At 33.8% G+C, this 539,671-nt stretch overlaps 1 protein-coding gene, 1 non-coding gene and 2 pseudogenes across 2 annotated transcripts; 2 read left to right on the top strand and 2 right to left on the bottom strand.

The window, feature by feature from the left end:
- The first annotated feature begins 79,322 nt into the window (after positions 1 to 79,322).
- Cnbd1 (cyclic nucleotide binding domain containing 1) lies at positions 79,323 to 509,063 on the top strand. Its single transcript, XM_027946778.3, has 14 exons — positions 79,323 to 79,410; positions 100,109 to 100,181; positions 112,122 to 112,229; positions 153,339 to 153,494; positions 311,405 to 311,550; positions 326,173 to 326,360; positions 370,191 to 370,322; positions 371,445 to 371,577; positions 421,204 to 421,313; positions 422,837 to 422,987; positions 445,675 to 445,680; positions 469,293 to 469,360; positions 495,790 to 495,849; positions 508,947 to 509,063. The coding sequence occupies exons 1-14, from the start codon at positions 79,323 to 79,325 to the stop codon at positions 509,061 to 509,063; spliced, it is 1,536 nt and encodes a 511-aa protein (XP_027802579.3).
- Positions 90,742 to 90,829, bottom strand: LOC114106560 (U6 spliceosomal RNA; annotated as a pseudogene).
- Positions 271,150 to 271,259, top strand: LOC114106539 (U6 spliceosomal RNA). The gene has a single exon (XR_003585215.2). It is a non-coding gene; the product is annotated as a U6 spliceosomal RNA (small nuclear RNA).
- Positions 462,214 to 462,412, bottom strand: LOC114101401 (ran-binding protein 6-like; annotated as a pseudogene).
- Positions 509,064 to 539,671: the final 30,608 nt, after the last annotated feature.

Genomic DNA, 539,671 nt, shown 5'->3' with positions numbered 1-539,671 from the left:
CACATAGCTGATAAAACATTATTTCTGGGTATGCCTGTGAGGGCATTTCTGAAAGAGATTAGTATTTGAATCACTAGGTTAAATAAAGAAGATCCACCTTCACAATTTAGGTGGGCATCATCCAATCCATTTGAGGGCTTGGACAGAACATGAAGGTAGAGGAAAAGTGAATTTTCTTTTTTTACTTGAACCAGGACACTCATTTTCTGCAATCCTCAGAATTTAGCACTCATGGTTCTGATCCTTTGGATTAGCACTGGGACTTAACCTGATTAACTACCTTGATTCTTAGGTCTTTGGATATGGACTTGACCTATACTATCACCTTTCATGGCAGATTATGGGACTTCTCAGTCTCCATACTTTTATAAGCTAACTCTTCATAATAAATCATATATATTATGTGTTATACATAAATGCTCACACTATTGGTTCTATTTTTTCTGGAGAATCCTAATACAATATGATTAAACATGAGGACATTGGGTTCAGATAGTCTAGATTTAAGTTTATGTTTTTCTCTGTTTTTAACATGTTAACTCCTTAAGTTTCTTCGTCTAAATAGAAAAATACTACATTATATTATCTAAGAGGTTTTTGAGGGCTATTAGTGGGATAAGATTTGTGTCAAAATAAACATTTAATAAATTTCAATGATAGCATGCAAGTCCCAGCACCTGGGATATTGGTCTTAATATTTAATAGGACCTCAACAAATATTTCTTAAAGTGAGTTATGTTAGAAATACAGCTTGGGATTACACACACACACACACACACACACACACACACACATTATAGCTAGGGAAATGGTAACAAAATTTGTATCATTGCCCATAGAGAACAATGATGGTGTTGACCAGGTGAATGTGGCATTGAGCGGGATTATGAAGGCATGAGATAGGTCAGTGTCAGTGGAATCAGAAGGAGGAAACAGATACAAGTCTGTAGAATATTTTAAAATGTTATGATTATATTGATATAGTGTGTAGAAGGGGAAGGGTATGAGAATGACTGATATTCATAGGAGAATATTTTCAAAGGGAGGAGTTAATGCTTTCTGTTTAGGTATTCCAAATTTGATATCTTGTAGAGGAAGTTTATTTACCATGGAAGAATCATATGAATGCTGATATTGGAGCCAGAATTATCTTGCTTCATATTGGTTTTTATTGTACCATGTGTTAACTCAGGAAAATTCCTATACCTCTTTAAGCCTCATTTTCTTAATTTCTAAAATAGGGAGTATAATGGTTATGAACTTTATGTTTTTTTGCCTCTCAAAATTTTTTTTCTGATCTCTAATCCTCAGCGTGATGGCATTTGAGGTAGGACCTATGGTAGGAATCTAGGTAATATGGGTGGAGCTTTCATGAATGGGATTAATGCCCTAATAAGAAGAGTCTGAGAATTACCTCATTTATTTTCTGTCATGTGAGGATACAAAAACTGAGCAGTCTGCAACCTGGATGAGGACTCTTATGAGAGAACCTGTCCATGTTGGTATTCTTCTCTTGGACTTCCACATCTCCAAATCTGTGAGAAGTGTATTCCTGTTATTTATAAACCTCCCATTTTGTGATTCTTTGTCAGAGAAGCTTAAACTAAGATAATAATATTCATTGTCTTATAAGGAGTGAAATGCTATGAAGAATTAATTATTCCTCCTTGATTTTAGTCCAGAGATTGAAACAAGGTTAAGACATAGGAAAATTTCAGAATATGTGGAGACTTATTGGCTTGGCAATAGGAATTATTAGAAAAAATGTATGTGGTTATACCTCAATTTAGATAAAGAAGCAAACTCAGAGACTAAATGGAGGATAGATCAGAAAATTAGGACATGCAAATTCTGCTAGGAAAGTGACTTTCTTTTGATGCTTTTTTCCAAATACCTAGGACAGTGCTAAGCACATAGTATTTACTCAATAAATGTTCATTGTAAAGATAAATAACAATAACCAGTGCATTGTGGTTTGGGGGAATCCAACAGGGACTACTTAGTCTGGATACTCAAAAGAGGTTGGACAGTTATAGTCAATAGAATTGGGGATAAATAGAACATTGATGATGTTTCTGCACATCAGTTTATTTAGCCTGATGTGGAGGATAGCACAGTAAGAGTTGAAACAGAATAAATAAGTAGTGGTTACTTATGCATCAGATCTGTAGAGATATAAAATGAGAACTTTATATTAGCTTAGGGGAATGCAGATAGCGTTGGCCTGTGCTCTTCTCTGTGTACTTTTTCTGGATGATATCATCCATTCCCATACCTTTAATGCACATCTATTGGAGTATGATTTTCAAATGTTGTTTTCTGGGCCAAATCTTTCTCTAAAAGTCTAAGCCAATATAACCAATGATATAACTATACATGCCCACTTGGATTTAAAAAAGAAAACCCAAACTCATGTGTAAAAGCCTGAACTAGTTTTCTTTCTTCAAATCACTCCTCTTTATATATTTTTTATGTCAGTGACTGGCACCCTAATCCACCTATGACCCAAGTGAAAAAATTAGAAATTTCTACTTCTCATTCTGAACAAACTTCCAACAGTTCTCTTAAGTTGCAAGTTACCAATTCCTACTCAGTGTAGCTATAAAGCCTATGGTGCCTATTAAGCACAGATGAAGTGTTTTTTAATACAGGAAAAATAGCAAGAATCCAAATGTTTTCTTAGAAATAAGTTTAAATAAAGCTGGTATTCTAGGTGAGAATTTATACATTTCGTACTTTGAGGCAGAAACTCTGCTTATTATCTTTCACGTGATTTCCTAGTGCATAGCACAGTGTCTGGCACATAGTACAGACTTGAGGAATCTGACTGGGACTCACCAGATGTTTGGTGACCAAAGAATGGGAGAAAAACAAAGTAGGCAGAGCAGTGAAACATTTTCACTGGGGTATAGTAACAAGAGGACCCATCCCACCGAATGAGGGGCCCTACTGACCACATTTCTATGATCTAAAAGTCAGGCCAGTGTCTGTGTCACCTCCAGCCTTTTTCTCCTTTTACCTGTCAGCATAGATGGGTGAAAGTAGTAATTTCTTCCTTTCCCATTCTCTACTTCACGTTTTTTCTCACCGTGCATTAATGGTATTTGATTGTTCATGATGAGGTTGGGAAATAGCTTGCATAACCTCAGACACGGACTGGCTCGTTCTCTGCCTAGAGGCAAGATGGATGTGAAGATGCATTACAGCGCTCTTTTTCCTCTCTGTACAAAAGAGCTACAGTGATGCTAGGAAGCAGGTGATGGTGGTGATTTATAGGTTTAAAAATTTAATCAGGGAATGAGAAAGATTAAAAACAAGTCAGCTAAACGTTCAAATGTACAAAGTTAGAAATAGTGCATTGAGCAAACTTGAATAAGCAAGCAAGCAAGAAACAATAAAGGGCAGAGATGTATGAAATACATTGCAAAAGTAACACCAACAACAAGAGTGGAGAAGATTAACTAAACCCCAAACAAAGTTTTTGAGATGATTAATGAGACATGGAGACCTCTGGCAACATTGCTAAAAGAGAAAAATCATAAAGAAAATGACACGCAAACAGGTTAGATACAGAATGAAAAAGTGAAAAATTATAATCGCAGTAGAGATTAAAAATAAAATATTAAGAAAACTCATCCATTTAACATCTCGCATGAAATATGTACATACTTTCATACATATATTAAATAGATAAAAATTCACAAAATTGAAGGAAATGAAAAACTGAAGAAAATAATAAAGGGACACATATATTGAGGCCATAAAGACTCCCCTTTTCTGAAAGTCCTGAGCCAAAATTCTAGCCCAGTTCCAAGAAGTTGTTATTCCAGACTTATAAAAATCCTTCCAGAAAATGAAAATCCTGCCAACATATTTTATGTAGTTGGATTAAGCTTGATTTTTAAACTAGGTAAAGATAACACAAGAAAAGATGCCCACATTACTTACAAACATGGATGTGAAAGTCCTTAATAAAATATCAGCCAACAAAATTCAAGTGTATCAAAAATAATTTATTGTGAAAACTACTTTATGTATGAATGCACATCTTTTAAAATATTAAAACCGTAAGAACTGAATTTGCCCATTAATTGACTAAAGTTAAATAAACCGTAGTAATTTTAGTTGCAAAAAAATGGATAAATTATATTATTATGCCCACATGACACAAGTAATATATGAAACTTATAAAAATTTTAAGATGTTATATGCTGAATTTTATTAGCAAACACATTTTTTATTTTTAATGTTTTTATTGGTGCAGTATCGTTGTGTATAGTGATGGGATTTGTTGCTATATATTCGTTCATGCACACAATGTAGCAATATAATTTGGCTAATACCGCGCTCCAGCATTTTCTCCTTCCCTCCCTGTGTCCTACCCCTTGGTCCCTTTCCTCTATTGATCTCCCTTTGATTTTTTAGAAGATCCACCCCCACCTTTGTTTTTCTTTTTGCTCTCTAGTTTCTGCGTATGAGAGAAAACATATGATCCTTAACCTTCTCAGTTTGACATACTTCACTTAACGTGATGGTCTCTTGTTCCATCATTTTCCCGCAAATACCATCATTTAATTTTTCTTTATGGTTGACTAAAACTCCATTGTATATATATATATATATATGGTTCCATACTTTGGCTATTGTGAATTATGCTGCTACAAACGTGGGTATTCATTTATCACTGTAGTAAGATGCCTTTAATTCTTTGAGTAAAAATACTGAGAAATGGTGGAGCTGGGTCATATGGTGGTTCCATGCCTTGTCTTTTGGGAGACTCCATACTGATTTTACATAGTGGCTGTACTAATTTACAGTCTCAACAACAGGGGAAAAGAGTTTCTCTTTCTCCACATCCTCTCTAGCATTTATTATTATTTGTATTTTTGATGACTGCCATTCTAACTGGTGTGAGATGAAATCTCAGTGTAATTTTGATTTGCTTTTCCCTAATTGCTAATGATGTTGAACATTTTTTTTCATCTATTCATTGGCCATCTGTATTTCTTCTTTTGAGAAGTGTTCATTTGTCTATTTATTGATTGGGTTATTTGATTTTTTGGTGTAAAATTCTTTGAGCTCTTTTTATATATTCTAGATTATTAATCCTCTGTCAGAAGAGTAGCTGGCAGAGTTTCTCTCATTCTGCGGGGTCTCTCTTCACATTTTTAATTGTTTCCTTTGCTTTACAGGAGGCTTTTAATTTGATGCTGTCTCATTAATTAATTCTTGGCATTATTTCCTGAGCTTTAGGGATCCTATTGAGAAAGTCACTGCCTGTGTCAACATGTTGGAGTGTTGACTCTATGTTTTCTTCTGTGAATTGCATAGTTTCTGGTCTAATTCCTAGGTCTTTGACTCATTTTGAGTTGATTTTTGAGAAAGATGACAGAGAAGGATTTATTTTCATTCTTTTGCATCTGTATAACCAGTTGTCCCAGCACCATTTGTTAAAAAGGTTGTCTGTCTTTTCTTCAATGCATGTTTTTGGCATCTTTGTCAAGGATCAGATGTCTGTTATCTGTGTGGGTTTGTCCCTATATCTTCTATTCTGTACCATTAGCTATATGTCTGTTTTTATGACAGTACCATGCAGTATTTTTTTAAACTATAGTTCTGTAGTATAATTTGAAGTCAGGTATTGTGATGCCTCCAGTATTGCTTGGTATATATTGACTTAAAATTGCTTTGGCTCTTCTGGGTCTTTTATTTTTCCAAATGAATTTTAGGACTGTTTTTTTCTAGTTCTGTGAAGAATGTCATTGGTATTTTGATGGGGATTGCATTGAATCTGTACATCACTTTTGATAGTATGGCCATTTTAACAATATTAATTCTGCCTACCCATGAATGTGGGAGACATTTCCATTCAATTATTTGTTTCTTCAATGTTTTATAGATATCATTGTAGAGGTATTCTACCTCCTTTGTTAGATTTATTCATAAATTTTTTTGAGGCTATTGTGAATGGAATTATTTTCCTGATTTCTTTCTCAGAAGATTTGTTGTTGATATATAAGAAAGTGATTGATTTTTATATGTTTATTTGTAACCTGCTACTTTATCAAATTTATTAGCTCTAACAATCTTTTGATGAAGATTTTTTGATTTTCTCAGTATATAATCATAACATTTGCAAACACTGATACTTTGACTTCTTCCTTTTTAAATTTTTATCCCTTTTATTTCCTTCTCTTGCCTAATTGCTCTGGCTAGAATTTCTAGCACTATATTAAATAGGTGTGGTAAGAGTGGATATCCTTGTCTTGTCTCATATTTTAAAGGAAATGCTTTCATTGTTTTCTCCGCTTACTATGAGGTTGGCTTTGAGATTCTCGTATGTAGCTTTTATGATGGTCTAGATTCCTTCTATCTCTAGTTTCTTCAGTTTTTAAAAAAATCATGAATGGGTGTTGAATTTTATCAAAGGCCTTCTCTGCATGTACTAAGATTACTAAGTGTTTTTTCTCCTTAATTCTGTTAATGCGATGAATCACATTTATTGATTTGTGTATATTAAACTATCCTTGCATCCCTGGAATAAAACTAACTTGGTTGTGGTGTACTATCTTCTTAATATGTTGTTGAACATTATGTGCTAATATTTTATTAAGTATTTTAAGCATCTAAGTTTGGGCTATTGGTCTGCAGTTTTCTTTCCTTGATGTGTCATTATCTGGTTTTGCTATGACTATGATACCGACTTCATAAAAATGAATTTGGAACTATGCATCCCTTTCTATTTAATGGAATGATTTGAAGGGTATTGGCAATAGTTCTTTAAAAATTTGATAGAATTCAACTGAGAATCCATCTGGTCCTGGGCTTTTCTTTGTTGGAAGGCTTTTCATTACTACTTGTATATCATTACAAGTAATTGATCTGTTTAGGTTTTCTGTGTCCTTTTGATTTCAGTTTTGGCAGAGCATATTTGTCTAGAAATGTATCCATTTATTCTAGGTTTTTAGCAGTCATACATAACTAATGAAAAAAAAAACCAGACATTCTTTTTAAGATATGGGATAAAACAGGAATTGCTACTCTCTCCGTCTCTGTTTTGGCAAAACTTGATATTCTGAAAATGCCATTAATTAAAAAAAAGGAAAGAGTAAAGAGTTATAAGAATTAGCAGGAAAGAGATGTATCATTATTTGCAGATCCTGTGATTAGGTGCTATATTAGCTTTCTAGGTATGGCCTAACTAATTACCACAAAACTGTGTGACTTAAAACAATAGGCATTTATGCTATCACAGTCATGAGATCAATGTCCAAACCATTGTCCCAGATCAAGGTGTTAGCAGGTTGGGCTTCTTTAGGAGGCCTCAAGGGAGGACCTTTTCCATACCTCTTTTCGAGCTTCAGGTGACTGCCGAAGTCCTCACCATTCCTTGGCTGACAGACACATCATTCCCATCTATGCCTTCATTATCACAGAAGCTATTTCTTCATCACTGTTTTTTTTTTGCCTTCTTATAAGAATGCAAGTCATTAGATTTAGGGCCCACCTCAATCCAGTATGACCTTATTTTCACTAATAATATCAATAAATTCCAAAGGGACATCTTACGTTTATCATTGTTACAGATTACAATTGAGTCAACTAGAAATTAATTTTTAAAAAGTTAAGCAAAAAGACAACTGTTTTGAAATTTTTGAAATGTGCTTTGCTAAAATACTCTTAGATGAGCGACGGACAGTAGTTACTAAGTACAATTCCAAAAAATAATGTTAGCTCTAATGCTATATGGCCAAAGCTAAGTTTGTATTAAGATTCCTAGTCATAAATGATTATAATACTGTATAAGAAAGAATAGAAAAAAGTGGAGATTTCAAGACAATTCTGAAAATATATATAAACAAAAAGCTAACAGGGATAAAATAATGAATTAGAAAAAAGAAAGACAAAATGTAGACTTTTTAATTTTTTATTTGTTCTTTTTAGCTATACATGACAATAGAATGTATTTTGACATATCAAACATACATGGAGTATAACTTCCCATTTTTGTGGTTATACATGAAGTGTTGTTACACTGGTCATGTATTCATATATGAATAAGGGAAAGTTATGTCCAATTAATTTCCATACCCACTCCCTTCCTCTCATTCCCCAACCCCATTCAATCCAGTGAAACTCCAATCCTCTCTACCCAGCTTCTGCCTGCCTATTGTGAATCAGCAATTTGCATATCAGAGAGAACATTTGGCCTTTGGTTTTTGGGAATTGGTTTATTTCACTTAGCATGATTGTCTCCAGTTCCATACATTTACCAGCAAATGCCAAATTTCATTCTTCTTTATGGCTGAATAATATTCCATTGTGTATATATACCACAATTTCTTTATGCATTCATCTGTTGAAGGGCACCTAGGTTGGTTCCATAGCTTAGCTATTGTGAATTGAGCTGCTGTGAATATTGATGCTGATTTTAAGTCTTTTGGGTGTATTCTGAGGAGTGGGATAACTAGGTCAAATGGTGGTTCCATTCCAAGTTTTCTAAGAAATCTCCATACTGCTAAACATAGCCTTTTTAGATAACCCACAAGATACTTCATTTTTCATTATGACCAGAAATACACAATATAAAAATTAATATTTTAACCATATTTAAGTGTATAGTATATAGTAATGTTCACTGATATGCATTGTTGTATTACATACAGATCTTTAGAAATGTTTCATCTTGCAAAACTGAATCTCTAGATTCATTGACTAGCAACTCCTCTCCTCCTTTCACATAGTCTCTGTCAGCTACCATTCTACTCTGATTCTAAATTCAATTGCTTCTGACGCTTTATATCAGTGGATCAAGTAGTCTTTGTCTTTCTATCACTGATTTACTTAACTTATTTTAATGAGCTCAAAGTTCATCTATGTTATACACATTATAAGATTTTCCTTTTTAAGGATGCATAACATTCCACTCTATATATGACATTTCTTTACCCATTTGCCTGTTGATAGGCATTCAGGCTATTTCTACCTCTTAGTTATTGAGAAATAATGCTGCAATAAACCCTGGAATTAAACTATCTTTGTCAGATGTTGATTTCAATTCTTTTGAAGAAATATTAAGAAATAAGAATGTTCAGCCATATTATGCTTCTATTTTTAATTTTTTCAGGAACCACTGTACTGTTTTCCATATCACTATACCATTTCACTTTACCACCAACAGTTCACAAGAGTTTAAATTTCTCTATACCTTTGTAACTTTTGTTATTATTATTTTTTGATAACAGCTTTTCTAACAGTTGCTATGTAATATCCCATTGTGGTTTGACTTGTATTTCCCTGTTCATTAGTGATGATCATATTTTAATGTCTTTATTGGCTATTTTCATTGGAGATATACATATATATGAAAGCCCTTACCTTTTGGGGGGGCATGATTATTATTATTTTTGCTGTTGATTTGTTGGAGTTTAAAAAAATATGGTCTGTATATAAACTTCTTCTAACACATGTGGTTTTCAAATATTTTCACTCATTTCGTATCTCACTGCTGGGTATGTATTAAAGAAATTGAAATCCAAATATCAAAGAGACATCTGCATTTTCATGTTTCTTGCAGGCAGCAGTACTCAGAATAGCCAATGGGATCAACTAGGAATCCACAGGTGAATGAACGGATAAAAGAAAATGTATTACATATACATAATTAGGGGTTTGAATATTCCCAACACATATCTATATGTGTCATAGAATTGGCATATCTCTCACCTCAAAATAATCTATGTTTTAGATTATAGATATGCTAATACCCTTTATTTAGTCATTATACATTATATACATGTATTAAATTGTCATACTGTATCACATAATTATGTTAAATTACTGTGTCAATTAAAAATAAAAATATATTAAAATAAGCACATACGAGTCGAATTAAGGAAGGAAAAAAAAGAAAATGGAGAAAGAGGAGAAGCATATCACAGAGGTAGGAAAAGGCAGAGTTCAACTTCAATTCTAGATCTTCCAACTGCAAAGATTGCTCTCTCCAGCATGCTATTTGTTTTCCAGTCCAAATAACAAGGTCTTCAGATCTGTACATGCCTTTTGGGGAGTGGGTGAGGATAGAGTAAGAAAGACTAATTACTTTTTGTATGTCTAATATCATCACATGCATATAGTTCATTATTGACTTTAGTTTTGTAAGGAGACATTTTCTAACCTCACTCTAAAAGTCTAAGATTACATCTTACCTGAAATTTTTAATATTCAATCAATTTAATCAATTGAGTGATGCAACAAATTGTTGTCTGTGTTTGTTAATTCTAAAAAATATTTTTTAGTGATTCCAGCCAGATTAGTTATCTTATACTTCAATATAGTCAATTAGCTCTTCTTTCTCTCATTAATGAACTCATTCAACAATATGCTCTTGCTAAATGACAGGCAAATACTGGGTGCTGTGGAAATCACAGGGGACAAATCAGATCAAGTTTCACCATTTAAGGAGTTAAGACTGGGGCTTAGGGGAAAGTCAGATGATAAATTAAAAATATGATGTATTATCAGATGATGGTAAGTGGTATGGGAAAACAGAGCTGAGAGAGGAAGAGAGAGTGTAATTGGGCAATATCTACTGCAGCATAGATGGTATGGCCTGAAGACTTCTTTTCAGGTAACACTTGAACCAAGACCTGAGCAAAGAGAAGGAGCAAACTCTGTGGCTCTCTTCACATAGGAGAAATGGCAACTGCAGTTGAGAGTGTGCTCAGTGAATCTTAGGATCTGCAAGAAGCCAGGTGACTGTGTTGGAATAAGCAAAGAACAGTGGTAGAAGAAAAATAGGGGCCAGGTCAGGAGTGAATGCCAGGGCAGGTAACAGCTTTGAGTCTTTCAACATACCAGTCATACCAGTTTTCCCTCTCTAACGGATGGTTGCTGTTGACATATAGATATCTTCCACTTGAACAAACAACTCTTCCCTGACCTTCTGCTTTCTTTTCAGCTCCCTTATTTTCTGTTTCCACTTAGCACAGCATTTGTTGAACACCTTTGTCACCATCTCAGGAGTACACCAGGGAGGGGTTAAGCCACCATATGTCTCAGCCAGTTGGACTGCAGCTGGTCATCCTGCTCGGTTCTTGCCAATTCTATGGCCTCACAACCACCCAGCCTACTCTCCACAAAGCAGGCACATTAATGGTATGAGTTTTCTCTTCCTGCTCTAACAAGTCATTACAAACTTAGTAGCTTAGAAAACACAAGTCTATTATCTTATAGCCTCACAGTTTAGAAGTTTAATATAGATCTTATTGGACTAAAATCAAGACAATGATAGCAGGGTTGTGTTTTTCTCCAGTGGTTCTAAGGGAGAAGAATAAATTTGTTTGCATCTTCTAGATTCTAGCGGCTGTCTGCATTCCTTGGCTCATGGCCCCCTTCTTCTATCTTCAAGACTAGCAATGGTGGGTGGAATCCTTATATCAAGCCACTTTGATCTTCTCTTCTGCCTCCTCTTCCAATTTTAATTGTTATATTAGACATAACTGCATAATCAAGGATAATCTCCTGATTTTAAAATAAACTGATTAGCAATTTTACCATGGAAGAAGACATATTCACTGGATTAGGGCACGGCATCTTTGGTGACCATATTCTGCCTATCCCATTAATTCTTTAAAATGTAATTCAGATTGTATTGCTTCCCCCTCAAGGCTTATAAACTTCAAAAACTTTAACGATGATCTAGAAGGTTCTGCATGATCTGGCCTCCCTGGCTACAGGGCAGGGACTGGGATAAGCTGAGGGAGGCATCTGGCGGGAAAAGTTTAAGGAGCCATTACTCTTAGGTTTGGCCATCAGATTCCCTTCCCTTTCCTAGATCCAGCCCTGTGAGTCTGTTCCTGATCTCATTTTCTACTCCTTCCCTTGAGTTCTCTCTGTTCTATCCACTGTGGCCAGAATGTTGATTACCAAGCAGCCAGGCATAACCCAGCACACTCCTGATTTTGAAATTCTTATTGCTTCAGGGCACTGGGACATCTTCCCCTAGATATCTGCATGATGTAATTCCTTATTTCATTTAAATCTATGTCAAATGTCACTTTCTCTCAAGGCCTTCCTGATGATTCTATTTGAAGTAGCAGCCTTGATCAAATTTTATATTTTTACCCTGTTGGATTTTTTTTTCTCTCAGAGCTTATTGCTCTTGCCATGCTATTACATCTATTTGTTTTCTTTTTTTTCCCTAGTAGAATGAAAGCACATGAATTCAAGGTCTTTGTTTTAATACTGTTTTATTACAAGGGTCTAGAACTGTGTCTGGTATATAGAAGATGCTCACTAAATATTTATTAGATGAAAGTAAAGACATGCCAAATTTGTATGAATGACAATAGAAATATTTTTTCAAGCGTTTTCCATGAGCCTGGCACTGTTTTAACAACTGTAACTATATATTAACTTGTTTCAACCTTACAGTGTCTGCAGATAAGATCGAAGAATGGAAAAGCCAAGTCACCTGCCAAACTCACACAATCAGTACGTTAGGCAGAAAATGTGACTCTTGGAGCCAACACTTTTCCATGTGTAATCTCAGATTGCAACTTTATTTTTTATTATTATTACTGTAGGATTTTAAAAATGAATTCACTACAGTATGTGATTAATTTTTAAAATTTGGCAGCTTCTCTAGACATGATAACAAATTATTTATTTTTATGAACTTAACATCTTTGAAAGTTTTATTAGGAGTCCCTGGGTAAAATTATGGAGGAGAGAAAATTTACTGAGCATTTATTAATATGTGGAGGCCATGTTGCTAAATATTTTTTTTTGTTCAGGTATATTCACTAGAAATGTACTTTCAGTGTGACTACTTTTCCCCAATAAGTCCAGAGAGAGATAAAAGTACAGAGCCACCTGTGAGTGTAAACTTCATAAGTGTCACAGGATGAGAAATATGACAAGGGCTAATTTTATAAATCCCTACAAATATGAGATGAGGTTATTCTTAATAACGGAGAGTGTTGAATTTAAGGAGATATGTGGCAGATGGTCTGATGGAAACTCAGCACCATTTTCCCTCTCTGAGGTTTCTCCTGAATTCTTGATAATAACATTTTCCCCAAGTCTGTGCCAGCAGGGTTCTGGATTAGATTCCACCCATGAGAGGCTCTTGTGCAAGATTTGGAAGGCAGAAGAGCAACAGAAGCCATTATTGCTCCTGCAAGCAGGTTCATGGGCTTCGACAGATGGGCATATATGAAAGCCTGCCAGGAGTTTCCCAGCATCCTCTGGGCATCAACCACTTGGAGGCTTCAGGCAGCTGAGCTCACTGGTGGCAGAGGCCTGACAGCCTGTATGCCCTCATGTCTTGAATACAGGTAGGGCTTTCCTTGACCTCTGCTGGCCTACCCTGCAACTGTTTTTCTAAGCCATTATCAAACTTTATTAATTTTTTTCTATGTGAACCATCTAGACTGGCTGCTGTTTCCTGAACTGAATTCTGATTGCCACACACACATTTTCTCAGGAAGAATATTTTATTTGATATGTGTTTTGTGATGTTTTCTTCCACAAGATATTTAAAAAAAAATATTTTTTCAGAAAATGAACAAAGCAATGAGTATCAAATAGAACTTAAAAGTATATCATTTGGGTTTTTAAAATGGGTAAATCAAATCAATTATTTAATAATTAATATTCAATATTAATAGTTGTCACTTAATACTCTGTTGTTAGTTTCCAAAATAAAGTTGAGGGAGATTTCCTTGACAAAGAAGCATTGGCAGACAATGCTTCAATACAAAGAAGTAGAAAAATACTCTTCAGAATTACTTGGATACCAATAATCTCTTCTTCAAAGGAGGACACCTGTATCATCCTTGTGTTCCTTTGGCAACCCCACTTTCTGTTCTTTGTTAACTAAAACAACTTTGTACGAGCTTTCAATTCACAAAGCATGTTGTATACCTTGATATCCAAAACTCATCATTGGATGTCTAGAGATTTAAGCTCAATTCTTATATGTTTTCTATGATATCATATGTTTTACCTTATTGTAGCATTTATGTGCTACATTTTTATACCTCTTTCACTACCTCAATATTTTAAACTTTTTGAAAACAGTAATCATGTCCTAACAATCACTGTTTGCCTGTTGACTATCCTAGGGCCAAACTCCTACCAGATGGTCAGAAAGATGTATTTAATGGATGGATGTAAATGGCTGAGATGGAGTTGCTTTAAGGCATTTGGGACTCTGAAACCCTTGATATTTTATTATGTCATTTCTCATTTAAAATATAGTTATGATACTGGAAGAATGGGTAAAATAATTGACGAAAACAAATAAATCCCACAACATATTTCAAGTCAGCCACTTGCATAAACAATAAAGGGACAGGGTAGTCTTCTTTAAAATTTTTAACTTGTATTAACCCCAATATACCTTTTCATCCACACCTATCTTAACTCTCGAACATCAATGTTCCACACCATCCAACATCTATTAATCATGTGGAAATAAAAAACAAAAACTAATTTATGTTATGTGCCTCAGGAACTTGACAAATGCCGTTTTAAATGGTTTGTGTGAGAAATTCAGAGAAGCAGAGAAAAAGCAGTGGCAGATGGGGTGGTTTATTTTGAGCCAAATTTTAAGCAATCTTGCGTTGATGAAGAAGAGTTATTCATTCTGGAACACTACTATGAAAAATGAGCTACACTAGGATTGAGGAGACAAACATGTGTTAGCACGGCTTCTATCCTCAGGGAATTATTACCCTGTGGAACAGTCAGGCCTAGGTTACAAGAACTGTTGAATTCCAGAATCAGCAAATGATAGAACTTGATCCCAGGATGCTCTTCATCCTAGGATGGTGCTGGAAAATGATCCCCTTGACACCAACCTAACAGGAACAGAATTGAGGAAAAGGAAGGACTTGGGTTCCTTCTACCAATTGCCTGCTTCCAAGAGTAAAAGCACAGCTTGCTCCAGAGGTCATTGCATCATTGATATTAGAGTTGACTCATCCTGTTCCAAGCACAGAAAAATTTGTTATTAAATTCATCTGCTCAACTATTTCTTAAAGTGAAGATAAATAAATGTAAGTCTTTTTGTCTTTCTTATTATAGGTAAAAATGGATGCACATAAAAATATACATTTTTATTTGAATGTATGATGTGTAGGATAGTATCCAAGAATAGGCACTGGAGAGAGTGGTAAATATGGCTAAAGGTGAACTTGGATTTAGGAATAGTGTTCCTTCATGAATGTAAAGCAATTTCATATTTCTAATTTGTACTGTATTGAATTCATGCAGGTGTATATGTTACTATTATATATTTTGCCTTGTGTATCTGTAGTTTAGGAATTTTAAAAAATTAAATATCATTTTAATTATACCAGCCAAAAAATTTTGCCTGATTTAATCCACTAATTTTTTTTTTTCCCAAAGGAGAGTGACTTTTTATTTTGGTAGATGTTTCTTACCACATAAATCATACATTCATCAAGAATTGCTGTGATTACCTAACAGAGAAGAAAAAAAAAAACATCTTGCCCTAAATTAAAAATAAGACATCTACTTTAATTATAAAATGGGAATGATTACTACTACTTACTGATTACTTAAATATTCATGAGGGTGTTCAAATTTAGATGGCTGTATATGCAAAGATAAGGGTATGTTTATATTTCTTATAAGGAGATAGAGTTAATCCTTATCCTCCAGTAGAGCTCTTGGAGAGCCGTGGAAGATGCCTTTGTTGATTTCTGTGCATTTAAAAGGTGGTAAGTAGCAGTGAGGGAGTTTCACTCCAAGTCAAATGAAGTAGCTCATGATGATTTTGCCTTGGATGCATGGAAATAATTCATTCTCTTATTCCCCTGGATTACATATGACACTTCAAATATTGAAAATATAATGTATGAAGATTTAAACATCTATTTAGGCTTTAAAAATCTCCACAAAGAGGAGATTGCAACATTGCTAGATGCCTAGGAAAATTATTGGAATGTCTAGAAAATATTGGAAATAAGGGCAGAAAGATGTTCCCTACCTTAATTCCCTTGATTGATTTTTGTTCCAATGCCTAAAAGTTAGAGCTGGAGTGGATTCTCGGGATAATCAAACCCAGGCCATAATTTTATAAGTAATAATTTGGATATTCAGTGGAGTGAAATGGTGTGTGATAACAACATCATCAACAAAAACAAAAACAAAAACCAAATTGGTAGCAGAAATGAATCTAAAACCAGGCTTCCCAAGTCCTAATTGAAGTCATTTCTAATATTTTGCAATCATTGGACTTTCTCAGACTTTAGACATGTTTCAATTTTCATGCCTAGCTTTTTTTTTTCTCTAATTTTGGTTCTTTTTAGTTATATATGACAGTAAATCTCTTTGTGATATAATTATACAAACATAGAATATATTATATTCTATTTAGGACCCCATTCTTATGAATGCACATGAAGGTGGGATTCACTATGGTGTATGCATGTAAGAACACAGGTGAATTATTTTGGATTCATTTCACTGCATTCTTTTTCCTGTCCCCTCTCCCTGCCCTTCATTCCCCTTTGGCTAATCTACTGAATATCATTCTTTTCCTCTACCCCCTTATTGAGGATGAGCTTCCACATAATAGCAAAATCACTTGACCTTTGACTTTTGGGGATTGGCTTATTTCACTTAGAATGATAGTCTCCAAATCCATGCATTTACTTGATCTTCTTTATGTCTGAGTAATACTTCATTGTGTAGATATACGACATTTTCTTTATCCATTCATCTGTTGAAGGGCACCTAGGTTGGTTTTGTAGCATAGCTATTGTGAACTGAGCTGCTATGAACAAGTAACAACAAATGTTGGCAAGGATGTGAGGAAAAAGCTACACTCATCCATTGCCAGTGATACTGCAAACTGGTGTAACCACTCTGGAAAGTGGTAGGGAAATTCCTTAGAAAACTAGGAATAGAACTACCATTTGACCCAACTATTCTATTCCTTGATATATATCCTGAGGATTGAAAATCAGAATATACAGTGACTCAGCCATATTAATCCTAGCTTTTCCCCATGCAAGATTTTATCAACTGTGAGGGGGTGTCTCTGCTCACAGAACCCATTCTGGTGATCTTTTTTCCAAACCCCTCCCCTGCTACACACACTCTGTGTGGGTTTATTCCTCTTTCCCTGGGAAAAACTTGCCACTACCACAGTCTTCCAGAGAGATTGCCACTTATTTCATTGCCTAATAAGAGACAGGTGGTTGAGAAAGAGGGGGCGACTCATCTTTTCACAGCCTTATTTTGCTTAATATTTTTATACGTATTACTATTATTTCTTCTGCTAGATTTTATGCAGCTGAAGAGAAAGTATCATGGCATTTCTTCCTGTTTATTTGGCAGTAAAGAACACTGTAGTAAGTATAAATGCATTTTGATTGAGTAGAACCTTCAGGCAGAAGATATAACTCTGACACAAATAAACTCAATCACATTCTGTGGCCTGAGCAAATCATGAAGCAAAGGATACATGTCCATTAATTTATCTCCAGCTGATAAAATTTGTTCACAAGCAGAGACAATCCAATACAAAACAATTTTCACAATTTTAAATTTCTTTGTTTTCACCAATTATTTTTTATTCTATTAAAAATCCTGCTGGATTCTTTATTTATTTATTAGTCTGACGATTTTGGTATGTAACTCTTATATGCATAAAGTCATTCTGATTTTCTGAAGAAGTACAATTTGAGGAATTATTCATCAGAATATCCTAGAGGAGTGAACATGGTATTTGGGCCATTGAAAAAAATTCTTCAAATAAAAAATGATCTGGCTATATGCTGACAAAAATCTACCTTAGGGAGATATTTCTGCTCAAGAGAGCTTCATTTTTGAAAGGAAAGTGTGAGGAATGCAAATCATTTTTTAAATGCTTCTATTTGCTTTTGGGAGAGACTATAGAACTTTGGAATCAGAGCTTAAAATAATTTATCAGTCTTCCTTGCAGGTATATGATTTTTCTTTGCTTGTATCAGTGATAGTTACCTAAATATGACACACACCTCAAAAATCTTAATGGTAACAAATAAAAAACAACAGTTACTTGAGGGAAAATAAAGTGTCTTTAGCGGAAATAATGATGTTTTCCTGCCACTGATCATTACACCTCTTTGCAAATATTTACAAATATACTCATTTCAATGCTATCAACATATGAAAGCTAAATATGGATTTATTTCCCAGAGAAAATATAATTTCCTAAAGGATTTAGCAAATGAGTCACAAAAATGATAATAGAGTACCCTTATGAATAATAGTTATCTATAAATGGTAAAGAAAATAAAAATAATATCCTTCTATTTTTGTTTTCATAGGAAAAAATGGACATTTATTGGTACAACAGAATAAAATTTATTGTTGTAATTGATCACAGTACATGGCCTTGGCTTGCTTGCATTGTCAGTAACAGGTGGGGGACATGGTATTTGGAAACACTGATGGTAGATGACAAAGGGTTAAAAAAATGTGGGACGGGGGTGGTGGTGCTTACCTGAAATCCCAGAAACTTGGGAGGCTAAGGCAGGAAGATCCCAAGTTCAAAGCCAGCCTCAGCAACTTAGTGAGGCCCTAAGAAACTTAAGTGAGACCCTAAAAAGTGCTGTGGATATGGCTTAGTGGTTAAGTGCCCAGGGTTTAATCCCCAGTACTAAAAACAAAAAAGGGAAACAAAAAGTATTAGGGATTTGACCTGTATTCCCTAATGACTTTTGAGAGACATGAATAAAGACTGAGATTTTGCTTTATTAATTAATATCTACCTGCTTGGATTGTAGTTTTAATATAATACTGCTCCTGAATTGAACTACCTTGGCAATCGCTCAAATAGGTTTAATGAGGCTTATGACTAGGAGACCAAATATGGGTAACTCGAGCTTTTGAGGAGCAGAAGAATTTCTACTTATTACCTATAATCTACTTGCCTGTCCAACAGCTAAGTGTCTGGATGTGGGAGCTGCATTTAGGAAAATATATTCATGCAAGGAACAAATCTTCCTTCTGCCAGGAGATCTCTGAGGCTCCTCACTTCATGTTCACATGGCTAGTGAGTTCTACCATGGGCTCAAGACTTGTCACCATGGGTAGAAAAAAATTTACCAGGACTCTATAAGTTTATAATTAATTAATCAAAAACAATTAACAGCTTATTTTTATCTGATTGTCTAGATTTCAGGAGATGGGCTTCTATAAGTTAAATTACTTGATTAGGGAGCCTAACAAAACCCAACTCTTCATTCTGTGTGTTTGAACTTGTGTGACTTACCCAAGAATTGGACGTCCTGGGTTGAGTGCTTCTTATCTTGTTCTTATAGCCATGAACTTGCAGGTATTTTTCCAAAGAAAAGGCTAATGCCTCAGGATTCAGTACTTAATGAATACCTACTGAACATATCATATATATGCGTGTGTACACACACACACACACACACAAATATATACTTCTAGGATTACAACAGAGGGGGAAAAACAAAAGGGAAAGGTCCTATCTTCATGAAGAATTTATTCAAGGAGAAGAGACAGATATTTAACAAACAAAAACACAAAAACTAAATAAGATAGTCACAGACTGATAAATATAGCTTTCGTCCATTTGCCATGAGTTGCATCTTAATAAAACCCATTGTATGTTGAAAATATTATGAGTCCAAAATACATTGAATACACCTAAACTACCAAGTATTCTAGCTTATTGGTCTTTCATGATCACCTGGCTGAGTGGGAGCTGTGGCTTGCTGCCCCTGGATAGCATCCTAAGACTGTCCCACTATAAGTTGCTAGCCTGGGAAGAGGCCAAAATTTAAAATTTGAGGTGTAATTTTCAATCAGTGTGTCTGGATTTTGTATCATCATGATGTGAAAATTGAAGCTGAACTGTAATAAATTGATGTCTGTCCTTATACTGTACACAATAAACTAGATGATTAGATAAACAGGAGGGGTCATCATAGGTCAAGAAATACATTTCTGGAAAGACATTTACAAACAATGAGAAAGACTCATTTTGGGGAAAATCTGGCTGGAAAGCATTTAAGCAGCGGGAACAGCCAGAACTAAATTCCAGAGACTGAGGAGTGAGAATTCAAATTTGCTAGGATGGTTCCTAGCTTGAAAAGATCTACTTTGTCAACTCCGCCTTCATTCTCTTTTATTCCACTACTTTGGAAAACTTTACCTACCCTCTCTAAGACTCAGTTCCCAATCTTCACAGCAAAATAATTATATATACATATGATATTGTTATATAAATTATATGAGATAATGAAATACACAGTCTCTAATATCTAATAGGTGTTTGGTAAATTCTCACTCTTAACATCATCATCATCATTGTTATTAAGAAAATAAAAACATAAAGTAAAAGGGATGAAAAGTTTCCAGAGTTTTGTTTATGCCTTTTGGATTTTTTATCCAGCTTTTAGAATGACTGAGGTTACAGTGGAATGATGCTACAGCTATGTAACTAAGAAAACATCTTGGATACAATGTTATACCTGTTGGCTAGGACAGTCTCTGTTCACTGCTGTTATTGTACTCTTTGAAGTGATTTTAGAAATGGCTGCCTAAGAGGGAGACACTTTATCTCAATCCTCCTGCTATCCAATCCATCTGCCATGAAGGAACAAATTGCTCTCTATCAATGGGTTGGGTAATGGAGTTCAAGATTTGTAACCATTGATGCAGAAAACTTAGAAGTTCCCTGTTAATTTAGCATTAATTAATTTAAGTAATTAATTGGCAGTGTTTTTAATCTGATAGTTTAGACTGTAGTCACTGAACTTTAGGATAGACTTTATACTTGTCATGCTGACCTGAATATTTTCATTAACTTCAAAAACAACTCCCTTTTCAAATAAGCTTCCTTTGAGTGTGTGGTTAGATAAGCTGGGGTTTTTTCAACTGTGAAGTATTCTGCTTGTGAGACCCACTTCTTTATTATTAAGAACTGCTTTGTAAGAAAACAAAAATGTACCAAGCTTATACTAAAATTACATATGCAATGCCTGCCTTACCTACATATACTACTTTCAATATCTTTATCCTTTACTTTGAATAAGTCAGCTTCTCCTGAATAAGTTATGATTCTCCTGAAGAGAGTGATATTAAGTGGTACCATGTAGGGCAAACATGTTTAAAAGAGAATGTTCCTGAAGAGAGGCAAGATTTACTTAATGGCTATTAGAAGCATTGACTTCATCTGACCAAGCTTCAGTCTTTTGACAAAGGCAAAGGCCCCAGCCTTATCATCTATAAATTTGGAATAATCAGAGTTTATCTAACTTTCAGAAATATTATAAGGATTAAATGCATGTGATATGGCATATAGCAAACACAAAACACCACTACCATCGCGGAGAGAAACTATGGAAGTAAACATTCTAATATTTTAGTATCTTCAATGACACTTTTCTTTTTCCTGCTCTTTGCACTGGGCACACTAATCCTGCACGGGTCCACTTTTTCCCTTCTGTTGTCATTCCCAGTATCCCTCTTACTAAGGCTTTTACAGTTGCCTTCCATACCAGGTTTTTTCTTTTTCTTTGTGGTATAATCATTTGCCACTTATCATTAATATAAGTGGATCTTATTATCATAACTGCTAATAGGACTTGCAAAAGTAAAATAAAATAAGTAGCATTAATAATGAGTTGCCAAGAATAACTATGACTTGTGGGAAAGAATGCTATAATAAAAATAAGTCAAATATGTTATACTAACATGCTAAGTGAGGGATATGGAATGAATGACTTTCTGTGTAAGTCTATATGTAAAATTGTTTATTATTATTAAAAATTATTTTTTTTGACTAAAGGCATCAATATTAAGGACATGTCCCTGTAGAGTTCTTTAGATGGGTGGTAGGCCTCTTATAGAAATATAAACTGAGAAGATAACTTGGGATCCAAAGCGAGGCAGTACAGCATGGTAAGAAACAGACATTGGGATAGAGAGGGTTGGAATTCAAATCCCTGGTTCCACCATTATTAGCACAATGTCCTTGGAGGAATTCTTAACTTCTGAATGTTGATTCTTTCCTGAAGATTTTTTTCCTACAAAAGATCTCCTAAAACTTCCCACTCATTTCTTCACGGAACTACTTTAAGTATTATATAACACATGCAAATTCACAAATATGCTCCTTGGGCAAGAGGGTATTCAATAAGCTCTAGTGATTACCACAGCAACAGCACTGATAGGAAGAATAACCAGTTAAAATTCGACATTTTCTGGGATATGGGGATATTAACTCATTTTGTCCCATCATCCTACATATAAGACATCTTCAAAAAGCTTTAAAAATTCATAGGACACTTATAAAATTGCTCAATTTAAGTTTTATAGGTGTCTTATTTATAGGATAATGGGGTTTAATGAGTTAAAACATTGATGTGGAATGATGTTTTTTAAATCATTAAACAAAATCCTTTTTTGCAGCATAAATCATCTCTGTGTGAGAAGTAATATGTCACATTTCTGGATTATGAACAAAATCCATGGAAATGGAACTTAATGAAAACACCCTATTGAAACTACAACTGGAACTCTCCTTACCTTCTCTTTCTTAAATACTTAGCCATTTCGGTGACTCCACCAACGTGGGTCATCCATGTATTCATGCACTACATGAACTCTGGGAGCTGGATGGGGACATGTGCGTTGACTTGTGTTTCTGTAAGCAATAGTATTTCTCCATTTGACCCTCCTCTTTTTCCCCTAGTGATTCTCCAGTCTGCTGCATTAGGTCCTTTACCTTCTAGATTTTATTTTTTTAGTTAAATGGCCTCCCATTGCTGGAGATGGAAGACAGGAAGGAGTGAGGATGGAATATTGACATCCTCCCTATCCCTCTCTTCCTGCAAGGACACTGTGTGGGCTGTGGATGCCTTCCTTTACTTAGGAACAGAGCTCCTGTTGGTCTCATTTCTATAGTAACAGATCTCATGGAATTCACATAAAATCAGTTCCCATTTTGCCCTACAGGATTAGGGAAGTTAATGGCTTTCTTCTGTTACGGGTGCATGGGTTCCCTTAAGTCTGCATCTACATTGTGAAATAGTCCCTTAGTATTTACATTCTCTGAACATGTCTTGTGTTTTCTGCCAAGACCTTGACTGATAACAGTGTTTGTGTGTGTGTGCACTGCATGAAGGAAAAGGATGATTGCTTTTGTCAATATGTCACATTGCAAAGGATCTCAGTGAAGGAATGAGGAAGATGGGGGTGGGGAGGGAGGGAGAGTGAGGGAGAGACAGATTAACAGCAGGAAAAATCTGAATGTAAATCTTCAGGCCATTAGAAATATATTAATTTGGATGACTGAGATTCAATTAATAAGTGGTTTCTAAATAGTAGATTTTCTGTTAAAAGAATCATATGGAAACAAAAATATTCTGTAATGCATTAAGTCCATACACTGTTACCAAAGACGGATTACAAAAACAGAAAGGAAAATATAAATCCAAATGAGGTAACCGTAATACTCTCTTGTCTGACTACATCACAACTGATGAGGGAAAGGGTATATTCTGGGGATACCCTTCTTGGAAGAACATTCTGAAAAAAATTATGTAAACAGAATCCAATTTTCTTCTTTTAGCATACTATAAAAGAAGATTGATTTACATAAAATATTTTTATTCCAGAATATAAAGATATTTTAGAAAATAGACTCAGTATAGAGTGTACAGAATTTATTTTTTCTAAAGTCTAGATGTTTTGTGTAGGGAAATGGGACTGTCGTTTTGTCAAATCTTTTATAATCAAATTTCAGCTCCTTCTCTTGTGCCAAGCAAATGATCCCTAACCTTTAAATACTTTCATTTGAAATGTTTATTTTAAATGACATTTTCTAAATTGTAAACCTTCCTTAACAATCCCGAGTAAGACTATGTAGTGACGAGTGATTGTGTTTTGATTTAATCTTTTTTACTTTTTATTTTTGGTATTGGAAATTGAATCCAGGGGTGCTCGACCACTAAGCTACATCCCACTGCACTCCACCTTTTTTTTCCATTTTTTAACCTAAGTATTAAATTGCCTAAGTTAGCCCCAAACTTGATATTCTCTTGCCTCATTTTCTAAGTAGCTGGAATTACAATTGTGTGCCACCATGCCTGAGTTGATTTAATCTTTTTTAAAAGGCTGATTTAGAGAAGGAGAAAAGATATTAAAAGGAGAGAGATATTTGTTACTAGTCTCTTGCCGAGGATTTTTTCTTTCTTTTTTAAATCAATATGAAGGTAAAAAATGTCATTTCAAACACCTCTTGCTTATTCTTAATAATCCACAAAGATTTAACCTCTGAATTCTTATTGAACAAATTGAGCTTCTATCAAATTTTGTTAGAAATGGATTCTTCAATGTGACACTTATTTTTCACAAAGCTCTTCTAGTCTTGGGGCGGAGGTTGGGAGTTGAAAGGAGTGGTTGCCAGAGTTGGAGTAGGTAAGAATTTGGTAAGAAAGTTCACAATCACCCTAACTCTCCCCTGTTATGATTTTGTAGACACAGATCACACCCTTTTTGGCTATCATTAGTCTAAATTGAAAGTACTCATTTTTTAAAAACAAAACATAAATTATATAGGGTGATTTTTATCATTCACTTGAAAATCTTAGTAGATCTTCTCTTTATCCACTTTACCAACACTGCAGTTATGTTAGCTACTAGGCAGATACTTTCAGGGACATTTACCTATGCTTGTGGGAGGAAGAGAGGAGGTGAAGCTGCTGCCCCTTTAAATAACTGTTAACATTTCTTGAAAGATTTTGTTTGTTTGTTTCAGATAAGGCCTTCTGGAGAAACTTATGAGGAACAAGCCAAGATTGCTGAGTCATTTTGTCTCACTCTTTTTGGGTGACTTAGAGTAAAGTTTGCTCATTATAATACTAAATTCTCCACCCAGTTTTTCTCTCCACCGGTTTTTGGATATGAAATATATGAAGCAGCATGGACTTAATCTGAGCATGATCAAGAATATATGCATCTCTGCACATCATGATGTCTTTCCAATATGTGGTGGTCAGCTTTACGTTGCTGTGACCAACATACTCAACAAGAACAACTTAAGGGGAGGAAAAGTTTGTTTGGGTTAACAGTCTCAGAGGTTTAGTTCATGGTCTGCTGACTCCATTGCTCTGGGCTCAAGTAAGGCAGAATATCATGGTGGAAGGGCTGTGAAGGGAAACTGCTCAATTCATGACAGTCAGGAAGTAGACAGAGCTACATTTGCCAGGAATGAAATATAAACCTTAAGGGCATGTCCCTAGTGACCCTTCTTTCTCCAGCCACATCCCACCTGCATATAGTCACTACCCAGTGCAGTAACCACTCATTAGGTTACAGCTCTTATAATCTAATCATTTTACTTCTGAGCATCATTGCATTGTCTCACACATGAACATTTGGGGGACACCTCATATTTGAACTATAACATTTTATGAGTATATATAAGTTTCCCCAATAAAAGCCCTTGTTTCTGTTTGGGAAGACACTTGTTTGAATGTAGCCATCATGTTCTCCTCACTTGCTGCAGGTAATAAAACTTACTTTACTATTTTATCTACTGGTTGTGCTTGTTATCTTTACACTCATCAAAGGGTGAACCTTCCTACCTGGATCACTTCACCGTGGCTCCTCTCCAGTATAGTTACTTAGTGTTATCAGTGTGATTATTATATATTTATTTTTAATTGTTAAAGTTTTAAAAAATATCTTTATTTCATTTATTTATTTTTTATGTGATGCTGAGGATTGAACCCAGTGCCTCACATGTGCGAGGTAAGTGCTCTGACACTGAGCCACAACCCCAGCCCTGGTTGTTAGAGTTTTTGAAAGCTTACATTTCAGAATGGTTGATTTCTTCTGATTGGAAGAATATTTACATATTTTTTAAATCATATATTAACTGGATGTTATTTCTTGAATGTAGATTTAATATATTGAAAACTTTTGTGGTTCAATATTATATATTTCATATTATAATCTACCCAAAGATAGTAATATCCTTATTTATCTCTAAATATATCATTTTGCAAGCAGCATGTATTTTTAACCATATAACATTGATTTATTTTGGATGGTAATGCTATATTGCAAGTATAATCAAAGTCTGTTTCTACAACTAACATGAACACATTTGAAGAATTTCTCAAAACAGTTTATTTCTAATTAGATTGCTTAAAAAATTCTTTTACACATTTCTTCAGGTTTTGTAAACATAGATTGTTTTAAAAATTTTTTTTTCTAATATTTTCTGTAATATATATACAATACTACAAAAAGAAGTTATGAAAATATTTTCTTCACATGTATTTTTAAAAAAAGGATTATAAGATCTGATTTTCAGAGCCTATCTTGTAAGGTATTTTTTTTCTTATTTGGATATAAATCAGTTTATGTGTGCAAAATTTTTTTATAAACTTTTGCTTCATTACTTGTTTTGCCCATGGGAATGTTTGCTTGTTTTTACAGTTTGAGGTACTTTAAGCCTACTACCAAACAATGTGAGCATCTCTTCAAATTTATGGTAGTTACAAAGGCCACATCTTGAAGAATTGCAAACCAACTTTATAGGCACTTTAAAAATGAATCATTTTATTACATCCTTTAATGAAGAAATTTTAACTTCTAAAAAATTGTTCGAGAAGAACATAGCTGCTGTATGAAACATCTGTTTATTCTTTCTTCATTGTATTGCACATGAAATTATAATTTTAAAACTACTTTATGTAGTTTTATGTTTAGCTCTATTTAATAATCTCTGTTATGCTTCAATTCATCTTGGATGACTAAGGAACATTAACTTTATTTATTTTGTAACTTTTTAAAAAAATGCAAAATCAATATAGATAATGGAAATAAGAATACTGGAGAAAATAGAGAATAAGAAGTTGATAGCACCTGAAAAATGATTATTTAACTAAACAATTATTTTAAAGAAAATGCTAAAGCTGTTGGTCAGATCTAGCTTTTTGAGGTAAATGGGCATAACTAGGCACAAGAAAGCACATGGACTTTTTGATTTTCCATTTTCCCCTTGCATCTTATTACAATGACAATTCTGCAAACTAAGAGTTTCAGCCTTGGTTTGATGTACCCACAATTAAACAGACTCATTTCAAAAAAGCTTATGTAATTTTTACAAAGGTCTTTTTAAGACCTTTATTATGATTGGCAAAGAAATTATGGACATTTTTGTTTTGAGACATTTGATGTTCTTAAAGTAAGGACAAATTAATTATATTATTTGTATACCATTATGCAAGTGAAAGTAGTTTTTTTTTTTTTTTGGTATAAGTTCTTAAGAAAGCAGATGAGGACAAATATTCAACAGGACATTTCTGTCTTTCTATTTTTTAAATAATAAAAATCATACAGTTTCGAAACCTACTAAAATTAAAGAGCAAGCATTCTAATGTTGATGATTTTAGTGAGATTGTGCTCAAGGCTAAAGCTTCATTGAAAAAAAGCCAAATCCAAGATCAAGAACAAAAGCAAAAAGAAAAAAAAGAAAAAGAAAAAAGCAAATTAATTCTGATAAGGTACATGAAAATTAATTCATCACTAAACTCACTATGGAACATTGAAGATTCTAATTAGACTCCATGTTGTAGTATTTTTGAAGAAAAGTTATAATTTCTATATGTAAACTATCCGTATAGCTAGCATGATGATTAACTATTTTTATTTTGCCTTTGAAGATTTTCTACAAAACATTAAAATTGAACTCAAATATGAGCCCAACAAAGTAATCAAAGACAATAAACCTGGAATAAATCAAATAATTTATTTGGAATAAACTTGGAAGTAATCAAAGACAATAAATCAAAGAATGAAATTAGGGTCAGTAACCTATTAAATAATGAGCTGTAACTATGAATGAAGAATAAAGACAGTCAGTCAGTGTGGATAGGTAATCATGTCGGATAGAGAAAGAGGAGGCCAATTTGGCTCCCAGAAGTTGGAGACTACCGCTGGGAAACCGAAATGTTAATGTCCCTAGAGCGTTTTGATTACCAAGATTACCTGCCCCTCCCAGAGGTTGTTAATAAGGCACCCCCCCCCAACAGACAGCAAGCTTCTAATTAATGCCCCCTAGGCTGCTGCTTCCTTCCTACTCGGATCACTCCACCTTGGCCCCTCTTGCCCACTCGTTTCTCATCTTTTGGCCACCCCAACATCCCCTGGGCCTAGTCAGCAGGAAGGAGAGAGAGAACGGGGAAGAAGGCAGGAGAACAAAGAAAGTCTAAAATGTACAAAAGAGGCAGGATGCTCTCACTTCTTGGGATACCATGATACCAGCTATGACCTCCTTCTCCCTTCTGGGAGAAGCCTGTGGTACTCTATTTTAAATAAAACCTGCTTTATATGTTTGCCTCCTCAGGCTTCTTTAATGTTATACTTCAACATTCAAGGAAGCAGAGTTCATCACCAATAACTGGAGGAATCTACTATACAATATGGCACTAAAGACATAATATGAAGATCCTGTATTCTATTAAAACCTTAAAACTATATAGGTAGATACACAGGTACCAATGTTGATTTTCTTTTGAGTTCTCTTCACTGGAGAGAAGAAAAGAACATTTTCTTGAGTGATGGAAAAACAAGTTAAAGAAATATCTATGGTCATCAACAATTATGATCATTCTTAAGCAGTGAATGCTAAATTTCTGTAAGGTTTAAAAATAAATCCTCAATAATTTCTAAATATTTTTTGAAAGCTGATTATAGTGAGATATTTTTTTCTTCCAGTCCCTCCATGATGTGGTTAAATTTGAAGCCAAAAAATTGTACAATATATGTGAACATATTAAGTAATGGCTCATCTAAGAGATGAAATGAGTTCCTTTCCCCTCCCCTCTTTGGTTAATTTGGAATTAAGAGATAAATTTGCTGTTTCCCATTATCCATTTTAAATAGCAAAATGCTCTATTTTGCCAATAGTAAGCATTAAGAATAATTGTATATTCTTATAAGAACATTGGAATGGGCAAGAATTTTTTGGCCAACACACAAAAGTACAGGAAATGAAGCAAAAACAGACAAACAGGATTACATCAAACTAAAAAACTCCTCAGTAAAGGAAACAATTATCAGAACGAAAAAACCACCCACAGAATAAAAAAAAAATATTTGCAAACTATACATCTAATAAGGGGTGAATATACAAAATATCTACAGAACCTATAAAAAGTCATAGCAAAATACAACTAAATAACCTGATCAAAAATTGGTAATAAATCTAAATAGACATTTCTCAAAAGAAGACATACAAATGACCAACAGGTACATGAGAAAATATTTAGCATTGCTAATCAACAGAGCAATGTGAATCAAAACTATGATGAGGCATCACTTTACCCCCAATTAGGATGGTTATTATAAAAATTATTAAAGACACCATGTACTAGTAAAATTGTATAAAAATCGGAATTCTTGGTGAAAATGCAAATTAGTATAACCATTATGGAGAAGAGTATGGAGGTTTCTCAAAAAAATTAAAAATAGAATACCCCTGTGATCTAGCAAAGAGACAAAAGAGATATCTGTACTCTCATATCTTTTTGTTGCAGTATTCAAAATAGCCAAGAAATGGAAACAATCTGTGTCCATCAACTGAGGAATGAATAAAGATAATGTGGTACATATATACAATGGAATACTATTCATCCATAAAAAGAATAAAAGCCTATCATTTGCACCAACATGGTTGAAACTGGAGGTCATGACATTAAGTGAAATAAGCTAGGCACAAAAAGATAAGCACTGCATCATCTCACTCATATGTGGTATCCAAAATTTTGATCTCATAGAAGTTAATAGTAGATACTAAGTGAAGTTAGCCAATCCCCCCAAAAAAAATGCTGAATGTTTTCTTTGATATAAGAAGGCTGATTCATAGTGGGATAGGAAGTGGGAGCATGGGAGGAATAGACAAACTCTAGATAGGGCAGAAGGATTGGAGGGGAAGGGAGGGGGCATGGGGTTAGAAATGATTGTGGAATGTGATGACCATTATTATCCAAAGTACATGTATGAAGACAAGAATTGGTGTGAATATACTGTGTATTGAGCCAGAGATATGAAAAACTGTGCTCCATATGTGTAATAAGAATTGTAATGCATTCCACTGTCATATATAAATAAATAAAAGAAGTTAATAGTAGAATGGTGTTTTACTAGAGGCCAGGGAGAGTATTGTGGAGGGGGAATGGGAGAAAGGTTGATCAATGAGTACCAAGTTCTGATGTGCTACCTATGGCACATTAGGTTGACATAGTTAATAATGTACTATATATTTCAAAAAGCTGGAAGAAAGGATTTTGAAAGTTTTAACCATAAAGAGATTAAACCTTTGAAGAGACTGATACAATTAACCTGATTTAAACATTGCACAACAAATACATATACCAAAACATCCCATGAAACTCCATTAACATGAATAATTATTGTTTTTATTTTTTTGCATAAAAATAATTTAAAGAGTGTGCATTTTCTTACTTTTTTTGCATTATAGTGCAATATTTTTCTTTGTTTTGGTCTGTGCTACATCTTCTAAAGATTAGTTTTGGTTTTATATTCTTCAGAGACAGCAGAAGAAAAATAATTCTATAATAATCTTCATAAGAAATTATATATACATAAACATTAAAGTTGAATGAGATATACTGCTAAATTAATCACCAAATACATGTCATTTTCAAAAGTTCTCACTAATTTGTATAATCATTTAAAATATTTAGTATGTATTTCTGATGACCCAGGTGAATCAGTTAAGATATGTCCTGTTCCCAATGATGTGTTTAGGAGGGCAGACAGATACAGTTGTAAATACAAGGTGCAAAGTAGAATAGCATTATTTATAGGGTATTATGATAGCACTTAGATAATTACACACTTCTCCATGCTTCTGAGGAGAAGATTCATGCTAACTTTAAAAAGTGAAAACAAGGCACTACTTTATCTTTCTCATATAGTTAATAGTATAAGTTATCTTTACTGTTATTTTCTAGATGTCTTGTAGTTTATTTTTTCATTTCCATTTTGACTTGAGGGTTTTTTTAATTCAGATGATATGTTTGTCTTTTCCTTGTTATTTATTTCTAGTTTTATGATCCAAAGCACATGGTCTTTTCTATTTCTGCTTTTCAGAATTTGAGTTTTCTTGCCCAATAAATGGAAGTATTATTTTATTGTTTTATGAATACATAAAAGTAGGTATAATCTCTCTTTTCATGATACAAGGGCTGAAAACACAGTGATTTCATGCTACATTGTTTCATTTTTACTTATCTATATGTATACATGTGTGTATATGTGTATTATTATATTCTTTGTAATACTAGGAATCAAACAAAGGGCCTCTTACTTGCCAAGCAAGCACTCTACCATGAGCAACACCCCCTACACCAATGCTACATTATTAATAATAATATTTTGGATTCCTGTATTTTCATTTAATATTTTTAACTAGATATATCAAGAATGAGAGGTAAACTCATATTCCTTACTACTAATGCATTTGAATATTTCTCCTTGTAAATCTTGTGTTCCTTATTTTGTGAATGTTGTTGCTATGCTATTTAATCATAACTATAATTTTACATTGTAGATTGTATACATTTTGTTGTCCAGGATGTTTTTTTGTATAATGTATGCTTTTTTATGTTTGTATTTCAAATAAGAATGACCACAGCATCTATTTTTCTTTTTGTTTTCATTTACCTTTTATATATTTCTTCATCTTTTATGTTGTTATACCAAGGATTGATCCCAGGGCTGATTAACCACTGAGCCACATCCCCAGAAAACACCCGCCCACACACCTTTTTTATATTTCATTTTGAGACAGGGTCCTACTAAGTCCTTAGGGTCTCGCTAAGTTGCTGAGATTGGTCTCTAACTTGTTATCCTCCTGGTTCAGCCTCCCAAGTCACTGAGATTACAGGTGTGTGCCATCATGCCTAGCATTTCTTCATCTTTTTATGTTTGCTTTTCTAATATTTCGGATATGAAATATATTTTGTTGTTATTTTTATTATATTATTGTAAATTTTCTTTTTAAAACTTGATATGACTTGAATTTATTTTACTGCATTCTTATTTTTGTATCATTTATCATTAATCTTTAATTATTTATTTGCAATTATTATGACTTTTTCCTAACGGTTTTATTACTAACTGTGAATTTATATAATACACTTAATTCTCTCTTTCTTCAGAGTGTCTACTGCCTTCTTACTGTAATAAATGATAATTATATTTCTACATTTTCCTACCTTAGCTCTTTCCTTCTACACTGATTTTTTATCTAACAATATTGTCTTAGTTTTTAAGTATATCCCTTTCATTACTTTCAGACTTCAAGTATAAATACTAGGCTTATCAATTTTAAATGACTTTTTCATCCCGTATTCATAGCTAAAAAGTTATGAAAATCAGATTAATTCAGAAAGGCTTGGCGTTGGACATTTTATATATACTTTCCACCCCTGAGATATCCATATAATCTATGAATCCATAATTTTAAGTCTTTTAAAGTTTCCTTATAATTTCCTAAATTAAATATTTTTATTTTTCTCTATTAGATTTTGTTTTCATCACTAATGATTTTGTACATATTGGAATCTAATTTCTCTTCCACATAGATAATTTTCTCTAATTGTTTTAACTCTGTTGATTTTCATCTCATTTTGCTTCCTATTCCCAATCTTGCCATCTAAGTCCTTTACCGTGTTTGTGACAGTATTTATTATTTTTGATTGCTTCCCACATGGACCTCAGTCCTACAATGACATTGCTTCCCCCTGCCCCCCGCAACTCACTTTTCTAAGCTCTGCCATGCGTATTTTCCATTTTTCTATTTTCTCACTATTTCTCCCCAGAGTTCATATCTCTCTGTTTTGCGTTTTTATATTTTGAAGTATTTATTTACTACATTTATAAAATTTATGGAGATATTTATTGCCATACTTTTCACTTTCACCTTATTAATAGTTTTTTAAGAAGTTACTCATTTTTCTTTTTCTTCTACTCCTTTTGTTTTCTTTTGGTACAAAAACCCTTGCAAATCATTACTCATTTTGTTTAAAGAGGGGAATACTAACTGGACTACATATTTTACAGGGATTCCTATCAGGGGAGCCAAGGAAGTCTTTTAGGCTGATAGAGACTGGTTATAACATTATGTGAATGTGAGCGAGGCATTTTATACTCTACTTCTACCCATCCATCTAAGATTGGCAGCTCCAGGGCTATCCATAATTGTCTCCTTAAACCTGTCTCACCAACAGACTTCTGAAAATACGGCTGGTCTGTCTCTGTGATTCCTCACCTACCCCTGCTTCTGGCTTCTCTTTAATGACAAGCCATTTTGGAGATGCCTCCACAGCTGTCCTCTGTGTTCTGTTCTTGTTAACCCCTTGTTATTTCCTACTTTCAGACAGAAGATGTGGTCTTTCAGGTTTTTTTCCTCTTTGTATTTGAGTAATTGGGACTAGAAGAGATTGGCACTGTTTCAAAATCAGAAGCTCCATGTCCACTCTGGGTCATTCTCATCTACATCTCTTGCTTTATTTTTTATTCATACGGTGCCTTGATTAGTTGTCTGTATGTATTAATCCATCCATGTGGGCACAGTATTGTATTTTAAAGTCATTAGTCCTTTTTATTCAAAGTTGGAGAAGTGGAATAAGGGAGTCATCTTTTTATTTCTTTTTTTCCCCCACCTATTTATTTCTAAGACAGAAACGGAAATGAATGATATTAGCAATAGAATACTGGCTGAAAATAAAGGTTTTGAGGCCCCAGCACCAGAATTGGAATCTGGAGCCTTATTTCTCACTAACTATGTGATCTATGTGCCTTTGTTTCCTCATCTATATGACAAAACAAAACAGATCAACCAAGAACTAACCAACTAACCAACCAACAAAAAACAATAGAACCTTTCTCCTAGTGGTGTTGTTGAAATTTAATTAACTAATACATATAGAATGTCTATAACTGTGCCTGCAACATACTAGATAATTAATAACTGTACCTGTTATTACCACCACCATCATCACCATTTTCACTTTTCTATGTTTGCTTCATTATGAATGAGTTTAAATACTAAAAGGAACCTCTGTGCACTGTGAAAACTCTGGAAACCAGTCCAGAAGTTATATATAAAAAAATATATAACTCCATCAAATTAGAAATGGGTAACATCAATAAATCTTTTTCAAACTCTTTAAGACTTTTGCAACCACACATAAACATATGCGGAGGTCTTTGTATTTCAGTTTATTCTAGTTCTACTTGTGCTTGTATCTAACAATCAATGCTTCCTTATTGTTGTCTATATTATTTTTGAAATGACATTGGTACATGTGGAAATTTGAGGCAACAAGTGAGAAGTAATAAGAAAAAAGAAAGAAAAAAAGAAAACAAATTATATAAAAGTGGCTTGTTTGGGAGAACTATTTCATAATTGCAGCAGAAGTTAAATCTAAAGTTGTCATATTGCATTTTAAAATCTAATTCTTCCTAGCAACTATACTTCCTTTAAATTAGCAGGCTCACAGGAGTGGTATAAGATATAATTGAGAGGTAATTAAAATCAAGTCTTAATTTAAGACTTTGAAGAAATGATGTTGAATACTAATTTGATATAGAATATGTTGAATATTTAAAAGATGCTTACAAAAACCAAATGTTTCAAATTTCTCCTTGATTTTATAACATGGTTTTGAAATAATAAACAAAAGAGCTTTCAGGTAAGATTGGTTAAGAATATTTAAAAATAAAATAATCAATGGGAAAAAATAATACTAGATGAACATACCAGCAAGTACAGGGTGTTTTGGAGATGATCTTATTGTAGTTCTCCTTGTGCAAGGATCATCAATGTTTATTGTTAGTTCAGGAATATTAATACCTATAGAATAAAATCATGGATTAACTGAGTAAAATTTGAAAGTAACTTTAAAGGCCATCCAGGGCAAGAATTCTCCTTACAATACTCCAAGAAGGCTGTAGTTCATTATTTGTTCAAATTTTCAACTGTAAAGGAGGCCAGTCTAAAAAAATTGGGGGCATTTATAATTGTCATGGAAATTAACTGGACTAAAATTTGTGCCCCTATTTTTTAAATCCTTGGAACTGATATTTTCCTCCTTTGTCAAATTAAGTGCAATTACTTTTCCCCTGCCACATGAGACATTCCTGAGCAGTGAACATGAGCTTTGGGTCACCTAGTCCAGAATTAATATGCTTTCTGTTCTGTTCGCTGGTGATATGACAGGTTATTAATTTTTCTCAGTCTCACATGAATCTGTAGGTATCTTTGATTAAAATCTGCTGCTCTTAATATTGCCAGTGGTGGAAACATGGCTATTTTTGTTCACAGTTGTATCCTGGTGTAAGCACAGTACTTAGCAAAAAGCAGGGTACTCATTGAATTTCTACCCACAGTAAATGGTCATGACTACTATAATTCATTCATGATTGTCATTTGAAACCATATGATGTTCAACCTGAAGCCTTTATTAGAGATTATTTTCCATGGTGTGCAATCCAGTTTCATCAGGAATCAACCTATTCTTGCCATTTCCCTAACCTCTTCTAGTAATGTTTACTGTCTCCTGACCTCCTCAGACACTGTCTAGTCTCAAAAGCACAGTTCAAATTTCATCATTTTCTCGAGTCCCTCATCTGCCAAACTCTCCAAATTTGATATCCCTTTTCTGGGTTGGTTGTTTAACTCTTGGTAAACTGGCTTGTGTTGTATAACATCCTCAAGTGTGTTTGTTCTCTTTCATCATTCCAGGGAAGCATTTTGTGCTATAGAGCGCAATATACTGACCTAAATGGTCAGAATACATTTGTGGAAGTTTTGATTGATCTCTGACACAGGAAGGTTCGAAGTATTATTTAACTCATCAAGGAATGTTTAAAGGACACTCAATTTATTTATCACTCCAATACACGTAAAAGTAGCAACTTTAACTACATCCCAGTGTAAACTGGGTTTTATGAGTTGAGCACCTTCTGATGCCTGTGTAGAGACTTGTTTGAATTTCCAGAACCTTTGCAACCTTTAATTGATTCAGGCAATTTAGAGGCTGGCTATAGGGCATTATTAGAGCAGACCCAAGTAAAGTTTGTCATGAGCAGTGTCACCCCAGTGGGCAGCCAAGAAGTCGGGAGCTGCCTGTAGATACAGAGAAGTCCTTGCTAACACTGGTGATTGGATAGCATGGTCTAGATTCTCTGTGTGCAGGATGTAGGACAGGTTTCAAGTGAGTGAATTCCAAGCACGTAACCAGTAAGGACTGAGCCACTGAAATCGGGTGATTTTTTTTTTCCTGGTTCTAATTAGAATCTTCCCTGGTATTGGGCAATTTTCTTTCTTTGGATATCTTCTCTGGAATGAATTCTGTGGCTTACAGGCCTCCATTTGGTAAATCCAAGTACTTGATGATTCACCCTTCAGATTCTATGCCCTGCATCCTTTTGATCACTATTACCCCATTCCTTGTCCAACCAACCCTTCCAGTCCTCTTCCCACCTGTAGTGGATACTGAAGATCCAGCAAGCTCAAGTTATTAGTAAATGAAAAAAACTAGAGGTCAAGAATAACAAAATCTTTCAGACCTATCAGGAGTTAAGGGAATATAATTATACTCTATTATTGCAAGGTAGAAAACAAAAGAAAAACTAAAATGATTAAGCTTTCATATTAAAACAAGCTGAATGTCAATATATTGAATTTGTTTATTGATGTTTAAATATTAAAAAAAATAATGAATGTTGTATATATCTATTTATCTATCAATCTCTGCCGCCTATCTAAACTACTGTCTTTTAGTACTTATGTTTTGATCATGCAACAAGAAAACAGTTCACTGTTCATATTTTTGGAAAGAAAATTTTAGTATATTTTGACTGACATTTTTAGCTTCTGTTAATCAGGCGTGTTGAGAATTTTGGAATAGGAATATACCTTAGGGAGCACATTTAGAACATTTTTACACAGGTGGTCCAATTGTTACCAACTTTTCCCAAAGGCCATACAAAATAACTGGGTCACTTCTACACCACTGTAATGAAACAAGTATCTATCTATCTATCTTTTTTTTTTAAAAGGAATAGTCTGTTCAGATTTCCTTACATCATTTTGATTCTGTAAATTTGTATATATATGTGATCTAAAGAATTTGGGGTCTGAGTTATGTATGGTGAGCATAGCTTGAACTCCTAAATATTAGTTACCACTAACAACACAAACCCTAACTTCATGTTTTAACTATGCTGATGTGGTCCGCTCAAAGTGTCATTCCTCTTTTCCTCCACACGGATAAAAACTGCAATGATCAGGATCCATGTAGTTAATAGCTAAGATTGACATTTTAGGAAGCTTAAAGACAGGTTTTCTGTGGTTGGGCCATAGCTTTCAAATGTTCTCTTACGTCGGATAAAATATCCCTCAATGACCTTCTGAACATGAAAGAAAACACTATGTCTACCTCTATATATCTATTAGTCATGTATGTACCATCTATCTATTTACATTGTCTTTCAGTGAGGGAGATTAAAATTGTGTTATTAATCTGGGATTTCAATTTCACTATTTTAATTTTTGATTTTTCTTGAGCTTTTATCAGTGAATGAATAAAATGAAGTTTGCATTCAGTTTAATCAAAGGCCTTGATGAACATTTTAAGAAATATCCTCAGTATCAGATTTGGATGAGTAAATTTAATTTTTACCTGAAAATATATAACACAAAATAACTAGGAAAAAGAGTGTTGTAGCTTTTCTAAGCTCCAAGAATGTGTTTCCTTTTGCTTTCTACCAATTGGTGGAGTCTTCTTATGTAGGTCTGATGGGTTTGGGGGCATAAGACTCAAAATGCTTTTTTTGGATAAAGATCAAAAAGCATTACTATTTTGAAAACATCAAAACTCTCAGAAAAGATTTATAATGCCTTGCCAGTCATCTTTTTTCTCCTGAATGTGCACTTACGTGCTTTGTTGTGCAGCAAATCTCTAAGAGTGTCTCCTAATGCTCATTGACATACCAGTTCTCAGTAGCCCAGGAGTATCTATCATGTTTTCTGAGTGAAACCTTGCTTTCATAATGCATCTAAAACCATATATATGTCTTCATGACAGTTCACAGTGGCTCATGTCTAATGGTTGTAATTTTTCTTGTAAAATGCATTTTTTTTGAATCTTCAATATTTATGTTACAAGTTAGCTCTTACTCTTGAAGCATAATGCACATTTGTGGGCAAATAGACTTTAAAATTTCCTTTGAATGAATAGTAAGCACGTTCCCCAAAATGCATATTTTCAAAGCTTGGAATTACAGTATGTTTAAAATTTATATTAAGAGAAGTGATAGAATAAAGTACCTTTTAATAATTGTTTATTTTTTTAAAAAATGATCATGGAATAAGTCTAAATAGAGAAGTAAGTTAAGGTTTCTTTTGGCATGTAACAAAGAATGAACAGATGTGCAACCTAAAATAGAGAGTGGCACTGTGGGCTTATTAAGTCACCATGGAAAGACAAAACTACCTACTTCATTTCTCCAAACAAGACAAACCCTCATCCCTCACCCTAACTTTGCATTGTTGGGTTTCTTGGCTTTGTTTTTACTTATGTTGTGTTCTGCTCATGGCATTGTTCCTACAAATGTTGGAGGGCATTCAAACCTTGGGGGTTACTATAGACATTGATCAGTGTAGTCAAAACTGTTTTCCCACAAAAGCATCTTTGACCAGTTGCATGACTAAACTTTGCTTTTTGTAGACAGCAATGCTTCAACCATTTTGTTTCACAGTTACTTTAAAGCATTCATGTTGGTGGTACAAAAAAAAATATTTTTTTGAGTCTTTCCATGTTAAAAACTCCATCTATACAGGAAAGGAGCAAGGAAGGGAATGATAGCATAAGCAAATTCCAAGTTGAAAAGGCAATTTTTGTCCTTTTTTATGCATCTCAGAGCATAGAGGAGAGATGAGCATAAAGCAATGGTTGTTATAGACTGCAATTCACAAGTGTTATAATAGCAGCATGGTACAAGTGCTCTCTACCTGGAAGAGATACAAGGAGCTTGAAAGGAAGAATCGTTCCTTAGTTATGTAGTTATAATAATTTAAAATTGAATAAAATGCTACTTTGTGTCCATGAGAGAGGAGAGAGAATATCTTCATAAATTGACAAGGAAATGTGTTGGCAACAGTTACTAACAATAAGTGCAAAGCAATAGATTAGGATGTGACATGTTTCTCTTTGTGTAAACTTTGTGATATTTTATGTATTTATTATTGTGCTTGCCTGTGCTCATGGCTTATAGTTCTGTTTGTTTTCTTTCCCTGATAGATGGAAGCTCCTTGAGAACAGAAACTCCAATGTCATCTTTTCACTACTGCACTGAGTAGCCCCCAACACACTGTCTCAAGAAATACTTATATTCTGACCTTGATATGGGCTTATAATAAGCCACTTTTAGCTCAGTTTTAAATAATTACTGATGCAAATGGTGTCACTGCACCATTTATTCAAGATACTTGAATGAAGTCATATCAGCATGCTCTATGATCAGTTGTCACATTTTAAAAGCCCACCAATATGAGGTGATCTAAATAATCTATAAAATGTCTTCCAGTTTAATACTCTAGGATTCTAGTTACTACTTTTGTATATTTTATTAAATTTAAATTGGGGATTAAAATGCAAATAAGTTAAAAAGAATGAATGTGAAAACAATATACAAATTTGTATTTGCTAATGTTTATAAAAAAGAGAAGCATTGTTGTGTCATGTTAAATAATTAATTGCTCTACAGTGCTTCATGAGTTACTTTCACAAAAATGATTTCATTTGCTCATCAATGTGGATGTTATTATTAAGTGGGGCTTTGAATGTTAAGTAACTTGTACAAGCTTCCTCTGTGGAAAGCAGATGGGTTCTTTCCATCAAACCAAGGCTGAAGCTTTGGAAACTAAGCCCTGAGGGTACTGTAGATTTGCCCTAGCTGTGATTGAAAGCTTCATTTTTCCCTCTGACTTCTTTTTTCTCTTTTCCAAAGTGAATATGCTGTGGTGAATAACTTCTGCTCCCATGGTGATTTCTAAATGCAGTGTCTGCTGCACTGATGTGGCTGGATGCACACAGGACAGAGGATGTTCTCAAGAGCTGATGAAGCCCTTCCCAGGAATAGAAAAGACATTTAAAAGCATTTGGGGATGTCACCCTGCCAGGGAAGGGAATTAGGTTATTGGTGGAGAATGAATTTTGCTAAGACACTGTTTATTGAAAAGAAGGGTACCAATAACAATATTTTAAAAGATTATGAACTCTTTTCCCTAGAAAAGAGTTGCATGTTTTAACAGATTGTTGGAGCAGATGGAGATATGACATTCACTACTATAATTTACATTAACATGCTACAAGACAGATTTGACTTGATCAAAAAAAAAAAAAAAAAAAAAAACCCAAATCACTTCAAAGATTCAGAAACAGCTTTTCATCAGTTCACTTCATCTCATTGAAATTTGATTTGATTTAGTCAATTTTGGGGGAAAAGGCATATAATAAATTTACACCAGGTACACAATGATATACTCTAGCAAAATCCTTTGAAATGTTTCATCTTCAAAAATTTAATTCATAAAAATGATGAGCTCCTGTTGCCAAATGTGTCTGTTTATTTCATTATGATGTTGCCTGCTTACTGAAATAGAACAGTGAATTATGTATTGCATCTGCTCAAGGAAGCAGGGTAACATTTAAACATCTGTCCAGTATTGTCACATATGTTTTCATCTGTACTGAAACTTCCTCTTTTCTTTAATTCTGTGCCCTCACTGTAATGGAGTTAAATTTCTTCTTCTTCATTTTTTAAAAAAATTTTCTCCACAAATTCAACACAGAATTTTGTATAGTTGACACTGATTATGTACTCCTCAAATTGGAAAAGTCAATCTAATTTATGGTATTCTGTTATCAACATTATAGTTGTTTCTAGACTTACAATGGTGTTATGTCCTCATAAACCCAATATAAGTTGAACATATGAGTTGAAAATGTATTTAATACACCGAACCCACATCATAGCTTACTGCGTAGTCCATTGTAGACTGTTGTTTGTTTCACTTCATGGTCATATGGGAGCAGTTGCTTGCCCAGCATGATGAGAGAATATCATACAGCATATTGCTAGCTCAGGAAAAGATCGACGTTCAAAATTCAAAATAAAAGTGCCACTGAATGTGTCTGGGTTTTGCAACATGGTCATCAGGAATCCTAAACTGAACCATTATAACTCAGGGATCATCTATATTTCATTTACTGAGAGTTCTGTAGAAATGGAAACTTCATGATGTCAAACAGATGAATCTGAACTCATAACCAAAGTGTGGAATACTAATTGTTCATGAGACAAAAATTTTCTGGTTCATCTAAACTGCCTGATTAGATCATAATTAGAAGTTCTGTATGAGTGTCTTTTTCATGGCACATGCTCAATATATATTAGTTGATTTTGTTTTTCTTATTTATTGGACATCTTACTGAAAACAGCTAAAATCCAGTTCTGATTTTAAGGTTAAGGGTGGGCTAATATTAGTCTTTTAAATACATACAATGGGGTTTCAGATATATGTGACTGTTGAATGTTTTTGCTGATATGTGAAAGCTAACCCATAATAAGGGGAGAAAGGGGAAAAATAGATATTCAGTAGACTAGGCAAAGGGGAATAAAGGTAAGGGAAGAGGGATAGGAAAAGAGAAGATAGTAGAATGAATCTGAAATAATTTTTCTTGTTCTTACATGAATATATCATGGTGAATCCCATCATTGTGTACATCCATAAGAATGGGTATTTATTAGAATAAGACACATTCCAAGCTTGTGTAATTATATCAAAAAATTGTATTGTTATATGCAACTATAAAATTTTAAAATATAGGTTAATTATTCTTTCTAATCAGTATATTTAACTGACTAACATGGTTAGTAGACACAGTTTCTGTATATTTTATGTGACAGTATATACCACCAAGAAATAATTTTTCACATTTTAAATGTTTTACATTTCAAATATTCCATATAAGAATAAATTTATTTCTTAGCAGGCATTATTAAACTGTATCTTTATTAACATAAAAAAGGAAGCATGTGACTGTTTCATAGTGTCATTTTAATAGCTATTTCACAGTGGCCTTCTCTTAATTTACACAATAATGAATTACTGGAATTTATTAGGTCAAAACATAAAAAGCTGTTTGTAGTAGTTTATTACTAGCAAGAAAGACATAAATTTCAAGATAACATGAATTTTTGTTCTCCACTATATTGTATACAAACTTATTTTTAATTCAACCAGTTGAGTGTCCTGTATGAATCATTTTTTCCAAAATGGTGCAAGATTTATGAACTTTGACGCAAACAATGACATGTGGTGAGTCAGAATAAGACCAAGTAAATGAGTCAGTGTGTGCAAGTCAGTTTCACATATGGTCTGAGCTTTTATGAAGCTTGTGTAACTCCAGGATAATGTGCAAAAACTCACAGTGCTTTACGTAAGGAAGCTATTAATTATCACCAACTACAGGAAAATGTTTTCATGAAACACAACTCTTTCAAGAACTTGGCTGGGAAATGAGGTATGCTTTGGACACTTTTCAGGAGATAAAGGAACACGGTTTTTCTGCCTACGGTCACAGGATATTTCTGTTTAAAAAGTCATATTTTAAATTAATAGAAGAGAAAAATCCCTGCAGTATCAATTAGAGTAGGAACATTACTCTTTATGGCACACGCTAATAAACTATTTTTAAATAATTTTTTTAGTATAGCCAATGCATCACAAACTAAGGTAGAATAACAACCTTTTGGCAAGGATGCTTAGAATATGATCAAGGGAGAAATGAAAATGATGTTGGACTTAATGAGGACTTATGGTCTGGTAGGGGGACGATTGAGGGGAGCTGGAAGAAAGAATCTCCAAATAGAATCCTGTTTAAAGGAGGAAGTTTTAAGAAAACATTCTGGATATTATGGATTTGATGTGACCCCAGACCATAGACAATGAATGAAAGATAAGTAGAGAAAGAAGTAAAAATTCAGTGGGGCCACCTGGTTCCTTCATTGACTAGTTTTCTCCCAGGGCACAATACAAATTGTAGCCATTATTATTATTAAATAGAAAGAAGACTCTATTTAGGAATTACATGAATGGTTGTAGATTAATAGGTAAAATTCTCATGCCATATATAATGTGAGTCTATAAGAGAGTATGGAATGTATGTGGGAAATGAGTGCATTTTTGGAGAAAGGGGTGGAGGTCAGAGGAAGGGTCCTGTGGGGCTCTATTATCTGTGTCTCAGGTGAATGAGAACTATGGTGGATGTTATCTGATAAATACTCTTTCCCCCACCAATCCTTTCTCAATCCAGAGCCAGTATGTTGTTGCTTCTATTGACATTTGTTCAGTTTTCCTATTTTTACATTGACTCTGATAATGGGCATGGTAAAAAATTTCTGTGCAATGCTTACCATGTCTTCTTGTATAGTCATGCCAATGTTTGGCTAAATGTTGTTATTTTCTTCTTCCTGGAAGAGAAAAGCATAATTCTAAACTGGGCATATGTCACTTAGCCATGAATTATTTCCAACTCACCACCAAGTACAGACTGATTTAGATAAACTGTTTCTTTGAGTGTCTGTCACAACACTTAGAATATCTCAGTTGTTATTTATTCTATCACATTTATAAGAGTGCTGAGTTTTTAGTCTCTGGATGGAAATATTCCATTTAGTTTTCCATAGTAGATGCCTTATCCAAAGCTATTAATATTATGTTAGTAGGCTATAAAAGTCCTTATCCATCTTATCTATCTATCTGTCCATTCATTTGTACTTGAATAAACACACAAAAATATCACTGTAAGTTATTGAGTGTGTCTGATGAAGAATATTGACTCACAAAAAAGTGGTGGTCAGCTTGGTGCAGTGGTACATACCTGTAATCCCAGCAGCTCAGGAGGCTGAGGCAGAGTTCAAAGCCAGACTCAGCAATGGTGAGGCACTAAGCAACTCAGTGAGGCCCTGTTTCTAAAAAAGAGAAAAATGGGCTGGGGATGTGGCTCAGTGGTAGAGTGCCCCTGAGTTCAATCCCAGGTACCAAAAAAAAAAAAAAAAAAAAAAAAAAGAGAGAGAGAGAAGAAAAGAAAAGAGGTGGTCAGACTTCCTGCACTCAACTAGTTGGCAGCGTTGTGTCTGAACATTTACACTTGTTAAGAGAGCGAGAAGGTACAGGATAATGGGATCATGATGGTGAGGAAATGGAAATAAAGAGGCTTTAAGGAAAGCTCAGTGGACTTGATTCCATTATATGGAAAGATACTGGAGAAGGACTGGTCCAGGGAAAGATTGTGTTTGTATGTGTTTACCTATGATCATGGCTATGGTGATGATGGAGAAGGCTCATGGAAGTGGCCAGGATACCTGTCTTCAAATATTTTAAAAACTAGTAACTGGGTGAGAGATTTGCTTATTCAGCCAAGTCAGAAAGAAAGTAATTTTTCTCAATAGGATGAATTTATAGAACCAGTTTTCTTTTTCTTTTTCTTTTTTTGGTTCAATACAAAGAAGGGCTGGAAGGTTTATCCTTATTCTAGGTAGAATACTCAAGTGTAAGTTGGACAACTACTTGGTTTATTGATGGTAGGCAGTTATGAGCATGGACTTCCATATTGGACAGACTTCAACTTGAAAACCAACTATGACACTTACTTGTTTTGGCTTTTGACAATTTTCTTTTTCTTGTTCTTCTCTTTCTTTCTCTCTTCTCTTTTTTCTTTTCTTTTTTTTTTTTTTTTTTTACATTTAAAACAAGCATTTATTTAAGAGAGAAAGTAGTCCATTACCTCATCAGAGTCACCACTGCACATTGGCAACACATCTTCCTGCAGACTCTACTGCCTGGTTGGACAGGACTTGAATAGGATGGACTTGAGGGCCAGATTGCCTCAGTCCAAACCTTTACATGGCCATTCATCAGTATGTGAGACCAAGGTACATAACCTCTCTGGAATTTAGTTCTACCATCTTAAAATGAGGGAAGGAATAACCATTTCCTACCTCACGTGGTGGTTTGGAGATTAAATGAGTTAATATGCATAAAGCACTCAGAACAGGGTTTGCAACATTGTCAGCAGTCAATAAGGGCTACAAACTATTAGAACAAAAAGTCTGGTATAATCACACTGGAGTTCAGTTCACTCTATGTTACTTGGAATAAATAACTTTCTGTCAGTCTTGGTGCTTGTATATAACCTTAGACAAGTCACTTAAACATCATTAGCCTGAGTCTCCTCCTCTGCAAAGTGGGGGCAATAATACCAGCTTCATAAGATTGTCTTGAGGGTTAAATGCAATAGCGGATTTTAGGGCTCGTATTGACAAATTTCTTAACAGTAGCCAGCTTCATTTTTCTACTGTATAACATGGGGATGGTATTTATTTAATTACCGGACTTTATGTGAGAATTAGAAGAAGAAATAGTAAGTATGAAATAACTCAGAATGAAAGTACTCAATAAACTTTACATTTAAGAAGGAATGACTTATGTATTATATGGGGGTGGTTGGGTATTAAAAAAAATCCCATTTCACCACTTTGGTGACCCTGTTGGTATGGAAAACAAACAAACAATCAATTGGTGAATTTTGCTAGACATTTCAGTTAGTACAAAAGGTATAAAATGAGAAATGAAAGCTTCATTTTTTTTCTGAATTCTTTCAGGGCATTGAATTACATAAATCTATCATTATTTTAAATTACATTAATTCTGATGGATATTTAGGTTATTGCAATTTTTTTTTTTTTTTTTTTTTTTTTTTTTTGCTATTAGAGACAACATTGTGATCTTTTTAGATATTTTTGCTGACATACAAGATTATCCTTGGAGTAGGTCCTTAGAAAAGTAATTGATGAGTCAATTTGTGTTAGTGAAGCCAAGCCCTTGTCCTGGAGCTGCAGAGAGATGACCTGAGTAGGCTGAAGTGTCACTGGCCTGATGTTAGGCCTAAGGTGAGAAGAGCCACGCCAGAGGCAAACTGGGAATGCCAGCCTATACTGCCGTGACAGCCCATCTGGCCTAGTGCAGATGTTGACTCCACACAGTGCTGCAGCCCTGAAAACCCCTACTGTTCCAACATCCGGGATCCACCCACTTCAACCTCCAGCTACTGACTAGAGAAAACAAGTTTAGAGTCAAAGGCTATCTAACCAATAGCGTCAGTACTTTTTTAAACCCTAATTAGCAAAAATTTGGAGCAATAGCTTTGACCCAAGTGCTATATAACCTCCTAGACTGGCTCATCTCTGTGAGTGCCCTCTTGCCCCTAGAAAATTCTATTTCTATTTTTCACACTTGAATAAATCCTCCTCCTTTCACTCTTGCCTTCTGTTGTCCCATGGACTTCATACTTTGGATTTGTGACACAGAAATCCAGAAAGAATTTGGTGGTGAGCTGTTGGAATCTTTTGCAACCCTGGAGGGCATAACCTGCCATTTAGAGCTGCAACTCGGAGTGCTGCCATGTGGCACTTAAAGGTAGTGGAAAAGAATTGGGCTTTGCTGGCTCTAATCTTGGAGCTGACACCAGGTAGGCATCCCCTGCTGTGATTAGCCACTAACACTAACAGGAGCTTTCTGGGCTGCAGAGGCCTGCAGTTTACACAGACTCTTCCCATCAACAGAAGCAGAAATTTCATCTCAAATCCAAAGTTGCCTTCCCAAAGGCTGTGTTAACTCACATGTTCATTGGTAGAAAATGAGGGCGCCTTGTTTCTCCCACTTACATCTGTATTTGGTAACATCCAACTTATTGTTGTTTTGATTTCAATTTCCTTATATTTGAGTCAGGTTGAGCATTGTACCATGAGCTTATTGACATTTAAAAATTTCATTTCCTTGGTGGAGGGGTGGTGAATATACATTTGTATTATCTTTTTTTGTTTTTATTAATAGGAGCCTTTTTGAAATTAAAAAGTGGCTTTTGGTCCATCATGTATATTTTACACTTTCATCCATTTTGTCACTGGTTAAGGTATTTATTTGCCATAAAATCTTTTAAATTTTCTATAATTGGAATGACTTGTCATATGCATTTTTGTTTATGGGTTATGTCTTAGGCTTAGAAGTTATTACTCATCAAAACTAAATAATGCACTCACACATCTTCTATAAAACATTAACAGTTTTTGAAGTTTTAATCTTTGTTACATCTTAAATTTTTTTCCCACCACTAATTCATTGATGAGGAAAATAAAGCCCAGAGAAGGTAATTACTACCTTTAATCACATAACCAGTAAGTGTCAGTGCCAAGACTGGAACAAAGATTTTAGATATGTTGGATCTGCTATTTTGAATAAAAGTGGGAAGAGACAAAATCAATTTTGAGTGGATTAAGTAGGAAAGGAGTTCATTAATGGAGCTTACATAGCTCACAGAATCTCTAGGATGGCTGCAAAGAGCCTGGAAGTTCAGTGGTCATGACTGCCCTGTCACTCCCGCAGGCTTCTACAATAAAACTCTGTTTCTGCTGCTGCTGCTCATTGTAGGTGGCAATTGGGAACAGACACAGGAGTATATGCTACTGTTGCTCCCAGGAACAAAATGCCTTTCCTGTCTCACTTGCCAGTAAATCAGTTCCCCAGGGCCAAGCCCCAGTCTTACATTGCTCAATTGGGAATTCAACTCCATGTGAATTGGCAAACCTTAGGCCACATGCTTATGCCTGAGGGGCAAGGAGTCTGAAAATGTGAAGTTGGATGAAAAATATGTGGAAATAACAAAATTTAGTAAGGTGTTAAAAGATTTTTGACTTCTTGGAGTTCTGCCTCAGCCTCCATTAATTTTTCTTTGTATTTGTTACTAAGTTTCATGTGTTATTTCTTGGGAATTGGGGTTGCCTACATAGCTAATGAGGAAAGTGGAATTTTTGGTACACCATTGGCTATGATTTGAATAGGAGATATCCCCTTAAGGCTACTTTGTAAGTACAGAAATAATCAGAAATGAGATGATTAAATTATAAGAGTTGTAACCTAATCAGTCCTCCCTACCTTGAATGGATTAACTGGGTGGCTACTTTATGCAGGTGGGGTGTGGCTGGAGAAGATAGGTCACTGGCGGTATGCCCTGGAAAGGCTTATCCTCCCTGTGGCCCCTTCCCTTCTTTCTCTGACGCCTGGCTGCACTGAATGGATCAGCACTTCTCTATTATGCCCTTCTGCAGTGATGTTTTGTGCCACCTTGGTCCCAGAGCAATGGAGTCAGGTGATCATGGACTGAACCTCTCAAATTGTGAGTCAAAACAAATGTTTCCTTCTCTAAGTTGTTCTTACTGGGTATTTTGGTCATAGTAATGAAAAGCTGATCCAATGTACCATTGAAGTCAGAAAGTCCTTCCATTTTAAAAAATCTATCTATTTATTTATTTATTTTTCGTTGTGGATGGACAGATTACCTTTATTCTTAAGTGGTGCTGAGGATTGAACCCAGTGCTTCACAAGTGCTAGACAAGTGCTCTACGACTGAGCTACAACCCCAGCCCCCATATATATATTTTTAATCAGGAGGCTAAAGGGAGCTTGAATAATTCTACTGATTTTTCCTCTAGCATGCGATAAAGCAAGCATACAGTAGAGAAATTTAAAGCAGAACAACTTGTCTGGAGTTGTGTTTTTTTTTTTTTTTTAAACTTGGCATTAGGAGAGTTAACTCACATCTGATTTAGTTATTTTCATCCAAAACTAAATATTTGAAAACTTAGGTCCAATTTAATACACCCTTGTTGAACATCTGTTACAAACTAGACCCCATGCTGCTTTATACCTTCACTGAAGTTGAAAGAATGCTTTTATGTACTGTAATAAAGATTTGAAGTTATATAGTTTAGTAGTCAGGGATAGAATGAAAAATACAATTGTTCATATTAAAAACATCTAATTTTGACATCTTTTTGATGGTCTTTTGAACCAAAAGTATATGGACTTGCTGCCACAAAATAATTGAACATAGTCATAAAGAGAGAAATTACACATATAAAATGGCACAGAAATAATTAATCTTTTAAAGCATTCACTTGTATATTGAATTATGGAATAAAAAATGTATTGACGGTATACATGTCACCTTTATACTTTGTAGAGTTTTGTAGTGCTACAGAACATGAAATACTTTTGAGACTTTGGAGCTTCATTAAGTTTTACTTTAGACATTCAGTTGGCACATATGAGGGTTTTAACCTTATATTTATTACATTCACTACTTTCATTTATTACTTTGACTACTTTCCTATAACCAAGACCAGTCCTAAAAAAGCATCACATCCAGGTACACAGAAATAGAAATAGTCTTAATGAAATGAGAAGCTCTAATCACAATTTGACTTTCTTAATTTCATGAAAAACTATTTTTGAATTGAATATCTTCTGATTAAAAATAATTTTAATCAAGTCTATTATCAACTCTAATTCAGGGTTATTGGAAAATGATTGTAATAAAATAGAAATTAAATCCACTTTTTCTATTTAATTTCCAGGCAAACATATTTTTTGTGGGGGGGATTATGTGGAGGTAGGTCAGTTATAATCAGGTGTATGGCTCAACATAGAAGGTTGGAGTCCTTTCAGTCTTGTAACCTATATTATAGAGAGACTTGTCATGGAATGTAGTGACTATAGTTCTAGAATTACTACTTTTTGAGGAAGATTGATGAAATGATTTTGTACCTTGTCCATAACACAGTAGTTGTTGTTATGTTCTTACTGAACAATATATCAAAGTATTCTAGACACTGAGGGCAACTATTTGAAAGCAACTAAAGGTGGTAGAGGGAGGGAGTCTATATTCATACTAGATTAATAAATCATATGAATAGGCTAAAAATTGGAAAGTTCAGATAAGATCCCATTGCATATCTCTCTGCTATGTTTTAAATGGTCATCCAAAAGTTTATGTATTGGAAACTTAATTCCCAGATTATATGTTAATAATATTTGGAAATGAGGCCTTTGAGAAGTAATTGGAATTAGACAAGGTCATGAGGGTGGATTCCCTAAGATGGCATTAGCAGCTTTATAAGGAGGAGAGAAACCTGAACTGGCAGCTTACTTTGTCTTGCCATGTGATGTCCTCTGTCATGTTATGACACAGGAAGAAGGCCCAGATGCTGAGTAGATGCTGGCACCATGACCTTGAACTTCCAGCCCCCCAGAGTAAGAATCAAATAAATATCTATTCTTTATAAATCACCTGGTTTTAGGTATTTTGTTATTGCAAAAGAAAATGGACCAAGACATTTCTGTAGTAGTGATAATATGTGATTATAGCTAAAACTGGCTAGTTCATTCTCTGTTGAAGCTTCAATGTCCACCTTTAAGTGTATCCACTTATTTAACCCTCATGGCAAATCTTTGAGGATGGTGATTTTATAATTATCACTTAGATAAGGGAAAATATATTTAAGGGTTTAAAAATATATTGATTTAGGCTATTTCTGCTACTATGACAAAACCATAAGCTGGATAATTTATATACAATAATGATTTATTTCTCACAGTTCTGGAAGTAGGAAGTTCAAGGTCCAACTGGCAAGTTCTGTATGAGAAGACCTAGTATCGGCTTTGAAGATGGCATCGTGGATGATGTATCTTCACATGGCAGAAGGGCAAAAATAGCCAAGGGTGTTTCCTTTAACTTCTTTTATAAGGATGCTAATCCCACTCATGAAAGTTCCACTTTTGTGACTGGTTTACTTTCTAAAGGTTCTACCTCTCACTATTATTGCACTGGAGATTAAATTTAAACAGATGAATGTTGAAAAACACATTCAGATTATAGAAACTGGTCAATGTTTTATAGCCAGAAAACGAGTGAGCTGGGATTCAAAGGTAAGTTCATAAGACTATAGAACTCTAGCTCCAAATCACTAAACTTACTGCTCTTTCAATAGTTTCTTTTTATGTAATAAGTATATCACTAATCCAGATCTTATTAAAACAGGACAAAAATGTCAACTCATTCTATTTTTAAAGCATAAAGATTAGACCCTAAAAAGGGCAGGCCCCTGAAAATAAGAGTTAATACTGAGTATTCATTCAATTAATATTTACTAAACATAAATGTATCCCAGGACCTCTGCACAAGATGTCACTCTTTTCAAAGAGGTTGTAATCTGATAGAGAGACATTAAAACAAATGAGTGTGATTGAATATCATAGATGCCGTAAGAGATTTATTCAGAATAAAAAGACAAAGATTTTAGGTGTTCATATGTATAAGAATATAAGTGGTAATATTTGGAGAGGAGACTGATATTTTCTAAAATAAAAATATTCAGGTGATAGAAGCTTGGAATGAAATTTTAAAGGCAAATAGATCGTTCCCAGACCAACTGAAGGTAGAGGATAAATGGAATGAGAGGCAATGCTGGTCAGGGATCCAGACAGGTCTAGGGCCAAGGTTCTGAGCAGAGGAACTGGATCGGAACATGTAGAGGCATAAAGAGCACTGAAGGTTAGAGCAACTGTAAAACCTGGAAACTGGTTGTTTTAAAAGTTAGAAAAGAATGAAAGGTAAACTTGTAAAGAAAACCATAATTTGAACCTCATTCCTTATGATGAAAGGAAGCTCTGAAGAGCATCAAGCTAGGAAAAAAAGCATAACTAAATTTATATTTCAGGAATAGGATTGATATATAAAGGATGAACTTGAATTATGGGAGTCATGTGGAAATGTGGCCTAGAAAGGAGGTAACAGAAGAAATATCCATCAAGTATGAAAATAAATTGATATTCTACATGCCTTCTGCAAAAAAAAAAAAAACCCATGAGATAATTTCTTACCTACAAAACTACAATTATTAATGAAGCATAATGCCTGAAAAATAATAAATGCTCAGTTTGACTCAGAATTATGACTTTGGGGCAATTAGAAGGAAAAAATAATAACTGTTCAGTTGAATGAATTTTAGAATGATTTTAGGGCACAGAGGGAACCTGAGCACATTAAACAATCTTTACTACTTATTCCTGAAGAGTATGATATCAGGTTGAAACAAAACAAAATAACAAACAAATATATTGTTTTGGGTTTTCCAAATGTCACTAAAGTATAGGTGCCCAATAGGAAGGAATGGAAAGGAACTTAAAATAATCAATTTGTGAATTTGTTTGTAGAAAATTCCCTTTGAAAGTAGCTTTTGAGTAAATCACCTTTTATTGCGAACCACTTTGGGAAATACGATTTTCTATTATAAAATCACTTTTGGACCTGAGAGAAATAAAAGATTTAACATGTCTTGGAATCTTAGTTGCAAATCTTCATGTGGTACTACTTATGCCTTCACAATGTATCCTCCAGGTATGTCGAATAATTTATTTGTTTTAAAAGTGAAAAATGCCTCTGAATTACAATGGCAAATACAATTTCATTTCTCACTTGCAAATGTCTGCATGTCCATTACTATATTGCTGTTTATCAGGAAAATATTGCAGGCATTTTTAGTGAGTAAACAACTATTAAAAGATAATAAAGTTCACTAACTGTTATCCGGATTCATGATAATGTTGCGAATTATCATTGCTTGCAAGGAATACCTGACTCCCTCTGGACTCAAGCTGAGCAGTCATTCAACAAAGGGTAAAAGAAGCTCTTAGGATTGCATGTAACTGATGTATAATAGAAACTGCAATATTCCTGGTCTGGGGACATAGCTCTGTGATAGAATACCTGCTAGCATGCCTGAAATATTGGGTTCAATCCCTAGCACCCACTCAGAAAATAAATAAATAAATGCAAATAGCATTACAAATTTAAAAAAAAATAATAATTCCTGAATCAGTCCTCCCCAAATTCACCTCTAAATTCTAACAATTCACAATTTGCAAATAATGGTGGGTTCAGGCTATGACCTTGTTTCCAGGTTGCAGGCAGATTAAAAAAAAATTCCTCCTAAGAAACCAGAGATATTTCCAAAACAAAATAATGAACATGTTTCTTTATATAGTCATCTAACAAGACTGGGAGCTATTTCACTGCTTACGAAGTTTATGATTTCCTGTCACTTTTCCTTTAGGATCTTATACTAAAATGTTGCCTTCTTGAATTTTCTTCATTAGATATTCCCTTGTACCTGACCTACTACAAATATTCTCATGCAATACATATCTCAAAATTTCTTCCCGTAAGGATTTTTCTTCTACTATCAACAATTAAAATCCCCCATCTTCCTCTCTCTTCCTTTGCTACCAGAATTGCTGTTCCCTCTGATTTCTTATTTCTGGGGGAAACAAGTTTTCTATCACTGAGATATTAAAACTGAGTCATTTAAATTCTTTCTTCACCTTCAAGGTTCATTTCCACTCACTCTATAGATCTTTGTCTATAATTTTTTCCATACCTGTCCTCATATTTTTAATCTTGCTGCCCAAGAGGAAACTTTCATTGCCTCTTATCTGGATTATTGCAATTGCCTCCTCACTGTTTTCTTTTTAGAACATTTCCCTTAAATCCCTTCTAAACAGAGCTGCGGGATTAATCCTCCTAAAGCACAGCTTGAATGTGTCGTCTCTAGGTTAATAATAATAATAATAACAAAATCCACTTGCGTCTTATTTTCTTCTGCATTTCTTTACTTAACATTCACATCTCTTCAAATTCTAACCTCAAACTATTCTTAGGTCATATCTCTGACTTTTGTTCTCCATGCTTCTCTGTGCCAGCTTCTCATACTATTCATTCTTTGCTACCAGCTCTATGTTTGTGTGTATGTTCCTTTCTTTATCAGGGAGCCTATCTGGTCCTATCTTTGCCAGCAGAAATCCTATGTATTATTGAGGGCTCAGCCTAAATCTCATCTTCTCTATAATGCCTTCCCTAATTCCCTGATAAATCATCTCTCTCCTATGAACTGAGTTTGAAAAGTGTTTTTCTTTGCAGAGACAAGCTATCTGGGCAAAAGTTTGCTTGTGATCTAGTTATTTTCTTCTGTAGAAGTCCATTAACACAAAAAAAAAATTGTAGAGACAGGCTGACTACACTTGGCAGAACTAAGAAAAAATTGATTGTAAATGGAATTTTTTGGAGCACATTATCATCATTGATCTACACAAGGCCCTCTCTTGTTTACTCCTTTTCATTCCCATTCCTTTTCACCATTTTCCTCTTCTCAAATAATGAGTGCAAATAGAGTATATCTTTTGGTTATGTGTTCTTTTAAAATGTGTATTGGTGCTCATGTGCAGATCTATTTAAGCTAAATAGATTTCTGCTTTACTTAGAATATTTCCTATATTTTCTTTCAAGCTGTCATGTGAACATTTAGTTCAGTTATTCTTGCCAATGCCTAGTACTCAACAAAGGGCTGTTTTGCAGTTGACATATATGTCTACAGTCAGACAGCCATTCACATATAGAATTGACTTCACATGGTATTTTAGTCAACTTTTATACTGCTGTGACCAAAAGACCTGATGAACAATTTTACAATTTTAGAAAATCAAAATTTATTTTGGAGCTCATGGTTTCAGAGATCTCAGCCCATAGACAGCCAGTTCCATTCCTTGGGGCTCCAAGTGAGGCAGGACATCATGGTGGAATAGTGTGGTAGAGGAAAGCAGCTGGGGACGTGCCACCAAAAAGCAGAGACAGCTCCACTTTTAAGGTGCAAAATATATATATCCCAAAGGGTTGTACACAATGACACAACTCCTCCAGCCACAACCTACGTGCCTACAGTTACCACCCAGTTAATCCCTATCAGGGGATTAACACACTGATTTGGTAAAGACTCTCATAACTCAACCACTTCATCTCTAAACTTTCTTTCATTGTCTCCCACATGAGCTATAGGGGAATACCACATACCTAAACCATAATATTCTGTCCTTGGCCCCCAGAAGCTCATGTTTATCTCACAATGCAAAGTACATTTAGTTCATTTCAAGTTCTCATAGTCTTCTAATTCAAGCATTGTCCAAATGTCCAACATCTCCTCTGAGACTCAAGGCAAACTCTCAGTGTGAGCTCCCCTAAAAATTAAAAGCAAGTTACATAAGTCCAATATCTAAAGGCACATAGTAAATATTTCCATGTGAAGGAATAGGGACACAGAAAGAAAGAATGGGAGCAAAAAGCAAGACTGAAATCCAGCTGGGCAAACAAGTCCTGTGCTCCATGTCCAGTATCTGGAGCACATGGTATCATGACATTATCTCCAGAGGGCTTGTGTAGCTCCACCCCAGTGGCTTTGCTGGCTGTAGCCCATGTAGCCCCTTTGCTTGTCTGTGCTCCCTTCCTGCAACTTTCCTCAGCAGACATCCCAAGGTACTGGCATTTCTTAATCTTGGAGTCTCCACTGCAGCTTTAGTTTCCTCCTCACCTCTTCATGCATCATCCTCTCAGAGGCTGCCCACAGGAACTCTGACCCTGCTGCCCTTTGCCTGGTCTCCCAGGCCTTCCTTTGAAATATCAGTGGAAGCCCTCCATGACCCCCTAGCTCCAGCATCCTGCATTCCTGCAGACTGCAGACTCAGCACCAAATGATTGCCATCAAGGTCTGCTGTTATCTTGAGCAATAGTCAAGTCTCCACAGACCATGACTGCAGTAGCCTCTGAGTGTCTGGGTGGCCGAGCCTGGTGAAACAACTTCCTAGGTCCTCTTATACAAGCAGAGTGCCCTACTGGTCTCCCTTCAAAAGAAGTTTTACTTTTACTCCCTTCAGCCTGAGATGGGTGTGGTCTTGTCAGTTCCTGAGATCCCCTCAAGCCATCTTTTCTCTTGTCACTGAGCAAAGTCTTGAGTGTTTCTTTAATGGCTGTAATGTCTTCTTGGCCCCAGTTTTACTCAGTTTTCTGGTCAAACTGCAATTTTCTCAAATCTTTCTGCTCCTGATTATCACAATAAACTCGACTAAAAATTGCCAGCAATAACCATGCCACTTTTTTCTTTTGTTGGAGGATAGATGGGTAGTGTCTTGAACCCTACTCCCATGCCAAGGCTGGTGTTCATTTTGATTGCTTGGGGACCATACCATAAAATTTGTTACATGTGTTGTGTATCACCCCTGGCTCCTAGAAATTCACCACATTTTGAGTATCTGGTGTTCCAGCAACAGACAACTAGATTGCCTGCAACTCTCTGCTACCTCAAACAGTTCTTGCTGAACATTTTTGCATCTGTCTCTTCTGGACCTGGGTAAGATTTTCTTGGGATAAATTATCAGATACAAAATTTCTGAGTCTTGGTTATTCCTATCCTTAATTTTATGCCAGAATGTCAATTACTATGGAAATGCAAGGAGAAAGGAACCCTATGTGTTACTAGTGGGGATGTGAGTTTATTTCTCTCTCAACTATCAGTCTTACTGGTCAACGTGGTATGGTGGCTCTGCTCTACAGGGCTGTTCAGGAATATATTTTCATTTCATCTTAGTGTTCAGTCATAAAATAGGATGTGTCCCTGATAAATGGTTGAAGCTGGGCTGCCAGCGCATCTTCATTCCTACAGGAAGGAGGGGAAAAAAAAGTTCAGGGAGAACAATTTCTTTTTAAGCAGTGCAGTGGAATTTTTATACATCTCTCACTCAATTCTCAGAGAACTGAGTCACAAAGTCACAATTAGCTTTGAGGAGGATAGGAAATGTTTCTAATCATCTTGCTATGTGCTCAGCTAAAATTTACCATATGAGAAGAGGAGATAGATTTTATAGATGAATTAGTAATTTGCAAACACTTTTTCTGCTGAGGTACCTGACTCATTCTTGTTGAGTTTCAGAAGTTCTTTATATATTAAGTGATGGTTACTTCACAAGATAAAGCAGATAAACTCTAGTTGCAAAAAAACTAGGTTTCTCTTTAATGAATATATAGAGACAGACTCAGAAAAGGCAAAGGTTAACTCAGCAGGCCAAATTTTGCACATTCTGAGAAGGGCTTGTTTTTAAAGATAGAGACCTAGTTAGATTTTAGGAGATGAGCTCTGAGCCCTTGAAATATTCCACTCACTGAGTGTTTTTGTGTGCTTGAGGCCTTCAGCCATGAGATACCAATTTGATATAAGCCATATTAATTTTCTCTGTTGGGGACTAGAGTCTAAGTAGCTGAGGATAGTTATGCAAGCCCTGCATCCTTATGTTACTAATCCCTATAAAATCTCTGGGCAGTCAGGTGCATTGGCACATGCCTGTAATCTCAGTGGCTCAGAATGTTGAGGTAGGAACATCACAAGTTTAAAACCAGCCTCAGCAACTTAATGAGTCCCTCAGATATTTAGCAAAACCCTGTTTCAAAATAATAATAATAATAAAAAAAGATTGGGGCTTTGACTCAGTTGTAAAACACGCTTGGTTTCAATCCCTGGTACCAAAACAAAACAAACAAAAACCTCTGGACACCAAGGCTTGGGTGAGCTTACATCTTTGCCAACATTGAGCCCAAGTTATCAAAGATTGCTGGGAGAATCAAATGCATCTATACAACTCCACTGACAGAGGACCCTTGTAAACTTGTGTTTGTTTTCCCCATTAGCCTTTTTCCCTTTGCTGAATTTTAATTGGTATAAATTTGATAGGGGATTCCTGATGCAGACCCCAAATTCATCCTTAAAATATTGAAAAGAAGAAATCAATTACTTTAAAATGCTTATAATCCAATGCATAAATACATAAAAATTCAGAAAGAAGTCCTTTCTCCTTTTGTTTTCTTTTAATATTTGGAAGTTTCTGAGAATACATTGAGTATATGGGAAAGTTACCTTAACTCTTTCAAGACAAAAGGATACTCAGTCAGTCAGTGAATCTGGCATTGAGTCCCATCAGATTATTTTACAGCATCAAATATACCCATTTGGCTCATTTAGAGTCAAACTGATCAGGTCTTAGCGACTGAAGTTTTGGGATTGGCACTGTCAAGCACTGTGCTGTGGTTTGAATGTTTTCCTGAAGGCAGGGGATACATTCCAACACATGCTGGAAACTGAACCCCCAATGCAACAGTTTTGGGGGGCAGGGCTTCAGGAGAGGTGGAGTGTGGACAGGAGGGTGCAGTGAGTGGATTAATGCTGTTATTATTCAAGTGGGTTTGTTATCTCTAAAGTGGGTTCCTTATGGAAGGTTGAGTTCAGCTCTTTTTTCCCTCTTGCAATAGGATGATGCATGCAGCAAGAAGTCCCTTCCTCCATCTTAGACTTCCCAGCCTCGACAACTGTGAGCCAATACATTTCTGTTCATTACAAATGTCTCAGTCTGTGGTATTCTGTGTTAACAGCATGAAATGAACTAAATACTCTCCTTTGCCACACTTGATAAGGTCCAGTGTTCACTGCTTGAGAGAGTTACCTAAAGGGAGAATTTGAAAAATAACATCTTTTTACTATTGATAATTAGAGTTGGCATGGAAACATTGCTTCAATAAGTTGGCATGGTAACCACCCTCTCCATGATCCTGAAGAACCAGAAGGGTAGGGCTTGAAATTTTGGCACATATTTTGGAAGCCTGCTGATCCCTGATCTACCTCAAGACTTTTTTTTGTTGTTTTGCGTTCTTATTTACTCTCCTATTTATAATTATATTCTCTTTTTGGGAAAAGAAAAGTGCCCTGGTTACCATTCTGGTTATTACTCTAACTTGAGCATCCAGCACAATAACTTTCCATAAGAATTGCCTTTGATGTCATCCAACTTACTTATATAGTGATTTTGATTAGCTTTTATCCAGAGTTTACTAACATTGGCCAAATAACATATTCTTTATTCTTCAAGTTTATTTTTTACATTATAATTATTTTAATATCAGCTATGAAACACACCACAAAATTATTTTGTTTTGAATCTGTAGGTATCAATGAAATTCTATTACTGAGGAAGCAGAAATAAATTTGAAGTTTGGGTAAATAGAGGTCGACGCTAACAAATACTCATTGCATACTCATTTTAGTTTATCGTAACTATTATAAATTGGGGAAGAGTTGCAGAGTGAAGAAAAGCAGACAATAAGCTCCTATTAACCCTCAGGGCTTGATAATTTAATGGTCTATTATCTGCTTAGCCTAAATTTTAGATGGAGCCATGTGAAATTGCCTTTTTATAAGGAAAAATGATGGACTCTTAGGGATTACATACACCTCAACCTTATATTGTCTTGATTTTTTTTCAGGATATATTGATATAATGTGATTCTCAAGCAACTAATTCCTGTGAGACTCTCAGTTTTCTTACCAGCAGGATTTACATCCGATTCATCTTCGACACAATTTCTTTGTTATGGCATATATTTGTAGAGGATATTCATAAACTTTTGGTTTGGATAATGCTAGTTTCCCTTCCTCCTAGCATCCTACCTTCGTTTTGTAAAATTGCCTCTGTCCATGTTAAGTCATGGTGGGAGGTAATACTGGCGATGACCTGCCACCAGGAAAGCCAAAGTATTGAGAACTTGCTGTTCTTCTCCCATTAATGGACCCATGAACCTAAGCCAAGTTAAATGAACACCTGGAAACTTTAAAACCCAAGTGAGTAATGCTAGAATGGGGAGGGTATGTAATCAGCAATTGAGTACTCTGCCTACTTTTTTTTTTTTAATGTTCTAGTTTATTCTTTGATGTCTTCCTCCTCTTCTGCTGCTTCGGACTTCTGCCCTTTCCACAGTGTGATCTTCCAGCCTCTAGCCAACTCTGTGTGTTTCCTAATGCACTCCCCATAAGCTACCTTTCTGTAATTTAGGATTTATTCTGTTGCATATAACCAAGAACATTGCCAATAAAATGTTGTCTTATTCATTGACTCATATTCATGAGTTGAAGTTTTTGATTACAATAACCATGTTGAGTATGGCTGCTCATATTTAGAAATAGTGAACTAGATGAGGTAGTGGTAAGAGGGATGGTTTACGCCAAAAGCTTTCAGAATATGAGTCATGAACATGAGTCATATCATGAATATGAGTCGAGCAATGAGGAAATAGGAATAAGTAAATAAATCAGGTTCTATGAAAAGTGAAAAGTAGCAAATTTCCCTGTAAAACAATTCTTGCAGTAAAGTCTAACTACTTTGATGTGACTTTTTTCTTCAGCATTTTTGTGGCAGTCTCTTCTCCATTATTTATTTAAGTCAGCTGAAAATGGACAATGGAAATATTACATATAATTCAAAACAGCTGAATTAATTTTATTCCTACTTCCTAATACTCAATCGATCAATCCTCCAGTACAGATTTATTGAGTATTTAATATGTACCAGGTAGTCTATTTAGATACAAGTTTATGTAAACAATAAATGATGACAGCAGCATATTTGCCTGAAGGAGAAATCAGTTTAGCAATAAGGAGAGAAATAGTATAAGAATGAACTAGAAGAAGCTTTGCGTTGGGGTTTTGGACAATGTAATGGAGGATGACCTAATATGAAAAGGAGGGAAATAAGTATGTTGAAGCAGGGGAGGTGACCCTTAGGTTTCATCTTGAAAAAAAAGTACAAGGGGTAAGAGAATAAAGTTGAATAATCATAATGGGTATTTACTATCACCAATAATAGGCATATCATCAATATAAAGTTTAGTGATAAATACTTACAGTAATAAGTGTTTTTAAATGGACAGATGGGTTGATAAGTTACAGTGTGAAATTTACACCGAAATATTGAGTTAACTGGTTTTTAAGAATTCCTACCCTCCATATTATTCATCCATCGTTGAATTATGAATTCAAATTGGGATATTCCCTTGGCTATATTACATGGGAAAAACGAAAACTTCTGTGCAATGTAAATAAATCCTGATATTTCTGCAGATTTCTGTAAGAACTCAGAACCTTACCCAACCTGTAAATGGAATTATTTGCTTTGAGCAATACAGAATTTAAACACTAAGCACACCAGGCTTTTTATTTTTAAACAAAGAGGGCGCACTTCTTCCGTATGTCCAGCCTTTCTACTTCTGTCTTCAGCAAACTTGAGCCACAGAGGTATATCTCAGAATGAAGTGTGGTTAATTTCTCTGCACTGTCTTCAACATATCTTATTTTGGATCATAAGGGTAGAATCTAGCAAGCACTGATTGACGATGTTTTCATGTTGTCATTATGATGTGGCTAATGATCCAATTAAGTATGTTCCTAAGCAATCAGAAAAAGTCTCTCTCCTTAAATGCCTGTCTTTCCCCTTAGTTAATTTTTCTGGATTAATCTTGTACTTCACCCCAGTGTAAATCTTGTCTTCATCCTAATGGTACTATTAATAAATACATACGGCAAAAGCTTACTTTCTGTCTTTTGAGATGTGAGAGTTTTGTCTAACCAAAGCACTTATTACTTTCAGCCCCATTTAAATAGGCACATAAAATAAGCATAAATGATATAGAGAGAGTCAGATGTTTGCCACTAAGAGTTGAAGGTTTTAGTTATAATAACCATATTGAGTTTGGCTGCTCATCTTCAGAAATAGGGAATTAGATGAGGTAGTGGTAAAAAGGTTATGCTAAAAGTTTTCAGATTACTTGCATTTGTACTCTAGGAACACAACTAAGTTGTTAATGATGGAAAACATTGGATTAAACCCTTGGACATGAGCATTGTGGTTATTGTTGTATTGAGTGTTACTTTTGCTCTTGTAGAGTCTGTTGCATGCATATAACATGGCTACTAAGCAATAAACCTCATCCCTGAGGATGTTGTGGAATAATTTACATCAAGATTTGGTGTCTAAAGGAGAGAAAAATACATCAATGAATGGTCACTCTGTGATTTATTGCTAATATAAGAAGAAATTTTAGCTTGGCCAGACTCATCAGTTTTGTTTGAGTTCGGCACTCTTGGATTAGGCTGTTCCTTTGCCTAAAAGTTAGAAAAGTACTAGTGCCACTAGACCCAGGAAAAGATTATTAGTTTCTCATTGTGGATAGGAGTAGTGGAAAAGGCACTTTTGTGAGACGTAATCAGAGTGTGGTCTTCTGGGACAAACTGTCTGAGATGTATCTCTTAGTTTTCACATTCAATTCCATGGGGAGTTTCATGTGTGCAATGTTTAACTCAAGTTTGCTGTTCTGTGAGTGTGCCCCAGTTGGAATTTTAGTTGTGCAGAGACCCAACTCTTTAGCAGATGCAATCTGGACCAATGTACAGTTTAAGTGTTGCTACTTCAACCAATGACATAGAGGAGATGTCAAGAGGGAGGAATTGGGCTGGACTGAACCTACATTTGTGGAAGAAGAGTGATATTTAGAACTTTATCATTTTGAGTAAAGACACCCCCTCCCCCTTTTTTAACTTTTAGTAGAGGAATAGAATACATTTTCATCAACTATATTATAGGATTAATTAGACAAAAGTAACTCTAAAATAGATTGTTCAAATGCTTCTCTGGAAACTTTATAGTATTTTGCTGGTATCTTCTTTTTGAACTTGACATCAGAAAAGAAAGAATCTAGGATTTTAATACATTTCAGGTCAAAATACTCTTTAAAATTTTACTTATAATTCACTTCTTTAAAAGTAAGTCATTTCTGATGCTCTTCTGTTTTTGTTATGTTGTAACAAAGAGTATAATAGCAAGAAATTAAAATATTTTTGACTAAAAAGTTTTCTTCTCCTTAGATAAGCAAACAAATGACTTTTGGTTTTCTTCTCCCTCTAACTTATTTTTTTTTTCCTGAAAAAGCATGCTGCATTTGTCTGCTGGGGCCACCATAACAAAGTACTATAAACTGGATGGCTTAAACAAGAGAAATTTATTTCATCACATTTCTGGTCTGTTTCCAGTGAAGATGGTCTTCTTGAGTTCTCACTGTATTTTTACATGGTGGTGGATGAGGAAGAGGGGGAATGAAAGCTCGTTAGTGTCTTTTCGTATAAAAATATTAATCTGGTCAGATTAGGCTGCACACTTGGGACCTTATTTAACTTTCATTCTTTTATTTTTCCAAATATCCACACTGGATTCAACATATGAATTTGGACATGTATAAATTATGGACACATCAAGTCCATAAAAATTAGTACATCTTTGTATCTTGTTTTTGATATTAGAATTTGTATCCTTTTTTCCTCTTTAAAATACTTTTTCTCTGTATCTTTTTTTTGGGGGTGGTGGTGCTGGGGGTTGAACTTAGGGTCACTCGACCACTGAGCCACATCCTCAACCCTATTTTGTATTTTATTAGAGACAGGATCTCACTGAAGTGCTTAGAACCTCACTTGTTCTGAGGCTAGCTTTGAACTCATGATCCTCCTGCCTCAGCTTCCTGAGCCACTGGGATTACAGGTGTGTGCCACTTACCTAGCTTCTCTTTAACAAATGAATATATTCGTATTCTATTATTAATCCACCTACTGAAGTTTTAGTAGGCCAGCAGTGTTTTGTACTCTGCATTGCTTTTGATATTATAACGAAGATGTGGACTGTGTTTGAGTAGAAATTACAACAATTGAATGAACATTTAAATAACATTTACTTCAGAATGGTTGGGAAGATTTGGAAAATGGTCGAAGTGCTTGTAAATTTTGTGCTATCTACATGTGAAATAATATTGCTGTACTATTTAATAAAAGCTTATTGGCAATTTTGAACACTTAAAGACACAGATGCTTCTGATCTATAGGTGAATTAAGTAAAAATATTTCTTAACTGCCTGTATCCTAGATATTGTTTGAGGAACTTAGATTATAACAAGGAATAAGATGTCCTCAAAGAGTTTAGCCAAGATGATGCCATCCTAACTGCATTTTAGGATTGGACATGATTGTCTTGCTCCATAGGGGTCTTCAGAGAAGATTAGATCTGTTCAACTAGGTCGAGGTTTCTGAAGATAAAGACTATAGTCTGTTCTCATCATTTCAGAGCAGACACTCTTCTGGAGAATAACCTAATGTTCTATCCTTTCTTTTAGCCCTTTTTTGGTTCTTTGGGTTGTTAAGTCATCTGGTTTCTTTCTTTGTTTACTCCAATACTAGCTTTTCCCCTGGGCTTTATCTGTATTTTTATTCTGCCTAGCATCCACTCAGTGTTTTTGTCTGGTCATTGATTGACTTCAATTAACAACTAAGTCATTTTTTTCTGACTTATGCCACAACTGACTTTCACAACTATGTCCTACCCTAGTCACCCTGGGGATTGACCCTTGCTAGTAATCTTTAAGTATTTGAGAGGGTTGCACATTTGCTATCATTTTTTTTGTAGGGGTACTTAATTCAGCAGTTTTATTCTTGACCTAAAGTGTCAGGTCACCCACAGGACAATTGAAAGTGCGGGATAATACACATTCATGCATTTAGGAAGAGTGAGTAATAGTTTATTGAATACTTAATCACAATTTGATTTTCCTAATTGTTATCATTTGGGTTTGAAATGTCCCTTACAAATCTCACGTTTTGGAAGAATGACCCCCTAGACAGTGGAGATCAGAGGTGGAGCTTTAAGGCAATTAGGGTTCTGACCTCATCAGTGGATTAATTTGCTTTACTAATCCAAGGATAGCTAAATACACTAACTAGTTATTAACTGTAGGTAGGTGTAGTTGGAAGACATAGGTCATTGGGGCTATGCCTTTGAGGACTATATCTTATCCCTGGCTCCTTGCCTGTTGAGGCATGCACTCTCTCTTTCTGTCTCCATTTCCCAGCTGTCGAGCTGAGTAGGTTTCCTCTGTCATACCCTTCTTCCGCAGTGCTTCTGCAATGGAGTCAGGTGACCAGGGACTGAACCTTTGAAACCATCAGCCAAAATAAACTTTTCCTTTTCTAAGTTGTTGTTGTCAAATAGTTTGGTCACAGTAATGTGAAACTGATTAATACAGAAATTAGTACCAAGAAGTGAGGACATTGCTGTGACTAACATGACAATGTGGTTCAGAAGCCTTGGGAATTAATTTGTGGGAAGAATTCAGAAAGATTTGTTTGGAGAAGCCTCAGAATGTTGTAAGCATAGCTTAATGGCAATTCTGGTGGAAACTCAGAGGACCAGGATGCCAATAGGAATGCAGACAGTAAAGACTGTGATCATGAGGCTTCAGAGGGGAATGAGGACTCTATTGGGAATTGGACTATAGGTCATTAATGTTACATTTTGTTAAATAATTTGTCTACATTTTGTTCATGTCCTCAGACTTTCTATGAGGCAGAATTTAAAAGTGATGGACTGATTCATCTGGAAGAAAATTTCTAGGCAGCACAGCATTCGGGAGGTGGCATGGTATTTCGGGCAACTTTTAGGAGATTTACTTTGAAAATCAGGAACAAAAAGCAGAAAGGAAAGACATGAAAAATTTGCAGTTTGGCCATAGAAGCATAGGTAAAGTTGAGGCCATGCAGGTATAAATGGTGAAGAAATTACTGACACTAAAGAGGAGCTAAGTACTTTGCAAAGAGATAGTAGGAAAGACACCTTGAATGCATAAGAGGAATCAGTAAGACCATACTTATCTCAGGCTCAATGGTGTAACAATGAAAACCTTTTTTGAAAAAAGATCATGGGGGCACTGCCTAGAAAGTTGTTTTCCTAGTATTCATTTCACCATTCATGATTGGTCGGACACTCAAAGGCTGCAGCAACATTGTTTCAAGGGGGACTTATGACTGCTTGAGCTGTTGGCTGTCTTTGACATCATCCATTTGGTGCTGGTTCTGCAGGAATGGAGGATGCTAGAATTAGGAAGTCACCAAGGATTCTTCTGAGATTTCCAAGAAAGGTCTGGGAGGCCAGGCCAAGCGCAGCAGGGTTGGAATCCTTGTGGTTAGCCCCTGATGGGATATCATGTCTAAAACTGTGTGAGTGAAGCCAAAGCTACAGAGGAGATTCCTAAGATTAAGAGATGCCAGTAATGTGGAACACCAGCTGAGGAAAGCTGCTGACTGCAGACATGTTAGAGTCTGTAAACAAGTCTGGATGGCACCTGGCAAATGTTAGAGTCTGTAAACAAGTCTGGATGGCGTCTGGAAAGATGCCAGAGGGAGTGATTTGTGAAGTGACACCAGCGAGCCATTAAGTGTGGAGATTTCTTATTGGTTGACTGATGTATCTAGTTTATGCTAATTAGATAAGCTGTGTGGAATGTATAAATACTGCTGTTGTCCTACAATAAACGGCTCCCACTCCTGCTGTATCAACGTACACAAGTTGTTCGTCACCCCCCCCCCCCCCCCGTTATTTTGCTGCAGCCAGACTGCGGCACAGAACCAGCCCAAGACAGAGGCTATTTCCTGGACTATTCCATTGATAGATGAATGAGCTACTGGGTGACAGTGAAGACAGGTAGGGCATGTCTGGAGGATGGAGGTCACTGGGACTCTATCATTGGGGACCATATCTTGTCCCCAGCTCCTTAAACCTTCTCTGTTTCCTGACTCCTATAGTCTGAACATCTCTCCCACATCACTTCTTCTACAATGTTTCTGGAATAGAATCAGGTGAACATAGACTGAATCTCTAAAACCATGAACCAAACTAAACCTTTCCTCCCCTAAGGGAGGAAAAATACCTTGTCAGATATTTTGGTCACAACAATGAAAAGATGACTAAAAATCATTTTGCTGTGTAAAAAGTAGGTGTAATGGTTAATTGGAATTGTCAGCTTCTTTTGATTGAGATGCTGATGATTGAGAGGTTTCTGGTTGTGTCAATGAGGGTATGTCTAGGAATGATTGGCATGTGGAATAGCCAACTGAAGTGGAAACACTCCCTAAGCATGGACAGCACCATTCAATAGGATGATGGCTTGAATAAAATAAAAGTTGGAAGAACAAGGAAGCAGCAGCAGATGCAAGCTCTATTCTTTTTGAAAGGGTTCTTTATTGCAGCTGTGATGGTCTGAGTATATAGGACTCTCACTTCTTCACTCTTCCAAAGTGGACCCTGCCAGTATTTCTCCAGGGGGTTTCTAGAAGCCTTTGGTCTCAGACTAGGGTATCACTGTTGATTCCTCTTGTTCTGGGGCTCCAGCCTCTTGGACTGCGCAGCTACTGGTTCTTCCAGCTCTCCAGTTTTCAGACAGCCATTGTGGACTATCCAGCTTCTGGTCACATAAGCCAACCTAATAAATCATCTTTTTATAATTATATTTCCTATTGATTCTGTTCCTCTAGAGAACCCTAATACAGTAGGTAAATATTATAACTTAAAAACAAAGAGATATTAGCAGGAAACGGTAGTATTCATGGGAGAAAGTTACACTACATCACTTTTATTCATTTGTATTATTTTGAAAATTTAGGTGTTTATTTGTGTTTCTTATATTTTTATTAACCTGTGAAAACAATCATATAATAATTGGTATGAGAAATACTTGCACTATCAGAATAGGGGACATGCCTAACCATCCCTGCAACTTTTTTACCCTATCTTTACCCTCCTATACTCACTAGGATTATACATGTGCACCACCATGCTCATCCAGCAACTTTATTCTAGAATAATAGTGAAATGCGTGACAAATGTTGTTTAGAATAGGAGATAGGTTGGTTCACCTTCCAGGATCAGAACTGGACTTTGAAAACCTTGTTTAAGACACAACAGAAAGAAGGGTGCACAAATATTTAAAGTGAAGGGTATAATTGGTACCCAGAAGTAATTAGAGCCATCACTTTCTTGGGATCTTTTACTTTATTTTGCAAGTAGTAATAGTGTCATAGAATTATTATTTTTTTCAATTTTCTATTTTGTACTCATGTACAAAGGCTCAGGAATCATGTCAATGTGTGAACCTACCTCAGTTGGCCTGGGATGTAAGTACACAGAGACCAGTGCAAACTTGGTTATGATACTTTCACGTGTCAGGGTATTTTTCTCCTTTAGATGGATAGCTTAAATTTGAAATTAGGCACTTCCTAGGTACATCTTGATTCTGAAGCTATGCTAGTGTTGAAAAGCATTGCAGTGCCTCTTATATCAGTTGGATATAGTGGTAATTCTACAACCTTTCAGTCCTATACAATAATTTCTCTTATAAGTATATATTAGTTGGATCCTTACTTGCTTCAGATAAGCTTTCTGATGTTTTTTCAGCTCATTCTGTTACTGTAGTGAGTACAATTCAGACAATTCACTAAAAGGGCAAATGCCCTTAGGAAAGAAGAAAATAATACAATGTGACTTCTCTTTGAGGAGAACTCAAATTCAAAGGCTGCAGTTTATCAGTAGCTTTTTGTTTTTTAAGTTTTCATGAATAGAAAGATATGGCTGGAAACTAACAGCAACTCCAGACAGATTTGACAATTTACCAGGAGACTGCAGAATGACTTTGATGCTTTTGAAAATATAGCTAGGAACAGACATCTCAACTAGGGTCATCATCAGTCAACTGTTCAGCTTGACAGTCTCTTTCAATATTTTGTCAAGACAGTACTGGAGTATTTTTTTTTCTTTGAAGAATGTTTTATTTTTTTTAGATTTTCCCCAGAACACCTGCGTTTAAAACTTAAAAATATACATGCCATTCTAAATTTGGGACTTAAAACATGTTTTAGATTTGATTTCAGTCCAATAAGAATAATTTAATATAAATATAATATTGAGATTCTCTTTAAGGTTTTCAAATGACTCATGTACTCAATACATTCTTAGCAAAACTGATGTTAATACTAGTTCACTTATTTTCTCTTTGCTATGTAGTGCTCTTAAAATACTATGGCCATCATTCTCATCATATCATCATGCCCAAGAAATCTTAAGGTCTAAGTACATATCACTGTATACAGAATTAAAAAAATTTTTTTGTAGTATTGATGATTAAACTCAGAGGAGCTCTTCTACCATTGAGCCACATCCCAAACCCTTTTTATTTTTATTTTGAGGTGGGGTGTCACTAAGTTTCCCAGGTTGGCCTTGAATGTTTGATCTGCCTATACTCACTAGGATTATACACATGCACTACCATGCTCATCATTTTATGTAGAAACTTTAAGAGTAAGTGATCTCTCTCTCTCTCTCTCTCTCTAGCAGATGAAAATCTAATAAAAATATTGTTGTAGGTTGTTTAATGCATTTGCATTGCAAGAGGATCATTTATTTTTACTTTTGGTGCTGGGGTTGAACCCTGCAATGAGATAATATTGAAGAATGCCAAATGTCTCCCTTGATTCTGTGTGAGCCAATATGGCTTAAAAGGAAGACAGCATGTTTTTAGCACATGATTCATTTTAACTGTCCAAGGAAGATTAGGTTACCCCATAACTCTGGTTTTTACAACTTGAAATCTCATAATGCTAGTTACCAGCTAGAAAGACACAGTAGATAATTATTTAAATCAGTTGAGTTTTTTAAGAAGCACCCAATACAGAAGTCATATTGGGTTGAAAATACTTTTAATAAAATTATCTATTAAGTCAAAAGTAAACTTAACACTTAATCAAGAAACAACACGTTTACATGAATGTATACATTACAATGAAAATTCCTAACAACTAAAAACTTACAAATAAAATCTGGTATGTAGTACGTTAATAATTCTAGAAAAACAATATGGTATGTTCAGAACTTGTAATAGTAATGCCTTGAAAAATAGATTTCATTAAGTGTAATGAAACACAGCAAAGTCCTGGTAAAATTTGGGGACACTTAGCAAACACTCTGCTCAACTTGCAACTGACAACCTGGAGTGATGTTTCATATCTCACGCACATACATGATATTTCTATGTCCATATGTCCATGCACATACACATGTCAATCTGCATGGACAATGGTTGTACTGAGAAGGGTGTGCCCTTGGCGGTCAGCTTTCACTGAGCCTAACTAAGCCTGATCTGAAGCAACACATGCTCCATGGAAGGAGGCTCTGTCAGTGCTTCTGCATGGCCATACACACAGTGTTAATAAACTAGTTTAAGCTCATGATCTTGAACAATAAGAATGAGAAGAAATCAGAAGAATTGCCAAATTAACAGATACTAGAAATCATTGACTGAAATTTCTCTCTTAAAATCAGAAAGAATTTTCTCAAATTATGGAATGAGTCCATTTAATAGATTCTAACAGTGTTACATAGCTTATTAGCTTCCTAAAGTACTATTATACCACTGTAGTATAATAATTGACGTTCTTGGCAGTAATCCTGAATTACGAAGCCAAAAACATGTTCAGCAACTTCTCTTAATATTTTAGAAAAACTTCTATCTAAACTGATGAAAGTCTAAAAATGTTTTGGTGCTTTAAAGGATAAGTTCAAGTATCCAGAAAAATAAATTCCATTTGGGGGTATTTTTTTCCTCCTTATGATACTGTTTTCTGTTCTAGGTGTGGACCAGATGAGGGGCAGCAAAAAAGTGGTGGTGTTCTAAGTTGTGGTGCACAGAATCAATGGATAAACATCATGTGGCATGTCCTTAAAAAGGTCAGAAAAGACAGAGAGCTGGAGAATCTAGAAGTGAGCCATTTGCAAAAGGGACGAAATTAAGGGTGAGAGTCAACTTGGTGGAAAAAAGAGACAGTGAGAGAAATTATGAACAAAGATTTTCATAGCCAACTCCTATCAGGGAAACCTGAATTTGCAAGGCAGAGGAAAGGTTTTCATAGGCGTTTCTAATGCAGTTTTTATACCAATCTGGCATGAAATGTAGAATACATTAAAAAGTGCTTGCGTAAGATTGTATTATGAATCATGCTATGAAAGGAAGCCTGGATGACATATTAGTTTCCTAGGGCTTCTTTAACAAAGTTCCCCAAACCAGATGCCTTAAAACAAGAATGTATTGTTTTTAGTTGTGGGAGCTGGAAGTCTACAATTGAGGTGTCGGTAGGGCCAGTCTAAGGGAGAGTGCTTCCTTACCCCTTCTAGTTTCTGGTCTTTGCTGGCAATCCTTGGTACACCTTGGCATGGAGATTCATCACTCCTGGCCCAGGTCATCTTCTCCCTATGTTTCTTCATGTGGTCCTCCTTTGGTGAATATTTAAATCCAAAGCTGAGGAGTGGGATAATTGGGTCAAATGGTGGTTTCATTCCATGTTTTCTAACAGATCCCCTTTTTTATATAAACACTAGTGGTACTGGATTATGGTCCACCCTAGAGATTATGGTCCACACTCATTTTAACTTGAATATTTCTATAAAGACCCTAGTTACCAAAAAGAGGCAGTGGGGGGTTAGAACTCAATATACCTTTCTTGGAGGACATAGTTCAGTTCATAATGGATAGATTCTCATCAGTCCTATTCTGTTTGCTTTGAAATTTGCACAGATTTTCTCAGATTTTGGCATTAGGTTTTCTACCACTCTTGAATTTTGATATTACACAATTTGTCTTTCCAAACATCATTAGTTTACTAAGAACTTGGAAGAACTGTACTGAAGTTGGTATCCACATATTATTTTGAACTGTGCTGTTGCTCTGTTCTTTTGAATGTAACTTGGATGATGATTTGGTAGTTTCCTCTAATATGTTCAGGGAATCTGTTTAGGGAAAACAAATGGACATTGGATAATTTAAGAGATGAACAATAATTTGAGGAAGTGAATTGTATTGTGTCAGCTTAAATCCCTTATTCCATGTATCCTCTGGTGGTTTTGCTTCTCTGATCAGAGCCCGACTGATACAGTTGAAAGAGGAAACAATTTCAAACTCTGAAGAACAGGTATGCTTTTGAGGGACAATTTGAAACGTTGTGGAAAATAGATAAAGCATCTGAATTGATATGACCCACAGCTGTATTTCAGCTTTATTTTTCTGGATAGTTTCCCTCTCTTATATTTGACCTAATAAAAGTCCCTGTTTTGTTTCAACTAAGCCATTTGTCACTGCCTATCAATCTGTTTGTTGCAGGAATCATATAATAAAATCATCATTAACATCAGCTACCTTTTATCACGGGGCATGTGATCTGCAGTTTGCTAACATATAAATACATATGAATGCTTTATTCCAAGAAATTGTGTCTATAACATATAAAAATATAGTTTTAAACAACAGCAGTCACCAAAAGAAGAAAAAAGAAAAAGAAAATAACCAACAGAAAATGTGACTGGTAACATATTTTCTTTCTGAACAATAAAATGTGACTAATAGTTCTCTGGAGAAAAAATGCACAACAATGGATATTTACCTAAGCAACATTTTATACCAAAATAGCACAATGATTTATAATATTATAGGTCATTTCAGAAGTTGCTACAGGACACCTCGTGCAGATAGTGTACGATGTGGTGCAAATTATAGTGATTTGTGGAAGTGTAGAGTGGAAGACTGGAGCAATAAAGAAAGAAGAATAATGTCCTTCCTTGAATCATGGGGGAAAAGCACAGCTCAGCAATGTCTCCAGGCAACTTCGAATAGTATAGTGCATTGAAGTTTAAGTCTCTAAAATGTCAAATCTAAATGACAACGAGATTACATTAGGAAAAAGAAATCTGGATGACAAGTGGCTTGGTTGATGGCATGAGAATGATACCATCTTAAAAGTCATTTATTCTACTCACTGAGAAGCACAAAAGGGATTGGGTGAAAACAATATTCACTCATGAAATAAGTGAGGGAAGGGACACTAACCAGGAGACAGAATGTGGCCAGAAAAAGTTTTGTGATTTGGGCTTCAGTATTATTCCTTGGCTAGTTCATTATGTGACCTTCATCCACTCGGTTGGATGAAGTGATGAGTCCTGTTCTGCCTGCTGCCCAGGTGAAAAGGCAAACATTCTGTTCTGTAAACAGAAGATGCTCAGTAGGTTCATTCCAAGAAGGCGGAAACACCCCATGTGGTTCTTTAGCTTTATGCATGATGGCACATCTGTATCTTTCCTCTCTGGCCATATACTTCCTCAAGCTACCAAGGAAGGGTGGGTATGGAGTGGGCAGGATTAGACAAGATCTTGTGTGCCATACTTACTTGGATGACATTTCTAAGGCACTTCTCCAAGCAGTTGTGAATAGGGTCACATGAATCTTTGAGAATGTCTAAGTCATAAAGAAAATAAGAGAGGAAGAAGCGAGAGAGAAAGGGACATTCATTTTTTCCCTTTAGGCCAGGAAGACACAGTTCACATCCTCCTGGGTATAAATGAATAGATATTGTACTCTTAAATTTAAATGAATTTTGAGCACCTGCAGACAAAAATGTTGTGAATTCAAAGTAATGTATCTGGAGAAATGTTGAGGGAGGAAATAGATTGTGAATCTAAGAAAAATAGATTGTGAATCTAAGGAATGCATGCCAGCCAGTATTCAGAGCAGGCAAGAACAATCAGGCAATGCCTCTTGGTAAGAACACTGACTTGCTTAACAACAGTCAATGCCATTTAAAACAGGTCTGAGAAAATGATTGCTGAACACATTTGCCTTTGTCTGAACCAATGCTGGACCAACAGGCTTCAGAGTCAGCCCAAGTTTGAATCCTGAAGCTATGTTTCAATGGCTGGAAGATCTGGGAAATTATTTAACATCACCAAGACTTTGCTTCCAAATTGACAAAATGGGAACAGTATCCGTTTCTGCCTCATAGACTTTTGCAAGGATCAAATTAGATAGGAGATAATGCATGGAAATTACTTAGCTTGGCAAGTAGAATATGGCCCACAGATGTTATTGGCTATTCTATTATTACTCTTGTGAGAATAGAAATTCAAACAGAAAAGCTTTGAATTAGCCTCCTCTCACCATGTTATGAGGTCAATTTTAATCAAATAAACTCGGAGGTAGGTTATAAGTGGAGTACAAATGGGTGTGTGACTTCCATAGTGGATTTTGAACAGGCATTAAAATACTAGCATACTTCAGAATCTAGTAAAATAAATGGCTTACAGTGCTACCCCGGTTAAAATTCTTTGTAATGTAAACATTTTGTACTCTTTATTTTGTTTAGGAAAAAAACCAGCTTCAATAAGGAGATTCCATCTGTTTGTGAGTGCCTATAAAGGGAAGGAATTTAAAGTCAGTAGGAGAAGATATTTTAAAAGTTTTTAGATATATTGAATGTTCTTCAAATAATTTTCTCTGAAAAACCAGTCTGGGAATTGCTAATGCCATCAGTCTGACAAGGGTTTTTGATCTCAGTAGTTTTTCAGACTACATCATTGTTATAATGTTTAATTATTCCCTTGAATAGTTGATTTCATTTGAATGTTGTTTTTCATTTACAATCATCTACAGCTGATAACATCTTGATCATTTTAAACAGCTATCCTCTGGTATTAATATACTCTGCCTTTCCTACTGAATATATATATATATATATATATATATATATATATATATATGTATTTGTTTTTGGTTGTTGTTTTATTTTTTACAAAAAGAACTGGTATACAGCATTATTTTGATCTTGTTGGTTGAAACTATTAAGAAATATTTAAGAAATAGAGATAGGTTATTTGTATGCTTTAAGAAAACATTTGTCTGGTCTTATTATATCTTTTGAGAAATACTGTAAGTTTTAAAAATCACATTGGATGTGGCTTCATCTTTCTAGGGATTTATACATTAAAATGATATTTTTATTTATATGTGAGATCTCAAAATTTTATAAGTATTTTCTGAAGGACATAGAGAAAACAATTGTTGGGATTCATGAATAAAATCTAGTTTAATCATCTTGAGGGATGGGAGATGAGCAGGCTTCCTAAATCACATCTTTTCCTACTCCACTCAGTTTTTTCATGAATCCCCAGGGGTCTACTTTCAGTCTGGCTCTTCTGGTGCTTTTGCTATAGGTTAAAAGTAAGACATCCTCTGCCCTGTATGATCTTCTCAAGTTAATTCCCTGTACATACCTCAGTTTTCTCATCTATAAAATAGAGCTAATAAATTGTGCATACCTCATAGAGTTGGGAAGGATAAATTGACGTGGAATATCTAAATTTATGCTTTGCAAAAAAAGGATACCTCCCAAAGACTGGCCATACCACCACCACCACCATCATCACCATCATATCTTTGACCTGTATTTATTGTAGCTGCCTCTACTGCAGCACAGAATGCAGAATCCTGGGAATCCTCAATCTTTTTTCTGTCCTCCATCACTCATCAACTTCTTTTCCTTCTGTAATACCCTACTCTAATTTCAACTCATCCCCTGAACTAATCCACCTCTTTCACTTTGTCTTCTTTAACCTATGCTCCACTCAGTATCCAGCTCTAAAACAGACTGGGTGGTCACTTCCTCAGATGGAGGGCATCTACTTCCTGCGCATGTAGAAGTCTCTCCAAACTTAAGCATCTGTCTCCAATTTGCTGAACTTGGAATCTTAAAAATGCAGATAACTGAATGAATGTATCTCTAAATCTACCTCATGGACTTCTTATTTAGAAGACCAGACTACCATCATCTAAATGTTATTTCCATTCAGAGAATTTCCACACGAAAATGCAGGACACATCATTTCCTTTAAAGACAATTGCACATTTTAAATTAAGAAACCAGTGTGAAAAAGGCAAACTTGGGCTCACAGTTTAGTTTTACAATATTTGAACTCTATAATCTTCCTTTGCAGAGCCTATTTTTTTTTTTTACCTCCCAAACAGGATCATAAAATCTACCTTCAAGATTATTGTGCTTTCCAGATTATATGAAAATTTGAAACTGCATACTATTAGTAGAAGCAAACATGGATTCTTAATAAACAGGCCTGGCATTTCAGCAAATGTTAACAGAAAGTACTACCAGGATATGCAAGTTCTCAGATGAACTTCTGATATCTGAATTTGTGTCTCCTGGATTCTTCACATGATAATAACATGTTTGTGAAACACAGTTGAGTTTGGTATCACTGATTGTTATGGTTTAGATGTGGTGTCCCCAAAAGCTCAAGTGTGAGATAATGAGAGAAGGTTTGGAGGAGAAATTACTGGGTATAGCCCCAAACTAATCAGTTAATTAATCCCTGCTGGGATTAACTGAGTGTTAACTGGAGGCAGGTAGGGTGTGGCTGGAGGAAGTGGTTCACTGGGGGGAGTGGCTATGGGGTATATATTTTGTATCTGGGGAGTAGAATCTCTCTCTGCTTCCTGATGATCAGGTGAGTGCTTTCCTCCACCACATTCCACCACACTCCACTCCACTCCACCACAATGTTGTTCTGCCTCACCTAAAGCCCCAAGAACCGGAGCCTGCTGTCTATGGACTGAGATCTCTGAAACCGTGAGCCTCCTAATAAACTTTTCTTCTTCTACCATTGTTTTGGTCGGGTCTTTTAGTCACAGCAGCGAAAAAGCTGACTAAAACAATGGTACATACATTTACATCAATTGTTGGTGAAGTCCTTAGCCTAGTATATTTTCTCCAACCTGGTTATCATTTTTTTTTTGTTCTTGTCTCCTAGTTTCTGAGCCAAGTGCTGATCCATTCTACTGTGCCAAGCTAGTCGTCATCTCATTCTGGTGTGTGCTAGTCCTTGGTCGGGTGGCCACTTTCTTATATCATAGCTTGATATTCTAATTATAGAGAAAGGAAGGCAATTGGAATATTTGGAGTAAGCTTGTTATATGCCAACCATGTCTTAAATATTTTGCATGTCTTATGTAATTTGATCTTCATAAGTCATAATGAAGTAGTTGCTTACTGATATTATTTACAGTCCTTTCAGTAACCCTGTGAAATTATTCTCACTCCTCTAATTGTATAAATAAATAAACAGAGACATCATTAGTTTAAATAACTTAGTCAAGAGACCACAGTTGGGAGCTGTCCTAGACAGTTTTGGCCCAGGTACGTATAGCTTCAAACCTGGTCTTCTTTATTCTGTACTGTATTCTATACTGTATTCCACTCTAGGTAGCAAGTACTACTAGTACTCTAAAGCACATTCTCAAAGTATGAAGACTTTCTGCTTTAATATCTCAGATTTTTATCAAGTATATATTTGTATTTTTATGGCTAAGTCCATGTGAAATTTCATGGTTTTATTAAAAGCAAGGATATCAAAAATTTAAAAACTAGTCTTAGATGTAATTATGCTCTGAAAATGTTTTCTTCAAGCACCTTCTGAATGTGAATGGTGTCTCTCTGTAACCTCAGGTGAAGTTCATCAGCTTACCAGAACTTCCCTGAAGCAAACTTTAACATGTACTTTGCATGCCCTCTAAAACTTAAATCTAACTGAATTTTTTTTTGAAGAATCTATACTTGTAAAGGAATGGAGGGGAGTAGTTACATTTTATATTGCAAAAATTTCTGAAAATTCTCTCTCAATAATTTCTACTTTTTCTAAATTCCTGTCTCTCTTATAACTTCCCACCTTTCCTCTGGCTCTCCCTGATCTTTTCTTGTCCATTTGAATTTCTCAAGATTTACTTTAGCAATAATAATAGTAGTATAAATAAAAATGAGAATCAATGATTCACGTTAGGCACTAGGTATAGGAACCTTTATTTCTACCATTGTATTTAATCTTAATGACATTTGTATGAGATATTATTATTACTCCTTTTAAATGGAGTAGATTGTTAAAATTAAGGGAGATGAAGTGACAGAATTTCCTAAGATAATTTTACGAACACGTGTTTGAGAAGGGATTAGATTTATGAGGAATATCTAGGCATTGTTAATCAAACAATTTAGTATTATCTGTCTATCAAAGATAAATCATGATTATGTATGTTATTATTAGAATGAATTTTTAAAAGATTCAGAATACATTTGAAGGGATAATCAAGAAATTTTCAGGGAAATTGAATTTTTGAACTGATGGATTTTTTTTTTCTGGACATACGCATAGAGATAAACAGATACACAAAATCATGAAGATTACAGAATTAGGAAAAAATTAAGCTCTTTTGCTTATATTTCCTTCTTAATGTTCTTGTTGACTTGCATTTTTAACTCTAATATTTCTTTTTCTAATTATTTCCAAGCAAGGTCTAGATTAATATGGAATTAATATTATATGGAATATGGAAAAGAAAATGAGAACATATGGAAAAGAAGGAAAATAACAAAGACAATAAGTAAAAATAACTGTTGGTTGAAATCAGAGATGAAATTGATTAGTATAATCTTAGGGTCTTAAAATTTCTTTCTTACATTTCATTTGATCAGAACTGCTTGTCAAAGGCAAAAACAAAACAAAACACCAATAACAACCAAAAAAAAAAGAAAAAAAGAAACAATCACACATTTTATATAGCCCTATCTGCTTTAACATCTAGGAAAAATGCAGGAAGACTTTAATAATAATTTTTATAAAGAGGTTCTTTGAGTTTTAAATGTGAGAGTGGGAAAATAATGATTCTGGGATACCCTGCTGAATTAAGGCATTAGGCATTATCAAAGGGGTGTGTTTGGGATGGCGAGGTTTCATCCTGAGGTGTGTCAATGCAGGTGGAGGTAGCTGGCGAGTGTGGAAGAAATACAAAAAGCACAATGATGAGGTTCAACAAATTTGAGTCAACAGAGTTCAGAGTTTGTAGCCCTGGGTTCAGCGAAAAAACATTCAATTGAAAAGTTACACTGGAATAAGGTTACCTTGAAGATTGGATTCAATAGGGACTGTTGCAAGAAAATTTGTTACTTTTGTAATACAATGAATATTTCTAATTCTAGTTATTCATGTTATCTACATGAACTTGGTTGGAAAAAAGGTTAGCATTCTACTGGTCCAGCTCAGTTATTGGAGAGTCACAACCCTTTTGTATACAATCCATTGCCAGTTATGACACTAGAAACATATCTTTAAAGACATCTAAAGAAAATACATCAAGTCAAAAGATACTTCCATTAGGATTCTAAACCCTAACTTTGGTCATTAGCTTTACTTGTTGGGAAGCAGCAAAAAGTAACTAAAACATTTACTACTCTCCAATAGAATATGGTTAAATAAAGCTGGGGTGAGTTTATTGAATCTGTGATGAATAGAAGGGAGATTTATTTGTGTAGCCATGAGCAGCAATATAAATATTCCTGTTGCTGCAGCTACAAGAAGGGTTTGTCCCAATATAGATGTGGTGGGCAGAAAAGGGCTCAGAATTGTGGAGGCCGTAGACTGAATTCTCTCCTCTAACCTGGTCTCAGGCTCTGCTGTATCTGCCTTGGGTATTGCACATTCCTTCTTTATTCCTCCCACTCTGTGTAGCTCACACAGTCCCCCTAATTCCACTGGACTGGTATGTAGTTTTCCTCACCTGGATTTCACCCTTGGAAATGCTGCACCAACACTGTGTCAGAACCATGAGCAAGAAGATTCCGCAGGACTCAGCCTATCAGAGAGTATCTTGAAGGTTCTGCCTTATGACACCCCAAGGGAAAGAGTGATCCTTTACCTCTCAAGTAGCCTCTGCCTTTACCTCAAGATCAGCTGCCTTTGATCCGTCAAGATGCCCTTGTCTTCTCTTCCAGCAGCTATTTTGTCTCACATGATAGCCATTGACAATGTGCCTTCTCCCCCACTTCGCAAGTTACCAAGTGAGTGGGGGCTAATTGGAAGGGTCTCATTTATTTGTCATTTTTTTCCCAGTGGTTTTAGGAATTGGTAGGAACATTGAGAACCTGACCAATGGCCTTGTGGGATAGAAAGAACATAAGTGTATAACTCCTGCTTTGCCTAGTTGAAGTTATTTCAATTCAATGTTTTTCTTTATAAAATGAGGATCTTTTTGAGCACTTAGAACTTTAGATTCATTGAAATATTAAAAGGGGTAGAGAAAACAAAGGCTCAGGGACATGGCCCAGTAGGTATCAGTTTGTGGCAAATCTAGTCCCATCACAGAGTTGATCTTACTGCCCCTCAAGGGATAATTAATTTTTAATTTTCACTAGGAGAATGCTTGTTTTAAATTTAAAAGGGGAAAAAAAAGACAATTCCCATTATTCAGAATGTGAAATTTTTTCCCATTTCACTTAACTTTAATTTTCTAGTCTTTGACTTACAGTGTCATAAGAATTCTAGAAATAGAATTCAATATCGTGAAGTGTGTATAATCAACAGTGTTTATTCTATGTAGTTCATCTAAACTCGGAACGTTTTCTCCAGATGGAAACAGTTGTTACAACCATCCAGTTCATAGCTCTAATTCTTTGAACGTCAGCATATTGACTAGTAACATGTAATAGGTCTAGACTTAACTAAATTTAAAAATAAATTTTAGATAACAAAGGTAATACTCATGATCCTTTCCAATTTCACTAAAGCATTAACTCTAGTATTTTATTATTCACTGGGTAGATCTATGGTATTGATTTGAAGTGAGAGTTAACTTCCAGATAACTTTTTAAAAATTAATACTCATAAAGGAAAATAAGAGGTAATCTCATGAAATAGAAGTGAGACTAATTGAGAGTAAGAGATCCAGGAAGGGAGGAGAGAAAGGAATGGGGGAGATTTTGAGGAGTGAAAGCTACCAAATTATATTATGCACAGATATAACCATGTCCCAATGAATTCTAGTAATATGAATAATTATGTAATGTACCAATAACAATTAATTAATATTAATAACCAATACTCATAATCTTAGGGAAGAAATATCACAGACATGATTGATCTCCTTTGAAGGGATATTTTGCTTTAATAGTGTTAGACCCAGTTCTTAAAATTAGTTGCTACATTTATTAATTTATACATTAATATTATTATTGTAAAAAGTTGCTGCATGTGATTGAAGTATTCTATTTCTCTTCTAGTAGAAGCAAAATTAAAGGCAATTTTTCCAAAACCCACAGCTTCTGTCAGGTTTTGTTGTGAGAAAGAAAAAAAAAGTCACCCTAAGATGCTTTTTTTCCTTTCTATTCTCCTTTCTTTCTTTTTTTTTTCAGCAGCCCAGGAAGCTCAGTAGCTGGGAGTTAAAAGATCAAATTAATTTAGAATCAATGAGATGAGATATGTGCTACCTTCTGTAGTGTCTCCCAAGGACACTTAACTTCTGTGAAGTGATTAAAAGATGAAAAATCAGCAGCAATTTAGATCTCAGAACTGAATAGAGCATAATGGAAAGCAGGAGAGCCTTAGTGGTTCCTACTTGATGTTCTATGCCTGTGACTTCTCTTTGGAGACGTGTCCTGCTTGCTTAACGGCTGTGTCTTTGTGCTAACTCTAGCAAGTGCACAGTTTCCCCTTGTGGACTCTGATATCCCTGCTCAAACAGTGGTCTATGGAAGACTGTGTGTGGCGCACACTTTCAATCTGTAGAATGACTATACCTGAATTATAGAGCAGGTAATAGTGGGAATGATTCAAGGTGCAGTAGGTTAAATAGGAATGTTTGTTTATATATCTAAAACCACAAAAACAAAACCCAGCCATTCTGCATATCCTTTTTTACTTTGAATTCGGCCAGGTCAGTTAGACATACCCACATTCTCTATAAATATTTGGAGGTGAATAACATTATTAGGTGCTTTCTACTGGCAGCATGTAAGACTTTTGCATGCTTTGTTTATTTATTTCTCACAAGAACCTCATGGAGTCTGTGGTAGGCAGGAGAATGGCCCCCAGTGAATTGTGTCCATGTGCTACTCTGCATAGGCTCTGTTCCATAGCAAGCGGGAGGTCATCCACATATGGAACTGAGGTGGCTAAATCTGATCATCTTGAGATGGGGAGAGAACCTAGTGCCCACTGTAATCATGAGGTCATTATTGATAAAAGAGGGAGGAAGGAAGGGAATCAGAGTCAGAAGGATGAGGCTATTGCTGGCTCTGAAGACCGAGTGAGATGTGAGCCAAGGAAGCACCAAGGCATCCAGGCAGCTAGAAGCTGTAAAAGGCAAGGAGATGAGTTCTCCCATAGAACCTTCTGAAGGCACTCAGTCCTGCTGACCACTCAGAATGAGCCAGTGACCCATTTCAGACTTTCCACCTCCAGAAGGATAAGAAAATATATTCTTTCTTTCTTCTTTCCTTCCTTCCTTCCTTCCTTCCTTCCTTCCTTCCTTCCTTCCTTCCTTCCTTCCTTCCTCTCTCTCTCTCTTTCTTTCTCTTCTCCTCCTCCTCTTCCTCCTCCTCCTCCTTCTCCTTCTCCTCCTCCTCCTCCTTTTTTTTTCTGTACTGGGAATTGAACTTAGGATGCTCTACCCCTGAGCTATATCCCCAGCCCTTTTTATATTTTATTTTGAGACAGGGTCTCTCTAAATTGCCTGTGCTAGCCTCAAACTCGCCATCCTGCTGCCTCAGTCTCCTAGATTCCTAGGATGACAGGTGCATACTACCATTCTTGGCATATTCATATTCTTTTAAAGCCACTAGGTTTGTGGTAATTTGTAACAGGAAAAACCAAAGGCTGATAAAGGTCCATTTTACATTTCAGAGTAATGAGGCTTCGGTGTCTGAAAGGACCCACTGCCCTGAAATCCCTTGCCCTTTTAATCAGTTAAATGATGCATAGACATTAATTGCACTTTGCCATTTTATCTCCTCACATGCTCTTGATTTAAAGGAGGAAACACATCACACATCTTCAAACATGACTCAGTTGTTCTCATTGAATTTTCAGACTCAGGCATTTCAAATAGTTAAGCTTCTTAAGGCAGTTTAGTGCTTGCAGCCCCCCTGACCCCCCCACTACCCTGATCTTTGCAACTTTCAAGTTTTCTCCTTCTACAGTCTCTTTGACTTCTGCCTCAGGATTTTTCACATCTTGCTAACCCTGGGGAAGGGACCCATGTTCTCAAATGCTAGAGTCATGCCAGTTTTTATTCTGGGTGAGAATAATTTTTAAAACTTTACAGTTAACAAAGCATATAATGGTTTTATTTTCTGGGTGAAGTAATATCTGATCAAAGTATACACATGATCCACTATTATAAATATTATAAGTTGATTTCCTAAAGAGACAAAAAGAAGAAAAAAAACATGTTTCTTTTTGAAAGAAAGAAACATGTTTTTCTTCTTTTTGTCTAATTATAAAAAATTGTTAGTGGGAGGCTGGAAGCTGTCCTGCACCATTTGGCTTATAATTAGGAGTATGGTCCAGTAAGCTTCCTTTGCTTGGAGTAATATGCTGCACCTCTATTTACTTCATACTTATCAGGCTTATCCTACTGAGAAAGGGACAGTTTTAAAATATGGTTTACATTTGGCTAGTGGTTGATCCTGGAAGAACTTCTGTGCTTTTCCAGTAACAAAAGTGTTTTAAGTTCACAAAGCACTTATAAATATATTTTATTCCAACATATGAGAATTTAGAAGAGAAAAAAAATGTTCAAGACTAGAGACACTTCAAGGAATCTAGACACACTGCTCTTAAGTGAATGTTTTTTTCTTTGCTCTTTTCCATTTTATGGTGCATATTTACGGAAAGCTTAAAAATACTGTGTCATCATTCCTCAGTCTTCAAGGGCATTTCCTGTAATTTGAGAGTTTTTTAGTTCTTTAGTAGATAAAGATTAAAGGAGTTTCTAAATATGTGTTTATTTGGAAAAGTGAATGTTGCATCCATTTTAAAAATTTTAAACCATTCACAGCCTTAGAATGCAGGTAAAAAAGTAAGGCTTGTCAGTAGAGAAGAAAAATAGAGCAACAGACTGTAATGTATAAAGAAACAAGGTTAAACAAGAATGGAAATCTCCAGAAGGAATACACAGCGAGAAAGATGGTTGAATATTTGTGTATGTTTCTGTACTTAAATAATCAATAATAGTAAATATATAAAGGCCCATCAGATAAATTATGGAAGAAAGCATTAGAAGATTATTTCTCAACTTTATATTTCATGTAACAGTCACATTTTATTTTTAATACCAAGGAGAAAAAATGGTTGTTCCACTGGCAAAACCTAAACAAAACCCAAATCTCCAAACGTTTCTTGTTTTTTTTTAACCACTGTTATAACTATCTCAGTGTACCTATCTTCTTGTCAGAAATCTTGTGTGGCTTTTATAAATTATGGGAATTAAAACTTGAGCTCAGTTATGCCTGAGGGTTCAGGATGGAAGCAGGAAATGAAGTAAAATGCAATGCAAATCAGATCTGTCCACTAGGTGGCAGGCTAAGTCTCCCCCAGTCTCAAGATACTGCTCTGTCTTCAGTCTCAGAAATTAGAGCTCAATTATTGTCATTGCTACTGCATTATCAATCCTTCAACCATCTAGATAGGTCTTCCATCCCCTTTACTGAACAGTTCTATGTTTTTCCTTCCAACATACATTGTGAACAGATTATTTGTCTAATAGGATGATTAAAAAATATCATATTAATGCTTCACTCAAAAGCTGTTAGGGTCCTACTCTCCTCTGAAACTTAGATTACAATTCATTTTCCACAATCTGCACTTAACTTTTTCATAATTTGGTTAAAAGCTATCACTCGTATTCTAGATCTTGCACTTCTATCCACATAACTGTCCACTATAGCTAAACTATTTTGGTTATCTTTCCTTAATCTGTCAATATCGACCAGGGATGTGGGGGGAAATTACTAGGTTTAATTAAACATTGAGATCATCACTCTTTGTACACATGCTCAGAAATGTGGGATAGAATTGCAACCTCTCAGCACAGCAGTGTTTGGGATTTTTTCTCCTGTGGCGGTCTCCAAGGCTGCCTAGACAGTAGCCTGCACAGCCCTTTTTGATCTCCTAGGTGGTAGCTCAAGTTCAAGGTAGTGAGAGGTACATAGGTACAGATGGTGAGCTACTCAAGCTTAAAAGCCTCATAAGCTAATATCTCTTATAACAATTCTTTAAGAATTTTTCTGTTTTCAGATTTTCCTTTAAGGAACTTCTCAGTTATAGAGTCAAGGTACTCGGGGAAGCCCATTTTGGTGGCTCCCTCTCAGGTCTTTGTAGGTCAACCATAGTTCCTCCTAGCCCAGATGCAATCACCAATCAGAGATCATTATTATCATACAGAGTGTTGCCCAGCAATACAGTTAACCCTACATTAATCTAGTCTCTAGGAAAAAGAGTGGAGACTTATGCTGAAGGGAAAATTGCTCCTTGAATTCTACCTTAAAATCGTTACCATACTCTCTTGACTTAGGTCCCATTTCCTATCTTTATGGTTCTTTTCTATCTTCCTCTCTTTGTTCCCATTATTTCTAGTTCTTGAAAGTTGTCAACCATTTTGTTTCCATAGAGACTTTCCTGGTCTCTCCAGGATGAAGTAAATGTCTTTTGTGTCTTTGAACTCTTCTTTGTCTGTACCCCTTCCCATTGTACTTAATACTTTCAATCCATAGCAGATATCTTCTCACCCCTGAGAAAGGAAGGATGTTTTATCATTTTTCCGTAACAGGGATAAACCTGGAGGATGTTTGTGCTAAGTGAAATAAGCTGGGTGCAGGAGAACAAAATACTGTATAATTCACTTACATGTAGGGTCTAAAAATATCAGATTCATAAAGCAGAGGCTAGGCAAGGGATAGGGGATGAAGAGAGGGGAGGTGCCGATCAAAGGAGTCTTGTTAGACTCCATTTAAGCAGGAGGAATAAGGTTTTGAGATCGGTTACACAGCATGGTTGACCACAGTTGGTAATAATGTATTGCATATGTAAAAATTGTTAACAGATTTTAAATATTCTTACGAGAAATGATAGGTAGGGTGAAGTAGGAGATATGTTAATTAGCTTGAGTTAAGTTTTCCAATATATCAAAAATGCTACAATGTACCACCAAATACATACAATTAATATTTTTCAAGTAAGAATAAAAACAACAAATTATTTTTAAAATCATAAAGATATACAAAAATAAAATTATACACATGTGTACGTATAGACACATGTGACTATGCATGGCAAGTGTCTTCTCTGGCCACTGTCTTCTCAGTTGTTCATCCAAGAAGTGGAGTTTGCTCCAGAAGCAGCAACAGCAATTGAATCCCTTTGCAGTTTTTTCACTCTTCCAGGAAATAGTCTCATTGTATGTATTTACTTCAACAGCCAGCGCTAGCTGCGGAGGCCCTGCATGCAGGTTGGATCCCAGCTTCAGGGATCTTCATTGTTCCAAATGTATGAAGTTTTAGTCAATCTCTTCCCTCTGGGTCATCCAAGAAAATCGTGTTAGTAGTTCCTTCCTGGGTGATACTTGGTCTTCCCTTTGTGTCTCTTCAGTCCTTGACTATCTGTTTAACAGAGTGTTGTATCAGTTTTCTCCATTAAAACAACTCTTGTGGTTTGTCTCTTGTCTACTTGATTCTGGCTTCTACAATGGGAATTTATTTCTATTAAAGTCAATCAAGTATCCTATGCATAACTGTTTTGCATTGGTAAGCAAGTATCATAGGAGAACCACAAAGCCAAAGTATGTGTACATTTTAAATTTTAATAAATATTGACAAATTTTCTTCCACAAGGGTTATATTAATTTCTAGTATCATCAACGGTATATTTAAGTATCTATTTCACAATATTTTCACTCATGTTGTATAAATTTTTTTCCAATCAGCTTAAAATAGTTTTATTGATATTTCAATTTGCATTTCTTTTTTTTAATATTTATTTTTTAGTTGTAGTTGGACACGATATCTTTAATTAGTTTATTTAATTAGGTTTTTTTTTTTTACTGTGGTGTTGAAGATCAAATCCAGGACCTCGCCTATGCTAGATGAGCACTCTACCACTGAGCCACAAGCCCAGCCTTAATTTGCATTTCTTTATGACTGTTATTTAGAGTTTTTTTTTTCACATATTGGTGATCATCTATATTTATGTGAACTGTTTACATCCCTTACCCATTTATTAGAATTTACTTTCCTCTTTATTTAAAAGAACTCTTTATGTACAAAAGAAATAAGCCTTTTCCCATGTATTTTTAAAATTTTTAATTTTTTTTCTTATTAGTTATACATGACAGCAGAGTGCATTTCAATTCATTGTACAGAAATGAAGCACAACTTCTCATTTCTCTGGCTGTACAGGATGCCGAGTCACACCATTCATGCAATCATACATGTCTGTTTCATTCCACCATCTTTCCTACCCCCACACTTTCTCCCCTCCCGTCCTCTCCCTTCCCTTCCCTTCCCTCTGCCCAATCGAGAGTTCCTCCATTCTTCCCTAGACCCACCCCAAATGATGGATCAGCATCCGCATATCAGAGAAAATATTTGGCCTTTGGATTTTTTTGGGTTGGCTTATTTCACTTAGGATGATATTCTCCTAAGTGAAATAAGCCAACCCCCAAAATTATGATATTATTACTTGCAATGCCATATTTCATTCTTCTCTAAGGCTGAATAATATTCCATTGTGTATATATAACACATTTTCCTTATCCATTCATCTGTTGATGGGCATCTAGGTTGGTTCCATAGTTTAGATATTGTGAATTGAGCTGCTATAAACATTCATCTGGCTGCATCACTGTAGTATGCTGATTTTAAGTCCTTTGGATATAAACCAAGGAATGGGATAGGTGGGTCAAATGGTGGTTCTATTCCAAGTTTTCTAAGGAATCTTCATACTGCTTTCCAGAGTTTCACAATTTTCAGTCCTACCAGCATGTGTGAGTGTACGTTTGCCCCAAACCTTGCCAATACTTATTGTTGCTTGTATTCTTAACAATTGCCATTCTGACTAGAGTGAGATGAAATCTTAGTTTTGATTTGCATTTCTCTAATTGCTAGAGATGTTAATTTTTTTATATATTTGTTGATTGATTGTATATCTTCTTTTGAGAAGTGTCTGTTCAGTTCCTTAGCCCATTTATTGACTGGGTTATTTGATTTTTTGGAGTTAAGTTTTTTTAGTTCTTTATACATTCTGGAGATTAATGCTCTTTCTGATGTGCAAATGGTAAATATTTTCTCCCATTCTGTTTGTATTCTTCTATTGTCATTATGATTTTTACATCATACAAATATTTTAGAACTTGTAGTTTTTAAGTCTTTATTTAGTCATTCTTCATGCCAAGGTTTAAAAATAACTTCCTCATGATTAATATTTATATAGTTTTTTAAAAATATTATACTCATTAAATATTAGATGCATCTAGATTGTTGTAGAACACCAAAGGTGTAGACCGTAAAATACAATTTAATATTTTTTCAACTGACCAACCAACTATTCTAACACCCTTTGTAGGCAACCTATATTTTCTGCTAATTTGAAATGCCACTTTTTATTACATGTTGAATGTACGCCTTTTTGCGTCTATTTTTGAAATCTATTATTTACTTTTTCCATTTACCATCTATTTATGTATAAATGTTGAATTGTTATCATTATTGAGGCATTATATTGCAATATCTAGTAAGATTAACCTCAATTGATTACTCCTTTTAAAGAGATTTTGTGTGCCACTTTCTCATGTTTATTTTTCTTTAGGGATATTTTTTTCTTAAAATAAACATCCTGATATTGTACTTGGAAATGTGTTAAATTTAATAATTAATACATGGAAAATTAACAGCTTTATTATTTTGAATCTTCCTATTCAAAAATTGGTATCTTTACAATATTAATCTTTTTACTTTCAATTTATGCAACTTTCTTTATATCCTAAATAAAATTTATCCAGAGGTATTTTATCCTTTTCCTTTTCTATTATATTTCTTCTTTTTTGAACCATAAAAGTAGTACATGTGAAAGATACTGAATTTTTAAATTTTAAGACCATCAGAATCTTGAAAGTTTTGGAAGTTCAGTATAAACTTATTTTTCTTGATTCATTTGACATTCCATCATCCCCAATATTTTTTTTTGAATTTCTGAAAGATATTCTATTACATAAAAAGAAGCATCCACCAAGCTGATGGATAACTGTAACACTGACACAGAACTGTAATCTAATCTTTAGACACATTCAAATTTGGCTAATTGTTCTGATAATGTTCTTTCCAGTAAAAGAATCCAATTAAAATCTCATGTTTCACTTCTCTGTCTTTTCTCTTGGGTCTCCTTCAGTCTGAAATGGTTCCTCAGTTTTCCTTGACGTTCATGACCCTGATACTGGGAGATTAAAAAAAGTTGTTTTGCAGAATATCTGGCAAGTTGGTTTGTCTGACGTTTCCTCATGATTAGATTTCAGGTAGACATCTTTGGCAGCAGTATCCCAGGAGTGATCCTGTGTTTTTCTCCTTCCATCTTTTCATGGGGCACATGATTTCATCCTGTTCCACTATTGTTGATATTTACTTTAATGAATTGATTAAGGTGATATATGGAGAATTTCTTTGCTATAAATGTTTGCAGTTAATATGTGTTTCGTAAGCATATAATATCACATTTATCAAGCATATTAAAAAATAAGCACAGGGTTTCTTATTTTATTAAAGTTTTAATTGACTGCCATCACCACATGTGTTGGTGTTCATTGTTCACACTTTGGCCACAGGGAGACTCTTCAAGTCAGTTTGAGCTTTTCCTTGTTTGGCAAAATAAGATTTTCCAGGCTTATTTTGTACTTTGTCTTATCCTTGGAATCAGATAATTTTTTTAAGAATAAAATATGATACATGGCTAATAAATTCCTCATTAATTATTTTAAGTTTCTACATCCTTAGTGATTCATTTTCTACTTCACTTTTGGGTGATAAGGAAGGGAAGTTATTGTTGAGTTTATTCTGTTTCCATTTGTACTTGCATTTTTTTCCTTTGTGAATTATAATGGTATAGAATTTAGAATACAAAATATAAACCTCTATTGCTTGATTCATTAACTTAGAAAATGCATCCTTATAACCTAGTATGAAATGAAAAAAACTGACCCTCTTTACATCTTGACTATTAATCATATTAATGTTTAATCCTTGGACTAATTACATTTATTCTTGAAATGTTCTCATTAAGTTTCCATTATTTAAAAATTTTTAAAAAGTAACGATTGGTTATCTAGTATGTGAGGTTTGTACTTTCTTATCTTTGCTGAAACTTTTAAGTATTTATTTATTATTTCCACTATAATCTATGAATAATTTACTATTTATATTTGGGTGTACAGAATTTATTAGTATAGTTTATTAATATAATTTCCATACTATTTAGTGTTGGTTAGGTTACATGCTTATATGATTTCTTCATTCAGTGATCTAAGCAAATCTGATATTCAAATAGAGTTAGTCAAAGAAGGCTCATGGTCCCATATGTTCTCTGAGTTCTTATATCTACCTCTTAACTTTATGTATATTGGAAAATAAAATTTATGAGTCATCTTTTTCCTCCCTTACTTTACTATTTGCCAGAACTTTGACAAGAGTAGGATGCTTTCTCTTTTTGCTAAATGCAAAATAATTATCTTTGAAGTATAGTAACATACGTAGTAGTTACTAATCTAATAGCATCTAGAACATCTAGTCTCTTTGTAAATTCTGTATCATGATTCATCTTCCCCTTTCCTGGTCATGAAATCATATTTAATTACTCATAAGCAAATCTTTACATGAGAAAAGTGTTCTTGTATTGTAAGTGTTTTTTTTTCCCCATTGCCATTATTTCTGTTTGCTTATTCTGGATTAATTTTCTTTCTTTCTTTTTTTTAAAAATAATAAATCACTTTATTTTAAAAGAAAAGAATATTGAGACTTACACAAATTTAGTAACTTGTTCCATGTAGCACCACTTTAGATTTAAAAGCAAAAAATAGATTCCAAAGCCTAGATCTTTCGTGATGTTTTAAATATTTTCATGTATTTGTTTATTTTTTATTCTACTTTGTTACATATGACCACAGAATACAGTACAACTCATATTACACATATAGAGCACATCTTTTTATATCTCTAGTTGTATACATAGTATATTCATACCATTTGTGTCTTCATACATGTACTTAATGATGTCCATCTCATTCCACCAATTTTTTTATCCCCATGCCTTTCCCTTGTCCTCTCACACCTTTGCTCTATCTAGATTTTGTCTAAAAAAATATGAAACACTTCTTGAATTTGCAGGGGCCATGCTAATCTTATATTGTTCCAATTTTAGTGTATGTGCTGCCAAAGTGAGTGCTCCGGATTAATTTTCATAGATAACATCTCCTATCTTCATTTATCACATTCATTCATCTTTTTTTCCTATTTATTCAGGTATGTAACCCTGTGTCAGTGATTATATTTTCTTACATCTTTGCTGTGTGTATTGTTTCTAAAGTGGATTTTATTTGTCTTAATTTTATCTTTCTATTCTTTATTGAATATAGTCTTTTAATTTGTAATTTTTTTTTCTGTTGTCCTAATCATACTTAATGCCTTGTAATTTTGTTTTAGTGTAATCAAGGCTATAATGTGTCTTGTGTGGGGGGAAGGGGAGCAGCATAGGATTTTTACCTTTCCTCCATAATTGTTCTGATGCACATTATTTGATAAGTTCATCATATTCATATTTTCCTTCAGAGTATGTTACACATGGGTGCAAGGATTATTGAATGATGATTAGTTTTTGAAGATAATTTTGTTTGGAAAAAATAGCAGTGGGCAGTATGGTGGTACTGAAAATTGACTGAATTTTTTTGTATGCTAACTTTTAACACTCTCTCATCAACCCTGTTCTGTACTCATCTCTAAACAATAAGCTTCTAATTAGTGCTCTCATCATGCCCATTTCAAAGGTTTGGGGGCAGTTATTTGGAATCTATTTGTTTCTTTTCAATAACTGAGATCAGTTGCTTCTGTATTGATTGATTGTTAATATTGTCCTCTATCTTATCACAACAACTTGATTCTAGAAAAGCCCGGCTATAAGTGGGATCCTTGATTGGGCGTGCAATCCAGGTATGTCATCAACTCAAGGTTGACCCTTGTTCTGTCAATGTTCTAAGAACTAAAAGTTAAATCTTTCCCTCTAAAATCAGAAACAAGACCAGGATGTTCACTGTCACCATATTATTCAATATAGAACTTGACATTTTAACCAGTGCAATTAGCAAGATAACGAAATAAAAATGATACAATTTGAAAAGAAAAAAAAATGTTAAATTATCACTGATTGATGGTAATATGATCATATACTTAGAAGATCCTTCAAAGCTCTGCCAGAAGACTTTTAGAGCTGACATATAAATTCAGCAAAATATCAGGATACAAAACCTACAAATGAAAATTGAAAATGCTTCTATATGCCAATAATGCATTTGCTGACAATAGAAGTCAGGAAAATAATTCTGTTCACAATAGTCCACAAGATAATACCTAGGAATAAATCTAACCAAAGAGTCTGTGATAGACATCCACAGTGAAAAATACAGAATACTGAAAAAAGAAAAAGAAATAGAAGAAGGCACATGGAAAGACCTACCATGGTTCATGTGTAGGCAGAATTAATATTAAAATGTCCATATTACATACAGTGATCTACAGATTCAAGGCAATCCCCACCAAAATACCAAAGGCATTCTTCACAGAAGTAGGAAGAAAAACCAAAACAAACAAACAAACAAAAAGAACAAAAACCAAACAGTCCTAAAATTCATATGAAAGAACCAAAGACCCAGAAAAGCAAAGCAATTCTGTGCAAAAAGAGCAATGCTGGAGGCATCACAATACGATTTCAAATTATATTACAGAGCTACCCAAACAACATTGTACTGACATAAAAACTGGCATGTAGGTCAGTGAAATAGAAGACACAGAGAAAAACCCACACAGAAACAGTCATCTGAGCCTTGATGAAAGAGCCAAAAACATACATTGGAGAAAAGACAGCCTTTTTTTGACAAATGGTGCTAGGAAAGCTGGATATCTGTATGAAACTAGATCCCTCTCTTACTTGTCACAAAAAATCAACTCAAAATTGATCAAATATCTAGAAATAGTCCATAAACTTTTCAGCTGCTGGAAGAAAACATAGGGGGGTAAACACTCTAACATATAGGCCCAGGCAATGACTTTCTCAACAGTACTTTTAAATCCCAGGAAATAATACAAAGAATTAATAAATGGGATGGCATCAGCTAAAAAGCTTCTGCACAGCAAAGGGAACAGTACCATTAAGAGAGATCTTCAGGGGCTGGGGATGTGGCTCAAGCAGTAGCATGCTTGCCTGGCATGTGCAGGGCGCTGGGTTCGATCCTCAGCACCACATAAAAATAAAATAAAGATGTTGTGTCCACTGAAAACTGAAAAATAAATATTAAAAAATTCTATCTTTAAAAAAAAAGAGAGAGAGACCTACAGAATGGGAAAAAAGTCTTTGCTAGCTGCTCTTCTGAAGGAATTAATATCCAGAGTATATAAAGAACCAAAAATAAAATAAATCTCAGTGTAATTTTGATTTGCATTTCCATGATGGCTAAAGAAATAAAACATATACATATGCATATATATATATTGAACATATACATGTATATATCGAACATGGACTTATTGAACATATACATATATACATATTGAACATACATACACATATATGTATATGTGTATGTCAAAACTACACTGAGATTTCTATTCACTCATGTTAGACTGACACTCATCATCAAGAACACAATTAACAAAATGGTGATGAGGATGTGGTGGGAAAAGAAATTCTTATACACTGTTGATGTGAATGTAAATTAGTACAGCACTGTGGAAATTAGCATGGAGGTTTCTCAAAAGACTAGAAATGGAACCACTGTATGATTCAATTATACCACTCTTAGATATTAATCCAAAAAGAATAAAAATCAGTATACTATAATGATTCATGTGTACCCATGTTTATCCTGGCATAATTCATAATAGCCAAATTATGGAACCAGCCCAAGTGTCTATCAACTGTGGAATAGATAAAATATGACAGATCTATACAATGGAGTTTTATTCATGTATGAAGAAGAATGAAATTATTTCATTTGCAGGAAAATGGATGGATGGAACTGGAGTAGATCATGTTAAGTGAAATAAGTCAGACTCAGAAAGTTAAGGGTCATATGTTTTGTCTCATATGTAGAGGATAGGGAGAAAAAGGGAAAGGAAAGAACCTCACAAAAATGGAAGGGAAACCAGTAGAACAGAGGAAAGACCAAGGGGAAGGAGAGGAGGACAAAGGGAGGTACTGGTGAATGAACCTGATTAAATTATATTATGAGCAAGTATATCATAGTGTGACTCACTATTATGCACAAATAATTAAAAAAAATAAATATGGGGAGAAAAGGGTAGCAGCAGAGATGGTGGTATTCAATGAGGCCATAGAAGTTAATTTGGGTGTAATTATAAAAGGCAGAGTATTCCATACAAGGTATTTATACTTTAACCTATAGGTTAATAGAGGATTAAAAGTATTTTGAACAAAAAAGTTATGCAACCACATTGGGATTTTAGAAATGAAGCTAGAGTTTGGGAGGCTAGTTCAGATGTTATTACAATTGTACCAAATACTCTAGGAGGATGTTAAACAAGATCCTGATATCCATCTGTGTACTCCTTCATGGCAAAGGCCCCAATTGGAGAGGACACCTTTAGGAGATATTCAGGATATATCTCAGAAGGGCAGAATCTAATTTCTTCATAACTCATTGTTCCTGAAGAAGAAAGAGTAGTCTAAGATACTGAGATAGGTGGTAGAGTTATAAATGATAGGGATTTTCTTATTCCAGATAGGGATTGCAGGACAGGATCACATTTCTTTCTTCTTTGTGAAGTGGGGGAAGAATTTTAGGTGGAGTTTTTGTTATCTTGAATTTGATTTTTCTAGGTGATATTTACACGTGCATTAGTGGAGTAATGATTAGAAATCTGGGCTAGAGAGTTTGATTTGAGAATCTTGAGTGTGTTTGTGGTATTTGAAAATATGGGTGCATGAACAAAAGGATATAAACTGGGAAGATAAAAATAGAGATACTAAGAATAGATTCTTGGGCAGCATTAAGACTTGGGTGAAGAAGATTGGAGAAAGTCCAGCAGATCATAAGCAGGAAGCAAGAAAAAAGATGATGGTGTCCCGGAAGCCCAGCAGGAAGAAACTTCACAAGAGTCAAGTGTCACAGTAAGTGTGAAAAGAGATCACTGGAATGGAGAATACAAGATCTTTGATGATCTTAGTGAAACAAATTTCAGTAAAAAGGCAGAAGATAAATTATAGTGGGTGGAGAAGTGAATTTGAATTGAGTAAAAATGTTAAATATAAAAGGATGTTATTTTGATAATTGTTAAAACATTACCCTTTTCTATTCTCAGCTAATTCAGTTCTGCTTTGACATTTTAACTCACCCTGACAAGGAAAAAGGACAATTCAGGTCCACTTGGGCAACTGTTCTTGTCAGTGCACCAAATTTTGTCTATGGAAGACCTCCTTCAGGCACTATTACTTTAGGCTTGATGGTTTATTTAGTGGCCTAAATAAACCATCAACAGATTGCTTATGTGTATTCACATGTCTTAAATGTATTCAGTATCACTTGAAGTAGAATTAAATTTGGGATTTTAGAAAACAACAAAATTAGCTGAAGAGAAAATAATAAACACTACTGACCATTAACAAAGGTATGATTAATGATCTCTCTCTCTTTTTTTTTAATGATGATCTCTTATTATACAAGTTTAGATAGACTTGCAAACCCGTTTCCTCTGGTAGAATTGGATCACTAATACAAGCACATAGGAGGAGTCAGTTGTGATTATAGTCTGTTTTCTCCTGTCCAGCTTCTTAGTATTTCAGTCTGGTGCTAGAATTTGCCTTCCACTTATCATAGTATAAGGTCTGCTGTTCTTACTACAAAAACGTTTGTTTCTAATACCTCTCTTGCTATTGCTGCTAAACTACTTACTTGTGCTCTGATATTATGTTAACCAGGGCTTTGTTTATCATTGGAGTAATTATCACAATATACACTGGAACTACTTTGAAGAGGTTACAGCTCTTTGTTCTCCAGCTCACTGTACTCTGACATTTCTAGGGGGTCATTGTGACATTTTGATGGCTATGCTGTTCCTGTCGCTCACCTTGCCTTTTAGCCATTAAATAAGCATGCTCTCCTAATAAAATGGTTGTACATGTGCAATATTTCAAAGGTTTTACTTATTTGATGGCTTTTTCTTTGCTTTTCATAGGAGATATTTCTCTTTCTCTTGAAGGAAAACTTGTTGGGAAACACAGTTATAGTTAACACAAATATTTTTAAACATTTTTTTATAACTTTAATTAATTATTTTTTTATGGGATACTGAGAATCAAACCTAGTACCTCACACATTCTAGGCAAATACTCTACCACTGAGTCACAACCCCAACCCCTGAATAAATTTTTAACCGGAATACATACATATTTATATATATATATATATATATATATATATATATATATATATATATATATAAATATGTGTATATATAATATGTATGTGTATACGTGTGTGTGTGTGTATATATATATATATATATATATATTTTTTTTTTTTTTTTTTTTTTTTCCTGGACATGGTGGGCACACCTATAATTCCAGTGACTTAGGAGGCTGAGGCAAGAGGATCTCAATTCCAGGCCAGCCTCAGCAATTTAGCAAAACCCAGCCTTAAAAATAAAAATATAAAGGGATGGTGATGTAGATCAGTGGTAAATTGCCCCTGAGTTCAATCCCCAGTGCCAGGAAAAAAAAAATGTGTGTGTGTGTGTTGTACTAAGCACATGCTCTACTACTGAGCTTCACCGTCAGCCCCCCAAAATATATCATGAAGTAAGCACCATAATATGCTAAACACATTTGGACAGGTATGACAATTTGAATGATAGAGCTTCTGTCCATCAGTAGCTCTCAGGTTTCTTGTATACCTGCGTGTTCCATTGATCACAGGATGGCATAAGAGAAATTACAGCTGGATGCTAAATTGAAAACAATCATATTCCAAATGGTGTGGTGTGACTTTGGAGGCTGATGGAGAAGTTGGGTCTGAGATGTTCTAAATAGAGATGAAATCTGTGGTCCTAGACATTCACAAACAGGAAACATGGGACCCACATTGAAGAAGGCACTCAGCCAAAGTCAGAATGCCTATCCAGTCAGGTCAGTGTCTTCTGTTTAATTAATTAATTATTATTATTATTTTTTGCATTGCTGGAGATCAAATCCAGGGCCTCACACCTGCTAGGTAAACACACTACCATTCAGATCAGCATCTTTTTCAAGTAACCCCACAGCTCTGGAAAGCCAGAACTCAGTGGGACACAATTTTCCAGAAGCAGGCTGACCCCTACCATCTACAGGTTGCAGGCAGAAACAGAAGGAGCCTAAGGACAAGAACTAGGGTGATGGAAATCACTCTTTTTACTTTTCTCTTAGGTTCCAATATAATTCAGCACAGCACTGTTATACATCCTGGTTTAGGCTAATATTTTATTATATTTTTTGGTGCTGGGGATGGAATCTAGAGTCTCTTGCATGCTTTACTGCTGATCTAGATCTCCCCTCCTGAAGCCACTGGATTAAATATTTTATTTTACTCAGCATAGAATTTTTTCAGAATAATTTTTATTTACAAAAAAATTTTTCAATGTGAAATTCACTGTGTATGTTTGAGACTTACAATGATGTTATGTGATATATAGAAAGAAAAATAGCTAGCCTAGTAAGATAGGTCAACAGCTATCACTCACATAGTTACTCTTGTTTTGTTACAAGAACAGTTAAAATATACTTATTAACAGAATTTTTTTATACAATTTTGCTGACTTTAGTTATCATCATAAAAGCATTTTAAACAAAAATTTTATAACTCCCATGACAAGCTTATGCAATTTATCATACTACTCAAAATGAAAATAAATTTACTCTGAACAAGCATTACCAATTGTAAACAAAAGATCATCTATGTACCACTCAGATAACACATTGGAATTTTGTTTTTCTGTTTTGATAATGTGCAGTGGGCCTTATATCAATAAAGATAACTGGCTCTTTAATTACACAATTGATTTCTAGTGTAGGATTAATTTGTAACCACCCTTTCATGTCAGCTTCTAATCCTCTTTCACACTTAACTCTGGACAAAATCCTTGATTTAAACTCTGTTCTAGGGTTAAGCCCTCTCTGCTTCTGTCAAAAGCTGGGTTAAGGCATATTCATGAGGGGAAAGTAAGACAGTAAAACAAATGTAAACTTTGTACTCTTTGAAATTCTTTAAACTTTATCCCTGTATTACATTGGATCCCTGGAAAAGCTCAGCTCTGGTCTTTACACAGTTACCATTTCTTGTTGAAACCTTTTGGCTTTTTTCTTTTCAATGAATCTGCTTTCAAAGACACTGTCCATTGGGTTGTTGACACTCTTCATATAAAGACCCCTCTGACAAATACCTCTCAGGACTGAGAATCAGACATTTTTTGATGAATTAGAGAAGAAACTTTTTGATGACTTAAAATGTTCTACTGGGCCTTGAATGCCATATATAGCCCACGCTGTTTTTGAGTTTACTAGGCTATTCTAACTCTGTCATGGAGATTTGGCTTTGATAACTGTCGTTTTTCTCATGCAAACAAAAAGCAAATAAATAGAAAATAAAAAGCAAAGTGGTATTTAATTTATATATTCTTTCCTAGCAATTCTTAGAATCTTTTTTTTTATGATTCTCATTTTTTTGTAAGCTGCTTCAACTGAAGAATGACGAATATTTGTTTTTGTTGTTTTGTGTTTTATTTTTCTTCTTTTTTTAAAAATTACTAGGGATTGAATCCAGGGGCACTTAACCACAAACCTCACCATTTTTTATACTTTATTAGATACAGGATCTCACTGAGTTGCTAGGGCCTTGCTAAGTTGCTGAGGCTGGCTTTGAACTCACAGTCTTCCTACCTCAGCCTCCTGAGACACTGGGATTACAGGTGTGTACCACTGCACCTGGGAGATATTTGTTTTTTTAAAGCCCCCTTTTTGTGGTTAGAATTTCTCAAATCTTGACTTTTTTCCACAAATTTCTGTGGCACCAGTTTCATCTCTCATCCACATCACTTACTGGAGCGATTACTGACCCTATTCTTGAACTACACCAGGAAAATGGAGTAATTAAATACTTTACACAAATGTCTTCCTAGTTTATATTCTTAAAAGTCTACTAACATTAATGTTTTAGTAATATTTCTGATATAAAATATTATATATGTTAAAATATTTTTTCTATAAGGTACAAATTGACTCATTTAAAATAAATGATTCCATATGATGCTAAAAAACAATTAGGTAATTTTTTTGTTTTTTTCAAATTTAACTGAGTAATGTGCAGTAGGAAAACACCTAAATTGTATAATTAGTATTTTCAAGGGTATTAAAAGTTATGATATATGTGAATAGCAAGAAATTTCCTGCTTAAATTTATCTTATTTCATTTTCATATTTAGTGAGCAGTATATGTTATTGCTGACTATTTTTTAGGTCACAAAGGGCTTAAGTATAATTTCATTTTTCAGGAAACTGACATTGAAATGGGTCAACTTGTATATGTCAAGTTCCAATTCCTCATAATTAGAATAAGGTCACTGAATACCTTTTAAAAACTTTTAGGAATGCATTAAGCCAGTGATTTTATCAATAACTTTCCACTAAGGGAAGGAATACCATGCAAAATCTAGCATTTATTACTGCTTTCTGTTTAACAATGTTTCTAACTGCTCTCATTCTTATGGAGTAACCAGAGGACCTAGGACATGAGTGTCCACCATTGTAAAGATGCTTACTACACTTAACACTCTCTCCCTTTCCATTTCATTTGGAGGATGTCAGCTCATTCTGTCCCTGAAAAAGAATCACAAATTGCTTCTTGGCTATGATTACTATTTTTCTTAGGGAGTCATTTGTGATTTGCTTCTATTTGAATTTCAGAAGGAATTTTAAACTGCTTTCAGAGACAGGATGGTGCTCTGAAGAGGGCCAGTCAAAGAGGGAGGCCTGAATAGAATTGACTAGGCCTATATTGATAAAAGAAGTTCAGAAATATAAAATATCAAGAAAACTCTGAATTGTCATGACTGGAAGAGTTCATGTGTGGTTCATGTCTGGAACCAGTTCATATTAAAGGTATTGGAAAGAATTTCTGGAAGGCTTACTTTTAGAGGAATGACATTATATGACACATAAAACTTATCATTTACTCGAATTAAAAATTGCCAGACCAGATTTGCCATCAATAAAAAGATTAAATTCTATCCTCACTTTAACCATCCTATTCAGTTCTGTTTGTGTATCAAACAAAGACTGTTAATACTTCACTGCCATAGTCATTGAATTTTTTATTACGATGAATGTTTGCAATTAAACTCTATTTACACACTTGGTTAATAAGATTATAGAAAATTACTCACATTTTTAATTGGGTTTTTTTTGCAGGCTTAAAAATGCCTAAGAACATTAATTATGGTCAGTTGGATGTATTATGCCGCATTAGAGGAAAATATGGCCAGTAAGTTATTCTTGCATTTCTTTTTCTGTCGTTGAAATGAATACAAATATGCTTGTTTTATGGATAAAGTATAGTAATAAAGCATTGCTGACTCTCACAGGTACCTGATTTACCACACAGATAAAAACATTTGAAAACCTGGAGGTTGTTTCTCTAGATTGAAGGGCCAGAATATATATATCATATTTTAAGGAAACAATTTAGTGTGAAGCCAGCATAACTCATCCCTAGCTGGGCCCTTTTTAGTACTTAAAAAGCAGTCATAAGGAAAAAAAAAGCCTTAAATGGTTGAAAACACAAATATTGAGTGAAATAAGTACCTGAGCAGTGTAAAGGGATGTCTAGCTGAAATATACAGGAGCCAGAGGATGAGGAAATATCACAGTTTGAGGCTCAGAATTCCTAAGATGTGCAATACTTGAAGAAATAATTTAAAAAAGACTATTTTGTGCCAACTCCTTCCCCTAATTGGACTTTGGAAATTATAAAACTGGTTTTGTTTTCTTCTGTCTCTCTCTGTCAGCCCTCTCCCCACCTACCTTCTCTGGGGAGAAGGATCTTGCCTCATCTTTATGGGACTATTGATGAAAGGCCTTGGGTTCTAGTTTTTCTCTATTTTAAAAATCTCTAAGCCACACCCCCTTAGCCACTTCAAATTATTTTTATATTTTCATCTCTCTTCCAATTAATTCTTTATTCAGAGAAAGGAAAGATGGCCATTGTTCTTTGCTATTACCTGGATTGCTACCCGAAGTGATGGCTTTTGTTTGTTTCCTGTACATTGCTCTCTCCTCATTCCCGGTATCTTTCAGCACAGGGTGAAAAAGTAGGTACATGCAATCCAGAGTCAGGAACTTGGTGAGAACCCTGGCCCAGCCACTCACTTGCTGTGTGAACTGGTTAGTTCATTTCCCTTTGCTTCAGTTTTCTCATTTGTTGAAATTTGGAGGAAAAAAAAAAAAAAGATTCATTTCAAAAGATTTACAGGACTATTAAATGAGTTAATGTAGGTAAACACTAATTGAAACATAGGGTTCTAGATATATGATTTTAATTATTGTTATTTACAAAAGCTCATCCAAATTTTAACCTATTTTATATGCTAGTCCGTCCTTTAAGGCAGAAGAAACTAGTTAAAAGTTCTTGAATGAATGTCTCTTTTTCCTTTTGCTCTCTGTCCCAGACACATTTCATTTTTCAACATGTTTCTGGATTCTTTTTTTCCTTCAGGGGGATCATAATAAGAAAGATGGTAGCATCTAGATCTGGACCTGCCAAAATATCCATTCAAAACACATTGTATCAGTCTTTTTTTCTGGGTTGGAAAATCCCTCCCAGGCAGAGTTCTCTCATCAGATAATCACGTAGTCGGCTCAGTCTGCTTGTCCTGCCTGACTGCCTCTGTTAGTTAAGTTGCACGTTTAATAGTGCATTCTCTTTCAGATTTAAATCTCCATGAATTTCTAGGATGTGACCTTTTGAGGTACTCAGATGCCTAGAGCCTGAAAGCACATGCTTTAGAGTATCTATATATGGGTTTTATGCAGTTATTTCAGAAAAAGAATATAAAGACACAAACACAAAATTAGATATGAAAAAGAACATGTATTTAGAATGAGAAAATATAACACATTAATGAAGGCTTGGCAATTTGCATCCTTTCTCCCCCTTAAGACCTCTTTAGGCAATTTAGCAGAAATACACTCATATAAGTTATTTTAAGCCCTTCAGAATTATAAAGTTATCAAGTGATTTTAACAGATTTCAGAGAAGTTTAAGAAAAAAAGGTATTCCTTCATATTATTTCTTCATGTATTATGTATTCAAAATGACCAATGAAATATGTTTCCCCTATTGTAAAAATAGGAAGGCTGATTTCACTTAAATGTTTCAAGATTTGAATTTTTTTTTATACAAAAAACTCATAAGAGGCATTGGTTTTGATATTTTTTTAAAGTTTCTATTATCAGAATAAAAGGTAATAGATTTGGATATTTTCATGGAACTTTTTTTTAATCAGTGGTAAAATAAAAAAATAGAAGGAAGGATGATATCATATTGGATTTCTAAATTCTTCGATGCAAGACATTTTATCCCAAGTTCACTCTAAGCTCCATAATGGCAAGAGGTTTTATATGTCTTATTTCTTCCAATCTCTTGACATTTAGCACAGAGTTCAATGTTTTGAATTGAATTTCATTTTGGTGGTCAGTAGAAATAAATATCCTCTTGCTGACTGTAAAATTATTCACAGGTTTTCAATCTGTATTGATTATAAATATGTTAGGATAAGATTTATAGTGTGATATTTTTAATGTTATCTAAAAGCTCATTATTTAAAATATTTTAAATTGAAAAACCATAAACATTATGTAGTAAATTTGATATTTTGAAGTATGTATACAGGTTGAGCATTTCTTATACAGAAATAAAAAATCTGAAAATGCTCCAAAATCTGAAGCTTTTTGAATGCCAACAGGACACAACAAGTGGAAAATTCAGGCTATGCATATGAAGTGTATGTGAGATATAAGTAAATTTTGTGTTCAAACTTGGGTACCATTCCCAAAATATTTCCAAATATTCCAATATCTGAAAAAAAATCTGAAAGCTAAAGCATTTCTGGTTTTAAACATTTCAGATAACAGATGCTCAACCTGAACAATGTAGAATGATTTAATCAGGCTAATCGAATTATCCATAAACTGACTTAGTTTTTTTTGTGGTGAGACTTTTGAAATTTATTCTCTTATTATTAACTAAAGTTATCCTGCTGTGCAATAGTTCTCAACAATTCTTCCCCTTGTCTAACTGAAACTTAATATCTCCTCAGTCTTTTTCTCTCCTGAACTCACCCTTAACTGCTAGTGAGTGAGCATCATTCTACTCTCTATCTGTAAGACTTAGAATTTTTTTGATTGTACATGTGAATGTGATCATGTGTTGATTTTTGTTGTTGTTGTTTTGTTTTACTTTCTTGCCTGGTTTATTTATTTATTTATTTAGCATAATTTCCCTTCCTTTATCCACTTCATTGCAAATAATAGAATTTCATTCTTTTTAAGGCTGAATGGAATTTCATTGTGTGTGTGTGTGTGTTTCTGTGTGTGTTTGTAATTTATTCATTATCAATTATATATTGAGCATTATTGTGAATAATGCTCCAATGAATATGAGAATGCAGATACATCTTAGATGAATAGATTTCAGTTCCTCTGGGTAGATATAGAGAAATGGGATTCCTGAGTCATATGGTAATTCTTTCTTTAGTTTTTGAGGAAACTCCATACTGTTTTCCAAAGTGGCTTTACTGATTTGCATTACCACCAACAATGTATAAAACTTCCCTTTTCTCCACATTTTCACCAACATTTATTATCTTTTGTCTTTTGATAGTGATAGCCATTCTAACTGGTGTATGGTAATCTCTTGTTGTGGCTTTAATCTGACTTTCCCTATTAATTTGAAATATCGAGCAATTTTTATGGGCCCATAGACCTTTCATTTTGTTTTATTTTGAGAAATATCTTTTCATTTTATAATGAGATTATTTGTTTTATTGCTATTGAGCTGTTTTCTTTCTATATTTGAATATTAACTCCTTATCAGATGTATGGTTTTCAAATATTTTCTTCCATTGTTGTAGGTTGTTCTTCACTGTTTATTGTTCCCTTGATTATATAGAAGCTTTATAGTTTGATGCATTTCATTTGTTTATTGTTACATTTTTGCCCATGTTTCCATTAAAAATTAATGCCCAGACACATGTCATGAATCTTTCCCCCCATCTTTTCTCCTAGTAACTTTATATTATATTTCAAGTCTTATGTGTTTAAGAATTGAATATGTTTTGGATTGAATTTTGCATATAGTGAGATAAGGATCCAATTTAATTCTTCTACAGTTGGATATTCAATTTTCCCAACATCAGCTATTGAACAGACTGTCCTTTGCCCACTGTGTGAACCCAGAATTTTTGTTGAAAATCAATTGATTGCAAATGTGAGAGTTTTATTTCTGTTCTTTCTGTTCCATTGGTTCACATCTTTGTTTTTCTATCAGTGTGTTTTTAATCATAATAGAATTATATTTTGAAATCTGTGTATGATGCCTCCAGCTTTGTCTTTTGCTAAAGACTGCTTTGTTTATTTAGAATCTTTTGTGGTTGTGTACAAATTTTAGGATTTTAAAATATTTCTGTGTATTTTGACAGGGATTGCATTGAATCTGTAGATCATTTTGAATAGTATGGACATTTTAACAATATTTTCTCATGAAAGTGTAAAATCATTCCATTTGTTTGTTTGGAACTTATCAATATTTCATAGTCTCAGTATACAGATCTTTCAAATCTTGGTGCAATTTATATGTATTATTTTTTGTTGTTAATTGTAAATGGGATTATTTTCTTGATTTCTGTTTCGATAGTTATTTTAAGTGTATATTTTTATCTACTATTTTTTTTTTCTGCAGTGAACATAAGACCTAACAAGAACAATTACAGGAGGAAAAGTTTATTTTGGAGCTCATGGTTTCTGAGGTTTCATTCCATTTTTCTTGGCCCGAGAACATCATGGTGGGAGAGTGAGCCTGAATATAGCAGCTCATGACATAGAACTAGGAAGCAGAGAGAAACTACTTCACTCACTAGGGACAAAATATATGCCCCAAAGGAATGTTCCCAATGACTTATCTCTTCTAGCCACACTGTACCTGCCTATGATTAGTTAATCCATTCAACTAGATTAATGCACTGATTAAGTTAAGACTCTCATATCCCAATCATTTCATTCCCAAACTTTCTTACATTGTCTAACACATGAACTTCTGGAGGGGGAGGCACCTAATATCTAAACCATATAGTGTACATAATTCTACTTATTGTTTTACATTGATTTTTTATACCCAGTAACTTTACTGAAGTAATTTATCAATCCTAACAATTTACTGAAGTAATTTATCAATCCTGACAATTTTTTGGTGTTTAATATTTTCAATATATAAGATCATGTCATTTGCAAACAGAGACAGAACTCTTGGTTTCCTATTTGGTTGCATTTTATTTCTTTCTTTTGCCTAACGTCTCTGGATAGATCTTTTAGTATTTGCTGAAAATAAGTAGTGAGCATGGGCATCCTTGTTTTGTTCCTGAACTTAGAGGAAAGGCTCTCAACTTTTCACTGATGAGTGATGATATTAGTTGTAGTCTTGAGGCACATTCTTTCTATACCTAATCTATTGAAAGTTATTTTCATGAAAGGATGTTAATTTGTGTGAAATGCTTTGTGTGCATCTATTAAGATAGTCATACTCTTTATAATTCATTATGTTAATGTAGTGTAACACATTGTTTGATTTGCCTGTTGAGCCATCCTTGCGTCCCAGTGATAAATATCACCTCATCTCCAGTTTTTGAATTTGGCTTGTTAGTTGGCCTGCAATTTTCTTTGCTTTATAGTATCTTTCTTTGAGCTTGTATCAAAATATGTTGGCCTTATAAAACAAGTTCAAAAGTATTTTCTTTATTTCAACTTTTTGGAAGAGTTTGAGAATGACTGGCATTATTGTTTTACATGTTCAGAAGCATTCACTTATGAAGTCATTTACTAATTTTGGCCTGAGTTTTACTTGTCTAGTTCCTTGAGATATAATGTCAGATTATTTGAGATCTTTTTCTGATATAGGTTATTTATTACTATAAACTTACCTCTTAGATGTACATTTGCTACATGCAATAAGATTGATATATTGTATTTATATTTTCATTTGTCTCAGGTTAGTTTTTGATTTGTCTTTTGAATTCTTCTTTGACTCATGGGTCTTTCAAGAGCATGTTGTTTGTTATCCACATATTGGGAATTTCCAAAGATTTCTTCTATCTCATGCCATTGTGATCAGAAAAGATACTAAATGTTATTTCAGTGCTCTTAAATTAGAATTTGTTTTGTGGTTTAAAATATGATCTGAAGAATTTTTTATATGTACTTGAGAAAAGAATGTGTATTCAGTTGCTTTTGGGTGGAATGTTCTATGTATGTATGTTTGGTCCATTGAAATGAAAAATTCAGTAGGAACCTTACCCATGTGCTTTTTATGTTAGGTGTAAACTATTCAATATTTACTTATTAAATTTTGTCCATTGTTGAAAGTAGGGTTCTTAATCCTCCTATTATTAATTATGTTGAAATCTATCCCTTCAAATCATTTAATAATTGCTTTACGGATTGATCCCTTTTTTTGTTCTACAATGACCTTTTTGGATTTTTACAGTTGTAGATGTAACATATTTTGTCTGGTATAAACATATATATTCCTACTCTTTATAACATATCCATTTGCATGAAATATCTTTTTCCATCTTTTCACTTTCAGTTTGTGTATCCTTATTAGAAAAATGAGTTTCTTATGAGCATGCTATGGTTGGGTCTTGTTTTTGTTTTTATTCATTCAACCACTGTATGCTTTTTGGTTGGGGAATTTAATACATTTTTTTCCAGGTAATTATTGATAAGTTAGGATTTCTTATTGAAATTTTGTAATTTGTTTTCTGGTTATTTATCTTGTTTCTTTTTTCCTCTCTTTCTGCTTTCCTTTGTGGTTTTCTGAAGTGGTGGTATGCTTTGAATCCTTTCTTTTGTAAGTTTTGTGCAAGAAATACAGATTTTAGTTTTGTGGTTACTATGAGGCTCACATAAAACATCTTATACTTCTAGCAAGCTTTTTCAAGATAACAAAACTTAACTTTAATCACACATTTAAACTCAATGTTTTTACTCCCTCACATTTTATGATTTGGATGTAAAAATTTGCATCTTTTTGTAATTTGTGTCCTTTAAAAATTTATTATATAGCTTTGGTTGTTTTTCACAGTTTGCCTTTTAACCTTCACAATAAAGATAGAATTAATTTACATATTGTCTTTAATTTACATATTGTCTTTACTAAAATATTCTGAATTTGACTGTGCATTATTTATTTTATTGTTTTGTACTTCCAAATGTTTTATGTTATTAATTAGTTGTCTTTCCTTTCAGCTTAAAAATCATCCCTTTAGCAATGCCAGTACAATAGGGTTATTGGTGATGAATTACCTTAGCTTTAGTTTGTCTGGAAAAGTTTCTTTTTCTTTTCCCTCATTTCTGAAGGACAGCTTTTCCAGGTATTCCTGATTGGCTGAATTTCTTTCTTTCACCTATATTATCTTACTCTCTTCTGTTTTTTAGGGTTTCTGCTTAGAAATTCACTGACAGATTATGGAACTCTCTTTATGTGATATGTTTCTTATATCTTTCTTCTTTCAAAGTTCTTTCTTTGTCATTGATTTTTGATAGTTTGATTATGATGACTCTTGATTATTGATTGGAGTTCTCTTAAGTTTTTTGTGCCTGGATATTCACATCTTTCCCTGGACTTGGAAAATTTTCTGTCAATATTTCTTTAAGTATGTTTTTTTTTGGTCCTTTTTCTTTCTCCTCTTCTTCTCCTCAAAATCCTATTATGAAAATATTGGTTCTCTTGATGGCTTTTCATGTCATTTTTTTTCTCTTCTTGGCAGTGCTAGGGATTGAATCATGGGCTTTAAACATGCCACTCAGTGCTCTACATAGAGTCACATCCTCAATGTTTACAATATGCATAGGACTTTGTCATTCTTTTTTGTTTTGGTCCTCTGATTAGATAGACCTTTTCTTCTTTGGGATGAAGAAGTGAAGCTTTATTAGTTTATTTTGGTTGTGTCATATTTCCTTGATCCTTTTTCAGGTTTTTGTTTTTCTTTTGATACTAGGCTTTTAACCCAGGGGCACTTTACCACTGAACTTCATCCCCAGATCTTTTTGTCTTTTATTTTGAAACAAGGTCTTTGCTAAGTTGCTTAGGTTCCCTAAGTTTCTGAGTCTAGCCTTGAACTTGTGATTCTCCTGCCTCAGCCTCCTGAATCTCTGGGATTACGGGTGTATACTACCATGCCTGACTTTCCCTAATCCTTTGCAATCTTTGTGTTCTCCCATTGGTGTTTGTGCATTTGAGGAAGCAGCCATCTCTTCCTGTTTTAGCAAGTGTTCTTTCAAAGGAACAGATTTTCAATATTTATTCTCACCTGGTTCTCTGTTTTATGTATAATTATATTAATTTTATACATAACTACAATTATGAGTTCATAACCAAACACATTTCCAAAGAAATTAAAATAAGTATAGAGAACACTGGGCAGAGTGATACTTTGTAGTGTTACTATTTGGAAAGACTGCCGATTAAATGCATTTAGGTTGAAGGCGTAATGTTAAATGTTCTGTAACAATCCAACCCAACGTATTTTTCTTCAACTCATAGGGAAAATATGAGAACCATTATGGAGCTATGTATGTATATGTACTCAGCCTGATTTGTGTCAAAGTGCACCTGTCATAAAAGAATGACATGTTTCTTTTCATTTTATCAAATAAATATGTAGATGTTGCAATATTCATTAAAAATCGAGAAGGAAACAATCCTTAAGCAGTGAAAAAGATTAAACTTTTATGGCTTGCTTAATTTAAAATAAAAAAAATATGTATGTTGCCTCAGGGTCAACCTATAAATGTAATTAATCAATAAACATTTTATTAAGAGCTTATTATGTTCTCTGATCTGTGAGAAGAACAGAATGGGATGTTGAAGAAATACTGTTAGAATAACTAGAAATATTCTAAATCTCAGTGGCTTAATTTAATAGGAAGTTTCTTTCTTATATCATGTCATAAGGGGAACTTTTGATGGGCAGTTAAGTTAGGGAGTGAGAGTTTCCTCTCTTTCAAATTACTTTGACTATAACTCAGCTATGAATATGCCTACTATGCTTAGGCTTGGTCAGTAGAGGGGACACAAGTTAATGTCCTTGATAGGATTCCCTAACTGGGTGACCTGTGTTGTTACTTCTTGCCTTCTTTATTAGAATGTGCCTATTTTGAGAAATGGAGCAACTGTAGCCTTGGAGTCAAGACAACCTAGAGTTTTGTACTAATTTTTCTACTTTATATCAACATAGGCAGGTCATTTAAACTTTGTATGCCTCATTTTTTAAATCCATGACATGATAGCTATATGTCTAAATAATAAGAATGATTTCAGTTCTAATAGTCACTGATGTTTATATCTATCTCAAAAACTTCTCTGTATTTCCCCAAACTGAGTCTTTTTCTTCCTGAGCTAAACTACATTTTTCACCTTCCCTTCCAGTTAGGGGATCTACACAGTCACATTAGGGGATGGGGTTTCAACATATGAAGTTTTGTTTCATTTTGTTTTGGAGGGCACAGCAGTAACCAATATTTCAAAATCAGAATTTTTTATATAAGAGTTCAGATTTCTAGTTTCTGTTTAAAAAACAAACAAACAAACAAAAAAAACCAGAGGATCTGACCCTGTTGGACTTCTCTCAGTACATTAAAAATGATCTTTTAACATTAAGGCCATGATACACTCTTTGGGGACATGCTCTTTTCAGTTCACCACAGTGCCCACTTTATTATACCTACTTGGGCACTTTCAGCATTGAATTTTGAGATCCCTGAATATAAGGTGTTCAAAACATGAAAGTAGACTGCTGAATTGCATTTTTGTGACATAGACATTAGCATCATGGAACACTTAGGAATTCACTCTGACAATCATGTCCTCTGTAGTTGCAGTATGTCACTCTTCCATGTCAGCCTTCCACATATCTCACTTCTTAGATGCACTACCTTTGATGACCCAGGTCACAAACACTAGGTTCATGTGCACCAGCTACCACATCTTGGAGATTCTCAAGGATTGGGCAAAAGTGGAAGTTTAGGCATACACATAGAAAATGACAAGATTAAAAGTCTCAGTATTTTGGTATAAAGTTTTTAGCTACAAGATCTATCTAAATCACAGATTATTATAAGATTTCAAGACTTGTAGCATGGACTGCATGTAGATAGAAAGACCTCAATACTTCTTTGGGTCTCAGTTTCTACATGTCTAAAATGAAAGTGTTTGCATTATCTAGCTAATATAACTGTGCAAGAATTAAATGACCTGCTACCTATAAACTGCCTAAAATAGTGCCTGGAATATAGCAGGAACTAACAGTTTTGATTGAGAACAGTATATCCCAGAGGTTATGAGTCAATTCCATTCTCATTTGGATTCTGTATCTTCCACCTCTTTTTCATATGAATTAGGTCAATTATTAGGGTTGCAGTTTCTTTATGTGTACAATGAGCAATAAAATGTGTCAACATTATTAGATTGTATAAATATGCAATGAGAAAAATAGTTATAAAGATCTGTTGAGAGCCACAGCCAAAGGGGCCCCAGCAAACTTCCAGCTGCCAGCTGATTGGCTCCTCTGTGGTGATGCTCATTGGGCTGTTTCCCCACCCTTTCAGACCACAGAGCTGCTCATTGGGGGACTTTTTTTGGCTCTGCCCACAAGACCCAGCCTATCGGCCTCAAGAGCAGGAGGAGTGGGGGAGGTTGAGAGGCTTGTGGGAAGCTGGTGGTGGCAGTTGGGCTCTGAGGGTTTTCCCGAAGAGCTGTGTGGTGTGGCGTGTGTTCTAAAAATAAAGTTCGTTTCTTTTGACAAGTGGCTCCTGAATTGTGCCCAGCCAGACTGTGGCAAAGATCCTTGTTTGGAATATAACAAGTACTTAATAAAAAAAAGGATATGTAAAATAGGTGATTATAGAATGTGAATTTCCAAAATCTTTGTGAATTTTCCAAAATCTACATGGAACTGAGTGGTCAGATTTAAAGAGTAGATACTTGATCAATCTATCTTTGTAGAGTGAGAAAAGGAATTAAAGAGTATGATGTCCTCCTAAATCACATCCACATTTTATTGTTTGAATCAATTAAGATCAATGAGATTCTTAAAGTGTATGACATTTATCGTGTATAAAGTATCAATATGGTATTTTGGGAACGTTAGCCAAGAGGGAAAAAACGGCGTTATAAATATTTTTGAATGTGTATTACTTATATTGACAATATATTAAGAAAACTTCTCTTGAGGACTTTCGTATTCATTGCCATGAGGCAAATATTGACTAAGATGTTTGTCAGTGTTCAATTCAAAGTATGATCATGTTTGCTAATTATTGAAATAAGCTGTCATAATTAATGTTTACCATTTTAAAAAACATTTCATGATAATTGTCAATTGAAAATTGATACAGATTTTCCAGAAACAAGTGTCATTACCTAATATTTAATAATAATTGGCTATATTTCTTGTTTACTGGCACTTTTAATGTTTTCAAAATATGGCCACAATGTAATGTACATTTGGAGGAGAATTTATTTATTTTTATTGTTTGTTTGTTATTGGGGATTGAACCCAAGAGAACTTTGCCACTGAGCTAAATCCCCAGCCTTTTTAAATTTTTTGAGACAGCATCTTGCTAAGTTACTGAAGCTGGTCTTGAATTAGCCATCCTACTGCCTCAGACTCCAGTGTCATTGGGGTTACAGATGTGCTCCACCATGCTAAGAAAGGAGGAGGATACTGAAAATAAGAAGGCCACCTGGCCTCTACTGTTAAGAGTTTATTATTCATCAGGAAATGAATCAGAAATCTTTATTTATCAAAGACATGCCAGATGATTTCAGTGATCTTCTGAAGTTGGGAAATGCTAATATTTTCACCAAATAATGCTTTATTTCAGATCTAAAAATACAGTATAAGGAATTTTCAAAAATCATCGCAAAGACTCACATATATTTTCCAGTAGTGTATATGTAAATGTGAAGCATTTTGGAGGGATTTTTATTATCTGTAACAGTAGCAGAATTAACAGTATTAATTATAGAAATCAAAGTCTTAAGAAAGCTTAGTTTAATATTTTGATATAGAATTAATTGGTATGTACTAAGTGAAAGCTCTGAAATTTGTTGAATATTTACACTTCAATTTCTCTCTTTTTAAAGGTGGAGTTCTCACAGTATGTTAGCAACTCATGAGGCATTTATGGCACAATATCCTAAAATATTTCTGCACAAAGAACCCAGATTGCCTAAAATTTTCAAACCGGTGGAAGAAAGGTAATTATGTTTTATTTTGAAAGCAAAGTTGTGTGTGTGTGTGTGTGTGTGTTTGTGTGTGTGTGTGTATGTGTGTCTGTTTGTGATCTTACATGCATAAATGGAACTAAAAATAATGAAAATGTTTGTTTACCAGCCCTCCATGCTGGGGAACAATCAAGGAAACAGACTGGTAGGTAAGGGTAGATGAATTTTCTTGCTGAACAAAAATATTTGCCCACTGCTAAGGAGCATAGTTATATAAACCATTTGTCAAAATATTACTCCCTTTTATTAAAGAATGATAGTTTATGAAAGGAATTAAAGTACCTGATAGCATTTCATGAGAAACTTTCCCACAGAAATGGATAGTGTTGGTGGGTGGAGGGTATGTGGAGATTCGCTATGTATCAATGAATGGACCACAGTCACAGGGCAACTGAAGGTACTTGAAAAGCCCATTTGATTAGGTTTCTACTTCTACATGGATCTGCAGTTTATGTATTTTTAAAGAGCAAGAGTGGGATACTTAAGTATGTTGCAGAAGGTGTGATAACCTTCTTGGAAAAGGATGAGGATGAGTTGCCAAATGGCACTGTAATGACCCGGGTGGAATTATAAGGTTCTTGTGTCATCAGCACAGCATAAAATACAAAAAAGCTTCTTTCTGCTTAGACAACATTCCCATAGAGGTTCCATTTACATCTTTAGTGAATATGCAAAGCCCCACTCTGTGCTACTCTAGTAGAAATGATCTTTCTACACCCTCAGCTTCCAACTGCAGCCTTCTCTAACCCGTATAACTTCTGTTGCCATATCCATATGTTTGTATTTCACTTGTGTGTTTACTAGTGTATATTTTTATTTTGGACATTTAGAAGAGGCACTGACTTGTAATTGGGATTAATAAATGGGTGTGTGTGTGTGTGTGTGTGTGTGTGTGTGTGTGTTATCCATTGGGGAAACTATTTACTGGCTCTATAGAGTTGGTAAAAAAAAAAGTGTTCTAATTTACTTATATTAATAATATAAAAATAAAAACTCAAACAAAATTATTGTTACAAATGTGTTCCTAGGGCTTGAAGGATATCAGAATAGGAGTACCAATCTATTTTGTTATCTTACACTCTATTTATAGCTGTAGGGCAGTATTATGTAGAACATGTCATGCCAGTTAACTGAGAAAACTCTCTGGGAGATGAGCTTACTCTGCTTTTTCAAAAACAATTCTGTTAAATTAATTTTATAAAACTTATAAAAAACAGAAATTCAAATAAAACATTTTTCATAACCTTATTTAACCTTATCTACCATCTGAATCAAACTCCATCCCGATGTGGCAAGACTGCCTAGAACCATCACATAAAGCTTATACTGTGATTTATCCAAATAACCTCACTCTACATAAATTTCTAATAAAATATTTTGTACTTTTGGTTCCAAGTATATTCAATTTCTATTCTAATCTTGTTGATTAGATTGAGACTTGTAAATTTAGCTCTAACAAGTAAGGGACTAGGAGTATTTATGTAGAGCTGAAATCTCCTTCTTGCCCTCCAGTTTCTTCATAAAGCTACCAGTATGAGTCTATTTCTTTGGTTAAGAATTCTTTGGGGGACTGGGGTTGTGGCTCAGTGGTAGAGTGCTCGCCTAGTATGTGTGAGGTGCTGGGTTCGGTCCTCAGCATCACATAAAAATAAATAAATAAAATACGGGTATTGTGTCTGACTACAACGAAAAAGAATTTTAAAAAACCTTTTGGGAAGACTACAGAGAGAGTAGTGGCTTTAAACGCCTTTGGTAATACACTACCACCTTCATATCTTTAAGAAAAAATGAGACCCTAAATTTTTATTAATGGTCCACTAAAGTGTGGGGTACAAAATATGCAGAGACTAGGGAAATGCACAATATTAATTGATTTGTATGCTTTAAGTTGCAGAGAAGTCAATCAAATTAGCTTCATATGTAAGGGGAATTTTAAAGATCATTGTTTCCCTCCATATGCCTGCCTCATCTTTGTTGGGTTGGTTAGTTTAATTTTCACATGGTCTGGAGAGACAGAGAGGAGTTTTTATTTTTATTTTTTGAAAATAGCTCTGGCAGAAGCACATTGAAGACTCTTGTTATAATCCATTTCTGGATTGCTATGGTGGTCCTCTGATTTGCCAGTCCTAAATTACATGCTGGTACTCACAGAGTGAAGAATGTAGTTGACCCTAAATAGAAGCATTTAGAATAAAGGTAGGAGAGCAAGTAGAGTGATAGAAGAAAATTGGGATATCATTAACTGGAAAATGGTGAATGAATACATGATCCTTGTTGAAAATTTCTTGAAGACACACAAGTCAATAGGAGGTTGAACAAAATGTTGAATGGAAAAATAATACATTGAAAAAATAGCAGTGGGCTTTGAAATCAAATATAAAATGAGAAAAATTATTCAAAAATTTTCTCTGACTAAATTTTTAGTCTTTCAGAAGACTAAATTGCCAACAGAATTAGAGGGGAAAAAGATAATCATTTAGAAGTCAAACAATAGAAAATAACCAAAATCTCCAAACATTCTCCTAAACAACTTGTATTTCTTTAGACAGGGAGTCAAAACTGCATTTTAGTTTTGGGATATGAGTCCCAAAGCAAAAACAGCAAAACCAGAAGCAGACAAATATGTTTACATTAAACTAAATAGGCTTTGCAAAACCAAGGGTGCAATAAAGAAAGGGTAGACCACCAATGAATTGGGAGAAAATATATATAAATCATACATCTGGTACAATGATTTGATATCCAAAAATACATGAGGAATTTGACTCAATAACAAGAAAACAGCTTGATCAAAGAAAAACGAGTAAGCAATCTCAAAAGAAGACATAGCAAAGGCATTTGATATAATTCAGTATCTGCCTCATGGTACGTGTACAATAATGTTGTTGAAAAGACAAAATGGTAATTTTTATTTTTCAGCTAGGAAAACAATCTAAAGCAGTAATAAATATACCTTCAATTGAATTAAAGTTTCATAAATATGTTTCATAAAATATATTTAAGAAAATAATGAATCTTCTCTAAGCTTAGCTTGCAAGGGTCCCTTATGAAATATCTCACACACACACACACACACATATGTATATATATATATATATATATATATATATGTGTGTGTGTATATAAATTTTGATATGTATATCTGAAATTCATACACACATGGCTAGTGAGAATAAAACTCAGGAAAATCAGAATCTTTCAAAGGAATAAAACTAATGATGAATTACATCTTATCAGAGAGGAAATGCCTACACTATCAAAATTATTCATCAACAGCCTTTACCTATTATATTCAACACTCTATAATTATTTTAACTCAAATATCATGTCACAGCTGTGATACAAGTAAGGCACCTGCCTGGCTGTAGGTAGCTGGCAAGAATCCCTGATACCAGAGCACTTGCTAGATATTGACGGAATACAGTCATGTGCTGGGAGACAAATGCTTCATGGAAGCATTAAATATACTTGGAATGATGATTCATTAATGAAAATAAATGAAAGACCTGGCCAAGACATTGGGAGCGATAATTGTATTTGAGCAAAAATTTAAGAACAGGACAAGAATGGGGTCAAAGATGGTTTGGAACTCTCATCATTAACTAAAATTTATTTTATTCATGGATTGTTTAGAAGGTAAAATTTTAGTATACTCACAGATATAGAAAAATCAAAGAGGATCTATTATGTTTTAAAAAAGAGCACTGAATTTTGATACAGAACACTTAGGTCTGAGTATTTATTTTGCTCAACAGCAACAAAATACACTTTGGAGAAGTCTCTTAAGATGGCCTTAACTCAATATTTATTCAGAAAAAGAACAATATTAATATGCTACCTCAGAGTTATGAATTTAAAGAGCTTTAAATGATACTAGCTCTTATTATCATAGACTATAGATGGCTATGATATTTTATGGGTAATATATGTTTGTCAAGAAATTCTTTGTTTAAAATAGGTTCAACAACAGGGTAAAAAGATGCAAACTGCAGATTGTATAAAATACTATTAAGAGGATGGGATGTAGCTCAGTTACAGGATACTTGCCTAGGTTATGTTACTATGGATTCAACCCAGGGTTGAATCCATAGTAACATTAAGAAAAAAAGAAAAAAAAACCTTTATGTTTAAAGTGGGTTGCACAATTAAGTGACTTACATATTACAATGGAAGATATAATTAACAATGTCATTATATGAATTCTCAATGATTGAAACCAACTAATTTATTTGTTCCCAATAAACATAATGATCATTGTCTTTTTTAGGAATAAAAAAAAATCTGATTGCTATATCCCTCAGTATTTTAAGCAACTTTAATTCATTAGAGAGAGATGGGCATGGTTCCAGATTTGTATCTCTTTTCTATATTAGGAAGATGTAATTATTATAAATGTTCTAATTTGAATAAAAATGCTACTTTTATGTAAATAGAGGGCCCTTCTGCTTTTAAGTTATGCTATACTAATTTTAGAACATTTTTTTGCTCAACAATTAGAACTTTGCCATCTTTTTTGATATTTTAATTTGCTTGTGAATGACATATAAGAGGCTTGAAAATATCCATCTAATTTCCTGAGAACTTCGTCTACACGAAGGTAGAAAATAATGCAGTTATAAAGGGAAATATGGGTGTTCAGGGGTAGTTAAATGGTAGAGTGCTTGCCTGACATGTGAGATGCCCTGTCAAAGTCCCAGAAGTACACACACAAAAAATGTGGTAAATAGTTTATATTTTAAAAATGTAATTATAATTCTTTACATTTAAAAATTTCCAAATCAATACAATTGGTGATTTCTATCCAGAATATTGTCATGATGGGCGAAAGGTGCGACTTATTCAGTCGAGGGGGAGAAATAATGTCCATGCGCCTCTGCCCTTTTCAATGCTTTATTCACTCAAATCGCTCAATACAATTTCACTCTATAGGTTCTTAATCAAGAAAATGACAATCCTGAATGCTAGGCACTGCAATAGGCATAATCAATCCACAGCAAACAATTCTAGATTAATTCTAAGCACTGCAAACACACTTAATCATGACAGGCTCATGATGAACGTTCCCTTTGCATGCTAAGCTCAAGTGTCAGATCAAAAGTCTCAAGCCCTAGGCTCTAAATCCAGCAGATGCACACTCACTCAGACCACTGTGATCGGGTCAGGAACCTGGAGTAGAGTTGATAGATGGCTGAGGAGAGGGTTATAGGGAGAAGTCCTTTTCTCACCAGAGTCAAGAGACTGTTGCAGAGCTTGAGAGAGGTGAGAACAACACAGAGGATCAGGCAGATGAGAAGAGTTGGGATGTCAGTCCAGGTCCTCACCAGGCTCTCAGGCTTGAGTGCATCAGTGTTAGTTGGCTGAATGTCTGTTCATTTGCTCCATCATTTATACTAAATTTTGGAGCTTCTGACCGTCCCTTTAATCCCTATTAGCTGCTACCAAATTTCTCAGTGATATCATTCATCCTGAGATTAAAGTATCTGGTCTGGTGGTCCCCACCCTGATTTTCTTGCTTCTCACTCTTATCAGGGCAAGGGTAACATGCCAGAGACTTCACTCTGAGTTTGTCAGGGTGGGGAGAAGTGACTTGTTTGTGCCTGAGGCCCATACTGGAGGGTTCCTTAGGTGTACCTAGTGAGACTTCAGGTTTCAAACTGGAATTTTAAAATGGAGTTGCTTAGTCTGAGGCCTAAGGCCATCCTTACAAATATGTAAACTAAAGCTGTTTGTATTTGAATTATTATTCAAATTCACATGCTCTTAAACTTTGGTACTGCTCAATAATATGATGAAAGATAATTGTAAAGTCTGAGAACCCTGGCTTAAGATAGGAAGTTATAATATTTATGATTTAAATGCATAAGAAAAAAAAAACTCTACTATCAAGAAGTCTTAGGATTTTATATAACATTGGTTAATATAACCATAGTGTCCTATATTACATTAAGCTCTTTTTTTATTAATTAATCCAACTATTATTTATCAAGTATCTACCATGTAGCAGGCATTTTGCTGGGATAGAAGAAGATGAATATGGCTTTTAGGCCTTAAGCAATGGTCATGCTAACAATTTTTAAGCACAATAATTTATATTTAAGAATTCATTTTTCAGCTTTCAGATTGTACCATTTATTAATATAGACAAAGGAACATAAGCAATAAAGAAAAAGATTGTCTATTGACTTACCTAATCAACCAGAGGGTAAAGCTGACCTTAAGGAAGGTAAGACACAAGATATGGACTGTGTGTGGATTCTGTTTTTCAGCCCTAATTGTCTCTGTAAATAGTCTCTGTTCTTTCTTATTGTTGTGGAATTTCTCAATGTAGAGGAACATGACCACTGGAAGCCTTGGGCTTGTTGTAACAACACTGACACAGGAGAAAAAAAGGAATTTGTTTCCCCAGAATAACCCAGGAAAAAAATTGGTTTAGTCTGGGCTACATGTTAACCTACCTTCCCAGTGGCATAAAACCTATTAGTAGAAGAAATGAGGATGGAGAGGCACCTTATATAAAGAAAAGAGCCACTATACACAAGGACTGCACTCCTGGGTGTAAAATAAATTAATACATATAATAGTGACAGTTAGTTTTAAAATGTTGCATTGTTTACTTAAGAAAATTTAATATCCACACTTTTTTAAATAATAAGAGAAGACATCAATTTTTTAACCAATGATTGTTTAAGTCATATTATTTTGGGAGTAAAAAGGAAACCTAAGGAAATTATAGTAGCCAAGTGGGGGAAAAAATAAGACTTCACGGAACTGTGGAGAACTATGTTAAAGATATATTCATTCAAAAAGTGGCTTTTTTGAGGTATAAATTAAAGCATTTGCAAAGACGCCTGCCTAATCGATATAATTTTATTTGAATTTTACAAAATGTTACTAGATATTGATCAATTTTGGTTCCAGAAAAGATTAGTCAGTTAAAGAAAATTAGTTCTTAAAAATTCAGATAAGCTTTGAAAACATATATGCACTGATTTAGGAGTGGAGATTTAGCTCAGTTGTAGAGTTCTTACTTAGCATGTTCAAGGCCTTAAGTTTAATCCCTAGTTATGGGGAAAATAATTCGTACTTGACTTAGAGATGAGTGTCTTTGTTTAGTTGGTAGACATTAAGCAATATGCTTATCAATGAGAGAAGAACTTTGCCCAGAGGGTGTAGACCAGAAATAATGTGGCAGAAGCTGAGGAATAGTCATCAATATAACTGAATGATTAACTAGGTTGTTTCTTTCAAGATATTTATGTTTACTAAATTAATCAAAAGCTGCCTAACTTTTAAGAAAATGTTAAAGTATGATACCAGATATATTCTATAAATAAGTTTTATAGAGTGTAAATGAAAAAAGTAAAAAAAAAATGATTTCTAACAAATCTACACATTTCTTAAACTGTATGCTTCATAAAAATCCACATTATTTTATTTAAGGAATACATGTAGAAAGAAAAGGAAAAGCTAAGAATAATTTTTATCATATATTGAAGGCTTGAAAAAAACATCAAATGCAGTAGTAAAAAATAATGATACCTACCTCAAAATAGAACATTTCTAGTACAAGAAAAAAATTGTAATGGTAGAGCCATATACAGTAACCTCCATTAACTGTATAAACTGTACAGATAAAATGTATAAGAACTGTTTTTTAAGAGAAAAATTCTGATCAGTACTGTAATTTAGCTTATAATTGAAAATGCATTAGATCAAATATGCAGTGCCTTGACTTAAAGCGTCAGTTTTGCAACCATGACTACATGGCATTGAAGATATCAATCTATCTAGGCCTCAGTGATCTTATATTTAAAATGAAATGTTTGGGTAGATGACATTCAAGGTTCCTTTTTGCTCTATTAAGCTAACTTTCCTTTTTCTAGTTAATGTTATAAATGCCATAGGAAGAGAAAGTTGATATTTTTGTTTTCTTTTGATATATTGCTCCCTAAAAATATGGCCCTTCCCTCTCTACACCTTTACTACCATGATCTCTGAGAAAAAAGGTCAAGGAAAACACTATTGTGGGGAGAAGAAGATATAAGTGGATGAGTATGGGGAAAGGAAGAATAGAGAAGAGGAATTGAGCTAAGCTCCAGGGACATAGATCTTTTCCCACTCCCATCCCTAGGACAAGCTTCATAATGAGGGAATGCTGGTATCCATATAGCCATGGAGGAAGTTGCATCATCTTTTAGGGCAATGATGTGCAACTCAGACTACGTGATAGAATCACCTGGGAAGTTTTTCAGCAATACCAATGCTAGCCCTCGGTCCATCCCACACTATGTAAATTTGGATCCTTGGTTTGGTTTCAAGATCTCAATATTTAAAAAAAAATATGTAGATGATTCATTCTTGAGAATTACTGCTTTAGTGTAAGGGATAAATTGAGCTCAAAACAATGCTTAGTATGAAGTGAGAATAATAGGACAGAATTGGTGGAGTGAGATGTTTACAGTTACACCAGCAGCTAATGTTATTGGCCTCCCTGGGCATGTCTAGTATGCAGTGGGTCTGGAATTTCCCATGAACACTGGTGAGAGAAAATGAGATGCTGATAGGACTGTGGGCTAAAGAACCTTAGGGAGGGGAAGATCAGATGGTTGAGGCAGGAATCTAATGGTACAATGGGAAAATATTAAGGGTAGCTGTGGTAGAAAATAATATATAGATATTTATAATATATATAAATATGTGATAGATTCCTCAGTAATATATTTATTATCTCTCTCTCTCTCTCTCTCTCTCTCTCTCTCTATATATATATATATATATATATATATATATATATATATATATATATATATATATATATATCTTAGTCAATGGCTATATTGTAGTCATCTTCAGTAGTTACCAATCTAGGGGCCAGAGCAGATGTGCCAGGCACTCTGAAAGAGGAACATGATAGCCCATAGCACATAGTGAAAGGAGCTCCTCCCTTCAACCTCTACAAAATACATTCCCTCAAATGTTCACCTCTCACTCTTTGTGAATGGCTAAAATCCAGCTCTTTGTTACATTTGTTGAGGTTTGTGACTTAGGAATTGAAAGTACAGAGATAACCTCAGGCTAATGATTCCCCGCTTGTTTAACACTAGGGATTTATTATTCAAAAGTTAATTACTAAGTATTTACAGAGGTAGTATTACCCAGCAGTCAATGACAGAAAGTTGGTTATACTGTCAATCTTACTTTCAATGGATTCCAGATCAGTGTTTTTCAAATTTTAACATGTGCATAAAATCCACGAGGGAGCTTATTAAAATACAGATTCTGATTCAGATGGTCTTGGTTGGGGCCTGAGTTTTGTACTACCAGCTGATTCTATGCTGCTGGTCCATGGCTCATAGTCTGAGAAGCAAGCCTAGAGGTTACTATTCAGAGTTTTCAGAATGTAGCAAGGATTGTAGGACTGTAAATTAGTATACTTTGTTAAGCAGTGTGGAGGTACCTAAAAAAGACTAGGAATAAAATCACCATATTACCCAGCTATCCTTGGTATTTATTCTGAAGAACTGAACTCAGAATACTATAGAGATGTACATCAATATTTATAGTAGTGAAATTCATAATAGCCAAGTTATGGAACCAATCCAGATGTTATTCAACAAATTAATGAATAAAGAAAATGTAGTATGTATACATGATGGGATATTATTCAGCCTTAAAGAATAATGAAATGATGGCATTTGCTGTTACATGGATGGAACTAAAGAACATCATGCTAAATGAAATAAATAGGACTCAGAAAGTCAAGGGTCAAATGTTTTCTCTCATATACAGAAGGTAGACTAACAAAAGAGGGGAAAATTTTGGGGGGAATTTTATGAAAATAGAAGAGGGATCAATGGAGTAAAGGAAGGGTAGAGTAGAAAAGCAGGAAGAATGAAAAAAGGGAGAGATAATGAAATTGACCAAATCATGCTATGTACATATATGAATATACCACAGTGAATTTTACCTTTAATATATATATATATATATATATATATATATATATATATATATGTGTATATATATATATATGTGTGTGTGTGTGTGTGTGTGTGTGTACACACAACACATACTTGTGTAAAGTACCAAGTTTAAAACCATTAAATAAATAGAAGAAAGACCAAGAGAGTAGAGGAAGGAGAACAGGGGAAGAAAGGAGAGGAGGAAATAGGAAGAACCGGGGGCTAAAGTGGAGCAAATTATACTCCATGCATGTATGATTATGTGAAATGAACCCCACTGTGATGTAGAATGCACTAACAAAATCACGAAAAATGTGCAAAAATCACCAAACTGTAACTTTCTGCTGGGAAAATTTTTTACTGGAAAAATTTAGTCCACAGTTTATAATTCGCTCATCTAGGGGTTTATTTCCAAATAAACTATGAAGGTTTACATGGGTTTAGTTATTATATAATTTGCCCTCTATTTTCATGGATTCTGCATCCGTGGATTCCACCCACTACAGATCAGAAATATTCAGAAAATTGTGTCCATATTGAACATGTATAGGCTTTTCACCCTTTGTCATTGCTCTCCAAGTAGTGTAGTATGACATATATTTGTATAGCATTTACAATTTGTTGGGTATTATAATATAGAGATGAATTAAAGTATAAAAGAAGATGTGCAGGTTTTATTGAAATATGACACCTTTAGATATAAGAGACTTGATCATCTACAAATTCTGGTATTCTCAAGGGGTCCTGGAAACAATGTTCCCTGGCTCCTGAAGGATGACCGTACTCATTTTATTAAATTCAGCTGCAAATCACATGTTGCACATAATATGCACAGCATGATAGTTTGGAATTACTTTGCTATTTTTTACTTACGGCATTTTAATGAAGTCCAGCCAGTATCTTTTATCTTAAAAAGTTCCATTTTTAATTAAGCAATGGATCAGATAAGGAAAAGAGAGGCAGCATTAGCTCTCTCTGTATAAAAGGAATTTCAGTTTATTACTTATCTAGGTAATGAAAATATTTTGAAAAATTATTTTTTTAGTTTGTTATGTAATTTTCAACTGGGGAAAACAAAAAGGATTTTATCTGTTCACTGCCCCACCTATCAGCCCCAGAAATCCTCTAGGAGAATCCTTTAACGCTAAAGGCAGCCTGACAAGAACAGGTCTACTGGGGATGTTACTCATGGGCCCAGAAGTCTGAATGCTCAGTCAGCCAAATTACCAGTCATGTCAAAAACTGTCGAAGTATGTTCTGTGCAAAGAATTGATGCTGAAGTTTGACTTTAGATATTAAAGAGGCTAGAAAATTCCAGTTGCTCTAGAATTTTATACCAGAAGCTCAAAATTTTACTTCAAAGCAGTAACATGTAGCTTGGATCTACATGGGTTAAAATGGTGAGGAACTTCTCTATAATATATATTGATCCTCAGATTCATTTTAAGGTAATCACTTGATATGATTGGCATATAGGTTGGATAGACTATAAATTTTCTCAAAAAGTGTGAGTTCAGAGAATGTTTGAAAATGAAGACGAATAGTTTGAAACGAAGCAATGAAAAACCTACAGCAAATAGCTTTTGACTGATTTTTTTTGAAAATCTTCCAAATTGCTTTGTGAACTTGTGTTTTTTTATTTTTATTCTAATTTGTTATATATAACAGCAGAATGCGTTACAATTCATATTACACATATAGAGCACAATTTTTAATATCTCTGATTGTATACAAAGCATATTCATACGATTAGTGCCTTCATACTTGTACTTAGGGTAATGATGTCCATCTCATTCCACCTTCTTTCCTACCCCCATACCCCCTCTCTTCCCCTTCTACCCCTTTAACCTATCTAGAGTTCTTCTAATCCTCCCTTGCTCCCCCTCCCAACCCCACTATGAATCAGCCTCCTTAGAGAAAACATTCAGCATTTAGTTTTTTGGGATTGGCCAACTTCACTTAGCATTATATTCTCCAACTCCATTTACCTACAAATGCCATGATTTTATTCTCTTTTAATGCTGAGTAATATGCTATTGTGCATATATACTACATTTTAAAAAATTCATTCATCTACTGAAGGGCATCTAGGTTGGTTCCACAGTTTAGCTATTGTGAATTGTGCTGCTATAAACATTGAGGTGGCTGTGTCCCTGTAGTATTCTGTTTTTAAGTCATTTAGGTATAGACCAAGGAGTGGGATATCTGGGTCAAAAGGTGGTTCCATTTCCAATTTTCCAAGGATTCTCCATACTGCTTTCCATATTGACTGCACCATTTTGCAGTCCCACCAGCAATCTATGAGTTTGTGCCTTTCACCCCACATCTTTGCCAGCACTTATTGTTGTTTGTATTCTTAATAGCTGACATTCTGATTGGAGTGAGATGAAATCTTAGAGTAGTTTTGATTTGTATTTCTCTAATTGTTAGAGATATTGAACATTTTTTCATATATTTGTTGATTGATTGAATATCACCTTCTGAGAGCTATCTGTTCAGTTCCTTGGCATATTTATTGATAGGGTTATTTGTTTCTTTTTGGTGTTTAGCTTTTTGAGTTCTTTATATACCCTAGAGATTAGTGCTCTATCTGATGTGTGAGGGGTAAAAATTTGCTCCCAAGCTGTAGGCTCTCTATTCACCTCACTGATTGTTCCTTTTTCTGAGAAGAAGCTTTTTTGTTTGAATCCATCCCATTTATTAATTCTTGATTGTAATTTTGTGCTATAGGAGTCGTATTAAGGAAGTAGGGGCCTAATCCGATATGATGGAGATTTGGGTTTACTTTTTCTTCTAGTCGATGCAATGTCTTTGTTTTAATTCCTAGGTCCTTGATCCACTTTGAGTTGAGTTTTGTGCATGGTGAGAGACAGAGGTTTAATTTCATTTTGTTGCTTATGGATTTCCAGTTTTCCCAGTACTATTTGTTGAAGAGGCTATCTTTTCTCCAATGTATGTTTTTGGCACCTTTGTCTAATATAAGATAACTAATTATGTGGGTTAGTCTCTCTGTCCTCTATTCTGTACAATTGGTCTACCAGTCTATTTTGGTGCCAATATCATGCTGTTTTTGTTACTATTGCTCTGTAGTATAGTTTGAGGTCTGGTATAGTGATGCCTCCTGCTTTACTCTTCCTGCTAAAGATTGCTTTAGCTATTCTGGGTCTCTTATTTTTCCAGATGAATTTCATGACTTGCTTTTTCTATTCTGTGAGGAATGTCATTGGGATTTTGATCAGAATTGCATTAAATCTGTTTAATGCTTTGGTAGTATGGTCATTTTGACAATATTAATTCTGCCTATCCAAGAACAAGGGAGCTCTTTCTATCTTCTAAGGTCTTCTTTGTATTCCTTCTTTAGCATTCTGTAATTTTCATTATATAGATCTTTCACCTCTTTTCTTAGGTTGATTCCTAAGTATTTTTTTGAGGATATTGTAAATGCGGTAGTTTTCCTCATTTCCCTTTCAGAGGATTTGTCAGTGATATACAGAAATGCCTTTGATTTATGGGTGTTGATTTTATATCCTGCTACTTTGCTGAATTCATTTACTAGTTCTAGAAGTTTTCTGGTGGAGCTTTTTGGGTCTTCAAGGGATAGAATCATATCATCAGCAAATAGTGCTATTTGAGTTCTTCTTTTCCTATGTGTATCCCTTTAATTTATTTCAATCCTAATTCAATTGCTCTGGCAAGTGTTTCAAGACTTAAAAAGAAGTGGTGAAATAAGGAATCCCTGTATCATTCCAGGTTTTAGAAGGAATGCTTTCAATTTTTCTCTATTTAGAAGGAAGTTATTCTGGGGCTTAGCATAGATAGCTTTTACAATGTTGAGATATGTTCCTGTTATCCCTAGTTTTCTGGTGTTTTGAACATGAAGTAGTGCTGTATTTTTGTCGAATGCTTTTTCTGCATCTATTGAGATGATCATATGGTTTTTATCTTTAATTCTTTTGATGTGATGAACTACATTTATTGATTTCTGAATGTTGAGCCAAACTTGCATCCCTGGCATGAACCCCCCCTTGATCATGGTGCACTAGCTTTTTGATATGTTTTTGTATTCTACTTGCTAGTATTTAATTGAGAAATTTTGCACCTATGTTCATTAGAGATATTGGTCTGAAGTTTTATTGATGTGTCTTTGCCTGGTTTTGAAATCAGGGTGATATTGGCCTCATAGAATGAGTTTGGAAGTGCTCCCTCTTTTTCCATTTCCTGAAATAAATTGAAGAGTATTGGTATTAGCTCTTCTTCAAAGGTATTTTAGAACTCAGCTTTGTATCCATCCAGTCCTGGGCTCTTCTTGTTTGGTAGACTTCTGATGACATCTTCTGTTTCATCGTTTGAAATTGATCTGTTTAAATTGTTTGTATCATCCTAATTCAATTTGGGCAAATCATATGATTCTAGAAATTTGTCAATGCCTTCAATCTTTTCTATTTTATTGGAGTACAACTTTTCAAAACAATTTCTAATTATCTTCTATATTTCTGTAGTGTCTGTTGTGATATTTCCTTTTTCATCACTTATGTCAGTAATTTGACTTTTCTCTCTCCTTCTCTTCATTATCATGGCTAAGGGTTTGTCAATTTTATTTATTTATTTTTTAAAAAACAACTTTTTATTTTGTCAATTTTTTCAATTGTTTCTTTTGTTTCAATTTCATTGATTTCAGCTCTGATTTTAATTATTTCTTGTCTTCTACTGTTTTTGGTGTTGATTTGTTCTTCTTTTTCTAGGGCTTTGAGATGTAATGTTAAGTCATTTATTTGTTGTCTTTTTCTTCTTTTTTATTATTTTTCATAGTTGTTGATGGACCTTTATTTTATTTATTTGTATGTGGTGCTGAGAATCGAACCAGTGCCTCACACATGCTAGGCAAGCGCGCTACCACTGAGCCACAACCCCAGCCCTTTTTTTTCTTTTAATGAACGAACTTCATGCAATGAACTTTCCTTTTAGTACTGTTTTCATGGTGTCCCAGAGATTTTGATACATTGTATCTGTGTTCTCATTCACCTCTAAGAATTGTTTAATCTCATCCTTGATGTCTTCTGCAACCTATTGTTCATTCAGTAGTCTCCAGGTGTTGGAATGGATTTTATTTCTTATTTTATCATTGATTTCTAATTTCATTTCATTATGATCTGATAGAATGCAGGGTAGTATCTCTACTTTTTTATATTTGTTAAGAGTTGCTTTGTGGCATAATATATGGTCTATTTTAGAGAAGGATTCATGTGCTGCTGAGAAGAAAGCGTATTCATTCATTGAAGGATGAAACATTCTATGTATGTCAGTTAAGTCTAAGTTATTAATTGTATTATTGAGTTCTATAGTTTCTTTGTTCAGTCTTTGTTTGGATGATCTATACAGTGGTGAAAGAGGTGTGTTAAAGTCATCCAAAATTATTGTGTTGTGGTCTGTTTGACTCTTGAACTTGAGAAGTGTTTGATGAAAGTAGATGTTCCATTGTTTTGGGCATAAAAATTTATTATATTTGTGTCTTGTGGATGAATGTTTCCCTTAAGCAGTATGAAATATTCTTCTTTATCCTTTTTGATTAACTTTGGCTTGAAGTCTTCTTTTTTGTTGAGGATGGAAACCCCTGTTGCTTCTGCAGTCCATGTGAGTGGTATGATTTTTCCCAACCTTTCACCTTCAGTCTGTGGATGTCTTTTCCTATGAGATGAGTCTCTTGCAGGTAGCATATTGTTGGGTCTTTTTAAAAAATCTAATCTGCCAGTCTATGTCTTTTGATTAGTGAGTTTAGGCCATTAACATCCAGGGTTATTATTGAGACACGATTTGTATTTCCAGCCATTTTTGTTTATTTTTGGTATTTAACTTGGTTTCTCCTTTGATTATTTTTTCCTTTAGTGTAATAATTCCCTTTGTTGATTTTTATTGTTGTTTTTCAATTCCTGTAAACCCTTTTACAAATCTACTGAGTATATAGTAGATAACAACTGAATTCACCATTTCTGTACATTGTGACCAAATTGTAAATGTCTTAATAGCAAACATTTGTTTCTAGGGTGTATATTATTTATATTGGGATATATTAACATTGTCCTTTACCTCAAAGGAGAGGTATTGGATCCCTACAGGGGCACTATAAGCCTATAGGGTAAAAAATGTAATGTCTCAGATCCAAAATGCTACAAGGGAATACACAGAAGCAACATGGCAAGACAAGAGAAAAAATTGCCCCAAACAAATCAAGATACCACATTATTAGAATCCATGGCCAGCAAAGCAGAAGAAATGATAGAGAAGGAGTTCAAAATGTACATAATTAAAATGTTCTGCAAATTAAAGGATTATATAAGAGAGCAAATACAGGCAGCAAAAGATCATTTTGACAATAAGCTACATTAACGGATACAGGAAACAAAAGATTATTTCAATGGGGAGACAGAGGTTTTTTAAAAAAAATCCTTGAAATGAAACAAACAATAAACCAAATTAAAAGTTCAATTGAAAGCAGCACCAACAGATTAGACCACTTGGAAGACAGGACCTCAGACAAGAAAGATAAAATATATAATCATGAAAAGAATGTAGACCACATAGTAAAAATGATAAGAAACCCTGAGCAGAACATTCAAGAAATATGGAATAGCATGAAAAGACCAAATTTAAGAGTTATCAGGATAGAAGAAGGCGTAGACTTTTAAACCAAAGGAATGAGCAATTTATTCGATGAAATAATATCAGAAAACTTTTCAAACATAAAAAAATGAATTGGAAAATCAAATGCAGGAGGCTTACAGGACACCAAATGTACAAAATCACAACAGATTCACACCAAGTTACATTATAATAAAAATGTCCAACATACAGAATAAGGAGAGAATATTGAAAGCCACAAGAGAAAGGAATCAGATTACATATAAGGGAAAACCAATTAGAATATGTGCAAATTTTTCAACCCAGACCCCGAAAGCTAGAAGATCCTGGAACAACATATATCAAGCTCTGAAACAGCATCTCTTAGCAAATCATCACAAACTGTGGGAAAATCATAAAACAACTCTAAAACATGATTAGCACATTCACTGGTGGGAACAAGTTGGGTAAGGGTGATTGGTTAGTACAAGAGGGGGATTCCTTTAAACTGATTGGCTTAAGCCATGAGGGAAGTATGTGCTGAACTACATGGTTTCCCAACATGTTATCAACCACCGTAAACTACTGGAAGGGTCATCTGGCATCCCATGTATTTTCCTTGTCTCATGCTGATTGGTGGCTGCTAGGGGGTTGCTATGGGTTCCCACTAGCCTGACTGAATCAGGGACACCTGGCGCAGCAGATCTCTCCTGTTATTTGCAGATAAACAACTCAGCAGGATGGGTATGTGCCTAGGAGTGCCCTGTGGGTCTTTCCAAGGACAAGGGTCATGCCCCCTTCCTTGGACAGGCTTTGCTCTGAGGTAGAGGCTGGTTTTTCAGTGGTTATTGGCTGACTTCAGAGCCTGTGTGAGGTTCACAGGCAGACACTATGCTTAGGGGACTATCTCTGCTGCTGCAGAGTCCCAAGATGGTGGCAACTGGGGGATCCCCACTTTGGTGGATGGGGGTTCACATAGGGGTGGTGGCCAGAGTTCCTGCATGAGGGAAGCCACTGGGTGTCCACCATGGGAGTGGAGTCTGTGATTTTTGCTCGGTTGGGTGGCTGAAATTTCTGTGTGGGTGCTGCTTCTGCATATGATCTTGCTTGGTATCTGGTAGTCCTGAGTTGAGTAGTTGGGAGACCTACTCTGATGCTAAGGGGTGATTCTGCATGGGGGCAGGAATATTGCTCCCAAAGAAGCAGTATTCTCACTACTTGAATTCCTGGTCATAGAGCAACACACAATTCTGCCTCCCTCTGGCCTGCCATCTTGGATTCATCTGAGCTTGTGCTTTTGAACTTGATTTTTTCCCCTTATTGTTTGAATTAAGTACATATAAGGAGTGCTTATTTTATGATACTTTATGACTGGCTTTGGATAATTAATAAATGTTTAAACCATAGGCTATTTAAGAAAACATATTTAACATTAGGATAAATAAAACTATAGTTGCTATGATGATAAAATCCATATTTTCTCTAAGTTTTGAGGTCTATTGAATAAGATGCTCCTAGTGTTTTAGTTTTAAAAACTTAGAACTATAGTAATTTTGTTTCCCTAATTTATTCTAAAAAGAAATATAATGAATATACTATCTATAAAGAAACTTCATGTTAATTCCTTATCTTTTATTCATTCCTGCAAACAATATATACTAAGCAGTAACATTGTGCTACATGCAACTCAGGGCCCTAGGCTCAGAGCTTGGTGTTTCAATGGGCTCTGAGCAAGAGGTAATGAGTACTGAAAGGAAAGCGAGGAACCAGGAGACAGGCAAGCAAGAAATGAAAGATGGAGACCAGGCAGGCAGAGATACACACAGGAGAGTGGTTTTTTTTTTTTTTTTTTGTGTGTGTGTGTGTGTCAGAGCTGACAAATAAAGGCACATCCCTCCATAGTAAGGCCCTTGGGTGGGAAAGCCGTAAAATGGCTGCTGTCACTTCAGCAATCTCTAACTGCTGAAGATGTTGAACACTTTTTTTTCATATTTTTGTTGACTGTGTTTCTTCTTTGAAGTTCCTGTTCAGTTCCTTTGCCCATTTATTGATTGGTTTATTTATTTTAAGGAAGGACCTTACAACTATAGTGTGGGTGGTGTCAGAAGTGAGGATGGAAGGGGGTCTCTGCACTGAGATGTGACATTAAGGCTGATTATGCACTGAAAGTTCAGGGAAGGCTTCCTTGAGGAAGGGGGTGTTCAAGTTACAGAAAAAGTAAGTTGTTCAGGAGAAAGGAAAGAGTATCTCAAGTTAGTAGAATCATGTGATATTCTTCACATTGTTGACCACACGAATGCTGGCAAAGAAAACAGTTGGTATTCTCATTGCCCGATTTGGTAGTTGTTATCAGAAATTTGTTGAAAAAAAATCTTTCAGAACCTATGGATAAATTCTTCCATATCCATTAGGATGGGTATGATGACTGGGGGTAGGGAGAGGTCAGAGAAAAGCAAGGAAGGAAAAGGAAGGCAAGAAAGAAAGGAGAGAGGGAGGGAAGTATAGCAAAGCATGGGAGACACAAAGGGCTTTCATGCTGGTTATTTTTATTTTTTATTGGTTCTATTTAGTTATATATGGCATTAGAATCTATTTTTAATAAATTTATACAACCATGCAATATATCTTATTCTGATTAAGACCGACTTCTTGTGGATGTACACAATGGTGCAATTCACTTAGGTATTTTCATAAACACACATAGGAAAATTATGTCAGATTCATTCCATTATCTTTCCTATTTCCATCCTCCCTCCTTCCTTCATTCCCTTTTGTAGTATCTACTGAGCTTTTCTTCCTCCTCTCCTCCCCTTTTATTGTATTTAACTTCCATATATCAGTGAAAACATTTAACCTTTGACTTTTTGGAATTGGCTTATTTCACTTAGCATGATAGTCTCCAGATTCATTGATTTACTTGCAAATTTCACAAAGTCGTTCTTTATTGCTGAGAAATATTCCATTATGTATATATAACACATTTTCTTTAACTATTAATCTGTTGAAGGGCACCTAGTTTGGCTCCATAGCTTAGCTATTGTGTATTGAGCTGCTAGAAACATTCATGTGGCTGCAACAGTGTAGAATGCTGATTTTAAATCCTTTCGATATATGCTGAAGGGTAGTATAACCAGGTCAAATGATGGTTCCATTTCTAGTTTTCTGAGGAAACTTCATACTGAAATAACTGCTTCCAGAGTTATTGCACATTTTTGCAGTCCCACCATCAATATATGAATGTACCTTTTCCCTGCATTCTTGCCAACTTTTATTGTTGCTTGTATTCTTGATAGTTGCCATTCTGAGTGGAATGAGGAATTCTCAGTGTAGCTTTAATTTGCATTTCTCTAATTGCTGAAGATGTTGAACATTTTTTCATATTTTTGTTGACTGTGTTTCTTCTTTGAAGTTCTTGTTCAGTTCCTTTGCCCATTTATTGATTGGGTTATTTGTTTATTTGGTGGTAAGTTTCTTGGGTTCTTTGTATATTTTGGAATTTAAAACCTTATTGGAAGTGTGTGTGGAAAAGATTTTCTTTCATTCTGTAGTTTCTGTATTCATATTCTTGATTTTTTCTTTGCTGTGAAGAGCTTTCTAGTTTGATGTCATCCCATTTATTGGTTTGCGACTTCACTTCTTGTGCTTTAGGAGTCTTCTTAAGGAAGTTAATCCCTGAACCAGTATGTTGAAGTGTTGGGCCTACCTTTTCTTCTGTTAGGTTCAGGGTTTCTATTCTAATTGCTAGGTCTTTGATCCATGTAGAGTTGATTTTACTGCAGAGTAAGAGATAGGGATTAACTTTTATTGTATTACATATGGATTTTTAGTTTCCCCAGCACCACGTGTTGAAGAGACTATCTTTTCTCTAATGTATGTTGTTGATGCCTTTGTCTAGTATGAAGTAACTATTTATGTGGGTTTGTCTCAGTGTCTTTTATTCTGTCTATTGGTCTTCCTGCCTGTTTTGGTGCCAATACCATACTTTTTTTTAAACTATAGCTCTGTAGAGTAATTTAAGTTCTGGTATTGTGATGTCTCCTGCTTCATTTTACTTGCTAAGGATTACTTTAGCTATTCTGAATCTCTTGTTTTTCCAAATGAATTTCATGATATTTTTTCTATTTCTATGAAAAACATCATTGAAATTTTAATAGGAATTGCATTGAATCTGCATAGTGCTTTTGCTAGTATGGCCATTTTGGCAATATTATTTCTGCATATTTGAGAACATTGGAGAAATTTTTATCTTCTAAGGTCTTCTTCAATTTTTTTCTTAAGTCTTCTCTAGTTTTCATCTTAGGGATCCTTCAACTCTTTTGTTAGGTTGATTCCTAAGTATTTTATTTTTCTAGGCTATTGTTAATGGGATAATTTTCTTAATTTCTCTTTCATCTGATTTACTGTTGGATTATAGGAACACAATTGATTTATAGGTGCTAATTTTCCATCATGCTAATTTGCTGAATTTATTTATGAGTTCTAGAAGTTTAACGGTGGATTTTTTTGAGTCTTCTGAATGTAGAATCATTTCATTGGCAAAGAGAGACAGTATGAGCTCCTCTTTTCCTATTTGCATCCCTTTAATTTCTTTCTTTTGCCTAATTGCTTGGGGTAGGCTTTTAAGGACTATGTTGAATAGAAATGGTGAAAGTGGGGATTTCTGTTTCGTTCCTGTTTTGGAAGGAATGCTTTCAATTTTTCTCTAGTTAGAATGATTTTGGCCTTGGATTTTTCCTAATAGATTTTACAATGTTGATGTATGTTCCTTCTATCCCTAGTTATTCTAGTGTTCTAAACATGAATGAATGCTTTATTTTGTCAAATACTTTTTCTGCATATATTGAGATAATTATGTGGTTCTTTGTGTTTAAATCTATATGATGTATTATGTTTGTTGATTTCCTATGTTGACTCAATCTTGCATTCCTGGGATTAAATCCACTTGGTCATGGCACACTATATTTTTAATGTGTTTTATATGTGATTTGATAATATTTTATCAAGATTTTTTGCATCTAGGTTCATCAAGAATATTGGTCTGAAGTTTTCTTGATGTGTCTTTGTCTGGTTTTGGTATTAGGGTAATACTGGCTTCATGGAATCTGTTTGGAAGAGTTGTCCCCTTTCCTATTTTAGGAAATAATTTGAGGAGGATTGGTATTAGTTCCTTAAAGACCTGGTAGACTTCAGCTGAGAATCCATTTATTTGTTCCTGGGCTTTTCTTTTTTGGCAGACTTTTGATGGCTTCTTTAATTTCATTACTTGAAATTGATCTGTTTAAATTTTTTATATTCTCCTTGTTCACTTCGGGTAGGTATTATGTCTCTAGGAATTTGTCAGTATCTTCAAGATTTTCTAGCTCATTGGAGTATAAACTTTCAAAATAGTTTCTATTATCTTCTGTATTTCAGTTGTGTCTGTTGTGATATTTCCATTTTCATCATGTATTTTAACAGTTTGAGTTTTTTCTTTCTTTTATTTAGCTTGTCTTAGAGTTTATCAATTTTTTTTATTCTTTCAAAGAACCAACTTTCTGTTTCATAGATTTTTTGAATATTTTAAATCTCAATTTCATTGAGTTTGGATCTGATTTTAATTATTTCCTGTCTTGTACTGCTTTTGGTAGTGATATGTTGCCCCCCACCAGGGTCTTGAGATGTAATGTTAGATTTTTTTACTTGGTACTTTCTGTTCTTTTAATAAATGAGTTCAATGCTATGAACTTTCCTCTTAGAATTGTCTTCATAGTGTTCCAGAGATTTGGGTATGTGGTATCACTCTTCTCATTTATTTCTAAGTTTTTTTTTAAATGTCATCCATGATTTCTTCTGCTATCCATTCATCATTTAATAGTGAATTATTTTGTCTCCATGTGTTAGAGTAGTTTCTACTTTTTGTGTTATCATTAATTTCTAATTTCATTCCATTATATTCTGATAGAATGCAGAGTATTTTTTGTTGTTGTTTTTGCTAGGCATTCATTTCTTTGTGGCCTAAAATTTGGTCTATTTTAGAAAATGATCCATGTTATATTCAGAAGAAGGTGTATTCAATCATTGATCAGTGAAATAGTCTATATATGTTAAGTCTAGATTATTAATTGTATTTTTCAGTTCTGTAGCTTCTTTATTTAGTTTTTGTTTGGATGATCTATCCTGCATTGAAAGAGGCTTGTTAAAGTCACCCACTATTATTGTGTTGTGGTCTATTTGATTTGTGATATTGAGGAGGATTTGTTTGATGAACATAGATGCTCCATTATTTGGGGCATAAATATTTACTACTGTTATTTCTTATTGTATGATTTCCCTAAGCAGTATGAATTTTGGACTTCTTTGTCTCTCCTGATTAACTTTGTTTTGAAATCCACTTTATCTGATATGAGAATAGAAACCCCTGCTTATTTATGAGATCCATGTGAATGATATGTTTTTTCTGTTCATCCACCTTCAGTTTGTGGATGTCTTTGCCTATGAGTTGAGTCTCTCGGAGACAACATATTGTTTGGTCTTGTTTTTTAATCCAATCTACATGTTGATGTCATTTGATTGATTAGTTTATACCATTTATATTCATTATTATTATTGATACATGCTTTTTATCTCCTTTCATTTTGATTTATTTCTAGTTTTATTTATTTATTTCTAGGTTGAATCAGATTCTCCTTTGACTGTCTAGTGTAATTTCACCCTCTGCTAGTTTTTATTTTTATTCTCCATTTCTTCTCCATGAAATATTTTATTAAGGATGTTTTGTAGTGCTGGCTTCCTAGTTGTGATTTCTTTTAACTTTTATTTATCATGGGAGTTTTTATTTCATCTTCAAATCTGAAGCTAAATTTTGCTGAATATAGTATTCTTTGTTGGCATTTATTTTATTTCAGAGATGTTATATATTTTTCCAATACTGCCTAGCTTTTAGTTTCTAGGATGAAAAATCAGCTAAAATTGTATACTTACTTGGTATGTTAGGCATTTTATAATAATGTGCCTTGGTGTAGGCCTAATGTAATCATGTATATTTAGTGTCATGGTATGCCTCCGGTATTTGATTTTTCATTTCATACTTAAGGTTTGGGAAAGATTTAATATTTCATTGAAAATATTGTGTATTTCTTTAGTTTGTATTTCAGAGCCTTCATCTATCCCCATGATATTAAATTTGGCCTTTTAATGCTATCCATAATTCTTGAAAATTCTGTTCCTGGTCTCTATATATCTTTTATCCATGGTTAGCTTTATTTTCTTTCTTTTAATTTTTTAAAAAGTTTTTTAGTTGTAGATGGACACAATACCTTTATTTTATTTATTTTTCTTTATTTTTTCTGTGGTGCCAGGGATTGAACCCAGTGCCTCATGCATGCTAGGCAAGTGATCTACCACTGAGCCACAACCCTGGCCTTATTTTCAAGATTATATATTTTGTCTTCATCTAAGTGGTCTAGTCTATTGGTGATGGTTTCCATTGAATTTTTAATTTAATTTATTAATTTTGTGGATTTCCAATGGATTCTTCCTCAGAATTTCTATCTCCTAATTGAAGTCTGCTGGTCAGGTATTCTGTGTAGTTTGGGATGGTTTGTTCCCTTGCTTTTTCATATTGTTTGTGTGTCTACCATCTATCTGGAAGGATCTGAAGCAGCAGAATTTCTACCCTACAAGCTTATAGTGTCCTTGTAAGTTTCTAGTACCTCACAGATTATTAGGGTAGCCCAATAATAGCAACAACCTATGCAAACAATATGTAGCAATAGACTAGTTACTTAATTCCTAAAGGTCAACTACAATGTTAATTGGCACAATAAGCAGAAATGGTAGGATCAGGAACTTCCATTGGTTAAAATAGTAAATAATTTAAAATTATTTCTGGCATAAAATCAACAATAGGTGTTGTCTATGACTTCTATCATATTAAATGCTATAGCATTGATAGTGGGGGCTGGCATTATATAAACTGACTAATGTTAAGTGGTATTAAGGATAGAGTTGAGTAAAATGAAAGAAGAAGAGATAGGAGAATAGAAAAGTGTTTGCAATTTCAAGTGGCGAATAGAGCAAACAGTGGTGATATAGGATATGTTATGAGGAGGGAGAAGAAAAAGTAAAAACTTAAAGGAAGAGGGAAAGAGAGAACGGTAGTATTTGACTGTTATAGAGAGATAGGGGAGAGAACACTAGGGAAATAGACCAAAGAAAAAGACAATACAAAATATACTATTCCAAAACCCTAAACCTGAAGGAAAAAAAAAAAGCAAGGAAAAGAAAACTACCTTAAAAAAAGGCTAGAAATGAGAAGACAGAATGCACTATGTATATGTATAAATGTCCTTGAATCAATAAGTACACATTAAAGAAAAATGAAAAATGAAATCTTGATAAAATTTAAGGAGTTATTTCCGTCATGGTAGTCAAAATAGTCAGAATATATGTTCACTGCCTGTGCCCAACTGATTTTCTTTTTATTTTCTTTGGAGGTATGAACTGAGCATGGGAGTTTGGGCTGTGGGCTGTGGAGTCCTTCCTTTTTATTGTGTTGCTCACTGAGATGCCAGTTGGAGTTTAAGAATTTTCAACTTCGTGTCTTGGCACAGTAGTGTGGGACGAATGGGATGAGCTTTAGGCTCCACTCCCAGGGTGTTTTTGCTACTGGGTTCTGTGAGAGGAGTTCCTGTAGGTAGAGTTCCCAGGGGTGGGAAGTTTAGTGAGGCTCCAGGTGCTTTATTGCATGATGAGTTGTCTGGCAGTGTTGAATCGTTGCACCTCTAGAGACTGGTAGATACCAATCTATGTTGGGAAACTGTACCTCAGGAGACTCCCCATTGTTCCACTTGTGTGACAGTGGAGTATTACTTTTTCTGGCTTACCAGGGTCAATCACCAAGCAGCCAGCAGTGAGCCATACATGGAATGATGAATGCAGAGTGCTGAGTGCCCAGGAGTGAGGCTCGTGCCAAGTGGGCCGAGTTCCATCACACCCATGTGTTCAAATTCCTGACCCTCTGTAGCTGGCACTGTGAGTCCCTGCAATCTGCTAGAGTCAAAGGATTAGAGGGAACTGGATTCTCCCTGGTCTCTCCAGTTTGTATTTTCATGGGTAAAAGGCTCTTGGTATCTGATTTTCCTGGGTTTACTAGGCTCAGTTAAGTCTCTGCTAGGCTCAGATAAGATCATGTGGACCCATCCATGAACTCCAAAATCTGGTGTGACTGTGTGGTAGCCCCAAGATGGCTCCTGGCTTGGCTATCCACTGATGATTGGTAAAAACTCAGTGCATCTTCTGTGGACCCGTTTAATGAGTTGAACAGCCTTTGGATCAATTCGGGCAGGCTGCCCCTCCAGTCTCAGGATTTTCTGTGTTCAGCCTGATCATATTATTTCTCAGCTTTTTTTGTCCTTGTGTTACTGCCAGTTACCAGTGATGATGAGTTCCATTTTCCCAAGTGTTGAAGTCTGAACAATGGAGAAACACTGAGGCAAGTGTAGAAAGCGAGTTTTATTTAAAGAATAGTAACAAAGACATCTCCACAGAGAAGGGGACCCAGAGCTGGTATCCAAAGAAGGAGTATCGTGCCTCTTTTATTTTATTTTATTTTTTTTAATTTTTTATTGTTGGTTGTTCAAAACATTACATAGTTCTTGATATATCATATTTCACACTTTGATTCAAGTGGGTTATGAACTCCCATTTTTACCCCGTATACGGATTGCAGAATCACATCAGTTACACATCCATTGATTTACATATTGCCATACTAGTGTCTGTTGTATCCTTCTGCCTTTCCTATCCTCTAATATCCCCCCTCCCTCCCCTCCCCTCCACTCTTCTCTCTCTACCCCCTCTACTGTCATTCATTTCTCCCCCTTGTATTATTTTCCCCTTTCCCCTCACTTCCTCTTGTATGTAATTTTGTATAACCCTGAGGGTCTCCATCCATTTCCATGCAATTTCCCTTCTCTCTCCCTCTCCCTCCCACCTCTCATCCCAATTTAATGTTAATCTTCTTCTCATGCTTTTTGTCCCTACTCTGTTCTTAGTTACTCTCCTTATATCAAAGAAGACATTTGGCATTTGTTTTTTAGGGATTGGCTAGCTTCACTTAGCATAATCTGCTCTAATGCCATCCATTTCCCTGCAAATTCTATGATTTTGTCATTTTTTAATGCAGAGTAATACTCCATTGTGTATAAATGCCACATTTTTTTAATCCATTCGTCTATTGAAGGACATCTAGGTTGGTTCCACAGTCTTGCTATTGTGAATTGTGCTGCTATGAACATGGATGTAGCAGTGTCCCTGTAGCATGCTCTTTTTAGGTCTTTAGGGAATAGACCGAGAAGGGGAATAGCCGGGTCAAATGGTGGTTCCATTCCCAGCTTACCAAGAAATCTCCATACTGCTTTCCAAATTGGCTGCACCAATTTGCAGTCCCACCAGCAATGTACAAGTTTTCCCCACATCCTCGCCAGCACTTGTTGTTGTTTGACTTCATAATGGCTGCCAATCTTACTGGAGTGAGATGGTATCTTAGGGTGGTTTTGATTTGCATTTCTCTGACTGCTAGAGATGGTGAGCATTTTTTCATGTACTTGTTGATTGATTGTATGTCCTCCTCTGAGAAGTGTCTGTTCAGGTCGTTGGCCCATTTGTTGATTGGGTTATTTGTTATCTTATTGTCTAATTTTTTGAGTTCTTTGTATACTCTGGATATTAAGGCTCTATCTGAAGTGTGAGGAGTAAAGATTTGTTCCCAGAATGTAGGCTCCCTATTTACCTCTCTTATGGTTTCTTTTGCTGAGAAAAAACTTTTTAGTTTGAGTAAGTCCCATTTGTTGATTCTAGTTATTAACTTTTGTGCTATGGGTGTCCTATTGAGGAATTTGGAGCCCGACCCCACAGTATGTAGATCGTAGCCAACTTTTTCTTCTATCAGATGCCGTGTCTCTGATTTGATATCAAGCTCCTTGATCCATTTTGAATTAACTTTTGTGCATGGTGAGAGAAAGGGATTCAGTTTCATTTTGTTGCATATGGATTTCCAGTTTTCCCAGCACCATTTGTTGAAGATGCTATCCTTCCTCCATTGCATGCTTTTAGCCCCTTTATCACATATAAGATAGTTGTAGTTTTGTGGATTGGTTTCTGTGTCCTCTATTCTGTACCATTGGTCCACCCGCCTGTTTTGGTACCAGTACCATGCTGTTTTTGTTACTATTGCTCTGTAGTATAGTTTGAAGTCTGGTATCGCTATACCGCCTGATTCACACTTCCTGCTTAGCATTGTTTTGCTATTCTGGGTCTTTTATTTTTCCATATGAATTTCATGATTGCTTTCTCTATTTCTACTAGAAATGCCGTTGGGATTTTGATTGGTATTGCATTAAACCTATAGAGAACTTTTGGTAATATTGCCATTTTGATGATGTTAGTTCTGCCTATCCAAGAACAGGGTATATTTTTCCATCTTCTAAGATCTTTTTCTATTTCTCTCTTTAGGGTTCTGTAGTTTTCATTGTATAAGTCTTTCACCTCTTTTGTTAGGTTGATTCCCAAGTATTTTATTTTTATTTTTTGAGGCTATTGTGAATGGAGTGGTTGTCCTCATTTCCATTTCAGAGGATATGTCGCTGATATACAGGAATGCCTTTGATTTATGCGTGTTGATTTTATATCCTGTCACTTTGGTGAATTCATTTATTAGCTCTAATAGTTTCTTTGTAGACCCTTTTGGGTCTGCTAGGTATAGAATCATGTCACCTGAAAATAGTGATAATTTAAGTTCTTCTTTTCCTATTATTATGCCTTTAATTTCTTTTGTCTAATTGCTCTGGCCAGTGTTTTGAGAACTATGTTGAACAGAAGTGGTGAGAGAGGGCATCCCTGTCTTGTTCCAGATTTTAGAGGGAATGCCTTCAATTTTTCTCCATTCAGAATGATGCTAGCCTGAGGCTTAGCATAGATTGCTTTTACAATATTGAGGTATGTTCCTGTTATCCCTAGTTTCTCTAGAGTTTTGAACATAAAGGGATGCTGTACTTTGTCGAATGCTTTTTCTGCATCTATCGAGATGATCATATGGTTCTTGTTTTTAAATCTATTGATGTGGTGAATAACATTTATTGATTTCTGTATATTGAACCATCCTTGCATCCCAGGGATGAATCCTACTTGATCATGGTGCACAATTTTTTTGATATGTTTTTGTATCCGATTCGCCAGAATTTTATTGAGGATTTTTGCATCTAGGTTCATTAGAGATATTGGTCTGTAGTTTTCTTTCTTTGAAGTGTCTTTGTCTGGTTTAGGAATCAGGGTGATGTTGGCCTCGTAGAATGAATTTGGAAGTTCTCCCTCTTTTTCTATTTCCTGAAGTAGCTTGAAAAGTATTGGTATTAGTTCCTCTTTAAAGGTTTTGTAAAACTCTGCTGTATACCCATCCGGTCCTGGGCTTTTCTTAGTTGGTAGTCTTTTGATGGTTTCTTCTATTTCCTCAATTGATATTGCTCTGTTTAGGTTGTCTATATCCTCCTGACTCAATCTGGGCAGATCATATGACTTAAGAAATTTATCGACGCCTTCACTCTCTTCTATTTTATTGGAGTATAAGGATTCAAAATAATTTCTGATTATCTTCTGTATTTCTGAAGTGTCTGTTGTGATATTGCCTTTTTCATCCCGTATGCTAGTAATTTGAGTTCTCTCTCTTCTTCTCTTCGTTAGCATGGCTAAGGGTCTGTGGATTTTATTTATTTTTTCAAAGAACCAACTTTTAGTTTTGTCATTTTTTTCAATTGTTTCTTTTGTTTCGATTTCATTAATTTCAGCTCTGATTTTAATTATTTCTTGCCTTCTACTTCTTTTGCTGTTGATTTACTCTTCTTTTTCTAGGATTTTGAGATGAAGTATGAGATCATTTATTTGTTGGTTTTTTCTTTTTTTAAGGAATGAACTCCAAGCAATGAATTTTCCTCTTAGAACTGCTTTCAATGTGTCCCATAGATTCCGATATGTTGTGTCTGTGTTTTCATTTATCTCTAAGAATTTTTAAATTTCCTCCTTGATGTCTTCTATAACCCATTGATCATTCAGTAACCTATTGTTCATTCTCCAAGTGATGCATGATTTTTCCTTCCTTCTTTTATCGTTGATTTTCAGTTTCATTCCATTATGATCAGATAAGATGCATGGTATTATCTCTACTCCTTTATATTGTCTAAGAGTTGCCCTGTGACATAATATATGATCTGTTTTTGAGAAGGATCCATGTGCTGCTGAGAAAAAAGTGTAACTGCTTGATGTTGGGTGGTATATTCTATATATGTCAATTAAGTCTAGGTTATTAATTGTATTATTGAGTTCTATAGTTTCTTTATTCAACTTTTGTTTGGAAGATCTGTCCAGTGGTGAGAGAGGTGTGTTAAAGTCTCCCATAATTATTGTATGGTGGTCTATTAGACTCTTGAACTTGAGAAGAGTTTGTTTGATGAACATAGCTGCACCATTGTTTGGGGCATATATTTTTATGATTGTTATGTCTTGTTGGTGTATGGTTTCCTTAAGCAGTATGTAGTGTCCCTCTTTATCCCTTTTGATTAACTTGGGCTTGAAATCTATTTTATTTGATATGAGTATGGACACTCCTGCTTGTTTCTGAAGTCGATATGAGTGATATGATTTTTCCCAACCTTTCACCTTCAGCCTATGTATGTCTTTTCCTATCAAATGCGTCTCCTGTAGGCAGCATATTGTTGGGTCTTGTTTTGTGATCCATTCTACTAGCCTGTGTCTCTTAATTGGTGAGTTTAAGCCATTAACATTTAGGGTTATTATTGAGATATGGGTTGTTCTTCCAGCCATATTTGTTTATTTCTGTTACTAAACATGGTTTGTTTTCCTCTTTGATTATTTCCCCCCCCCCTTTAGTGTCCTACCTCCCACTGTTGGTTTTCATTGTTATTTTCCATTTCCTCTTCCTGTAATGTTTTGCCAAGGATGTTTTGAAGAGATGGTTTTCTAGCTGCAAATTCTTTTAACTTTTTTTTATCGTGGAAGGTTTTAATTTCATCTTCCATCCTGAAGCTTAATTTCGCTGGATACACAATTATTGGTTGGAACCCATTTTCTTTCAGTGTTTGAAATATGTTAATCCAGGATCTTCTAGCTTTCAGAGTCTGTGTTGAAAGATCAGCTGTTATCCTGATTGGCTTACCCCTAAATGTAATCTGCTTCCTTTCTCTTGTAGCTTTTAAAATTCTCTCCTTATTCTGTATGTTGGGCATCTTCATTATAATGTGTCTAGGTGTGGATCTCTTATGATTTTGCACATTCAGTGTCCTGTAGGTTTCTAGGATTTGGGATTCTCTCTCATTCTTCAAGTCTGGGAAGTTTTCTCGTATTATTTCATTGAATACATTGCTCATTCCTTTGGTTTGGACCTCTATACCTTCCCATATCCCAATGACTCTTAAGTTTCGTCTCTTTATTTATTTATTTTTTGGGTCTCTTTATGTTATCCCATATTTCTTGGATGTTCTGCTCGTGGTTTTTTAACAGTCTTGCTGAGCTGTCTATGTTCTTTTCAAGTTGAAATACTTTGTCTTCATTGTCTGATGTTCTATCTTCTAAGTGTTCTACTCTGCTGGTAGTATTCTCCATTGAGTTTTTAAGTTGGTTTATTGCTTCCTGCATTTCTAGGATTTCTGTTTGTTTTTTATAACCTCTATCTCCCTGTATAGTTGATCTTTTGCTTCCTGGATTTGTTTGTGTAATTCATTGTCAAAGTGGTCTTTCATTGTCTGATTTTGCTGTCTAATGTCTTCCTTGAGACTCCAGATCATCTGAAGCATGTATATCCTGAATTCTTTATCTGATATTCCATCTGCTGCAGCTGTTACCTCTTCTAAAGTTGAGTTGACCTTTATTGCTTGTGGTCCTTTCTTTCCTTGTCTTTTCATACTGCTTATGTTTCTTTCTGCTTGGTGAAACTGTTGTGTTTTTGAAAATTTTTTTCCCCCTATATATTTATATTGCTCTTGTATAGTTGAAAAGTCTCTCTTGCAGGGTCGGGCGGCGGTCTCCCTACCTTGCAGGCGCGGGCGGCGGCTCTGCTCTGCCCCTACTCCAATTGGGGTTACGTGACTACCACGCCAGCAGGCCGCTGGGCCTGTTCCGGGCGTGGGCGGCGGCTCTGCTCTGCCCCTCTGGCTTGATGACAAAAGTCCGGTGTTTGTGACTCACTTTCTTTACCAGGAGACCAACTGTTTCTGTCGCCGCTGGTATTGATGAAGTTCTCTCCTCCGCCGCTTTCTGATGACATCACATCTCTGCCATGTTGGTATCCCATGCGAATGGCAGCATTTCGTTCCCTTTGCCAGGTGACCAAAGCAACGGGTGAGTCCTGACCGGCCCTCACAACCCCCGTCTCAGTCCTGTTGCCACTGCCTATGAAGGCTTGGTTGGTATTTACCTCCACAGTATTCAGCAGGACCCGGAACGAGAAGCATTTTCCGCGGGTTCTTTATCCCTGGGCCAGAGCAGTTCTGGGAGCCGGAATTCGGCCGCTCCTTGCTCGGTGTATGTTCTGATAGGAGCAGGCTCCAAGAAGTAGTTTCCGCGGGTTATTTAGCACTGAGTCTGAGTAATTTGTCTGCCAGCCGCAGCCTGAAATTACCTGTTCTATGACTGAATGAGTTGCGATCAGTCGAAAACAGGGATGGTGACGTCAGCTCTCCAAGATGGTGGCCGCTGGCTTCCTCTATGGTCTGACCGGTGTGGAGAACCGAATTGGACCTCTTCCTTCCCCCATCTCAAACCCAGCATTCAGCACTGAGTACGGTGATTGCATAGCTGGCAGAAGCCCGCAGAAACTGCAGCGCTGTATCTTTGCGTTGCTATCTCCTCGTTTCCCAGCGCTCGCCGCAGACTCTAGCCGCAGGGCGATTTGCTGAATAAGCAGCGTGACCCTCCGTGCGGACAAATCTCTCGCGTTTGAGCCCCCGTAGCTGATCCTCGTGCAATGGAAATCCTTCCTCTAGGTTTTGGAGCACCCCAATTTTGCTGGAAATTCCTAACAAGATAGCTTTTAGCCGTTCTAACTCGTCATTCTCCCGCACAGTGACGCAGTACACGGGGGTAATGCTCTCCCTTCGCCGCCATCTTCAAAAAAAAAAAAAAAAACTCGTGCCTCTTTTATAAATTTTAAATTATCTTTGTTCTCCTGACCTCTTCTCCCTTATCTTTCTCCATACTGAGTACATGACCGGGCCAGGCCTGGCTGTGCACCACAAGGTGGGAAGCAAATGTGCAAGGGTGAAAGGACAAATGGCTTAGTGATCCAGGCAGTAAGTTTACAGCCAGAAGTTACCAATTAACAATTCTCCTGCAGGAAGGAGCTATTCCTGGGGTAGGTTGCAGCAACAGGTTGGAGCAGGAACAGTGGGGATGCTTTGGAAAGAGGAGGGGGAAAGGACAGCTTTTGATTTTCTTTTCAACCAGCACCCACTTTCTTGATGGGACCCAATTATTTTTTATTGATATTGACTATTTTTTTGCCTCCCCCCATTTATGTGCTAATTCCACTTCTCCCACAAACATTTTATCTCTAATTTTGTCCCCTTTCCTTGTTTAATGTACCCAAACCTTTAATTTTTGTAAGGGTCTCTGGAAATTCCTTTTTACCCACCTCAAGGAGAAGCAGTTTACCAATCCTGCTACTTGAGTCCTCAAAGCCTAGCTATAAAAAGAAATGCTCCTTTACTCTAATCCACCATCTTCCATCTCTTTCAGCTAATTTTATGAAGAGAGGAGGAAGAAATTTTGCAGAAATCTAGCTAATTGCTTCAGCCATGCTCTGGTCTTGTGTATTGTGGCCTGAACTAAACCCTTTACCATGATGTATATATGAAATCCTGGATAGCCTTGGAAGTTCTTACAGCAAAGGGATGGACGTTTGTAGTAATTGTCTACATGTATAGGATTTTCTTGCATTCAAGTGGACCATTAATAGAAACTTTCAAGTCTGAGTTCAAATAAATGAATAAAGCCATTACAATGATAACTACCACTGAAAAAATGGTGGATTTATGCTTTTAAAAGATTCTTTAATTATGCTTGTTTCTTGATAGTGTTTGCTAGAAGCCTCTGAGTGTAGGTGCTAGGAATGATTGAATTACTCTGTTTACTAGAGGCATTTTAATTTGGAGTGTGGAATGACCTAGAAGTGAAGCAATGCAGAGAAAAGAGATAGGAAAGAAGCGAGAGGATCTTGAAGTAATTGAAGGAGGGTGTGCAGACTATACCTAGAAACTGAGAGTGTTGTGATGGAGGTGAAGAGATTTAAGAAAAGAAGGTCTATTGATGCATTTCAAATATGATGTGTTATATATGATACAACATTTCTTAGGGCTACCTGCAGTTTGATGAACTCTATTACAGTTACAGGGTACTGAGTGGTTGCTTTCATTTAATTTGTTTGATGAGGAAATATAAAAAAAAGATGTTTTCACTTCTAGATAAGACATGGAATGAAGAGCATATTTAAGGAAGAAGCACAGTATAAAGGTAATGACAGAGTGTAATTTATTCTCATGGGACCTCCGATTAGATCTTAAGGGACTACAAGATCCTTGTTAGCATTATTTGTTGTTGCGTGGGGTTCTTGGCCAATATCCCCATAATGGACAAATATGATGCTATTAGTTAAAATATAGGTAGTGGACCTGGGAAAATTATAATTTCAGCTGAGGTTGTATTGTAAATGCTTATATATTTTCTTCTAAGTCCCAGTCATCAAACACCATATGCAACAAAGAGAAAATGCCTATTTGATTCCAAAAGTATGAGTTCTATAGTACTGGGTGTGGACCCGGGGTACTCTACCCCTGAGCTATAACTCTTAACCCTTTATTTTTTAATTAATTGATTAATTTTTCTTAAAATTTGAGACAATGTTTTGCTAAATTGCCCAGGCTGTTCTTAAACTTGTAATCCTCCTGTGTCAGACTTTCAAGTTACCGGAATTACAAGCATGTGCCACTGGCCCTGGCTAAAAGGTGTCAGCTCTATGACTCACCAGGATATAGTTGAAAATCTGGAGTCTTTCCCAGATTAATGGCAGAAAATTTGCCTCCCCATGTCCCCAGATGGGTCATTCTAATGTGCCAAATTATATGCCTGCCCCACCCATTATGTAGATTATCTTTATAGGGCTAAGATCTACTTGAGGTAGTCACTATAAAACAAAGGAAATTCTGAGAATCCACAGGCCACTTTTTCTGTGCATTTAATTCTTCTCCTCAGTGAATAAAAAGTAAGTCCCTCTTGAGTTAGAGTAAGGCAAGTGGCTAGGGTGGTGTTTTCTCAATAATTCACAATAATCCTAGGCAGAGAGCATTAATATCGAGGCAAGTTGTCTATGGATGTGGAAATGGGGTTGGAAAAGGAACTAGATGAAAGCTGTTGAAGTGAGTACATAAGAGTTTGACATATAGCTAATTTAGCAGTGCTGAACAAAATCAAGGAGCAGTTAAAATTAGATAATGTAGATTTGTAATCACCCAGGTGTACTACTAGTTCAGAAATGCTCTGTGGGTGGAAAAAATAGAGTGGTTAAGGAACAAAAATAAAAATAATTCATACCTTAGAGCTGAAATAGTGAAGACTGAATTCTTTGGCTCTGAGTTAGGAGTTCAGAAAAAAAAAAAGATTTTTTGCAGTACTGAGGATTGAAACCAGGGGTACTTTACCACTGAGATACATCCCAATTTTCCAGCTCACTTTATTTTTTATTTTGAGAAAATGTCTTGATAAGTGGCTGAGGCTTGCCTCCAACTTGAAATACTCCTTCCTCAGCCTTCTGAGTTGCTGGGATTAGAGGTGTGTGACACTAAGCCAGGCTCAGCAAATGTTTTTTTAATTGACTTGTGAATAGAAGGAACTTAGATTATTAAGTGAAGAAAGAGCATAAATGATCATTATTTTAGAAGCATATTGTTTTAGTCAGCTTTTTGCTGCCATGACTAAAAGATCTGAGCAGAACAATTGTAGAGGAGGAAGAGTTTATTTAGGGGCTCACAGTTTCAGAGGTCTCAGTCCATAGACAGCAAGCTTCATTCCTTGGGGCTCCAGGTAAGGTAGAATCTCATGGCAGAAGAATGTGGCAGATGGAAGTGGCTCATATGATGATCAGGCAGCAGAGAGATAGACTATACTATCCTAATACAAAATATATACCCTAAAGGCACAACCTCAGTGGCCCACCTCCTCCAGCTACACCCTATCCTCCTTCAGTTACCACTCAGTTAATCCCATCAGGGGGGTTAATTCACTGATTGGGTTAAGACCCTTATAACCCTTATTTCTCCTCTAAACTTTCTGCATTATCTTACACAAGAGCTTTTGGGGGAGCTCACCTCCAAACCATAACACAAATGTTAATATATTGCTATATGACAGGTTGTCTGGATGTAGCCTAACTTTTTAAATTTGACCTTCTTTAGTTTATCCTTAGAAGAGAAGGAAGAGAAATCTGTGGAATAATCTTCTCTAAACAATTTGATTTTCCTGAATGTTTGGATACTTAGTGTGTATTTAGAAAATGTATTAATTACTGCTTTAGCCTAAAGAATACACGTAAAGTCCCACTGCTCATTTTTAACCAAACATTTCTATTATTTATTGAAAATGAAAAGAAGATTTTGAGTTTGGCATGAACATTTGTGTCAGCTTTTTTTTTTTTTTTTTTTTTTTTTTTTTTTTGCTGCTGTGACTGGAAGGCCTGACAAGAACAATTTTAATTGAGGCTCACAGTTTCAGAGGTCTCAGTTCATAGGCAACCCAAATGTTCAACTGCAAAATGAAAATTTGAAAAGATCTGATTTGTGCAGAAGCCATCGCTACACATTCTCCTCCATATATACTTGTATATAGCTCTTAAAAGTTTAGATTGTTTTATTCCCCCAAATCTTTCTTTAACCCTCCTGCCTTTTGGTAAATCCATACATATTTTACTAAAGTAGAAATTAGTTCAGAGTAGTACATAGTAGGCTCACTGTTTCAGAGGTCTCAGTTCACAGTTAGGAGTTCAATGGCTCCATTCCTTGGAGCTTGAGATGAGGCTGAATATCATAGTAGAAGGGTGCAGAGGAGGGAAGTGGCTCACAAGATGATCAGAAAGGAGGCAGGGGGAGAGAGAGAGAAAAAAAAAAACAACCTCTGACTGAGACTCAGACTTTACTCTTCACTTTCCAGGTAGAAAATAGATACCCCAAAGAAATATCCCTACCAACCCACCTCCTTCAGCCACATACTGTTTTCAGTTACCACTCAGTTAATTCCTATCAGGGATTAATTCACTGATTGGGTTAAAGTTCTCATAACCCAATCATTTCACTTCTAAACATTCTTGCTTTGTCTCACACATGAGCTTTTGGGTGACACCTCACATTCGAACCATAACAACATTAATTTAGTAAAAATCAGAAAAATAAATACCCTGTATACCCTTAAAATGTACCTTTTGAAATAAGAAATTGAAGAATTTCAATGTTGACCATCAAGAGTTTATAATGAACTTGTCCTCAAGTTCTCAATTTCAACTTTAGATCATATTTGGCAACATGTATGACAATGTCAGTACTCTTGTCTATATAAGATAAAAGTGTGCAATTTACTAACTTACCTTCTGGGGATGGTTATTTCCCTTTTTTGGAAGAATCCTGTAGCAAACATCTTAGGAAAGAGTCTGTGTACTACTCTGAACTAATTACTACTTTTGTAAAATAGGTATGGATTTACCAAAAGGCAGGAGGGTTAAAGAAAGATTTTGGGGAATAAAAGGATCTAAACTTTTAAGAGCTATATACAAGTGCATATGGAGAAGAATGTGTTGTGATGGCTTCTGCACAAAGCAGATCTTGTTCAAATTTTCATTTTGCAGTTGAACATTTGTGTTGCCTTAAGAAGTTTATCCCAAACTTTAAATCTTAGCTAATTACATTGATGTGGAGGATTGAATGAGAATAATATATGCTAAATTTGTTCTACTTGATTTTGTTTGGTGGTATTGTTAATCCCTGTCACTTGAGTTTACTGAGGCTTTTTTTGTTTTATTTAGAATATACACAATTTAAAACATTTCTATCTATAAAAACTATTTGAACTACTAATGGCTTTTTTAACAATGCATAAATTCATAATACTAAACATTTACCATGTGGAAAACACTGGTCCACTGATTTACCCAGACTTTCCAAATGTTTCTTTATGTGTTATAAAAATCTCACATTGTTAAAATCATCGTTGGTCTCATCAGAGAAAGATTTAAGCACAGGAAAACTTTCAAGCATACAGAGCATTCATGAATTTTTCTCAAAATATAAATGAGTCAGGTCATAACCAAACACTCAAATCAGTTATAGTTCGTTCACTGATTGTTCATTTAAGTTAATATGGAACACAAAAATAAAGTGTATAGTTCAGCTGGCAACTCAGATGCAGAAGCACTTTTACTTAAGGGAAAAAAATCTCATCAGAATTCTGCAGGAAAAAAAATTATATTTTCAATTTTTCCCACAGGACAGTACAAAGAGATGTCAAGATTCTATGGGTTAATATTTATTAAGATTAACATGCTTTTTAAAATTGCATGTGTTCACTGACAAATGCAGTAACTGCTAGTATGGTTTGATGCCCTTACCTTATTAATTCATGTTGAAATGCAGAGTTCTAATGTTATTACTTTTGCATGATAAAATTTCAACACAGCCAAAAATGGCACAATATCTTAATGGTACTGCAGTCTATAAAAATAATATTTTTCCCTTTATAGTTACTAAGGCATTAAATTACTCAGCAATTTTCTATAGTAAACAATTCATCAGTAGGTGAGTGAATATATGTAAAGATGATCAATTTTTTACAGTAATTAAATTCACAATTCAAGAAATTAATAATATGGTAGCGGTGAGAATACAGAACAGTTTAAACTTAAACCTGTTGAAAGTGTAAATTGTTGTAGTTTGGAAAATAATTGACATAATTGAGGATGCACACACATTATGGCTTAATAACTCCATTTGGGGGCATGTCCTGTAAAAGTTTTATATACATAAAATTAGTTATATAAAACAGATAAACAAACAAAAACCAATCCTGGAAAGTGAAAGTCAAATTTCCAACAGATTAGCAAAACAGAAAAAAACCTTAAAAACCCATATGGTATTTACATAGTAATAAAATCTTACATAGCAGTAAAATAAATGAACTGCAGTCATTAAATCTCAGGAACAAAATGTTTAAGACCAACAACAAAAAAGCAAGTTATGGAACTCCCAAGAATCATATCTTGAAATATATTGTGAATACTTTTATTTGTTTCATAATCAATATAAGCAATGCCAAAACCCTAAAATGTTAACATCGGATGAAGTGATAAAATTACATCTTGTTATGTTTTAGATATGAAGTGTCCCCCAAAAGCACATGAGTGAAACAATGCAAGAAGGTTCAGAGAAGCAATGATTTGGTTATGAGAGCCTTAACCCAATCAGTGAACTAATCCCTGAATGGGGATTAACTGAGTGGTGACTGAAGGGAGGGTAGAGTGTGGCTGGAGGAAGTGGGTCCCTGGGGGTGTACCTTTGGTGTTTATATTTGTCCATGGTGAAGGAAGCTCTGTCTCTGCTTCATGGTGCATGTCCTCAGCCACTTTCTTCCAACACCCTGTGCTTTGGTGTGCTGCCTCTTCTTGGGCTCAGAGCAATGGAGTTGGTCATCTATGTAGTGAGACATGTGAAATCACGAACCCCAAATAAACTTTTCCTCTTCTAAAATTGTTCTTGTCAGGTCTTTTGGAAAAGTTAACTAAAACACCTCTCCAATTACTGACTCTATATGGTGACAATTCTCTAATAATGTCACATCTCTTTCTCATTTAATTTGAGCTAAAATTAATCCATAAATAATTGGAAATAGTAATATCACAAAAGCATAAAAAGATGAATTGAGGCTATTCATCTTTTGTACACTGGCTTTTTGACAGGGGAAAGGGCAAAAGTTTTTTGGTTTTTTTTAACAAAGAATCTATAGGAAAATTTCCTTGTAACTTCTTCCTGGAATATATTTTTATAGGTACTGGGATTGGATCCAGTGGTGCTTAGCCCGTAAGCCACATCCCTAGATCCCCCTTTTTTCTTTTGAGACAGCATCTCCCTAAGTCCTTAGGGCCTCAATAAGATTCTAAGGTTGGTCTCGAACTTGTAATCCACCTGCCTTAGCCTATTGAGTCTCTGGGATTAGGTGTAGGTGTGCACCACTGTACCCGGCACCTGGAATATTCTTTGTCTATAACTTTCTTTGAGTTTATATGTCTTAGCTTAAATCTCACTCCCTCTCTTCTTTTTGGTCCTGGTACTGGGAATTGAACCTAGGGTTTCATGCATGCAGTGCCCTATCACTGAGCTATACTCCCAGCCATTTTTATCTCTTTTAGTTTGATATGGGGTCTCCCTAAATTGTTTTGTCTGGCTTTTAACTTGCAATCCTCCTGCTTCAACCTCCCTGGCAGCTGAGATTAGAAGTGTGTGCCACCACGTATGCCCTAAATCTCTTTCTGGGGAGAATTACTATCTTTTCCTTTAATTACCTTATCTTATAAATGAAGGAAAAAATTTTCTATTTCACATGGTTAATTGCTAATGAGATAATGTATATGATAATGTTTAGCAGAGTAGCTAAAACATTTAAGGACTCAATAAATGTTGGGCATTAATGTTATAATTTACTATTATTATTCCACATAATATCTTATATTTAACTTTAAAAAAATTTTCCATGGGTATTAATGACCCAATCTATTATTTTTGGCTAATATGTGATCATTTGGACTTTTATCATCTTTATGCCTTATTTTCTTCTTAAAGATGAACAAGATTATTGGATTCCTTTTCCTTAAGTTTTCAATGACCTTTCAATAAAACTGTTTGGGGCTGGAAAAATAAATGGAAAATGGTCACTGACGCATTTATCAGGAACTTACCTACATAACATACCATAGCACAAGAATAAGGTATGATGAGTACCTCTCAGTTGCAAATTGTTTGCTACAAGAAAACAAAAGCTTAAAAAATTATGAGCAGTGATAAAAACACTGAAAACACATGTGCCAAGTTTAAAGATAAGGGTATTAGTTATTGACATAAAATATTTTCCTAAATTACATAAACCTACTATACTATGAAAAATATTTTGATTGCTTAGGATACCTATAGTTTATATATTTAAATTCTATACACTGAAAATATTTCCTGTATGCTAGTTTTTAGATTTGATTTAGAGTGACAATTATAACTATATTCTATGATGATTGAAAAAATTCTAAGCTATTGAAAATGAATATGTTATTAAAATGCTAAATTATCTCAGAACAGTGCATTTCTATTGGCAATAAAGTTTCTATGAATGAATCTTGTGAAATATGCAGTAACATAAAATACTATGTTTCCTCATTCAGAAAGCTTAGGAAAGAGACAAGAGAAAGTCAACAACACCTTGATGATTCTCACAATATAGCTGTCCATGTTCGAAAAGCACGTGGTGGCTCTACTTTATATGGAGAAAAATACACTCCAGAGATGTTTGCAGAATTTCTAGATATTGTAAGGAAACTGTAAGTATTTTTAATATATTATTTAATTTAGTTAAAGAATTATTTTTAATTGCTTTTTAAAAAAAGTTAGTTATTTTCAAGTAAGTGTGCTTTAGCACTAGTGGTTGATTCAGGAGATTTGGAAAGAGTTGAGACTTTTGTTTCAGCATGAACACAATTTTCATGCATTCTGTCTTCACAGTGTTTCACAGATATATTACTAAACTTGTGACTCATCTTAATTTTGAGTTGCAAGCAAAATATGCATTGTAAAATGATGCCATAAAATCAAAATTATGTTTGAGATTTCATTTTCTTTTGGTTACTTGAAGGCTGTTCACAGAATTTAAACTGTCCTACCCAACACAGAGCCTTTAAATAAACTCACTTTTTATTTCCTTAAATTTACTCGAGCACTTTGTGCTATAATTGGGACAAAACTGCTTGGAGAAGGACAAGGAAAGAGGGGGATGGAGGGAAAAGAGGACGAGAAAGAGAATATGAAATCTGAATAGATGCTTGGTATTAGAAATGATTTTGGATTTATGAATAAAATTAAAGTTGAAAGGATATTGTGAAAACATGTGACATTAGAATTGAAATGAATAATAAAAATAAAACCAAGAGAAAAAGTATCAAAATAGAATTGTCCCTAAGACAGACCAAGAGTATGGATGAATAATTAAAAATCTGATTTTTTTGTTTGTTTTGAATAATGCATTGAGAATCGTGTGCTGTTGTACTTTTTTCCCCCCAAATTGTGGATATCTGTTTGAGAAACATGATCAGACCTTTTAGGAAATTGAGAATGGTCATATTTCTCATGCTTTTATCATAATTAAAACATATATAGCAAATGCTATTCACTTTTTAGGAAAGCAGGTATAAATGATTTATAGAGAAGGAAATCAACCATCTTCCACCTAGGGGTATAAGTAAATTGTTGTAAAAACAGGAAATCCAACCAAAATGTACCCAGTGAATTTTTAAAAAACATTGTGTCTGGTAAAAAGTCACTAAAGCACTGAAAGTTATTAAAGATTTTATTAAACTACAATTTTGACTAATATTGCATTGGATTCAAAATTTTTAGTGGTTAGTAATCTATGGGCACTAAATCATTCACTACTGACTTCATATTATGCTGAGCTGAAAGATTTTTAATGTTAGTGATAAGTCTCTTTTTCTAACTATAATTCAGTAGCAATTTCTTGATCATGTAGTCTCTGGTTTGAGATGCAAAAGGAACTCGGCAATAATGATTCCGAAGCAGCCATGATTCTCCAGCAAGGTGTCAGAGGTAAATCTAGGTTGAGTTGGAATGGAGATTTTAATTGGGTAAGAAGCCTTATACTATCATAGCAAAGGGACTAAAGTGAAAAGGAGGAATCATGATAGAATGCTGTCCACATCCAGAGGAAAAATAGATCATATGCTACTTTTCTCTAACCTTATGTGGACCTCTACAGGTTCCATTTAAATATTCAAGACAGTTGATGTTGGGTCATTGTCAATTTCCTTTCCCCACTTCCACATTCATTTATGGGAGAATGCAGTAGTGAGCAGAAGAGGTCACAGTAGTACTCCAATCTCTTTATATCAATAGCTGGTCAGGTAGGTCTCTTCACATGGCAGAGCTCATTAATGCCAGTGGGTTGTAAGAGCTACTACATTATAATGGTTGAGTAAATGAGAAAGGAATTCATTTTCATCAGATGTTAAATGTTCATGCAAAGTTTTAAATTCTGTACGTAAAATTTCTGATTTAATCTGCACATTAATGTTTTGAAATAGTATGATTAATAAAGCGGTAATAAAAGAACAATGTGTGAACTAAATTAATAGTCTGTTTCTTCTTCTAAAGCATGTTTTTTTCTTTTTTGCTTGACATACTAGTATATTAGTTTTGTATTGTTGCCTAATAAGTTATGATAAACATATTAAACAATATAGTAAAACAATATAGATTTGTTATTTCTCTGAACAAGGTTTATCTGGTCTTCTGTTCAGTGTCTCAAGGGTTCAGCCAAGGTATACACCAGGCTGTGTTAATATCTGGAGCATGAAATTCTCTTCCAGTCTTACATGATTGTCAGCAGAATTCAGTTCCTTGTAGTTGTAGGACTGAAGTCCACACATTTTGTTGGCTTTCAGCGGGGGCATCTGTGCTAAAGAGAATAGCTGGACATGGTGGTGTATGCCTGTAATCCCAGAAACTAGGAAGCCTGAGGCAAGAAAATGGCCATTCCAAGGCTAGCATAGGCAAGTTAGTGAAACCCTGTCTCAAAGTAAAAAATAAAAAGGCGTCTGGTTTGGTAGTGTAGTTCAGTGATAGAATGCCCCTGGGTTCAATCCCTAGTACCCAGTTCCCCCCCGCAAAATGAAGCAAATATCTGATTCCAACCCTGCTTCCATTCAAGGAGAGGGAGTTGGGGAGGGGTCTAAAAGATAGTTTAAAACTATCAATTTCTTGGTGTTGATCACATTTACAAAGGGGTTGGATGCTTTATTTACAAAATACAAAAACAATCCAACTAAATTTTGTTGATTGATGGATAAATTGTCAGTTCTGTAGTCCTCTGTTAACATCTGACTAACTGAACTATGATCAGATTGATAGTATATTTTCTTGGCACAATTTAACAAAATATTAAAGGTAGTCACCTTACACTCTCAACCTTACATTTTGTCATTCTGCTTGAATTTTTAACAACTGGAGATTAATTGTGAATAGAGATGAAAAAGGAAACATCATCACAGACACCACAGAAATTCAGAGAATCATTAGAAACTATTTGAAAATCTATACACCAATAATCTAGAAAACCTAGAAGATATTGACAAATTACTAGAGACATATGATCTATCCAAATTAAGTCAGGAGGATATACAAAACTTACTTAGACCAATATCAGGGAAGGAAATTGAAGCATTTATCAAATCCTTTCAAAAAGGAAAAGCCCAGGACCACAAAGATTCTCAGCCAAATTCTACTGGACCTTTAAAGATGAACGATCACCAGTCCTCCTCAGATTATTCCACGAAATAGAAAAGGAGGGACCACTGCCAAATCCCTGCAGCTAGTATTAATTATCCTGATACCTAAACCAGACAAAGACACATCAAAGAAAATTTTAGGTCTATATCTCTGATAAACTTAGATGCAAAAATTCTTAATAAAATATTGGCAAACCTTATATAAAAACACATTATAAAGATACTGCACTATGACCAAGTGTATTTCATTACAGAGAAGCAAGGCTGGTTCAACATAGTCAAATCAATAAATGTAATTCACCACATAAATAGTGTTAAGAACAAGAATCACATTTTTCTTCAATAGATGAAGATAAAGTACAAAGCACAGCAGCAATTCATGTTTAAAACATTAGAGAAACTAGGGATAGAAGGAATTTACCTCAGCATTATAAAGGCTACGGATGACAAATGCAAGGCCAATATGATACTGAAAAGAGAAATACTGAATGAATTTCCTCTAAAAACAGAAAGAAGACAAAGATTCCCATTCCCATCACTTCTATTCAACAATCCTTGAAATGGTAGCCAGAGTAATCAGGCAAGAGAAGGAAATTAAAGGCATAGAAATAGAAAAAAAAAGAGGTCAATTATCTTAATTTGCCAATGACCTGAGTCTATATTAAGAAGACTCAAAAAATGCCATATAAAACTTCTAGAACTGACAAATTTAGTAAAGTAGCAGGATACAAGATCAATATACATACATCAATTTTGTTCCTATGCTCCAATAATGGACTGCTTCAAAAGAAATTAGGAAAACTATTCCATTTATAATAACCTAAAAAACTGAAAATTAATCTAATGAAAGATGTGAAGGACTTCTATAATAAAAACCAAAGGGCACTGAAGAAAAAAAATTGAAGAAGACCTTAGAAGAGGGAAGACCTCTCATGTTCTTGGAGAGGCAGAATTAATATTATCAAAATGGTTATACTGCTAAAAGTATTCAATGCAATCCCCATCAAAATACCATTGGTGTTCTTCACAGAAATAGAAAAAAGTACATATGAAATTTATTTTAAAATATAATAGACCCAATATTGGGCAAAGAGAATGATGCAGGCTGTGTCAAAATACCAGATGTGAAATTATGTTACATAGCCCAAATAACAGCATGATACTTGCACTAAAACAGATGTGAAGACCAATGGAATAACAAAGAAGACAGGGAGACAAATGCACATGAATACAGTTATCTGATGCTAGACAAATATTCCAGAAACATACATTGGAGAAAAGATAGTGTTTTTAACAAATGGTGCTGAGAAAACTGGATATTAATATGTAGGAGAATCAAGCTGGACCCCTATCTCTCACACTGCATGTAAGTCTCAAAGTAGATTAAAGACCTTAGGAATTAACACCAGAAACTCTGAAACATATAGAAGAAAATATAGGCTCAACACTCCAACATATTGGCACAGAATCAACTTCTTTAATAAGATCCCTAAAGCGAAATACTAAAAGAAATTAGGATAATAGGACCTCTAAAGAAATAACACTAAAAATAAGTTCGATGCCATCAAACTATAAAAATTCTGCACAGTCAAGGAAACAGGATCATGAAGAGAGAGCCTAGAGAATGGGAGAAGATCATTGCCACCTGCTTCTCAAATAGGGCATTAATAACTGGAATATATAAAGAACCCAAAAAACTTAATACCAAAAAAGTAAATAGCCTAATTAATGAATGGGCAAAAGAACTAAACAGATGTTTCTCAAAAGAAGAAATACAAATAGCTAACAAATATGTGAAAAAAAATGTTCAATATCTCTAACAATGAGGGAAAAACAAATTAAAACCACATTGAGATTTTTATCTCAGTCAGAATGGCAATATCAAGAATACAAATAACAGTGTGTGTTGGTGAGGATGTGGGAAAAAGGTACACTTATACATTTCTGGCGATACTGCAAATTAGTGCAAACGCTCTGGAAGGCAGTATAAAGATTTTTCGAAAAACTAGGGATGGAACCACCACATGACCACTCCTTTCCAAAAGAGATAAAATCAGCATGCTACGGTGACTTCAGCCACATCAATGTTTATAGCAGCTCAGTTCACAATAGCCAAACTATGGGACCAATCCAAGTGTCCTTCAACAGATGAATGGATAAAGAAAATTTGGTATATATATACACAATACAGTATTAGTAAGCCATAAACATGAATGAAATTATGCTATTTCTTGGCAAATGGACAGAACTGCCCATTATAACTCTAATTGAAATAAGTCAGAACCAGAAAGTCAAAGGTCAAATGTTTTCTCTGACTAGTAGAAGCTAGCCTTCTAGCTTAGTAAAATATGGGGAGGGAAAAAAGAAAAGAAACTGGAGGTGGGTGGGAATTCCATCAAAATAAAAGACTACTCAGGGGAGTAGAAGAAGGGGTCTGTATGGGGGGAGGAGGAAGGAGGGGAGGATAAGGGAAAAACAGTGGAATGAAACTGAACTTCCCAAATGTACATATACAAATATACTATATTGAAACCATTATGTATATCCACAAGACATTATTTATAGAATGTAAATAAATAGATCTACAAATTAGAGGAAAGTAAATGGGGGAGGTTGGAAGGGGAGTGTAAGAGTAAGTACTGGGGACTGAATTGGAGCAACTCATATTCTGTGCACTTATAACTATGTCAAAATGAATCCTAATGTATAACTATTGTGAACCATTATTAAACAATGAAAAAAGAGATTAATTTTGAGTAATAGTAGCTTCAAAAAAGCAAATATCCCTGACACAACTAGGAAACCATTAAGTATTGATAACTTGGTGTGACAGTTCACACACACTGACTACTCCATAACTTCTACTTCAAATCAGTGGCTCTGAGTTTAGTACTGGATGGGAGGTGAGAATAAGTGGTTTTGAAACATTAGCATTATTGTCAAAGACATTAAAAATCATAATGCAGTATACCAAAAAGAAGGATTGGAGTAACTAGAGGCTGCTGTGTAATTGGAAAGTGTGTTGTAGAACAGAGAGTGAAAGAGAAATAGGAGAGGGAGATATGAAGTTTTTGGTTTAAGGTAAATCAGACTGGCTATGTGTTAGGTATGTGTTAGATATTACTTAAGTGTGTTAGGTATTGTTGGACTATAAGCAATCGAAATTGACTCCTTTAATTGAAACCAACAACAAAAACTACAACAAAAAACAAAAGCAAAGGATAGGGAAGCTGTGGAAGAACAATACCAATATGATGAAAATGCTAAGGAACTCTAAGGAAATCTTTAATTCTTTTCAAGCTACAACATTGGAATCAAGTAGGTATCGCTACTTTTGATTGGGAAGTATTAGGGTCACACTGTAATTTTAGGGATTGGCAGTCATATTGTCATTGTTTGTTTGTGCACCTGTATCTTGGATAAATGTCAAAGGAGCAGTACACTTTGATGAGTAGTTTTACTCAACTTATATGCAATTTCCAAAGGGATAGCATTTCAAAAGAAAGTATTTCAAAAGGAAAGGAAAAGGAACATAAATAAATAATACTAATACCTGTGAACTAAAGCCTGACTTAGAAATTTAATTTCTTGGTAACTTTGATTGATGTTTTCACCCAGTAATTAAGGAACGTGTCAGATATTTTTGAACTCCTTGGTGTTTCTGGCATTTTCCCCAGCATTGGGACTGCAGGAACATACAATGCCTGTTGTCATTGTGTTAGCTTTTTCTCACTGTGACCAAAATGTCTGTCAAGAACAATTCTGAGGAAGAAAATTTTATTTTGGCTCATGGTTTCAGAGAGGTTTAGTCCACGGTGGGCTGACTCCATTGTTCTGGACCCAAGATGAGGCAGAATACCATGGCAGAAGGATGCACTGGAAGACTCATCCTCATGGTGGCCAGGAAGCAGAGGGAACAAGGGGTAGGGGAGCCCCAGAGTATATGAACCCTTCCAGGACATATCCCAAGTGACTCACCTCCTCTAGCCATGCCTCCCCCTGCCTACAATTACCACAAATCCATTCAAACTGGGATGGACTGATAGGGTTATAGGTCTCATGATCCAATCCTTTCAACTCCAAACATCTCTGCAAAACACAGGAATTTTTTGGGAACACTTTACATCCAAACCATAACCATCATGGAGGCTATAGTCTAATGTAGGAGAGAGAGATAATAGACACCTATGTATTGTTTAAGTTAATGATGAGTGCTAGGAAGAAAAACTAATCCAGAATAGGGGAAAGAGCTTGATAGAAACAATCAGGAAAGTTTTCTCTAAAAAATGGTACCCTCAGATAATTTTACTAAATGAGAGAGCAAGCCTATTGAATATATTGGAGAAGGTCATCCTATGTAGTTCAAAAACAGTGCAAGAGTCCAGGGATGGCAACATAGTTTGCAAATAGGAAAAACAAACAAACAAACAAACAAAAAACAGAATCAGCAAGGAGGCCACGTTTGCAAAAGTGCATGGAGCAAGAGGAGGGTTGGTAGAAAAGAGGCTTCAAAGATTCCCAGAAACAGACTGACACTTAGGGTTGTGTAGGTGTGCTTAGGATTTTAATGTTGGTGTGATGCCATTTTATTATTTACATGACAAAAGATCATGTGTGCATATGGTCTACTGTGGGTGCCAGGAAGAGACTTGGGATGAACTGTCAGGATGCTTTCAAATTGGTCTAGATGAGAAATGACTGTGGTCTCTATTAGAAAGTTTTTTTTTTTTCAAAATTCATAATTTAATTTTATTTCTTTAAGACTTAAGCATGGTTGAATTTATAGTGTTAGAAGCAAGTCTGATCAATTGATCGTTAACATGATAGAGAATGTGGGCAAATCATCTAATACTCTCATATGTTTTTATTTGATTGCATTGTCCATAACAATTCTAGCTTTTAAAAAGCTGTTATAAGTACTTTGGTTAAAAAAATAATTGTTTTTTTTTTATATAAATGACTAATTTCTGAAAAAAATAAGTGAATGTATGTGTGTGTGTGTGTGGGGGGTATTGTGGAAAGGCTAGGAGAAGTGAGGAACTTATTAATGAGCTGTGAAAAGCAGTTTAAGATCCTCTGAGAAAACTTGGCCCAATTGTTTTTTCTTCTACTTTCTCCAATTAAAGATGTTTCCTTTGAGGGAATGAGGCATCTGAAGATCATTATGTTTCAGCAGAGCGATGATGCAAAGCCACTTCTCAGGAATGACTCAGAGGGAATTGCTCCCTGGAAGAACATCAGGATTTTTGCCTTTTAGATTCAGGCTATTTAAATTCCAAATGCAATATGGTTCTTACACTGCTGTCCTCTGGTGAAATGGCACATAAGATGAGGAATTGCAGTCTCAAACTATATTTAAGGGCTTATGCTGATTAGAGAAAAACGCTTTGTGGAGTTCCTAATTCTGTTAGAAGTACAGCATTTGGAGGGAAATTGCACTGCACACAGTGGGGAATGTGTCCCCTAAAAAAGAGAATCTTTATTGGGAGCTAAAAGGGAACATAGGCAAATAAAGAATGGTGTGAACACTGAGAGTTTTTAGATTTCTGGCAGAAACAGTGATCATTTATGATATAAGAATAGAAACTAAAGGAAGAGAATTATTTGTGTTGAGATGAGCTAGCAAAGGACAAGAATTAAAAGCTGCACTGACAGCTGCATTGATGTTACAGAATATAGCACTGAGTCTTGGTCTGATTGTGGCAGCAAGAGTCAGAGTTATATTTGAGATCTTCATATTGCCTAAGGTCTAGTCTGGGATCAGAACGGATTGGATTACTAACTGGACTATTCTAATTTTTAGTCCTATGATCCTAGGCAACTTTTTACTTCTTGATTTTTTTAATTCCCCAATGTATAAAAGGAGCATAATTATGAACCTTATAACTTTATAGTGTCATTACTGTTGTTCATCCCTGATGAAATTAGAAGTGTAAAATTCTGTACAAATTACTTTGTCCATCTTATGCCCTGTGTAAATATCAACTGTCCCTTTCCCAAAGAATCCTTCTTATCTTTACCATTTTTTTTATCAAAGACTTTACTATTTATTCTCCATATTTGAGTTATAGAGGGGTTCTTCTAATATCTCAGAATAATAATGTGTCCCAATTGTTTTTCCTTCAATAAGGAATATACAAGTTTCTCTTATTCATGAATAAATGATGGCTATTACTTATTTATCATGCACTTGAATTAGTTTACAAGTTTCCTGAGATACTTTTACTTTCATACTAGAGTTTAACAAAACTGCTATTTTGTTACAGATAAACTAGTATTTAAAAAAACTGTATTTTTGTACCAATGTTTGGAAATAAGCAAATATTTTTATTATATATGTTACAAAATTATTATTATTATTTTACTGTATCAATATATTTTAACAGAATAGATGTGGTTACAGTTTGGATGTGAAGTGTCACCCAAAAGCTTATGTGTGAGACAATGCTAGTAAGTTTATAGGAGAAATGATTGGGTTATGAGAGCCTTAATCCAATCAATGAATTAATCCTCTCATGGGGATTAAGTGTGTGGTAACTGAATGTGGGTAGGGTGTGGTCAGAGGAGGTGGATCATCGGGGACTATGCCTTTGGGGTATATATTTTATATCTGGCACCTTTGGGGTATATATTTGGTATCTGGTGAGTAGAGTCTCTCTCTGCTGCCTAATTATCATGTGAGCTGGTTCCCTCCAACAAACTCCTCTCTCATCATGTTCTGCCTCACCTCCAGCCCTGAGGAATGGAGCTGGCTATTTATGGACTGGTACCTCTGAAACCGTGAGCCCTTAAATAAACTTTTCCTCCTCTACTGTTTTTCTGGTTGGGTCTTTTAGTCACAGCAGTGAAAAAGCTGACTAAAACAGATGTGAATGTTAAAACTGAGCCTTTTGTTTTAGATGACTTATTTTTGTATTTTAAAATAGAATTTTTTTCACTGAAATATTTTACAAATTATCTGGCATACGTTTTTTATTATTATATTAGATTTGTAAGTGTAATAGAAAGAACACATTATGCACTGAGACTTCAGGATCTTATCACTCTAATGGGAGTTTCTATTATGTGTTTTATCATAGACTTAATAATATTGGAACATGGATTCTCTAATATATTTATTGTAGCATCTGTTAAATTATCACAAACATATACAATTTCATTAGAAATTGAATGTCTGATTGTACAAAAATTTTAATTGCCTTCCTAATGCAATCATTTATTCTTACTGATAATTGAAATCATCTTGGAAGTTGGTCCTAACTTTATCAAAATGTCTTAGTTTTACTTATGGACAATTATACTTTATATAAATGAGCAGAATGCTTTGAAATCTAGGAGTTGTTATCTCCTGGTATGAGGAATCATTTTGACAAGACTTATAAACTCCAGGCTTTAGTTTTATCATATCAGAAAATCTCAGCAAAATTTTGTTTTTTTCTAGCAGAGTGTGGGTCTGCGTGGTCATTGCTGTCTGTCAGACCCTGGGTCTATCTGCAGAGAGGTAAACAATCTGGTAGTTTTTAGAAATCTGGAATATAATTCCTTATTTGCCTCTCTTTCTTTTTTATCCACTAAAAAATGTGTCTCTAATATCCATTTTTGGTTCTCAGCAGAGTTGTGGATCTCCCTCCTATCTTATGACCAGTCTACAATTTGTTTCAACATAAGTCAGTGTGCTGTACACATTCACATTTAAGTCTTTGAGCATTTGCCTTCACTTCTTTTGAATAAACACTTAGAAGAGCTTAATTACACAGAAGGTCTATGTTGAACTTTTTAAGAAACTGCCAAACTGTTTTCCAAGATTGTTGTGCCACTTGACTTTCTCATCAGCATGAGAGTTCATGTTTTTGCTGTATATAAAATTCTAGATTGGCAGTCATTTTTTTTTTGCCATTATGACATTGTTTCAACTATAAACTTAGCTATCAGTCTTTCTGCTAATCTTTTGAAAGTAATAAGACTTTTCATCTAATTGACTTCAGATTTTGACTTTGTTTTTTAAAATTTTACTCTAATATGTCCATAATTTTTTGTTTGTTTGTTTCTAGATTCAAGTTCTTCTTGAAGTCCAGCATTGATGTCTTAGAAAATTCTTAATCATTTATCTATCACATATTCCTTCTGGTAAAGGCTCTCCTTTAATTATTTTTTTGGTGGTGCTGGGGTTCAAACACAGGGCCTCATGTATGCCAGAGCCAACACTCTACCACTGAGCACATCTCAGACTTCATTTGCTTTATTTCTTATTCATCAAGTTCCTTTTAAATCAGGCCTTCTCTGAGATGTTAATCTCACTCACAGAGTTCTTAATTTTAGTTATGCATTTATCTAGAAACATCCAATAGACTTTTTAAAATTTTTTTAACAAATTATAATTTTTTTGCTGCAAATCTTCATATTGTAACTTATTTTTTCTTGGACATTTCAATTGTAATTTTTAAAAATATTTTTTAGTTGTAGGTGGACACAATATCTCTATTTTATTTATTTATTTTTATGTGGTGCTGAGGATCAAACCCAGTGCCTCATTGTTGAGAGGCAAGCTTTCTACCAATAAGCCACAACCCAGCCCTTAACTGTAATTTTTGATTTGTGATTGTTATGATTGTGATTGTTGATTTGGGATTATTTGACTGATTTTAAAGATCTTATATACTTTAAATATTCTGTTTCATTCAAATTTGTCTTGTCATATGCAAATTATATATGAGTTTAAAAACAATTTTAGTTTTATGGTGTGTTTTGCTATCTGGTGAAATGCATTTTGGAAATGCATTAAATATATAAAATAATAACTTTCTTGTTCAGGACCATGTTATACATTTTACATTTGTTTTAAATTTCTTTAGTGAGCCTTGTTAGGTTTCATATAAGGTCTCTCTTTTTTTTGAGGTAATTCTCTAACTTCATATCTTTTTTTTTTTGAATATTTGGAAAAGAGTTTTTTTCTTTTATTTTCTACTTGTATATCAGTATATTTGAAAGCTAGTTAACTAAGTCTCTATATATTTGTAACTGATTGCTTTACTAACACATGTTAATTCTAATGTATTTCAATAAATTTTATTTTTAAGTAGTTATAATGCAGTCTGGGAATACTGTTAATTTTATTTCCTTTCAAATAGTTGCATTTAATTTTAATTTATCATCTTAACATTAAATAGAACATTGAAAATAGTATTAAATAACCAGGGAATGGTGAGCAGCTTTTTCATGTACTTTGTTTCATAGTATGATTCTAGTGAGTTACCTACTATGTGCCATTGGGTGTCTGTTAAGGTATGAAAAATATATTGGAGTGAAAACATGATTACCAAAACGTCTTGAGTGGAAAAACCAGCTTGCAACTTTATGGATACATGATCATGAAACATGTGTTTACCTGAGTTTCTTTGTTTATAAAAAATGATGAATATATCTAATTTCCAAGATTTATGGAGTTGGGCATAGTAGATGAGATACACACACACACACACACACACATACACACACACACACACATGCACCTTCACCCTTATTCTACTCTGCTTTATGTCCCTGGAAGATGACTTTTAAAACTGCATCACTATACTTGGTTGTCATCCAGTTTCCAGTTGGGTTTCTTGTAATGGGGAACACTAGAGCATAATAAGGGGTGGAAGGAGACTGAGATCAGAGTTATTCTCCTGACTCTTTTCTTGTCAGGTAGACACAATTGACTGTCTTTATATACTGATTGCCATGGCAGCCCCCTTCTACAACTATATCCCTTTCAGAATGGCAGCCACCCCATTATTTCTTGTATATTCAAAACTAACGATGGTGATAACTTCCTGTGGTTCCCATCCCCATTTCCAGCATTTCCAGCTCATCCCTCATCTGATTGTTTTCTTCCCTCAACCCCATCTAATCCCTTCACCTTTCTAAGGGTGTGATCTTTCTGTGTGATGAAATGTTTGTGTGATTCTATGTGAGTACATATAATAGTTCCAAACATCCTAGAGAGCCATGCCCACTACTCTGTATCATATCTTCACCCCCAGCCATGCTGTATCTACTGTGACTGGGATTCTGTTTTATGTGTCTTTGCCAATGTTTCTCCCTTTGCCCTGAACATGTTCTCCTTGTCCATTTTTTCACTTTCCTCTGTGAAGCCCTTCTGATGTGCCAGGTGAAATTCTACAGTTAAATATTTCAGCCTCCGCTTTTATGAGTAGTGATTTTATAACTCTGTGTTAGAATTGAAATATTATGGAAAAGGTTGTAGGCTATAGTCATTCAGAAGTTATGTTTAGGGTGAAGATAGGTATTCATTGTTTTCACTGCCCTGGAGTGTTTTTCTCACCAAATTACGCTTTGTTTTTGTAATACAAGGTAGAGTTCGAATTCTATAGAATTTAAACTAGTCAGGGACTAAAAGTTTGAACAGTCTTGAGAGAAATATTATTCCATCCCAGAATAAATGAAGTAGATATGGGGTAAAAAGACGGAGGAAACTTTAATGATTGCAGTTATTTTAAAAGCTAATTTTCTGATAATGACCTGATGCCATGGATTTTGATTTTCTCTGTAGATTCATATGAAACAGAATATTAATATTTTTTGACTATTACAAAATAAGGATAAACTTCTAAGGGTGTTTTTTAAAGTGGAAAATGTAAGCCAAATAATTATTAAAAGAATAGGAAATATTATATCCTATAGTTATAAAAATTCAGAAATATGATTAGAATGCTGTATTTTATAGAAGAGATAATAATGAAGAAAAATATAAATATGAAAAAAGGTTCAATATTATTAATAGCCAAGGACAAATTAAAATCATAAAACAAATTATAACTATAGAATTGTAATGAAATATCAAGACTGAAATAGCCATCAAGTTAAAAAAATTAAAATGTGAAATATAAAATTTTGGATATTATACTATGGAAGAACTTACACACTGATTTGGGCAGTATAAACTGATATAATCATATTGAAAAACATCATCTAGTAGAATATGAATTCTTTTCACATTTTAAAAAAAATTAATGTTATTTTAATTTGGCCAATGATAACTCTACAGTGGGGTACATACAAAGTATATTTGGATGCTTGAGACATGCAGAATTATCCCACTGCACTGATGTATGTGAAAAAATATTTAAAATTTGTTCTAGGAATTTTGAAATAGATATTACATTTTTAACTGTAGTCATGATTATTTGCAATAGATCACCAGAACTTATTCACTATGTGTAATTGGAAGTTTGTACTTTGTGATCGCTATATCCTCTTTCCTCATCCATTCCTATACCCCTCTTTGAGCTTCTGGGAATCACCATTCTAGTCTCCTCTTCTTTGGTTTCAGTGTTATGGATCTCTCTCATGTGAGATCATGTGGTATTTGTCTTCCTGGCTTATTTTTACTTAATGTCCTCTGGATGCATCCATATTGTCACAAATGACTGAACTTCCTTTTTAAAAAAAAGGCTGAACCCTCTTTCATTGTGTATACGCACCTTAAAAAAATTCATTCATGCATTATTGGGCACTTTGGTTGTTTTCACATCTTGGCCTTAATGTGAAGCAGTGAACATGGGAGGGTGATGTCTCTTTGACATACCAATTTCAATTCCTTTGGATTATATACCCAGAGGTAGAATTGCTGGAAGATGTAGTACTTCTACATTTTCTTTTTCTTTCTTTCTTTGGTGGTGCTGGGGATTGAACCCAGGTCTTGTGCATGCTAGGCAACACTCTACTAACTGAGCTATTTCCCCAGCCCATACTCCTACTTTTGTTAAGGACACTCCAAAGTGTTTTCCATAAAGGCCGTACTAATTTATATTCTTACCAACTGTATAAAAGGGTTCCCTTTTCTCCTATCCTTGCCAACACTTACTACATTCTATCTCTGATAATAACCATTCTAACAGGTGTGTTCATGATTTTAATTTGCATTTCCCTATTGATTAATAATAATTAATAATCCTATTGATTAGCAATGCTGAGCATTTAGTAGGCTATTTATAATATGTTTGTCATGATTTACATTCTGTTGCTGTAACAAAGTACCTGAGATCTGGATAATTTGCAAAGAAAAGTGGTTTATTTAGTTCACAATTTTGGATACCAAGATTTGGCCACATCCAATGAAGGGTTTCATCCATGCGTTGTTACAATATGGTTCACAGAATCATATTAGGAGGGCATGAGAAAGTGGTTTGTGGCATGTGCAAAAGGACCTAATACAGCAGCCGGTTTGCTTTTTAACTACCTGCTCTTGTGTTAATTAATCCAGTCCCATGAAATCTAATCCATTCCCTGGAGATAATCACTAGTCCCTTCTAAGGGTGGTGGCCCCCTACATAATTACCTACCAATAAGCCCCACCTTTCAGAGGTTTTACAGTCTTTGATGTTCTAAAAGAAAACATAGGATGAGGTAGTAGATGCTCTGAAAAGCGTGTTTGAAAACATTTTTTGTCTCCAATTTACAGTGAACAATGTCCATGTATTTTATTTTAAATTTGATTTATAAATTATTATTGATTTGATATTTCTAATAAATAAGTACAATTTTGTTTATAAAAGACATGATGTGTATTTTAATATCATTTTTTAAAAATTCTACTCCTCAAAGTAGCAAGTGAATGTTTTTTTCTATGAAAAAGGTATAATCCAGTTCAATCCCCAGCACCACAAAAAAAAAAGTGTAATCCATAGTATAGTCCAAGCATATTTTGAAGTTGAGTAATACAGTGAACATTTCAAATAATCATGTTATATAATTTTTTAATGCTAAGATTATGTCTTCAAATTAATTCAAGTTTCGAATCAATTGGTGAGCTATTAATTTACAAAATCAAATTAACTTTCAGGTCTTGTTTTCTCTTTGTGGTCTCTTTTATTAATCACTGAAGAACAGCATATTTGTAATCTTCTAATTATTTTTATATGGGCAATGCATGTTTTTCTAAGTGTAAATAAGAAAATGTGTGAATGCTACAACAAAAAATACTGAGTAAATAATTCCAAATGATTTACTTTATCAGAAATGTTTCTTAATAGACATTTTCAGACAAATTAATTCTTCAGTACTGAACACAGATATTTACTTAGAGGTGACCTGTTATACTTTACTAAACAAAAGCTTTTGTTTCTGAATTGATAATTTGTATCTTTTTTATCTTGATGAGTCCAGCTGGAGGGTTAATAATTTTTTAGAACCAGAAATTTCTGTTGTTTGAAATATATTTATTAGGTTATTTGAGGTTATGGTGGTGAAACGAAGGAGGTATATTACAATTTCATGGAAATGACAGTGTCATCAAAGAGTTAGACTATAAGCAAGTTAAAATGTCAATATGTAATTAATACTTTTGCTAAATGCTATGCATGGGAATAAGCAGGGTACCTTGATGGAGAATAACACTGGGAGTAGAGAAGAGGGACTGTGGGCTACACATGGAAGTCAGGACCGAGGCTTTCAGAGGCTGTAATAATTAAGCTGAAATCTGAAGGCTGGGGGCAAAGAATCCTCCTGTGAACAATAAAACAAAGGATGTTCTGGACAGAATGAGCACCTCCAGTGGTATCTTGAGAGGAGAATGCTTTGAGGAGAATCCATAACATTGAGAAGCCAGGTAGAGCTTGGTGTTGATGCAGGTGGAACAAAACAGGTTTGAAGAGCTTGGCAGGGTTTGGATCCAGTAGTGATTTGTGAACCATTGAAGGGAACAATTCTTGACATAATGGGTAGGGGAAAACCACAAATATAAATATAAACTTATGAAAACATCAGGGTAAATTCTATACTAGTGGAGGCATAAATGATAAATCAGGGGTCAGCATGCTTTTACTTTAAACATCAAGACATTAAATTTGTTCATTCCAGCTATTCAACTCTGCATTATATTGCAGAAACAACCATAGAAAGTGAATAAATGAGTGAGGCTATTACATAAAATCTAGTTATAAAAACAGACAATGGGTCTGGACTTGGCTTTGAGGCCATAGTTTTCTGACACTGGACATACACCAAGAGTTTTTAACTCTGATTCTGAATCGGGGTTGGGTGGGGGGAATCACAGAGTCGAAAATTCAGATGGAATTTTGATGTATGAGAACTAATTAGTTACAAAAAATCAAGAGGATTTCTGTACAAGGAACAGAAAAGCACAGGGACACATATGGGCATAAACTTTTGCTGGAGGGACACAAAATAGGGCATACTGGACAGGATGTGTGCAGTACTGCTTGCATGTGGGGTGCAGAGATACAGTGGAAAGTTCAAACAAGATACTTGGGAGGTGGGAGGTCTGCAATGTGCTAAGGTGTCTGAGTTAACTGAAGGCAGGTTCTTAAATTGTTTCATTACCATGTTTAGGTGCTAAGGTGCTAAATGATATTTGTGTAAAAGATGGAGAAGGACAAAAGTAGAAGTCTTTAAAAAAAACATACAAACAAACAAACACTCAAAGGCTTCCTATTTCTTACCAAATAAATCTATTGCTATTAAGGCCCTCTACCTAATCTCCACTCATAATTCCAGACTAATTTTATTTGCTCTCATTTCCTCAAGGAGGAAGTTTAGCTTTCCGACTGATTCCCACCTTGTATTTTGGCTTCTATTATCTAAAGAATCAACTCTCCATTTTTTTGTTGTTGTTGTTTTTAAATTCAGGATGCATTTCTAGATGTTTCCTAAGGATATTTCTTCCCACTCCACCTCTTTTATTGACTGTAACTCATATTTTGGCAACTAGTTACACAAGATCTCATTTTTGATTCTGTTGTGTTTCTTTCTTACATCTCACTAGGATTATAAACTCCTTTTGCAGAGAAATTATGGCTTTCCTACAGAGTGTTTGTCTTAACGCCGACAATGCTCCAAAGTACAATAAACACATTGATTAATTGATACAAATATCAATAACATTGAAAACTCTACCTGAGCCCAAGCTAATGTAAAAACTAGTTTCTAAACCTGATAAATGTTTTCTAAAGCATTCTTCACATTGCTGTTTAATATTTATGCATGAATTATTTGTACCTTAAAACATTATAGTAGTTGAATGTTTAGAAATTTTATGCCTTCTTTTTTCAGTTTTTTAAAGCTGACATTTTCCACCTTTTGGGAGGAAAGAAGTATTCTGTTTTAAATAAAGAGTTATGCAACTGTACTGGAAGAGGTTAATAAGCAGAATAGGGAGTGTCAGACAGTGAAAGCACAAGGAGCTTAGAATTTAAACAAGGATAGATTCTGTTACTCTGTTGGGGCTGCTAGAACAAGATGACATAGAGTGGGGGAACTTATGAACCAAATAAATTAAGTTTTGCAGGTTTGAATCCTGGGAAGCCTGGGATCCAGAAACTAGAAAATTTGGTTCAGTTAAGACTCAATTCATGGTTTGTAGATGGCACCTTCGCACTGTATTTTCACATGATAGAAGGAGCTAGGCAGCTTCCTGGGGCTTCTTTAATAAGAAGCTCATCATCCTCTGAAGGCCCAACTTCTAATATAACCTTAGAAATTAGGTTTCAACATATGAAGTTCTGGGTAACACAAATATTCAAACCACAGTAAAATCATAGCTGAAATATCCTAAGACTGTTTCCTTCAACATGGAGTATATAACGTAATGAACCAGGAAAACTTTGGGGATTAAAATTTCATATTTAGAGGAGATTATTTGCCTTAAACAGATAATGTTGTGAGAATTCCTTGCAGAAAACACACTCTAAGTTAAAATGATGCAAGTAATACATTGGAGCCTCTCGGGCATCGCTGCTCTTTTTATCTTGCTCTTCAGTCTTCCAGGCAATACACCAAGAAAGTGCAAATTATCTCTCTGTCATTGCCTGGGAAAATGTGATTAGGTCATGATCAGTCTCTCAATGCTCACAGTCCTTTACTTGGGTATTACAAACTTTTAGTCCACCTTGAAAAAGATTAAGCCATGAGTCACCAGTGGGGCCTCATTTCTGTGGAAAACAGGGTCAGAGAAGTATCACTTCTGAGAATATTTTCCGATTTGTCATTGAATGAGGCCGGTAAAGGTTGGGGTAGTCACAGATTTAGACCACCTGTCCCCAGGCCCAACTCTGTAGGACTTGTGTGCACTAATGGAAATAGAAAGTGCCTTCTAATCTGGCTGACATTGCCATAGCCTTGAGGTCCCTAAGGAATCACAACTGGAAGGTTGAACAGTTTTGTCCCAGGTTACTTCACTTCCTGTGTCACAGTTTCCCCTCAGACCCAGGGGTGACCAATTTTCTGGTAAGTCCTAATCTTTTGGGTGGTAAGTTTGTGTTTACCTTACCATGTGGCTCCCCACTTCCACCAGCTCTTGCCATTAATGGCATCTTAGGAGAAAACTTGGATAATAGAGTTTGTTGTTCCTTGTTAAACTCATACTTCGCCTTCAAATGCGGAGGAGGAGTCCAGAGTATACCCGAGATTCACAAAAACAAAGGCAAACATATTCCATAAAATACAGAATAGATACAGTGGATTCGTGTTATTTTGGATGATCTGTGTAGTTGTTATTTGGTTATGAGCTGTGTAGTTGCTGCTGATACTGACCACTGTGCCTAGGGGAAATACAGAAACAGGTCCTCCGTGAGCTTCCACCCAATCAATACCTAACCTTGTCTTAGGTATGCTTTTGTTTAGAGATATTTTATTGCATAGATATAATGGATTCATGAACATTGAGCTCACAGCCAACAGTACTAAAATTTGAGTTTGAATGAAGCTGATAGTGTATAACATGTATTTTCAAGTTTCATGTGCTCAGGAACACTAGATAGCACTTCAACACTTTGCTTGGGGGGCATTTTACACAATGAAATTTCATCAACAAAAAGCACAAACATGCAAAACACATGGTGCTAAATAAACTGTGAAAGGACATTTGTTTATAGCATGAGAGCCGAAGAGAAGGTAGAGCTTTGCTTTCTCAACATTAGATGAAGTCCTGAGCATTGGGTAACTCAAGGTTTTTGCCGTTCTGCACAATGCGCTGATCACTGTGAGAATATCTGGAGTATTTATTTTGAGGTTACTAACAAATGTTAATGAGTAGATGAATTAATAAGTATTACATCTATAAATTATTAGGGTCAAGAGTATATTACTGACACAATTGCTTGATATATTTTTTAAACAATCTATATACTTTGAACAAATTGGAAGTGTGAATTTTTATAACTACCCAGGGCTGAAACACATCAATCAGAGTGAGACTATCACTCAGTTTTTATGCCATTTCACCCATATTTTACAGCAAGTTAGATTTATATCTATGAATGAGTCTTATCTTCACCTCGACCCTCAAAGCTTTCCACAATCCATCTCTATGTAACTGTTTCTGATTGGAATATGATTTGATAAATCTGCTATAAAATGTAAAACATCTTTTCCAGCCATCCCTGTCACAAATGTCCATTATCTGAGTGGACCTCAGCCATTTTAAATCATAAAATCCATTTTATTTCAATACTAAAGTGTACTTGCTGTTTAAATAATCAGCTCGCTGATCGTGAATTAAGTCAGCTTTTGGAAGAGTGGCTGAGGGGTGGGAAGGGTGACGTACTAGGCTTGTTTTCACTTTTTTCCACTAGCTTTTTTGCCTGTTCCCTTTTATCTGATAGCCAAGGTTACCCCCATGTCAGGGTCAGAGGGAAAGTGGAGTAGAGAAAAGGCAATCCTGGGTGACCTAGACTTGTTTTCTGGTTGTGGCAACATCTTATTCTCCTTATTCTTTCCTGGGTTTTGTGAGTTTTTCAGATATTTCTCTATGGGAACACTTTCTATGTGGTTATAAAAATGTGAACAATTCTTCTGCTAGTTATTATTGCTTCAAAGCCTAAGTTAAACTTCTCCTTCCTTGCCCCTCTACCTGGTCTCCCAGTTGTTGGCTGATTTCCTCCTTAGGATTTGTTCACTCTAATATATATATATGTTTTATATACACACACACACATATGTCCATATGATATATATTATATAAAATATATTTTATATAAATGTATAAAAATATATATATATATAAATATATAGAATGTCTTTTTATATAAAAACATTTTATATATATTATAAAATATATAAACATATTATTTATGTATATATAAATATATATACAAAAGACACCTAAGATATATACATTTATATATTTTACTTCAAAGGCCAGTTTCTTCCCTGAATCATTCTTTTTATTGTCCTGTCCCTCTTGCCTTTAACACATATTAGACACTAATTTCTTATTTTTTCACACCTCAGAGGATACATATAACACTACATGGTGGAATTTTTTAAGTTCTTTTCTCTTGGCTTCTGATCAAAGTGAATATTCCCTTCCATTCCAAATGGTGGAGAGAAAGCTGAAGATACTCCAGTGATGCTCATTAAAACATCATTCCTTTATTAACTGCCCACGGAACCTTAGCCCACAGGGTAGAACCAGAAGCATAATTACTTAGTGTCCTACCAGAATTGCAAAGTCTATAACCTAGTTTTGCAATATGGCCCTTATTATTTTCTTGGCCATAGGCTAAATTTTATCAATTTTCTTTTTCATTTTGTTTTTCAGGAAAAGGTCATGAGTGCTGTATTCATCAAATACTCTAAATTCTTAATTTTTCATTCTTCACAAGGGTACTATAGTTGGCTACTATGTGGTCTCTGGAGCCAGACAACCTCGATTCAAATGGGACTTTGAGCAAAAGATATAATCTCATTATATCCTGGTTTTCTATAGGTAAAGTTGGGTGAAAAATAAGATCTGCATTTTGTTGTTGTGAAGAGAAATTAACAAAGAGAAATTAAGCATGAGCAGATTTGGTAGACTGTAGATGTGAAATATTAGGTTTTATGCTTGAGAATGTATCTTGGTTACTTGTATTATTTGAATAACATCTTGTCTGTATCAAAGTGATTCTTGGATTTCTCTTTCATTCTATTTTTTTGTTTTACTTTTTAAAAAATTTGTTCTTTTTAGATATACATGATAGTAGAGTACATTTTGGCAAATTATACATACATGCAGTATAACTTCTTCTAATTAGGATCCTACTCTTGTGGTTGTAGATGATGTAAAGTTACCCTGGACGTGGATACATATACAATGATAGGAAAGTTATGTTGGATTAATTCTATTGTCTTTCCTATCCCCCAACTTCATTTCCCTTTGTCTAATCCAATGGATTTCTGTTCATACCCTCTCCACCCTCCCTTGTTATGGGTTAGCATCTACATATCAGAGAGAACATTCAGCTTTGGGTTTTTGGGCCTGGCTTATTTCACTCAGTTTGATATTCTCAATTCCATCCATTTACCAGCAATGCCACAATTTCCTTCTGCTTTATGGATGAATAATATTCTATTGTGTATATATATATCACATTTTATTTATCCATTCATCTATTGAAGGGCACCTAAATTGATTCCATAATTTTGTTATTGTGAATTGAGCTGCTATAAACACTGATGTGGCTGCATCACTGTAGCATGCTGATTTTAAATCTTCGGGCATAAATCAAATCATGGGATCACTGGATCAAGTGGTTGTTCCATTCCATGTTTTCTGAGGAATCTCCATACTGATTTCCAGAGTGATTTGCATTCCCACCAGCCATGTGTGAGTATAACTTTTCCCCTACATCTTCGCCAACATTTATCGTTACTTGTATTCTTGATAATTGCCATTTTGACTGGAGTGAGTTGGAATCTCAGTGTAGTCTTAATTTGCATTTCTCTAATTGCTAGAGATTTTGAACATTTTTTCACATATTTGTTTACCATTCGTATTTCTTCTTCCATGAAGTGCTTGTTCAGTTCCTTTGCTCGTTGTTTGATTAAATTATTTATTTATTTATTTTAGGTTAAGGTTTTGAGTTCTTCATATATCCTGGAGATTACTGTTGTATGTCAGGTACAGGTGGTAAAAAGATTTTCCCATTCAGTATGCTTTCTGCTCATATTCTTGATTGTTTCCTTTGCTGCAAAGTAGCTTTTTAGTTTGATAGCATCCCATTTATTGACTCTTGATTTTACTTCTTGCACTTAAAGAGTCTTAATGAGGAAGTTGATTCCTAAACTTACATGATATAGAGTTGGTGCCTACATTTTTTTTTATTAGGTGCAGGGTCTCTGTTCTAACGCATAGGTCTTTGATCCACTTTGAGTTGATTATTTTTTCTTTTTTGCAACTCAAATAGGGGTGAGAGATGGAAGTTCAAATTTGTTCTACTTCATACGAATCCCCAGTTTCCCCAGCACCATTTGTTGAAGAAGCTATCTTTTCTCCAATGTGTTTATGGTGCCTTTGTCTAGTATGAGATAACTGTATTTATGCAGGTATGTCTCTGTGTTTTCTATTTTGTCCCATTGGTCTTCTTGTCTGTTTTTGTGTGAATATCATATTATCTTTGTTACTATAGCTCTGTAGTATAATCTAAGGTCTGGTATTGTGATGCCTTTTGTATCACTTTTCTTGCTAAGGATTACTTTGGCTATTGTGGATCTCTTATTTTTCCAAATGAATTTCATGACTGCTTTTTCTATTTCCATGGAGAATGTCATTGGTATTTTAATAGCAACCATTATATCTGTACAACGCTACCAGAGGGCATCTCTGGTACGATCGCCATTTGGACAATATGAATTCTACCTCTCCAAGAACATGCAAGATCTTTCCATTTACTGAGGTTGTCTTTAATTTGTTTCTTTAGTGTTCTGTAGTTTCCACTGTGGAAGTCTTTCACCACATTTTTTAGATTGTTTGCAATATTTTTTTGTATCTCTTATAATGGAATAGTTTTCCTGATTTCAGCTGCTTTGTCATTAGTGTGTAGGAACACAATTGATTATGGGTGTTGATTTTATATCCTGCTACTTTGCTAAATTCATTTATGAGTTCTAGAAGATTTTTGGAGTTTGCAGGTCTTTTAAATATAGAATTATATTGTGGGCAAATAGGGACAGTTTGAGTTATTCTTTTCCTATTTGTATCCCTTTAATTTCTTTCTTCTGTCTAATTGCTCTGGCCAAGGTTTCAAGGACTATGTTGAGTAGGAGTGGTGAACGAGGGCATCTCTGTCTCCTTCCAGTTTTTATAGGATGTTTTCAATTTTTTCTCCATTTACAATAATGTTGGCCTTGGGTTTAATGTATATAGCTCATTCAATGTTGAGGTTTGTTCCTTCTGTTCCTAGATTTTCTAGTGTTTTGAAAATGAATAGATGCTGAATTTTGTTAAATGCTTTTTGTGCATTTGTTAAGATAAACATGTGATTCTTGTCTTTAAATATATTGATGTGATGAATTACATTTATTGATTTCTGTATGTTGAACTAACCTTGCATCCCTGGGATGAACCCAAATTGACCATGGTGCACTATCTTTTTAATGTTTTCATAAGTCATTTGCCAAAATTTTAGCATCTATGTATGTTTATCAGGGATATTGGTCTGAAGTTCTATTTTCTTGATGTGTTTTTGGTTTTGATATCAGGGTGATACTAGCTTAAGAGAATGAGTTTGGAAGATTTCCCTCTTTTTCTACTTCATGGAATAATTTGAGAAGTATTGGTATAATTATACTTTGAAGGTCTGGTAGAGCTCAGCTGAGAATCCATTTGGCCCTGGACTTTTATTTGTTTCTTTGTTTAAATTTTCTGTGTCCTCTTGATTCAATTTGGGTGGTTATATGTCTCTAAAAATTTGTCAAAGTCTTTGTGATTTCCCATTTTATTGGAGTATATATTTTCAAAGTATACTCTGATTACTGGCTATATTTTAGTGGTGTCTGTGGCAATATTTCCTTTTTTATCATGAATTTTAGTAATTCTCTTTTTCTTCAGTAGTTTGGCTAAGGGTTTATCATTTTATTTTTTTAAAAAAAAACCCAACTATTAATTGATTTATTTTGAACTTTTTTGTTTCAATTTCATTAATTTCAACTCTGATTTTAATTATTTCTATATTCTACTGCTTTTGGTGATGATTTGTTCTTCTTTTTCCAGGGATTTGAGATGGAAAATTAAGTTATTTGTTTGTTGTGTTTCTGGTCTTTCAAAAAATTAGCTCAATGCAATGAACTTTTCTTTTAGAACCATTTTCATAGTGTTCCTGAGATTTTGATAAAATCTTATTTTTCTCCATGTATTTTAAAATTTCTTCTGTGATTTCCTCATCCATTGGACTCACAATAGTATATTATTTAGTCTATAGGTAATAACATGACTTCTACTTTTTAGTTTATCATTGATCTCTAATTTCATTGCATTATGATCTAATTAAATGCCAAATATTCTTTCTTTATTTATTTTTGTATTTGCTAAGAGTTGCTTTGTGGCCTTAGATATGGTCTATTTTAGAGAATATTGTATGTGCTGCTGAGAAGAAAGTCTATTCAGTCAGTGATGAATGAACTATTCTATGTCTGACAAGTCTAAATTATTGTATTTTTTAGTTCTATTAATTTTTTAATTTAGTTTTTGTTTTGAAGATCTATTGATTGAGAGAGGTAAGTTCAAATCACCTAGTAGTGTTGTATTGTGATCTATTTAATTCTTGAGATTGTGAAGTGTTTGATGTATGTAGATGCTCTACTGTTTGGGGCATAAATATTTAAGATTGTTATATCTTGTTGATATATAGTTATCTTACATAGTATGAAATGTCTTCTTTGTCCCTTCTGATTAAAGATACAAGTTTTAAAACCCCTGATTTTTTATGAGATTCATGTTGAGTGGTAAGTTTTTTCTCATCCTTTTACCTTCAGTCTGTGCATGTCTTTGCCTATGTGGTGAATCTCTTTCTCTTAGAGACAGCATATTGTTGGATACTGTTTTTAATCCAATATGCCAATCTATGTCTTTTCATTGATGAATTTAGGCCATTTACATTCAATGTTATTTTTGAGAAATGATTCTTATTCTCAGTGATTTTGAATTATTTGTGGTTTTTTTACTTTCTCTTTTCATTGACTATTCTTCTAGTGTAGTTCTTTGGCTGGTTTTCACTTTTATTTTTCATCTTTTTATGAAATATTTTGTTGAGAATATTTTATAGTGCAGGTTTTCTAGTTGTGATTTCTTTAAACTTTTTGTTTATCATTGAATGTTTTTATTTCATTGTCAAATCTGAAGTTTCATTTTTCATGGTATAGTATTGTTGGTTGGTATCCATTTTCTTTCAGAGCTTAGTGTATACCCATATTTCCTAGCTTTATGGGTCTGGGTTGAAAAATCAGCTGAGTTCCTAATTGTTTTTCTTCTAAACTTGACTTGTCATTTTTCTCTGGCAGCCTTTAGAATTCTATCCTTATTCTGTATGTCAGGCATTTTCATAATAATGTGACTTGGTGTGGGTCTATTGTAATTTTGTATATTTGGGGTCCTGTATGCTTCCTATATTTGATTTTCCATTTCATTCTTAAGGTTTGAGAAATTTTCAGTTATTATTTCATTGAAAGATTATGCATTCCTTTTGTTTGTATCTCTGAGCCTTCATCTATCTGATAAAATCTTAAGTTTGGTTTTTTTCATGTTATCCTAATATTTCTTGGAAGTTCTATTCATGGTCTCTTAACACCTTTTTTTCTATAGTCAACTTATTTTTAAAATTATATATTTTGTCTTCCTTACCTTAAATTCTGTCTTCCAAGTGATCTGTCTGCTGGTGATACTTTCCAATGAATTTTTCATTTGGTTTATTGATCCCTTATTTTGAGGATTTCTGCTTGTTTTTTTTTTTTAAAGAATTTCTATATCTTTATTCAAGTGGCCTTTTTTTTCTATATTTTCTCCTTTACATCATCATTTACCTACAGATCAATTTAACTGTGAACATTCTAAATTCCTTCTGACATTTCTTCCACTGTGATATTGATGGATTCTGTTTCTGATAATATTTTGTTTGGGGTGATTTGTTTCCTTGCTTTTTCATGATGTTTGTATGTCTACCCATCTAATAGTTGGTCTTAAGACAGTAGAGTTTCTACTTTATGGATATATAGTATCACTGAATGTTTCCAGTACCTCACTTTTTAGGAGGACACAGATAAAGACCACAAACAATTTACAGCATTCAACCAAATAGCTCTTGCAATGAAATTTACAATGTTGATTGTCACAGTAATCAGAAATGATATAATCAGTTATTGTTAATGGTAAAAAAGAGTAAGCTTACAAAAGGGTTTAAAATTTCAAGTGATGAACAGGGATAGAACAGAAATGATGTTGGATGTGATGATTGTGAGGGAGGAGGAGCAAAAATAGAAGTGAAAAATTAAAAATAGAAGAGTGAAAGAGAGAACAATCAAGATCGACTGTTAGTGGAAGAAAATAGATTGTTGAGAGAAAAAAGTGAGAGGAAAAATGTATAAGGTAAAAATTTAAAAATACAAAATACAAAAAAGAAATAAAAGGTTACAAGAATGAAATAATTTTGTACTAATAAAATACCTCAGTCCTCAAAATATTGATCCTTGAAAAATAACTGCCTTCAAATAAAATGGTAGAAATGAAAAAAATAAAGATATATGAATATGTATAGCATTCAGCTAAAGATACAATGCTTTAAAAGGAAAGAAGAGGAGTTGGGGTGGTAGAAAAGTGTTTGTAGATTCAAGAGGTGAATAGGGCAAGTGCAGAGGCAACTTAGTATGTGTTTATAAGGGGGAGAACAAAAAATAGAATTCAAAAAATTAAAGGAAGAGTGAGAGATAGAGCAATAGAGTTTGCCTGTTAGTAAGAAAAAAGAGAAATATAGAAACAAAAACAGAGTTGTGAAAAAGACAATAGAAAATGAATCCAAAATATACTAATCAAAAATTCTAACCCTCAAAAAACAGAGCACAAAAAATAGCTACCTTCAAGAAATGATAAAACTGAAAAAGGAAAACAAATATGTAAGTGTAGAAATGTATAAATGTCCATCCTGTATCAATCAATACACATTCAAAAACAAAACAAAATTACAGAATAGTCAATGAGAATATTTGCCCACTGTCTGTGCCATACTGCCTTTCCATTTCTCAGCCTCCTTCTCAGTGGGATGGTGTTAGGAGCTGTGGAAGATGCCTTTGGCTTCACTCCTGGGTATTGTTGCCTTTGGGTTCTGTCAGATGAGTTTCTGCAAGTGAAGCTCCCAGGGGTGGGGATTCAGTCTGGTATTGCCCTAGGTGTTTTATTATGTGGGGCCTTTTTTTTTTGGGGGGGGGGTGTTAATGAATCAAGGCACTTCTAGGACTATACTGCACTACTTTCTCCCCAGGGCATCATTTGTGGGAAAGGAGAGGTGGGTCCTTCACTGTTTTTATTGTTTGGGGATATTGACCATTTTTGGCTACTCAAGGACTATTTCTGAGTACTGAGCTCAGTCACTCTGCCCCATTCAGATTTTCCCTGTCATTGGTCCAGCACATGCTGCAGGGTTCAAGGAAGTGTGTGTGTGGGGGGGGCATTTCTCTGGCCCCTCTGATCTATATTAACCCCAGGCAAAATGATCTCTGTGTTAGAAATTCTTCATGCCAGAGATTCTACAAATCTTGAGGTTGGCATCTGCCATATTATTGTATGGGTTTCAGCCTGGAAATCAGGGATATAAGTTCCTGGTCTGTGTTTGCACTGCAGTCTCATGGGTTTTCCAGCTTGCACTCCTTGTACACAGTTGGCAGACAAGACTTTTGTGTACTAGTTTATTGGGCCCAGTAGCTTTTGGATCAGCCCACAGCAGACTGCTCCTCCAATCTTGGGAGTCCTTATGCCAAGGTTTTTTTCAGAACCTTTCCATCCTTCCCAACCTTGTGTATTAATTTTCCATGCTCCTGTCTGTATCTCAGCTCCAATTCTGTTCCTTGTCTGATAAACCCCAAATTTCCCAGTCTTTGAGATCTTTGTCCAATATTGAGTATCTGTGGGTTGTTTTTTTTTTCTTCTCACCCCTCAGAGAAGTAGTTTTCTCACTGTTGGAGTCCAGAGTCACTGAGCTGTGAGAAAAACCACTTCCTGTTAATCTTGTTTCCCTCTCTTTTATTCTTTTATAAGTTTTTAATGTTGTTTTATCACCTTATGACATTTATTGCTATTTTGTAGCAAGTTGATGTCAATCTCATTTTTGTTCTCTTTTGGGGATAATTTGTTTTATCTGCCAATATTCTTGAAGAATTCCTTCTTTGTCTTTGAAGTTTATATAACTTCAAATAATATGAACCCAAATATAGGACAATTTAAAATTCAAATTACCTTTTATCTGCTGTTTTTTCAACCTTAGTAATTAATTCTTTATCTTAGGAAATTTTTTGTGCATTTCATCTTTGAATATTTCTCTTCTTCTGTTCATTGTATTCTCTAGTAGTGAGGAGACAATTATCTTTATATTGAATAGTCCTTGCCCTTTTGATCTATTATTCTATGTCTTTGTTTTATTATCTTTAAGTCTTTCATGTCCTTTATTCAAGTTTTAGCTATGTCTATAATGTTAATGTTTCTATTTTATTTCTATAGAGTTGGTAATTGGGTAAATAATTTTTTTCTTAGGTATGCAATCCCTTCATCTCATTCTATTTTCTGTCAAATCCAATGTCTTATGAAGTTGTATTATAGTCTTAATATTCAGGACTCTTCCTTTTGTTTTCTTCATGGTTGAGTCTTTAAATATTTTTGCGTTTTAATTTGTCTTTATGTCTTGAAAGAGGATACATGGCTTTCCACTGTATAGGTATGCTACTATTTATTCTTTACCACATGTGAGCAGATCAGTCATATGGTAGTTTTGAATTTTGATAGAGCCTGTGTAATTTAGTTGTTGTAATATACTGTATTTGAGGTCAGTTGTTTTTTTCAAAGAGAGAAAGTTTAAGACCTGGTTAATTAATTAATCTTAATTTTGCTTTCCCTATAGCCTGATCAGACATAAACAGGGCTGATGAGCTCAGTTGAGGCAATATTTAGTGTTTGTTATTATGATGATAATTTATTCTATTTTTCTTTGTAGATGCTCTATACTCCTTTCATTGGGAGTTCAGTTCAATTTAGCTGAGTGCAATTTCCCATTCTTACTATGGAGCATGTCATGGGTTTCACCTTTTGGCATGTTTCAAATCAATGGGGCTGTTACTTTTTAAGAAGTCAGCCCTGATTTTTATTTTAAAAATTATCACCAGTAGTCATTTCTAAATGTTCCTGGTAAGAGTGAAAAAAGAGATACCCACTAAAATTATTCATCTCAGTATTTGGGGTAATAGAATTTTCTAGATTTTCTCCTGTTTTGAGGTGGTTTGTGGAGGTATAGAGTAAGGATCTCCAATATGCGCCATGGAACTTCATTGGGGAACTTTATCTAGTTTGATAGAAATTTACATATAAATTATCTAAGCCCCAAGTTCTGGGTGCTTTATTCTTTAACTTATATCTAATCCTAAAGGAATTCCTTTTAAGAGTGTGTGGAACCCAATCCAATCCCACTTATCGCCTCCGCTGATATGTATCTGTTCAGAGCTACCAACCGTTATTTTGTGGTTCATTTTCATAGCTTGCTAACTGGTCCCAGTTTCTGGCCTTCATCTCCTATATATTGTTCTTTTTTGTTTTTTTTTTAATGTACTAAGAAAAAAAATGTAGTAAGATTGTTCTTAATGTTAGTATTCAGAATGGTTCTTCAAAAATATTCATCAACTCCTATCTTTCTTTTGCTGCAAATTCTATCAAAGTAAAAGCCAATCTTTCTAATACCCCACAAAGTGGCACATGTGCCCCTCACCCCCATTACTTCAATCTCCTATTAAACTTCTAGTAATAATTTTGTTCATTTTATCCTGGCCGTATGGTCTGCTTACTGTTTCTAAAAAATGCCAAATAGAGTGTCTCCTTCACTCTGATCATTACCCTGTTCTTGGATAACCTCAGGCTAAGTCTTCATTCAGGCCTTTGTTCAAATGTCACCTAAAGGCCTATCCTCCTCACCCAACTTGAAACTTTCACCCTGTTTATACCACTGTTTTCCTTATTGTCCTTACCCTGATCTACTTGTTTTTTTTAATTACCGTTTAACATACTTTATCATTTATTTAACTATGTTTATTGTTTTTTGTCTTCTCTTTCTAAATATAAGTTCATGAACCCAAGTATGTCTGTCTTGTTGACTGTTGTATTTCAAGCGACTAGAAGAGTGTCTGGCATATATTATATGTGCAAGAATATATTTACTATATTATGTGGTTAATTATATTTTCCTCAGGACAGATGATAAGAAAATGAGATTCAGACACCTTTTTTTCCCCTCGAAGCAATTACAAATTCATGCCTGAGTAACTTGGCTAAGGATGCAACTATCTCTTTTTCTGATCTTCATTTTGGAAGGAGTCCAGATCTGTTTGCATGTTTGAAAATAAAAGGGATACTTTATGTAGGAAAAAACCTCATTACTTAATATTATGTTGTGTAGAAGTGAAGGCATGTGTTGAAAAATGTGCTGTGATTACTGTGTTCTGCATTTCTTGGTGTATTAAACCATTTGTTTCATGTCTTTTAGAAAGTATGATAACTACCTGATTAATGAGGACAAAATGATTCCTGATTTTTCAATATCCTAAAACACCTAGATTATCAGAATATAAAATTATTATTGTAGCATGATAATGAGAAAATCAAGGCAGGGTGCATGGAAGAAACAGTTTAAGACTTAGGTAAATCTTACTATAAATTGTTTTTCTGACCCTTAGTCACTATGTGATTGCGACCTTTGGCAAGTTTTTTAAGAACTGTGAATTTTGGGATTCTTTATTTGTCAAGTGGGAAATAACAAACTCTTTTAACAGTTAAATAGAAGAACAGAAATCACTTTATCAGGAAAAGGGAAATCCTTTTACTAAAAAATAAATAAATAGGAATTTTAAGCCAGGGAATTGATAACATAGGTATTAGGAGGTGAGAGGTTAAATAGGAAAAGCTAACAGACCCAGCAATACAACAAAAAATACAAGGGAGAAGGAAGAGCTGTCAGAGCCTGTGAACTGGGTCACGTGTTAGAAGTGGTAACACAGGGCTGGATCAGAGGGAACTGCAAAGAAGAAGGAGGCCTACCACTTCAGGATCTAGTGCCCAAGGAAGAATATGGATAGAGGCGCATACTCTAGTCTCTTGCCACAGCCTCTGAAAGGCCAAACACAGCTGCCAGCCAGCCTACAGAGATTAGTAGGGAAGAGCAAGGAATGAATCCAATAACAAATAGACCAAGAATGGGCAAACACGCTTGAGAATTAAATGTGATGAACTATGTATATGAAGTCTATTACTATGCTTTATACACAGTAAATGATCAATAAACGATTACTGCTAATGTAAAGATGCACACATTATTATATTTTCCCTTTTGCATGGGTCAATTTAAACATGAGTTTAAACAGCACAATTTATTGATAAAATTTCTCATTAACTTTAAATGTAAATATTTTGTATTTCTAATTATTGCTACTTCCAGAAGAGATTTTGTTCAGGTCAATTCTGTTTTTGAAAATTATTATTTATCTTAAAAATCCACATTTTATTTCAAAAGCACAAAACATAGAAATCTAAATGACTATTTTAGCAAATATATTGGAAGATTTAATGGGGTCCTATCTATGTACTCTAGCAACTTGTTCACAGGATAGCCTAGTCAATGTTTCTGGCAAAATGAACAATAAATAAATGCATATTTATATTTTTATTTAATATATACATATATACTTACATAAATATTACATGAAGAGGTGAGAAGAAACTAAGCCCATCCCAGTTTTAATTCAAGCAATGTGGTAAAATGTCTTCCATATTATTTAAGAAGGCTGTATCCCATTGAGCTATATCCCCAGCCCTTTTTTATAAAACTTTTTTTATGTTGAGACAGGGTCTTGCTAAGTTGCTTAGGGTCTTGCTAAGTTGCTGAGGCTGGTCTTGAACTTGGGATTCTCAGCAACTTGTGTGCCTCAGCCTCCCAAGTCTCTGGGATTATAGAAGTGTACCACTGCTGTTAGTATATATGTTTTTCTTTAAACCTAGAAGTTGGGTAGGACCATACTGTCAAAGAAAAATTTCACCAGGTAAGTTAAACAGGCAAGAGAAAAATAATACTAAAGACTGCTTCAGTAGGGGAAAGAAATTGAACTCCATTGCGGGGGGGGGGGGGGGGGGGGGGGATAGGAGATAGTTTTTAAGCACTGGGGTGAGCCAGTGGAAACCTACTGAAGACTATTGCAGGAGGGTTTATATGGTTAAGTATCTGCTTGCTAACTGGTGCTATGGAAAAGACTGGGAGATGGGGGCTTTATCTTTCTTGATCACAATTCAAAGGTATACCTCTTAGGTGTTTGAGAAAGACATTACTGGGTTATAAAACTGGAAAAAGGCTAGGGGATGCTTTATATCTCAAAGGACAGAGAAAGGATTTATGATTGCAATTTTTCCAGAGTAAATGTTCTAATAAAAGGCCAGGGGCCTAGGAGCAGAAGAAAACCTATCTGGTTTAGTCAAGCATAGAGGACTATTCAGGCCTCCTTGTCAACGTATCTTATAGGTACCATTTTAGAGTTGAAATGTAGGTTAAAGGCAAGACAAGCAAGGTGCTCCCGGAGTCTTTTTTCTATTTATTCCATTTGGATTCAGATGGCCATTTTCACTCTATCACTCTTGACAACTTAAGTTGTCCCTCTGTCTCTTTAGCCCTTAGTTTAGCTCAAGGTAAGCTTTCTAGAAGGTAATACTGTTTCAAAAGAGAAGGCAGCTGTGGCTGCATTTTCCTGTAAGTGGGAAATGAATAAACCAAGAGGAAGACTCCTTTGTCTCACACTTCTTCTTATCTTGAATGGTTCGCTCTCTAATGTAAGTTGATGTTTATCTATTGTAAGCTGGAGCTACATAAATCTTATGATTTTCCTAAGTTGGGAGTTTTATATGCAACACGTTAAAAAAAAAGCATATGCCACATACTTTAGTATTTTCTGATTTAATTTTCCATTGGTTTACAATTTATATTGCTTGGCCCCAGGAGAGTTTCCTTTGAACTCTCAGTACTAGGTTTATTAGTAACTGAAGAATAAACTTTGCCCTTTCTAGAATGCTAACCTCATTTCCCCCATTGATCTCTGTGTTTCTTTTGCTGTTATATAATCACATAAATAAATGGTTTCCATCTTGACTTTAATTGACTCTTATTAGATGAAATTAGGCCCCTTGTACTTCAGTGGAATGAAAAACATTTTATTACTGAAAAATACATTTTAGGTAACATTCTTAATGTTTTAAGTATGGAACAATGTCCTAATGTTATTGTTGAGATGTTTGTGGTAAATTAGCATTTTTAAAAGTAGCTTTACTGTTTGTTTATTAAATTCCTCAACAGTAATAGATTTACTAATCTTTTTCATTGATAAGACTTTTCTCATATAATCATTAAGTGACTTGAAAAATATAATTTGTGCATGGATTAATTTTTTCTTTTATTTTTTTTAATTTGTTCTAATTAGTTATATATGACAGTAGAATGTACTTTAACACATTGTACACAAATGGAGCACAACACCTCCTTCTTCTGGCTGTACATGGTGTAGAGTCACACCAGTAGTGTAATCATACATGTATATAGGATAATAATGTCCATCTCATTCCACTGTCCTTCCCATCCCCACACCCCTCAGCTCCTCTCACTCCCCTCTGCACAATCCAGAGTTCCTTTATTCTTTCCTACTATCCTCACCCCATTATGGGTCAGCATCTGCTTATCAGAGAAACCATTTGGCCTTTGGTTTGGGGGGTTTAGCTTATTTTGCTTAGCATGATATTCTCCAGCTCCATCCATTTACCTGCAAGTGCCATAATTTCATTCTTCTTTAAGGCTGAATAATATTCCATTGTATGTATGTACCGCATTTTCTTTATCCATTCATTGCCTGAAGGGCATCTAGGTTAGTTCCATAGTTTAGCTATTGTGATACCTGAGGTGGAGAATAAGGAATAAGCTAATCCTAACAAATTAACATTTTAATCTATAGGCTTATATTGTTTGTTTTCATAACAATTAAAAAGAATCCACATTTGACATTTTAAATTAAATATTTTGAAATTTAGCTATGTAGAGTACTTCTAGGAGATGAAGAAACCTCTCTTACCTACTATGTCTTTGACATGAATTGTTAATTTCTTTGTTTATTAAAATGTTAATTTAGGGCTAATATAATGGGTTGCTCTTAAGTCCTGAATGAGCTCTCAGGTTTTCCCAGTTGCTGTTTACCATCAACGTTACTTGAATCTATTTATATTTGTTTCTAAAGCATATTGCTTGGTATTTTGTAAGTTGCATGAATTTTCGCTTGCATGCTTAATTTAGTTTTAGAAACATGGAACAGTTTTAGAAATCTGGAGATGACTGTTATTGTACTGGTGTGTCTCAGATGTATTCCACAGTAATTGCTTTCTTTAATTATAACCTTTGTATTTTTTAGTCTTTGAAGTCCTTTCTGAAGAATTTTTCCAGTTAAAGTTAGTTTTCAGATATGCTGGGGCTTATTTTTTAATGTATATCTAAATGTTCAGTCAAATGTATCCCTACATCTAGGTCCCTGCTGAGTGAAACATTTTGCTACAGCTAAAAGTCTGGAAAGAAAAGCAGAAATCATCAGGGAGTTAGCCTGATGCGTGAAAGACCCAGAGGAAACAAAACCGAATTGATGTGCGTCAATAGTAGCAATTAGAGAGGAATGAGCTTGTGCCAAAAGGTTCCCGTAAGTTTATTTCAGGAGCCTGTATTTCTTTGTTTTACCAAACCACCTTTATTCATCTTTCTTATAAACAAAACATTAGTACTCATGCGGACAAAGATGTTTTTCTTGGATGCAAAAAAAAAAAAGTCATTTTTTTAATTAATACTTTGAATAAACTTAGATTTTTAAATTCAGTTTAGTAATCTTTATCTTTGAATTGGGCCATTTATTTTGTTCACTATTTAATACAATTATGATTGAGCTGGGAATTTGCGGTATAACTATTCAGTTTCCGTTAGAACCACACATTCTTCTATTCCTCTTCTCCCCCGCCCCTTTCTGGTCATTATCTGGTTACTTACATGTTCTCTCATTTCTCCAGAAACTACAAAATACATCTTTAATTTACTAGAGTCTATAATAAATTAGTGCTTTTATACTAATAAATGAAAAATTGAAATGATCCTGGAATAGTTTATGCAGTTTAACCCCCTTTGTTTTTTTCCCTGCCATTGAATTTTACATTTCACACCTACAGAGCATTATTACTATTATCTTTTGTGCCTAATACTCATTTAAATTCATCCATATATCCTTTGTGGTACTCATCATGTCTTCCTGCAGTATTGCCCCTTAATATGGGATCATTTTTCTTTTATAGAGAGAATTCCTTTCAGTTCTTTATAGCTCAGGTATTCTGATTACAAGTTTTCTTGGCTTTTGTTTTGAAAATATTTTCTTTCTTTTTTTCTTTTTTGGCTGGTTTGAGAATTTTTTTGTTGCAGTTATTTTGTTTAGGGACATGGAAGATGTTATTCTATAGTCTTTGATAGACCTGGCTTCTGCAACTGCTTTTCCCTTTTCTCACTTTCTCCATTGCTTTCTCCTCCTATATTGCAATTATTTTATGTATATTAAAGATACAATTCTATTGTTTTCATGTACTCTCTCTTTTTTTAATAAAGTCATCTAATGGTTTTATTTTCTTATTTGAAGGTATATTGGTCAGCTCACCATTGCTGTGACCAAATACCTGACAGAAATAACTTAGTGGTGGAAAGATCTATTTGGCTCATGGTTTCAGAGGATTCAGTTCATGGTCAGCTAGCCCCAAACAGAAACATCATGGTGGAAGGATGTGACAAAGGAAAGCCGCTCAGCTCATGGCAGCTGGGAAGCAGAGAGAGGAGAAAGGGCCAGAGAGAAGATAAACTCTTTCAGAAAACTCTCCCAGTGACCTAATTCCTCCAATTGGAGCCTACCCTCCCAGAAAATTTTTCAGCTATCAATGGATTAATCCAGTGGCTAATGGTAAGAATCTTCCTGATCCAATCATTGCCTAAAAGCCCCACCTCTGAACCTTGCTGCATTGGAGACCATGCCTGTAAAACCTGAGCTTTTCAGAGACATTCTGGACCACACCATAACAGTAGGGAATATCTTCTCCTATCACTTTAGTTGCTTTTAATAGTTATTTTCTTTACCTATGATTTTTGGAACCCTGTCTTGCAATATGCCTAATTTTTTGTTTCTTGTTACTTCAAGGTTAATAAAATGCAACGACCTTGTAGCTTCTTGTCTTTCATTAGTTTTAGGAAAAATTACACAGTCTCCTCATGTGTTACTTATATCTCCCTCCCTCAACTTCCACCTCTCTGGTACTTTAAATCCACATGTTTGACCTATAGAAATTGGCACATATGTTCCTGATACTAATTCCTCTCTCTTTTTCATCTTTTCATGGCTCAAGCTTCATTCTGATATTGATCTATCTTCCTATTCATGAATACTCAGGGTTGTGCCTAATCTCTTGTTCACTCAATCCTCTAGATCCTCTTTTCTGTTAATGTTTTCATTCTAAAACTTACATTTTATTTTTTTGTAAATTCCACTTTTGTGATTAAAATTTTACATATTGTCATATTATTTTCTTGAACACATTGAAAACATTTCTTTGAAATCTATGTCTGAAAACTTCAGTGTCTGGATTTCCTAAAAATATGTTTCTGATGTCTGAGTTTTCCTTCCTTTTCCTCAATTTTTTATCATTTGATTTGTATATATAAAATATACAAATTATATATATATATATATATATATATATATATATATATATATATATATATATATATATATTTAATACCTGGGCATTGAGTGCAAAACATTGTGTAGATTCTGGGTATTGGTATCTTCCTCTGGAGAGGATTTAATTATTTTCTGGCAGAGATGATAACAACAGATTACCTTTTTGCAATCATAACTGGAGATTTCATGGCTGGAATTAATCCTCCCTTGGGCTAGTTTATTTTGTTCTTATTCCTCAAGTATAGCTCTCTAAGGTTGTCAGTTGAAACCATGGGATGCTTACTAGTATTTTCTCCATTTCAGCAGCCCTAAATTCCAATATTTATTCCCTTGGTACTGAGATTTCAGAAAACTGCATAGATTTCCTCTTCTCAGGTTTTACTTTCTACTTGCTATGTGTAGCTTTTGAATCATCAGATGCGTCAAAGTGAAAGGCAGGAAAAACTGTTGGACTTGCTTCTGTTAGTGTCCATTCCCTGTAGCATTTCGACTCCTTGGTCTTCATTGATTTTCTCAGTCACATACAAAATTTTGTCTTTTGTTTGTTTGTAGTTTAAAATGATCTAAATTTTATTATTTTAAGTTTTTCTTCTTGGGGGTTTGGGAAGATGTGTTTTCTAAAATGAGCAAATTTATCAAGGCCAGAAACAGAAGTACTTATTTAAATTTTCATCTAATGTCTCATAAAAATTGTAAAAAATGTATTGAGTGGGTTAAATCTTTCTTAAATAATAATAAAACAAACATTTTAATTTAAAGAAAATATTTTGTTGACATGATACATTTTCTTGTTTTCTGTTTTTGAAGTTCTAATGCTAGATATTGTCAGTTTGTTCCAGGACACTAATTTAAAGAATGAATATGAGGCTCATATTGTTTTTATGGAGAATTAATTGAAACTAAAGAAGATACACAGTATTAGAATAATAGCTCAGATAATTGGAACAAAAATAATTGTACATGGAATAATTTGTGCTTGAAGGATGAGAACATATTAATTGAAGTAGAAGAGCTAAGGAACATCTGGGAACTTTGTGTTTTACTTATAAACATTTTTCTATGAAGTATAAAAAATTCTACTATGCTTAAAACCTTGTAGGTGAAGTTCTTTAGGGGACATCTAGATATGTTGTAGGACAAGTTTATTATGCTAAAGGACTAGAAAATGAACATTGAAAAGCAATTATCTAAAAGCATATCCATGAGTAGAAAACTGTTATCTAACTTGGAGAGAAATGTTGGTAATTTTGTAAATTGTCCTTTTTGCTGATTTTTATGATCCCTATTGCTTATCAAACATTTTTTATTCTTTCAAAGTACTTTCATAAATGTTAGCTCATCAAATTTTCTTATTGTTTGGAAATGCTTTTACATAAGTGTATTTTTCCTATTATATTTTACTGCATTGTTCATACTTTATAGACATAAGCAATGTTAACCAATAATTAAATGTGATTTTGAAACTATATTTCTCACATATTAGAAATTGATTTGAATTAAAGTTATTAGCATTCTTTTGACTACATTGGCCATTGAAGGTTATAAATTAGATTAATTGATTTGAACCAGCTGTTCTCAATTATAAACTATTTTTCCCCTGGGGGGGTCCTTTGGCAATATCCAGAGACATATTTTGTTTTCCCTGTGGTAAAAGTTTTACTGATAGCTATAGAATAGAGGCCAGATGCTGCTTAACATCATTACATGTATAGGGCAGGCCATTATGAAAAGCCTCTAGTCAAAATTTCAGCAGTGCCAAGGTTGAAATAAGTATAAATTTAATATAATAAAAATATGGAAAAATGCACATAAATGCACAACATAGCAGAAGGGTAAGAATCTGTACATGCCAATGACATGTCCATGTTTTCATTTACAGATTGATTGTAAAGTTCATCTCATGAAATATTCAGTAGTCGTTTGTAATGTAACTTGTTGTGAAAAACTATGCATTGGGAAACTTATAATTTTTTATTGGCAAGAAGAGATTATAGGAGATTTCTTCAAATAAGTACTGATGAGGCACAGAAGTAATATCAGATAATTCCAGTTGAGGTGCCATACTATAAGGAAAAGGAAGTACTGGAGTTTTTTTGCTCTAAAGTTTATGCTTGACACTTCAGATAATTTTGGTTGCATCTTATTTACCCTGGAACTTAAATTGATCAAATCTACAAATTTACAGTTGAGCAGACATTTATGCTTTAGTCTTTCTATGGCCACTTTTACTGAAATCACAGGAATGAAATCATCTTGCCTGTTTGAAGGCCATGGATTTCCAAATATATTCCAGCCAAATGTGAGTAGGATACCAAGTTGATTCTTGGTAAATAGCAAAGGATAATTGCTGGAAACATTTAAACATTTTATTGGATGGACACAATTTGGAATTTTATTAGATGGCCACACCTTGAACTTACTTTCTGCCTGAGGTAAGGCGTCGTCTATCATGATGGAAGGGTGTGAGAGAGGAATACAGATCAGGACTTGGCACCTGAAAGCAGAGACAGACAGAGCCACTCTCCAGGAAGAAAATATATACCCCAAAGGCACCCCAATGACCCACCTCCTCTAGCCACACCTACTTGCCTCAGTTAATACTACTGGATCCCTACAAGGGGATTAATAAACTGATTAGGTTAAGACTATCATAACTCAGTCATTTCACCTCTAAATTTTCTTGCATTGTCTCACATGAGCTTTTGGGGGACACCTCATGTCTAAACCATAACATTATACAAATTTGAAAGAATGAAGGCAGGCAGTTTAGGAAGAGAATAGTATCGTGGCCCAGGCATTTTCAGATCTTAAGGTATCGAAATCTTACAGAACTATTAATTTCAATACTATTTGACAATATCACTTTTCACATGATATCATTATTATATTTTTATATTATTCATTTTTGCAAAACAGTATGGCAGGATGTCTTGGCCTTTTATTTTAAATGTTTACTCTTTTTCAAGTGTTCTTAGAATTGATTTATTTGATCATTCATTGAAACAAATAGTATCAAAAAATAAATCTTGGTTTCAAATCATATTTTCTATGTGTTAAGGAATAGAAAACATCTAATATATCATGTAAAATGAAAGCTGTCCAAGAATTATAAAATATAGGAATATCTTTTAGAATCTAAATAATATTTAATTACTTGTGATTTTTTACACTGATGATGAAACAAAACACTTTGATACTTTCCAAGTATTTAATTTTGTATGATTTGTTTTTAATTGTATTTATTTATCTTTGATAGGGTGCTCCGAAGATGTAGGCTCTCTATTTGCCTCAGTGGTTGTTTCTTTTGCCGAGAAGCAGCTTTTTAGTTTGAATCAATCCCATTTATTAATTCTTGACTTTAATTCTTGTGCTTTAGGAGTCTTATTAAGGAAGCAGGGGCCTAATTCCATATGATGGAGATTTGGGCCTACTTTTTCTTCTATTGATAGGGGATTCTTTACCATGGGTTCTTTACCACTTAGCTACACCCCAGCTCTTTTTAAATTTTATTTTGCTGCAGTGTCTTGCTAAGTTTACCAATTAGTTGGCTGTGAACTTGGGATCCTTCTGATTCAATCACTTGAGTCTCTGAGATTACAGATGCATGCTACAGCATCTGGCTTGTCTGATTTATTTTAAAGAGTTTCCTCACCTGGATAACAGATTGTTGTAACTTAAAGGATTCCACAAAAATTTGTATGGATTTTGAATGGCAATTTACCATATAACATTGTACAGAAGAGAAAAATTTTGAGAACTTTCATGAGGATACAAGGTATCTTTGTAAAAATTAAATCACTTAAAATAAGACTGCTTTATTTGTTTCTTAATCATAGAAAGTGATTAAGAAACAAATTAATTTAATTCTGTATAACAGAATAAATCTGTAGGTAGAATGAATGAAGTACAGAGTAGATGGATTGATGAGGAAGGAGGAAAGGGAGAGAGCTAAATTGTGATCCCAAATTGTAACTAAATTTTTTTTTCTATTCTATGGGAAGCATTTTTTTTTAATTCTCCAAAAGGAACAACATTGTTTTTAAATAGGTTTATGGGGTCTTATGTATTTATTCCAAATCACTTTCTATTTGAGATCAAATATTTTGCATATATCTAAAATTAAAATAAAATAAAAATGTTACAAAAGCATTCTTTTTAAAAGGGTGTATGCTAATGAAGAGACCTACAATAATGACAGTGAGAGAATCAAATTCTGCCTTCATAGTGTTAACTTCATTGCAATTAATAGAGCTAGCACAGCTGTGTGGGAAGCAAGGTTTATTTTCTCTTCCTTTTCTATCTCTTCTCTCCCTTCCCCTCGTCTTTCCTTCCAGTTTTAAAGACTTCTACCTGTTAAACTATTATTTTAATTTGAGCAAGATAGTATATGTATGTAAACAAAATGTATTTTAAATTCTACTTAATTTCCAGAGTGTGAATTTACATTTCAAAATTAAATATGGGGCCTGTTGGGCTATTTTATAATTTTCAACATGCTTGGGCTCAGTAATCACTTCTGATTTGAAGACAATATCAAGAAGCAAAAGAGTAACATTTGAATGTTATATAATATATCAAATCAAGATGACAAGAGTATGTATGAATGAAAAGATACTTCAGTGGGGATGGTTGTTTAACTTTTTCCCAGCTTTACTGAGGGTACTATTGACAAATAAAATTTATATATATTTAAGCTGAACAGAGATGTTCTGATATACAGATAAGTTGTGAAATGATTAACACAGTCAACCATGTGGATGATATATTCATCACCTCACCATGTTACCACTTTTCTTTTCTTTTTGTGGTGGGAATGTTTGAGCTCTCTCTTAGCAAATTTCAAGTACACAATATGATGTTATTAACATGGTATTAATATGATATTAATTCCATGTTGTATTAATGCCATGTTGTGCATTAGGTCTCCAGAAGCTATTCATCATATAATTGAAAGTCCATAAACTTTGACCAACACCTTCCTTTTCTTCTACATGCCAACCCCTGGCAACTACCATTCTATTCTCTCTCACTGAGTTTGACTACATGTATGGAACACCACACCTGGTGAGTTTGACATATTTTTAGCAAATATTCTCACCACAAAAAAAGAAAAGTGATGACTAGCTGAAGTGAATATGTTATCCATATGCTTGAATATGTTAAGCATTTTATAATTTAAATGTATATCAGAGTATCAAATTGTGCAACATAAATATATATAAATTTTAAATATCAATCATACCTCCTTAAATTAAGTAACCAGCCCCCCCCCCACTGAGTATATTTTCATTCATATATACATACATGAGATCATGCAGTATTTCTCTTTCTGTGTCTGGCTTATTTCACTTAATATAATGTCCCCCAGGCTCATCCATGTTGTCACAATGCCAGGATTTCTGTCTTTTATAAAAACTGTATAATATTTCATTGTGTATTGATAGAGTAATTTTTATCCACTCATTTGTTTATGGACACTAGGTTTTTTTTTGAATTTTGGTATTGTGAATAATGTTGCAATAAACAAGGAATGTAGATATTTCTTAGAGAAATTTCATATTCTTTGGATAAGTACCAGAAGTGTGACTGCTGGATCATATGGAAATTCTATTTAATATTAAAAGGAAATTCCATACTTTTTACATAATGGCTGTACTATACTAATTTGCAATCCCTCCAAAGTCTTCCCTTTTCTCCACATCTTCACCAAAACTTGTTACCTTTTGACTTTTTCAAAGTAATCATCCTGACAGCTGTGAGGTGGTATCTCATTGGGCTTTTGATTGACAGCTTAAAAAGAATGCTTTAAAATATCTATTTATTTTAATTTAAAACAATAACAAGGGATATTTTTTAAATAGAATGTGGTTGTGGGGGTGGACATTTGTTTGTCCTGCAAGAGCCACAGCAGTCCCAAGTGGCTGCCCTGTGTGAGGGAGATAGGGGAAGGACGGGAAAGGATCCCACAGTATTTTGTTAAAAGAGTTTTAATATTACTTCGAAACCATTGGATCATTGGGAGAACAGTTTTATGGGAAACAATTTAATGCCTTTATTTTACAGGTTAATTTATTTCTTAATTAGTTTCTTGGTATAATTATATTTAAATTATAAAGTTTATGACGTTTTATTTATAATGTGTTTTCATTTTGAGGAATTAGTTTCTTGAAAACATTGTCTAGACTTGTAAAAAATAAAATAATGACACTAACAAATTGAAGAGTTTGACTAGTCCATATTCATCTGGTCCTTAGTGTACTGTGACAGCCCCATGATTTGTGTTCAGCATTTCATATAGAAATTAGAGTCACAAACATAATTAATTGAGAGTAAAAGTTTAAAAATAGTGTTTTTTTAGTGAGTGCTGTATATTGTTTATTAATTTTAACACATCTGCATTTCCAAAATTATCATCACACAACAAAGACAATTAGTAGTCAAGATAACTGTTTCTAAAAATTTCAGAAGATATGCTTGATGGCACTAATTTCTTTTTAAAAGCTGCTTGCTAAATATTTTATGGATCCTGGATTTAATAGAAGTAACCATGGAAACTGTCTCACAATGCTTTGTGGTTGAATGGGATTTAAAATATCCATTTTAAAACATAAACACTGACAGCTGTAAGAATATTTACATTTCTTCAAATTTTGATTTGATGGTACTGCTTGGAGAATGAGAGAATTAAATATTAAAATAGAAACAGTTTTAGATATTCTTGGAATTCTTTAAAATATTCCCTGGTACTTTGGTTAATCTTTATATATTTCCCAAACTGAGCGATTGTAGTGAACAATCAGGAAAATTATAGATACTCTATCTAGGTACTTGGAAATCACCTGCTCCTTTACCTTCATACTTCATTTCTATTGTTTCATTCTTCTCTTATCCTTTCATGTTAATCTACGGGAGTTTGAATCTTTTAAACATTCTTGGAATTGGAAATTGTCAATGTATTTTGATGCTTTTCGTAATTTTCTCAGAAATGCAATATTTCACTAGCATTTTTTTGTAAAAATGTGCTCACTTGCCATGTTATCTCAAGTGATAATGAGTCATTATCATTTTTGTTTATTGCAATATTTATTTAATAGTGTTTTATTTAAAATTTAAAGCTGGCTGGGTATAGTTGCACATGCCTGTAATCTCAGCAACTCCAGAGGCTAAGGCAGGAGGATGGCAAGTTTGAGGCCAGCCTTAGCAACTCATTTTGAGACTCTGTCTCAAAATAAAAAACAAAACAACAACAACAAATGACTGGGATTGTAGTTCAGTAGTAGAGCACCTGTGGATTTAATCTCCATTACCAAAAAAAGCTGCATTCATATTATTTAACTGTTTTTACTCATTTGTATGCTATTTTAGGTTTAACAATCAAGGTTATGAAAGGTTAGCTTCATGGAATGAATTATAATGATTTCCATTCCTTTCATTGCTTGAAAACAGTTTAAATAAAGTATTTTTAAACTTGACAATTATGGTTTGATTTTTTATTAAAGTATACCTGTGCATAGCCTAAAATATAAAATTGTAATAAAAGGTTTAAAGTAGAAACAAAGGTCCCTTGTCCCTTTATTTCTTATTTTCAAGGGCAGCTCTCCTGATGCTAGCTCTTTTGACTCTTATCTATTTATTCCACTACTTACATCCATATATATAAGTAGATACTTGACTATACTTGTGGCAGAAATGATGAGGTTTGCCTTTAATATAGACCTCTCACATAGCAGAGGCTGATGTGAGATTGAACTTTATTTCTTGAGAAAATGTTGGAAAGGCAGATAATCCAAGGTAGGTATGGCAACTCAACAGTATGAACTCAGGGACTATCTTCAGGACTTCCATCTCATGGCTCAGATGAGCATGTCCTTCTCTGGTAATGTTCCCTTATTGCCCAGGTAGCTACTTCAGCCCACAGTTTTATTTTCATCTTGCAAAAAGGGAGAGTGAAATGAGTACGAATGTCCCAGCTCTGCTGAAATGAAGACAGTGGAGAAATACCTAGAACTCAGTCACGTGGTCACACCCGGAGCAAGTGAAGTAGGGAAATACAGCCTGGTGTCTCCAGAGCACTCTGTGGCTGTGGAAATGTTGGGAGAGAAATGAGAGGGCAGGGAGTAGCAGTTTCCGGCACACTTTTATCTCTTAGTTTTGCAATTCCAGACATTTTCTGTTGATTTATTTTGGAAACTTGGAATTGAGATCTCTCATACCCCCTAAATTTCATGTTTTGTTCCTCTCCATCATTCATGCTTTTTCCCACTTTTTTTTTTTGATTTATCTGTTTTCAGTGTTCTCTGTTATTTTTGCATTATAAATATTCGTTACAGCTGTCCCATATACTTTTAGATTTCCTTTCTCAGATTTTTTTTCTTGGAGATAATAATGTCCTTGATTATTCATTTACTCACTTGTTTCTTCATCTAACATTAATTTATCTCTGTTCCAAAAAAGAGTAAAACGCTCTCAATAAGGTCAGCTATGTCAGGTAATTCATTCATTCTGTCTGTCTATCATCATCTGTTTTATTCTCAGAAGTTAAGCCCTCTGCCCTCCTATTTTATTCTATACTAGATGCTCTCTTCTGGGATTCATCCATGTCCCCTGCATCCTGTGAAGTCTCTTTCACTTTTACTGTGAAGATCAAAACCGTTTGACCAGTGCTGTGTCTTTTTTCTCTTTTCATTTTACTGATGGACAAGGAAGGGGTTCATCAACAGTGGCCCTTCTTTTTATCAAAGACTGAAGGCTGTGAGCAGTGGGCAAAAAGCACTGGCCTGAGGGTGTTTTGCTCTCTGCACTTTTCACCTCCATCTCATCTCATCTCACAAGAGCCCAGATTTCAGTGAAACTCAAATCCTTCCTTAAATGCAAAATTTCTTTTCAAAAAGCCCAACTCATGATTGTCAAACTGGGGCTATAACTTTTTGTGGCTGCTTAGAATGAACAGTGTCCCTGCCTCTCATGTACCAGTGGGAAAATGTCTGCTCAAAGCTTCCCAAATGGTGCTGGCTTGACTAAACTTGCCATGCAAGTGACAAGCAGGACTGTGAGATAAGAAGTGACTAAATAGGATTAGTGTCCTTAATCAGGGCTAATCAATCATTTCAAGTGGAAAATTTATTTGCATTTGTTCAGCTGACTACAACTGCATCAACAGTAGAGTGTAGAATACTGCAAACAGTTATATTTTTAAGATACTTTACAATCTCCATAAATGGCTAATTTATTTTTTCCCTATGAATTTTCTTAATCATAAAGATTTAATCCTCCTAATCTCCTTCTCCCACTGACCTTCCAGAATGGGTTTTATAGTCATTTTCATTCATTCAAACTTACATTCTGATTTTCTAATGGAATTTCTGCCACAATTTAATTATTTAGCATGAGTTGACCATGCCTAAATGTGCTATGTTGCTTCTAACCTGAAATTTGTGTGACATTTCAAATAGCTTAATTTATCTTTGCCTCATGTGTTCCAAGCAAATGTATTTCAGAGAATATGAAAATTGTGTAAGAAAATATAATTTTAATGTATGATATATAGGCATGGAGTCCCAAATAGTTATTTTTTTTTAAAGGAACGCTGACAGAGGGCTACACAACTCTCCTAATGGGTTCTCTGCAGGTATTTCCATAATTATTCTACCCTGTGGTATGTACTGTCAGCACAGCTAAGTTTGACAGAGCAAATGAAATGATCAATGTTATTCAGAATCTATTTTCAGCTGAGCAATGATTGCTGAGTGCAGATAGTCACTTGTCCATTGGTGAGTACTCTCATTAGTGACAATGAAGGCTGTGACACCAGCCGAATGAAAAGTGAACTGAGATTGTTGCTAGCTAGCAAGTCAACTCCCAGCAAGTGGTAATATTCATTCAAAGCATTAGCCAACTATGGAGGTCTTCAATGACAGTTGGAGTTGCTTTCAATTTCTGTGTAGGTACTTATTTTATTAGTTATTCAGGGTAAAGTTAATTTCAATAAATAAATCTTGACACTGACAGCTTCTTTCAACATTGTCATTTTTGATTTGAAAAAGAAAAGGGCATATCACTGGTTGTGGGTATTTGTTGTGTGTTTGCATATCAGTGAACTTAGTTTATTATCTTCCTATAAGGCTCCTAAATTATTAAGAAGAATGGACAGTTTTAAAAGTTAATATTCTGATTAGTTATTCTAAATCACATAAATATTGTCAAAATGCTTTGTACATTATACTTCATTTTCCCTTGAAATTTAATAGAATTTAATGTAACTCTTGGAGCTTAGATTCAATTCAAAATGGAGAAGATGGGTCTCAATGGTAATACATATGAAAAAACAGGATTTTGAATTATTATAATCTTAGTACAAGCCATCTATTGGTGCAGCTGCTGATGGAATTAGCATATAGTTGCATTAATAGTATAACATTTGAAACACTGCAACTTATAGTACAGACCAGATCCATGAAAAGCATGTGTTCACTTTTGTTTGTGTATCCTGGAAGGGAGCTTGAGAACTGTAACCCATTCAGATGAAGGTCACCAGAATAGTGAGTATTCTGACATATAATGAACCATTCAAGTAAGGAACCTAGCTACAGAAAAGAATGCATAGGAATTGCATGGATAATTGACAGTTGTCTTCAAGTTCATTCACATCTGTTTAACACTTAGGGTAAGTGATTATCCTTTTAGGGTAAGTGATCCAGTTTGATCAGAATGGCAGAGGTTTAAATTCCGACACAGTCACAATACCAATTTCATGAAAAGTAACTTACCAGTCATAATGCTAACGTATTCATGTATAATTAAAAAAAAATAAAAATATTATGAACCTGGTAGGTCCATGATAGCCAGTGAGCCATTTATTTTTATCACTGTTAGCAAGTGACTGGAAAAAACAAGATGAACTATAATCAGAAGGTTCTATTAATCAAAATTATGAAATCATCATAATAATTATTTAAATGCTACATAGCTAAATTGACCCAGTCTCTGGTTGAGAGTGCTTAATTACATGGCTCAGGACACCTCCCCTGGAATGCTGCATAAATTTTGAGACTTTGCTTTTCTATGTGTTAGGGTGACCAACTCCTTTTTATTCCATTTCTGCCTCCCCAAAGAAATATTCACAATAATTTGAAAACTTGGATATTCCAAAATTTAATTAAATAATTACCTATACTTTTGTTCTATTTCTAGAGTGGTTAGTTACATTGATTGCATGGGTGGATTTATTTATTATTTTTAGTTAAATTCAAAGTGTACTTTTATGTATCATAATTCCACATAAATGTTACACACATTATTAATGCTTGATACACTGACAAAAACTAAGTAGTTAAAATTTTGCAAATTTTGGAAATTGTTTTTATTAGATTGTTACATAATATTTTGAAAAGTTGTAATTATTTCAAATATTGTGATTAAAACAATATATATGTATATGTGAGATTATTATTAAATATTAATTTTATTACTGTTTCCTTATAATATATTAATTTTGTTCTAATCTCTGATCACCTTAGTGTACCTTTAGGTTGATATACTATCTTTAGGCCTCTCTAGAATTTGTAAAGAAAAAAGGTTTGGATTAGATGATATTGAAGATTTCTTCCAGAAATAAAATTTTATATTTGCCTCAATTATGTAGATTAAGAAATAGCAACTTTGCATCCCTGGGATGAACTCCACTTGATCATGGTGCACTATCTTTTAAATATATTTTTGTATTTGATTTGCAAGAATTTTATTGAGAATTTTTAAAAAATTGTTTTTAGTTGTAGTTGGAAACAATACTTTTATTTTATTTATTTATTTTTATGTGGTGCTGAGGATTGAACCCAGCGCCTTGCATGTGCTAGCTGAGTACTCTACTGCTGAGCCACAACCCCAGCCCCAAGAATTTTTGCATCTAAGTTCATTAGAAATATTGGTCCTAAGTTTTCTTTCTTTGATGTGTCTTTGCCTGGTTTTGGAATCAGGGTGATATTGGCCTCATAGAATGAGTTTGGAAGTGTTCCCTCTTTTTCTATTTCATGGAATAATTTGGGGAGTTTAGTATTAGTTCTTCTTTTAAGGTTTTGTAGAACTCAGCTGTGTCTCCATCTGGTCCTGGGTTTTTCTTGGTTAGTAGGCTTCTGATGGTGTCTTGTATTTCATTGATTGAAATTGATCTGTTTAACTTGTATATATTGTCCTGATTCAGTTTGGGTAAATCATATGATTTGTCATATGACAAATCTAGAAATTTTTCAGTTTTCAATATTTTCTATTTTATTGGAGTTACAAATTTTCAAAATAATTTCTAATTATCTTCTGTATTTCTGTAGTGTCTGTCATGATATTTCCTTTTCCATCACAGATTTTAGTAATTTGAGTTTTCTCTCTCCTCTTTGGTAGCGTGGCTAAGGGGTTTATCAATTTTATTTATTTATTTTCAAAGAACCAACTTTTTGTTTTGTCAATTTTTTAAATTGTTTCTTTTGTTTCAATTTCATTGATTTCAGCTCTGATTTTAATTATTTATGTCTTCTATTGCTTTTGATGTTGATTTATTTTTCTTTTTCTAGGGCTTTGAGATGTAATGTTAGGTAATTTATTTGTTGACTTTTTTTTTCTTTTAAGGAATGAACTCCATGTAATGAACTTTCCTCTTAATACTGTGTTCATAGTGTCCCAGAGATTTCGATATGGTTGTATCAATGTTCTCATTTATCTCTAAGAGTTTTTTTATTCTCCTATTTGATGTCTTCTGCAATCCATTGTTCATTCAGTAGCATATTATTTAATATGTCTCCAGGTGTTGAACTAGCTTCTATTTTTTATTTTATCATTGCTTTCTAATTTCATTCCATTATGGTCTGATAGAATACAAGGTAGTATCTCTACTTTTTTGTATTTGCTAAGAGTTGCTGTGTGACATAATCCATGGTCTATTTTAGAGAAGGATCCATGTCCTGCTGAGAAGAAAGTATATTCACTCACTGATGGGTGAAATATTCTATATATGTCTGTTAAGTCTAAGATCTATAATGGGGGTGGGGGGAATCATGGAAGGAATGGAGGAACTTTGAATAGGGCAGAAGTGAGGGAGCATGGGGGTAGAAAAGATGATGGAATGATATGGACATTATTACTTTAAGTACATGTATGAAGACACAAATGGTGTGACTCTACTTTGTGTACAACCAGAGAAATAAAAAAATATGTTCTATATGTGTATTATGAATTGAAATACATTCTGCTGTCATGTATAACTAATTAGGATAAATAAATAAATTTAAAAAAGAAAAATCATTATTCTGCTGGCTGAATTTAAACATAGGTATTATGAATTTGCTTGCTGTCATCATTGGTCAAGGGAAGTGTGTGGAAGCATTATCTGATGATGCTACTGAAGAGTTGAGCTCCACTGTTGAATGGTGAGATGTTAAATATGTCTGCATCTCATGCTCAAAAATGAACAGTCTTCAAATATTAATAATTTGATTGTATTCATCCCAGTGAATAAGTGTGGGAAAAAATGATAAAGAAGCCCTAGAAAAAATACAAGCTTTTCTTAAAGTGCATATGTGGTAAGCCTTAAAAATACAGTCCACTCTTATAATCATGCAGATAGATATTAAGGGATCACTCATAGTCTCTTCACTTTGCTCTTGAAATTGCAAATCCCTGATAGAATATTTTTCCTTTGAGTTTTGAAGGCATTTACAGAAGTTTTAAGGCATATATCATTTAGATAAACATCTCATATTTGAAAAAAATTGATAAGGTAAATAAGGAATGTTTTTTTTAAAGAGAGAGAGAATCTTTTTTTTTTTTTTTGTAGATGGACACAACACAATGCCTTTATTTTTATGTAGTGCTGAGAATCGAACCTGGGTCCCGCCCATGCTAGGTGAGCGCTCTACCACCGAACCACAATCCCAGCCCCAATAAGGAGTGTTTTAAGTAAAAGCAAGTAGCATTTAATCATAAATATTTTTATCTTTTTTCTACCATTCTCCAGTGTGTCAAATATTTCTTTTAGAGATTTTGGAGTACTCTATGCTTTATAATCTTACAAAATTAAAAATTTTTAACAAAGGCCATCTGCTTTTACTCAGTACTTAATTTGTAACATTGCACTGTTAAAATTTGCCTTTTAAAAATATAATTGATCTCCATGAAGGTATAATTTTTTATGCCTCATGATAAACTTAATATTTCATCTGAGAAGAACTAAAAGCATCTTTCCATTTTCATGTTCCTCTCCAATGTGGAATTTAGATAACCACTCACAAATAGAATAGTTAGCAAGAACTTTTTCTTGGAAATAATTATTCAAAAAGATACCGAGTAACTGCTATATTCTAAAAAGATGTACAAACATTGTCCTTTATAGCTTTAGCAAATTAGACTTTGAAAATATGTTCAGCATTCTGAGGTGTGGACAAGCAATCATCTGTTCTTTCAGTATTTAATTGCTTTTTTAATTGCATCTGTGATTTTGACCTCCAACATAAAGCAAGCATGACTTACTGGGTTACTCACACAGCAGTCAAAATGCTTATAGATGTAGGTTATCTTACTCATCAAATTCTGGCAAAGTTTTCAGCTAATTTACAAATGAATTGCACATAGGGGGACATTTAAAATTTGTGTTTTCAATGAATGGCCTTAATATTTTCTTTACACATATTTTTATAATTGTAAGAATAAACATTGTTTTTTATTTTGAAAACGATAAGAAGGATTATCAGATGATATTCATTTCGATAAAATTTAATCTTCACATCAAAGCTTTGAAAATGGTTATTTTAAATTTAGTACTAGGGTTTGAACATAGGCCAGTATTTCCTAGGAAGGTACACTGCCACTGAGCTACATCTCTAGTCCTTTAAAAAAAAAAAAAAAAAAAAAAAAAAAATATATATATATATATATATATATATATATACACACACACACACACACACACACACACACACATATAGAGAGAGAGAGGGATAGCTGGGTCAGATATTATATATATATATATATATATATATATATAGAGAGAGAGAGAGAGAGAGAGAGAGAGAGAGAGAGAGAGAGAGAGAGATAGCTGGGTCAGATATCATGTATATATATATAAAGAGAGAGAGAGAGAGAGAGAGAGAGAGAGAAAGAGAAAGAAATGGGGTCTTGCTAATTTGCCCAGAATGGCCTTGAACTTGTTATTCTCCTCCCTTTGCCTCTTGAGTAACTGAGATTACAGGCTTATAACTTATATTAAGAAACAAAAAAACCAAAATTACACATATGCCAGTGTTACTCAGTTTGTATATGCTTAGGCCAGAATTAGTGCCTGAATTTATCTTGTTGATCTTGTTTTTTTCCTTTTAAATTTTTTTTAAATTTCTACATTGAATTCTTTTTTTCAGTGACTTTTGTATAACTTTATTTTTTTTATTTATATATGACAGTGGAATGCATTATGATTCTTATTACACATATAGAGCACAATTTTTCATATCTCTGGTTGTATACAAAGTATATTCATACAATTCATGTCTTCATGCCAGTACTTTAGATAATAATGATCATCACATTCCACCATCATTAATAACCCCATGCCCCCTCTCTTCCCCTCCCACCCCTCTGCCCTATCTAGAGTTTGTCTATCCCTTCCATGCTCCCTCTCCCTATCCCACTATGAATCAGCCTCCTTATTTCAAAGAAAACATGCGGCTTTTGTTTTTTTGGGGGGATTGGCTAACTTCATTTAGCATTATCTTTTCTAACTCCATCCATTTACCTGCAAATGCCATGATTTTATTCTCTTTTATTGCTGAGTAATATTCCAGTGTGTATTTATGCCACATTTTTTAATCCATTCATCTATTTAAGGGCATCTATGTTGGTTACACAGTTTAGCTATAGTGGATTGTGCTGCTATAAACATTGATGTGGCTATGTCCCTGTAGTATGCTGTTTTTAAGTCTTTAGGAAATAGACTAAGGAGAGGGATAGCTGGGTCAGATGGTGGTTCCATTCCCATTTTTTCAAGAAATCTCCATACTGCTTTCCATATTGGCTGCACTAATTTGCAGTCCCACCAGCAATGTATGAGTATGCCTTTTCCCCACATCCTCGCCAACACTTATTGTTGTTTGTCTTCACAACAGCTGTCATTCTGACTGGGGTGAGATGAAATCTTCGAGTGGTTTTGATTTGCATTTCTCTAGTTGCTAGTGATGATGAACATTTTTTCATATATTTGTTGATTGATTGCATATCATCTTCTGAGAAGTGTCTGTTCAAGTCCTTGGGTTATTTGTGTATTTTTTTTTGTTTTATTTTATTTTTTGTCTTGTTTTTGGTGCTTAGCTTTTTGAGTTCTTTATATACCCTAGAGATTAGTGCTCTATCTGATGTATGAGGGGGTAAAGATTTGCTCCCAAAATGTAGGGTCCCTATTTACCTCACAGATTGTTTCTTTTGCTGAGAAGAAACTTTTTAGTTTGAGTCCATCCCATTTATTGATTCTTAATTTTAATTCTTGCACCAACAGAGTCTTATTAAGGAAGTTAGGGCCTAATCCCACATGATGGAGATTAGGGCCTACTTTTTCTTTTATTAGACGCAGGGTCTCTGGTTTTATGAGTTCTTCTTCCATTTTGAGTTGAGTTCTGTTTAAATTGTGAGAGAGAGGGGGTTAATTTCATTTGTTGCATATGGATTTTCAGTTTTCCTAGCACCATTTGTTGAAGAGTCTATCTTTTCTCCAATGCATATTCTTGGCATCTTTGACTAATATAAGATAATTGTAGTTTTGTTGGTTAGTCTCTGTGTCCTCTATTCTGTACTATTGGTCTACCAGCCTGTTTTGGTGCTAATACCATGCTATTTTTGTTACTATTGCTCTGTAGTATAGTTTGAGGTCTGGTATAGTGATGCCACCTGGTTCACTCATCCTGCTAAGGATTTCTTTAGCTATTATTGGTCTCTTATTTTTCCAGATGACTTTCATGACTGCTTTTTCTATTTCTATGAGGAATGTCATTGGAATTTTGATCAGAATTGCATTAATTCTGTATAGTGCTTTTGGAAGTATGGTCATTTTGATAATATTAATTCTGCCTATCCAAGAACAAGGTAGATTTTTCCATCTTCTAAGGACTTCTTTGATTTCTTTCTTTAGGGTTCTATAACTTTCATTATATAGTTATTTCAACTCTTTCATTGATTCCAAAGTATTTTACTCTTTTGGAGGCTATTGAAAATGGGGTGGTTTTCCTCATTTCCCTTTCTGAGGATTTTTCAGTGATATACAGAAATGCCTTTGATTTATGGGTGTTGATTTTATATCCTGCTACTTTGCTGAATTCATTTACTAGTTCTAGAAGTTTTCTGGTGGAGTTTTTAGGGTCTTTTAGGTATAGAATCATATCATCAGCAAATAGTGCCAATTTGAGTTCTTCTTTTCCTATATGTATTTCTTTAATTGCTCTTATCTGTCTAATTGCTCTGGACAGTGTTTAAGAACTATGTTAAATAGAAGTGATGAAAGAGGGAATCCCTGTCTTGTTCCAGTTTTTAGAGGGAATGCCTTCAATTTTTTCTCCATGTAGCATGATGTTGGCCTGACGCTTAGCATTGATAGGCTTTTTGATAATGAGATATGGTCCTGTTGTTCCTAGTTTTTCTAGTGTTTTGAACATAAATGGGTACTGTATTTTGTCAAATTCTTTTTCTGCATCTATTGAGATGATCATATGATTCTTATCTTTAAGTCTATTGATGTGATAAATTACACTTATTGATGTCCATATGTTGAACCAACCTTGTATCCCTGGGATGAATCATACTTGATAGTGATGCACAATCTTTTTGATACGTTTTTGTATTTGATTTGCCAGAATTTTATTGAGAATTTTTGCATCTGTGTTCATTGGATATATTGGTCTGAAGTTTTCTTTCTTTAATGTGTCTTTGCCTGGTTTTGGAATCAGAGTGATGTTGGACTCATAGAATGAGTTTGGAAGTGCTGCCTTTTCTTTCTCTTTCCTTAAATAAATTGGAGAGTATTGGTATTAGTTCTTCTTTAAAGGTCTTGTAAAACTCGGGTGTGTATCCATCTGGTTCTGGGCTTTTCTTGGTTGGTAGACTTTTGATGGCATCTGCTATTTCGTCACTTGAAATTGATCTGTTTAAATTGTGTACATCGGCGCCTGCCAGGTAGGGGAACTGTGACCACCGACAGAAAAGGCCAAGTGGCCCGCGGCAAGACAGAGCTTCCAATCACTCCTGCAAGGTAGGCGGGCCTGCGACCCACCGGCAGAAGAGGAGCAGCGGCCTGCTGAGAGGCTGAGCCGCCCCCTCCCCCTGCGCCGGCAAAGTAGAGGGAACTGTGACCACGCACAGAGCAGGCCCAGCGGCCTGCTGAGGGGCAGAGCCTCTCCACACCCCCCGCGCCTGCCAGGTAGGGGAACTGTGACCACCGACAGAAAAGGCCCAGTGGCCCGTGGCAGGACAGAGCTTCCAATCACTCCTGCAAGGTAGGCGGGCCTGCCACCCACCGGCAGAAGAGGAGCAGCGGCCTGCTGAGAGGCAGAGCCGCCCCCTCCCCCTGCACCAGCAAGGTAGAGGGAACTGTGACCACGCACAGAGCAGGCCCAGCGGCCTGCTGAGGGGCAGAGCCGCCCCCCACCCCCCGCGCCTGCCGGGTAGGTGGAACTGTGACCACCGACAGAAAAGGCCCAGTGGCCCGCGGCAGGACAGAACTTCCAATCACTCCTGCAAGGTAGGCGGGCCTGTGACCCACCGGCAGAAGAGGAGCAGTGGCCTGCTGAGAGGCAGAGCCGCCCCCTCCCCCTGTGCCGGCAAGGTAGACGGAACTGTGACCACCAACAGAACAGGCCCAGCGGCCTGCTGAGGGGCAGAGCCGCCCCCCACCCCCCGCGCCTGCCAGGTAGACAGAACTGTGACCACCGACAGAAAAGGCCCAGTGGCCCGCGGAGGGGCAGAGCTTCCAATCACTCCTGCAAGGTAGGCGGGCCTGCGACCCACCGGCAGAAGAGGAGCAGCGGCCTGCTGAGAGGCAGAGCCGCCCTCTCCCCCCCGCTCCTGCAAGGTAGTCGGAACTGTGACCACCATCAGAACAGGCCAGACCTGCAACCGAGAGACAGAACAGGCCCAGTGGCCTGAGGAAGGGTAGAGCCGCCCCCGCCCCCGCGCCTGCAAGGTAGGCAGAACTGCGACCACCGACAGAACAAGCCTAGCGGCCCGCAGAGGGACAGAGCCGCCGCCTGCGCCTGCAAGGTCGGCGGACCTGCTACCGACCGGCAGAGCAGGCCCAGCGGCCTCCCGGGTGGTAGGCACATTGCCCCAATTGGAGGAGGGGCAGAGCCGCCGCCCGCGCCTGCGAGGGAGACTTTGCAACTATACAAGACCAATATAAATATATAGGGGGAAAATTCAATAGCACAACAGTTTCACCAAATAGAAAGGAACGCGAACAGTATGAAGAGACAAGGAAAGAAAGGACCACAAGCAATGCAGGTCAACTCAACGTTAGAAGAGGTAATAGCTGCAGCAGATGGAATGTCAGATAAAGAATTCAGGATATACATGCTTCAGATGATCTGGAGTCTCAAGGAAGACATCAGACAGCAAAATCAGACAATGAAAGATCACTTCAACAATGAATTACATAAACAAATCCAAGAAGCAAAAGATCAACTATACAGGGAAATAGAGGTTATAAAAAACAAACAAACAGAAATCCTAGAAATGCAGGAAGCAATAAGCCAACTTAAAAACTCAATTGAGAATACTACAAGCAGAGTAGAACACTTAGAAGACAGAACATCAGACAATGAAGATAAAGTATTTCAACTTGAAAAGAACATAGACAGCTCAGCAAGACTGTTAAGAAACCATGAGCAGAACATCCAAGAAATATGGGATAACATCAAGAGACCAAATTTAAGAGTCATTGGGATACAGGAGGGGACAGAGTTTCAAACCAAAGGAATGAGCAACATATTCAATGAAATAATGCGAGAAAACTTCCCAGACTTGAAGAATGAGACAGAACCCCAAATCCTAGAAGCCTACAGGACGCCGAATGTGCAAAATCATAAGAGACCCACACCTAGACACATTATAATGAAGATGCCCAACATACAGAATAAGGAGAGAATTTTAAAAGCTACAAGAGAAAGGAAGCAGATCACATTTAGGGGTAAGCCAATCAGGATAACAGCTGATCTTTCAACACAGACTCTGAAAGCTAGAAGATCCTGGAATAACATATTTCAAACACTGAAAGAAAATGGGTTCCAACCAAGAATTGTGTATCCAGCAAAATTAAGCTTCAGGATGGAAGATGAAATTAAAAACTTCCACGATAAACAAAAGTTAACAGAATTTGCAGCTAGAAAACCATCTCTTCAAAACATCCTTGGCAAAATATTACAGGAAGAGGAAATGGAAAATAACAATGAAAACCAACAGTGGGAGGTAGGACACTAAAGGGGGGAAAATAATCAAAGAGGAAAACAAACCATGTTTAGTAACATAAATAAAAAAATATGGCTGGAACAACAACCCATATCTCAATAATAACCCTAAATGTTAATGGCTTAAACTCACCAATCAAGAGACACAGGCTAGTAGAATGGATCACAAAACAAGACCCAACAATATGCTGCCTACAGGAGACGCATTTGATAGGAAAAGACATACATAGGCTGAAGGTGAAAGGTTGGGAAAAATCATATCACTCATATGGACTTCGGAAACAAGCAGGAGTATCCATACTCATATCAAATAAAATAGATTTCAAGCCAAAGTTAATCAAAAGGGATAAAGAGGGACACTACATACTGCTCAAGGGAACCATACACCAACAAGACATAACAATCATAAATATATATGCCCCAAACAATGGTGCAGCTATGTTCATCAAACAAACTCTTCTCAAGTTCAAGAGTCTAATAGACCACCATACAATAATCATGGGAGACTTCAACACACCTCTATCACCACTGGACAGATCTTCCAAACAAAAGTTGAATAAGGAATCTATAGAACTCAATAACACAATTAATAACCTAGACTTAATTGACATATATAGAATATACCACCCAACATCAAACAGTTACACTTTTTTCTCAGCAGCACATGGATCCTTCTCAAAAATAGATCATATATTATGTCACAGGGAAACTCTTAGACAATATAAAGGAGTAGAGATAATACCATGCATCCTATCTGATCATAATGGAATGGAACTGAAAATCAACGATAAAAGAAGGAAGGAAAAAGAATACATCACTTGGAGAATGAACAATAGGTTACTGAATGATCAATGGGTTATAGAAGACATCAAGGAGGAAATTAAAAAATTCTTAGAGATTAATGAAAACACAGACACAACATATTGGAATCTATGGGACACATTGAAAGCAGTTCTAAGAGGAAAATTCATTGCTTGGAGTTCATTCCTTAAAAAAAGAAAAAACCAACAAATAAATGATGTCATACTTCATCTCAAAATCCTAGAAAAAGAAGAGCAAAACAACAGCAAAAGAAGTAGAAGGCAAGAAATAATTAAAATCAGAGCTGAAATCAATGAAATCGAAACAAAAGAAACAATTGAAAAAATTGACGAAAACTAAAAGTTGGTTCTTTGAAAAAATAAACAAAATCGACAGACCCTTAGCCATGCTAGCGAAGAGAAGAAGAGAGAGAACTCAAATTACTAACATACGGGATGAAAGAGGCAATATCACAACAGACACTTCAGAAATACAGAAGATAATCAAAAATTATTTTGAATCCTTATACTCCAATAAATTAGAAGATAGTGAAGGCATAGATAAATTTCTTAAGTCATATGATCTGCCCAGATTGAGTCAGGAGGATATAGACAACCTAAACAGACCAATATCAATTGAGGAAATAGAAGAAACCATCAAAAGACTACCAACTAAGAAAAGCCCAGGACCGGATGGGTATACAGCAGAGTTTTACAAAACCTTTAAAGAGGAACTAATACCAATACTTTTCAAGCTACTTCGGGAAATAGAAAAAGAGGGAGAACTTCCAAATTCATTCTACGAGGCCAACATCACCCTGATACCTAAACCAGACAAAGACACTTCAAAGAAAGAAAACTACAGACCAATATCTCTAATGAACCTAGATGCAAAAATCCTCAATAAAATTCTGGCCACTCGGATACAAAAACATATCAAAAAAATTGTGCACCATGATCAAGTAGTATTCATCCCTGGGATGCAAGGCTGGTTTAATATAAGGAAATCAATAAATGTTATTCACCACATCAATAGACTTAAAAATAAGAACCATATGATCATCTCGATAGATGCGGAAAAAGCATTTGACAAAGTACAGCATCCCTTTATGTTCAAAACTCTAGAAAAACTAGGGATAACAGGAACATACCTCAATATTGTAAAAGCAATCTATGCTAAGCCTCAGGCTAGCATCATTCTGAATGGAGAAAAATTGAAGGCATTCCCTCTAAAATCTGGAACAAGACAGGGTTGCCCTCTCTCACCACTTCTGTTCAACATAGTTCTCGAAACACTGGCCAGAGCAATTAGACAGACGAAAGAAATTAAAGGCATCAAAATAGGAAAAGAAGAACTTAAATTATCACTATTTGCAGATGACATGATTCTATACCTAGCAGACCCAAAAGGGTCTACAAAGAAACTATTAGAGCTAATAAATGAATTCAGCAAAGTGGCAGGATATAAAATCAACACGCATAAATCAAAGGCATTCCTGTATATCAGCGACAAATCCTCTGAAATGGAAATGAGGACAACCACTCCATTCACAATATCTTCAAAAAAAATAAAATACTTGGGAATCAACCTAACAAAAGAGGTGAAAGACTTATACAATGAAAACTACAGAACCCTAAAGAGAGAAATAGAAAAAGATCTTAGAAGATGGAAAAATATACCCTGTTCATGGATAGGCAGAACTAACATTATCAAAATGGCGATATTACCAAAAGTTCTCTATAGGTTTAATGCAATGCCAATCAAAATCCCAACGGCATTTCTTGTAGAAATAGAGAAAGCAATCATGAAATTCATATGGAAAAATAAACGCCCCAGAATAGCAAAAACAATGCTAAGCAGGAAGTGTGAATCAGGCGGTATAGCGATACCAGACTTCAAACTATACTACAGAGCAATAGTAACAAAAACAGCATGGTACTGGTACCAAAACAGGCGGGTGGACCAATGGTACAGAATAGAGGACACAGAAACCAATCCACAAAACTACAACTACCTTATATTTGATAAAGGGGCTAAAAGCATGCAATGGAGGAAGGATAGCATCTTCAACAAATGGTGCTGGGAAAACTGGAAATCCATATGCAACAAAATGAAACTGAATCCCTTTCTCTCGCCATGCACAAAAGTTAATTCAAAATGGATCAAGGAGCTTGATATCAAATCAGAGACGCGCTGTCTGATAGAAGAAAAAGTTGGCTACGATCTACAGTCGGTGGGGTCGGGCTCCAAATTCCTCAATAGGACACCCATAGCACAAAAGTTAATAACTAGAATCAACAAATGGGACTTAATCAAACTAAAAAGTTTTTTCTCAGCAAAAGAAACAATAATAGAGGTAAATAGGGAGCCTACACCCTGGGAACAAATCTTTACTCCTCACACTTCAGATAGAGCCCTAATATCCAGAGTATACAAAGAACTCAAAAAATTAGACAATAAGAGAACAAACAACCCAATCAACAAATGGGCCAAGGACCTGAACAGACACTTCTCAGAGGAGGACATACAATCAATCAACAAGTACATGAAAAAATGCTCACCATCTTTAGCAGTCAGAGAAATGCAAATCAAAACCACCCTAAGATACCATCTCACTCCAGTAAGATTGGCAGCCATTAGGAAGTCAAACAACAACAAGTGCTGGCGAGGATGTGGGGAAAAGGGTACACTTGTACATTGCTGGTGGGACTGCAAATTGGTGCAGCCAATTTGGAAAGCAGTATGGAGATTTCTTGGAAAGCTGGGAATGGAGCCACCATTTGACCCAGCTATTCCCCTTCTCGGTCTATTCCCTAAAGACCTAAAAAGAGCATGCTACAGGGACACTGCTACATCGATGTTCATAGCAGCACAATTCACAATAGCAAGACTGTGGAACCAACCTAGATGCCCTTCAATGGATGAATGGATAAAAATATGTGGCATTTATACACAATGGAGTATTACTCTGCATTAAAAAATGACAAAATCATAGAATTTACAGGGAAATGGATGGCATTAGAGCAGATTATGCTAAGTGAAGCTAGCCAATCCCTAAAAAACAAATGCCAAATGTCTTCTTTGATATAAGGAGAGTAACTAAGAACAGAGTAGGGTCGAAGAGCATGAGAAGAAGATTAACATTAAGCAGGGATGAGAGGTGGGAGGGAAAGGGAGAGAGAAGGGAAAATGCATGGAAATGGAAGGAGACCCTCAGAGTTATACAAAAGTACATACAAGAGGAAGTGAGGGGAAGGGGAAAAATAATACAAGGGGGACAAACGAATGTCAGTAGAGGGGGCAGAGAGAGAAGAGGGGAGGGGAGGGGAGGGGAGGGGAGGGGGGATAGTAGAGGATAGGAAAGGCAGCAGAATACAACAGACACTAGTATGGCAATATGTAAATCAATGGATGTGCAACTGATGTGATTCTGCAATCTGTATATGGGGTAAAAATGGGAGCTCATAACCCACTTGAATCAAATTGTGAAATATGATATATCAAGAACTATGTAATGTTTTGAACAGCCAACAATAAAAAATAAAAAAAAATAAATTGTGTACATCATTCCGATTCAATTTGGACAAATTATATGACTCTAGAAATTTGCTGATGCCTTTGATATTTCTATTTTATTTTGGAGTCCAAGTTTTCAAAATAATTTCTAATTATCTTTTGTATTTCTGTAGTGTCTGTTGTGATATTTCCTTTTTCATCATGTATGTTAGTAATTTGAGTTTTCTCTCTCCTCTTCGTTAGCATGACTAAGGGTCTGTCAATTTTATTTATTTTCTCAAAGAACCAACTTTTTATTCTGTTAATTTTTTCAATTGTTTCTTTTGTTTGAATTTCATTGATTTCAGCTATGATTTTAATCATTTCCTGTCTTCTACTGCTTTTGGTGCTGATTTGTTCTTCTTTTTCTAGGGCTTCAAGATATAATGTTAAGTCATTTATTTGTTGACTTTTTCTTCTTTTAGAAATGAACTTCATCAATGAAATTTCCTCTTAGAACTGCTTTCATATTGTCCCAGAGATTTCTATATGTTATATCTGTATTCTCATTCACCTCTAAAAAATTTTTAATCTCCTCCTTGATGTCTTTCATAACCCGTTGTTCATGCAGTAGCATATTATTTAGTCTCCAGGTGTTGGGGTAGCTTTTATTTCTTATTTTATCATTGATTTCTAATTTCATTCCATTATGATCTGATAGAATGCAGGGTAGTATTTCTACTTTTTTTTATTTCTAAGAGTTGCCTTTTGGCATAGTATATAGTCCGTTTTAGAGAAGGATCCAAGTGCTGCTGAGAAAAAAGTGTATTCTCTTGTTGAAGGCTGAAATATTCTATATATGTCAGTTGAGTCTAAGTTATTGATTGTATCATTGAGTTCTATAGTATCTTTGTTCCTCTTTTGTTTGGAAGATCTATCTAGTGATAAAAGAGGTGTGTTAAAGTCACCCAGAATTATTATGTTGTGGTCTATTTGACTCTTGAACTTGAGAAGAGTTTGTTTGATGAACATAGTTGCTCCATTGTTTGGGGGCATATATGTTTATAATTGTTAAGTCTTGTTGGTGTATGGTACCCTTGAGCAGTATGTAGTATTCTTCTTTATCATTTTTGATTGACTTTAGCTTGAATTTATTTTATATACTTGAATTTATTTTATATATTATATATACTTTATTTTATATAAGGATGGAAACCCCTGCTTGCTTTTGCAGTCAATGTGAGTGGTATGATTTTTCCCAACCCTTCACCTTCAGCCTGTGGATTTCTTTTTCTATGAGATGAGTCTCTTGGAAGCAGCATATTGTTGGATCTTTTTTTTTTTTTTGATCCAATCTGCTTGTCTATGTCTTTTGATTGGTGAGTTTAGGCCATTAACAATCAGGATTATTATTGAGACATGATTTGTATTCCCAGCCATTTTTTGGTGTTTAACGTGACTTGGTTTCTCCTCTGATTAGTTTTTTTCCTTTAGTGTAATCCCTCTCTCTGCTGATTTTCATCATTGTTTTTTAATTTCCTTTTTGTGGAATATTTTGTTGAGGATGTTCTGTAGTGCAGGCTTTCTAGTTGTAAATTCTTTTAACTTTTGTTTATCATGGAAGGTTTTTATTTCGTCATCAAATCTAAAGCTTAATTTGCTAGATATAAGATTCTTGGTTGACATCCATTTTGTTTCAGAGCTTGGTATATGTTTTTCCAGGATTTCCTGGCTTTGAGGGTCTGGGTTGAAAAATCTGGTGAGACACCAATTGGTCTCCTCCAATATGTGATCTGATTTCTCTCTCTTGTAGCTTTTATGATTCTATCCTTATCCTGTATGGTAGGCATTTTCATTATAATATGACTTGGTGTATATCTGTTGTAATTTTGTACATTTGGTGTCCCATAAGCCTCTTGTATTTGCTTTTCCAATTCACTCTTCATGCTTGGGAAACTGATATTATCTCATTGAAGAGATTGTGCATTCCTTTGGTTTGAAACTCTGTGCCTTCCTCTATCCCAATAACTCTTAGATTTGGTCTTTTGATGCTGTTCCATAATTCTTGGATGTTCTGTTTATGGTTTCTAACTATCTTCACTGTATGATCAACTTTATTTTCCAGACTGTATACTTTGTCTTCATTATCTGATGTTCTTTTTTCCCAACGAACTAGTCTATTGTTTTTGCTTTATATTGAGTTTTTTATTTGGTTTATTGTTTCCTTCATTTCAAGGATTTCTGACTGTTTTTTTTTTTTCTTCAGAGTCTCTATCTCTCTCTTGAAGTAATCTTTTGATACCTGTATTTGCTCTCTTATCTCATTGTTGGAGTGATCAATTTTTGCCTGTATTTGCTCATTTAGGTCATTCTTTAATTCATAGATCAGTTTAATTATGAACCTTCTGAACTCCTTCTCTGACATTTCATCAACTTTGCTGTCCATGGGTTCTGTTATTATAGTATCCTGTTTGTTTGGGGCACTTTCCTCCCTTGTTTTTTCATGTTGTCTATATGTCTTCTTTTCTTGCAATGTGGATCTGAGATATTACAGTTTCTTTCCTTTATTTTTATAGTACCTCACCTTGATGTTGGGCTTCCAGACCCTGCTGGTGTCCCTTAATGAATGCTACTGCATCCTGGATCTGGGTCTTGTGTAAGTTGTTGTGGGTGGATCTGGGCCACTGGGCATGACCTCCATTGGTGGTCTGCTGGTCTGAAGGGGTGGTCCTGCACAGAGACTAGGCTCTGGTGGGTGTCTGCTCTGCTGGGGGAGGGGTGAACTGAGCCTCCTGTGTGCCTGGGACCTGCACAGGCCACTGTGGGTGGATCTGGTCTTGTTGGTGTTTTCATATGCTAGTTTTAGATTTTCTAGAAGTAAGGCATTTATTAATCAATAAATATACCCATAAGATTAACAAATCAGAGGTTAAAAATGATTTATCATACGTTATTTAGGATTTAAAATTTAACATATACAAAACATTAAAATGCACTTACAGAATTTTCAAAAAAGTTACTATCTTCTCTTCCCTTTTAGAACCAAGACATCTGTTCCTCTCCCTCAGTCATTCTTCCTTAGGAAGCTTCTCGAGTCAGGGAAGGAATGCTCTGGAAGCATCCAAACACTGAACATTTGAAATAATGAAGGCCCAAGAGTTCTTTTACAGAGAAAAGTAGTAAACACCCTTTGATGCTTCATTGTCTAAGAATGTAACAGTTGTAGGAACAATATAGCAAGTCCAGAGACTATCTTGAACAAAACTCTGTTACATATGAATAATGAAAAGATATGATTGAAGTCAGAAAAGGGCATAGAACCTTCCTTCTCATAAACTAAACTTGCTAATTTGGTTCTAAAATGAAACTGCTTTTAGGATAAATAAGTTTCTGCTTTGTAAAATTTGTTTATTATTTTTTTATTATCCAGATTTTGGTGTGTGTGTTTTTTCATCATTTATCTGTTGTCCATTTAGCAACTTCTGTTGGTATCATTTTGAAAAATAGTTTTGAATAATAATAACCATGGGGGAGGAAATTTTGCTAATTTGTTTAAACAGTAGCAAGTGCCCAGCACAGAGTCACATATCTGTAATCCCAGCAGTTTGGGAGGCTGAGGCAGTAGGATCTCAAGTTCAAAGCCAGTCTCTGCAAAAGTGAGGCACTAAGCAACTCAGTGAGACCCTGTGTCTAAAAAAAAAATATATAAAATAGGGCTGGGGATGTGGCTTAGTGGTTGAGTGCCACTGAGTTAAAAAAAAAAGCAAAACAAAATAAATAAACACAAAAATACACAAAAGAAGAGAAGCAACTACAGTGAATAGTTAAACTTGAAATGAAAAGTGCTGGGGAATCTGCTGGAGTTGACATTCTCAATCTACTGTGGCTTTTTCTTGTAAATATTTTGGGTTTTTGTGGTGTGTTTGGACTAAGATAACTGTTGAGTCCAGTTTTGGTTTTCTTGCTCAGGATACTTGGCTACTCAGGGTCTCCTGTGGTTCCATATACATTTTAGGAGTGTTTTTTTTTTTTTTTTCTTTCCTTCTTTGAAGTATGTCATATTGGGATTTTGAAAATAATTGCTTTGACTCTGTAAATCTTTTGGATAGTGTGGACATTTTGTCAGTATTATTCCAATCCATAAATATGGACTGACTTTCCTTCTTTCAGTGACCTCTTCAATTTCTTTGATTAGTGGTTTGAAATTTAGATCATTTACTTCTTTGGTCAAAATTATTGCAATGTATATTATATAGTTATTGTGAAAATAGGAGCTTTTTGCTTATTTTATCAGCAATTTTGTTACTTGTGTTTAAGAAATTTACTGATTTTTGGATGTTAATTTTGTCTTGCCACCTTACTTGAATTCATTTATCAATATGAACAGTTTTGCTGGAGTCTTTGGTTTTTATACATTAAAAACTCATGGTCAACAGCATGAGTTTTATTTCTTCTCTGTTATTGTTCTTGCTACGACTTCAAGCACTATATTGAATAAAAGTGGTGAAAGTGAACATCCTTGTCTTGTTCCTGATATGAGAGAAAATAATTTCAGTCCTTTTCCATTCATTATGATGTATACTGTAGGTTTGTACTTTCTTAGGTACATTTTTTTTCTATTTCTAGTTTTTTGAGTTTCATCATAAAGCAATGTTAAATTTTATCAAGTTTTTCTGCTTCTATTGGGATGATTATACTTTTTAATTCTTTATTCTATTGAAGTAATGAACTACATTTATTGGTTTATCTTGCATCTCTGTAATAAATTCACTTAATCACGTGCATTATCTTTTTTGATGTGCTATTGGATTCCGTCTGTTTGTATTTTCTTAATAATTTTTGTATCTTTGTTCATCAGGAACATTATTTTGTTGTTTTCTACTTTCGTTGTTCTTATCTGTTTTTGTAGAAGTGAGCAGTGAAGCCATTTAGTCCTGAAATATTCTTTGTTCAAATACATTTTTTTATTTCAATCTCATTATTTACTCTTGGTCCTTTCAGAATTTCTGGGCCCTCATTGGTCAATTTTGGTAGGTTATATGTGTCTAGGAGTTTACCTATTTATTTCAAGTTTTTAGATTTTTTGGCATATGGTTGTTCATAATAGTACCTCAAATTTTGATCCTTTGTATTTCTGTGGTATTGGTTATAATGCCTATTTTTTGATCTCTGATTTTATTTGAGTGTTTCCTCTTTTTTCTTTGCTAGAATATTAAAAGTTTATCAATTTTATATTTTCAAAAACTCAACTGTTTTACTTAATCCATTGCACTGTTTCTTAAGCCTCTATTTCGTTTATTTCCTTCTTTGATCCTTGTCATTTCTTTCCTTCTAACTAATTTTGACTTTGTTTTCTTTCTGCTTTTCTAGTTCTTTGAGTTACATCATTAGGTTGTCCATTTAAAAAACAAATGAAAGAATTTATTACTATAATTCCTCTTATACTGCTTTTTGTGTCCTGGATTTATTGTGTGTTGTGCTTTCATTTTTGTTTTAAGAAAAATTTTAATTTCTCTTTTGACCATTCAAACGAATGTTGTCTAGTTTCCATTTATTTGTACAATGTCTAGAATTTCTTTTGTTGTCTAGTTTAATTCCACTGTAGGTAAAAAAGATATAAGGTATGATTTCAATTTTTCTGAATTTGCTTAAGGTTTGTTTTTTGGGTCTAACATATGGTTATGGAAAATATACCATATGTTGATAAGAATGTGTATTCTGCAGCTGTTGGATGAACTGTTCTGTATGTGTATGTTAGCTCCATTTAGTCTATGGTTTAACTCTGATAGTTTCTTTGCTGATTTTTTAGTCTGGATGACCTGTCCATTGATGAAAGGGGGGGAATGATGAAGTTTCCAACTTATTATTGTATTAAGTCTGTCTCTCCTTTGTTTGTATGAAAGTGTATTTTACCTTGGCTTCTCCTTTTGTTTTGAGAGATGTTCTCACTGTATAGAAGTCTGGGTTGGCAGTTCTTTTTATCTTTTACACTTTAAATGTCATCCCTTGTCTTCTGATCTGCATAATATCTGATGAAAAAAATTCTGCGTTTTACTTAAAAGACAAAAATTCCTATATTTTATGTAATGTGTCTTTTTTCTATTTTCAAATTTTAAATAATTTTCTTCAGTTTGAGTACAATAGATATAGGCGTTTTGTTTTTTATACTTATCCTGTTTGATATTTTCTTACTCTTATTTGTATTTTTGACTTTTGACCTTGTATTTTATGAGTTTTATAATTATTGAACACTTTCCAGACACTGTCTCTTCAAGTAGTTTTCTGTCTTATACTGTTTCTCTTCCCCCCTTGAGATTCCAATTACATTTATTTCACAACTCTTAGATGCTCTGTTGAGCTCATTAAAAGCATTCTTCTTATTTGTTATCATGCTTTTTACTTCTATCAGCATCATAATTCTAATATGGGTTGCATATAGGTCTGGTTCTTATGATTGTTTTGTATTATTTTTCCTTGCTTCTCTAAGTGTTTCTCAAAATTTGATAAACTGACATTATGTGTAAGGTAAAAGGATAAATTTTATATTTACATCTGGAAATAATCTAATTTCTTTATTTGGTTTTTTACTATGGGTGACCTTTTCTCTTTTTTTAAGTTATTATTGTGGTTACCCTCAGTGCATCAGTTTCTTCAAATTCTTCTACCAGTTTTGTGGACTGTGAGAAACACGCTCACCTATCCAAGCCCAAAGAATGGACTGAGAAACACAAGGAACAGCAAAAAATAAGGCTTTACTTTAATGACAGCCTTGCAAGAATGAGTGTCTGGTGCCTAGGATCCTCTGCTTGGGTACAACTAGTGTCTTATCCCCTAAGTGTGTAAGATCCCTCCCGGTTCCTCATTGGCTGAGTATTAAGGTGAGGGGAGCACAATATTCCTGAATGTCATCTGGGTTTTACTGTCTCCTGTTCGGTTATTTAAAAAAATATACCTTTAGGTGTTCTCACCTGCTATTTGTCAAGGGGCTGTGAATTTTTTTTTTTTTTGGGGGGGGGGGGGCTGTGAAATTTTACGCTCCTATGTTAACTGTAACTTTTTATTCTGCTCTCTTTTCCAACTGCCTTTCTTACATCCCAAGTCATTTTACATTTAAAGCTACATACTATATTCTGATAATGGACCACTGGGATTTTTCTGTTTCTCACAGAACTGAATTGGAAGTTTTTCTGAATATTTCCTATTACATACTGAGCTCTAGGTTTTACCTGTGAGTCTGTGCTAAGTGAGGTTCTTTCCCCATGTTTTTATACTTCCCTCAGCAGGAGACTGCTATTATTGGTTTTCAGTTGCCTGCAAGCTCACTGTAGGAGGGTGCAAGGATCTTGCTCTGTTGTTTTGGTTCAGGATCTGTCTTAGGCAGGCACTGTGTCGCTCGCTGAGCCTCAGAGATGTGACTGTCTCAATGACTCTGGCCCCAACCCATTGGTATGGTATTTCTAATTGTCTGTATCTAGCCATTATCTGTCTCATACCCAGGGGTAGAAGGTTTTATTTGTTATTTGTTTGCTTGCCTTACTACCCAGTTGGCCTGAGGACAAATGGGGCTTGCTGTCTTTTCCTAGTGGCTGAAGCTTTTATTCCATACTAGAGATAGGACAGAGGGGTCCAGGCAGGGCTTCACCCATTTTCCACTGTGACCTTTCCTCCTCTTTTTCAGGTCTTTCAAACAGAGATATATTTTTTTCATTTTTTTGTTTCTCTCTTAAAATCAACCTGTTGAAGTCAATGGAATAGAGTTTGTGAATGGGTATAAATTCTTGTAGGAGTTGGATATCCTAAAGTTTTATAATCTTATTCAGACCTTTTTTTAGGAATTCATCCATGGCTTTTCACTGGATTGGTCTTACCAGTTGCAAAACACCCGGAGTGTCTTCTTCCTACGTGCTTCCCTTAGCTAATATTCCTCTCTCCCTAGAGATATACAGCTTTCATTAGATTTCCCTGTGACCTCATGTTATGGTTTAGAATGATATCTCCACCACAGCTCATGTGTGAGATAATGCAAGAAAGTTTAGAGAGCAAATGATTGGGTTATAAGAGTCTTAACTTAATCAGTGCATTAATCTTATAGGGATTAACTGGGTGGTAACTGTGGGCAAGGAGGGTGTAGCTGAAATAAGTGGGTCCCTGGGGGTGTGCCTTTGGTGTATATTACCTTGGTGAGAGGAGAAGTTTCTCTGTCTTCTGGTGCCATGTCCCTAGCTGCTGCTTATCCCTTCCATGCAATTCTGCTATGATCTGCCTTACTTCGGGGCTGGCCATCTATGGACTGAGACCTCTGAAACAGAGCCCCGCCCCCATAAGATTTTTCTCCTCTAATTTTTCTTGTCATGTCTTTTGGCCACTACAGTGAAAAAGTTAACTGTAAAACAGATATTGGTACTGACAAATGGGATGGTTGTTGTAACTAATCTAACCTTGTGGTTCAGAAGCTTTTGGAGCTTTTCAGAATTTGTGGAATTTTAGAAAGTTTAGTGATGAAAGCTTAAAAAGTTTGGAGTGTTTTCAGTGGACCTTAGTGGGCATTTCAGGTGGGAGTTCAGAAGACCAGAATGCCAATGGGACTGTGTACAGCAGATTAAGCTCACCAGATTTTAGAGGGGAAGGAGGACTCTATTGGAAATTGGCCTAGAGGTTTCTTGTTACATTCTAAGAAGTGGTCTACATTTCCCCCATGTCATGAGGCTTTCTGTGAGGCTGAATTAAAAGGCAATGTACTTCTTCATCTGGCAGAAGAAATTTCTAGGTGGTATAGCATTCACTCAGTGGCATGGATATTGCTGACCACTTCTAGTCAAGTTTCTTATGATAATCAGAAGCAGAATGTAAAGAAGAAAGGTCTGAAAAACTTGCAGTTTGGCCAGAAAGCTGTGAGTAATACTGGGGCTAAAGTAGCTGTGGTTGTTAAAGACATTACAGACATCAAAGAAATGCTAAAGACTTTGCCCAGAGACAAAAAGAAATATGGCGTGAGGGTACCTCAGGAATTGGCAGACTCAAGGATGAAAAAATAATAACTTCCTTTGAGTAGAGAACAGTGGGGCACAGTACATGCATAGGGAGGCTTAGGAAGTTGTTTCGCCATGCTCAGTCATTCAGACACTCAGAGGTTGCTGCAGCCATGATTCCTAAAGGCTTGGTTTCTATTGGAGATGGCAGCAGTCCTTGGCATTAACCACATGGTGCTAGTTATGCAAGAATACATGATGCTGGAGGTAAGAAGGTCATGGAGGCTTCCACCAAGATTTCAATAGAAGGCCTGGGAGGCCAGGCAAAGTGCTACTGAGTTGGAGTCCCTATAGGCAGCTCCGAAGAGGGCTATGCTCCGAGATGTGAGAAGGGAGCCAAAGCTGAGTGGAAAACCCCAAGATTAAGAATCATTAGCACTGTGGAACATCTGCAGGGAAAGCATCAGGAATCATGCCAAGAAAAGCCAATGGAGAGGCCATGTGGAATGCAACCAGCAATACAATAGGGGGTGGAGCTACACAAGCCCTTTGGAGAGAACGTTATGATGCCACAATCCCCAGATGCTGGATAGGATTCCAGCCGGATTTCACTTTGCTTTGGTTCCATTCCTTCTTTCTATGCACCCATTTCTTTCTTTTGGAATGGAAATGTTTACTATGTGTCTTTATATATTGGATATGTGTAACTTGCTTTTGGTTTTTACAGGAGTTCACACTGAGTGTTTGCATTGAGTATCAGAGAACACTTTGGACTTGGACTTTTGGGCAATGCTTGAACTGCTAAGACTATGGGGAATTTTGAAAATGGACTAAATATATTTTGCAATATATATATTTTTGGAGGTCAGTGGTGAAATGTTATGGTTTAGGATGAGGTATCCTCCAAAAGCTAATGTGTGAGACAATACAATAAAGTTTAGAGATGAAATGATTGGGTTATAAGGTCTTCATCAGTGTCATTGATTGGGATTAACTGGGTGGCAACTGTAGGCAAGGAGGGTGTGGCTGAAAGGTGTGAGTACCTGGGGGTGTGCCTATGGAGTATATATCCTTGGTGAGAGATGTATCTCTCTTTCTCCCTCCCCCTCTCCTTCTGTCCCTCCCTCCCCCTCTCCTTCCCTCCCTCCCTCTCCTCTTCTCCCTTCTGGTGCCATGTCCCCAGCTGCTTACCTCTGCCACACACTTCCACCATAATGTTCTGCTTCACTGTGGGCTGTGAAGAATGTAGTTGGCCATCTATGGACTAAGACCTCTGAAACCATGAGCCCAAATAAACTTTTCCTCCTCTAATTATTCTTGTGAAGTCTTTTGGCCACAGCAGCTAAAAAGCTGACTAAAATACCTAAGCTCTGTCATTTATTCAAGAAAAGTTATGTTTCTGAAGATTATTTAACTTTATCTTGTTGTTAGAAGGAGGAAGAGAGGTTTCTGGGTTTTTACTTGCTAGACAGAATGCAAGTTGGATTTTGAAAAGTACAAAAGGAAGTATATGAGCAAAAGTCTATATTAGATAAATGGAAATACTACCAAAGCAATGATTATTAATATTTTCAAGTGTTCTGAAATATTGTATAATGAGCAATACAAACATTATGAACCTTTAAAATAAGCTTAAAGCAATATTTTCAAAATGATGCTTTTATAAAAAATGAAAGAACTCTTTAATTTATGAGATGATATTTACTGAAAATACAAATTATAAAGATGATGTAGCCCATAAAATAAAAATTATTATAATATTACATTTCTTATAATAGTTATTTAGTTTAGAAGTTATCTTCAGGGGATTTCTTATCAGATCCTTTGAACATTAATTAATTATCTGCATTTTAATACTTCAATTGTATATAATAGAAAATCCAACTAAAGTACCTACTTTCATTCTACTAATAGAAAAGTAAAAGTGTTCACTCATAAAGACAAAAATATACAGGCAGTAAAAATGTTATGCACAGGCTGAACCAGGGGTTTATAATGTCCATAACATTTCCAGTGACTTTCCTCTGAATTAATCACTGTCCACAAGGACGTACAATATGCTTCCTTTGTTAACCTAAATCACAGGATTCTTTCCTGAAAGTGTCAGTGAATTTACCTTTCTTAGACAAAATAAATCTGCCAATGGTTATCAGGAATACCCGAGAAGCAGAAAAATGGATGTTTGTGAAAAACTACCCAATATCCATTCTTCATATTTTTGGGGGACCTGACTGCTGTGTACCAAACCAGATATGTTGGGGGTTTATTGTGCAAGGAGGGAATGAATTCACTGCCTCCTTTTAAAAGAGAACAAAGTAATGCAATATATACCAAAAGAGTAGTAAACTTTTTGTTGAAGGATTTGGTAAGGAAAAAAAAAATACTTAACAATTATTCTATTGAAAAACATTCCTGAGAGCTTCAGGATTTTAGAGCTGGAAATTATTTGAATGATCATGGAGTTCAAATTTCTCATTTTAACCTTGAGGTAATGAGAGACCTGAGATGCTAAATTACTTAACAAAAGTCCTCTAGTCAGCAGGTGGTGAAACCCAAAGAGCACAAGTTCTCTGACATTGAGGCTGCAGATTTTTCTTTAATCCATGTTAATTCTGAAGGAGAAAAAATATTCTGACCACATTCCGTGCATTTAAAGATATTTTTCACTATTTAGTAGCCTTTCTGAAGTATAGATTTGTTGCAAATTTCTATCCCTTTTTCAAAGGCCTGTGTTGTATTTGTATTTGCTTATGAATGTAATTTTTAGGTTAAAGGGCATGATTTTTTTCCCTTTCAGTTCAAAGACATTCTTCAAATGTTTCATCTTTGACACTGTCACCTGCCCATACTTATGAATATTAAATAATGTTAGAGGTTAATGCACTACTAATGATAGGTTGTTGTAACTCAATTGGCCCCTCTTGGCATGAAATGTCCAATAAAATGCTTTTAATAGTAAAACTATTTATGTTCTGCCTAAGGACAATAGCCTCTTTTTGTATAAAAACGTGGCATATTTATCCTTCAGGATAATATGAAAAGAGTTTTTGTGACTTTTATAAATCAGATCATGAATTATTGATAAATTTTTCACTTTTCCTATACACTGCTGTTCACAGTTATTTCTTCTTCTTGTAGGACTTGTTTTTAAACCATCATGCTAAGTATTTTAATTTTTAATAACATTGAATTGAGAAATTTTAAAATCACATTTGAGATATTTTATGTTAAGAATAATGTTAGTTGTAATTAAGATTATTGGGGAGATTATAAATTTCTACATTAGTTTTACCAGTGTTCTGTTACCAAAAAAAATCAACATTTCTTCTCTTTATATTAAAGATAAAAGGGTGTTTTCTTTTTAAAGAAATGAGTTTATAAGCCAAGTCTCCTTGAAACTAAATCAAAATACTTAACGTAATATAACAAAAATAATTGAACACTATTATTGTTCTTTGTATTTTGGTAGATAGAAATTTAACTGAAAGAGAATTTCTATGTTTATTGACAATCTTGTAGAAGACATATAGCATGATAACAAGTAAGTGCAATCATCTTAACTATCTGTGGGGGATTGGTTCCAGGACCTCACCATATCAGAATCCTTGGATGATCAAATTTGTTAAATACAATGGCATAATATTTGCATATAACCTATGTACTTTCTCCCATATAATTTAAATAATTTCTAGATGGCTTATAATACCTAATGCAATGTAAATGCTATATAAATCATTTTAGTACTTATTGTTTAGAAACTAACATCAAAAAAGTCTGTGTACATATTCATTTACATTTTTTAAAAAATATTTTTGACCTATAATTTGTTGATATCCACATCTAACACAGATAAGAAGACAACTTCATGTACAGCCAATTGCGATATGGGGCATATGACTAATATATGGTATCTTCAGAACACAGAAAAGTGGTGTCTTTGATAAGAAGATTTAGAAAGTAATTGAGCTACACTTTAAAAGTGGTTAGTAGAAAAAAGAATCAGAAGACAAAGAAGGATCATAGCATTTCAGGGAATGGCAGAAAGTAATTTTTGGTGGTAGAGACAAATCTGTGAATCGAGGTAGACAGGATTAGAGATCAAAAGTTTATTGGGTATGTTGGAATCAGAACAAAGAGTGCTTTGGTAGGAATATGTAAACTGAAGACTTGAATCTGTAGTCAGTGAGTCATTAAAACTATGATCTTGAGAATTGCACAAAGTTACAAATATACCTAGTATTATTTAGAAAATATATAAGGATGGATTCAAATTTGTGTGTGAGGCTCTGAGAGAGGGAGCTTGAAAAAAAATGAAATGAAATTATTGTATATTCCAAGCAAGAATTAATAAGCTTGGGGCTAGCAGTGGAAAGTGAAAACAAGAGGTTAAATATAATTAGCATCATAGAAATTGACAGGACAAGGGTGTCTTACTAAAGTTGGGTTTAGACTTCTTGGAGATTCATAGACATGTCTGAGAAGAATAAAGAATGTCCAAGTCTTTATGAAAAGTTGGAAAAATGAGGCTTGATAGGAGCTATTGTATTTGTATTTAGAGACCCTTGTTTCCAGAAAGATCAATTTTATTGAATCATAGGGGTGCCACTGTATTTTACAGAGTAAAGACATAGGTGAGAAGAAATTGAAAATAGCTTTGGGGTTATACTTTACATTTGTGTTTTCTTTTTTTGTAGCATGGATTGAATTTAGGGGCACTTGACCACCGAGCCACATCCCCAGCCCTACTTTTGTATTTTATTTAGAGACAGACTGAGTTGCTAAGCACCTGGCTTTCACTGAGGCTGGCTTTAGACTCATGATCCTCCTGCCTCAGCCTCCTGAACCGCTGGCATTATAGGCAGCGGACTTGTTTTTTGTTAAATAATTTATTTTTTCCTTTTGTTTAAATTTTTATAGTTTTAGAATTTATTATTATTTAAAATGTTACTTATTCATACAAAATGTTTTCCATTATTAACATGCAGATATTTGACAATATAGCTAATAAATTCCTTAAAGATTGGACATGTAGATATATAAATGTAATTTTCAGGTATGAATAGCAAATTCAGATGAACAACATTTCTTTTTCATTTTTTTCTTCTGTCCTATTTTATCCATTTCTGTATACATACAAATGTAAAGTAAAATACATTTTTATAGCATTTTCATTCTTAATCACATGGTTCTCCTGGCATGGCCTTTCAAAGAATACCGTGCTTCTATTTCACTTAATTGCTATTTAATTAGTGTGCAGTTTGTGAGTGAGGGAGATAAATAATTCACAATAGATAAGCAAATGAAACTTACCATTTCTTTATACCTTCCAGGCTGTGATTTGAGAATGTGCAGCACAGCTGATGTTTTATAAAGATCATTTCAATTTCCCTTTGTCATTTTCTAATATGTGCTCTCTGGAGAATGCCTATTTATTTTGAATGACTGTTGGGTGTGGAAAAAATAACCCTCTAAGTTTCGAGTACATGATGTTTGACGGATGACAATGCAGTGTTCACCAGTATCCTATGAAAACAGAAAGTGATTGAATATATCAAGTTTCAATGTTGTACTGAATTAACAATTGATGTACCTTTTGATGGAACACATTTATATTTGGATACAATTGGTATAAATTGTCTGCAATGGTGTTCTTATTTTGCTGCTTTTCAGAGCTAATTTTAATAGAAAACTTTTACCAGTACCAGGGCTCCTTTTAGTTAGTCCAAACGGTGGAGCTTTGAGAGTCCTGTCTGGCTTTGTAGTGATTTGACAGATATTGTGTCTTCTCAAACCAATGATTTCCAGTTCTATATTAAGATATGCTTCCCATGCTCAATTCCTGCAGATATTATAACACATTCTTTTTCTTAGCATAGTTCTACCAAAGCTTTCTACCAATTTCAGCCACCTCTTAATATAACACAATAACTGTGTACATCATATGGAATAGGTATAGAGGAATACATTGAGTGTACAGATGACTGATTCTCTGTATACTTCTATCTTTACCATCATCTCCAAAGTGTGTGCTAAACTCTTCTGTGATCCTCCTCTAATTTTGTCTCAGAAAGCTAGGCTTTTCTAGTTACCCTGTTAGAAGTATTTCTCTATTACTCAAGCAAAATAATTCTCAGAATTCCATGAATCTTACACGTCAACTGAGGTAGAAATCAAAGGAAGTTCCCTTTTCTTGGGGGACTGGTGATAAAAGGTGCATGTTCAGAAAAATCCATCAAGTTCTATTACACTGTTTATTGTCAGAACAGTTATGACTCCAGATCCTGTAACTCTATGCATAAATGATATGACAAATTTTGCATACAGTAAATTTTTGCCTCAAATAATTTTAAATTTAATGAGGTGGCATTCAATATTCAAGCATATACATGTATACACACATACACACAAAGTCTCAGATACATAAGAATATGCGTGTTTATAACTATATACACAAATAGGAGTGGGAATGAGTGCTCCAAAAATGATAAAAAATGACCCCCACGATGCTATGACTATTAAACATTTGCTCCTGTAAATCTTGTGTTCATAGAGGCTGAAGGACCCCCAAGAATTTAATCTAGAAGTTGAATTATCAGGGATCATTGTTCACTGTTAAATCCACAAAAATAATTTATGCACTCTGAGCAGAATGCTTGTAACCTGCTAAACCATCACACTCACAATAGCATACCCTCTTTACCTAAACTGTGAAAACTTCAGATTAAAGGAAGGTTAATTATGTTTCCTACTGTGTCATGTTTTCACAAAGTGCAAAATGCAGAGCAAAATAACCTAGAAGCTAAGAAGGAGAATTGGTTACTTTTTCTGTCCTTTGGGACCAAGAAATTGTTTAGTTTGGATTCGGCTTCCTGGAAACCCTAGTGTTTTATTAAGATAATATACTTGACAGCCTTTATTGAACATACTAAATTGATTAGGAGATAAGCCTGTGCTTAAAAAAAAAAGTTTCCCAGTTCAGTATTTTTTCTTTATTCTGAATTGGTTAGAGGTCTCTCCTCTTTGCCATTATTAACAAATGATAAATAGCTCTATTTTTAACTTACAATGTTGTATCATAATCACTAGATTACATCTTCATGTACTAAACTGCTTGTGGCAACTGCTTGTTGGTCTTACTCATCTTTGCAAGGAGGCCCATGGCAAGCTCTCAGTTATTACCATCTGACTGAATGAATATGCATCTGCTCTTGTCTTTGAAATACCCTTTTCCTTCCTTGTTTAATTGCACTTAACCTCAGAGCATGTTAGGCAACAGATGTCAGACAATTGGGCTTTCTCTGCTCTTGAGAAAGGAGGCAGGCAGGCCTTCTCATGTATTTTTAAATACAAACTTCTCTGGGGCAGGCAGGTCTTTCCATATATTTTTAAATACATGTTTCCTACCCTTCAGCTGAGACTAGGATAGGAAAAACAACCCAGTTCCACAAGTTAGTTGTTGAGTTCCAGATTAAAGTCCAGAAAATAAAGTCAGGATGGGACAAAAGTTCATAGAGCATCAGAAGTGAGGGGTTTTGCGGTTTTGTTTTTACTGATTCTGTTCATTGTTTTTCTTTCTTTTTTTTTTTTTAACTCCTCCTTCTCCAAATATTTCTTTAGTCCAGAAACTTGTACCTAGTAATGCTAGTGGAATGAAAGGAAATTTAAGAGAAGACAAATTAAAATACCAAAATGTAGCATCTACTGAATGGAATGGAAGTCAATGCAAAAAAAAAAAAAAAAAAAGACTAGGGCATACTGGAAATAGGATATAACTCCTTAATCATTATGTTGTAGGGACAGATGAGGCAAGGTACCGAAGATAGCAGGAAACAGTTTTATTTGGCTGCAGCCAGGTTCAGAGGGCACAGCTTTTGTTGTAATCAATCAATCCCCTGAACCCTGAGTTCAGGTAGTTTCAGAGTTTTATACCCAGCATGTAAGGGGAGGGGCTCAGAAGTTCACAGTCTGCAGAAGTTCACATAAAGCAGCTTTTTCTTTCATCATTCTGGGCAAGTTAACCCTTCAAGGACAACACCTGGGAAGGAGAAATCTTCTTTTCCCCTTTCTTTCCTCCTCCTGCCAGCTGTTACCATGGAGCCAAATTGGTAACTTTTCTTATCTCAGAAATGTAGATATCTTTGTGAAGCCCCAGCTTAAGGCTAGAGGCCTTGTTTACACATTTCTACAAATTACTACATTGGATACATGTTTGTGAAAAACTAGTAAGGAGGTGTCCAGCACCTGGAGTGCTGATTTCTTCCCGGTCAGTGGCCAAGTAAGACAGGGCAACATAAAAATAGGAGCTTTATCTACATTGAACTCTTTTGTAGAGACTCTTTTGCTGACAGTCCTAAAATCAACCCTGGTGAAGATTTCTGAAGAAGCCCAGTTAAGACTTTTCTGTGGAGAAAGGGGGTGCCACTATAATTAGGCTTCTCCTCAGTTGACATTTTCCTCTCTAGAACACTCTGTGAACATCAATGATTGGCTTTTAGTGTGGGGAAAAAAGTTTAAAGGGTTTTTTCAACTTTTTGGTTTAAAGGAAAGGATTGGCTTTTTCTTTCTTTTATTTCAAACTCACATAATTAATGCATATTAACTATACAAATTAATAAGTTTCACTGTGACATTTTCATATTATGTTTTGATCATGTCGACCTTCTCTCTACCCTCTCTTGCTTTCTCCTCTCTCCTCAGTCTTGCTAGTTATCTTCCCCTACACTGGTAGTAAGGGTTGGGTTTTCCTCATGCAGACAGCCTTATGAACATCACATTGCTTTTCCATTTCAATTCAGCTTTGATATCACTTGATCACTTTTTTAAAAATCTGTGTTTATACTATTTAAGGCTCATTTTTAAATTATCAGTTCACTTCAAAACTGAGTTGAGGAGTAGAAGTTTGTTCTGCAATTTGTACAAACAGAAACTGAGGCTCATAGCTTATCTAACACGGGTGAGATCACATACCTCCCACATGATAAATTTCCGATTCACCCAGGAGTGATGATTCCAAATAATGTTGTCTTTTCGTACAAAGCATTTCACTGTCAACCAAGAAAAACATTTATGTTTCTTTACTGGACAAGTGTAAGCCCTGTCTTTATAAACCATTAGAAATAATTATAGTCTTCATAGTGGGGAAGAAAGCATTTTTTTGCTTTGATGTATGTCTTATAGGGAGGAAAAGCATTTTAACTATGATTTGACTTTACTTTTCATTAGTTCCTGTCATGTCGAGCTTTTTGACTTACTGATTTCCTCTGAGGAATGTATGCTACCACATATTTGATTAGATTAATTGTCATGAGATTGTGCCTTGGCTCAAACTTCCCAGGTGCTGGTTTTGTAGTTTCCTGCCATGTTCATGAACTAAGGAGATTAATACACTCTTGACACCCTAACAGGTAAATTAACTTCACAATGTGTCAAATTCCACTGGAATCATCATAATTTTGACTCTGTTGTGACATAAAACCTGCAAAGTATTTTAAGTGGCCTGAAGATGGATGACACATAAATATGTATGTGCCTAAACATTCACATAACATTATTACACTTTCCTTTGCTTATTGCTAATAAAAAGTCCTGATTAGTTTTGTCAAACCAAATTTTCAGGTATGCTCAATAACATATTGAAAGAAAGGGGGTAATAAGCTATGATAAAATGTTACTTAAACATTCCTAAAAGAAGATTATATAATTCATGAATATTTTATGTGGCAGGAATATGTTAGACTTGGGTTCAAAATACTGGCTTTTCCATGTGGCAACTCTCTATCCATAAGCAAGTCTTGGTTCACTCCCTCCCAGAATGTTTAGGATAATAATAGTATCTTTTGGGTTTTGTTTTTAATAAACATTAATAGAATACTAACTACATAGGTACTATGCCAAATATTTGGAATAAAGTAGTGAAAAAAAGAGAGGTGGTCCTACTCAGACATAGCTTACAGTTATAATTTTCAGTAGGATAAACTGGTGAGTGCCACTCACTGTGGTCTTGAGGACAGAGTAAAATGAATCCAGATTAGCCAGGCAGGGAGAAAGACAGCAGAGTTCAAGACATAAAGCTCTTTAGAGATAGGAAGAGGAGAGATTATACAGAATATTATAAAACATATTACAATCTTGGATTTAGTGCAGAGTTCAAAGGGAAATCAGGTAGGATTTGATTCATCTACACTCATATAGCAACTCGTCATCACTTGTGTTGGGCACTAGGCTAGGTTGTAGGAACATAGCAATACAAGACAAAAACATTTTTCATTACCATTATGCTTACTTTATAGTGGGAAAATGCAATATAAAAATAATAAATATGTGGATTACAGTTGAAGGAAGAATATCAGTGTTCATGATTTTCAAAAAATGGAAAGGCCATGGAATTATAATGACAGAAAATCGAATAAACAATAAATCCAGAAGGAGAGGTCACCAGGGGTCTGATCACATTGGACTCTTCAGATTATCATAAATATTGATGCTTTTACTATAAATGAAATGGACAGCCATTGACCAGTTTTTGGCACAGAAGTAATGTTATCTGATTTACATTTTAAATGAATAACTTGGCTTAAGATTTGAAAAAAAATTGTGGAGTAGCAATGGCAGAATTTGAAAAATTAATTAGGAGTTAGTTGTAAACATCAAGATGAGTGATGAACAGATAAGCAGTAGACACATTCTTGTATAATTTTTAGAGTAGAGCATTTAATATTTTCTGATAAATTTAATGTAAGGATGACAAAACAGAACTGTAGTTAATGAGGTGTGTGTGTGTGTGTGTGTGTGTGTGTGTGTTTGCAATAGTTTTTTTTTTCCTTGATAGCACTTCTCAATCTGGGTTGAGGATAGCAGAAATTCAAGTCAAAATACTAGTATATCAGAGAATGGAGTTCAGAGTTTATAGAGTGGCTAAGAAATTTAAGTGGAAAATTTGGAAGATGAAGTGATATCAGTAGACAGGATTTTTTGTGCTAAGGAGTAGGTAGTGTTTGGAGAGGACAAACTTGTTATAAAAAAAACCTTGCAGGTCTTTAAGTTGATGAGTAGGCAGCAATTCTAATTGGCCTTGTATAGGAGCATACAGACAGTTAATTTTATAGTAACATGAGAAAAGGCAATTTATATGTGTACAATTTTGGAAAATAGATAAAATGGGTGGGAATTGGTAGCAATTCACACTTTATGTATTTAACAGAGAAGTCATCTGACTAGTGATTTTAGAAAGTCATAATAATTATGGATAAATTATTGTGTGTGTAAGTTGTAGGTAGCTATAATCAGGGAGTGGCTAAGTAAGATATGACAATGGCATAAAATAGTTAATGGTTAATGAATATGTAACAATTGATATATTTAAAATACATTTGGAATGGGGAAGCAATGGGACTTGTTAATGATGGGGGGAAGCATTTATAGGAGAGAGTAATTCAGAGGAACTGAAAATGCCCAGGAGTTTGAATCAGATAATCAGGATTAAGGCATTTACTGAGAAAGAATGCTTCAGAAAGATCAAAGTTGGAAAGAAGGTGGTGAACTTAGTTTAATTTTGAAAATAGTAAGTTAGACTGATAAGTTCATTAAGAGATCTGGGCTGAAGGTGGGGATTTGGCAGTTATCAGTGTTCAGATATTAACTACAGTCAGATTAGTCACATGGCTGTTGAGATTTCTAAGGTAAGATGTAGAAAGTAATATGTGGAAGAAAATGAAAAAGAGACAAATGAATAGAATGTCCATAAAATGGGCTAGGGATATGACTCAGTTGGTAGAGTGCTTGCCTAGCATGCACAAGGCCCTGGCTTCAATCCCCAGCACCAGTGGGGTGTGGTGGGCAGGAAAGTTCCATAAAAGAATTACTTTATTGAGTAATTCTTCTGGGCTCACCCACTGCTGTAAGTACATGTATTAATACAGTTAATTTTCACAACAAAGCCATATATATATATATATATATATATATATATATATATATATACATATATACATATATATAATTTCTTTTCCTATTTTACAAGTGAGAAAATTGAGAGTACAATGATCTATAAAATTTATAGAGAGCTGTTCCAAAAGGAAAAGGAAGATTGAGAGAATATCTTGACTGTGAAGTCAGTGAAGGTCTCAAGAATAAGATGAAGCCATCTGTGAAGAGTGGGAGGGAATTTCTGTCATAGGAGAATTAAGGAAAATGAGATTTTAAATGTAAACTTTAATCACCATGGATGATAGAAAAAGAGAAAGGTTGGTGAGACATATTATGGACCTGTTAATAAGTGGAGAACATGATGATCCACTTGATCCATGTTGACATTTTCCCAGGCATGGAAGCAAATGAAAAAGATAAAGAGTAGGAATATGGACTTTGGCAAAGAGTTGGATGAGGTATTAAATTATGCCAAGGGGTAAATATTTGAAAGTTGGTATCAGAGATTGGTGTTTTGAGTTTAATGTTTCAAAACTGAGATACTTCTGAATAATGACATATTTCAATAATATTTGTGGGAATAAGCAGAGGTTAAGGCAGAAATGAAAAGTTCAAAGAACTGAACAGATAGATGATTAGATGGCTTGCCTGCATAGATTAGAAATACCCAGATGCTGGCAGGACTTGGGATGTAGAAGAGAACTAGGAGGAGGAGACAAATGTTTAGAAATGGAGGCAGAGGCATAATGAATTGGTGGATGAGTTTTGCAAGATGGGGGGAAAGATCTGTGTTCAGTTTCTAAACAGGCTTTTGCAGGAGAGTAGAGGAATGATGGTCTAGAAATGATAGTGTGGACTGAGTGTGATTCAAAGCCCACCTCTGACCCTTGGTCTCTAGTCCATATAAAGAACTCAAGGAAAGAGAACTATTGCTCCAATCTAATCTTTTCTTTGTATTTATGTACCTTTTCACTTATCCTGCTATAAATGTAAGGACTATTATTAGCTGTGGAGCAAAGTGTAATTTTTTTCCAAGGGGAAATATGATATGCTTAATTTACGACATACAAATCATTGTTTAATGTATTCCCTACTAAATAATTCTCTATTTTTATGTCATGAATTAACTTAAGGGCCTCATGCCAGGGGCATTGCCATTCAATAAACTTAGTTTAATAATTTTTATTATGTGAGATATTTTTCATAGTTGTTTTATTTTAGAGTTGTGGCATTGAATGTAAGTTGTAGTTGATTTTAAGGATCAAACTAATTTCCATTTTACAATAGAAAAACTCAGAAAACATGGTTATTTTCAAAAACTTTCTGAAAATATCACATTGGATATCAAATATATAATTTTGAATAAATTCACAATTTGTATTTGGTTTTAAACCCACAAAAAACTGATTAATAAACATTACTATAACAGTTTATTTAAATTAGGAGGAGGAGATGGTTATTAATTTAAAGTCAAATACACAGTTTTTGGTTAAATCAAAATTTTGAAACATCAGAGCTTAGGATAAAATTATCTTATTTAAAATGATGAAAGTAATTGGAAAAAAATTGAAGCACACCTTTAAAAAATATCTTTATTAGTGCATTAATGTATTTATTAGTGCATTTTTGCAGTGGAGTTCATTTTTATATAATCATACATGCATGGACTATAATAGGCTTCATTTCAGTTGTTGATAGTAAAAAGAAGAAAGCTGGGAATGGAACCACCATTTGACCCAGCTATTCCCCTTCTCGGTCTATTCCCTAAAGACCTAAAAAGAGCATGCTACAGGGACACTGCTACATCGATGTTCATAGCAGCACAATTCACAATAGCAAGACTGTGGAACCAACCTAGATGCCCTTCAATAGAAGAATGGATAAAAAAATGTGGCATTTATACACAATGGAGTATTACTCTGCATTAAAAATGACAAAATCATAGAATTTGCAGGGAAATGGATGGCATTAGAGCAGATTATGCTAAGTGAAGCTAGCCAATCCCTAAAAAACAAATGCCAAATGTCTTCTTTGATATAAGGAGAGTAACTGGGAACAGAGTAGGGACAAAGAGCATGAGAAGAAGATTAACATTAAACAGGGATGAGAGGTGGGAGGGAAAGGGAGAGAGAAGGGAAATTGCATGGAAATGGAAGGAGACCCTCAGGGTTATACAAAAGTACATACAAGAGGAAGTGAGGGGAAAGGGAAAAATAATACAAGGGGGAGAAATGAATGACAGTAGAGGGGGTAGAGAGAGAAGAGGGGAGGGGAGGGGAGGGAACGGGGGATAGTAGAGGATAGGAAAGGCAGCAGAATACAACAGACACTAGTATGGCAACATGTAAATCAATGGATGTGTAACTGATATGATTCTGCAATCTGTATACAGGGTAAAAATGGGAGTTCATAACCCACTTGAATCAAAGTGTGAAATATGATATATCAAGAACTATGTAATGTTTTGAACAACCAACAATAAAAAATTAAAAAAAAAAGAAAAAGAAAATCTCAACTATTCATGTGAAACTTCTCTATAATATGAACACTATTAAAATAAATTCAAGGTTCTACTTTATTGGATACAAAATATAGAACAGATGGAAATCAGTTGAGATACAGTATAAGATATTAGGAAGTCTCAGGATGCTTGTCTGAGCCCTGCTGTCCTCTTTCACCATCTTAGATGCCGTTGGTTCATCAGAGCCTTTACAGCTTGCTCACCTTTTCACTACCCCTTTCCTTGGAGGCTGGTGATGATGCTTGTGTTCCTAGAAAGAGATGTGACCTGTTTGAACCTGAAGGGTCTCCCCTAACAAAGAAACACCGTCACCTCCCTGACAAGGGGTATGTATGGATGCTGTGTGTAGGCCCTTTTGTGGATTGCATCTTGGACATCACAGATTAAATTTCTTGCCACGTATTTTGGTTATGAGCTCTAACCCTAGTAACACTCAGGTCTAGTTTGCTTCCCTTTTTTTCCTGACCCTCAGATGAGGTCTCGATATCTTCACAGCAGAACAATCATTGTCAATGCCCATTGTGTGATTTTTGTCATCTGAGGAATTGCTTTACTTTGTCACATAGTCACAGCATTTGACCTGCCAACTGAGACCAAAAGCGAAGCTTATTTTTACAGTGCGCACATCTGACATCTCATCATCCTATAACTTCAGTTGCAGGGACATCAATTCTTCCTCTGATGTTCCCTTATCATACCCTACATCAGAGTTAAATTGTGAGTGATTTCTGCTTTCAGGATTGGAGACAATTAGATGTTTCTATAGAAAATGTATGTAGGTTATTATCAAATGATGGCTTAATTTTCCTAATGGTCAAAATCCAGCTGGAACTTTTCAATATTTTAATTAAGATCCATACCCATGTGTTTCTCTACTTTCTTTGGCTTTCCTCCTTCCTATCCTTCAGCTTCTGTGATGAAAAACACAAACTATACTTAACTGTTTTCTCACTAACCTCCTTAGATGTTCTGCTAGTTTTCACTGTTGGTGCTTATCTTATGTATATCATTTAAATATAGATGTTTGGATAGTAGAGGATAGGAAAGGCAGCAGAACACAACAGACACTAGTATGGCAATATGTAAATCAATGGATGTGTAACTGATGTGATTCTGCAATCTGTATATGGGGTAAAAATGGGAGTTCATAACCCACTTGAATCAAAGTGTGAAATATGATATATCAAGAACTATGTAATGTTTTGAACAACCAACAATAAAAAAATTAAAAAAAATAAATAAATATAGATGTTTAATGAGGCATCCTGGATTTTTTCTGTTTTTATGTTTTTAATAGCGTTTCCACTGACCTTCAAAACTAACATGTATAAAACTAAATTCCTGGTTTTAATTCCCGAATCTGTATTCTGATTATACTTAGAGTAAATCTAACTATGGCCTACAAAAAGGTGCATACTGTATTTGCTACCACCTCTCCCCTAATTTCCTGCTGACTTTCCCTGGCTCTGTAGGTCTTAGCAACATTGTTTCTTGAGTACAGGGAGTGCATTAATGCCTCAAATGCTGTCCATCCTGGTTTCATTGCCTGCTATGCTCTTTCTTTATGTCCTGTAAATATGACGGCCTTGGAGAGCCTAGTCATCTGCAATTATCATGTCCTGAGCCCACTGTTCTGTATTTTAAGTATCTGGTTTTGTTTTTGCGAAGGAGTCTAACACTGTTTAGTTTCCAATTGTTTTGTTATTTTATCTACAAGAATATACGTTTCAGGAAGGTATATGCACATCACTCTTGTATATCTTTGTATTTAGTTTTTAGAGAATATACAAAAAGTATCTGTTGAATCACTATATCTTAAGAATTTATTTTGGTGATCACCTCCTTTTAACCATCTTTGAACGTTGTGGCATTGCCCTCACTAGTGTTACCAATGGATTGAGTCTAGACTTGGAACTGATCTCTCAGGAATATAAAAAATTCTGCCTAGTAAATTGCATATTACAATTGGCACCCTGCAACATACCCACAGGGCCTGATCAGTTTGAATTCCCTTAACGTCTCTATTATTAATTCTTTTTATGGCTGCATGTGCATCTCTTAAAATAGCATAATTTCTTATTTATTTATTTCATTTAGGAGTGAAATAATAATTAATTAGGAGTGAAATAATAGTATATATAGTACTTTTTTAGTTATAATAAATAGTTTCCTCATTAACAGAGGAAATCTCGTCTCTCATTAATAGCATAATAATCTTGAGTATAGATTGTTTCTGACAACTGTGTGTGGGTAGAGTGACATTTTTCATTCTTTCTCATAAAAGTCACATTATATATGTGGTTGTTAGAGTCCCTTGCTAGTTCTCATGCTAGTCCTTCAGGCGTTTTGAATATATCCAAAGTGAAATATTAATGGAATGGAATGATTTTAAATAAGACATTAGTTACATTTTGTATTCTATGAAAAATAGGACCCTCTGGTCACATGTGGATGTACAACTCTTTACCCTGGTACAAGTAGACAGTAGTTCTCAGACAGGAGTAGTAAACAGAATTACTCTTGGGACTTGTAAGGTATTATGCAAATGACTAGGCCCAATTTGGGTGATTATGAATTAGATGGTGGCTGTGAAAGTTTATGCCTTGTTTAAAAGTTTCCTGGGTGATTCGCATATGCATCTCTTAAGAACCAATACTCCAGATGATTTACTTTCCAAATTTCCCCAACAGATTAAAGGAGCTTTGGGAGAGTGGGAAGGAGTTAAGAATTTTCATTGTGTGAATATTGAGAAAGTCCCAATTTGGGGCATTTCTAGTTTCTTAATTGATTTAATATGTCTGAAATTTGGGTATTCTCCATATAATATACCATGTTACTTACCTTTCTTTTCCTGAAATCAATTCCCATATTTATGATGATAATTTTATGGAGAGTTTTATAACCTACTTTGGTTTATAATGGAAAACTCTGCTTTTATTCAGTTCTTTGAATTCCTTAGTCTGTATTATAGTTACAACCTCTACTAGAACAATATATAGTCCTTTATAAGCAACAGTAAAATATTTGATAAAAGTTTTTTGCACAACAGTTATTCTGATTTGCCCTTGACTTTCTTCTGCTTATATGTCATTGTTTTTGACTGAGAGAGTTAATATATTCAGTTTATTCAAGTACATAATCAGAACCAGATTTAATTGCAGCAAAATTTGGAATGTATGAAGTTGTCAGGGAGGTTAAGGTGAAATTTATGACATCTCATTTCCCAGAAATCACTTGATATTATTTGTTGATGAGTAGGAAAAATAAAGACTGAGATTAAACCCTAAGCATATCCATCAGTAGGGGGTGGTTATTCCAATCTATGGGACTTCTTTTGTGCTCAAATTGCACATCTTTGAATGGTCTAATGAAGGGTCTTTTAGATTGACCTTTGACATCAATATTTTTGTGTGATGTATCAGCAGCAGACTATAGATAAAATACAGGAGCAATATATACTTTTTACTAATTCTTGGTATAATAAAATATTTATCATCATTCAACTCATATAGCTGTCATTACAATATAGAACTCCGTTAGTAATCTGAACTGAGTGAAAACTATAAAAGTCAGTGTTTGATCTTCATAGAATTCTGAGCTAGACAAGCTCAAAGACAATGGTTAATGGAAATAAACAAAAATACTAAGTGTTCCACAATTTGTTTATAATATGCCTGCCTCATTTTCAAATCTCCTTGTCCCTAATATTTCAATTTTTCTTCCTTCAGTCATCTGACCAAATAGAAGGCCATTTGTCACTGCCTGTGAGTCTGTGCATATTCTTATCTTGTATACTTTTTTTCTTTTCAGAGAGTCAGTGTCCAGATGTATTGTTTGAAGCTCCTCCCACTTGGAAACTCCCTTCCCCATGTCTTCAGGGCCACCCCTGAGTGCATCTAGGGTAGTCACAGTACTTTGAAAAGAGGCATAGTTTTCTGTTGCAAATTTCATGTGCTTCCTCTACCATATTAGTGTTCTTCTATGATCATTTGTCTTATTGAAGCTTGCAAAAATTTCTACACAGAATTTGTTGGTGTGTGACCAAAGTATATGGGGAGCCTGAGCTTGCTGAAATAATCTTTCTTGCTCTAGACTCTATTAAAAAATGACCCTCTGAGTTACCTAACAAATGGGCCAGTGCAATAATACATGCTACATTCAAAATCTGAAGAGACCTACCCAATGCTATTTTCCTTTCTTTGTGGTAGGTAGCAAAAAAATGTAGTAACTTGTTCTTTACATTGTAAGACTTGTTTTGGCAAGTTCCAGACTGATGGCTCTCTAAACTTTACTAATTTAGGCAGGAATCCTCTGTCCCCTGGAACATTAACATATGAGTATATGTTATATGTGTTAGTACCAGCTACTTTCTCCTCATCAAGTAGAATTTGGACAATATCATCAATATGAAGGACACATCTGATGCTCTTTGGAGGGAGGGAAGGAGGGAGGAAGAGAATGAATGTGTGTGTATATACAGGAAAGATTGGTGAAATAAACTGAGAGCAAACACAGTGGATGCTAGCACCCCTGAAGCTCAAGAGGGTAAAACTAATCACTGCAACTAACCCCAGGATTTGACATTATTTTTGATTTACTAACAGCCTTTTTCAGGGACTTCTTTTTGGATTTCCTATAACTTGTTTTTTCCCATGACACTAACTCTTACATTATTGGCCAAGGAATCACTGTGAGGGTTCCAACAGCTGATGAGTGTATCCATCTCAATTATACATTAAGGGACTAGCCAGATGACCACAGAATAAGTCCATGCAATCAGGGGAAACCTGAAAAACCCTTGAAATTGTGAAAAAATAAATGCAAAAACTTGACTGAAACTGTTTATGATCTCATCCTGTAATATCACTATTAGCTTGGATCCTATATTCCACCTCACAGTCCTTATAAGATGTGGATTTCTCTTTTCATCAGGGTACACATGCATAGTTATGTGACCTCTTTGGCAATGGATTGGGGAGAATCACTTCTGTATAGACTTGCTGAGGTGTTGCGAAATAATTCATCAAACAGACTTGGCTTTTCTCAGTTGATACAAGTTTGGTCAGAGATCTGGTTCAGGTTTGAATATGGGAGAAGCCATTGACTTTCCATTGGGGGAGATTTTGCTCATCAATGCTTGATTAATATTGATTATTTAGTAAGCAATATTTTTGTCGACTCTCATGTATCCTTTCTCAAGGAGCACCATGTTCTGTGAACCATCTCCATAGATTGCTACTAGTTGAGACCCCATCCCTTTACCCATAACTATTCTCACCTTGGTTCTAACAATGAAGTGTACTGCCACATGATTTTAATATTCTGAGAAGCCATTTTTCCTTTACTACCAATGAACTCAGTTATATGATTTTTATCTCCTAGTCAACAAAGCATCTATTATGCAGAGTTTTCAATAATGCTGGTGCATCCCTTGCTGAGGGGTTCTTTATTTCTTCGATAAACAGAGTGTCTCCTGAATAATCCCTATGGAATAGAGCCAGGTGGAGGTTCTTTCAATCTTACATAACAGATCCACACTAGAATGTCTACTTCTCTGAGCCTTTGACTGTCTTTCATTGTCTGCCTGCTCATTCTGTATCTTCTGTATTTAATACGGGCCATTGTCTTCTCTGAGTTCTTGTAGAGCAATGTATTGATTTGCCTCTAAATTACATTGCTGGGACATTAGTTTTGAGTCATGAGAAGGCACCTCAATTTTCCCCCTATCTGGTTTTGTCTTCTCTTTGTTCAGCACTCTCAAAATCCCTTCCCTGACTAGGCTCCTGGTTCCAACCAGCAGGTGAGATCTCTTAGCTCCTTCACCACTAAATCCTTCTGAAAGTGGGCCCACCAGCACAGCCCCTGTTAGGCTATGCTGATATTTGATCCTCAAGATTAAGGACAGGAGAGGTGGATCAATACTGAAGGTGGCAAACATTGTCCTATAAGCCAAGTGGTATCAGAACTCTTCTCAGTCTTTCAGCAAAGGGAATCTGCACTCACTTCTGTCAAGGAGAAATGAGATATTTCAGCTGACTCAAAAGATTCAGGAAAATTTATGGGTATAGGTGCTTCACTGGATCTATACAAAATAGCCACATCTAAAATTTTCAGGTCTCAGTCCTTTCCTAGCAAGTTCCTGATATTGCAAAATGAGTGTTATCCAGTGAGAATTCAGCCTCTTAGGCCTTGTCGTTGGATTGATTAGTTCTTTATCTGTAGTATATGACGTTTCGTTAAACCCTGATATATAGTTTCTCTGACTCCCACACCTTGCTTTAAATTATTGTTTATTTGATTGTAGCCTGTCATTCCTCTCTCCAATACATAAGTGGATCTTAACAATAACCACTCATTTGCACACTGATTCTACAGTTACTATCCCCTCCCTATGCCCCTCAAACACCAAAGACATTTTATAAGCTAGTACATCTGTACCCTATATCCTGTCCCATATACCACAGGTGAACATCTCAGCAGATTGTCCTGCTTCATCATTGCCAGGGACTATCAAATGACACTAGTGACCAGAAATGGAGTCCTCATTGCCATCTGGCTAGGGAGAAATTCAATTTCAGAATCCTATGCTTAGAATCTACTTTCCAAGACATTCTTGGCACCAGTTATCTTAGGTCAGGTTTTCTTGAAAAAAGGATTCCTGGGCTGGGGATGTAGCTCTGTTGATAGAGTGCTTGCCTTGCATGTAGAAGGCCCTGGGTTTGATCCCTAGCAAAACACACACACACACACACACACACACACACACACACACATACACACTCTAAATAAAAAGGATTCCTATGTGATACAGGGTTCTCAGGACAAAACAAAAAAGTGTGAAGAAGTGAGGGAAAGAGGTCAGGAAGGGGACAGAAACTGGAAAATGATAGGATCTCAAGAGAAGTTCAGTTCAACGTGATCCTACACAGGGAAGTCTGAGGCATAAATTGTACCATAGAGATTGTCCTCTCTGGAAGAAAAATGACTGGGCATCAATCAGATATCAGCCAAAGGCTGCCCTCAGGCAGGGATAGAAAAGGGACCATATTAGTGTCTTTGAGTAAGGCTGCTGGTGCCAGTCAAGGGCAATTAGAGAAGAATTCTAGTGTAAGCCATAGGAAAAAGGGAGGGGGTAGCTTCAATAGGCTGATAAGGGGAAACCTACAGCACATCCTACAATCTGTGTTGGAATATTGAGAAATAATGTAGCTTTATTAGCTTTGTCATTCGGAGTTTTACAGACTTTTACAGACCAGCATTCACTTGGGCAAGATAATTAACTTTTCTGATTCTATTTCTTTCAGGGTAAAAAAAACAAAAAGAAAACAAACAACAACAAAAAAAAAAAAAAAAAAAAAAAAAAAAAAAAAAAAAAAAACAATGATAATAACTACCTTAAACCTGAAGGAATTAAATGAAGATGAGTATGTAGAGGAGCCAGAGAATACTTGAGTTACTATAATAGGTGTTAAATAGATATTGTTATGTCAATAAAACAGGTAGAACTTGGCTATTTTCCCTGGAAAAAACAAATATGATTATCTAATTCTAACAGAGAAAGCTAATCTATATCTCTTATCTCAAAATGAAAAAAACAAAGTGTCACTACACCTCTTAGTTCATTGCAAAATAAACTAATGAACAAAAGTAAAGAAATATTGACATCACACATAGGAATAAAAGTACAAATGTTTAAGATAAAGAGGCAAGTATTAAATATGAATTGATAAATATGATTAGCATTCAGAGAAAGTAACTGTTAGATTTTCTTTTTTTAAAACAGTTTTTTTTAAGAGAGAATTTTTTAATATTTATTTTTTAGTTTTTGGTGGACACAACATCTTTATTTTTAATTTTTATGTGGTGCTGAGGATTGAACCCAGAGCCCTGCGCATGCCAGGCAAGCGTGTTATCGCTTGAGCCACATCCCCAGCCCTAGATTTTCTTTTACCACACCACTCAGTAATTTTTTAAAAGGTTATTGATGAAAAAGGTGTACATGAAGTGAAATTTCTCACATACAATAAAATTTCTACACCATTCAAGATTTATATTTGCTCAGAATTTGATGCAGATTCATGATTCATTAAATTATAAGGCAGTAGAGTTTGTAATAGTTGTTTTGTGATCATTTTTTGGTCATCTCCATTCTTTATTTCAATTTCATTTTATCTTCTAAAGATAATTTTCTATGCATTGTTTCTTATTTAGCCAGTTCCTTCTGGTAAACAAAAACTCTGGCAAGCACTTCCTATTTATATTTTTCTTCATCTATTGCTAAGGGTGTTTGCATGACTTGAATGATATTTATTCATCCAAGAGCTTTTGGATACTCCTTGTAACTGCCACCTATGTCCCTTTTACACAAGAATATTCACATTCACTGGAGGCATAATTCCTATTGTTAACCTCTTCTCTTTGGGATGTTGCTCTTTGGGTAATTATATTTTTTCATGTTTGTCTAATAAAAAATACATGTACAATCAACTCTTAAAATAATGTTACAGTATAATATGGAACTACAGAAAAAAGAAGGATAAAGTTAGGCTGCAACATGAAATTATTTTTGGAGAATTGGCTTTTATAAATTAATCTGCTCTACCAGAGAGAACATATGATAGTAATATATTGGGTCGGTCAGCAAATGTTATTAGGAACTATACTTTAAACATTTACTTTGCAAAAATATATTCCTCTCAGGCATATCACTTTTTTTCCCACTTAAAAGTACTTTAGACAATAGCATCAATAACAAAACAAAACTGTGAACTATATGTAGTATCTAAACAAATTTAAACAAAATTAGTGCCTTGCTAGATATATTAATTTCTATAATCATCTGAAATTGTAATCTGTAATTTTTTGGATAGATGTCTAATCTGTAAGTTTGCTTTGTTCATTTGGGTATACTCCATATTTAATGTTTATATCAACACTTTGAGGTTATGTCTTTTTGGTGACAATACATAAATATGAATGGAAACAGACAGATGTGAAAACTGCTCACTAGTTCCTGAATTTTTCTTCCAAAATGATGGTGGATAACTACTTGAAATGGATGTGAAAAAACAGCTGGGCGTATTTGTGCATAGTAAATTTAAAAAGTGAGAATACATGGTGTTGGGGCAAGGGAAATATTTTTCAAGGTCTGAGTTCCCACTTGAGGCTTCTGGTGGAGGGAGTCATAACTTAGTATAATAAAATGGAATGATGAGAGTAGGATTTGCCTACTCTGCACTATCTTTTCTCAGAGCTGTTCTATCTCATATCTCATATCATAGATAGGCCAAGCACTGCATGAGCAACAGGGAGACTGCCTCTCTGCAAGTCTCTCTGTTCCATACTACCTTCAATGAATTAATTGATGCCTTTGCCTCCTTGCTATTCATCAGAATGTCTGTCATTGTCTACCTTCATATTCAGCTCATCATTACAAATACCCTCAATACCCAGAACCACATCCTCAGAGCATCCTTGCCTGTTAAACCCCCACTCTAGATAAATTCACCACCTGTCTTGGAACAGTTTCTTAATTTGCTTCTGTGACATTTTCCTAACTGAAAGGCTACAAGCCACGTTTTTTCCAGTCTCTTTTCCAAATGTTTTTTTTTTTTCTTTCTCTCCCTACTGAATTTATAAGCTTTTTGGATCTACTTCTCTTCTCTGCTTACATTTTCTTTTCCTTTCTTGTGACTTATATAACCTTTTTTTCTTCCAGAATTATATATTCAATTGCCTTTTTGTTATGTTGACTTGGATATCTCACAGATCTCAGAGTTAACAGGTTCAATTTCATCTTCTGCCACACACATCTGTACTTTTTTCCTTCTCCCATCCACACCATCTCCCTTCCCCATCTAATTTCAGTGAAAGACATTAAGAGCTTGAAATAGAAAAGAAAGAATCATATTTTAGATTTGCTTTTCTTCATATTTGAACTGGTCAGGTCAGAGCCCAAATGTACTTGCCAGAAGAGTTCTCTATTAATCCTGCTAAGGACAAGGTCCCTTCAACACCTCCTCATTCAACTCCCCCAGTGTACGCACGCGCACACATACACACACACATACACACCTTTTTCACTTCAAGGCCCTATTCCTTAACATTTTTATTATAGTTTATGATTATATATTTCTTATTTACTTTCTCTTTTTCTTTCTTCAACTCTTAAAAGTAGAGGGAGTTTGTCTTTTGGCCATTTTATTTTCAACACCTTCCACAGTATGTGGCTCATAGAAGTCACTAAATAAATAACTTTGAATTAATGGAAGAATGAGCTATTTTATATATATTTGGCCATCACTTATGTGAACCATTTGAGAATTGAGACCACATCAAATATAAATAATGGGCATAGGATAGTTGGGGCTGATATGAGACATATTAGATTTATTGGTCACAGAACAATAACCAATAGAAACTGAGAGCAATATCAGTTGAAGACCACCTTATTTCAATCATTCAAGTGACCTTTATCAGTCTCCTTTATTTTTTAAAATTTTTCTTATGGAATGAGTAGATACTGTTAGTGACGAATGTGACTGATGAAAGACTAAGTTCAGAGAGGAAAATATTCTAAAGTTTGTTAGTAAACAAGAAGTGGAAATTAAAATAATTTGTAAAATCACAATTCCTTAATCCTTGGAATGCTAGCTGAAAAGATATTGCATAAGGTCTTCCAGATATTTAGGTAAAATTTTTCAAATATATTTGGATTATTCATATTTATTTCAAATGTCAAAGGCATTCAGTTTATTTAAAAATATTTACTGAGCACCTACCGTGCAGGAGGAATTTAGGATAGATAAATGAACAAAACAAGGTTTTCACTCTAGCTTTCTTTGTATTCTGTAGGTGAAGACAAGCAATAAACAATAAATATAATATTTAAATAAGTAAAATATTTCAGGATGTGTTAAGTGCTACAGAAAAAGAATTGGAGCAGTGCACACCATTGCTTTTAGGAGTTGAGGCTGAGTTAAATAGATGGTCAGAGTAATCCTCACTGAGAACATGCCATTTGAGAAAAGTCTTTGAAAGAGGTGAAGGAGTGAATTCTGTTGCTGTCTGAGACAGTTCATCAGGTAGAAGACATAGGCATTGGAGAAGTCCCAAGGCAGGAATGGGTTTAGCTGTTCTAGGAAGTGCAGAGAGGCCAGTTGTAGCTGGAACAGTGAGCAAGACATTAGATCACAGTCACACTGTGTAAGTACCTGCATCCATTGTATATTCTGCTTTTAGTGGTTCTACTGCCAAATATTGGGCTTCACTTAGAAAGATCTACTGTCACTTTTGTGAATTTATAATTGAATACACCTGGCAATGGCACAGTTGTCGATTTAATTAATTTCCTGACCACACCTTCAGTTTATATTTATATTCAGATGTTTAACCATAAGCTGTATTTATTCAACAAATGTACATGCAGCACCTACTGTGTGCGAAGTACTGTTAAGTATATGAAAAGTTGAGAGAATAACTTCAAAGCAGAAATTTCCATCCTTCTCGGTTGAAGTGAATTTAATGGCTGGCAATAGTGTTTACACTATAGAAGAAATCTTCAAATGTAGATCCTGGGGCTTAAGTGATTCTCACAGAAACAAACATTAGAGAATGTGTAGAATTTTCATCATAATCTAAGATGATGGAGTCAGAAGCAATATTTAAGAGTGAAAAATGTAGTAAAGCCTTTTTTAAATTTAATAATTCATATATACATGAATTAAAAATATCTATTCATTGACTTTGTAAATTCATGCCATTCTGCAACTCGAAATACTATTTAGTCTCAGAATATTTTCTTTATTCCAAAAGTGTTATATTTTGCCCATTTGCAGTCAATTGTCAATTTCTACTCATACCCCAGTTCCAAGAGAGCATGATTTATGTATCTATAGTTTTACCTTTTCTGATAATTGAATATAAATGGAATCATACAATACAAAGAACAATTAAATATGTATTCAAATATGTATACACCTACACATTCAAAGTTGTGGGTTTTTTTAGGAAGCAAAATTCTCCTTATTTTATTTCATGCAGATATGACTCTGATTTGTTCTGCTATTCACAAGTTCTGAGATTTTCTATTATTGTAAAAATGTTTTTTGTACCACACAGACACAATAATGAAGGAACTCTTGTAAATGTTGAAGGCTGTATTATGGTTACAAATATTGGTATGGATTCCTTGAGGTTAAAATCATTATGCAGATCAATAAGACTATTCAAATCAGTAGGACTAATCTTGTTTCTGTTATTCAGCTCTGCTTTTCATTAAAAGGAGAGAGTGGATATGTGTCTGTTTATTTCAAGAAATTTTTAAAATGGGGGCACACAGCCACGAAGCTTGTGACTGCTGAAGGAGAGTTTGTTTGACCTGAACACAATTTCACTCTTATTTACAGGATCACTACTCTGAGTGGATAAGATTTGTTATCTTCATAACTTCATGAAAATTAAAAACATGCAGTGAAGGAGGGAACCAGTAACAGGATACCTAAAGATGTACACTTAGTTTTCCACATTAAAGAAAACAGCTGTTTATCATAGAAATGTAAATATATATTTACTAAATAAAAAGTACAGTTCTTTTTTACATAAAAATGCATACAACAGATACTATTTTTCCCTGATATTATAACAATGTGGTGTACAGCATAGATCTGGAGCCAGACTGTTGAACTCAAACTCCAATATGTCTTCAAGCTCTCTGACTTTGGGCACATTGCTTAATCTCTGTATCCTCAGTTTCCATCCTCTGTAAATAGGGATTACAATAGTACCTACCTCTTAAGTTTTGTTGTGAGGGTTACTGTGTCTACTATAAAAATCCTTGAAACATTTCAACCTGGCCCTTAGAACTCTTAGCTCTTATGTACATTTTCATTCATCAAATATAAAATGAAAACCAAAAATGATGTTAGGCACTGGAATTAGGAACTGGTTGCTTACAAAGGCAATCTCATTTAATTTCTTTTGTTTTTTACTTTATTTCTTTTGTTAACTTTATTTCTGGTCCAAAGTTTATGGATTTTCCAAATAACATCTTTTGTGTCTTAAATATTATTTTGAGTTTAATTAAATTTGATCATTATTTCATTAAGAATTTTGGGTTTCTGTTCATGAGGGTTTTTAGACTTTATCCTTTTTTTGGTAAGTGTTCTTTCAGGTTTGGGCATCAGGTTTATGTTGTTCCTGAAAATGAAATAAAATGTGTTCCCTCTACTTACATTTCCTCAAAATCTTGTGCAAGATTTGTATTAATTTTTTCTTCAATGTTTGATAATATTTTATTATCTCGGCATGTATTTTCATTATGAGATGATTTTGATATTAAATTAACTTGCTTAATAAAGTTATTGAGATTTTCTTTTTTACTTTTTCTCATTTCTGACAACTGGAATTTTCAAAGAATTAGTCCATTCTTTCTGAATTTTCGTATTCATTTAAAAACGTTATTTACAAATTTGTTATTCCTTTGATAACTGAAGTCCGTCTTTCATTCCTGTGTTAACGATTTATATTGCCTCATTTTTTTTTAAAGTACTATAATGAATTATAATGGGCATACAATAAACTGCGCATATTAAAAGTGTATAATTTAAGATATATGTAAACTCATGGGACCCTCTCCACAATTAAGATTTTGAATGTTTTCATGACTCTTTAGTTTTTGTATGCCTCTTGTTAATCTCTCCTTTCTGACTATCCTCATACCATCTTCTTCTCCAGTGTTTTAAAAGCTTTTTTTTTTTTTTTCTGCTGTGACTTAAGTCCTAACCAGAACAATGGTAAAGGAGGAAAAGTTTATTTTAGGTCTCATAATTTCACAGGTTTTAGACCATAGAAGGCTGGCTCCATTACTGGGGGGCAGGACATCTTGGCTGAAGGGTATGGAAGAGGGAACCAGCTCATATGATGATCAGGAACAGAGAGAGAAATTCTATTGTCCAGACACAAAATATATACCCCATAACCATGTGCCAATGAGTCACTTTCTCCAGTTACACCCCACCTGCTTCCAGTTACCAATTAGTTAATCCCACCAAGGATTAATCCACTGATTAGGTTAAGGCTATAACCTAATCATTTCTCCTCTAAACCTTCTTGCATTGTCTCACATGTGAGCTTTTGTGGGACACTGCACATCCAAACTATAACACCCAGATTAGAGCTGATCTCTTTTCTGTCCTTGTAATTCATTTGCATTTCCAGAATTTATATAAAAGAAACCAAACCTATGTTTTATTGTTTTTTTTTTTTTGTTTAACTATTTTTACTCATGAAAAATTATTTTGAGATTTATGTTAAATGCATGTATCAATTGTGCATTCCTTTTTATTTCTGATTAGTATTCTATTGTATGATTATAATGCCATTTGGCTATCCATCATAGTGTGAAAGGGCATTTGAATTGTTTATAGCTTCTGGTTATTACAAATAAAGCTTCTCTGAATATTCATCTATGAGTCTGTTTTTGCGCATCTGCTTTTATTTCTCTGGGTGTACCTGGGAGTGACTATAGTGGCTCTCTAGTATAGGCAAATGCATGTTTAAATATTGCAGGATCTGACAGTCTATTTTCCAATATGATTGTATTAGTCCATATTTCTGAAGTCAATGTAGGAGAATTCTGGTTTCTTCACATCCTTACTGTTTTTAAACATAACCATTCTAGTTATATCTCCTGTGGTTTTACTTTGCATTTTCTAGTGGTTACTCTGGCTGGACTTCTTTCAATGTATTCATTTTCTTCCACATTTTACTTGTAAGAGTATCTGCTCAAATATTATGTCAATTTTTTTTTTAATTTTTAGAAAACTGTTGTTTTCTATTTTTTTAGTATTAAGTTCTGAGCACTTCAAAAATGTATTATGGATACAACTCCCTTATTAAATATGTAATTTTCAAATATTTTCTCCCAGTGTGGCCTATGTATTCATTTTCTAAATATAGCAATTTGGAAGATTAGAGGTTTTAAATTTTTGGTAAGATTCAATATATTAGGTTTTTCTTTTATGGGTTATACATTTTTTATTTTATCAAAGAAGTCTTTTTTGGGGGGGTTGGTACCAGGGATTGAGCTCAGGGGCACTCAACCACTGAGCCACATACCCACCCCTATTTTGTATTTTATTTATAGATGGGGTCTCACTGAGTTATTTAGTGCCTTGCTGTTGCTGAGGCTGGCTTTGAAGTCACAATCCTCCTGTCTCATCCTCCCAAGCTGCTGGGATTACAGGCATGTGCACCACACCTGGCTCAAAGAAATCCTTGCCTGAGCAAAGGACACACAATTTTTCTCCTGCATATTATCCCATAGAAGGTTTATAATTTTAGGCTTTACAATTAGGTTTAGAGTATATTTTGGGTTTTTTTGTATATGTTTGTGTTATTATTTTACATGTAGTTATCCAATAGTTCCAGCATTATTTCTTGAAAAAATTATTTTTTCTCTGTTGAATTGCCTTTGCATATTTGTTGAAAATTTGTTGTTCATATATGATTGAGTCTACTTTTGGACTTTATTATATTTCATTGATCTATTTGCCTATCTTTACTATATGATATAACTTATTTAGTATATTATAATATTTACTATGTATATAGTAAATAAGCTGTATTTGTCCTCTAAAATTGTCTTTAATTTTTTCAGTTATGAATAACCTAGGACCTTTGAATTTAAACATGTATTTTAAAATTAGGTTGTCAATTTATACAAGTCTTATTGTTATTTTGATTTAGATTGCATTAAATTTGTGGGTCAATTTATAGAAATTTGCCATATTTAACTCTGTTGAGTTTCCAATAAAATAGAACTCTCCATTTTATTTTAGGACTTCTTTAGAATTTCAATATATAATTGTTTATTGTTAGCATATAGAAATAAATTTATGGACCTGGTGTGGTAGTGCATGCCTGTAATCCTAGCAGTTTGGAAGGCCAATGTAGGAGGATCATGAGTTCAAAGTCAGCCTCAGCAACAGTGAGGCACTAAGGAACGCAGTGAGACCCTGTCTCTAAATAAAATAATAATTAAAAAAAGGACTTGGAGTGTTGCTCAGTAGTTGAGTGCCCCTGAGTTCAATCCCTGCTACCTCCTCTAAACAAACAAATAAATAAATAAAAATGATTAATTAATTTAGGGGTACCAATTTTGAATTCTGCAATTTTGCTAAAATTACATATTATATGTAGCAGCATTTTTGCAGAATCCTTTGAATTTTCTACATAAATAATTATGTTGCATGTGAATAAAGGTAGCTTTACTTCTTTTCAATTCTAGATGACATATTTTTTTCTTTATGATTCAAGCTAAAACCTCCAGTGCAACATTGAATAGAAGTGATAGAGACAGACATACAGGCCTTTTTCCTGGTATTAGGTGAAAAACACTCGGTGTTTTATTATTAAGTATGTTAACCACAGGTTTCTCAAAGATGTACTTTATCAAGTCAAACTAAAATTCTCTTCCTTACATCATTTGTGAGAGTTGTGAGCAAGAAAGGAAACTGGATTATGCAAATGACTTTTCTGTTTCTGTTGAGATATTCATACATTTTCCTTTAGTGTGTTTACATGGTGAACTGCACTGGTTTTTAAATATTAAACCAGCTTTGCATTCATAAGATAAACTCCACCTGGTCACAGTGTTTTAAATATTGCATTTGCTTTTCTAACATGTTAAGAATTTTGCTGTATGTAGAAAGATGTGGAACTGTAGTTTTCTGGTAAACTGGCTCCACAAAATGTGTGAAAATAGGCCTCCTATTTGATTTTCTAGAACAATTTTTGTAGAACTGATATTATTTCTTCCCAAAATGTTTGATATAACATATACCAATTAAATCATTTCAGTTTTAAGTTTTCTTTGTGGGCAGATGTTAAACAAGTTAAATTTCAATGTATATCAATATCTATATTTATATATGTACTTATCTATCATTATTCAGATTATACATTTCTTTTTGTGTTCTGTTACCTTAAATCTTTCAAGAAATTGTCTTCTTAAACCTATGTTGTCTGTTATCTAATTTGATATCTTATTGCCAATGTGCCTTTTCTTTTCTCCTGTGGAGAAGTCATCTTCCTCTGTTCTTGGTCTTTTCCTGTTCTATCTAGCAACTTTGGTTTGAATCCTCCACATTGTGAAGACTCCAGGTCATTCATGTTTCTTTCTAGAACATTGACTCTTGTTTTAAGCAGATTGGACTCAAATTCCAAACTTATTCCTTCTTGTCGTGGTAGGACCCTACCCTTGTAACCTTATTTAACTCTAACTACTTTCTAAAAGCCCTTTCTCCAAACTTAATCATATTGGGAGGTGAAATCTTTCTCATATGAATTTTAGTGAGAAACAATTTCATCCATGACACTAGCCTACTTGGAATATATATATATGGCTTGCATACTCTAAGATCAGCTAGGCACTTGAGTAGCATTTATATATAGAATTTGGGGTTCTTCTTTAACAATTCTCATCATTCTTCAGTTTTCCCTTATTTTACAACTACTGTATTCTTCCTGAAATTTAGATTTTTCTTCTTCATTCAAATAAGATTGCAGATGTTAAATATCTGAGTTTTATCAGTCATGCATGCTCCTAAATGGAAATTACTCATAATAAAAAAAAAGCCTATTAATGGGTGAGATCATGTACTAAGTGCTTCTTTCATCCAAGTGTTCACTCTCACTCAGCACTTTCTATCAGCTCTTTCTCACTTAATACTAGGCATAGTGCTTACACTGATAAGTAACCTGAACTGTTGTTCTTCCTGTGGAATATTATAGGGTCTCTTTTAACATAATTTTTAAAAAAATTCACAGAAAAGTGGATTTAAAATACTTTGTGAGCAAGTTATAATTCTGTTGATTTAGGCAATCTAATACATATCAAGCAACAAGTCTGATAACAAGAAAATATTTGGTCTTATTGAGAGAAAGTGAAAGCTGTTTGTTGTATGTGATTTAGCCTTTTTGGCTTAGATTTTTCCCAGAATGACCTAATAAAGAGTACTAGGAAGTATTTGGTTTAATCCCTATCTAAAAATTGCTATCTAAGATAGAACTTCAGTTTCCATTTTATACTTTGATTAATATTAAAATGACCTAATAGTCTTTGATTGCTAAGCATAGACAAACTTGCTATTGAAAAAATGTATTTACTTTTAAATATGTTCATAAAAGCATTTGGAAAAGGGATACTAACAGTGAAATCCAGTTTGAGTTATGTGACTGATTTGTTTAAAATATGTAGCATTTGACTACAATTATCTGCTATGTCAAAATTCCTGATTTCTGATTAACATTATTCATCAGTGCTGCAAATAGTTAATGTGGATATCAAATAACAAAATAAGTGACTTGTGACTTGAAAAGGGGAATGAAGTTACTATAGACTTTAGGAATAAAATGTCCAGTTTCATAAAGATGTCCTTAGCAACAAAAAGATGGCTTTTCAGTGTCTTTGTTTCTTAATAACTTTTATTGTTAAGTTCTACCTTTCTGTTGTGATATAATACTTTACTCTTTAAGGGTTGAAGAAAATTTCACAAAACTTCTTTCATTGTTCAGAACTTGCTGTAATTGTCTCTAAAAATCAGACACACTTTTTTTCAAATCAGAAATTGTTTTAAATCTGGAACTCAGACTTTAAAAAAAATCCTGTGATGCCATTAACAGGAATTTCAAGGCTTATAGTGTTCACATTTAGAATTAGATAATTATGTTCTTGTCTTATATCTTCCTAAATAATTTATTTTGTTATTTAGTCCATTGTGAATTTTCCATTTATAAAAAGAAACATAATATTTGGTTTGATTTCTATCTTTAAGACTATAAACACAGTTAAATGAAAATTGAAGCACAAGTTATATATCTAAGAAGATAGTCATAACTGAATTATTTTACACTGTATTAGAACATCTTATAAAGATAGTAAAAATATATGTAAGATACTGATTTTATCTTTGGGTAAATATTATACTAAGTGATGGAGAAGAAAATGCATTGATAATTCTAACATGCACCACTGATGTTTTATAAAGTTATACCCAGTGAAAATGTTTGCAAAGAAAAACTGAAGATCTTTTTGTTACTTATTTTAATAAACTTTATGGTAAATATCATAAATCAGTGTTTAACATAAATCACTGTTTTGCATTTTTCAATAGTGTTCATTTTTGCCTAATAGAGCAACACATTTAAGGAGAAACAAGTCTTTTTTCCTAGATTAAAGGAATCTATCTGTGTGTGTACTCACACACACATAAAATATGTACATATATATTATATGACTTATAAAATGATATTAAAAATATTTATGATCCAGATCTGATCCAACTTTCATTTAAAAGGTATATAATTTCATACCTTCTACTTAGACATAATGCATTCTATAGCTCCGTGTTAGTGGATTAAGACAGAATACACACACAAACACATACACAACTGATCATTAACAGTTTTCAAAATGTATTTCTTCTTTTACTCCTGTGAATCTTTACAATGAGGGAGTTTATATGGAAGATGACTAATAATTAAAGTCTGTAGTATAAACGGGTAAAGCTTGGGAGGGCGATTCAGCTTTTATCTTTCACTATTAATAAAGTTGTTTGCTTGGAGAGCATAAAATGGCACAGAAGGTAACAATTATTGTCCAAACATAAAATCGGAAAATACAAGTCATAAACTAAGGAAGCATTTATAAGGCCTACTTGATTCTTACTGAGTTATTGGGTCTTTGTTTTATACGTACTTTGTTTAGATCAGTACTTATTTTCATGGTTAAGTTAGATCACAGTGATTTGAGATTTTTTAGAAATAATTATAACTTAATTGTGAAAGTAAAATACTGATACAAAATGCAATATAGTAAATTTTTGATATTATAAAATAACTGACTTTGGCTAAATACAGATACTATTTAAATTATGTATTTGATGTTTGGTGAACTGTCTTCTCCACTCAATTATAAATTATATGAGATCATGGATCATGCCTTCATTTTTGGATTTCTGTTATACAGAAGTGATGTTGGTCAATAACAGATTCACAATAAACCCCTGGTGAATGAATAAATAGATGTCAATAAATGATTTACTCTGAAATTCTTGAGACACATTAACTATGATATATTTTAGAAAGTTTTACTGAATAAGAGAATTGAGGTTTTCCATGAAAGAATCATTTGGAAAAAATAAATTTCAAATAAGCAGGCCAGAGAAGCAGAAGAAATATACCTATGGGTTGGAGTAGTACCCCTTTTTTTCTATGTTTTTTCATTATGATTCCCCATTCTTGGTCTGAAGGCATAAAACCTTTGTTTTATAATCCTGCAATTCCTTTGTTTATTTCTTAGTCTTTTCTATTCAAACTTGACCTTGGCTTTAAAGCCCTGCTGTGGGAAATGAGGTCGTAGCAAAAATATAGAGTGAAACAGAAAGAGTTATATATGATGGTATTACATAATAAAGATAAGAGATAAAGTCTCTCATAGGACTGTTTGAAGAGTGGAGAGCAAAATAGTGGAAGGCTTGCAAAAGAATCATGACTTAGTATGGAATTTGTCCCTATTAGATTAAGATTTATCCACACAAATGAATCCCCAGATTTATTTATGAGTCAAGACAGCAGGAGGACAGTCCAGGAAGCCAACACATTCCTCAACTTTCATGTGTCCCTGTAGAGTGTGCAATGCTTGATAGCAGGAGAATACATTGTCAACTGGCATGCAGGGGCGTTGAGAACCTAAGAGAAGGGGAGCAACCACCAAGATTCCTGCAGCCATGAGCAGTTTGGAAGAGCAGCTGAGGTTTCCAGTGCTCTAAGAAGTAGCTATGTTGGTGGGTTTGAAAGTTTTCACAGTCCAGATGGAAGATGCAGCCAGATGACATCATAGCCAAGTCCAAGGACCAGAAGAGGTGGATAGAAAGATTCCCAGCAAAGACTAGATGTCAAGGTATCCTCCACAATTTGATGATACTATAAAAATTTAGCCTCTCCTCTGTAAATAAATAGTAAAGTGTTCCCAAAGAAAAGAAAGCCAAGGGAAGTGACCAATTTTAGCTTGTACCTCAACTGACTGTGATTAGTCAGAATTGACCTTATGTTAATCTATGTTTAGTTGGAATGGGGGCTTTAATTTAGGAGTTATTTATGGAAGTTACATTTGCATTTCTGAGTTCTGGGTGTGAAAGTATCTTACTCACTTCATGAGTTTTATGAAGATCAAACAAGCTCTCTAAAAAATAGAGAAAATAAATTAATAATTATTCCAACAGGGGATCCATTTGTCATCACAGGGCAGTTTGTCAATGCCAGCAAATATATTTTTCTTATTTATTACTGAGAACATGGTAACTGTCAGCTTTTCATATATTTTGTCTGTGTTTAATTTTTCTTTTTCTGTCTTGATCTCTCTCTCTGCCTCCCTCTTTCACACACAAGCGTGTGCACACATACACACATAACCACACAGTGCACATTCTAACACAATATAGTCCATCTTATTTAACTGGTGAAGAAACTGAAGAGGTTATATGAATTGATCAAACCCGCACAATAAATGACAGAGATCTACTTTCCTTTAGAGACTTTGTTCTTTTTATTTATTATTTGGCCTGGAAAAAGAAACAAACAAACAAACAAAACACCTATTTACCCAAACATAATCTTTTTTCCTTACTGCTGGCAAATGATTCTAAAACTTCTAGCATGAATCTGACAGTAAAGCATTAAATATAAAAGATCTTGGATTGATAAGGTAATCTATGAACATTAAACAAAATGATTTATTATAATTTTACTGAAGTCATGATATGGCATGAGAGATTACAACAGAAGTATCGAGTTTTTACCAATGTAAGAAGGCACTGCATTGTAAATTTTTTGTTTAATGTTTTAAATTATAGTAATGTATCAAGATTCATGTTAGAAATATTAAAAATTCAGGGGCTGGGATTGTGGCTCAGCTGTAGAGCGCTTGCCTAGCACGGGCGGGACTGGGTTCAATCCTCAGCACCAAATAAAAATTAAGGCATTGTGTTGTGTCCATCTTCACTTAAAAAATAAATATTTTAAAAAAAAGAAATATTTAAAATTCAGATACAGCCATTTTTGTTGTCAAGATACTATAGCATACAGAATCAGAAACTTTAATAAGAAAAAATAATCACAGGAAGCAATGCCAAGAAACCCTTGAGTAGGTATAACTTGTGACAATGATTTGTGGTGGTCACTATTACATTCCTATTCTAGATGTGACATTTATAGCCCTTATCTTCTTGTCATTAAATAATACTAAGTTAGTTTTGGGGTCTGCTAAATTTTTTGCTATCTTTAGTAAATGTTTAAAGTCTTTTAATAAAATACTATAAAAGAAATATGTCTTTTAAAGTCTTTACTTCTGAACTTTAACAAAAATATTTTTTCATCATTGTTAATTTTTTAAACACCTATAGATTTTACACTTCATACAGGATATTCACTATTGAGTTTTTCCACAATCAATTTACTGAATGAAAATGATCTTGGCTTTTAAACAAGCCTATCCAATTTCCTTTTAACTATGTAACTACCACATAAAAATTGATTGTTCTGCCGTGGCTTCTATCAACATTCCTTCTGCATTTCCAGTGGTATAAATGATATAAAAATCAATGCTCTAGTAACTAAGTTAATGAAAGTGTAAAAAGTACATTTGGTGTCAACATCTAAGTTCTACAAAGGGGAATGAACTGTGTATGTTCTTAGACTTTTCATTTTAATAATCACAAATAAAAGCATAGTCCAATAAAGGTATGGATCTATATTTTAAATTGCCATAAAGTGGGTTGCACATAGCCCATTGCCCTAACTATAGTCAAGTTAATGTCTATTCCACTCAAAACAGATGATTTTCTCACAGTTTTTTTTAACAGTTTCTTGTTTTAGAAATTTTCCAAGTCCTCATAAGAATAGCTTACTTCAGTGGCTTATATTTTATTGGTCTCCACATATAATATTCTAATAACTCCAAAAGGTAGAAATATAAAAGATTCTTAACATTAGTAGGTAAATAAAAGGCAGCAGATGTACTATTAACATAATATATCAAATACAGGACAAGAACAATTAGTAATAGTCTTACAGGAGTATTCCTAAAAGTTTTAATTTGACTTTATGTCCAATTACATTTTATATTACAAAATAATGGAAACATTCTTTTTTGAAATTTTACAGTACCCAAGATCCACATTAAATCTTTATATGTTTTTAGTATCAGTTATATACATATATTAAATTTACAATGTAATTATTTCTTTAAAATTGGTATATTCTTTCAGTGGCAAAGATTTTAAAAAAGGTCCTTAACTATGAAAAAGATTTCATCGTATAAAAGAGACTGGAACATCTACATCCAGCTTTCATATCTCATACTAGTCACTTAAATGTGTCTGGTTATTAATTTAATTGTCAAAAATTATTGAAGCCCAACTATTCAGCAATAGAGCAAAGAAGAAAGTATAACAAATTACTAAAGTAAGGCCATTGGATCACTTTATGAAAAGGAATGGTGTGGTTGTTGAGAGGTGTCAAATTTGCAAGAGCTATGTCAACAAATTAGAAAGCAATTGTTTTAGTGATGTGTAAAATTTTGTGAACAAAAGTAAGACTGAGCAGGATCAGTAATGGAGTCCTTTGGAATGGTTATATGATATTTTCCTAGGAGCTCCAAGTGAGAGCAGGATGACTGATGATTCCCAGGAAAACTAAGATATCTATGAAGGGTAAGACTAGTGACCACTTAGTTGAAAAATTTAGCTCCAGTTTCAGGATGGGTATGGAGTCAGATAAAGACAGAATTCTTTTAACCTTCAGAGTATATAACTCTCTCTTTTGTTTTTTCTTGTATTAGTGGTTTAACTCAGGGATACTTGACTACTGAGCCACATCCCCAGCCCTATTTTGTATTCTGTTTAGAGACAGGGTCTCACTGAGTTGCTTATCACCTCACTTTTGCTGAGGCTGGCTTTGAACTCACAATCCTCCTACCTGAGCCTCCTGAGCCAGTGGGATTACAGGAGTGTGCCACAGTGTCAGGCTCCATGATTATTCTTTATCCTTACTCCTACTCACCTCATTAAGTCCTATTTGAGTATATATTCTAATAATTAAACATTTGTGTCCTAAATCTTTCCATCTCTATTTTGACTACCATAGTACAAAATACTATTATCTGTCACCATGATTGATATAATTATCCTTCTATAGATTATTTTGCTTCTATTCATCCTATTAGTCTATTTTTTTCTCAATTTAACTTATCAAATTATTGGATATTTTCATATGTATGTGTGTGTGTGTGTGTGTGTGTGTGTGTGTGTATATATATATATATATATATATATATATACCACTATATTCTATCTAATATTGTCTATCCTCCATTCTCAGAATATAAAATCATGAAACAATAACTTCATCACTATATTTTGTAAATCTATCACAGGCATTAAAATACTATTGATGATATCCATTACATATCCATTGCATACTTTAAAGAAGTAACTTGGCACCATTTTGAATGAACACATTTTCACTTTGATAGCAAATTTTGTTAATATGTCATGTTAATTGGTCATGGCTAGTATCTTATATCCAATAATTTATTTAATTTGATTTTTTTAAATACCTTAATATTTGAATTAACTTAATATTCTTGAAATACTGCTCAATTTCTACTAAAGTGGTTCAACTTTGCAAACTTCTAAAATCTGAGTATGACTAGCAATTTATTTCTATCTAATCCAATATAATTTAATACAACACAATCTATCTAGCTATTTCTTAGTACATGCAATTGTGACTATCTTCCAGAATAATAAAATTTAAATTTGGGTACCTTAGCTAAGAAAAGAAAAAAGGAAGGAAGGGAGGGATTAAAAACGGAAGGAATGGAATGCCAAGGCTATTCAGTAATTAGTGAATTCCTTGTCATTGAAGGACTGGTCTGAGTTGTATTTTTTAAGCTTAGATATATGTTGAGTATTTAGTTTTTAATTTTTGGGATATTTCATATTAGTTTTCATATTTTAGCTTAAATTTCATTTCTCTGTGCATGCAGAATATTTGTTTGAAAATAGTCTTAAAATTTCCACAGATTTTTTTTCTTTTAACATGTTTGGTTCAGTTCTTTTGAAAGTATATGTTGGAGAAAACAGCATCAAATAGAAAACTCGTGTGTGTGTGTGTGTGTGTGTGTGTGTGTTCCAATAGCAATCAGATTAACTGTTAAATACTGTAGAAAAATATTTTATTATTCTGACTAATTCTTGTATAAATTAACTTCATGTAAAACTTTCAGATTTCTTGCTTTCAACTTGCCAGGATTTATTTATTTTTTCCTTTCCACTCAGGCTTTATGCTAATTAGTCATCTTTATGGAGACATTTGAATTTTTCAAAAATTTTCTTTCCCTATAGGGAGTTTGATTTCTTATTAAATTAATTTGGAATTACTACATGCTGGATTTTATAATAAAATGAATGTGAAATTGTATATTTAAATTTGGTCATTTCTTATGGCAAATCTTGAAAAATAGATTTATTAAAATTACTGTCATTATTTATTAGCAAAGTGGTTAAAGACGACTCTAAGAACATATAACTAAGACGAGGCAGAATTAAATTTGAACTTGGGATGTTCTGTGGCAGCCCTGGGGGAATACTAATCTTGAAGCAGGAATACACTCACATGCTGTGATCTTCAATTTAACTTTGGGCCACAGAGCTCCTGTGGAGGGTGTTGACAAGCGGCCCACCAAGCTTTTGTGAGTCATGTGTTGCCAAAATTCCTCAGCCCTGATGAAGAGGAATCTGGAACTGACTCAAAATAATGTGGTAGGGAGCTTTAGTCATATAGACAATTTCCAGACTTGAGTTTTATAAAGCATAAAAACAAATAAATTTGATCCTTTATTTCCAGAAGTCTTTGCAAGTGAGGTGATACCACCCTGAAGCAGACTGCCTTGATATTACAGCTGTTACACATTGGGGATTAGTTTCCATGGGGAAAACATCAGATAATTTAATTGTCTGACCAAACAATTCATTTCATTGCAAAAGGAATGAGGCCCCATCTCTTTTCTTGCCATTCCCAGACAGCATGGTATGAGAATCAGCAGATTTCGTTAATATTTTGGATGCTGTTCTACAGAATATTTTATGTGCTTTTTTGAAACAATAGGACATTGCATTCTCCCTTCATATCCTGAACACCTATATCAGAAATCTAGGGCTTGACATTTTTTCCTCTTTCTATACTTAGGTAGGATATGAGATTTGTTTATTGTTTAACAACTATTTAGTGTGTAATAGTTGTGATTACATTTAACATTGAATCCACTGGTTTCAGAAAGGAGAAACATAGCATTTAAGATTATTATCACTATGCAAGAGGAGCGATGGGCCTCCTCTGGATGGAAGATCATAGGACTATGGGAAAAAAACCTTTTGCAATGATATTGTGATATTTTTTTTTCTATATGAAGGCTTACATGAGTTGGTGTTATCATCTGATTGGAAGCTGTAAAGATGCAATGAATTTTGATAGGAGTGTTATGTTAGGTAAGGAGTGTCATGTTAGGTAAAGAACATCTTTGGCACTGTATACATAGGAAGAAAGTTGTATATCTCTGGCAATCCAATGGTAGAATGCACAACAATTGAACATCACAGTATCTACCATCTTTAGATGACAGCCCTCATCATGACTGAGTGGACCATGGATAAACAGTTTTTATTTTTAAGTATCTTGACTCTCTTGAATGTATGCAGTTTAATTTGGGGGATAGGATTGACCTAAGTAAGTTGATTCATAAATTGACCAATAAAACATGAAGTGGACCCTTGTGAAGGGATATGATGTATATTTTTTCTTAGCAATTCAAACTAGATAAAAAAAATAGCATGAATTAGGTAGTACTGAGAATAAAAAGGTGAAATTGTAGAGCAAATTCATGGGGTAAGAGCATAATGGCCATTGGTAAGCCAAAATCATGCAAGAACAGAAATAAATCCAGAAGTAAGTTATGAAGTTGAAAACATCTTTGCAGAATAAAAAACAAAGTACTAAAACAAAACAAACAAACAAAAAACTTCAGTCTGTTTCCAAGGCCCATGCAAATAGGAATATAGAAACTCTTATCAAAAAGGAAAAGCTGGCACTAGAGAGTGAAAATATGCATGGCTCTCACTGTCATATTTCATAGAGTTCCTTTAACCCTAAGTGGTGTTCCAGTTCCATTTCCTATGAGGCTAAGTGATATTTCATTAAGATTCTTTGTGTGAAGTAATGCTCCTTTTCTTAGTCAAGAGAACTGAATATGGGTAGTTTAATCAAAATTTACAATTTATTTCAAGATTATAACAAGAAAAAAATGCACCAGACAGAATAAAACAGGAATTATAATAGAGGTCAACATATTGCACAGGGGAGAAAGAGTGAATTCAACTTCTTTAAACAAAAGGCAGGTGAGTTTTAAGCTCTGGGGTGAGCTACTGAAAAAAATACGGGACTTTAGAAGGAAGGTCAATCCATGTAATTAAGCCATTTTTGTTTGCTGGTTCGTGCTTATTCAAGTTAGGGTTCTACCTCACAAACTGGAAGATAGGGACTTTCTCTTCTTTGATTGTATTTCAGAGCGATAACTCCCAGGTGCTTGAGAGACATTTCTGGGTTGTAAAACAGGAAAGAGTCTGGGATAAAATTTACATCTTAAGGGGCAGAGAAAGAATTTATAGTTGCAAGTGTTCTAAAGTAAATGCTCTAAGAAAAGGAGGGCTGAGATCTGTAGTCAGGAACAAGTCATCTAATCAAACTGATGATTAAGACCATCTTGGTTAATTATCTTAGTAACTCATAGAGCTAAAGGTTTGAAAACCAAGCTTCAGGAAGGCAGGAAACAGAGACTGCAGAGACCCTGGCAGCAAAATGCCTGTGTCTTCTTTCCAAACTGCCGTCATTAAAGTGTCACAGTTTCCTGTACACTGAAAATCACCAAGAACATCTTTGACCTAATTTAGGTAGGATACACATATATTCATTATGTTCATTCATTCATTCATTGAACAAATATTTACTGAGTAACTACAGTGAACCACACACCATTCTCAATGCTAGGGATTTATGCATTGATAAACGCATAAACAAAATGTTTAAAATTATCTAACTCACAAAGCTCATATTCTAGAGATATGGCAAAAGATTACAGACCAAAATAAATACATGAAATGTATACTATATAGGGGGCATTAATTTACATGAAGGAAATTAATGCAAAGGGAAGGAAATATACTACTTCCTACCACAGTTAGATATACCCAGTGTATATTTCCCCAGCCACTCTGAGTCTACTTGATGGGTAATGATCAAATTTCAGGGAATCATAATGAGATGGAGAAATAATCAAATCATTGGTTGCTCACAGTCTCTGACATCTGTTTCTATACAACACACTCTTGAGTTATTATGAGTGTTTTTATATACTTTGTAAATTAAATACCTACATTAGTTTAGGATGTCTAAGAACATATTAAAAATATTATGAAAGGCTATCTTACAACATTAATATTGGTTAACTTGGCTGGTAGCTTATGGGTAATATTTTGGTCTCTCCTTTTTCCATATTTTATAAATTTTCATCAATGGACATATTCACCATGATAATTGGAAAACATTTTAAACTTTAAAATTGTAACTTTTTATATAACTTTATCATATCATCATAATATTAATTTTTAGTAGTAGGTGCTTTAATTTTCTTTATTTTATTTAACTCTAAAAAATGAGAAGTCAGGGCTTCTGGGAAGTCAGGGCTAGAATATAAAAGACCTTGTTTGCACATTGAGGAGTTGACAATCAGAGGAAATTCTTATCATCCACAAATCCAAATGCTTATATAAACCTTATCCTTATATGCTTCAAACCATTAGATTGTGCAGTTTCAGATTATTTTCATATTTATTTTGCAAATTTTCTGGAGTAAAATTGCATTCATTTTAAAAATAGAAGAAAATAATTTTGAAATCCTGATCTCAAAGTTGATCAAACAGTATACTTGATTTAGGGAAGCCATTGTAGTTCCATGAAGTTATGTTCTATAATTTTCACTTCCTTTAAGTCTTTTAATCTAACACTGTTCCTCTTTTAAAATAATATCAAAACAATTTCCAATAAGTAAATATTAAGTGCAAGGAAAGTAATTACATCAATATGATGGCCTCCACATCTGTTGAAAAAGGATGTGTTTTACTATTGCTACGTAAGGTCAAGTTTGAAAAATGATGGCATGCTGCCGTACACTTGCATATGTTTTTTTACTTGACTGGTTAGCTATTTACTCTTTGACTTGTTGATGGCTTTCCTAATTGGGTAGAAAAGGTGTAGTTACTCACCACAATATAAAATATTGAAAGGTGACAGAAAGAAGGCACTTTACTAGTCTCTTGGGAAAGAAAATTGCTTATCTGTAATTGTTTTGCTCTCTGAAGAAATATATCAGACTGCCACTTCCACATGAATCTCCTGGTTATAGTGTGACCCACTATTTTAATGTCAACAGAAACAAACCCATGTAGAGTTTCTCTGGCTTTTGTATGCTCTAGTTAACCCGAGGGACCTTTAAGCTACAATTTGTACACGAAGATGGCAGCATGACACAGAGGAGGGTAGGGATTGATTTGTAAGTCGTGTCCTAGCATGCAGAGTGACAAACAGCGGACAGAAGCAGCAGAGACAGGGAAAGGAAAGTAAAAATAAAATATACACCCATCATCTTACCTAAAAGTGGACATATAGTAGGACATTGATGAAATTAATGTTATAAAATTCTAAATACACTGGCACCCAGAGCCTGGATGAGGATCATAACTAGTTGTTCACTCATTCCATGACTATTTATTGCTTACTTATGATATGTCAGGCTCTGTATTATATAATGGAGATATACTAAGTGAACAAAATAGATGTGATCTCTGCATTTATACAGAATGCTCAACTAAAAAAAGTAAATTGATATAATGTAAAAATATATAAGGAGTTAAGTAAGTGTAAGATTTGGGGAGATTCAGAAAGAGGAAACACTATCAAGGAAGGCCAGAGAAACAACGAGAGGGATGAGCTGAATGCAGTTTTGTCTGCTGGAATATGGCAAGTGTTGAAACTAGAGTAGGGAGCTGGGCAGGTGGCACACTTTGTACATCATGGTAAACCAGAAATGACACCCAAGTAAATCCAAGCTCATTCTTCTTTCTAATATTACTCATCAAATGCCTGCAACATTACATGCTGTTTAAGATGCAAAGAAAATAGAACTATTTTTAACCTCTGTATCTCTAATTTGGTAAGACAGAAAGCCAAACAAAAGAGTATCAGTACAGGGTGTAAGAGCTAGAAATGCTGAAGAAACACGAAGGAAATTGAGGAGGGGAGTCTAGTTTGAGAAAATGGTAAGAAGTGATTTTTGGTTTTTGGTTAAGAAGTGACCTTTTGGTTATAAAGGTCATGGAGAGCTGGTCAAGTGGCAATGGACAGGACATTTGACAGAGTGAGGATGGATGGCCAGTGGTTTAGATGCACGGGCACGAGCAACAAGGTATTCCCAACTGCACATGCAATGATTTGACAACAGCAGCGTTTTCCAAAGAGTGTTTCAGGAAAAAAAAAAACAACTGTGAATTGGAAGCACTTTATTTCCTTGTTGGAAAGTTGTAATCCTCATTAGCATAGTGTGGAATCTGAAACAAAAGTACAGTGATAAAAACTGTTTTAACTATTTATGCATCATTTTTTATTGGTTGTTCAAAACATTACAAAGCTCTTGACATATCATATTTCATATATTAGATTCAAGTGGGTTATGAACTCCCATTTTTACCCCAAATACAGATTGCAGAATCACATCGGTTACACATCCACATTTTTACATAATGCCATATTAGTAACTGTTGTATTCTGCTACCTTTCCTATCCTCTACTATCCCCCCAAAATTATTTGACCACAGAATATTCTCCACTCTTCTTCTTTGGATTTACAAAACCTGCTAACAATCCATGAAACAATTTGAAATCGATAGAACCTAGAATGGTTGGTGAAGAGAGTCAGAGGATGTGGACTCACAAAAGCTGTGATCTACCAGATTCATCATTTGGAGATAACTTCACTGAATGTTTCCTCCAGTGTGAAAGATCAATGGAGTGACACATTCAGCTTTACTCATCTCCTTTAAATATGTTTTCTTTAGGCTTTGCATCACTGCAGTCAAAAGACCTGACAAGAAAAATTTTGAGCAGGAAACGTTTATTTTAGCTCCTGGTTTCAGAGGTTTGAGTCCATGGTCAGTAGACTCCATAGCTCTGGATCTGAGGTGAGGCCAAATGACATGGTTTCAGGGCATGACAAAGGAAAGTACCTTCTTGCCTTATCTCACATATAGAGATTTTTGGGCAGACCTCATATCTAAGCCATAACCAAAAGGTCTGTGGGGAAAGACTTATCTGAATGGTAAACTTAAGAAGATTAAATGAGAATATGAAGACAACTGCATCATTCCTCCTCTTAAAGGTGCAACCAACTAGGGGTGTTTCTCCAGGTAGGAAAATTTACTCTAGTTCAACATCCCCTAGGGACCTGAGGGAGATTTTCCTATTCTGGATTCAACATTAAGAAAGCACATATACTCAAATTTTAATGATGCAGTGAATATTAGCATGGCCCCTGTGTGAGGATGACATGCAAATTCTTAGAGTGTTCCATATTTTTATTCTGAGCTCCAGCCACTTAGAGAAATTGGGGTAAAGTTTTATGGCCTAAAAGCTACTGAGGAAGCAGGTGGTGCTGAGGGAAACCCCTCTGGCCACTCTGAAAATAGAAGAGAAGTTTACATCCAGCTTTATTCAGGAAGGAGTTCAGTCCAAAAGCTGCCACTGTCTAAGGGATCCCTCTAGAGAAAAGTTCAAAGGAATTGGCTAATACCAGTTGGTTGAGGACCATGTCTGTGGAGCTTACATGGTGTCCAATGAGCAAAGTGAAGTTATAAAGACAAAGGAGGGAGATATTTCCAAGGACTCTCACTCCTATCTGAATAAGAAAGATAACCCCAGTTTCCAACTGGACAATAGCCGTCGCTGTGATTTTGATGGAATGAAAGGAAAGGTAGTCAGACAACAAAAAATAAATATTACCATCACCATGCCCAGTAACCTTTACTGCTAAACCTAATACATATTTTCTTAGTTTAAGTGGGCATTAAGTATGCATGCTTGTGGATTCAGAATTTGTTCTTTAAAGTTCTACTTGGACATAGTTTAAATGTCCACCCACAGGAAGCAGGTGAATGCATTATGGTTCATCTGCATGACATTGTGTTTCATACCTGTAAACTGAGTGAGGAAGACCTTTATACTCTGATAATACCAACTGGCTGCTTTCTGAAATGAGGAGCCAGATGAAGAACTATGTATGGATTATGCCAAAGTTTTTCCAAGTATGTAGAGGAATAAAAATACAGGAACAGAATACATGCAAATTTTAGAAGAAAAGCTTCTAAAATAGTGGCTTTATTCTTGCAAATATAAATGTTTCACATAATTAGTAAACATTGTTGAATCAAATTAAATATTTTAAAAACACAAAAATTGAAAAGTGAAAAAATGAGCCAATATTCAGTTGGGACCTCTGTGAAAATGAAATATTCAAGTGAATTGAAAATATATAATTTTGATTTTATACTGTAGAGGCAAAACTATCTGTCAGTAAAGCTTAAATTTTGTTTACATTTAAATTTTGTTTACATTTTTATTAATATTTAACAAAAAATAGAAAGCACATTTAACTACAAGAATAAACCATATCTCCAACATAGATTCATTAGTAATAAGAGAGACATCTTAGTTATCTATTCCTCATTTGCTTTTTTTCCCCTCAATATTTTTATGGTTTATACAAGGTAAGGAGGTTATGTTTATTGTGCTCTATGATATCCAAATATTAAGGAAGTTGGTATTTATCCTGTAAATAACTGAGAGCCACCAAACTATTTCAACAAGCAACTACCATAGCCAGATTTGCATTTGGCAGCTGGATTAGAAGCACAGAAGATAAATTAGAGGTGGAACTGTGCCGCAGTCTGGCTGAGCACAAATCACGAGCCACTGAAGCAGGAACAAACTTTATTTTTAAACTGCAGGAAAACACTTCACACAGCTCCCGGGGAATCCTCCTGAACGCGCCATGAGGCTTGTCCAGGAACCCCCAGCCGGAAATATCTCTCCCGGAAATCCCTCCTCCTGCACTTCCCCAACCAATGGGAACTCTCGGGGAATCCCCGGAAATCCCCAGGAGAACTCCAAAATAGTGCGAGAACTCAAAAGTTGCGGCAGAGGCGGATAGTAATGCCTCGCCTGTCAATCAATACTGTTGGCAAAATGACAGGGGCCATACAGACTCAGCCGTGGCTCTCAGCATCTCCCCCTTTTTGTTTAATTAAACAACAAGCAATGTGGCTTAGGGACCGTGCCTGTTAGGCAGTCCAATTCAACATATGGTCCTTACCCGTCATCGGATGAACTGACCTCTAGGCGTCAGCCTCCTGTCTTAGGTTGGTACCACTGCAATTGGATCATACCCGTCACTGACTACCGGTCCAGCATACAGCCATACTTGTGGATAGGCCTTTGCACCAGTGGGGGGGTGAGGTTCTTCGCCTCACCTCTGTTGGCCCCCAAATTTTAGACTATCACTAGTAGAAGGGAGGATGATGCAAAATGCCATGACACTAAGCCAATTGAGGGCTCCTTTGAAAAATTGTACCACTGGTGACACCATCAGCAAAAATACTCCAGCACTACCACAATTCGCTGTACCAACAGATAGTTCACAATGCATACAAGTGATACATAGTCCAGGCAAGGTCTGCAAGCAATTCAAAGCAGAGGAATCTGTCAATATGTCCATTTCCTCCCAAAGTAAATAGACTCCTTAATTGAGCATTACTTGTGGAGTTATTATTCATTGATGCATCAGTTTTTACAGTTTGTTGTGATAACTATCGAAGAAGCTGTAGTTTGGTTTTATCTTTGTCTTAACCGGCACTGGGATGAAGATAGGAATTCTGGCAATGATGCTAAGAAAAAAATTATGTAACATTCCAACAGGCACTAAGAAAACAATTTTTTGAACAATTTACATTATCCTGAACAGAATTATTAAATATAATGAGAAGGAAAGGTGAAAGTAAACAAACAGATCTGTTAACCTCCTTATTTGTTGACATATTAAAACAATTTTCAACAGCTGTTTACCCAATCTAAATTAAACCATTAAAATCACGTGAATAAAAAAATTCGGATCCATTTATTCATGAGTGCTCCTCATATATGATATATGGACATACGCACATACAGACATACAACACAAAACAGAAGTGTGCACACATAACATACAACACTTAAGACAATAGTAAAGGCCTTGAAGCTTTACCTAGGTGAAATCTCCATTGCAAATGCTTAAAAACTCCACAGTCAAAAATTAAAACTGATCAGAAAAACATTAACCTAGGTCTGTATGAGCTCAAAAATAAAATAGAACTTCATGATGTGGGAAAAGGCAAATAATAAAATAAATATTGAAAAAAGCATCCTGGTTAATCACTGTCGTAGATGTAAGAATAGCCAAACTGGAGTTCTGGATATCAGCTGTTATGGATTTGAGTCAAATCATCTTCCTTTTGGCCTGTAGAAATTGTTTTAGTTAATCTCTCTGGAATCCAAATCGGCTGCTGTTCTCCCTGTGGAAAAACACAAACAGAACCCTGACTCCAGACAATCACTGGGTCAGGACCTTTCCATTGTCCTGTTAGAATATCCTTCCAAAGTACCTTAGGCTTATGTACATTTTTTGGACACATATGCCTTTCCGCAGCACTAAGCCCTGAGGAATCCAAATTTAAAAAGTTTAGAGTAAAAAGGGTTATTTTAAGTTTATCTTTGGGTGACATATACCCCTTTCCAATTCCCTCTTTTTGCTTTAGTAAGTACATTTTAATAGTTTGATGAGCTCTTTCAACTATGCCTTGTCCTTGTGGATTGTATGGAATTCCTGTTATATGAGTAATGCCAAATGATGAGCAAAATTGTTTAAAAGAGGTAGAAGTATAACCAGGACCATTATCTGTTTTTAACTGTTTTGGAACGCCCACAGTGGCAAAATTTTGTAAGCAATGAGCTATAACATCTTTAGTTTTTTCTCTGGAATGAAGGGAGCCCATCAAAAATCCGGAAGAAGTATCAACTGTAACATGCAAATATTTTAATTTTCCAAATTGTGGCAAGTGTGTGACGTCCATCTGCCAAATATGGTTAGGTATCAGTCCTCTAGGATTGACTCCAAGATTAACTTGTGGTAAAAAGGTCACACAATTTTGACATTGTTTTATTATTTGTCTAGCTTGTTCCTTAGTTATTTTAAAGCGCTTTTGTAAAGTATTAGCATTGACATGGAACCTATTATGAAAATGTGTAGCTTCTTCTAGTGTAGAGAAAATATGTATGTCATGTGTAGTTTTATCTGCTAAATCGTTGCCCAAACTAAGGGCTCCAGGCTATCCTGTATGTGCTCTGATATGTCCTATAAAGAATGGATCTTTTCTGTCCCAGATTAGACTTTGTATAGCAGAAAACAAAGAGAAAACAGTAGAGGAAGGGGAAATCCTGCCAGCATCTTCAAGGGATACTATAGCATTAACTACATACTGACTATCAGAAAATAAATTAAATACAGAATCTTTAAACATCACAAAAGCTTGTAAAACTGCATTAAGCTCTACCTTTTGAGCTGATTGTTTGGGTACTAAAAATGTAAAAGTTTGATCAGGGGTAACTACTGCTGCTGTACCATTATTTGACCCATCAGTGAATACATTTGGAGCATTCATGATAGGGGTTTTTCTTGTCATTTTTGGAAAAACTACAGGATGCGAAGACCAAAAAGACAACAAAGGATTAGATGGTAAGTGATTATCAAATGAAACATTAGATTTACACATGATTATTGCCCAAGTATTTAACTCATTAGCTAACTCATCAATTTGATCCATAGTATATGGAGTAATAATTTTATTGGGAGAAATTCCAAACACTCCCTTTGCTGCTTTTATTCCTTTGAGTATTAATTGTCCTACAGCCTCAGGATACCTAGTAAGAATAGTGTTAGGAGAATAAGATAAATGTATCCACAATAATGGACCTTCTTGCCAAAATACTCCTGTAGGAATATTTTTTGTTGGTATTACAATAAATAATAAAGGCAAAGTTATATCAATTCTATCCAAATGCATATTTTCCATATATGTTTCAATAATTTTTAATGCCTTTCTTGCTTCAGGCGTTAACATGCGGGGTGAATTTGGATCTGATGGACCTTTTAGGATATCAAATAAAGGTCCCAACTCTCCTGTTGGTATGCCTAGATAAGGCCTTATCCAATTTATGTCTCCTAATAACTTTTGAAAGTCGTTAAGTGATTTGAGTTGATCTACTCGTATTTGAATTTTTGGTGGACGGACCATGGTTGAGGATAATAGAACTCCTAAATAATTAATTGGAAAATTTAATTGTACTTTATCTATTGCTATCTCTAGATTATAATTTTTTAATAAATTTGTAAGTGTGGCATAACATTCAAGCAATGTGTTTTTATCTTTGTGTGCTAACAATACATCATCCATATAGTGAAATATTTGTAGTTTAGGATTTTGATTTCTAAGTGGCTGGATTGCTTTGTTAACATAAATTTGACACATAGTTGGGCTGTTAGCCATCCCTTGAGGGAGTACTTTCCATTCATATCTCTGATCAGGACCTTCATGATTCAGTGCAGGGATAGTAAATGCAAAATGTGGACTATCCTCAGGATGAATTGGAATTGAAAAAAAAAAACAAAATTTAATATCTATAGCTAAAACGTACCAGGTTTTTGGCAAAGCAGACAATTGAGGAATCCCCGACTGAGCAGGTCCCATAATAACCATCTCATTATTAATGGCTCTTAAATCTTGCAATAATCTCCATTTACCAGATTTCTTTTTAATGACAAAAATGGGAGTATTGTAAGGAGATACGGAAGGTTGTATATGTCCCTCCGCTAATTGTTGTTTGACCAGGTCATGGGCTGCTTGTATCTTTTCTTTAGTCAGGGGCCACTGAGGAACCCATACTGGTCTATCTGATTTCCAAGTAATTTTTATTGCCTCAGTGACCCCTTCTGAAAACCCAGTCCATGTCTATTTATTCCCTGATCTATTTGAATGGGTGCTGCTATGCCTTGTTCTCCTAATATTTTTTCTTTCCTGAAACCTTGTCTAGCCCTAATAGTGGGCGCATTTGGATTGATGTTATTTGTTAATGTCAAACCTAATTGATCTAGGACATCTCGTCCCCATAAATTTATAGGAAGATGATCCAATACATATGGCTGTATAGTTCCTTCGCATCCTTCAGGATCCTTCCAATCTAATACCATTGCACTTCTATGGGGATTAGTTGCCACTCCTAGGCCTCGAAGCGTTTGAGTGGCTTGTTGTAACGGCCAATGTTTTGGCCATTCTTGACGAGATATGATGTTAAGGTCTGCACCTGTATCCAGTAGTCCATTAAATTCATGTCCTTGAATATTTAGTTTTAGCATGGGGCGAGAATCTAAATTTAAAGACAGCATAGCCCAATCTACACCTGTGGAGCCTAATCCCCTGGAACCTCTTTCTATATTACTACTGGAAAATTTATCATGTAGGCTGGGTATTATTAATAACTGTGCTATTCTATCTCCTGGTGAAATTACTGATATACCCTTTGGAGAACTAGCTATAATTTTTATTTCACCTTCATAATCGGGATCAATTACCCCGGGACTTATCATAAGTCCTTTTAGCGTAGAAGAACTGCGTCCTAACAATAAGCCTACTGTTCCTTGGGGAAGAGGTCCTTTTACTCCTGTGGGAATGATTTGAACTCCCATCTCTGGAGTTAGTACTGCTCTGGCAGAGGCGCAGATGTCCAACCCTGCGCTCCCTCTGGTTCGTCTGATGAGAGATCTGATGGATAATGTGTCCTGGGCACTACCCTGATGGTGTTGCTGGGTTCCTCCATGGTGTTTCTGGGTTCCTCCAGTGCCCCATACATTTGTGGTCGTGGGCCCCGGAGCATTGGGCCCCCCTGTCCGTTTTTTGGCAATGGAGCTCGATGCCTTTCTCCACGATATCGTGGGTAAACACTTAGTCCTTGTCTGTTTTTTGATAACGGAATACCCTCTATGGTGGTTTGAGAACGGCATTCATTAGCCCAATGTTTCCCTCTACGGCATCGTGGGCAAATACCCGGTATTCTATTCGTTTGATATCTAGCTTTGTTAAACCCTCCTCCTATGGGGCAACTCCTTTTAAAATGTCCTGTTTGATCACAATTATAGCATGTTTTTGGCCTGGCATCTAAAGCCTGTTGTACTGCTGCTAAGACTTGCCCTTGTTCATTAATGTCTCTACATAATTTAATATATGTGTTTAAATCTTCATGTCTCCATGGTCTAATGACCTCTCTGCAACAACGATTTGCTTGGTCATAAGCCAGTTGTTTTATAAATGGCATTGCCTGTTCTGTATCCCCAAAAATTCTAGAAGCTGCTTGAATAAGCCTATCTACAAATTCAGCGTAAGGTTCATTAGTTCCTTGTATTACCTTAGATAATTGACCTTGTAAACCTCCATGCCCCTGTAAAGTTTTCCATGCCCTAACCGCATCTACAGCAATTTGTGCGTATACGCCAGGATCATATTCAATTTGTTGCCATTGACCCTCATAAGGTCATTTTCCTAACAACATATCTAGATTTCTTTGAGGGTAACCGGCTGCTGCATTTCGCCTAGCTGTCTCCCTGCAAAATTCCTCATTGGCAACCTTCCATAACAAATATTGTCCTCCATTTAGTAGATTTACACATACTAGCCCAATCTGCTGGCGTCATGTCCAAGTTGGTAATGGATTCGACCATGCTTACAGTGAACGGTGCTTGAGGATCATAGGTTGTTACAGCCTCCTTTAACTGCTTCACTGTTTTGAAATCTAAAGCACGGTGAATTCGCTGCCCTCCTGCCTGCTCAAGTACAGGGCATGCTAATCTTTGAGGTCCTGTATCAGGATCCCATCTATCAACTACGGGGTTTGAGGGCCACTCAGCTATCTCCATAGGGGGTGCTGTTGGTTGAATTACGCCCTCTGGTGATAGAACGGTGTTAGTAGCAGCCTCCTGTTGTAGCTTTTTCCCTAATAGCTGTTTCTCCTCTAAGCTTTCTTCCTTTAAATTTTCTTCCTCTGTCTGACTAGCTTGAGAGACCTTCTCTTTTGCTTGATCTAAAATGTCTTTCTCCATGGTCTGAACCTCTAACAATTTACTTAACACTCTTTCAGTTTGTTTTTTACTAATTTCTAATCTGTTATAAAGATAACGCAACCCAATAAGATAACACAAAACAAAACCGAAACAGAATGAAACAAAAACGGAACAAAAAATCGTTGTATCAATTTTCCTATTTTCTTGATATGTGCATTTGTGGTCTATTTCTATCTCTTCCTCAGGGGCGAACAACTTCAAACCTTGAGCCAACCATTTTTCCCAATCTGCCTGAGAAAATTCTAGGGATAGGCAGCTTGAAACAAACACAAAACAAATCAAAACAAGAACACATTGTTTTTTAAAATGGTCACCCATTCTCTCGCCTTCCCTTAGGGGCAAGCAATTTCACTTACCCCGAAGCTTCAGACGTTCCCCGTACGGGCCACCAAATGCCGCAGTCTGGCTGGGCACAAATCACGAGCCACTGAAGCAGGAACAAACTTTATTTTTAAACTGCAGGAAAACACTTCACACAGCTCCCGGGGAATCCTCCTGAACGCTCCACGAGGCTTGTCCAGGAACCCCCAGCCGGAAATATCTCTCCCGGAAATCCCTCCTCCTGCACTTCCCCAACCAATGGGAACTCTCGGGGAATCCCCGGAAATCCCCAGGAGAACTCCAAAATAGTGCGAGAACTCAAAAGTTGCGGCAGAGGCGGATAGTAATGCCTCGCCTGTCAATCAATACTGTTGGCAAAATGACAGGGGCCATACAGACTCAGCCGTGGCTCTCAGCAGAACTGAGCCTAAGAAACCAATCTACAAAGAAAGCAGCAGCAGTCATCCAAGGAAGAATTGATAAGTTCTTGAGTTACACCAATGGCATAATTTACTGAAGAAGGGAATGGATATGGCATATATTTAGGAGGTTGAATCCACAGTACTAGGAAAATAATTAGATATATGATGTTAGAGAGGGGCAGTCTGGGGGTAACTCCCAAATTTCTGAAAGGAGTTCAATTGCATTTGATTTGGTAGATATGAAAACCTCTATTTCTAGCATTCTGAGGTGTGTGGCTTAGGAATCTAAATGGCGAGGTCTAGTTGGTCATTGTATATATTTATTTGAAACCTAGAGACATTTATAGTCTAGAAATTCAGGCATGGTTGTTATCTATTAATTAGTGGTACTTTGCTCACTGGACAATAGTATCAATAAGGTTCTTTAGGAAGGTTCTGGAACAATTAACCTGCTCCATATCAATACTGAACATTTATAATGTGCCCACTATGTGTAAGCATCACATGAAGCACTCTACACATATAATCCCATGTAATCCTCATGACTACTCTGTAAATTAAACACTATTACAATATTATTATCACTTTACAAGTGAAATTTGGAAAAAAATGAAAGAGAACTAGGAATGGCATCCCAGAAAAACTGATATTTAAGCAGGCATTGAAAAAATGTATCAACAATAAAGGAAAGATGAAGTGATTGAAGAGGAAAAAAAATCTAAGGCAGATCCTGGTGCTCAAATGAAGAAAGGACTTACTACCAAGTTCAAATGCCTCCTTTCTGGATAAGCATTAGATTTTCAATCAGGAATTAATTCTTTATGAATATTCCCATATATCTTGAATGCAGTTGATAAATTATCCAAATATATAGAAACATGTTTTTGTAGTTTGCTATTTAATTATCTTTCAAGGAATGCATACTAAAATAATTTTGCTGTATGAGGGTCTTTGACAAATATAATTTTAATCAGAGATGGGCATTAAGTCTGCTATGGGAATAAAGAAAGAAAACCATGGTGTTCTCATTCCTTTTTTTGTTTCTTCTATAAAAGGTCAAATTCAGCTGCATAGTGTACGGTAGCAATTATGATTCACAGAGTTAGTTCCCTGCTAGAAATCTACTCAGAAAAAGGTTTTGTTTGTTTGTTTGCTTTTAAAAGAGGAGAAATAATTTATTTTCTACATGCAGATACAGGAAGAGGAGATGTCCATGTCTTAGAAAATGATCAAAGTTACTTAACTTGAAAACGGATTGATTGTGAAAGAAACTGATATCACCCAAGAATTCTAAAGTAATGAACTAAGGGTCCTTTGATCAATTGCATAGGGACAGTTATTAAAAACTGAATCACAAGGCAAGCTTCTGCATATATGTACAGATGAACATCAATTTTTTAAAAATCCTTTCTAAATAACAATATTGCTGATTTATTAGCAATTGATTATGTTCCATTTGATTTCTGAGATTTAAACTTGATTAATAATATTATTTCTTTTATAATCAGCCTTGTATCATTGGTCTAGCTAACCAATTAATTTATGAATAAATTTTTGTGTGTGTTCCTTTAATCTGAAAATTACAAAAAATAATAACATAATAATATTAAAAAGGCTCTTACACAATGGGCAACAGCCAGGAAGAACTTACTATAAATGATAGAATTGATGTCTACTTAAATTGCAGAATGCAGGTAAAAAGTAGTAGGGATAAAGTGACCACTTTAGTCAAAGTTAAGAGAGGTACACTGGTTACATGATGATTGTCCTATTTCTTGGAGTCATTAACACTTGACCATATGTGAAGACATGTTTAATATTTTTTGCATTCAGCAGAATGCTTTGGCTGGCATAATTTTTTAAAAATGTTTTTACCTCTGCCCTTTCCTATCCCCTTTTTGAAGTGCCTATGCACAGGAAACTTTGCCTGGAGATTTCAATAGATTCCCAGGGCTCTTCTTCCTGCCAAAAAAGTTCAGGTGGGTAGAGGTGTCTTAAAACTCTGAGGCTTGGTTGTGAATTCAGAGTTTAAATAAGCTGTCTATTTTCATTCTGAGAACATTTGCCTGATTCCCCATTTATTGTGCAAAAGCAGTCTACATGATTTTGAAATGCAAAAGAAGTTTGGTATGGGTAAATAACTGTGATTTCTCTATTTGATATATCTCACAATGTTGTCAGATACCAAAATGAGGTCATATATTCTCCTTGTCAGTAGCATGGGCTTTGGAGTCAGGTAGACTAATTCTGTATGCACTATTTATTGCTCATATGACAATAAGCAAGTTACTATACTTCTAATTAAATTTTATCTTCAAAATTGGTCAATGATAATTATTTAATAGGTTTTCGTAACTAATAGTTATTATGTACAAAATGCTTAGGAGAGTGTTGATCCACAAAAAACATTTGAATAAATGGTCTTCCTAGAATATTTCTAATTTCGCCTTAGAGTTGATCTTGCCTGAATCAAACTGCCTGGGGCAAAATCTAGACTCTTAATTTCTTAGCTATGACCTGCAGTGAGATATCTCTGTTACCTCTATTTCCTTGTTTGCAAAAAGAGATTCATAATAACATTCTCTCTGTAAATTCATGAACTTATATGAGTTAATACATTAAGCTTTTATAACAGCACCAGACACATAGTGAAACCTCAACAAATGTTTTTGGCAAAATGGATTGTATCAAAATTACCACCAGTGAGTGGCACTGTCAAAGATAAAGTAGAAAACTATAAAGAAAGCTTGATTTTCATCCAACAGAGTCTGTGCTCAACAGTGATCTTCACTTTCCTTTTCCTTCACTGCTTTTAAACTTTGTTTCTACATTTGTACTGTGCTTTAAAATTTGAAGATCAACACAAATTAAATGATCTTATCAACATTAAGCAATAGACTCCCTTTAGGGGAGGGGGTGGTTGGGGTTTAAAATCCAGAAACAGATCTGTCTATGGTCTTACAGCAAAGTGACAAATGATCTGGTAAACTATTTAGCAACTTTATACCCTGAGTCTTGTGCTTAGCTTAATCAGTTCATAGGGCTATATAAAGAACGTGAGCATGCTATCAATCCAAGGGTTTATATACAGTAGGAAAGAGTGAACATGAGCAAAACAGAGCCATTCCTTAGCAAGGACTTTTCATTGTTATGCAAGTTCCATTATGCAGAATATAACATATCTCATTTTCTAAGCAATTTAATAGCCTGCCAGTTATTATTTCACAGGATCAAGCTATAAATCTGCACACATTTTGAAGGTTTGTAGTGTCTATTACTTATTTCATTGTGTTTTATTTATTTTTTTAGTTTCTAGTAATCTTTTTTTGTTTATAGTTGGGCTGATAAAAGTTTAGTTTTTATAGTAATATCTGAATATATCATTTTACTTGTCTCCTTTTAATGGATGCTCATTTGCATTAGATTATAAATGGTTAGTACTGATTTTCAAATCAGTATACAATAAGATTCCATTAGTGTCTGCCATAATTCTTGCTAGTGGATAATTCGTTATTGACTTTTCTTGAATTATATGAAGCAGAGAAACACCATTTCACTTCAGTTGGGGACCTGTATCCAAAAGAAAATAAACAACAAAAACCAACAAAACCTCTTGTAGATTTCCTAGGAATTTTTATAACTTATGGAAAAAGTAGAGCTGACTCAGACATTCTTCTAGCTCTTATGGGAGGTAGAATTAAAATGGTAAAGTTATAATTAGCAAAATACAATGTGGTGCAATGTAGGCAGAGCTTGTGGTTATGGCTCTTGTCTTAGGAGGCTCTGCAGGGCTGGAGTGGAATGGGAGATAAGGGTGCTGTCACATCTTTTACCTTGGAGGCATGACAAATCTATCTCCCACCTTCATCTACCATAGTTTGGCCACAGAGGTGGAAGTTGCTCTTCTGGATTTGGTTTCTGAAATCATCTGAATAGCACCTCTGCATCCAACCTGATCTACCTCTCAAAGACTTGATGGCTATGCCATGGACACCAATTCTCGCTCTGCATTTCTACTTCTCAGATTACTTTTATACTTACTCCTGGCTTCTTCGGATCAAAACACTGCACCAAACATGCTAATTAAAATGACTGCTATAATAGCATTTATTATTAAAAGTGAGTATTTATATTTTGAATATTTTAGTACACAGCTACATACATACATACCTACACAAACTACAGCAATAACTGAACCCTTGTCCCTGCCTTTGAATGAAGCCAAGTGATGTGGCTCTCCAGTTAGATGAAGACCACCTATCTGATGTTTAAGCCCAGAAAATATGCCATTCCTATCTATATATGTACACAGATATGCTTCTCTGTGTGTGAAAAATCAACTATAATTTTTATTAGGGTATGAAGAAAGATTAAATATAATCTTTAATTTTAATTATATATAATTTTGAAGTATTTTTCTATCTTAATTTTTATTGATATAGCATTATAAAATCCAATTCTAATGCAGTTCTAAGTACAAACACTTATGTATTTTAATTTTGTGCAAAATTAAATTTATATTTTTCTGAAATACAAAATATGTGAAAATACTGTCTTAGTTTTAGGTTACAGAAGTATGAGAAAAACAGATTTTTATCAGCTTTTACAATATTTTTCTTTAAATGTAGTTTTTAATATCAACTTATCATAACACTACCTGAAAACAAAATACTGAAGAATATAAATCAATGTAATGAAATTCTTTATAACTTCATTTGTAGCAGTGGGACATTCAACATAAAGGTCAAAATTGATCAGACCCTTGAATTATCAATACATTCTTCTAGAAAAATGTTGCCAACAGTTAAAAATAACATTTTAAAATTATCGAGATTATTATGCTCTGGTCAACAGTCCTTAAAGAGTTCCTTTAGAAGTCAGAATATAATCTATAACAAAATCTGTGCATGGTAAAATCAATAAGGCACAGAGTCTTGATCAAATAAGAGGGGAAATATTCTTAACTATGTGGAATTCCATTTATACATTTTAAAAACATAATCTTATAATCAGGCACACTGTATTATGGCAATTACAAACTCCAGGGCATGCAACATTGGCCATCAGTGTTTGATACCTAGCAATGCAAAGTGTAAGTGGTTATTTAATACCCTTCATTGCAATAGAATGTATTTCCTGTGGCTTAAAATCCCTGTAACAAAGAGAATACAGTGGTGACATCATCATCATCATCATTATTCTTATTTGAAATTTTATTTCTCTTGTGTGACAGACTGAAGAAGAAAGATTTGAACTGGCAGAGCCTCTGCTTCACAGGATATTAAGAACCAGTGTTTTAGTCAGCTTTTTTCGTTGCTGTGACTAAAAGATCCTAACCAGAACAATTGTAGGGGAGGAAAAGTTTTATCTGTCGGCTCACAGTTTTAGAGGTTTCAGTCCATAGACAGCCGGCTCCATGCCCTGTGGTTCCAGGTGAAGTTGGACATCATGGTGGAAGAGTGTGGCAGAGGGAAGCAGAGAGAGAGCTCTCCACTTGCCAGATACAAATCTACTTCTTCTAGTTACACCCCCACCTGCCTCCAGTTATAACCCAGTGCCATCAGGCATTAATTCATTGATTAGTTTAAGACTCTCATAGCCCAATCATTTATACTTTGAACCTCTTTCATTGTCTCACATGTTGAACTTTTGGGGGATACCTCACACACCCCAACCATAACAACCGGCTCTGCTTCTATTATGTTTCTCTGCCTTTTCTTGAGGTATTAGTCCTAAATTAGTGGTGAAAGATAGGTTACCTCCACACATTTTGTTTTCTTCAAGGAAAAGAGAAAGAGTAGAAGTTCAGGAGGAAAGCAATTTACTGTTTTATGAATATAACATGGAAATTACTGACATCCCCTTCATTCAGAGTGCTTTGGCAAGAACTGTCATTGACAAAACCATTTGCAAGAGAGGCAACTATTACACAACTAACATTTGCAGAAGATCCTTGTACTAAAACTTTAAAGAGAAGACTGATATTGGAAGATTGGCCCATCTCTCCTACCTTCTTCCTTAATGAGGATGTAAAATTGAAAAATTAAAAGAGATGAACACAATCATAAAGCATACAGCATCTGTTAAGGAAACCCAGAGATTTACAGATGAAAAAATATTAAACAAAAGAGTAACTGAGAGCACATAGTAACAGTCTAGAATTTAAAAAAATAAGAAAAATAGAAAATTTCAACTTGTTGGAATTGTTAAATTTGATGAGATATCTTTTGGGTTTGACTGAAGAATTTCCCGGAGATTCTAAATCAATTTCTATATACTCAGTGTAACTTATTCAGACAATGCATTTTGTCAGATATGCCTTACCAAGTCACTCACCGATATAAGTACATCTCCACTTTTAAGTATAGAAGAGAATAAAGAATATCACATTCTTAAACACCATACAAATCACTTTTAAAATTCAGGATATTGTAAAACTGCTGAACACAAGATTCAGAAGCAAAAATGTGATGATAGTAGCATTCTATTAGGTCACCAAACAATTTCAGTCTTTTTGTGCTTTGGTGTAGCAGGGTTGCTCTCTACATAGGGGTCTCTGGGAAGCCAGAGGGGCTGAGAGTGTTCAAAAATTTTGTAAGATCTTTCTAAAACACAATATTTTTTTGAGGGGGGGGCGTGTATCAGGGATTGAACTTAGGGGCATTCAATCACTGAGCCACATCCCCAGGCCTATTTTGTATTTTTTAATTTAGAGGCAGGGTCTCACTGTATTGCTTAGAGCCTTGTTAAATTCCTGACACTGGCTCTGATGCTGCCTCTAAACTTGTGATCCTCCTTTCTCAGCCTCATGAGCCACTGGGATTACAGGTACCTACTACTGTGCCTGGTTAAACACAGTTTTTGACCCTTATTTTCACCCATATCTTCTTTTGCATGATTTGGAAATTTTAAATTAAGAACAAAGTCAATAAGCATAGACAAACTTAGGATAAATCTGAGCAATGATTAATATTCAGATTTATTTTAAAACAGAAAAATGTTAAGAATAGGTTATAAATTGCTGGTAATAATACATCAAAATATAAAATTAGAGTTTTGTGATAGTAAAATTGTATTAAATTACCACAAGGTTTGTTTTCCTGCTGTTCCCATTATTTTTGATAGTAGAATATTAGTGCTTTATAGATCTGTTTAATAGTGGAGAAAATGTAATTGGCATAAAAATTGTGTTTTCTTAATTTTAAGGCTTCTATTTTAACTGTGTGGCAACTAGTAGTTATGAGACACATTCAGTTTGTGTTCCTTAATTGATTGATCATGGTATCTTAAAGTTTTAAAATCTGATACTGTAGGAAAATGGTATGTACTATGAAAATAATAGTTTTCTAATATATTAAGAAGAAGAATGATTTGAGGACAAGTTGAACAATAGGAGGTTTGCATTTGGATGGCAGGTGCCTGGTCTGTGTGGTCAAGTACATAGAGAGGTCACCCACCCAATGTAGTAACAACAGGCATTAAAGTAAAATTTATTTAACTTAAGCAAATTGATAGGAAGCTTGAAAACACTTGGGGGGGGGAATTTATTGGCAAATGAAAATAGCTAAAGAAAAAAGTGAAATAATTAATACAACAATTATTTATTAAGCACTTTCTAAATACAAGACACTATTAATAGTACAGAACATATGTCTTCATTTTGTTTATAATCTAATGAGGGTTAAGCTGACAGTCAAATAGAAGAAAATACACAATGAATTGGAAGATGGTATATGTTACAGAGAAAAATTCATTAGGAGTCTTTGTAGGATCAGGGGTGTATAATTCAGTTATATTTCAAAATATGCCAAAAAAAGGTCTTACTGAGAAGCTGACATTTGAGCAGATGTGCAAAAGAAGTGAGAGGGCATGCAATGCAAATATATGGAGAAAGAACTTTTGAAGCAGAGAAAATAGACAATGTAAAACCCTAAGGTGGGAGTTTGCTTGGTGTATTTGAGAGACAGCAGGAAGTCTGATAGGAGTGGATAAAGAAAAGCTTCAAATGTGGTCAGAGATATAGCTTGGCCCATTGAATCAAGACACAAATCTGATTGAGATCTTCCTATAGTGCGAGCAAGGATGTTACCAGAAGGAATATTTAGGAAACTACTATATTCATCTGGATGGAAGTTGAGTATTTGACCAAGCTTATAATAGTGGAGGGATGAGAAATTCTCAGATTTTCTTGTCTCTGCCTTAAAAATGTATATATTCAGAACATACATGTTTTTCTCAGAATTTAAGGGCAGAGATTCTCCTTGATGGCAATACATAGTTAGAATCAAGGCCTTGAATATTTCTTCTACAGAATTAAAAATTGAATCCCTGGATAATTAGTTTTCATAAGACAGAATGATTTAAAGACTTCAATAGAATAATTGAGTTAAAATATGTAGGAAACATTGAAAAATAATTGTATCACATTGGGGTTAATTGGGAAATAAGACATTCATAAAATATTGAGTTGCTTTGGAAACTACAGTCTTAAAACAGGTATTTCTATGAGGATTATTAAAATGTGATTATGGCTTTGAAGAGAAATAATTATTTTGAAAACATTATGTTAAAAGGGCTGTATTTAAATGTTTGCCCTTTTAGAGAATGGTTAAAATGTAGTGTTACTCAATACAAAGAAAAAAAAACATGCTAAAATACTCCCAAAGAAATTAGAGTTAATATAAAGGATTTGTTTTGTGTGTGATGAGTTTATAAGACATGGAAGCCAAACATTCTATGAAAGGCTTCAAAGAGACAAGTAAGAAAAGAAACCTTAGAACTGTCACGGTTTTAGTCAGCTTTTTCACTGCTGTGACCTAAAGGATCTGACCAGAACAACCACAGAGGAGAAGTTTATTTGAGGGTTCACAGTTTCAGAGGTCTTAGTCCATAGAAGTCTCCATTTCTCTGGGGTTGAGGTGAGGCTGAATATCATGGTGGAAGGAGGTGGTGGAGGAAAGCAGCTCATATCATGGTGACCAAGAGGGAGAGAGGGAGAGATGAAGAGAGGGAGGTGGGGGGAGAGACACACAAACACAAAATATGTACCCCATAGCAATACCCAAATTCCCACCTCTTCCAGACACACTCTACCAGTTCAATTAATCCCATCAGGGATTAATTCACTGATTGGGTTAAGACTCTTATAACCCAGTCATTTCTCCTCTGAACCTTCATGTACTATCTCACGTGAGTTTTGGTGGACACCTCACATCCAAACCACAACAGTCCCTAACCTGAAAATAGAGGCCAAAGTATGCATGAGACTGCCCAGGAAATGCATATAAGAAACACACACACCACAGGGTACATCACTGCCTCTGTAGGAATACCTCTTCTAATACTCCTCTGAGCTTTTGATTCCTCCACTTTGCTTTATTTATCTATATTCTTCTATTCACTCATGCCCTCTTCTCCGCCAGCCCAGAACCCGATCAACTAACATGTTCCTTTATTTCCTTGATAATTTCTTATAATTTTTATATTCCTATTATCATTTTAACAAGTCATTTTTAAGGAGGATGATTAATATAGCTATATTTGTATGCTGAATCAAAAGCATTGACTATTTAATATATATACACTTTAATTGATAAGATAGTAATTGTACATTCTTAAGGGGATACAGTATGACACTTCCATACATGAATACGATGTGTAATGATCAGATCAGGGAAATCAGCCTATCACCTCAGACATATATTATTTCACACCCAAATTTATTCTAGTAGCTATTAAATATTCAATTGATTGTTGTGAACCCAAGTTAATCAATTGTGCTATAGAACAGTAGAGGTTATTTCTATCCAACTACATCCCTGTGTTTGTTAACCATTCTCTCTCCATGCCTACCTGCCCCACACCCTTCCAAGGCTCCATTTAAATTCCATTTATTTATTCTATTCTAATCTCTATTTCTTTGCAATCAAGTTTTTAGCTTCCTAGTCTGAGAACATGTGGTATTGACTTTCTGTGCCTGCGTTATTTCATTTACCATGTCATTCAGTTCTATCTATGTTGCTGCAAGTGACAGAATTTTCACTTTTGATATATGCATTTTACTTTTTAAATTATCATTTTAATTGTACAAATCAATAGGGTAAAGTGTGATAATTTGAACCAAGTATATAATATGTACTGAAAATTAGGGTAATTAATGTTCCCATCTCCTTATCATTACTTTGTATTGGAGTCTCAGAGCTCCTCTGCTCTAGTTGTTACATAATACACAATAGGCTTATGGTGACCTATAGTTCCCCCCTCTGCACTGTTATGTAGTACACTACACACATTTAATAATGGGTTTGGGTACCCATTATTAAACCTCCCACTATCCCCTTTCTCTTCCTCTCTTCCTGGCCTGTAGTAATCACTATTTTACATTCTGATTAACTTTTGAATACAAACATATGAGCGAGAACATAACACATTTGTCTTTCTGCATCTGACTTACTTCACTTAACATAACATCTTCTAGTGTCTTCTATTTTGCTGCAAATGATAGAACATCGTTAATTTTAAAGTGGTTGAATAATACTCCAAAGTGAATTCATTTAATATTTTCTTTATTCATTCATCTGTTGACGAGTGTCTAAGCTGATTCTATGTGTTAGTTATTGTGAATAGTGAAGCCAAACAGGGACATGCCCATGTCTCTTTAATATATCATTTCCTTTTGGATATATGCCCAGGAATGGGATAGCTGGATGTTGTGGTAGATCTATTTGTAGCTTCTTGGGAAGCCTCCAAACTGTTCTTCATAATGGTTGCACTTATTTACATTCCCCAAAAAATGCATGAGTGCTCCATTTTCTCTACACTCTTACCAGCAGTTACTTTTTTTTTTATAATGGCTCTAACTCTGGAGTTACATAATGTCATTCCATTATGATTTTTTGTTCACCTTTTCCTGTTTATTAATGACATTGAATATTTTTTCATACCATTGTTGGCCATTTAAATTTATTCTTTTGAAGGGGTGGGGTATCTATTCATATTCTTTGTCAATTTTAATTGGATTACTTGTGATTTTTGTTACCGAGGTTTTTAAAAAATTCTTCATATATATATTTTGAATATTAATCCCTCATCAGATGAATAGTTTGAAAAACATTTTTCCCCATTCTGTAAGTTATCTCTTCACTTTCTTGATTGTTTTCTTTGCCATGCCAAGGTTTCTTAATTTGATATAATCCAATTTGATCATTTTTGCTTTTGGAGTCTATGTAAAATAATAATAGGCATTGTCTATTCCAATGTCTTTTACTATTATGATTATGCTTTTCCTAGTAGTTTTATAGTTTCAGTTTCAACATTTAGATCCTTAATCCACATTGAGTTTATTTTTGTATAAAGTGAGAAATAAGGGTTAATTTTCAGTCTTCTACTCGAAATATAGAAATAATTTCCCCAGCACTATTTATTGAGGATTCTGTTCTTTTTCCAATGTTTTAGGTGTCTTCATTAAGAAACAGCTAGCTGTAAAGGCATGACTTTCTTTGGGCACTCTCCTCTGTTCCATTGATCTATGTGTCCATTTTTATGGTAGTATTATATAGCTTTTGCTATAGCTTTTTAGTATATTTTGAAGTAAGTTAATGTTAGATCTTCATTTTTTTCCCTCAAATTGCTTTGGCTTCAGGGTTTTGTGTGATTCTATAAGAATTTTAGGATTGTATTTTCTAGTTTAATGAAAGACATTTTTGATAGTTTGATTTTAGTTAAAGAACTTGGTATAATATGGATATTTTAGCATTAATAATGTGTCTAATCCATGGACATGAGAGGTCTTTCCATTTTTTCATGTCCTCTTCAATTTCTTTCATCAGAGTTTTGTAATTTCTGTTGTGGAGGTCTTTTACTTTATTGGCTAAATTTAATCACAGATATTTTATTTATTTGTTGTTTGTAGCCAACTTTCATGATTTCTTCCTTGACAATATTGTTATTGATGTATAAAAATGCTACTGGTTTTTGTATGTTGATTTTGTGTCCTGCCTCTTTACTGAATTTGTTTATCAGTTTTAGTAGTCCTTTATTGGATTCTTAAGGGTTTTCTATGTATATATAGAATCACACCCTCTCTAAACAGGGGTATTTGACCTCTTTCTTTCCTATTTGGATGACGTTGTTTTTTCTCTTATCCTATCGCTTTGGCTAAGACTTCCAACACTTAGATTAGTGAAAGTTCTCTGTTATTCAGCTTTTTGTCACTGTGACAAATACTTGAGAAAAACATCTTAGAGAAGGAAAGAGCTATTTTGTCTCATAGATTCTAAGGTTTCAGTCTATGGTCAGCTGGCTGCAAGAAAAAGACATCATGGTGAAAGAACATGGCAGAGAAAAGCTGCTCAGGTCATGGCAGCCAGGAAGCACAGAGAGAGAGGAAGGGCCTGGAGACAAGATGTAGTCTTCAAGGATATGCCCCCAAGACCCACTTCCTTCTACTAGGTCATATGTCCTATACTTTCAACTATGAATCCCTTAATGGATTAATCCACTGATGAGGTCAGAGCCATCATGATACAATCACTTCCCAAGAGCCCCAGCTCTGAACATTGATGTATATAAGGAGACATGTGTTTTTTAGAGGGAACTTCATGTCTAAATTATAACAGTGCATATCTTTGCTGTATTCTTGCCCTTAGAGGAAATGATCTCATCTTTTCCAAATTCAGTGTGATATAGGCTGTGGGTTTGTCATGTGTAGTCATTATTGTGTTGCTGCTAAATTACTTTTATGCCTGATTTTTGAGGTTTAAAATATTTAATCATAAAATAGTTTTAAATTTTATTCTATTTTTAAAATTTATTTGGTTCTTGGAACTGAACCCAAAGGCACCTTACCACTGAGATAAGACTCCAGTCCTTTTTCATTTTTTATTTTGAGACAGGGTCTCACTAAGTTGCTTAGGGCTCCAGTGAGTTGCTGAAGCTGGCCTTAAACTTGTAGTCCTCCTACATCAGGAGGGATTTCAGGCATGCACTGCTGTTGAATTTTATTGAATGCAATTTGTGCATTTACTGAGATGACCTTATGATTCTCATACTTATTTCTGTTGATATATTAAAATTTTTAATTCGTGTATATTGAATGATTCTTTCATTCCTGAAATCCCATGTGATCATAGGATATAGTCATTTATATATGCTATTGGATTCAATTTACTGGTTTTTGGTGAGAATTGTTTCATTTATACTCATGAGAGTTATTGGTCTTGATCTGTGATGGCTTGCTTTCTTCCTCCCTCCCTCCCTCTTTCTTTCTTTCTTTCTTTCTTTCTTTCTTTCTTTCTTTCTTTCTTTCTTTCTTTCTTTCTTTCTTTCTTTCTTTCGATGTACTTGTCCAGTTTTGATATCAGGCTAACATTGTCCTCATAGAATAAGTTTAGAATGGTTCATTCACTTTCTGTACTTTGCAATATTTTGAAACAACTTTGTACTAATCTCTTGTAAATGCTTGGTAAAATTCACCAGTGAAGCTATCTGGTCCTGGGCCTTTTTTTTAATTTGGAGACCTTTTGTTACTAATTCAATCTATTTACCTAGTATTTATCTGTTCAGATTTTCTATAATCACTTGGCTCAATTTTGACATGTGTCAAGAAATTTATGCATTTCTTATACATTTTCGAATTTGTTGGCATACATTTTCCAATTTGTTGGCATATCGCTGTGTTTATCATAGACCTTAATTATCCCTTTCTGTGGTATCATAGCTAATTTGTCCTTTTGGGGGGGGGCTGTTCTGGAGTTTGAACTCAGGGGCGCTCGACCACTGAGCCACGTCCCCAGCCCTATTTTGCATTTTATTTAGAGACAGGGTCTCACTGAGATGCTTAAGTGCCTGCTTTTGCTGAGGCTGGCTTTGAACTCACTGTCCTCCTGCCTCGGCCTCCTGGGATTATAGGCATGTGTTACTGTGCCTGGCTAATGTGTCCTTTTTAATCTCTGATTTTATTGATTTGGGTCCAATTTTTTTTCATAGTTAAGCTAAAGTTTTTCAATTTTGTTATCCTCTCAAAATATCAACTCCATTTAATTGATCTTTTGTGTCTGTATTTCATTTGTTTTTGTTTTCATATTTGTTATTTTTTTCCTCCTACTAATTTGGAGTTTGGTTTGTTCTTGCTTTTCTAGTTCCTTACATTGCATCATATTTTTTTCCTGCAATCTTTCTTTTTTGTATGTATGCACTTATTGCTAAAACTCCACCCTTAGTACTGCTTTTTTTTTGTATCTTGTAGGTTTTAGTGTGTTGTGTTTATATTATAGTTTGTTCCAAGTCATTTTTATATTTCCCTATGATTTCTTTCTTGAACCATTGATAATTTAAGAAAATGTTCTTTAATTTATGTATTTGTACAATTTCTTCTTTTATTCATTCAATAATTTTTATTGATCACCTATTATGTGATATTTGATATTCTAGTAATTGAGAATTCAGCAGTAGAGAAAAAGCTAACAAGTTATGCTGTGATCTGATAGAGCTTTCATTCTAGTGAGAGAAGACAGACTATAAATCAGTAAAAAGCAACAAAAAAAGAATAGAATATATCAAATGATGATGAGTGCTATGAAGAGAAATTATGGTGAAATAATAAGAATAATGTTATATGGAAGAGTAAGGGAAGGCAGAGTCTGATAATAAATAACTGATTTTGGTATCCAGGTAATAATGGTTTTGTATTTGTAAAATTTCTAAAGTTCCTTTTCTTGTTGATTTCTAATTTTATTTCATTGTGGTCAGAGAAGACACATGCTAAAATTTCAGTGTTTTGAATTGTTTAATAATTGTTTAATATGTGGTCTATTCTTGAAAGTGTTTCATGTGCTATGAGAAGAATATGTATTCTACAGCTGTTAGATGAAATAGTCTGTAAATGTCTGTTATGTCTGTTTGAACTGTAGTATAATTCTAATATTTTTTGTTGATTTTTGCATCAGTGATATGTCCAGTAGTAAAAATAAGGTGTTGAAGCTTCCAATTTTTATTTCTGTTTTAGTCAGCTTTTTCACTGCTGTGACTTAAAGACCCAAGCAAAACAATTGTAGAGGAAGAAAAGTTTATTTGGGGCTCACAATTTCAGAGGTCTCACTCCACAGTAGCTGGCTCCATTCCTCAGGGATCAAGGTGAGGCTGAACATCATGGCAGAAGAATGTGATGTTCAGGCAGGAGAGAGAGAGAGAGAGAGAGAGAGAGAGAGAGAGAGAGAGAGACTGACTCCACTTGACAGATACAAAATACATACCCCAAAGCCATGTCTCCAATGACCAAATTCCTCTAGTCACACCCTACCCACCTTCAGCCCCCACATAGTTAATCCTATCAGTGGATCCATTTACTGATTGGATCAAGGTTGGTGTGAACCAATCACTGCTCCTCTAAACCATCTGGCATTCTCTCACAAATGAGCTTTTGGCATGTGTCAAGAAATTTATGCACATCCAAACTATAACAATTATATTTGAGTCTATATCTCCTTTTAGATCTAACAATGTTTGCTTTATGAAATTGGGCTCTTCAGCATTGGGTGCACATATATTTACCATTGTGTTTTCTTGCTGATTCGATTTCTTTATTACCATATTATGACTATTTTTTCTTTTGACAATGTTTGATTTACTATTTTATCTGAAATAAGAGTAGCTACTCCTGCTTGCTTTTGGTTTTTACTATACCTTTCTCCATTCCTTTTTTACTCTCAGTCCATGTGTCTTTACTGGAGAAGCTAATTTTTTCTAGACAGGATATCACTGAGTTTTTCAAAACAAAACAACAACAATAAAAAAAAAATTCAACCAATTTGTAGCTTTTGTTGGTAAATATAAACAATTTACATCCAAGATTATTGTTGATAAGTAAGATATGGTCCTGTCAATATTCTCAATATTCTTTTTTTTTTTCTGGTCATTTAGACTTTTTCCTTTTTTTTCCTCTCTCTTATCTTTGTAGTTTGGTGATTTCTATATAGAAAAGGTTTATTCTCTCTTTCTTTTGTGTTTCTGTGCTACTGTTGAGTTTTCTACTTTTGCACACTTTCATTATGAGAGTTACCAACCTTTTGCTTGTAGTATATGGAATTCCTCTAGAATGTCTTGGAGATCTAGTCTGGTGGTGGTAAATATCAACAGTTGTTACATTTATCGGAAAATACTTATTTCCTCTTCACTTTTGAAGCATAGCTTTGCTATGAGTAGTATTCTTGCTTGGCATTTTCTTTTTCCTTTTATGAATTTGGATATATCATCCTATTCACTCTGGCTTGTAAGGTTTCTGCTGCAAAGTCTGCTGTTGGTCTAATTGAGATTCCTTTATAAGTGAATTGTCACTTTTGCTGATTTTTAGAATTCTCTTGCTAAAATATACTTTTGACAGTATGATTGTAATGTGGCTTGGAGAGAGTCTTTTTTGGTTGAATCTAGTAAGATTCCTTTGATCTTACTGAACCTAGGTAGCCACGTCTTTCCCAAGATCTGAAAAGTTTTCAGCAACTATTTCCTTGAATAAATTTTCTATCTTTTCTTTTTTCCTTCTCTTTCTGGAATACTGATAATGTAAAAATTCGCTCTTTCAGTGGTATCTCATGAGCTTGGAGGCTTTTTTTTAACCTTTTCCTTTTCATTTTTATATCTGAGTTATTTCAAAAGAATTGTCTTAAAAGTTTGTGATTTTTTTTCTTCTGCCTGGTCAATTCTGTTTTTGAGGCTATCCATACTACATTTTAAATTTTATTTATTAAGTTTGTTAGCTCCAGATATCTGATTTTCTTTTTTATGATCTGTAACTTTTTACTGAATTTCTCATTCATGACACAAATTGTTTTCTTAATTTTATTACTTTTTCCTTATATTCTCTTCTGTCTCATTAAGTATTTTTATAAAACATTATCTTGTATTCTTTGTCAATTTCCTTTTCTTCAGGGTCTGTTCTTAGAGAGTCACTGTTTTTCTTTGGAGGAATCATTTAAATTGTTTTTACACACTTCATTTGTACCTGTGTTGGTCTGGTTGTTTAGTTGTCTTTACCAATTTTATGGGACCATTTATGTATTAAGGATGGACTTTCTACTACCAACTTGTCCTAGTGTGGCAGTTGGATACACTATGTTCAAGATTGTTGCTTTAGTGTAATGTTTATGTAGTTTCTTTGGCTATAATTGGCACTATCTTCAGATGTCCCAATAGTGTAGGCTGGGTGGATTGTGAAATTTAGCTAGTTGCATGGGTTCTGAAACTAGTTAGTTTGCATTACTTCAGGAGGGGGTGGGATGTCTTGTAGCTCTAGTCACAGTGTGGTCCATACGGGCTGCCCATCATTTTCTGTGAATCATGTTGGGATGGGGCCACCCAAGTAGGATAAGAAGGGTGTAGCACAGTAGGTCTGGTAGGGGAAAAGAGTTCTTGTCATGCCTAAGTTTCACACATGTACTATACCTGACCAGTGTGCCCATATGGGGCACCTGTCAGTATTTGGGGAACATACAGGTGACTTTTCAGGGCCTCTGGGGCCCAACCTACTAAGGAGATCTCTCTATGTGCTTCAAAATTTCAAGAGTAGGGTTGAGTGTCTGCTTCTCAGGGCCCTAGAAAGCTGCTCAATTGCTTCTTGGGGCACAAAGGAATGGATGGAATTACCTGACTACTTCCCAGAGGCCTCAGAAAACTAAGATGCTCAAAAAAGTTGACTCATATGCTTCTAAGGATCATGGGTTGGTGGCCAGAGCTGCTCTCTGCTTCCCTGGAACACGGTGGGCTGAACTGTTCAGGACAGGATGCCCAACCAGTTCCTGGGTCAAGGTTCCTGCTCCTGTGAGCCTTAGGGAGCCAAGCCACTCAGAGTTGCTTGTAGCTTCTTCTTAACTGAGTTGGGCGGGGAGTCATCATAGAACTGCTTCCAGGGCAGCAGGAGGAAGGATGGTGTTTCCTGGGGCCAAAGATTGGCAGTGTTGTGCTCACTGAGTCTTTCTGGGGCATGAGCAGGGTCAGTGGGCTGCTGAACATTTTTCTGAAATCCTCTGTGGGTTGGGCTGGTCAGAGTGGTCTGCTCTGGTACTTTTTTGGGGCCACTTGGTTTATAGGGCTAAGTCAATATAGCTGCTGGGGGCTGCAAGCAATGCTCCCTAAAGACTCAATTCATTTTTTTTTCAGTCCTGGGACTGAGAATTGGACCTAGAGTCTTGTTCATGCTAGGCAAGCAGTCTGCCACTGAGCTACAGATACACTTTCAGTTCTCAACTGTGCTTTTTGAAAATGTCTGCTTTGTACTTTATTTTTTTCTTTTCTACAAAAATTTCTTCTGTGAACTCTTGCCACTGTTTACTTCTTTGACCCTAGCTCTGTCTCCTCAATCCAGGAGATTGTCTGGGTTTACTCCACCTTGTGCTGTAGCATAGTAATTTTCTCTCTTCTGTCTACCAGGGAAATTATAGGTCTTGCCTTTATTTGTTCCTGGTTTCCAAGGCATACTGTTTTTCTTTGCTGATGTTCAATGTCTGCAAAACCATTATATTGTATGCTATTTCATTTAGTTGTTTTGGACAGTCAGCTAAATCTAGTCTCTGTTAATACATTTTTATTTATTTATTTTATTATTTTTTTTTTTGCAGAAGCAGGTGCTTAGAGGTGTTCATTCTAAATTTAAAAAATCCTATAGTGATTTGAATTTATTAATAAGTAAATACATACTTGATATGCTTACTTGGTATATCTGACTTTCCAAATCTAAAACTGAACTCTTGTTTATTTTATAGATTTTTTTTTTCCTTCTGCAACCTTCCATACCTCAGTGAATTTTACCACCAGACTTACAATTTCACAAGTCAGGAACCTTGTGGTCTTGCATGAATTTCTTTTCTTTACCCAAGCACCAAAAATTCTTGCTGATCTAAGTTTACAACTATAATTTCAGTTCCATTCTCTGCCTAAATCCTAGTTGTTACCCTCTGTCGATGTTCACTTCAACTCTTTTCAAACTTAAAAGAAGCAAAACCAAAGACAACAAAGCAACAACAGCAAAATAAATCAAAACAAGGATTCTTCTTTAAAAATTATATAAGCTGTCAGGGACAATTAGTAAAAGTGATCATTTGAACCTTATTTTAATGAATGAGACACAATACAATGTTCCTATTTTAAATTCATTGTAAGTTTAATTCCTGTTTTGAATTTATTTTTGAATTTTTATTACCACTTTAAAATCATTTAAATGAAAAATAACTCTTGTAAATTTATTATTGAAATATATTTTGTAAGCCATTTTTCACAAATGTTTTGAGTGGTTTCTCCTAAAGGCGGGTCATGCTTATTAAAACAGAAATAAGCAAAGTTATGAAGAAGCTAACCTAGTTGATCTTTTTTAGCATTACATTTAGCTTAAAGATTTTGGGGCATTCCAGAAGAAAATTGAAATGCATTAATTATTATAGTTTAAAAAGTCAATACTTCAAGTGTCAGATTTTTCCTGAAAATCAAATATTGAAGTATATAATTGACAATTCTGTGCAACATGTTAGTTTCTCTTTATTACTCAGTGTCTGAGAGATTCCTTATATTGCCATTTTCTTACTAATATTTAAAAAGGTCACTTTTGTATTAAATAATTAAGATATTTATGACTCTATATTTCAATATGTGATAGGCATGTAGATCTCTAACTCTGTCTGGTAGATGTAACATATTGTATGCTTATTATGCATATATTTCCCTAGGAATGAAGCAAAAGTTAGAGCTAATATAATGAAATTTAAGTTTTTACATTTCCATAGTTTATACACCATGTGAAGATAGAGTATATACTAAAAGGTATGCTGAAGAAGGAGTGATTGTTTCTTATGTGTCATTATTTTTCAGGTTAACATTTTGACAGTAAATGATGTATAATCAGAATTCTGAGACACTTATATAATGGATTATTTTGGACTGAAATATTTTAAAACCAGTATTACTAAAATGCTTTCTAGTCATGATTATTTATAATACCAGTGATACCAGTATTCTTCTGTGGAAGGACAAATTGCCTACTTGATGTTGAGTTAGACCTCTATTTTTTTGACCCATTAAATATATTCAAAACTTGTTTTAAAACTTGACCCACTAGGTGGAATTTTTCATTATATAATCCACTGTGATATCCTTGTGACTGATCTCAGAACATTAGTTTTATAATACCCTAATCTACCCTTCTTGTGTAAGCATAGTGAACTCCAATAATGTAAATCATCTCAGTTATTTCTCTGAATGAAGCCCCTGGATGACTTTACCTGTCCTAAAAAAAAGTCTAATATTCTTAACAGTGTTTACAATGCCCTGTAGGATTTCACCTTCCCTACTATTTTGGCTTCAATTTATGTCCCATTTCCTCATTGCCTTCTTTGCTCCAACCAAATTGGGCAGTGTTCCTTAAGAGTTTCTTGAACACATGACTCTGGATCTTTGGACTTGAAATTCCATATACCTGAAACACTGATGTTCTCCCTTTCCCAACTCTCATGCTATTCTTTTGGTGTGAGTTTACACATCATCATTTCTGGAAAATATGTTTCTGACTGTCCCCCAATCCATGACTAGGTTATGTCTCTCCATTACTTTACTGTGCCTTTTACAACATTGTCAGACACATAAGGTTCTCACCCATAATATCTGATTTTCCCTCTGAATTTTAAGTAGAGTGAGGCAAGGACCACATCTATCTTTTTCATTGTTGTGTACCAACATTTAGGAAGGTACCTGAACATTAGTACTGCACAATACTTTTTGCCAAATAATAAATGAATGAATACATGCTAAAATAGTAGAAGGTCTTTTTTTTTTTATTTTTTTGGCCGACTTCAAAAATCTGAAATGTAGGTAGAAGCTATTGCTCACCTTCTGAATCTGACATGTAGTTATTATATTCATTTTGAGCAGAAAAAAAAAGAAAAATAGTGTGATTAAATGAAGAATAATTAAGATTCCCAAGAAAATTGCCTGTCAGTTTCTTTTACAGAGAAATCCATGGTATCAATTTTGTGTCTTGCAAGTGGCTCTTTCAAATGTCTAAGCACAAAAGATGTAGAAAATCTTCATTAAAACTTAGTTCTAAACATCTGTGTATTTCAGTAATACATGATTATCTTGTATACTGTTGCTGAGTGTATTCTAGAAGTATCTAACTATTATTACAGTATTCACCTGTAATCTTACAGGCAAATTTTGAAGTATTTTAGAACTTATTTATATTCTTGTTTGGTGTGGCTGTTAAAACCACTCAGGTCTTATGGACTGAATTCATGAAAGATGCTAAAGAAGTGCTCTTTGATGGGATGCTTTGCCCGAGGTATCATAAAATTCTTGTTTGGCATTAGAACCACGAACACATAAACTACTTGCAACTTTTTTTATGCCCCTCCTTTGTGACCCCCATTTTAAAATTTTTAGTTTGTGAGTTAGTTTGTTATTGTCTTCAATCCTCTCCTCCCGAAATAAAAGGAAACATGCAACCTGTAGGATTCTGGTGATATTGTGTGTTGTTTTATTCCTCTCCCATCACAAGCAAAAGCTTAACCATTCTCCCCCCAAAACAAAAGGAGACATTTAAAAACAATCTACTTTTTAATCATAGAAGTGAAAAGTATTTTTTAAGCCTGAAGAGTTGAAGTTACTGTTGCTGATCTTTCAGTTTTCAACCATTTATAAGAATAACAGAGAAGCCGAGTCATGCTGTGTCTCTGATGTCTCTGCTCCACAAATGACCAGACCCAATTTCTGGAAAAGCTGATAATGTTCAGCATTTGTTATATGAATTTAGATGATCAAATAAAATCCATTGTTATTCTGTTCATCCATCCTTGACTGATTAGGCAATTCAAACAAGAAGTCAGACAGAAGGTGATGTGCATTTTAATGATTAATGATTCAAGAAATATTTCAAGTACACACTAGATTCCAGGAGAATAATTTTGTAGTGAGTTGCTTGAAAATATGCAGGCAACAATGGACACAGAAAAAACAGGACAATCACAGTTTTAACAATTTCAAATAATTTTATAACTGTCATAAATGCTATTTTAAAAAGTGTTAAGGAGGTGTCCCCCCACCACAAAAAAGGAGGTGCAGGTCCATGGGTATCCATGCATGTATCCCTTAATTAAAATGAACTTTGTAGCTGGATTTTTCTATTTCACTCATCTATGGATCACAGAATCTTTGCTCAAATGTTATTTGCCTGCTAAGGCCCATGGAATTTAGCTGTGCAATTTCTAAAAATATTCCCCAACCATGGTTAGTGTTTTGAGTCCTTGAGGAACTCCTGTGACTGGATAGGCAGGGTATGTATTCTAGGGACAGATATGACCAAATGCCATGGACTCCCAGGTATTCTTTTTCCAGCCAATGATCTATCTTTTCATTTCTACCATTTGTTTTTTCAAAGTTGTAATCTATGCCAGTCTTCCATGCCTTCTGATATAGGCTCACAATTTTATTTCACTCTGTTTCTTTCCCCCTACACTTTTTTCACTCCAATTTTTTATATTTTTAATCCACTATGATTACAGGTTCTATTTTCTTATTGTTTTGCTTAATAACTAGATATAAAATGAAAGGTAGACTTACTTATCCTGTAGGTAATGAAGCTTTTAATCCTGTCATTGAATTTACATGGGTACATTGAAAGGCCCTGGGAGAGGCTCCAGAAATGAATTCACATGCTCATATATTTCTGTAAAATATATTACTGCAAAAGTAAGATATTTTAGCTATGATCACATGTTCTCTCCTTGCCTGACAATCACATTTTCTTACACTTTATTTTCATGGCACCTCACATTATAGTGCCCTCAGGCACTTTGGGACCTAGTTTAGAGAAAGTGGAGTAAGGGAGATATTGCATTTAGGGTCTAGGGAGATGTAAATTTTAGTTCTTAGTTATTTCTGTATATGCAGTTATTGATAGTTATGCTAGTGTAACAAGGGCTATCAGGAATAACCCTGCTGCATGCTGTGGGACCAGTAGCATCTTAACACCGGAATCATTGGCTTTGGCACACGGGCACCAGGAACAGGTGGGCAGAGGAGTGGTTAGGGCTAGGGGTAGACGTATGGAGAAAGAAATCTGTGAAAAAGCTTTCCAAATCTTTTAGTCTATATATGAAAGAAATGTGGATAGAAACTTTTCTCAATTTAATCCTAGAAATTGATGTGACATTACTAAAAAATTGGTTGTGATGCTAAGAGAAATATTTCTAAATCATTAAAAATAATTTCAAAAATTTTATCAATTGAACTGAAGGAAAGAATGTTTTCTTTCATTCAAGACTGTGATCATACAAAGAGGTAAAAGTACATAAGAAATGTGATTAAAAAAATGAAAATAAAGCATAATGAAGGCATATTGGCAGCTAATTAATAAATTTATTATAATATTTTTTGAATTGGTGAGGTTTGAAAATCATTCAGTTTTTAAATCTTACTAATATTTTGTGCTTTCTTTCTAAATAAATATTCATATTTATAGCAAAAAATTTTTTAATAGATTTTTGTCCTTTTTAATTTATGGTGTTAGTGTCAGGCCCAACAAAACCTATAACATCCCCTACTCTAATTTGGTTAACCCCAGTAACTCAAAAGAAGTAAAAATCACTATTATGAAAATTTGATACAGTGTAGAGGCTAAGTGGATGGGAATCTAAGCAATACAGTGGGACTCCCTGGGAGAGAAAGCCATCCCACAGTTTATTATCCATGTGCTTGTGGGCAAGTTAATTAACACATCCAAAACTCAGTTTTCCCACTTTCAAAGGAGGAAATTAAATCAGAAAATGTAAGTTTTTGTGGTTCTTTGTAATTGTATTATAACACAAATAAATTAGAATGTAGTGGGTAATCATCTAATTAAAATAATAGAATATGCAGGCTGAGAGGAACCTTGGATTCCTCTAATTTTATATTGGCCTGTGGCTTCCCCACTGTTCTCTTCAGAAATACATGGAAGTGGGGGAGAGGTCTAGTGTGAAAACTGACTTATCCTGCCAGTCCTAATTGGTATAGTCCTGCTCTTATTGACTTTATGTATATTCTGTGTACGATTGGAGTTGAATAAAGTGCCCTATGAATCTGAGGGTGTGTGTGTGTTTGAATAGTACTCTGCTTGTCCAGTCCTGGTCTCACAAGAATCACATGATAGCCTTGTTAAAAATACTAAAATCTGAAAGTAAGTGTTAATCTCTTCCTTTTCTCATTTCAATCTCGAATTTAAGGAGAATACACTGTTATTTAAAAGAACAAAATACACTGACCACAGCAAATTCTGTCTTCTATATTATAGTTTGGGCATTCAAGAAAGTAGGATATCAATAAGAAATAACTGGAAGAAACATAGCTTCTCCCAAATTCTCAAGAACACTAAAGGATTATTAAGTTTCTTACAGAACATGAAAAGGAAAATTGTGTTGGTTTTTATTATTCTGGTTGTTTATTTTTGACCAATATTAAAAGAAAGAATAGACTCAAACAATAGGACTGCTTAGATAGCATGCTAACTCTTGAATTTCATATATGTCACCCCAAAACCTGTTTCATTGTTTTCAGTATTTTTAATTGCACTCTTGGTTAGAAAAAATTGACCTATTTATAATTTCTACTTAGAATTGTCATATGAAATAAACTTAATCCTTTTTAATTTGTCAGATATATGAATCAATTTTATTCCCAAATATCTTTACTTCCAATTAAAATTGATTGTTTCATGACAAAATATCAGAGACACATTTTCTTTGGCATTTACAAGTCATTGAGAAGTAAAAATAATCAGCATCTCTGAAGTTTGCTTTTATTTCTAGAGACTTTCATGGTTCTTCTTCCTCCTAAAAGAAGTCTTTCTTGCTATCCAAATTACTTCACCTTCTTTTTCTTTTTCTTTTTTTCTACAAATGAACAGGAAGTTTTCCTTAACAGATTTTCTAAGACCTGCTTTAAATTAAAAGCTAGGTTGTCCCCAAATAAGTATAAGTAAACAAATGGATGAAATAATTATTATAGAGCGTGTTTAGTATTTTTGCTAGGCTGTAGCCAATAAATTAGCAGGAAGGTTTAGTAGATGAAATAAAAGAAATGAAAATTATTATTTCATATATTACCTAGTGCATAGTTTTCTTGTTCTGAAGGAAAAATAAGTCAGGTGATGAAAGTAGCAGATGGGATAAATTGAGACTTTAAAATCCATTAGTTAAAGGAAACTATCTTTAAGAGGCAGTAGTTTCTGAATCATTAAGTCAAGGTTCATAAAATTGAATGTCTGGAATGAATATTTTAATTCTGGCGTTTTCCCATAATAAAAAAAAAAGATCACTAAGGATAAATTATAATCTTGTCCACAGTAAAATATTTCTGATACATATGTGATTATGTAACTATGTGCTTAATAATGTCACAATATCACCAATATTGTCAGTTTGTTTCTACATTGAATTCTGCATTATATGCTTGACATCTATAAGAAGCTAAATAATATTCCATTGAGAAAATGTAACACTTTAATCATTTTTTATTAATGAGTACTTACTGTGAATCTTCAATATTCTGGCAAATGTTATCATATACATTTGTCTACGTATAATATTTTTACTGTGCTTCCAATGAGAGAACTGTGTGCTTTTCCTCCTATTTCATTAATTTGTCATAAGGGTCTGAAATTATTCTACTCATTTAGGTTTGTTGTGTGTGTGTGTGTGTGTGTGTGTGTGTGTGTATCTGCTTATCTGTGTATGTATATATGTGTGTGTGAGCATTAGAAACATTTGCATTCAGCAACTAATTTTAGGATTTCAGTTTCTTTGTTAATCATTATTAGCTAGTAGTCCCTGAAGAAATTGACTTCTTTGATCCTGTTTAAATATGGCTGCATATAGCATATTCTATCACTGCTCCCTATTCTCATACCTAAATATTCTGATTTACTGTCATTTTATTGGTAAACATCCTGCCCAAGTTTAATGGTTTTGTTTATGCGTTCTCTAATATAAGTTGGTTTTATTTCTTTAACAAATTTTTCAGTACCTACAGACCAACTCTTCCTTCATCACAAGAATAATCCTTCTATGCACTTACACATGTCCCTTAAGGAAAGGATTTTGAATAGAAAAATTCTGAAAGACGTCACCCTCACTAGAAAGCCTACGTTTTCTAAGAAAGGCTATGAAAATCAGCTAGCACAGGAAGCTAAACTTTCAATTGAAATGTTCAACATTTAAGTTGAACAGAGAGTGTTTATGTCAGAACAGATGTGAACTTATTTCTTAATTGTGTCATCATTAGCATTAAAATCACTGGGAATTATCAGGATGCATATGATGGTGGTTAAAAAAATGTTCCTCCTTTGCGGTTTCAGTTGTAGAGCCTTTCAGTTTTATATGATGACTAGTATAGAAAGGAATTGAATGAAACATTCTGAAATATTTATTTCCCACTAACTTGCCAGAAATGTTTGGATTATACTAATATTTTGCTTTTTGCCATCAGCTACAATTGGAGCTAAAAATTTAAAGGTGAATTAATGAAAATACAAAGGAGTAACATTTTTAAAAACACCATTGTATAATATTAAGTATTTAATTGTTTAATTTTTCTGAAGGAAAAATAAGTCAGGTGATGAAAGTAGCAGATGGGATAAATTGAGACTTTAAAATCCATTAGTTAAAGGAAACCATCTTTAAGAGGTAGTAGTTTCTGAGTCATTAAGTCAAGGTTCATAAAATGTAATGCCTGTAGTGAATATTTTAATTCTGGCATTTCCCCATAATAAAAACAGATCACTAAGGATAACTTATAATCTTGCCCACAGTAAAATATTTCTGATACATATGTGATTATATAAGTATATGCCTAATAATGTCACAATATCAACCAATATTGTCAGTTTGTTTCTCCATTGAATTCTGCATTATTGTTTGACATCTATAAGAAGCTAAATAATATTCCTATTATATAAATACTTAATATTTAATATTTGATGTTTAATTAATATTTAAATATTAATTTTAATATACCATTGTATAATAATTATAATGCTAATAATAACATCATTGAGGAAATAAATCCTACTAATAATAACAGCATGGGACTCACAGTTTTTCAAACTGAATGAGTTCCTTCTGGGAATACATTTTTTAAAAATATTTATTTTTTAGCTTTAGGTGGACACAATATCTTTATCTTATTTTTATGTGGTGCTGAGGATTGAACCCAGTGCCTCACACATGCTAGGTGAGCGTGCTACTACTTGAGCCATATCCTCAGCCCCACATTTTTCTTTTTGATAAATTAGTTTCTTTCACTGGAGTTTTTCTATATTAAGAATAGAACAAAAGACACTGGCCAGAGTTCAGGCTCAGGCACAGGACTACCTCTGCTGACCAGCAGCAGATACTGGCCAGAGCTCAGGGCCCGGCCCAGATCCACCTCTGCTGACCTGTCTGGGAGCCCAGGCCCAGGGTAGACCCAGGTCCTCCCCACCCTAGCTGGGAGCCCAGGCCTAACCCACTTCCATCTTGGGATACTGTAGACATTGTCATAGCCTTCTTCAAAAAGTACCATCTACTTTGTGACAACAGACAGGGACTAGAAGCAGCTGCGTCTCGGAGTAGGCATCCCAAGCCAGTGTAAGGCCTACCAGTTCAGCCCCATCTCTTAAAGACATTGCATCCATCCTGGGGCACCTCTGCTATTTCTGCCACCACCTTAGTTACAGTAGCATCCATCATGGGACACTGGCAGGGTCAAGAAGCCCAACATCAAGGTAAGCTACAGATGATCTGCACGGATACTACAAAATTATAGGGTAGAAACTGTAACATCTGAGATTCACACTGCAAGAAAGGAAGATGCATAGATAACATGAAAAAACAAGAGAGGAAAGTGCCCCCAAACAAACCAGGAAACTATAATAACGGAACCCATGGACAGCAAATTTTTGATGAAATTTCAGAGAATGATTTCAAAATATTCATAATTAAAATGTTCGTGAATTAAAGAATGACCTAAATAAGCAAATGCAGGCAAAAATTGATCACTTCAACAAAGAGATAAGAGCAAATTCAGGTGTCCATTGATCACACCAACAAATAGATAAGGGAGCAACTACAGGTAGCAAAAGATTACTTCAAGAAAGATATAGAGGCTCTGAAAAAAAACACACAATCAGAAATGCTTGAAATGAAGGAAACAATAAACTAAATAAAAAACTCAATAGAAAGCATCACCAACACACTAGACTACTTGGAAGACAGAATGTCAGATAATACATACAAAGCATATAATCTGGAAAATAAAGTTGACCACACAGTGAAGATAGTAAGGAACCATGAAGAGAACTTCCAAGAATTATGGGGACAGCATCAAAAGACCAAATCTAAGAGTTATTGGGATAGAGGAAGGCACAGAGTTTCAAACCAAAGGAATGCACAATCTCTTCAATGAGATAATATCAGAAAATTCCCCAAACATGAAAAATGAATTGTAAGCCTATATCAAATATAGGCTTACAGGATACCAAATGTACAAAATTACAATAGATCTACACGAAGGCACATTATAATGAAAATGCCTAACATATTCCCCAAAATCATACAGCATGTAATCCAGAGCCTAACTGTTTTGGGCATTCTTACAGCTACCCCCTATTTCTGGCATGGATTAATCATGAGATTGTGACCAAACTATTTAAAAACTCTGCATTAATTTTTCTGTTTGTTAAATGATACTAGGTTTGTTATAAGATAGCTTATGTACATATTTCATCTATACAAAGAATCTGACAGGAGTACTGTAAATATGCTAGAACTATCTATGGAGAGTTACACAATTTCTTATACAAATATACATATCTCTCTGTTATGAATACATGTGAAGTACATGCATATTTCACGTATATTTTGAGGCATATGTGTTTATGTATGTACATACATATTTGATTTATGTACCTAACAGATAAACATTCTTGTAATACTAAAATGGAGTATTTAAAAATTTAACCAGCTAATAAACTATGCCTTTCTTCTGTGTCTGTTCATTTTCTACTGGCTAGAACTCAGTCATGTGGTCAGAGAGCTGCCTTGGAAATGTATCCTAGCCAAGTGCATAGAAATAAGAGGAATCAACTTTTTGGACAATTAGCATTTTTCTCACAATTTGCCTATTTCCATTTACCAGTTATCTGTGCATACCTTTTTCCCAACACTCATATTGACTCTCACAAAAAGACAAAACTGAAAGTTTCATCCGTTACTGCACCTGAAAGTCAAAGATCTTGGAGGACATACCCTCTCCATCAGGGATGAATATGGCTAATTCTGGTTCATAGCATAAAAACTGGAGATCTGGTTATTCCTTGCTTTCCTCTTACACAGTGCAGATTGGTGAAACCAAGCATATGCTATCATTAAAAACTCACATTCAGAAAAAGGAGGAAGTGGAAACACATTGAAGTCATTGGTACATAGCAACAATGTTGTTTTGCTGGGCTGATTTGTAAAAACCTCTGCCCTAACAGTGTTAGAAGTTTTTAGAATTACATCCTGGTTCTGCTTTATTGGGAAGAACACCTCTTGGCTCTCCTCTCTCAGAGGTTTTCTCCTGTCTCTTATCCCAGTGGGCAATTCTAATAAGAACATTAGAGAATAGGTTCTCTTTGAAGGTTGGAAAGTGTTGCATAATTTCTTTTGGTTTGAAAGTTCAATCAGTTAAAACTTTATTAGACCATAATATTGGATTCATTAGTGGTATAAATCCTCCCAAAACAGCAGACTTCTGATCTATTTGCCTCCAGTATCTTCTGCATGCCAGTAACCAAAGCCAAGTTCATGTTCCAGACATTGTTTTTAGGTCTTTATTCCTCTGCTTACTCTCCCTGTGCCTGTCTTTCTGTTAATGAGGCTTCCTTAAATTATGAAACAGCGGACTTGGACAGGAAAACAAAACTTCTTGTCAGAACTTTGCCATAGGATTAAGCACCTTTATATAATACAGAAAACACACACACACACACACACACACACACACACATACATATACACATATTTAGTTGTAGTTGGACACAATACCTTTATTTTATTTATTTATTTTTATGTGATGCAGAGGATAGAACCCAGTGCCTCGCACATGCTAGGGGAGTGCTCTGCCACTGAGCTACAGCCCCAGCCCAATAGTCAAATCTTTTAAAATTCTTTCTTGCTATGTGGGATCAAGAAACACTTGGCTATTATAACCAGACTCCATTTCTGGATTCTTTCTGATCCCTTTCATTTCTGGTTGAAAACATCAGCTTTACTCAGTTAATAATACTACCACACTAGTGAGTAATATGAAACAAGCTGTCTTTTGCAACTATCTTATGCAAATAGCAAGTTTCTAGGTTTTCTGCCTTGCAAATTATTACAGATGACTAAAAAATGTTTTGCAATTTTAAGTGTGTGTGTGTGTGTGTGTGTGTGTATCTCCATCTTTTCAGTCTGTGATATTATTTTCTGGACACCTCCTATTTGACAGCTAAGTCAATGACACATATTTTTCCGTTTTGGTTATGATATATAAGTGATTTCTGATACGAATTCTTTATTGTAACTAAAGTACACGTTTTAAGTGATGTTAAGTAGTGAGCTAGTTTTCTCAAGTCTATTTCTCAGGGCTGTCTACTAAACCTATGTTTTAAACCTTTTTTTTTCTACAACCCACAACAAAACCCACAATTCATATCAACATACAAAACACATATATAGAAACACATAAGCCAGATAGGCCAACAGGACTATATGTCTATACTGGAACTGTTTCTGGCAACCCCATATGTGTGGTATGGCACTGTGAATTCCTTTTCTGCTGCTAAACTGATTTTTCACACTAGATTTTAGAATTATGCTTAAAAAATGCTGGGTATTTTGTTATAACTTCTTCCTTGATAACCTATATTAACATGAATTTTGTATACTGATTATAATACCGTTTTTGGGGGGGTGGGTACTGGGGATTGAACTCAGGGTCACTCGACCACTAAGCCACATCCCCAGCCCTATTTTGTATTTTATTTAGAGACAGGGTCTCACTGAGTTGCTTAGCGCCTTGCTTTTGCTAAAGCTGGCTTTGAACTTGTGATCATCCTGCCTCAGCCTCCCGAGCCACGGGGATTGTAGGCGTGTGTGCCTGGCATAGTACCATATTTTTAAATAGTGAATTTAATGATTAGGAGTAAATAAGTATCATCCATTCTGATAACTATACATTTTATTTAAATTGCATATGTATCTTTTCACTTAAAATTTATATCCCTGAAGTGTTAATTACAGCTATGTTTGACCTAACTTTAATTGTGCTTAAGTACTATTAAGGATCAAGAACAAACAGTAGGAATAACAATCTTTTCAGTTTGATATCTGAAAAAGGTCTTTATAATTACTAGTTTAAAAAGATACAATCTTATAATTGAAGTATTGAACTTTCTATTTAAAAATATAAATGCATTTGTCTTTTTTTAAAGTTTAAATTATCATGGAGGTGCATCTTAATGCTGGAAAGGAAGCAAACTTTCAAAGTTAGCTAGTAAGCCCAAGTAGAACAACATCACATTTCTCCTTAACTCTTAAATAAAGAGGAAATATGAAACAGGAAATGTAAAATTTAAAGACTGTTGGTTTGTTTCTTTTCATTCATCCCACAGTCTCTGAATTTGTAATCTTCTTTCCTTTCTCTTTTAAGGCCCATTGAAAGAACGGCACACGAACACAATGTTGTATGGAAGATGCTGAAGACAATTCCAGAACTAACCTCACAGCTAAAAGATGAGCATCTGAGAACACTTAGTAAAAATATCATTTCTGAAACCTGGATCAAAGGCAGCACAGGTAATAAACCAAAACATGTAGCGAAGTCTAGTAAGATGAAATGCATGTATCTCTGCTGACTTCTCCGCCACCACAATGCCTACGATATCACTCCACATGTAAAATGTACTATATGACTGTTTTCTAGTCATAAGATGATAAGTAGTGAAATATGAATAACATCTCACATTTTAGTATGAAAGGTTTAAGATAGACACCATTGTACCTCAACTTTGAGCACATATCCAAATTACAGTCTTCATGAGACTCATCTTGCTAGGTACAGATCCCAGAATTTGTGATTCAGTAGGTTTGAGGTGGGGCCCAAATTGCATTTATAGTAATCTTTTGAGTGATTGTTATTCAATTATCATCAAGTGATTACAAGTCTGAGGCCACACTTTCAGAACTGCTCTATATATTGCATAATAGTCTAGCATTGGTTTTCATGGTTAAAACAGTAGTTACCTGATTAGTTACCCACTCCAGAGGTTGATCTAGATATTGTGAAAAAAACAACAACTCTCTAGACAGATTTTAGTTTCCAATTTTAGTCTTTATTCTATTTATCAGTGATATAGAAGAAATATTAATTAGAAATACATATATTTGAATCCTTTAGGGAGAGGCATATAAGTTGTACATTGTATCGAAGACATCCATTCATGAGTATCACTGAAACAAAGATAGATATTATTCTTATTTTATACAGAACAGTTATAATCAAGTTTCAAATATACTTCTGCCTAATGCTTACTTTGTTCTTTGTGCATTATATCATTGTTTGTTTAAAGTGGTTCATCAGGATCATGACATTTAAAACCTGACTGGCATTTTGGAGAAAATGTGTCTATTGAAAAGATTTACATATTTTGATAGTTTTTCCCCAATGGTTTTCTCCCATAATTAGTTCCATTTAATCAGAGTCAATCAGTGAAAAATAAATCAAGAGTTTTACAGAGATTAAAATAATTTTAAGGGACAAAAATAAAAAGTATTCAACAATGGTTTGCCATTATCTTGAGAATAATAGTTAAAATTTAATTTGTTTTATAATCACATGCTTTTACCATTATAAATTATATTGGTAATGGTAAAAATATGTGACTAATATACATTTTCTTCAATAGAAGAATACATAATGCTTCATCTAGTCTATGGAGTTCTAAACAGTGTCTAAAAAGAATGTATATTCATTTATATAAATATTAAAGGTAGTAAATAAAAATAGAACTATTAAAGAATTATATAAACTTTTATAAAAATGTATAAATTTGTGTGTATTTTTTAAATATATAAGAATGGGTCCAGAAAGACATTTTAAAAATACATATATTTTAAGAGGTTGCCTTAATGGAAGGCAGTAAAATTGAGGGATTTTTTAGTTTTGGTTTGTTTTGAATGTCCCCCAAGGGTCCATTGTGATTAAAGTCTTGCCACCTCAGAAGGTATTGTTGGGAGGTGGTGGAAACTTTGGGATATGGAGCCTGGTGAGGGTCTTCAGATCACTAGGGACATAATTGTCTGCTGTTGGACTTTGAACCTATAAAATGAGCTAAATAAACCTTTTTCTATATAAAGCCAGTTTTTTTGTGGTAGTAATGAAAGCTAACTCAAGGGCAATAAATGTTATAATTAATTCTTTCCTCTACATCTATTTTTGTTGGTTTACTTTTTCCCCAATGAATACAGATTCATGTGTTTGTAGATGTAATTACAGATTTACTTCAAGAAAGTTTTAAAAAATAATTAGAAGCAACATTTTATTCTAGTGGCATCTTAATAACTCAAGTTACTGACTTTTAAGGTATGAAATTTCAATAATAAAATATTAACATTAACTTGATTATTTATACTCAATAAAGCATTCAAACTTGTATTTCGGTAGGGCATACTTTTGACACTTTTTAATAAATTTAGAAGTCTCTTTGTTTATACATACTTGTGTCAAAATCCTTCTCCTGGGTTTTTAAGATATCTAGTTCTGACAGCTTGGCTGTTTTACTATCAAAGCAGTCAACTCATTAAATATTTGACCTTTGTAGATCTCTTTGTTCATCCAGCTTAAAAAACAAGCCCAACTAGATGTCTGTCTCTCTCCTTTTTCTCTATTCATATATGCATGCCCTCCCTCTGCTGTTATTTAGAGAATTCCCTTATGTGGTCCCTCATCCCCAGGATGCTGACTTTCAATCTGCTGCAGAGGCTCTCCTTTCTCAAGTGCAATTCCACACAGCTGTCTGCACCTTCTGGTCTCTTTTCTGGCCACTACTTCTTTAGAGCTACATTATTTAAGGAAACTTCTTACACTTGCCATTATTCCTTCGGCCTCTTATGTATTCAGATTTAAAAATAATAATATATTAACAAGGAAATAATATTATGATATTTCAGTAGTAAATAGGATATGCATATCTCTAGTTTAAGTTAAACTTAAATCATGCTTCTAAAACATACTCTTTTATTATTATATTATTTATATACTCTAAGAGTGGTACAACTAAAAAGTACTTATATTACTGTGTTAAAATTACTGAATATATATCACATGTAGTCGTCTCTTTCTACATGTGCATATACAGAGACAAACTGAAGTCAAGTGATTTCAAGAATTGTCCATTGTGTTTTCTCTTGTATAGCCTAGGAGATGACATTTTTAAGATTGACGATCTCATGAAAAGTAGAAGAATTAATTTACTTGAGACCATAATCAATAGCTAGCCTGGAAATTGATTACAAATCAAAATCTCATTATTATCTACCTTTATGTTACCATTGAAACATATTCCTATAAAATGATTTTCCTATAAAATGTTTTAACTTTCAATAACATCTTTACTGTTTCCTGTACTTGAAGCTCACTAAACCTTACAATATTATTTATCTTCTATTTCGTTAATTCAGTTTCATCTTTTTTCTGATTTTTCATGTGGTTATATCTCAAAATCTGCATAGTCATTTAAATATTTTTTTTATTTAATTTCAACATTGAAAATATTTTTATATTGCTAAATTTTTAGTATATCCTTCACTTGTAGAGTCTTTTTTTCCTGTTATGATTTAAATTTTACCTAGTATATAAAAATACAGTAGCTAAACTCATGAAAAATGTAGTAGGGCATCTTTTCCATGTATAAATCAACCATAATGCAAATAGTACATTTTTATGATAGAAATAACAAAATCTTTAGTTCTACCATAAAGACCATGACTTCCCTAGACATACAGAGACTTGAAGGGTGTGCGGTTATCTGACGTGCAGACATGCTTTTATGGAAACTGAAGCAGCATGGTCAGAATGCTTATGTCCAGCCTCCCACCCCATGAACTTTGTATGTCGAAATTCTTACCCATGAGGTTATAGTATGAAGAGGTGGAATGACATAATTTATGTATGCAAACTACAAATGTGAACTCATAGGAAGATAGAGTAAAACAATAATGACCAGAGGCTGGGGTGGCAGGTGTTTAGAATGGGGAATAGTTAGTTAAATGATATTAAATTTCAGATACACAGTATGAATAAATTTAGAGGTCTACTGCTGATAATCAATATAATACATATTATATTTTTAAAATATCTTAAGAGTAAATACCAAACGTATCACTATAAAAATATACTAAGTACATAAGCTTATGGTATATTAATAGCTGTATTTATTTATTTTTAATTTTTTATTTGTTCTGTTTAGATATATGTAACAGTAGAATATATTTTGACATAATAAGCATACATGGAGTATAACGTGTTCTAACTAGGATCCCATTCTTGTGGTTGTACAAGAAGTATATTCATTTATGAGCATAGGAAAGTCTGATTCATTCTTCTGTCTTTCCTTTTCCCATCCCCCACCTTCCCTTCATCCCCCTTTGTCTAATCCAATGAACATATATTCTTCCCTTCTATTCTTAAACACCCTTTTTTTGGTGTGTGTTAGCATTCACATATCAGAGAAAATATGTGGCCTTGTGTTTTTTGAGACAGGCTTATTTCACTTAGCAAAATAGTCTCCAGTCCCATCCATTTACTGGCAAAGGCCATAGTTTTATTTTTCTTTATGGCTGAGTAATATTCCATTGTGTAAATGTACAACATTTTCTTTATCCATTTTTTTTTATACCTTGTTGAAGGCTACCTAGGTTGGTACCAAAGCTTGACTATTGTGAACTCCTATAAACGTTGATAAGGCTGTGTTACTGTAGTATGCTGATTTTAAGTCCATTGGTTATAAACCAAGGAGTGGGAAAACTGGGTCAAATGATGGTTTTATTCCAAGTTCACTGAGGAATCTCCAAACTGTTTTCAAGATTAGTTGTACAAATTTGCAACCCCACCAGCAATGTCGGAGTGTACCTTTTCCCCACACGCTTGCCAATATTTATTGTTATTGTTTTCTTGATATTTGCCATTCTGACTGGAGTGAGATGGAATCTCAGTGCAGTTTTAATTTGCATTTCTCTAATTGCTAGTGATGTTGAACATTTCTTCTTTTGTTGACCAATCATATGTCTTCTTCTCTGAAGTGCCTGTTCAGTTCCTTAGCTCATTATTGATTGGGTTATTACTTTTTTCAGTGTTAAGTTTTTTGAGTTCTTTGTATATTAATGATTTATAGATTAATGCTCTATTTGAGGTACAGGTGGTAAATATGTTCTGTTCTGTAGGCTCTCTGTTCATGTTCTTGATTGCTTCTTTTTCTCAGAAGAAGCTTTTTAGTTTAAAACCATTCCATTTATTGATTCTTTATTTTACTTCTTATGCTTTAAGAGTCTTGTTGAGGAAGTTGGTTCCTGTGCCAACATAAAGGAGAATTGGGTCCAAATAGCTTGATAAAATTATTCCTTCTTGTTCACATACATCAAAACATCATATTGTATGTACCCCATGAGTGGATATAATTATGTTATCAATTAAAATATTAACAACAAAGAAAAAGAGAGAAAACTCAATACTAAATTCAGTGGTAAAATAGTGGAACTTACTGCCAAATTTAAGAAAGTTAAAAGAAAATATATTGAAAAATTGTGTGCTAAAAAACTACAAAGCTTTGATATTATGGACAAATTAAGATACAGTCTATAAAAACTGACTCAAGAAAAAAATAGACAATTTGATCACATCTATAACAAGTAAATAATTCTCCAATAACAATGCTTCAATTTAGAATTTTTAAATGTAATTATGATGGTACAAAAGCAATATGCATTCAATATGAACTTCATATATTAAGTTGAAATATGTTTTAGGTTAGTGATATAATCTTTGCTACTCTTTTATGATGATGGGCAATGGCAATGAGTCATAGCTCCCAGTTAACCAGGAGACCACAAGGGTAAACAACAGCTCTCTGAAGTGTACTGTGTGCTGATCTATGATGCTTAGAGGATAGATGTATTAAGTGCATTTTGATTTGTTATATATGACAATAGAATGCATTATAATTCATATTAAACATATAGAGCACAATTTTTCATATCTCTGGTTGTACACAAAGTAGAGTCACATCCATAAGATGTTTATAACTTCTGATGGATTTATTGGACATAGCCAATTGTAAATTGAGGAGCACCTATTGTATTAAAATAACAATTAAAGATATTCTCACAGAGCTGGATGTGGTGGTGCCTGTCTGTAATCCCAACTATGCAGGAGGTTGAGCCAAAAGGATTTTAATTCTGAGGTCAGCCTCATCAACATAGCAAGACCATCTCAAAATAAATAATAAAAATGGGCTGGGTGTGTACCTCAGTGGTAGGGCTCTCTTGAAAACACACATACAGAAAATCAGAGACCAAAATGGCCTCATGGTGCAGTCTACAAAATACTTAAAGGAGAATTTATAGCACAAGCAATGATCAATATAAAAACTGAAGTTAAGAAATTTGATTTTATTTTCTAGTCACATCAAGGACATAATCTAGTTAGGAATAAGTTTAAAAGGAGAAGTGCAAGCCTTGTAAACTGAAAACTACAAAACATTGTTGAAAACTATTAAATACAGAAATACAAAGCTATCGGATATTGGATATTCTTAGATCAAAGAACTTGCTGTCGTTAAATAGCAATACTACATAAACTGATGTATACATTCAACACAATCTTTTAAAAAAACAGTACCAACTGTTTTTTTTTTTTAAATTTGATAAACTGATCCTAAAATTCATATAGAAATTTAGAGGAGCCAGAAAAATAGAAATCAAAACTTAACCAAGAACAATAAAGCTAGAGGACTCACATATCTCAGTTTCAAAAGTCACTACAAACCTACAGTAAGTACCAAGAGAGTATACTATTAGCATAAAAATAGATACATATAACAATGGAATCAATTGAGTCCAGAAATAGTGCTTTAACTTTATGGTAAATTGATTTTAGACAACGTTGCCAGGACAATTCAATGATGGAAAGAACAAATGGTGCTTAAACAACTGCACAAAAATAATAAATACATGCTAATAATGAAGGTGGTGGAGTCCTAACTCACACCATATATAAATATTAGCTTAAAATGGATCAAGGACCTAAAAACTACTAAACTCTTTTAAGAAAACTTAAGAATTAATCTTCATTGACTACTGATTAAGCCATGATTTCTTAGACATGGCACTGATGGCCCAGAAGTGACAAAAGGAAGATTGAATGATTTGGATTTTATAAAAATGTAAATATTTTGAATATCAGAGAACGCAAACAAGAAGGTAAAATGGGTGGTGTGAAGCCAGAGGAGGATAAAAATGTATTTCTACATTATCTTCTTAAATATTTCATGTATTTTGTAAATTTATGTAAAAAACCCTTTTAGACAACAGAGTTTAAGTAAATGAATAAAGTTTTTTACTGAAAAAGATCAAAGGCTTTGACTTTAAGTTGTACATTATGAATGTGAACAAACAACATTGAATTAAGAAATGTTAATAGTGAATTTCTATGTAAGAAAGTCTAAATAAAAAAGATTGACAATAAACTGGTTTAAAGTTCTTAAAAGTAATCCCCCCAAATTTGTAAAATTATAATTTCTCCCTTTATGCATTCTCTACAAGTACATAACTATTTTTAAAGTAACTTAATATAGTCATCCCAATAAGTTGATGGGGCTGGGGTTGTGGCTCAGTGGTAGAGTGCTTGCCTACCACGGGCGAGGCACTGAGTTCAATCCTTAGCACCACCTAAAAATAAATAAATAAAATAAAGGTATAAAAAAATAAGTTGAACACACAAGAAGTCAAAAATGCATTCACCTAACCTATCAATAGCATAGCTTAGGCTGTATTGAAAGCATTTCCTATCATGTGGTTTATGGAGAACTTGCAAGCTGCCACTGTGGAGCATCTGAAGAGAGTATTATAGGGTATTTCACTAGCCTGGGGAAGACCAAATTCAAAATTTATGGAACAATTTCTGCTGAGTGCCTGTAATTTTTTCACCATTGGTTAAAAAAGTAGCAGGTACAGTATGTACTCAGGTATCATCTCTATTGGTGTGAGTGTGGTGGATTCTTAATTTGTTCATTTTTAGCCTCTCTAACTAGCTTGGATGAGGGGATGAGTTTTAAAAGTTTGTAGTGTCTGCAGTTTGTCTTAACAATTATCCTCTGACCAGACACCCTGAGCCAGGATGATTTAATTATCAGTGTCTCCTTAGGAAGATATATTCCCAGAAGGAACTCAGCATCTTGCAAAGGGCATTTGTGAACAACTTGTTTCATTCTTGTTTCTACAACTCCATGTTCTTCCTGTCTCCTACAGGCATTTTCCTGATACCTTTCCTTTTGATTCATTTTCTCTATGAAATCTTTCATTCACTCCTATGATTAAATTCAAATGTGTATGTTTTCATTTTCCATACTCATCAGTTTTAGCCTCAGTTAAATCCTGCAGGCATGCTGTGAAAAACCAAGAACAAGCCAACTTCTCTTCTTGCTCTTCACGTAGGTCTTTTACTATGAGATAGTTCAATGGTACTATTTTCCTTGTGAAAATCTTTACAATTAAAAATTGTTTTAACTATTCCTCTTTCTTTAAATTCATTGAGTTGTACTATATGATTTCAACTTTCATTTTCAAATCTGTTCTTCTCAGTGTTTAGTTCAGTCCTCCATTCATTTCTTCTTACCTAGATTACCTTAATAGACTCCCAATTTGTCTGTTCTTCCTAATTCTTGCCAGAAAAATTGCCCAAGGCATCATTGTGTTATTAATACGTTTTCTGACTCTGAATGAAATATGATCATTATAGAAGGATGGAAAATATTTTAAAGCACAAATAAGGAAAAAGGAATCTCCCTTAAGAATCTTAACTTCAGATAGCCATGATTATCGTTTTGACACATTTTCTCTGGTTTTATTTGTATGTAGTTTTCCAAGTAAAATCTTATGTCATTTTGGTCCCTATGTCATATTTAACATTCCAGAAGCTTTCCTTGATTCTCTGATATATTCATAATATAGAACTATATTTTTAATAACGGTTTATATATACTAACATACATACTTATATACTTTTTGTCTAATGGATATGTCAGAATTTACTTGATAAAGGGTTTTAGGTTTTTCCCTACCATAAATACTGTGGTCCTAAATACATTCTTGTCTGTACTAATTTTTATCTTTACTTGGGATTATTTATGACAATTTCTAAAGATAAAAGCAATGAATCAAAGGATGTGAATATTTTTATGTCTCTTGTTACATGTTGAAAAATTATCAGAAATGTTTCATTATAGCACTACATAAGAATGCTAATATTGCCTCATTCTTAATATTAAATCCATGAATAGAGATATTGAAAATCATACCTTTTTTTAAAAAAAACACATTGTTTTATTATTACTAATATAGACTGTTTGGTAATTGGTTATTTGATATGTATTTCCAATACAGAATAGCTCTTCTAAGAATGTTCTAAACTGCTTTTGATTTTTTCTTTTTAGGTACTGGAGATTTAACCCAAGGGAACTTTACTAGTGAGCCACATTCCCAGCCATTTGTTTTGTTTTGTTTTGGTTTGGTTTTTTGAGACAGGGTCTCTCTAAGTTGCTTAGAGCCTCGCTAAGTTGCTGAGGCTGGTCTTGTACTTGTGATTCTTCTGTCTCAGCCTCCCAAGTCATTGAGATTTTAGGTGTGTGTCACCGCACCTGGCTTAACTTAATTTGATTCTTTTCTTTCTTTCTTTTTTTTAAAAGATATTTTTAGTTATAGATGGACACAATACCCTTATTTTATTTATTTATTTTATGTGGCGCTGAGGATTGAACCCAGTGCCTTACATGTTCTAGGCGAGCGCTCTACCACTGAGCCACAACCCCAGCCCCTTTAATTTGATTCTTTAAGATGCTTTTCCTTATGCTATTCTTCTAACAAATGGATTTATTCATTATTCCTTGTCATTTCCCATGTTTAATTGGAGACTGTCATGGAATTCCATGTTACTTGCTTTTGTATCTTGCTCATGCTATTTCCTATATTATAAATGTTTTCCCCCCACATCTGTCAGTCAAAATTTATCTACATTTCAACATCCATCATAAATGTCACCTTTTTCATAATATCATCTCAGATCCTCTCCATCAGATAGAATTTATTTCTTCTCTGAAACTTCACATTATTTTTGTACTTATTTAGGGATCTTTACCTGTGATACCTTGTGTAAGAACAATGATTTTTTAAAATTTGGGAGCAGGAAGTATCAGGATTGACAGATCATTCCAAAAGAAGGTCTGTGCTCAAAATAAATGAAATTAATTTCTTTACTTCCCTTCTTGTTAACTTTATGATAATATGTGTATATTTGGTTTTTCAATTTCAAAGTGAATATCCAGTCTTATTTGTATATTATCTTCCAAAAGTTATAAAAATATTCTAAGAAAGGTTATTAGACTTGTGCCTTAACATAAATATTCCTGGCCCCATAAGGGAAGACGAATGGACCCTAAGAGTGATCATCCCATGTGGAAAGATACCAGAGTCTATGAGTTAACTTATCTAAATTAAAATTTTTTATAACTTTCTGACATTTTCCTTAGCTTCCACCTAATGTTACGAGAAGAAAATAGGCCATGAAAGAGTTTTTATCTTATTTCTCAATATTCAGAATTCTTAGTTAATTTTTTTCTCTCCAAATATTTTATAAGATTCTTTAGAAAGAAATGCAATACAGTTTCATAATGAAGCTTTCATACATTCAATAAGTGTTTGCTCAATGATTTAAATAGGCCATGCTATGCACTAGGGGCTAGAAATACTGAGAACAGAGCTCCTTCTCTTCAGAGGTTTGTTTCTATTGACAGAGACTGACAATGCTGAGTGCAGAAATTCTCTGAGATTCCCAGAGAAGGGGCATCAATTATGCTGCACGGAAGAGGCTGGAGGTCAAGAAAGGCCTTCCTATTGGATAGATAACACTTAAACTCGATTTTAGAGGCCAAGGAGTGATAGATAACACTTAAACTCGATTTTAGAGGCCAAGGAGTAATTAGCCAGCTGACAATATGACCTTATTCATCTATAGCTCTTTTAAACATTTAAGTCCCTCCAGAATGGTTGATTTTTAGTTAAAGGTCTGTGTAAGAGAGTGGGAGACAGTAAGTAATTTGTAAATATTTGCTTTAGTTTGACTTTGTGTTTGGCCTTTAGCCTTCTGAAAAGTTACTACCAAAATGATTAATTAGACTTTTCCTTATTAGTTTCAATTTCTTTTGAATGCTTTTTTACACACTTTTATTAAATATGTTTAAGATACTTAAAAACATGAAGTTTTTCCTAAGAGATTTTTTTTTGAGTCCTTATAAAAATAATTCTTTGGACTTTTCATGTAATAGAGATTAACTATATACATATTTTATTAAAATTTATTATGAATCTGCTTAATTTTGATGAATTACTTTTTCAAGGTATTAATCAATATTTTAAAATTCATATTATTTTCTTATTGCTCAATTTTTCTTGGATACTTTAATTCTTTTTCTTAATATTTAATGATATAGTTTAATGTATTAAGTATTTGAATAAGAAGTTTGTTCCTTCTTATTGGTCAAAAATGTCAAATATTTCTGTTTATCTTGCATTATTAATAAATGTCTTTTCCTCTCAATTCATGAATTTAATATCACTTTGTGATTTCTCAGTAATATTATAATTGTTCTTTGGGAGCTTAATAGTTTTTTTTTCTTCCCTAGATAATTTTTTTGGTGCTTAAATAATTAGTTTATACATTTTATACCTAGTTGAAAATATTCCTTAAATTCTATCTGATGAACTTATTTTATTTCAGTTTCTGCTATACTTTATACTTTTCTCTGGATTTATGACTACATTAATGATTTTGTTTGGCATTTTGTTTCAATGAGGATTTATTTTCTTCTGTTTTTCTCATGTATTTGTATGTAGAAATAGCCTCAAATTTCAGCTCAATCTGCATATATGTCTGAAGCTTCTTTTGAATTTTTCTTTTTTCAAATTTATTTTATTGAATAATAAAAAACCAGCTACACTACTTTAAAGAAATAATTGAGAGTCAATTTCGGAACTCTGTTACAAGTAGTAGGAAACTCTTTCTATCCTCTCTGAGATTATTTATAAGATCTACGCTGCACACACACACACACACACACACAGTGCTGTGTGTGTGTGTGTGTGTGTCCCTCAGAGGTTGGAACATAGTTGATAACTTCCAAATGTTAATGTACTTTGTGACTTGTGACAACTTAATCATTCTATGTCTTGATTTTTTTCATCTAAAACATGGTCTAATGATATATAACTGTTGAGATTAATAGAATTTCAGTATTTGAACACCTAGCACAGTACATGGCAAATATTTGATGTCAGTATATGACATTCTTTGTGGTAAGTTTAGTCTATCTGAGAACCAGGGATGGCTATGTTTCTAGATTTGGAAATTTGGGAGAAAAAAAAAAAGATGTTTCTCTTGTAGGCATAGCTGATCAACCCACTTATCATTAAAATATTTTTTCTAAAAAGATTTCTTTTTTTTTAAGAGAGAGAAAAGAGAGAGTATTTTTTAATATTTATTTTTCGGTTTTCGGTGCTGGATTTTATGGAGATGGTTCAATCCTCAGCACCAGTTTCCGGTGGACACAACATCTTTATTTTATTTTTTTAATATGGTGCTGAGGATTGAACCTAGCGCCCTGCACATGCCAGGTGAGCGCATTACCACTTGTGCCACATCCCCAGCCCCTAAAAATATTTCTTAAAATTGCAAATACAGCATTATTTTTGTATATGATAGAGTTAGCAGCTTCCATAGCTTCATTTGATTTTTTTTTTTTTGGTAAATATAATGTAAGGGTTGATGAGATATTTTCTGATCTAAATATTTTCCAATGATTCTCAGATTTTTTTCTCAAATTAGTTTAACTTCCTAATGACCTCCTGAATATTAAATATTTTACCATGTAAATGTGAACATTAATACAGTATAAGCAAATTATTTTACAAAATTCACTATTGCTGGGTAAAGATCTAGCAGAAAAGGAAGATTTTCTTGAGTGGATCAGAGGAGTTGTATTTATCTCCAAAGTGAACACATTTTCTTGGGGCATGATACTTAGAGTTTGCAGTTTTCAATTTAACATTTGTGTCCTAATTATTACATATATATTAGGTGCTGCTGTTCAACTGAGATAACTGCTGTTCAAATGAAGGTAGAGATTACTGTGAAATTGGTTTCAACACATGATATAAATTGTCAGCCTAATGTAGAAATCCACACATTATCATCCCATATATCTGTTATCATCTTTAGTTTATTTAAGCATAGATTTTCAAACCAAATTGCATTGCAGTTTGGTGGTGGATTTCTGAAAATAATCTTATCTATATCCATGACTTTTACAAAATGCCATTCTTTATATATAGTTATCAAAATTGATGTGTCACATGGGGTAATATTCTCTGTGACAATGTAACTATACATGTTAGTAACAGATGGGCCAATTATGCTTAGAGTTAACCAACATACCAACAATATCCACATGAAAATTGTGTTCAGCCCTGAGTAATAGAGAACTAATGAACAATAGTTTAAGCCAATTTTGGGCTTTATTTATGTCATATCACAAGAAGTCACCAGATAAACACACAAAAAAAATCAGAGTCGGAACTCTAATATCCACCTCACATTTTCATTTTAGTGACAATGTGTCTGTCCTAGTCTCAACATCATTCTTCATTCTAGGTAGCATGTATATATGTATGTGTGTGTGTGTGTGTGTGTATTGTTGTTGTTGTTGTTGTGCAAGTTTGGGAAACGAAAATTCTCCCAATAGTTTATTAATCAGAATGATACTGTGTGGCCACACATTTAAGAGTGTCTGGGAAATGGAATTTTTATCTTGGCAAATGCAACCTTGAATAAAATGAATAAAGGAAAAGGATAAAATTCACGTTGGGAAGGCAAATGGAAGTCCCCCCAACCCTGTTGTCAGTCAAAACCATTACTTGTCTAACAAAATTTATACTCATTGATCTTTACAGATGCCTGCTACCATTTGATGCTCAAATAGCTCACCTAATAGCCATTAAAAAACAAATTTTCTGCAGTGCCCTCATCACACAGATTAAATGTTCAGTGAACAATATTGTGCTACCCAGAATGGGTCCATTTGAACCTCAGACATCCAAGCAAAATCATACTTTGCTTTAAAGAAGAGTGAAGAAATCATGGTGATAAAGAGCCCCACTAATAAACACTGAGGTCAGATGATAATAATAATTTGAAAAAAAAAAAGCAGAGAACACAGACAACTGAAAATGTTTAGGAATACAAAGACACATGATTGCCCCTGAAAATCAATTTGTGAAGTTTCTATTTATTGTAAGATGAAGAGCAAAGTGCAATAAAAAATCTTGTAGCACTTGAATGACTTGTTCCAGTTCTATAAAGAAATGTAAAGAGTTGAGAACTGGATAAAGAGACCATTCATTCACTATGCCCTGCTTTTTCAAAAGTAGAAGCTCCAGAGGAGCTGGAACTGATCTAAATAGCTCATAAGGAAATACACCTGCCAGACCTACAGACACACAGTTGAACTTTAAGAACTGGATTGGCTTACAGATTGTGGAGACTACAATGTGGAATAATGACAAATATGGAAAAATTCTTCTTTTTGGTTTTGTTCAATCAGTTTTTCCAAACTATCTGCCTTACTCAGTTATAGAAATGATCATCATGTCCAGAACAATAATAAATAACAATTAATAGTGTGTATGTATGTGCATGTGTGTGTGTGTATATATATATATTATATATAATATATATGCTTATATTATATAATACATAATATATATTATAATTATATATTTATTAGTACTTATATAAAATAAGCATATGCCAATTTTGAGGCAAGAGTGTCAAGTTCAAGTTTCTCATTATATTAAGGTATGAGAAAGGACACCATGCTCTTTTTACCCCCCTGGCAATTCCATGGGAAGATGGGCTACTATACACAATGTCTGAAATGAATACTCCAAATGGGCCTTTGTATTCTTATTATTTGAGTACTCTCTTTGTGAATGGCTGAGGGCTACATTGTATTGTCATAGTATAAATTGAAAGGAATTTGCAAGTATGATATATGTTCTAGTCATATGTATATCTTTTTTGGATATGTTTTGTTTCAGTGTACGGAAATGATGGATTTTATATAATACTGAAAGGCCAAGCTCGACCTCGCATAAAAGTGTATAAAAACCTGTTGGAAGACACTAAATCAACAGCCTCTTTGCCATCTCACAGCAGCTTTATATTTGATGAAGACTTTCCAAATTCTCTACTTTCTGGGTTGTACGTACCTTCACATGACATAGTGGTAAGAGATCAATATTTGCTTTTTCCACAAGCAACAAGGTAACCTGATGGTTAATTTTGTCTTTTTCTGATATTTAGATCTAAATTATCTTCAATGTACTGCAAAAGTCAAAATAGTATATCTCTTAAAATAAATTGGGGTTGGGGTTGTGGCTCAGTGGTAGAGTGCTTGCCTGGCATGTGAGGCACTGGGTTCAATTCTCAGCACTGCATGTAAATAAATAAAAAAAAGATCCATTGATAACTAAAAATATATTATTTTATGTTTTATATATTAATTTATATATATTAACTTGTATATATATATAAATTGAGCTATCAATATTAAACTGGAAATTTGATTAAAATTTTTGTTGCAGGATGCCTTCAGTATCATATTGCTTATAGGTAGGGGATGTGTGGTCCATTTGATACCTGAAACAAGGTCAATGTGGCTGGTTCATTGATAGAGTAAGGATGTTATTTTGCATTAAAGGTGAGGTTACAGAGACTTGAGGATAGGGAAACAACCGATTAGCATGATCAAGTCAAGGATGTGTTTATCATGTTTGTCTCAATGCTAAGATAATCAAGGGCTTGATTGCATTATAATAAAAAATTCGTACTTGAAGAAAATCTATTGCCTACATATAATATTTCAAGATTATCAGTTGGTAAATTGCCTCTGCCAAAACTCATTTGTTTGCATAAGTAGCCCCTTATCCAAGTTCATGGTGTTCTACACATCATTGTTTCTGATGAAGTCATCTGTGATTGTAGAATTTATTTTACTCTTCTTTGTGGCTGAGTAATATTCCATTGTGCATTTTATTTATCCATTCATCTATTGAAGGACACCTTGGTTGGTTCCATAGCTTAACTATTGTCAATTAGCCTCCCATAAACATTCATTTGGCTATGTCACTGTAGTATCCTGATTTTAAATCCTTTGTTTATAAACCGAGGAGTGGGATAACTGGATCAAATGGTGGTTTCATTCCAAGTTTTTGAAGGAATCTCCATACTGCTATCCAGAGTGGTTATACCAATTAGTAGTCCCACTAGCAATATATGAGTGAATATTTTACCCCACATCCTCACCAACATTTATTGTTACTTGTATTCATGATAATTGCCATTCTGACTGGAGTAAGATTGAATCTCCCTGCAGATTTGAATTGCATTTCTCTAATTGCTAGAGATGTTGAACATTTTTTTCATCTATTTTTTGAACAATTGTATTTCTTCTTCTGTGAAGGGCCTGTCCAGTTCCTTTGCCCATTTATTGATCAGGTTATGTGTTTCATTGGTGTTAATTTTGTTGAGCTCTTTTGTATATCCTGGTGGTTATGCTGTTTCTGAGGTGCAAGTTGCAAGGGTTTTCTCTCATTCTATAGGCTTTCTCTTCCTTTTCTTCATTATTCACTTGTTTGTGAAGAAGCTTTTCAGTTTGAAACTATTCCATTTATTGATTCTTGATTTTACTTCTTCTGTTTTAGGAATTTTGTTGAGAAAATCAAATCCTAAACTGAAATAATAGAGAGTTGGGCTTACATTTTCTTCTAGTAATTTCAGAGTCTCTGATATAATTCCTAGCTCCATGATCCACTTTGAGTTGAGTTTTATACAGAGGAAGAGACAGGGGTTAAGTTTTATTCTGCTACATATGAATTTCCAGTTTCCCCAGCACCATGAATTGAAGAGGCTATCTTTTTTCCAATGTATGTTTATGGCACCTTTGTCTAGTATGAGCTAACTGTATTTATGTGGTTTTTCCTCTTTGTATTTTATTCTGTTCCATTTTTCTTCATGTCTCTTTTGGTGCTGATACCATGGTCTTTTTGTTATCATAACTCTATAGTATATTTTAATATCTGGTATTGTGATGGCTCTTGCTTGCTTCACTGTTCAAAATAAGGATTGCTTTGGCTATTCTGGCCTCTTTTTTTCCAAATGAATTTCATGGCTGCTTTTTTTTTAATCCTATGAAGAATGTCATTGTAATTTTAAGAGGAATCTCTATAGTGATTTTGGTAGTATGACAATTTTGACAGTATTAATTCTGCCTATCTAAGAATTTCTTTTATTTAGTGTTATGTAAGTTTTTTTGTAGAGTTCTTTCCCCTCTTTTGTTATGTTGATTCCCATATATTTTATATTTTGAAGCTATTGTGAATGGGATAATTTTTCTAATTTCTCTTTTAGTTGATTCATCATTGGTATATAGGGACACAATTGATTTGTGGGTGTTAATTTTATATCTTGCTACTTTATTGAATTCATTTATAAGTTCTTTTAAATATAGAATCATATCATTGGCAAATAGGGATAGTATGAGCTCTTCTTTTCCCATTAGGTTCCCTTCAATTTATTTATTTTGTCTAATTGCTCTGGCCTAGGGTTTTAAAGACTATGTTGAGTAGAAGTGGTGAAAGAGTATCCCTGTTTTGTTCTAGATTTTAGAGGGAATGCTTTCAGTTTTTCTCCATTGGCTTAACATAGACAGTGTTTAAAATGTAAGGAATATTTCTTCTATCTCTAGTTTTCTAGTGTTTTGAGCATGAATGGATGATGCATTTTTTCAAATGCTTTTTCTGAATCTTTTGAGATAATCATGTGATTCTTATCTTTATATTTATTGATATGAAGAATTACATTTATTGATTTCCATATGTTGAACCAACCTTGCATCCCTGGTATGAAACTCACTTGATCATGGTGTACTATCTTTTTAATATGTTATTGTATGTAATTTGACAATATTTTATTAAGAATTTTGCATCTATGTTCATCAGGTTTATTGATCTGAAGTTTCCTTTTCTTGATGTGTCTTTGTCTGGTTTTCATATCAAGGTGATACTAACTTCATAGAATGAGTTTAGAAGGGTTTCCTTCAATTTATGTATTTTTTCAATTTCATGAAATAATTTGAGGAGTATTGGTGTAAGTTCTTCTTTGAAGGTCTGATAGAATTTGGCTGAGAATCCATCTTATCCTAGGCTTTTCTTTATTGGTAGGTTTTTGATGGTGTCTTCATATCATTGCTTGTAATCTATCTGTTTAAATTTTCTATGTCCTCCTGACTTTTTTTTAGGTAAGTCATATATCTCTAGAAATTTGTTATCTTCAAGATTTTCTATTTTATTGAAGCACATATTTTCAAAATAGTTTCTGATTATTATCTATATTTCAGTCATGTCTGTAGTGATTTTTCCTTTGTTATCACCAATTTTAGTAATTTGACATTTCTCTCTTCAAGATTGGCTAAGACTTTATCAATTTTATTAATTTTTTGAAAGATCCAACTTTTTGTTTTGTTGATATTTTGATTTTTTTTGGTTCCAATTTCATCTCTGATTTTAATTATTTTTTTCTTCTACTACTTTTAGTGCTGTTTTTGTTCTTCTTTTCCAGAGCTTTGAGATGTAAAGGAGATTATTTACTTGATGACACTCTATTCTTTTAATGAATGTGCTCCATGCTATAAATGTTACTCTTATCACCTCCTTCATATTATCCCAGAGATTTTGATATGTTGTATCACTTTACTCTAATTATTATTTTTTATTTCATCTCTGATATCTTCAGCTATTCATCGGCATATATTCAACAGCATATATTTAGTCTACAGGTATAAGGGTAGCTTCTATTTTTTATTTCTAATTTTATTCTATTATAATCCAATAAAATTCATGGTATTATCTCTGTTTTTTTATATTAGCTAAGAATTTTTTGTGGCCTAAGGTATGTTCTATTGTGGAGAATAAGCTGTATGGCAATGAGAAGAAAGTATATTCATTCACTGATGATAAGAAATAGTCTATATATGTTAAGTCTAAATTATTAATTGTAATTTTGAGTTCCATAGCTTCATTATTTAGTTATTGTTTGGAATATCTATGAGTGATGAGAGGGGCATGTTAAAGTCATCCTATTATTCTGTTGAGATCTACGTGATTCTTGAAATTTTGAAGGGGTTTCTTTCATATACAGATATGCTCCATTATTTGGGGCTTCAGTGTTTATGATTGAATGTTTTATTACGTATAATTCCCTTAAACAGTATGAAGAGGGCTTTTTTGTCCCTTACATGTGAATAGTAAGGTTTTTTTCCCATTCTTTTACCTTGAGTCTGTTGATGTCTTTGCCATGAGGTGAGTCCTTTGTTGACCTCATCTTGTTAGGTCTTGTTTTATAGTCCAATCTTACAGTCTATGTCTTTTGATTGTTGAATTTAGGCCATTTATATTCAATGTTATTATTGGAATATGATTTTTGTTCCTTGTAATTTTGATTTATTTCTGGTTTTTAATTTGAATTAGTTTCTTCTTTGATCAATTAGTCTTCTAGTGTAGTTCTTTTATTTGCTGATTTTCAGATTTTTCTTCATTTCCTCTTCATGAAATATTTTATTGACTATGTTCCATAGTATAGGCTTTTTAATTGTGAATTCTTTTAAATTTTGTTTATCACGGAAGGTTTTATATTTCATCATAAATTCTGAAGCTTAATTTTGCAGGATATAGTATTCTTAGTTTGCATCCATTTTCTTTCAGTTTGCTATACCATATTCCCAAACTTCCTAGCTTTAAAAAGTCTGGACTGAGAAATCACCTGAGATTGGTTTCTCTCTGAATGTGACTTGGCATATTTCTTTGGCACCCTTTAAAATTTCTATCCTTATTCAGTATGATAGGCATTTTCATAATAATATGCCTTGGTGTGGATGTATTTTAATTTTGTATAATGGGTTCCTGTCTGCTTCCTGTTTTTGATGTTTCACTTCATTCTTAAGTTTGGAGAATTTTCAGATATTATTTCATTGAGAACATTATGCAGTCCTTTGTTTTATATCTCTGAGCCTTCATCTATCTATTGTTTGTGAGTCTATCCATCTAACAATTGGTCTTCAGGCAGTAGAGATTCTACTCTGTGGATTTATTGTGTCCCTGAAGGTCTTCTATACTTCACAGTTAGGGAGAGACTGTTCATAATAACAACCAATGCAAACAATTTATATCAATAAATCAAATAGTTCTTGCTATGAAATCTACAATATAGATTGTCATAATAATCAGAAATGACATGATTAGTTATTGCCCATGAAAAACAGTAAGTTTACAAAAGAGTTGACAATTTTAAATGATGAACAGGTAGAGAACAGTAGTAAGGTATAATGTGATGATAACAGGGAGGAGAGGAAATAGAAGTAAGAAATTAAAGGAAGAGTGAAAAGAAATCAATAGAGATTGGCTATTAGTAGAGGAAAAGAGAAAGTGAGTTGAGGGAATGAGATAAGAGGGAAGATAAATGTATTAAATAAAAATTTTAAAATAGAAATAAAAAAGAAGTGAAAAGAAGAACAAAATTTATATATAATAATCAAATATCCTAGTTCTCAAAAAACTGATCCATGAAAAATAACTGCCTTCAAAAAATGCTAGAAATGAGAAAAAATTAACAGATATGAATACGTTTAATAATCCAGTTAAAGATAGAGTTCATTAAGAGGAAAGAAGAGATGGGGGTAGAAAAGGGTATGCAGATTCAAGAGGTAAATATGGCAAATGCAGCAATGACTTAGGAGGTGTTTGTGAGAGGGGAGAAGAAAAATATAGAAAGTAAAAGATTTACAAAAAGAGTGAAAGAGAACAATAGAATTCAGCTGCTAGCAAGAAAAAAGAGAGGAAACAGAAACAAAGGGAAAGAAGAGTTGTGAAAGAGACAATAGAAAATAAATCCAAAATATACTAATCAAAAACCCTAACCCTCAAAAAACAGAGCATGGAAAAATAAGTACCTTTAAGGAATGCTAAAAGTGAAAAAGCAAAACAAATAAGTATGTATACAAATGTATAAATGTACATGGTGTATCAATCAGCACACATTTGTGAACAAAACAAACAAATACAAAAACAAAATAACAGACTAGTCAATGAGAGTATATGCATGCTTTCTGTGCTAAACTGTTTTTCTGTTTCTCAGCTTCCCTTCTCAGGGTGATGGTGTGAGCAGCTTTCGGCTTCACTTCCAGGATATAGTTGCCTTTGAGTTCTAAGAGATGAGTTTCTGCAAGTGAAGTTCCCAGGGATGAGGCATAGCTCTGCTATTGTCCCAGATGTTTCATTTCTTGGAAAGTTATCAGGCATTAATGAATCAATGCACTCCTAGGACTGTACCCCACTACTCTGACCAGGGCACCACTCATGAGAAGGGGGAGTTGGTTCTTCACTGTTTCTGTTGTTCAGGGATACTGCCCTTTTGTGGCCTCTCAAGGACTGTTTCTGGGCACTGAATTTAGTCACTCCACCCATTCAGATTCTCCCTGCTCTGCTGGTCCTATGCTCTGGCTGATTCAAGGGAGATGGGTGAGGAGGAGGCCTTCTCCAGCCTCTTTAACCTGTATTACCCCCAGGCAAAATGATCTCCATGCCAGAAATTCTCCATACCAGAGATTCTCCTGATTTGCTAAGCTCAGTTTAGATCTTGCAGTTGGTGTCCTGTGGATTCCATCCTGGAACTCACAGATCTAAGTTCCTGGTCTGAGTTGATGCGGTTGTCCCACTGATGTACCAATATATTTCGAGGTTGGACTCCCCTTGCACAGTAGGGAGACCCGGGTCAGTTTCAGGCACAAGTTAGTCTAATGAGCCAAACAGCCTCTGGGTTGGCCCAGAGAAGGCTGCCCCTGTGGTACTGGAATTTCCCCATGACAAGGCTTTCCCAGCACTTTTCAGTCTTTTCTGACTTTGTGTGTTAATTTTCCCCATTCTTGCCAGGAGCTGAGCTCCAATTCTATTTCTTATCCTTGTCTGAAGTACCCCAAATTTCCCAGTCTTCAAGGCTCTCTGTCCAATATTGAGTATTAATGGAATACGTCTTTCACTCACATCACAGGGAAGTAGTTTTCTCTCTGTCCCAAGTCATAGAGCTGTGAGAAAAGCCTCTTCCTGCTAATCCACCATCTTGTCCTGCATTAAGTCTTTAAGAGCTGCTATAGTATCTGTCATGTCATTCCACTTGAGATATAATACTGTTTATTTCCTTTCCCTGTCCTGCATCAGTAGAGGGACAGAGACACCTGTTTTAAAGGTATCCACTCAATCTTACTGTGATAGCTTTTACTACACAGACCATGAATCCAGTGTGGGCGTTCTGCTAATTCCCAAGTGTTCAGTCAAACTACACATCTGGGGATCATGGAAATTGACATAGAATATGTCTGTGAACCCTGCAGAGTCACTCTGAAGTAGAGCAGGACCACAGCTCTATAATTTATGCATTCTGCATGTTTCTTCATTGAAACAGGTGCCTTTCATGACATTTTATATACCAAAGTTTTAATGTCATAATTTCAAATTTCAGGGCTCTATTTCTTTCCAAGCAATTGGATAAGAAGTATTCTAGATGGGAAAAAATGGGTCTACATTGAACAATGTCATTAAACTAATAAACTTCAGACTTTTAACCTGATCATCGTTTTTGTTTTATCAATTTAGCTCATTAACTGTGAAGATAAAACATAATAGATTTCACCAGTTTCATGTGGTATTTTAGCAGGTATAATATCAGTGCCTTGATTATTCTTATAAAATTTGTATCTCAATAATAATAATAAGCTTATTCGGTTCCCACACTCCTTCTCTTGTATATATTGAGCCAATAATTTACCACTTGTTTAATAATTTACAGAACTGGCCTTTTGTTTCAGAGAATTGATATACATGTCTCCAAGTAGCCGTACAAGTCAAAACACACACACACACACACACACACACACACACACACGGACTCTATTTTCTCACTACATTTTGATGGGACTAGGGGACCATTCAAATGAAACATTTAAAAATTATTCTTGTTTTTAACAAAGGATATAAAAATGTTGTTACAAGAACAAGGAAGACTGTCCATGATGAAGTAGGAGCTATCCTGACAATGAGATCTGGGGCATTCAGAGGAATAGCAAGTTCAGTGTGGCTTAGAAAGTCCAGAGGAATGTCCAGAAATGAAGGAACTGAATTATGTAACTAAGAAGGAGTTTGTAGATTAGTGAAGAATAGAGGCACTGTACCCTTGTTTTATAGAATTCCATATAACGTTGCACATAATAAAGGAGCTGCTAGCTACTTTTGTTCCTTGCCCACATTGTGTGGCCTTACATGGTTTCTAATAAAGCACCACTTTTAAGAGCACAGGTAATGGAGTCAGAGCACATTTTATAGCTCTGGAAACATGAGCAATTTAGACTCTAGGCTTCAGGTTGCTTATCCATAAAAACTGAACTAATAATATTACTTACCTTGTAAATCATGGTTTTAGAGATTATATAAAGCACTGAGAACATGCAAGACCCTGGATTTGATCTCCAGCACACAGCACATCAAAAAAGAAAAGAAAAGTCAGGGGAGCAGTACCTAACATACTGTGGAAGTTCAGTTTTTACCTGCAGCTGTCGTTGTTCATATGGTGCTTTTGTTTTTCATTCCTTCTCTTTTTCCAAGTTTCACTTTCCAGACTCTCATATATCTTGCTGATGCACGGCAATAACCTCTTCGACTTATGTATAATTTACAAACTTCTTTCATTCATCTTCCACATTGTCACTAGTGTGACGTTTATAAAAGTCAAATGCGTAAGATGTTTCAGTCATTTTTAGTCACTTATAAAATTCAACTTCCTCTACCATAGCTTCCAGGGTCCTTCATGAATGTGCTCAGCTCTCCAGTACAACCTTTGGACTAGTTATGATGAATGACTTATAGTTCACTGCAAGTTTCTATCATCTCCATGTCTTTATATATTTTGTCCTTTGAACCCAGAATGGCAGGCTCTTATGAGGTTTTTCAACAGTCTCTTAAAACTAATGAAGCTTCACTTGCTCTTTGAAACCTCCCCTCACTTTCTCTGGTGCTCTGATACAAATTGTTTATGCTTGTAGACAGTCCTGTTAACTTCCCTCGCATGACCTACTTTAGATTTAGATTTTCAGATTTTGTTTTGCTTTCATTCAATGGTACGTGCACTGAAGTTAGTCTGTGTATTACTCTTCCTTTCCCATGTGTGCATAGGTATAGTGACGGGCCTAGATAGAGAAGTCACCTAAAATAAAGCATGTACAACAGGGTAAGTAAAAAAAAAAGAACAAGTGAATTGACAGAAATATCTCAAGTAGAAAAGCAATGTGGTCAGGGAGAAATAGCACAGATAGTGAAGAAATCCTCTAGCCCACTGGCCTGTTAAAGGTCACTTAGGCAGTTGCAGGCAAGTTTGTAATTTGTTTCTAGATCTTACTGGAAGAATTCCTTTTATTGAGAGCATAGCAAAGAACTATACTAGCCCCTTGAAGAAAGCACTAACTCCATAAATTTTAGGAATTCTAATCTGGCAGTTTGAATTGTATTTTAGTTAGTGTCTTTTAATTACTGTTATTTTAAGGAAATTTAATGTCATAGTCACAGAAATACAACCTTTATAAAATTTTGAACAACTTTAATATATCCATGTCAGAGACAATGGACTTTCCTGCATATTTAATTACTTTGCTGTACATCAATGGATATGGTTTTCATTAAACCTTTTCTGTCATTCCAAAAAAAAAAAAAAAAGCCTAAATAACATTTACACTAAAAATAAACAGCATAACATGTGATATTCAATATGGATAGAAGGTTCAGGAAAACAATTATTGTGTTTATTGGTAACTTACATATAGTAAAAAAAAGATTATTATTTAGAAACAATAATCAAATCCTCTCTTTTAGGTTCCATTGATTTTTATGCTTGAATATGAAAAGGACAATGCTGTGTTTTAAGAAAACAGTAGAGAAATTTGATTTATATGTGAAGAAGTAATTTTGGCTGCTGTGGGTAGGGCAAAGTGGATTTGATAAAGTGGCACAGAAAGAGGTAAAGAGGGGGAAATAATGAGGAGGCTCTGGTAATAGTCTACTTGGTAAATACTGTTTCCTTGGACACTGTTTCTCTACTGAGCATATACAGAAGTCAGTGAGTTGGGGATATATTTTTCATGTGAAGTTGTATGGATTGAACATGAAGGGTGAAAGAGAGGATTCAATGACCATTTCTATAATTTTGAACAGAGAACATTTCTGGATGCCAATATAACTTATTGGAACTGGTAAGACTCACATTGAAGAAGATTTAGGAAGAAAAATTTAAGTTCAGATTTGGATGTGCTAAGTTAGAGATTTGTAGATGCCAATTATATACTCAAATAAGTTGACAGTCTGAAAAGTGAGTCTTAGAGTTTAGGGGTTTCATGGTGTTGACTGTCTAGAAAGTCACAGGCATATTGGTGCTAAATTATACCAAAAAAATTAGCCTGTTCTTAGGCAATAATAATATTGTTGGAAAACAAGCAAATCTCTTTTATACCAAGAGATTATCATTTCATTTAGATTACTATATTTTCCTAACTGCTTCAATCTTTTAGTCTGTAGTCTGTATTGATTTCTGAAAACATATCAAAACTTTCCACTATTCTTGCTTTCGAGGATACATTTCAAGCTGCTTAATTTAACGCACAAGGTTCAGCCTTCTTCATTATCTCCTGCATCCTATTTGCCTGTTAAATCTCCCCTCTTCTCTTAATTGTAAACACACATATACCATTCCAGCCATATCAATTTTCTTACCTACATGCACATGCTTCCCTTTCACATCATTAAACGTTTTTTACCGATTGCAAAAAACTTGCATAACAACAGTCAAGATTACTGCTGACATCTTAGCCTGAGATAAATGCAACTCTGCTATACTGAATAGTTTCCTATTATTTTATCTATAAGTATTTCGTAAATGATTTAACTTCAAGTTAACTATTATGTATCGGGTAACACAATGGGCACTTTTAATGTAATTTAATTTTTATAAAAACCTTCAGAAATAAAGATAGGTAGTTAACACCTGGACCTGTTATCAAGGTATTGGCACTTTTATGAGGGAAATTCACATGAAACTCAGGTTAATTCTTGTGACAAAATGAAATATATGCAAAAGGCTGTGAGGAAAAAACAATGAGAATTGAAATGAGAATTTCATCAGAGTAGAAAGGTCATTCCAGACTAAGGAACAACATACGGAAAGACACAGAAGTAAGGAAATGGTATCATAAATATTGCTTAGGAAGTAGGTTTTCTCATTTTTTTTTGTATTGAAAATTGGATTTTTTAATTATTTTTTAATTTATATAGGACAGTGGAATGTATTACAAAGATTTTCTTCTTATTTTAAAGAACCATGTTTAGCAAGTTAATTATTTTATAGACCATGGAAAGTCATTGAAGGATTTTGTGCAGGAGAGTAACATGAGAAAAAATGCCTACCTACATTAAAAAGTTAACTCTGACTGGTGTGAATTATGTAGCTTAGCTCAGAGAGGCTGGGGACAGGAAAATTAAGGGAAATGATCGATGCTGAAGGTAATAATGGTCTGATTCAGGGCAGTGGAAAGACCAAAGTTAGAGGAGGCAAAGTGTTCGAGAAGTTACCTCATACTAAGTTGGGGATGAGTAAAACTAACCAAGAGTTCTGTCTCTAAAATATTTTCTAGAATTTGGGGGAATTTTTATAACAATTTCAACTAATCAAACACTTTATAATTTATCTACAATTCATGTAGTGATATTGGGGAGACCATTACAAATTCTACCAAACTAAAATGATTAACATTTGTATTTAATAGAAAGTTAAGAGTAACTAAATCGAAGAGTAAACAATATTTGTTGACCTGTTATAAAATGTTATGACAAATTAATTTAACATTTAACAGTCTTTCAATATACAATTAGACATATAAATCCTAATGTCTCTATTTAATTAAATTCTGTGTGCAACTAAAATTGCTTATTAGATCTGTTTTTATTTATTAAGTGAAAGTATTAAAAATAATATAAGTATGCCTAAATATGTGCTGAATACCTACAAGTACATATGAAATTCATTTTAGAAATTCTGGCACTATATTACTATGTGTATATGTGCATGTACTTATCTAATGTTTTGTTCAGTTAGTGAGATGAAAGATCTACTTTTTATATGCTTTCATAAAATTTACTTATCTTTTATCATTGTTATCTATTAATTTTAAGGTCAAATAAAACAACTAAGCCATCAAAAAAAATTCAAACTCTTAGGCTCCTTTGCCTAATGTTTTTATAATTTAAATAGCTTACCTGAGCCCTATATTATTCTGTTGATGTAGACTTCTTAGCCCATTACTTATCTCTTCTGTTGTAGCCTGTTTGGGTTGCTGCAACAAGAACACCATAAACTGGACGGCTTATCAGTAACAGAAATTTATTTCTCATAGTTCTGGAGTCTGAGAACTCTTATCATTTAGGCCCTGGAAGATTTGGCATCTGAGGGCCTGTTTTCTTATTCATAGACGGTGCCTTCTCACTGTATCCTCACATGGTGAAAGGTGAACCACTTCCTTGGGCCCGTTTTATAAGGACACTAATCCTAACTATGAAGACTCTACCCTCATTCCTGAATCATTTCCCAAAATTTCTACCTCATAATAGAAGTCCTTGGGGATTAAGATTTCAGCATGAGTTATGGGAAGATGTGCATTTAGTCCAAAGCATACTCAGAAGCTTCATCTGATCTGATTTCTAGTACCATTTTGCTTATTCTAAACTTCCATACAGATGGAGTCCAGCATATGTATTTCTGTTTGACTTTTTAAAACAGTCTACTTTATAATTTGCACACATTTTTCAGATATTATTAGATGTTTTATTTAATTGCTGAAAAGTACTTAATTGTATGAATATACTATAACATATTTGTCCATCATTTTATTTATAGACAATTTAGTATTTCCTAAACAGTGAGCATTCAATGTACACAAATTTTTATGACAAATGTTTTTATTAATCTTGAAAAAAATACCTAGAAATGAAGTCATTGGGTTTTAGGTTTGAATCCTGGTTCAGCTACGTACCAACCATTTAATCTTGTATATATTCCTAAACTTTTAAAAAAATTGTATTTCCTTATTTTAAATATAGATAGCAATAGTACTAATAATATTCTACTTATAGAGCTACTTTGATGATTAAAGATGCCTTATCAAAGTGCTTACCAAAAATAAGAGCTTTATAAATATTACATTTGTTTTTATTAGTGATAGCTATAAATTACCAAATAAAATTTATAGGCTGCAATTAACAACTAAATTTAAATAAAAGAGTAGAAAATAAATGTAGAAAAGCATTTGAAAAATTCAATATTCCTTCATTATTAAAACTCTCAAGAAATCAGATATACCAAGAATGTACTTCAACATAAAAACCATGTCAATTTTGCCACATCTATTCAACATAGTATTGTAAGTCCCAGCCAGAACAATTAGATAAGATGCAATTTGGGTAATTGGGAAGAAATATAATTTTATATATAGAACCCGAAAGACTCCATCAAAAATCTATTTGAGCTGATAAATGAATTTTAGTAAATTTGTAAGACAAAATCAACAGGCAAAAATCAGTAGAGATTCTGAATTCTAACAACAAACTATATGGGAAAGAAATCAAGAAAATATTTCCATTTACAAAAACTACTAAAAATAAAAATTAAAAAACAGTAAATTTAATAGGAAAACTATGATACATTGGTGAAAGAAATAGAAAATGGCACACATAAATGAAAGATGGAAAGAGTCTGTGTTCATACATTGAAAGAATTGATGCTATTAAAATGTTCATAGTACTCCAGATGATCTGCAAATTAAATGTAATCTCTACCAAAATTCTTTTTTGTTATCTTTTATTGATTTTATTTTTTAAAAATACATGACAGCAGTGGAATGCATTACAATTCTTATTACACATATAGAGCACATTTTTTCATGTCTCTGTATATAAAATATGTTCAGACCAGTATATGCCTTTATACATGTACTTTATTTTTTTGCATTACAATTCTTTATACACATATATGCCACAATTTTTCATATCTCTGTTTGTATATAAAGTATGTTGACACCCAATTCAAGTCTTCATACATGTACTTTGTATAATGATGTCCCACCAACCTTGCTAATCCCCTGTCCCCTCCTTTTCCCTCCCACCTCTCTTCCCTATCCAGAATTAATATAATTCTCCCAAGCTCTCCCTCCCTACCCCACTATGAGTGAACCTCCTTATATCAGAGAAAACACTTGGCATTTGTTTTTTTGGGATTGGCTAACTTCACTTAACATTATCTTTTCCAGTGCTATCCATTTACCTGCAAATGCCCTGAATTTGTTCTTTTTAATGCTGAGTAAAATTCCATTGTGTATATATGCCACATTTTTTTCACCCATTCATCCACTGAAGGACATCTAGGTTGGCTCCACAGTTTAGCTATTGTGAATTGTGCTGCTATAAACATTGATATGGTTGTGTTCCTGTAGTATGCTGTTTTTAAGTCATTTGGGTATAGACTGATGAGTGGGATAGCTGGGTCAAATGGTGGTTTCATTCCCAGATTTCCAAGGAATCTGCATACTGCTTTCCTAATTGGCTGCACCAATTTGCAGTCTCACCAGCAATGTATGAGTGTACCTTTTTTCACACATCCTCGCCAACACTTATTGTTGTTTGTCTTCATAATAGCTGCCATTCTGACTGGAATGAGGTGATATCTTAGAGTAGTTTTGATTTTCATTTCTCTGATTGCTAGAGATAATGAACATTTTTTCATACACTTATTGATTATTGTATATCCTCTTCTGAGAAGTGTCTGATCAGGTCCTTGGTTAATTTGTTGATTGGGCTATGTGTTTTTAAGATTCTAATGACATTTTTCACAGGAAAAGGAAAAGAAAATAGTCTTAAGATTTGTATGTAACTAAAAGAGTCTAAATAACCAAAGCAATCTTGATCAAAATGAACAAAACTTGAGGCATCATGCTAGCTGACTTCAAAATATACTACAAAAGTATAATAATCAAGGAGCATGGTACTGGCATATAAAGCAGACCCATAGATTAGTGCAACAAAATGTCTCAGAAATAAATTCATGCATTATATTGATTTTCAAAAGAGAAACCTTGCCAAGAACAAATAATGGGGAAAGGACTGTCTCTTAGATAAACAGTACTGGGAAAAGTAGACATCCATGTGCAAAAAAAAAAAAAACAGTTGGACTCATTTCATACCATATTCAAAATCAGTTCAAAATGGATTAAATACTTATGAAAAGCCTGGAAACTATAAAATCCCTAGAATTTAGTGAAACCGATTTGTTCATACATATATTATGTATGTATATTTTGTTGGTTTAGGGTGGAAATATTTTGTTCAAGTTGATCACTAAACAATGCAATACAGTGCTAAATACAAAATATTCCTAAATTGTGTTTTCAGCACAATCAATATATTTTCTAGAAGGTATTTGGGCTATCAGTATCTTACTCATACTGCCCAATGAAACATCTCAGGATTCATCAGATAGTTAGAAAATATTGCAGTCATGGTGTAAGCAGGCTTTCATAAATGGTTGTTCCCACTGGAGAAAGCATGCATCTTTTTATAAAGCAATCAAATAGCAATTTTATTATTAGATCTAGAATAAAACTAAATTAATGATTTCAATTGAGAACATATTCTAATTTAATTTTGGGATCAGGCAGACTATTGGATCTTCTGAATAGTAAAGACAAAGTTATGTCTTATAAGAACAGGATTTGACCTGTAAGACAAGTAAATTCTTTTGCCTCCTAAATTCTGATAATGGGTACTTCCTGGCTTCCTGTTTATGCTGTTTTCTAAGTTAGATTCCTTAATTTTTTTTCCTTGCCTCTCTATACCCATTATACCTCAAAGACTCATTCCAAATCTGGTCTTCTATTAATCGTCTCCATTTTTTCTCTCATCTATTCATACATTGTTTTTAATGGGTTCTCTCCTGCACTTAGATGTTGATCTCCCCTGACTCCTAACCCCTGGTGTCAAGGTGACTTCCTTGAAGTCAAAACCAAGTATCAATAAAGTGTCTTAAAGTGTTCAATAAGAATAAATTAAATTAAATTCAGTTTAATTTAATTAGGGCTTTCAATATATCAAAGATGAACTGTGAAATGACTTTTGATTTAACTAAATTGCAAGTGATAAAGGATTTAATCCACAGTGATTAAAAGGCCCTGTTTTTATATACTACACTTATGTTATCTAAATTGGCTGTTTAAAATGTATGTTTGTATAAATACTAGAATATTTTAAAGTTCATAACTAAAAATTTCAGAAGTTTTTGCTATAATGATGAAATAGGAATATAACATTTAACTGTTTCTGCAGTCATTTAAAAATTTTAATAGAGATAGTTTGTGAATATAGTTAAAACATGAAGATATTTCTCATTGATATATAGAATGGCCTTTTATTTTCACAGTTAAAATGTGGAATATAATTAAAAATACACATTAAGTCATAGCCAATTTATAACTATTTGAAAATAAATTAAGGAAAAAGTAAAAAATTATACTGTATATAAGAAAATTTTATAACTGCTCTGTTATATAAAAGCAATGAAATGGTGATGTTTATTGGTCTGTTTACTGATGCTTTTTTAAAAAAATCATAAAATAAAAGGATTTCACATATAGATGTTAATTCATATATATTTTACTTCATAAGCAAAATAGAATTAAAGCTTTCACATAATATTTTCCATATATTTCCTAATATTTGTGTTAAAAGATGCTTTCTCATTTGATTCCTTGATTTATTTATGAAGAGATCCAAATGTCTTCAAGCTTGCTGTTGTCTATCTCACAGTTTTAAGTAGTGGATTTTCAGATCTTTGATAATTTCCAGTTTATGTAAGATTAAAACTCTGCTGAATTTGGAGGTTGGAAGATAAGAGTGGTTTCTGGTTTATGGGTGGCTGCCTATCTACTGTGAAAGGGCAGTTTCATATTTTGCTCACACTACCCTCAGATTTTCATTGTTCCTTGTTTGTTAATTTGTGAGACATTTGAATGTAGTAGTGATTTTTCTTTTTTTCTTTTTTATTCCACATGTTGCAAATGTAGGCTTGCCATGTATAATATTGTTTGAGTTTTCACATTAGGGTACATTTATCATTATTGATATATCAAAAAATTTTTTAGTCAAATTTGTTGGTTTCTACTTTCCAGGCATCTTGAGTTTCTCTGCTACCATGATTTTATAAAATATATACACTTTTTCTACTTTTTATTGGCTCATATTAGTTATACAAAACATTGGGATTCATTTTGACTTCATTATAAATGCATGGAATGTAATTTGCCCTAATTCAATCCTTAGTACTTCCTCTTACACTCTCCTCCTCCCTCCTTTTGTTCTTTCCCTCTACTCTACTCATCTTTCTGCTACTTACTTACTGATAGATTTTTTTTAATTAGTGTCTTGTGGATACATACATACATACACACAGACACACAGACTTACACACACACACACAAAGTTTGGTCAGATTCATTCCATTATCTTTCCCATATCTCATCCCTCTTCACTACCTCTCAATCCCCTTACTCTGCTCCACTGATCTTCTGCTATTATGATGGAAATCCCCACTTTGTGTTTATCTCCTCTCTCTATCATTTTTAAAATTTAGTTTAGACTAGCTTCCACATATCAGCAAAAGCAATGTACCTCTAATTTCCTGGGATTAGCATGATAGTCACCAATTCCATTAATTTACCAGCAAATCCCATAATTTCATTCTCCTTTATTGCTCAGTAATACTTCATTGTGTATATGTACCCTATTTTCTTTATCTATTCATATGTTGAAAGGGGTTCCTTTGTTAGTTTCATAGCTTGGCTCTTGTAAATTGTCATAAATATTAATGTTGTTACAAATATTAATGTAGTTGCATCCCTAGAGTGTTCTGGTTTTAGATCTTTTGGATACATACCAAAGAGTGGAATAGCTGGATCATATGGTAGTTCCAGTCCTGTTTTTTTTTTTTTTTTTTTTTTTTTTTTTGAGGAATCTCCATATTGTTTCCCAGAATGGTTGCATTAATTTGTAATCCCATCAACAATATATGAGTGCACCTTTTTCTCCACCCCCTTGCCAGTGTTTATTATTTGTGTTCTTCATAATCGACATTCAAATTGGAAAGAGATGAAATCTCAATGGGATTTTGATTTGCATTTCCCTAGTTACTAGGGATGCTGAACATTTTTTCATTTATTTGTTCACCATTTGTATTTCTTCTTTTGAGAATTGTCTATTTAGATTCTTTGCCCATTTATTGATTGGGCTATTTGTTTTTTCAGTGTTAAGTTTTTTTAATTGGTTGTGTATTCTTTGTATATTCTGTATTTATTCTCAAATTCATTAATTTTGGCTCTGATAGTAATAATTTCCTGTGTTCTGCTTATTTTGGTTTTAGTTTGTTCATTTTCTAGTGTCTTGTGGTATAATGTCAGATTATTTATTTGGCATCTATTTTCTTGATGTATAAGCTTTCCTCTTAAAAGTGCCTTTATACTGTCCCAAAATTTTTGATATATCTGATGAATATTATCATTTGTTTCTAGGATTTTTTAAATTTTCCCTCATTTCTTTTGTTATCCATTCATAATTCAGAAGTTTACTAAATATTTAATCTCCAGATGTTGGAATGGTTCCTGTTTTTAATATTGTTGTTGATTTCTAATTTCATTCCATTGTGATGTGATAGGATGCAAGAAATTATCCCTACTTTTTGTATTTGCTAAGATTTGCTTTTTGACCTAAAATATGCTATATTTTAAAAAATGTTCCATTTGCTGCTGAAAGGAAAGTGAATTTAGTCATTCATGGATGAAATATTCAACAGACATCTGTTAGGTTCATTTAATTAATAATGTTTTTTAGTTCAGAAGAGCCTTTACTTATTTTATGTGTGGTGAATGAGATGTATTAAAATCACCCACAATTATTGTATTGTGTCCCATTTGATTCTTAATATTGAGGGTTTTTTATGTACATATATGAACTGTTGTTTGGGGCATAAATATTTACATTCATTATGCCTTGTTGGATGATTCCCTTAACCAGTAACAAGTGACCTTCTTTGTCTCTTCTGATTAATTTTGATTTAAGTTCAACTTTATCTGATATTAGAATAACTACCCTTGCTTGCTTACAATCACAGTTGCATGGTATATCTTTTCCCATCCTTTGACCTTCAGTTTGTGAATGTCTTTGTATGGTAAACAACATATAGTAGGGCCTTGTTTTTAATCCAATCAGCCAACCTAAGTCTTTTGATTGAAGAATTTAGACTATTTACATTCAATGTTTTATAGAGGTGATTCTTTTCTGTCATTTTGATTTATTTCTAATGTTAAACAGACTTGATTCTCCTTTAATTTACTATTCTTGTAGTACAATAAATTCCTATGCTAGTTTTCCTTTTTATTCTTTATTTTTTCTTCATGAGATAATTCGTTTAGTATGCTTTATAGAGTAGGCTTTATGGTTATGAATTCTTTCAGTTTATGTTTGTAATGGGAGACTTTTATTTCATATCCAATTCTGAAGGGAAATTTTGCTGAAGATAGTGATTTTGGGCACCCATTTTCTTTCATAGCTTGGCATATTTTAGTTCATGGTCTTTCAGTGTCTAGGTTGTAAAATCAGTTGAAACCTGAATTGGATTACTTCTACATGTGATTTGCTATTTTTCTCTTGCAGCTTTTAAAAATTATATCCACATTCTCTATATTAGGCATTTTCATTATCATGTGTCTTGGAGAAGATCTATTCGGAATTCTGTATGCCTCTTGTATTTAAATTTCCATCTCATTCTCAAAATTTGGAAAATTTTCTATTATTATTTCATAGAAAAGAATGTGTATCCATTTAGTTTGTATTGCAGAGCTTTCATCTAGGCCACTGATTCTTATATTTGGTCTCTTGATAATATCCCAGATTTCTTACTATTCTGGTCATGGTCTTTTAATATCTTTTATTTATGGCCAATTTATTTTCAAGATTATATAATTTGTCTTCAAGTCCTTAAAATCTATCTTCAAAGTAGTCTAATCTACAAGTGATGCTTTCCATTAAATTTTTGGTTTTGTTTATTGAGTCTTTCAGTTCCAGGATTTTTATTTGGTTCTTTTCCAGGACTTCTGTTTCTTTATTGAAGTTGTCACTTCCTACATTTTCTTTCTAATTTTACTTCTATGTCTTCTTTTAGCCCATTGAACAATTTAACTGTGAACTTTCTAAATTCTTTCTCTGACATTTCCTCCACTGTGTTCTCAATGCAGTCAATTATTGAAGTGTTAAGGGCTATTTGGCTGATTTGTTCGCTTACTTTTTCACATTCCTTATATGTCTACCCATCTATTAGATTGGTTATCACTTTTTCTTTAAAATAAGGGACCATTTTTGTAAGTTTTATTTTCTTAGGAGCCCTGGGTTGAGTGAATATCCAGGCATTAATACTTTTACTCTCTATGTGGCCTCTTCTGGTACCATTGGTAGCATCCCTTTGAGAGAAGCCACTGAACCCTATTTACTATAATTTCTTCGAAGTCAAGTCATATGCTATTCAAACTTATGAAAAGCAAAACCTTGTTGATATTGTTCTCAACAGTTTGTCTAATTCAGGTATAAACTTGTAGTAAAGTTCTGGAATAGGTTGGAAATTAGTTATTAAAGTAAAATTGCTATTACATTATATGGGCCTTGAAAGAGGGAAGAAAGAAAGATTAGTCAAAAGGGAGAGAACAAGAAAAAATAGAGAAAAAAAAAAAAAACCACACCATACACGACAGGGTAAAATGGAGAAAAAAGATGGATAGGGGAATTTAAGCCAGTATCAGATAGTGTAAGAGAATAGGGGTAAGAGGATCAACTAAACACCAGAGCTAAGAAAACAAAGATAGATTCCAACTAATCATTAGAAGAAACACATTCTTTATACAGTTAGAAGAAATACATTCAAATAGATTGAAGGAACAATGTTGCCTATTAGGATAACAACTATGAATCAAGATTAAAAAATGATATATATGATCAAAGCTGATGTTAGAGTTATTTATAGTAAACCATGTCAAGGTGAAGAAAGTTCTTGTTGAATCTTGGTTTGGTATCATTAGGAATTGAGATATTTCGATGATGTTCATTATTCTCTGGTTTTGTATCCTTCCAGAGGTGCTGGAACAAGGATCCACTCTCCTAGTTACTATGGACCTCCAACCAGCTGATTCTGATTTGGCAGCTCAAGGGCCTGTGACTATCTGCTTGGAGGGTGCAGTTTCATGTCTGCTGGTTGTTTCTATTGTGTACTGGAATTCAGGATACAGGGCTCTAGGCTGTTGGTATTATAGCTGTGGGTTGCTACATACTTGTGCTTGTCTCTATGGTTCTTTTCAAGGTAGCATAGAGCCTCATGCTGTTTATAAGCACAGATCTTGTGGTTTTGAGTTCTCTGAGTAATCTGTGGTGGAGAAGCGTTCCCTCTGCTGATGTAGCTCTCTAAAGTACTAATTACTGAATAGAGACTCAGCTGATTTGCTGAGTTTTAGCTTCCACTATTCCAGGTTGTGAATGGTGGACTCTGCTTCTCTCTGCTGACTGTGATTGAAGCAGTATCTCAAGGGTGCCTAGATCTCAATTGCTGTCACAGGTGAGGCTGGGTGTCATTGTACTCTGCTGTTGTATTAAGCAGGGTTCTCTAGAGGAACAGAATCAACAGGAAGTATAATTATAAAAAGAGGACTTATTAGGTTGGGTTACACAACCAGAAGCTGGGTAGTCCACAATGTCCATCTGCAGGCTGGAGAACTGGAAGAACCAGTCCAAGAGCCCCAGAACAAGAGAGATCAACAGTGTTACCCTAGTTCGAGACCAAAGGCTTCTGGAGAATAACTGGCAGAGTTCGCTTTGTAAGAGTGAAGAATAAGAGTCCTATATCCTCAATGATCCCAGTAGCAATCAAGAACCAGTTCAAGAAGAATTGAGGTTGCATCTGCTGCTGCTCCTTTGTTCTTCCAACTTTTATCTATCTAAGTCAACATCCTATTGGATGGTGTTATCCACACTTGAGGGGGGTCTCCATTTCTGTTAGTTATCCCACATGCCAATCATTCCTTGACACACTTTCACTGACACACCCATAAGCCTCTTAATCCTGCGTATCTCTTAATCTAATCAAGTTGAGAATTCAAATTAATCATTACAACTGTCTTGGACCCAGCCAAATTTCTACTTTGACTGACCTCCCAATGGGTATGATAACAAACTGGTGATCTTCCCTTTATCCTTCCTGGGACTCGGCCAATTTCTAGTCCTGACCTTATGCCAGCTGCTGCCCTGACCTGGAGACAGACTCTATGTGACAATGGATATCCTTGTAGCTTCCCATTAGGAAAGGACCCCAAAATACTTTAATGGTTCTTTTATCATTATAGATATATCAAATTGTTTTGTAGTAAAATGTGTTGATTTCTACCTTCAAGGCATCTGGGTTTCACTGACACCATGATTTTATAAAAATATATTTCTGAAAAACATTTTGACCCATTAATTTATTGAATTTATTTTTATAATTGGAGCTTTTGAAGACATAAAATATATTTTCATGTTGTATATAATGTAACTATAATTTTTCAATTGTACATCCTATTGATCCAATGATACCACTAAATTTATAAGTAATTTTAAATTAAATTTTTAGATCTTTGAACTGGAAAGTATTTTATTAATTAAAGTAGAAATATTAGCTGCATAATTAATACATTTTTATATTAATACACATATATTTGTCAGCTTGATGTGTCTAATTCTGAAATTTTTTGATTAAAATGATCCAAATGAGATTTTACTTTAATGAAACTATGCTCATTCTTTAAAAGGGCTTTAAATTATACACTTAAATTTGTTACTTTAAAAGTTTTCTTTTTTAACCTAAGTATTTTTGGAAAACTTATTTACTTGCATTTATTTTGGTAGTGTTTGATTTCCCATTAAAGACAGTGTTTATATAAAAAGTAATTATTATGCAATGCTCATCATATACTCGGTTCAGTTAGAGTCCAGTGGATTCTTGAACTGCTTCATTTGCAAGTTTGTAACACTTTTGTGCCTAATTCATCTTTATGAAGTTTTCTAAGACTACTGTCTTAAGATTCTTTTAGGTTTTTAAAAAATTTTTTGGTGTTTTAATGCAAATTGCCTTGGGATTCTTTACTATTTTAGTTCTAAAATTTTTTAACAAGTCCAAAATGATGAAAAATTGAGGAAATAATGCTCTGTAATTTTTATATTGGAATTCCTATTATATAATTTTTATATTACTTATTTATGCTTTTTTATTTCCTAGGTTAATAATTCAGTTGTCCCTACCATTGATCATTCTAGTAATGAAACACTCTTTTTTTTTTTTTTGGCACCAGGGATTGAACTCAGGACTCCTGAGCCACATCACCAGCCCTATATTGTATTTTACTTAGACACAGGGTCTCACTGAGCTGCTTAGCACCTTGCTTTTGCTAAGGCTGGCTTTGAACTTGTGATCCTCCTGATTCAGCCTTCTGAGCTGCTGGGATTATAGGCATGTACCACTACACCTGGCTGGCTCTTTGGTTTTTGAAAATCCATAGTGGATGCTGCCAATAACTATCAGAATGTTTTTACATCAGCCTAAGCTTTGAGTGTAATGTATAACTTTTTTTTTGTATTCAAGTACTTTGAATACAGAGTATGTCTTTTTCTTCTCACAGCTGAAACCCATTTCATGAAATTAGGAAATCTGTTAGAGAGATTAAGCCAAATTCTCTAATCACTTAAGAGGGTTTTGAATATTCTAAATGCCTACCAATAATGGCTTAGATAATAAAGATAATAACTCACATAAAATCTGGAGATAGAAGAGTTGGGCATTAGTTAATTTAGAGCCTGGACATATAGATTTCCCCATCTTTATATCTTGCCATTTGTAGAATATAGAATTTACTCCTGATATTTGCCCCTAAATTGTTGTCACTATTTCAGGCATGGAAGAGGGGATGGTTCTTCATTATGTCTTCATTTTTTTTAAATCAGTGAAGTAAACGTTTTCATGAAGTCCACCTGAGGCAGACTTTCCATTGGCTACATTGACTTCTACATCCACCTTTCAACCCCAGATTGAGAGAAGTGAGTGTGTTCATGATTATTAGCCTATAATAATCAAAATTTGCTCCTAAGAGCTTGCTCCATGATTTCTGGGCACTTGGTAGCCTGATAAAAATTAGATTTCTTTTAGCAAGCAAAGGAGTAAAGAAGTGCCCTTATGTAGATGAATATGTTGCTGACACAAAATTCTTAGTTGTTAACTTGACATTATACAAGTCAACTTAATCATTCTGCAGATTTGCAATGCTCACTATAAAACAGCACCATTGAGAACAATGAGTGTAATTTCAGTTTCCTGATTCTTGTGGAATTAGTCTTCTTCATATTGTGAGTGTTGATTATGGCTGGTGCTATTGTAACATTTTTGTTACAAACTTATATTGACTATTTCTACCCCCATTCAATTTATCATTTACTCTGTTCAAATGCTGTGGTACTGTTCAGTCACACAGCCATAAATATGTTCCATCACATCTTTATCATAATATCCTTAGTATTTAGTCATTTTAGAGCCACTGTGGTCAATAGGAAGTTTGGGGTAACACATTTCACCCTCTGATACTGGCTGGCTCTCAGGCACCTATTTCTTACATTGAGAAGGCTTTTGTTTTTATCTTTTAAAAAAAATGAAATATACTTCTGAGCAAATTTTCTAGGAAAAAAATCATATTTTTTGAAGTAGTGAACCATCACTGTGGAATCTATCATAATTAGTATATCTGATGGTAGACCTGTGTAATCAAACAATAACTGATAATAACTTCAGTTTTTTGATGGAACAACAAATATATAGACATTTAAATTGGATTAAGTCCCTGGTCACCTTTTTGACAAGAGTAGTTTTCCAGAACTACTTTATTATTGTGATATATATGGTTCAATTGTGGCTCAACATGTACTAGATCTTATAAAGAAAGAGAAAAAGAATCTTTCATTTTTATGTTTACATATATGAAAATAAAAGGTACATTTTCTTCCTATGTAAGTCTGTGAATTGTGTTGACAAACATTATATGATAATTGACTTCCAATCTTTTTCATTGAGAGTTTTAACATTATTCTGAATCAATGTTTTCATTTTAATTATTGTTTTAACATAAAAAAGTAGAATTTTACATATAGAATATATAACCTTATTTAATCAAAATAGCAATTTTTATTTTACTTAGAGAATAAAATACTAGAAATATATAATTTATTCTTTTTTATCCTTTTTAGATATACATGATAGTAGAGTGCATATATTTTGACCTATATTTTACGTGCATGGAGTATAACCTTTCTAATGATTGTCCATGATGTGGAGTTTCACTGTGGTGTATTCATACATGAACATAGGAAATTATGTCACCCCAATTCAATCCACAGTCTTTTCTATTCCTATCCTCCCTACTTTCCCTTCATTCTTCTTTATCTAAGGCATTGAACTTCTTTTTCTCTACCTCCTCTTAACCTTGTTGGGTTTTAGCATCCATACATCAGAGAGAACATTCAACCTTGGTTTGGGGGGATTGTCTTATTTCACTTAGCATGATGGTCTCCAGATCCATCTATTTACCAGCAAAAGTCATAGTCTTTCAATTTATGACTAATATTCCATTGTGTATATATACCACATTTTCTTTATTCATTCAGCTCTTGAAGGGCACTTAGGTTAGTTCTATAGTTTAGCTATTTTGAGTTGAGCCACTATAGACTTAATGTGGCTGTGTTATGGTGCTATACTGATTTAACTCCTTTGGATACCAAGCAGTGGTATGACTGGGTCAAATAGTGGCTCCATCCCTAGTTTTCTGAGGAATCTCTATACTGTTTTCCAGAGTGGCTGCAACAATTTGCTTTCCACCAGCAGTGTATGAGTTACTCTTTTCCCTACAACCTCACCAACATTTATTATTGTTTGTATTCTTGATTGTTTCCATACTGACTAGAGTGAGATAGAATCTCAGTGTAATTTTAATTTGAATTTCTCTAATGGCTAGATGCAGTGAACATTTTTCATATATTTGTTGACCATTCATATTTCTTGTTCTGTGAAGTTCCTCTTCAGCTCCTTTTCCCATTTACTGATCAGGTTATTTGTTTATTTTTGTGTGTGTTTTAAGTTTTTTGAGCTCTTCTTACAAACTGGACATTAATGCTCTGAATGCAAGTTGCAAAGATTTTCTCCCATTCTGTAGGCTTTCTCTTTCTTGATTGTTTACTTGGCTTTGAAGAAGCTTTTTAATTTGAAGCCATCCATTTATTGATTCTTGATTTTACTTCTTGTGCTTTAAGAGTCTTGTTGAGGACAATGAATCTTAAACTGAAATGATGGAGAGTTGGGCCTACATTTTCTTCTGGTAATAGTGATACCTGGTCCACCCTCAGGGTGGGGTTGCTGGAACTTTTGGGAAATGAGATCCTTTAGGCAGAGCTCCTAGAGGCAGTGTTTAGGTCTACGTAGGCCTCAGGTTCTTCATTGAATGGTGAATGGTCTGAAGGTTTTAAAATCAGTGCACCTTCAGGGCCCAGCAGTTGCCAATCCAGGCTGGGAGACTATACCCCAGGAATCTCCCCTATGGTATGGTGAAGGAGCCAATCTTTTGTCCCCTCGGCTTCCCATAGATACTGTGTTTCCTGGTTTCTGGGGTTCAATCTCTAAACTAAGTCACTCTTGCCCCCATGCTTCCTAATTCCTGGCCAGGTGTGTCTCTCCCAACTGTTTCTATGAGCTGTCTGACCCAAGTGGAAGGGAGGAGCTGAGTGATTTTCCACTACCTGTATTCTCCTGTGCAAACCCCTGTCTGCATCTGATTTTCTCCTTGTCACTTAGGCATGCTCTATGTCTGTGCTGTGGCTTTGTCAGTCCTATAATTCAGACCCAAATTGGGTTTGCCAGGATCTGCTCCCCAGCTGCTGGTCCCAGCAGCCTGTCTGCAAAATGTTCCTCCTCTGTGTTTTGCAGACATCCAGGAGACCTGCAGCTTCCTTCCCACACAAGGATATTGTGCAGCATGCCTTTAAGTTAGTCTAGTAGTGTCTTTGGTCTCTGATTTCTCCACACCCAGACATGACACAGTCCTCTTAATTTTCTTATCCCTCCACTTTGCTTGCAGGAGTACCACTCCAACTAGCACTGGTGGTGATGGCGGCGTGGGAGATTTCTTCCTTATTTTATTATACCCAACCTCCTGAGTCCCCAGTCTGCTTTGAATGTCCAGTATTAATTTCCAGTAATGTCCATTTTTTTCCCACTCACCTTATTGAGTAGCTGCCTATCTGTTTCCTTGGTTTCAAGCCATGGAGCATTTAGGAAAGCAACCTGTATTCTGCCATCTTCAAGACCTCATCATTCATTTTTTAAGTGGTATTTTAACATAATTTATTCAATAAACTTTCAATGAAGGTTCATTTTGTGTTATCTGCTGACTGTGGAGTACTGAGGAAACAAAAATGACTATGACATTGTTGTTAAATATTTGAATAGCCCTGATAAATGCTGTGGGGATTAAAAAACCTCAGAGGAATTATTAATTAATTGACTAATGAATTATTTTCAATCTATTCGGGGCCTAATACAGGCATACATATAAATTGAATAGAAATTCATGATAGTCTCTACTAAAGTGGCAACTATCTGTGACAAAAGTGCTATAAGATGACAGAGATGGGACAGGCTGAATGGCCAAATAATGCATGTAAGAAGAGGGAGCTTGTGATAAACTTTAAATAAAAGTATAAGTTGATGCTGCAGAAAAGCGAGAATACCCATAGACTTACTGTGAAAAATCCTATTTTAAATTTAAACTTTTATTTCTTGCGAGTGACCTCATCAAATTACACCTGTTTATGAAAGTAGAACTAACCTGTAAAGGGAGAAGAAATGATTACAGTTGTTTGAAGAGAAGGGATCACAGAAAAGATAAAGTCATTTTAAGTACTATTATTTCTTCTTGTCACTTAATATGTAGGTTTGTGATTTTAAATTTTTGAAAAATCTATAAATGTAATTAGTTTTTTTTAAAAAATGAATATTAAATATATTTTGTCATAAATTTTAACATCCAATAGCTATCTTTTCTTTGGCTATTCTGTGCTTGATACTGAGCATACACAGGTAGCAAAGAGGAATAATTTGAGTCAGTTAAGGCTCTAGAGACATACAGCTCAACTTCCAATATTGGCATTGCTACTCACCAGTTGTATGTTCAAGTTATTGGGAAAGTTACCAAGACTCTGTGTCTCACTGATTTGATATTTTGAAAGTCTTGAGCACGATATCTTACATAGCAGAGCAGAGACATTTTATGCTTTTATTAAATAAAACAAAATAGTTGACATACCAAGGTTAATATGTATATAAAATATGTATTTTTATAATATGATTAGTATCTACAAAAATACAACTTTAAGAGAACTCTGCCCGCCCATATCCAAGTGAAAAAAAAAATAAACACTTATTTGAGCAACCACACAATTTGGTAGACTGTGTATTTGGAATCCAAGTGTCTTGGGTAACAATCTCATTGATCAGCTATGGGAATTTGGACAATTGATGATCTTGTCTGGTCATAGAACACCATGCAGATTGATACAAGTTGTGTCTGGCTGCTATAAGTGTTGCACATTTGCCAATAGTTTATTTATTTTTCAACAAATCCTTTGCTTTTTGTATCTTTTGAGCCATGAATTTTGATTAACAACATTTCCCCTTTATGTCTAAAGATCAGTAATTTTGGAGAAAACAAGGAAACTTTTTTATCTTGTTCTATAAAGTAAATTTTTTTCTCCACTAGCACCATAAATCTTTAAAGTTTTTCTCTGAGATTCTTGACAGCTCCCGAAAACATACAATAATAAATGCTTTGAAGTTGTCTTTGTGTTTTACGAGAATTTCTTCCAAGAGATTGCCTTGCATAGTGTTATTTTTCCCTAGAGTTACTTGATTCTTCCCAATTGTTCAGGTAACAAACAATGTCAATTTTTTTTTATTACTGTTGTTGTTTTGTACTGGAGATTTAACCCAGGAACAATTAAACACTGAACCACAGTCTCAGTCCTTTTTATTTTGAGACACATCTCACTAAATTGCTTAGGGCCTGCTTAGTTGCTGAGGCTGGCTTTGAACTTGCTATCCTCCTGCCTCAGCCTCCGATCCACTAGTATTACGGACATGCTTCACCATGCCCAATGATTTATTCAAATGCACTTTGAAATTTCAACTCTCCCCAGTTTTTTATATTAGTGCCTTCTAACTACACCTTTCCTTACTTTGGAGCAGTTGAAATTAAACCACCAATTATTTGAGATGTATATAGGTACACTGTCTATATCTGTGTATGGATTTACTATTTAGAGAGACAAAATATACTATGTATAAGCATGTACTATGTCTTTATATTCTATGAGGACAAAACACCACTTCTATTCCTATAGAACTAGGTTTCGCCTTGAAAAGTATTCTTCTGATGACTGGAGCATTCCTCATTAGATTATAGACTGCCACCAGTTTGGAAATACCAGTTACAGTGTTGCTTGAAATTTGTTCGTTTCTTATGACTTGTTCATGTTAGAAAATCCAAGTGTATTTAGCCAGAGTTCAAGAACTATGCTTTGTCCCTATAGGTTCTTATTAAAGCACAATATGATAAGTTGTGATATATGATGGCAGAATATTATGTTTTCATTAAATTATTAAAAAACAAGAAGGTAGAAGAAAGTGTCAAAACACTAGATTGAGTTCCAAGATAGGTTCATCCTCTTTAGAAACATTGCGTTTTAATTGTATATTTATTTATCTTTCCTCATGTAGCAGTTAATTTTATGCACCAACTTGACTAGACTAACAGATGTCCAGATAATTGATAAAACCTTATTTCTGTGAGGTTGTTCTGAAAGGGATTAGGATTTGGATCAATAGATTGAGTAAAGAGGATCTATCCTCATCAATGTGAGTGGGCAACATCTACTCTGTTGGGAATCTGAATACAACAAAAAGGTGGAGAAAATGTAAACTTTCTCTGTTTGAGTAGGACATATGTGTTTTCCTGTCCTTGGGCACTAACCCTTTTGCCTCTGGTTCTCTGGTTCTGCTAGAGATAGATATGACATTTACCACTTTAGCAATGGAAATCTTTAAGTACTTTAAAATGTCCTCCTCTGTTCTGATAAATGACTTTTCCTTAGGGACAGGTTAATTTTACATATATTTTAAACAACTGCTATGTGTTTTGCTTTGAGATAAATAAGAAATAGTCTCTGCCTTAGAGATAATAATAATGTGGTGGTGATGGCCCAAAAGGCAGCTGATAACTTCAGATTAATATGATGGTTAAAGCGAGTGCAGTTTATCCATGAGAGCAAAAGATGGGAGCACGATCCAGCTTTGAGATGGGGAAGAGATGTCCCAGGGTGTGGTAGAACTCTTTTTTGGATGTGTTCCACATGCCATATTACCTGGCATATGAAAGAATCATCAAAATATGGGGACATACAGTGGTGTATTTCCAATTATAAATATTTATATTTACTCTATTGTCCATGTCAACTATGATGACCATTATATATTTCTCTTTATAAGCTTTTAATTCAGGTGAAAGCTGTGTGTGTGTGTGTGTGTGTGTGTGTGTGTGTGTGACTGTGTGTGTGAATGCTGGTAATTACAATATTTTCTAGTTTCTGTAACTTATTTTTTCTCTAGATATTTTTTCCAAGATGTTGCTTTTGCTTATCTTCAGGAATATATATGCATAAATTGAGCCTGATGAAATATATGCTAATTATCTGGACTATTCAAAATCATTAAGAGGATGTTTATTGAATGGTTTCACAATGCAACATTTTAGGTGCTTGATGGTGATGGTTTATTAAAAAGAGCTAAGAATTTATTTGAAGAACATATACATAAATCTATATGTACATATATACACACAAACACAAACACATGTGTTGTCATGTAGATTCAGGTATTCAATTATTTCCCCCAAGAGTTTGTTCTATATTTCCGTACAGTGATATCTCACCTAAAAGAAAAGGACTGCTGTTGACAGAGCAATATACCAAAAGATCATTATAGCAGAACCACTAAATTTTACAAAAGAAAGTAAAATTCCCAACATTGGTACTTTATTCCTTAAGAGTTTAATGGATATTTATATAACATATTTTATTTGTCTTTAACACATAAATATAAAAATCTAGGACATTAAATTTCCTAATCCAAAGAAAATCAAATGTCACACATCACAAGAAAAAGTCCACTAAAAAAATCTAACACTGTATTTTTTTAAAAGGAGCATTATTTTATTTAATATAAGTAATATACATATTACTCATGAATAAAAGAAGTATGTGGGCAATCAAAAAAGTCATGTATAATCCTTCCATTCAGAAATATGTTCCCATTTAGTCACAGGTGCATTAGTCTTCTTTGTATAGGTCTTTTACAAATATTTTATTGGTGCATTATGCTGTAATTTTTAAGATGCTTTAAGGTACACAAATATCAAATCTTGGCAATACTTTATATACTATATATCATGTTAAATATCACTAACATTTTAGGTTAAGTGTTAAAGAACCTATTTCATATAGAATTATGGCATAATTATTTTCTGCATTTTTAAGTTAAAAACTAAATGATGGAAAGAATGTGAGGATTTTATTATATGAATGAAGCTTTAGATTCAAGTTTGGCAAACTCTGGCTTTCAAGCAAAATATAGACTAGAGTGATTTTTCTGTAAATAAAGTTTATTTGGGCATACCATATTTATTTTCTATAGATTGTGGATGCTAGATTGACAGATTAGAGTGGTTGTGACAGAGACCCAATGGCCTACAAACATGGAAATAATTTCTATCTGGTCTTTTTCCAAGAAGATTGCCAGCCATCCTCTAATTGGAAACAATCAGAGAATTAAGTAAATGCATTGTTTGTAAATACATTGTTTGGCAGTAAAATAATTAATAAAATAAATAATTCATAGAAGCAGAGGAATAAATTAGTTGGAAATATGATTAGTAAGAATAGTCTATTTAACTATACAAAATAATGAATACTTGAATGTGTGTTACAAGTTTTTGCAGTGTATTATACATTTTCACTGAAAGATATCAGAGAAGGCTTGTAGGTAAATCACATTTATACATGAGAACATTCAATATCATAAAAATGAAATTTTCCCAAAGTGGTACAATTTCATTGAAAAAATATCTAAATTTCCTTCAAAAGAAATTTCCTTAGAAAGAATTTCCTTGAAAAGTTAATTCTAAATATTATCCTAAAGATCAAAATGTTCCCAGCAGCCTAAATACTCCCAAAGAAGACCCTGGTGAAGAAGAACCTGTCCTACCAGATTTCAAGACATAAATAAATACTTAATATCATGCACCAGTAGCTTGTGGGTGACCATAGTGACAGCCAGGAAAAAAATCCAAAAATTAAATTCATGTACATAAAAACGATTAACATGAAACACTGACATAACCTGCAGAGGGGAAAATGAGCAAATGATTCATTAATTTGGACCAGGGCAATTAGTTATCTCTGTAGACAGAAAACATAAGACTACATGCCTTCATCATACTAAATTTTTAAAAAAATCAACTTCAGATCAGAAGCATAATAGTAAAAGTAAAGAGTTCAAATATTTTAGAAGGTCATGTGACAAAATTTCTTCATGATTATCATAATAACAAAAGTTTTTTTTTTTTTTTAAACACAGGAAACATAGAAGTAAACTACAAGGATATGTGCTTAAAATCAATTTGAATTTAAACTTTTGTTCATCCAAAGACAGCAAGTAAAAACACAAGACACACGTTGGATGAATATAATTGCAGCTTAATAAGTGGCAAAGGAGTAACATATATATTTATATGGTTATTTTCTTAAAATATACAATATATATTTGTAGATTTCATATATTAATATGTGTATATACACACAGACACATACATACATACATAAAAGTCAAGAAGGAAAATAAAATGAAGGTACAAAATATATAAATTGGGCTGGGCACACTGGTATACATGCCTGTAATCCTAGTGGTTTAGGAGACTGAGGCAGGAGGATTGTGAGTTCAAATCCAGCCTCAGCCATTTAGCAAGGCCCTAAGCAACTCAGTGAGAGCCCTGTCTCTAAATAAAATATAAAAAGGCTGGGGATGTGGGGATGGTGATCAGTGGTTAAGCATTCCTGGGTTCAATCCCTGGTACCAAAAACAGAACACAAAAACAGAAAACAAATATGTATATATGTATATATTTTGGCCATATATGTATTTGTATATATATGCATGCGCGTGCGCGCACACACATACACACATATTTCCTAATAACAGGAAAATGAGAAGTTTCATCATTAAGTTACATTAAGTTTTATTACACGTGTGTGTGTGTGTGTGTGTGTGTGTGTGTATCTTACAGAACAGAAACTATCAATTAAGGAACTGGAAAATTCAATGATGTTCAACCGCTTTAGCAGGGAGAGAATGTACATTAAATAATTTGTTCATTTAGCAGTAAATATAAATAGATAACAAAAATGTTCACCAAATGATTTTTCTTACCACCAAATTGGCAAATATTTAAAATTAGACAGAACATAATGTTGGAGAAATTGTGAAGAAACTGATATTCATTGTAGAAACAGGCATTTAACCCATGTTTAATCAAGAGTTTCCTAGTAGATGTTCAAGTGCTAACAGCAAATAGAGCAGAAACTGTATTGTTAGGCATCTATCTTAGAGACACTACTTTTATGAAATGAGAAGACCTGAACACTACTGCTTATATCATTATTGTTTTATAGACAAAAACTGATAATACAATAATGTATATCAATAAAAGAATGAATAAGAATAGTTTTGCAGCAATGAAAAATGAATGGGCTTTATTAAAATAAAACATGATTTTATTTCAAAACTTAATGTTTAGCAAAACATAGCTTAATGTTTATGCTAATCTTTTATAATGTGAGAAATAGGTAAAATCATATGATATTCTAGGGTCACATAAAATCATGCTAAGATAAAGTTAAATATATTCTAAAAAGTAAAATAATAACTCCACCTAAAAAGGACAAATTTGCATTCTTTAGTCAGTACAAGGATTTATTTTTATCAATATTTTTACATGTTTTCTATACATGGAAATTTTTTAAATGGCTATGCAATTTAAAAAGTAGAAAATAGAGTTAAGAAGCTTATATCTCTTTAATGGTAAATATGGAAAAGGCCAAAATGCATTTCAAATTACATAAGTAAAAAATGTAAATATTAAATCATTTTCGCATTGAAATTAGGCTGACACATTTATTTCACTTTAACATTACTCAGCTGAATTTTCTTTATAAGAACACATGAAACTCAGAATAAATGGATATATGAGCCATGGAATTCATGATGTGAAGGAAATGTTCTGTTTCGTGTATGAAGTCAAGAGCACTGTTTCTGGTCTATAAGGAAAAAGTCTGCTATATGATGCAACTAAAATGTGTCAACTGTTTATATAAAATTCAAATTACACCAGAAAAGTCAACTTATAAATAAGCCATATAAGAAATGTCTACTGTAAGTTCATTAAGGTACATAAAGTTTTATAACTGTAATAGCTAATGAACATGTGATGAGCACTTGCATATTAACACATATAAACATGCATTTCAGCATATGTACCATTACTTTCTTATGACATTTACATGCCAATTTTTAAGTTTATGATTATTTAAAGTAGACGGTAATAACTTTGACACTAAATTTAACATTAATATAGAAATATTTTTAGTTCTTATGTTTCCTTAACTTATTATGAATGTGCTACTTAGGTTGTATATTTTGCAGTCTAACATCAAGGTATGGAAAAGCAATTGTATAAATAATATGCTGGGGTGACTATTTTTAATGGCAGGCTATAGAATCAGTCTTCTGTATATCAGACTGATTAATTACTTCCTAATAACAGGAAAATAAAAAGATTAAACATATGAAAATTGACTTTTCTCCTATATAACTAGTCACCATTATTGATTGAGCAGAATGTTTGGAAAATAATGAAATACATTTTATATGCTCAAATATTATTTTTAATAAGTTGGTTTGATTTCTAAAGTACATATTGTTGAATTAAAAATTTAATTTTTCCAAACTAAATTCATGAAAGTGATGAATCATGCTGGGTGATTCCCTCACAATTAATTTAATTCAATTAGGACCAGTTGGGGACATAGAGAAAAAAACATTGCAGCTCGCTAAGATAAAGTGATTTGCCCAATCTACCAGAAGAGAAAAGAGACCTGTTGTTCCAGTCAATGGCGAAGGCTTTGTCTCTCTGAAATATTAAAGGAAACAACAACAACAACAAAGGAGAATGGAATCTTTGAGATCAGGTCTTGGTTATCAGCTAAGCTGTGTTCATGTGCAAATAGAATGCAGGAGACTGAGCTGTTCAGGAGAATTTACTTTGTAAGTAATGTGACAGTGATAGTTATTCCAGCAACATGTTTTCTATGAATTCTCCAGGTGCTTTCATTGAAATATTATTATTTTTTCTTTGTTGGTCTACTCCCTTTCTGGCACTCCTGGAAATACCTTTTATATGAACTAGCAAAGTCAGAGCTCTTGGAGAAACTTTCAAAAGAATTGACAAAGAAGAAAAAAAACAGGACATTCAACTTTGACAAATATAATCAAGAAAGTAGCAATCAATGCTAAATATTCACATTGCTGTCATTGCTATCTTATGCATATGAATAGTACAGGCATTGGAGATTGTTATTAATGCATTCATTATTTGACTTTCTTATCAACTTCAATTATGAAGTATATGCATATATCCCTTGCCTTTTATCTTGCAATTTATTAATTCCTTCTTTCTGTTAAGAGGCTGTCACCTTGATTCCCCTTTCTGGTATTTATATTATTAGGAAAAAAAAGTAAAAACCAGCATGGGGCTCTTTAGAAATTTTTTACTATCATGGACACTAATGTATGTTGAAAGTATGGGATACATACCAGACTCTCCACTCTTCTCTTTCTCTCTATGAGCAAAGACTTGGCTACCCTTGTCTGATTGCTTATTCTGAATGATGGTTTTTTACATACACAGAATAAGGGAAGGAAGGAAGGAAGGAAGGAAGGAAGGAAGGAAGGAAGGAAGGAAGGAAGGAAGGAAGGAAAGACAGAGGGAGGGAGGGAGGGAGGGAAGGAAGGAAAGAAGGAAGGAAAGAAGGAGTCCAGGCAAGAGACATGGAAGGGAGACCTTGTTTTAAAAGAACTTAGTTACTTCAGTCTGCTAGATATCAATCTATATTTTGCCACAATGAAATAGTTTGCCTCAGATCAATCCCATATTGAGAACAACAATTAAAGTGGAGTAAAATGAAACAAACACATAGCAGTTTGAAACAACTGAAGGACAAACAAGGGAACCAAGGTTTGAGGGGTAACAATTTGAAAGAAAAGGGAAATACATTGTTTTGAGCCAGGTACATCCTGTTATTTTTCCTTAGAGACATCTGTCAGCTGTAAGCATCATAGGGATGAGCAATTGAGCAGAGACTGGTGGATCAGAACTTTTGGGAAATAATTTAAGGCATTTTAATAAGACATAGATGCATTTTGCAGTCACTAGGATAAACGCCAAAATAACAATATAAGAATATACAATAAACTAAAAGAGAACTTTATGGAGAGAAAAAGAAAAAGATTTCACAACTATATTGGGGGGTTTTAATAGATATCCTGAATAACTGATGAGGAACCAAACAAAATTACCTGTAGAGATACAGAAATTTTGAACAACACAATTTACAAACTTGACCTAACAGACATGTATTCAGCTTTGCAAACAATACATTTAGAATGAACATTCCTTTTAAGTGTACATAGAACATCTTTAAAAATTAATATTTTAAAAATTTGCTAGGGCGTAAACTGAATTTCAGAAATTTTCAAACCACAGAATTAAGCAAAACTTCACAACTTCTATACACCAAATTTAAGACTTAATCAATAGAATAGGTTTTATGACTTTTCAAACTGTACAACATTTAATTAGAATATTACTGGTCTTGAAGATAGTGGTTTATATTGTGACTAATTTTTGTAGAGAGCACTAAATTATGAGAACATTGCATGTTATAGAACAAAAAAATAGGGTACATAATTCATTCAAAATCTTAGAGATGAATGATGTCAAAAATGTCTCTTTGACAGAGCAGAAACACAAGCTGAAAAATGAAGCTGATTTTTTTGGGGGGAGGGGCAAGTTCTTGACCACTGAACCACATCCCCAGCCCTATGTATTTTATTTAGAGACAGGGTCTCACTGAGTTGCTAAGCCCCTTGCTTTTGCTGAGGCTACCTTTGAACTTACTATCCTCCTGCCTCAGCCTCTTGAGCTGATGGGATTACAGGAGTATGCCACCATGCCTGTCTTCAAGCAGAATCTTGAAGGTGGGTAAAATTAAGAGTAGTCAATATACTAGGAATTTCAGGCAAGTGTTTTCTGTGAGCTTTTAAGAAGGCAGAACTGTCCTAAGAATGTCTGAAGAAAATGAAAAGAACTTCTTCCTCTACTTTTTTGATCCATTATGGTATCTATACTCTTTGTGCCAAAATGAATAGGGGACATAATAGGAAATCATGAACTGCCAACTTTTAAAGAACAACTTATTGGCTACATGTACAAGTTGTCTTGATTTGTTCTTCTTACCTAGAAAGTACATATTTATTCATAAACCCCCAAAAGATCAATTCTTTTTCTGTAATTGGGAAGGTATCACTCTTTGACTTGGTATAAAGACTTGGAATGACTATACCCAAAGAATTCCTATTTCAGCACACATGCCAATCCCTCAGCCAACGGAATGTATCAGGTGCCTACCAGATTGTCCTCATATCAAGTTTGTCCCTGCTTCTTTCAGATATCATTTGTTAACCTCCTTATGGCCCCAATTCCCTGTAAGTATGTGAAATATTATGAAATGCAATATCTCCCTACTCTTGTTCATAATCCGTCATTCTTTGGCTGTTAGAATGCACTTCCCACAAAAGCTACCACAGTTCTAAATCCAGGGGGGAAATGTGCAACATATTTCTCTCTGGAGCAGTACTTATTAATCTTCTTTGGGGACCCAGACAACTTTGAGATTCTAATGAAAGATACAGAAACTTGTTCAAGAAAAAATTACAAATATTCACAAATTACAGAATATTAGGATTTGGGCATCTTTTAGAAGTCCAGAGTCTATTCATTAGACCTACGTTATAAGCTTGTGATCTAGAGAAGTTTTGTATTTTCTCAGTTTGCTTCTTCAGCCTCTTAGAGAAAAGAAGTCTATTCCACAGGATTTAGATCAAAACCTTTCCTTGGTTTAAAAATAGCAACTCTGATTTTAGTTATTGATTTTGCTTAATGTGTAAATGCCTGGAAGCTAGAAACAGTGGAAAAAGTAGTACAAAGGGGAAAAAATATAAAATTTTTCTGTACTCGGTTCTCCAGATAAGTTAAAATTTATGAAAGGTGATTTAAAACAAATCTCAAGATGATTTTATATGAAAGAAATCTTTAAAGACTTGTCACCTCTTATTCAGAAGAAAAGATTATTTGGGTCAGCTTAAAAACTCTTAAGTATAAGAATCCATCATTTCTCAAAGTTAACCATCAATTTACGTTTTAGTCAAATAACATGAGAATTAAGAAGAGAGAGAGATGTTCTTTTTGTGCATATCCACCCACTATTCCCATCAGAATAGGATTATGTTATAGTTTTCATGAATGACATTTTCTAAAAAAATTGAGAAAGATTGAGATGTCACTCATCTAAATGTCCTTAGAGGGTTGTTTTATTTAAAAATTGCTCTTTGTTGAAAAGTTCAGAAAACACAGACATATAAAGTAGACAATGATAATTATCTACAGTTTCTAAAAATGACAACTACAAACTTCTGATGCATATAATTTGAAATATTTTATCTATCAGCATGAAATATATCAAGAGAGAACACATGGATGGAAAATAACCGTACACACTGTTTTGAACTTGTGTTTTATATGCTTTCAGTAAATGTCTAAAACTTTCAACTCTAATACACATTCTCCATTGCCATTAAAAAAATGCAGGAAAGTTTAAAGAAAAAGTTGAAAATGTGCCATTTCAGCTCCACTACTCTCCCCTGAACCTGTGAATCTGAACCTAGTATACCCTGTGTGTGCGTATACACACACATACACACACGCTGTACATATATGTATATGCATATACATATATATGCACATATGTATATACATATATACACTGCATGTGTGTGTGTATATATATATATATATATATATATATAGACACTAATATATCAACAATTACATGCACCTACATACAGAGATGATTTTGTAATTGTTTAATTTGTAAAAAAATGATTTTTAACATAAGTCTTCACCTACTACCTTTTTTTCTTCACAAGAATTCTTCCAGGCTAACCATAGATGCCACTGTGTTTAACCGTATTTTATGACCTGACTTGGATGAATTTATAAGTTTCATGCATACATCAAACCCAGTGGCCAATTAGAGGTCACTAAAAAGAGCTACAATAAACTTTTTGTAAATATATTTTTAAAATGCATTTATTTCTATAAGATAGATTCCTATGAGAGGGGTTTCAAAATGAGATATTATATAAATTATCTATATTTTAGTAGATAGTTCCAGATAATTTCCCAGTTTTTAAAGGTGTTTTATTTGTTTGTTTTTCCTGTACTCAGGGACACTTACCACTGAGCCACATCCCCAGCCCTTTTTATTCTTATTTTAAGACAGGGTCTCACTAAGTTGCTGAAGGCCATGCTAAGGTGCTAAGGCTGACTTTGAACTTGAGATCCTCCTACCTCATCCTTCCCTGTTACTGTGATTACAAGCATGTGCCACCACATCTGGCTCAGTTTTAAAGGTTTTTACAATGTCAGAGTTATGTATAAAAGTATTTTCCAGTTCCATAGGTCAGAAGAGACAAATATTTTAAATGTGATAGATAAAAATGTGTGGTATTATGACATTTTGTTACATTTTTCAGCTTCCTTGTGAGGATAAGGAAGTTTCTTTTCTGTGTGAGTCATTTGGTGTGAGTCATCCCCAAAATGTTGATTTAATAATTTTTTTCATTTTGTATAATTATTTGCCTTTGTTTTGTTTCTATTATTTGACAAATTTTAGTTTTTATTAGATAGTTGCAGTATTAATCTTTGTATTTGTGAAATTCAGAGCAATTATCTCTCACTTCACCACTTCTTTACTTTCTGTCCTTGTTCTCATTTTACTTTTTCCACTCATAATGTTCGAATTTCTATATTATTAAATTTGTAGTTTGAACAAAGAAAACCCAAGGAATGCTAAGAGCCACAGCCAAGTAATATGATGCATGGCATTTTTGGTTGAAAGGTGATGCCAGCAAGCCATTGAGATGATATGATTATGTTAAGATTTGCATTCATATGGATATTGGACTCCTGCTGTCCACCTCGGCCTGCTATGGGACTCCTGGAGAGTTCCCATTGGTTGGGGAAGTGTGGTAGGAGGGAATTCCGGAGGAGGGACTTCCTGTTGGGGTCAGGAGAATGCTGCGTGGGTCGGTCGGCAATCTTCCCGGGAGCATATGGAGCATTGGTGGCAGTTTCAAAAATAAAGTTTGTTCCTGCTTGAGTGGCTCGTGATTTTGTGCACAGCCAGACTGCGGCAAAGGAAGTCTTTTAAAATTGTTTATTAGTTCATATTAGTTGTGCAGGTAATGGGTTGTATTTTGGAATATTCATACTTACATATAGTATATTTTGATTATTTCCACCCTCCATGACCTATCCTTACCCTACCCTTACTACCTCCTCCTGATCTTCTACTTCTCTGTATCCTCCCTTTAATTTCACATCTCTTTTCCCCTTGATTCCACATGTGAGGAAAAAAATGAGATATTTGTCTTTCTGAGTGCCTTATTTCACTTAATATGATGATATTTAGTTCCATCCACTTTCTTGAAAATGACATGATTTCATTCTTTTTTATGGCTGAATAAAACTCCACTGTGCATATATGCCATATTTTCTTTGTCCACTCATCTGTTGACAGGCACCAAGATGATTCCATACCCTGGCTCTTTTGAGTTATGCTGTGAAAAACTTGGGTATGCAAATTGCTCTTTAGTAAACTGATTGATATCTTCAATTATATACATCCAGGAGTGATATAGTTGGATCACATGTTAGTTCTATTTTTAGTTTTTTGAGGCTCCCCCATAATGATTTCCATGTTAGCTAAAGTAATTTACATTATCACTAATAGCATAGGAGGGGTCCCCTGCCCCATCTACCTGCAAATTCTTGCCATAATTTATTGTTATTTGTATCTTTGAAGATTGACATTCTCATCATGGTGAGACAGAATCTCAATGTAGTTTTTTTTTTTTTTTTTTTTTTTTTAGTTGTCGATGGACCTTATTTATATGTGGTGCTGAGAATTGAACCCAATGCTTCACACATGTGAGGCAAGCACTCTACCACTGAGCCATGATCCCAGCCCCTCAATGTAGTTTTGATTTGCATTTCCATGATGGCTAAAATGCTATGTATTTTTTCATATTGGGCACTTGTACTTTATTTGAGAAATATTTCTTCAGTTCTTTTACCTGTTTATAAGTTGAATTATTATTTTTTGTGTTAAGTTTTGTTTATGTATTCTGGAAATTAATTCTCTGTCAGAGTGTAGCTGACAAAGATTTCTCTCCCATCCTGTAGGCTCTCTCTTCATTCAACTAATTATTCCTTTTGTTGTATAGAAAGTTTTTAATTTGATGCCATCTCATTCATCTACACTTGCTATTATTTCTTGAGTTATAGGAGCCCTATTCAAGAAGTGAATGTGCCTGTATGTTGAAGTATTTTTCTTATGTTTTCTTCTAACTGTTGCAAAACTTCAGGTCTTAAATTATCACAGAGGCTATCTTTCTCAGCATATGTTTTTGACACCTTTGCCCAGAATCTGATGGCTGCAGCTGCTTGGGTTTATTTCTGTATATTCTGTTCTATTCCGTCGGTCTACATATATTTTTATGCTAGGAATATGCTTTTTTCTAATTATGGCTTTATAGTATATTTTGAAGTCAGGTACTGTGATACTCCCATCATTGCTGTTTTTGCTTAGGATTGCTTTGGCTATTCTGGGTCTTCTGTTCTTCCATATGTGTTTTAGGGTTGTATAATGTTTCCATAATCCTGAATCCTATGGGTTAGTTATATACCAGGATTTACAATCAGCTTTGGGTCATGTACTATGTGCAAATGTATATTCAGCACCCGCATAAATTGCAGAACTATATTCCTGATTTTGTGGAAATGCTGTCTAGTTTCACAGCTAAAAGACAAGCTTCTACCCGACTTGCTTAGACTAGTGGATGGAGTTTTTCTTGTCTCCATTTCACATGTATGTGTGCATCCTCCAAAGTCCTAGGATCTAAGCCAGGAAGCTTAATTGCAGTTCCTCATCTTGCATAGTCCTGAATCTATTCCCCTGTCCCTACATGTATGACAAGTCCCAGAACTACATGTATGGTAGGTTACTACATATATGTCAAGTCCTGAGTCTGTTACCCTGTTTCTACATGTATAGCAGTCCCAGAACCCAGGACTGTGGATCACTTACTTAAATTCTGCAGTGACTTTAACAATTTTAATTTCTTCTTCATACCTGGACTTATAGATTCTACCTCAGTTATACATTTCATTAAAAAAGAAAAATATTCAGTCTTTCTGTGCAATTGATGTAGAAAAGTGAATGTCCTCTGATATCATCTTGGATAGCTGTATTGATTTAACATTTTCCCTAGGAAGCTTCTTCATCTCCAATACAAGTATGTCCCTTGTCCTTCATATGTCCTCCAGTTTTCTCCAGGCAAACATGAATGATATAGATGATCTATGTAGTTCTATATAATCTCTTTATTTTATGATAAATTTCAATAAGTATTCTAGTGACTATATTTTTCCATGTTTAATATTTATCTTTCACATATTAAACTAGGAAGCTACACATTGAATACATACTATATGCCATTGATTTTACATTGCATAATACTATATTCATCTTGTTATTAGTAACCTACCAACATATGAGGATAATGAAAAAAGAACATGCATATAAGTGTGTAATTTTTCTTTATTCTTTCATCAAATATTTATCTTTTTTCTTTTTATGTATGTGTATGGGTACTGGGAGTTGAACTCAAAATCTCACACATGTTTGGGAAACTACCACTGAGCTACACTGCAAGTTTTTCTTTTTGTTGTTGTTTTCTTTATAAATTGAGGATGGCCTAAAACTTGCAATCCTCATTATTCAATCTTCTGAGTAGCTGGAATTTCATGTGTGCACCACAATACCATGCTCAAGTATTTATTAAATTTTGATTATGTGTCAGCCATTATCCTGGCACTTAAACCAGTGGGAAAAAAAAAGATCTTTTGCTGTGATATTTTCCTCAGATGATGTAGATTAAAACTTTTTTCTTGCTCTAGGGAAGTGACATTGGAGAGAAGTATGACCCATCCATGAAAGGCTACCTGACATCCTTTCTTTCACAGAATTGCAACTTGAGCTACAATTCCTTTTTTAGACTCACCCAGACTATTCCTATCATTCTGGCTGGCTTTTGATGTTAATAAGTGTTAATAAAATTTAAATTTTCTCTGGTATCTTTACAGCTGGGACAATTGAGTACTTTTGGATCACTGAAGATTACACCTGAGATGGAATTAGAAATACAGTCAGTGGTGACAGAAGACAATTGTGAAATTCTTAAAATCCCTGCAAAGGAATATGAAAAGTTAAAACTGGTATGATGTCCACAACTTTTAAATTTTTTTTTAAATTTTACTTGACCTGGAAATCATAAAAAATGTGCTTTATTTGATTAACATCACTTAAGTAGTCTCTACTGGTTGTGGATCTTTGAGATGAAAACAAGAGTCTATGCGTACATTTTACTTGTATTTTTGAGTGCCCTTTGGTTTTTTATGAATTTCAAACCATTAATTAATTAATTAATTCATCAAGTATGTGCCAGGAATACTAGATGATTAGACTGTAGTATTACTGGTCTCCAAATCTCTACTGGCTATCTTAGTCTTACTTCTCGTGATTGGCATGCTTTTTCATAGTTACAACTGATGTCCAACTAAGGGCTTCATGAATAGGTAATTACAGTATAATTCTGACCCCCTATTTCTGGAATTTTAAGATAACTTATTTAGTAAATTTAACAATTTTATTTTTTCTAGTCAAATCTAAATTTTTTTCTCTCTCCTATTTCTTTTTCCCTGGATGGCAGTGGAAGTTCGTTAAATGATGGGACTGGGAGATCTCACTAGTCCTGCTATCCCAGCTTTTCTTGATAGGCTCTAACCCCTGAGAGGTCCTGTTAGGTGCTGGAAAATTAGGAGTTCATGTTGGGTGGAGATGGGGAAGAATCCATATTTTCACTTTAGGTCTCTAAATGGGGATTTCCTTTGATATAGTGGTCCTATTATTAGTGGAACAGGTGACTTTTCTCAGAATTCAACTTCATTCCAAATACCTAGTGTCAGTTTATTTCAATTAGCACAGTATCTCACTTTAAAAAGATGTTTTTCTTTTTTATTTTCCTAATATTATTATCATATACTTGATATTATCAACTATGACTTTTAAATTTAGTTTTGAATATGACAGGGCTTTAAATAACATACTATGAAGGAAAGATGGAAAATATAATTTTAGTGAGCAGATCTAGAGATGAATATTGCATTTTGGCTTTGTGGTCATGGAGTGATGGCCCAGTACAATTCAAATGTATTTTACACTAATTTGCATTTGTATAATCTTTATTTTTTTCTTCTGCCATTTGTCAACTTGCTATTTTTTGTTTCTTTTTAAATTTTCTAATATTGGAAAGTTTGATAATAACATCTTTTTTTCAGGAAAAAGTAAAAAGTGAAAATTTACAAAAGTTGAAATTAATCCGTAAGTGTCCTTATTATATGGAATGGTCTACTTTATCCATATATGTGCTAATTCCACTTCTTAAATGGAAAAAATTTCCTCCAGGTCATGGTGAGTTTAATTCAACTTTAGATCATTTTCTTTACATAATATTTTATTATTGGAATTTGTAATTCTTCATAGTTTCAACATTTTGAAATAGAATTTCTTAGTATAGGTATTCCCTAATTTGCTTAGTGACTAATTTTAACTTGGGTTTTTAGACTATATCTGTGTTCTGTTGATAATAATATCACACCGAGTTGAGAAGTGGTTTCAGAAATAGCCTTACTTCCACATTCCTCTATATCCTCTGGTGCTACTACTCCTGTTGCCTCACCCTGAAGTCACAATAAGGGTCAATCTGTGAAGGAGAAATGCGATAGGTGGTTGTAGCCATTAATTCCCTGTCTTCCTGGTTGGGCAACTACTTAATAAGCAAGGTGGCTAGTCAGCATCTGTGCTAAAAATTTATTATCAGTGGAAAAAAATAATTATAGATTGGATATCCTTATTTACCATGCTTAAAACAAGAAGTTTTTCATATTCAGATTTTTTTTGGATTATGAAATATTTACATAACATAAGGAGATATTTTTAGAGATGGGACCCCAATCTAAATACATAATTCATTTATATTTCATATATACCTCATATGCATACCTGTATAACTGTAGGTAATTTTATACAATATTTTTAATTCCTCTGTGGTTTGATTGCAATCTGTCCATCTGAAGTCAAGTGTGGAATTTTCATGAATTTTGGAGTATTTTGGGATTCAGATTTTCATATCAGTGATGTTCATTTGTATGGAGAATAAGTAAGGCCTAGGTAAGAGGAAATAGCAATGAAGAGTCTACATTTTTCATGTCAAGCATCATAAGGATGTATGGATTTCCCCAGGTATGCATACACAAAGTGTAGATGCCATAGAGTCATGATGACAATTGGTCTACCCGTGAAAGCCAATTGATCATCAGATATCAACACAAAAGGATAAGTGGAGGTTAGGTCAGTGCTGTGGGTTTACTTCAGTAAGGAATCACTATGGCCACACAAGAAACAATTGAAAAGAACACAGTGAATTGTACCTTGTCTCTTTTTTTCCCTCAAACTGGTACCTTCACTATAATGGAAAAGGAAACTTTTGAACAAAATAATTCTGCCCAAAGCCTACAGAAGCATAATTATACTGAAGGATATTTCAAAATTTTTTGAGATTAAAGTTCTAAAAAAAAAATGTGTCTCACTACCTATAATTCCAGCTAATTTGTAGACTGACATAGGAGGGTCACAAGTTATAGATCCATCTGGATAAGAAATAAAAGGGCAAGGGGCTGAGGCTATATCTCAGAGGTAGAATGCTCCCAAGTTTAATTTTTAGTAATATCAAAAACAAAAAACAAACAAAAAAATCAAAAAACAAGTGTCTGAGTTACAAATTCCAGAGACTATTCTAATTAATAACAATAACCTGGCTGACAAGTCTTGAGTTCTGGCTAAGATATCCTCAGAGAAGTTACTATTCAACAAGAAAGTGAGGTTCAGTTTTGTTTGGGACAGAGGATTTTTTTATAAAACTGTGAAACAGTAAATATTAGCAGCAAATTTATGGTTCAAAGATTAGGGATATGCTAATGAACTATAGATTGGCTGAGATTATGTTCCCAATTTTCTACCAGTGCTTACATTTATATTTCAACTATCATGTTTTTGAAATACAGCATTTAACCCATGTTTAGTCATATACATATATTTTCTCTTGCTTATGAAAAATGAATATTCATATTGTGGTTTTGTTCATTAAATATTTTTTCCTAATAAGGTATAAATATCATTTTTTTAGTCAAAAGTCCATTGGAAAACAAGTAGTAAACTGACTTATATAACAAAAAGGAATGTAGCATTTCAAAATTCAGCATATTTATTGCATAGAAATAATTTTTAAAAGTAAGATCCATATATCTTAGAATTATTGTAGGTTTCTCTATTTATATAAGAAATATAAGGGGCTGGTATTGTGGCTCAGCTCTGGAGCGTTCACCTAGCATGTGAAAGGCACTGGGTTTGATCCTCAGCACCACATAAAAATAAATAAAATAAAGGTATTGTGTCCAACTACAACTAAAAAGTAAATATTTAAAAAAAGAAATATTAAATTTGCCTCACTTCAAAAGTCATTTCATATAAAAACATGATATCTCAGCCTTTTCAATATATTATTTATTTATTTACTGAACTCAGAGGAATTTAGCCAATGAACCACATACCCAGCCTTATTTTGTATTTTATTTAAAGACAGGGTCTCACTGAGTTGCTTAGCATCTCCCTGTTGCTGAGACTGGCTTGAACTCAGGATCCTCCTGCCTCAGCCTCCTAAGCCACTGGGACCACAGGTGTTCACTACCACACCCAGCTCAATATATTATAGCATTACTATTTTAAGGTGACTAAAAGAGAGGAAAGAAATATCTAAGATATTTTAAATTATACATATATAAGTAACCAAAGAGATTAAAAAGCACATATTTGGATACTAATAATAATTGTTTATCAATCTAAAATACTTAAATTTAACATCAAAGTGTTAAAAAAAAAGTCATTAGACACAATTGTTTCTAAGACAAATGTTGCTTTTAAGTTCTTTTTGATAAATGTCTTGGAAAGTAATGGTGGTGTTTGTTAAACTATCTATTGTATCAGACAATCTGAGATTACATTTAAAAAGTCAAAAATACTCTTTTCACTGATTTTTAAATGTATAAATGTGTAGTACTCATGCAGTTTTAGAAAACATTTGTTCTTTTAAAAGAAGAATGACAATTTCACTTGATCATTAAAAGCCCCTTTTAATGTTGAAATACTATGGTTCTTATAAATAAACATACATAGGTGAAGAATGTCTTGTCAAACTAATCTAATTTTCTTTTATGATAGTGATAAAATTGGCATATCAAAGAGGAACTACAGATATAATACTTCTTGATTTTTTTAAGATTTATTTTTGAATTATTACCAGAAAAAAATGGATTGCAGCTTAAATCATATTTTTATCATCTGGGTTTAAAATTAGCAGTAGTATGATTTCCAAAACATAATTATGTGTGTTTTGATCTTATTTTAGGAATATATATTGGATGAGTTTCATAGGGATTTAGTTAATTATTCTAAAGCTTAATAGAGTTTAGGATTAGTCATTTGCAATCTCTGAAATAAATAAATCTTGTTGCTGGATCTATTTACTTTGTTAACTTCTTAAGTCTTCCTCCTTTGCTTCATGCACCTAGGGAACCTGACTATCAGGGATGTGTACAATGTGGCTTGTAATTTTGGGCTTGTCCAGTTTGTATCATATCCAAATTCTTCCCAGGTCATATTTCAGGATGTTGCCAACAGAAAAATACCAACCACCTTCTCTTAGTATCAACTAGTTCTTATATGTTTCATGTGTATTAAAAAAAGATAAGTTAACTTGGCAAACATTTAGTATTTCTGTGTCTTTGGTTGGCTCCATTTTTCTCCAGATGTAATTTAACAGGCAAACATGCTAATCAGAGAATCTGAAAAAATACTAGCAATCAATTCAGTTCTAAAAGACAAAATATATGAATATAATAATAATAATAGGAAAAAAAAAGATCCCTAGTCATGTCAGACCAAAAGTGGAGTGTTTACTAGCCACAGAACATGTATTCTAAAGCTCTACCTAAAGAAATATTGTAGGACTAGATTCTAAATTTCAACACCTTTTTAACTTCAGTCTCTTACAGATTAACAAATTATGCTTAGGATCAAAACAGGCCCAAGGGACACTCAAGCATCTCAGAATCAGGTGTTGCCTGGGGTGCTGGTGATCACATGCCTGTAATTATGATGTCTTTTTGTTTCTTTCTCTTCCTTCTTTACTGGACTCTTTTATTAAATCAGTATTTTCTAATGTAACATTATATTATTTGATGATTTTAATGTACTTTATTACTTTAATGTACTGCCTTAATTATTGCTCTGGGATCTAGCATATACATCTCAACTAAGCTGAATCTACTTTTGATTTTTTAATAGCTTAGTTTTAGTTAGATATAAAAAATATTATACTGATATAACTCTTTTCTCATTTCCCCCTTTATGTACAACATATCATAATACTGCATGCATATATTATCTATTCATATATACATATTACAAATCAATAGTGTGCTATTTTTATAAACTTTTATATCTTTTAAACAAATAGAAAAAGAAAATCAAGTAATTATTTATAGTGTCTGTTATGTTTATTCTCTTATTATTTACCATTTCTAGTCTTTTTCATTGACTCCTTAGATTTATGTTGTCTTCTGCCGTTCTATGTTGCTATTGGCAAATGTTTTATATTTCTATGTGTTACACAGCCAACAACATTATATACACACTATTTTACACTATCACTCCTTAAATTGGGTGAGAGAAAAAGAAATCACATTTCTAATTACATACTTGCCTTTAGTGTCACTTTTTGATTTTTCTTGATTCAAATTACCATAGTATCCAGAGTTTCTTGCTTTCAGCCTCAAGAATTTTGTTTTTAGTATTTCTTTAAGGAGTATATGCTAGCAACAAATAGCAGAATTGCATTTCCTCTTTACTTTCAAAAGTTACCTTTGCTAGATGTAGGATTTGTAGTTATAAGAGTTCTTGTTTATATGTTTTGAACATATTATCTTTAGTATTTTCTGGCTACAGTTATCTTTCTGATGAGAAATCAGCAGTCAATCTTATTTGAGGTTTAACTAAATACAATGAGGTTTTTTGTTGTTGTTGTTGTTGCTAGTTTCAATATTTTCTCCTTGTCTTTGACTTTCAGAAATTTTGCTGTGATGTGTCTGTTTTACTTTCAATCATTCTCATTTGAGCCACCTGACATTTTATTAGACCACCTCCTGTCACCACTCCATCTAGACTTTTCTATATAATATTTTTCTCTGTTCCTGGAGAAGTTCTTTAGACTTCATTTCACAAAATTTACTTATTATTAAGAAATTTGTCTAGATCAATTTAGGTTCTGCAGATGTCTCTTTTCTCAGAGAGCTCAATTGTTATTTTGTATCTGAGGTATCAGGAAACATTTTATGTAAATGAGCGGCTAGTATTTTAAACTTTTAAATTGAGTATTGTTTTTGCTGCATATCCCTCTTCTTCTTCTTAAAAGTTCCTTTAAAATGTAAAAATCATTCTTAGCTGAGGCTTATTCAAAAATAGACCTGAGTCCAGGTTTGGCCCAGAGGCTGAAGTTTTCCAACTTTGTTCTATGTCAAAATTAATAGATTTGAGGACCGTTTCCCTTAGACTTTAAATTCTTCTGGAATGGGTCCATTTTTATTTTTTAATATCCAAGAATATCTAGAATTTTTAGGCCATTGAAAAATTGTTGATGAATGAATGATATTTTGATGTCATTGTTTTCCTTTAGACCAAAAGTAAAATGATATTTGCTCATTCGAGTCTAAAATATCTCATCACACTACTAAAACTCCTGCTTAAACTACAATTTGTTGCATTAGTATCTTTGCCTGGAAATTTAAGAGAATTGTATCATTGTAATATTTCAACTATTAAAAATTCTTGTAGGCCACAGGGTTAAAACCTCATAATACAAGTAAAATAAAGCCAATTTGGATTTAAGAAGATGTTAAATAAGACAAATACTAGCATGGTGTCAAGGACGACATTAGTTAAATGAAGTCTGAAAGTCTATTCTCTTCTTTACATCACCAATAGTGAAAGAATTTGTAGAATCTTTCAACCAATAATTTTTTACTTTTATTCATTATATTTGAATCATACTATATACAGAGACAACTTTCTATCATATAAGATAATGAGAAATTGAACTATCGCTGATAAATATAACTTGGGTATATTCCTTACTTACTAAATTTACTTATCCTTATAGAGTTATAAATATAAACATTATTATCACTGTAAGAAACAACCTCTGAGTATCTTAAATACAGCAGATTTTATTGATCAAAATCCCTGCTTAACACTTCTAATTTGCCAGCAGAGACTAGAAAAATTAAAGACTACCTCTTCTGAAACCTTTTGTAAAAGTTGTAATTTGGACTATGGCCTGAATTCTGCCCATCAGACATTCTTACAGAATATTTGGAGAAAGTCAGTCTGCCGCTCTTAGAAGCATGGTGACAAGTATGCTGGTTTTCAGACTCACCCAGCTCTTTCATCACAAGTGATGAGATCAGATAGATGAAGCAGCAGGAGTGAGTTTCTTCCATTTTTACTCTATATTGTGAATGGATTTTTCCACTGGAGGCCTTACTTTCTTGCCCTATAGTATTGAAATCTAGTTTCTTGAGCCTCCTAGAACTTCCTAACACCCTCTAATCTACTTCTTTTTATTTAAGTTGGATAAAAGGCTTCTGTTGCTTTTACTTTTAAACCTAGGAATTTGCACTGGTTATATATTTTACCAACAATAATCTATTTCCTGAATAAGTACTTTTCAGAATATCCTCATGTGATATTTTTCAATTAATATTTTTATTGCACACCTTCTATATGTGAAATACTATGCTGGTTGTTTTTGTGGTGATAAATAGCATAGTTAAATCACTTAAAACATTTGAATAACTGATTTCTTTATTATTTTGAGGATTTTTAATATCAGAGATGGAATAATTTGAAAAAAATGCAAGAGTAATTTTAAAGTTATTGAAATAGGTCACAAATATCACCCATTTAAATAATTTTTATATGTATATATTATCTATCACAATATATTTAAGTGGTTATTTTCCAACAGATACTGTATAAACTAAATGGGAGAGAGGATTTTCTGGTCATGGTTAATAAGTGAGAGTGATCATTCTAAGCAGGGAAAATAACACGGTATGTTTGCAGATCTTGACTAAGGACAGCTGACCAAACAACCTAAGTCAAGGGCTTTTTCCTGAGCACCAAGGGCACAAACAAAACCACTGAGAGTCTGAGCACCAAGGGCACAAACAAAACCATTGCAGATGTCATGTTCATATAATTTAGCATATTTTATAGATAATGTACAAAATAAAGGCTTTTGAATAAAAGAGAGACCTGAAAAGTAAAAGTAAAAGTTTTAGGAGAACTAACTAGACAGAGAAAGATGAAGTAGGTTGAAAGGAGAGAGGTACTAGAAAACCAGCACAATTAAGAATCCATTTTAATAGTACAGAGGCCAAAGGTATAAAAACACAATGATGCTGGTAGGAAAAATAATGTGAGAAGCATTTTTAATTATTCAGGGTTATTGTATGGAACAGATCTTTCCAAAAACATTTCCAGGGTTCCTTAGCACCACTGGATGGTAGTCTGTACATGTAGGAGATGCTTTGGATTCTTAGATTTGAACTAAAACATGGCAGCAGAGATGCATGTGTCTGTGGATGTCCACCTATGCTCTCCCCGCAGACACCAGGCAGGAATTCTGAAGCATGAGACTAAATCAACCCTTGCATTCTTAACCATCACCTGCATAGGTAGAACAAATTTTTTTTTCTGGTGTTTTCCAGAGGTATTTAACTGCAGACCATTCTTTCTGTGCTCTGAGTCTTTTCTGAATGTAGACCATTATTTATACATAATCACTGGAGAATTGCTCTTTTTCCTACCCAGAGCTCAAGCTATAGATAGTTTTCTGAATGACTCATTGACTTTCCCCTCTGGATAGATATTTGTAATTCCCATTGAGAGTCTTGTATTTGTTCTTACTCCCAAATGTGTAAAAGCTTTCTTTCCCCTTTACTCTCCTTTTGGTCATTGAAATTCAAATCCTCTGGCTGTTGACATCTGTGAATGTTCCTTTGGCTGCTAAAGGCTCTGCTTACCATTTTTTTTTTTCAGCTTCAAGTTTAATCTGTATTTCTAACTATTAAAAGATTTATACTATCAATGATTATTTAAAGACACAAATACAGAATGTGTGCATTTCTGTTACTTTCTAAATATTTTTTTGTCAAGATCATTTAATTAAAATTCAGTGTTTCCACATTGATCCTTCTGGTACAATATTTTTGCATTTCAAGAATGGTTCTTTTTTCCCCCTATAAGGTTTGTTTTCTTTTCTTTTAAAACTGTTTTGAGGTGGTAGTACACCTTCCTTGCTAGAGTAGTAATTAGTAATAGAAATGTGTGATGACTGTAAAATTTAATAATTTCAAAATAGCTTCCACTGCTATCATAAGTGCTGCAATAATTTACCCCAGAGATATCATGGCTAGAGGTAACATTAAAATATATTATTTTGCTAATATGTGTCTTTTGAAATTTTGCTTTATTTCATGGTTATTGCCTTATCTGTTAAATATGTGAATCTGAATGCTTGTTAATAAAATCTTTAAAACTGTTTGTTTTACTAGACAATAGAAGTAAAATTCTGAAAATTTTGTCAAAAACAAATGACTACATTGCTATTAAAACCTAAATATACTTGATACTTGAGAATATCAGTTTTGAAAAGTTCTTATTCAGTAGACATCAAACACATGATTAAACTGCAAAGCTGTGAACAGCTTGATAGTTTAAAAAATATATTGCAGTTAGATTATTTCTTTTACTACTATGATAGGCAGAAAAATGGATTCACAGGGGGTATATTCACTTCCTATTCCCCAAGTCTAGAAATATTAATTCATATGGCAGAAGACAAATTACTTTTTTACAGGCAACAGTTGTGGTAACATTAAGGATCTTGATGGAAGGAATTATCCAGGTGGGCCTAATGTGCCATCACATGAAGGGAGATTTGACAGAAACACAATCACAGGAACTGGAGATTGTGAAGACAGAGAGGCAGGGGCTGGAGCAATATAGGCAGCAGCATAGGAGTACCAAGGCATGCCAGCATCCTCCAGAAGCTAGAAAGGGAGAGGAATTTGTCCTCTGACCCCACCCCATACACATACAGAATCAGCCCTTGGGGGCAGTATGGCCTTATTAACACTTGACTTCAGATATCTGCTCTCTAGAACTAGGAGCTGATAAATTTCTGTTCTGTTTTTTGGAGTCACTTATTTTGTAGCAGTCTGTTATAGCAGCTACAGGAAACTAATACAATTATGCGCTATGAAACCATTTGATGTTCCCAGCTGATTTTGCAGTTGGACAAAAGAGAAATCTGTTGGATTCATCCATATGTGCTTTGTAGAAAGTATATAGTTTAATTTCTTACTCAGAATTTAGCCCTCTAATTTTAATAGTGGGATAAAAATTAGCAATATGATAAACAGTTATGTAAAGTAAAAAAGAAATTACTGCTGATTTAAATAATTTCTAGCTGCTAGATAGTAATTAAATTTAAATGAATTAAGCATTTATTTAATTAATTCAAATCCCTTGGAAGTAGATAGGATACAATTAAATACCTTTTAATAATAGAATACTCATCTATTCAAATTCTCCTTGAGTAAATAAAGCTTTTCATATGCCAACATAGACAACTGCTGAAGCTCTATACATGGTAAGCCACTTTCCACTACCTTGTCTATTCCTACAAATCACCATTGCCTCTTTTATTTTTTCATGACAAAAATTATATTTTCTGTTAATGAAACACAATTTTTGTATTCTATCTTTTGATATTTAAAATTAAAGTTGCATTTTTCTTTATTTAAAAAACAAAATGGGATTCTATGGTTCTCATACTCCAAGCAAACGAAGTATATGAAAATATATTTGATTTTATTTCTTCTAAATAAAACAACTATATGACCATTTGATTCTATTACAATGACTTTTATTGTCATTCACTTTAATAAAAGTAACTTCTACTAAAAATGTCAAAGTAGAAACTATTTCAATGCTACCTCTTATATTCTACTTAATATTATTCATAAAGAGTTGATAATGATTATTGTTGCTTAACAGCATTGATGGAATTTCTGCTTTAATGTATGTTTAGACATTGTATAATGATTATTTATTATGTTTAGTATCAGATAAATAAATAAGTACAATTACAATATAATTTGGTTTCTACCAGCTTAAAACAATCCATGAATTTAAGAAGCAATTTGTATAGGACACTATGTTGCTTCATCCCTCTCCCACTAGAGCAGATGCCTCAACATAAGCACATAAGTCTGTGCCATGCTGGGATTGACAGTTTTCATGCTCTTTGGCTGTGCATGCTCTTGGGTTTGTTTTCTGTTTGGAAGGTTTCTTCACATCTGGAGAGATAAGAAGACAGGCCGCATCCTCAATAGGAAGTAGTCATTAGGGAAGTAGAGTTTGGCATGCTACAGGGGGGAAGATATTAAGTTTTGGTATTAAGGGGGGGAAGAAGGAAGAAGCGAAAACAGAAAAGAGGTTCTTTTATTTACTTGAAAATTCTAAGGCTCAGCTCATTAGAAAGTGAAAGCAAGGAAAACCAGAGTGTGCCTTTTGTGAATAGAGACATCCTGAGCCTGTGGAACAATGTGAAGTAGAGAAGCAGGAATGAGTACTCCAATTGTAGAGGCACCCTCTTTTAGAGTTTGGTAAGACTGTCATGACTAACAATGACTGAATTTCTTAACATTGTATTCATTATGTCTGTTAAAGGAAAAATACAGTTTAAAAATATAAAATAGGCTCTGAGTGAAAAAGTATCATAATGTGATAATACGTAGCTTTTTGGAAGTTTACATTTAGAAGAATGCTTTCTGACAAAAATAGAATGCAAATCACAAATGTAATTTCAAATTTTCTAGTAGCTACATTTAAAAAAGTAAGAGAAACAGGTAAAATTAGTTTAATAATATATTTTATTTAACTCCATATCTAATTTTAATAGGTAATCCATGTAAAATCACCAATTAGAAACTTGTATTCCTTTTTATATTGTTTTCGTATTTTCTTAAAAATCTAGTGTGTGTTCTATACTTTTTGCCAATCTCAAGCCACACTTCAATCAATAGTGACATGTAGTTAGTTAGTGGCTTCCATCTCAGAGAGGGCATAGTTTTAATGTATGCAACACCTTTTTTGAATGTTGCAAAACAGGAAAAGTGGCAAAAATATTTGTGTAATAAGTTTATAATACTGGATTTTTAAAACCGATCAGTAAAGATGAACTATATGGCTGCTTTTAAAAAGATCTTATAACTCATTTTAATGATTACTTTTTAAGAAGTGATTCATTAAGAAAGTAAATCATGTCATTCATTATAGGTTTTTCTTATTCTGACCTTTGAATGTCCCCTATTTCTCTGGACTCACACATTTATAGGTGCATTCACATGCATATTTGCGGGGTGTGTACATAAGATCTCAAATAAAATGAAAATGTATTCACCTGTAATATTTTTATTTTCATTTTAAAATGGACTAGATTGGAACTGATAGTCTCCTGCAATTTGAGTATTATACATTAGCTATCACAATCTTAATCTTCATGGAAGTTAATGCATTTTACAAGTAATGCTTGTTTCTAAAACTATTATAGAATTTATGAAAGTTAAATTATATTTTACATACATCAGATTATTAAGGACTTAAAAGCATCTTGTAAAAATTTGTTTCAAAAAGAAATGTTCAATTTGCTTTGTAAAATGATTTCAATATTAAGATGATAATTTCACTGCTATGCACTTTTATAATAAATCTGATACTTTATAAAACTTTAGACCCCAATTGCAAATAGACGATATATATTGATAGTATATTTGTATCCTTTATGTCAATGTACTGGAAATATACATCACTCTCCTCACCCTAAGAAAGTATTATGAACTACATAGGTTTTGCATGCACTGCACAGGACCTTGTTACATCATGCTATCCTATGCCTGATAAGGGATGTTAAATTATCATTCTCTGTTTTTAAAACAGGCTGCACATCCCACAATCACCCTGCTCCTTGAAAAACACAGATGGGAATTCAGTTCTGTGTTGATGTCTTTACTGCCCAGCGAATAGAGAAAGAGAACATCTACTCTGTCATCTTTCAATTACCATCATATATACATTGTCTCATTCACTTATTAAAAACATCTGTATTTCTCACAAATCCTTATTTCTTATTAATAATTTAGTTTCTGCTAAAACTAAATCTTAAAAAAATCACCTTTCCTATATTAGACTCCTGTGTTAGCTTTTCATTACTGTGATCAAAATACCGGACACAGGAAAAGCCTAGAAGTGGAGAAGTTTATTTTGAGTTCACTGTTTCAGAGGTCTCAGTCCTTGGTCAGCTGATTTCATTGCTCTGGACTTGAGGTAAAGCAGAAAATCCTGGAAGAAGGGCATGGTAGAGGAAATCTGCTTAGCCCACAGGAGAGAGAGAGAGAGAGAGAGAGAGAGAGAGAGAGAGAGAGAGGAAGGAAGGGAGGGAGGGAGAGAAGAAAAGAGGAGAGGAAATGGAGGAAAGAGAGGAGCCAGGCACAAAATAGAATCTCAAAGGCATGTCCCCAGTGACCTGCTGACTCCAGCCAAGTCCCATTTGTCTTCAGTTACCACCCAATAGTCCATTCAAATTATTAATACATCAAATGGATTAATCCACTGATGAGGTTATAGCTCTCAGAATCTAATCATTTCATCTCTGAATATTCCTGTACAGGAGCTTTTCAGGAGATGTCTCACATCCAAATCATAACAACATTTAATAAATGTCACATTTGAAATCCAGAACTGGCTAATGTAAAGATGAATCTTCTTTTCATTACATTATGTGATTTTTTTCAAGAGGCTTTCTGGTGTTAGGAAAAGCCCAAAGCAAGTGCCTGTTAGCCGGGGTAGGAATATTGTGACTCCAGGCCATATAAAATTTGAAGCTTTATATTTTAAACTCAAGTCAGGTGCCTTTTCTATTTATTCCTTCTATTGGCCATTGTTAGCCCTGGGGACTGAACTTCCTTCATCTCTTTTTGTACTTACTACCTGCTTCTTCGCCCATGGCAGGATTTCCCTGGCTTGTTAGATCACAGAGCAATTTCTAGAATTTCCTTTTTCTCTTTTACAGAAAAAAAAAAAAAAGCCAAACTGTTTAAGGTTTCAGGAACTTTTATTGCTATAGAATAAACTGTAAGAAGTAGACATATGGCTAAATAGCTCCTCACAACATTTCATCCCTTTTTGTTTCACTTTAGAGGTTCGTTACCTTCATGTAAATGATATGATAAGCCTTTGGGTTCCCATAGTCCCAAATTAGATTAAGAGGAATTTAAATTGTACATTCGATAAATAATATTGGGAGCCAGGCATGGTGGCGCATGCCTATAATCCCAGCAGCTCAGGAGTCTCAGGCAAGAGGATCACAAGTTCAAAGTCAGCCTCAGCAACTTAGCAAGGCAGTAAGCACCTCAGCAAGGTGCTTAATAAATAAAATTTAAAATGGCTGGGGATGTGGCTGAGTGGTTAAGTTGCCCATGGGTTCAATCCTCAGTACCAAAAAGGAAAAAAAAAAAATGGGTTCCTGCTGTGTTTCAAAAGATCAGGATGAGAACTGAAAATTTAGGGCAAATATGTGACACAGTGCAAGGTGTAACTGGAAATTGTCCCAGTCCTTATATCACCTTAGTGCAATTTAGAAAAAAGGTATTATTTTCTCTTGGCAGTGCATCCCTCTCTTGGCAGTGTATCCCTGTCACCAGGAAGAATAGCACAGAGATTGGTCACAAACTGGATTTTAGTCACACTACTTCATGCAGCTGGGTGCCCTTGTACAGAGAACAACCTGCAGAGTCATGTGCATCTCTGTCCTCCTGCCCTTTCTCTTTCCAAACCTGACACCATATACCTGTCTTGGATTCAAAAAAGAGAAAACAAAGACTGGGAAAATGGAGGAAAAATGTGAAGAATGCAAAATAGTGAAAGTGAAGTAAGAGTTTTCTTAGCCTCTTCCACACTTGATTTAACTAGGTGAATGCTAATATGTAGAGAATTTATGTAAATCAATCCTTCCTAAGTTAGCAGCACTACTTGCAGGTTTTAAAATATAATAATGTCAAAAAGATCAATACTATTGTAGTTTTATGATATTTTAAAATATTTATACATTGATTTTATTAATATTCTTAGGAAACTTAGCAAAATATTCTCTGTATATATTCATGTATATATATACACACATACACAGATTAGACACAAAGCATATTATGATGAAAATGAATATAATCTCAATCAGAAAACATTTATAATATATAAAGTCCCAAACTCTGTGAAGTACTAGAAATAATAGTACCTGTTCATGGTGCATTTAAAATTGATATGGAGAAAGCAAAAGGAAAGAATTCTAATGGTATGCATTCCTCAGTTGAACTCTAGGCACATTAGCTTCTAGGGGCTAAAAATTTATAGATGACAGGTATGTTAGGATCACAAGGTGATTAATTAAGAGAAAAAAATGCATCATATAAAATGACATATGTAGCATAAGCATTTTTTAAATTTAAAATGTTTGCCATGCACATCCTATTATTCATGTTTTGATGGAGGATAAATGTCCTCCTGGAGTATAGATCTTAATGGAGACCTGTATTGTTTAGTACATTATGAATTCTATTATCAATTAATCAAAGGATCAGAAATAAAATCTTGGGAGATTAAATTTTTTTCTCTTTCTTAGTCTCTTACCTATATCTAGTTAGGGTATTTATTTTATTTTATTTTGCAGGTTAATTTTTTATATCTTTCTAAGGAATTTATCTTAGAGTTATAATATTAGCTTTCTTTCATATAAAGTAAGTTTTTTTTTTGTAATACCAGATTAAAATTGGTAATTACAGTATGAGTACAAATGACGTGAACAACATTTGGAACTAACACAACCGGCTGGGGACAAATACAGTTGACCTGGTAGTAATTAAAGTACATGATGTTAAAGAGTATTCAGTGGGCCAGGGCAGAGCTCATAATTTATAGATTCGGCCAGTTTGGCAAATATGTGAAACAGATTCTGCTTAAGATAATTTTATTTTTAAACTTAAAAGATGATAAGCTAGCAAAGATATTCCAAGAAGACTTCATGAATTGTGATCTTAAAATCTTAAAATTCTTCCTCTTTGCATTTTAAAGGAGAAATCAAGCTCAATGAAAAGAGAAAAAATTAACAATAAAAATGATCTGTTTATTGATACATATGACTGGGAAGTTCAGGCAAATATCTTTCATCGATGTTGAATTCAAGACTTGAATTTCATTTCACTAAGATTATATTTTTCAATCTTTTTTTCCCTTTGTTTTAGTTTCCTTTCTGTGTCAAGTTTTCCCATGTCACAGTAAATGTAGCTACTTGATATTCACAGCCAGTGGTCCCTGTGAAAAAAACTCTTTTTCTAATTGTTCCAGGAAAAATCTGGTCTAACTCACTGGCTGGGTTTGAGTCACATGCACACCCTTAACAATTCACTCTAGCAGGCCATGGAATTTATTGTTTAGCTATTGCTGGATCACAGACCTGTCCCTGGAAAATAATGAAGTGCTTCTTGAATCCCTGGACTGCCAAAGGGGATGCAACGGTCTCTAAAGAGACGCCAAGACAATAAAAATATATGCTTCCTCCAAGTGGGAGTCTGGTATCACAGAATCTTCTTTCAAATGTTCCTCACAATACTGTTGCCTCTTAAATCTGGATGTGCATCGTCTCTTTGTGATTCTGTTTCTTCCTAATCCCAACTCATCATTGCTTCCATACCTCATTTATAGCCCCCATCAAAACTGTCATTTCTTGGTACCAAAAGCTTGAGCTGTGGGATACTGAGTTTGGCCTTTAAAGTACAGATCCTCCTCTAGACTTGTCAGAGACAGCTATTTCCAGTAATATTATTCTATATATTTCTAATTGCCTTTGTAGAACAACAGTAAATACAATCTCTTGTATAAATTTTCTGGAATCTCTAGAATAGTCAACATTATTGTAAGAAAAATTTTTGTAGACTTCCCTAGTTTTGACAAAGCAAAAACCTATCGGTATCTCCATCCCTATCTCTATGTCTATATCTCTGTCTAATCAATCATCTCTTGGACTGACTGCTATCTGGAAGTGATCCTCATATTTCAAAAGCAAGTCACTCTCTTTGCCTTCAAAGCACTAAGTCAGTGCTTTAAGATAATAATCTATTTATAATAAAATGATGTATTGGTCCAAGACTGCAGTGCTTTCATTTAAACCATTTCTCAGGATTATTTGCATGGGTTACATATGCATAGCTTTTTGCATTCTCTCAGGGTAACAGCCACATGATCAGCTACATGATAAGTTTGTTGTTTTTGAAGCTTGCCCCCCTTGATTTTTATCAGTAGCATGGCTATGCTTTCCAATCCCAAACAAGTAATTATTCAAAGTTTCCTAAGCTACTAGTTAATGACAAAAATGAATAAATCTTCAGTTCCCATGAACCATAGTGGATGTTTACATTGCCTATGCAGAGAGAGAATAAAACTTTGCATTTTCTCTCTGCATAGGCAATGTAAACTTTTTTTGTAAAAATTATTTTCATGTTCTTATTTCTTACTTAAATATTTTGCATTTCTACATGGAAATACGAATCACGTAATTGTCCGTAATTTCATATGTTGAATTTCAACCTTAAAAAATATATAGTGTTGCCTGGCTGCTTTTATTGAATACAACATTTTAGAAGACTCAGAAGTTTCAGATAATAACACTCCATGAAGGACTTTGTTGAAACAAGGCAAATCCTGGGTCAGTAGAGGGCAGCCATGCCAAAGACCTGTATTTCTCTTTTGGTGTTCTGAGATTCCCAAATCTTAGAAAAGTTTTTTTGGGAGATAGTTACAGCCATGAAATCAGTATTTGCTCAAAGAAAAATTAGATATTTGTATAAGCTTAGGAGTAAACATTGTCATTCGATTGCTTACACTTCTCAAATGGCATACATTTTATTTTTTTGAATTATTTTCATTATTTAATTTTTGACTGTTTGTGAGACAAGTGCTATTTTCTGATGTTTATTTCAACATTAAGTCATTCTTCACCCAGAAAGCTTGGCAAACCTTTCTATTACAATATCACTTACTTAACTTCTATTTTAGAAAGGGCAACATAATATAGAACATGAGAGATTTTGCTGCTTTCTTATGCATACCAGATTAATATTAATCTACTCATGCTTGTTTTGCAAATATTATTTTAGAAAACATTTCTGGAACTTATCTGAAGATGATATTTGCCATGAAAAGTAAAATATAAATCAAATTTGAGTTGCTTTCCAAGAAAAAGTGATAAGTGTCTGAAAAATGTTATGAGAATTATTCAGGCTTTTTACACAGAACAATTTTATGTCCTTAAGCAGCTCAGAATTACTATGGTATTGTATTTATTCATGTCGTTTCTCAAATATATAAAACACAGTTGTAAAGAAGAAATGTGGTATACATTTACTTGAACAATTCTTCAGTCATAAACTATCACTAGTTTTTAACACATGCAAACCATAGACCATCACTTAATAAACTACCATGACTACTCATTTTGCATCTTGCATAACGTGGAGTATCTTTGAGGAAAGAGGGATGTTTTTGCTGATCTCAGGGATATCTGATACATCGTATTTGTCCTCAGGTTCCCTTTACTAAATTAAAAAAGCAATATGTGGCCTTTTCAAATTATTAGTTCTTCAATAAATGAAAAGATATACAAAAATTAAAATTAGTGAAGTAAATTTAATATATATTTAACATTTTAGTCATTCTTACACAATGACAATAGGGAAAATATTTCATCAACACACATAATTGGAATAATAGTATGCTAAGACAATGACAACTAAAAATGTCATGACCCTGTCTTTAGTCATCTTTTGCATCACTTTGACCAAAATATGTGACAAGAATCATGTAAAGTAAGAAGTATGTTTGGCTCATGGTTTCAGAGAGTCAGTTAATTTAAGATTGGCTGATTCCATAGCTGTGGGCTGAGGTGAGGCAGAACATCATGGTGGAGGAAAGCAGTTCAGGACATTGCAACAAGAAGCAGAGAGTTCCTCTCACCAAAGACAAAGTAAAAGCCTCAAAATATAAGCAAACAAAATATAAACCCCCAATGACCCATCTCTTCCAACAACACCCCACCTACCTACAATTACTACCCAGTTGCTCCCTCTCAGTGGATTAATGCACGGATTAGGTTAAGGTTCTCCTAGCCCAGTCATCTCACATCTAAACTCTCTTTGTCGTCACACAAGAGATTTTAGAAGATACCTCATATCTAAACCAAAGATTTTAGAAGATACCTCATATCTAAACCCTATTTTGCACCCTGTCTTTTGTAGTCTATATTAGTTGATTTTGCTTATCTCCTTGCCTTGGAAATTTCATGATGGCAGTATCTTCTGGAATACTGGGAGGTTCATTGCTAAAGAGGATACTGTAGTAATAAATAGTACAGATGTCCTAATGGGTCTAAAATTTGTTGATTTGATTGAATTTTCAACAAGCAAATGATAATGAATGTTCTGTTTCAAACTCAGTATAACATGGACTCAAACTGACAAAGATCATGCCAAAAAAAAAAGACTATTTACTGATCTCAAACATGAATATCAACATAAAACCTTAAGAGTAATATTGTGAAACATAATCTAGCAGTGTGTTAAAGAAAAACATGCCAAAATGAATTCAGTGATCTAATGCAATTGAAAAGAAAGATATTACTATATTTCACTAAAATATAGGCAAAGGGGGAGAAACCATATTCTTATTCCCATACACATTTCTAATAAAATAAGAATAGATCAAAACTTTCTAATTTTCTAATAAAATAAGAATAGATAAAAACTTCTGTGACAAAAGTGGTATGTATCTTGAAAAATAAGTCAGTTACCTTCTTAACAGAAAACACCAGAAGCATTTTCATTTAAGTAATGGGCTTGCTTATATTATTAAGTCAAATGAAAAAGAAGCATTGAATTATACAAGGGGAAGCAAAATAATTATTATTTGCTCGCTATTAAACTATGATACATTTATGGAAAATCAATGAGAAAGTTATTTAGAATTAAGTGAGGCGACAGGTTGCAAGATTAATATTTAAACATATCTACTACGTACAAAATTTGAAAGAAGAGATTATTTATATAATAGCATCCCAAAATATTAAATATCTAGAAACAAACAGTAGAAATTGATATAAAATAAACAATATAATAATCAACTGACTTACCTAAAATTAAGCAGTATTTGAGACATGTTCTTGAACAGGAAAATATATAAATACAAAGATTTTTTTTCACTAGATTCATAAGCCCAGTAGGAACCTAAAAAAACAGCTGTAGGAAATTTTTAAAAACATATGCTGCTATTAATATCTGTGGAAAATTAAATAAACCAAAATGATTAGAAAACAGTCTTAAAATACATAGAAAATGTAACACAAATCAGATATTTTATTTCCTTGGCAAATTAAGTAAAAGGATAAAGAAGGAAAAATATAAAACTTAATATATATAAGACAATTTATTCAACATTTAATTTTGGACAAGTACTGAAAAGATGTGAATGAGTTCAGTTGGATCAAAAATTTCTGTGTATGTATCCTCTATTCTGTACCATTGGTCTATAAGTCTATTTTGGTGCCAGTGCCATGCTGTTTTTGTTACTATTTCTCTGTAGTATAGTTTAAGGTCTGGAATAGTAATGCCACCAGCTTCACTCTTCTTGATAAGTATTGCTTTGGTTATTCTGGGACTCTTATTTTTCTTGAAGAATTTCATGACTACTTTTTCTATTTCTATGAAAAATGTCATTGGGATTTTGATTGGCATTGCATTGAATCTCTATATTGCTTTTGGTAGTATGGTCATTGTGACAATATTAATTCTGCCTATCCAAGAATAGGTAGATCTTTCCATCTTCTAAGGTCTTTTTAATTTCTTTCTTTAGTGTGCTGTAGTTTTCATTATAAAGGTCTTTCACCTCTTTCATAAGTTGATTCACAAGTTTTTTATTTTATTTTGAGGCTATTTTCTCATTTTCCTTTCTGAAGATTTGTCACTGATGTACAGAAATGTCTTTGATTTATGGGTGTTGATTTTATATCATACTACTTTGCTGAATTCATTTATTAGTTCTCGAAGATTTCTGGTGGAATGTTTTGGGTCTTCTAGGTATAGAATCATATCATCTACAAATAGTGATAATTTGAGTTCTTCTTTTCCTATGTGTATCCCTTTAATTTCTTTCATCTGTCTGATTCCTCTGGCTAGAGTTTCAAGAACTATGTTAAATAGAAGTGGTGAAAGAGGGCATTCCTGTCTTGTTCCAGATTTTAGAGGGAATGCTTTCAATTTTTCTCCATTATGAATGATGTTGACCTGGGGCTTAGCATAGATAGCCTTTACAATGCGGATGTATGTTCCTGATATCCCTAGTTTTTCTAGCGTTTTGAACACGAAGAAATGCTGTATTTTGTCAAATGATTTTTCTGCATCTATTGAAATGATCATATGATCTTTATCTCTGAGTCTATTGATGTGATGAATTACATTTATTAATTTCCATATGTTGAACTAACCTTGCATCCCCTGGATGAACCCTACTTGATCATGGCCCATGATCATCTTTTTGATATGTTTTTGTATTTGATTTGCCAGAATTTTTTTGAGAATTTTTGCATCTATATTTATTAGGGATATTGGTCTGAAATTTTCTTTCTTTGATGTGTCTTTGTCTGATTTTGGAATCAGATTTATATTGGCCTCAGAGAATATGTTTGGAAGTTTTCTCTCTTTTTCTATTTCATAAAATAGCTTGAGAAGTATTGGTGTTAGTTCCTCTTTACAGGTCTTATAAACCTCTCTCTCTCACCATGCACAAAACTCAACTCAGAGTGGATCAAGGACCTAGGAATTAAACCAGAGACCTTGTGCCTAATGAAAGAATAAGTAGACCCAAACTTCCATTATGTTGGATTAGGCCCCAACTTCCTTAATAAGATTCCTATTGTGCTCAAATTAAAACCAAGATTTAATAAATGGGATGAATTCAAACAAAAAAGCTTCTTCTCAGCAAAAGAAACAATCAGTGAGGTGATTAGAGAGCCTACAGCTTGGGAGCAAATTTTTACCCCTCACACATCTGATAGAGCACTAATCTTTAGGGTATATAAAGAACTCAAAAAGCTAAACACCAAAAAAAAAAATAACAATAATTCAATCAATAAATGGGTCCAGGAACTGAACAGACACTTCTCAGAAGATGATATACAATCAATCAACACATGAATGAAAAAATGTTCAACATCTCTAGCAATTAGAGAAATGCAAATCAAAACTACTCTAAGATTTCATCTAACTCCAGTCAGAAAGGCAGCTATTGTGAAGACAAACAACAATAAGTGTTGGCGAGTATGTGGAGAAAAAGGCACACTCCTATGTTGCTGGTGGGATTGCAAATTGATGCAGCCAATTTGAAAAGCAGTAGTAGAGTTCTTGGAAATGTTGGAATGAAACCATCATTTGACCCAGGTTTCCCACTCCTCTGTTTATACCCAAAGGACTTAAAAACAGCATACCACAGGGACACAGCCATATCAATGTTTATGAATGGATAGGGAAACTGTGGTATATATACACAATGGAACATAACTCAGCATTAAAAGAGAATAAAATCATGGAATTTGCAGGTAAATGGATGGAGTTGGAGAATGTAATGCTAAGTGAAGTTAGCCAATCCCCCCAAATCAAAGGCCAAATATTTTCTTTGATATGAGGATGCTGACTCATAATGGTAATAGAGGGGGGAGCATGGGAGAAATGGAGGAAGTTTAGATAGGGCAAAGGGGAGGGAGAAAAAGGGAGGGGGCAATGGGGTAGGAATGATGGTGGAATAAGTTAGTCATCATTATCCTAAGTACATGTATGAAGACATGAATGGTGTGAAAATAATTTGTGTACAACCAGTGACTTGAAAAATTGTGCTTTATATGTGTAATATGAAATGAATTGCATTCTGCCACCATGTATAACAAATTAGAATAAGTAAATAATATAATAAAGAAAAAAATTTCTATGTGAACTATGATCACTATAAGAAAACATTGACAAATATGTTTTTCTCGTATTTAATGAAGGAGGCCTTCTTAAGTATAAAAAGAAAATTATAAAAGACATAAACTGATGTACTCAGAGTAATAAAAATTCAGTATTATGCATAACAAACTTGTTTTATAAACTAAGGAGTAATATACACATGCCAAGATGATAAAGTTGTTACCAGCAGGAGAAAATTATGTCTTTATATTAAAATGGCTCTTTTCATTGAATGGTAAAATTTTTAAGGGAATGGGGAAAAAGGAAAGAAAAAGGATGGAATTAAGATACTGAAAAGGCAACTCACAATGAGAGAACACAAGACCCTGGATAATTTGACTTTACTTTTAATTTTGAAAATTTAATTTTGTTTAATTAGTATTTCCCACCCATGATATTAGCAAATATTCAAATTTCGTTATTTTAAAAGATTGTCTAGAAAATTAGAAAACAAAGAATCTTGCACATTTGGGAGAAGTGTGCTAAGAGGTACAATATGTTTCCAATTAATTCAGCAAAATCTGTATAATGTAAAATCTATATATCAACCAAGTCTATGTCTTACGTTTATACTACTGATATACTTACACTTGTTTGTTCAGAGATGTTTGTATAATAATATCTATTGTACTTTTGTTTTTAACAACTCTTTCAAGAAGAGGTAGGTTAAGTAAACTGTGAAACATTTGTACAGTGGGAGACTATGGCCGAAAAAAAGACCAGAAAGCACTTATTAAAAAAAACACTGTAAAGTCCAAAATACATCAAAGAGTGAAAAGCATCAAACATGTAGAGAATGATTGGTCATGTGTTGTTATTGACTGATATGCAATTGTACGTCTACATAAATATTAATCAATATAAGTTGTAATTATATTAATACACATTATATAGTATACTATGTATTTTAGAACATGGCTAAAAAAATCTGATCACTCAGGTATAATGAAATCTAGCTGCACATCTTTGTCTTCAGGATGCCATAGGAACATCACCTGTAGCTCCTTTGTGCCTCATTTCCCTCCTTTGTAAAATGGAGACAATAATGGTACTTATCTGAGAAAGTTGCTATAAGAAATTTTTGTGTTTTTTTCAGCTGGAGGCATATCAATTATATTAATCTATTTAAAGTGCTTGATTTGACTTTCACTGATTTATCTCTCTTGTTTTTTATCTATCATTGATTTCTATTCTTTATTATAATTTCCTTTATTTCTGTTTATTTATTTGGGTTTCAATTCACTCTCTGCAGACATATTTTTAATCTTTTCTAATGGATCCATTAAATGCTGTTCTTTCTAAGTTATTCTTTTCATGTATACACAGATTTTGATATGTTAGTTTTAGTTTTCACCTCACTTGAAATGCTTCCCAATTTTTCTGTTGATCTCACCTTAGCCTGTGGTTTATTTGACAATGTAAAATTTTCAAGTATTCACATTTTTTCAAGATATATTAATGACTTTTAATATGACTCTATTTTTGTCAAAAAATTTTATATTATCTGAATCACCTTAAATTAGTTGAGACCCATTTTTATGGCCCAGAATATGTTTAATGTTGGTAATATACTTGTAAGTAATGTATATTCTATTGTCATTGGTTTGAATCAAATGTGAAATATTTCAGAGATCACTTTTTCAAATGCCTGCTATTTTGGGGGGCAGATATCTCAGTCACGTGTACATTAGGCCTATTGAATATGTTCCATAACACACCGTTTCTGTGTTCTTCATGTGTACATACATACATGCTCATGTATGTACTTAACCCACCTCTTCTTGAAAGAGTTGTTAAAAACAAAAGTACAATAAATATTATTATACAAACATGTATGTGCCTTATTCCTGTTTCCTAGTGTCTTATTTTAGATCATTTATATTGGCATGTCTTCTGGTTCACTAATCTCTTCTTCTACAATGTCTAGTCTACTACACATCATACTAATTTCATTTTGATATCAGACACTTTATCTTTCATCTCTAGAAATTCAGCTTGAATCTTTTTATGTTGTCTACATTTCTACTTAAAATGCTATTCTTTCTACTGGCTTCTTTAACACACTGAATATGTGTGTGATGATGGTTTTTGACTTATTTCCTTCTAATTCTGTCATGTATATCTTTTCTGAGTTTCTTTTAATTGATTCTTCTTTGTAATGCATCATATATTTCTTTGAATAATTTGTAATATTGCATTGGATTCTAAATATTGTATTTTTACTTTGATGCTGGATTTTTTTAAATATATATTTTTTAGTTGTAGATGGACACATACATTTATTTTACTTATCTATTCTCATGTGGTGCTGAGGATTGAACCCAATGCTTCGCACATTCTAGGCAAATGCTCCACCACTGAGCAACAACCCTAGCCCTCCATACTGAATTTTTAATATTTAAATTTTCTTGAGCTTTGTTCTGGGACACCATTAAGTATTCAGCAGTAGTTGAAATTTTCTTCTCTTGCTTTTGTATTTCTTAGGCAAGATTTGAACAGTGTTTAATGTAAGGTCTAATATTTCCCCACTCATGAAGCAAAATATTTTTCATACTCTTTCCAATTAACCATATATTTTCAGACTTTATTCTCTAAGAAATGGAAAGAGAAACAATTCTCATTCCTGTGTGCACATTAGAAAGTGTTTCTTCTTTATTTATTTATTTATTTATTTATTTTTTAATTGGTTGTTCAAAACATTACAAAGCTCATGACATATCATCTTCCATACATTTGATTCAAGTGGGTTATGAACTCCCATTTTTTACCCCAAATACAAGTTGCAGAATCACATCGGTTACACATCCACATTTTTACATAATACCATATTAGTGACTGTTGTATTCTGCTACCTTTCCTATCCCCTACTATCCTCCCTCCCCTTCCCTCTCATCTTCCCTCTCTACCCCATCTGCTGTTGTTTAATTCTCTCCCTTGTTTTTTTTTATTTTCCCTTTCACCTCACAAACTCTTATATGTAATTTTGTGTAACAATGAGGGTCTCCTTCCATTTCCATAGTTTCCCTTCTCTCTCCCTTTCTCTCCCCCCACTCGTCTCTGTTTAATGTTAATCTTTTCCTCATGCTCTTCTTCCCTGTTCTGATCTTAGTTGCTCTCTTTATATCAAAGAAGACATTTAGCATTTGTTTTTTAAGGATTGGCTAGCTTCACTTAGCATAATCTGCTCTAATGCCATCCATTTCCCTGCAAAATCCATGATTTTGTCATTTTTTAGTGCTGCGTAATACTCCATTGTGTATAAATGCCACAGTTTTTTAATCCATTCATCTATTGAAGGGCATCTGGGTTGATTCCAAAGTCTAGCTATTGTGAATTGTGCTGCCATGATCATTGATGTGGCAGTATCCCTATAGTATGCTCTTTTAAGGTCCTCAGGGAATAGACCGAGAAGGGCGATAGCTGGGTCAAATGGTGGTTCCATTCCCAGCTTTCCTAGGAATCTCCATACTGCTTTCCATATTGGCCGCACCAGTTTGCAGTTCCACCAGCAATGTACAAGTGTACCCTTTTCCCCACATCCTCGCCAGCACTTATTGTTGCTTGACTTCATAATGGCTGCCAATCTTACTGGAGTGAGATGGTATCTTAAGGTGGTTTTGATTTGCATTTCTCTGACTGCTAGAGATGGTGAGCATTTTTTCATGTACTTATTGATAGATTGTATGTCCTCCTCTGAGAAGTGTCTGTTCAGATCCTTCGCCCATTTGTTGATAGGGTTGTTTGTTATCTTGTTGTTTAATTTTTTGAGTTCTTTGTATATTCTGGATATTAGGGCTCTATCTGAAGTGTGAGGAGTAAAGATTTGTTCCCAGGATGTAGGTTCCCTATTTACCTCTCTTATTGTTTCTCTTGCTGAGAAAAAACTTTTTAGTTTGAGTAAGTCCCATTTGTTGATTCTAGATATTAACTTTTGTGCTATGGGCGTCCTATTAAGGAATTTGGAGCCCGACCCCACAATGTGTAGATCAGAGCCAACTTTTTCTTCTATCAGGTGCAGAGTCTCTGATTTGATATCTAGGTCCTTGATCCATTTTGAATTTACTTTTGTGCATGGTGAGAGAAAGGGATTCAGCTTCATTTTGTTGCATATGGATTTCCAGTTTTCCCAGCACCATTTGTTGAAGATGCTATCCTTTCTCCATTGCATGCTTTTAGCACCTTTATCAAATATAAGAAAGTTGTAATTTTGTGGATTGGTGTCTGTGTCCTCTGTTCTGTACCATTGATCCACCTGCCTGTTTTGGTACCAGTACCATGCTGTTTTTGTTACTATTGCTCTGTAGTACAGTTTGAAATCTGGTATCGCTATACCTCCCGATTCACACTTCCTGCTTAGAATTGCTTTTGCTATTCTGGGTCTTTTGTTTTTCCATATGAATTTCATGATAGCTTTATCTATTTCTACCAGAAATGCCATTGGGATTTTGATTGGCATTGCGTTGAACCTGTAGAAAACTTTGGGTAATATCGCCATTTTGATGATGTTGGTTCTGCCTATCCATGAACAGGGTACATTTTTCCATCTTCTAAGATCTTCTTCTATCTCTCTCTTTAGGGTTCTGTAGTTTTCATTGTATAAATCTTTCACCTCTTTTGTTAGGTTGATTCCCAAGTATTTTATTTTTTTTGAGGATATTGTGAATGGGGTGGTTTTCCTCATTTCCATTTCAGAAGTTTTGTTACTGATATACAGGAATGCCTTTGATTTATGCCTGTTGATTTTATATCCTGCCACTTTGCTGAATTCATTTATTAGTTCTAGTAGTTTCTTTGTAGACCCTTTTGGGTCTTCTAAGTATAGGATCATATCGTCTGCAAATAGTGATATTTTAAGTTCTTCTTTTCCTATTTTTATGCCTTTAATTTCTTTTGTCTGTCTAATTGCTCTGGCTAGTATTTCAAGGACTAAATTAAATAGAAGTGGTGAGAGAGGGCATCCCTGTCTTGTTCCAGATTTTAGAGGGAATGCCTTCAGTTTTTCTCCATTTAGAATGATGCTAGCCTGAGGCTTAGCATATATAGCTTTTACAATGTTGAGGTAAGTTCCTGTTATCCCCAGTTTTTCTAGTGTTTTGAACATAAAAGGATGCTGTACTTTGTCAAATGCTTTTTCTGCATCTATCGAGACGGTCATATGGTTCTTATCTTTAAGTCTATTGATGTGGTGAATAATATTTATTGATTTCCGTATATTGAACCAACCTTGCATCCCAGGGATGAATCCTACTTGATCATGGTGCACAATTTTTTTGATATGCTTTTGTATTCGATTCGCCAGGATTTTATTGAGAATTTTTGCATCTATGTTCATTAGAGATATTGGTCTGTAGTTTTCTTTCTTTGAAGTGTCTTTGTCTGGTTTCGGGATCAGGGTGATGTTGGCCTCATAGAATGAATTTGGAAGAGCTCCTTCTTTTTCTATTTCTTGAAATAGCTTGAAAAGTATTGGTATTAATTCTTCTTTGAAGGTTTTGTAAAACTCCGCTGTATACCCATCTGGTCCAGGGCTTTTTTTGGTTGGTAGTCTTTTGATGGCTTCTTCTATTTCTTCCTTTGTTATTGGTCTGTTTAAATTGTGTGTGTCTTCCTGACTCAATCTGGGCAGCTCATATGACTTAAGAAATTTATCGATGTCTTCACTGTCTTCTATTTTATTAGAATATAGGGTTTCAAAATACTTTCTAATTATCTTCTGTATTTCTGTAGTGTCTGTTGTGATATTGCCTTTTTCATCCCGTATGTTATTGATTTGAGTTTTCTCTCTTCTTCTCTTCGTTAGCATGGCTAAGGGTCTGTCGATCTTATTTATTTTTTCAAAGAACCAACTTTTAGTTTTATCAATTTTTTCAATGGTTTTTTTTGTTTCAATTTCGTTGATTTCCGCTCTGATTTTAATTATTTCTTGTCTTCTGCTATATTTGCTGTTGTTTTGCTCTTCCTTTTCTAGGGTTTTGAGATGTAGTGTGAGTTCGTTTATTTGTTGTTTTTTTCTTTTTTTGAGGAATGAACTCCAGGAAATGAATTTCCCTCTTAAAACTGCTTTCATTGTGTCCCATAGATTCCGGTATGTTGTGTCTGAATTGTCGTTTATCTCTAAGAATTTTTTGATTTCCTCCTTTATGTCTTCTGTAACCCATTGATCATTCAGTAACATATTGTTTATTTTCCATGTGATGCAGGATTTTTCCTTCCTTCTTTTTTCATTGATTTCCAGTTTCATTCCATTATGATCAGATATGGTGCATGGTATTATCTCCACTCCTTTATATTTACTAAGAGTTGCCCTGTGGCATAATATATGATCTATCTTTGAGTAGGATCCATGTGCTGCTGAGAAGAACGTGTATCCACTTGATGATGGTTGATATATTCTATATATGTCGGTTAAGTCTAGGTTATTGATTGTGTCATTGAGTTCTATAGTTTCTTTATTCAGCTTTTGTCTGGAGGATCTGTCTAATGGCGAGAGTGGTGTGTTGAAGTCACCCATAATTATTGTGTTGTGGTCAATTTGACTCTTGAACTTGAGGAGAGTTTGTTTTATGAACGTTGCTGCACCATTATTTGGTGCATATAAATTGATAATTGTTATATCTTGTTGGTGAATAGTTCCTTTTAACAGGATATAGTGTCCTTCTTTATCCCTTTTGATTAACTTAGGTTTGAAGTTGATTTTACTCGATATGAGTATGGCCACTCCTGCTTGCTTCCGAGGGCCATGTGAGTGGTATGATTTTTCCCAACCTTTCACCTTCAGCCTGTGTATGTCTTTTCCTATCATATGAGTCTCCTGAAGGCAGCATATTGTTGGATTTGTTTTTTTGATCCAGGTTACCAGCCTGTGTCTCTTGATTGGTGAGTTTAGCCCATTAACATTTAAGGTTACAATTGAAATATGATTTGTACTTCCAGTCATGTTTATTTATTTATTTATTTTAGTTTGGCTAGTTTTTACTTTTTGGTTGTTTTCCTCCCCCTTTACTGAGATACCTCCCGCTGTTGGTTTTGGGCACTGTTTTTCCATTCCTCTTCTTGTAGAATTTTGCCCAAAATGCTTTGCAGTGCTGGTTTTCTGGCTGCGAAATCTTTTAGCTTTTGTTTATCGTGAAAGATTTTAATTTCATTGTCAAATCTGAAGCTTAATTTTGCTGGATACAGTATTCTTGGTTGGAATCCATTATTTTTCAGCGTTTGAAATACATTGTTCCAGAATCTTCTCGCTTTCAAAGTCTGTGATGAAAAATCAGCCGTTAACCTAATTGGTTTACCCCTGAATGTAATCTGCCTCCTTTCCCTCGTAGCTTTTAATATTCTTTCCTTGTTCTGTATGTTGGCTATCTTCATAATTATATGTCTTGGAGTTGGCCTATTACAGTTTTGTATGTTTGGGGTCCTGTAGGCTTCCAGGATTTAGCAATCCATTCCATCTTTCATCTCTAGGAAGTTTTCTAGGATTATTTCATTCAATAGGTTGTCCATTCCTTTGGTTTGAATCTCTGTGCCTTCTTCTATCCCAATGACTCTCAAATTTGGATTTTTGATGAGATCCCATATCTCTTGGATAGATTGCTTGTGAGATTTAAGCATCTTTTCAGTATTGACTATATTCTTTTCAAGTTGATAAACTTTGTCTTCATTATCTGATGTTCTGACTTCTACTTGATCTAGTCTATTTGTAATATTCTCGTTAGCATTTTTAATCTGGTTTATGGTTTCTTGCATTTCTAAAATCACTGTTTGTTTTTTTTTTTAAGATCTCTATCTCCTGGTAAAGCTCGTTCTTTGCAGTTTGAATTTGTTTGTTTAGTTGGTTTTCAAAATATACTTTCAATTCTTGGATTTGCTGTCTCATGTCTTCTCTAAAATTCCATTCCATCTGAGTTAGGTATGCCTTGATTTCTTTCCCTGTCCATGTTTCTGATGCTTCTAGGTCCTCCTGTAGATTTAAGTTGTCCTGCATTATCTGTACTCCTTTTTTCCCTGGTTTTTTCATGTTGTTCACGTTACTTTCCAGCTCTGTTTGACTGCTTTGTAACTGCTTTCTCCTATACATTTGTTTTGGCTTTTTTTATATCTGTTGTTTCTCCTTTGTGGTGGGAGATTATGCCTATAGATGTTGGGCTTTATTGTACTTTAGAGCTGATTCATTCAATTTATAAAAGGCTTCCGGATTTTGTATGCATATAGTGATTTGTTTTTTGTTCTTAGGACTTTATGTTGGGTGCTATGAAGGTATACGGGGTTAGTATGTCTTGGCTACTTTAGAAGATTGCTCTACTGAAGGGGGATGCTAACCGTCAATTGGATCAGGGTGTTGGTAGTAGCTGGGTATTTAGGAGCACTATAGACGGCCTCGAAACATTCACCTGTTTGCATTTAGACAGTTACACGAAATGGAGGACGTAATGCTTGGGATGAAAGTTGGGGGAAAGGGGAAGGAAGGTGCTCTTGAAAAGTAAGAAGGAGGGGGAGTTAGATAGCATAGAGGAGAATGGAAAGAACAATAAAATACTTCCTGGCAGGTCTCCTTTCAGCCGAATTTTGCTAGAAGTTCCTCAGTAGGTAGAATGTAGCTGTTTTAATGGGTGTTTCTGATGCGGTTAATGTGGAGATACTGAAAGTGCTGCTTCCTTGCCGGCCGCCATGTTGGATCCCTATTACAATCTATCATGAGCAAAGTTGTGGATTCCACCTGAAAACTGGCATGCGTGCAGCCCAGGTTTGATCCTCAGCACCACATACAGACAAAGATGTTGTTTCCGCAGAAAAAAGCTTTGGCTTAAGAAGTGTTGCTCAGGCGACGTGGTGGGTGCTGATCAGAAAGTGTTTCTTCTAATCATTTTGGTGACTATTAACAGACTTGGGTAGTATTCTCAATGAAGGATATTCATTGTACCCTCCATAAGGAGCTGGAGGCAGTTAGCAAGATAATGAGTTTGAAATGAAAAAGATTGAGACTGAAATGCCTGGTAAACATTCTAATTAGGGGAGGGAGCTGAGGGAAAAGACAGAGACATTTAGAAAACTGAAATTAGTATAGACAGTGACACAACCTCAACCCCAGAAATATCTATTGCAAAGTTGATCTCAGAGCCTTAGCTGAATTTCAGAGTAAATTTTGCTGAATTTGGAGTTAGGTAAGTAACTTCAGTGATACCTTAGCATACCCTTCTTTGGTAGTGAAACCGTAACTCTTCATTTCATTGAAGACTGACACCTGTGAGGGATCACAGCTTATAATATACTGAGAAGGAGAATAAGGATAATGAAAGAACATTGGAGCAAGAAATTTTAAGCAATTAAAAGAATCAACCAAATAAAGAGATAACAAAGATAAGACAATGTATGTTTCATAGTATGCACACAATGTGCTGGTTCATACATATGCTAGTATAACTCAAAGGAGGAAAGGGAATACCAGAGAATATTCCCTTAAGGCTGATAGAAAATGAAGGACATTGATGGAGAAAGGCAGCTTTTTATTTCACATTGACAGTGAAGCAAGTAGTTTTATTTCTGAAGTAGCAAAGGAAGAAGAAAGATAGTGAAAATAAGTAATTGTTGGTGCAGGAGTAGAGATGGTCAGCATGGAAAACAAACCTAGAGTCCAGTAAAAAATAGTAAGACCGATTTTCCTATGAGGTGTTTTAAATACTTTAGATAAAACCAACATATAATGAACACAATTCTCTTCTCCATTGACAATATTGCAGAATTTTTACCTCATTAAAAGGAGCTCAGAAGGGTTCTCATAAAAATAATCTATATGAGCTCCATTTGAGGAATAATAAATTAGCATAACATAAATATACCTCATTGAAAAATTTCTGCTAGGCAAAAAATGTATAGAATGTAAAAACAAAACTATTAGCAAAATTTTGTAGCCACAAGGAAATTATATTTTCAGTACATAAATAATAAATGCATGAAATTATAGAAAGTAAACATTTTACCTCAATTCTTTATTTTTTATTTCATCAACAGTGTCGAATTAATTGCAGAATAACAATGATCTGTAAGAATGAAATTGCCAAAGTATTAGGGAATTAACAAATCAGGAAAAATAAGATAAATATTATGTATTTTTTAATCTATTCATATTTTTTTCAGAGAAGTGATAAAGGTAATGTGTTACAAACTGCATAATTGGCTTAATATGATAGCATTAAATTTTATTTGAACTTCTTGATATTTAACAACAAAATTTCATCTCTCCCTTCTCTTTTTAAGTAATTGTACTATTTTAAAATAATCTGATGAAATTTTTTTAAAGAAAGTTATGTCCTCTAACTTGAAAGCCTTTTAGAATAATGACATATTCCAAAATCATGTCCAGATTTCATAACATATGAACAAAAAAATATTGAGTGTCTGATGTTTGAATTTCATGACACTGAGATAGATGTTCTTTTAACTCTAAAAGAGAAAACATTAAAAACTGTTTTGGAATAAATATCATTTAATTCCCTTAAACTTGTTTAACTTTTCAATAATTGCTTTGTTTAATTAACTATATTTCAGGCTTTTAAAAGAATAGAATTAGTAGTGTTTTTCACATGGTGGAAAGTATGTTAATTGTTTAATTAATTGAAATAATTTAACTAGTTAGTCTTGTTTTTATAGTTTTAGTTAAAAAAGCAGTAAGTTCTGGTCTACAAATTTAGAATGTATCGTATTTTTAATATCTCTATGACAATTGGCTTAATGTTTCTGAAGCAATTTTCAGAGATTATTATTGATCTTAGAGGAAAACCTTTCACCTTTCTACTCTTTGCTGTTGAGTATATTAACTATGTGCTTTTCTATTCCTAGTTTGTTGAGCGTTACTTTTTTTTTTTTAATCATTAAATGGTGTTGAATTTAGTTGATTGCTATTTCTGTATCTATTATTGTAATGGTCAAGTAGTTTTTATCTTTTGTTCTGATAATGATGAAATATTGCATTGATTTATTTTTGTATTTTGGAATTATTCTTGTATCTCTTGGATAAATCTCTCCTGGACATGTTGTAAGAGCCAGTTAATGTCCTATTGAATTTGGTATGCTAGTATTCTGTCAAAGGTGTTTATATCCATAGCCATGATAAATACAGGCCCATGATTTTCTTATAACAATGTTTTGTGATTGTACTATCAGGGTAATGCTGGATTTATAAAATGAGTCAGAAAGCATTCTTTCTGCTTTAAATTTTGGAAAATTTATAGAATAGATGTTAATTCATGTCTAAATATTGGTAGACTTCACCAGTAAAGCCATTTGGTTCTGGGAGATCTGGTTCACTGAATCATCCTTACTAGTTAGAAGTCTATTCAGTTTTTTTTTTTTAAACATGATTCATTTACTGTGTAAATTTGTGCTTATTCTGCTTTTTTCCCCTAATTCCATGAGGTGGTAGAGTTTATTTATTTGAGATGCTTTTTTTTGTTTGTTTCTTAAAGTAGGCATTTATTGCTATAGACACCCCTCTTGGTATTGCCTTCACTGCTTTTTATAACTTTTGGTATGTTATGTTGTGTTTTCATTTGTCTCAAGATTTTTTTAAGTTTCCTTTTTGATTTCTTTGACTTCATTTGCTCATGAGTGTTTTTTTAAATTTTCATGTATTTATAAATTTTCACTTTTCTTTCAGTTACTGATTTTTATTTTTATATTTCATGGAGGTTTGAAAAGATACTTGGTAAAATTTCAGTTATGTTAAAAATTTTAAGACATTTTACTGACCTAATGTGTGCTGTATTCTGAAGAAAGCTTTCTTTAGACTTGAAAAGGGTGTTCATTCTGCTGCTGTTGATTGTAATCTGTTGTATATGTCTTTAGGTTTATAGTGTTGTTCAAGTTCTCTGCTTCCTTTCTGATAATCTTTATTTTCCATCCATTATTGAAAATAAGATATTAAAATTACTTATAATTATTTTTTTGCTATCAATTTCTTCCTCAATTCTCTAAAAGTTTGCTGCATGTATTTAAGTTCCTTATTTTTGAGTGTGTAGAGGTTTATAATTGTTATTTAATACTAGTGAATTGACATTTTTATCATTATATTATCTTTTCCTTTATCTACCATGACAATTTTTTACTTAAAGTGTATTTTATATCAGGTAGGTGTGGTGATGCCTTCTGTCTTTTGTTTAAAATTTTCATGAAATATCCTTTCCCAACATTTTTCTTTCAGCTTACATATGTCTTTACATTTAAATTGAGTCATATAGAAAGCATATTACTGAATCTTTTTGTTTTTATTTTTTTCAGTCACTCTGTATTTGGATTGAAAAATTCAGTCCATTTACATTAAAAGTATCTATTAATAGTGAAGAATTTATTTTATTATTTTTTTAATTCTCAGATGTATCTGTCATATAACCTATAAACCTCCCTGCCTTTTCATCTTACTGTCTTCCTTTGTGTTTAATTATTTTTTTAATAAGTTTAAAATATAAGGCAACTTTAGGTTCTGAGAAAAATTTAGAGGTCAAGAGCAAATCTATATACTATCTGCCCCTATGTTTACATAAGGTTTATTCTTTTTCAGTGTGGGGAACAAACCTAGGGCCTTGAACGCACTGTAAGTGCTTTCGCACTGAGCTACATTCCCAGCCCTATGGTTTACTCTTGAATAATATATATTCATTGAGTTTGGATAATGTACAATGGCATGTGTCTGCTACCATGGTGTCATATGCAGCTTGTTTGACTATCCCCCAAAATCCTCTGGGCATGTTTAACTTAAAATCTATTTTGTCTAATATAGATATGGCTACCACTGTTTTCCTTTGACAGCAATTTGCATGAAAAATCATTTTCTATTCTTTCACTTTTCATCGATATGTGTCTTTAAATGTATAGTAAGTCTTTTGGACAGGACAAGAGACAAGTTTTTCGGTGGACCTGAGTTTTCAACTTCTCTGGGTAAATACCAAGAATAATGATTACTAGATCATATGGCATGAGTGTGTTTAGTTTTGAAAGAAACCATCAAATTGTCTTACAAAGTGACTGTGCCATTTGACATTCCCTCTAGCAATGAATGAGACTTATTGTTGCATGCCCTCGTCAGTGTTTGTAAAGCCAGGCTTCTGGATTTGGGCCATTCTGATATGTGTGTACAGTATCTCCTTGTTGTTCTCTATTTGAATTTTCATGATGATATATGAGATATAGAGCATTTTTATAGGTTTATTTGCCCTCTCTTTATTCTTAGGTAAGGTTCTGTTACAGTCTTGGGCCCTTTTTTTTTTAAAAAAAAATCAGACTGTTTATTTTCTTGCTGTTGTTGTTAAGAATTCTTTTTCTATTTTGGCTATCAATCATTTATCAGAAATATCTTTTGCAAACATTCTCCCCCATGCTCTGGCTTGTTTTAATTCTCTTTCAGTGTTTTTTAAAGCACTGATATTAATTCACATATTCTTACTTTAGTGTCATACCTGAAATATTATTATCAAATCCATGATTGTCTAGTTCTCTCTCTTCAAATTATCTCCTTCCATGAGTTTTATGCTTTTTCATTTTGCATTTACGTATGTAATACATTTTGTGTTAATTTTTATAAACGGTGCAAATTCTGTGTCTTGATTCACTTTTTTTGCCTGTGGATGTGCTGTTTCCTCATAATTTATTGAAAAAGACTATCGGTTTCCATTGTATTGCCTTTGCTTTTTTGTCAAAGTGCAGTTGCCTGTATTTATGCAGGGCTATTTCTGGGCTCTCTCTTCCATTTTCTTGATTGATTAGTCTCTTTTTTTTGCTAATAACACACAGTTTTGATTCTATAACTTTATAATAAGTCTTGGAATCAGAAATATCACTCTATAATTTTGGTGGGATGCTAATTTAGATGGTGTTATGTTTTTAATTTCAAATTCCTCTCGTTTATGGCTGGCTTAAAGGAAAGTGGTTGACTTTTACTTATTAACCTTGTATCTTTATTAACATTATAACTTTGGGATTAGAAGAGTTGGAGGCTCTTGCAATATTATGTTGGCTCTTCTAGGTCTTTGCTTTTTTCTATTAAAAAAAAGTCTAATGAGTTTGTCAGTATCCAAAAAGTAACTTGCTGAAACTTTTATGGAGATTGCCTTGAACCTATAGATCATTTTTAGAAAACAAACATGTTAATGATATTGATTGTTATGCTTTCTAGTCATAAGCATGGAATACCTCTACATTTCATTTATAAGTTTCAGTCACCCTGTAGGTAAAGAACCTCAAACTTCTGAGATGCTTGTTGAAGGCAAAGGAAATACAGAATGAATAGTAGAAGAAGGATAGTTATAAGTACCAGCTATGACCAGTTATATAAATGAGGATTTAAATTTTTATAAGTAATTCCTTAAGAATATATTGTGTGTATTTTTTTATTTTTATTTTTTATTAGTTGTTCAAAACATTACAAAGTTCTTGACATATCATATTTCATACATTTGATTCAAGCGGATTATGAACTCCCATTTTTATCCTATATACATAATGCAGATTCAAATGGGTTACACATCCACTTTTTTACCTACTGCCATACTAGTGTATGTTGTATTCTGCTGCCTTTCCTAACCTCTACTATCCCCCCTCCCTTCCCCTTCCCTCCCCTCCCATCTCCTCCCTTCCCATCTTCTCTCCCTACCCCATCTACTGTAAGTAAATACTTTTGTTTCCATTTCTTTCTTACTCCTTTATCATGACTTATTGACTTTGTGACAGTATTTAAGTATTGTTAATTTTGCATCATAATATTTAAGTCATGAGATTACAGAAGAGTAAATGTCATCCAGGGAATTTACCTCTTTTTCTGGGGAAGGGGTTAGTGCATTTTTTGATGTGTGCAAGATAGTTTCATGACTTTGGTGGAACTGTTATCTTCTGATTGTTGGTACTCAGAGATTATGTTCAGTGTATAGAGATTCATACTGGTGCTAAGTTGACAAGTGGTAGAATTTTGATGGTTAATTTTAGATGCCAATTTGACTGAATTAAGGAATACCTAGAAACCTGGCAAGGTATGATTTTAGGGGTATATCTGGGCAGGCACTATTAAACCAGCTAGGGTCTTAATGAGAACAAAACAAAAACATAGTAACAGCTGATCTGTCCCTCTATTCTCTGGAGTTGAAATACACTCTTCCTCTCCTGTCTTTCAAAATCAGAACCCCAAGTTCCCCAATCTTTAGACTCTAACACTCACACCAGCAGGTCCCTGGGTTTTTAGGATTTTGACCTTGTACTTAGAGGTATGCCATTGCCTTCCATGGCTTTGAAATCTTTCAACTTGGACTGAAATATACTACTAGCATATTAGTCTCCAACTTGCAAATGGCCTGTTGTGAGACTATGAGCCTCCATAATTGTGTGAGGCAATTATTAAGAGCTAATAGATCGTGAGCTAATAAATACTTTCATCTCTCTATTATCTATTGTTTATTGGTTTTGTGTCTCTGAAGAATTCTAATACATGATTTATCATATAATTTTAACATTGTTTGAAAAATGTTAGAAATTTTAAAAATCATATTTTTCCTTGCCAGAAGAATATTGTGCACAAAAACTCAAAATTAGATAAGCAGTATATTTACTGAAATGTTATTTTGTATAAAAGTCTTCCAGAGTGATTGAATTAATTTGAGTAAAAATAACCATGTATAATAAAACAAATCCATTTACTTCAAATGATTTATCTATATTCAGATTTCTTTAATATATGCCAAGTTGAATAACTCTTGGGTCTAAATTAATTGTTGTGAAGTTAATTAGATAACCCATTATCTCAACAAATGGGTAAATGTAATCATCTTGTAATGTAGATACAAATGAATGAATTCATCATACCATCCATGTACTTCCTTGGGCCTATACATTTAGTATATATTTATCCACCTCCGAAATAATGCTACTGAAGTAAGTGAACTGAAATCACTGTAGGTGGTTAAGCAGTGTTGGGTGAAGTAATTAATCAACATATCATTAATAAATAGACAATTATCATGATTAACTAGTATTTATAACAAAGTTCTGCCAGAACTGAAAACTTTGAAATTTTGTTTTAACACAAATATAAAAATAATTTGCTTCTATTGATTTAGTACTAGCTATAAAGAATTCTTATTTGTAGACTAACTAATATTATCTACTTTGATTCGCTTTAGAACCCTGTAAAGTCAGGTCATTTTACCATTTCAACTGTAAAGAAAAACCTCTTGACTCTGAATCAATTTGTGTTCAGGATGAACACAAATGCTCACTTTCCCTAACATGCAATATTGTATTGAGCTTTAACATAAATATAAAATATATTTAACTTCCATATCTACTTCTATTGATATTTAGATTCAGCATAATGCTAGACAAAGAGTAATATTAATGAGTTAAAAATATTTTTGTAACATAGGAATCATACAATTCCTGTGTTTTCTGAAAGATGATCGTATTTGTTTATTAATTAATTTAATTATTTGGCAATGTCACCTAAATTTTGCCCTGGTAGCCTAATCCTCCTTCAAAGAAAGAAGTCCTCCATGGATCAGGAAGTTGAGCAAATTTGCACAATACTCTTTTTCTCTGTAGAATAATTATGTTGAATATAAAAATTATTAGACTTGATTTGTTCAGATGTAGCATCCTAACTATAATTGATTTTAGGTTGATGCCAATTATTTCCTCAAAATTTTCCTTTTTATTATACCAAGAACTAGTTTCCATTTCCGACCATTAACAAATTTGTATAAGAAAAAAATAATTGAAATGCCACCATGTCTAGGTCTGAAGTCGGAAGAGAATTATTAGAATCTGCCTGTACCTGCAGGATTAGTTCCTGTAGGAATGGAGGGTATTTGGCACAGGGATCCAGTCTCTGCCACATGGTGGTTGATTCACAGAGGTAGATAGGTGAATAAGTACCTCAAATCATCTCATCTACATTCTTCTTCTTTTCTATTCCATTGACCAAATTTGACCAAAAAAGAAAAAATAAAAATGTAGGGAAGACTGGATAATGAAATGTGTGAAAATGTGCATAATGTGGCAGAAAACAGAAAAGAGCAAAGGAAGTTAGAATGGATTTAAAATGTTTGCCACCACCAGCCATGGTGGTGCATGCCTGTAACCCTATCAGCTGGGGATGCCGAGGCAGGAGGAATTATGATTTCAAAGTTAGCCTCAGCAAAAGCAAGGTGCTAAGCAACTCAGTGAGACCCTGTCTCTAAGTAAAGTACAAATAGGACTGGGGATGTGACTCAGTGGACGAGTGGCCTGCGTTCAATCCCTGGTACAAAAAAAAAAAAAAAAGTTTGCCATCATAATTTTATCTGGAAGAGTGCACACACAATGCGGTCTAAGAAAATTCTGGTAAGATTTCACTGTGGGAATTATCTCACAATCACCAAAACATATCCTAATAATAAAATGGTTAAAAGAGAATAGAAACACATAATCACAGAAAAATAAGCCCTGAAAACATGTCATAACTTTTTATCAACTCATACATGATACAAGGACACTTTAAATCAATAGAAACACACTGGAAATTTTAGCAATTATTTTGGGAGTTTCTGACATTTGAGACAAATTCTTACTTCATACATTATTCAAAATATAAATTTTAAGAAATATTATCTGTTTAAAGAAACCCTACAAATACATTGAAACAAAATATAAAATATTTATTTTAATAGTGTGTGAACTTCTTGTACATGAATTTATGAAAGGAGTTTTAACCTTTTCGACCATACAATGATAAAAATGATGTGTTGAAAATTATAAATGAGTAAAAACATTCCTAAAAATTGGAAGAAAATATTTTCAACATATATAATGACAAGGGATAAATAACCTTAATCTATGAAGTTACTATAAATAAATAAGACTAAGACTCCAGTATTCAAATGCACAATTAATATAAACAAAATATTCATAAGATATAAAAATGGCAAGTATATAAGCAAATGATTTTACCTGTTAGTAAGAAACATGCCAATTAAATGAATAATTATATTCCATCACAATTTATTATTAGCATGTTATAAATAACATAATTTTTACAAAATTTGGCACCTCTGCAGATATCTGTGAAGGGAATTTATTGTTGTATATTTTAAATACAAATTCTTGTCAGATTTTAAGATGCAACTGTAGAGAAAAAATGGTTGCATTCTTCTAAATTAAGGTACTTCTATACTGTAGAAATCTTTTTAAAATAGTGATGTTTATCTGTACATACTAAAGTAGAAAGTCGACTAGGACATACTGACAAATGTATAAAAATAAATAATTTTTAAAAGGAAATCACACCACTGAACATTAACGACATGATGTCTTTATTTCACATTCTCCTGTTAAGCCAATGGGACAATTTTAAACATAGAGCAAAATAGAATCAATGTAAAACCAAAGTAAACAAGTATCTTTGTAATAAGCAAAGAGGAATCTTAAAAATTGGCCAAATGTATGAGGGAATAAGTGTGACCATAAGGAACATATACACTGAACCACTTAAAAATATATCTGGAAACAAGTAAAAGGCTTATAAATACAAATAAATATCATAATTATAGTTTGATATTTATATACAATTTTCCCAGAATCTGATAAATAGATTTAACAAAAAAGTAAATACAACTAGAAGTTGAACTTTACAAACTTAAAAATTCAAGATGTTAGATATATATTCAGATATCTCAATATTGATATCTCAATATCCAACAGATTTTTTTCTTAACATATATTACATAAGGAATATTTACAAAAAATATTGTATATAATGATCATGTAAAATCAAATGCAAACAAAACAAAAAAAAAACCCTTAAATTTTATTTTAGAAAGATGCCAAAGGTACAGTCCAAAATATTTAAAAACAAAATAATTTATTCTTATACCCTCCTGATTAAAAGGAAAAATAAGAAAAACTTCCAGACAAGTATGATAGAAATCAAGTGTGATTTCAGAATAATGGGATATGGCTAGATTGGTACACAGGACATTTATCTTAAAGAAATAAAGATGAAAAATGAAGGAGCTAGTAATTTGAAATAGAAATTTTTAAAAATAAAAATCAAATCCAAAGAAATAAAAACTTTAAAATAATAAAGGCAGATTGATCAACACGGTTCAATGTGTTACTTTATTGAATAATTTGTATATAATAGTCTGGAAAGACTTTTTGTTGTTGTTCTTTTCGGATACACATGACAGTAGAGTGTATTTTGACATAAACATCTGGAGTATAGGACCCCATATTTATGGTTGTATATGATGTGGAGTTTCACTGGTTATGTAATCACACATGAACATAGCAAGGGTATATCTGATTCATTCTAAGGTCTTTCCTATTTCCATTTCCCCTCCCTTTCCTTCATTCCTCTTTGCCTAATCTAATGAATTTCTATCCCCTGTATCTTGGATTCCTGTTCTAACCATTTTTGACCTCAAACTGTATTCCTTTTCCCTCTTAGAATTATGGAACCAATAAAAAGACCTAGTGCCAACTGAAAAAAAAAATGTTCTGGAAATGTCTTAAGACTTAACATACTCATGTACTAATTTATTCAGTAATCAACAAGACATTACTAAAGTGTCCCAGATAGTAAAGTAAACATTTGTGTTTCAAGATTCAATGGGTTCCAGTCTTTAAGGAACTCAAAATACTGTGAAGGAGACAGAACATTGAACAAATGTAATACTTTTCGTTATAAATGTATCCAGAAAAGAATCAAAGGAAAGACCAAGATTAAATTAAGTAAGCCTGGGAAAATTCAGAAAGTGTTTGAAAAGTTAATATTTAAACTGAATTTGGAAGGAAAAATGAGTGTTTTATCAGATACAATAGTGAGTAGAAAAAGTACTCAGGGTCAAGACAATAATATATGCTAAAGTTTAAGGAGGAAAAAAAGCATGCAGCTAGAGTAACAGTGACAATTTGATGTAACTATAATGAATAACCAGTTGTAGTTGGGTAGAAGGGAACCAGGCTACAATTTGTTAAGAGCCATTCCAATCTATAATAGGGATAAAATGCATTTAAGACTTCAAAAATAAAATAAAAAGGGCAAGTGATGAATGAATCAGGAAACAATCATATACAAGCCACACAGAAAAAACAGTTATTTGTGAAATAAAATGCAGTTTTATAAAAGCATTTTATTTGGAGTAAAAGCTATTGTAAGCAAATGAAACACAATAAAGACACAATTAAGATTTAAGAATAAAGTTTTATAAACTAGACTATTCTAATGAATTGAAAAACTACATGGAAAGTATATGTTTTAGAAAATATAAGATATTAAAAGGAAGATGATTTACAAAGGTTGAAAAGACCTAAGATCATTTTAAAAAGAAATAAAACAATGGGATCATCTGATCCAATTAATGGATACTCCCAAACTTATAAGAAAGTTAGCATCTTACACAAATTATTCCAGAAAGCACCTTTGCATCATTCATTTTTTCATATCAAGCCTTATACATTCCGTATCTGTCAATTGTAGTGTTTGTGATATTTGGAGTTTATACTTAGTCTTGCTTATGGTGCTTTCTTTCCTTCAGTGATTTTTTTTTTCCCTCTAAGATCCCAGTTACAGTTGAGAAAGCCTGAGGATCAAAATTTGGAGTTAGTAACAGCAATTTCATAGGCAGCATTTACTTTGTGGCAGACATGGCTACATGCATTTCATATATTTACTAAAGCAGTCATCAAGCACAGGGGAAATTAAATCCAGATTACAAAGCAATGTTCAAAGTTGAAATGAAAAAGAGAAAATCAAATATATAATTCTAAAAAAAGAGTAGACTCTCAAAAGCCAAAGTAACAAGAACTACAATATTAGCCAGAAAACAATATAACAGATCTTTGAACACCAGTCCTCTAAAAGTATCATAAATTTGTAAGATAAAAAGATAGGGCAATATGTGAAAAGGGAACATAGGAACCTCTGGTTTTGAATACCTGTCCACTGTCTCTGTCTTGGTTGATCTCTTTTACCTCTATAGGCAAAGAATAGAAAATTCATAGCTGGAGACTAATATGAACTTAATCATGTATGTCTAAAGTTTAATACAACGTTTTAGGGAGAGGAGATTATGATCAATACTGGAACAATATTAGTTTGTATCTTTTTGGAATATGGAAGAGATTTTTTGGGGGCGGGAAGAAGTTGACTTTTTTAGGATAGAACAGAATATAGTCTGAGCATGACCTCAACTGTAAGAAAAGGAGATTTCTGCTAGAAGGGGAAGGGGTAGGGGTGTGTGGAGTACAGGCACAAATGTTAAATTGGTTGACTACCAAGGATAAAGAACTTGGTTAAGACTTTTGGACTTTGATTCAAAGTACTTTATGCTGGTACATAGCGTCAAGAGGTGACTGTTCATTTTTTAAATTTGGCTTCAAATAAAGTAATATTGAAATATATACTCTTTTGGAATTGGAATTTATTGGTCTGTTTACAGAGTGTGACCCTGGCTATGATATTTAAAAATACTAATCTTTAAGTTATTTTTGTTAATAAGTCGGTATCTAGCATTAGTTTTCAGTTTCATATTTAATTCAGGTGATCTTTTTTTGAGATTGATTGCACTCTTTGAAATATTTCTGGTTATTTTTTCATAATTCAACTGACTATTTTTGGGTCTCTTTCATGAATACAATTTTATTTCCTATCCTCTAATTTTAATGTCAGACAAAGCATCCACACGCGCGTGCACGCACATCCACACACACAGACACACACATACATCACATCACACATACACAGATAAACATTATAGTGTGTCTACATTTATATACATATAATAGTGAGGTGACAATAATGTTACTGGTTTACTTCTATATTTGCTAATATATATTTTATTGAGAAATCATATTCTCTAACAATCTGTTGGAATTCTTTGGACCTTGGTATGTAGGTTAGGTTAGTTCATTCAAAAAGAATGTTTTTCTTTTCCAAGGCATTTAGAGTAACTAAAACCCAGCATAGTCTGAAAATAAATGTTTAATTAAAGGAATTTATTGCTGCACACGTGGTGTGGATTTTAGCCCCAATACTATGAGTTTATGGTTAGGAATTTTCAAAAAGATTTTTTCCTTTCTATTTCTCCATTCTGTTCAGTACAAGGGCTAGGAAAGGAAAATGTCTACAGAGACTCTTCTTGTGAGGTGATCTTTTCTCAATTCCCATTGAAAGTATTGCCCTTTGCGGGTTGCATAGGAAGATTTCTGCATCTGACCATTCACACATACTGTCTTACCTTAGTGACTGTACATTTACTTTTTATTCCTGTTATTGGAGAAATTTTGTTGCTTTTCTACCATCTTTTATAGCTTAAAATTTTCTACCATCTTCTATAGCTTAAAATTTTTATGTGGAATGTTTAGTTGGACTGCTTGGGGAAGGGGTTTCAGAAAAGTATAAGCCACCATATTTTGAGCTTTCTCTTATGTGTAGATAACCTCTACAGTGAGATCTTACATCCATTCAACAAATATTTGTTGGGTGACTATATGTAGAGCCACAAGTGAAGACTAGATAAAAGGAAAGATCCTTGTCTTGTCTTGGTGGAGCTTGAATTCTAATGGTGATAGGATGAAGTATACAATAAGCACAATCAATGAATTAGAAAGTAGTTAAATAGTTACAAAGAAACCCTGCCCCCCCCACACATACACAGAGCAAAATCGGGTAAAGGAGTTGGGAGAAGGGAGTTGAACTATAGCATACAGTGGACTTCTCATTATAGATCTAACTGAGGAGATGAGATTTGAGCAAAGAGTTGAGAATGAGTAAGTCTATGATTGTTGGTTGTTAGGCTGGACATTGAATCTGTATAATTTCTATTGCCTTGACCTGTGAATGGCTTCATAGCCTCAGCATTTGTCCTATTTTGGATACTAAGAAAGTAAGGTTAGAGAATATGTAGGAGCAACAATTAATAACATGGGAGCCTAGAATCAAATCTAACCCTTCTTTATCTCCTCTGTTTTGCAATGAGTAGTCATATTGTTCCAGAGCTGGGGACTCAGTAAAACTGAGAGAGCATGAAGTTCCCTTTCATCCTGATTCTTGTGATCAGGCTAGAAAGATTTCAGATATTTTCTCAGAGTAACAGATATGTTTATTAGAAGAGATAGGAGAAAGGAAAAGTGGTCAGTTTAAGGGAGAAGGGGGTCCTCTCAGAGAGGAAGGAACAGCATGACTTTCCTGCCCTCCAGTTTTATTGAAGGTCCCAGGGAAGTTTTCAGAGAGCCCTGCCCAGATCCATCTCTTGAATTTTGACTTACAACAGAATGACATCAGACTTTTAAGTCCTCTCTGCCATGACAACTCTAGGTCACTTTGGCCCATGCTGACTGGTTCTAATTGGAACCTGTTCTTAGAGGCTTTATGGTTATGGGAAATTATTTTTATATCCCTGAGTTCTGGGATCTGTTCTCGTAAGGGTCACAGCCCCATCCCCTCATCAGTGCAACTTATGTTATGTTATTATTGGTCTTTGGGACCTGAATTTCTTCTGCCTATTACAGGTAGTTTGCTGAGGAATATAACATATCCTATCAATTTAAGCCAGGTATGGCTACAGGTAACTTGTTTTTTAGAAAAGAAAGCATGTGGGTCAGAACAATAGGTTCATTTTATAGAGTCATTCTCTTAACCTCATGTTCCCATTACTTAGGTCTGTCTGCATACTATAAATATTTTGATAATTTCTATAAAATAGTCCTATAAATGTGTTGTTTTAGCAGATTCTTTAATTGGAATACTATCACAGGCATATTCAAACTTTTAATTTCATTCATTTATACTACTCCAGATTTCCTCAATCGATAATTATTAGATTTAAATATACCTGTTTTATAAATCACAGATTTGTGAGGTAAAAACATTTATTTTTTATATTTTATGCAAAGTGATAAGCAATTAACATACTTGAGGATATTTTACTTACACTGTGCATTCTTTACAAGAACAACCTATTTTAATAAGATTCAGATGACATTGTATAATTCAAAATTATATAATCAATGTTTGATTCTTTTCATATGCATTTCTATTTCAGAATTTTTCTCTTCTTAGCTATAAGTGATATATATATATATACACACACACATATATTTATCTGTGTATACATAAACATTTTTAATAATGAAGAAGTAGCACATAATGTTTGTTAGTATTTATTTAGTATTGATAATGGTATAGACAGCTTTTATAAAGATTTTTAAAAAGCCCTTGGGACCACGGTTATGGCTCATTGTGGCTTAAGAGCATGTGTGAGGCACTGGGTTCGATTCCTGGCACCACATAAAAATAAAAACAAATAAAATAAAGTTATTGTGTTCATCTACAACTAAAATAATAATAATAATAATAATAATAATAATAATAATAATAATAATAATAATAATGTCCTTTCTCACCAAACTGTCTTAATAATAGTTTAAATGCAAACTAAATAGATTTATGAGGAAAATATTTTCAGAAAAATATCCACAAAGGGAAAAATACAGTTTAAAAAATATCATTAATGGTACAGTTCTTCTACACTACTCTTTCTCTAATAGTCCAGAGTTATGAGAATTGGTATTCATTCAGCTAATGGCCATCTTGCTAGAAGCTGAAATTTTTGATCCTCAGATATACTTCTGTTCCAAAACTATGTTTGTTATGTTAGGCTAATGGGTTGGAGTTCATCTTCATTAAGAGGATGTTCTTTAACAATCTTTCTAATCACTTTGTTTCATTTAAACTGAGACCTTAACTGTCCCAATGCTGATGCTAATAGCCAGAAGGGAATTATCCTTCTTATCATGACTGCTTTTACCTGACTCGAAAATTGGAATAGAAAAGTTTTATTAAGACTTGTGTTTCCTGGTACATGATAAACAACCAAAAGAAGAAGAACAATGACCCATGTTCACCTTCCATCAGCTTTCCTCTCCTTTTCATTTGTTCTCTTCATAATGGTCTAATATTTTCAAATTTTAGTGTACGAGTCTGAGTTTTAATGAGGATCTTTAAGTCTGTGGAAAAAATTAAATGTATTTTATGAACATAAGTGAACATGACCTTGAAATAATAGTTAATATAATTTCATCTTTAAGACTACATGATTAAATCTTTTCATTTAAAATTGTTGTGTAAACTTGTAGATCTTTTTGTGTTGTCATTTCTACATAACCCAGGAGGAAGGTAAGCAGGTGCCATTAACTTGACATCACTGGTATATTTATAAGGAATGGGAACCATGATCAAAAGCTGAATGAGTAAAATGCAGAATCACAATGAGGGAGCAGGTGGTTTATAGACAATGGTATGATTTTTGCAACCAAATGTAATGTGTTTGTCCCTTGTTGAGTGCAAAGTTGATAAGCTCAACCAGGAGATAAAAGAGTGAAAAAAGGCTAATTATTTGTTGCAAGAAGTACACTGAAGGTAATTTCAAAGCAGTGTCTTGTTGGACAAAACAAACAATGGGATTTTATTGGACGATTCATGCATATTAATGTAGGAAATACTTGCCATCACATATAGAGGTGGGCATATTCTTGAGCATTTCAGTTCAAGGTCATACTTAACACATTAAAAATGATGGATAGAAATGCTTTCTGGGTAAAGAAATTAGTATTATAATGAGCAGAGTTTACTCTGTTATGGTTTTGACCTTATGTGTCCCCCGAAGGCTCATGTGAAGGCATGGGCCCCAGGGCAGCAGTTTTCAGAGGTGAGGCCTTCAGAAGGTGACTGAATTATGAAGACTCTGGCCTCAATTATGTATTAGTCCATTTATGGTTTTATCACTTAGTGGGTTTGTGGGGAAGGGCCTTTGATAAAAAAGTGGTTTCTTTGGCTTGCCAGCTACCATGAGATAAGCAGCTGTATCTACCATGTTACTTGCCATGATATTCAACCTGACCATAGGCCTAAAGCAATGGAAATAGCTAAATAGACTGAAACCATAAGCTAAAATAAATCTACCCTTTTTTAAGTTGATTTTCTCAGGTATTTTCTCATAGCATCAGAAAGATACTAAAATATTAGGATACCTAAAAAGAATGACACAGAGTGTTTTTTTTTTTTTTTTTTTTGGAAGTTTCTCTAACGGACCTTATCTGAAATAACAAAAACATTTAAGAGACCATTAGCATTTATTTAGAAGCAGCAGTTTTTCTCCTCCATAGGCATAGAAGATTGCTCATAAAAGTACCTTCTTAGCATATAATAGGTTTTTTTTTTCAATCAAGAAAGTAATATTATTTTTATTTTCTTCCTTTTATAAGTATGAAGATATGCATTTTTATGATGCCTTATTAAACTCAGGTTGTTTACCTAGATAATAAGTGGTTTTCTGTATTATCTTTTTGAGATGAACATTCATAATGATTATCATAAAAATATAAACAACTGTTCATGTAGCTAATGCCCCTCTGTGGAATGATTTGGTTTTTCCATTGTTAGCCTGATTTCTATGGGAAAAATTTCTACGCCCTCTATCTTCTTTGGTGTTATAGATACTTCTCTATGATCTGTGTTTGGTGTGACTTCTAAGAAAAGATTTACAGTTGTGGAGGTATAGATGTTAAGAATTATGAGTTTATTTACTATTTGTTATAGTGCATCTTTGTTTTAACTATAACAACTGTTGGATTCTATACTTTCCTTTATATTCTCACTGATTAGCTTAAAGAAGTGAAATGGTAACTGTTTGCAATATGATAATTTGGTACAGGAGTTTTACTTTTAAGAGAAAGAACTTTAAGAACATTTCCTCTTGACTTTGCAATCTACATATTGCACATGTTACACTTTGATTTCTTAAGATAATTTTATATCATTACCTGTACCCAGCATGATTAAACAATAAAAGCATCATCATAAATTTTTGTTTAAACAAAATATATGGTTGAGAAAACGAGAATAGCCTTGTAATTTTTCTATTATGATCTTTCAGCTTTGAAAATTATATGACAAAAGGGGATAACATGTTCTTAAAATCATGTCAGCCAAATCACTGAAATGTCTTTTCATTTATCTTTAAGTGTTTTTCTGTTGTGTGTTGGTGTTTATTTTTGCTGGTAATAAATGATATTTACCAATTATTATCATGTTCTTTTTAATTATTATATTTTGCTTATTACTGGGGATTAAAACCCTAGCACTTGTGATTTTTAAATTTTGAGACATGGTCTCACTAAGTTTTTGAGGCTGGCCTGGAAATTGCAGTCTGCTTCCCGAGTTGCTGCAATTACAGGCTTGTATCACTGTGCCTGGCTTAACAATGATTTTTAAAGACTTGAGTTCAAGGTACAGGATCTGGATAGATAATTGGTAAATATTCTGGGAGTCAGTTGTTAAATCACTAGCAGTTTAAAACCAGCCATGGTATAAACATTTGCACCAAAACAATTAGCAAGTGCTTGGAATTTCTCTTATGATCCCTTTTCTTTTTCCCTATAGGTAGTTACTAGCACCCTACTGCCTTTGCCAAGTATTGTCCATTTTTATTCTATATTATGTTATACATATAAATACCAGCCACAATTTTCAAAATTTTATACCAAGTAATGTTGCCTACAAACTAGCATCCTCTAAAAAATTTAATATGAATAGTTTTTAATGTATGCTAACATTTATTGTCATACTATTTAAAATAATTTATAATAGAGAACAAAGTGTGAAATAATCTATGTCTTTTGTTTTTAGTGATTGTAAAAAGTGGAAATATCATTTCTTTTGTGGCTTATATTCATTCTGGATATTGTAACATTTATAGAAGTATGATAGGACTTATGAAACTACAAACAAAGAAAGTGGTAAGTTTTAAGCATGTGGATTTTCTTTGATAATTAATCTACTTAAATGAGTGAAGTGTTTCTAATATATTTTTTCATACTTATTGAGCATTAGTTTGTATTCTTTGTGAAATATCAGTTTAATTTTTTGACCTTTTTTGTGTGTCTTTTTATATTGAATTTGTAAGATGTAAGGATAAATAAGGTGTAAGACAATACTTATTGAGTTATAAGACTAATCAATAAATACATTACAAGATGGTTGACCTCTTTATCAGATAAATACTATTTCAAATCATATCAAGGTACTACTATAAACATATCAAATTGGCTATAATATGCTTTGTCATATGATCCAGCAATTCCAGAAATAAAAATATGTATCAACATAAAGACTTGCATCAGTTCTCATAAGCCAAAAGCAGGAAGTAATCCAAGTGTCCAGTGGCAGTTGAATGGATTAAATTATTGTGGTATATTTATGTAATAGAATGCCACACAGTAATCAAAGGAACACATGAGACAAAAAGAATATGCAGGAATTTCAAACTTATTAGGCTAGGTAAAAAATGTCAGACCCCAAAGAGTACATTATAAAGATTCTATTCTTATGAGTCAGGCAAACAACTAATAGACAGTGATAAAAAAGAACTAAACTCTATTGGTCAGATGATCTTCAATAGAATTCATTTAAATAATGAAACTGACTTGAAATCTACTGTACCAGTCAGATGCAGTGTAAAGATCTGCCATTTATAGATATGGCAGAGATTCCAGCTATGTTGGCTCTGACTCCAGGATATTTGGTAAAGACTTCTACTTTTTCCAAGTTCCTATCACCTTCCTACCCTGAAGGCTGCATTCTGTTTTTATATATCTTACTGCTCACCAAATCATCCTTGTTTCAATACTGAGTAGATCTCTGAGAAAAGATAATTTAAATTCTCCATTTTTTCTCCAGAACCATCTATACTGAAATTGTGGTAAGTCTTTCTCCCCAAAGTTTCTAATTGGAACATAAATTGCTGCTTACTTTATTGATTTATATATTTTTATTTTTTCAAATTTAAACAAGGAAGGCAGGGGAGAAGCATTTTACATCATCAGTTCTGCCTGTGATACTTTCCACTTATTTTGTTATTACCGTGTTAGTCTGGTAGCTAGCTGTTCTTTACATTCGGGGCTGAGGTAACAATTATAATTCAGAAAACATCCTAAGCAAGCTCTGATTTTAAAATGGTATCCTAGGAGCTTGAAAGATTGAATTAGTTCAATATTTCCTAGACAACTTCATGGGTTAAAAGTTTTAATTGGCAGATCATTAAATAACACTGCTGTCAGTTTCTTAGATATACTGAAGTTGTCTATGAATTTACTGTTGCTCTAACATAAACACATGTAGGAATTAATATATCCTCTGATTTTATGAAATTGCTAATATACTTACATAGTAAAATTATTTACGAATAAGTGAGTTTCTGATAATTATAATAGTTATTCATTGTATGCAAATAGTTTCAATAGATATCAATTATCTTTTACAGAAAAAAATTCGAAAACTTGTTTATATGGGTACACTTAAGAAAAATGAGTCATTTGGTGAGATCAGTGTTCTTCTTCAAGTTCCGTTCCCTTGCACAGTCATTGCTGGAACAGAGGTCGAGGTGGCAATCATTGAGGATAAAGACATATTGGGTAACACATAAATGTCTTTTAATGTTATGCCATTTTATTGGCTGAAATTTTGTATTTTATAGACAACTTAGGACACTCAAGCGTGTGTATATATGTTTATTAAAGAGACAACATTTATATTGATAGAGAGCCCCTTTGATATCATATTGGGATTCAATTATGCTACTTTAAGATATATTAGTAATACTTTAAAAGACTTTGATTTGAAATTAATAAAAATCTCTGCTAATTTCCAGTTACCCAAAAAACCAATATTTCCTCCTTTTTTTGAACATCTTTTAGCTTTCACATCTAAGGTCATTGCTTTTATGTTTTTGTTTAGATCAAGTATGTAATATTCTTACTGTTCCATCTAGATCAAGAATATATAAAAAGCTATCTCTTACAGAAGTTAAGCCTTTTTCTGAAAATTTAGAGCTCTAGGAATAAGAAAAGTATAATCATGTTTCTGCTGGTATTTGGTCCTCAAATATTATAAGTACTAAAACAAGCTATGCAATTGTGAATGAGGAGAATTGAATAATAATTAAGTGACAACACGATGGAATATTAAAGTGTAGCTTTTTATACAATAAAGCTAAAGAATGTCAAACATTGGATAAAGAATAAGAGAAATTTGTAGAAATTAACATGGGTGAGAAGTTTGCTTATATAAATTTGAAAGATTTTCATGTTATTCATGTGTAATTTGACAGAATCCTCTTATCCTGAATTTCAAGTATTTTTCTGTCTCCTAGAGAATGTACAACCCACACTTGTTAACTATGATTTGCAATGAAAAGAATAATTCAAATTCATGTATCCACTTTTAAAAGTTGTAAAATGTCATAAATTTGGAATGACATTTGTTAATTTTTTTTTCCTCTGTGATATTCAAATACAACCTCTCCCAAGGTAAATATCACTTAAAAATAATTACTAACCACAGACTAAAATTATAATATTCTCACTTGATATAGGCCATGTTTTTCTTTTCCTATGCTAATTGGTTAACTGGTCCAAAGCAAATACACTGTGGACACTTTTATGTAAATCAATATATCACACATTGTATTCTTTAGGATTCCCCAGAGAAACAGAACCAATTTGCTATGTATAAATATATAAGAGGAGATTTATTGTGGGAATTGGCTCATGTGATAATGTGAGATCATGATGTCAGATGTCATGTCATGATGTCAGATATGCTGTTTGTATGCTGGAGACTTACAAATCCAGTGTTGTAATTTGGGGCAAGTTTGAAAACCTGAGAACTGAGGGAGCTGATGGTGTAACTCCCAGTCTGAAGCCACAATTTCTAACACTTGTGTATGTGTGGGGTGGAGGAAGCTTGTGTAAATCCTGGAATCTGAAGGCCTTTGAACCAATACATCCAAGAGAAGAAGAAACTGTCTGTGCCAGCTGAAGATGAGAGATAATTGATCCTCCCTCTGCCTTTTTGTTTGATTGATGCCCTCAATGTATTGGATGTTGCTTGCTCACAGTGGTGACAATGGATTTTCCGTACACACTCTACTAATTCAAATCTTAATCTTTCTTAGAAATATCCTTACAGATATACCTGGAAATAGACTTTTATAATTCATATGAGCATTCCTTAATCCAAAATGATACATCAAAATAATAATCAAATACATGAAAGTGTTTCTTTCAAGCAAATATTAGAATCTGTTTTGTCATATGACAGCCTAAAATTCAAATAGATGGCATAAGCTTAAATTTAACTGTGTTGTATGTGTGCTATTCATACTTTAAATATTATTTGATAAACTATTCATTTGAGAATGATGTTATAAAAGATACTGACATGGTCATGTGGGCCTAATTAACTTCCCTAAAGAGAACTGAGCTTGAGGGCTTTTCTTTACTTTGCCACAGCTTACAAGGAAATAACACACTGGGTATATTACAAAACATATTTTTTTTCTTCATTCTAAGTATTTTGTATCTTTTCAAAGGGAGTTAAATTTTAAAAGAGAAATGATTCTAATAAAATGGTGGTTAATTTTTCAAAAAGAAAGATGATCTTTAGGGTTGGGGTTGTGGTTCAGTGGTAAAGCACTTGCCTAGCATGCACGAGGCACTGGGTTCAATCCCTGGCACCACATAAAAATAGACAAGTAAAATAAGATCTAGTGTTCATCTATAACTAAAAAGAAATTTAAAAATAAAAACAATCTTTAGTTTGTGTTTTCACATTTATTTATTCTATCTCCTTTTACATTGTTCTTTTTATCATCTAAAATATGGGCATATCTCTACAAAGTGACATGGGATAGGACCCCCAAAATGTGAAATGAGCCTTAAAAATATCAGGTTGTAGATAAATGAAAATGATACAAACCTGTCATCTTGCTATCAAGGGTTATTATTAGCTATTACACTACATTGATGTGAGGAAAGAGAACAGTTTATCTGATTGTGATTTTTAATGAAGATAATATATTTTTGTCCAGATGAATTTATACCTTAAGTAATTTAAAGGTAATGCAAACATAACTATTTTAATTTTACTGATTTCTTTAATTCTCTTTCTACTTTAAAACAAGCATATAACTTTTGTAATGAAAAAGAATTACTTTGTATATAAAAATGAATTTACCACTATTATTTATTATATCTCATTCAACCATGTATGATTTAAAAGTAAGGGATAGCTAATAGATTTAGCTTATCTTTCTCCAAGGAAAATTCAATTCCAAGCTGACTTTGGTACAAACTACCTGAAAGTGTTTTTGTTTGTTTTTCAACAGGAAGAATTTCCAAACACATTTATTTCTCATAATGATTCACTTGATCAATAGCATAAGATATGAGATTTTTTTACCCCCTATAAATAGGCCTGATAGTCTCTTTAGGGGCACTGAATATATTCTTTCTAAAAATACATCAATATTTTTCCTGAATGCTGAGACAAGTTATAAGCAAGTTTCTCCTTATTAACAATGCTAATCAAAACAGTTTTAACTCTTGAACAGTTGTCCCAAGAAATATGTTTCCCTTTTGTTCTTTGTTTCTGCTTTGTAATAGAAATTTTGATGTAAAAATGCATTCAAGTTAAAAATAAAACATAGCACTCTTTTTAAAAAACAGGATAAAAATAAGATGTTCTCCGATGATTCTTTTAAACTAATTGTTAATCATGTTGAAAGAGAAAATGCAAATAAATTTTAGTAAAATTTTTACTTTATTTAGCAAAAAGCTTTGTCTACATGAAAAAAATGCATAACATAAAAGTGTTACTCAGTATGTATTTTATAAGTAAATATATTGAAGAACTGTTTATGTAATAAGGAAACCAGCTAATCATTTTGAACACCATACTGACATTTAAATGTAATCCTTAGTTGGTAAAATTAAATTTATCTTATAAATTATTATACATCATAAATTTTTATAAGTATGTGTACATATGAACTGGGGATATAGCTCAGTTGGTAGAGTGCTTGCCTTGCATGCACAAGGCCCTGGGTTCTATCTCCAGCACCACAAGAAAAAAAAAAAAAAGGAATTAAAGACAACATGAATCAGAAAATAATGTTTACCTTAATATGTTATATGTTATATCATGTGTATCCATCTATCTATACACATACACTTAAATTTGTCTTTTAAATGAGTAGTTTCCCAAACAAAAATATTAAACCATTTCAATTTGTAGAGTTTGGGATGACTGAGTTAATTTTAGGATTTTTTTTTAAATGACAGAGTTGATATTAGCTCTTATAAGACAAGCAACAATAAGATATCAAATAATGTGTTTCCACTTTCCTATGTGCTGGTGTTAAACCTATACTACAATTGAATATACTTGTTCTACCCAACTACTTGGGAGAGTGAGGCAGGAAGATCTCAAGTTCAAGGCCAGCCTGTGCAACTTAGTGAGACCCTGTCCCAAAATTAAAAATGGCTGGTGATGTAGCTCAATGGCAGAGCTCGCTTGGTTTCAATCCCATTACTGCCAAAAGAAAAGAAAAGAAAGTAAAAGAAATTATGGTTCTACTATGAAATGTAATCTCTGATGAATTTTATGTACAGTGACTCAAATGTTCTATAATTGCATTATCATGCTACATCCCACAATAATATCTAGTTGTCAGTGGGTTTATTTGTTATTGATAAAAATAATATCACAAATTTTTTACATACTTAAAGTTTAAATATAATTTGTTTACTAGTATAGAAAAATTTAAAATTAACATCTCTCTGGGGTTTTTGTTTTATGTGACAGACAATATTGCTGGATATCCAATAACTCATTTACTGAACAAGTAAAATTTAAAGAAAGAATTCACAAAGGATTTATTGTGTCTTTTTCTTTGGTTTTTGTTGTTATAGATGTTCTTTCCTTGTCCTTTGAAATTTCAGTGTAATGATTTCATGATCACTTTTAAGTTATAAAATATCCTGTAAGCCATTTTTAGTTGCAAAATATTCTTAATTAAGATTTTAATAAATCTAGCCTGATAAGATGTAAGTATATAAACTTGATTTAAGGTTGATAGGCTTGCAGCATGCTTGTATTAGTTTTCTCTTGCTGAATAACAAATCACCATAAATTTATCAGCTTAAAACAACACTCATTTACTATCACAGTTTTGAAGATCAGATGTCTGGACAGCTTGACTCATTTCTATTCTCTGGTTTCACTTAAATGAAATAAAAATTGTTAGTCAGATAAAACTCTAACACAGAGTCTCTGAAGAATAGTCCACTTACAAGCTCATAAAAATTTCAAAAAATTTAGCTCCTTAGCAGCTATAGATCCGAGGTCTCTCTTTTCTTGCTGGTTGTCAGCTCATGGTCATTTTCTACCACTATAGGATGCCTCACCCATATCATCCTCTCAGTCTCAGCAATAAAGACTTGCCTCTACTGAATTTTTCTTGCATTTTAAAATTTTCCTACTTTTCTCTCTCTGTTAAAGAAAAGCCTTTGCTTTTTAAAGAACTCATGTGTTTAGATTTGGACCCACCTGGATATCTCCTTATTCTAAGGTCAGTTGGTTGGTTTCCTTAATTTTATCTGCAAAATTCTTCTGCTTCGTAATGTATATAAAGCTCTCTGTATGGTGTCCTTAAAGGTCTTCTTCAGTTGAGGGGATTAAGAGATATTTTTCTTTGTACCCCCTTTAGAGATAGATGTAAAACTTAGAGCAGAATTCTTTAGAGAAGTCCTCTTTACAAATTCTCTAAGAACCTCCATTCTCGCCTTTTTTTGTAACCTCAATGTGAGTTCAGGACTTGTTTGTTGACATTCATTTTGAAAAATTGATACTTTCTTGTGAAACATGCTGCCTTAATTTCTAAGCCAACTCTCTCACCTTTTTATCTTGGAACATTCACTAGGCCAGGCATTATTCTACATGCTTTACATATTTCATCTGAATAAATGTTCACAACAAACTCATGAGATATGTGCATTTAATATCTCTTTTACACATGAGGAAACAAGTACAAAAAGGTTAAGTGTTATCAACACCCTTCATCCAACAATCTTAAAGGACACACCTGTAGTTGACTGAGCTGGGTTATTACTCATTACAGTGAGGGAAATTATCTCAATAAGAGGGTACTAGAGAGAATCTTTTATAGCATTGGGATTTGTGCTGTGTGATTTATGATTGCAGTCCAGTGTCAAAAGTTAGATGAATACTCCCTCCTTTTTTATTTTTTACTTTCTTAGTGAGTTGCTTAATAATACAGTAATTAAGGAATAGATCAGGGAATCCAAACACAATCTGCCTTGAGGGTCCATATGTTATTTTTTTATAATCTCTTCAATCCAACATCTCTATGTAGGTGTTTTATTTCATCATATTTTCTGTATTTGTATAAATAATATCTAATAATGGCCTTCAGTGTTCTCAAATATTTAATAGAAAACATACTTTTCCTCCAACTGAGAAATCCATGACACAGTGAGCAATGTCCAAACTAGAAGTAGAAAGAATTACTTTCTTAGGTTAACCTTCCCCACCTGTTGTTTGAGTGGTATACTTTATTTTCTGTGATTGAAAATACAAAAATATGTATTTATATTGTCTTTTCTTTCTTTCTTTTGCAGAGTAATGGGGGTTGAACCCCCAGGGATACTCTTATCATTGAGCCACACCTTCATCATTTTTATTTTCTCCTTCCTTCCTTCCTTCCCTCCCTCCCTCTCTCTCTCTCTTTCTTTCTTTCTTTTTGAAACAGAATCTTTCTAAGTTTCCCAGGCTAGCCTTTATTTTTTTTGGTGGGTGTGGGTGTGGCGTTGGGGGGAGGATACTGGGGATTGAACTTGGAAGCACTCAAACACTGAGCCACATTCCCAGCCCTATTTTGTATGTTATTTAGAAACAGAGTCTCACTGAGTTGCCTTGCCTTTGCTGAGGCTGACTTGGAACTCATGATCCTCCTGTCAAACCCTCCTGAGCTACTGGGATTACAGGCATGTGACATTGTGCCCCACTCAGTGGCCTCTATCCAAGGAGCTGGGATCCACCAGGACTTTGCCACCACAGTGAACTTCTTAAAGATGTAGCTTGCTGCCTTCTCTCCAATTTTAGATGTTTTCAACTATTATTTATGGTTCCTCACTGAATGAACAATCAGTACATTATAATATTTATTCATAGATCCACTGATTTTCAAACATCTCCAGAAAGTCTAGGTTGGTTTTCTGACTTAGGGTCACCATCTATAGTGCATCCAAGATACAGTTCTTAGAATATTATGATAGGTAAGGAAAAAACCTGATTTTACAAACATAGATGACCTTATCAATCCAATAATAGGTCTTTATTAGCATAATAATTTATTTGTCCAAAAGTAAGTGGACTCTTTTATTTACATATCAAAGATTATTAAAATGTCCAAACTTTAATGAAACAAAGTTCTAAATGGTATAAGTTAAATTAGTTTGCATATGGTTAATTTACCTCCATTTATGAAATGGTATACTTACTTTTCATAGGTTGTATAAATCATGATATTTTCTTGGGCTCTCAGGAAAAACAATGTGAACTCTCTAATTGTGGTAGCTTCCCTTATTTAAGTAAATGTGATTATTTTCCTCTATTACATTTTTCTACTTTAATATTTTTAATATAATTATATATTTATCTTATATTGGATAATTTACTATAAAGATATATTATAACTTAAACATTATTCCTTTATCAAGTATTGAGATGAATTATTCTAGTAATAAAGGCAAAGTTATGTGTTTTTAAAATCAGTGGGGTTTTGAGTGTTGGTTCAATTTTTCTTTCCTCTCAAGATAAAAAGCAAGTATTATTGGAAACTAGACTTTTCTGCAGGTGATGATTAATGGCTAGTAATATTTCTATTGACCCAGAATCACAGTGGTATTAGCTCAATGGATTTAAGTGAAGCCACCAACCACATAGGTGATATTGAAATAGATAGTTGGCCCTGAGTGTGAATAATATAATTTGAAATGCTGCCAGTGAGAATTTTGGTTTTAAGGCATTATTGCATGCAGGAATCTTGATGTATCTTTTGCTTATGTGAACATAAAGCATTTTTAGAATAATAATTAATTTAGCTTTAATCCTTAACATATGCCAGTTTGGATTCTTCAATCTTGTAAATATGATGCCTTTTTTATTTATTTTTGGCAAGGAGTTTAGATAAGAGGACATATAAAATTATAGGTAATATATCTTTTTTCTTAGAAAATGATTTTTATGCTCCAAAATTGTAATTGTGAAAAAAGGAAAGGACAAAAATATTGGCCATTAAGAAATTTTCAAACCATTACAAAATGCTTTACTAGTTTAGCAGACAACACAATATTTATGGGCTATCATATTTGAATTAACCAAAATTTTATGAAAAAAATAAAATAAAAATAAATAATAAAAAATAAATTAAATAAAATTTTATGAAAAACAAAACCCAGAGCTCAAACATGCTAGGCAAATATTGTAACACTGAGATACATTTCCAGCCCCTAAAACTTATTTTATAATATTTCAGGCCAAATTTCTGTAATAACTTTAATTTTCAATATTTTTTAAGAAAGACCAATTCTATGCATTATGACTATTATTTTATAAACTTATAATTATGTTTTAATTCCTGATGAGTTTTAATATTTATCCTCTATTGAAAAAGATTGCTTAATTGTTGTAAATTATCATAGTTGACATCCGATGAATTCAGTGTTACAACTACTGATAATTCCAATAATCTTTTAAAACATTATATTTTTGCAATGCAGTATTTTTCTTTTTTGTTTGTTTATATTGTTTGGAAAAATTAATACCCCACTCTCTTACAAAATAATTCATAAAAAGAAAATCAGTATGTAGGTAATAATGTCTCCATAATTACATATATGACAGTTATGTTCAATTTATAATGTAACCAACAAAATACAGTTACTGTAATGTATTTTTACTGTGAATTTCCTGTGTACTATTCCATGATGGTTTTTTGTAGTGTTTCTGACAACATATCTTGGTTGGTTTCTAAATATTGACTGTCATTCAGTTTTACAGGAAAAGATTTAATGGAACAAAATATGTCTTCTAAGAAATTTGATAAAAATCACTTCTATTTAGAAAGTGATGCATAAATAAAATACTGTATTTAAGATATAGCCCTTAAACCATGATGCCAATAAGATCAACATTAACAAAACAGACAATCATGGAGAATTTTTTTTTAATTATCAGTGTTTACTTCCTCAAGTGTTTTAGATTTATGCCTTGTATGGAAGATACCATCCAGAGACTGAACAATCTTCCATCTCTCTCCCTGACTACAGAAAAAGATTAAATTCCCCAACCCCTCTTGCAGTTAGGTTGCAGCCAAGTAACTGGCTGTGATTAATAGAATAGAAGGAACTTATTTTTGCCTGGCAATGAAAGATAGAATCTTCCATGATCTCACTCAGTGTCTGGTAGTGAAAGGCTCCAAATTAGCACAATCGCATGAGAGTGGGAACCTGGACCCTGGGATTCTTTTCTTGGATGGAACTGTCCAGAGGAATAGCTCAGCCAGGAACATTTGTATTAAACTTTGTGTAAGTGACAAACATTCGTTGAATTAAGCAACCAAGATTTTTGTTTGTTTGTTATAGCAACTAGCAAGTGCTACCCTGAGTCATACAACTGGCAAAAATGCAAGATTTTCTGAGGATTTGTTTAAAAGTACTGATTTCCAAATTAGGAGAGAGAAGAAATGCTTATGAAAAATGATTATTCTTTTATGCTGAGCATGTAGAAAACTTTCACTCAAAAAGAATTTTAAGGCACATTCTAAAATGAAAAATATGAGTACATAAAGATGATGCATTCTTTTATAACTAAGTTTTAGAATAGGTTTTAGAGCATTTGGGGAATAGTCTTGTTTCAAGAACATTGTAGGTACAAGAGATGCCAGACACATGAATTCAGACATTTAAAAAATTAATGCACTTTTATAATCCTTTGACCACAGCTTATTTTTTTTTAAAAAGCTTACAGCTTTCTTACATATTTCCATTAACATAAAACAAGTCCTAGAATATATTGTGTGATGTCTGTTAATGCAGACGTAGTAGAATTTCATTTTAAAAAAGAAAGCAGAAAGGCAAATCAATAATCATAATTAGCTTCAATAGACCATGTCATATAACTATTTACCAAGAGTCAGGAAAACAGCCCTAGAAATAATTGTTAATGAAGTTATCAGTAAATTTACTGAGAAAATTCACAATGCCCATCTTTTTCATATGTATAGCATTCAATTCAAGCAAATTTTTATGTCTAGTGTAGGTAGAATATTATAGGCACTGAATCAAGGTTGTTAGATTGAAATCTTGATTTAGAAACCATTCCAAAGTCTCCAAGAAAGAAATGGAATCTATTGTAATGTTTAAAGCAAAACTTCTTTTATTTAAACAATATGTTTTGCACATATGTAATCCCATGAAATTTCTTATAGTTACCTTTCATTAGAAGTGAAAGTTTATTTTAAATTATCAAGTTTTACTCCACAAGGACACTGGATTCCTTCCCTAATATCTTCCTGATGTACTTCTATAAGATACATCCATGATCCCATGCCTATCATTTTTTTAGTCCTTGGATCTATTCAAAGATATTGATAAATTCATAGATTTCTTACAAGAGGAATTATAATTTCTGCCATAAATATTTAATAGCTTACTATTTAATTTTATTTTGGCTGAAAATTAGGAAATTCTTTAATACTAATGATCATAACATCAAATAACACCAAAGATGATATATGTCTGCAGCTGCTGAGAGTCTTCTATGTTGTATGTTTTGCTGTGTATTTGAGCTAGATTTTTCTGATAGGCTCATTTAATCCTTATAAGAACACCTATGCATTGGTATTTTATTGGAGTCAGAAAAAAATAAGATGTATTTGAAAAAATAATAGTTTGTCTAAAAATAAATTAAGAAGTGTTTACACAAATAATCACTACAGGAACTTAGAAATGAGGTATTTAGGAAACATAAGCTTGACCTGGAACTTAAAAGCAGGGTGAATGGGAAAGTGAATGAAGAGAAATAATGGACTCAGCTGGTGAATCAGAGAGGCTTGACACAGGAATTAATCAGAAATGTATAATTAGAGAATATGAGTAAAAGTTCAGTGGAAAATGGGTCAAAATCTTGCCTACAGGTTTGAAAAACAAAACAAAGCAAAAAGAAAAAAAAAATAAGTTTGGTAGTTGGCTAACGACTGGCAATTGAGACACTATCTACATACTTTTATAGGTATTTCCAGCATTCAGATCAAAGGTGGGTGCATGAAATTTTGCAGGCAGAGGAAGGCCTTCTCACCTGGCCATGGTGGATAAGTTAAGGGAAAATGAAGAATACATTTTTTGTGTGTTACCTTCCAGCCTTGCAAATGAGGGCTGAGCAAAGAGCCCAAATACAAAAATTCTGCATTCTGCTAGTCAAATATTTTTTTAATATTTATTTTTTAGTTGTAGTTGGACACAATGTCTTTATTTATTTTTTTGTGGTGCTGAGGATCGAACCCAGAGCATGCACATGCTAGGCGAATGCTCTAACGCTGAGCCACAACCCCAGCCCTAGTCAAATATTTTAAAGCACCTATGTTATCTTGGTACTCCTCCAGATTCTAAGAGAATGACAACAGAAAAGAACCTAATCTCATTAGTTCACATTTTGATTAGAGACAGACTAGATACAATTTAAGAAAGAATAAAAATAGGTTCCAAATGATTATTTCCAATGAATGAAAAAGTAAATGAAGGAAACGGGACAGGCTAAAAAATGCTTAGAGACACTTGGTTAGATGTGAGTTATTCTACCTCTCTGGGAAGGTGACATTTGAGAAAGAGCCAGTCTGTGAAGTTCTGGAGATAAGCAGGCTAAACTGACAGGCAATAAATAATAGGAAAAAAAAAATTAAGGCAAGAATGAGTTTATCATGAATATCAGGATATCATGAATTTATCATGAATATCAGGTCTGTTTGGTGAGGACAGTACAATGAGGGAGGAATAGAGAGAGAAGTTTGAAGAGGTAAACAGAGACAGATCAAGTAAGGTTCTCCAGGTTATGATAGGTATAGTATTGCATTCCAGTTGTAAAAGAACAGCTTTAGTGGGTTTAGGAAGAGTTCCTCCAGGACATATTCCACCAGGTCTACATTATGTATTCCCTCTTGCCCAATGCATATTGTTTGATCCCACTAGGTGGAATCATTAAGGTCCCTTTTCCCATAGCAGACATTCTTATTTATTACTGTAATCCTTTGGTCTGTATCAAAGATCTTTTTTCTCCTAAATTCATATCAAAATCTTATGTTGTCTTTATGACCCATATGAAAATCTTCTTTTCTTGAAAGTTATATATCACTTCATTGATTTTCTGCTTTTCTGAAGACAGTGATAAGTTAAATCGTGAACTTTAAGTTAAAGGATTTAGCTTTATGCTCTATCACTTACTATAGACTTATTGTGAAGACACTAATCTTTTAGATATTATCTTAGTCAATTAAGGCTACCTTAAGAAATTACCATGGACTGAGTGGGTTAAACAACTAACATTTACTTTCTCATAATTTTGGAGAATGGAAAGTCCAAGATCAAGGTGCTAGCAAACCTAATAACTGGTGAGGGAATTCTTTCTGGTTTGCAGACAGCCATCTACTCCTTATGTCTTCAAACACTGAGTTGAGAGGAGGCTCTCAATAGCACTTTTACAATATAGTGTCATTGTTCAATTTTCAGTTTTGCTTCCTGTGCCTTTGGAATCTTATCCAAAAAAATAATTTTTCTACACTAGTCTTAATGTGTTTTCCTTATGTTTTCATCTAGTAGTTTCATGTCTTATATTTAGATTTTGATCCATTTTCAGTTGATTTTTGGTGAGAAGTAGATATCTAGTTTCAATCTTCTGCTTATGTGTATTCAGTTTTGCCAGTACTATTTATTAAAGAGATTGTCCTTTCTCTAATGTATATTCTTGGTGCCTTTTTGTATAAACATGGATTGATTTCTAAGTTTCCTTATTTGGTATCATTGTCCTATATGTTTGCTTTTATGACAGTTATCATACCTTATTGGTTACTTTATCTACCATTGTAATTTGTTTTAAAATCATATATAATGGTGCCTCCAACTTTTTTTTTCTCCTTAGATACTTCTGTTCTATGCCTTTTGTGTTGCCATGTGAATTTTAGGCTTGCTTCTTCTATTGCTGTGAAAAACATGATTATTATTGTGATGGGATTTCATTGAAGTGCTAAGGATAGTATTGTCCTTTTACCAACATTGATTCTTCTAATCCATGAATATGATATATATATATTTTGTACTTTCTCTTGGATTTCTTTCATCAGAATTTTATAATTTTCATTGTAGAGAGTATTCACTTGCTTAATTACATTTATTCCTAGGTGTTTTTATAGCTATTGTGAATGGGTTATTTTCTTGATGTCCATTTCAGCAAGTTTATTTTTGTTGTAGAATAGTACCATTGTTTAATATTTTTGTTTATTTTTAATTTTATTTAATTTTTAAATTTGTTCTAGCTAGTTATACATGACAGCAGAATGCATTTTGACAATTGTATACAAATGGAGCACTACTTCTCCTTCCTCTGGTTGAACATGGTGCAGAGTAACACTGGTAGTGTAATCCAACATATATATAGGGTAATAATGTCCATCTTATTCCACTGTCTTTCCCATTCCCACAACCCCTTCCATCCTCTCACTCCCCTCTGCATAATCCATAGTTCCTTCATTCTTCCCTACCTTCACCCCCCATTATGTATCAGCATTGGCTAATCAGAGAAATCATTCGGCCTTTGGTTTTTTGGGGTTGGCTTATTTTGCTTATCATGATATTCTCCACCTCCATCCATTTACCTGCCATTGTTTTATGTATGTTATTTTATGTTGATTCTTTATTCTGCAATTTACTGAATTTGTTATTTTGTCTAGCAGCTTTTTTGATGGAGTTTTTAGGATTTTGTGTATATTAAATAATGTTACTTGCAACCATGGATAATTTGAATTCCATCTTTTCATTTGGATGCACTTTATCTCTTTCTCTTGTCTGATGAGTTTTTCTCCCTTGAAATTCTTCTGTTGAACAAAAATGGTAAAAGTGGCTATGCTTGTTTTATTCTAAATATTAGAAGAAATGCTTTCAGCCTTTTCCCCATTAAGTGTGCTGTTGGCTGGGCTTTGTCATATGTATCGAGTTTATTGTGTAGAGGGAAATATATTCTTCCTATACCTAATTTGTTTCTGCATAGCAAACGAAAAAAAAAAAAAAAAAAAAAACAACCAGCACAACTAGAGAAAATATTTGCAAACAATTTATCCAAAAAGATTAATATCCCGGATATAGAGAATATATAAAGAACTAAAAAGGTGTAACAGCAAAAAAACAAAATAAAATAAAATTCAATGTAAAAGTTGGCAAATGATCGGAATAGACATTTTTTAAAAGAGGACATACAAATTACCAACAAGTACATGGAAAAAATGCTCAATAGTATTCATCACCAGTAAAATTCAAATTAAAACCACAATAAAATATCACCCTGGTTAGAATGACTCTAATTTAAAAACAAAACAAACAAACAAACAAAAACTACTGGCATGAATACCAAGAAGAGGGGATTCAAACATTGTTTGTAGAAAAGTAAATTAGTACAGTTACTATGGAAACCAGTGTAGAATTTTCTAAATTAAAAATATAATTACCATATGATTCAGCAATCCTCCTTCTGTGTATTTAGCAGAAAACCTAAATCAGAATCTCAAAAGAAATATTACTAGAACCATGTTCACGGAAACACTATTCATGCTATCCAGGATGTGGAAAAACATGAATGTCCATCAACTAATAAATGGATAAAAAAATATGTATATGGATAAAGAAAATGCCTTTTAAGACTGAAGTGTATCATTCTGCTATATGTACTGTTATATACATAAGAAAATTATGCGAAATAAGAAAATTCTGAATAATGCCCCAGTATGGGTGAGCCTCAGAAACACATGCCAAGTAAAATAAACCACGCATATAAGGACAAAAAATGCATTACTCCACTAATATGAGATACATATGAAATAGTAAACTTCAAAGAATCAAAGAGTGGAATGATGTTTATGATGGGTTGAGAGAGGGAAGAATGGGAAGCAACAACTCAATGGGCATATACTTTCAATTTAGGAAGATGAATAAGTTCTAGACATCTACTACTTAGCAGTATACTTGTAGAAAATACTGTGTGGTACACTTAAAAATGTGTTGATAGAGTAGATCTTGTGTTTAGCATTCCTATTACAATAAAATAAAATTTAAGAAAACAAAAATAAGATTAATTCGACAATGGAGCATCTATATGATTCAATGTATAACATTTATATGAAAGAGCATAAGCAAATAAAGACACATCACATATAAGTTGTTTTATTAAAAGGTTACTTTCTTCAAAATGTATTTGTAACTTAAATGTAAATCTCTTCAACATTTCAGAATTTCCACTGGGATATAAAACTAGCTGGTTAGATATAAACTATATAAGATGATTTTTCATTCATGTAGAATAATGAATATTAAACATTTAGAAGAAAATACAGTTAACAATTTTAAATATATTTTCAGTAAAATCATAATACTACTACAAAAAATACTAATTAATTATGGGATAGGTTCAAGAAATAAATTCATATAACTATGGAATTCTCTTGTGGACAAATAGTCCCTCTCAATATCATTAAAGGAAATGTGAATTAGAATATGTTCTGAAAATATTAACTTTTTAAAAAAGTTAAAATATTTGAAAATATTTAACTTTTTTAAAAAGCATATACCTACTCACTGAGTAAGATGATATAGTTGATAATTGCATCCTCCAGAAAAATAAGCACCAGAAAATGAATACTTATTACATCACTTTGTTCGCTTTTTGAAGTGACATAAAACTAGAAACAACCTCAATGAACATCAATTAAGAAAGTATTAACTAAATTATGGAATAACTACAAAACCAGGTACTCTCAAATTACCAATAGTGAGTTTGATCTAGTTTGATCATATATCCTGATTTCCACAGGACAGTTCAAATTTAGAATGGCTGCCCAAAAGTAATTTTTTCTTTTTTTTTTTTGGTACTGGGGATTGAACTCTGAGGCACTATACCACTGAGCCACATTCCCAGCCCTATTTTGTATCTTATTTATAGACAGGGTCTCACTGAGTTGCTTTTAGCGCCTTGCTGAGGCTGGCTTTGAACTCGTGATCCTCCTGCCTCAGTCTCTCAAGTGCAGGGATTAAAGGAGTAAAAGTAATTTTTGATAGCACAGCTTTTCTTGGTTTGGAAGAAAAATAGTTGTCCTTATTAGATTTGTACATGTTGATAAGAAGGTGTTTCCAAATATGTATATCTGGATATGCGTATATATGCAAATGCAAACAAAAATAAAGTCCTATGTAAATGTTTTACCAGAAGACATAAAAGAGTGGAAATGTACAGGTGGTTATCTTCTTTTATCAGGGCTTGAACTGAGGAGCACATATACCATTTGGAATTTTTAAAAATTAATAAAGAATATTTAGAAAGCAAAAAAGATACATATTGCAGACCTGACCTCATGCTTCTTAATTTTTAAAATATACAAACTTGTAATAAATTACTCATTTTCTTGATGTAATTGTATTATGAAGAATATTAATTAAAAATAAAAGTGGGCATATTAATAGCTTATTTTAGAAGTTATTACATATGCCTTATCTACATAGACTTTTGATCTTTATTCTTGCTGTGACATCCATTTGATAATCCTTAGCAAAAGAAAGAAAAGTATCACACATTTATTCAATACCTCTCATATGTCTGCACTATATTAAGTGTTCTAAAATGTTATTTTAGAGGTAAAGAACTAAAGCTACATGCTGTTTAGTTTTTCTATTATTCCTACACTTAGCAAGTACGGAGTCAACAACCATACAAAGATTCTGATCCTTCCTTCATCACTCCTACTACTTCCCATGCAATTACTGTTTCATTTTTTTTTCATTCATATAACATCATTATGTTTCTCTCTACACATAATGAAAGTTCTATGCTACAGGAATTGTTTTCCTTCTTTCAAGTAGCAATTCCCAAATACAAAATTAACCCATGTTTAGAATCATGTCACCTTTCTCAACAAATGCACGAGAAACTATAAATGGCAACAAGTTGTATTAGCTTTGTTTTAAGAAAATACAACCTAAGGTTAGAAAAGATAAATGACTTGTCCAGCAGCACATTCCAAATCTTGTAGAGTTAAAAATAGAATGGTGAACAAGTTAAATGTTCTTTGGCTTTCGAGTCTAAAATATTATTTATAAGATGTCAGTGGTTCTCTGATTTTAGAACATGTTTATATAAATTTTATTTCTTGCCAGGACTAATAATGATTATATGACATTAGTATATTTGACTTATTGAAAATTGAATTTTTTCAAAATTCATTCATTTCAGACTGTCAGTCTTCAAAATCAGTTGACATGTCCTTTCAGTGGACATACTGTTAAATAATATACACCATTGAAGGGAAGACAAAAGTAGTTTTTAATTACATATTATTTGCACAGTTCATTGTGTAATGGAACTCTGCTAAATTTGACCATCTAGTAGACGAGATATTTTAAAAATAGTGAAACTGAATCCCTTCTTCCTACTAAATATAAAAATTAACTCAAAATGGGTGATAAGGGGAGTCACAAACCATGCAAGAACTACAACTACAAATTCCTAGAAGAAAATTTAGTGGTAAATCTTTTACTTTGGATTAGGCAAATCCTTTCTAGAAACCGAAAACACTACCAAACAATAATAAGTAAATAAAAAAATAAAATTGACCCTCTTCAACATTATAAACTTTTGTGCTACAAATATTATCAGGAAAATGATGACAAACTATAGGATGGGAGAAAATTGTAAATAGTTTCTATGATAAGGAACTTGTACCCAGGATATAAAAAAATACTAAAAACTCTATTAAAAATTAATTGAAAAGGGGTTGGGGATATAGCTCAGTTGGTAGAGTGCTTGCCTTGCATGCATAAGGCCCTGGGTTCAATCCCCAGGACCACTAATAATAATAATAATAATAATAATAATAATAATAATAATAATTGAAAGGGATGAATAAGCATCTCTCCAAAGAAGATAAACAGATGACTGATAAACACCTGAAAAGATGCTTACCATCACTAATTATTAAAACAAAACATTAGAACCATGAGATCACATTTTATATTTGCTCACATTCAAATGGAAAAATGCATGGTATATGAATTATATCTGAATGAAACTGCTATTTTTTTTTGACCCAAAGACAACAATGATGGCTTTGATTGGCATGGCAACATTAAAGGTGATAGGAAAGTCTGATTATGGATACATTAGGGCAAATGATTGTGATATTGTTAACTTTTAACTATTAAAAATCTATAAAAATGGTGATTTCAAGTGGTTATTCTCAATATTCTGAAGATTCACTTATTCATGTTTTTGATGATAGTGCTGGGGAATGAAAATAATATTTGGAATAGAAGAATTAAAAAATGATGATGATTTCATCAGGTACAGTGGCGTGTCTCTAATCCCACAGGCTCTGGAGGCCAAGACAGGAAAATCGCAAGTTCAAAGCCAGCTTCAACAATTTAGTGAGGCACGTTGCAACTTGGCAAGACATTGTCTCTAAATAAAATATAAAAAATTGGCTGGGGATGTAGCTCAGTGGTTAAGCATTCCTGGGTTCAATCCCTGGTGTGTGTGTTTGTGTGTGTATGTATGTATGTATATAGTGTATGTATATATATGTATGTATGTATTTAGTGTTATTATGTGTTATAGTATCTGCCACTTTGATTTGATTGCTACATTTAATTTATCTTGTATTTCATTTAGTTAGTTAGTTGCTCTTCTAATGAGCTTCACCAATTTGGTAGTTTTGGGGTTTGTTTTTGAGGTCTCTCTGTGATATATATGTGTGTGTGTGTGTATATATATATATATATATATATATATATATATATATATATATATATATATATATAAATGGTGATCTCATTTGCTAAAATCTGGAAGATTAGAAGTAATTTGAGTACTGGAATCAAGAGTTATTTTTAGGTATGCCAATTGCACAGAGACTAGAATATTACCAAGTACTATTCCAGTAAACAGTTACACACAGTCTGCTGGTTAGCAGAAAGTGGAAGAAATTATTCCCAGTGATAGAACTCAAGTGTAGTTCTTACCATAACTGGACAACATTTTTTTTTGCTCTTACAGTAACATTATACCTCCAGAAGCAGTCCATCTGTGCTGTCAAGTAGAAAAGGTGTGATCATGTTATGTGAATTGCTTCGAAGAATCACAAAGATAGGGATTTGAAAGTGGGCATGTACACTGAATCATTATTAGTCATTGAGTTTTGTCCAACATGAGTTCAAGTTTTTAAAAAGCATCTGCTTTCTAGGCTTTGAAAATTTCAAAAAAATATTAAACATTGTTTCTTTAGATGTACAGAGAAACAAATCTGGCTCTAAAGAAAAATTCAGGGACAACCAAATGACGGAAATTTTAAAAGTAATAAGGGATCAATATATGATATATAATACATATAATATATAATAGTTTTCAGAAGTGAAAGGTAAATGTCAGGATGAGTGTTAGAAATCATGAATTATGCTGTGGTAGAAAGAGAGAAAACCACCTTGTGAGATGGTGCAATCAGAAAGTGCTTGTGAAATATGTGATTTTCTGTGCTTCAAAAGAGGACAAATTTGGACACATTGATGGGGAGAGACAGATAACCAAAGTTAGGGGAACCAAATATAATCGCAAGTGGAAAGGCCAAATTACATATCAGCTATTTAAGGATCATGAGTAAAAATTACTATCCAAAAGGCCAGTAATTCATGGAACCCAATATGCATTCAATTTTGTTGAATAAATGACCAGTTTGAATGAAAAAGAGAGTCTAATCAATTGATCCTATGCTAAATGTGAAATAATAATAATGATAATGATATCAATTTATAGGTGCATATATATTTTTGTGGACATGATCAAAGGATATATTTTGCCATCTGTTGGTGTGACATCTACACTGAGTATTTTATGGGCTGGCTTTTATTACTGCAATATAGTTGTACATAATGGTTGGTTTTATTTTGACATAATCATACATGTATGGAATTGAACTTATTCCATTTTTGTCCCTGGTGACTCACTCCGCTCCCATTTTCCTTCACTTCTCCTCCCCCTATTCCCCTTTCTTTACTGGTTTATTTAATACTCATTTATTTATTTGTAATTGATGACTTGTAGATATACCCAGAGGTGGAAATTGTTGTGGTATATTGCACGTGCACGTAGAATATTTTGTCCAATCCATTCGGCTTTACCTCCCCTTTCTCCTCCCTCCCTCTCAATCTCTTTCTACTATATTGATTTTCCCTCTGTCTAAATGATGCCCAACCCACCTCCCTTTTACATAATTAGGACATTAGAAACATAAATATTTACTATCCACTATATCTTGTTCCATTGTTTCCTTTACTAGTGTGTAGTGGTTTTCTCTCTCTTTGGATTAATTTTTGCTTGAAATATACTTTGTCATATATAAGAATATCTGTTGCAGCTTTTTTTCCAGACTCCATTTACATTGAATACATTTTCCATCCGTTTACTTTCAGCTTTGAGGGTCTTTGCCTATGAGATGATTCGCTTTCAAACAGCAATAGTTGGATCTTACTTTTTAATCTATTGTGCTAATCTATGTCTTTTAATCAGGGAGTTGAGACTGCTTGTATTTAGTGTTATTATGTGTTATGTGTTATGGTATCTGCCACTTTGATTTGATTGCTACATTTAATTTATCTTGGATTTCATTTAGTTAGTTGCTCTTCTAATGAGCTTCACCAATTTGGTAGTTTTGGGGTTTATTTTTGAGGTCTCTCTGTGTAATAATATCTATTAATATTCATTGTAGTGCTGGTTTAGTGGTTGTGAATTTTTTCAGTTATTCTTTTTCATGAAAAGTTTTTATTTCATCATAGATTCTGAAAGATAGCTTTGCTAGTTATAGAAATCTTGGCTGGCAATTGTTTTCTTTTAGAACTTGGGATATCTCATTCCAGATACCTCCTCATTTTAGGAAATGAGTTTAGAAGTCAGAAATGATCCTTTATTGGTTTCTAAATGACCTGACCTTTTTCTTTTACACCTTATAATAGTCTTTGTTTTCTGTTTTAGGCTTTTGATTATGATGTGTCTTGGAGAAGTTCTTTTTTTAATCTTGCTATTTGAGGTTCTATATGAATCCTATATGTGGATGCCTATCTCATTTTAAAGGTGAGGAAAATTTTCTGCTGTTATCTCGCTGGAGATGTTCTTAATGCCTTTAGGTTTTATCTCCATGTTCTCTTCTATCCCAATGACTCTCAGGTTTTTGTTGTTGTTGTTGTTGTTTGTTTTGTTTTGTTTTGTTTTTGATACCATTTTTTATTTAACTCTGGAGTACTTAACAGCTGACCCACGTCCCTAGCCCTTTTTTTTAAAAAATATTTTATTTAGAGATGGTCTCATTGAGTTGCTTAGAGCTTTGCTAAGTTTCTGAGGCTAGCTTTACACTCAAGATCCTGCTGCCTTATCCTCCTGAGCCACTGGGATTACAGGCATGTGCCACCATGCCAGGCTTAAGTTTGCTCTCTCGATATTGTCGCAAAGTCCTTGTATAGTCAGATCATAGCCTGATTTTATTTTATTTTTCCTTTATTGTATGCAATATAGTCAAGTTCATGTACCCTTGTCTTCAAGGCCTGAAATATTAAATTCTGAAGTTCTATTGTATATGCAATTTTTTTTCTGTTGATAATACCTTCAAGTGAATTTTAAATTTGATTTATTGTGTCTCTCATTTCTAGGAGTTTCCACTGGTTTCCTTTCCATATCTCTATTTCTTTATTAAAATGGTCTTTCACCTATTTTATTTGCCATCCTAATTCATCCTTAGATTTTCTTTTAGTCCATAAACATTTTAATAATTTTTTTATATTCTTTCACTGAAATTTCATCTACTCCTTTCTTGAGGGATTATGAATATGGAGGAGACAATTTTGAGATCCTCTTTTATATATGTGTCCTTTGGTTTATAGTTATATGTTTTCTTCTAGGGACTTCTCTCTGTTTTTGTTGTATAAGTAGATGTCCCAGAGTGGAATATAAGGTTCCCCTATAGCTGATTCTATGTGGTTTGGGGTTTCTGACTCTCAAATGTGTTGAAATATTGTTCAGGCTCAAGTGAGGGCAGATCATGTGTGATGTGAAGTTTGCTGTTAATTTGCTGAGTTGAATTTGTTGTTTAGCAGGAGGATCCCTCCATGAACTTAAATTGTCTTAATCACATTCCAGTACCTATTAGAGAAAGGGGGTGTAAGGAACAGCAATATTGCAACCAATGTACACGTTATAGTAAATGTCTGTTGTTTGACATCTTTAATTACCACCTGTAGAGGAATGGTAGCATCGGTATTTAACATTAGCACCAACAACAAGCAACCATGAACTGGTTCAGACAATAAACACCAGGTGTATACTAGATCATCTACTATATTAATAATCACAACAATATGAATGGGATATGAAATTATAGCTCCTTAAGCAAAAAGGGAATGTATGGTAGGAAGGTAAGAGAGAGTTTGAAATATTTTTAAAAAAATGAACAAAGGACAAACAGGAGATAGGGAGCAGATGATGACTATAAAGATAGAAGACTAAAAGTAACTAAAAGTAATAAAATAAAGAAAGCAAGAAAGAAGGAGCAGGGAAGTTTGGCTATTGGTGAGAGAAGAGAGTGAAGAATTTTTAATAAGAGAAACAAAAAACAAGGTAAAAACAAATATAAGATCAAAGCAAGTCAAATTCACATAAAATTTTATTCTACCAACATCAAACAAAGGCTAAATAATAAATGAGTGAAGAAGAGAGCAACTAAAGTGAAATAAAAACTATATGAATATATTTATATATTTTCAAACCTGTCAGCAAGAACACACAGATACACATACACATAATCACACAGAATGGAAATAACTTTAAAAAAACTTAAAAGGAATAGAATAAAATAAATTAAAATAGGAAAATAAATATTCAGTTTAAAAATAGGAAAAGGTGGAAAAAATTTTTTAATCCTTTTTTTTTTTTAATTCGACATTCTGGCTGGGCGTGATGGTACAAACCTATAATCCCAGCAAGTTGGGAGGCTGAGGCAGGAGAATTGCAAGTTCAAAGCCAGCCTCAGCAGATTAGGAGGCACTTAGTAACTCAGGGAGACCCTGTCTCTAAATAAAATCTAACAAAGGGCTGGGGATGTGGCTCAGTGGTTGAGTTCTCCTGGGGTCAATCCCCTGTACAAAAAAAAAAAAAAAAAATGACACAATATTCTACAGTTACAGAATGACTTCTCTTCATTCATGTAAACTTTAATATACTAAGTATATAGAATTAATAACAACCAACAATAAAAATTTCTATGATTAAAGTGTTAAATGGCAAAACTTACTTTTACTCAACTATATTGAGAAAGTTTCTCTTTTTTATATACATATGACAATCGAGTGTATTTTGACATACATACATGGAGTATAATCCATTTTATTTAGGATCCCATTCTTATGGTTGTACAGTATGTAGAAGTACATTGGCTATGTATTTATCTATGAGCAAAGGAAACTGATGTCTGATTCTACTCTTTTTCCTGTTCCCATTCACCCCCTCCCTTCCCTCCATTCCCTTCATTTGTCTTTGTCTAATCCAATGAATTTCTACTTTTCCCCTCCTCACCCTCTCTTGTTGTGGGTTAGCATCCATATATCAGAGAGAACATTCAGCCTTTGGTTTTAGGGAATCGATTATTTCACTTAGCATAATAATCTCCAGTTCCATCCTTTTACCAGCAAATGACATAATTTCATTTTTCTTTATTGCTGAGTAGTATTCCATTCTGTATGTATAACACATTTTCTTTATCCATTAATTTGTGGAAGGGCACCTAGATTTGTTCTGTAGTTTAGCTACTATGAATTGAATTGCTGTAAACATTGATGTGGTTGCATCATTATAGTATGCTGATTTTTAGTCCTTTGGGTATAAACCGAGGAGTAGGATAACTGGGTCAAATGGTGATTCTATTCCATGTTTAACTCTGAGGAATCTCCATATTGTTTTCCAGAACGGTTGAGTTTACCTTTTTCCCCACATCCTTGCCAACTCTTATTGTTACTTGTATTCTTGGAATAAAGATAGAATCTCAGTGTGGTTTTAATTTGCATTTCTCTAGCAATGTTAAATGTTTTTTTTTTTTTTCATATTTTTTGACCATTGGTATTTCTTTTGTGAAGTGCCTGTTCAGTTTCTTTGAATAATAAGAAAAAAAACCAAATTCCTAATGAGAAATAAAGAGATTGTTTCCACTGAAGCTGTCAAAACTGGTGACAAGGGTGAATATCCATTGCTTATGCTTTTGTGCCATTCTTTGTATTTATTTTTGGGTTTTGTAATATTTGTTGCTGGATTGGATGCTGTTAAGTTCCATGTCATTGTGTTTATTACCAAGCTGTCAGCTATTAAGACCAGAAAGCTCTCAACTTCCTGTTTACCAGTACAGGATGGTATAGACTGGGGAGAGCTGCCAAGGGGTATACTCCTGTAGTGGGATTGTTTCAGATTTGGAAATTCTAGTAACTGGGGTTTGATCTTGGCTGACCTTGGGAACTCTGTAAGTGGATATTTGAGATTTGATCCATACCTCCTGTTGCTGGGTAGATGCAAATTTTGCTGAATATCTGGGTCTCAGGGGCCTCCCCAAAATTCTACTTGCAGAGTGAGTTGTCTAAACCTTAATAGACTTCACATATTCCACCCCCAGGAATGTGAATTACTGAGGATTATACCTGAGTGCAAAGGCACCTGTTTGATCCATTACTGGAGTCTTTTCACATGTTTTTATGGAGCATCAGCAATAAAGGGGACTCTCTGTCTTTGATATCCCCAGCCTATACTACCCCTGACAAAGTCCTCTCTACACCGGTTTAAATAGTGCTGGTCCAGGCACACTCTGGACCCCAAAACAGGTGACTGCTGGGTCAAACTGGACACTCCCTTCATGAGTTCACAATCTCTAACCTCTTCTTGCTGCCACACCGCCACCCCCAAATAGTTCCCACCATCGTAACTTGGATACCCATGAGACTCTCCATGTGTTGGCCCAGTGATTTGAATCCCTTTTTACCCTGTAACTTCCCCCATGGTCTCTGGGTCAATTAAGATCAGTCCCCCTCTCTGTTTCACAGGTTCCTAAGCCAATTTTACTTGCTGTGCTTTCCTTCCCTTTGGCAGTGAGATGGTAGTGCTCACTTCACTGCGAGCCATGCTAGTGTGTCTCTTAAGATATTATGTTCAAAATTTCTGATTTTCCATATCTCTATAATTAATTTGCTGTTCAATATTGGATGTCAGTGAATTCCCTTAGTCGTCCACCTCATGAGGAGCACTTGTCCCACTTTAGAAATTCTGAGCTGAAGAACTGCTGGGGAATGCACCCTTCCTCTCATCTGCCATCTTCTCTCTGTCATCCAATTCTACTATCAGTTTAAATGGATCCTTAAGCTCTGACCATCAATTCTCTCTAAGTTTTTGGGTTGTCAGCATGCTTAATTACATTATGGTCTGGATTATATCTGTGTCATAGGCAATCATCTTCCTGCAGGTATTCTCCTGTTACATTAATGGATTTGAAGTGTTTTTATATTTTCCTATATATCTTCTGGATACATTTACACACTTAGGTACAGATTTTGTTGGATATAATTCCTCTGTCTTAGAAGTTTAAATTCTCCATGTCATCTATGCTCAGTATATGAGGTAGTAAACACATTTTGCCTAAGGCTTCTATATGCCATCCTTAAAAGTTTCTCCTGTGACTTATTGGGCTGTAATTCTATTGTTAATATTCTTTTCAGACTAAGAGAAACAGTAAATCCAAAACAGACATACACATTTTACCACTTCAACTTTTAGACTCGTTTATTTTCTTGTGAAGATAAAATATTTCTTCATTGGGATATTTTTTTCTACGTGTCAAAGAGATTGTTAGTCTTTCTTACTTGATTCTTTAATTGAATCAAGGAGATATTTCCCACTGGTATTTAATGATATAAAAATAAAATTATTTTTTACATCTATATATTTTATTATAATGGGAATCTATATTCCTCTTTTCGTGTATTAATTTTAGTTATCTATCAGTTTAACATCAGAAAATTCAATAGAAAATGTATATTTTTGTTACTACTGATACATTTCTTTTACATATAAATATGAAATACAGAAATTCAGAAAGGAGCATTTTAAAACAGCTGCTACATAAGTACTAGTCCTGAGGAGGCTCAGCCTTGAGCTGGATGGACCTCACATACTGCCCATGTACAATATGGGATGCTTTGAGTGCTTTGACAATGATTATTAAACTCAACTGGTGAGGAAGTATTTCCATATTTTAACTAGTTCACCTGAACTAGAGTAACTCAGAACCATGGATAAAATTATTTACATCAGGCCTTTTCCAGATACATTTTTATAAGAAGAAGCCTGTTTTTACCTACAAGCTAAGAGATATAATCAAATACATTGGAAGGGGAAACATAGAACCTCCAAAAACACATTGCCTACATCACAGATGAATGATCAGTGGTCCTGGAACCAGTGATATCACCTTATTATGTAGGTCATTTTGTGGTGAGATCCTGGTTGGGCCTTACTTCCCTTTACTTCTGCCTTAGACTAATTGTCCAGGATTCTCGTAAAATTTGTGAGCTAAGAATTACTCGTTCTTTTCTGTTTAAGTGAATCAGATTTAATTTCTTTGGTTTCCAGCTCAGGATAACATGGAAGAATCTGGTAAAAGGACTAAATTTCTGAAATTGATACACCCTAACATGTAGAACCGAGTTGCTGAATGAATGAATTATTCCTGGGTAGAAAATGGAAGAAAACAAACAAAAATACAGTATTTGGTTAATTTATGACTTGTATGTTTAAAATAAAAGGAATATCTTAAGGGACTTCTTAGAAAAATATCAGAATATTGCAGTGTGTGGATTAATTCTTACATCTATCATTACATGTTTTCAAAAAAGAAACAAGTTTTAAGTTTCTAACGACATAAGAAATAAAAAAAGATAATTTTTACAGTCAATGCGTTTCCACACAAATTGACTGAAAGATTAATAATTTAATTCTTTGCATTATAGAAAATATATTAAAATCCAAACTTAAGCTATGATATTCTGAGGAGGAGAGGTAGAAGAATTCTTACAGAATAAGATTAGGCAAAATATAAATCTGTATTCTTACACCTCTTGCAAATATCTGGGTAAGACAGTGGTTTCAGGTTTGGCAGCATATTGCTTATTAAAAAATAATGATTAGAAGATACCAACTGACTGACTATTCCCAGCCCCTGAAATTCTTATTTAATTAATTTATCTTAGACAGTGGTTAGAAGGTTGTTTTTTGAAAAAGTTTCCTAAGTAATTTTTCTAGTAGAGAGAAGTTTCTCTCTATTTGAAGAAGTCTCTGGAATATAGCCTGGAGGATACTCCAGGTTTTGATTTATCTCAATTTAAAACCATTAGTTTGTGACCTCAGGAATAGTTAGTGCACCAAGACTTGCAGCAAGGCAACAGGAATTCCTACCTCCAAAACCAAGAATAAATGTGATCTCATGTGTTTACTAGCCAACAAAATAAACTCATAGCAAATATATTGGACGTCCATTAAAGTTTTAACATTACTACATTGGAATAAATATACATGTCCCAGTCAAAAACCTGGGATATTTCATCTTAACACCATTCCCAGTTCCCTAAATTTACACTACAATGAAGAAACCTGGTAAAGCTTTGAGCTCTTCTGAGTGGGAAAGCTTCATGGTGCCTGTTCCAGATATGGCCACAGAGGAGAACAGAACAGGATGTTCATCACAGACGCCAGGAAGCTAGACCAAGAGAGTCCAATACGTGTATGTCCTGTGAAATATTCTGCATTATTTTCCATGTTTTTTTTTTCTCTTTTGGATGTTATTTTGTTGTTGTCATTGTCATTATTTTCCTATTCTTTAGCCAAGAATGCATATTTCAGACAGCTTGCTGTGCTGTGAGGGTCTGCCTCCAAACTTGACAGATATCACAACAGTATCTACCTGGCCTTTGAACTAGATGTAGTGACTCAACTTGTCTCCTGTTTGGTAAGAGGTTAAAAAGTTTAAGTGAAGAATGGATATTTTCAAAGTTTATATATGGGAAAGAAGCTGTGCTAACTTTGGCTGCTAATATAAGATACTAACTTTTTCAAATTAAAGAACATACATATCATCTGACAGTTGAACTTGGACTAGCAGGTAGGCCTGAATGGTCTACATGCCCTGTCTTTCTTTGTAATAATTGCCTTAGGAAAAGGGTATGTGACCTAATTCTGACTAATTAATTTCAACTCTTTCAGACAGCACTCTTTTTCACTCTTACAAAACACACAGTACTAAACCAACAAATCTTAAAAACTACACAGTCTCTGGATTAATATACACCAATACATTTCCTACTATTTAAGGAAGTTTGGGTTAGATATTTTTTAACTCCTATTTAAAGCAACAAATGGACATAAGGACCTAGCATGGGCAAAGGCACAGAAGCAAAATGTTATCAGTGAGCTGGGAGTATCAAATTTGTTCGTTGTTTTCTGTTTTGCAATCTGTGATACAGATCATATTATGATGGACCAGAAAAATTAATAAGGGTCAAATCACAGAGAATGTCTTATTCTTTGTTAAATATTTGCTAATGCTCATCCACTTGGAAATATAGTGCCATCAAAATATTTTAGAAAACCAACATGGAAGGATTGGCATTCAGATACTTATGGAATAGAACAAAGAATGAAAATGAAAAACACAAGATGGAAGCAAAGCCATCTAGTGGAGCCTATTACAGTAGTTCAAAGTAGTTCAGAGAATAAATATTGAAGAAGAGAGCTATTACTGTACATGCACACGCACTTGCTAAAGTAATGTTTATATAATGTGATTGTGTTGTCTCTCAAAATAGAGCATTCATTTATGTACTTTATGAAGTTCAGCTAAGGAGAAATCCAAATCAACAAACTGAGGTGAATTTAAATTGCTTTCTTATTAAATGACATTTTTAGTTGCCTCATACTAAAAAATGGTATCAGAATCCCCAATATGGACTATCACAATGATCTTAAAACATTGAAAATATAAAAGCACATTGATGTAATTTTTAAGAACACCATTCTGTTAATGTTTTGTCAAAGTACTTTTCAAAAATATAGCATAGGATCCATCATCAAACATTTCTACTGGTGGGCATGAGGTTTGGCTGTACCCCTTCTTTGCACAGCAGTTAATTTTATTTCTCTCAGAATGTTGTATCCAACTCTACAGGCAATGACATGTGAAATACACATCACTTCCTGTGGAAGGAAGGGAAAAAGGATATGGCCAAATGAGAAAAGTGTAATCTCTATTTCCTACTTAAGCTTGCTGAATTACCCTAGATAAATTGTCGTATCTTGGATTTCTTCTTACAATTCTATTCCTTAATTATATGACTGTTATGATTATAGAAGGAAAAAAAGAAACAAATTTTGAATCAAATGTACTTAGGTTTTCTTTGAAATTTATGAAATATTGTTTTACTTCCTCTGGTTAGATTTTCCCATATATAAAGTGTGGCTCAATGTTCTGTATTCTTATTCTTGCCTTGAGCCAAGTAGGTATTTACTAAAGGGAAATGTTACTTTTAAAAATCATTATATGTACTCTAACTATAATGACTAGAGAGCTAGAGATGAGGTGTTTTCTAAGTAAATCCAAGTAAATTGACCACAATTTTCAGTGTGTCTCTTACATGCTGCAACACAAAGTCTTTGTGTTTTCACATTTCTGGATCCTTGGATGCATTTCACCTAACGAAGAATTTGTTGTCCATAGTGATTAGGGGACCAGATCAAGTCTCTATAAACTACTCTCCCCCCACAATGTGATTTACTTATAGTACAAATAGTACCGTTTCAGCAGTAAATGACCATGATTTATTGACAATATGTTTCTTTTAGTTTATATTTTAGATGTCTAGGTCAACCAAGGGCCTTATTAGAGAGTGGATTGGTGCCAGCATTCTGAGGACAGATCCAGCAGAGAACTGTCTGACAAAAGGCCAGAAGAAGCAGGGAGGGCATTAGATCAAGAGGGAAGAAGAACACAGCAGGGAGGACACTGATGGAAGTTATGTCAGGAAGTAGAGGAGATTCAATCTGAGCAGGGGGCAGGGGTATGAAAGCAGGGGTGAGTTCAAAAGTTGAAGCAGCTTTTTCATGGTTCACACAATATTGACTTAGTGATTTTGTGTTATCTAACAAACTGCTACAATTCAGAAATGGTTTGCTCATCACTTTTCACCACTGCTGAGTTACCTCAGTTGGTACTTTGGACTTAATTTTTTCCCCCTGTCTTTAACTGCCCATATTTTACCCTGTTTTCTTATTATTTTTGACAAAAAATTAATATTGCATCCCACCCCTCCAACTTTCACTCCAGTCCTTACAGGGTGAGATTTATCATATTGAAATTATTTGCCAGAACTAGTTATTCTTGTTACAGCAACTTTCTTGACATCAATTAATATAGCTCATACTGGATTTAAAAATAGCCCTAAATTTGTTGCTTATTAGATTTGGTACTTTTGTTAATTTATGCCCCATTTGAAAAAATGAGTCTGTAGTATGTACTGCACTATATGTATATTTCTGTATGTTTTGGCCTGCCTGTATATTTGTTTGAAAGATAGAAATCCAGATGTTCTCTTTCCAGTATGTAAGAACAGTAACAAATGTCTGCCATTTGATTTAATAGCTAAATCTTCTGTTACTAATAGGTCATCTTTTTTTATTGAATCTTTCTCTGCAGGCATCAATATTTTTCCAGAACTTTCTGAAATGGGATGGAACTACATTTTTAAATGCCTCTTTGCTTCATTTATACATATGTATGTATTTGTCTAGAGTTCCACCGACTCACTTTTGGTGATTGTTTTGATCACAACCTGATGAGCTATATCTGAGAAAAAGCAGGAAAGAATTTCTGAGTCATAAACTGCTATCACACATATCCATGCTGAGTTGAGGGAAAAATTAATCATTTTCATACTTTTAGAATGTAAACGGATTATTCTGTCTCAAGATCTACATGCAAAATTTAATGTACTCACCCATTGTTCCAGAGTCGAGATAATAGATATAAAAAGCAGACTTTGGGTTGGGAAATATTTGAGTGAAAAATCACACTTAAGAGCTATGTGACATTTTTTAAGGCAAGTTTCTAATCTATATAAGCCCTAGTATTTTTTAAGCAATAATATGGCAGTAACATTTTACTACAAAATGTATTTTGTGGATTAGAAATAGTATATGGAAACTTCTTGGCAATTAGCAGCATTATTATAGCTAGTATTATTTACATCGAAAGGATTAGATAACAGTAGAATGCTCTAAGAGTAATATTCTCAATAGAAAACTATAAGTTCTTAAGATGTAACCATTTTCTTTGATTCTGTTACAACATCACAAATTCATATGGCCTCTATTTAGCAATAAATCATTAGTGATTTGTTATTGCCTGAGACAAGGTCACTACTTTTCTTTGATTTTTGTGAAGTACCAAAACCAGTAAATGACTGTAAGGTGACAGCGTGAGACACTAACACATGGAAAGAATAGAGCAAACAAGGCGTATCATTGCTCATGCTGTGCAACTCTTGGAAATTCCATCCCTAAGATATGAGTATTTCTTTGGCATGAAACCTGAGTAATGATGCCAATAGCAGAAGGAAAGCCCATGTTAAATATTCTGTGGCCAATGTGTCCGGAGATTCTGAAATCATCTCGGATTCTATTGCAATCCATCTTATAAACATAAGAATTATTGATATTTATCTCAGCAGTGAAAAATTTAGGTGTGGTAAACCTCAATTATCTGATTTGATAATGCTTAGAGAGTTTGGGGAAATCGATCATCCAATGACAAGTTGAAATCCCAGCGCTCTTGCATCTGTCTTAATATATTTCTCTGTGAAGCTTGAACTGGAAATCTTGTTTTAGGTTTCATCAATCTACAGACACTGTTTTGATTGCTTGAATCATTTGAAATATATCTTCTCTTAATTAGATAATCATTCAATCAAGAGGAAATTTACAAGACCATTCATATAATTATCTGTATCCCAGTATATTATCTAAACCATTGAGTCCAATACTTGTTCACATATGGAGAAACTTTTTTAAAATGAAAATTATTCATAGACATCTAAAGTATATTATTATTGATGACTTTATTGACAAAATACCTAGTAGAAGAAACATTCTATAAATTCAATAACATTTTTAGTGAGTTTGTGTTAATAATGCTAAATTTACAATGCATTTTAAAAGGAACACATGAGTTAAACATATTTATTCACTAAAGACAACATTTATTATATGAATCCATATGCTGCAGGTATGATCTTACATTGTACTTGATGGCAGAAATTAGCTTGAAGTTATTTTTTAAATACTTTAAATAGATCTTTATTTTGTTTACACATATATGATTTAATAAAAACTCTTTCTAAAGGTTATTGAAACCAAATAAGCTGTTCCTTCTGTACATATTAATAAATAAACAGGAAACAATAAGCTTTATATATTATAAGTAGATTTATTGAGATTATGTGAATAAGCACTTATAGAAAATTTTTAACCAAACAAATAAGCTGTTCTTTAGAAATGTATTAACAAATGAACAATAAATAATAAGACACATATTGGAAGTAGATTTCTTGAAATTATATGGTAGAAATTCTTCAGAATTTTTAGTGAGTTTGTGTTAATCACACTAAATTATCATGTTATTTTTAGGATATTTTATGCCAACTCTTACAATCATTGTATTATATTCTTGAATGTTTCCTGAATTCCCACTAAATTATGTGTACTGAAGTATTTCCTGTAAATTTATGGATGTTTTTCATTAAGACAGCCATAGCAATGATGTAGTAAGTGCTGCCTTAATGACATTAAAAATATTATTTTTCCAAAATCACTTAGATGAGACCATGAAGTACAGCTGTGAACAATATTATTTTTAAACAACATGCATTTTTTTAAAGGAGGTATTTTGATTACATAGGGAAAAGATTTGAAAATTTCTTAACACTGTTGCAACCAAATAAGCTTTTCTGTGGATTACTTTGACACATTTATTTAGTACTTTTTGAATATATATACCCTTTACTGCTAAACAGAGATGACTTTAATATCTTAGATTTGAAATACTAAAATGAACCTAGAAGTTCATTCGGTTAGACAAAGGGGGATGAAGGGAAGGGAGAGGAGAGAGAAGATTAGGAAAGATAGTAGAATGAATCAGCAATAACTTTCCTATGTTCATATATGAATACACGACCAGTATAACTCCATATCATGCATTACCAGAGGAATTAGGAGAACTTATACTCTATGTATGTGGCATAAACTCTACTTTCATGTATATATAAAAAAAATAAAAATAAAAAAAAATTAAAAAGTGAAATACTAAAATGTTCAGGAAAAATTTAAGCAACCAGAGAAGCCTTTTTAGCTCAAACTGAGAAGCTTTTATCCATTGTTTTGTCTGTTTAGGTAAGTTTTGAAAATGTGGTTCATTTTTTTATACACAACATCTAAAATAATAAATAGACTATCCCAATCACATACACCATGTGATAGTGTACAAGTCCCGTCTAAATATTATATCTGGGCTACAGTGACATCTATGTTCAAAGCAAACTAAAAAATTAACAAAGCCAGAACTGTAAAACTGTCAAGATATCACCAGGATGCCTAGGATTTGCTTTGCAAATGTTAGATTAAAAGAGATGTGCTTCTCATACGCAAGTTATTCTACTAAGACATGCCTGTGTTCTGATACTTTGAAAGACACACACCCATACATTCCCTGTTCAACTAATTATTTTCCAATTGCAGATGAGGCTAAACTTCCTTATGGTATAAAATATGAAGAAAATGTAATCTTCTTACTATAGTAGTAGGCACTATATTTTCACATTAGTATTTCTTCCTATTTTAAAATTTCTACTGCTGCATTTTGAAATGATTCAAATCTTCATTCAGAAAGATTGTTTTATTTTTTATTTTAAATACTTAGAGTTATTTTGTTTTAGGTATTTACCTTTCTGGATTTTGTACTCTAATTCAATTAAAACTTTTGACTTTTAATTGGTGAAACTAAACAGCTTAACCACTGTGGGTATAAATGTTCATGCTGTTATTACATTTGCCTAATGGTCAGACTTTCTCCTATCTTCTGTATTTTTTTGTTCTTGCTATTCTATTTTAATATGTCTGTCATGTGCACACTTGAAAATTAATGTATACTGTGTATATGTGTTAAGAAGATTAGGAAAATACGGGTCTCTGCAGACATGCTAGTAATACTATACCTTATATAATTTTATCATATGGTATTATTAGAACAGCTGTTAATTTAGTAATCATTACTGATTATCATTGTTATTTATTTTTCTTGAATTCAGGTTGTTTCAAAATTATTGCTGCTTCTTTAAATCTAAGGTAAAAATACTCAAAGTGTTTTCTGTAAAATTTAATGCTCAGTGTTTTAATTCTGTTTAGCAAGCTGAATGGGAAATACTGAGTGAAGAATCTATTTATAATGCATACAGAACTTCAAAAGGTGTAGTTTACCAAATGACTTGTAGGTGTGATATGGAACTGGTTGTCCCTCTCAGCTCTTGAACCTGGAGACCAAGATACTGCTGATCTATTTCCTCCAGCAACAAAGCACTTAAGATAGTCATGGTGAGTGAGGCCTGTTGGGTGCCTTGTGACCCCTGCAGGTGAGGAGCAATGTGAGGGGCAGCTAGCCCTCTCTGCTATATGCGGGGTCTGAGCACAACCAGGAGACCCTCTCTCACACAGGTATTTACATTTAAAGTATGAGGCATTATTTTTCTCTACAGTGCAGTTCCGTCCAGGAACACAAAATTTTCTGAGAGTATATCAAAGACTGCTCCCCATGCATACACTTTCTGATTCAGTACATCTGGGTTGAGGTCCAAGAATTTGTAATTTCTAAGGAGATTCCAAGTTACTGATGCTACTGGTGGGGAAGAGCACTGTGAGAACCTCTGCCTCATGGGATCTGGCATGGCCATAGGTTGCAACTCCAATTAGCCTTAAATTGTCCTGTTTTAGGGTCCTGATGTTTTCTATATTGGTGAAGTTGTAGATGTCCTTTTCAAAAGAGCACTTGCCAAACAAAGATGTGCAATCTCTTTATTCCTAGAGCCTCACCTTGACACGCCATTATCCTTTGTTCCTGTGTGTGTTGAATAAAGCTGTGTCAGTGACCAGCTGTTGCAATTCCTAAAACTTTTTCTTTGCATTTTCATTTCTGTCTCTGTTCTTCACTTTAAGGCAGCATTGGTGAGCAGTTTAGATCCCTGTCACAGTTCTGTTGGTTTTCATGAAGAACTGAGTTATTTCGATAAACTTCCTGCAAAAAAAGCTGTAAAAACTAGATAACATAAGTTTTTTAGATGAGTAAATGGAAATATAATATTCTAGGAAGTGATTAAATTACCAAATATTAATCAGTTTGATAAGAATAGTGCTAATTTTTAAAAATAGTAGGAGTACGTATATATGTATGCAGTTAATTAACTGAAAAAAGAATAATAAAAAGATTGTAAATGAGAAAAACAAGGAAAATAACATGGGTGAAAAACAAAGAAAATGGTAAAATAAAAGATAAAATCCAACTACATACTGCTTATAATATATTACATAAACTACTGAAGATAGAAAAAGCACTGAATATTTTTCAAGTGAACAATAACAAAAAATAGTTTATACACATGATTTGTACTTCCATACAAAAATTTAAATAATATTTCAGGGGAAATAGCTTTACTAGAGATAAGTTGAACACTTTTTAATTATAACAATGTTCTTTCAATGCTATAACAACTATATATTTGTATTCTTAACAGTACAGCTTCAAAAGAAATAAAGAAAAATTTGACAAAATCATGAACTAATATCCATAAATCCACAATTCTAAAAAGAGATGCAATAGATGTCTTCAGGATACACTAGGTAATAAATAATAGGTAGGAAGCTACCACCAGCAACAATGGTAGAGTAAGTACCTCCAAATATTCTCTATTCTAGAAAATTATTAAGAACACTGGAAAAAATTGTAAGAATAAACTTTTTCAGTTCATTGCAAATTAACCAAAGATCTGTAGCAATCTGGCGATCATATATTCAAGAAAAACAGATGAATCTTAGTAAGACCAAAAATGTAGTTGCATTTTTAAGAGTAATAACAGTGATGATTTACTGAGCACTTACTAGGTCCTAAATATTTGCTAAACACTTTATATTCACAGTACACACAATAGCCCCAGGAAATCACAGTAGATTCATTTTTAAATTTTAGATTGAAAATTTGCTGAATAGAAAATTTTTTCTACCCTATAAAAGCTTAACATTATAGACTAACAATACAATTATACAATTAACCCTTGGTTTATAGAACTATTTTCTGATAATATGCACATTCTGATAAATGACAAGTTTTAAGGCTGTTTTCTTTTTATGTTTAAAGGTAAAATTAAGTTTTTTTTAAACACAACAGGCCATCCTTCAGCGCTACTATAGAATATATTAGCAAGCTTTGAATCAGAAATCTATTTAAGCCCCATTCTAAATCCAGGCTCTTCTTCTTATTGAGCTGCTTTGTGGGTGTGGGCACGGACATCATCAAAAGCAATACCCTACTGTACCGAAATACCTAACACTGACTGACTCTCACAAATATAGATTGCTTAAAAACACTATTAGTATATTACATGCTACCAATGTTAGATGTATCAGGACTCTCTTTTTGGTAACCATGATTCTTGGAATTCTGGATAATTTAAAAAGTGTAGACCAGGTTGGTTAAAGAAAGAGTTCTTATAACTCTCAGAAGGACACCATGGGAACTAGAATATTGGTATTCCTGCTGAATTCTCTGGAGGATATTATAAAAATGTTCATATACATTTAAGAGAAAATTCCCTCATCCACTACTGTATCTTGAAACTCTTGCTTATTTCTACCAAACTACCATTAACAAAACCAAGAGTATTATCAAAGAGGAATAAGCCTGCCTCTATATCCATCGCCCTCCATTCCCAAGATGTTTGTCCTGGAAATTCTCCAATCTTATCTTTGTAAGCTTTTAACATCTTGCGACCATCAGTATAACATCTTGGCACCAAGTGTACTAATTGCCCAGCATCAATATTTTAGACAAATAGTAGCAATCTCTATACTTCACACTAAATAAGGAAAAGGTGACAAAAATTCTAAGACAAATGGAAGCATAGGTTATCACCAAGTTCTGCGTTTAAGATATCAAACATGCAAGGTGTACAGAAAGCTGTAAACATTGACTGATCCTGGGGAAACATGGAAAAATATGAACTGCTTAACAGGGAGAGAACAGTTCTATTTTATAATGGAATCCCCTCCACACTTATTTGTAGTTACTTTCATATAAATGATATTCAAGTGATATTAAAGTCCTTCAGGCAAAATTTAGCAACTCTTTTAAGCCTTCCTACTGTTCATCATCAAATTGGGATATACATTCCAACCAGAATTTCTCAGACATCTGTACCTGATGAACGTTTGCAAGGTCTTTGGCACAAGGTTCTTCATAGTTAATAGTATTATTAACTTTTCCTTCTGAAATTATCCTGATTATTTTGTGGATACTAGAATTATTTGGACCATTTAAAACTGGGTGGTTATTTCCAATTAAGTCACAGATAAAACTCAAGGGTCTAAATAGCTTTCCTTTCTTTCTTTGTTCAGTGGAAACCATGATAACCAGTGTGGAAGAACTTTATTTTCATTTACATAGTTAGGCTTAGACAGACGTCAAAACTCTTTCCTATTGCTGAATACAGTTGTCTGTAGCAATGACACTGTTTTTTTTTTTTTAATTTACACATTTTAGTAACTTTTACCAGTAGTAAAACAGCTTCTAAACGTAAAGAATGATAATCAACTTCACCAAACTGTTCCACAACATCCACGCCATAAGCAGCAGCTTGCCTGACTTCAGTGTTGTTTTCTCACATGTGTAGTAGCATTGGCCACTGAAAATATTCTACATATTTAAATGAGGTTGAACTGCAGTGCTCTATGATTATCATCAAATATGTACAGTCCCCACTGTCTGGCCATGATGTACTTGAACATATTAATGGAAGTAACTGTTCAAATCATGGTAAAATCTTTTCCTTATAAGTACTAAAGAATGAGTGCAAAATATCTGATACTTCGGTCAGAATATAAACATCACATTCATCCTCATCTTGCAGAGACACCTCAACCCGTTGGTCATAGATTTCTTCTTGTCATTTAACCAGTCATAATTCTTGGTTTTTAAAATGTCTTTCACATTTTGCTTTTAGTATTTTTCCCATTTCTTCCAAGTGCTTCTCATTAAAGCAACCATCTCCCATTACGTCAATGGACTTAGCAAAAGAATTCATTAGCTCTAAGAGTACCTCTGTCTGGGATTCAGTTCCTACAGTCGTAAGTGAGGTTCACATATGAACTGCCACTTCTGTGAATGATACTCTGGGACATGAATTCTTGAATATTCTAAGAGAATAGGCATGGACTCTGCCACTGCCCCTCAAACATTGTCATGGAAATAAAATTTCAGAACCACCAATTTCACAACTTGTTCTGTATATTCCACAAATTCTTCTCTTAACTCCTTAGCATAGTAAATCAACATTTGGCAAGCAGTTGATTTTGTTTAAAGTCCTGAGTTTTAATTTCAAAACTTTGCTGGTCTTCAAGATTTACAAATTGTCATTCATTGTCATCATTCATGTTTTGTATATCTTGTGTTTCTAAGAGAGCAATATTAGGTTTAGCTGAAACAGTCTTTTTAATAAGAGGATCAATAACCAGTGGAAGGTACTGGTGGAAATTTCTTCCAAGAATTTCTCACATTCTAACCCATGCTGAATCCATGTAAGAGGTCTGAGGGTCACCAACCTCCATATTATTCATATCTTATTTTTGTCTTCAACAATAGCTGCATCCCATTTGATGCATTTTGCATAATTTTTTTCTTCCCAGTGGCAATATCAACATGGCTAATCCACTCAATAGTTTTTCCTCTCAGACACTTGAGTTCCTTCTGAACAGCAAACTCAACAATGTGCTTTAGTGAGGGCATAAATATATCACAAATTTTTCTTCTACTTTATCTGCAACTGAGGCAATTTGGAGTTGACTATTGAAGTTTAATCACCAATATGGAATGTAGATTTTTCACCATACTATCCTAATATAGAACTAGCAATGACTTGGGGCAGTCTTCAATAAAAAATAATAAAATGAGAAGCTGCATGAGATTGCACATGATGATTACCTTGATTTTCCATGGTGTGCAACAAAACTGCAATCACTGTTTCATGGAATTTCTTTTGGAAACTAGGTGCAAAATCTGTAGCCAGATGTAGTACAGGCTGCAGCCCTCACACTTGGATGAGGATCATGGGATGTCTTCATAGATTTCTTCTGCTTGTATCTATGCCATACAGCTTGTATAGATCAAATGTTACAGAAGCTGGTAGAACTCTTGCTTTTCCGACACAGTCATCAGCGCCCCTACTGACCCAGCTGCTGCCATTGTGCCCTGTCAAAATGCCATTTGTGGCATTTTAATTTGCCTATAACCACATTTCCTCGTTAACTGTGAGGCACACTTGAAAAACAATAGTCCATAATCATGATGAACCCTGAAAATCTGGCAGCAACTGGAGAGGCCAGAGAAGAGATGGAAGCCCTTCAAAACCTTAATCCCAGAAAAGTGTCAATCTTTGACCTGTTGGTTGTTCTTTTAAAGGGTCAACTAGGAAGGTTATTTTCATGTTACACAACTCAGTCCACCCAGTGCAAATCCTTTTCCCTGGAGATGTTTTTGAAAATAATAAGAGGCAATTAGTTGAACTTGGCAGTTCCTGAAAACTGCAGATAACAGTTGGGGCATGTAATAGGCTAACCAAAATAATACAAGAAGAGGATACATTTTCCAACTCAACCCATGGTGCCAATATTACCCCATACATATGAAGCTATCACAGATATCACAAGGTAAAAAACTATACATCAACATCTTTATGAAAACAGATTCAATAATTCTCCACCATTAGCAAACTGAGTCCTACACCATCTAAAAAGTGTTACATGGCACACTGAAGTAGACTTTATCCCAGTAAAGCAGGTTGATATCTGCATTCAAAGCAACACATTCAGGTGCTGTAAATTTTGCCAATGTAATATCAATCCATTTAATATACCAAATTCATAAGATAAATAAAAAATCCACATAATCATTTTGATAAAAATTATCAAAAGGAATAGAAATAGAAAAAAATATCTTCAAATTAATAAAGTTCATCGTCCGTGAAATTAGTCAAGAAAGAAAGAAAATATATCCAAATTGGAGTGGAATAAACAACATTACCATTATTTGCTGATGATATAATCTTGTATACAAAAAATTTTTAAGAAAATCACACACACACACACAAAAAAAAAAAACACAAAAAACAAACAAACAAACAAAAAACCATGAGAGTAAATAAATGTGTTTGGCAATTGTTATAGTTTGGAAATGAGTTTTCCCCCAAAAGCTCATGTATGAGACAATGCAAGAAAGTTTAGAAGTGAAATGACTAGGTTATGAGATACTTAACTAATCAGTGCATTAATCCACTTGAATGGGTTAAATGGTAACCATAGGCAGGTATGGTGTGCCTAGTTGACATAGGTGTGGTGAGAGCATGTCTTTGGGGGTCTATATTTTGTTCCTGGTGAATGGAACTGGATCTCTTTGCTTCCTGTTTGCCATGTCCTGAATCGCTTTCCTTTTTTACTCCCTTGCCCCATAGTGTTCTGCCTCTCCCCAGCCCAAACCAGCAGAATTGGCTGTCTATGGACTGAGACCTCTGAAACCAAGAGCCCCAGATAAACATTCCTCCTCTACATTGTTCTTGTCAAGTCTTTTTGTCACAGTGACAAAAAAAGCTGACTAATACAGATTACAAAAAGATATATTAGCAATATACAAAAATCCATAGTATTTCTATATACTAGCAATGAAAAATCAAAAAATTAAGAAAATAAGTTATAATAATAACAATACAAATAAAATACATAATAATAGAGTTAAAAAGTGTTTGATTTGTATACTGAAAACTACAAACTGCATTTGGAATAATTAAAGAACATTTAAATGAATAGAAAACATTTTATGTTCATGGATGGAAGACAATGTTGTTAAGATGGCAATACTACCTAGATTTTCCTGCAGATTTTTCTTAATTAGATCAAATTCCCTATTCTCTGTTTTTGTAGACATTGGCAAACTGAGCTTAAAATGAATATGGAAATACAAGGGACTCTGAGCAGTCAAAATTGTCTTGACAAAAAAAATAGCAAAGTAAGAGGACTCACACTTCTGAATTTTAAAATTTACTCAATCTTGTTGTAGCTCTAATTTTGTGATATTGGAGTAATGGTAGAGATAGTAACTAATGGAAAATAATTTGAGAGTTCAGAAATAAACCCACACATTTATAATCAACTGATTTTCAACATACCAAGACAATTTCAATAAACGATAGAGAAACAATTGAACACCCACATGCAAAAAATAAATTTGGTTTTCTACCTTATATGATACACAAAAAATAAGTTAAAAGGCATGGAATATGTAAATACAGCAGCAAAATCTGTAAAACTCTTAGAATGAAACATAGGTAAAATGTTTACAATCTTGCTCTAGAAAATTGTTTTCTTCATATTGCATCTAAAGAACAAGCAATCCATGTGAAAATAAATAAATAAACTGGGCTTCACTAGAGTTTAAAATTTTTATGAAGGACTCTAACAATGAAATAAAAAACCACTCTTTTAATTATTGAATTACTATTATAATTCAGTAATAAACCCAGAAATAACTCAGTTGAAAAGTAAATGACTGATAATTTCCTAAAATTAATAGAAATGAAAATTGGGACAATAATGTCATGCCATGTCATGTCTTTAGTAAGACAAAAAATACAGATAATCATATGTGTTGGAGAGAATGTAGAGAGACTAAAACTTTTGTACATAGCACATAGGAAAGAAAAATAGTGCAATTGCTTCAAGAAATATTGTGACAGTCTACAAAGAGCAAATCATGAGTTTTCATACATTTCACTTCTAGGTATATGTCCAAGAAAACTGTAAATATATACACGAAAACTTTTGCTTGAATGTTCATGACAGCATTATTCCTAATACCCACAAATGGAAAAAATCTAAATGTCCATTAACTGATGAGTAAATGAAGAAAATATGGTATACACATACAAGATGCTAGTATTCATCCATAAAAAGCAATGAAATACCAATTTTTGCCACAAACTATATGGGTGACCCTTGAATATTATGCTAAAAAGTCACAAAAGCTACATATTATATTGATCCAATTATATGGAATGTCCAGAATAATCAACTCCACAGAGACAGGAAATAAATTAGTGTGTGCTAAGATAGGAGGGAGGTGGAAATGGAGAGAAATTTATTCTAAAGCCTAATGCATCTAATTAGTAATGATAATTACACAAATATACCAAAACCCACCAAATTACACACTTTTAAATGGATGAACTTTATGGTTTGTAAATTATATCTCAATAGAAACTTCAAGATTTGGATGAAATGTTGTTACATATTTGTACAAATTCATCCTATGCTGTACCATAAAACATATTTCACCAGATCTCAAATGATTTCAAAATATGTTCTATTGTTAATCCAGGAATGACAAATAGATAACTGGAAAGTCCAATTGTTTTGAAATTAAGAGTCTTTTAAAAATCTTTAGCATAAGAAGAGATCAGTGGAAAGAGAAAAATATTTTTGTTTAATTAAAGTGAAACTGCTAATTATATATCAAAACTTGTTGATTATAATAAAAGTCATCACGATTACAGGAAAAGTTAGTAGCTAGCCTGGCATGATGGTGCATGCCTGTACTTGCAGCAGTTAAGAAGTCTGAGATAGGAGGATCACAAGTTCAAAGCCAACCTCAGCAACTTGGCAAGGCCCTAAGCAACTTAGAAACTGTCTCAAATAAATAAATAAATAAACAAACAAATAAATAAATAAATAGGGTTGGGGATGTGGCTTGGTGATTAAACCCCTCTGGGTTCAATCCCTGGTACAAAAAAATAATTAAAAAAATACAAGTTGTAAATGGAGAAACAAAAGTGATGAAATTAAAGAGCCTATCTCTTGCTCCAAGATATTAGAAATGTGGAGAAACTTAAATAAAATATGTAAAAGAAACAAACAACAAAAGCAGGATTTTAAAATAAAAAAAAAGTCCAGCTGAGGAGCTAATCAATAAAATCACAAGATGACTGTAAAGAGATTACTGACATTGATACAACTCTGCAGAGATTTATACAGGGTTGAGGGGGAATGTGTGTTATGTATCAAGAGCATACATTTAAAAAATGTTACAAATGACTATGTCAATAATATTTCATTATCTAGATGAAATGGACAAATTTCTGGAAAAGTGAAACCTAAAAAATCTTCACAAAATGAAATAGAAACTGTGAATACTTTGTTTATTAAAGAAACTGAATACATAATTTGAAGGCCCCCCCAACACACACACACACACACACACATACACACACACACACACATTCATTTGGTACAGCTTGTACATTCTGCAAAACAGTAAGGGAAGACATACATCAATCCTACACAAACCCTGCTGAAGGAAAGGTTGAGGAACTTGACTGGATGCTAATCAGCTGTCATATTTTTTGTACTCAAACTTGGCAAGGACATTGCAGGGAAAAAGTAAGTACTGGCTAATTCACAAATATGCATACATGCTGAATAGTAGCAGAATAGTACCAATACATGTAAAGTATTGTATATGTATATAATACTAATACAATATAGATAGTACTAAGACAATATATTAGGACACTGAATCTGAAGTAGTACTATGTATCAAGTTTATTCCAGAAATGTTAAGATTAGCTAACAATAAAAAAACCTATATATTTCATTACATTTACAGAATGAATGAGAAACAGCATATAGTCATTTTTCAGAAACTTTAAAATTTTTTTGTTATTTGTTCAATAAATCCGCAAAGTTCCACTTTCCTCACCATCATTGAGGCTTCAGGGTGTCATGTAAACACTCTAATGAAAACATGTCAAAACTTGAGGACATTCTTCTTTAGGAAAACCTACTAACAGCAGGACCCTTTGAATTATATCCTGTAGATCAATCTGACATTACTTTTTCAGCTGTTCCTCCTGAGATCTTTCTGAAGCTATAAAGAAAAGGAAACAAGAATTCTTTTATGACTATCATAATTGCTGAAATGAAATCATATGGTATTTCTGTACTCATCTCTGCTTCTTAAAATGCCTTTAGAAAAGGAATGAAAAGTTTTCTGTGCCAGCGTTGACTGCAATTCAGAAATGACATCTTCCTATTTTGAATTCCTTTCTGTTGCAGTGATTTGAGGGACAAAATACAGCCCATCTTAATATCTGCTTTTTGAGTGACTACTCACTTTAGTTTTTTTTAAAACAATCTTATATTCAAGTACAGTATGTTATAATAATTTAGTCATATCACAAATGAACTTTTTATTTTAAAACAGTTGCATATTTTTTCTCTAAGTTGATTTTAGAAATTACTAAATGTAACAATATGTTCTAAATTATATGAAGCTGGTGTTAAAAAACCAACTGGAATAATAATGTTAACATCTATTTTGACAAAATGATATTCCTATCCTTTATAAAATCTAGGGGAAATTTATACAGTTTAATGAAAATCATTAGCAGAAATCATATCTATAATTTACAAGGAGGTAATTATCTACTTTTATCTTTTTATCAAGCTAAAAATAACTTGACCAAAATCTGTAGTGCTAATTGCTTAATTTTCCTGAGATGTCAATTTATTACTTGTAAAATTGTGGCAAGATTACTGTCTTATAGAAATCATTTGAGGCTTCATTGAGATAACGTGAACATTGTCTGGATGGTGCTTAGCATTTAATATGCACAATCAAATTTGAATTGTTTTCACTTCTTTCTTGTACCAGACAATTTCATTTTTGGGTGCCATTTACAGATCCCAGGAAAGAGAATGCCTTAATTGATGTAATTGAAGCAGGTTTATACCTTTAACCTAATATGAACAATGTTATAGGTATGGACAAGTTTCAATAAAAAATGATTTAAAAAATTTATCACTAGGGCCAACTGGTAGTTTACTGAATTACAAAATCATATAAAACTTGGGTTTACAATTCCACATTAGTTAAACATAAGATGATAGGAGGAAGGGAGGAGGTGGGTGGATGATGTTAAGGGGAATCAAAGGCTTTGATATGGTGGGCCATACAAGTCCCAGGGTATAGAGATGGCATTCTTGGTTTCTGAGACATCTGCTCTCAGACTGTTTCCATTGGCCGTACCCTGAGAGTCTGTTACATTATTTGGCATGCCCTTCTTAGATTAGCTGACTTTCATGAGCTCTATTCATAACAATCAAATTAATTTGGGCTTTAAAGATTCTGTATTTGTATTGCTTTTCAATTTCTGTTATTTGGAGCAGCAAATAATGTTTTTCAAAGTATTAAATTGCACCATAATTTTTATGAATATTGACTTTTAAATAGACTCTCAGGTCAGTTAATAGTTTTACTTACATTATGTAGTGTAGTGTGAAACTGACATTGTTTTACCTTAAAAAATGTTAGTGGATTCATCATATATTGGATGTTGAGGAAAAAAAGAGAATATAAACATTATTTAAACCAAGGGAGGAAAACTGATAAAAATAGCTGGTCCAGTAATTTAATGGATTATGCACAAAATACCAAAGTCCTACATTTTATTGCATATTTATATTTATCATTTAGGTTGATTTTGAACAATTGAAAAATAGAGCTAATTTAAAGATAAGGTCATTTATTCAATAATGTCAGTGAAGATCATGTTTTTTTTTTCTGTTTTAACTTAATCATCTTCCCTGTGTTGACATAGTCCTTTGTCCTATCTTTTCATGCAGTGGAGATCCATTATGCCCAAAACACAAATGATTGTTATCTATCTTGGATTGTTTCTTTGTTCTTGAATTTAGACTTCTTCAAAGCACCCCTCCCCCTGCACAATTCCTTTTAAGTCCCATTAGGTTTGTTTTGGGTAACCTGGTACACTCCAAAATTCAAGTATATCTATTAATTCTTCCTTTTTTATTCTTAAACATACCCACATTTCAATGATAAATTATATGCTTTCTCTTGGTTTGGATCAAATGCCTATGAATCAATTTTATTATTAGGTGAATTCCAATTTTTTTGTGATATTTTGATGTAGATAATGAAAAGATTAGTAACTTCTCTACTTTTTCCTGAATTTAAAAATTACTTCTAAAGATATTCTAAATATTTTGTTTTCTTCTAGAATTAGACCAACTGACCCAGCAACTTATGATCCAAACTGCTAAAACAACTTTTGACCATCTGACAGAAGTAAGCAAAATTTTCAAATTATAATAAGTATCATTATTCATGGTAATTTAACATAAGCAACCATTTATTGCATTTTAATATCTATAACCTTCCTATTAAAGTGACTTTAATATTATTCACTCTGTAAGAAACATCATAACAGGAAATTTGTAAAAAATTTTTTATGATTTTTCTTATTTCAGTTTTAGCATGTCCATTTTATGTGAATAAAATATTACTCGTAGTTGTAATAAATATACCTTGTTCCAATATTTATAATGTGCATAGAGGACCCATATGCCTTAGTCTATATTAGAATATTAAATAATTTATGCACGGATTGTGATTAAAACTTTCAACAAGTTTATGGTACAATGAAAAATAGGAAGAACTTTCAAGTCAAGAGCATTCTAAAGTGGCTATAGAAACACAGATGTCCTGATGGCATTATTCTTTATGAAAAGATGGCAGAACTAAATGGCTGAAACATCCCTAAAGTCACCCGTGTGGAATTGGTGTTAAAAGGTGTCACTGTGAATTGTGACAGAAGTCAAAGGGAGAAGGAAATGGACTGGAAGTTTAGCTAAATAGTGTCATTAAAGGCCAGCAATACCTAGAGAGAGGGAAGTTTAAAGACTGACTAGATTATAGTGTGATGCTAAATGCCAACTCTTCCTTCTGCCTCCCAACAAAATCCATAATCAGATCTATATGACTGTCTCTGATGCTTTAAGTGTTTCCTTATGGTTGAATTTGAATGCATGTTGAGTCTTCCTTTAGGACCAAAGTGTGGTGAGAGAGAAGTACCACACCCCTCGAAAGAGGCAACATCTGGGTTATGTTTTGAGAAATTGTATGGGATTTGTAAATGAAGGTGCAGCTCTGAGCTGTATTTTGGATTAAGTCAAAATGATGAAAATGAGACAAGGTGTTTCCTTACCATGATTTCCAAATGAAACAAGCCATGGTGGTAGTTGGAATGTGACCTTATAGAAGAGAGGAACATTATAAGAAACACTTTCGCAAGTCTTGGTGCTCCTCTGTTAGTTCCAGTAGTAATTATGTGTTCCCTTAAGTTCCACCTATTGACCTCAGCTGACACAAGTGGAACTTTGCCTGGGCAGAGAAGTTAAATCTGGACTTGAGAGAAGATATTTTCTTTTTAGCTAAGCCATCAGGCTGGATGTTTTAGTACAATTTTTCACTGCTGTGATCAAAAGACCAGACAAGAACAACTTAGAGGAGAAAAAGTTTATTTGGTGCTCAGTTACAGATTTCTTAGTCCATAGGCAGCCAAATCCACTGGTATGTGCCTGGGGTGAAGCAGAACATGATAGTGGAAGTGTGGTGGAGGAAAGCAGCTCAGAATAAGGTCATTGGGAAGCAGAGAGAGACTCGTTCATAAAAGACAAAATATAAACCACAAAAGCATGCCCCCAGGGACCCACCTCCTCCAGCCACACCCTACCTGCCTATACCACCCAATCAACCCTCATCAGTGGATTACTGTACTGATCATGTTAAGGAATTTGTAACCCAATTATTTCACTTTCTCATACTGTTTCACACACGAGCTTTTGGGGACACTTCATATGTAAACCATAACAATGGGATAAGAAGTGCAACTTCAAGAGGAGAATCTTCTCAATCCCTAACTTGGGAGAGGAGTTTAAGCCAGGGGTCAAGTGAGCCCTGGGTATCACAAGAAAATCTTGGGTGCTGTCTTCTCCTTGAAACATTTGTTTTGTTTTGTTTTGTTTTTGGTGAGGAAGAAGACACATGTTTTTAGACAGAAAGAATGTAAGAATGTAATTTGCCAGGATTTGCTGGAACAGGAAACGCTTGTAAGGGCTAACTGTCTGGAGCTGCCACTTTCCTGAGAAGAAATCTGGATTATGTTTCCCATGAGTCCAGGCAAAAAGGAGAATGTGAGGTATCCACGGAGCACACACTTGAAAGGCAGCTGATACAGCAAAGTGAGCAAGGATAAAATCCTAGGCTGGAAATGTATCCAGAGAGAGATTTAGAAGAAAAAAAAAGATATTTTCAATTAAACTCTTTTAAGTTGTGCTGCAGTGTCAGGTTTGAAGTTAATTCTGTTTTTCCCTTGGAATCGTCAATTGCTCACTGATTCTGATGTGAATAGAACGTTTTCATGTTGAATGGAATAAAGTGCAAACTCCATCTTCCAGTTCTGTGGAAGCAAGAACAGATGTGGCATACTAAGCCAGCCACATCTGTGTCAAATGCAGGAACAGTAGAATGAGACACACTTTATTCTAGCAGCATGTTAATGATCATGTGAACGTTCATTTTTAATTCTGCATTTGTCACTATTCTGCTTTGTGAGTTATCGAGCTGCTCTGAATTTTGCCTCCTTCAGGGGCATCTATTCTGGTATTTTGCACAAGCTAGCATTATTTTGTTAATTATATTCCGGCAGAGTCAAAATTAAATGAGCAGATCATATGTCTTGATAGCACACGCTTGTTACTTTTATGCATTTTATTCCTGCTGATCAGCATTTTTCCACAGACATGGAATTATTCTGATGAGTTTATAAAAATGAAGAGTTTCAGACATAGCTCAGTTTTGCCCGTATAATAATTGGATCTTTAAATAAAGCCACACTCTTACGTGTGGTGCCACAAACAGCCAGCTTCATGAATAGGACCTCATTCCCCACTCACCTGCTCAAACTGTTTAATTCTTATGCTTTTTGTTTCTACTTAAAAATTTTATTGCTTTCCTTTCATAATTAACTTACAGTCCATCTGTAATGAACTCTTATCAATGGTCTATTATTATTAGATAAAACTTCAAAAATTGAACCCTTGTGGAATTATTGCGAGGATGGATGACTGCAACTATTTTATAAAACAGAGAATACATGGATTCCTACATGCATAGTCACCCAATTGGCCAAAATTACAGCAATGCAGTTCAGTGGTTAGAGAATAATCTTGTCAATAACAGATGGCTGATAAAACCAGATAGTTATAGAAAAAAGACCTTAAATTTAGACCATTCCATTGTTGATTCTTGATTTATTACTTGCACTTTAGGAGTCTCGTTAAGGATGTCAGTTCCTGAGCTGACATGGTATAGATTTGGGCCTACTTTTTTCTCTTAGGCACAGGGTCTCTGGTCTAATGTCTTGGACATTGACCCACTTTGAGTTGAGTTTTGTGTAGGGTGAGAGACAGAGGTTCATTTTCCTTTTGCTACATGTGGATTTCAGTTTTGCCAGCATCATTTGTTGAAGAGGCTTTCATTTCTCCAATGTATATTTGTCTAGTATGAGATAATTATTGTTATGTGAGTTTGTCCCTGTGTCTTCTATTCTGTACCATTGGTCTACATGTCTGTTTTTGTGCCAATACCATGTCATTTTTTGTTACGAAAGCCCTGTAGTATAACTTAAGAATCTGGTATTGTGAAGTCTCTGTATAATTTTTCTTACTAAAAATGGCTTAGGGCTTATTTGGGGTCTCTTATTTTTCCAAATAAATTTAATGACTGCTTTTACTATTTCTATAAAGTTTATCATTGGGATTTTAATAGGAATTGCATTAAATCAGTGTAGTGCTTTTGGTACTATAACCATTTTATCAATATTAATTCTGCCTATCCAAAAACAGAGGAGATCTTTCCATCTTCTAAGGTCTTCTTCAACTTCATTCTTTGGTGTTCTGTAGTTTTCATTGTAGAGGTCTTTCACTTCTTTTGTTAGATTGATTCACAAGTATTTTTTTAAGGCTATTGTAAATGGGGTAATTTTCCTAATTTCTCTTTCAGGAGATTCATCACTGATATATAGGAATGCAATTGATTTATGGGTGTTAATTTTATATCCTGCTAATTTTCTGCATTCATTCATGAGTTCTACAAGTTTTCTGGTGGAAATTTTTGGGTCTTCTAAACATGGAATCTATCATTGGCAAATAGGGATAGTTAGGGATATTTTGCAATTTGTAACCCTTTAATTTCTTTCTTGTCTCTAATTTCTTTGGCTAGAGTTTCAAGCATGTTGTTGGATAAAAGTGGTAAAAAAGGGCATTCTTGTTTTATTTCAGTTTTTAGAAGGAATGCTTTCAATTTTTCCCCAATTAGAATGATGTTAGTCTTAGGTTCAGCATATATAGTTTTTACATTGTTGAGGAACATTCCTACTACCCCTCAGTTTTCTAGTGTATTGAACATAAAGGAGGAGCCGTATTTTGTTAAGTGCTTTTTCTGCATCTATTGATATAATCATATGATTCCTATCTTCAAGTGTATTGATGTGGTAAATTCTGTTTATTGATTTCTGTATGTTGAACAGGCCTCAAATTTGATTATTAAATATTATATATAGAATTATTGAGTTATCATACACTATAACCCATAAATATGTATTTTGTTAATAATAACAATGGTAACATCTGATCCTTCTGTATCAAAAACCTTTTTGCATGTTCTATAACAGTTATTCATTTAGTTATCATACATCCATTATTATCCATAAGCTTCATTTATTTAACAAATCAGTTACTAAATACATTCCTTGAAATTTAGCTTTCCTACCAAGAAGAAATGAAAGAAAGAATATTCATTTCATGCACATGGCAAAATCTTAGAATATGTTTGATTAAAAGATATGAAGCTGTTTGCTTGAAGTTCACTTCGTCTGATAAGAAGATAGAAAACCCTGCTTCTTTACAAGATCCAAGTGATTGATATGTTTTTTTCCCATCTTTTCTCCTTCAATCTGGATGTCTTTGCCTATGAAATGAGTTTCCTGGAGAGAAAACCTTGTTGGGTCTTGTTTTTTAATCTAATATGCAAGTTTATGTCTTTTAATTTGATAAGTTTAGGACATTTATGTTCAAAGTTACTATTAAGACATGATTTGTATTTCCAGTCCTTTTGGTTTATTTCTGGTTTTTAATCATGTGATGAAAAGGGAAACCTCATGATGGACACTATTGAAATAAAAATGATACTCAGAGACTATTTTGAAAATTTGTACTCCAATAAAATAGAAAATCTTGAAGACATCAAGATTTTTCTAGAGACATATGACCTATCCAAACTGAATCAGGAAGACTTACACAATTCAAACAGATCATTTCAAACAATAAAATTGAAGACTGCATTAAAAGCCTACCAATGAAAAAAGATCAGGACCAGATTGAGTCTCAGCTGAGGTCTACAAGATCTTCAAAGAAGAATTAAGACCACTTACTCCTCAAATTATTCCTTGAATAGAAAAGGAGGGAACCCTTCCAAACTCTTACTATGAAGCTAGTATCTTCTAATATGAAAACCAGACAAAGACATATCAAGGAAAGAAACTTTGGACCAATGTCCCTGATGAACACAGATGCAAAAATTCTCAATAAAATTCTAGAAAATCTCATACAAAAACATATCTAAAAGATAGTGCACCATGATCAAGTGGGATTCATCCCAGGGATTCAAGGCCTGGTTTTTAATTTGAATTAGTTTCTTCTTTGATTAACTATTTTTAGTGTAGGTCCTCCCTTTGCTGGTTTTGATTTTATTTTTCATTTCTTCTTCATGAAATATTTTGCTGAGAATATTCTGTAGTGCATTATTTCTAGGTGTGCATTCTTTTAACTTTTGTTTCTCATTAAGGTTTTTATTACATCTTCAAATTGGAAGCTTAATTTTGCTAGGTACAGTATTCTTGGCTGGCATCCACTTTCTTTCAGAGCTTGATATATGTTATTTCAAGACCTCCTAGCTTTTAGGGTCTAAGTTGAGAAATAGCTGAGATCTAGATTGATTTCCCTCTAAATGTTATCTGCCATTTTTCTCTGGAAGTCATTAAAATTCTATCTTTATTCTCTATATTCTGTATGTTATGGCATTTTCATAATAATGTGCCTTGGTGTGGATCTGTTGTAATTTTGTATATTTGGGGTCCTGTGGGTACCCTGCATTTGATTTTCCATTTCATTCTTTAGGTTTGGAATATTTTCTGATATTATTTTGTTAAAAAGGTTGTGCATTTCTTTGGTCAGTATCTCTGTGCCTTCATCTATCCTGATAAAACTTAAATTTGGTCTTTTCATGTTATCCTATATTTCTTGGAAGTTCGGTTCAACTTTATTTTCAGAATTATATATTTTGTCTTCATTGCCTGAGGTTCAGTCTTTCAAGTGGTCTGATCTTGCTTTCCATTGAATTTTTATTTGGTTTCATGATTTCTTGGTTTCTTCTCAGAATCTTCTCGGTCTTTAGTGAAGTGATCTAGGAATGATATTTTTTAAAAAATATAATGAATTAATGTCCATATTGAACTAAACTAGAAGTTTTACCCTTAGCATTGGATATTATATTCAGTGAAACATGCAAGGGAGAATAAAACTGGGTATTTTTAAAATGGAAAAACAGAGTTGGGATACTTTGTAGTTGGTGACAAGCATTGTCTTATTACTCTGGGACAAAATCATATTTGCAATAATCGGAAAATTATGTTTAATTTTAAATATAAATATAAAATCTTCACTAAAGAAATTTAAGAAGTGTGTTAAATGGTTGACAGAAGAAAAATTAAGAAGTTCCTTTTTATTTGGATCTTCCCTAGTCCTTAAGTTCATCTGTAAGTGAACAGGGCACTTTCTGAAAATCTCTGTAATGATACATGTGTTATAAAATAGAGCATGATTAAATACTTTCTGGAAAAGTCTATTTAGGCTTGCTCCAATCTCCTATTTTTGCCTGGCAAAAATTTTGTATTACATGTGGAATATTCTGTTGAGTGATACATGACAGTAATTAGGAGCAGAATGTTGGTGAAAAAAGAAAACACACACAACTAGGAGAACATATTCACTCCCAAATCTGGGCTCTTGGCATCCCTCACTCACCACCCCATTTTGACATTTGCAGACAGAAAAGACAATGAGAGAGCAACATGGAGGAAATTGGTGGGTGGAACATTTCTTCACCTCAAAATGTTTGTGGTGGATGTATTATCTCCAGCTTCTAATTGACATTTAACTGTGTACCAGTTTCATAGTAGAATGAACTCTAAAAGAATTATTTTAAAATATTTTTTCCTATTTGATCCTCTTCAAATATAGGAGTCTCAACATGAAATAGGTATCAGGGTCACCTAAGTTGTACTTTCTGTCCCATTTCCATTTTCAGGTTTGAGCTCAGGGTATTTTAAATAGATATACAACATCTGTATTTATTTATTTTTTTTTAGTTTCTCATGAGATATTTTACTAAAATAGTCTTTAAAGTTAGGAGTACCTTCCTGGCATTAGTTCAAAAGTATTTTTAAATGAATTTTAATCCTGAAATAAAAGCAAAACTAGTTTTAAGATCCTTGGGTAAGTTTAAGTTGTCCCTTCAGGCATTTTTATGACTTTTCCTTATCTTACAACTTATTTTCAAAAGATGATGACAATCTTATTTTAGTTCCACCAACTCTGAAAAATAATTGGTCAAGAAATAATACTAGAAAAAAATGTAAAATAGTAATATTAAATAAAAGCTGTCAGGAAGGATAACCTAGAAATAACTGTCACTGATTCTCAGTTGAGGCTCCTAACAATTCTGTCTAGACCTCTTCTCAACTCTAAATTTTTGAAATGTTCTAAAAAACAAAAACTTCAAAAACCGATGTGTTATGTACAATATATAAAAATAAAAACCCAAAATAACACATGATGTTTTTTTTTTTTCTTTTTTTTTCCCCCCGAGAACGATATTGGTTCTCCTCTTGTCTGTGTGCTTACATGTACACAGGACAACACAAGCAGACACCTAAGACAGCACCAGAAGCAGAGTGAAAATAGAAAATTCAGTACCTTAGGCCTCTGTAGTCTATTTCTGGGTTAAGCCATATTATCTGATAGTAGTGTCCATCCAAATTAGATTGCTTTGGCTTTGCTGAATTGTGTTCTGTGTGATAGCACAGCCTAATTTAAGGATGTTATTACTAGAAATGTCAGAGCTCTTCTGTCGGCAGGGTTGGAATATAGGTGTGGATGTGATTCCTAATATTCTTTTTATTAAGACACATGAAGCATGTTTTTATGGTTATAGTGTCAAGAATAGGTCTTCTCCTGAATGACAACTAGTTTCTCATTTCAAGTATACTGTGACCCATTAAATGAATCATTGATCCATCTTCATGTTGACTACTAGAAAGCTATGGGCTAAACTCATGACCCATCTCTAGCAGATGTACAGGGAATATTAGGCATGTTTTCCATGTGCTCATCTCCCTTCTGACATCACCCCCTTCTTCTATCCTCATTTTCCCTCTGTCCTAATTCTTTTCACTCAGTCTTCGTTTATTTTATTTTGTACGGTTATATGGATTTTTGTAAGAAAAGCTTTTAAGATATATCTTTCAACAGGAAAAGAAAGTAAACTGAATTCAGCTTCATTATCAGCATATGTCAGCCATCTAATTTAAGTTATTTTTAACATTAATCAATATAGTCAGAATGATATGACTGGTGATATTTTTGATTACTAGTATATTATCTTATTCACAATTCAAAGAACATGAAACAATATATAAAAACAGCCAAGATTACTACCAGAGATCCTTAGGGACAGTTTTTTGTTTTATTTTACTTGCTCAATGAATTAATAATGTATGATAAAGGAGAATTGACAGAGGGAATAATTTTAATATTAATGTAATGGAGATATTTTACTTATGTAAAAACAGATGTCTTTATGTTTCTTTCTCTCTCTCTCTCTCTCTCTCTCTCTCTCTCTCTCTCTATTTATTTTTAGTTCTAGAATTGAATCTAAGTCCTCATGCATGCTAGGCAAGTGCTCTACCACTGAGCTACATCCCTAGCCCTAGATAGGTTTTGAATAGATTCACTAGGCAAGCATTTAATCATTTATACAGTCAATTTATTCTATTACATTTCTAGTAATAAACATTATGATTGTGGTTCATCATCTCTACTATATAATAGCAAAATTTAAACTTTAAGATGAAATGATCTACAAGAGAACTATAGATAACAACTAGAAATAGATGAATTTTCAAAGGATCAAATGTGACTGCCTAACTATATTTCTGTCAAATCAGTTATGAAAATAACATTTAAAAATAAAAAGCAAATTTTACATTATAATATGAAAAATGCTCTGCTTTTAATTTGTACAAAGTTATGTCCTCCTAAAATTACACTATTTAATATTCTTTTCTTTTTGTACATCATTGTTGTGAGAAATGCTGTTGTTTCTAATCACATTTTCCAGAAGAAAAAAAATAAGGCAAAAAAAAATTCTAGAACTTGGTAATGATTTATTTTTGTGAAAATGGGTTCTCAAGTTTTCTAAAGACATCTCACTTATTGGAACAACTATGCTTTGCATAAATAATTTTAAAACATTAAAGAGTACTTGGGGTTCTCTGTTATTTTAATGGGAGTTTCATTTTTGAAACAAGAGTCCTACTCTTGTTAACAACAAAACTGTAATTGTTGTTTATATATATGTGTAGGAGGCAATATATTATTCTTCACAAGTACATAAAGTACAGATAGTGGATATGAATTAGTCAATATGTGCCTGATATGTATTATGTAATTAATGTTGTTTGGTTTTTCCCATTGGGTCCTTAAATAAATTGCGTACAAATGATTCTGTCTGTATTTAACTGAATAGCAGAGGAAGTTACCAAAGCTATATTTCTTACAGTGTTGACTGTCATTCCCCAAAGTATTAATGATCCAAAAATTTCCACTGTCATTGTCTCAATTCTATGTAGTAATAAATTAAATTCACCAGTGAAGTATTTATTTTTTCTTCAACAGACATGAATTAAAAACTTGATATGTGACAAGTTCTGTTGCTAACCACATTGCTTCAATTCAGTGATTATCACTTATGCACATGTGGTGGCTTTCTAAGAGTCCCACATTTACTTTTAGGACTAGTCTTTGATTCTAAGGAAAACAATGATTTCCTGCTAAAGAACAGAATTCCATATTACTATGGCTATTTTCTTCATACCTTTGAAGATTACACTTTGTATTTAGAGAGGTTAACAAAAATATAAAGTATTTTATCATTTATTCAAGTTTTGTTTCATATGCTTTTCCATAGAAATAATTTAATTATATTTAGGTCTTCCCTAAACTCGAATGATTCAGGATTGAATTGCATAATGCTTTAGGTATAATTATCCTTATATGAGAGGCAGAGCAAAAATAATGAGAAAGATTAAAAAAAGAGAGTTTGAGATGGGATGGTAGAATTTGTTAAATTAACTTCATAAAAACAATGATACACATTATCTAAATGGCAATTACATTTATACTGGAAGGTTTTTTTCATAAAAATCAAAATATCAATTTAGCATGGCTATTATTAGTTCAGTTCATCTTTGTAATTTTCTTGTAGACATTTAAATATCAACATAATATGCAGATAGTAAAAGTGCACAGTTCTTACGTGTAGGCCCAACTTATTTCTATGAAGCAGCATCAATCATATAATCACTACAAAGGTCATAATCTACAACACTAACAGTATCTGAAAAGCTTCTCTCATTTCTATTCCCAATTACTGATCTCTTCCCAAAGGTAACAAGTGGTCTGATTTTATCATCAAAGGTTAGTTTACTTTGGGGCCTTTATATAAGTGGAATTATGGGACATGTACAATCTTGTCATTGGCTTTTGCCCCTAATGATATGTCTATGGAAACTATCAATGCCACTGTTATGTAGAAGCTGTTGGTTCCTTTACATTAATGAATAGACTCATGGAGTAAATATGGTACTATTTTATGATAAGAATATAAACAATTCATTCTACCATTAATGAATATGTTGGTTTTTCTAATTTTTACTTACTAAAGAGTATGCTTTGGGTTTTAGTTCCAAGAGTGGACTGAACTCACTCTTTGCCAGCTCTCACACTGAATGCAATTATTGAACCTGGACAGAATGCGTTGAGTAGTTATTTAGCAATCTGAAAAGTAAACAATAGGTAGATTTGGGAAGAAAACCAGAATCCAAAGTAACACAAAATAGGCAGTAAATTTTGCATGTTTCCTCTGCATATTCATGTTTCTTGGCCCTATAAGTAAGTAAGCACAGCTTCGGAAGTACAAGGCAGAATGGAGTTACTAATGCCCAGCTTTCTGGCCAAAGGCATAGGAAGAAACACAGGAACTAGAAAATAACAAGAAGATAAAGGAAATGAAGGTGTTTCTGAAAGGGATCCCACAAATTTGCTTGAGAACTACCAAGCTCAAAGCTACACATGCATAGATCTGATACTCATCAGCATTTAAAAAGAGTTTGAAAACTGAGCCAGCAGACAGAACCACCTGGCTGGCCATTGAATGGCACCCATCAAACATAGCTCTTAGGTGTACTTCAAAGAGTTTGAAAAACAAGCTGACAGTGAACCACAGCTCTTAGAAAGTGTTTTGGAACTTGCAGCCTGAACCTAAATAGGCTTACTGCCTGCCAAAAAAAATAAAAGTTATCTATTCTCCATTGGATTGACATAAGATCCACGCACTATAATTATTAAAAGATTTCTATTATGCGAACTCCTAAGGAGATTCTCATAACTGCTAAACCCCAGGCTGAAAATGATGCCTGACACATAGGTATCCTATAACTTCTCCCTAAAACTAATCAATAAAAATATGTAGCTTTAAATATTTTAGGGTCACCCAGCTTAATAATTAATCTGCCTAATGCAATAGTTGCTAGCCATATGTGGTATTGAGCATTGAAAATGTAGCTAGTATAAATTGAAATATGCTGTGTTAATTACACATTTGACTTGGACGACTTGAAATAGTGAATATAAAATACCTTCAAAAAGATTTTTATTATAAAATAAAATAAAAATGAAAATATACAAAATAAAATTTACATTAACATTTATGTTGGTAAGTATAATCATTTCATCTGTGGATGACAGATGTTACTTATTCCCATTTTTATAGTTAAAAATTCATTTGTCTGACTCATTATATTGACTAGCATATCTAGTAAAATATGAAATATAAGTGATGAACAGTTTCAGTATTTCACCTTATATACTGCATATGTGTCAGATCAAGAAAATTATTAGTGTTAATCATTTTTATTAAATGAGTGCTGAATGATGTTAACATCTATTGAAAGGATAATAGAATTTGTCTTTATCTTTTCAAAGTAAGATTCTGATGTATTTTCATATATTAAATCAATATCATTCTGTAATAAAACAGACGTGGTCCTATGTTGTAGTAATACTGAACTGGATATATTTAACATCTAAGTAGGTAGGAGTGATGACCCTGTCATTTTTCTCCTTTTTAGTATATTTTTTTCCATTTTGTCTCAATGTTCTCCTGAACTCTAAAGGCAATTTGAGAAATTTTAAAACTGTATTTTCCTTCACATGAAACTGTACATTTTAATTGGGCATCCCAATAGTTTCCCTTTCCTGCAGTTTTACTTTCTATCATTTCAGTTACCTTCAATAAATTATTGTATAAAAAATATCAAATGGAAAATTCCATAAGTAATTCACAAGTTTTAAATTGTATGCTATTCTAAGTAGCATGCTAAATTCTCCCCTTGTTCTGCTCCATCTTACCCATGATGAGAGGCACCACTTTATCCAATGAATCCATACTGCTCAGTGGAGCTTTTTGTAATTGATATGTTAATTAAAAATGACTTTTGGCTCTTAGAATTTTGTTTATTTTTCATAATACATAGGCCCTATGGCATTTTGCAATGGGTGTTGTTATATAAATATAAAATATATATAAAAAAAGCAAGCTATTCATTACTGCTTCTGGACTCCAAGTTGTACATGAAGTTGTACTTCAAGTTGTAAATGCTTTCTTTCACCTTGCTCTGTTCAAAACATTCTGGGATTTCCTCCAGGATAAAGATCTGCTCTTGGGATTCATGCATCTGTCACATCTGGACTATCTCAGTAGAGCCTAGTCAGTGCATGCCGGGCCATGGAAGGTTGCCCATTTCATAAAATGTGGCTGCCTTCTCATATTTTGTAGACAAAAGCATGAGTATACTGCCCAAAACTTTACTTCCTAATGCAGGATTCTGATACATTATTTTTATTACTCATCTCAACATTAACTTCAGAAAAATCAGGACAAATTTATGCCAAGCTGAAACCACTCAGCAACCCTGTGGCATGAAGGAGAGAATAGAACCCCATTCTCTTTTTTGGAACCATTACTTTTAAACAATGATGACATACATCTTTTGAGAAGAGGGAAACTATAAACAATAGCAGAATGTAACCACAAAACAACAAAAACTGTGATGAACCTGGCTAAGCATGTGCATAAAATTCTGAGAATTTTTCTTCTATTTTCTTTTCCTAATCAGCCTCCAGAGAGGGACTATTTGGTTCTGAAAATGCTGAAGTTTGGTAGAAGGTGAAGCAGAGCTTAAATTCCTCTATATTAGGAAAAAGAGATGGTTGCATATATTTGGTAGACATAGATACAAATAGATAACATCTTCCAAAGGGTTATACCTTATACTTGAAGAGTGAACACACAGCTTAATAATATTTTAGCATATACAGATATATACTAGGGCCTGTATGATAATATATATTTGTGGGTGATAATATATACCAAGCTGGAAAATGATGAAACTTAACATTATGAGAAAACCAAAATGACATTTTTCAACAAAGTCTAGTTATATTTCTAGTTATTGAAAAGCAAAGCTGATTTTGTTGATTCATTTAATTATCCTTATAATAGCAAAAATATTTTATCAACTTACAAAAGTAACATAATAAAACAAGTAATGACACATATGAGATGTATTTTAAATTTAATAAACTGATGAAAGGATAGTTTTGATTGATTATAGTTTAGAAAAGATGAATGTCAAGAAACCAACACCTTCTTTTTTCATTAAAATGTCAAAAGCAGGGCTGGGGATATGGCTCAAGCAGTACTGTGCTCACCTGGCATGCGCAAGGCACTGGATTCCATCCTCAGCAACACATAAAATAAAATAAAGATGTTGTGTCCACCGAAAACTGAAAAACAAATATTAAAAAATTCTCTCTCTCTTTCTCTTTAAAAAAATGTCAAAAGCAACAACTAATCAGTCTAAAGATTTTATCTTCAGTGTTTAACAGACTTTTTTTTTTAGAGTACCTGCTTTAAGAAAACTTTATCAAAGTTCTGAGGAATTTAAATATAAACAAGAAAATTCCGTCCTTTCATTGAGTTTTACAGTCTATTTTAGGATACCATTAAATAATACTTCAATTGAATTAGTGGTAGTAAAATGTCAGCCTCTCTGAAATCTGACAATTTCTTTGTTTCCTCCTTTTATTCTTGGTTATCAGAAAACCTGCTGGTAACTATTGAAGGGTTCTGCATGTATTACTTACTTAAAACTCATGACAATCCTATAGCATATAGAGGGCTATTATTTGTATTTTACAGGTGAGGAAACCAGGAACAAGAAGAAACAAGATACTTATCCAAATCCACATAGTTCATAAGGGTTGCAAATAAAAACTAAAAACCTTGCTTGTCTCTTTGACCATAGAGTCAATGTTTTTAACCTCTTCAGATCCATTTTCTGTACTTTCCAGAGTGATTTTTCTAAAGAACAAGCCTGATCATGACACTTTGTTTGCTTTTTTATTTTTTCAGTGACTACCTTCTGCTTACACAGAATAGTATTTAAAATTCTTAACCTGGTATTCAGAGAGGCCTCGGCCCATTTATTCTACTGTGCATCTATCCTTGCTTAACACTTGAAATCCCTCTAGCCCTACCATGCTGGATTCCTTATGGTTGCCAGTATTCTCACTTGTGTATCTGTGTCTTTACTTATGCTGCTTTGAATGTCTATTTTTCTTTCTTTACTTATGACACACACTTTTTCTTCATGGTAAACTCTATTGTCACCTATATCACCATTTGCTTTTGTATCCTATGATGCAGATATTTCTTGGGATATTTTAACTTGCGTACCTGCCCCCCTTCTCTCTCTCTCTCTCTCTCTCTCTCTCTCTCTCTCTCTCTATATATATATATATATATATATATATATATATATCACCTATATATGATTTTGTTTTGTTTTGGTATCAGGCATTGAACCCAGGGCACTTAACCAGTGAGCCCTATCCCCAGACCTTTTTAAAATTTTTCAACTCAAGACAGGTCTCATTAAGTTGCTTAGGGCCTCCTAAAGATCTTGAGGCTGGTTTTGAACTTGTTATCTTCCTGCCTTAGCCTCCCATTTTTGGGATTACTAGTGTGTGCTACCATGTCCAGCAGAATATACATTTTCTTTGAAAGCAAGGTTTTGGGTATTTATTCTATTATCCTCATAAATAGCATATAACAGAAGACACAGTAAATGTTTAATCAATCAATTAATTAACAATCTCCTTTATTGATGAAAGAGCCACAACCAATGAGAACTGGGTTAGATACAGATAGAATTATAGATATAAGTGATTCCTGGTCATTTACAGATTACATTTCATAGTTGGTTTAGAAATTCCTGTGTAGATATGATTAATGTAGCTTCTAAACTCCCCATCAATTCTGGAACCCACTCATTCATATCTGTGGTTTATAGGTTAAAGTTTGGGCTTAACTAACAAAGCCAAGCCCTATTACAGCCCCTGCCAATTTATCCAGGGCTCTGTCCTGCCATTTGTTCTTCTTTACTTTGCTTGACTAACTACACGTGGCTTGAGATTTCCTAAATCATCAACTCATTTTACAACCCTGTGACTTTGCCCATATTTTTGTTCTCTTGTCATCCTGTAGGTGAGTTTATTTTCAAATCCTGTGCATATGAAATTTTCTCTCTGAAGCCATTCCCTATGCTCTCAGTACCCTCCCTTCAGGTCATGCACCTGCTGGGACCTCTCCTCTATTTTCCTGTTCTACATTGCTTTTGTCGCTTGCATATATTTTAATCTCATTCATGTGTTGTTCATAATTACCTGTTATTAAAAAAACCTGATGTGAAGGTTGTTTAAGTACAGGAGCAGTGCCTTCCTCTTTATACCTCTAACTTCTACTCAAGTGTTAGCGTGAAGAAAATGTAAGAGTCAAGTTGGTCCAATTGTTGTCTCTTATAAATGGAGACTGGTTGTCATAAATCTGAGAATGTCATTTTATATAAAACTTTAATTGACATTTTATTTAGAATTATCAAAGTGCTAAACAGAAAAATCAAGTGAAGTGACTGTTTTGGTTCAAGTAATGCATTTATATGTCAGTTTTGTATTGAAAAATATGAGAAGGGCCATAATCCAATAATACATGTTCTTATAAGAATTAGCATTGAATTACTTTGATTTCCTGTCTTGAAACAGGAAAATCACATTATTATTTCTCAAAAAAGTCCTTTTGGTATCCATATGAGTAATTTATTTGACAGCATATCTTTGAAAACCTATATTTTTCCTATCAGACTTACAACTTGCTTGCTAAACATGTCAGTGTCTATCAATGGTTACTTAAAATGGGGCATGTGACTGGAGGGAGTCAGAAGACAGGAGTTTTTATTTTTATTTCACATCTTTTTTTAATTGTTTTGAAACTTTTAAAATAGGATGCATTTACATTATTATTTCAATAAAGAATTATGTCACACTGAATATGATTCAACAACTATTTAGAAAATATTTTATTATATTGGAGTTTTGAAATAATTTGGGGCTGGAAAAAACCTTTCTTTAGACATCATCTTTAATATACTTGTTTAAAGATACAGTTACTTTTTCTAAAATCATGACTCACATGTTTCAAGGATGAAATATATAGAAGATAAATGAAATAAACTAAATTCCTCCTTGTTCCCTAATATTTCTTCTTCCCAATACAAAATAGAAGAGAACATTTCCACTGGAAATATGCGCATACAGAAATCACAATAAACACGTTACTTGATGATCCAGATACTTATTTCCATTTTCCAGTTCAAAATGAATTTGAAAATAAAAAGCAGATGTGATGTGAATAAAATATGCTGATGTCCTATCTTAAATTCCATTTCACCTGGTGTTGTTTGTTAAGTCATCTGGAGGATGCCTCTGTTTTCTTACCAATAGTTTTTATTTAAATATTTCAAAGTCTATATTTCTAATAATTGATAATTTTTTTTTACCCTAAAAGTCTTACTTTGCTTGATGTTTCTCAGGTCTTCAACATGCATTTTAGTCACTTGACTTTTTTTAAAAAAATGTATTCACTTTAAAAATTTTTCATGTGCCAAAACATTTTATTCCCAACTCATATTTGAATGATAGTTTATTTGGGCAAATAATCACATTTTCAACATCATTTATTATTTCAATCTCACTGTGGCATACGAATGGTCTAAACTAATCCTTGCTTTTTTCCCCTGTGTTTTATTTTTCTCTTAAGTTTCTGTTTTTCTCTTTTATTATTGAGGCAGTTAGTTTTACAAGAATCTTTCTAAATGTAGGTCATTTTCAGATGAAAGTTTGACTTTTTTTTTCCTTATCATATAACTCTTTCCAAAGCTTAGGAACATTTCTTTGATGCCCATTGTATATTTCTTCATTTTCAAACATTTATTAAATGCCTGCTGAGTTCCAGTTAGTGCTCTGAGTATGGGGGCCACAGAGTCAGTGCATGCAGTCAGACAAAGGGGATTGATAACAGAAAAATGATGGTGAGGATAAATACAGCAGAGACAGAGAAAAATAGAATGCCTGGATTGGGGGGTATATTTGTAAAGCATAGACAGGGAAGTCCTATAGAAACACTGACATTAAGAAAAGACCTGAAGGAATTGAGGGAATGAACCAAATATGTATTTCAACGAAGAGTGTTCCAGAAAGAGGCAATGGCCCTGTACAAATCCAAATTTTATGGGAGTTGAAAATGTGGTAAATAACTTCATGGTCTAGAAAGGCAGCCGATATAACTGGAGTGAAATTAGTACAGATGAAAGTGGAAGGAGATTAATTTAGAAAGATTGTCGTGGCACGTGAATAAAAAAGTCTTCATGTTAAAAGGAATTTCATCTCTCTGTGACCTCCTTCTTGCATGTGTAAAGTTAATCTTGAAAATCCTTAAATTAGTTCTCATGTTTCTAACTTTCTTATTCTTTTCTTTCTGCTTTCTTTTTCCTTTTCAATATGTTGAGATAAAACCTTGGCTCAATCTTATAGCTTACCAGTGAAAATAATCTATAATATCCATGTTACTAGTTACTCAGTGCACTGACTTTAAAAAAAAAAAAAAAAAAAAAAACTCCTTAGTTTTAATTTCTAAGAATGATGTATCATCAAATACATATGTTGTGACACACATATCTTTCTGGTTCTTGAATTTATGTCTGTATTTGTAGATGAGACTCTAGATTGGTAGCTGGAGTACTGATCTTCAACTCACTTCTGAATTCCATACAAAACCAGGAAAGCAGATTCTGCTAACAGAAACCTTAGCTCTGTTGGTCAGGGGAGGTAGCCGACTTCATGAGTCAGTTGCTGAGTTTAAGAATAGGGTGTGGCCTGGCTTGTGTTTTTCTTGGGGGACATGTGAGCAGAGTGCTAACTGCAGGGTGATGCTGAGTTCTGATATGCTTTCCTGTTTCTATGATACAAAAACCTACTTCTAAATTAAAGCTCATAATTTGCCATTCTAGTTGTAGAATTATCTATTTTATTCTAAAACATTGCTGAAGTCAGCACTCTGAGAGCAAAGAAAGATTTAAAATTTCCACATAGTAGGCTTTCCATATCAGCAGGTACCAAGAGTAGATTGAAATTATTCAGAAAATAATTGTATCGGCAATGAGCACATTTAGACTTTTTTTCTTCATTCTTATGAGTCCCAAACAATAGAGTATGACAACTATTTACACAATGGTTGAATTCTACTAGATATTTTAAGTCACCTAGAGATGATTTAAAGTACACATTAGCATGTACATGTGTAATATATGAACACTATGTCATTTACATAAGGAACTTGAACATTTTAGTATCCAAGAGACTCATGGAACCAATGTCCATGGATACCAAGGGGAAATTTTATACTAATTAGCTGGACAGTCTCCCATGCAAATATTTTTTCTTCAGGAAATTAATTATTTTTTATATCTAACATTTACATGAGATTGTGATTGTCTTTATCAGTTTATCAGAGTCCACATGCCACATGACTCCTAACTTATACTATATTAATTATAGCATACATATACTACTTAACTAGTCTATTTTCCTCTCTTTTCTAACATTATTATGGATTTGATCATATGTTAATATTTTTTATCTCATTTCATTGCAGTTTGTGTGTGGAGATGGTCACCCCTTATATTCTGGTAGCCATTAGAGGTACCTAACTTGATATTTACCCATCCTGAAAATTGTACATCCTCTCCAGCTTGGTTTTTATAAACAATAGATATTAAGAAATAAATAAGCACTAATAAACTTGAGAAAGCTTTTCCCGGGACATGGTACTAAGTGGAAATGTACACTTGACATTTCTTTAATAATAAGTAAGTATGACAAATTTACATGGGAAAGATTAACATATCCCCTTCCCCTGTCTTTCTAGTTTACAGGTACTAATTAATCCCATTTCCATCTCAGAGATTTTTTTTTAAATAAGCAAATCAATTTTTCTTTATGACAGTTTACATATAAGTTAAATAAACATTGCTTAATATGGAATTTATATAAAAACTTTTTTTTACCTAAATTTCTTGAATAAGACCAACCTTAAAATATCCTAGTACTTTACAAAGACCTAAAAACAATGTTGTGACAGACACTCTCCAGTGGTTCATCAGATGCTTTTCATTTTCTTCATGGATGCACAGCTATACTACATTTTCACACTTCCTCTCAGTATCCAGATTTCCCTATCATGATCATTCCTTCTCCATCTTCCTTTGCTCCAGTCTGGATTCAATACTTCTCAAGTTATAGTTTATTTGAAATAGAGAACAAAAGTGGGATAGTCATAGAATAATCACAAAGCCTATTTCATTGTGTCAATTGTAAAAGGCAAGATGTTGTGTGGTCTGGAGAGATGGTTACGGGAAGCACACCTGATGGTTCTACCAGTGGGTAATATGTTGCAAAGGACATTGGTAATGGCTAGCAATTTCCATGTTATTCAAAACCTTCAAAATATGTCATTATTAAAATTGAATTCCTTTTGCAGTAGAGTTAAATAATGTGACATTGATCTTTGTATATTTCTTTGATGTATAATCTAGAAAAAAAGTGAATGGGAAGTAAATGAGTTGTAGGACTAATGAGGGAGGGAAAGGAGAGAGAGGAAGAAGGAATACAGGAGGGATTTTTCTTAAGAGACAAATGGATTTATAAAAATATAAAAAACTTGAGATTCTAGCTTTTAAAACCTTTAAATAAATAAACCTATACTTATTAGATACATACACATACATATCTGTAATATTTAATTTCAAATGTAGGGAACAATGAACAACAATTAGGTTTTATCCCAATGGTTCCTAGCAGAATGGATTAACATGTTAATCAGCTATGAAACAATTGTTTCTAAATTGCAAATGGAAACATTAGGTGGAAAATAAACTTTGTTCAAGTTTTTAAGGGTAAAATATGCTTGTTTTATCACTGGGTTGGCAAACAATATTTTTATTTTATTGTCACAACTTAAGCTTTTCTAGCAAATAAGTATGTATTTTATTTGGATCTATGAAAATTTGTCATTATATTTATAAAACAGATTTTTTTCTCTGTTACAAACTATAGAAAATAAGCAAATAAGGTTTTCTAAAATTCAAGTGGGAATGCTAAACCTTGGCATGCATGAGGCCCTGGGTTTGATTCCCAGCACTGTAGCGCTGTCAAAGGAAAAACAAACAACTAACCAAATATCAAACAAACAAACAAAAATGAATAAAGCTAGAGAACTTATACATAATTTCAATACTTAGAATAAAGCTCTAACAGTCATCAAAATGTCATGTTGGCATACATGAGACAAATGGGCCAATGGAACACAATGGAGTCCATCAATGAACTCCCATATGTGGTTAATAGAATTTTGTATAAAATTACAATCAATACAGTATGATCTTTATAAACAATTACTTCAATGGAAAAAAATGAACTTTAATCTCTAACTTCTTGCTCTACAAAAAAAAATTTAAAGAACAAATATTTAAATACAAATCCCAGAACCATAAAACTTATAGAATAATACAAAAGAAAATATATTTATGACCTTGGTGGGGGCAAATACTTCTTAGGACAAAAAAATAACAGACATAAAATTTTCTAAAATTGGAAATGAAATCAGTGTGTCAGAGACATCTGCATTTCCATGCTTATTGCAGTGCTATTCAGCATAGTCAAGAAATGGATATCTATCAACTGGTGAATGGATAAAGAAAATATGGTGCATTGGAATACTATTCAACCACAAAAGTGAATGAAATCATGTAATTTGTGACTATATGGATAGAACTGGAGTTCCTTATGTTGAGTGAAATAAACTAGACACAGGAAGGCAAGTACCAAATGATCTCACTATACATGGAATCCAGAAAGGTCAATCACATAAAAGTTGAGAATACAATGGTGATTACCAGAAGATGGGTAGACTAGGGGAAGAGGGAAGGGAAGAGGTTGATCAATGGGTATTAAAAGTTATACTTTAATAATTTTAATATAGAAGTAAGAATTTCCAGTGTATGATAGCATACAGAAAGATAACTACAGAAAGCAATTATATACTATATATTTCAAATAGCTAGAAGAAAAGAGGTTTGGAATGTTTTCACAATAAAGAAATGATCAATGTTTCAGGAGATAGGAATTTTTGCCTGATTTAAACATTATATAATATATATACATATATTGAAACATCACATAGGAACCCACAAATAAATATAATTTAAAAAATGTATTTGTTTAAAAATAAATTTAAATTTAAAAAGTTCATCAATATTATCAATTTGAAAATATTTCCTTTTCAAAAGACAGGATTAATGCAGTCAACAGAAATCCATGGCACTACTTCATATTAGGCACTACTTCATATCAGAAATCCATGGCACTACTTCATATTAGGCACTACTTCATATTCATTGAAGTAGATCAAATGTACAATTAACAAAAAGGAAAATATTCTGAATATCTCTATGGAGAAAATGAACCACAGTCCTTATCCTTACTTTATTAAAAATAATAAGATGTATAAATCTAGGTGAATCAAACACTTAACCTTGCACTGAAAACCCAGAACTATAAAGCTTCTGAAAGTCAACATAGAAGGATATTTTCATGACTTCAGTGTCATAAGTTGGCATATGTCAGAATGAAGACTGAAAAACTATTGCACACTGCTGGTGTTCGTGTAAAATAACACAACCAGCATGGAGAAAGATTTGACTGTTTCCTCTGAAGTTAGTCCTTCATACCCTATGACCAAATATTCCCACTACTAAGTATTTATCCCAAGGGTTTAAAAGAAATTAACACATTTTTTATAAGAATATTCAGAGGAGTCTAAGTCCAAATAATAAAATATTTGAAAAATACTACAGTTTGAATCTTAAGGTTAGTGTGTTAAATGCTTTGTCCACAGCTGATGGTGCTATTGGAACCAGGGGAAACTTTTAGGACTTGGGACCTCATGGAAAGAAGTTAGGTTATAGTAGTCATGACCTTGGAGAGGACACTGAGACTCCCAGCTCTTTTCTTTCCAGTTCCTGGTCTACATGAGGTAGACAAACTTTCTCCACCATGCACTGCTGCCATGATGTATTGTCTCACTATAAGGGCCCTCAACAGGATCTGAAACCACACCCCAACATAAACCTTTCCTCCTATAAGTTGCTTTGTGTTAGTGAACACATTCATCAACAGGAAAATAAATCAACAAAGTGTGGTTCAATAGTATAATAGAATACTGCTCATCTATAAAATGTATCTATACCTGTAACAACAGGAGCAATTCTTACAGAAATGAGTTGATGGGAACAAAACTTGAAACACAAAAGCACCTATTGTAAAATTTCACTTGGTGAAATAGTCAAAACTATTCTATAGTGATAGAAGTCCGCAAAACCAAAGGCCAAATTGCTGCAGTCTGGCTGGGCAAAATAACCAGGGGGTGACAAGCAACTTGTGAAGGTTGATACAGCTAGAGCCTCTTTATTAAGGGATAGAGAAGTATATAGACCCAACTAATTACACACAGCTTAACTTAATTAACATAAACTAGATACAGCAGTCAACCAATAAGGAATCCTCATCATCTTAATGATTACACACAGATTAGCTTAATTGACATAATCTAGACACAGCAGTCAGTCATTAAGGAATCTCCATCATCTTAATGGCTCACTGGCATTACTTCTCAAACCACTCCTCTTGGCAAAGTGCCAGGCGCCATCTTGACTTGTCTGTGGCCCTCATCACCAAATGTTTTCTCTAATATGTGGATGCTAATTTATAATAAGGTGAGGGGTGGGGGGCACTAGGGGAAGAATAGTGTTACCTTAGATAAGGCAGAGGGAAGTGATAGGAGGGGAGGAGACAGAATTTGGAGATCGGAAAGATAGTAGAATAAAATAGACATTATTACTGTATGTATACATGTGACTACATGACCAATATGATTCTGCAACATGTACGCTCAGAAAAATGAGAAATTTATATCCCCTATATGTATGATATATCAAAGTGCATAAATGCATTCTACTGTCATGCATAACTAATTAAAACAAATTTAAAAATTTAAAACAAAGAAGTCAGTAAGTGTTTTCCTCTGTGAAGAGAAGTTAGATGGAAAAAGGTTTGAGGACAATTTCCAGAATGATATAACTTCCCGTTTTGTTCATAGTAATGGTAACACATATATACACAATTTTCAAAACATATTAAACAAAACTTTAAGAAAAACATATAATTGTAATAACTTATACCATAGTTAAAAAATTCCTCTAATGCATATAAAAATATATAATTGTAATAACTTATACCACAGTTAAAAAAAAGTCCTCTAATGCATCATTTATATAGGAGCTAGAGTAAAGCTTTTAATTGAGCTGAATGATGTTTGTTTATTGCTTGTCTACCAAATTCAGGGTACTCAGGCACTGATTTGGTGAAGAATAACCCCTCTTCCACCCCAAAAAGGGAAAGGAAAAAAGAAACAAAATAAAGTGACTTGGTGTATATTATATTCTCTTTCTTTTGTTGAACAAATATTTTTTAAGCACCTGACATCTCACCTATTCTAGACATTGGAAAAAGATAAGCAACAAAGAGATGACTTTTCTTCACAAATTTTTTTCTAGTGGGGAGAAAAATAAGTGCATAATGCCAGGTACTCTTTTTGGATGGAACAAGGGTAGTCCACATGGAGAATATTACATTTGAGTAGTCCCAAAATGAATAATGAATGAGGCTGTTTGGAATCTGGGAATAAAATAGATAAATTTCAGAATTTGTTTTGATGGTACATATAAGCTTTTAAAAAATATAGTCCTTAATTTTGTTATTGTATGAAGAAATAACAGGAAAGTAAAAAAAAAGAATAATTACGGCTTTAAATTGTGGATCATTACTATTGTTTGGAAAAAAAAATACTTTGGGCACAGTGTGCAGAGATTAGAATGTGGGAGGATATCATTATCTAATACATGAATGAAATTCTACTCTTACACAACCAAATGATGCTAAGTGGGAACCTGTGTCCCTGTTCAGCATTTCTCACACATGTGAGAAAATCTAGGCTTTCCACTCCCTGCATATGTTTCTTATGTCACCCTGGACATCTGCTAATTCAGAACATCTGTTTTTTGTTTCCACTGGATTGCCAAAAAGAGAATGGGGTCATTAGTTATTCTACAATGTGAAGTTTTCCAGAACATTATTTTTGTGTGAGGAATAATAATGTCAGGAAAGCCATATCCTCCACAATTAATTCCAAAGTTTGCTTCACACTAAGAATCATTATAGGAATGATTTCAATGGAGATTGCCAACTATCACCAGACTTCAAATAAAAACAAAGTCATTTCATACAGCGTTGATCACCCAGGAATCATTGTAAACTGGTGTTTTCTGAACACTAAAGTAAAAACAAGTAATAAATAAGCTAAGATACTTAGCATGTCTGGTGAATTATCTTACATTTAAATTATGTTTACTGTAGTTTGAGTTCAGAAATATTTGCTAGAAATGAATGACCATGTGGCTTACTCTATTTTTATTTTATTTTTTGTTAATTATCACAGTTACTGTGTGGTCACGATGAACCACTGAAAACTTACTATTATGTGCAAGACCATATTCCAGAAAAGAAATTATATGCATTTTATATTCTTGTTATATGTGTCAAGGTATGCAGATAAATTCATTATCATTTGAATTAAGTTGATCATCTGTAGGCTTTAAGTACCATTCTAGGCTAGATATGAATAATAGTAAGGTTAGGTAAGGCTTTCTTTTACTTTTAGGAAATTTATTTGTGTATTTGTGTGTTTAGTCAGATCCTTCCAATATATATAAAATGCAATAAATGTATAATTACATTCTTCTAAATTATAAAAATGCTGTTATGCACATCAGGTATTATTATCTTATGTACATATATGACTGCATGACCATGTGATTCTACAACATGAACAATCAGAAGTATAAGAAATAATACCCCATTTATGTTTGATATATTAAAGTGTATAAATGCATTCTACTGTCGTGTAAAACTAATTTTAAAAAATTTAAATACTTTTTAAAATGCTATTATGCATTTGATAACTAAAAGCTCTATGAAGATAGTTGTTTTAAATTTTTATGTACCTGTTACCTAAACATTTTTTCAGGTTATATGTGGGATACTATTCACTTATGTTTATGATTTATATTTAAAGGTCACAGGAACAGAAAGGATAATTAACAGCAGAAATGGAATAACAGTGTTACATAGCACTATAGAGATCATGCTGGTCAAATCTTCATATAAAACAGGGGAACAGGTCCAACTTCACCCTTCTGTTTCTTACTTGCTTTGTGTTTTATGAAGTGGTAGTGTTATTAAGATGGAAGAATGTCTGAAAAGACTAGTGTGGGTGCGTCTCACTTTCTAATAAATACATCTAAATTATAAATTTTATATATATATATAATTAAGTATGTAAGTTATATGATAGTTGTTCAGTATAAGTACCAATAAAACTATATTTTAAAAGGCTGTTTAAAGATCTAACTTCATTCTTTATATCTGATGTATTACTTATGTTATCTCATTTCTTTTTACTATGTGCCTATTCAACTCATCTGCTGTTATTTCCAAGCTGTCCACATTGATATGCATTCAAAGTTTGCTTGGATTGTAAATTTAGAAGTTGGACACACAGAATGAACTGCTGAATAATTGAAAAATATTGGTTTTGTTCATCAATCTAATCTTATGCTTTTTTTGTAGGAAGATGTCAAAAATGAATATCTGAAGAAGACAAAACAAAAGGAATGGAAACAGTTCAAGGTATACTACCTCCAACGCATGAAAATATATGGGATAACCAATTCTTTCCTTTTAGTAGACGATATTAAATGAGTAACATCCAAGAGTATAAATATTAAGGAGAAAAAAATAATTATAAAAATGCATGTTAGACAAAATATTTCAATGAAAAATATGTTTTTTTTAATTCTTTATGGCTTAATACAGTCTCTCTTTTTGTATCTGGTATTGAATTCAGGGGCACTTGACCACTGAGCTCCATCCTCAGTTTTATTTTGTATTTTATTTACAGACATGTCTCAATGAGTTACTTAATGCCTTGCTTTTTTATTTTGAGTCTTGCTTTGAACTCATGATCCTCCTGCCTCAGCCTCCTGAGCTGCTGTGTTTATAAGTGTGCGTCACCACGCCCAGCTTAATACAGTCTTTTAAGAGATATACAGATTACCTCCATATGGTAACTATTTTTTTATCCAAATGTAAAGAGAGAGATATGTACTAAACATATACTGTGTGCTACGTAGTTTATATGTGTTACCTTGCTTAGCTCCTTAACTGCAAGTACTGCTTTCTTGTCTTATGGAGGAGGACACTAAGGACTGGAGGGATCAAGTGTTTAAGTAGCACAGGTAGTTAATACAAATGTCAAATACATTAGGTATCTCAGATGCGTCCAACTCTTGGTACAATGAGTTCTTTGTGATTTTATGGTATTTTCTTTTTGGGCTATAGAATGTGGCTACAAAGATAAGTTAAAAGTGTGTGTGTTTATTTTGTAATATATATGTCACAGGGTAAAAAACTCTTGATTTTCACTTTGCTGTGGGGTTAATCCAGAGTTTTGGCACTTTGAAAAATTGCCAGGACCCTCATCATCATTACCATTATCATCTCATTACTATCTCCATTAGTTATCCAACACCTCATATAAGATACACAACAAGGGTAAAACCCTTTAAACATCTCATTTGTGTACAACTTTGAATGTGTTGTGAAACAAAAAGGGATCATTTGAATGTTGTGGCACACCTCAGAAACATAGTCTCAAAAATAAGTAGAAAATACAAAAGGAAAATAAGTAACAAAGATCTAAGACAATGGACCAATGTGTTCTTCTGTTCTCCCTCTCCCTCTGGACTGCACCTTCTGTCTTCTGTGGAATGGGTATTGAAAACCATGGTGCTTTACCACTGAGCTACATCAACAGTCCTATTTATCTCTCTCTCTCTCTCTCTCTCTCTCTCTCTCTCTCTCTCTCTCTCTCTACCTACCTACCTATCTATTTATTTATTTACTTACTTATTTTTATTTTAAGACAGGGTCTCACTGTGTTGCCAAGGTTGGTATCAGATCTACATTCCTCTTGCCTTAGTCGCTAGAGTAGCTGGATTACCCGCAAGGTCTACTGCACCCAACCTTGTGCTGTCTTTTAAAGTAGCGACCACTCTTTATATTTCTGGCTAATGCTTAAATGAATGCAGTACAAGACACCACACCATTGACAGAAAGTATAAATGTCAGGAAGGGATTTTAAAGAAGGCATTTTATTTTCATAAAATAAAAGTTACAGGAGGTGTAGCTCATTTGTAAAGTTCATGCTTAGCATACACAAGGCCCTGGATCCAATCCTTAGCACCCAAACAAAACAAGCAAAAAGAGCCTATAAGACAAAGATATTCCAATGAGCCATAGATTCGTCAGATAAATGAAAGCAAGAATCATGGCTTTTCAAAAGGTTCAGTTTTTATCTCTGACTCTGGAATCCCAAAGTAAGAGCTGCAGAACAGTATAAAATTAAGCCCATATGTATTTCTTTCTTTTGTTTTATAGGTGTATAGGGTGGATAGGGGACATTGACCCATTTAGTAAGAAGGACTGTTGAGAAAACCTTTCCAAATATTTATTTCTGGTAAAAGGAGAACAGTGAGACAAAGAGTGGGTGGGACTAACACCGAAATAAAACTTCCTCCATAACCATCTGCAACGATGCAACCTTTGGCAGGGTGCAGTTTGCTTTTGCCTTGATAAAGTTCAAATTCTGTGTTTTTTTCTAATCTAATTCTTATGAGTTCATTCATATTCTTGTCAATTAATGAGTTCTGATTTATTCCTATAAGTGATTGCATTTTTCAGAATAATAAGGTATTAGGCTTAAATTATTGTTGAAATTTATAAGTATTTTTTCTTTTAAATTCTAGTTGTTTCTAAAATAAAATTTGACTACTTCTTGATTACTTTGCATCAAATTAAATAAACAAAACATTTTAATAATTTCCATTTTTCCTAATCTCATTGTTTCAAATAGATGCAGTGTTGTAAAAATTTTGTTCTTTCCAACTTCTCCTGCCCTCCTGAATGTCTTTCATTTATCTAAAAGACCTTTTTCTCTCTCATTTGAGATACCTTTACATAAAGTAACTTGTTCCTGTGTGTTGTCAGTTTCATTACTAGACTGATTTCAGTGAAGGAGAGATAGTGACAGGTATGTTGCTATCACATAATGAAAATTCAATATTTATGTTGAATGAATGAATGGCATACATGCCATTGGTAGATGCTTCTATTGTTGTGGTGGCCCAGAATAAATATGTCATAATTGTATGGATGTCACCTCAAATCTGCTTGAGAGAATGTTTCTTGGCAGCTCTGCAAGCTGTATCTAAAGATGGTTGCTCTTATCCCAAGCCCTAGGATATGGGATGTTTTGCCAATTATGCAAGTTCAACTGCCACAGAAATTCTTGTTAAAGATCTCCATGTTACCCGCCATTCGATGATTGGTCCTGGCAGAATGTCTGTTCTACTGCCAATGAGTTGTGAAAGTCAACCTTGATTTTTTTCTCGCTATAGTATATCCATCAGGGAATATCAGAACACACCTATACATCGACTAAAATAATCTCATGAGAGGGAGCACATCAAATTTCCTAATTTGTAGACATTATACATGCATTAGCAAGAAGAGAAAGCCAGCTTTCAGGTTCATGATTTCTAGCTGAACAGCCCAAGGCAAAATAAATCCTCTGTGGGCATTTTCTGATTTATTCACTAAAAAAATGGAACAAAGAAACAATTAATTGGAAAGAGAATGGAAAAACACACTAGTTGTTTACTGTGGTATGTTAATCAATATTTAATAGACTGTTACTCCCACATTCTTAAAAAAAAAAAAGCCTTTGATCTGTAGCATTTGCCAATTTCCTGGTAGATATATGTCCATCATTATTAATTTGAAGTTCCCAGCACAATGTCACTGAATGTGCCGTTGGGAAGGGATGCACCCAGTTGGCTCTTATGGACTGTAAGCCTGCTCCAGCCCACCACCAGTTCCTGGCATCTTGTAAGGTTATGTACTTACACAAACATAGCTCACCAACTTGGTCCTGGAAACTGACTTTTAATTTAAATTGCCCAGAAGATGAAGGAAGTGATGAGATGGTGAGAATTTCTACCAGCACTAGGGGCTACTGACTGAAGAGGTAGGGTGACTTCATAGCACAGTAAGAAAGATCAAGAAGGTAAAAAATTGGGGGTCATATTTCTCGGTATTCCTAACAACAGTCAAAACATTTCCTGGATTTTCCATAGCCATATAGTGTTTCTACTTATTCTTGCTGGTTCTTTTAAATTAAATTTTCTCATGAATAATATTTGATATTTATGCTTCCTGTTTATTATATTTAGTTAGACACTCTACACCAAGGAAGACCTGTTATCAGATAGCCTTGTCATTCCTGTCTTTAGTTAAACCCCTTTGCCATTCTGAGAAAGTTTGGCTTTCTCAAACATCTAGCATTTGGTGCTTCATTTTTGCCATCCAAGGTTTTGTCTTTATGACCGTTCTATTTGGTTTAGTTTTCTTATTCTTCCGAATTCTATTTCAGTTCTCTTCTTTGTGTTTCCCTTACTCCTCAACCAATTTACAGAGTCTGTTCTTTCTTCAAACAACAATTGCCACTCTCTATTACATATTCCCTGATTGCACCTAGCTCCCTCTGTGAGCCCTTTCCAAACGAGTGAGTATGGGCTATAATTTACAATTAGCCACTTGGTGACATTCTGAATTATTATTTGCTAATGTTTTATACATGTGCCTTCCTTTCTATTTTTAAGTATATTTTAATGCACTTGTGAATAGGGACCATATAAAATAGAATAGCATGAAACACAAAGGAAAAACAAAGAATGTAAAGTTGAATATAGAAACGGAAAAAGAATAATAATTTGAGTAAAAGGTTTTCTAATGCTTTTATCAGGTTTTGGCTTTATAACTTTAAAATATTTGAGATCTTTTATGAGTTAGAACTAAAAATGTTTAAGACAATAATAGTTGCAATCTATTTACTTCACTCAAATTCTTTCTTCTAAGAAAAATTTTGGTTGACAATCTAATCATTGAATGAAGAATAAAAGTATTAAGAATCAGAGTGAAGTTGCAAGTCAGCATAGAAATCTATTTTAGCGCAACAAAAACTGACGCAAATAAAAGCCCTAGGAAAAAAAAAGAGAACATAATTATTTTTAAGGTATCTGAATTAATCACTCCACATTAATTTTCAAGTCTATTTTCAAATTTTAATATGAAAATTCAATAAGTTGCAAAAATAAAAGTACAATATGGGCTCAGTTTTGGTCCATAGTTTTGCCTTTCTCATGGGTTAACTGGCTTTGTGAGTTAAGGAAAGGGTTCTGGTGGGCAAGGATTGGTCATTTAATGTTAGCAGGGATATGTTACAGTTTATTGGGTTTATTTTAAAGAATCTTTACACTTATTAAGCATCTCAAATTAATATAACAATATTAACTACTATTACTTTCTTTTTTTGTTTATATCTTGTTTATATAACTTTAAAATTACCCCAAATATTCTTTACTTCATTGAAAATTAAGCATTATATTTATCTAGAGTTTTCAAAGCACTTTTTCTATAGAAGGTAACTGGAGAGTCTCCATGACTGAATGAAAGGTAAGGCAGCTGTTATTATGTCTGATTTAAGTTTGAAGAAATTGTAACTAAGTAACACCAATTTAGTCTCCTATATTCTCACTCCAAAATGTTTAATGTGACTTTTCAAATAATAGGTAGTGTGTCCTTGATATATGCATATTTATAAGCACTACAAAAATAAAGATTTGAATGGCAAGTAGTATTGCAATTGCCCCATCCCTGTTCTTTTTTAAATTGATTTTATTTTTTAAATACATGACAGCAGAATGCATTACAATTCTTATTACACATATAGACACAATTTTTCATCTCTGTTTGTATATAAAGTATGTTCACACCAATTCATGTCTTCATACATGTACTTTGGATAATGATGTCCATTACATTCCACCATCCTTGTTAACCTCGTACTCCTCCCTTCCCCCTCACCCCTCTGCCCTATCTAGAGTTCTCTATTCCTCCCATGCTCCCTCTCCCTACCCCACTATGAGTCAGTCACCTTATATCAGAGAAAATATTCAGCATTTGTCTTTTTAACTACTATTACTTTTAAGACACAAGGTATCAAATATCTCCAAACTATGCTACAAAAGTACAATTCAACCTCAGGAAAATACCCACAAAGAGAGAAAAAAATATTCCTCACTTAGTTACAACCTATGTAAGTTTTTATTTTTTATCTTTGATTCCAGAGCCTACAACATGTAATTCTAAGGGGAAAATTTAAAATAAATTTAAAGTGTCTGAGTGTTCTAGCAACACATATATTTTTAATTATTGGTTCACATTCATATTAGCATTTTTACAATTCTTTTTTTCTAAAATCTATATAATATCTATATCCCTTTAAATGTTAAAAAAGTGGAATTAAATATCTTTTAGGTATCTCTTCTCAAGGTTATATTTCACTAGTTCCTTCAGTTCCCTTCGTAAATCCTATTTCCTTTTTCTTTAATTATGTTGTTGCTCTCTTCTGCACCCTCAATGATTAACATGAGACTACTAAATTAAATTTCACTTGTTATGCCTAAGTCTCTATATACTAAGGTATTCTATTAATTGACCTGGTGCCTCAGGCTAGTCTTTATGATTGAAATAAAATACACTATTGAGAAGCAAAAATCTTATTTTTTTTTTGCTTATACCAGCTATTGATTTTAATCATAAAATTTGCTCATACTTCCCATTGAGATTATAATGAAAAGAAATATTTATTATTAATCCATTAAACTGTATCTATAATTGGTTACATGAATAATTGACGTGATCTTTCTTTCTATCTTTTGGAGAACATTGTATCAGATCCTTCTGTTTGTAGGAATTTGGGCTCCTTGAAGATCAAGTCCTTTGTTTATAGAAATAGCTCCAATACGAAGCATAGAAATGATACACAGGCCGACCTTAATGAGTCAAATAATGAAAGTGGATCCATATCTAAATAATTCAAATGACTCATTGTTTCCTGAAATGCAAAAAAAAAAAAAAAAAAAAAAATCATAAGGATTACTAGTATTCATTAAAATCTACTTGGTGTCTGGCTAAGTAATCAGAAGTAAATATAAATGAAACAGCCCCTAATTTTAGAAATTTCCTGGGTATTTTTAATGGGAGATGTAAAAATTATAAAAATCATGTGCATATAATAAGCAAATTTATTGTATTGTGAGATGTGCACTAAAAGACATTGTAAAGTACTAGGAATATGAAATAAAATATTGGGTCCATCTAACATTTTTTCCTTTGAATTACTTGAATTTGCTTGTTGAACTTTTAAAGACTAAACCCAGAGTCCTTAGTTATTATAAGATAATTTGTGACAATTCTTTTTGATTTATTTTTTCATTTGTATGTGCAAGTACACATGTATACCAGGTTATCTAAATTGCTTGTAGGGATAAATGGGCATATAAATTCTACCCACAGAAAGGTCATCTGGCATCTCAGATTGATCTATTTTATATTAGATTAAAATGTTCTTCAGTTCTATAATTATTTAATATATGCTTACCAAGAGCTAACTGTTTTTGGTACTTTTCTAGGTTTATCTGTTCTTTTTTTAAACTACAATACTTAAGTGTGGAAGTTTGTAGGTATTGTACATGTTTTCCTTTCAAAGGTTAGAATTTTCTTTAGATTTTAGAACAAGACATTGAACTCATAGCATACTAGCATTTATAATTCAAAGTATTCCAAAGGAAGCTGTTCTAATTACTTCATTTTTCTCTTTGTGAACAAAATTTTAATGCTAATTTGCATTATCCATCAAATGCCTTATGTTGGATCTATACAAGTCTCTGTGATTGTTCATTCAATATAAAACCCCAGTCACAATGATTCCTACTATAAAGATGTAAGTATTTCTTCAGGCCAAGTGTAATTCAGGAATTATCTAAAACAGTGATTTTAAACCATATACCATCTGTCCAAATTATCCACAGATCAGTTGCATTCACTGTGCAAAAGGATGGTATCCATTTATCTGTGAAAAAAGGATGAGAAATTCAGGGATGACAGGGCAACAGGACAGACAGCTCAGTCACCACTAGGGGATCACTCCATATGAAATGGAGAGTGCGTTATTACAAGTTTTGAAGGGAAAATTAGTGTTTCAAGCCCCAATGGAAGAAAAAGTGTAAAGTCTATATAGAAAGACAGTGTTCTGGGATTTGTTGTTTTGTTATTTATTCTGTATCTAGATATCCAAGCCTGACATTTGATTACATATAGCAGGACTTAACATGGAGAGGGCCAAGCCAGGCCACAAAAGAAATCTTTTGACAGCCATAACTTACAGTTTGGAATCAGGATGCACACTTGGAATTCAAGCAAGTTTGGTCTCTTGGAGTCAATAATTTCTTAGGTACCAGAATAAAGCAAGCAGGTTCACAAAATGGCACACATAGAGTACAGGTAGAGTTCATAGAGTACCACTAACCTTAGTGGTTAAAAAAAAAAAAAGCCTTTTGATCTCATCCTCAGGGTGTTACCAGATAGATTACTAGGGAGCCAATAAAAGTCACAAGGTTAGCAGGTGCTGCTTTATATAGGCAGGGTTATATGGACTTTTATTTACAGCACAAGGCTAAGTCTGCTGGATAATCTTCAAATTTATAATATGTTTTCTAATAATAAGTTTATACATATATATGTATACATGGAATATATACAAATATTTATATGTATATATGGAAAATGTATTAAATATTCAATATACCTATTAAAGAGCATATATATTTTATGGGCATAGAGGTAAAGGCATATCTATAGCTATAAAATTATTATGCACATACTTAGGGTGCTTTAATTTTGCCCTGAGTATTTGACATTTATTGATGCTTTTGTCTCATATATTTTAAAGATAAAAAGAATAAAAATTATATTTGTAAATAACTTCTTTCATATTCTGGAGAAATAAAGTCATTCGTCATCTGATGATCCCTGGTTTTTCCGTCTTTGGTTACTTGAAATTAATGGTTTTGAGAATCTAAAACAACAACTGTCTCGCTCTCCTGCAGGTGAAATCAGTTCTCTTAGATGGACTACTTTTCTAATTATGGGCTTGACCATCCTTCAGCTGCTGCTTTTGATAGAAGACATAATCAACTGCAAAATAGGGATGCGTTTTCTGGAGCAAGTTGAGCCCTTCTCAGAAAAAATTGTGGGGGGGGCCAACTTCAGTCATCAGAACTCACAGGCAATTCACACTGGAATAAGTGTCTAAGGGTGTGGGACTATGTGAACAGATTTTACCCTTTGTGTTTAACTTGGCAGTTTTCATCCTCATTGTTTTATAGCAATGACATCTTCCTACATGATTCACAAGACTAGGATTTTAATAGAAAAACCTGCTGTTTTTCATAAACTTGAGAAGGAAAGGATGGATAGGGTGACTATTGCAAAGATTTTGTCCATTTTCAAACCAAGCAATAAATCTAAAAAAGCTCTATGTCCAGTGTTTACCACAAAAGAAGATGTGCTGAAAAGTGTTCAAATTAATTTTCCAGCGCATTGGGGAAATGCAATATGCATAGTATCAGCTTCCACAGTTTCCTTTCAGTTCCCCAGACACACACACACTCTCTCTCTCTCCAAAAAGATATGCTTTAATTTTCTGTCCACTAAACTCATTAATTCCAATTTCTTTTTAGTTTTGCTGCCAAACACAGTTATATTTTCCAGCTAAGGAAAAAATACCGTAAGGGAAAATGAGATTCTGATTTATGCTGCAACATTGATGAATGTTGAAGACATTGTTCTAAGTGCAATAAGTCAGGCATGATAGGGCAAGTATCCTATGAATCCCCTTACACAAGATCTCACATTTAGAGAGAGAAGATAGAATGGAGCTCACCAGGATGGGGGGAGTATAGGAGTATATTAGTTAGTGGGTACAGAGTTTCAGCTTGGAATGATTAAAGCATTGTGGAGATCAGTAGTGGTGAGGAATACACAACAATATAATGCCTCTGAATTATGCACTTTAAAAGGGTTAAAATAATAAATGTTATGTATATTTTACAAGAGAGAGAGAATGAGAGTATAATAGATTTTAACAATATTCTAATTCCTGAATTTTAAAAGGATAATTTTTTTATTTTTTCATTTTGTCTGTCTTCAGTTATTAAAACTCAATGAGCTAAACTGAATAAATGATAAAACCCTATATTGTAAGTCTAATGTAACACCAACAAGAAACAATAGAACTTAGCATTTTTATTAGGATTTAGCCTTTTGAAAAATGTATATCTAACAAAGTAACTTGGTAAGAATAAAAAGAATAAAGATCACTAGTATCCAGTTTTCAAACTCCCAGAAACATTGTGTTTAAAATTGGGGCTTTAATGGGTGGGTGGGTGGGTGAGTGGGTGTCCAAGCAATCAATCCAGAGAAGCAGTTGAGATAGAGAAAGGCTTCTTGTGGTTGGTAGATGATGGAAAATTTAAGGAGAATTTAAAGAGCTTCTCACAAAATTTCAAAATGATTTTTTTAATGTACCCAAAGAAAGTGGACATGTGCCAGCTCCCTCATAGTACCCACTGAGGTAGCACACTTCAGAGAGTTAACTATGCAATGCACCTACAGAGAGTGGGTCACAGACTGTGTTCTCACAGGCAGTGGAGTTACCAGGGCTAAGAGATGAGCAGGTTCAAAGCAGAACATGTCATAAATGACCCTGTAGAGACCAGATGTTCCTCCTCAACAGCCTGATTGCATTAGATCCATGACATTGACACTGTTATGAATAGACTGAAAGTGATATCCAAGAATGACTAAATTCAAATTCCTCCAAGTCCAGAGAAGGGAATTTTGAGAGATTACATTTAATGTAGGAAAATTAGTATTACTTTTTTAAAAAAAAATTTATTTTTTTAGTTGTAGTTGGACACATATCTTTATTTTATTTATTTATTTTTATGTGGTGCTGAGGATCAAATCCAGGGCCTCTCATGTCCTAGGCAAGGACTGTACCACTGAGCCACAATCCCAGCCCCTAGAGTAGTATTACTTTTTTTATAATCTATGCTAGAGTAAATTTTATGACCAGTTTGCTTTTTCTTGAATATGTGTTCTTGAAGTCATGTTATATCTTACCATCCATTGTGTGATTATATTTTAATAAAGAGATTTCTTTTGTAAGGTAATAGAAGTCATGAAATTTGTAAAGTAAAATACCATTTTAACATAGCTGCCTATGAAGTCAGAATTCTCTTTGGTGCTAAAATACAGTGCCTTCTATTAAATTAATTTTCTTACTTTATTATTTTCTGTATTATGAAATGTCCTTTTGTCTGACTTTATTGGCCTTCTTTGATTTTGTTATATCCTTTTGAAAATTATTCCTAATCCTTTTGCAAATGTAGAAAAGTAAATAAAAGATAGGCACATATAAACAAGTTTGACATTAATTCCAAAAAACTGCTATTTCTATTGGTGTCTGTGTCTGAGTCTATTATTCATGGTCCCTATTTTGATATATTTCTCTGTTATTCTCTTGATCAAAATGCTTCTTCTTGTTTAGATTTCAGTCAATATTTTCAAATTACACGTTTTGTGTGATTTTTGAACTACTGACTATAATAGGATTATGCTGTATTTAGAACTTCTGTTTTATAGCAGGAGACTGAATTGGATTCTGATCTGAGCTTCACCACTCTTGAAGTGAACAACTCAAGTTGTTACTTATCATCTAAAGTCCTAATTGGGGGATTTTCAGCCTATGGGACACTGATTCCATGGCTCCATCTGTTCATATCTCAGTGAAATAATTCATATTTGTATGATATCATAGATCTCTTTATTATAAATCTGTGTATTAATATTGCTTGTTGCTTAATTGGTTTTATTTTTTAAATACATGACAGCAGAATGCATTACAATTCTTATTACTCGTAAAGAGCATAATTTTTCATATCTGTATATAAAATATGCTCACACCAATTCATGTCTTCATACATGTATTTTGGATAATGATGTCCATCACATTCCACCATCATTTCTAACCCCCTGCCCCCTCCCTTCCCCTCCCACCCTTCTGCCCTATCCTAGAGTTTGTCTATTCCTTCCATGCTCCCCACTCCCTACCCTCCCATGAGTCAGACGCCTTATATCAGAGAAAACATTCAGCATTTGGTTTTTTGGGACTGGCTAACTTCACTTACATTATCTTCTCCAACACCATCCATTTACCTGCAAATGCCATGATTTTATTTTCCTTTATTGCTGAGTAATATTTCATTGTGTATATATGCCACATTTTCTTTATCCATTCATCTACTGTAATTTTTATACCCTTGAAATAGGAAAAAAATTAACAGTAGGATAAGTGAGGTGAATAAAGTACATTAATTTTTCCAAAGAAGAAATGTGGTATAAGATTAAAATAACACACTACATGTAATGCTATAAATTTACTGAAATAAAAACAAAAAATTATTCTGTCAACAATAGAAACCATTCTGTTTTTCTAAGGCCCAATACAGTTTCAGCATAACTATATTTTAAATTAATGTTAAATTGAGTATTATTGATTTTATAGTTGTTTCATGGACATTTGTTTTAATAGTTGCAAAATGTTCCTGTTCCAAAAATTAAAATCTAATTATATTATTATATATATTTAAGTAATATTGTAATGTAATTATTCACATCAGCCACGGGAATTAGCTAGAATTTTATATTGAAACAGCCTTAGTGTCTTCATCCAAACTCAATTATAAATTCCTCCTTATTCAGGATTATTTTGAGAGTTGAACGTGACATCGTAGGCTAGCAGCACAAACCTGTTCCTTTTTCTTACCATATACATTCACTTATTCCCCATGGCTTTTATTTTATCCTCTGTTTTTATAGGTGAAGGCAATATAAACAAAATAAAGTGTAGAATAAGATATGTTTTTAAAATACTAATGACATTATCCCAATTAGGCTTTATTTTTTCATTGTACAAATGACCCTTAAACTGTCAGTGACTCTCAAAAAAATGTTCATTGCTCACCCAATTGCCCAACATAGGATTTTGTGTTTGCATCATGCTTGAACTCAGAGCATTGTTTTCACCAGAAGAAAGACAGACAATCGGGAAACACTCCATGCCTCCCACAGCTTCTTCCTGGAATGGTGTCCTTCATGTCTCCTCGAATTACATGGACAGAAGCAAGTTGCAGGGCCACTGCAGGCACAACCTCAAGGAGCAGAGGAATCAAAGCCTCTTTATATATGTGGGGGTCGTTTGTAAGGGAGGTCCCAAAGAGAGATGTTACATATTTCAAGGATAATATAAACTTATGATTTTGACAAGTTATTAAAGTAGGGCAAATAATTCCTTATTATCTGCTTAATATCAATAATAGGAAAATAAAAGCATGCCTCATAAATTCAATGCTGTATTACTGTTTCTCCCCTTACACTTGTTTTTAAAACTTAAATGTAACTTCATTGAGAAATATTTCATAGATATAAACATTGCAATAATTTTATGTAGTAAAAATTATATAGGAATTATATTTTCTACAGATTTTGTTTCAATAAAAGTTCTGGTCTTAGAAGTTCTAAGAGTCTTCTATTTCTTTTTCTATTTGCTTTTATGTGGAATTTATGTTATTAATACTACTTTAAGCTTTAAAATTGGGGGATGATCGGATTAATTATTTTTAACAATCTGTTCTTTCTAGGATAAAACCATGAAAAATTGCCTGTTTTACAATGGAATTATTCCAGGCTTTGGAAAATGGAACCATCACTGGACTAGCATTCCAAGAAACCTCAAGGATCCTCTAATAATTTATTAAAGATACTGGTTCATAAGAAGCTGGTGGTTTGAGCATGAACCATTGAATTTTTATTTGTTTAAGTTTTCCTTTTAAATCATTGTAATTGTCAACCAAATTACCCTTATATCTCTGTTTCTTTCTGCAGAACATTTCCTAATAATTTATTTATATAACTTATTTTTTATACTTATATATTTATTTTGGACAAAAAAATCTTCTTTTTTTTTGTTCTCTTTTTTAAAAAAATATCATATCATAAAATAAGGTCAAGTGGCATCCATACCAACAATTTTTAGAGTGTTAAAAAATTTAAATAAAATAATTTCTGACATGTAAATCCTAATTACAGACATTTGTATAAAATACCATACTTTTACTCCTTAGATTAAATATAAAATTGAAACAAAAATGGACATATTACTTTTGCTTTCCAAATGTGACACAAAACGTAGGGGAATTTTTTTGGAGATTATGTTTTTTTTAAATTTCATGCTGGGAATTGAGCACAGGACCTTGTGCATGCTAGGTAAGTGCTCTATGATTGTGTGACATACCCAGCACCAAGATAGTTTTTGTTATGATCTTAGACTTATTCATAAAGCACAGCCATTCACTCTTCACTATATAGTATATGTAAGCAATTATTATATATTTAACCAAAAAAGTATTATTTCATAAAGTTAAACTTGATTCTAAAATAGCCTATTTTAAGGTATAGTGCTATTATACTGCTCTTCTATTTTTACTCTTGCCATTTTAATACATTTTTTATGTTCTATGGATCTTTCCATTTACTATAATTTGCCTTCTATAGAGAAGCCTATAACATATATGATTGCTTGAACAATTGATGTTTAAAACCATTATTTATGATAAGTTTTGATCAGTGCTTTTATTAAGTAGTATTTTATTCATACAATATCTAGAAGACTTCTAGTATAAGCAGAAATGATGGTAGCAAAAGTAGAGATGAAAATATCAGTGGAAATATAAAAATCTCATTTGGTTCCTCATCCTTAGTGAGAAGAAGGAAATTGATTGTATCTAAAAACTGAAAATATCAGTAGAAATATAAAAATCTCATTTGGTTCCTCTTCCCTAGTTAGAGGCAAGGAATTGATTGAATCTACCAACTCAGACTAGATTTTGAAAATAAGTTTCATACCACATGAAATTTACACTTTAAAACACTATTTTGACCATTCCAGATATCTTCAAATACAAAAGTTTCAAATTATCCCAACATTTTCAATCCAAAAAAACTGTTCATTTGATCTAAAATCATAATATGATACTTAGAACTTCCATAAGCATGGTGAACAAACATTAGTAGCTCAGAACTTCAGAATATTTAAAATTGTTATATATAAATCATTAAAAATTGTATTGAGTGCCTAATTCATGCCAAACACTGAAACAAATATGAGAGATTAAAATATAATGAACATAGTAAGCCTCCCATTCGGATTAGTACAAACTTGAAGACAAAATATGCATTTAAATCTGTAATTATGTGATAAATTCAACCATAAAGTATATGCTAACTAAAATGTATCATTTAGGAAATAGTAATCAAAATGTTAATATTTCAGAGAAAGTTTAAACTATTAAAAGAGAATTTAGTTAAATTCTTAAAGGACAGTCAATATTTTTCCCCAGTGTATCTTGGATAGAGGAACTTACCAGTCAGAAAGAATGAATAATGTTATGGACAACTGATAGGGCAGTCACGAAGTGCATTTCAGGATTTATATTTACTTAGACATTTGTAAACCAGAGGCTACTTGTCAAAAGGAGTTGAGGTAAGTGATAAGATCAAGAACAGCTTCGCTGGTGTACAATTGCCTAGGACCTCATGCTTAGAAAACCCTTCTATTTTTTTTTTTTTTTTTGAAGCTATTGTGAATGGGGTAATTTTCCTGCTTTCTCTTTCAGTAGATTCATCACTGATGTATGGGAATGCATTTGATTTATGGTTGTTGATTTTATAACCTGCTACTTTTCTGAATTCATTTATTAGTTCTAGGAGTTTTCTGGTGGAATTTTTTGGCTTTTATAAATATAAAATCATATCATTGGCAAATAGTGATAGTTTGAGTTCTTCTTTTCCTATTCATATAACTTTAATTTCTTTCTCCTGTCTAATTGCTCTGACTTCACAGAAGATGACACTTCACCAAAGAAGAAATATGCTCAGTCAGTAAATATATGAATAATATATTTCAATTAATGTGGTGATCTTTCATCCTTGTCTTGTTTCAGTTTTTAGAGGAAATAATTTCAAATTTTCTCCATTCAGAATAATGTTGGCCTTGGGTATAGCATACACAGCTTTTACAATGTTGAGGTATGTTTCTACTACCCTTTGTTTTCCTAGTGTTTTGAACAAGAAAGGGTACTGAATTTTGTCAAATTCTTTTTCTGCATCTATTAAGATGATCATGTGGTTTTTATTTTAAGTCTGTTGATGTGATGAATTATGTTTATTGATTTCCATATATTGAACCAACCTTGTAAGAAATTGAAGATGTCTTAGAAGATGGAAAGATCTCCCATGCTTCTCAATAGGCAGAATTAATATTGTCAAATGGCCGTACTACCAAAATCATTATACAGATTTAATGCAATTCCAATTAAAATCCCAGTGACATTCTTTATAGAACTAGAAAAAGCAATCATGAAATTCACTTGGAAAAATGAAAAACCCAGAATAACAAAAGCAATCCTTAGCAAGAAGAAGGAAACAGGAGGCATCATAATACCAGACCTTTAAATTATACTACAGAGCCATAGTAACAAAAATGACATGATATTTGGCTCCAAAACAGACACATAGACCAATGGTACAAAATAGAAGACACAGAGACAAACCTACATAAATACAGTTATCTCATATTAGACAAAGGTGCCGAAAACATTCAGTGGAGAATTGATAGCCTATTTAATAAATGGTGCTGAGAAAATTGGAAATCCACATTACAAAATGAAATTACACCTCTATCTCTCACCCTGCATGAAACTCAATTCAAAGTAGAATTATGATTTCAAGATGGAGACAGAAAAATATGTGAGATATGCACTAGACCAGAGACCCTGTGCCTAACAGGAGAAAAAGTAGGCTCATATCTTCACCATGTTGGCTTAGGATTTGACTTCCTTAACAAGACTCCTAAGGTGCAAGAAGTAAAATCAACAATCAATAAATGAAACATATTCAAACTAAATAGCTTCACCTCAGCAAAGTAAACAATAACGTGAAGAAATGGCCTACAGATTGGGAGAAAACCTTTACCACATGCACCTCAGATAGAGCATTAATCTCCAAGATATATAAAGAACTCAAAAAACTTAACACCAATAAATAAATAACCCAATAAAATGGGCTAAGAAACTGAACAGACACTTCACAGAAGAATAATTATGATTGATCAGCAAATATATGAAAAAATGTTCAACATATGTAGCCTTAGAGAAATGCAAATCAAAACTAAGATTTCATTTGACCCCAGTCAGAATGGCAATTATTAAGAATACAAACAACAATAAATGTTTGCAAGGATGTGGGGAAAGAGGTACAAATTGATGTAACCATATGGAAAGAGTTATGTAGATTCCTCAGAAAACTTGGAATGGAACCACCATTTGACCCAGCTATTCCACTTCTTGGTTTATACACAAAGGACTTAAAATTAGCCTATTACTGTGATGCAGCCACATCAATGTTTATAGCATCTCAATTCACAATAGCTCAAGTATGGAACCAACCTAGCTGCCCTTCAACAGATGAATGGATAAAACAAATGTGATTATATATATATATATTGAGAGCCACAGCCGAAGGGGTCCCAGCAAACTTCCAGCTGCCAGCAAACTTCCAGCTGCCGGCTGATGATTGGCTCACAGCGGCCCCAGCAACATCTAGCTGATTGGCTCCTCTGCGGTGATGCTCATTGGGCTGTTTCCCTGCCATTTCAGACCACGAAGCTGCTCATTGGGGGACTTTTTTGGCTCCGCCCATGTGACCCAGCCAATCGGCCTCAAGAGCAGGAGGATTGTGGGAGGTGGAGAGAGGCTTGTGTTGGAGAGAGAGGCTTGTGGGAAGCCAGTGGTGGCAGTTGAGGCTCTGAGGGTTTTTCCTGAGAGGCTGTTTTGTTTGGCGTGTGTGGTTCTAAAAATAAAGTTAGTTTCTTTTGACAAGTGGCTCCTGATTGTGCCCAGCCAGACTGCGGCATATATATATATACATCAATGTTTATAGCATCTCAATTCACAATAGCTCAAGTATGGAACCAACCTAGCTGCCCTTCAACAGATGAATGGATAAAACAAATGTGATTTTATATATATATATATATATAAATGTGATTTGATATATATATATATATATATATATATATATATATATATATATATATATCAACTTTAAAGAACGAAATTATGGCATTTGCCAGTAAATGGATGGAGCTAAGCAAAATTATGGCATTTGCCAGTAAATGGATGGAGCTAAGCAAAATAAGCCAATCACACACACACAAAAAACAAACCAAATATTTTTTCTCATAGTTGGATGCTAATTAACAATGGGGAGGGAGCTAGGGAAGAATACAGTTACTTTAGATTAGGTAGAAGGTAGTGAAGGGAGGGGAGAGTGTATGGGGTTAGGAAGAATAGTAGAATGAATCAGATATTATTACCCCATGTACATATATAACTATACAAATGGTATAATTTTATATCATATACAATCAGAAGAATGAAATTATACTGCATTATATATGATGTATCAAAATGCATTCTACTGTCTTGTATAACTAATTAAAACAAATAAAAATTTTAAAATAAAGAAAACCCATTATACATTTAATATTTTTCTGTCTCCATCTTGAAATTCATAATTTATGAAAAAGGGACCCAATGCTTTTATTTTGCCTAGGGCCCCCAAATTTTATACCTGGCTTTGAATGAGACCCATATCATAGTTTACCATAGCTGCCATATTTGGGGTGTGAACTTTGTCTTGCAAGCCCTACAGTCACATGTGGTTTTATGTAGGGAAATAATACCATCTTATTTCTATTTTAGGAAGATTATAATAGTAGAGAAATTTGAAACACAGTCATACTAAGAGAGTCACACTAATTCTCCAAGTGAAATATAATGAGGGATTGAACTAAGTAATTCTAGTAGTTAATAAGGGAATGCAGATTCAGAGAGATTCAAAAGATATTTAGGAGAGAAAATGAAACATTTTGGGCTGAAAATAGGTGGAGAGGAAATAGAAGGATTTTATTGTTTTACCAAATTTCTTCCATATATTTAGACCATTTAACAACTTATGATGGCAAAGTCTAATTGATTCTTAAATATGTCTCTCTTCTGATGATATAAGCGCCAAATCTTATCTCTGCCTTCCCACTATCCACTGCCTCATACTCTAATAAAAGGCACTTCATATGTAGAATTATGAAAGGCAAATGTACTCTGAATTTGACCTTGGCTACATGCTAAAAATATGGCAAACTAGAAACCTTGATAAGGGAGCCTAACTATAGCCATCTTGGGCCTGCCCTACATTCTCTGTATTGCCTAAGATACATCAGCATACAAACCTGAAATATTCTGAATTTTTCCTTCTAGAACCATAATCCCAGCCTTAATTCATCTTTAACCTTCAGCTAACTTCAATGTTTATCGATCCTCTTCTTCATTATTTTCTCAATTCCCCTTTGTCTTATTCACTGTTTCATAGTAAAAAATATTCAAACACATGAGAATTCAGGTAAAAAGATAAAGGTGATATTCAAATGCTCTCTACTCTGTTGTTACGGTTTGGATGTGAAGTGTCCTCCAAAAACTCACATGTGAGACAATACAAGAGAGTTCAGAGGAGAAGTTATTGGATTGTGAGAGTCTTAACCCTATCAGTTAATTAATCCCCTGACTAGGATTAACTGAGTGGTAACTGAGATGGTAGGGTATGGTTGGAGGTGATGGGAATTGGTGGCATGGCATTGAGGTATATATTTGTATCTGGCAAGTAGAGACCCCTTTCTCTGCCTTCTGATCATTATGTGAGCTGTTTCCCTCTGCCATACTCTTCCATCATGATGTCCTGCCTCACCTTGAGCCCGGAAGAATGGAGCCTGCTATCTGTAGATTGAGACCTCTGAAACTATGAGTCCCCAAATAAATTTTTCCTCCTTTACAGATGTTCTGGTCAGATCTTTTAGTCACAGGAGCAAAAATGTTGACTAAAACATCTGTCTATTTTATTTTATAACGAATAAAACCTCCTGAGACCTCTAACAGACTTGGATTTAGTAGTTACTTAGCTAACAGGAACAATTATTTAAATTGAGGAATTATGAAATATCATATATATATATAAATATCTTAAAATGTATCGCATATTAATGCATCAGATTTTGATATATCAGAGTTCTATGATTCTAAATTGCTATTTTATATCTCCTTTCTGTCATAAACTATGATACAAAATAATCTTCCTAATTTTCAAGCATTTTCTCTCTCAACTCGAATAAAATGAGTCTTTTATATGTGATCTAAAATGATGAAGTACTGATATTTTAATTTTTTATCTAAATGTTTCCCCTGTTTTAACTTATGGTGGTTTAATATGGTAGCTATATTTGGGAGGAACATCTTTCTCTTTTTAAAGATTTTAAAGGTATTCAACAAAACTTCCATAGGAGTGACTATGTCATATTAACTGAATTGATAAGTATTTTCATTATGTAATTGCAATATGTATAATATGCATAAAGCTTTCTAAGCAGGATTTTGCAAAGGAATGTAAGGAGAGCCTTCTAGCTACGTACACATTGGTTTGCTTTGATATATTAAGTTGATTTAACATTGTGATAATATTAATCACTATATTTTATGTAGGAAGTAAAGAGCATTAGTTAATTTTATACATTTATTGAGCAGTAATCAGTTAAGAAAGTCTTTAGAGTAATCCAAATACCTAATAGAAACTAGTCCTTACTATCAATCTTCAAATAGATTAAGCATTTAATTCTCTGGAGATAGTTTCTATTATTATTATTCCATTTTACAGATAAAGAAGTGGAGACATGTAGTTTAGTATTTCAGTAAATGTTAAAGTTCTTTTTGTGTTTATCAAATTTGTTTTTGACCAGAGTATAAGGAAAAGTAAGCCATAATATTCCAATACATAGAAGTTTACTATGCCAAAGGCTTAGAATTCCCCTAAACGAAAATAAAGGAAATCATGAAAATAAAGGAAATCTTTCTGACTATATCATGTGGTCTCATTCATTATAGTAGAGAAGAAATTTTCTTTGTGGTTGCTGGAAGATGTTCGTGATCCTCCACCACCATCCTCAAAGTTTAGACTTGTGTTTGATCTGAAAACACAGTAGACAAAGGAGGCTTTTATGAGCATTCTACTGCTTTTCTGTTTTAATTTCTTTTATGACATGCTATTTCATACCTTCCCTTTATAAATAATGCAATCCTGGGTACTGTTCTTTTAAATCTTTCATGCTTACAAAACCATAAAAATGTATCAGATCATGTACAAATTGCTGTCTGAAGGTGCTTTTCAAGCTCTTGTATTATAAATGAAATAAGATACAGGAGTTGATGTCTGTTCACATAAATGGAGAATATTGACAGTGTAAAGTGGTTTGAATTACCATGAAATTATAGAATTATAAAATAATGGATCCATAAGGGCCTTGTGAAATCTGCCATTCAAGTTGTCTGCCTTTAGGCAGGTAAACGTCTGAAATACTATGTGAAAATATTTTCCTAGTCTCTTTCTAAATATTGCTTAGCCGAAGAACTGCAGACCCTACCAGAATACTTCTTTTGAATGAGTTTGGGCATAAAAAGAAAAGTAAAATCTTTACTTATATACAACCCAAATTGCTCCCTCAATTCTAACAACTGAATAGCTACCAACCAGCTATTTTTCCCCTTCTAGGGAAACATATTTTCATGTTTCTTTTTAAGACTTCATTATCCTCTTGATGTCTTAACTGTCTCTGCCTCCCTCTAAATTTTTAAATAATTTGAAAATAACCCAAAAGGAAAAGTTTATACATTATTCCATGTAGAATAATGTTTCACAGTAATATTGTTGTTCCATTATTGTGCATTATGTTGATTTTAACCAAAACCTAATTTAATTATTCTAACTTTCATGTATTTTTTCCCATTTTCATTTCTCCCATATTCCCTCTGAATTATCCAAAATTTCAGGATCTCTTAATTAAAAATCAGTGCATATATTTTTCTTTGACCTGGCCTTAATTAATGTTTTTATTTCACTAAGTGTCGTTAAGAATAAAATGGATTTTGCCATATTTTTTTCAACAATTCCATTGTAGTTTCTACACATGGTAATGCTGCTTATTAAATAGTAGGTCATCCCATAGATTTTCTGTAAGTATAATCTTTTGTTTCAGAATACCCAGATTCTCTCCAATTCCTGACCCTTGAGCTAGAAACTCCCCAATTCTTGACCCTAAGGAATGCGAATATATAGTATATTTTGTTTGCTTTTTTTTTGTAGTTGTAGATGGATACAACACTTTTATTTCATTTGTTTATCTTTTTGTGGTGCTGAGGATTAAACTCAGGGCTTCATACTTGCTAGGCAAGTACTTTACCACTGAGCTACAATCCCTGCCTGTATATTGGCTTTTAAGCCTCTAATTTTCAAGATAATTTGTTACAGAGCATTGATATCTAATACATTGTATTTGTTTTTATGAAAGCTTTTTTTACTTTAAATATTGCATAATACACAATTGAAAGTGTCCATAATTATGTTACAAATGTCTTATGATACACTTCTGATATCTGAAAATTAATCCCCATATTTCTCCATAGCATTTATTACTATTATTTTTTTAAATACAATTTTATGTGTTCAGTTTTCATTATTGTTTTAAATATCAATAGCATAGTTTTAAATATCAGTAGCAATATCAGAGAATTGCATATGGACAATGGAGATAATTTATAGAATAAAATTACAGAAATTATTTCATTAATAGATTAACTATGATACAGGTAATCAGTTCTGGAAATGCTGACAAAATTGATTCCAGTAGACTGTCTATAGATCAGAATTATTTCCCTCATTATTCTTTATTCCACAAAATTAATGCTAAATGCCTGTCAATGTAATAGACACTTATCTAGGACCTTAGGGATACAGAGATAGAAAAAAACACTTTCTAAAATTTATGTGAGTCACTCTGTGAATATATATGTATGTGTGTGTGTGTGTGTGTGTGTGTGTATGAATGATAGTGGCTAAAACAATGGATTATGGGGTCAAAGCACATGAATTCAACGCCTAGGTCAGACACAAACCCAGCTGTAAACTACATGTAAACTAGCTACATAGCTGTAGATAGCTTTCCCCTCATCTGTAAATAAGGGTACTTTGATTGTATACTCCCTCATAAACTTTAGTGAGGATCAAATACGCTAATATATGCAATGCAAAGTCTTTAAATTAGTATCTGACATATAGTAAGCACAAAATGGTATTGATTTATTATTCTTAATTGAGGACACAAAATATAAATAATAAATGTAAAATTCAATGTTGTATGATAAATAGTTGCATGAAGAAATAGCAGTGTAAAAGTGGAGAGTGATGGGGTGGTGGCATTATTTTGTACACAGTAGAAAGTAAAGACACTCTGAAGATGTGATACTTAAACAGAGATGTGAATGAAAGGAGAGAATGACCCATATGAATATCTGCAGAGGGGAGATTTAATAAGGATGCCTGATTTTCTAGGCAGGAAATCCAAAAGAATCATCATTGACAACAACAAAAACTTGTAACAAGGTTGCAGGATACAATGTTGGTATACAAAAGTCATTCTGTTTCCTATTTATTAGTAATTAAAAAGTGGAATCTGAAGTAACATATATATGTACATATGTATATGTACATATAGCTATATATTAGAATAGCCCAAAATTAAATACTTAAGATATAAATCTAAAAAAATACTTCTAAGAACTATATTAAGAACCTAAAAAACTCTGATGAAAGAAATTAAAAGATGGACTAAACAAATAAGTATTCCTTGAGGGGAATTCCTTGAATTTTGAAGAAAGATTTTTATACATCCATTGATATAAGCATGTGATTTCTCTTCTTTAGCTTACTTATGTATATGATGAATTATATGAATGGATTTTGGAATGCTAAACCAACCACTAGTGCTTGGGATAAATTCCACTTGGTTATGGTGTACAATTTTTTTTTTTTTTTTTTTTTACAAATTGGTGGATTTGATTTACTAGTATTTTTTTGCTGAGGATTTTTGCATTTAATCAATTTAGTTTTTTAATTATTATTTGGGAAAAATTATAAGAAGCAATAATTAAGACAAATTAATCAGTACAGAAGCAATTATAGGAGTCAAGGTGAGAGGATGCTGATTCAAAGCAGGGTGGTTGAATAGAAGCTGGTGAGAATTAATTAAGTTAATGAAAATTTTTTTAAGGAACAGCTGATAGAAATTAACAATGAACAGATTGTGAAGTTCAAGGAAAAGGAAGGAAACAGGAAAGGCTCCCTAGCAAAAATTTCTTAGGATTTTTTTTGGGCTTGACGCTTAAAAGCTTCATTGGCCCTCCTAACTAACAATATAGCATTACAAATGCAAAATCATATCCCTGTTCCTGAAATGGGCCTGTGCAAATAGAAGTCCTTAAAATTTAAACTTCCTTGACTTTATGGTAAAACTATTTCTTTTATGTTTTTGGCATGAATAACAGCAAATGATGGTGCATTCTTCTGACATGGAAAATGAAGAAATAAGGAGATGAGAGTGGGAAATCAAAAAGTTCTGGTTAGGAGACATTAAATGAAAAAAGTTGTGCTAGTGTTGCTTTTAGAAGCAAATGTTTGAGAGTCTGTATTTGGCTAATGTTCTTAGAGCCATGGAACATGATCCTGTCACCTAAGGAGAGTGATGAAGGTAGAGTAGGATTATGGACTGAAGAATCCACATACAATCAGGAAAATAGATAAAGAACCATCAGAGTGGAAAAAGGAGAATGTACTGGCTACTCTGGTAGCCACATGAAAATAAACTGAGCAAGGAGAGACTATGCACCTATCTAGTGCTACTATTGACTAACCAATAAAGATCAAAAAAGTAAAGTTGGTTTCAATGTTCTTTCCTTGATTCTTTCTCTGCTTGAAAAAAAAAAAAAAAAGAGTCTTTGTATCAGAAGGGTTAACATATTGCACATAAACTTGTATTTTTAAAAGGGTTTTACATTAATCCTGACACTTCTCCCCTGTTCTTCTGTTGCATTTCTTTCTAGTATTTTCATTTCAATAATTTTCATTTTAATATTTCTGTTTTATAGCATCAAACATCAGATTTTAAAGCATGCATATAAATACTGTCCAATTCTTCTCCTTTGGTATTCTTTTAGTGTTTGTATTTTTCAGAGTTTCTGCTGATTCAATACTTTTTCTCTCTGCTCCTAAATTCCATATCTTGATACCTTTCCTATATCTATTGAATATCAGCTTAAGAATCTTATTCTTCCTAAAACTCTTCACAATTAGATTATTTCTGTGTATTTAGTGACACAAGATAGTTCATTCACTGAGATAAGAAAACAAACTAAACTTAGAGACTAGTTAGGTAAAATTTTATCATTTCTTCAAAATAAGATTATAAAAACAGACTTTAATTTATATCTGTTTTGAACTTTGTATCTATTTTGTAGATTTTGCCTATTTTGTAACTATTTGTGGTAAGTGGATTTTCTGTTTATGAAATATTTACACAGAGGAAGTACAGTAGTATTCTTTGAACTTAAAAGAGAGTGAAATGATTTAAGAGAAAACCTTTGAAGTATGTTATCAAATCTTTAACCTCAGAAGGAAGTAAATTGATACTCAATATTCAGCAACATATTAAAATAAGCAATCAAAATTTGGGGCCTTAAAGTTGTACTTTGAAGTTGAAGGAGATTATGGGAAGCAAATGTATATCATAAGATCTGTGTTCATCTTAAACCAACATGCAAATAGGCTGGATTCAGAAGCATTACTCTGAATATTTTTCTCTTAAATCCTATTTCAAATTCCTAAACATTTCTTTGTTTGTTTGTTTTTTCAATTTCATGTCCCTTTCACATTTTCTTATTTTCCAAATATGTATTTATCTCTGATGTAGACTTCTAAGCTTTATACATACCTGGCTTGTGTGGAGTGAAAGCAAGAGTTCCTGATTCCTTGCTCTTTCTTCAATAGCCTGGGAGGTCAGTGCTTTCAGGAATCAGGCAACATAGTTGGAGCCTCTAACAGGTCCTTTTAGTGAAGGGCTGGAGATTAAATTAATGGCTTAAAATCTGTTACCTGGTAAACAGCACATGCCACCTATGTTCCCAACCAGCAAACAGGAGGAGCATTATGCTCAACAAATATGGGCCACCCATTTGTAGAAATATTCAAAGGAAAACTAGACCTAAGTTAAAATAAAGTTGTGTTTTTAAAAAATAAAAATCAAAACAAAAAGTTATTTGCTTATTTATCTTTACATATTTTGTATTTTAGCTGCCCTTAACATGCCTATCTATGGGTTTACTGGAGCATACCATTGAAATGTTTAGAATCTGCACTTAGAAAATAATGTAAACAGGAAGTTATGTTACTGAAAGTGATGCTGCTCAATTAGACAACATTTTAATTCCTAACAAATTTAATAGTGTTCCTACTTCTGATTTGTTTTTTTTCTTATTGTTTCTCCTTTCCCTACAGAATAGCCATTAATAAGTTTCTGATGGATATTTCTACATGGTTATAACACAGATACCTCAAATGCAATACAAATGCAAATGTGAAACTCAGTTCATAATTTTCTTCTAAAAATTTTCTCCTCATTCTCTATTTTTATTTCAGTTAGTGGCATCGCCAGCCATTCAAATGTATTTCCCTTAGAAAATTTGACTAATTTTTGTTTTGTTTTCCTGTTCTTAAGTTCAAAATACTGGGGTGGTGAATCTGTCAAATATATATCAACCAAATGTGGCCAAAACACAGACTATAAAACACAATATTTCTTATAATCTTGAAAAATGGGGGATTGTAGGGAATGTTGGTCCTTGAAATTAAGAATGATATTATAATAAATCAATCAACGCATTTTCTACGAGAGTCCCAATAAAGGTAATTTTTCCAAAATGAGGAAGGAATGAAGAGAAGCAAGTTGAAGGCAAATATGGTAAAATGAACCTGGAGCAAGTTGAATTTTGAGTTTCCTTGTAGATACATATGGGCATGTCCAGGATGGAACTACTTCATTATAATTCAGATATTCTTATTGAGGTTTGGAAGTTGAGTTAGTGAAAACTATATGAACTAGAATAAACAAGAAGCTTATAGAACACAGTGGGTAAAAGACTAAAATACAACTATACCTCAGAAACAACTAGGATTCAAAACACAAATGCTAAAGGACTTTCTAATATCCATATTTTAATCTCTTTATCCTTTTTAATGAAATTATTTTTTTGAAATATTCTGTGGAGGACTGTAGTTTGTAAATATGTCCCTGTACATCCCAACTCACATGGTCTTCTGATGATGTGACATTTTTCCATCGAAAGATAATGTCTATGTTTCCCTCCTTGAATATAGGTTCTCTTTTCCAATGGCCTTAGACAATAAATTTAGCAAAAATGAAAGCACATTATTACAGAGGCTAGGTCATAAGTGACATTGTGACTTCCATGTGGCATATTCTCCTTCTCTCTAAACCCAGAGCACAGGAACTTTGAGCCAGCATGTAAAATGTGTGGATACCCTGAATCTATAATGAATAAGAGAACTGAGCTGCTGGAGAGAGACCCAGAGAAACCCAGTTATTTAAATCTTTGCAGACCAGGATCCAGACATGTGTATGACAAATCTTTAGATACACACAGCCATGGCCATAATTTTTCAACTCATGAGAGATCCCGAGACATCCCTTTGTTTATTCACTTTCTTGGAAGCAGAGAGGGTTCATTACCAGTTTCTCCTTATTATGAAGCATTCCATTGTCTGCCTCTTATGTATATATTGAGGTGCTGGTTGTCTTCATTAGTTTCCTACTGGGGAGGTATACTGGGCAGTGAGAATGTCTTAGATGTTGAACAATACCATGTTCCCCTTTGACAGGCCTGGGAATTGTCCGTAAATACAGCTCCATTAAAAACTTACTTGGTTTTGACTCAATTTCATTTAGGCAAATGACTAGATAATACAGGAAGTCAGAAATTTTGTACTGATACATAAATTTGGATTCTGTTTCTTTTATAGCTTTAAGCAACAAGCCTGGAAGTTCTAATTTTTAATACCCTAGTTTAAAAGTAGCTTGTTGAAATCTAGCTCATTTTTCATGGAAGGCTGCCCACAACTGTTACAGAAAGGAAATGCAAAGCTTGGGTGCTTAGTTGAAGTATGAAGAAAAGAAAACATTCTCAATTTTTCTGACTCTTCCAAAAGAGCCACGTTGCAATTTCCAATGCAGACCAGTATCTTATTCTTCAAATTCATCTTTCAAAACTCAGGAGATGTATGATTTTTATCACCTAAATAGTCATGGATCCCTAGTCATAGGTATAAAAATGCCTCTCAACTAGGATAAATAACCATTCATCATTCTTTTTTCTGTCTTCTTGCAGATGGGTTGGCTTGAATCTTTTGATTCAATATTTATAGCAATAGCAAAGCTAATGTGTTGATATATAACTCAGCCCCAAGTCTGGCAGTTGGTAAGTGTTATCTAAGTTATTGTTATAAATATTTATTTTTACTGTATGTATGTGTGTGTGTGCATATATGTGTGTTTATTCAACTTAGTTTCTCTCTATCCATAGGTCATAGGGGCAATGACTATGTCAGTTGTAAAGAAAGGAATTTATCTAATGTATTTTTCCTATATACATATATGAAAATACCTAAGTGAATCCTACCATTATGCACACCTACAAAATGGGGGGGTCCTAATTATAAGATCTACCCCATGCTTATATAATTTTATTAAAATGAATCTGCTATCCTGTATAACTAAGAAGAACAATAAAATAAAACAAAAAGAAAGAAAGGAACTTTAGCTTATCCAAGACAAAGGTAAGCATCCTGGTTTCCTCTTTGCACAATACTGAGAGGATTCCTAGGACTTGAGATTTTTAGTTCTCAAATCAATACATTCAAGAACAATCTGGGATAGTTTGTTAATTTATTGCTAGCTAGAACAGATTTAAACCCAGATTTACTGACCCAAAGGCCAAGGACAGGATTATTATTCTATTTTATTTCTTATGGAATAGAAAAATAGTCACTCCTCCCCCACTCACATTGACTTAATCATTTCCATGATTTTGAGTTTCTCACTTGAAATTTCCTAATTCCAGAAACCAGTTTCTCTATCAGAATTTGTTGTTGCCAGTAATTAAAACACAACATTAGCTCATCTAATTTCAAGGAGAAAATTTTAAGAGAACAATCTTAAATGCCAAAAATAAATTAAGAAAATATCTAAGGTTGATTACTTTTTTTGAGTTATATGGTTAAAGAAGCAGTTTCATAAATTTCTTGAATCAAAACTTTGTCTTAATAGTCAAATAAAAATAATTGAACCTCCACATTAGTAATGATTGAATCAGCAATCCCACTGTTTAATATTTTTAGAATTATAGCAAATATCTAACATTTCCCAGATGTTGTTTTTCATACCAGTTCAGAATCTTACTCTGAGACTTCCTACTCTGTCTTGAAATGATACAGCTTTCCCCATACTGGCACAGAGAAAAGACCTGGGAGGAAGCTAATACCCTGTATATTACAAAGAATTGTAATAGGAGATAATTAGATTGCTGACTAATCCAGATATCACTGCTCCTGGAGATCTGTGCACATGTCTTGTCTACCAGGGTCATCTGGTATCTCTCAAGCTTTGCCCTCAACTGGGACATGTTTCTGAGCCTGTTTCCTCTTGGTTCAGTGCTTTTCAGTCATTCTCTCCTCCCTGAAGCCCAGGTCCCCAAGACTCAGCAAACAGTGCTAATCAGCTATGACCTTAACAATGATGCACCCAAGAGAAATGCCCTTTGTTACATGGTTACCTAGTACCTCACCACCACCATCCCAGACTAGGCTCCTGGGCTGGATCTTTATATGAGCAAAGAATTCAACAATGTGTTCTCCAAATTAAGATCAATCACATCAAAGTAAAGTCTCCTCCTCAAGATGAGGAAAAGTAGCTGCAAGAAGTATTTTAAAATATGTTTTAAAAATTCCTATGGCAGAAACACTACAAATTGCAATAATTTTGTTCAAAGTGTCTGGAGGCAGCAAAAAAATTGTTTCTACATTTTCAGGAAAGTTGGCTTAGACAAAAATTATATAGACTTGGCATCAGTTTACAAGGGGCAGGCTTCTACTTAAGGCTATTTTCCTCTATTTCTTTGCTTTAACGAATATGGGAGACTTAACATCTTTCTCAGGGTAAAGGAAGACAAGCAAAAAGGAAAGAGAGAACCTCTTTTTAAGAATCAGTGATTTACCATTCCTGTCTGATGTCACTAGTCTGTTTTCTCTTGAACAACAGTTCTGGGATAGAAGTAGAGAAAAACGACTTGTATCAGAGTACAGAATTTGTAGAGCACATAACTATGAGGGAATTAAGAGGACTGTTTTTCTCTTTCCCTCCCAGTTTCTTTTGGTACTGTGGATTGCATCAAGGATTGCTTTACCACTGAGCTACATTCCCTGTTCTTTTTGTGTTTTATTTTGAGTCAGGGTTCTGCTATGTTGCCCAGACTGGCCTCAACTATATATACGGTGAGAATTAAAAAATCAAAGAGTTAGGAGAGGAATGAAAATGAGTATGATAACCAAATTTAAGATTCAGAATTAAGAACCGTGAGGATCAAATTTAAGCATTATTTATATATTATATTTATATGTAAATGTCTAGCTCTGGAAGAGTGACATAATCAATAGATGTTTACCAAATGAAAATGATTAAATGTATCAGATGTTAAGAGTAACAAGTAGAAATTATGATTACAGAGAAATAGTTTGGAATGCTACTTTTGGGACCTTATAAATCAATAAATTCCCAAATTATATTCCTTTCACCTGAATAAAATGTTTTATTCAAGCAGTGCAGTTTTATAAATTGGATGCTAACATTAACTGGATAAAATCTCTTGACACACAAAAAAGTGACCCGTGTTTGACATGATCACTCCAGAGTAAGAAGCCCTATCTAAGTTCACACACGTGGTGATCTCATTATGAATCAGCATACTGTGCATCTCAGCAATTTGTAAAGTTCATTTCTATGAATGAACTCTACTTTCAAGTCAAATTATTTTTTGGCTTACCTTTTAAGAATGACCAGACTGAGTGAAAACATTTTTTATTGAAATCATGTCCTATCAATGGAGTCTAGTAATTTAGGAAGGCAAATGCTGCCAATTATTTTATTTATGAGGATACACTGAGCTGCAAATAATAAAAATTCCAACTAAAGTATTCAGCAATAATGATATTTGCTTTCTAACATAGGAATAAATTCTTAGGTAGAAATTCTCCACAAGTTTCCAAGTTCAATGGTCCAGAAACATCTGTCTATCTCTTCTGCTGTTCTCAGTATATCAACTTGGTTCCTTTATATATTTTATAAAGATCTGGAAGAGAGGAACTTGAAGACTCCAAATCTAAAGAAATGAGAGGTTAATGCTAACCACTCTAATTTGATCAGTACACACTGTATAATGTGTTGAAATATCACACTGAACCCCATTAATATGTATAATTAAACATGTTAATTAAAAAAAACAGCAAAGGTCAAGTTCCTTTAGCAGATTTATTCTCCTGTTAGACCTATTATTTTATTCTTCAGATATGAAGGATATTACAAGCTACCCTGAAATGTAATAACATATGAAAAAAAGATATTCACTTAGGAAAATTTAGAGTTTTGATGAAAAGGAGACAGAGATGGAAAGGACATTGTCTGCTCGCTCCAATCTGTAGGATTTCAGAAACATCTGATTCCAGAGGAAAGGCAAATGGAAAAGGAAAATCAATAAGGACTCAGTGAAATATTTTGTATAGAAGCAGAAGCATTTTGTTTAGAAGCTATATGTTGTATAGAAGCAATATTGTGTTACAGAAACATCCCAGACTTACTTTGAAGTCTGCGGTCAATGAACTATGTTTTCTATAAATTAAGAATGAGAATAAAAAAGAGCAGGAAAAGGAAGTTGAGGGTGTATGAAACACCTGAAATGGGAATGACAGACTGTCATCAGGAATAAAGTGTGATGGAATATTGGTTGATCAAACACACAGGAATATTGTGCAAACAGCAACGATGTGTCAGAAGCTAGACAGCAGATGGGGGAATTTTAACTCTATTGGAGGACTTGTGAGATATAATTCCTAGTGATTTTTTTTTTCAATGCTGAGGATGGAAATGAAATCTAATATTCAAAACTTTTTCTTACTATAAGTGAGGGAAGCCAATAGTTGGTTTGTTATTCAAAAGAGAAACATCAATAAGGTTAAGGACTGACAGTTCGTGATGATTACTGAACTGGATAGAAGATGCAGGGAGATCCCCAAATGAGGATGATTGATTGAAAACTGTTTAAGAACTTAACTCCTTAGCTCCACACTTGGCTAGCTGGTTTTCCCTACACCATCCTAGAAGATGTTTGGAAATTTATTCCCGGGAAAGGAGAAGAAAGCAGGTCATTGGGATGGGTGAGACTGAACACATTGAAGGATTTTATGTCACATCAAATTTTTCAGGAGTATATCTCAGAACTAAAGATCATGCAATTCCAGGAATTTCAAGGAATCAGGAGGTCCCATACTGGAAAGAAAGGGGAATTTCTTAGAAAATTACTAGAGCTTTTAGCACAATAGCTTGGCAGGAAGCCTAGAGGGCCATTGTTCTTTGGAGATGAGTTTGTTGCAATACAGAGAAGCTAAGTACTATCTTCACTCTCCTTATCATCGTTGTCATATTTGTAACATCATAAAGCTACTGGCATTTGAATTCACTAAAACAAGGAAGGATAAAGGCAAAAGAGAGCACATAATCCAAAAAAAAAAAATAGGAGACATTTCAACTTAATAAATTATTCGAGCATGATAGGAAAGGAAATCTCATGACAACACATTTGCAACAGGCCTAGAGAGCATTAATAATGATCACTTAGCAAATGATAGGAGGGTAAGGATAGAAGGAACATTAGGGATGGTTGTTTAGTTTACAAATAAGAAAGCAGAAAATCGTATTCTTTAACTGAGTTTCCAAGTTACCAGGTTAAACAAACACCATATGTTCATGTTTCTCTCTTGTTACAATTTGGTATATAAATCCTTTTTTATTAATTAATTTATCTTAATTAAGTATATATGACAGCAGAATGCATTTGGTTCATTGTACATAACTGCAACACAACATTACATTTCTATGGTGGTACACAATGTAACATCACATCATATGTGCAATCACACATGTACCTAGGGTAATGATGTTCATCACATTCCACCATCTTTCCTGCCCCCATGCACCCTCCCTCCCCATTGCCCAAAGTTTCTCCATTTTCCCATGCCTCTCCCCCTCCCATTTATGGATCAGCATCCATAAATGGGATCACACTTATTAAAATGAACACTAGGCCTTTGGTTTTGGGGGTTGCCTTACTTAGCATGATATTCTCCAACTCCATCCATTTACCTGCAAATGCCATAAATTTATTCTCTTTTAATGCTGAGTAATATGCCATTGTGTATATATACCACAGTTTCTTTATCCATTCACCTACTGAAGGGCATCTGGATTTCTTCCACAGTTTAGGTATTGTGAACTGAGATCCTGTGAACATTGATGTGACTGCATTACTATAGTATGCTGATTTTAAGTCCTTTGGGTATAGACCAAGGAGTGGGATAGCTGGGTCAAATGGTGGTTCCATTCATAGTTTTCCAAGGAATCTCCATACTGTTTTCCAGATTGGTTGCACCAATTTGCACTCCCACCAGCAATGTATGAGTGTGCCTTTTCCCCATATCCTAGCCAACATTTGTTGTTGTCTGTATTCTTGATAACTGCCATTCTGACTGGAGTGAGATGAAATCTAAGAGTAGTTTTGATTTGCATTTTTCTAATTACTAGAGATGTTGAACATTTTTTCATATATTTGTTGATTGAGTATATATCTTCTGAGAAATGTCTGTTCAGCACCTTAGCCCATTTGTTGATTGGTTTGTTTGTTTTTTTGGTGTTAAAATTTTTGAGTTCTTTATATATCCTGGAGATTAGTGCTCTGTCTGACATGCATTTGACAAAAATTTGTTCCCAAAATATAGGCTCTCTGTTTACCTCAATGATTGTTTCTTTTTGCTGAGAAGAAGCTTTTTAGTTGAGTCCATCCCATTTATTAATTCTTTGATTTTATTTCTTGTGCTTTGGGAGTCTTGTTAAGGAAATTAGGGCCTAATCAGATTTGAAGAAGATTTGGGCCTTTTTTTTCCCCCTCTATTAGGCACAGGGTCTGTGGACTAATTCCTAGATCCTTGGTCTACTTTGAGTTGAGTTTTGTGCATGGTGAGAGATAGGCATTTATTTTTATTTTGCTGTATATGGATTTCCAGTTCTCCCAGCACCATTTGTTGAAGAGGTTCTCCATTGTATGTTTTTGGTGCCTTTGTGTAGTATGAGATAACTGTATCTATGTGTGTTTGTCTCTGTATCTTCTGTATAGAAATGCATCTATATATCAGTGAGGAATCCTCTGAAAGAGAAATTAGGAAAACTATTCCATTCACAGTAGCCTCAAAAAATAAAATAAAATAAAATTCTTGGGAATCAACTTAACAAAAGAGGTGGTATATAAATTCTTTTTACTCAGATTTCTATAATATAAAGAAAGGAATCACATTAATTTAATTGACCTAGTTTTTCCTAAATCTCTCCATTCCACCCTGCAAAATCTTTTTCAGTCTCAAAGAAGGTTAAAAAAAAGAAAACCTTTTTTAGAGAAATTGTTCTTTTCTTAGATAAATTGAGGACTCTGAGGACTTATGTTTAATATCACTTGTAACAATTCTGTTAATGAATATCAGAGAACATATATTCCTGGGAACATACCTTGTCTTGTTTAGCTCATTATTAAATATTCAGTCACTAAACTTTTCTTCATATGTTTGTTTTTAATTTTTATATTATATCAAATTTAGGACAATATGTATAAGTCAGAAAATTGGTCAGTGATCTCTATTTTTTCACCTGAAGTTTTGGTTACTGGTCTTCTCTATTCTTAGCAATAAAAAACATTTTTTAAGGCAAACTAAATAATTTATTGGAAAATCATAGGTTTTTAAAACTTACATAACTAGTTTATAATAGTTACCAGACAAAGAAATAACAATTTGGAAAGACCTATTTTATTAAACTTAAAACATATGCTCAAGCCAGCCATGATTTGCTTTCTAGTGCTCTCTCAAAACAAATCTGCTTTCTCTTAGATATATAAGCCAACAGAATGAAATGCTTTTCTTGGTCAAAAGCCTTATGTAATATTTCAAACTTATCCTCTGTTGTGCACCCAGCCATGTTACAACAGAACTGCTCTCTTTTGTTCAAAGTCAAAATCCCAGAGTTTTACTCAGGGAATCAGCCTTGAAATAACCCCTGACAGCTCTAAGGGCTTTGACTACAGGTTAATTTAGGCTATTCTGATTTTAAAAGCTGGACTCAAGGCTGCTTTGCATAAAAGCTTTGAATTCCTGCTTATTCTCTCTAAGCTTCCTGTCTTTATTAATTATGCACAAGATGAAGCAATGACTCAAGCTCTTTTATAATTGCTAATTCTAGAGTGACTCTGGATTTTGTGTATGTTGTGTGTGTGCGCGCGCACACTGTGTGTGTGTGTGTGTGTGTGTGTGTGTGTGTGTTTGAGCATGCACTTATGTACACACCTTACCTCTAATCTAGGCTCCCACCCCCAGTCTCTTTGTAATTAGTACACAAAAGAATAGGAAAACTGAAATAAAATGAGTTTCAGAGAGTGAAGAGTGAAGAGCCTCAGCTCTTACCCCAAAGACCGTGGTGCCTGAGTTCCAATCTAGAGGGCTTCAAGTCTTTAATAGAGAGTGCTCTAGTCAAAAACACCACCACTCACTCAAGATCTTTCCTTTAGCCACCAAGAATCTGAGGCACAATATAGAAAACGTTCAGCTCAGGCAAGTAGAAAGCAGGTGGAAACACCAAATGGTACAGCTGGGGGCCTGCCAGGTTCAGCCAGGCAGCCACCACAGTCCCTGGGTCCTGGTTCTTGTGACTTTGCCAGAAAGAATTCAAGCAAAACTGAGTAGTAGGCAATGGTTTAATAGAGAAGCAAGGGAAAGGTGCAGCATAGGGATTGCATGGACCACCTCAAAGAGAGGACGAGGTGGTACTTGGTGTTGAAGGAAACTGGGTCCTTTGTTCTTGCCTTCATTTTCTTGTGTCCCCTCCATTGGATTATTACCTTTGGACTGTTGTAGGGACAGACAAGGCAGGGCACCAAAGATACCAGGAAACAGTTTTATTTGGCTGCAGCCAGGTTCAGAGGGCACAACTTTTGCTGTAATCAATCAATCCCCTGAACCCAGAGTTCAGGTAGTTTCAAAGTTTTATACCCAGCATGTAAGAGGAGGGTTCAGAAGTTCACAGTCTACCGTAGTTCATATAAAAGCAGCTTTTTCTTTCATTGTTTTGGGCAAGTTAACCCTTCAAGGACAACACCTGAGAAGGGGAGAGCTTCTTCTCCTCCTTCTTTTCTCCCCCTGCCAGCTGTTACCATGGAGCCCAATTGGAAACTTCTCTTATGGTAGAAATGTAGACATCTCTGTGAAGCCCAGCTCAAGGCCAGAGGCCTTATTTACACATTTCTACAAACTACTATACTGGATAAGTTTGTAAAAAAAACTAGTAAGGGGGTGTCCAGCACCTGGAGTGCTGGTATTTTCCCCGGTCAGTGGCCAAGAAAGAAAGGGCAACACGAAAATAGGAAGTTTATCTACATTGAACTCTTTTGCAGAGACTCTTTTGCTTATAGTCCCAAAATCAGCCATGGTGAAGATTTCTGGAGAAGCCCAGTTAAGACTTTTATGTGGAGAAAGGGGGTGACACTGCAGGACAACATTCAGCAAACTTTCTTTATGAAGGTGTCCATATTCTTGTTGACAGGGTGATTGTGACTTAGTGTCCTAACAAGGGAGGGTTTCTATAACTTGGTTGCCAGTGATAATGATGACATTTTGTCTGGAAACTAGAGTGCCTGTTGAGAGGTCATAATTAGCTGTAGCTGCCGGGCACAGTCTTGATGTACCAGACCCCACTTCTCTGATGTTTATCTGTTTTAGTTAGTGTCCCCAGGATTTTCAGGAATAATTCCCTCAAGGGATTCTAAGTCTCTACAACTTGGGGAAGGTGAGGTATTCCTGATCTCATTCCCAAATGCTTGCCTGTTTAAAATACCCACCTGTTTCAGCTTTATGGATACTGGACTTTTCGTGGTGCATAGGCCTGAGGTCTGGCCTTCATTGTCCTTTCCCTCTACCCACCTGTTCATGGCTAACCAACCCAACGGTATTCAGTCAAGTTTGGTTACTACACCCCAAGTTTTACAGAGCAGTATTTATTACTCAGTTTCTCCTCTTCAGACCTTCCATGTTTGGTGAAATATCTGCCGCAGTCTGGCTGGGCACAAAATAACCAAGCCGCCACACAGCCTTGTAGGTTCAAACAGCAACCTTTATTCCGGAACTCTCACCGGCACTCTAAACACACGTCCCGGGAACACACTGCCTCCACTGGCTCTGCATGCCAATTACCTCAGAACCCCGCAAGAACTCAAAAGGAACTCCAAAGTAATGGCACCCAAGGCAGCAGGATCCGCACTAATCCCAGAGCCACCCTAATCCCTGAGCAGGGTCACCTTTCAACCGTTCCCTCTGGCAAAAATGCCAGGCTTCATTCTGACTAAACTGTGGCTCTCAACAAGTATCAGTTGTATGTTTAAAATATGAATGTAATTCTTTCTTATTGCTCTGAGAGGAGCTTAAACTCCTCAAAATTTTATTTGTTCAAAATATGGTTTGGTTTTTTAGAAAGCAACTAATTAGTGTATTCTAGTGCACAATTTAGCTTTTTGGAATTAATTTCTTACCCATTAGTGTGTTTAAATTATGAAGATAAGACTTTTCCTTTCTTCCTTCTTTCCTTCCTTCCTTGTTTCTGTGAAAAGTCTTTAAGAATTAATACAGTTGTTTAGGCCCAGAAAATACAAAGTTAAAGAAATGGTTGAGAAAATTTGAGTAGTTTCCATAAACAATCTTAATAACTCAGAGACCTCAAACTGTGTCAGGATTTTAAATATTTGAAAGGGAATAGATAAATTTACTACATATTTTCCAACACTCTAACTTATTCTGGCTTAATATAATTTAAGTATGGTTTTTAGTCCACAATTTATTTACTATTTGTAAAGCTATATAAAACTAAATTTTATTCTCGAGGAATTTACTGGTTTTGTGACCCCACAAAATAAATCTTTGAGTTCTCTGCCAAGTTCTTTTATTTAAAAACATCTATGTGTTATAAAAACACTTCAGTGTCTCCTTCCCCGTAACCTTGTCATTTTTTAATTGACATTATACATAACATGTATTACCCAAAGTAATCTTAATAATGATTTGTTTTACACATTTTATCTGCTAAAAATAAAGACTTTGTATTTGATTCTAGATATTTAATAGCACTTTTTAGCATTTCATTGACTCCTTCTGTAAGAAGGAAAATAAATAAATAAATAACAAAGGTATGTATTTCTGCTGGCCCGGATGTTGGGATGAGGTGAAGAAACTCTGGTGGTAAAGATGTCAAATATTTCAACACCCATAGTAAATCTGTAGGTGCTTAATAAAGTAACATTTCAAATGAATGATATGTGAAAAAAAGTTTAGTTAATGAAAAATCATGACATTCATTATAATGTAGAAATCCTTAAAAGGAGTCCTGATTAGACTTCAGCTTATCCAGGTGGTAGGAATAATAAAAATAAACATAAAAAAGCCTGATTCATGATTTTTCTTATGAGTGCTGTTTTTGTAACATAGTGGTTCTCAAAGTCTGGCAGTATAATTCAAAACAACAACATTATCTGAAACTTGTTACAATACAAATGCTGGGACCCCACTCTAGAAATATGAAATCAGAAATTCTGGGATACAAAAACACATATTTTTAAAAGTGCTTAAGGTGATCCTGATGCACACTCAAGATTGAGAAACACTACAGGGATACATTTTTTAAAAAAAGAAATTCTAGTTATCTAAAGATTTATTGTAAAGCTTACTGTAAAATATGTACCAAGGGGATACAGTGTCACACAACTAAACTGATAGATAGGTGGCTTTGTTATAAAAGTAGTCTGTTACCACCACTGAAATTCCCTGAAGATAGAAGGAATATCTATTATTTCAGATATTCTATTTACAACTTTTGAACTGATTCCCTGAAAGAGAAGTTTTGAGGTTTGAGGGCCATTGTATTTTAAGTGAGACAACTATGGTGATGAATGATTGGTGGTTTTTATATATTTCAAAATGCAGATTGCATTTTGTATGCATATAGTCCATCAATTTCCTCAAAGCTATAAAGAGGTTAAAAATGCATTGCTAGCTTCAGGCATCTTGATAAATTTTCACTCTAGAATTTATTAACTACAAAATGTTCTGGTCCTGAAATATATTTCATATCAAAATGAACATGAGACCTAAGTTTCCTCCTCATCATATTTCAAGAGCTTGTTCCTTTCCTTCTCTCTCTATATATATCATCTGTATACCATAATCTATATAGCCCCCAATACCTCTATTGCTCCTAAGTCATTTGTGCCTTTTGGGGGAAATAAGCTACTAAAAGAAAATAGGTTTTCAATGTGGTAAGATAATTCCATATAAATCTTTATTTAATCTTATTAGGAAATGAACTGGTATATTGAACAAAACTTACTTTTAGTCATATCATTTAATTTTTTAGAAACAAATGTAGAAAACCACTTATGTAAATCTGCATACTGAAAATTGACAACTCCGGGTAGCACCATTTTTGTTAACATTTATTTTAAATACTAATTTTCAGTGTATCAGATTAATGTAAGTTAGGTTAGTGATGCATTTTTCTTGCACCAACAGTAAATCATTCTTCAAAGACTATTTTTTGTGACTTATTAGGTAAAAAGAACTATAAATCTTGACTTTTAAAGTGGACATAGCACTTACTAACAGGATTACTGTTAGGTTAGACTGAGACCACAGTATTCAGTGAATATGATTTGTAAATATATTAAAGAATACTTGATAGGATCTCATGGTTCTGAGAATAGAAAAAACATTGGTGAATGAAAGTAGGTAGATGTATAAAAATAATCTAATAGGAAATCTGGTAAACAAAAAATACATTTATCATGAGATAAATAATATGTTTGGGAAAAGCCAAGGATACATAGTAATATTAAATATGTAGAGTTAGAGAAGTTAACCAATGAAGTTTGGAGGGGAAAACACAAAACTAAATATGATAAACAAATACAAAATGATAAAAGAATAGAAGGGTGAATAACTGGTAGATGACTAATCAATATTAACTTATACTAGATGATTTAAAAAGATTTGATGAATATGTTAAGATGATATGTGATTCTGTTAATATTATGTTTCAGTAGAAAAAAACAATCAAAAGGCATCAAATATATATTAAAAACTGTTCAACATCTCTAGGAATTAGAGAAATGCAAATCAAAACTACTCTAAGATTTCATCTCACTTCAGTCAGAATTACAGCTATTAAGAATACAAACAACAATAAGTGTTGGTGAGGATGTGGGGGAAAAGGCACATTCATACATTGCTGGTGGGACTGCAAATTGGTGCATCCAATATGGAAAGCAGTATGAAGATTCCTTGGAAAACTTGGAATGGAATTACTATTTGACCCAGCTATCCCACTCCTTGATCTATACCCAAAGGACTTAAAAACAGCATACTATAGGGAAACAGCCACATCAATGTTTATAGCAGCACAATTCACAATAGCTAAACTGTAGAAGCAACCTAGATGTCCTTCAGTAGATGAATGGATAAAGAAAATGTGTATATATGTGTGTGTGTGTGTGTGTATATATATATATATATATATATATATATATATATATACAATGTAATATTATTTAGCATTAAAAGAAAATAAAATCATGGTATTTGCAGGTAAATGGATGGAGTTGGAAAATATAATGCTAAGTGAAGTCAGCCAATCTCAAAAACCCAAATGCCAAATGGGAAGATTAGATGAACTCTAGATAGGGCAAAGGAGTAGGACAGGAAGGAAGGGGACATGGTGGTAGAAAAGATGGTGGAGTAAAATGGACATCATTACACTAAGTACATGTATGAAGACAAGAATGGTGTGAATATACTTTGTATACAACCAGAGATATGAAAAATTGTGCTCTATATATTTAATATGAATTGTAATGCTTCTGCTAACATATATAATAAATTAGAATAAAAACTAAAATTAAATCCACTTCATAGTAATGAAATACTATTTATATGAATAACATGTTGATATACTATATTTCTGCTTTCATATTTGTTCCTTTTAATTTAATATTAACTATTTTTAAAGCTCTTTAAAATATTTATAAATAATCTTTAAAAACTATATCTTAAGTGTCCTTGTGTTATTTGTTTCATAAGATATATGTCCAAATCTTGAACAATTATGCAGTTTGATGGAAATATCAATATGTACTTTGTAAAGATAAAAACATTTGCACCCAAAATGTGAATTTAAATTATCTATTAAAAAAATAAAGGCAACTCAAGGACTGGAATTTAAAATTTTTTTTAAAAAAGGTAATTCAGGGGCTGGGGTTGTGGCTCAGCAGTAGAGCACTCGCCTCCCACGTGCAAGGCCCTGGGTTCAATCCTCAGCACCACATAAAAAGAAATAAATAAAATAAAGGTATTGTGTTCAACTACAACTGAAAAATAAGTAAATAAATAAAGGCAACTCAAATGTTTATTATTTGAGTATGAAATCCTTTCCCAGATCTCATTGTTTGTGAGGTCTCTATTATTAAGACTTTCTCACTTCTGTACTTAAAATCTTTGAGTAGATGCATTTCATTCTTTTTGATTCTTTTTTTTAGTATTTAAAATTTTTAGTTGTACTTGGGCACAATATTTTTATTTTATTTATTTATTTTTATGTGGTGCTGAGGATTGAATCCAGGGCCTCACACGTGCTAGGCGAGTGCTCTACCACTGAGCCAAAACCCCAGCCCTTGGAATTCTTAAAAATAAAAATAAATAAAGTAATTGCAAAGAGTCAAACTAGAGACTAATTTGAGTAATTAGAACAGTATATCATTAAATCAAAGTATTATCATTTGGAGTTAGATGTCCCCCTAAAAACTCATGGCAATAAAGGAGAATGTCCGGAGGTGAAATGATTGAATTGTGAGGGTTGTAACCTCATCAGTAGTTGAATCCATTTCATGGACTAATAATTTTAGTGGATCATGGGTGCTAACTATAGGCAAATGAGGCACAGATGGAGGACATTGGTCACTGAGGGCATGTCCTTAGGAATTATATTTTGTCCCTGGGTCTTCACATTTTTCACTCTGCTTCCTGAGTACCATGAGTGGCCCTCTTGCCATGATGTTCTGCTCACCTCAGGCACAAAGCAATGCAGACCTCTAAACATAGATCAAACCTCTGTAACCTGAGTCAAAATAAACTTTTTCTCCTCTCAGTTGGACTTATCAGGTACTTTGACTACAGTAGTGAAAAGCTAACTAATACATCAAATATATATAATTGAAGTCAATGTGTTTCAGTTATTTATGAATATCTATTTGTTACTGGTGTATAATCACTAAGGTCAGTGTTTGTCTTCTTCTCACTATAGTAGGTAATTGATTGAGAATGAGAAATCTTGTCTCTGTTAACTAAAAAAAAATATTCTTATTAAGCCTGTTTTAGTAGCATTAGTATGAGCAAAATTAAGCCTAATATTCTTGTTAAAAGTGATTTGAGCATGTGATATTATTGTGGTTTGGATATGAGGTGTTCCCCAAAAGCTCCTGGGTGAGACAATACAAAAAAGTTTGGAGGAAAAATGATTTGGGTTACAGCCTTAACCTGATCAGTGAATCAATCCCTGATGGTATTAACTGAGTGATAACATGAAATTCCAAACATGAATTATACCCCTATGGAATGGGCAAAAATATTCATAAACTATACATCTGTTAAGGCAAGTGGGGTGTGGCTGAAGGAAGTGGTTAATTGGGGGCGTGGCTATGCGTTATATATTTTGATTCTGGAGAGTGGAGTCTCTGCTTCCTAATCTTCATATGAGCTGCTTCCCTCTGCCACCACACTCTTCTGCCATGTTGTTCTGCCTCACATTGTGCCCCAGGAATGCAGCCAGCCTTTTATGACTAAGACTTCTGAAACCATAAGCCCTCAAATAAACTTTTCCTCTTCTACAATTGTTATGGTTGGGTCTTTTATCACAGTGTCAAAAAAAGCTGACTAAAACAGATACAGATACTCTTCTGATGACTAAAAGCAAAGTATGATAGTTAATTTTATATATCAGCTTGAGAGGATCAGAGGATGCCAAAATATCTAGTTCAACATTATTTCCAGGTGTGTTTGTGAGGGTGCTTGCAGAAGAGAATTGCATTTGAATTGGTAAAGAACTTAGTAAAGAGGAGTGTCCTTCCCGACGTGAGAGGGCAACAATTAATCCTTTTGAGGTACTGAATAGAACAGAAATAGAAAGGGAGCATCACTCTCTCCCTGCTTCTGCTTGTTTTGAAATTTCTCTTTACTCCTTCTTGGTGCTGTCAGTTCTCAGGCCTTCAGATGTGGGCTGAAATCCACATTAACAATTTTCCAATTCTCAGACCTTCAAACTATATTACTTACTTTTCTGACTCTCCTGCCTTCAGATTGCAGATTGTAGCACTTCCTAGCCTACAAAATTGAATGAGACAATAACATAAATACACATGGGCACCAGCACGTGCATATGTGCATATGAGTGTGTGTGCACACACACACACACACACACAAACATATTCCTTTCCTCTTAAGAAATCTGACTGGGCTGGGGATGTGGCTCAAGGGGTAGTGCACTTGCCTGGCATGCGCAGGTCGCTGGGTTTGATCCTCAGCACCACATAAAAATAAAAAATAAAGATGTTGTGTCCACTGAAAACTAAAAAATAAATATTAAAAAATTCTCTCTCTCTCTCTTAAAAAAAAAGAATTCTGACTAATGTATAAGGAAAGGGAAATGAGGTCATCTTTTAGCTATATAGCAAGCATCAGAAAAATACCAAAAAGACAGATGAGTGGAACAGAATACAGAGTGTGAAAGTAGACTTATGCATTTACAGTATGTGTGTAAGAACAAACATTGGGGAAAGGACAGTGTTCAATA

The sequence above is a fragment of the Marmota flaviventris genome, chromosome 15 (genome assembly GCF_047511675.1).
Source record: "Marmota flaviventris isolate mMarFla1 chromosome 15, mMarFla1.hap1, whole genome shotgun sequence".
NCBI lineage: Eukaryota > Metazoa > Chordata > Mammalia > Rodentia > Sciuridae > Marmota > Marmota flaviventris.
The sequence above is the reverse complement of the archived record's forward strand: the minus strand, read 5'-3'. Positions and strand labels throughout refer to the sequence as shown.

Coding starts and splice junctions, on each gene's coding strand:
- Cnbd1 (XM_027946778.3), top strand. CDS start 79,323: ATGCCCTTGTCTTCTCTTCCAGCAGCTATTTTGTCTCACATGATAGCC. Junction 469,361..495,789: donor CTTTTGACCATCTGACAGAA/GTAAGCAAAATT, acceptor CTTTTTTTGTAG/GAAGATGTCAAAAATGAATA. Junction 495,850..508,946: donor AGGAATGGAAACAGTTCAAG/GTATACTACCTC, acceptor TGTTCTTTCTAG/GATAAAACCATGAAAAATTG.